The sequence below is a fragment of the Ambystoma mexicanum genome, chromosome 4p, assembly GCF_040938575.1.
Source record: "Ambystoma mexicanum isolate Mex_15411 chromosome 4p, UKY_AmexF1_1, whole genome shotgun sequence".
In the NCBI taxonomy this organism is placed as follows: Eukaryota; Metazoa; Chordata; class Amphibia; order Caudata; family Ambystomatidae; genus Ambystoma; species Ambystoma mexicanum.
The window spans coordinates 91,194,992-91,771,707 of record NC_090927.1 but is presented as its reverse complement, the minus strand read 5'-3'; the positions used below and the strand labels follow the sequence as shown (position 1 = coordinate 91,771,707).

General features: G+C 45.8%; 1 protein-coding gene across 1 annotated transcript; it reads left to right on the top strand.

Moving 5' to 3' along the window:
* The first annotated feature begins 310,786 nt into the window (after positions 1-310,786).
* Positions 310,787-564,285, top strand: LOC138452783 (WAP four-disulfide core domain protein 3-like). Its single transcript, XM_069605123.1, has 7 exons — positions 310,787-310,805; positions 310,954-311,097; positions 347,152-347,295; positions 401,639-401,785; positions 438,101-438,241; positions 509,660-509,806; positions 563,648-564,285. The coding sequence occupies exons 1-7, from the start codon at positions 310,787-310,789 to the stop codon at positions 563,665-563,667; spliced, it is 762 nt and encodes a 253-aa protein (XP_069461224.1). The 3' UTR covers positions 563,668-564,285.
* The last annotated feature ends 12,431 nt before the right edge of the window (positions 564,286-576,716 follow it).

Below are 576,716 nucleotides of genomic sequence, written 5' to 3'. Positions count from 1 at the left end.
CATTACATATTCGAAACCCTTTTGTTGTTCGACAATATATATATATATATATTACACTTTAATTTGCTCTGAAAAGTCGCCTAATGAATATATTTACACTACATACATTAATAGGAATTCTGATTTATTAAATGTCTTACTTATTTTTTGAAGTTTTATTTTCTTGATATATGCAGGCCATGTGTGCAGCTTCCATACATTCAGTGCCAGATATAAGGTGTACATAAGGAAAAGATAATTGTCATGGGCTTGAAGGGGTACATGAAATTACCTGCTACACGTTAAGCAGATAAAGTCCTTTAATTAGGTAATCAAGTAAACCCCACCAAATACATCCGTACATACCTATTGCTACAGCCAACTGACAGCCAATGCTGCATCTTTCTCCCAAGGATCCAAATTGTACATTCTGTTCTAGTACACAACATATTCCAGCTAGAACACTCTATAGGGAGTAGGATGCTATAGTACAGTACCCACAAAGCTGAAACTATAAGGGTATATTGGATACAGGAATGAGAAGAGTCTTGCAGATAGTAAATGATAGGCTTTAGGTATAGACCAGCACCGATGACAGTGATTACAAAAGGGCAGGGACTCCAATTAAGAAAAACATGTTTTGTTCATATTTCTTCTATACGCCGAATGGCTGTAGGGATTCCCACAATGTCACTGCAAGCTCTAGCCTTCTGGGCAGGTTGCTATTACAGGGGTTCACACTCATTGTCCATGCAAAATGAACAGCAGAAATGCATTTGTGTGACTGGACCCTAAGGCTAATTACAATACAAAATGTGTTACAGGACTGAAACATATATGTCTCTATCAGGAACATAAGAGTGACAGTCTCCTAAAACAGGAACCAGCACACTGTTAATGAATATGGTTTCTGATGCTTGTTAATCTGCTTAGAATCACATGCTGTGCATGTGCATATGGTCCGACATCCAGTGGTAAGCGCGGAGTATTGCATCTTGTCTTTCGGGGGATCGAAAGGGGACATCGGCATAGGCGTGTCTGAACACTATCCCTATCGTGACGTGTGTAGTACCCAAAATCCCTCACGCACCGAGGTCCCTCCGATTGTTTTTTTCCGCCCAGATAACTGGTCGCCCTATGGCGGAGCTCTTCATGAGACATTGTTTATCTTACCGAATTGTCAGTTTATTCCCCGTTAAGTCACTTCGCCCATCAAGAACATCTTCGACGAAGACTATGGGGGAATCGTCTACGGCTGTGGGTTCCGCGCCTAAGATCCGGCGTTCGGACTTCCACATGGTCGGGCCTTCTGGCCGGCCTACACAGTAGGGAGAGTGGGCTTGGGGTTTGCCATACTGTTATTATGTCTTTCCTCTTTTCCACTGCTTTCCTTTTTGGTCTGGTCACCCTTCCCTTCTGCTATAGAAAGGACTCCATTTAGATTCTGCCCTGTGTGTAGGGTCAGATATCCGTGGAAAGACGAGCACACGTCATGTAACGCTTGTCTCCCCTAGAGCATGAAAAGCAGTGTTCGGCGTGTAAACTACTTAAACCTAAAACCCTTAAGGAGTGCCGGTTGAAGCTGTGGGTCGCGTACGGTATGTCACGCGTGGAGCCTCCCTCCCCTGCCGCGACACCAGCCGAAAGTGACGTGGGCACATCGGATGACCAAACGTCCAACGCGGACGTTATAGACCTTGAGGCGGACTATTCTAGGGCTGCCACGCCTGTCCCCGACGCTTCCAGTCTCGACTCCGGTCTTGCTACAGGGACCACACCCGGTGACAGGGGCGTACAATCGCACCACACAAAGCATACAACCCAAGCGCCCTCCTCGACGACTTTGTTGAAGAAGGCCAAAGCGCCAACGGGTCCGCCGGAAACTTCGGTGGCACCCACGGATCGGTCTGATCCGAAGCCTTTCCCGCATCCGCAGCAGCGTATGACGACTGGGCATAACAAACATAACAAGGGCGCTACTCCCGAAACTACACGTGCCAGAGTTTCGGAACAAGAAACTTCGACGGATTCCAAGGTTCCCACGGCCCGTACAGGCCCGAAAACTATGAGTAGGCCTCTACACGAGAAGCCATCCGCTGGCCCTTCTGGAGACGCGGAAGACATTTTCACTGCCGACACATCATCGGAGGAGTTGTCTCCCGAAGATTCGGTGACTATCCGTAAGAGCATTAATAGGATTGCGACGGCGGTGGGCCTGGTACCGGTTCCGCCCACAGTTATGGGCCAATCCGCCGAAAGGTTTTCCACGGATTGGGAAGACGATCCCGTAGACTCTTACGAAGAAAACCAGGTACCCCTCTCAAGCACCCTGAGAAGATCCTCTCAACGCCCTATGACAGAGAACATGGTTCCTAATCAGTTAGGTCCATTTGGGTCATCCAAGTGGACCACGGAGCAATTCGAGGGGTGTATGGATCGACTGGAGCAGTTTTTCAGGGCTTCTGATCAACCTCCGCCGAAAAAAGCTCGGGTAGACCCTAACCCTCAAACACAACACCTAGATGTCCAACACCAAGTTGACTATCAAGATGATGTCCAGATGGACACGTATAGAGACATCTATACAGAAGAAGAGGAGGCTTCTTTTCTGGACAACTATGGGGAATATCAAGGAACAACGGACAACTGGGAGGACAACCAGCAGGACGATCACAACTCTGATATTGTCCCACATCCACCCCGATTCGTCAAGCTTCCCCGGTGGATGATCAAATGGCTTTCAACACCATGTTGAAAAAAGCAGCGGAATTCTTTAAAATTGCCACTTGAAACCTTGCCCGAGCAGGATTTTGCAGAGGACATTATTAATGAAAAGCCTCCGGCAAGCCAGTCTATCCCTCTCTTGAGCTCGGTAAAGAGACGGCTGGCCCCTTCCTTACTCACACCCGCTCAGACTAGGGCTGTGAACCCAAGGGTCGAAAAACTTTTCCGACCCTCCCCCACAGACCCGCTTTATATCATAGGACACTCAATCCCAGACTTGCTGGTGGTGACCAACACTCACAAGAGAGCAGGGGTTCCCCTTGCCACGGGAGAGTCACCCCCGGACAAGGGGTCCAAAAGATTTTATGTCTTAGGTAAACGGGTTACGTCGGCAGCAGCCTATACTGTCCTGATTGCCAATAACACGACGTTACTAGCAAGCTACGTCGACGCGCAATGGAACCTACTCCAGGAAGGCCTTCAAGAGGTTCCCGAACCAACCAGAGCCAAGCTTCTCGCCTTTGTCTCGGAGGGCAAACTTGCCAATCAGAATGTGGTAAAGAATACCCTGGACACCGCAGAGACAGCAGGCAGGCCTCTCGCACAGGGTACTCTCCTAAGGAGGCACGCGTGGCTGCGCACATCGGGCTTCAGGCCTAGGACCCAGGGTCTGTTGATAATGGATGAGACCCCGGCATCCATTATCAACAGACCCATCAAAGAGGCCAACCTATTTGGGAAAGCGGTAGACGATGCGTTGGAGACAGCCAAGAAGGAGCACAAGACTATTAAGTCGCTGCACCAAATTTCCCAGAAACCCTCTTCACAGAGGCAGTAATTCTCGGCGGTCCTTTCGAGGACAAGCCTGCGCCGCTCAAAACAATTTCGGCACAGGCAACTTCAACTCAAGTCAACCGGCTGCAAGCCCCTTTTACTACCCCCAGAGGGGTCAGAAGCGCGGAAAGAATAGAGGCAGAGGCTCCAATTCTAGAGGAGCGTCAACTTTGGGTCAGAAATGACCACCAAGTCCAGGTCCCCTCCCATGTCTCCCCGGTCGGGGGGCGATTAACATCTTTCCTCAAGGCATAGGAGGGAATAACTTCAGACCAGTGGGTCTTAAAGATGGTCGCCCACGGTTACTGCGTTGAATTTGCCCGACCTCCACAGTTCAGACCGACGAAACATTGACGCCTTTCACCGGAACATCTGCAGATCCTGATCCAAGAGGTGGAAGTGCTACTGGGAAAGGACGCCATAGAAGCCATCCCGATTCTTCAGGTAAACAAGGGTATCTATTCAGTGTACTTCCTTGTACCCAAAAAGGATCTCACCATGCGTCTTGTTATAGACCTGCGCCCAGCGAACAAGTTCATAAAGCCCCAGAGGTTTTGCATGGTAACACTGCAAGAGGTGATCCCAATGCTAAAACAGGGGGACTTCATGACAACATTGGATATGAAAGATGCATACTTTCACATTTCAATGCTGCCAGCGCACAGAAAATTCCTAAGGTTCGTGATTCAGGACAAAGACTACCAGTTCAAGGTACTCCCCTTCGGCATAGCCTCGGTGCCAAGGGTGTTTACCAAAGTCCTGGCAGTGGCAGCGGCACACCTGCGCAGACTTTCAGTTCCAGTTTACCCTTACCTCGAAGATTGGCTCATCACGGGGGACTCGTTCGACGTTTGTTTTTCAAACACCCAAAAAACAGTGGACCTACTGTTCAGCTTGGGATTTTCTATCAACGAAAAGAAATCCAGCTTAGTCCCCAGCCAAGTAAAACAGTTCCTGGGGGCTCTAATTCGTACGGAAGACGGTCTAGTCTTCCCTTCCAGTGAGAGGGTTCAGAACATGCTCTCTCAGGTTCCTCAGTATGTAGCCAGTCGAGAGGTGACGGTAAGCAAAGCTATGCGTTTGCTAGGAATGATGGCGTCATGCATATTATTGGTTCCCCATGCGAGGCTGCGCATGCGTCCCATGCAAGAGTTGCTTAACAGCCAGTGGTGTCAGGCCAGCGGACAATGGGAAGATCTGTTAGTTGTCTCGCCAGCCCTCGTTCTCTCTCTGCAGTGGTGGTTGAGGGAGAACCTCTTGAAGGGGAAAACCTTCACCACCCCTGCAGTGGAAGCCACTCTCACGACAGACGCATCTCTCACGGGTTGGGGGGCTCACCTGCTTCAGCAGACAGCGCACAAGAGTGTGGTCCCCTCAGGTAGCGTCCAACCATATAAACCTACTGGAGCTACTAGCAGAGTTCAAAGCGTTGAAAGCCTTTCAGGAGCAACTGCAAGGGAAGACAGTGCTGGCCCTAACCGACAGCACATCAGCAATGTATTACCTGAACAAACAGGGGGTAACTCACTCTCCAGGGCTATCCAAGCTGTCCCAAAACATCTGGAAATGGGCTCTCAAACACAAAATGTTCCTGATATCCCAACATGTTCCAGGGGAACTCAATCTTCTGGCAGACGTACTCACCAGAGATTTTCCTCTGCCAGAAGAGTACGAATGGCGACTGCACGAAGACATTGTATCCAACGTCTTTGCAGAATGGGGGTTTCCAGAGATCGACCTGTTCGCTACTCAGGAGAACGCCCAATGCCAAGATTACGCCACCAGGTACCCCCAGAACCGATCCAGGGGGAACGGTCTCTGGATAACTTGGTCGGGGAAATTTGTCTACGCTTTTCCCCCCGACTCCGCTTCTGAACAAGATAGTGTACAAGATGCACCAGGAACCAGTCACCATGATTCTGGTGGCTCCCATGTGGGCCCGCCAACCTTGGTTCGCGCACCTGATGGAAATGTCCCTCTCCCCACCAGTCAAGCTGCCCTGCCCGTACAACATGTTGTCTTAGGACAGGGGGGAGACTCTGCACCCATGCCCACAAACTCTGAACTTAGCAGCCTGGCTCCTGAGGTCTTAGAGTTTGGACATCTGCAACTCCCTCAGAGATGCATGGACATACTGAGGGAGGCAAGAAAGCCTAACACACGTTATTGCTATGCCAGCAAATGGAAACGTTTTGTCATCTGGTGCATTTCCAAAGGCGTCAATTCCACTGATTGCTCGCCTTCACACATTGTGTTATATCTAACCAATCTATTGGATTCTGGGTTAGTCTTCAATTCCTTAAAGGTTCACCTAGCGGCATTGTCAGTCTACACCACATCACAGCAGAATGTGTTGTGGTGGAAAACACCTGTTTTTAAAGCCTTTCTGGAAGGGATTAAAAGTATTTATCCCCCTATCACTCACCCAGTCCCTGGGTGGGATCTAAATGTTGTTTTAACTAGGCTCATGGGACCCCCTTTTGAGCCTATGCATAAAGCTAGTCTGAAAGACCTGATTTACAAGACATCCTTTCTAGTAGCTATCACTTCTATCAGAAGAGGTAGTGAACTACAGGCCCTCTCGGTTTTGGACCCCTTTGTTACAGTCCACAAAGATAAAGTAGTTCTGCGCACACATCCCAGATTTGCGCCGAAATTAATTTCGAAGTTCCATATGAACCAGTCAATCGAACTACCCACGTTCTTCCAGAGACCTACTAACATGGCCAAAAGCCAAAAGCCTTCACACACTGGATGTGCGAAGGGCAGTCATGTTCTACATGGATAGAACTAAACCACGAAGGAAAACTAAACAATTCTTTGTTTCAGTGGCAGCTGGTAGAGAAGGGGACCCTGTCTCTAAATCAGCAATATCAAGGTGGATTGTCAAATGCATCACACTATGTTACACTCTTGCAAAGAGAGAACTGCCCTTCAAGCCTAGAGCACATTCTACTTGAGGCACTGGGGCATCCATAACATTCATTTCAAAGGTTCCCCTTAGAGTCCATATGCAAAGCGGCAACCTGGAGTTCTGTACACACCTTTAAAAAACACTATTGCCTAGACACTCATTCTAGGTCTGATTCTCAGGTGGGACAAGCAGACATTGTCATGATAGGGATAGTGTTCAGTCACGCCTATGCCGACGTCTCCTTTCGGTCCCCCGAAAGACAAGATGCAATACTCTGCGGTTACCTCTGGATGTCGGACCATATGCACAGCATGTGATTCTAAGCAGATACAAACATCAGAAATGCTTTTACGGTAAGTAATGCATGTCATACGCAACAATACTGACATGCACCTATTGCCAGAGACAGATTGCCAGCTGTAAATCACAGCAGCCAAATTCTGGAATTATGAATTACATAAGCACAAGTGAGCACAGGACCTGTAATACAAAACTTCAATGAAATATCCAGGGAAAGAACAGACAGGAATTCTAAGTAAGCAAGGATGAAGAGGACAGGGGCCCAGTTAGAGTGCACTGGAAATACATAGTGGAACCTATGCACTATCATAAAAGAATGCCATAGTTAATAATAGACAAGTAAACAAGACTTGACAAAAATGTCATACTAGAATAAAAGGGACTGAACTGCAGACTGTCAACAAGGAAACTAGAACCAGAAATTCTAGACAGGACCAACCATACTGTTAATAGGCAAACTACAGGCGATAATAAGAACTACAGCCAAGCCACAATGAACAAGAGAACTGGAAACATAAAGTAAGTGGTGCAGACAGAGCACTGACTGCAGTTAAAGAAACAGATGAACTGCAGTCAGATAACATAGGATTGCAGTCAGGGTAGCAGGCAGAGAACCCATGGTTTCAGGGTACAAAGCACAGTACTTCATTCTGCTATCACATGGCTACAGGGCAGAGGAGCAGCTGAACTGTAGTCAAACACCACAAGCAGAGAAAGCACAGTTTTGCAAGTTATTCATGAATTTTGATGAAGTGCGAGACTCCTCTGATCCACTATAGGGTTCTGCTGCTGTTTGACTCGTGTATTCATGACAAGGATACACAATATTGTCAAGATGTCTCTTCCCTATTTGAAAAGTCTTAAATACATTTCATAAATACGAATTGCAAGTATTAAAGCAAAAAACGAATGTATTGTCTTCTGAAATATTCTTTAATTTTAAATGTTACTTTTTAAAGATAAATTAACTTACCCACAAAATAAAATGATTTCCAATTTCTGGAGAATTCCCACCAACAACTCGAAGAAAATAGACAATACTCTCTTCGTGAATGCCCTACAAAAATAGCAATGTATGTTACTTTTAATCTCCATTATTCTGTTTAAAAAAGTTGAGAATATTTCTTGGTGCTTCACTCTTATGAAAGCACATCAATTGAGAATTTAAATACTTGAATTTAACATTGATAACATGTCAGCATGGGTCACTGGTTTGTGTCGAAATCTCAGTCTGTTAAGAACTAGTCTGCTAACTGCAACCTGCTAATTTTGTAGCATAATTATCTTGTCAAGTGTACTTAGCTCTGTGTCTTTCCTTAAGGGTCAAAGGTGCATGGTAGAACAAGCTGTGCAACAATCCCAAGGCTCTCCAGTATGGTATATAAGACAGGGTCTTAAATGACACCTCCCGGGTGGTGGTGGTGTCAAGGACAGGAACCCATGGCAACAGTAATTTACTTAACTAATCAAGGAATATGATATATGCAGTTTAACTAGCACTATCAAAATTGCTTTTTTTTTATTAACGGGATACCTTCATGCTATCATATTGTTGTATATTTGGTCTTTCACCCACCGTTAGACATGGTATGTTTTGTTATAGTGGTCTTCTAGCACATACTTCTCTCCAACACCAAACATAATGAAATGTTTCTATCATGTGGTGCTGAAAACAGAAAAAAAATATTAACAACAATGTAGATAACAATTGTTTGTATACTAAGAAATAAATATAGTTTTCTAGCTATCTTTATACATTGGTGCTTATATAAAGCCAGATTTAGAAAGTATTTGTTAGTGGGATTTTACCATTGAAGAACACTTTTCTAAATTAATCCCAATAAATCTGATTTCGACAATCAACTGTAGTTATGACATTATGGCTGTGAAACTAATATTAGCAGTACGTTCATATTTATTTTTTACACATGTTTTTAAAAATAATTCCTTCAAAAACTCAAGTAAGTGGAAAAATACTACTAAGTATGTAAAATAAATTATGGTAATTTCACAGATTTGTGCATTGTGTTTAAATTGATAATGTTGAATGTTAATAAGATTACAATGACTTATATTAAAAAAATATTTCCATACTACATACATTGTTTGCATTATAAAAGTATCAAAATGTTTAATACAAAACAAATAGAATTAATTCAACTTACATCCTTTTTGTCTGAAACTATCTGATAAATGCGTGCATGGAGAACCTTAAATAGAAATATTGTATAGGTGAATAATTAAAAATTTCAATATTGTCAAATCTACATTATGAAATGCGATTGGTATGGTATGTCACATCTTTGCTTTCTTACATCATCTGTGAGCCAGTTTCCTAATGCAGGTTGTGCCTTAGATTTGTCTTCCAAAAAAAGGCTCTTCAAACCGTTTCGGTTCAGTGGACTGTTACCCACTAATGCTAATCTTTCCTCTTCATCACCACCGTCATTCAGAATTTTCTTCAGATGCTCCTTTTATGAAAGAAGCAATGTTTAGGTTAAATATACTTACATGTGAAATGTTTAGGTAGTCTATTGTTCAAAATGTCATACAATCACATATGGAAAGATATTGATTTGGATCTTTTTTTATTATTCGCCCACATACTATATAGTCAATAGCACATAGCAAGTATCAAGCAAATATTAATATATCACAACAATAAAAATAATTAAGTATAATGGCATCTTGAATAATACTTTTTTTCCTATGAATTATGTTGCAAATTCACACATACATGTTAATATCTTCTTTATGAAAAGCAAAATGGAAAAATGTAGCTAATAGTTTCAGCTCCTTGATGCCGGCGGAAATGTAAAAAATGCATTTTTATTGATAGGCTCTTCATGGCTAACCCTATGATACCACCCACATCTAACCTAGTGAACCATAAATAAACAGAAATCTTCATAGCGAACATTTGGATTTGCCTAGATGATCTACCTGAAGGTGCCTTGTACCAACTGTCAGATCCTTTTTTCCTTCATGAGTTCTCTACTTGGACTGAGGTCCACAGAGGAGACATCTGTATCACAGAATGAGGCAACTTGTAATCACACCTCTGTCCCCACTGTTCTTTATGAATTGGCCCTATCGTTTATTAGATTTATCGTCTATCACTCAAACAGTGTTACTATTCTGTAATAATAGATGTTTCATTTGTTCATAATAAGAGGACATTTATTTTTCTGCTCACCTCATTTTTTGAATTTATTGGAAATGTATCAGCCAAAAAAGCTTCAAATGTTTTGACTTTGGTGATTTTTTGATTTTGTATGTGAAATTCCATTTCAGTTTCAGCGTGATCTTTTTCAAATGCATTTTGAAGCATTTTTTCATCTAACAAGAAAGATTTCATTTTTAATCATTGAATAGCTAACCATAGCTCTATATAAATCATATCAAGTTACATATAGGACTGAACAATAACTTACCCATACACATGGGTGCTCTACATATGCTATATCATAAAAAAGTTATAATACTTTGTGAATGGCTAAGAAAACATGAAGACAGCAAAGGCAATCAGGATTTAAAACTGGATAATAATGTGTTATATATTTCCATTTACCTGTTTTCTGAAGTGCAATCCTTCCATCGAGAAGCAAAGTAAAATGAGCTGATGTAATTTTTTCCATTCGGTTTTCAAATGTGCGATTTTATTTTTTAATTGTGTAAATGAAATAAAAGGCGGATTGAAAACACAAAATGTAAGTCTTTCATGTCACAGACAAAGTATCGGTTGGATGCAAGCGCTCTATTCATTTGTTCAGCTTCAGCAGTATTCACAAATCCCCTAAGAGCATGGAAGGCCGGGTGGCAGCGCAAGGGTGACATATCAAGAGAGAGCCTGGTACCCAGTGAGAGACACTGATGGTGGCCAAGAAACCAGTAGGTACAGCAGACAGATATGTCAGCAGGGGAGAGAGAGAGAGAAAGCAGAGCAGAGAAGAGGAAGGTTTTAAGCTGATTCTGGAACATTAGGGGTCCGGCACAAGTTTGAGATGGGCACGGAGGCCATTGCAGAGGGAGGAAACGGCAGAAGAGAGAGATCTACCCCCCGCTCTCTGCCTGGAGTAGTGTCTAGCCCTTAGAGAGTTGGAGGTAGCTGAGGAAGGTATTTTGGAAGAGCGCGTTGGATGTAGTGCGGGCCCCGGCCCCAGAAAGCTTTGTAGACAATGCAAAGGGTCTTGAACTTGATCACCGGGAGCCAGTGGACATATTTCATGGCTTGAGAGATGTGGTCCCAGGACTTGAGGCAAAGGATAAGTCTTGCAGTCCTGTACTGGATGAATTGAAGAGGGCAGAGAGTAGAGGAAGGCAGATTGAGACAGAGGCTGTTGCAGTAGTCCAGCCTAGAGAGAACTAGGGCTCTGAAGACAGTGATCCTCTGAGGCAAAGTGAGAAAGGGAAGTGTCCCTTTGAGGAGGTTTTGCTGATAATAGGATTTCTTGGCGACGTCCGAGATGTGAGCAGAGAAAGAGAGAGTGGAGTCGAAGACACCAAGTTTTTAGACTCACAGGAAAGCGAAGGAAGAGGGCCCAAGGAGGGCAGCCAGAGTGAGAGAGGGAAAGCGGGAGCAGGGGTCCCAATGAGAAGGATGTCCGGCTTGCTGGTATTAAGGCACAGATTATTGGAGGCGCACCAATCCTGAATCGCGGATAGACAATCGGGAATGAGCGATAGATGAGAGGAGGCTGAGGGGAGCCTGAAGGAAAGCTGAGTGACATCCACATAACACTGAAAGTTAGAGGAGAAGGTAGAGATGAGGTGGGCCAAAGGGGCCAAGTAGAGGTTAAAAAACGAGGGTGAGAGGATAGAGTCCTGGGGAACGCCGCAGGTAAAGAGAGAGGTGGCGGAGAGAAGGGGACCAAGTTGGCAATACATGAGCAACATGGTCTCATAAAAGATGAGTAATCTCAGTTCAGTACTAATGTTGCCATGCAAAATAAATCCATTGCAACAACCCCTGAAGATAATGACAGGTGTACAATGATTGTGAATATCACATTTGAATGTGGATAAGCACACACCGTGGGCATTCACAGCGCAGCCCTTGCACCACTCAAAGATATACATAAAACTGCAGCTAGACTAATGTATTGCACCAAAATATGTGAATAAAATGGCCCTACATTTAGAAGCTTACACTGGTTACCAATAACAACTTGTAACATAATCAAGAAAGCTTAGATGGGATAAAAACCTGCTGGAACTTATGTGCTGCCTTGACTGTAGGTATTTCACAATTACCAAAGACACATCATGGATAGATAAACAAATTAAAGGGGAGAAGAAAGAATACTTTTTTGGCTATTATTAGCTCAGTGTTTGGGACAGCCGCCCATCTATGATCGGGAAGGCATCATTGGTTTTGCAGTTTAGGAAACATGATAAGTGGCTGGTCAAATTATTTCTGAAGCTAGACATGGAGCAGGTAATTACCACCATGTAGTCATACTATGCCAATGTGTCACATACATACATACATAGATATACATTCATGCAGAGAGGAGATAATATTTCAAATATGATTATTTAGAAATTACCTTTATGGATCTTAAACATTGCATGCACAGTTGCATTTTTTGTAATGAGTTTTGGCTGAAGAAGTAAAGGCGCTCTCGGTCCTGGACAGTATGGACAATGTGTTTCCACTGGAACAAACTTTAATGGTGTTTTTTAGTCTTCCAAAGTCAAATTCTGAGGGAGTTCTTCTAGAATTCTTTTTTTATATGTAAATATTCAACCATTTTCTTTACGTGCATACTGTTTGGTGCGTATTCACTGCCTTCCAACAATGAATCAACAGTATTTAGATCATCATCACTGTCAATACCAGGAATATTGTTGTTGATATTTTCATGGTCTTTACCTTCCAATAACTTTGGATGTTCCTGGAAAAGCCACCACATTGAAAGGTATTTGTGAACGCAGGTAGGAACCTTACGGCTGCCTTTACACTGACAGTGCCAATTTCCGGTTTTCGTATCAAATGTGACTCGGGTTCTTTTGAAAATGCACCAGTAGTCTTGCTTGCCAGTGTACACAGAGAAATATACAAATCGAGCTGAAAACCCTTGGTCTTTATAAAAAACTGGGTACACAACACAAACCCCTGCATCACTCGCAGCTGCAACTATTTCCTGGCATTCTTTTTATCTTGTTGAGGAAATAAGGTTTTTGTTCATCATGTCTTTTAATGAGTTTACCTGCAGTTCATTAGGGAACTGAAATGGGTCTGCTTTTTTTGCCATTTCCAAATGTTTGCACTCTAATGCTGGATGTCCCCTGTGGCAAGCCATTGCCATAAATTCCCTACATTCAGAAATTTCACAAGCCAGAAGTTGTTTGCCAGATGTTTTTTGTATGTGTATTGGTGCTCTTTGTCCACTTTTAGCACGGGGCAAAAAATATATTAAATTTTTGCAATCCACACAGTGAACAGGGTCTGAGGTAATACCATGGGTTTGCTGTTGGTGTCGTCTCGGTGAAGACTGCATGGAAAATTGAGCATCACAATGATCACACTGTATTGTTTTCAAAGATTGTTCCCGCCTATTTGTTTCAATAGGGGTACCTTCCTGTTCCCCTGATTCATGTAACGAGTGTATGTGATCCACTGGAATTAAAATCGGAATAATGGTTATTGACAGCCTGTTATTGCTGATGAATTAAGCTAAGTTAATTCCACAAGATACTTACGCATCTTTATAAATGATTGAAAAACATAAACTTAAACATAACAGCATAATGGCTAAATGTACATATGGTAGCCGATTTAAGTACAAGGTTTGACATTCTTATATTGTAGAAATGTTCATTAGTTCAAAAGTAACCATGTTTAGACAGTTTTAAGCATTACAGTTAAACAATGAAATTTAAGATGCTAATTTAAATTAAACCTTGCCTTGTAACCTGTAAAATAAAGTGTTACATATTTGTACATTCAGACAATATTAAGAAAACGTTTTGAAATTATTACTGTAGTATTGTGTAGTGCCTTATGGTCGCCCAGAGACCACTGTATTATTGTGTAATGCCTCATGGTCGCCCAGAGACCACTGTATTATTGTGTAGTGCCTCATGGTCGCCCAGAGACCACTGTATTATTGTGTAGTGCCTCATGGTCGCCCAGAGACCACTGTATTATTGTGTAGTGCCTCATGGTCGCCCAGAGACCACTGTATTATTGTGTAGTGCCTTATGGTCGCCCAGAGACCACTGTACCATCACTCTCAGCCCAGTATCTGACCTCGGTTTTTAGACCTACATCTGACCGTCGCACTTAGCCCAATATCTGACTGCTACTCTCAGACTAGTACGTCACTGCTGCATTAATCTCGCTAAGTATTTGTGAACTGTACTCTGCCAACTCTGGCCCGTATCCATCCACGGCAACTAATTCCAGCCCACCTAGCTCAGCTAGTAGTAACAGTATGTACTTCCACATGCCCAACCCAGTTCACCTTGCACAATTCTCCAAACTGACAATTATCCTTACCATCATCTACACGACCATGCCTACAGTTCTGCCTACAGAGGGCCTTGGTGCCCACATACAACTCATCTCTAAACCCTGCAACTTAGAACAAAGGAAGCTTAGACTCCGGGCTCGACTACCTAAAATATTCGAACCTATTACTAAATATAACATTAACCTAGAACACCTCCGACCCAAAATATGCCGACCACTGGTAATCACCGCCCCTCTCAGACACCAACCACACCATAAAATCAATAAACTTATAGCCAAACCTCCGCTCACAGCACAGCTAGAACCTGAACTAAAAGCTGCTCTAATCAATGCCAGATCATTAGTCGCCCATGCCACTGACATAGCAGATATCATACGGGATAATAGCCTTGACTTCATTGCCATTACTGAATCTTGGCTCCACGATGCAGCAGGTCCGGCTCTCACTCTGGCAGTCCCAGAGAATTATACCATTCTCAGAGCTGACAGACCAGACTCGCGCGGTGGAGGAATTGCAATTATCGCCAAATCTAATCTCTCTATGAGAATCACACCCACACCCTCCCTCAAATCCTGCGAGCTTCTCTCTATCAAATTACCGACTGCAAACTCCCAAACACTAAATATCCACCTTATCTATAGACCCCCTGGCCCCGTCAGCACCTTCACTGAAGACATCACCACTGTTATCTCTGAGAAGCTAAAAGAATCCTCCCAAACACTAGTACTAGGAGATTTCAATCTAGGGCTCAACGATATCAACGACCATCATGCTACTGCCACAGGCAATACTCTGTCAGTGCTAGGCTTCACGCAGTTCGTGAATACTTCCACACATATCAAGGGAAGAACACTAGACTGGATTGCCAGTCACAACTGCTACCCCTCTATAACAGCCATCACCCCCCAAATATGGTCTGACCACTACCTTATCTCTTTCACCCTCAACACCAAAAGACCCACAGTCTTAACACCCACGCCAGCCACACCCACCTTAACGAGAAACAAGAAAAACATCACAGCCGACAATATTCTGCCCCACATCCTACCCAAACTAAATTCCCTACCTGACCACTCTGACCCAGGCATCCTAGTGGATGCATTCAACGCAGCCATGTGCTCTGCTCTTGACAGTATTGCTCCATTTAAACTTCGGATCAGTAAACCCAAAAAGCACTTGAACTCATGGTTTACACCCCACCTAAAAAACCTAAGACTACAGAAGAGAAAATGCGAAACAGCTTGGAACCGACATCCGACCGCTGAAAATAAAACTAACCTAATTAACATCTCCTCGCAATACAAAAGAGACATCATCCTGGCCAAACAAGAAACCTATAATAATAGGATCTCCCAATCCAACTCCAGCATGAAGGAGCTATTCTCCATCCTAAAGGAATTGGAAACTCCTATCACAGTACAGGATGACTCCATCAAAGACAAAACTTGGTGCACAGACATACAACTGGCACTAACCAACAAAGTATCCAACCTCCAAACAAAAATTGCCCTAAAGAAAGCCTCTCTGCCAACTCAACCTCTGATAGTCAAAATTCCCTCATCCAACAACCCAGAATCCACCCAATTCCGTTTCTCCAAGGTCTCAGTAATTGAGGTAGAGAAGACCATTTTGACTCTCAAACCTTCTAATTGCAAAGGCGACCAATGCCCCGCACAACTGATCAAGGATGCGGCTAGGGATTTAGCCCCCTTTATCACAAAACTTATCAATGCCTCCTTTACTACGGGCACCATCCCCCACAATCTAAAGGAATCTTGGGTACTCCCCCTCCTAAAAAAGCAAACATTGGACCCCAACATTCCTACTAACTACAGGCCCATCACCACGGTTCCCTTCCTACTAAAAATATTAGACAAGGTAGCATACACCCAAATCCAGAACTTCCTTGAGATGAACCATCTCCTCGGCACCCGCCAATCCGGTTTCCGTCCGCAACACGGCACAGAGACTGCCCTTATCGACCTAAAAGCCCAAATAGATTCACTCAGAGACGAGGGAAAACTAGCTCTCCTCCTCCTTCTAGACCTCTCAGCCGCCTTTGATCTGGTGGACCATAAAGTCCTATGTAATCACTTGGACTCGGCTGCCCACTTCTCAGAGGAGGCTATAGTCTGGATTCAATCATTTCTTAGTGACAGGACCATGAGGGTGTTCTCCCCCGCAGCGGCAGCAGACCCTATCCCAATCACCTGCGGAGTGCCCCAGGGATCCTGCGTCTCGCCGACACTCTATAACATCTTCACCAAGCCACTCTTTGACGATCTTGATAATCTGGGTATCACCTACACTAACTATGCAGATGATACTCAGATTCTCTTACCACTTACTGGGGATTACGTCGAAGATCTGGCTCTGGTGAATAGAGTCTACAGCATCGTTCAGGCATGGATGGCCAACCATGGCCTATGCTTGAACGATGACAAAACAGAGCTCATCATCCTGGGCACGGCAGCCCGTATCTCCAAACTTAACCAAAACTACTCCGCCTTCATCATCGATGGCAACACTATCAAGGTCGCCAGAGAAGTAAAAACCCTAGGTTTTTACCTTGATGCGACACTATCTTTCACCAAACAGGTGAACTCACTGTCATCATCCACTGCCTATACATGCAAGTTAATACGAGCTGGGAAACCATTCCTTTCAGAGGACAGCTGTCTTATTCTAGCTAGAGCCCTCATTTTATCGAAACTAGATTATTGCAACGCCCTCTACATAGGGACTACCAAACAAATCATCCACAGAATCCAAGTGCTCCAAAACAATGCACTTAGAGCGGCCCTAAGTATCCCTAGAAGTGCACACATTTCAGAAATAAGACGAAAACACAAATGGCTTTCCACCCAAGAAAAAATCAACCTTAAATCTGCGTCCCTTATCCACAAATGCCTAAACAACAAAGCTCCCCGATACCTCTCAGAACGCTTCAACAGGAAAAATCCAACGAGACTCACAAGGACAGCCAGCCCCAACTGCCTCCTAGTGCCCAGATTCAAACTAGCCACCATTGGAGGTTCCAGCTTCCCAGTTAAGGCAGCACAGTTATGGAACTCCCTACCCCTTGCACTCAGATCTGACCAAACCTTCAATAACTTCAGAAAGAACACCATAAAATGGCTTATTGAGAATGCGACATAGCGTATGTCACTTTATACGTAACGTCTTCTTATAATGTTTGTACTAACCTGCTTTTACTGTTTGATCGCCATAGATTTGACTGTTTAGCTACGCCTTATCTGCACTTGCACTTGCCCTACCCTGCAGATTCGAAATGTCCACTATGCCTGTAACCTGTAACGTTAACTAATCTGTAACCTGTAAACGTTAACTAAGCTGTAAACCTCCTTGTTCTCTTGCGCCCTGCTACCCTAGGGTCTGGTGCGCACAATAAATAAATAAACAAACAAACAAACAAACATTATTTCCTAGAATTTTGTGACACTGAATGATATCTACACCCGGCATCCACAGGCTACTGACTGAACACGTGTATTTTTGGATAGGCACTTTTTGATGTTATGGGATTGATGTGTGGTAGATGGGATGGGGATTGCCTATGGGAATGTCTTACATCCCTGGTGGAAGACTTGGGGTTGCCTTGTGTGGGGTTGCTTGTGCATAAAATACTGTAACACTGCCTTCCCTTCTCTCTGTTTGTGAAGAGAAGCAATGTGTGCTGGTTTGATATAGGGAACTTGGGAGACATAGATACCTGATTTTGGGTGGGTATCTAATGTCAGCTCCACTGCAGCTTCAGGAAACACACCTGACGTGTTGGTGCTCATAATTTGCTCTTTTTACATGTTGCTGGTGTTGAGACAGCTTTTTCGGCAACCACACGGGGGCACCTGAGCGTACTGGAGCTGCTGGCTCTGCAGTGACACCCCTCCTGCTTTGTCTTAAAGGGATGAGTGGCAAAGGCCTGGCTGCTCAGGGGGGGGGGGGAGGCAGGCCAACAATGTTTGAAGACTACTGGCCTAGTGGATTTACAATGTGAGGCAACTTCTTTGATTGGCATGCTCGTCAGAGTCTCATACACAAAACAATCCAGTGTGCTCGTGTATGGACATCACACATTTTGCAGCTCTCTGTATAAAGAAATTAACACCAACACAGATGGGCGGGGAGGGGGGTCCCGAACAATTTGTTTGCTCAAGGGAGCCTTGGCATTAAGAGTTTGAAGACCACTGTTCTAGAGTGACTTAAAGGAATGGGGTTTCTGGGTTCTACAATAAGGAGTATTTGTGGAGTGGCAGCTAACCATCACAAACTTGGGTATTATAAGATCTTCTTCAGTGGGAAGTGGAGAATACGGTCTCTCATCCGATGGAGTCACTACCTTCCCCCGATAGCCGCCCCCTCCATGTGATCCTCCCTCATATTATCATATCCAGAGTCTGGATCAGGGAGCGACTGCCGTACCCTGGTCACATGGGAAGAGATCATCACTGGGGAATCAGTGATGACTCCGAAGGATTCATCACAGTTCTTAAAGCCATCTGTGACAGGCTTCAAACAGAAATGTGATGGGTTTACATCTAGCTAATGCAAAGGTGGTTGCTAAACTTTGCAGAAGCAATATGATTTGAATAGCCAAATAAATAATGAAAAGCAATGACAAAAAGGGTTGGGCAAGTGGATGATGAAATGTAGTAGTCACATTTTAAGCAATATTTAATTAAGTCTATTGTAAAGTTTCTGATTGCTGGGGAGAAACAAAACCACTGGCATACGATTTGCAATCGTTAATTATGATATGAATTTGTGTTAAATTTAAATATGTGGCGTGAACAAACAATCTATAGTATGTATCCGAAAACTACCATTCGGTCACAATTCGTATGCTGCAAAGAACAATTTGAAGGTGCATTGCTATTCACCAGGAGTCATAGAGGCAAACAAAAATGTGGGTGTGTCACAAGTTATATCCACAAACCACTGATTAAAGAAAAATTAAGTTAATGCACAGGCACATTTCAGAGTAATGAAAACACAGTGGTGGTGATTTTAAATTAAATGGTAATTGTACTGGATGGGATGGCAAGATTAGCACTTAAACAGTGTTGGGTGCCCTGCATGCAAACTTTTACTTTTTCAAGGTGCAGTCAAAAGGTAATAATTAAAGCATGTGACCATGCAATGTGCTCTATTTTGAAGGACATGTAAATGCTGCCTGCAGTTACGCTTTGCAGGCACTATTTACAATGTATTCTTATGGAATCTACCTGCTATGAGCAGGTGCTAAATGGAAGAGGATTCCATAGAAATCCATTGGTTAAGCACATGCATGAAATTGTGTTATGCAGGAAAACAAAGTGTACTTTTGCGAAATGAGAGAAAGCACAGAGGTGATATTAATTGTGTTCGATGCTTTTTGTCCATACTGGGGCTAGGCCAGTAAATTAAATCATGAAAACATTAAGAATTGCTTTCATGCCCTGCTTTCATGCCCTGATTTAAAAAACGCTTATATAAAAATGGAAACCAGTATGTAATAAAATAATTCAAGAATTCGAATAGCTAATTAGTCCCTGAAAGTGGTGTAAAACATAACCCATTTAAGGAAAAAAGATTTTAAACAAAGAAATATTGAGGAAGCACGATTGCATCTGTTGGACTTGTATTAGCTAAGTGAACAGGTTTGGCATTGTTTTGGGTGAATATATTTGCACCTTTGCCAAACACAAACGGATGCCCACATTTTGCACATGGAAAGTGGGGAATGCTCATTTTTTCTGCATTCTTTTAGCCTCTATTTTGGAATTATAAAACATGATGGATGGTTGCAGGAGCATGGAAATTTGACCGAATTAATGGCTTACGCTTCAAGCCAGCATACTGTTAAAGACTACGCATATCATGTACAAAGCAGTCATGAGTAGTACACCAGCATAACTGGAGGCTAAGCACCACATATCTGGTGGCACACACTTCTCACGCAGAAAATCAACCAACCTGCTTGAATCAAAACTTGTGCACAGAGGACCAGCAAACAATCCTTCCCTTGTCATGCTCCCACACACTGGAACTTGATCCAGGTGTCAGCTCTGAATGACCACACAATTCTACAATTTCGCAAATCTATCAATAAAGAGCTCTTGCAACAACACATGAACAAGGACTACTCCCAATGGATGCATATACCGACGCACAGACCTCAGAGTAATGAGCTACTATTACAAAGTGGCAGCCCAAATGCCGGCTACCCAGACTCTGTACAGCGCTGCCCTGCTCTCAGGGTAGGTTAGCACTTTAAACAATAAAATAAAAGAAAATAAATAGAACCTTTTGGTGAATCAGTAGCAAAATGAGCGAGGTGAATTTTGCTCCTTTCAAGAAAGGGACATATATTTGGGGACGCAAAAACTGCTTTCTCACTTGTCATCAATGACTTTGCCAAATGCAGATGCAGTATAATATGGAACTTATTGCAATTTGAGGTAACATATTGATATTGTTAGCAGAAAAAAACATGTAATAAAGTGAGTTTTGCACTTAAACAATAACAGCTGATTTCATTTGTTGAATATATTTGATAGAATGTAATGTAATAAATGAAGCAGTATTTTGTATTTATTCAATTCTGCTTAGTATATATTAAAAAAAACTTACCATGTTTTGTTCGCAAGTGGTTTCTAAAGTTGAATGAACGGGTTATTAGGATAAAGCAAATGGGACAGTGCCAATGGTTTTGATTTTTTGTCTGTAGTTGTAATTGTGGACAATTGCAAGGAATTATGTATCCATCTGTAGAATTTAAAATAATACATGTTGCATTACGAAAACAACATAAACACAGCGAGACATAGTTGATTAAAATCAAAAATTGCTTTTCAATGATGTGATTTGGAAAAAGAAAAAGAGGAGTAGGTTTAATGGTTTCAGTACTTGTTGATACTCATCGGTGTAACAGTCCTTCTGTAACTCGAAAAAATGGAAGGGGGATTTAGTCTTTTAATACTCAATACTGGATGTGGTTGTGTATGATCAATATAGCGCAGCTCTTAAATCAGTGGCACCATGACACGAGACAGATAAGCACCTGGCTGTGTTGAGTGCAAAGGAACAAGTGGCAAGTTTAAGCATATTACATTGAATTATAATTGAACTGTAAAAGGTGGTTAAGGGGAGACCAGCTGAAGAGGGAAACCAGCACCACGTGAGTGCTATCTCAAGAAGTGCTGTTTACTCCCCACTACAGAAACCAGAAGGCCACAGGAAGGCCACAAAAAGAAAGTGGTCATACGTGAGGGTTGAGCAAAAGCCCCGTACAATCGAAACACTTTGATTCGTAAGTTGGCTAAAAGCAAGGGAAGTGAGTCCCAAATTGTGAATGAAGGAAAGGAATGTGAATCCTGCAAACATTTCAAACCAGTAGAAAGTTTTGAAAAGGCAATAATGAACACGGAGGGGGGATGCCGGAGGAGGGGGACAAAGTCTAAAGGTCCCGAGAAACAGAGCGTTAAAGTGAATCCAAAAAAGGGAGGTCCACTGAACTGTTTGACAAAGATTAAGAAACTAAGAAGAGTCCGAGCCTGGACGAGAGAGATCCGGGGTGAAGCTAAAGTCAGCAATGGAAGTTCAGAGAGGTCCGAGCCCGAAGAAGGGAGATCCAGGGGTGAAGCCATCACCCAAGGGCTGGCAGTCGCAAGAAGCCGAGCCCAAACAAGGGAGATCCAAGGAGTGAAGCTATCATCCAAAGTTTAATGAGAAAAGAATAAGAGACACAAAGAAATACAATTGTGAATGGGTCAGCCCAGAAGAGGCAGACAAAGGGGTGAAGTTGCCACCCTATCTGAACCTCAGATTACAATTGAGAAGGGCCAGCCCACAAGAGGGAGACCCAGGGGTTAGCCCATCACCCAGTGGATATTGAGAACACACTTGTATTTGTTAAACAAACTTTTATTTGTTAAATGAAGTTCTGTTTTTGTTGTTTGAATACATCAAACCCTGAAGGCAATAGACTTTCAGAGGAAACGATACTTAGCCATCGACAGTCCTGAGAACAGCCATTGGAACTATCATCTCGTGACGGAGAATCCCGAGAATGTACTGTACTGCAAGCTGCCATCTTATTCCCTGTCTTAAAACATGGCAAAGGGAGACCTAAGCCACCGCATACTGATGTATCATTTTGAGAACACTTGTTTCTTTTCATGAGAACTATCTCACACACCCTTTTGTTATTAGTTGTGAGGTTTGGCAACAGGTTTCTTAGTACAGGCCCCTTTGATTTGACACAACACCACTAGAACTGCCTTATTTATCATTTGATGGTCGACACTTGTCCCCATCTTAGATTTATGTTTAGATTAGGTGTTTTTCCAACCCGCACACCACTTTCATTGTTCAATAAACACCCTTGAACTGTGATCTCTTGTGTTCTGTCTTAATTGTTGTTACCATGAGTTCTTCACAGTACATCTCTCTCTCTCTCTCTCTCTCGAAGACTGGCGTCCTGAATGGAAATTAGGCCAAAGTAGAGAGAGTGAGACGGAGATGGTAAAGCACCGGCCCGCTCGGTGCGGCATCCACACAGAAGTCGTGGTGGCCCTGTGGCCCGTTACAGAAACGGAGTCCAGACCGCAGCAGTGATTGGTTCCCCTATCGGCGCATGAAAGGCGCATCAGCTGACGAGCAGGGTTGAAAAAGGAGAGCAGATTCTCCCGAAGAGGTAATGCCGCTGAGAGGGCCAAACAGATGTATTCAAATCTGTGAGAGCCTAAAAGGTTATGGAAGACGTGAACAAATTGAACAGACAGACAGACATCCACCAGAGACAACGATAAAGCAGGTGTTTTGGAGAAAAAAAAGGGCTTTGGGCAAAACCCGGAAAGAGAGACATTGTTAAGTACTATCAGGCATAGAGGTATGATTGTCCTAAAACACTCTCTTTGGGAGATGGGTGGCCCATTATGCATGTATGGTATGACTATTTTGGACAGTTGTATGACAACGGTGCTGAGAAAGTTGCTGTCATACCAATAATGGGAGAATCTATTAAGGGTGCAGGATAGTGGTGGGATAGGGCATTAGATACACTACACACCTCTTACATACTAAGCATCCATAGCAGGAGTGGTCACTTGGCTACCTCACAATACCCTCCTAGACGTACCATTGGACTTCATGACATAGTGAAGAGCATATTGTGATAGAAAAATACACAAACAGCAATAATGAAGAAAACACCTTCATGTGTTATGCTATTTATAGAGTTTTGTTACTAATGGGATAACAATGGTAAGGGTTGCCTCAGGAACGGCGTAATGCGACTAAGTGTGGAATCTACAGACCAAAGTCTCCAGGGGGGTGGAAAATGAGACGGATCAGCGGAGGGATAAAGATGGATCTGTTTTATTAAAAAAAATATTACGGAGAGAGTGAATAACGTGTGATGTCATAACAGACCCACAATAAATGGTATGAAAATGTAATCTGTAGCAATACTTTACCTTCTGAAACATTGGTAAAGAGCACTGCTAATTTCCAATGTTGAGTAATAAGATGTTGCTCAGTACATTGTACTTTCTTCTTGCAAAATGTGCAGATGTCGCTTTTGCTGCAGATGAAGATGAAATCAGGTTGGTCTGAAAATCCAAACTTCATGTTTCTTTTCTATCTGTTGATCTGTGAATGACATGCAATATTTAAAATATAATTAATTAAATAACAAAAAGAAAACACCATGAATTAAAATCTAAATAAAATTAAACCTATAATTCATGTGCATTGCCGATGCAGCATTTCCTTTGAACTTTGCAAAAGCACCTCTATAGGGCCTGTAGTTGAAGACCCATGCTCTGTTGTAATTAATAGATATTCCTAGAAACCGCTGCATTTGTCTTATTGTTCTGCTGTTTTGTGTATTGCCTCTGCTCTTTCTGGTATCGCCCTGCGACCGTCTTGTGATATCAGCTGTCCAATATACAACACCTCTTTCAGGCAATAGTGTAGTTTTGCTTTGTCTACCTTGTACCCTTTCTGTGCTAGTACTGTCAGCATTTGTACTGAGTCGTTTCTCCAATATTCCTCTGTCTTGCTGCAAATCAATATGTCATCTACGTACTGTTTAACCGTACTCTTCATCTGTACGTTGCCTAAATCCATTTGAAGTACTCTGTTGAATATAGAAGGGGATTCACAGTACCCTTGAGGAAGTCTTGTATGTTTCTGTTACACTCACCTGGCTCCCACAGGGGCATTGATCTGAACTGGACAGCTGCGGTCTCCACCAATGTGACGCATAGTGCCGAGATGACAGACTGGACTGGCCCATCTAGCTTCGTTTGCTTGGCTCGTAGGAGTATTCTTCTGCAAATGAAGAAAGGGAATTAACCACTGTGGAGTTGAGTGTTAACCCCCAACCCCCGCTGTTCTCCCCACTGATCACCTTTAATGTCCCCTCTTATAGTCTCACCTGATGGTTTGGAAAGATGAGCTCTCCATCCTGCATTGAGCGCAGGGGTGCGTAGACAACCAGTTGCTTCACTGGTTCGAAGGAATTGGTGAGTTCCAGAACAATATTGACTCTGAGATTTCCAGCGAGATGCCGTGAGTATATAGTTCGTAAGAGTTCAAATGTCTGACTTTCACTCTTGTCCGATTCCTTGCAGGTTGCAGCTTCACCCTAGCGAAGAGTTCCTTGTGGCAACCGGTAAGATTCAGGTAAGGATTTGCATTATCCAACACAGTCTGATAAAATAATGTCAGTATGTAACCTGTTGCTTTCTCCCTTATTCAGGTGCTGAGAGAAATTATGAAGTCTCGGGGAATAATGCCTCCGGCGGTAAAATTAGGTAAGTCTATTGTGGTGAGAAGGATTCCCCTTGTTTGTCCCTTTGTTTCACCTTGCTGTCCTTTTGTTCCCCTTAGGGTCCGGGGTACGGCGAAGATGCGGTGGAGGCTGCGCCGACCCGTGAAGAGGAATAGTACCCCCGGCAGTAAAATCAGGTAAGTCTATGGGGGGTAGCTAATATTGCCTCTGTTTATTCCCTTGGCTCACCTTGCTGTTCTTGTGTTCCCCTTAGGTGCCGGAGTGCGGCGGGAACATGCAGAAGGATGCAGTGGATAGTGAAGATGCTGCGAAGGCCGGTGAGTTCAGCGCGGCGCTGCAGCATGCGAGGCGACGCGCATAAAATAACTTCTTTCTTCCAGCTCGAAGGCGCGGTGGATCGGGAATTCAAGTAAGGATCAAAGGTACTGCTCTTGTTCTAACCTTTTCTTCCCCCTACGGGGGCTCAAATGGGAATGGGGAATGGCCCTGGTGAATGGGGAATTACCGGTCTCTCCGACCTCGGAATGGACCGGTAATTGCTCCATTCACCAGGGCGGAGTCGGAAGGGTTTTGGAGGCAGCCATGGAGCTAATAGCTCCATGGTTACCTCCAACCTCGTAATGAGCCCACTGTGTGTTATGTGTATATCTCTCCAGCAGAACCTGTCCAGTATTTACTACAGATATGACAGAGATAAAAAGCTGCTAATATATTTGGACCATGGACTACAAGTTTAAAATGAACCAATGATGCAGAAGCGTGTGTCTGGGCTTATTTAGATGTATATTATACTTTCTCTGAGTAGTAGCTTTGGTGCTACTAAAGCCAGTTGTGTCAATTGACGACTGTACCGTATTGATCTGATGTCCCTAAGGCCAGTAGGCCTGTAAAGGAAAGTACATAAAGGCTGTTTTTAGCATGTCTTTCTTTGATGACATTGACTTTTACTGAAAGGTGGCAATGCTGTTTATCAACTGCTGACGTTTCAATACGAGCTGCACAGCAGAATGTACGTATATGTGTCTATACATGGATGTCATTGGTTCAGTTGTGCCACCTCTAGGCCCACACTCACCTGATTAGAAACCACTAACACCACTTTTTGAAGCACAGGCCTTTTAATTAAAGTAAAGCTATTTACCAAACCTACTTTTTATACGCCTGGAAACACTTGTGTCTAGGCGCGTTATAAATGCCATATCATATCATATATCATATATCATATATCATACGGACTCCTTTCAATTACATTCCTGAAAAATCCCAGACGGTTTCCCTTAGCAGAAAGAAATCTTTCACAATCAAAGTCCTATTTGAGATTGTACAAATACCAATTTGGTCAAACTACCATCTTTTCATGGACCTTCATTGCATGGTTGACCCAAATGGGGATTTGGTAAAGAAGTATGTGTCTATCTCCAATTTCGAGGAGACCTCCCTTTAGAAATCCTGTAAGAACTCATTGAGCAGGCCCTTGTCTGTTCAAGGTGGTCCTCTGTAGTAATCCATGTTTTGGGTTCCGAATAGGAATTTTATGATGCTTCTGCCTTAACGGAAACATCATGAATCATCATTGTATAGGTGTGGCCAACCATGAACGCTGAGATGTGTTTCTTACATTTAAGAACATCCATCCCACCAAATATCAAAGGCAACTTTCAAAGTGAGTTTGTGTATGTCAGAGGAAAGCATGCAGTGAAGAGTGTATGGGCCTCATTACGGGACGGGCGGTCCGGAAATAACAGTGGCGGTACACCCGCCGCCACTGTTAATTCCAGACCGCGTGATCCCGAGTCCTGCAGGCGGGAGGTGGCTTTCCCGCGAGGTCTGACCTGGCGGGTTTAACACCGCCCGCCTGCAGCGGACGTGCAAACACCAGCACCATTACGAGATGGTGCTGGTGTTTCCACTTCCCCATTCCCATTGAGTCCTATGGGACTCCTATGGGACTCAATGGGAATGGGGATTTACCGAATTCCGCCTCTGGAATTCCCGGGACACCATGGCCATAATGCTCTGGTAATTCCGGGAGTCAGGGAGGCGGCATGGTAATACGAGTCCGGCGGTAACTGAGGCGGAAAAACCAGCTGGTTGCCACCAGACTCGTAATGAGGCCCTATGTTTTGAAACAATGTTAATGGTGGAGCAATTGGGAGTACCGATTGCAGGTAGCTGACTCTGGGTGAGAGGTTTGTCATTGAGGTGTTTCTGTGACTCCAAAGTGTCTCTTCCTGGAACTGGATTCAGATTCCACCCTTCCAAATTCCTGTTCCAATCTCTGCATTTCATGCTTTTTATCATGTCTGCATTTGCTGGGAATTTCCATGCGGTATTCGTGCACTCAGCACTTTAAAGTCTTCAATATCTTTGAGCTCGTATTTTAGCTTTGGTCAAGTCAAGTACACGAAAGCTCTTAATGCCATTAACTGGACTGACCCTTGGTTCTTCAGTTTTCAAGATGGATGAATCTACATTTAAATGTTGTCAGGTGTGTAATTCAATGCAACTGAAGGATTTCTGGTGCATGGTCAAAAACACAATATTATCAATGTCTGAAATGCAGAATCTCTTTATGAACCACTTCAAGGTCAGAAAATCTATTCTACAGTCCACCTCATTACGAGTTACACAAATTACAACAAACTCGTTCACTGACACTGCAGCCGTAGTCGGAGTAAGAATCTCCAATTTCCGATGTATTGTTGTTCCTCATAATTATGTCCCAAGGTACTCCACTGGGGACTGGAGGAATTACCACAGGTGGTAAACAGGCCAGCGGTAATTCCTCCATTTCTAGAGGAAATACCACCAGCTTTAATTAGAAGAAGTGTGGTTAACAAATGCCAGCAGCCTAACTAAACATATTCTGACGTTTGCGACATTGGCCTCTTCATTGGTGTAATCAAGAAGCAGTAATTGTGTTAAGGTTATAAAAAGGACACATGTATTATAATGTTATTATATTATGTCAGTATCGACGGACAGTTTTGTTTTGCAATTGTATAATGACGAGCATTGCAATGGATAGGCTGTTGTTTTAAAGCTGTTAATTTTCAAATTAAAAAGATTTTAAAATATGGCTTTATTTGTTAGTGAAATATGGAACCTGTCCTCCAAACATATATGACTGTATCAAGATAGCCCTGGCACAGTGCAAAACCGATTATGACTGCCCAGCATGCCAGAAGTGCTGCGATATCTGTGGATTTAAGTGTGTGGACCCACAAGAAGGAACAGGTTAGTATCATTTTTACTTTGGCCGATTCGGCCCAGGTCTGGCTTGCATTCGGGACTGCTACTTGTGGGAATTTGCATACCAGAAAGCAACCCTACTACTGTCAGTCCACCTAACACAAGACCATGCCATTTCATGTATTTATTTATTTGCTTGTTTATTTATTTAGTGTTTGATACTTCAGTGTGCCTGCAGAAACGTTTGGGGTAAAGGGGAACAAAGGACTAGCTGGGATGGATCACCTGGAACAGCGTTCATGTACAGGGCAGCAAACTCCCCACCTGGTAGACCTACTATTTAACATTGATGAATCAAGTAGGCGCCAGATCCTGGAAAGAGATTGGAGTGTTCCTGACAATTGGTAGCTGCCTTTTGGGAATTCTTTTCTAAAGAGGAGGCCTTTAACTCCTTTCCTGAATTTCATGTGGCCTGGTTGCAGTCTCTGTGCCTGGGGGATCACGTTCCACATTTTACACCCTGCTGCTCCAGACTCCTTTCCCCAAACCTCCTAGGTTTGAAGGCTCTGTGGGCAAGTTTACTGTCAGACTTACTCCGTTGGGTGTATTTGCAGGATCTACGTGAAATGACCGAATACAAAAGTCAGAGTCCGAAAAAGTCAGTTTTTTAAATTTTTATTTCCCATTTGTTTGCACATATATATATATATATATTACATGGCCACGGTAGTGGCCATGTAGTTATGGTTAGGTTGCTGTTTCCATAGGAAGAGCACTTTTTGGGCGACTTATAACTTCGCTCTCCCTGGACGGATCCTCACCAAACTTTGCAGAAGAAGAAGTTGGGTCACTCTGAATTGTTTTGCAAAGTTTGGTGAGGATTCGTCCAGGGGGGGGAAAGTTATAGGGGGGGTCCCAAAACTTTTTTTTTTCCCATAGACTGAATGGGAAAAAACTTTGCGCACGGCTACAGCCCGAACCGCTGGACGGATTTACACCAAATTTGCGGCAGGAGCGGCGGCCTGGTCCCAAGAGCGTGCTTTTGTAAATTTGGTGTAAATCTGTCCAGTAGTTTTTTTTAAAAAATGACCAAAATGTAAGGCAAAAAAATTAGTGATATCTGCGTTCGCTTCGCGGACGGACTTCCCTGTTCGCTCCGCGGACAGCACCCCGATTGGCCCATGGGCTTGCGTCATGTCCGCGGACATGCGACGTGTTCGCTGATTGGACGGCGAGGGGCGTGGAGCGCGTCAGATTTTCTGTGGCGCCCGCCATCTTGTATTCGCAGTCGACCGCGTACAGCGCAGTGAAACGTGGATAAAAAATTGGATTTAGTGCCGTGTGTTGGTGTGTAAGAGTGTTTGGGGAGGGTGGGGGAGTATGAGATAGGTTCAATGTTTTGTTTTTTTATGTGCTAGACCTTTTTGTTGCGTCCGATTTGTCCGCGGAGAACACGGCTGTTCTGACATTTTGTAAATAAACTAAATGGTGGGGTGTTTAGAGGACGGAGTATGTGTCATTTTTGTTCGCAAGGAAGGTAAAAATGAGCTATGAACACTCGCGGTGTACTTAATTGTTCGTAAATACACAAACTGGGGGTGTCCTCAGGACGCTGTCCGTATTGTAATCTGTCTAGTTGAATGTGTTCTAAGAACACTCGCAGTGTCCCGAAATGGTTGCAATTACACAAAATGGGGGTGTTCTGAGAACGTTGTTTGTATTGTTCGTTGTCAGGGTGAAAGTGTTTTAAGAGCACTCCTTTTGTTCGCTAATAGTTCAATTTCCTAGGGGCGTCAACCGACATTTTGTCCACTAAAGAAACGATAAATCCGGCTGGTGTGCGCCGACATTATGTGATAATCCTATGACTGGCGCTATTGACCTGGCTGACTTGCTTTTGCGACACTAAATCATATCTTCCGCCCCTAAGCCTGATATTATCAAAGCATTCATATTCCCCGCCTTTCTCCGTGACGTTACAGGGTGCGTAATGAAATGCGCCCAGTCGTCTCCAGTACTACGCGACTTTACACAGAACCCGGAAGACAACACACATTATGTCACAACACAGTGCGCCACAATTCGGAATATGAAACTGTGATTTAAAAGCAAAGAGCAAGATTGTAAATGTTGTAAAGTACATTTATTTGACATCAAATGTTTAGAGAATATTCAGCAATTTGCATTTGTCTTTGTTGTCGATCCGCAAAAGTTCATGTTGAGACACGCGATGTTCCTTTGCGGTACAGAGTGTGTTAGATCAGCTTACAACTCAGTGCGCCACAATTCGGAATATGAAACTGTGGTTTAAAAGTAAACAGCAGGATTGTACATTTGGTAAAGTACATTTATTTCACATGAAATGTTTAGTGAATATTCAGCGATTTGCTATTGTCTCTGCTGTCGATCAGCAAAAGTTTATTTGGAGCCACGCTGTCGGGGGGAAATTCTGCCGGGGTCGGCTGGGCCGTCCGCGGACCTCCGGGCAGGGAGGCCCCAACCCCTCCCGTATATCCCAAAAAATGAGTATGAGACACACGCAAGAAGCAAGGTGATTCTGTTGTTTATTAAACAAAACGGCAGGGACGGGTCAAGGATCGTACGCGTCCGTCCTGACACTCTCTCTCATTGTGGGGGTCGCAGGCCCTTTTTACCTTAGTATGACGCGCTACTTGCGTCACCTTGGAAAGTTAGCAAAAAAACTATCGCCACTCTGGATTGGTTCCTCGAGTGGTAGGGTTAGTATAGCATACGTATAGAGAGCGATATTAGTGGTTAAGGGCGAGTCAGGTGGTATACATGGGTTGTCCCTTCAATTCGATACATGAAAATTGTTACATGAAGACCCCTGAGGATTGGCTAATGTTAATGGCGTCAGTGATAAGAGCCCCATGTTCTGATTGGTCCATTCGCGAGCCCCCCAGTCTGGGACCATCGCTGTTCCCAGCTCGCGGTGCACCTGTCATTTGCAACAATGTTTCACTATGGGTATGTGCAGACAATGTGAAGATTTATTCATATGCTGGAATGCCGACTACTCCCACCGCCGCAGATGTCCATTGAGTCGCTTAATTGTATCTGCCTGTGTCTTGAAACGGGGGATCCAGGCGCCTCCCTTCTCCTGAGCCTGGCTTAATTTGTAGGTGTGACCTTGGCGTCGGCTCGCGGCATGCGAGTTTGCAACATTGTGCCCTTGACTGTCTGCTCTCGCCGGGCTCATTCTGCAGGGTCAGCAACTGTACTCTTGCTCATTCAATGTTCATGAAAGTTCTTGCTTGCGGCCTACTTGGGCCTGGTGCATGGGTGGAACCATTTGATACACAGCGCTTTAGGTTATGGTATCATATTGCTTTATCCCCAGTATCAGGTCTTCGTTATATTTTCTCATTGTAATACATGGGTTTAGGAGAAGCGTGAGCAAGCGTTTTGGATGAGTTCATTGTGCGTCTTGCGTTTCTGCATTTTGAAAAGCCTATGTGAAAAATAATAAAGATGCGCGTCGGTGAGTGTGTCCGTCACCTACGTCATAGCACTGAATATGTTCTTCGTGTGGATTGGTGTGGGAGTGTCCAGTGTGCATGTTTGCACGGGTGTGCTGACCGTAGGCTGGGTCATCATGGCATCTCTAACGATGTGTTGATTTAGTGTTGGATGGTTCAGTCGAGTCCATCCATGCCGCAGGTGTCGGCATGGGCAGGGCAGGCGGGTGGGCACATCCGTATGTTCCTGTACCAGGGTATTTGGTCGTCTGGTAGATGGGCAAACTCCTCTCGTGGCGGGTGCCTAGGCCGTGATCCTCTGGGCCAGTGGTGTGAGGGGATTGGTGGGAGCCTTTTGTTCCATTCTCCCACTTCAGTCCCCCCTCTGGTCGACTTGTCGACCACAAACATATCCTTTTCCTTATCTCCTCTGACTCTCCATATTTTAGTTACTCCTCCCAAATGTCCATAGTGGTTGACATGGTCTTCGCATGACCAATACATATATACACAGGTTCCTCCAGGTATGCAGTATACCCATTTCCCTATGTAGCTCCTTGGGTTTCTTGGGTTTTCGAGCTTTACAGATGGTGGGTCCAGGTGATTGGTGATGATCTGGTTGCGCAATTTCTCTCTTTCTTTTATTATTGCGCCTGTGTGTTGGCCATCATCTGCCGGCATCAAGGGGTGCATACCAACCATTTCGATCATTTCGTCTGTGGTGCGTGCCTTCCGGGCCTTCCAAAATCTTATTATGATCAGTGCAGCTCCAGCCAAAATAATACATCCAACTATAATCTTCAGTCCGTCCGACAGCCAAGATGGCATCCATGACCATAATAGCGAAAACCAGCTGTCATCCTTTTTCACACCTTTACTTTCATCCACCATTTTGGAGTACCTCTGGGCCAATTGTGATACTGCTACTGTCAGAGTACCATTGTCAGCATCGTTAGCAGGAATGAATGTGCAGCATGATCGTCCTATCTTTGCGCAAACTCCTCCTTCCATTGCTGTGAGGAGGTCCAGTACATATCTGTTCTGTAGTGCTACCATCCTCACTGCTCGCAGTTCTTCTTTTATTGCGTTGAATCCATTTACTGTAGAGTTAATTGTTATCATTAGTTCCCATCGAGTTATCTGGAGCCATTTTGCGTTTGCGTAAGCCTGCAGTCCCGGATGTATTATTGAGGAGAAGAACATTGCTGCTCTGCTGAATAGTCTGTGTTCTGGCGGGATTGAAGTGAGTGCTGTTTCCGACCTTCCCCATAGGTAATTTCCTGTCAGAGGTTCTCCTTGTCTTTTCTTTCTATTCAGGACAGTGTTGTTGCTGTTGTTTTGGTTTTCTGGCCCCGTCTGAGGTTGTACAGATCTCTTCTTCCTCTTGTTTCCTTCATCCATTTTAGGGAAGTTTGCCACATTCACATGTTTCTGGGGCACCACTAGTGATGGTACATTAACGTGTACCATTGTGCATATACCATTCCACAGAGGGGGCAGTGTGTGGTATGCCTTGTCTCCGCAGGCCCAGTAATGGTCCATTAATACTGCTGTTCCTGCTCCCCCCTCAGGTAACTCCGTCACGCTTACACAGTTGGTGTTGTATCCCACGTCCACTTCTCCTCTATGTTGGTAGCATACCTTAGGTGCAGACAGCGGCAGTATGGTTATTGGGTCTTCATCCTTCTCTATCCACGTTAGCATGGGTACATACTTGACCCAAATCGTCCAGCATCTGTCATTGTGTTCATTAATAGTTGTAATATTTTCTCTTGTTACCATGTTGCTGCCAATCACTCCTATGTCCCATTTGTTGTCCATGTACACCTTCTCTGTTATTGTTACCAGTGGTCTTTCCCAACATCCTTGTTTACCAGGAACTTCAGTGGCGTACCAGTCACATGGTAGGTATTGTAGTGTTACTTCCTTTGTTTCTCCCTTTTCAGGACCACTTGTCATGTATCTGAAGGCCTTAGCATGCAAACTGCTCTTGTGGTAACTCAAATAAGTCTTGAGAAAGTTGTTTTCGTATGGATATGTGTCTCGTGTTTTCCACACCAGTTTCACCACCGTCCCTTGAAATCTCCCTTTCGTTTGGAACAGTGCCAGGTATATTATACATCGTGCTGTCTTCTCATCTATTTCCGTGGCAACGAATGTTCGAGAAGCGCTCATGGCGTATGGGATCAATGAGCAGACGTAGCAGCTGTCTTCTGTTGTCTGCTTACCTATTTGAGTCATGTGTTGGTACCACATGTTGTTCGAGACGTGTTCTGAATGTTGTATGTAGTTGTCAATACCTTTATTATCTGAGTATGTGCTGCGTTTAACTCTATTTCCCTTGTGTGGAATTTTGCGAGTACCACCTGACGTAGCACCTGTTGCAGCCGTGGGTGGGGGTATATTAGGTTTGGGTACAGCCAAAATACTGATAGCATAACTGTTCTGCCATACAGAGGCAGCCAAGAACCCGGTGATCATCAAAATCCCTATCATCTTTATTACAGAGGCTAGTCTCACCGGCATTTTGCTCTTACCTTGCTGCAGTCCGGCAGCTAATTCTTGCGACGTTAAAGTTGCCTGCCTGAAAATTCTCAATATGCTTGTTATTAGTGTTAGTTGTTGTTTTCAAGCTCTCCCTATCAAGTAGTCGTTCAGTGCCCAGGCGAAGAGATGTTCCCACGCCACTCTAAGTGATCTATCTCTTAGGACAGGCAAGTATTGGTGCAGATGGGGCATTGATTGTTCTATGGCCAAGAGAAATGCTGTGTAGTAGACACGTACCCTCCTTCTTTTCAGGTACTTTGGCCTTTTTATGTGATAGACAAATTGGTGTGATAGCTCTTCAGGGTAGTTATCGTCTGAGGGTAGCATCTACTCCTGGGCAGTGAACCTTTGTTAGTTATCTGTTTTCTTAGCAGTACAATAATACACGGTACCTGCATGTGCGAGAGAAAAAAAAAGAACATTCAAGTGTTTACATGTGTATATGTGCAAGATAATGTCCTTCAGTCGGGTTATTACTGCAGTGGGTAGGACGTCGATAGGCAGAGGGTTTAGAGCTCAACTGGCGGAAGTCTCTTTACTCTTTGATCGTGTGACCATGGGATGGGCGGTATGGGAATTACCCTTCTCTATTTCAGTAGTTGTCTCTGGGGAAGCTGGGGGGTGGTAGGGTAGGGAGACACTTAGGTCGTTGGCTGTGGTAGAAGTCTCTTCCTCCATGGGTGACGTTGTTGCTGTTCTTCCAATGGCCCTGTCGGTGATGCTAGGGTGGGTCTGGAGTTTGCAGATCTTTACGTCGTGTAGGTGATTCCAGGCACGTTTGTCCTGTAACTTTACGGCTCTCGTGGATACTTCCTCTACCAGGTGGGGGCCAGTGAAGCGTGGGCTGTTCCACTTTCTGTTGAAATTGCGGAGTAGTACGTGGTCACCTTTAGCAATTTTGCAGAGTTTTCCCTTTTCCAATTCTTTATCCGCGTCTTCTTGTTGATCACTCTTAGACCCGCCCCGCGTGCGCTCGAGCTGTTGAGACACAAACACCACACTAGTAATCAAGGAAGACACATATTGGTACATTTCATCACCAAGAACAATTGCTGTATTTTCATAGTCTGTGAATGCTCTTGATGTAGGCGTTAGAGGAAGGCGCATTCGTGAGGGGTGAGGTGGTGATCGGAGCCTGGTCTATTCCTTAGCTCAAATAGGGCTAGCGGAAGGCAATACAGCCAACTCTTCTTTGTTATCTGCTGTATCTTTGCAATTGCCTCCTTCAGTAGGCCATTCAGGCGTTCGCATATACTGTTGGCCTGCGGGTGATATGCACATGCAAATTTATGCTTGATGTTCAGTAAGGATGTGATGTGCTGGAACATTTCATTAGCGAAATGCGGACCATTATCTGACCGCAGTACCTCGCACACTCCCCACCTGGGGAAAACCTCCCTCACTAGAAATTTAGCTGCTCTGAATGCATCTGGGTGTGAGCAGGGTCCTGCCTCAATCCACCTGGAGAATGGGCATACTACTACAATCATATGCCTATTTCCTTGACATACGTTGATCATATCAACATAGTCAATATGGATGTGCAGGAAGGGTCCCTCAGGCCGGGATATAGTACCTTGTATCACCTTCAGCGTGTGACCGGCCGTGAACTGTTGACATGTGAGACAATTGCTGATAAGATTCGTCACATGGGAATCTAACTCGGGACAGAACCAATCTTCCCTAATTCGTGCTGCGATAACTTCCTTGCCTGTGTGTGGTGGAGTTGGCTCAGGGCGGTGTTCAATAGTGCCAATGGCATTACCATCTTTCCAGTGTTACCCTGGCGCCATAGTGCGTCCGTTGGTGACATTGTACATCCTCTTTTTACCCATATTTCTTTTTCTGCCATTGGTGCAGCCGCTTGTAGCTCCATTATCTGTGTGGCTGGGAGATGGGTGTACCCTTCTCTTATCAACATCTCCTTAGCTATTCCCCTCCCTCTCCCTCTCTCTGGGGGGTTCCATATCTCACCAAAATATGCAGCATACTTCGCATGTGCGTCAGCTGCTGCATTCCCTTTTGAGATATGATCTTCTCCATTGGTGTGTGCGGTACATTTGACCAAAGCTAATTCTTGGGGGTCATTTATTACTTCAATTAGTTCAGCCAACAAGAGAGCATGTTGCACTGGGGTGCCGTCAGCTCTCCTAAACCCTCTTCTCCTCCATTTGGACAACCCAGAGTGGACAGTAGATGTGACATATGTGCTGTCACAATATATAGTCACTCGTTTGTCGAAACTTTCCTTCAACGCCAAGATCAGTGCAACCAATTCGGCTGCTTGAGCAGAGTAATGCTGTGGTAATTGTACGCATTTCATCGCCACACACACCGGTTCCTCTGTCATTTTTACCACTGCTGCCCCAGTTCTCCTTATCCCATCACTTTGGTCTATTGTTGAGGACCCATCAATGAACAAGAGCTCACCTCCATCTAGTGCGTTCTCTTCAACCTTTCTAGTACACGAGTACATTTTGGTAGTCTGCGTACAATCGTGTGCATAATCTCCTTCCTCAATTACTTCTGCTATAAACCTTGCAGGGTTAACCGTGCTGCATCTAACAATTGATAGTTCTGGTCTAGATAAGATGATCTCATAACCTGACGCCCTCTGCGTGGTTAGTGTGGACTTAGGCTTGTTCAATATTGCAAATAGTGCATGTTCCACAAATAGTGTGGTTGTGCACCCCATTGTGATTGCTGATGCTTTCTCTACCGCAAAGGCAGCTGCGGCGAGACCTTGTTCGCAAGGGAAATGTCCTAACATCACAGGATCCAAGTGACCACTGTAAAACGCTACTGGTTTGTAGCCCATGCTTGTTTTTTGAGCCAACACTGCTTTCATTTCTGCTGAGTCGCAATGTGAAAATATAAAAAATTGTCGTTCATAATCTGGGGTGGCCAGCACCGGAGCAGTTGATATTGCATCTTTCACTTCATCAAAAGCCTCTTTCATTTCCATTGTCCACCCCAACTTTTTCTCCCCTTTGTTAGCTTCTTTCAATGCCTCAAGTAGGGGTCTTATGTATGAGCTGTAATCAAATACCCAGGCTCTACAGTAGTTGCACAATCCCAGGAACTGCTGCAGTTCCCTCACTGTGTGGGGCGGCGGCGTTTTTGAAATAGCCTGTGCTCTTTGTGGTGCAATCTTTCTTCCGTATTGAGATATGAGCTGACCAATGTAAAGTACCTGTTCCTGACAGTACTGTAACTTTTCCTTGTCTACCTTGTAACCCTTTTCAGCCAATACCGTCAGCATCTTCAATGAGTCCTCTCTACATCTTCTTTCGTTTGTGCTGCAAATTATTATGTCATCAACATACTGCAACACTGTGCTTTCCACTTCAATGTTACCCAAGTCCATCTGTATTACCCTGTTGAAGATTGAGGGTGACTCGCAGTAGCCTTGTGGCAATCTGGTGTGTTTCCACTTTGTGTTCCTGTACGTGAAGCTTGTCAGATCTTGTGAGTCTGGGTGCAGGGGTATTGAGAAAAAGGCATTTTTGAGGTCTATCACTGTAAATCGTGATGCCTCTGCTGGAATGCCGCACAATATTGTGGCCGGGTTCGCTGCTATGGGGTATTCTGCTTCCACTATGTTGTTCAAGGGCCTGTATGAAGCGCCAAGACCCCCCTTTAGCTTTGCGCACTGGGTATACAGCTGTGTTGCATGGTGATTCTGATGGTACCAATATGCCATTATTTATAAGGGCCGTTATTGTTTCATATATGCCCTCATCTGCCTCTTTTGATAGTGGGTACTGTTTCACTCTGGGGAGTATTGCACCTTTTTTCAATTTTATTCTTACCCCCCCTATACTTTTTATACACCCCACGTCATAGGGACTAGTAGTCCATAATGATGTCGGTACCTTTGCCATATCCTCCTCAAAGAAGGGAGCTGGGGTGGATGTGGGTGCTTCAAGTGCCATTGCAATTTTCTGTGCCACTTGTTTGTACGTTACTCTAAGCCATATTTCTACACTCATCATAAACACCATTTCACCTTCTTCCTTTTCTTCTGAGAAGAGCTCCTCATCTGACACCTGGGTGAGTCTACATCCCTCTGCTAGTGCTATCACTGCCCTCCATGCTCTCCCTTCTCTGTCATGGGCATGTACTGCAATGTAATCAGCAGTTGCTATAATGCTCTCTATGTTCACTGAAATCACCTTTCCTTCTGGTTCATTGTCTGGTGTTTCTGGTCTAAACAAATAGGCTGCTGGCCTCCTCCAGATCTTTCCTTCTATTCCTGGCATCCATGCAAATGCCATGTCTGTCCCGTACTGGAACAGTTCACCATCTACTGGCTCGGCCCTAATCACTGTCTGTCCACAGTATGCTTGCATAATTTGTCGTGCAGTGAGCATGTTAATTCCTGGAGTGGAGCAAATTATGCCGTCCTCCGTAAAGGAGATCGTCATATTCAACCTGCTCATTATGTCTCTCCCCAGTATGTTTACTGGTGAGGCCCTAGAATATAAAAGCGGGATTGACATGTCATAATCCCCAATTGATAAGGGAATGTTATCAGTAAAGGGAACCAATCCCCTAGCCCCAGAAAATCCTTGGGTGTTCCTGGCTTCACCTGACATCTTAAATTTACCTTCACTTATGCAAGACCGGGTCGCTCCGGTGTCAACAAGGAATGATAATCTTTTGTCACCTATCGTTACCTCTATGCGTGGTTCCTCCGCACTATTAGGTGTTACCGACAGGATGGGACACACCAAGGCCGTCTGTGGGCTATCCTATTGAGGGTATAATGATTGACCACTTCCTGTGTAAGGGTTGTGTCCCAGGACCGTCACCCTTCCCAGTTGTGTTTGCTGTAGTTGTGTATTGGTAGAGGTTATGTTATGGTCTTGGATTTGGGCAGGTTGCTGTGCTTGCTGTACTTGGGGTTGTTGTGTTATCGCTACCCGTTGTTGTGGCAGCGAATATGTCTGTGGCTGTTGTTGTGTTACTGGTTGTTGCTGCCCATTTCCCCGTTGCAATATCTGCTGTTGCTGGATGCCCTGCTGTTCCTGTGTGAACCCTTGTTGTCCCTGTTCACTCCATGATGGTGTGCCTGGTCTCACTCTACACGTGCGTGACATGTGCCCTACTAATCCACAAATCCAACACACCGGTGGTTCCTTGTTCTGCCATGGAAAGCTTCCTGGGTTGTCCTGGTATACTGGTTGCACGGTGGGGTAGAAATTTCGAAATCCTCCCCCCTGCTGTTGTGTGCTATATCCGTATCCTTTCCCCCTCATTATTCCTCCCCTTCCCCTGTTGTAATTATAATACCCAGCTCCTGGCGTTGAGTATCCTCCTCCCATGTTAGTCGTGTATGGTTGGAGTGGCGGCAGCTGTTGTGTTACAGTCTGTGATGATTGTATTTGGGAGGGATCTTGTGCAGCTACTACTTGTGTGGGGTTTTGAGTCATTGTTGCAGGTGTAGTTATTAGTGCACCTTCCATTGTGTATTTAGTAAGTTTTTTCTGTACTAATTTAGCCTCTTCCGTTTTCCTATCGTCTTCCTTTTGTTTCATTTTTTCTTGCCATGTCCTACAATGATGCACTATTGTCAGTTGTATTTCTGGCCATGCTTTTGCTTCCATCCCCACTACTTTCTTCAGTTGTTTCTGGACTGCTTCTGGGAGCCCTTGTACTAGTATATGATAGAATATTCCTGGTGTCTTGTCCCATTGTTCTCTAGTTTCCATGCGCCACTTCTCTTGGATTTCCTGGATATAATCAACAGGATCTTCGTTCTCACGCATCTTGCGTGAGGTAATTGCTCCTATGTCTGATGTGCCCGGGTACTGTACCCTCAGTGCCTGCCATAAAGCATGTCTGCAGTTTGCGAATGGTGCCCCATCGTGTGATGTGTTTGTTATTGTGACCCCGGGGAAGCCTGCTCTCTTCCAGATGTCATCTGCTGCATCCCCTAATATTGATATTAGAAGGCCCTTTACATCCCCCACTGCCAATTTCTGTCCTGCAGTGTGTTTTTCCATTTCATATATCCATTTTCCCGCACCTCCACTTAATGATGGGAGCCTGCACTTTATATTTTCCTTGTCTGCATGCTTCCAGGGGACGTATTGTGGTCTAACCCCTCCCTTCTCCAGAAGTGGCATTAGGTTGTGTCCTGATTGGCCCTTTGGGTCCCACACAATCGAATCCGTACACCCCTCCTCTTCTTCCCTGTCTTCTACATCGTCAATGGAGTCAATATTTCCCCTGCTCGTAACTGTTTCTCCTCCATCTCTTCCCTTTCTTTTATCATATCCTTTATTTAATGTGGGCGTGTGTATTCGTTCTCCCTGCCTGCGTCCAGGGAGGTCTCTAAGCCTACCTGCATAGGGTGTTAGTTTGTATGGGAAGGGCGCGAGTTTAGATGGGCATGTTGCACGTAATGAACGTGAGGTAGTGGAGCATGTGGGACGGGATGGTGACGGTGTGGCTGCACGTGTCTGCCTTTCCGCTATTCCTTGCTCTTCCTCCTCACTTCCCTCCAGTTCTTCCTTTCTCCTGCAGATCCATGGTGATTCTCCGTTTGTCCGGGTGATGTATAATTTATCTAAGCTTTCCCTTTCACTCTCTCTCCCTTCCTTCTCTATCCCTTCTCCTTCCTCACTGCAAAAGTCCTCCATTAATGGCAACCCCAAATCTGTCTTTTTCCCCTTAATCGTTACTGTTCTTAAGTCTATTAGATCCGTTCCTCCCTTGTTTTCATTGCCAATTGCTCCCCTTTGTGCTGAGGTTGTTGCTACTTCTGTGTCTCTGTGTACATACCTCCTTACTTCACTCCCCCCTCTACGTTCTTCTCTTTCCCCTTCATTTTTCTCCGCTATTTCTCTACCAATTTCCTCTCTTTTCCTTTTCAATTCTTCCATTACTTCAATACTCATCTTTTCCATTATCCTTTCTTCTTCTTTCTTCTTTTCCCATCTCGCTCTTTCCTGCTCTAATATACCCTCTATCATCCTTCCTTCTTCGTATTTCCTTGTCGTTTCTGATAGTAATCTCCTTCTCCATATTTCCATTTCCTTTTCTTTCTCTTCTTCTTCCCTTTTCTTGTCACGCAGTGCTGCTCTCGATACCCTTTCTGCTACTGCCTTCACCCTTTCTGCTTCTCTCTTTTTCTCCTCAGTTCGTTCCCTCATTCTGTCCAACTCATCCTCGCTTTCTTTCCTTTCCCGTGCTCTCTCTCTTTCCTCTCTCTCGAGCTGCTTGATCAGTGTATTCTGCTCATCCCTTAATTCTGCTAATCGTTCTTCCAAAATCTCTTCCTTTTGTCGTAACAGCTCCTCCCCCTTTCTTTTCCCCTCTTCCCTTTTCCTTTCGCTCTTTCTGGTGTTGTCCTCGTCCATTTTCCTTACTACCTCCTCCTCTTCTTCTGTTAATGAACCTCGTAATTTTAATAATACCTGCGCAGCTACCCAGTCATCCTGTCCTATTCCTGCGATTTGCACTTTGTCAATCCCCCCTTCCCCTGCGGGTATTTTTGCGCGAGCTGATCCCGTCATGCTACTCTGCTCCCTTTCTGTGTGGCTACCTGTGGCTGTATATGGTGGCGGGCTGTATGCCGGGTTCGAGTACCCCTCAGCTGCCCTTAATTGAACCATGTCTCGTAGTTCCGTTAAAGGATATAACCCCCCTTCCTCCTTTTTCACTACCTTCGCTAGGGGTATATCGTCACTCTGTTCCTTTTTTATTTCCTTTTCTTTTAAGTTGTTACTCTTTTCTCCTCCCTCTTCTCCGTTCCCCGTGTTCTGTGTGCCTTCACTCTCTTTGTCCCCGTTCTCTCCTTCCTTCTTAATCTTCTCTTCCGTTGGTTCCCCCATAATAAACATTCTGTTTGGTCCTGGTCGGGACCCTTGGAACATCCTCCATAAATTAAACACCTCTACGTGGTGCATCAGCTTCTTCCCCTTGTATGTGTTATGCAGATGGTTTAATAGTGAATGTTGGGTATATGGATCGAAACTGCCATTAGGCGGCCATGGTGTCGTCATTTTGTTGTCCGTCCCCTGTGTCCATTCTATGCTACACTTGATCAGTTTCTCCCTATGGGGTGACAGTGTTTTACATATGTGCTGTAGTGGGGTAGTGAGGGTGTTCCCCCACCCTCCCGATCCTGCCCCGTATGACATAGTAGCGCTTCACTTGTTATCCTTCCCCTATTTGGTAGCGGTTATCTTACTAACAGTTTACACTATACAGCCTTAGATTTTTACCTGGCCCCGTAAGTTTGGGGACTTGCGATAGTCCGCTAAGGGAAATTAGTAAAATATAGCATTTACATTTGTATATCCTTTTCTTTCTTTTCTTCCTTTACCGAACACCTTTACGGCCCCCTGCGGCCGAGGCGCACGTAGCCCTCTGCGGCTGCGTGCCCCTTGTGGCGTTCTTATACAGCCGTCCCACTTTCTTATACCCCTCCTCCTCTTTCTTCACTTGCTGTGGTCGGCGTTCTCCGTGCGCATCCACGTCCCCCTTTTCACCCTCCCCCAATCTACTCGTTACCGTTTATCTCCGTCTCCACTCCCTTACCATAATTCTCTCCCCCACCACTCTCCAAAAGAAAAAATGCCTCGTGTTCGAGATGTCCTATGAAAGCCCTACTGGTGACGACACCGATCTCTTAAAACTACTGGTAAGTTCTTCATATGTTTTTTTTTAAAGTTCAAAATACGCTTGCAATCTACCCCCGTTAACCCCACAGCTGTCCTCCTGTCACGCCTGGAACAAGGTAATCAACAATATAATCGGACTGCGCACGCTGCGTCGCCTCGCGTGTGATACGCCCCTCGACAGGAGGGCTTAACCAGTCAATTATCTTCCGTATTGGGCAACCAGCTAGCTACCGCCTACAGGGAAACGTCATCTATCTATCGAGTTTTCCTGCTCGATCAATAGGGATCCTCATCTACTCATTGATCAATAATTGCCAAATCGTAGGAAACCGTACACACACACACACACCCTTACACGTGGTTGCGATCTAGGCCAATCAGTGTCTACGAGCGGTCGCACGTGATGTTTTCGTGCTTCGCCCCCTTTTCTCCCGTAACATAGCGGACTGCTCTCGCACTTGTCCAGCTACCATTCATTGCACCGTCAACACTAATTTATGAAACCTTCGCCGCGCGCCTGTGCAACACCTCCCGCCTCCCGTATTCAGTTCCTCCCCCCTCCCTCACAATTTCACATTGCTTGTTGGGCGTGGCATACTCACCAAGTTCTCTTGATGCGGGGCCGCTCGACTGCGTGCACCCCTCCAAGCGGCTCGCCGCCTCCCCTCGTCTGGACCACGTCTGGACACTCGCCAACCGCGGACGGGATATTTCTCAACCGGCTCCCGAAGGCCAATATCTGGATTGTGCTGTCCGGTCTTCTCGCAGTTCCGCGATGGTCCTGTAGTCCTCAAAAGGGGGCAGCGGCAGAGGGGGCCGCGCCGCCAGGCCTCTTCGCAACGGGAGCACTCAGAAAAATGAAAATAAAATCAGATCTTAAACAGATCTCAGCAGTGCCTCCAACTTGTCGGGGGGGAAATTCTGCCGGGGTCGGCTGGGCCGTCCGCGGACTTCCGGGCAGGGAGGCCCCAACCCCTCCCGTATATCCCAAAAAATGAGTATGAGACACACGCAAGAAGCAAGGTGATTCTGCTGTTTATTAAACAAAACGCCAGGGACGGGTCAAGGATCGTACGCGTCCGTCCTGACACTCTCTCTCATTGTGGGGCTCGCAGGCCCTTTTTACCTTAGTATGACGCGCTACTTGCGTCACCTTGGAAAGTTAGCAAAAAACCTATCGCCACTCTGGATTGGTTCCTCGAGTGGTAGGGTTAGTATAGCATACGTATAGAGAGCGATATTAGTGGTTAAGGGTTAGTCAGGTGGTATACATGGGTTGTCCCTTCAATTCGATACATGAAAATTGTTACATGAAGACCCCTGAGGTTTGGCTAATGTTAATGGCGTCAGTGATAAGAGCCCCATGTTCTGATTGGTCCATTCGCGAGCCCCCCAGTCTGGGACCATCGCTGTTCCCAGCTCGCGGTGCACATGTCATTTGCAACAATGTTTCACTATGGGTATGTGCAGACAATGTGAAGATTTATTCATATGCTGGCAGGCCGACTACTCTCACCGCCGCAGATGTCCATTGAGTCGCTTAATTGTATCTGTCTGTGTCTTGAAACGGGAGATCCAGGCGCCTCCCTTCTGAGCCTGGCTTAATTTGTAGGTGTGACCTTGGCGTCGGCTCGCGGCATGCGAGTTTGCAACATTGTGCCCTTGACTGTCTGCTCTCGCCGGGCTCATTCGGCAGGGTCAGCAACTGTACTCTTGCTCATTCAATGTTCATGAAAGTTCTTGCTTGCGGCCTACTTGGGCCTGGTGCATGGGTGGAACCATTTGATACACAGCGCTTTAGGTTATGGTATCATATTGCTTTATCCCCAGTATCAGGTCTTCGTTATATTTTCTCATTGTAATACATGGGTTTAGGAGAAGCGTGAGCAAGCGTTTTGGATGAGTTCATTGTGCGTCTTGCGTTTCTGCATTTTGAAAAGCCTATGTGAAAAATAATAAAGATGCGCGTCGGTGAGTGTGTCCGTCACCTACGTCATAGCACTGAATATGTTCTTCGTGTGGATTGGTGTGGGAGTGTTCAGTGTGCATGTTTGCACGGGTGTGCTGACCGTAGGCTGGGTCGTCATGGCATCTCTAACGATGTGTTGATTTAGTGTTGGATGGTTCAGTCGAGTCCATCCATGCCGCAGGTGTCGGCATGGGCAGGGCAGGCGGGTGGGCACATCCGTATGTTCCTGTACCAGGGTATTTGGTCGTCTGGTAGATGGGCAAATTCCTCTCGTGGCGGGTGCCTAGGCCGTGATCCTCTGGGCCAGTGGTGTGAGGGGATTGGTGGGAGCCTTTTGTTCCATTCTCTCACTTCAACACGTTGTTCCTTTGCGGTAGATAGGCTGTTGGTTTATGATAAAAGCAGTAAATGGTCGCTCTGATAATCGGAAGGTTGCTCCAACAATGAGCCATTAGACCACCCTGTTGGTTGGTATGTTGTTTGTAGCCGCTAGTACTGCGTAAGGGCATATTGGTCCTTGGCGATTGTCCCATAAAATGGTGAGGGTCATGAAGTTGCATATTTGGACTTGCACCTGGCAGTTGAAGACCCTATCCGCTGGAGTCTGTAAATCATGACATAGACAAAATGGGGCCACATACCTGTTTTAAAAAACATAAATTAGTCTCACCAGCCGATTTTCATTAAAAATCATCATTTTATTTATTAGGGCGTGAAACTATTTGCTATCGAAGATAGTGCAACAGAGTATGTTAATAATAAAATAATAATATTTTCCCATTCATATAGCGCTAAGAACCGTGAGGTATGTAAGCGGTGCTTATTATTAACCACGGTGTGTGGTGCTCATTTATCGACCACGGAAGGATGAAAGGCTGAGTTTCGCCTTGCCGGGATTCAAACTTGCGTTAGCAAGCTGTGCACGGATGTCAAAGCGAGCGCTGTACTCGCTGTGCCACTTGACAGGCTACAGTGAAGTGGCACAGCGAGTAGAGCGCTTGACCGCCTATAGACCGGTTAAATTATTTCTATTAACCCACCATGCGTCGTCTGCCTTTTTCAGAGCCCTCTAAACGACAGGGGATCAATTCGGCGGTGATAGTGCGCGGTAGAAAACATTATGCCACTTTCAACGAACAAGTTCAACTTGAGCGGTCTTTAATGCTATGCTATTGTAATTATATTTGGTATAAAGTAATCTAAAGGGTTACTTACAGTACAATTGCAATTTCCATTGTCTACGAGTGGTGCAGTCCCAAAATACGACTCTGCGTGTGCCAACGATCTTTCGTATAGTGATATAATATGTAAAAGTGGTTTCGTTTCAGAAATTTCATCTTTATCTTCTCTTACGTTTTAGCAACACTCCTTCAAGAGAAGTCTTTCATCACAATCTCTGTCTGTCAAGGTCAAAACACAATACAACCTCATAGTCCGCTTCGTGAGCCTCTCCGGGGCCCGAGAAAAAAATGGAAGCAGCTGACCTTCACTGTGAACGAGCATAAATTCTTACTTTGCAACATTCTGTGTAAAGCCATCTGTAGAAGTTGGTTTTTGCACGCCATGTTTGTATATTGTTTGCGTGATATTAAAAAAACTTTGTTAAAGGGACGTTATGGTTAAGTTGCGCTATTAAAAACCTATGAAATTCAGTGAAAAAACTTTGTTAAAGGGACGTTATGGCTCAAAGTAAAACCGAAAAACTCCTGAAATTCGCCAGTTATGGTAACATAAGCAACCATAACTCGCGCCACCGTGCACTGCTAACACTAACACCCAGGACATCAAAGATGACATCACAAATGTCATTGATGACATAACTGATGACATCACATGGCTGGCTCTCCCTTTTTATCCTTTACTGACATATCGAAGCCACATAGTTTTCTTCAGTAACAGTCAGGAAGTAAAAATTGAAAAGGTACTATATTTGTAGACTTAGGGTCCTGTCACATCATATGAAACATGTACATAGCGGAAGATACAGGCTTGAAAGAGAGCAATCCTTTCTGTGCATGAAGATAATCATTATGGTTATCAGCACTTTCTCATAGTTTTATTTTTATTACTCTACCTTCCCTCTATATGCTCATATTTGTATACATTATACTCACTCTCCATAGAGTGAATGGGAAATTTTTTTTCGCATACAGCCCAAACCGCTGGACGGATTTCCACCAAATTTGGACCAGGAGCAGCGGCTTGGTCCCGAAAGCATGCTTTTGCAAATTTGGTGAAAATCCGTCCAGTAGTTTTTTTTAAAATGACTAAAAAGTAGGTAAAAAAAAATGAGTGATTTCTGTGTTCGGTTTGCGGATACACTTCCCTGTTCGCTCCGTGGAAAGTGTCCTGATTGGCCAATCGTCTTGCGTGATGTTCGCGGACATGCAAAGTGTTCGCTGATTGGACGGCGTGGAGCGTGAAGCGCGTCAGATTTTTCGGTAGCGCCTGCCATATTGGATTCGCGGACGTCCCCGGACAGCGCGGTGAAACTTTGTTCAAAATGTGTATTTTGTAGAGTGTGTTGGTGTGTAGGAGTGTTTGGGGAGGGTGGGAGTGTATGAGATAGGATGAAAGTTGTGTTTTTTATGTGTTAGACATTCTTTTTGTGTTCGATTTGTTTGCGGCCATCACGGGTGTTCTGAAATGTTCTAAATAAACTGACTAGGGGGTGTTCTAAGGAGTCAATAGGTGTCCGTTTTGTTCGCAAGCAAAGTGAAACTGTTCTAAGAACACTCGCGGTGTCCGGGGAGTGTTCGTAGGTGGTGTCCTGAGGACGCTGTTCGTATTGTTCTCTGTCAAGTTGAATGTGTTCTAAGAACACGCGCGGTGTCCTGAAATGTTCGCAAATAAACAAAATGGGGGTGTTCTGAAGACTTTTTTGAGAACACTCCCGGTGTCCTGAAATGTTTGTAGGGGTTGTTCTGAGGACGCTGTCCGTATTGTTCTCTGTCAAGTTGAATGTGTTCTAAGAACACTCGCGGTGTCCTGAAATGTTCGCAAATAAACTAAATGGGGGTGTTCTGAAGACGCTTCTAAGAACACTCGCGGTGTCCGGGGAGTGTTCGTAGGGGGTGTCCTGAGGACGCTGTCCGTATTGTTCTCTGTCAAGTTGAATGTGTCCTAAGAACACTCGCGGTGTCCTGAAATGTTCGCAAATAAACAAAATGGGGGTGTTCTGAAGACGCTTCTAAGAACACTCGCGGTGTCTGGGGAGTGTTCGTAGGGGGTGTCCTGAGGACGCTGTCCGTATTGTTCTCTGTCAAGTTGAATGTGTCCTAAGAACACTCACGGTGTACTGAAATGTTTGCAAATAAACAAGATGGTGGTGTTCTGAAGAGGCTTCTAAGAACACTCGCGGTGTCCGGGGAGTGTTCGTAGGGGGTGTCCTGAGGACGCTGTTCGTATTGTTCTCTGTCAAGTTCAATGTGTCCTAAGAACACTCGCGGTGTCCTGAAATGTTCGCAAATAAACAAAATGGGGGTGTTCTGAAGACGCTTCTAAGAACACTCGCGGTGTCCGGGGATTGTTCGTAGGGGGTGTCCTGAGGACGCTGTCCGTATTGTTCGTTGTTAAGTTGAAAGTGTTGTAAGAACTATTGCGTTGTTCTGAAATGTTCGTAGGGGGTGTCCTGAAAACGGTGTCCGTATTGTTCGCTGGCAAGTTCAAAGTGTTCTAAGAACACTCACATTGTTCGCGGACATTAAAAGTTTCCCATAGATCATAGTTGAAATGTTTGACTCTATGGATGTGATATGCTGCGGTGGTTGTTGCCAGGGCATAGAGTCTTGGGTGCATGGCCATTTGGCCATGCACCCAAGATTGTATGCCCTGGCAACAACCACCGCAGCATATCATATTCATATTTGCTTATAACTTTGGGTGAAAAACAAATGTATAAGGAACAAAGGTATTAGATACTATGGATGTGATATGCTGCTATGGTTGTCCTTATTATTGTATACTTACTGTTTGGTCTAGTAATGGGAGTCCATGTTTTTCTTCTTCATTTCTGTGATAAAAGAAAATAACATGTTAGTATTAGTATAAGCAATATACTTTTATTTTTTTTCGACCCTCATATTTAGTAGAGTACAAATCAGAGTACTGTGCAATTTGCTCAGTTTCTGTATTTGTTGCTAAAATCATTGGGTCTGTGGGAGAAAAAAAAATCCATGTTGGATTAAATAAAAAACCTTTTTCTGTTATGCTACAGTTTATTTGTTTGTTTGTTTTCAGTGTTCACTTGTTGTTTCTGGCTAATGCTTTATACTTTGCTTTGTTGTTTTTTTTTTGGAGCAGTAACAGATTCTTCATTTGTTTTGATATTATAAAATTTTGGAGCAGTTAGATACCAATTGGCATATTCTGTCTATGTTTTTAATATATTTTAGTGGTTTTGATTTACCTATTTGGATATTGTTAAATTTTGGGACAGTTAGATACCAATTGGCGTATTCTAACTGTGTATTTTTTGGCCTAATTTAGTGATATTCATTTATCTGATTAGTTGTTGTAGAATCTTTGAGCTGTTAGATAGCTTTTGGAGTATTCTAACAGTTTATATTATTTTAACACAAATTTATAATTTTGGGACAGTTAGATACCAATTGGCGTATTCTAACTGTGTACTTTTTGGTCTAATTTAGTGGTATTCATTTATCTGATTAGTTGTTGTAGAATCTTTGAGCAGTTAGATAGCTTTTGGAGTATTCTAAAAGTTAATATTTTTGTAACACAAATTTACTTAAAGGTTTAAATACAGTTTATTTATCAATTTTTGGTTTTAAGAACATCATATAAACGTTTGTAAGATTTGCTGGTAATCTCTGCTTTAGAGTAATGGTACTTTCATTACATTCAAACCATCCACATTTCTTTTTTATGTATGCAGTGTAGTGCCCTGAATTGGTTGTGGCTCCTGCGTGGTAGATTATACTTATTGTTGTGAAGGTTTTCTTACCAAGTGATATTTGACCATGTGTGAATCCAGTCAGCTTGCAGTTGTTTTTGGTACCATCTGCATTGTAACGTAGAAGCATTAGTATTACGTATTTACTATGTGTTTGTATTACTAACGTGGAGCGATTATCTGAATTGCAGGTAGAGCATAATCTACCATGGTTTGCATTTTGTACAAGTTGCTGAAATGGAATGAATTCACAATTTGGTATTGATATATATATGAAGCGTTCATTGGGGATTTCTTCTTGTGTCACATTGTTGCAGAGAGTGCATGTATGTTTCCACATGTATGAAATCTGAAAGATTTCATTTATAGGTATGTTTTTGTTTTCCAGTACTTGTAGTAAGTACATTAGAAATTCTTGTGGATCTTCCTGTGAGTTTATAGTGAATTTCACCATTCCAGCACAGTAGTCCAATTGTCGTCTTATTCCAAAAACACTATCAGGGTAATTCATAGAATTTCGCAGAAAAGTGTCGCAAGCGGCTGGCGCAGAGTGTCCGCGTGCGATTGTCTGCGCCAGGCACGTGCGCTAAAACCGATTTCCGCGCACAGCGTATTCATGGATTTCAGGCTCCCAAACCAGCCGTGGCGCAGAGTATCGCAGCGACCCTGCAGCAGCGCCAGTAACGCCCCCAAGAACGCCCTTGCGCAAGGAAAAGCCATCAAAATCGCTAAATCATCGCAAAGGGCTGCGCTAACCCTGGACCAGTCTACAGGGCTGCCAAACAAGGAATGCAAAGCGGGTAACGTGCATATCAGGGGTACGCGTGAAGTTATACACGCGATTAGCCAGGGTACGTGTATTACAGGGGTACGGGAAGTTCTACACGCGATTGGCCAGGGTACGTGTATTACAGGGGTACGCGTGAAGTTTTACACGCGATTAGCCAGGGCACGTGTATCACAGGGGTACGCAGGAATTATCACACGCGATTTGGCTGGGTACGTGTATTACAGGGGTACACGGGAAGTTCTACACGCGATTCGGCTGGGTACGTGTATTACAGGGGTGCGCGGGAATTCTCACATGCGATTTGGCCAGGTACGTGTATTACAGGGGTGCGCGGGAATTATCACACGCGATTTGGCTTGGTACGTGTATTACAGGGGTGCGTGGGAAGTTCTACACGCGATTGGCCAGGGTACGTGTATTACAGGGGTACGTGGGAATTATCACATGCGATTTGGCTGGGTACGTGTATTACAGGGGTACACGGGAAGTTCTACACGCGATTCGGCTGGGTACGTGTATTACAGGGGTGCGCGGGAATTCTCACACGCGATTTGGCTTGGTACGTGTATTACAGGGGTGCGCGGGAATTCTCACATGCGATTTGGCCAGGTACGTGTATTACAGGGGTGTGCGGGAATTATCACACGCGATTAGGCTGGGTGGGTCCTCACAGGTGTTCCCTGTACACCCTCCACGGCCCCTGCAGGCAGCCCACAAAACAGGGGACTACCCTGCACACCTGCTCATGTCCCCCTGCACCCCCACCCCCCAGCAGTGCAGGGGCAGCCTCCACCAGGCCCCCACCCATGTCTCTCACCACCCCCACCCCCCAGCCACCAGGGGCAACCTCCACCAGGCCCCCATCCATGTCTCCCACGACCCCCACCCCCCAGCAGTGCAGGGGCACCCTCCACCAGGCCCCCACCAATGTCCCCTATCACGCCCACCCCCCTGCCACCAGGGGCACCCTCCACCAGGCCCCCACCCATGTCCCCTATCACCCCCACCCCCCAGCAGTGCAGGGGCACCCTCCATCAGGCCCCCACCCATGTCCCCTATCACCCCCACCCCCCTGTCACCAGGGGCACCCTCCACCAGGCCCCCATCCATGTCTCCCACCACCCCCACCCCCCAGCAGTGCAGGGGCACCCTCCACCAGGCCCCCACTCATGTCCCCCATCACCCCCACCCCCCTGCCACCAGGGGCACCCTCCACCAGGCCCCCACCCATGTCTCCCAGCACCCCCACCCCCCAGCAGTGCAGGGGCACCCTCCACCAGGCCCCCACTCATGTCTCCCAGCGTGCTATGTGTATTTCAGGGGTGCGCGGGAAGTCCCACTCGCGAATAGCCTGGGCGCGTGTATTTCAGGGGTGCGCGGGAAGTTCCACACGCGAATAGCCTGGTCGCATGCATTTCAGGGGTGCGCGGGAAGTTTTACACGCGACTTCAGCAGGGTACGTGTATTTCAGGTATGCGCGGGAATTCTCACACGCGATTTGGCTTGGTACGTGTATTACAGGGGTGCGTGGGAAGTTACACACGCGATTAGGCTGGGTGGGTCCTCACAGGTGTTCCCTGTACACCCTCCACGGCCCCTGCAGGCAGCCCACAAAACAGGGGACTACCCTGCACACCTGCTCATGTCCCCCTGCACCCCCACCCCCCAGCAGTGCAGGGGCAGCCTCCACCAGGCCCCCACCCATGTCTCTCACCACCCCACCCCCCAGCCACCAGGGGCAACCTCCACCAGGCCCCCATCCATGTCTCCCACCACCCCCACCCCCCAGCAGTGCAGGGGCACCCACCACCAGGCCCCCACCAATGTCCCCTATCACCCCCACCCCCCTGCCACCAGGGGCACCCTCCACCAGGCCCCCACCCATGACCCCTATCACCCCCACCCCCAAGCCACCAGGGGCAGCCTCCACCAGGCCCCCACTCATGTCACCCTGCACCCCCATACCCCAGCCACCAGGGGCAGCCTCCACCAGGCCCCCACTCATGTCTCCCACCACCCCCACACCCCAGCCACCAGGGGCACCCTCCACCAGGCCCCCACTCATGTCTCCCACCACCCCCACCCCCCAGCAGTGCAGGGGCAGCAGGCAGTCGGGCAGCAGTAGGTGGGAGCGTGCTCGGGCTCTGGGGGGCAGTAGTTCGGCCTTCCGGGCAGGAGCGTGGTATTCCGTGTGCGTACGCGTGGCCAGCTTGGTACGGAGTGATTTTGCACGTGAAAATCCTGCACGTCAGCGTGAAAACTGAGGAAAGGCCCTCAGCGCGTAAGCGCGTCTGTGACGTGACCCGCACAGGTGTTTCCCACACAGCACGTGATGACAGAGCACACGTGGAAAGACTGCACGTCAGAGTGTAATCGCGTGTGATTGGTGGAAATGGCCCTACACGCAGAAGTGACAAAGCGTGTAATTGGTGGAAATGGCCCTAGCGCGTACACGCCGCGTAAGTGACGCTGGACGTGTGGGCCTGTATAAAAGGTACGTGTAGAACACGTTTTCCTTGTACGTGCTTTTCGTGGAGAGCGAGTGGGTGAATTCTGTACTTCTTGTCGTTTCACACGCGATTTACTTCACGGCGTTTCTAGTTCGTATTCCCTGTTACCTCTGACAGCTTTTTCTCTGTATTCTCCTTTACTGGTTTACCTGGGCCTGTTCCCTCAAACAGTGTTCCCTTCTACTGCTGTCCTGTCTCCTCAGACAGCGGACAAATCTTCTTTTGGCGGGGGTGTTGCCAACCAAACGTGCTCCTTTTACACGCTCGTTTACCTGGCAGACGGTGAGTCACGCACGTATCTAACATCTGTGATAGCCCCGTGTGTAGCCTACCCCTTCAGAGGTCATTCTAGGCTGCGTGTGACACGCATACGTTCATTCTTGTGTTTCTGGGTGCCACAGCGTAGTGCAGGTTTTTCTTTCTGCACACGTGGTCTAGGAGGGGTTGCGTGCACGTCATCTCCCTTTTTTGGGCCTCCTGTGCGTTGCGTGACCCGTCATCTTTCCCCAGGGGTTACATTCAGCCTTGCTAGAGCACTAGGGTACAATTACCATCTGGTACCCAACCCCTTTGACCCCCAATTGCCCAGGACAATAGTCTACATCCACTCCCATACGCACATTAACATCAGTGCCATGGCTGGGAGGCGAGGATTCCGTAAGGGTGGCAAAGGTGGAAGAGCCACAAGTGGTGGCCGTGGTGGATCCGGTAGGGGACGTGGTCGTAACTTGCAGGGTGAGCCTGTCCCCCCATGTGTGGAGGACCAGTCACGGGCACCCATAATCCCCCCCCTCCCATTGAGGCTGATGTGGCTGACACCATCCATGCTCAGCCCTTGTTGGACCAGCCCATTGTGACACCAGACCTGGCTGACTCCATGGCTGACTTCCAGGTCAGCAGGGCTACGACACGTGCGCTGGTGCACGTTGATGCCATCATGCCACGTGGATCTGGGGCAGCAAGGTCATCTGCTGCACCAAGTAGGCAGGGCGGAGAGGCTGCAGGGGCAGCTGCGGCTCCATCCACCCCAGCCCCCACACACCCATCCAGGACAGTGTCGGTCCTAGTCCATGCTGCTGACATTCCCCCTGACACCATCACACTAGAGCTAATGCCTGCACCAACTCCCATGCTGAGTGTGCAATCCCACACTCCTGATACAGAGTCCACCAGGGCTCCTGCCCCTAGTGTCCAGAGCGGCGCAGGACACTCAGGATCACCACCACCTTCCAAGCGGAAGAGGAAGAGTGCTCGTCCGGCACAGGCTGATGCCCCAGACACGGCTACACAGTCCGGCCCGTCCAGGAAGCCCAGCTTCACGGATGACGAACTGAATGCACTTGTCGAGTATGTGTCCGGACATGACAACGAGATGGTCATTGTTGCAGGATCCAAGACCACACCTGCACAACGCCAGGCACACTGGCAGACCGTTGCGGACATCGTAAGTGCCCTTGGAATTGTGAGGCGCACAGCCAATGATTGCTATAAGCGCTGGAATGACCTAAAGCGCAGGGCAAAGAGTAAGCTGGCCTCAAGTCATGCCGCAACTCTAGTGACTGGAGGTGGGTCTCCAGTAGTAGACATGGAACTCACTCCACATGAGTCAGTCGCTGGGACCTACGTCACGGAGGAACAGATCCAAGGCGTGGGAGAACTGGCTGATTACGAGGCATTGTCCGGTGAGTGCACATGCATGTGTGTGTCATCCATGTGCATGGTGTGTGTGTGAGGGCTTCTGTTCGGGTGCCAGGTGAGAGTGTGTGCGCCTGAGTCGTATGGGTCAGCCATGTGCTTCATGCAATCCTTCCTGCGCAGCTGCAATCCTTCCTGCGCAGCTGCATTTGGCCATAGCAGTATCCCTTCTGCCAACAGTAGACATCTAGCCCAACTGCACGCCAGTTGCCCTTGAAGTGTCACCTTGCCACAACATATTTGCTTCTTCTTCACTGTTCATTCAGTCAGTTTGTTTGCATTCCACCACTTTCACTAGGCATGTCGCTGTCCACTAGTCACATGTCTGACATGGGTATGGTAAAGTGGAGTGACTTTGTTACCTGGATATCATTTGTACACACATGTCCCTGTGCAATTGGACCATTTCAGACTGGCAGCTCCAGGTGAAAAATCTGACCTGTTAGAAATAGAAAAGCTATTACATGCGGGAACTGGACTGAATGAATAGGTGCTGCCCTCCTCTCCATCTTCACTCAATAGCAATGGTACATGCCATCTGTGTGATGGCATGTGTGTTTCACCTGCCAATCACAGGCCAATGTGTGATGCCACTGCCAGGCAGCATGCAGAAAATGTGTTCATCTTCCATCTTGGTGTCATCAGTGTGTGCCATTTGCCTGGACTTCATACGCAGTGAGGGTGCATGCATGGGAGGGTTTTAGTCATGTGGGACATGTGTCAATCAAGTACTGGTTCTCTTGCTTCTCAGCCCTCAATGTGTGCCATGGTGCTAATGCCTGTTTCCATTTCTTTGTTTTCATGTCTTTGCAGGGGAAGACGCACCTGATACTGCTGGGGTTGTGGAGATGGTGCAGACCCAGGAGGGGTCCGAGGGCCGACCAACCACCAGTGAGGGACGTGGTGTGGTGGTGGTGGAGAACCCACATGTGCTGCAGGTCGTGCTCTCAAGGGGTGTCTCTGGCTGCACCTCCCCCGAGCTGTACTCAGGTGTTGATTCGGATGAGACCTACGTGCCGTCGCAGGTGAGTGTTCCAGGGAGGGATTCTGTTCTGTCTCACCCACCTGCACCAGGGTCAGAACCCTCCATGGGGATGTCAGTGTTGGCAGCTACGCCTTCGGTGGTTACGGATGCAGGGTCACACTCCGCGACATCTGATCCTGTTCCTGGGCCAGCAGATCAGAGGGGGAATGCAGTCCTGCAGCCTCAGGCAGTGCCGGCACAGCAAGGCGCAGTTCGCCTTGCCCCAGACAGGTGTGGTGCCCGCCGACGTGGTGGCCGTACGCCACCCGGCAATACCGCATGGGAGCAATCCATTTACGGTATGGCAACCCAACAGGCTGCATCATCCGAGATGATGGCTCAGGCCATGGATAGGGTGGCCACTTCCATTGTCCCCCCAGAAAGGCTGATGGAGCGACTAGAGCAGGCAACCGACTCCATCTGCCAGTCACACAGGGAGGACATGTTGGGGTCCAACAGGGACAGGCGGGCGGCACTGGCGACTCTGCAGGAGGCCATCTCCATTGAGTCCCAGGGCCACAGGGAAGCCCTGAGGCAGGAGCTCCTTCACCTCAGGACAACTCTTGTTGAGCTTGAGGCTTCAACACACCAAAGGACAGAACAGCAGCTGGAGCGTCTCACCCGTACGCTCTCAGCTGAGATGCAGGCAACGAGGGCGGAGGTCCGGGCATCCCGTGAGTTGTTGCATGGGGACCTCCGCACACTCATCCTCCAGAACCAGACCTACCACACCCGCATGCTTGCAGCCATGGAGGAGCAGACTAGGGCCTTGCGTGGGCTGCCTCCCATAGTGCAACCACCTCCGGATGCAGCTGCACAGGGTGATAATAGCAACAGCAGTGATACTCCCACAATAGGGTAGCCGTGTGGGCCATGAGCCCATGGAGGTGTTTTATCTTCCCAGGATCCACGCAGGTGGGTTCTGGTGTGCATCCTGTCCTCGGACCTCCTGGGTGGCCTCCCCAACCCCCCCCGGGCCCATCAATGGCCATTTTTGATTGTTTCTTATTTTTATTTTTATTTTGATTTCTTTTATTCCCAATTTTTTTGGGACGATCTGTTGGCTTCGATCTGTTGGCTTCCGTGGTTCCTGTGGGCATACGCTGCATTGTGGCTGGGCACATGCAGGCTTGTAATGTATTTGGTTCAGATGCTTGGGTTTGAGTCACACACACCCCTCCTGCTTCCCGTTTCCATGGGCTTGCAAAGGGTGTGCCCAAGTGACAGTGAATTACACAGTGACGTTGGACTCCCATGAGCTGTGTGGCCAGTCTGTAGTCAATACTGTGTATACATTCATAGTGCATATTGCTGTTGTGTTGTACACTGCATGTTGCATTGATGTGTAACTCTTCTTCTGTGTCTACCTCCCAATTTGCAGGTCCCTTCCTCATGTCCACACAAGGACCTCTAGTCTGGAGATGGGGACCATGTTGGCAGCAGTGCACCTACAACTCTACATGGCGACAACACTGCACAGTTGGTAGTGGTGGGAGTGCAGGCATTTCCAGGTGGTGAGACTACTAATATGTAACATTTGTGATGTCATGTTAATGGTACTACGTGCTCAAGTATGTTGTTGGTCCGGCATTGCTGTGAGCATTTCAGGTGTTGCAGGTTTCTAATAGTGCCACTGTACATAGTGAGACTGATGTCATGTTGTGGGGATTACTTTGTTTACCTGCAATTAGCATGACATGGCACGGTGTGTCGTGTGGCGGTGCTGGGGTTGGGTTGGCTGACATGGCACTGTCCTCTTGTTGCATTTTGCAAGTGGGTATTCATTTTAGCTGCTCCAATGTGTAACTTCACAAAACTGCATTGGTGGTGTCTGTGTGGGTAGGGATGCACACATTGTGACACTTCCAGGTGAACAATCTCAGGCTGACATGGTATTCCCGGTTCATTCTCCAGACATTCAGGATCAGTGTCAGGTTAAGTCATCATTGATTGTCAGATGGAATGTGCCAGGGCAGTGTGCACTCCACAGGGGTGTGATTTCTATGTGAAGTAATTAGCCACTAGCTGTGTACGGGCTGCCTCCCCCCGTGCCCTTTCCCCTCCCATGCGCAGCGGCTGTGCATGTGGTTGGGGATGTGGGGCCACCACCATGTCCACGGCCAGGCCCCGGCGTGTTGCAACGTTGTGCAGGACACATGCTGCCACTATGATCCTGCACACTACTGGGGGAGCGTATAACAGCTGCCCGCCAGAACGGTCAAGGGAGCGAAAGTGTGACTTTAGCACTCCGAATGTGCGCTCCACTATGCCCCTGGTTGTAATGTGGGCTGTGTTATATCTTACCTGGGGTGGCGTGGTGGGGTTCCGAATTGGCGTCATCATGTGGGGGCTGAGAGGGTAGGCACTGTCCCCTGTGGAGGTGGTGATTGGTATCATTGGTGGGGTTGTGACCTTGCTCAGTATCCAACATGCATGCATGTGCAGTGGCATACATACTCACCAAGCAGCCATGTATCGCCATGCCGCCCAGCTTCTAGGTCCCGGCTTAGGGTGGACATTCGGTAAATGAAGCTGTCGTGGGTGGAGCCGGGATAGTTGGCATATACTGAGGTGATGATTCCCTTGGCATTACATGCTACCTGCACGTTGTTGGAATGCCAGTGCTTGCGGTTCCTATAGATGTGCTCAGATGCCCTGGGGGGACGTAGAGCCACATGGGTGCAGTCGATGGCACCTAGCACTTTGGGGAATCGTGCCACAGCGTAAAAATCCAGGGCGGCAGCATGCCTTTCTGCAGGTGTTCTGGGCAGGTATATGTGCCTGCGGACTGATGGGCGTGCAGTCATGATGTTCAAGACCTGGTGTAGGCAGCGTGACTGGGTGGCCTGTGACACCCCACCCACTATGGCACTTGTCCGCTGAAATGATCCAGTGGCTAAGAAGTGCAGTACATTGAGGACCTTCTCCAGGGGGCTGAGTGCTTGGGAGCACAGGGTGGGTGATGTGAGGTCATCCTCCCACTCACTCACCAGGTCCAGTATGATGTGTGGTGGAAACCTGTACCTCCCATACACCTGGTCATCAGGCATCCCGAAAAGGCTGGTTCTGGGTGTGAATATTCTGGCCCTGACTATCCTCCTCCTCCTCCTTTGGTAGCCCACTGCCACTGCTGCTAGGAACGGTATGTTCATCCTGGCGTCTGAGCTTGTTATTGTTAAAGTCCGCAATTTTATGCTTTGCGCGTGTTCTAGGCGAGCGTGTGACCCGCGCACCCCTGGAATCCAGTTCCCAGTCCAATAGCGTGTGGAAATTCACACGCACCACGGGATACAGCGTGTGACCCGCGCACCCCTGGAATCCAGTTCCCAGTCCAATAGCGTGTGGAAATTCACACGCACCACGGGATACAGGTTCGCTGACGTACATGCGTGTGTAAGTGGCCGCGCACCCATTAAATACACGTACATAGGCCAATCGCGTGTACGCGCACTTTTGTCCACTTACACGCGATGACACTCTGACGTGCAGTATCTCCACGTGTGCCCCGTCATCACGTGCTGAGTGGGGAACACCCGTGCGGGTCACGTCACAGACGCGCTTACGCGCTGAGGGACTCTGGTCCAATAGAATCGCGTATGCGTGCTGACGCGCTTACGCGCTAAGGGCCTTTCCTCGGATTTCACGCTGACGTGCAGGATTTTCACGTGCCAAATCACTCCATATCAAGCTGGCCACGCGAAAACACACGGAAGACCACGCTCCTGCCCAGAAGGCCGAGTTACTGCCCCCCAGTGCCCCGAGCAGCCTCCCACGTGCCATCTGCTGCTGCCTGCCTGCCTGCCTGCTGCCACCGTGCCCTGCCATTTGGTGCCTGCACATCAGCCATCTGCAGGGGTCCAGTTGCTGTGTCCACCCCTGCTGGAACTGAAGACTCCCGACTGGGATTACATCACTCCACAGCCCAGCCCCAGGACCCAGTTGCCCACCCACACCTGCCTCTGGGGTTGCCATGTCGGGCACTTCCACATCTGGCACCAGTGGCAACCCCAGGCCAGAGGGGCAGAGGGGCACCAGCTTCACTGTCACCGAAGTTGGTGTCCTGGTGGAGCATGTCCTGGGGCAGTATGATGCCCTCTTTGGATCGTCCCGCGCCAGCAAGGAAGGACGGCAGAGGATCTGGGCCGACTGTGTGGTTGCCATCAACGCGGAGGGGGTGGCAACCCGCGACATCCTGAAGATCAAGAAGCGCTGGGAGGACTTGAGGTCCAGGACCCTTGTGAAGGCCCGGTGCCTCGTGGAGGGGGGCCGGGGCCGCATGAGTTCCATCCAGATGAGGGTCCCGGAACGCGTACGCCCAGCGCTCCACGCCCAGATCCTTGAGAGGGAGGCCCGTCTGGAGTTAAGCGGTAAGTGTCCATGCATTACTGTGGGAGACAGGGCATGTTGCGGTGTGCTGGTTCTATGATACTTGCCTGTATGTGTGCCATAGGCCATGTATGCATGTATGTGTGCAGGGACATCATGGTAATGCATGTGCGACCAGTGATGTGTGATGCACATGGTTGTTGCATGTGTTGAAATGCCGCATGGGGAGCCCTATTCAGATTTTGAACATGAGAGCATGCCAGTCTCTGTACCTGGACATGGGTGGGGGTGAGGGATGGGTGCTGATGCCAGGTACATATATGGTAGCCATGTCTGTGTGCCTGACCTGCGTGTCTGTGACTTGTGCATGCCATGGATGCATGACACATGTGTGTGACAATGCACAGATTCAGTAAAGCAGCCAAATTACCCTTGTATCCGCTGTGTTTGGTGTGTTTGGGGCCAGATGGATGTGACTGAGGTGAAGTGTGTGCATGTGATGGGCATGAGCCATGATGCATGTGAGTTACATATTGAATGTTTCAAGAGTCCATTGGACATGCATGGAAATGTCCATGGCATGCACCATGCCTGTTACTGTGTGTGTTTTGCCTGGACTGACCCATGTGTTGTGGAGGGACATGATGGAAGTGTACTTTGACAGTGGTGCTCATCTGCTATTGCTTCCTGTCTAGGGGACCATTGTACAGTGCCCTGATGCTTGTGTTCTTTGTCTCCCTCTACGCAGCGGCTAGTGAAGAGGAGGGCGGAGACGGCGCTGTGGAGCAAGGCGGCGGGGATGCCCCCACGGCTGCAGCGGAAGGGGTGGGTGAGCCCCCACAGGGGCCTGCTACGGTGGGAGACGGTGAGGAGCCATCCAGGTTGGTGGTTTGCACAGAGGAGGAGGAGGCCGCCACTGGGGCACACATGGGGCCTGGTGGGGGCATCCCTGCTGGTGCAAGTGGTGCAGTCCAGGGCCAGGGGCAGGAGGCAGCACAGGTCACCGTGGAGGGGCCTGTGCATGTCGCTGTCCCTGACCCTGTGAGTGCACCACCATGCACCAGCAGGGATGCCCCGTCCCAGGCCTGTCCGCAGGTAGAGGGGATGTCCATGTCACCTGACTCCCCTCCACCTGCGGACGTGGGAACCCCTGGCCGTGCGGAGAAGGTCCTGATTGGGGTTGCGATGCGCACGGCTGTGATTCGTGATGCCGTGCGTGCTTCCCGGGAGGAGCACGCACGGCATCACGAAGTGCACCGTGCCGACGTGGCCCAATTGGGATCGGCCATGTTCGGGGGTTTCTGCATGTGTTGGCCAATGTGGCGGCCCTCTCCTCCTCTGTGCAGGCTATCCACCAGTCGTTCTCCTTGCCGTCTTCCAGCCCAGATGCCACCAGGGCCCCCTGTGGACCTGCCCCGACCAATGCAGCCAGCTCGGTGGGGATCCCATCCCTGCCACAGTCGGGAGTCAGAGATCCAGCAGGGGTGGACACCAGAGCAACTGGACCCCAGCAGATGGAGGATGTGACGGCATCATCGGGCAGGGCACGTGCACGACGGCGTCGGTGGTTTCCATCAGCCTGGATGCCGTCGTGCTGGCACAGGCAGTTGCGTCGGAGGCAGCAGCAGGCTCAACGTGGGAGGCATCATGGCTCGGGGCCATCAACATCAGGGGTGCAGGCATCGGCCGGAGGGCAGGAGAACCCTGGAATGGGAGTGGCTTCCGTGTGGGAGCGGTTGTGCCAGCGGATAGGTGCGGAGCGGCAGCGGGCAGAGGAGGAACGGCTCACGATGGTCAGGGCGGAGGACTCCATGCGGAGGGCGCTGAGGCGGGCTGAGTGCCTCGAGGGTCTTCGCAGGGAGTTTGAGCTTGACACTGCGTTATCCCTGCGGGACCTCGGGGCCAGGGAACATGCCCGCCTCCAAGCCATTGACCAGGAGTTCGATGATGCCCTGGCCCATGACAACAACCAGTGAGCCGTCCGAATAGCCCGCTGCCTTTGTATATAGTTGTATAGTTAGGGTTAGGTTTCCTTTGTTTTTTTATTTTTTTTGGTAGCGATTGGACAATGCACCACTTTTTTGTATATAGTTCAGTTTTTAGTTAGTAGTCATAGTTAGGTTTAATTTGGTTGGGCTCATGGACCCAGGATGATCTTCTTCATGTTTCTTCGTTGGCTTATTTTAATTTTTCAGATTATTTTCTTGGACATTCATCTTGTTTTGTTTGATTTGCTTTGTGTTTTTTCTTATTTCATTTCCATTCTACTTGCTGTTCAATACATTATTTTTTTTATTCTTCAATGTGTCGTATCATCTCATTGCTTTCAGGCATGTCATGTTGGGTGTTTTGTCATTCACTTGCAGCCATTGTGTGTGACAGACATGTGTTCAATTGCATTATTTAAATTGGGGGTGTAACATGTAATTGCCTTTGATATGTGGGTGGGTGTGATAGTTGGTTGGGCCTTTTGGCAGGGGAGGATGGGCATTACGGACATGATTGGGGAATGTTGGGACCCAGGTGCAGGGGGGCATGGATTGGACATGGGTGGGGGCCTGCTGGCAGGTGCCCCACAGTGCTGGGGGGGTGGCGGTGGTGGGAGACATGAGTGGGGGCCTGGTGGAGGGTGCCCCTGGTGGCTGGGGGGTGGGGGTGGTGGGAGACATGAGTGGGGGCCTGGTGGAGGGTGCCCCTGGTGGCTGGGGGGTGGGGGTGGTGGGAGACATGAGTGGGGGCCTGGTGGAGGGTGCCCCTGGTGGCTGGGGGGTGGGGGTGGTGGGAGACATGAGTTGGACATGGGTGGGGGCCTGCTGGCAGGTGCCCCACAGTGCTGGGGGGGTGGGGGTGGTGGGAGACATGAGTGGGGGCCTGGTGGAGGGTGCCCCTGGTGGCTGGGGGGTGGGGGTGGTGGGAGACATGAGTGGGGGCCTGGTGGAGGGTGCCCCTGGTGGCTGGGGGGTGGGGGTGGTGGGAGACATGAGTTGGACATGGGTGGGGGCCTGCTGGCAGGTGCCCCACAGTGCTGGGGGGGGTGGGGGTGGTGGGGGACATGAGTGGGGGCCTGGTGGAGGGTGCCCCTGGTGGCTGGGGGGTGGGGGTGGTGGGAGACATGAGTTGGACATGGGTGGGGGCCTGCTGGCAGGTGCCCCACAGTGCTGGGGGGTGGGGGTGGTGGGAGACATGAGTGGGGGCCTGGTGGAGGGTGCCCCTGGTGGCTGGGGTGTGGGGGTGGTGGGAGACATGAGTGGTGGCCTGGTGGAGGGTGCCCCTGGTGGCTGGGGGGTGGGGGTGGTGGGAGACATGAGTGGGGGCCTGGTGGAGGGTGCCCCTGGTGGCTGGGGTGTGGGGGTGGTGGGAGACATGAGTGGGGGCCTGGTGGAGGGTGCCCCTGGTGGCTGGGGGGTGGGGGTGGTGGGAGACATGAGTTGGACATGGGTGGGGGCCTGCTGGCAGGTGCCCCACAGTGCTGGGGGGGTGGGGGTGGTGGGAGACATGAGTGGGGGCCTGGTGGAGGCTGCCCCTGCACTGCTGGGGTGTGGGGGTGGTGGGAGACATGAGTGGGGGCCTGGTGGAGGGTGCCCCTGGTGGCTGGGGGGGTGGGGGTGGTGGGAGACATGAGTGGGAGCCTGGTGGAGGGTGCCCCTGGTGGCTGGGGGGTGGGGTGGTGGGAGACATGAGTGGGGGCCTGGTGGAGGGTGCCCCTGGTGGCTGGGGGGTGGGGGTGGTGGGAGACATGAGTGGGGGCCTGGTGGAGGGTGCCCCTGGTGGCTGGGGGGTGGGGGTGGTGGGAGACATGAGTTGGACATGGGTGGGGGCCTGCTGGCAGGTGCCCCACAGTGCCGGGGGGGTGGGGGTGGTGGGAGACATGAGTGGGGGCCTGGTGGAGGGTGCCCCTGGTGGCTGGGGGGTGGGGGTGGTGGGAGACATGAGTTGGACATGGGTGGGGGCCTGCTGGCAGGTGCCCCACAGTGCTGGGGGGTGGGGGTGCAAGGGGACATGAGTTGGTGTTCATTAGTTCAAGGAGACATGTGCCTTTGCTGGGGGGCATGCCCATGTTGTGTGGGCTGCCTGCGGGACATGACCAGGGATGCAGGGTAGTCCCCTGTGGTGTGGGCTGCCTGCAGGGGCCGTGGAGGGTGTACAGGGTACACCTGGGAGGACCCACACTGTCAAATCACATGTGGGACTCCCCGGCACCCCTGAAATACACGTACCGTGCAGAAATCGCGTGTAAAACTTCCCGCGCACCCCTGAAATACGCGCGCCCAGGCTATTCGCGTGTGGAACTTCCCGCGCACCCCTGAAATACACGCATCCAGGCTATTCGCGTGTGGAACTTCCCGCGCACCCCTGAAATACACGCGCCCAGGCTATTCGCGTGTGGAACTCCCCGCGCACCCCTGAAATACACGCGCCCAGGCTATTCGCGTGTGGAACTTCCCGCGCACCCCTGAAATACACGCGCCCAGGCTATTCGCGTGTGGAACTCCCCGCGCACCCCTGAAATACACGCGCCCAGGCTATTCGCGTGTGGAACTTCCCGCGCACCCCTGAAATACACGCACCCAGGCTATTCGCGTGTGGAACTTCCCGCGCACCCCTGAAATACACGCGCCCAGGCTATTCGCGTGTGGAACTCCCCGCGCACCCCTGAAATACACGCGCCCAGGCTATTCGCGTGTGGAACTTCCCGCGCACCCCTGAAATACACGCGCCCAGGCTATTCGCGTGTGGAACTTCCCGCGCACCCCTGAAATACACGCGCCCAGGCTATTCGCGTGTGGAACTTCCCGCGCACCCCTCAAATACACGCGCCCAGGCTATTCGCGTGTGGAACTCCCCGCGCACCCCTGAAATACACGCGCCCAGGCTATTCGCGTGTGGAACTTCCCGCGCACCCCTGAAATACACGCGCCCAGGCTATTCGCGTGTGGAACTCCCCGCGCACCCCTGAAATACACGCGCCCAGGCTATTCGCGTGTGGAACTTCCCGCGCACCCCTGAAATACACGCACCCAGGCTATTCGCGTGTGGAACTTCCCGCGCACCCCTGAAATACACGCGCCCAGGCTATTCGCGTGTGGAACTCCCCGCGCACCCCTGAAATACACGCGCCCAGGCTATTCGCGTGTGGAACTTCCCGCGCACCCCTGAAATACACGCGCCCAGGCTATTCGCGTGTGGAACTTCCCGCGCACCCCTGAAATACACGCGCCCAGGCTATTCGCGTGTGGAACTTCCCGCGCACCCCTCAAATACACGCGCCCAGGCTATTCGCGTGTGGAACTTCCCGCGCACCCCTGAAATACACGCGCCCAGGCTATTCGCGTGTGGAACTTCCCGCGCACCCCTCAAATACACGCGCCCAGGCTATTCGCGTGTGGAACTTCCCGCGCACCCCTGGAATACACGTAGCCCGCTCCCCCAGGCCCGAGCGCGTGAGGAACTTCACGCGAACCCCTGTAATACACGTAGCCCGCTCCCCCAGGCCCGATCGCGTGTGAAACTTCACGCGAACCCCTGAAATACACGTAGCACGCTCCCCCAGGCCCGATCGCGTGAGGAACTTCACGCGAACCCCTGTAATACACGTAGCCCGCTCCCCCAGGCCCGATCGCGTGTGAAACTTCACGCGAACCCCTGAAATACACGTAGCACGCTCCCCCAGGCCCGAGCGCGTGAGGAACTTCACGCGAACCCCTGTAATACACGTAGCCCGCTCCCCCAGGCCCGATCGCGTGTGAAACTTCACGCGAACCCCTGAAATACACGTAGCACGCTCCCCCAGGCCCGATCGCGTGAGGAACTTCACGCGAACCCCTGTAATACACGTAGCCCGCTCCCCCAGGCCCGATCGCGTGATTAACTTCACGCGAACCCCTGTGATGCACGTACCCTGCAAATCGCGTGTGAGACTTCCCGTGCACCCCGGTATACACGCACACGTATTTTTTGTCAGCGGGTGTCCGTGTTTGTGGGTACCCCTTTGCACGTCATTTTTCCTGGAGGGCCACAGTATGGGTCATTCATCATGGCAGTATATAGGTGCTATTTGTTGGCGCACCTTTTGGCGCACATTTCTTACAGCCGCAGAGACGCTACCGCCTGCTTTCTTGTGGCGGTCGTGTTTGTGCCTGTGCGCTGGTTTGAGCGTGCGCTTTTTTGCCCTATTCTATTCCATGAATACGTGTTGTAGGCGAGCGCGTGGGCGTTCCGCGCACTTGTGCCCTGTACTTCCCCCGTGACGCCCACGTTTTGGCAAGTTGTTCCCCATTTCGAGTGTTACGCCCGTGTTCCGCCTACTTTTGTTGCGTGCGCCGCGCTATGTGCGAATTTCGCTGTGGCCTGTGCGATTTTCGCTGTGACCTGGCGCACGCTGTTAGATAGCCTGTGCGCCAACGTGCGCCGCGCACTTTTTTATCGCACATCCGCTGGTTTTCTCGCGCACGGCCTTCCATGAATCGACGTGCGCTGCTTTTCGTGCGATTTTCGCACTTGCACTGCGATTTTCGCTATTCCACTGCGATTCGCACGTTTTTGCCCACTTGCGCCGCGCTAATTATTCCATGAATCGGCCTGTATATGTGTTGTCAGGATTGTTTGCTGCATTTCTGTGAAGTACTTACATTTGCAAACACAATGGGTCTGTACTGTGTGAGTAAATGTTGTCAACAATTGGTGGTAATTGAAATAGAATATTTATTGCTACATTTGCATAGCAACTTACACCAACTATATTTGAGAATTTAAATGGTCCAGGTAGTTCTGTATCTAACTGCTTTTTTTGGAGTTTGTCTTCCTTCTTTAAAGAAGTACCTGGTTTACTTTCTCTAATTGATTCTTTTTTGTTTGTGGTACTTGATGAAGTATTAGTTTCTTTTACTCTCTTTGGAGGATTTGCAGTGACGTCCTGTTGCATTTCTGTTTGATTTAGTTTTCTTTTACAAAGTTTTAGTTTTTGTGGAACAGAATATTTGTTTAGATGGGGAGTGTATAGTGAGCGAAGTCTATTATATTCTAAAATGCAAGGAATATCAGCGTTTACTTTACTTGCATCAAAGTTGATTAGAAATAGACCGTCAAGTGTACGTAAGCGTGATAGTGCTACGTAGCTCATGCCTTCTTTAAAGACTGTTACACCAATATCTATCATTGCTTTGTCTAGGGTAAGACCTTGTGATTTATGAATTGTGACTGCGTATGCAAGAGTTAGTGAAAATTGTTCTCTGCGTACATACATATCTTTGAAGAGAAGGAATCTAGCTGTTGAGCGTCCTATCCGTTTTACTTCTGAAAGTTTGTCAAAGAGTATATTGACAAACTGAATTTTGTTGTCACGTGGGTATGTTTGAAAGCCAACAACTGTACCCAGTGCTCCATTAACTAGTCCTTGGTCCACGTCAAGGTTACGTTTAAGCATTACTCTGCAATTTAAGGATAATTTTAACATCTTTTCTAAGCCTGCTGTGTTTGAGATTGATTTTTCTAAATTATTTAGTCTTGTTGTGGCTTGGTCACACATGGGTAGTGTCATACCATGTACATCTAGTTTGTCTGTGGCGCTAATTTCCATTATTGGTTGCATTTCTTTACTTAGCATGATTTCATTGAATTTGAAACAGCTTGCAAGAGTTGGCATTAAGGCCATACAATGACATTTTTGTGGGCTAATCGTTCCATAACAAGTGTAGCACATGCATTATCGCCATAAAGTGCATTAATGTGCCGGGTTTTCAATGTTGCTTCTGCTTCTTTAGAAAGTATACCAACTCTCAAACTTTTTAAAATGTTGCCATAAGTTAGATCTGCAGATTGGCGCATGTTTTCTGTTAATTCTCTGTATTGGAAATGTTGCCAAAGGTTGACATTTCCAATGCTGCCGACAGTTTTACGGCAGAGTTTGTGCCCTAATGTTTTAAAAATAGGTTCACCTTTTACTGGTGTTAATTGAAGCAGATCTCCAAAAACAATAATGTGTTTTCCTGCAAAGAGCTCTTCATAGTCTGTTTTGAGTACTTCTTGTAATCTGAGGTGAATGAAAGCTAACATCAGGTTGGAGACCATGCTCACTTCATCTATTAGTAGCATTTTCATTTGTTTCAATACTTTCTGCAGAAAGTTTGTAATAGTCTAATTTGTTCTGGTGTTCTACTGGTAATAGTAGTAATCGGTGTAATGTAATGTACTAACACCACCTATGTTGTAGGCAGCTAAACCTGTGGGGGCAGTGACAACAGCTGACAGTTTGTTGTTTGTCAATTGTTGAAGGAACTTACTAATGATTTTGATTAGGAATGTTTTGCCAGAACCAGCTTCACCACTGACGTACAGTAGTATAGGTTTATAATTATGGCAGGAACATTCTTTATTTTCATGTTTTACACCATGTGCAATTTGTTTTGTTACTTCTTGAAAAATGCTACTTTTCCATTGTTTAGTTTTGATTGTAGTATAGTTAAGTCTTCCTTATCTTCATACTGACACATGGTGTTTTCTACTTCTATCATAGCTAATTCTGCCTCATTTGTTATTAGTGGTTCTCCCAGTGGTTCTTGGCTTCCTGTTACAGAAGGTTGACTACTGTCAGGAGTATCCTTATCTAGTTGGGCTTGGAGTTCTTTTTCATGTTGCTGTTCATTGTGCAACATTGTTTTGTACTGTGTAAAGTTTACATCAGTTATAGTGCTTTCATTTGCTTTGAAAGCATCCTCATATGAGTCATAGTTATCTAGTAATTGTTCTTCTTTTCTCCATGGTTTGAAGAGTTGTAGCAGGGACATGTAATATACTTCTTTATGTTGAGGAGTCTTCAATGACAATTTGATATGATTAATTAAATTTGGTTTAGTGAGTTTAACTAAGCTGCCTTCACAGTATGTCACTCTATATTTACCTTTTTTTTCATCGGGTTTCATATTATTTTTGTATGTGTAGTTTTGGGCTATTGGTATAGACACATGTTTTCCAAAGTATTACTTCTGTTTGGGTAGTATGTGTCCAATAAATTGTTTTTAAAATGTCTTGGCTGTTGGGATCATGTTTGACTATTGTTTCTATATCTTCATATGATTTTAGAACTCTTTTTCTAGATTTAGCTGGACCAAGACTTAGCCATACTATATTTTCAGATTTACCATACAATGAAGTACCAGTTAAACGATCAGCTGCTTCGTAAGATCCACATTCTTTATGGGTGAGCATTTTTATGCCCAAGCTGTATAATTTCTGAGATACTGTTTTATCTGATGACAGGTCATTCCAGAGGTCTTGGAGCTCTGTCTTTTCTGCTTTAGTTAAGTTTGCTGTGACATATTGTGCAATTGCAGTAGAATTGTCTGCAATGTACTGCACATCTATGTTTGCATTCCATAAATTGGCAATGATTGCATTATAATCATTGATATATTTTTCTTCTTCTTTTCTTTTTATGTAATATGTATTTTTAGGTGACTTTCCTTTAACAGTATGTCTAACTGAAGACATGAGGTTGTTTACTTGACCTGTATTTGTAACTGGTCTAGGGAAACCAAATCGGCATTTGGTGTACTATTTGCCTTTGTTTTTGTATTTGCGACGACAATATTTTCCACATTTGTGCCTTTGAAATTGTAAAATGTGTGCACGAAGATCACTATTTGTGGCTTCTGATGGAATTTCACAAGTGACATATTTTTCAATAAACTGTAAAACAGTGGCATCACTGTCTTGACCAAATTTAGGAGCATCTTTAATCCATAAAAGCATGTGGATATGTGGTGCTCCTCTGGCTTGGTATTCTTTTCTCCAAAAGAAGTGTTGCACTTCTCCAAGGGGAGGAACAGTTTTATTACAAATAAAATGTAGCATAGCAATGAAGCGATGGTGAAAATATCTTGAAACATTAACAGGATCCAAAGAACAAAGTTCTCCAGGTGTTAGAATATCTATGTTTGTTTTGTTTTTATTTGATACGCGTAGGAAATCATGTAAATCTTCCCATGCATATTCTGCACTACTTAATGTAACAAACCAAGTGGGTGGGCCAAGGTTTCTGATCATACAACGTACATCTCCATGACGTTGAAACCAGTACTCTTTAGTACCACGCATATTTGCTAATAGATTTGTAATATTTGATTGTAAAACCTCATCCTTTTGTTGCACTTTCTCTAATAATTGTGTAGCTGTCATATTCTGAAAGTGTGATCCTGATTTTAATATGTGTGCAACTCTGTAACATAAAGTTGATAGTTCACTTTCAAAGAGTAGGTGGAATATGTATTCCACATTTTGTCTAAATCTGGGATCTTCAGAATACATCCGTAATGAGCGGTATTCTGAAGCTGATATTTGAATAGGTCTATCATCATACCTTCCTCCTTTGCCAGTAGGAAAGAGTAGAGGGAAAGCACATGCTTCTATACTTTTTTCCCATATACTGATTGGCGATCCTTTTGTTTGACGCATTTGGTAAGCTTCCAGTACATCTTGTACGGTGTCATTACAGTGCAAAGGATGAATTGTATAATGGTCTAAAGTATTTGATATTGTAGCAGGATCTAGTAGCTCAATTGACCACCTTCTTGTGTTTCTTGAATTATTTCAGTTGTATCTTTCAAGTTTTCTTCAATATTAATTTCTTTGTAATATTCATTATTCTCTTTAAGATATTTTGGAAGGCTTGTCTAACATTATATAAATCTACCAGCTGTTGCCATATTTTTTTGTCTTTTGTAGGTACTCCATTTACTAATATAATTAAAGATTGCTGCATTGGACGTTGCACTCCTAGAGTATGCACATTTTCTTTTAGATTTAATGGTAAATAAACTACTTTTCCACGAATGTCTTTTACCAATTCAGAGGGAGGTAATTTTGCTGTTTTTGGTTGAAGGCGTATTATTGCTTGAAATGGGTGTACTGTTTGAATTATGATGCTCTCATATAAATTAAGTTGTTGTAGAGGTTTTGGTACTGGGTATAATTCCAAATTATTTGTGATAGAACTTGAAGGAGTTTGGTTGTTGTCAAGTTTTGTAGTGCAATAACTGCAAAGTATTAAGGCTCAGTTATTTCATATTTGTTTTCTGCTAGTAGGTAGAGAGCTAATTCAAACCATTTAGAATCTTCATTGTCTTCTATTTGGTATGATAGGTCCACAGTTTTTGTGTTACTTTTATAAAAAATTCTACGGCAACATACACGGTTTGGTACTTCAGCTGATGTACTTTTAAATTTTAGTATTTCTTTTTTGTATGTGTTTAGCAAAAGGTTGCCATGTGTAGAATTGTTGCTTAATTGGTTTAAAGCTATTTCATTCTGTAAATGGCTTTCACTTCCAAAATATTTTTTCTGGATATAGTGAATTTCTTCAAGTAGGTCTTTTGCTGTACCATGTAGAAGGATGTTATTTAACTTTGCTAGTGCTAAAGCAGGACTTTTAGCATAGTACAGTTTATAGACTAGATTTCTTATAGTTGAATGATGTGTTGATATCCTTTTGATATCATGGAAAGTGGTTTTACAAGTAGGTCCTGTAATGCAAGCCAATGAATGTCCTTGTAGTCCTGTGTACTTGCGCACTGGACAGGTATCTATATTTTGCAGTAATTAAATTTTGATTTTATCTTTGCTTTTTACATATTTATTGAGGAATTGGTGTAAAGATTTGAAACATTGTTTGGGAATGTTACACATTGACGTGCATGGCCATTTGTACACTAGACGTTCTGATTCAGTTGAATGGAGGGGTAATTCTAGGTTTTCAGGGCATATTTTTGTAAGGAGTACTTCTTGTTCCATTATGGTATTATTCACTTTTTCATAACCTCAACCACTGCTATTTATGGCGTTTGTATTCGTTTGCTTTTGTTTGTACGCTTCTTCATTAAAATATGGTTCTGTGCTCGTAGTGTGATTCCATTCACCTCCGCAGATACTTAAGAAGTCTGGCAGAGTCTGAGGAGTGACCAGTAACTCTTTGCATTCCATTTGCTGTGGGAGTGACTTTTGCTTTTGCTTAAAAACTGCCTCTCCCCGCGGAGCGGGCGCCGAGTCTGGCAGAGTCTGAGGAGTGACCAGTAACTCTTTGCTTTCCATTTGCTGTGGGAGTGACTTTTGCTTTTGCTTAAAAACTGCCTCTCCCCGCGGAGCGGGCGCGGAGTCCGGCAGAGTCTGAGGAGTGACCAGTAACTCTTTGCTTTCCATTTGCTGTGGGAGTGACTTTTGCTTTTGCTTAAAAACTGCCTCTCCCCGCGGAGCGGGCGCGGAGTCTGGCAGAGTCTGAGGAGTCCGAGGAAGTCCGTGGAAACCGGGACTCTCCTCTGGACTCCCCTAGCTTCCTGCACACTGTGTTCACTTCTGCTTCAGTCGCAGCTGTAATGCGAACCAACGCTTACACGGCTCTGGTGAAAGGGAAGACTGCGAGTGATGCTATAAAGACTCGGGCTCAAAGGAAGCGTGTGCGCGAGCCAGCGTGCCTTGACTCCGAACACTCATGGACTTCGGCGGAGTCTCCGGTGGCACTTTATACACCTATCCTGGCTGTCGCGGCTGACCCCGACGGTGTGCAATTTAAGAACGAAGGTGAGCGTCTGATGCAGCTAACATCGACACATACACACAACGACAACGATGGAGAAACAGTAAGTGTTTGTGTGGCTGCCACTTCACGTGCGGACCCGGACTCTCCTTCTCATTCCCGGCTAATGGGAGGAGCGGCAGAGCGTTTGGGGGCTAAGAGAGTGGCCGAGGCAACTGCTTTACAGCCTACTATTGACATCGTTATTGCCCAGCCCAGTCCAGTTAAAACGGCCACTCCCCATGCTTTTTCACCCCACTCCCCGTGTCCAAGTAAACGTGACGGGCCACCTGATAAGTGTGCTAGTGCCCATGAAACACAAGCTATTCCGATGGACATGTCTAATTCGGCCCTAACATTTGGCCCTTCTGAATTTCCAGCTAGTACTTCATCATATGACAGTAGCCCAATGCGAAATGATCTCGCTGTCATGCAAACGCCTCTTTGTCAACTCAATAGTGTGATGTCCGGTGTCCAGGTGCTCCAAATGAGCCCTGGTGATTGTGATGCAGTAGGTGTCTTAACACAGAAAGAACCAATTAATGGTTCTCCACGCCCACGATTCTACAGTGCACATGAGAAGTTGCTACCTTCCCCGGCGTCGTCAATAAATACGCTGCACGAAGGTAGCTCTCCTGACACAGCGTTCACATTTAATGAAGTGATTAAACCGGTTCAAAACCCGGATTTACAATCCTTTACTCGTGATTCCCTTACAAATGCTGAGGGAGAGATGATGCTGACTCTGCATGAAAACGACCCAATCAACCGCAGAAATTCCCAAGAAGTTGTTAACAAGCTCTTGATGGACCTTAAGCATTTGAATAAAAGCAGATCAAATATCACGGCCACAAAAAACTTCACGCCGGGTGATATAGCCCCAACGAGAGCGCCCACTAACTCTGCGGCTGGTGTGCCCCTATTGGAGTCGTTGGCCAAAAGCCCCCCGCTGAGCCTTCCTATGACCAACCTGATTGAAAGTAGAAGCGGACGTTCGAGTTTTTCACCTGGCATTTCATGTTCACAGAAGAAATCAGCTACGACCAATCTGAACGAAAGTAGAAGTGGACGCTCGAGTCTCTCACTGAGCATTTTATGCTCACAAAAGAAATCTGCTTTTGCGAAAGGGGCTGACCCCATCATATCGCAAAATGGTGCATCGTTTAACTCCCATCAACGTATGCATGGACCCTCAAGCGTGAGTTCCCAATCTGACGATAAGTCAGATTCATCTTCATCGAACTCATCCATAATGGAGCGCCCCTTTCCCAAGATTAGACGCCTTCCAGTAGGCAAAAGGCGATCTAAAGGCTATACTATGGACAGCATTGGCAACGCATGCCATACATCAAGTATGCAAGAGCTTCAAACTCTCATTATGTCATCAACCACAATTGCTTTGGCTCCTTTTTTAAAAATGTATGAACACATAAATGACACCATGAAAGATTTAACAGCTTCAATTAGTGGTTTAAATGCGAAGATTGCTAAACTGGAGAACTCTCAAATGACTCTAATGAATACATCCTTACATACCAACAAACAGGTGGAAATGGCACTTGTTGCTCTAATAGACAGTAACAAAAATGCACTCTTAAACAGAAAATTACTGGCTGAAGTGGCTAAACAGGCATTACATCTCTTTCAACAAAAAGCCGACAATCCTGGCTACATTGAGGCTCCCGAAGACAGAAATGCACAGACCTCTAGAACACCAAATAACCATGTAGCATGTTCACCTCCTCGGATACCAACAGCCACGTGTGCTCAGATTGCAGAAGCCACTGCTCTTGAGTGCGAGAGAAGTGCAGACAAGGTAGCTTGTACTGAAAAGGTGACACCCGAAGATGGTCAGGAACAATCCATGTTGATACTCAATCCATGTGCTACAGGCCCGCAAACGGTCGAGCCTGCCTCTGCCGCCACTGATCTGACTACACTTGTGCTGACCAACTTTCAGGCTATCTGCCTGGAAACTCAAGATGCAGAGAATTTGGCTCTTCATGATATTCAAGTGGCTGCCTCTTCAAACCTAAATCTTGGCCCTGTTTCTGTTAAAGAGGTGCCGCTTGATACACTAAAATCTGGAAATGATGCTGCTGTTGCAGTCTTCGACATATTTAAACACCCTATAAGAGGGCCCTTCACTGATCTGAAAACCGTGAAATCATAGAGGCAACGAATACAAAAAATCAAAAAACATGCCAATGAAAAAAAAGAACCGAGGTAATGATTCCAGGAAATTCTTGCGTAATTTAAAAACTCTGAATGTAATTGTCAACAAAACAACTCCAAAAGAGAAAAAAGATGTGTGTGCACCTCAGCCAAATGCTATTGCCACTGAGTGAGACCCGGCCACTGAGCCTATAATTGATTTATGTAGCATATCGGAGGAGCTGTTAAACATGTCGGTACATGACGACGAAGTAGCCGACATAGTGGATGGGACTGCGGAGCACAATTTGTTGTCAGTTACCCCCCTGGACGTATCCAGGCAGAGAGATAACATCGCTGTTCTCTCGAATGTAGTCTGCCCTCCAATAATTAACCGGCCCGACACTGGATTAAATTTGGCTGACAGTAATTCTTCTCCGTCAAAAGTGCCGGCCCGGAAAACTTCTAGAATCATATCTTTATGTGAAGCAACTGGGCCAATCATCACTTCCATAGATAATATGAACTTTTGTTCTAAATCCTTCATGACGCTCGAGGAGAAACGCCGTAAGATCTACAGCCAGTTTAATAAGGGCCCTTCTAAAACGAAAGATCCAGAAACTCAAGCTTCTTTAATCCCCTGTACTAATCGGCAACTACCCAAAGCCTTTAAGACTGATCCTTCAGGTTCTAAATTACAGGACCTGACTCAGACTAAACCACTGTATTCTAAGGACTTGGGAGTGCCGCAAGGAAATCCCACATTGAAAAAGCACATAACAAACGAACATCCTAAGAGTAAACATTGGAAGAGTGAGTCTTCTTACCATCAGGTACTCTTAGAACGGATTGATTCGGATGATGATTTGATACTGAATCGCCACAATGTTTTGTGGCTATGTCACCTGATCCCAAGCCTTCGGGCAATTGAATCAGGTGACCTGAAAATTGTAGAATTCCTCGAGGAAACTAAAAATGATGCAGTCATTTTACATGTTCAGTCAAAAATCATAGCTGACACTTTGCTCCAAGCCGGACCAGTGTTAATGTCGCTAGGGTTTGATATCTCACTAGCTTCAACAAGGGCCTCAATAGAGACCTTGAATGAAGCCGCGATCCAGACGGAAGCTGGTAGAGATGACAAAATTCCTCAAACGTGCTCAAGTGAGCGGGTTACTGCGGCTTTCCATTCAAGACCCGTCTCCCCGGTACAGAAGCCTTGGAAGCCTACGAATGAGTTACCTAGCCAAAACAACATCAAGATTACAATCCAAGGAGTCAGCCAAACACACCGAACTGAAGATCGGCCAGTGTCTGACATCTCATCTATGACGCAAGGGAATGACTGGGCCTGGGTTGCTGAAACCCTAAACAATACCATGTCTTGTTAACGCCAGGCCCCCAAGAACCATAACAACAAAAAAACCCTCACCTTGGGTTCCTGGAACACAAGAGGCTTCAGTCACCTGTTCAACACCACCTGGGCCGATGACTTGGATATTATCTGCCTACAGGAGACATGGCTCTGTGAAAAACCCATTTTGGAGGGATTTGAAATTGCCCATACACCAGCGCTCAAACAGACTAGGGGGAGACCGATGGCAGGTCTCCTTGTAGCTGCCAGGATCAACTCAGGTTTTCGGATTCTGAATTCAATTAACATCTCTCCATATATACAGGTGACTACGGTCGGGGTGAGAAATACACCCGCTGGAGCTACAACTAACATCTGTATTTTTAATCTTTACTGGAATCATGCAGCGAGTGGAACCATAAACTTCATAGATGAAGTTACGAAGTCCTTGGACGAGTATATGGAAGCTGGCCCCCCATATGAGTTGATAGTCTGTGGAGACCTTAATATTGACTGCCTTGATCATTCGAATGAAGCAGGTTACAAGAAGACTGCAAATAACTTAGAATTTCTTCCGGTAACCCAATGGTGTCTGGAAATGAAGACACGTGACCTGATGATGCTGAATGGTCAAACGCTGGGTGATATTCCAGCTGCTCCTACTTGGCGTCGAGGCGATCTCAACTCAACCCTGGACTACATCTTTGTATCCAGTAGGATCCATATGAGAACGACTAGTCTGTCTGTCCAAACAATGCAGCACAGTGACCATGACATGGTGGTCTTGACATTCATGGAATCAGTTGAAAATCCTCGAGATCTTTCGGCCTTTCCTATCAGAACAGGAACTGGTAGGATTCGCTTAAATCTAGATTGTACTGAGACATGCAACATCCTGAGGGGCTTCCAGACCTCTGATTTCACGGAATATGATTATCTCTTAACTCAATACCGTGAAAACAGGACCCACATGGGCAACACCCTGTTTTCATCGAAGCACAAGTTTGATCTTGAGGTGCAAAAACGGAAACGCCTCTTACGCTGGCAGATAAGATCGGCCCACAAACAAACACCCAGCGCTGCCAACGGAATTTTCAAAAAATTTAAACAACGCTATAAGAACTGGCTTAAGTCCCACAAAGGTATCATGTTGCAGAATGATGCAGAGCTAATGTTATCAAAAATGAAGAGCTCAAATGCCGCTGAATATTGGAGACTGATAAATGACAATCTTGCTCCTCAACATGCTCTCCAGGCTAACTTGGTCTCTGAGGCCGAGTGGGTATCCTTCTATGCAAACCTCTACTGCAATAATAATGAGGTTGTTGCTTGGAGGCCACCTGCACTGTCACATTGGGACTTGGTTTTCGACCATGAGGATATACTGAGAGTCATAAAGAACTTGCACAACTCAAGAGCCCCTGGCCCTGATGGCCTAACGAACTTTACGCTCAAGCTCCAACCTGAAATATGGACCACCTTCTGCGAGCTGTTGTTTAAAAGGATTGTCAATAACTGTAAGACTCCCATGTCCTGGAAATCGGCAGTGATTATACCCATTTTCAAAAAAGGCGACCGCCACAATCCAAAGAATTATAGACCAATTGCTCTACTTGATGTATTGGGCAAAGTCTATGCTACTCTCCTTCAACAAAAACTGACGGAATGGTCAACAAATTGCAACCAGATGGACCCTAGACAAACTGGGTTCGTCAAAGGTTTGGGGTGTGGTATCAACCTCTTAATACTAAACCTATTGAAAATGGAAGCCTTACGATCTAATTCCAAGATTTATCTCGCCCTCGTGGACCTGTCCCAGGCATTTGACACCATTAACAGAGAACTGCTTTGGTCTAAACTGATCAAATGGAATTGCCCCGCAAGTCTGTTAGCCGCTATTTATGAACTCCACACGGACACGACCATCAAAGTTCGACTAGATCAAAAGGGCAACCTTTCTTCACCAATTGACACCTTTCGAGGTGTCAAGCAAGGATGCCCGCTTGCGGCAATCCTATTTAACTTGTTCATATCCGACATCAAGAATGCATTCTGTGGTCTCCGCACTTTCCCGCCAAAACTCCATGGCTCCCATGTGGACTATTTAGTCTATGCAGATGACATTATTCTGATAGACTCAACTCCTATAGGTCTACAGCGGAAACTGAATGCCGTGGAAAAATATCTAACAGAGAACGGGCTGGTTATCAACAGAGGGAAATGCGAAGTTATGGTCCTTGAAAGACTCCAAGGATCTAACATGATTCGGCAGAAATTTAAATGGTATGTGAACAAAGAACCCATTGGGCGTGTGCTTAACACCAGATACCTAGGCATGCAGCTAAGTGCTAGCATAAATGATGCACCCTGGGTTGATTTAGCCAAGAAAAAATGCTGTCAATTGGCATGCCAAGCAGTCTTAATCAACAAAAAGTTTGGAAAATTTAGTTTGAGACCAACGTTAACTTTCTTCCAGCAGAAGGTGGTACCGTCTCTGATATACGCTGGCGAAAATGCCTTTGGGTGTGGGTTTGATGTGTGGAATTCCTTAGAAAACATCTTTTGGTGTAGGGTTCTCCATCTTCCCAAAGGCACCGCCACAGTGTGCATTAGATATGAACTTGGATACATATCTATGCAAGCGAGAGTTGCTTGGAACCTTCTAAGCATTTTCAGGAAATTAAATATGAAGAGCACATTGCCCCAGATGGATATTCTACACAACTTACAGTCTGCCAAGGCCCCTACAATTGTATTCCAATGGAACAAGTTATGCCATGATGTGCTTAACACGTATGATACCACGATGCAATTGCTGCTTGAAAATCCAGATGCGGCAAAACTAAAGATCTGGAGAAATGACTGGATTCAGACCTGTGAAAAACGAGCCAAATCGAGGTCCATGCTCGAAGCGCCGGCCGAGGCAAGGGCATATGGATGTGTACCTCTGTATTTGGCTCGTTTTCCGGACCAGTGGGCTCGGGCCTTTTATCTCCACTTTAGACTGAATGTTATGACAACTAAAGAACGCCTCTGCTACTGGTCACAATCCCCGGACTTGGACCTTACCTGTCGTTTCTGCGCCTCCTCCAAAGAAACTCTGAAACATCTAATCCTAATGTGCCCTGTGTTTGAGTCTAAAAGAGTTAATATCTTTAGTCCAATAACAATGAACTTTCAGTTCCTCACCCAAAATGATTGGTGGAGAGCCCTGTTTGATGGATCAAAGAGAGCGATGCTATATGCACTGGTCTCCTTTCTTTGTATTATAAAAGATCATCTACACGATGTCTCGGTGGATTCGATCGTGGGGTCGTTCTGAGATCTATACCCGAGTCCATGTTATGGGAAATAGATGGTGAGATGAGGGCTGGCACTGATTCGAGATGAATGTTAAGGCTTGGCTTGTGTTTGTTCTTTTTTATAAAGGGTTGCAACATAACCCAATAAAAAAAAAAATAAAAAAAAAAAAAAATAAAAAAAAAAAAAAAGAAGTTCTTTCTGTTGACATTTCGCTTATTGAGAAGTCTTTTTTGTAATTTAGTTATTAGTTTTGTTAGTGGTTTCATTTTGTTTAACAGTAAAATAAATAAATTTCTTTTGAGAAGAATTGCACTGTCCATCAATGCTTCTAAGATTAATTTCCTACGATAGGTTTTAAGCTTTGAACCTGATTTCTCTCCTGTTTTTATAAGATTTTGAAGGACTTTGTGACGGTATATTTTGGCTAAAATACTTTTCTTGGTATGCTTACTTTGCACTATATTAAAATTTGAAGAAGTAGTTTTATCTGCACTGATAGCTGATTTTCTGTTAATTGTTTTTTGGTTTGTTTTACATTTTGATAGAGGAAGCGAAGTTGTTGTACTTGAAACTTCTTGTGTTTCACTAAATGATTGTATTAGCTGTTTTGTTTCAACTTTTTTTACAAATTCTGCTAGAGATGGATGCTTATGTTGGACACCTTTATTTTCATTTGCTCTAATTTTGCGTTGCTTTCTACAGAGTTGTCTTTTGGTAGGCATTCTTTAGGGTCTGTTGAAAAAAATAAAGAAGATATGGGTTGGGGTGTTCTGGAATGTATGTGTGCTGTGTGCATGAGTGTTTGAGTAAGATGATATAGATGTATGTAATGGTGTGTGATTGTGCATTGGGAACTAAAACTAGTAGGGATAGGTATTATTGAATTTATGTGTCACTAAACTGGGGTTCAGATGACAAAAAAAAGTAAGCTAGTGGTGTGGAAAAGTACAAATAGTAAATCTAATGTATACAATTAAAACAGTTGTTTGTTCTATAATATGAAAATTGTAGTGGTTCAGTTGGCTAATTTGTGTGTCCAAAAATAGAAATTTGTGGGCCATTCTGGTTGTAAATCGCTGTTTACGACATGGAAATTTTTGGACAAAATGGTACAAAATCTCTATTTTAAGAAACCAAAATAGCTGGTATTAATGTTATAGTATATTTGATTAATAATATAAATATTATGGTGATATTTTACTTACTTTTTTTTTAAATTAACAGGTAACTTCTTAGTTTTTCTTTCTTCTTCGAATTCGGCTGCTTCTTTTCAGGAACTGGTCTTCACTGCAACTGTAAAAGCTTCAAATTAGTAACTTTGTTTGTATATAGCACTGTTTTTAATTTAGATATTGATTTTTTTAATTGAAATCCTCAGTGCCTTCTGTAAAACCATTAAACTAATTTATTTACATAAGATACATTGTATCAGTTCAGTACATATGATATGTTCTTAATGAACAAATTGTATTGAATGACTAACTGTAGCAAAAATAAAATATCTTTACTATGTCTTGTGAAATTTATAATATATTAGTGAATACCACTATTTCTGTAAGTAAACTGTTCTAGGTAATAGCGCCTCAATGTCATGTCTAATTTAAAGTAATTAAGTAAATAAATAAATAAAAACAAAAAATATGAAATTGTATAAGTATTTTTATAAAGGTTTAAACATAGATTGTGTTTGCATGCAATTTTGTTTGAATATATGTAGTCTATATATTTCATTTAAAAAATGTTAGTTTAACATGATTTGCGTGTGTGTGTATAAAGAAAGTAAAAAGTATAAAGGTGTATAAGTGATAGTTGATTTTAGGAAATTGAAAAAAGTACAGTAAATTCATTTTACAGATTTTACAAGGTAAAAGTCTGTTTGAAAATGTGTTCATCTACCATAGCTCTCAACTCACACGCTTTTGGCGGGTGTCACACGCCTTGTAAAGGGCAGACTCACCCGCCAAGCCTCCTGCACGCCCATTCATTCCAATGGGCGTCTCACCCGCCAAAAACAAAATCGGGTGATTTCACCCGCCTGTAAAACAAAAATGGTTGAGAGCTATGTCATCTACTATACAGAAAATATGCATACCTGAAGTTTGTGTTCATGCATATGGATATGCATGGAGCTGCAAGCAGAAATCTTGAAGACTTGTACAGTATTTGTGGTAGATGCTGCTTGCCAATGATATGACACTTGTACCCAGAGAGATTCAGAGTACATTTGCAGTGCTGATCTATGATGATGCAGTTAGATGTAGAGGTCTTGAATGTGATTTGTGCATGGTCATGTGATTTTTGAGGTACATCCAATGAGGGAATGGCAGAGAGAGTGTAGTGGAAATGGTAGAAGGGCTGTTCATGTTACGATATGTCCGCGGACATGGCGGTAGTTCCCGGACATCGGGAGTTACATCCGGGGATTTTTGGGTTCAGAAGTCATGCAAATGAGAATAAGCACTGAAAGGGATTGGTCAGGAAAGTTTGGTGGGTGTGTTGTCCCAGGAGAGATTTTCTGAGATACTCTTTTTGCTGAGAGAACAAAAGATAGCTATGGCTGTGTGTTTCAGAAAACAGATTGTTTGGATTTTAGGAGATTCGTGGATACATTGGTTGAAGGTGCATGCAGAAAGCTGTGGAGTAGCTGTAGATCTTGGATTCCCACATGTGGAAGTACACTGGCATGGAGTACGTGGAATGAAGTGGTTGGATTTGCTACCTCTCTGTGCTACTTTGGAGACAGAGCAACATCCAGACATAATTGTAATTCATTGTGGAGGGAACAGTTTAGGGCATGTGACTGGAATTTTTTTGCAATTTGCAATGAAAGAAGGACTGAGGAAGGTTATGGACATGTTTCCTAATTCTCAAGTGATATTTTCACGGATTGCGCAGAGACAAATGTGGCTTTGTTCTTCTTCATTTGGTCCACAAATGGAAAAAGCAAGGCGCAATGTTAATAAGGCTGTTTGTGGCTTTCTAAGAGATTTTGGCATGTCTTCTTTTCACAATGAAAATATTATGTTTTGTAGTACATACATTTTTCGCAGAGATGGAGTCCATCTTACTTATGCTGGCAATCAGATTTTTCTGAGAAATGTACAAAATGCATTGCAACCCTTTTTGGAATTACAACAACAATTTTGAAGTAGATGTTAAGCATTTACAATTTTTGACTTACAAACACCACCCAAAGGCTCTTTTCAGAGCCACCACTTCTTTCCAGAGAAAATTACAATGTTTGTGATGGAGTAGTAACCCAATTTTTTTAATGTTCGCGAACTGTCCGCGGACTTCTAAAAAATACAAAGAGCCCTGCTTCATTTATTTTCACTTCTATTTTTTAACTGGGAAAGGCGGCTCTGAAAAGAGCCTTATTTTTTTTTTATTTTTGTAATTTTGTATTTTTTTTGGTTTTTCAGACACGACACACTAGGAGAGGAGGGTAAAGGAGGGTAAAGGGGGGGACACCAACCACAAGGATAAGAAAGGGCAATGTGAGAGACGAAGATGTAGAGTGGGTTTTATTTGGGTAGTGAGCAGGTCTTCTCGTGCTCTGAGACGATAGTCTAAAAAGCACTCCGAAGTCGCTCCCCCCTGCAGAGTACTGTGTCACAGTACATACATACAACTGTGACCCTCGAAAGGTAAGGGTCATCAGCATTCTGTATGGCCTGTGAGGCAGCTTGAGAAAGACGCTGTCCCACAGAGGTGGTCCTTGTGGTGACAGGATCAGAAACAGAGGATGAAGTAGAGGAAATCAACCTGCTACGTTCTTCGCAAGGTACAACCCTGCGAATAGCCCCAGAGTGAAATGACCTCAGGTGTCGCTTCATAGTAGTGGTCTCAAAGCTGTAGTTACTGTGCTTCCCGCGACTGAGTATCATTTTGCACTCATTGCAGGTAACATGGTTCGCACGAGCCTTAGGACCATTCCCATGAATGGTAAATAACCGCCACACCCAAGACTCACGCCTAGTGCGGGTAGTAGGGATTTCCTCTACCTCATTCTCATCATCCTCTTCTTCCTCCTCCGCATCCTCAGTCCTGTTCCCCTCGTCGATGATGGTGTAGTCTGCAGGTGGCAGCAAAAATCACTGTGTTCTGAAGAATAGCCAGAAACACAATGGGAATAAGCTCTTGGGCGTGGTCTTTTATAGGGGTGCTTGTGCGCGGTCTGCGGACATGCGCACTGTGCGCGGACAGATCGAACACAAAAAAAGGATCGGAAAGTTTCAAAAGGTATATAGAAACTCAAGATTGCTATGTGGGACTTGTGGCATGGTGAGATTTTATTGAAAAATATTATGGATTAACTGAAAATGTACTTTTAAATTGTTCGGGGACACGAACAGTGTCCGCATTTCAGGACACACGATGAGCGTGGGCGCGGTCATATGATCTGTTTGCGAACTAGTCTGCGAAGGAAGCGCCTGTCCGCAGGACACCAAGTGCACGGAGATTGGTTAGCGCATGTGCATTGATGTCCTACGGACACTGTTCGGGTTCTGAAGTAATTAAAAGTGCGTCACACGTGAAACGAATATTTCAGGACACCGCGTGTGTTCTTAGAACAGTTTAAACTTGGTAGCAAACAGTAAGGACAGATATAGTGTTCTTCAGGACACGTGTAATTTAGTTTATGTACGAACATTTCAGGACACCAATTGTGTTTTTAGAACACTTTCAATTGGGTAGCGAACACTACGAACAGTTGTACTGTTTTTCAGGACACATCATTTTGTTTATTTACGAACATTTCAGGACACCAATTGTGTTCTTAGGACAGTTTTAAGTTGATAGCGAACATTACGGACAGATATAGTGTTCTTTAGAACACTAATTTTTGTTTCTTTACGAACATTTCAGGACACTACGAGTGTTCTTAGAACATTTTGAACTTGCATGAGAACATTACGGACAGATGTAGTGTCCTCAGGACAGTTACATTTCCGTTTCTTTACAAACATTTCCGAACAACCGCGGTGTCCGTGGACACCTAAATTGGTTTTATTGCAAGGAACTGAAAGTAATTACAACACAATATAAAAAAGTAACTTTATTTAACATATATAAACAATTTATGACTGAGAAGGTGGGGCAGAAACGGAAACAAAAACAGGAGAATTAGGGTTTTCAATATTAGTGGGATCAGGTGAAGAAGGGATGGAAATCTCATCAAAACGTTGTGGTCCATGGAGAGAGTTTGGGGATAAATGAATGGGATATGGTGAGGGGGGACAAGTACAGGTGGGACAATGGTATGTTGTTGGTGGTTTTAGGTGATCTTCCACAAAGTTCTTTAAATCCATAAAATTTGCCATAAGTTGGTCCATTTTGTGGGTAATGTGTTCAAGAGTGTTATCCACCACTTCTTTTTCTTTGGAAGTTGCAATTTTTGTAGGGTCTGTAAAAAAAAATGTATATGTTGAATGTATACAAAATAATATTTATCAATTGGTTTATACAGTAAAGTGTGTACCATTAGGTGGACTATCTTCTAACATTTCGTCTCGTGGGAAATGGTCCTCTAGCCAGTCCAGAGTACTACACATTTCTGTGAGAAAACAAAGAAGTAATATGTTTTTTTTTCTAATATAGAAAGTTTATAAATATATGAGTAAAAAGAAGTGCACTTACTATGTCTGGTGAGATATGTAATCAGTAGTGTATACGTCTGGTCTTGCTGTTGGTTGTGGAGCGTCTGTGAGGTAATTATGGTGGAAGCCACTTTATCTTCTTTTGGTAAATTCCATTTTAAAACATATTGTATTTACATGAATGGTTAGTGTGTTACATATATGGGTAACATTTTTTAAGTATTACTACATATGCTTTGTATGTGTGCTGCTTTGTGAATTTGTTAAATGTTCCTATGTTATGATATAACTATTACACATCATACCTCCCCAGAGTTTTTAGGTGGTGGTACGGTTCTCCGAACATGTCCGCGAACATTAAATAAGTTCACCGACATCAAGTTCATAAGAAGAGATCTAGTCAGTTCCATATGACATGTATATAAAGTCAAAGTCATTATTGTTAAGTTGTGCTACTAAAAAACTATGAAATTCAGTGAAAAAACTTTGTTAAAGGGACGTTATGGTTAAGTTGCGCTACTAAAAACCTATGAAATTCAGTGAAAAAAACTTTGTTAAAGGGACGTTATGGTTAAGTTGCGCTACTAAAAACCTATGAAATTCAGTGAAAAAACTTTGTTAAAGGGACGTTATGGTTCCAAGTAAAACCGAAAAACCCTTGAAATTCACCAGTTATGGTAAGCTAAGCAACCATAACTCGCGCCACCACCGTGCACTGCTAAGACTAACACCCAGGACATCAAAGATGACATCACAAATGTCATTGATGACATCACTGATGACATCACATGTGTATGTACTTCTCATGAAGTATGTGTAGAAGGGATTCTTATTATGTTGCGAAAAAAGTGTCAAGAATCATTGCAAGAAATATACCCTAATAAGTGCATTGAACGATGCATTGATATAAATAGCATCCTATTATGGGGTTCTATCTAGTATACTAAGCTACTCATACAGAAACATAACATTGTGTGCAGCGTACAAGATGAAGGTATGATATTCGTAATGTTAATATGTTGAATAATGAAATGATAATTGTTTTCTTAATAGATTTTTGTGTACTGTGAAATATGTAATAAGTAGCTAATAAAACCCATGTATTACATAATTGCATTACTATAGACAAAACACAAAGACACAAGAACACATACCAATATGGGTATATACAGGGAAAGTGAAGTTAGCAAAAAAGCACAAGTAGTAGCAGAAACAATTCATAACTTAACTGATTAGTTTCATGCAAATAAATGATTGCTCTGTTTCAAAGCTGCTATTTACCCTATATATATAAATCACTTGATGTGATTGGACACTAAGGAAAGTAGTGTGAGTACAATGTATACAAATATGACCATTTACAGGGAAAGTACAGCCATAAAAAAAACAACAGAACTATCAGAAAGTGCTCATAAGTCTATTGATTATCTTTATGCACAAAAAGGATTGCTGTCTTTCAAGCTTGTGTCTTCCCATATGTATATGTTTCATATGATGTGACTGTACTCTAAGGGAATTACTGTAAGAACCTACTAGAAGGATACGTCTACAAATAAAATAAAATTCTTAGTTTCTGACTGTTACTGAAGAAAACCATGTGGCCTAGATATGTCAGCAAAAGAAAAAAATAGTGAGCCAGACATGTGATGTCATCAGTGATGTCATCAATGACATTTGTGATGTCATCTTTGATGTCCTGAGTGTTAGTCTTAGCAGTGCACGGTGGTGGCGCGAGTTATGGTTGCTTAGCTTACCATAACGTCCCTTTAACAAAGTTTATTCACTGAATTTCATAGGTTTTTAGTAGCGCAACTTAACCATAACGTCCCTTTAACAAAGTTTTTTTCACTGAATATATATATATATGTGGGGGGAGACCCCCACAGCTCCCCCACCTTACCCCTATACATTTTTTATTAACTTTACCCCATATATATGGAAACAAATAGGGGTCAGACTTTTAAACTTTGCGCTTTTTGCCCTCAGTAATTTCGTACAATACCGTATTTGCACAGTAGGTCAGGCAAATACTTTGGAGAGGTCATCCAAGATGATCTCCTGGTGATGCAAACAAATTGAACCTCTACTCTTCTCAGGACGGCGAGGCAGTGGAGACGTATGAGTGCTCCAGGCGAGGCAGTGGAGACGTACGAGTGCTCCAGGTGAGGCAGTGTAGACTTATGAGTGCTCCGGGCAAGGCAGTGTAGACTTAGGAGTGCTCCAGGTGAGGCAGTGTAGACTTATGAGTGTGCCAGGTGAGGCAGTGGATACTTATCAGTGCTCCAGGAGAGGCAGTGTAGACGTATGAGTGCTCCAGGTGAGGCAGTGGAGACTTATCAGTGCTCCGGTTATATATGCTCATTGTTCTTCCAGCAACACATTAGAGTTGCTTCCCTGTTCTGAATGACCTGAATTATCTTGACTTACTTTTTGGGAAGCCCAGTGAGGTCCTGTTGCAATAGTTCAGTTTGGAAAGAATCAAAGCCTGTAACATTTGGATTACATGGCTCATCTCCAGTGCTGCAAGAGTTTTGCACAGAACATTTAGAGCCTCATTATAAGTATGGACCTGCGGTAAAAATAGCAGTAATGTGGCAGTAATTCCATTACCGCAGCATTACTACAAAGCCGTACTACAGGCTTGGCGGGGAGGTGGAGGATTTTACTCCAGCAATAAGCTGTAGGGAAATCTGCCACCTTATCGCCAAAATCGCCACAATTACTCCTCAAAGAATTTCCGCCAGCGTTAATTCTGTACTAATCCTCATGGAGTCTTTTAGCCTCCAAAAATGGGGATTTACACCACCCTACCACCACTTGTAATCCAGCGGTAAATCCATAGGACCAAGTGGCAGTAACAGTTAGTCTGTTAGGAGGTATTATGGCAGATTTATGTGCAAAATACCGCCAAACTTGTACTGCGGCACTTAGTGTTATAATGCAGCTGCCCATTGTAGAGCATATACTTTTGCTGAAGGCAGGAAACTGATTGAAGATTATGCTGCCTTTTCTCAGAGTCTGTACGGGCGCTGAAGTACTGTGACTGTTTTCTAGAATAAGTTCCTTTTTTTCACAGTCTTTATTAGACACTTACCTACTTTCACTACAGTGTCCAGAATGCACTGCCTCTGCTTTCCTTCTGTCACTCTCTTTTTGGAGACTCTCACCATCTCTTCTGGACACTTTGGTACTTTGACTACAGCTGCTAGAATTCAGTGTTTTAGCTTATCTCTTCCCACCATCTTTATTGTATGGTTTTCTATTTTGTATTTCCCAACAGGCCCAGAGACATCAATTCAACAAAATGCCAGGGGTACTGGAACAGACATCTAAAACCCAATGACATCACAGGAAATGAGATCAAAGGGCATTTTACTCTTCTTCATAATGTCATAGGATGTAGTAATATACATGTACTGGGGAAAACTTTCTAACTTCCTGAAATAAGGTCAATGGAAACACACTTACAGACCATCTGAGGCATTTTAAAGACTATAAAAGTACACATTTATTGTCCAATATTACAAACTAAATCCTTTATGAATGCGATCAATAATACATACATTCATCCAAATTTTTAATATAGAATAAAATTCCACATAACCTTATCACACTGTGAAAATCTATCATTTACCTCCACAACTTGTTTACAAAATCCCAGCACTCACTCTACTCAATTATATCATTTTACACAACATATATCACTTTCACACAGTTTGAATGGCTGTTGTGTCAGCCCCAAATTGCGCACGTTTCTGTCCACTTGGCTATTCAGTGCAGGACATTCTTCAGGGGGTAGCAACACTTCTACATTCTTATAATTTTTCTTTCTTTACGGTTCATTTGACGTAATGAAATCTACAATAAATATTTGAAGCTATTAGTGATTACCAAAGAGCCCCAGTCAGATAGAGAATTGCACAATTTAAAATCAAGTTTTAATTTTTAAACAAAAAAAGAGTGAGAATTGTACCTACCACTGGTCACTTAATGCCTCATTTCATAACTCCAGTCTTCATCGCGGTCGGCAGATTCAAGCTCCCGAAATATTTCTTGTGATGACAATATTGAATTTGGTCCCACTGAATGGGTGTCCTTTATTGGTCTCTAACTCGTTCGGGACCCCTTTTGCTTCCAGAATCTTCTCCAGTTTCGGGATTACGTCGGCCTCACTTTATCGAATGTGAAAATCACCCTCTCGGCTTTGATCCAATGTTTTTTGCAATGCTTTTCTTGACCTTGCAGCTAATCATCACCTTTGGCAAGCACTTCTTTTGATTGCCAGCTATTTTAGTCTGAGTCAATGACCCAGTAGACAGTAAAACTCGAAGGCTCTCGGTGTGGTGTGTAAGTAGGACATTGTCGAACAGACACCAGCTCGTGGATTTAGGCACTCTATCTTCCTCCGTTTGTGGCGGTTGGCGATTGTCTGGCTCCTCTTAAACATTTTAATGTAAGAGCTTGTCCTTCTGAGCCCTGGTTCTCTGACGATCTACGTGCTCCGCCTTCAATCCCGGCTAATAGAGCGTAAATGGCTATGATTTCCGCTATTTGTACAGCCAAACGTCCTATTTCTCATAAAGCATAGAAGCATCTATTAACCACTCTAAAGAGTATTAACCACTCTAAAGAAGATAGCGAACGCACACTCTAAAGAGTGTGCGTTCGCTATCTTCTGTTCCACCTGTCTCCATGTTGTTGTCTCAGGGTCTTTGTGACTCTGTTTATTTTGTGGAGAAGTATGGTAAAATATGTTCCGGTATCCTTTTGTCTGGATTCAGGTCGCAACTTCCACTTATTACAGCGATCATTTCGACCTCCACCACTTTATGGTCAAATTTCCCTGTTTTCTGTTGAGGATATTATAGTGGCTGTCTCTAAATTGAAATCTGTGTCCCTATGGATCCTATCCCACTTGGTATTCTTGAGGGTATTTTACTCTTGGAAGCAGTGAATTCCTCCTTTGAAACTTTACAGATTCCAACTTCCCTTAAACATGCTACAGTCATTCCCCTTGCTAAAGAAACAGTCTTTGGACCCTGTTGTTCCCACCAACTTTCACCCCATCTCTCTTCTCCCATTCTTAATGAAGCTCTAAGAATCTTTTGTCTGTCCACTGCTTAGCTCCTTCTTTGAAAATTCTTAGTGGGTCCATCCCTCTCAGTCTGGTTTTTGACCAGCATGCGGAACCAAGAGTGTACTGGTCTCCATTGTGGACTATCTGTCACAGATTTTTGACTATCTGCCACAGATTTTTGATCAAGATGATATTGGGGCACTGCTTTTGCTCAATGTAGCCTCTGTGCTACATTATTATCCCGTTTTTCTTTTCTTTTCTTTCGGATCGCTGTAGAACTCTTTCTCCTGCGCATTTTCGCTCTAAGCCACTTGTGGAGGTCCTCAAAGGTCTGCCATTTCCCCAATACTGTTCAACGTGTATATTCAACCTCTGATCAAACTCATCTTCTACCACGTCTTTTTTGCTGTTCATATGCATATGACATTCAGATACTGGTTCACCTTGATTTTTCCCTTCTCAAGTCGGCAGCCAGACTCGGGTGTTATCTGGAGGCCACAATGGATGGGTAACCACTGGCTCAAGTTGAATGGTGACAAAACCGAAGTGGAGGCGGGATGGGCCCGCCCGCCCTCTGAGTCTTCCTTCTGGGTCCCTGCATCATCATCCCCAGGTACCTTTCTTTCCCTGGTTCCTATAGTTAAGGATTTGGGAATGGAAATATCTGCCTCATTGTCAATGGAGCCTGAAGTGAGTGCAGTGTGTCAGCGGTGCCATTTTTATCTAACATTGATCCACGGGGTCCTTCCATTTATCCCTGTGCAGCTGTGTGCTCTTGTGGTTTCGGCTTTGGTCACAATTTCTATTGATGTATTGTAATTCTTTGTTTCTTGCTCAGCCTGCCAACCTATTGCGACATCTCCAAGTTCTTCAAGATTCCGTAAAATGAGTCGCTACTTCTAAGTCACGTTGCACTCAAATTTCCCCTGTGTAACGGTAATTTCTGTAGCCCAGCACATTGAATTTAAAGCATTCTGCTTCGGGCATTGTGGCTTTTATGGTCTTGGTGCTGAGTATCTCCAGACGAAATTTCTCCCATATGTTCCTGGGCTAGAAAATCGCTCTGCAGATGCCTGTCTTGTCCCCATTCCTAGATTCAAATTTAGCGAGACTGGTGTACGTTCTTTTTCTGTTGCAGCTGCTTCTTTGTGGAACTCCCTCCCCTGTGTGCTTAGGGTTACATTTAATAATGTTTCTTTCTGTCAGATGCTGAAAACCTATCTATTTTAGTTTGGCTTCCCTCAGTCTTGTTGAGTTGCGCCATGATGCCTTTTGTGGTGAATGTCACGCTTTATAAATAATGGTAACATAACATCGATAAGAACTAGGAATGTGTCTGTCTCTCACCAGGTAGGAGACATTAGCTCTCATTTTGCTACATGGTTTGATGCTCCTCCACTGTGTTTTGATTGGTGGAGAAAGGCACTGATGTAGCAGAGGTCCCCGCAGCCCCCGCCATGTCAGGGGCCTTGCCACTGCATGTCCTGTGAGGGGGGGGGGCCCTTGGACTTAAAAAAAACAGAATAGAAATAATTTCTTTATGGAGGCAGTGTGTGTTAGGGAGAATTCTCATTCTATAGCTAATTTCCCTTACCTATAGAGTCCCCCAGCAGCTTTGCTGGATTTGAAGGGTTTGTTTCTTTTTACCTGCTGCGAGTGAGACTCTTTCCCACTCTTAGGCGTTTTTACTATGTGTGTTCTAGGCTATTTTTGTGTTTAATGCCTATGGGATTTTCTCTCACCCATAGGAACTATCTTGATTCATATGTGTTACACAGTACCCTCAGTGCAGTGACACAGGGTTGTCATAGCGACCCCTAAAACATAGACTCCATACCCTGGGACTGACTACTGTTTCCCAGGGCATGTAAAGTCCCCATTGACTTTACTAGTCAAATCTTATGAACTTAACCAATACAACCCATTCTACTATGGAGGTACTGGGAAGGGTTAATAGTTTTTCCCTTGGGTTCATTTTCGAGGGGGTACCTTAAAGTCCCTCTCTCTAAAGTTTCTGGCTGGTGGCAGTGGTTACTACCATAAATATTCAAGGGCAAATATTTTCCTATGGGTTTTTCCTATTATTCGAGTCTACCACTTTTACTGACAGCCTCTAACATACCGCCGGGTTATTTTATTATTAACTTTACTCCGGTAGGTTTTATTTGCCAGAACTTTAATATAAATTCTTTCTCATGTCTTACTCTAAACTCCTAACCCAGGTCGGGGATCCTTTGTTCGCTCTTTTGGCGGGCTTCTGCCAAGAAACCCTCCTTTTGGCGACTATGTGTCTGGGGTGGGTCTGTTGTTTAGGAGGGGGAGTAGAACCCCTGGACAGAGTTTCCGCAGCAACTCGGGTCGGACTCTAACCTGATAGGCTCGAGGGTCTCCCGCCAGGAAGACCACTCCACTGTGTGAGTGACAGCTAGGCTGTATGAATGGGTCTCTTTCAGCATAAAAGCAGGGTCCTGAGGACTGGAAGAGCAAGACGTCACCACTAGAACTATGGAACCGAAGGGGAGAGAAGGCACAGACATCTTCAGCATCTACACCACTGATGAAGCCCTGCCGGATCGTCTCACCACTTTTCTTCCACACGACGAGAGGGGATCTTCATCGAAAGAGCCTTCTTCCCTTGAGCTGGTGGGACCGACCAGTTCACCCATCGCTTCCTCTGACCTGCCTTGGTCGAATCGACAGTGCCCAGCACTTGGAGACCGGATAGCCAGGCAGCTATTGCCCTAGACCACGATTAAAAGGAGCGTACCTTTTAAACTTTGGCAGCACCACGGCTGGTTTCATCCCTGGGTAGTGCAGTGACTCAAACCTTCCTCCACGATAAGAGCCTCTCATCCTCTGCTGGACCCCTCGAACTACCAGGAACAACCGCCACCGCAGGTGCCACTTCTTCATGTTTAAGATACATTGTTCCGTCAGCCCTCCCTTTCCCTGCGGTAGCCCTAAAGGTGTTTTAAATCCTTTATCTACTGGTTGGGTTGGCCGTCCTCTCTCTTAACATTGTCTTTCACCTCGCATCTACCTTTTCAATATTCGTTTACCAAAGACTTGACTGCAGCTACAAGAACATTTTTGCTCCTAAAGCTCTTGGTCCTGTACCACTGACTCTGTCTCAGGCCTATTGACTCTGGCTGATTTGTTAGATCTGCTCTCACTAGATTGATTCTAAATGAGAAATGTGTTGATGCACCTGAATCTTCTAAACCCCTCTTCCTTCCTACTGTTTGAACTTGTGGAGTGCCATTTTGCTAAGTTTTCATTCACTTATCTTTCTGCTAAAGTGTTACTGTGTATTACTTGTTCACAAAACTTCAGGGAAGTGTTGCTAGGGGGTGCCTGAAGATATTTCGGTTTTAACTTGTGCTTTCCCTCCATTTCGTTAAATTGCTACAGTGCCATTTGTAGTTGGTTTTCACTGTGCCGTTTTGCTCAGTTTTCACTCTACCGCAAACTTGTCTACAATTGAATATGGAATTGTATATACCTTTCCTTGACTGAACTTAACTTGCTTTATCAACTGTGATTCCTGTGTTGAACTAGATGTGTATAAAATAAATATATATTTCGTTTTTGATACAAAGCTCTGGTCAGTGTTTCCTTGTTCCATAGTGCTGTGATACCTATTGTGTAAACCCTGAATACTGCTCATCTCCCTCTTGAGATAAGTCTGACTACTTAGCCAAAGCTACCAACTAAATCTTTGGGGTACAGACTGATACCAAAGGGGATTTTTATTGCTCCCACCTGTCGTCCTAATCCTGGGTAGTGCTCCCTTAGGGAACTGCACGGGATTCTGCCTAACAGTGTGACTACAAAAACAAAATATTTCTTTTTAAAGTCCTAGGGCTCCCCCCCCCACCCACCCAATGACATGGAAGCCTCTAAGCTGGAGTCCTCCACGTCATGGGGGTCGGTGGAGCTCTATGATTTAAAAAATAGTTTGTTTTGAAATCACTCTGCTTTCATAAAGAAATTATATCCATTATGGTTTGGTCCTTAACGGAAAATTTCTTCATGAAGTCGGAGTGACTTAAAAAACATTTCGAATGGCTTGTGTCCTCCCGCGTATTCCTCATCTTAGATATATCTTTACCTTCAGCTTGCTGCTTCTGAATTTTTTTTTTCTTCTCTCCACCAGATGGCGCTCCTCTCGAGGTTGCGGTCCACTGTATGAGCCTCGAGCGCACCCTTTGGCTTCAGTTCCGTTTTTCCGTTAGCTTCGCTTCGGATCATTTGAAACGGTGTTTCAATCTTTCGTGAAAAGAAAGCTATGTCGTCGTCTTCAAACCCTTCCACACCGAAGACGGGATTTAAAAAATGTCTGAAATGTGGAAAGAAAATGTCTTTGACCGATCCACATAAGAACTGTCTTTTGTGCCTCAGTTCCGACCACCGAATTGAAGACTGTGGTTCGTGCCAGTCGATGACCCATAAAGCCTTAAAAGAACGTAGAGGTAAACTGGCAATGGGGGAGGGTTCATCAAAGTCTACTTCGAAGGGGAAAGACTCGGCCGAGTCTTCGGAAAAATATAGTAAAAAACATAAGTCGAGAAGTAGACTGAGAAAGTCTCTTCTTCGTCATCCAAAAAGACAAAGAAAAGACGGCATCGATCTCCCTCATTTTCCTCGACGTCTTCGAAGGAGGTGATAGCATGCCCATCAAAGCATGATTCCCCGAGTAAATGGGAAGCCTTTTGAGTTTCCATGCTAAACATTTTTGAGAACGCGGCCCAGACCCACTCAAAAAAGGCTAAAGAAGACCATACCCCTGCTCACGAAAAACATGACAGAGAAAGGTCCAAAACAAGAAAAGTTGATAAAGTCGTTGAGGGTATCATCGAGGGACTCTTCCCGATCACCTCGTGAAAAAGACCTTTCGGTACATAAATCGAAGGTAGAGGGAAACAAAATGGCGGCGAAACATCATACGCCATTGAAGTCGACATCGGCACCATCGAAGACTCCAAAGGCTCTCGAGTCGACAATTCCTTCGAAGGAAGTTACGTTGAGTTCATGATCGATAACTTTGAAAGCTCCTTTGACAGTTACCACAACTCCCTCGACGATTACATTGAAGTCATCGAAGGTTCCCTCGACGACATTGAATGCTGTAGTTACGTCATCGGCACCATCAACGTTTATTTCGACGCCCAAGCCTTTAATAAGGAAAAATCCCACATTACCAGAAAAGGTTTTTCAACCTGAGAGTAGACATGATTTGTTTATGACCATGTCATTGATCTATGAGGGAGAATCATCAGAAGAGGAAGAAGTCACCTCTGCTGTTGTTAAATTTGGCACAAGATCTGTTCCACAGGAATTAATTAATCGTCAATCAAAAATTCAAGATTTACAAGAATGCCTACAAACAGCAAGTGGTCTGGACACTTCTCCAGAGTACAAATTTGACAAGCCAGACCCATCAGAACAGGCTGATGCCGGGTACAGAAAACTCATGAATAGAGTTACGGAATTTATGGGTGGGGTAGAAGTTCACCAGTCTGTCAGGATGATGACATGACTGATAATACTTTCAGGAACACCTCAGCCAGGTCCCATTCTCCCTTTTCACATTGCCTTGCAAATAAGGGTTAATTCTGCATGGGAACACCCTGAAGCCATACCGGCAGTGAATACAAAATTTGTGTCATATAGACACTGCAATTCTGATCCAGAATACCTGAGCAAACCTCCAACTCCAGAAAGTCTGGTAGTTCAAGCAGCCACTTCCACAAGAAATGCTGCATATTTTACAATCCCTCCAGATAGGGACGATAAACAGGTAGATGCATGGTCTAGGAAGATTTTTACATCCGGGAGTATGGCTTTGAAGTCTACTAATGTAACATGTACCTTGGCAAGGTTCACATATACCCTGTGGGACGGCATGTCAGCTACCGCTGAACACATCCCAGAAGGTGAAGAGCGTGATGGCTTTCTGGCCATTATATGGGATGGAAGGAGGCTTCGGGTTTGGACACAGCTGACAGTATCAGTAGGTCCATGGCAACTAGCACAGTGCTATGTAGATTTGCGTGGCCAAGAAAGTCTGGTTTTGCTCCGGATGTGCAATCCAGGCTTCTTAATATGCTTTTTGATGGCTTAAGGTTGTTTGGCAGCAAGGCGGATGAAAGTTTGGAGAAGCTGCAGACCTCCAAAGCGGTGGCAAAATCTCTCAGTGCAGCCATAAGACAACCTCAGCAACGCCCCTACACAGGCTCATCTTCCTGGAGGGGTCATCCTTTTCATTATTATTCCTCAATTGGAAGAGGACAGGCTAGTCAGAGAGGTCAAAGAAAATTTCCTCAGGGGCGAGGAAAAGGTGCTAGATCTGCCCCAGCAGCGGTATCTGTCCCTTCAGCCGCTGCTGCCGCAAAACCACTCTGAGGTTTTGACCCACAAGACCCCGGTGGGAGGCAGGATCTCACAGCATCTAGAAGAATGGTGGGGCTTTACTTCAGATGCTTTGTCACTGGAAACAGTATCCCAAGGTTACTGCCTTCCTTTTCTAAAGAAACCTCAGAATCACCCCCCGGGATACAACTCTGTCAAACATCCGGACCCGCTCCTGTTGCAGGAAGTCTTATCCCTGCTACAGAAAGGTGCAATAGAACATTTACCTCAAGCGGAGGGGAACAAGGGTTGGTATTCCCCATATCTCCTCATCCCAAAGAAGGACGGAGGACTGAGACACATTTTGGACTTGAGAAACTTGAACAAGTTCCTAAGGAAGGACAAGATCAAGATGGTCACACTTTCTCAGATCCTTCAGGCCCTCCAACTCCAGGATTGGTTGGTATCATTGGACCTTCAGGAGGCTTACTTTCATGTGCCAATCCATCTCAAGCACAGAAAGTACCTAAGGTTTGCGATTGGCAATTCTCACTATCAGTTTCGAGTCTTGCCATTCGGGTTGACCTCCGCCGCAAGAGTTTTCACCAAGTTGATGGCGGTGGTGGCAGCGAGTCTCAGGAGAGGGGGGATTCATGTCTACCCCCATCTGGACGATTGGATGATCAGAGAATGTTCAACAGAGCAAACCCGGGATCATCTGTCCAAGACTGGCCATTTCCTTCACTAACTAGGGTTTTCTCTGAATTTAAAAAAGTCAAACATGATACCATCACAGAAACTCCAGTTTATCGGAGCAATCCTGGATACTTGCTCGGGCAAAGCCTCGCCTCCCGAAAAGAGAGCTCACCACATTCTGCAGATGGTAACAAAATTCCAGAATGGCCAGTATCTTCCGGCCTTCGATTTTCTCAGGTTGCTCGGTCTGATGGCATCCTGCATTTCTCTGGTGGCAGAAGCCAGATTGAGAATGACATCCCTTCAATGGGCTCTCAGATCTCAATGGTCCCAATTCTCAGGCGCAATGTCAGATCCATTGCAGGTTCCAGCCAAAGTAGCACAGGATCTACAATGGTGGGTTTGCAGACATCATATCCTCAGAGGAGAATCTTTTTGGTAACCATGGCCCGAGATAACAGTAGTGACGGACGCCTCACTCACGGTCTGGGGAGCCCATACCAACGATCTGACAATCAGCGGTTATTGGTCTCTATCGGAGTCCAAAATACACATCAACCTTTTGGAGTTGAGCGCAATCAGACTAGCGCTGAAGGCCTTCCTGCCCTCTGTACGGGGAAAGAATGTTCTGATAATGACGGACAACACAGTGGCCATGTACTACCTCAACAAGAGAGGAGGAGTGGGGTCCCTACCATTGTACAGAAAGGCGATGCAACTCTGGTTCTGGGCAATACAAGAAGGGATCTCTCTGTCGGCAATTCATCTATCCGGAGAGCAAAACACAGCAGCGGACGCTCTGAGCAGGCAGAGCACAGTCTCCCATGAGTGGGAGATAGCTCAGGAAGTCATTCAAGAGATCTTCGCCCTTTGGGGAACCCATCAAGTGTATCTGTTCACGACCGATACCAACCGGAAGTGCGAGCGGTATTGCTCAAGGGAATTTCCCTCGAGAGGAGCTCTAGGGGACGCATTTGTGGTGGACTGTGAGTTCCCACTACTATATGCATTCCCTCCAGTCCCTGTGATCCCTCAAGTAATCAGGAGGTTGAGAAAGTTCAGGAAAACCATGATCCTAATTGCCCCGGATTGGGCCAGGAGAACATGGTACCCGGACCTTCTGGACATGTCCATCGGCCCTCTAATACATCTTCCAGGAAAGGGGATCTTCTCTCGCGAGAGGAAGGTCATGTTCTCCATCCGGAGGTCAATACACTCAACCTTCACGGATTGGCTTCTGAGAGGTTGTGATATAAGGATTGGGATCTTCCGGATGACGTGATGGAGATTTGCTTTCGGCCAGAAGGCCAGCAACCAAATCTCTGTATCGGTGTTGTTGGAACAAGTTCAGTAACTGGTGCAGAGAAAAAGAATCTGGATCCATTTCAATTTAATATCCCCACAATTTTATCTTTTCTGTTACATTTAGCTAATCTGGGGCTGCAGGTTGGTACAATAAAGTGATACTTAACAGCGCTATCCATTTTTAAGCACTCTTCAGAAGAAGAATCTTACTTCAAGATACCTTTTAATAATTCAATTCTTAAAAGGTTTAAATAATGTTTTTCCATCAATACCTTTCCAGGTTCCAGTGTGGGATTTGAATTTAGTTCTAAAATTTCTCACATGTATTCCATTTGAGCCTTTAAACTCTTGTCCGCTAAGGCTCCTTACTTTGAAAACAATACTTTTGGTAGCATTGACATCAGCCCGCAGGGTAAGTGAGTTGCAGGCGCTTTCTAGCGGTCCTCAAGTAGTTCTTAGAGTTAAACCATCTTTTTTGCCAATATTTTTCGGATTTTCATCTGTCACAGAAAATAACTTTACCTACTTTTTACCCTCCTCCTCATGCAAGCAAAGAAGAGGAGCGGCTACATAGACTAGATCCCAGAAGAGTTCTGCATTTCAAGATTGGCAAAAGTATGTCAGTGTGATCAACTTTTTGTGGGGTACACTGGACGCAAACTGGGACTTGCGGTAACTAGACAAACATTATCTAGATGGATAATTTTGGCTATAACAGAATGTTATAGATTGGCTGGGAAAGAACCACTTGATGGACTGAGAGCTCATTCAACCAGGGACATGGCAACTTCAACAGCTTTAAAAAGGGGTGCCCTGTACAAGATATTTGTGCAGCAGCCACATGGTCATCCATGCATACCTTTATAAAACATTATGCTCTGGAATCGACTTCTTCTCAAGGAAGTTTGTTTGCTAAATATGTACTCCATTCTGTACACGATTAGAAAAAATTATTTACTCCCACCTCCGAGACAAAACTGCTTTGGGAGCCTATCTAAGATGAGGAATACGTGGGAGGACACAATCCATTCGAAGAACAAGTTACTTACTTACTGTAACATTCATTCGATTCGATGTTCCTCCCATGTATTCCTCATCGACCCTCCCAACCAACCCCACAGTACAGTTTACGTGAATTACACTCTGAATTCTTTTAAGGCTTGGGTCAAAAGAGGCACGCCATTAATTAAAATCCAAGGACTATAATATACGAAAAAACAGAACTGAAGCCAAAGGGCTCGCTCGAGGCTCTTATACAGTGGATAACGTTGGTGCTTGTTAGGCAGAAACCTGTGCAGTTCCCTTAGGGCCACTGCAAAAGGCTTAGGACTACAGTTGTTAGAAGTAAATCCAATTGGTAGCAGTCTGTACCACCCAGATTTACCTGGTAGCTGTCGCTGAGCAGCCAGACTTCTCTCAAGAAGAGTTAGGCAGTATATAGAGTATACAAAATAGGTACAGAGATACAGTAGCACAAGCAAACGCTGACCAGAGTTTGGGTATAAAAGTATAGAATTATTTATTTAAAAACACACTTGTAAAATACACTAACACTAATATGGCAAGCAAGTTCAAACACAGTCACTATCAATATATATACATCCCTGATTACTTATTGAACAAGTCTTAGTTAAAACACCACTTATTTGCAGACGGAGGTGAGCGTTTAACCTAAGATGGCACTCCAATAAGTTAGTTAAAAAGGGAGGGAAAAGGCAGAATTAGGAAAGTACACAATACCAACACTTTAAAAGGAACCACAGCAAGTCAGAAAAGGCAGAGTCAACTGTTAGAGCAAGAAAGTTCATAGGCCACGCCCACTTTTGGAGGGAGCAAGGCGGAATGTGTCCAAGATCACACAGTTGAATAATACTTTAAAACGTCTTTGCAGATAGTTCAGAAAGGGTTGGATCAGTTCAGAAAAAGTTAGTTAGCAGGTCCCAAGTCACCCCAAGATAGAGAGTCAAGGATTTACCGGACACCTTGAACAGTCTGTTGCAAGGGAGACCAGGGGGGACACAGTACCTGAAATGGTGAGAAAGCTCCAGCGGGGGCAGTTGTTCCTGGCAGCGGGTGCAAGTCAGTGCTTCATCCAGGGGAAGAGAAGATCTCGACGTGGAGGAAAGCTGGAGGTCGTTGAACTGCCAGAGAAGAAACCAGCCGCGGAGTTTCCCGGTTTAAAAGGTACTAATCTTTTATTCGCGGTAGTGGTGAAGCGTGGCTATCCGGCCGCCGGGGTGCTTGGCACGGGCGATTCGACCACGAGACGATCCAGGAAGGCGAAAAGAGGGCGAACTGGTTATCCCCACCAGTTCAGAGGAAGAAGACTCTCCGGGATGAAGATCTTCTCTGTCGTTGGGAAGTGGTGAGACGGTTCAGCAGGGCTCCACCGGTGGTGTCGTCGGCTCAGCTTCTCCCTCTTCAGATTCTTTGGTCCTGTGGTGACTTCTGAAGTTCCAGTCCCCAAAGCCCTGCTTTCATGCAGAAAACCCCCATTCATCAGTCCTAGCTGTCACTCAAACCTGCTAAGTGGTGAGCCGGGCGGCTCACCACTGGGCCAATCACACAAGAGTGCGACTTGAGTTGCAGAGGCAACTCAGTCCAGGGTGCCTAAACCCCCCTCCCACACATCCTGTAGACCCAGACAGAGTGGCACCACATTTGGAGGCTTCTGTGCAGAAGCCCGCCAAAAAGTGGAACAAAGGGCTCGACTTGGGTTGAAGTTACAGGGGCGAACACAAACACCATTTTAAAAACGAGTCCTTGGAAAAAGACCCAACCGGGGAATAAATATTAAATAAATAACCCGGCGGTATCTTTAACATTGCACCAAAAAAGTGGTGCTTTTAAAATGAATGGGAAAATCACGTAGTAACCACTGCTACCAGCCAGAAACTCGACGAGGGGGGACTGCACAGTGCCCCTTCGAAAAACAGACCCTGGGGCAATCTAATTACCCCGACCAGTACTTCCACAATATGATGGTTTGTACTGGTTCTGTTCACAATTTAAGACTAGTAAAGTCAGTGGTGACTTTACATGCCCTGGGAGACAGTAGTCAGTCCCAGGGTATGGAGTCTATGTTTTGGGGATCACTATGACACCCCGGTGTTACTGCACTGAGGGTGCTGTGTAACACACTTACCAAAAACCAAATGAAATCCTATGGAGTAAAAGACCCCATAGCCCATAAAACACATTACAAAGTCAAAGGATATCTCAAATCGTGTCTAAGAGTGGGAGAAAAAGAGTCTCACTCTTAGCAGGAGAAAAAAACGAAACCCGCAAAGCTGCTGGGGGACTGACTAGGTTTGGGAAATTAGCCTTAACAGAGAATTGTCCCTAACAGTGCTTGACGGATGCCGCCGAGGGACATCGACGCCGCAACCTCGAGAGGAGCGCCCTCTGGTGAAGAGAAGAACAAATGTTTTCCGAAGCAGCAAGCTGACGGTAAGGATATATCCAAGATGAGGAATCACTGGGGTGGAATATCCAATGTTACAATTGGTAAGTAACTTGTTCTTCTTTTTTAAGTAATAGTGCTCTCCTTAACCCCATGATATATATGTGTGTGTGTGTGTGTGTGTGTGTGTGTGTGTTTTGAAAGCGTAATAAAACCTAAATTTCAGGTGGGGTGCTAACCATTCAAATGTTGGGAGAGGTGCTAACTTCAAAGGCTGTGGGGGCATCTAACTTCTCTATGCATTCTAACAAGACTATTCTAGTGCATCTTCGATGTTACAAGCAGTTAACTCTCTCCTTTAAGTCTGAAAGCACCCACTTATGGACTGCTGTGAGAATAAGCGGCCTCCTGTCACCTCTCTACCCATCCAATCACTTGCCTGGCATGCAAGCACTAAACCCACATCAACATTTCAATTGCCTAATGAATTACTACCAGCGAAATGCTTTGTTAGTAATTGCTGGGCCTTTCTTAACAGCGAAACCCAGGTGCCGTTTAACATCTGCGTCCTTTTCTGTCCATCAACGGCTCTGTAGGTCCGCCAGGTCGAGTCAACAAAGTCCAAAATGTCATGGGGGGGTTTGGGGAGAAGGCAGAATCCTAGTCAGCTCAATGGTGTAGCACCACTGCTTTTTAATCCATTGGTTACTTATTGGAAAATCTTCATTACTCACATCTGGTGAACTACTGTCTGTAAAAATACCATTAACTGCATCCCATACTATTACTTTGCACCTAGTCTACAGACCAACTGGCCCCATCTCCTCATTTAATGAAGACATCACTGCCTTACTGACCACCAATACAAAACCAGGTTCGCAAGTTATCATACTTGGAGATTTCAACCTGGGTCTTAATGACCCGAATGATGCAATTGCCACTACAGTGGCTAACTCCATCACTGAGGTAGGCCTTACCCTCAGGATCTATGTACCTACCCATACTGAAGGTCACACATTAGACTGGTTGGCTGACCTGAATTGCACAACAGCCATAACTGCTGTTGAGACATATGCATGGACGGACAATCATCTTATCGCCTTCACCATTCAAGATCGTCCTCTAATGAACGGCAAATCTCAAATGGCCCCCACTGCCATGACCAGAAATAAACGTAATATTAATGGTCCACACTACCATGACCAGAAATAAACGTAATATAGCGGTCAATAATCTACATCCTCTTCTCCACCCTATCACTAACACATCCAATCGTAGCTCAGACCCACTAGCACTAGTTGAGCTCTATACTCAACCAGGCTATTGACAAAATTGCCCCTCTCAAATTATGTAAATAGAAACCTTGAGCTCGTCTTAACTCCTAGTTTACTCTCAGCCTCAAAGCCACAAGTAAAGAAAAATGGCAGGCAGAAACACTCTGGAAAAACAACCTTACTACCCGAATAAGGAGACACAATCTCTGAGAGATACACACTAGAAATGTATCAAACAAAAAGAGACACCTTCAACGATAAAATTGCCAAAGACAATTCCCGCTCAAGGGAACTCTTTACCATTTTTAGAGAATTGAAATCTACTAACACCTTGACGGATACCTGCAACAAAAACAAAACTTGGTGTACCAACATCCAATATTCTTTATGCAACAAAATCTCTTGTTACAAGAAAAAATCGCAGCTAATAAGCCTCCCTTTCACCCAATGATTTGAAGAGTCAAGCTTCATCATAAACGCACAAGCAGCAAACTGATGAATTCCACTTTTCCCCTGTCACTATACCAGAAGTGATAAATATCATCTCTTCACGTAAACCATCTAGATGCCTTGGGGATTCTTGTCCAGCGACCACTATCAAAGAGGCAGCTAGGGAACTAGCTCCTTTTTATTACCAAGCTAATCAACTCCTCGTTCAACACTAGTATAGTCCCCACTAATTCTTTTTTTTTGTCAATAAGTTTTTATTAAGTTTTCAATGAACAAGCCAAAATTTAGTAGCAACAAAAACCCCCCTTCATATAGGTCCTAGAGTGTATAGGTTCCTCCCGTTTTATAAGTGTATAGATGGACGAGACTACCCCCTTGTCTCCCGTGTCGGTGTCGAGATATTTTTCAAACTCTGTAAGGGGTCGAGAGCCCGCCAGCCTTACCGCCGGATGGGAGATCCAGTGCCTGAACTGGAGATATGAAAATCTCTGCTTCTCGCCCATGCCAAAATCCTTCTTGCACTGCTCAAACTTTTTCACCTCCCCCCAATAGCATATCCCGTAACATCCTGCAGCCCCCACAATACCATGGATCAAAGATTGGGCCGTTTGTGGCCACTGGAGTGAATTGCGAATTACCATGGAGGGGCGAGAACGGAGAAGGGAAGGAAGTGATTCGGGCTCTCTCGATAGCTTGATCCCAGGCCTCCCTTGTCGTCTATGTAATTGCGCTACAATACATTCTAGTTGGCCTATTGTACTTCGGCACCCACAGTACCCCCTCCAGATCCCTTCCCACTACCGCCCTGTCCATTGGCCTCCACACCTTGCCCCTGTCATTTCTCTGCCAGTCCCTAATAACCCTAATCTGTGCCGCTAAATAATATGCACGAAGGTCCTGCTGCCCTACTCCCCCTCGGTCTGGCAAGGCTTTCATAAATGATGCCGCCACCCTCGGGCGCTTTCGGTTCCATACGAACCGGGAAGTTATTCTCTGCAGGGCCCTGGAAAAAGATGTTGGGACCTGGATCGGTAAGACTGAGAAGTGATAAAGGAGCAGAGGGAGAATTGTCATCTTTAAAGTGTTAATCCTACCCAACCACGGGATCTCCAGAGGGCCCCAGTCCACCAGTTTCGATTTGACCTTTTGAAGGAGTGGGAGGTAATTCGCTGCATATAATTTCTCCACAGACTTGGTCAGATGGATCCCCAGATACCTAAGCGAGAAGTCAACCCATCTGTAATTGTAAGCCTTCTTGAGGTGTCGGACCGCGTCAGACGACAAGGTGAGCGGAAGCGCTTCCGATTTGTGGGCATTGATTTTTAGGCCTGTCACCTGGCCAAATCTAGTCAGTTCTCTTGCCACTGCCTGCAGTGAGGCGGATGGATGAGTCAATGACAGGATCAGATCATCAGCAAAATGCTGCGATCTTGTGGACCTTGCCCCCAAACGGGACTCCCTCGATATCCTCGGCTGCTCGCACCGTCTCCAAGAACGGTTCCAGGTGGAGGGCATAAAGAAGCTGCAACAACGGGCATCCCTGCTTGGTACCCCTTCCCACCCTTATTGGGGCGGAAACTTGGCCATTGATTGCCAGCCGTATCACTGGGTGTTAGTAGTTCGCCCTTACTCGTGTAATAAAACCCGGGCCAAATCCCATTTCATCCAAAACCACAAACAGGAACCCCCACTCAACCCGATCGAAAGCCTTCTCGGCGTCAATCGCGAGAAGGAGAGCTGAGATATTCTTCTTCTGCACCTTTTCAACCAAATGGGCCAGTCGTCTAACATTGTCTGATGTTTGTCGACCTTTTATAAAGCCAGACTGGTCACTATGGATAAGTTTAGGGAGAATGGTCTCAAGGCGGTTGGCCAGCACTTTAGCATGGATTTTTGCATCCACATTTATTAAAGCAATTGGACCGTAGGATGCGCAATCAGTCGGATCCTTGCCCTGTTTATGTATCGGGATAACCTTGGCTTCATTCATTGAGTTAGGGAGGTGCCCCGAGGAGCCTATACAGTTAAATAATTTGGTTAGAATGGGAATTAACTCTTCCTTATGAGTTTTATAGAATTCTGTGACATAGCCATCGGGTCCAGGGGCTTTACCAGATGGAAGATTATTAATGACTCTCCTCACTGAGTCCGTGGTGAACTCGACTTCAAGCGCATCGCCATTGTCCCGCATCAAACATCGAACGCCAACACCGTGTAGATATGCTTCCTGATCCTCCCCCTTGGGGTAACTGCAACTATAAAGGGCAACGTAAAATTTAGTGAATTCACCTTCAATATCAGGGTTCGACGTGAGCAGGACCCCTCCCTCTCCCTTTACTTTTAGTATTGTTTTGTCACCTGCCTCCTTTCTCAACTTTCTGGCCAGCAAGCGGTCGGCTTTGTTGCCTTTGATATAGAACCTTTGTCGCAACTTGAGGAGATTTCGCTCGGCCGCTCTTGTTTGTATGAGGTTCAACTGGCCCCTGACTGCTCTGTATTCCTTCTTGATGGCTACCGACATCGTTGATCCCATACAGGCCATGACATCCTTAAGCCTAGCTTCCAGTTGTTGTTCATCCCGCCTTAATTCCTGTTCCCTTCTGGCCTTTATTGCTATGATCCTGCCCCTCAATGTGGCCTTAAGGGCATCCCACCATATCTGGGGGGTCGTGTCCTCCCACTTATTGTGGTCGATATAGTCCACCATTTCCTGCTCTATTTCCCTGACCAAGACAGGATCCCTGAACAATGAGATTGGGTATCTCCATTTCCATATAGCTAGTGGTCCCCTGGGTTTAGCCAGAAGCAGGGTGAGAGGCGCGTGATCCCCAAGGGCGATCTCCGCCACCTCTAATGCTGTCGCCCTTCCCATCAATGGTTTCGAGATCCAGACATAGTCTATCCGCGAGTGAGACCTATGCGCATGCGAGAAGAAGGTGTACCCCTCCGCCTGCCCGTAGAGTTCACGCCAAGTATCAACCAGAGCCAAATCGCGCATTTTCTGCACCAGATCGCCCAACGGTCCCCCCTGAGTTCCCCATGATGCGGAACTCCTGTCCATGGCAGGGTCCCAAGCTAAATTGAAATCCCCCATAAAGAGGACGTTCGCCCGCGCACATTTCCCTAACCGAGTGAGAGACCTTTGTATAAAGGCGTCTTGCACCAGATTGGGAGCATAAATGGTTGCCACCGTGAAGAACTCCCCTTTGGCCTCGAGTGACACCGCTAGGTACCTTCCTTGGCTATCCTTCTGCATATCCTTAATGGTCAGACCCGCTCCATCCCTCAGAGCAATTAATACACCCACCTTCTTGCTTGCTTGGGTGGCCTGTACCACTCGGGAATATCCCCAGAATCTAATCCTGCGGGCGTCCTTTGTATGTACATGTGTCTCTTGTAGGGCTACTACCAGGGGATGTTCCCTCCTGAGAATCCTCTCCACCTTCCTCCTCTTTACCTGGGAATTGAGGCCATTCACATTCAGTGAAAGAAACTTTAAAAGATCTGGGCTATCCATAAGGCTTTTTCATATGGAACTTTGCCGACATTCTCGGGCCCTCTGATCCCACCCCCAGTTGTTGTGTGGACCGTACCTTCTCTCGCAATCTGGTGTATGGGTCATGCAGCCCTGAACCTTGGATCCAAACCCCCCTCCCCCCAACTCCTCTAACCCCCCCAATTAAGCCGAGATCGACTGGCACTCAGCCCCCCTCGTGAGTTCTCCACGAGAGCCGATCTCAATACCAGACCCAGAAACTTCCCATGTGGGAAAACCCATTCCCATTCCCATTCCAAGACCCCCGTGCTCCCCGTACCCCAAACCTGCAAGTCATAACAACACTAGAGAACTGCCCTTTGGCAAAAACTGCCCAACTTTCGATTTTGCCCTCCCCGGGCTCCAATCTCTGATGTCTCTCCACCATTGAATATCCTATGTGGCAGCCGGAGGGCTGCCCTGCCCTGACGAACCTTCCTAAGCTCCAATATTGGTAGATTTCCTGGGAGCTGTGTCCGTAGGTCTCTTCCTTCCTTTCCTATGCTTGACAGTGGACCATTCCCATGGCTTGCGACCCGTCTGCTGGACCTCCGCTTCTGCTACTGGGGTCAAGGCCTGTTCCTCCAAGCCCAGCAGGGCCATCCCCTGGTCGCAGGACGTGATCTTATGAGGGGAACATTGCCAGATGAACGACAAGCCGAAGGGGTGAGCCAATCTGTAGCGAATTTGTTGGGATCTAAGGAAGGACAGGACCAGACCCATCCGTCTCCATTTAATTAGCATTATCCTCGCCAGATCTTGATATAGGGAGATCTCCTGACCCTTGTAAGTGATGAGAGCGGCCCTTCTCGCCTTCTCCATAATCTTCTCTTTGATTGCATAGCTGTGGAAGGCCACCAACACATCACGCGGTCTGGCTCCGGACTCCAGCCTACATGGCCCCACCCTATGGACTCTGTTGAACTGCATAGCTGATTCCAAGTCTGAATTTAGCAGATCACCGAATATTTCTTTTAACACTGGGGCCAGCTCTTGATCTTGGACATCTTCCGGCAGCGATTTCACTCTAATGTTCGCCCTTCTTCATCTGTTCTCCAGCTCTTCCGCTTGTGGCTCCAGGTTTTGCGTGGCAACAGCCAAGGTCTCCAGCAGATTGTCCACTTTTCTTGCATCAATTCTTGGATGGCATGTTCATTAGTGTCCACTCTCTCCTCGACCTTATTCACGTCTCTTTTAATTTCCCTCAGACCTTCAGCCAGATCGTCTCGCAACTTGTCCATTTGCTGTTGCCCCGCTGCCGTGATCTTGTCCACCAATTCGCCCATGAACTGTGCTAACATCGCCTGCGTTATCGGCTTATCTTGGGCCACTTGGGACCCAGAAGAGGAATTCCCACCCAGCTCTTGAGCAATCTCTTGAGCCTCCGCCGTCTCGGCCTCTCTAGACCACAATTGTGTGAGAGATCCATCCATGAGTTTTTTGGGGGCCTTCCCCTGGGGCGGGCAGTCTTTTCCCTTGCTTCTTGACATCTCCGGGGAAAGAGATTGCACCCACCGGTCGGCAAAGGACAGAGGGTTGGTCTGTTGGTGGAACGGCACTGTCAAGACGGCGGCGGAGGGGGGAGAGGGGCGGGCCATTTGTAGAAGGATCCTGCCGTGCCTCAAACAGTGTGAAAATATCTCGCCCTGCCCCGAGCGGGCCACAGTCCCTGGCACAGACAGGAACACCCCCTCGTTTGATGGTCCTAATTAGTTGGTCCAACCACCAGCCCACCCAGAACCCGGCGAAGTTCAAGGGCCCCAACAGTCTCGCCGGTCCAAGATCCAATGCCCCTGATCTCTGCAGTGCCCAAGGTGTCCAACTACGGGCCTCCCGCCGGACCTCCCCTCATAGCCGCTGGCCGTCGTGAACTCGGCGGCCCCCGGGTACCAGCTCCCAAGCCAGCCCAGCCTCTGTGCGCTCCCCTCCTGTGGGCCCGGTTCCAACCTCAGGCCCCGCGGTCCAGCACAAGCCCGCCGATCAAAACGTCCGGGGGGGCGGCAGACCCAAAGCACTCCCTTGTCTTCGCTCCTCGGCTCCTCCGCTCAACTCCAGAGCCAGCTTGTACCCTCAGCCCTGGGGAGCCTTGCCCTTCCTCAGCGGGCGGCCCCCAGGTGGGCCGGGCCTCTTCGCATCCGCTTCCAGCCTCGACAGGGACAGCTGATTCCCAGCACGCCCGCGGCTTGTCCTCTCCGTCTTTGCTCCGAGCGCCGCTGGCTGCCCGTCCACGTCCCTCGGCGAAAGCAGCTTCAGCCGTCCGATGTGCTGGACCGGTCTACTTCCTCTCCTTTTTATGGGGTCCAGGAGGGGGGACCGACATCAAGCTGACTAGCCCCCAGCCGGAGGGACCGGAACCGCTCCAAATGCCGCCAGCTCACTTACACCTCTCGCAGCAGCCGCGGTGTTGGGCACGGGCTGCCAGAGCGCCTCTACACCAATGCCGCCATCTGAGTGGCCCCCAGGTGCCGTTCACGGGACTCAACGCCGTCCCTTGCTTCAAGGACCCCTCTCCGCCAAATCCAGGTGCCGGGGAGGGCTGCAACTGAGGCGGGCAGGACGTGAGTTTGGGGCGCAGCGTCCTCCACACTACGCGGCCATCTTCAAATCCATAGTCCCCACTAATTTAAAAGAGGCTTGGGTTCTCCCCTCTTAAAAAAAAAACGAATCTAGACCCTACCATCCCTACTAATTAGAGGCCAATTATAACGGTCCCTTTTTCACACAAAATTTTAGACAAGGCAGCCTCCCTCCAGATTCAGTCTTATCTGGAAAGAAACAACCTGCTAGAACTCTGTCAATCCGGATTTAGGCCAAGACATGCAACGGAAACAGCACTCATTGATTTAAACAACCAAATGGGTGCTTTGAAGGACAAGGGGGAATTAGCCATCCTCCTACTCTTAGACTTGTCCGCCGCATTTGATTTGGTGGATCACCAGGTCCCCTGCAATCATCTGAAGTCATCCGCCCATTTTTCCAAGGAGGCCATAGCCTGGATTCAATCCTTCTTAGACAACCGCTCTATGAGAGTCTTTTCCTTTACGGATTCAGTGGACCCAGTCCCTGTAAGCTATGAAGTACTGGTGGCATCCTGCGTCTTACCTACCATGTACAACATTTTCACGAAGCCTTTATTTGACGATGTTGACAGTCTGTCATGGATCATAGCAGAACAAGCAGGTCACCAAGCATCCACCCCAATAGTCACCAGAGATGTTTAAGTGGGCTTTGGACATAGAAAATGGCTGTTTGGCGTAGGCAGCAGTCTAGAATCCAAGATGGCCCCCAAGTTGTTAGTTTCATATTGCTTTGTGGTGGTCTAGTGGTCAGGTGCAGTCCAGGGTTATAAAATCCCCACCTTGGGCCACACCCAAGGCATAGCGTTTCTTCCATCAGCAGAGCAAGTGGTGTAACGCTTGGTGGAGCTCCGATCCCCATGTGCCTGCTGCCTACAGCCTCGCAGAGTTCCTGCTTTAACTTACCTGCTCCTCCTGCTCCTGATCCTCAGCCATTTCGCTCGCTTGACTGAGCTTTCCTCATCTACATACTTAGCCAGAGTGGGTTCAGCCTTCCACCATCACGCTGCAGCTCTCAGCACACAATGGAGTTTGCACAAATGCCACCTGCAGACAAAAGATAGAACAAATAAGTGCTGAGGCTTGATCACCCACTCTGCACCCCACGGAGCTCATAGTACTTACTTGCAAGCAACCCAGCATTTGCCTCTGCACAACCTAAACCGTGGCATCGTCAGCACTGGTTGGAGCTGTCATCCACCTCTTCCAGCTGATCACCCACTTCCTTCTTCCCAACTGATCACCGGCTTCACCTCTGCAGCAGCTGAACTCAACAAGACATTACAGACATCAGAAGGGAACGAAAATTCCAAGACATCAAAGACATTCTGCACTGCCATCGAGCCGTGCAGCTGAATACTAAGAACTGAACAAACATTCACAAGAAGGACATTCTGCACTACCATTTGGCAGCACAGCAAAGAAAGGAAACCACTGTAAGACTTAACTTGAAGCAAGTATCTTGTACGCCGGAGCAGGACTGGGCCCGCCATCCAGTGATGCAACTGGGATAGATGTTGTCCTGCACCATTCTTCAGCAATAAGAAGGTGAGCCCTGGTTTCCCTAGCCAATCAACCAACCAAAGGGGGTGTACTGAGAGGAGGTGAGTAATCAGGATAACACAGGCACCAATATTTCATGCTTGTTTGCCCCTTAGGTCCAAATCCAAGTCACGTCCACCTTCCTAACTTATACACCAAACCACCCCCACCCGCACTGCACGCTGGGCAGTTGCCTTTCAGCATAAACAGTGGCGAAGGTGTGGTTTGGATCTGCATCTGTTCCGGAATCCAACTAGCTTGTGAACTACTTCCCGGTGATCTGGACCTGGCACTCCTGCAGGGCACCACAGGTAAGTGTTACAGAACGCTAAGCCCATGTTGATTAATCATGCCCGAGTGCCATGGCCTCGGAAGTAGACCAGTTAGCTGCCTTATTAGGGGAATTGCGGACGGTAGTCCATGCTGCCTGCTCTGAAACCAACACTATGAGAAAGGAGTTGGTGGTAAACCGAGAGAGAACAGAGGAGTTAGCTAAACGTTTAGCTAGGAACCAAGCGGGTCAGGTACCTTTACCGGGCCCATCAGACAGCGCTGCAGCAGCACCTGCCCAAATACAAGTTACCACACCTGTTACAGTCCCACTGGCACCGCCTGAACGATTCTTGGGTGATCCCCAAAGGTATGCCATTTTCATGAACCAGTATAGGCCCCATTTCCTTTGCCGGCCAGGGGCATTCCCAACAGATCAGACACAAGTTTCCTTTGTTTTGTCATTTCTGAGTGGGCATGCGGCTAGTTGGTTGGTGCCACTAGTCAATCGGGACAATCCCATTTTATACAGTTTTGCGGTATTTCAACAAGAACTGCATAAGCTCTTCGCTTGTCGGACACAGGAGCAGGCCTTGGATGGAGAATTGCTGACCCTTAGAAAGGGAAATCAGGACCTTTTGGTTTATATCACCACCTTCAATCGCCTAGTGGCAGAAAAAAATTGGCCAGAGGAGGAACGTACTACCTTGTTTTACTGGGGCCTTTGCAGTGAGCTAAAAGATGTGTTGGCTCAAGTTGTTAATCCACCAGAGCGCTTTCCTGAATTCATAGACTTGGTGGTGCAGTTAGATCATCGGTTGCAGAAAAGGAGGTCTGACCGGTCTCATTCAGAGGGGCGTCCTATGTACCTACGCCCACGTGGGACTACATCTCGCCCCACAGAAGCTGCACCAGAGCCTATGAAACTCGGCAGTGCCAGAGGACCTCTGACAAAGGAGGAAAGAGAGAGGCGCAGACGACAACAACTCTGCCTATATTGTGGCAAGGCAGTACACTTCTTAAAAGACTGTCCAAACAAGTCACCCAGGAAGCCTTTAGGGGCTATCGACTCTGGATTGAAAGAAATAAGCAAGCCTGCGGAAAACTGCAGGACTCGACAAGAGTAGGGATCAGCTTGTCGAGACAGGGTAAAACGTCAATGGTCTCACACCTCACAACACCAGTAATCCTCATCTGCCAAGAGTCTCTGCAACGAATGCACACCCTAGAAGCCTACATAGACTGCCGTGCAGTTGGTAACACCATGGACCTCACAATGGCCCAGTGGATAGGCGTACCCATACAACAGAGGTCGAAGGTGGATAACCTAGTCTCAGTGGACGGTTCGCAACTATCAACAGGGCCATTGACGAAGTGTACGGGTGAGATGGAGCTCTTGTGTCATGATGGCCATTGAGAACCATAGTTTTTGACCTGATCAATGCACCTCAGTTCCAGCTCATATTAGGCATGCCCTGGTTGTAGAGCCATAATCCAGTCCTCAACTGGCGGATGTGCACGTTGACCTTCCCTATGGAGTGCTTGCAGACTTGTTACTCATTCTCCCTCCGTGCTACTCCTACGGAGAAAGCAGACATTGGTCACGAGATAACAATTGGGTTCATGGGACATCTACCGATCGAATACGAGGAACACCAAGATGTCTTTCAGAAAAAACAGGCAAATACGCTACCGCCCCATCACCCAATATGACTGTCATATAGACCAAATCCCGGGATCTCAGGCCCCATATAGTCTCATTTCTGAGGCTTGTGGAATCTGCTTAGATCACATGCTGTGCATAGGCCGACATCTAGTGGAAGCTGCGGAGTATTACAGTTTGTTTTTCGAAACTCGAAAATGGGCGTCGACACAGGCGTGCCAGTAATACTATCCCTAGTGTGACGTCCACTGTACCCAAGATCCCTCACGCGTCTAGGATCCTCAGATTGTTTTTTTCCGCCATACTGGTCGGAAGCATCTTGCGGAGTTCCCTGGCCTTAGCCATACTTTTGCTAATAATTGAAAATTATAATTCTTTATTGACATCCTTCCCCACCCCAACGTCGACCCTCGACACTCGACGACGGCTGGAGAAGACATCGACCGTCGGCTGCCGCACGACGGATCTGGGCCTCAGAAGGCCGCTGGCCTCGGCCCGAGCCTGGTAGGCCGCTGGCCTCGGCCCTGCAAGTAGGGAGAGTGGGGGGTGGTACATACTCTTCACTCTTGGTATATAAGTACACCTTATCTTATATATTTCATACACTTACCAGCCCGCTGCCTTTAGGTGCGTATGGAGGGTACCCCTTTCCAATTCTGCCCCAAGTGCAACCGCAAATACCCTTGGGTCGACAGGCACGCCACGTGCAATCTCTGCTTGCCGAGGGACCACCCCGAAGCGAATTGCAGAGCGTGTAGTAGGTTTAAACCTAAGACACTTAAGGACCGTTCGACTAAGCGTTGGGCCCACCACACCAGGCAGGCGGCCATGGCAGCGGAGGGCGCCTTCAGCGATGGCAGCGACGCCGTACTTTCGGACGGCGAGGGCATTACGGCGTCGAAAGACAGCCGAGCGCAGGTCCCCGACCTCGGAAGGTCGTCCGGCAGGGCGGCTATGGGGAAGACCCTCGGCGACGCAAGCGCTACACACCCTACACACACTAAGCACACTAAGTCCAACCGAACCTCGACGACGTCGACTTCTCGGAAAGAGGCACAGATAGAACGGTCCGACTCTGTGTCCTCTGGGCGCTCTCGATCGAGATCGCCTCATGACGCAAGGCAATCATCCACTCTTGCCAAGAGTGCCTCGCTCCCTAGACTAACGGAAGTTCGATCGTCGGAGGACGAAGACGACTTCCACCCCCAGGCCGCGCTCCAAGAGACGGAGCCCGTAGTTAACACCAGCGAGGCCCCACGCTCGAAAAACACAGATACCTCTCCCGATCCTCGACGCCAGGCGTCGAAAGTCTCCGGGGCCTCCAAGGGACAGGGAAAACATTTTTCCACGCACGGGGAGGGGGGGAAACAGCGGAAAGCACATTCTTCCACTCCTGTATGACCATCCTTCCCCCCTAAGCAAACAGTTAAATACAAGTCTACTGAGAGATCAACATCCAGCAAGGGTACCCTTGATAAGTCCCCTAAATTGCCTACTAAAGTCATACCCTGTTCCAAAGAATGGTCCAGTGAAGACATATACAGGGTCATGTCAAGGATGTCTTCCTTGGCTGATTTCTACGACAAGAATCCAGAGCATTTCCTCTCGTATGACCCTCACGGGGCCACACCCTCAGGTTCCACTGATCCTATCCCCCTAAGTAAAAAGGCCCGGTTCGAAAGACCTGCACCCTTCGACGTGCAGCCTTACTCTACTCCATTCCCTGAGGGGGACCAGGAGTTTGAAATTATGGAGGAACAAGCCGGGACGGAATACTATGCGGATGATGAGGATCAGGAGGAGGGAGAAGATGAGCAGGAAATTTACAGAGTAGATTCCCCGGTAGAGAACGAAGCCCCAGTTACTGACTCGCCAGTCGATAACCAGCCCCTCCTTAATGAGGTTCTCGCTCGCGCGGCAGAACATTTTCACATCGACACCCACGGTGTACAGGAGGAAAGGGACTTCGCAGAAGAGTTGGTGGGAGAGAGGAGGCCGGTCGCTCAGACCATCCCTATCCTTAAATCCATCCAACGAAGAATAGACCCGTCCCTGGTGAACCCAAACCTCACCAGAGCAGTCAACCCCAGGGTCGAAAAGCTTTTCCGGGCAGCCCAGTCTGACCCTCTCTATATAAGAGGACATCTTAAACCAGACTCCCTAGTTGTTACCAACACTCGCAAGAGGGCTGGAACACCCTTATCTTCATCAGAAGCTCCTCCCGACAAGGAGAGCAAGAAACTTTACGGGTTTGGCAGGAAGGTAGCCTCAACGTCCGCCTACCAAGCAAGGATTGCTAACTCCACCACCCTGTTGGCCAGCTACAACTGCCATCAATGGGAAGAGGTCGCGGCGCTCATAGCCTCTGCTCCTGAACCGTTAAAGGGCCAATTGGCTCGGATCTCGGCAGAAGGGAGAGCCGTGTCTGGTTGCATATTAAAAGCAACTTTCGACGCTGCGGACATCGCAGGAAGATTGATAGCAGAAGGTACGGTTATCAAAAGACATGCGTGGTTACGGCAGTCGGGGTTCAAAACAGAAACTCAGGCTTCATTAATAGACAAGCCGGTGGAACCCGATCGATTGTTTGGGAAAGCGGTCGAAGACGCACTTAAAAACGCCAAGGACGAATACGAGACACTGAAATCCCTTGGCCAACTAACCAACAAACCCCCTAACCAGAGGGGGAATAGTAGTTTTCGTCGCCCACGCGGCCAAAATTCACAAAGAGGCAACTATGCCCAGGTACAGGGTACACAGTGGAACAACAGCCAGCAGTCTACCCAAAGTTACGGCAGGGGTAACAAGAGAGGGCGTGGAAGAGGCAGAGGCAGCCCCAACAAGGGAGGTGGCACGCCCCCACCAAAGCAGTGACGCTCAATTCAGGGTCCCTTCTCACGCAACCCCAGTAGGGGGACGCATTTCCAACTTCACCCAGGCTTGGGAAGGGATCACCTCAGACAGATGGGTGCTGTCAACAGTGTCCACAGGATATTGTATAGAATTACTGCAGCGTCCCCGGAACCATCCTCCACGACAAAGAGTACACTCCTTAGAACATCAGAAGATCCTTCTCGAGGAGATTGTCATTCTGCTAGAAAAGGACGCAATAGAACTCGTCCCAGGACACCAGGTAAACAAGGGTATCTATTCAACTTACTTCCTTGTGCCAAAGAAAGATTTAACAATGCGCCCAGTACTGGACTTACGGCCTGCCAACAAGTATGTCAAGCCCCAAAAATTCCGTATGACCACGCTACAAGAGGTTATCCCCCTCCTAAAAAAGGGGGATTACATGGCAACCTTGGATATGAAAGATGCTTATTTTCATATTTCCATGCTCCCGGCGCACAGAAAGTACTTGCGCTTCAAGGTGGACAGTCGCCACTACCAATTCAAGGTACTGCCCTTCGGGATAGCTTCAGCACCCAGGGTATTCACCAAGGTACTGGCGGTGGCAGCTGCACACCTACGCAGGGAGGCAATCCCAGTGTACCCTTATCTGGACGACTGGCTCATAACGGGGAAACCCCAGGAATTTGCAGGACAAACATTCAAAGGACTATCGACCTCCTCCACGAATTAGGCTTCTCAATCAACGAGAAGAAGTCAAGCCTAGTGCCAAGCACCTCAAAACAGTTCCTGGGAGCAATCCTAGATACTCAGAAAGGGTTGACCTTCCCTTCGGAAGAGAGAATTCGGAATATACTACTGCAAATTCAACATTATCAGTCCGGTCAACAAATAACGGTACGCAAAGCAATGCGGTTACTGGGCATGATGGCGTCATGCATTTACCTGGTCCCCCACGCACGACTGCGCATGCGTCCTATGCAGGAATGGTTGGCGAAACAGTGGTCTCAGGCAAGTGGTCAGTGGGACGATCTAGTGGTCGTTTCGCCAACACTTGTACAGAACCTACACTGGTGGACAAGAGAGAATCTCGCAAGGGGAAAACCCTTTTACGATCCCGAAGTGCAGGCAGTGGTGACTACAGATGCATGCCTGACTGGGTGGGGAGCTCGCCATCTCCACCACACAGCTCAGGGTCTCTGGTCTCACTCAGTAGCCAAGAACCACATCAACCTGCTAGAGCTTCTGGCAGTATTCAGAGCGCTTCGGGCGTTCGAGCCCCATCTAATAAACTTGTCAGTGCAGATCCGGACGGACAGCACGACAGCCATGTTCTATCTGAACAAGCAAGGAGGGACTCGTTCGCCAAATCTGTCCAAGCTTGCCCAGAAAATCTGGATATGGGCACTCAGACGGAACATCTTCCTGTCATCGCAACATGTTCCAGGGGAGCTCAATTCCCTAGCGGATGCTCTAAGCAGAGACTCCCTCCCAAAGGAACACGAATGGGTCCTTCACAGAGAGATCGTAGAAGATCTCTTCTCTCAGTGGGGTTTCCCCACTATAGACTTATTCGCCACAAGCGAAAACAAACAATGCCCAGGATTTGCATCCAGGTTCCCCCAGCCACACTCCCAAGGGAACGCCCTGTGGATGAATTGGTCAGGGATGTTTGCGTACGCTTTTCCACCAACTCCTCTCATCAGGAAGGTAGTGTACAAGATGAACAAGGAATCGATGACGCTCATCCTAGTTGCTCCCATGTGGCCGAGACAACCATGGTTTCCACACCTACGCAGGATGGCGGTGTGCGAGCCCATCAAACTCCCAGCCTGGTACAACCTACTGTCCCAGCAACAAGGTCAAACAGTGCACCAGCAACCCAATTCAATGAACCTGGCAGCATGGCTCCTGAGGTCATAGAGTTTGGACATCTCAATTTACCACAGAGGTGTATGGACATCCTAAAAGAATCCAGGAAACCAAACACTAGGCACTGTTACTTTGACAAGTGGAAGAGATTTGTTATTTGGTGCCAGAATAAACAAATCAACCCGGTTGATTGCACTCCTTCCAACATTGTGACATACATGCTCCACCTGCTGGATGCAGGATTGGTTTTTAACTCTCTGAAAGTACACCTGGCTGCCCTCTCGGCTTACACCACATCCCATAACAAGGTGTCGTGGTGGAAAGTACCAGTAGTTAAAGCCTTCATGGAAGGAGTAAAGAGACTTCACCCTCCTATTTCTAACCCACCGCCCGGATGGGACCTTAATGTGGTGCTAGCTAAGCTCATGGGCCCCCCTTTCGAACCCATGCATAAAAGTAGTCTCAAACACCTGACTTATAAAACTGCCTTCTTAGTAGCCATTACCTCTATAAGAAGGGTCAGTGAAATTCAGGCTCTGTCAGTGCAGGATCCTTTCTTTACTATCCACAAAGACAAACTGGTTTTACGCACACACCCTAGGTTCTCACCTAAATTTATATCTAAATTCCATGTAAACCAGTCCATCGAGCTTCCGGCTTTCTTCCAGAACCCGCAAAGCTCGGCTGAGGTGAAACTACACACCCTAGATGTGCGTAGGGCGGTCCTCTACTATGTAAACAAAACCAGACCGCTAAGGAAAACAGATCAACTGTTTGTCTCCGTAGCTACAGGCAGAGAGGGAGATCGCGTCTCTAAAGGCGCTATCTCGAAGTGGATTATCAACTGTATACAGCTGTGTTACTCTCTTTCTGAAAAAACTCTGCCTTTTACGCCAAGAGCCCACTCTACTAGAGGCATTGGGGCCACTCTGGCTTTCATTGCAAATGTTCCCCTCGACACCATTTGCAAAGCAGCTACTTGGAGCTCTATTCACACTTTTACTCAGCATTACTGCATTGACACTCATTCCAAGACAGATACACAAGTGGGACAAGCGGTTCTGAGACACCTGTTTGCTCATGACTCTTCTCACATCCCACCTCCTTCTTCTGGTACTGCTCGCTAATCTATGCACAGCATGTGATCTAAGCAGATTCCACAAGCCTCAGAAGGGATACATTACTCACCGTAATCGTATTTCTGATGCTTGTATATGCTTAGATTCACATATGACCCACCCTTCCTCCCCTCCGAGAGAAGGCGCATGATTGCTGGTAGTCTTACCTTTCTGTCTATCTGCTTGGATTATCTTTACTCACGCTACTCCTCATGCTTCCTCATGTCAGAAAAAATACAATCTGAGGATCCTAGACGCGTGAGGGATCTTGGGTACAGTGGACGTCACACTAGGGATAGTATTACTGGCAAGCCTGTGTCGACGCCCATTTTCGAGTTTCGAAAAACAAACTGTAATACTCCGCAGCTTCCACTAGATGTCGGCCTATGCAAAGCATGTGAATCTAAGCAGATACAAGCATCAGAAATACGATTACGGTGAGTAATGTATCCCATATGCGCTTACTGAGAAAGAAAATCAACACCTATGAAATTACCTGGACCAATATTTGGCTAACGGATACATTCGGCCTTCCAAGTCACCGGCCTCCTCAGCTCTTTTCTTTGTCCCTAAAATGGAGGGGGACCTCAGAACATGTATAGCTTATAGGAGGCTTAATAAAATCACCATAAAGAACCGGTACCCTCTGCCACTCATCCCGGTACCATTGGACCAAGTGAAAGGATCAAAGAGCTACACCAAACTGGACCTCAGGGGTGCATACCACTTGGTTCGCGTAAAAGAAGGCGACGAGTGGAAGACAGCCTTCCACACCAAGTTTGGGCTTTTTGAATACACTGTCATGCCTTTCGGTTTGTACAACGCACCAGCAGCCATCCAATATTTCACGACTGATGTTCTTCGGGATCTGCTGGACATTTGTGCCATGGTTTATATTGATGACATTTTAATCTATTCCTCAACATGGGAAGAACACGTACAATACTTCAAGGCTGTATTGGAAAAGCTACGGCAACATCGGCTATTTGCCAAACTTGAAAAGTGTGATTTTCATGTGACTGAGTTGGAGTTTCTGGGATTCATCCTCACCCCTCAAGGCATACAAATGGATAAACGAAAGGTAGAAGCAATACTGCAATGGCCATCACCTACTTCTGGGGTTCGCCAGTTTTTATCGGCGCTTCATTTCGAACTTCTCCAACATCGCTCATCCTATCACCTCATTGCTCCGAAAGGACAAACCTTTTTTCTGGACAGTTGAGGCCGAACAGGCTTTTATTCAGCTCCAGCAACATACTCGGACATCCTGATCCAGACCTTCCTTACTTGGTGGAAATTGATGCATCTAGTGTTGCCATGGGTGCTGTCCTGTCCCAGCGGAACCCTAAAATAAACCAATTACACCCTGTGGCGTACTGGTCTAAAAAATGTACGCCGGATGAGTTAAATTATGCAATAACGGACAGAGTTGCTCGCCATCAAAGCCTCTTTTAAAGAATGGAGACACCATCTGCTGGGAGCACGCCATACTATAACGGTACTTACCGATCATCGCAATTTACAATATCTGAAAACAGCAAAACCTCAGTCCCCACGCCAGTTAAGATGGGCGCAGCTTTTCACAGAATTTGATTTCACAGTAACTTATTGCCCCGGAGTCAAGAACGGGGAAGCTGATGCACTTTCCCGTATGGATTGGGATGCAGAAGGAGAGGATGTGTACGCGAACCCCACCCCGATTGCCGTTATCACAAAAACCATGGCCAAGATGCAACAAAACTTCTGGTGGTCTAAATGGCGACAGGATACCATACAGTACGTGAAGACTTGTGATATTTGTGCGAGGAACAAAACATTAAAGACCAAGTGGCACGCTTTACTCCGACCATTGTCAATCCCACCTGCTCCATGGCATACTGTATAATTGGACTTTGTTACAGACTTCTCAACATGTAAACGATACAATACTATACTTGCAGTTGTTGACCTACTAACCAAGATGGCTCACTTTATGGCAGTAAAAGGTCTACCAAATGCAGGAACACTGGCACAAGTATTTCTGGCCATTATAGTCAGGTTACATGGGTTTCCCTCAGTGGTGATATCGGACCATGGAAGTCAATTTGTTTCTAAATTCTGGAAAAGCTGTTGGGCCAATGCCCAAATTGACATCCGGCTATCAACCAGCCCACATCCCCAGACCGATGGTCAGACCGAGAGAACAAATCAGTCTCTCAAGCAGTACTTGCGGTGCATGGTCATTCAGGCAGACAAGGGCTGGGTTGGTCTCCTATGGACAGCGGAATACGCTTATAACAATTTCGTCCACAGTCCTACTGGCTTATCCCCTTTCTTTTTCTTGCATGGAAGGGACCCACGTACTACAGCTTTTGATCCACAGGCACCCTTGCAAATGCTGGCTGTTACATCCCTGCACACAGGCAATCAAAGAAACTCCCCTTTGTGATTCCAAAACAACTCAAAAGCGCTTTGCAGATAAATGAAGGGTAGAAGCACCTTCTTATCAGTTACGGGATACGGTTTGGCTTGCTACAAGACGCATCCAGTTGAAAGGTCCAAAAAGCTTCCATCCAAAGTATGTTGGCCCATATCCCATAGTATCTGTTATTAATACACCTGGTCTTCCATGTATCCTTGTTAAAGCCGGTGCAACCTGGTACTAGGGAATCCACGATCAGGCCACTGCCTGTAGAAGCACAGGGAGAAGAAAATAAATATGAGGTCAGAGACATTTTGGATTAAAAAAATCATCCGAAGAAAGCTTTATTACCTTGTCGACTGGAAAGGGTATGGTGTATTGGACAGGATTTGGGAACCAGCAGGTAACATACATGCAGCACGCCTATTGGCCCGCCACCACCGTAACTACACGAACAGATCAGGACTGGAGATAGCCATCCTTGGTGGGGGGCTTTGGAGGGGAGTGCTGTCATGAACCATAGCAGGACATGCAGGTCACCAAGCATCCACCCCCATAGTCAGCAGAGATGTTTAAGTGGGCTTTGGACACAGAAAATTGCTGTTTGGTGTAGGCACCAGTATTGTGTCTAAAATACCCCTGTCAAAATGGCCACCGAGTTTGGACTCAGCGTGGAATCCAAGATGGCCCCTAAGTTGTTTGTTTCATATTGCTTCCTGGTGGTCGAGTGGCCAGATGCCGCCCAGAGCTATAAAAAGCCCACCCTGGGCCACACTCGGCGCTAAGCATTTCTTCCATCAGCAGAGCAAGTGCTGTAACACTTGCCGAAGCTCAGATCCCCACATACCCGCAGCCTACAGCCTCACAGAGTTCCTGCTTTAACTTACCTGCTCCCCCTGCTCCTGATCCTCAGATCTTCGCTCGCACGGAGCTTTCCTCATTTGCATACTTACCCGGAGCGGGTTCAGCCTTCCACCATCACGCTGCAGCTCTCAGCACACGATGGAGTGTCCATGACCGCCACCTGCAGACAAAAGATAGAACAAGTATGTGTGGAGGCTTGTACACCCACGCTGCACCCCTCCGCGCCCATAGTGCTTACTTGCAAGCAACCCAGCATTTCCTTCTGCACAGCCTACAACCGCAGCGTCGTCCGCACTGGTTGGAGCTGTCATCCGTTCTTCCAGCTGATCACCCGCTTCCTTCTTCCCAGCTGATCACCCGCTTCGCCTTAGCAACAGATGAAAGGGAAAGCGATAGGTGAATCATTTAAAAAATGGCATAATTTGTGCAACGCAAGTCTTCAACTCAACAAGACATTACAAACATCAGAAGGGAACGAACATTCCAAGACATCAGACATTCTGCACGGCCATCGGGCGTGCAGCTGAATACTAAGAACTGAACAAACGCTCACAAGAAGGACATTCTGCACTGCCATTTGGCAGCACAGCAAAGAAAGGAAACCACTATAAAACTTACCTTGCAGCAAACATCTTGTGCGCCGCAGCAGGACTGGACAACGCTATCCAGTGACGCAACTGGGATAGATGTTGTCCTGCACCATTCATCAGCACTAAGCCCTGGTTTCCCTAGCCAATCAACCGACCTAAGGGGGTGTAGTGAGGGGAGGTGGATACTCAGGACAACACAGGCACTAATATGCCATGCTTGTTTGCCCCTTAGGTTACAATAGAAGTCACGTCCTCCTTCCTAACTTATACACCGAACCACTCCCACCCGCACTGCACACTGGGCAGTTGCCTTTCAGCGTAAAAAGTGGGGAAGGAGTGGTTTGTATCCACATCTGTTCCGGAATCCAACTACTCAGCTTGTGAACCACTTCCTGGCGATCCGGACCTGGTACTCCTGCAGGGCACCAGAGGTAAGCGTTACACAATCTGGGTGTCTTTTACACTAAGTATGCAGATGACACCCAGATTCTCATTCCAATCACAGGTGACTACAATACAGACCTTGTCATACAAGATTGGATGCCTACACATGGGCTTTGTCTCAAGACAGAGCTCCTGCCCATTGGCTCCCCAACTTAACTGAGCAAATTTAGCAACCAATTTATGATATTCAACATTGACGGCTTAAACATCAATGTCTCTAAAGAGGTAAAAACCTTAGGCTTTTACCTAGATTCGCCATTGAATCTGAACAGACAAGTTAATGCTACCGCCTCAGCCAGCAGCTACACATGTAAACTCGTTAACGCGTGTAATCCATTTCTATCCACGGACATCTGCATTACATTAGCCAGAGCTTTTATTCTGTCTAAACTAGACTACTGTAATTCACTGTACCTAAGGTCCAGCTAACAGAACATTAGCAAACTGCAAACCTTACAAAATAACGCCCTCAAAACTGCATTAAGCTTCCCTAGAATGCAGCATATCTCCAATGCCAGGTGCTCCACCAAATGGCTGGCCATTAAAGACCGAGTTAATTTCAGAGCCCTTAACCTGACTTTTAAATGCCTCTCCAACCAGGCACCGAAATACCTGGTGGACAAATTTACTAAGCATACCTCTGAACAACCCATCAGGTCCCTTCACGCAAACTGTCTCAAGGTACCTAACTTCAAACTAAAGAAAGCAGGGAGAAGCAGCTTCCCATTCCTGGCTGTGCAGCTTTGGAACTCTACGCCCGTAGCCTCAAGATACGTTCCTACACACCTCATTTTTAGAAAAGAAACTAAAACATGGCTTTTCTCATTGGATTCTTAAGAAATGTGGCCACCTAGTCATGTACACTAACGTCTCGGACTGCTGTCAAATAATTGACTTCTTTTCTACCTGGCCATCTCTGATAAAGCAGTCCTGCTAAGTGTAGTTACCTGGCTAGACTAGCATTTGGGTGGTACTGCCAATCTAGCCGTTTCTTACTGTGGCATGCATATTTTTCTGTGCTGTGCATCTGTGATAAAATGACCATGATAAGTGTTATTGCTTTGACTGGCATTTTGGTGCAACCAGTCTAGGCATGTCTAAATGTGGCCTGGCATGCTTTACTGTAATATGTTATTACGTGTCTAGACTGGTCTACATTGTACAGCCAGTTGGGACAATTTTTCATTGTCACATAACATTTTTAATAGCAGAGCATTATATGAATTAAAGCATTAATGTTCCTGTGCACTGTTGGTGACTTGCATGTATTGGATTTTTGGATTGGTGTTCCCCTACAAAACAATTGCAAACACTTTGGCCTTGTTGCCAATTTTTCTCAGAAAGCGCACCGTATAATGCATTAAAACACATATTTATATCTTTCTCCTAGTGCAGTGTGCGGGGTACCCCGGCAGCGGCACGTTCCTGCGTATTGCACACGTATGGTAAACTAGGGCGGCCCAGAGTGCGTCGTGACCCGTGATTTGTTGCCGATTTGGGAGTGGGGACCACCTCAGCATGGCTCGCAGGGGGCCCCCAAAGTTTGTGTTACACCACTGTAGAGAGTGTTCCTCAACATGCTGCTTGACACCTGATGCTGGTTGATGCCATCATCTCCAAAGGTCGGTTAATAGCGGGAGACCACACTCATTCCCTCAGCCTGGCCTTGGTTTTGATGAGCCCTTGAGGATCTTCATGAGCCAGTTGAATGACTATGTCCATTAGTACGCCAGGCACCATTAGCGATGCTCCTCATAGCAGGAGTCTTTCCATTGATTTAGATAGCTCTCAGTGAATGTTCATTCTGGCCACCAGGCATGCCTGAAAAGCTAGGCTTTGGCGTTTGTGGTGTTGCACAATGTTTCTCCAGTCTCCTGACTTGGTGGCTCTGAGGGCAGCCTGTAGGGATACATCGCTTTGTCTCAAATAGTATCTTATCTGCCTGGATTGCCTTAGGGGCAGCCACGCCAATGATCAAGCACCTGCGTTCCTCTGTGCGCTCTGCATTTGTGCCCTCTCACTCGCTCTGTGGCCTCACATGGGTGTTGTGAGTGGTAGTTGGCAGGATTTTGGTCTCTGGGCTTTAACTAGAGGATAAATTCCTAGCTTTACAGCTGTAGTAGCCACTTCTCAATACATGGAGGAAGAGAAGGTGCACAACGGATAGGAAGTAGTAGCCTGTGGTTGGTGATTACCTTAAAGGGGTGCCCCTAGGTATAAAGGTGGCAATCTTGGATACCCCAGACGACAGAAATAGCTTCATTTTCGATAAGGGAAGACTTCTGTTCCATTGGTGTAAGGAAGTGGCAGGCATATGTGACCTATGGTGTGAATCTGGATCAGGTCGGCTCATAATCTGCAGGGGATGGTGCCCACAAGCTACTTGGTCTTACTCTTGATGCTGAAGCAGGCCTTGGTTGTCTCCTGCGATAGGGATCTTTGGTGTTTTGGAAAGATGTTTGGTGTATCTTGGTCTACTCCCATGGTGTTTTGGATGTGATGATTTTTATCAGACTCTGAGTGTGGTGTGGCCAACAGGGTGATGAAACCTCTGCAATAATTGGCCATACCTAGAAAGCTGCCTTGTTCAAAGACTGAGTTCGGCAAATGGCGGTCTTAATGTCATTGACTGTCTTGGGATCGGGCCACATGGCTTGCCATTCGAAGATATATTGGAAAAACTCAAATGTAGGTTTGAAATATTCACACTTCTCACAGTGTAGAGTCACCCTGTTGTCATGGAGACACTGATAAATGGTCTACAGGCAGCATAGTTGCAGTATGGATTCACAGATGGATTATACCAGGATGTCATCACTTATGTCTGGGAATCCATCAAGACCGGCCATTGTGCTTTTTTATTGTATTCTGAAACGTGCCAGCTGTCAACAATATACCGAAGCTCAGTCTATTGAATCACCTAAATCAGACATGTGTTTAGAACCTGGTTATCGATCTGGAAGCTTTGTCTTGCATTAGCTGGTGTTAACCAGACTTCAGATTAGGTTTAGAGAAGAATAACAACCACTCAGGTCTGATATGACGTTGTCGATCTTAGACATAACCTCTTTGAATGGCCTTTTTTGCATGATGATGAATAGAGAAACCCAGGGGTGAGCCTAGAGACTTTCTTGATTACCATGGCATTCTTCAACTTATCTAGTTCTTCATCTATCTTGGCTGTCAGGTAGAAGGGGACAGACCGATGTGAAAGGCAGACATGCTGAACAGTGGAGTCCACATGTGGTTTCATACACTTACTTAAGCAGCCTAAATCTGCAGGTGGTGGCGGACAGTTACCCCTTACCGAGCATAAATTAACTGATTTTGCTGATGAAGGATGCAAAAGTCTTTTCGAAATTAGACATGAGGGATGCCTACTACCAGATGACCTTACATCGAGAATCTAGACCCCTCACAGCGTTCATAACCCAATTTGGAACTTATCAATTCACTAGAATGCCATTTGTGCTGTCCTTGGCAACATCTGCGTTCCAACGCATGATGGACTCCCTCTTGGAAAACATTGGAAATGTCTCTTCCAGGATGACATATTAATATATGCAGAAGATAAGGAGACACATGACACAGCTCTCTGCAAAGTGTTGACAAAACTCCAGGAAGCAGGCGTGTGACTATGCTATAACAAATGCGTACTGCAGGAAGACAAAGTAGAATATCTGGGATACACCATATCCAAATATCCAAGGCAGGTATCGGTCCCAAGAAAGATTTACTGAAAGCAATCATGAAGGTTCCTCCCCCAACCAGCAAAGCAGAGCTGGGAATGGCCAAGGGACTGCTTGCATGTCTGTCCACTGGACATTTTTAGCTCGCGTGTGGGGTGCAGAGACTCCACTTTGTATTGAGGTGCACCTCCGATGTCAAATGTTTGCAATGATTGTGTGCTTGTGTGTGGCCCTGACAGGAGCCTCAGGTGTCCGCTTTGCACTAGTACATAACCGCTGCATGATGGGCATCAAGGTTAGGGAGCCATGCACCGCAGACAAGGGTCCCGGTCTGCTGCACTCATGGATGTGTGCTGTATATAGTGCCTGGACCCGCCTGCCTGCTTGTGTAGCTCACAGCACCTTAAGGCGCTTTCCCGCAAGTCTGCACTGCTTTGGGCTACAATGGGAAGACATTAATGTGTTTGCGGGGAAGAGAAAATAAGAACACCATACACGTGTTGGAACCTAAGCCCTGGGCCTCCCGGAATCTCCTCTGTGGGTAAGGAGAAGAAATAAAGTCCCTGCTTTTGTTGCCAGCATCGCTTTGCCTCCCACCCCCAAGTAAGTTTTGATACTGCCTCCCTTAATTGAAGAAAGTGCCACACGGCCGCTACTACTCCCGAGAAAGGTGAATACCATTATTCACATATTCACAAAGGTTAATTCTAAAAATACAGAAGACCTACTTGAAACCTCCTACATGCATCTTATGAAGGGAGGGCTATCACTCGGTTTTGCAGTCAGTATGAACTCACAAAAGCATAAGTCAGAATTTCTGGGCATGCAGGCTAAGCTCATCTGACCTAAGAAACCATTCTATATGTTCATTCAGGCCCTGCACATGTGATATGAGGCACTGTGCCCATCGCTGCTCAGTGCTGGGAAGTCGAAGGTCATATTCAGTAGTCCATATATTATGGGGGACCAATTCAATCTCCCAATGACCCACCAAAGTCATCTTCAGTATGATTAATTTGAATTATATGCGTTACTGACTGAGTGTCTTACATATGACACGTGAATGGTGCTGACTTATATTCATGTGTATGGGTATATGGTTTTCGGCATGTATTTCTTGCTACAAGGACAGTCAATTTCAGTGTCTTATGCTCATGCTGTTGTTAACAGTTTCTTGCTGTGGTTGATAACATGAATTACTTGACCAAAGGATCCATAACATTGTGAGAGATTTTTGTTGATGTAAATTGGTCTTGGACAGTACACTCCTCCGTAAGTGCTTTGAGGTGCTGTTGGTAGTTTCAGTTTGGTGACATCGGTCACTATGTGCTGGTTTGTTATCCTTGTTAGTAGTTGTAGACTTGCAGTGATTTTGGGTTTGTGTGTATTTTATGGATGGTTTGGTTTCTTGTTAATGTGTGTAGTTCATGGTGGTTTGTAAAGGTCTAGTGTTTTGTTGTGGTAAAGGTATGCTGTATAATGTTCTGTGTTTTAGGGTGAGTCATAAGAATTTTTGGGAGTTTGTTGGTGGTTTTACAAGCATGCATAGTTTCAAAACATATACTGTGGCTGGAAAGTTCGTCTAGCTCCTGAGGCATACGTCCTTCCGAAAGAAACACTTTAATTCAAAGCATCCATTGAAAGGCTACCTTACACAATTAGGCTAGAAAGGAGGTAGGGATAACTTATTGAAGTGAAGTAAGGCTAATTTACACAATTGGGCTAGATGTGAGGTAGATTAAACTTACACAATTAGGCTAAAAAGGAGGAAGGGCTAACTTATTTATGCAAGGTAGGGCTAACTTACACAATTAGGCAATCTGTGAGGTAGGGCTAACTTATACAATTAGGCTAGATGCAAGGTAGGGCTAACTTACACAATTAGGCTATATGCGAGTGTAAAGACTGGTAGGCGGTGTCTGTACTTCCGCTCTCTATATGGTAGAGGAGCGGCACAGCGGACACCAGCCAAGATTCTCTATAAGGTAGCAATGGACAAGCAATCAAGGCCTAGCTTCTCAGGAGGTGATGCAGGCTGGTTCTTAAGTACAGTGTAGTCCCCGACCCCGCACAAAGGAATGCCCACACACTGTATTACTGAAAACAGTCTTTATATAATTAATATTCAAAGGTATGTACACGATCACAATAACGCACTTTGTACTCGGAAGTCAATAATGATAAATATATACAAGTCTAAAATGGTACCACTAATGTTATCGAATCTCATTAAAGTGCATCAACTGTACGGTTAAAATGTCACACAGATTAATAACGAGGAAACCAGCAATAGAGATAGGCAGGAACGTAAGATGGTTGGAACAATAGATAGAACACTGACCCCTACCGCTAGGCGCAGTTCTGAGTGGAGATCCCCCCACTTGGACAACCTGTAAATAAAGATATATAGCACAAGCCCAGACCATATAATGTTCGATAGTCTTACTTCTTCCTATTAAGGTTTTACCCCCCCAATGTACCTGGTGGAGTAGAGTTCTCCGACAATGCGCTGACCGATCCTTCTTGAGTGCCTCCCTTTCAGGCGGGAGCCACAGATCGTCGAGAGGTGTCAGGGAACTTGGCGTTTGGTGTGGGGGAATCAACGGCCCTTCTTGAGTGCCCTCCCTTTAAGGCGGGAGTCACGGGTCGTTGAACGTCCGACGGTGAACAGGGTGAACTACGGCAGGGAAGTGGCAGCTTCGTTCCTAGCGGTGCTCGTCGACGACAGAGCGCTGGCATCCTGCAAGGAAGAGGCGTGCGGGGCACCTCGGTGACGATAGTTCTGGGCCGCAAAGAAATGATGAAGAACTGTGGCCCAGCAAGGGTGTCGAGTCGTCGGCGTCTCTGTGGTCTTTAGGTGGCGGGAAACCCACCGGTGGATGCTCCTCGGCACGTTGACGGTCGGGCCTTCTCCAGCGGGAGACAAGCGGATGACGATGCAGACGAGAGTGTCCGATGATCAATTGAAGTTCTTAGGCAAACGGGAGCAAGGCGGCTCCGGTCGGTGACGGCGGTCATCGACAGTGGTGGACAACAGTCCGGGTGCTTCTCCCTGGAGTTCCGCAGCAGTCCCCGTATCGGGTCGGCAGCCTGTCGAAGGTCTGTCTACCAGGAAGCGTTGGCAAAGATCAGCTGTGCACGATCGTCCCTCGTAGCTCGGGAAGAGGGTGCCTTACCAGGTCCTCTCTGGGTCAGTCCTTGGAAACACAGCGGCCTTCAGATAGCGATGGAGAGCCACAGCACTTCTTCTCGTCCAGCGGGTGTTTCAAGGTCAAGCGTCAGTTACTCTAGTTACTCGTCGTAGTGGACTTCAGCTTCTGAACACGATTCCTAGCAGTGAGGGGTCCCCAGATATACTGTTGATCTCCCATTCATTCCGCTGGGTCACACTCGAGCATCCAATCACGACTACGGGCATTCATGCAGGCAGGCAGCCAATCAGGCGCACAAGGTATTCAGGCCATTCACTTCTCTCCAGACACTCACAACAAGTTATGTGTATTGGGACAAGTACCGAGCCATTCAACACTCCAAGCCGCATTCATACCGGTTTCGGGCAGGGTTGTCTCAGTCATTGTGTTAACCACCAGATACTAGACACCCACAACACAGAATGCATATTCGTCACACACTCTATTCACCCAGGTCCCACCCACAGGAGGTACCCACAACATACATCACCGGGAAGGCTCCAGCTAGTCTGGCCGGGCCTTCACAACAACACCATATATGGCATTTCTACCCAACAGCCAGTCAGGTGGAAGGGACAGTGTGTGAGGGGTTCCCAGGTCTTTGGGAAAACAAGGTAATGGGTAATAGAAAGCAAGAGGCCACAGGGGCCATCTTGTTTTCCATCAGGGATCAACTGATCCCAATGGCAGGGCCGGGGTATCCCAAAATGGAGGATACTCTATGCACCTGTCAAATTCAGCATGGAGCTGCCACCAGCCCATACCCTGCTCTGCGGGCCACCCACAGGCGCCCAAAAACATACACTAGGGGCACAGGGTTGTACCCTCACCCCTGGGTGCCATAAGGGTATCCCATGGGTCCGTTCACCAAACCAAAAATAAAGAGAGCTGCACCGCCAGGAGTCCCACATGACTCCTGCGCAGAAAACACCACAGAACACACGATAAAGAGCAGTAAAGGACAAGGATACGGAGGCCCTGTCCCTCCGATGCATTTCCAGCATCACAGCGAGGTAGGGCTAATTTAACCAATTGGGCAAGATGTGAGGTAGAGCTAACTTACATAATTAGGCTAGATGCGAGGTAGGGCTAACTTGTAACAATTGGGCTAGAAATGCGAGGTAGGGCTAACTTACACAATTGGGCTAAATGTGAGGTGGAGCTAACTTACTCAATTAGACTAGATGCAAGGTAGGGCTAACTTACAGATGCGAAATAGGGCTTACACAATTGGGTTAGATGAGAGGTAGAGCTAACTTACACAATTAGGCTATGTGCGAGGTAGGGCTAACTTACACAATTAGCGTCGATGCGAGGAAGGGCTAATTCACACAATTGTGCTAGAAGTAAGTAGGTATATGGTAATTAAGTAACAAGGTAATTAGAGTGGTGGGATTTTACTGGAGTACAGTAATGGCGTTGCTCCCCACCCAGACCATCTTACCTTCTCAGTCGCTGTAGGTTATCTGCGGCAGACGTCCACCAGCGAACAGGGGCAAACAGGGAAATGAGCTGCCCAGAGATGGGCGCCATTTGATGTAGCCCTTAGTTGGCTTCCTGGGCAGTGCTGCCCTGTGGGAGCCACAGAAAAGGGAGGTCATGGTCATGAGGGCCGTGGGACAGGGCCAATCAGGGCTAATGGAGGCAGAGCAGTGAGGGAAACCAGGTAATTAGGTAACAAGGTAATTAGAGTGGTGGGGTTTTACTGGAGTACAGGAATGGTTGTACTCCCCGCCCAGAGCACAATTCATTTCTCGTTTGCTGTAGGTTGTCTGTGGCAGATGTCGCAGGAGAACAGGGGCAAACAGGGAAATGAGCTGCCCAGAGGGAGGTGCCCTTCGCTGTACCCCTTAGTTGGCTGCCCGGGCATTACTGCCCTGGGGGAGTCACAGAAAAGGGAGGTCATGGTCACGAGGGTCATGAAACAGGGCCAATCAGGGATAATGGAGATAAAGCAGTGGGAAAAACCAGGCCAGCAACAACAATTGCAAGACTCCAAGAGCACAAGTAAAACACAATGCTAAACATGCGAAATGCAAAGAAATTAGCAGCTCAAACCTACCTGAGTGCAGGCAGCGGGTAAAATGGAGCACAAGTCTCTAAAATTATGTTTAAAAGCACAAGAGTGCTGAAAGGCCCTTCTGGTCACGATGGGCAAGCAACAGTTTTAAAATACAACTTAATATTAGTTGCAAAAGAAGGCGTTGTCTATTTGTATTCCCCACACTATTGTTGTGAGCCATTTCAGAACCCAAACCTCAGTGCCGTGGGAAACTACATCTCCCACAATCCGTGTATTTCTGTTGCATACCCGAATACTCCCAGTCCTTCTCCATCCTGTCCCTCTGATTATTATTTCCCACACTCCCCTTTTGCTCAGACAAAACATTATCATTCCCACAGTCCCCCCTGTTCACGTCATAACAATAATCCTGGTAATTCCCGCCTGTCTCACAAACCCTGTCAACCTCACCCTTCTGAGTTTATCCAAACCCTTGGCACAAGGGTTGTCATCCCATGTAGCACCTTTTCCCCATCCTACTCTGTAGGACAAAGACACCCTAACCTCTCCCCCTTTTCGACATACACTATCTTACCCCCCAAAAGACAACAGACTAATAAAACTGTTTACCTGACATGTCCCAACCCAAAGGTCAGGCAAAGTCAGACAATTGACCAGCACCTCACACACCTGATGCCTATTTTCTTTCCCCACAGGGATAAAAGGTGGAGCACAAGAGCACAGTATGAGCAAGGCAGAACGCACAACGAGACAGCTAACCCAGCACAGCAATTCAAGAGGAGGAGAAAGGTGGCAAGAACCAATGAGGGCAACACGGTGAGAAGCAACCTTGTCCTTTCCGATCCAGACCTGCAGAACCCCCTGGCAAAACTGCAAGCCAGCGGACAATAGCTAACGTGTGTAGCAGCAGATGCCAATGGTACACAAAACCTGCCTACGCAGATAGGCAGGACAGATGGAGGCTCCTGCTACCGTGGTACCGTCCATGACTCCGGATGCCAAAGAACCCAAGCAGTTCATCACAGTCGGTGAGTCGAGGAGGCAGCTGATAAGAAACCAAACTGTGTTGAAAAAGTGGCTAAAGAAGGGAAGTTCAAAGAACATTTGAATGACAAGGGAGAACCAGCTGCAAGAGGGGTCCGGCACCCCGTGGGTGTTCACTTGAAAGACTCTGGTAAATCCCACACTTGTGAAACTACCGATACCAGAAGGCCTTAGGAGGGCTGAAACTACCGATACCAGAAGGCCTTAGGAGGGCTTTAACCAAATTGTAAAATCCTCTGTACATTCGAAAGTCTTTGACCAGCAAAGTAGAGAGAGGAAAAGGAATTGTGAAATGGCAAGAGTGAATCCAGCTGGAGGGATGCCAATAATGAGGGTAAAAGTCTAAAAGACCCAAGAAACAGTGTTTTTACGAAAGTGAACCTGGCAGAGGAATGTCACGTTGAACAGTATAAAAAAGGACATTGTTGTAGCATATCTCTGAGGGCTGGTGACATCACTTACCCTGGAATGCTGTGATGTCAGTGAATGTAGACTGCTATGGTGTTATGTTCTAAACAGGGGTTCCAACAGTTACAGTTGGAGAGTGTAAGCTGGCATGCAAGGAAGTGCCGGTGTCTTCCTGACATATATCTACCAATAAACCTACAAGTAACTTACCTGCTGGTCCGGGTGTTGGTTTCTGGTACCAAGTTATTTCAGACATTAAGACGTGCAAAATGCTATAAGTAACGTTGAGTGAGAAAGCCGTAGTGAACCCGGCTGAGGAAGGCAACCACTCGAGAGGGGTCTGAACCTGACAGTGGGAGATCCAGGGGGTGAGAAGTCATCACCCCAATTACATGTGAAAGGAAGCATGAAGAAACTCTCAGAATACAAGCTAGAGTGAACCTGACTGGATAGAGGCTGATATTCAAGAGGGGTCTACGCCAGAAGAGGGGGACCCAGTGAAGGCGAAGTCAAGGTGAACCTGACCGAGGGAGGCAAAGCGTGAAAAATGTCTTCAAATACAAGCCAGAGTGAACCTGATGGGAGGGAGGCTGATATTCAAGCGGGGTCTGCACCCAAAGAGGGCGACCCAGTGAAGGAGAAGTCAAGGTGAACCCGACCAAGGGAGGCTAAGAATTGAGCGGGGTCTACAACCAGAAGAGGTGGATCCAAGGGGAGGATCATTATCACCGCACTACCGTGTAAACGGAACTTTAAGGTGTCGTGAGAAAATCTAGAGAGGTCTGCACCTGGAAGAGGAGGACCCAAGGCTGAACCATTATCACCCCAACGATTGTTTGAAAGGTACTTTAAGTTTGTACAATACATCAGGTCTGAGAAGGAAAGAGCATTTTTGTGCCAAGAGACTCAACAATCGGAAGAGCCTGATAGCTTGAAAAGCTGAACTGTCAACTCGTGCTGGGGAAAGCTCGAGTGTGTGCTGTGCTCAGAAGTGCCACCTTATACCATGCTCAAAACGCGGGGAAGGGAAACCCCTAACTAGCACATCCTGGCTATTATTTTTGAACATTTCTTTTCTTTATTGTACCGCTTATCCCACATGCTTTCTATATAGGTTCTAATGACTGGCAATAGGGATTGTAGTATAGGCCCTTTTATTTTGACCAGACTCCACAAGGACTGCCTTATTTTTCAATTGATGGTCGAAGGTTGCTCCCATCTTAGATTTGGGTTAGATTAGGTGTTTTTCCAACTTGTACATGGATAAAATAAAAACCCTTGAAAATATTCACTTGTGTCTGTCTTTACTGTTGCCACCAAGAGTTCCTTAAACCTATTTGTGTCTGATGTCAAGGAGTAGAATATGGGCAGGACAGACACTGTAACAGTGTGCAGTGATCACATATTTTAGGCATGTTGACTCAGTTTGGCCGACTATAAAGACATATATATGCATAGGGTAGGCCTGCGTTGTGGGTGTGGAGGGGCGAGGGACATGGACAGGCATGGGGAAAGGAGAGAGAGCATGGGATACCCAAAAAAAGAAACAAAACATTGAAACTAGTTCATTCAAAATAAGTTAATAAAACCTACCACCTTCAAATTTAAAACTCTGTAATTACATGGAACCAAGAACTAAAAATAAGATTAAGTTTTGTCAGCACTGAATATTATGAACCATTACAAAATCCTAGGAGCACCTCAAGGGTGCCAAATGAATTAAGTAAACCTCCTCTTCCTAACATTTCCACATAGGGAGTTGAGTACAACAGGGATTTCTTTCCATTAATAGATATTTGTTTTTAAATGATGCCATGAATATGATGGAAATAATATGGGAAAACTCAGCCCCCATGGCTGTTCCTTTATGCTATGTTGCTGGTAGAGCATCTTATAAACACATAATAAGTGTTGCTCATATGTTCAAGTTAGAATTCAATTCTGGATACTGGATACAGGTAAGTACCTTACAATGCATTCTTAGTGTGCTGTATTCCTTGTGCCCAGTGAGGATGTATATATATAAGGCTTCAGCATCCATCATAACCATAAAGAGGGTTGATTGGTGTGTCTTCCACTAAGTTAATCAGTGGTAGTGTATCCTTCAAGTAGGTTCCAGTTGTAGAACACAAACATTGTAGAAAAGTAGTTTGTGCAGCAATTCCCAGATAGGAACAACTGGTCTTCCTGGTCGTGAGATGGAGTTTTTATGTAATTTAAATGGAATTCAAAATGATGGTACAGAGGGTTTGGTATGATTAAGGATGTGTTCCAGGCTGAAAGTGATCACTTTCCTGATTCATTCCTTGATAACTGCTGTAGATCTGCTATTAATGTCCTATAGTGGCCTACATCTGCTAGTGGCATCGTGGCCATATTCTCAAACTCGTCATTGGGATATGGAAAGCTTTGCTAAAAATATCTGGGTGCCGCAGGAATTCAATTCTCTACCCCTTTTAGAGCAAAAAACTGAAACTATTTCACTCATTAAGGTCTTGAACTCTACAAACCCCCAAAAGGCCCCTCCTAGCCTAAATCTTTTCTAAACACATTTCAGAAATTCTAAAAACCTTGAGCAACCTCCCAGAAGAGGAGACAAAAGCAGTGGACTGTCTTGATGGCACAAATGAGGGGTATTTTAATAGCCCCTGCTGTTATGGAGCTCATAGGCTTAGGAAACTGAAAACTATGTTAGAGAAATGTATTGTTACATTCAAGTTGCAGCCGATGATTTTCCTGCTGTTAATTATCAACATGTTGCATTCTTCTTTCCAGAGAGACCCGGGACCTGCCCCAAGCCGGACAACTTGTGCGACATTATTCCAGTGGAAACCACCTGCACCTGTGATTTTGAGTGTCCAGAAGGGCAGAAGTGCTGTCTGAGAGACTGTAGCATTGGATGTACTGATGTCATCAAGCCAGGTACAGTAGCAGTAAGGGGACTGTACTGGGGTGGACTGAGAACCAAAAGTGACCTTGGAATTGTTTTTCAAAGTGGTCCCATATTACGCTGTGCAAGTGAATGTAGTGAGCAAGGTAAATGCCTCTAAGTAAGATTTGGTGGTCCTCTACCAAAGAACATGGGCAAAAATTGCTCTAAATAGGGATTTAGAAGACTTTTTGCCCTTATAGAGGGATTAAAAAGTAGTTACACATGACACAAAATGGATATAGAATAGAAATATTGTAATGAAAGTTTTATAGCCAATGCTTTGCTTGAAAGGTTTGTGGGGATGAGGTGACATGGAAGAAAGGGATGGGATGACTGGGAGAGAGAGTGTAAGGGGAGCAGAAAAACAAGGCACCCACTGAAAAGAGGCGGAGGCTCACCAGGATCTCACCAGAGTTCCCCATAGGCCAGTCCACCTCTCGGACTGTACAGTGTATACACAGATCATGTGACTTAGTCTACGAGGGCCTGGAATCTTGAGGAGAAATGCACTCAATACAAGAAGCATCTGCATAGAAAATAGTATTGCCTTTTGTGGTTATCTATTCAGGTGTTCTGATGAGTGACAGTGTGTCACCTTATGACAACTTCAAGGCAATGAGCATGTATTTCGAACTTGTACAACATGACCGTCCATCTCCATATAAGAGGTGAATGAGCTGGTCAAATATATAGATTAACCCTTTCCAACCCCTGATAGTCATGGCCATCAGAAAGTGGTATTGGGTTAATAAATATCCACTGATCATTTCTCTGCTGCTTTCAATGGAAGTGATAAAGTTGTGTTTTATATGGTAACATGACTGCAATATTTTTCCTCCGCAGACGGGGTATTTTCAAATGAGTCAGATATGTGGGGGCCCCTTCTGAAAAGGTGGATTTGACACAGTTGAGTAAGTGAGGTTGGTTGATAAAGTCTCCTTCTGAGAGGGTGCGTTTGATGAAATTCTTAAGCCACCTTTGGAAAACCCAGGAGTTTTGTCTATTGTGTAGCCATTGTATTGTGAGGCATGTTGGTGTTCGCGCCTTGATATACATGTGTATAGGCGCGTTATAAAGGCCACATCATATCATATATGTGTGTGTATGTTCAGAGTGTGAGGGCTTTCACAGTCTGTGGGTGCATACGCAGTGGGTAGATGTATGCAAAGGGTTAGGGGGAATGTGTGTGTGCATTAAGTGCAGTAAGGGGGTCTAGGCACACTGCAGGTGCCTTTCACAGTTTGGCATATATGTGCATTATGAGGGTGTATGTGCATTGTGTGGATGGAGGTCTAATGTTTGCACTGTGAGCCGCTATGCATACTGTGTGAATGCATGCAGACTAATGGGTGTATGCACGCTGTTTGATTGCATGCATAGTGGGCAGGTTATTGTGTGCTTTCATGCACACGGGCCACTAGACTTGGCATTTCCTCTTCCATAATGACACCCAGGATGCAGGGCTTGTGTATCGGGGTCCGCTTGTGCCTGAACTGGACACGTAGCGTGATGCCCCCTTTATTTAGAAGACATGCTGACGTCTCAGCACTGTTTCTCTTAAAGGCACCATAGCACGGGTGTGTGTGCATTTTGTGGCTCTGTGCAGTCAGAGAATATGTGTACAGTTTGAAGGTATGTGCATTTTGCAGTTGTGTGTTGAGTGTATGGAGATAGATGTAGAGATGGAGAAAGATGGAGAAGGGGTAGGAGCCGAATGTGACATGTGGCACATGCCACAGCTTGCCACCAATCTCTGGACTGGCTGATGTAAAATGTGCAGTTTTAAGGATTTCAAACACATTCAACAGTGAAAAATAACCCCTCAATCATTGTTGCATTGTTTTATATTGAAACACTTTCAGCAAATGCATAGTTTAAGCACTTATCATGCCACAGCATGTCACCAATCTCGGGACTAGCTGATGTCAAATTTAATGTTTAAATGTCTTTAAAGACATTAAACAAGTGAATATAAAGCCTCACAATCATTGTGAGATGTTAATAAATCAAATTAAAAAAAAAATAATTCCGACTGCTTGCTAAAACTTTCAACCTCATGCACTGTAGTCTGAAGTGCTACCATTGCAGCAATACTTTAGATGGGAAATCCCTGGTGTTAGTTGTTATGACCTATTCACAAAGCAGGGCCTGAAAGTCCCTTTTCAGTGTCAATTCTAACGTGGCATGCCACCTAGATTGCTTTATATCTGCTTCAAATCCGTTTTTTCATTGCTTCACAATTATTTCAGGCATCTCACCTCTTAGTCTCTTGTCTTATGTTTCATACCTTTCAGCAATTGAACGGTTATACGCACTTAGAACTCCAGCATGCCACAGCATTTCAGCCCTCTCGGGACTAGCTGATGTCAAATTTACTGTTTAAATGACTTCAAAGACATTAAGCAAGTGAAGAAATAGCCTCACGACCATAAAAAGACTGGGCGTCACCTAGCGGCTGCTAGCTGTCTGTCGCCTGTGCATTACACAATATGGCCTGGGTATAAGTAGAATCCTCTGACAGCGAGTAAAGCAGAGAAGGGCCTTCAAACGTTCTGCAGTTGTCTTCAACTACATAGTTCATTCTTTTTCAATATTTAAAAATGTTTATTTTAATTAAGCATCATCCAAATTGTATTAAATGAAATCTGTTATTTATTGTACACAGGATGAAAGGAGTACATTTCTTATTATATCCAGCTCATAATAACCATGGTCACTTTACCATAGTCTCAGTTGTATTATACATGTTTTCCTTGTTATAACCTTCTGTTTAATTTCTAATTACTTTTTTTTTAAACTGGTCGTCTCTAATTTAAACGTTTCCTTGTTCCTACTAAATTATCTTTTCTTGCATACAATAATCATATATTAAGATTAATGTGGCCTTGTAATTGTTATTAATTAATGGCATATTAGCTGATCTAGATGCTAATCGTGTGCTTATTTTTCTAATTCATTGTCTTAATTTCAATTCACTTTATCATAAGCCTGCCTCTGCTTTCAAACGGACAATAATGACGTGTTATAACCGCTTTACATATAACATATTTGCATACAAAGTCACCCAACCAAAGTTGTTACTCATTTGTCTGTCTCAGAACATTGAAAGTTTAAGTTGGCCTTTCTGGGATTCGGACCGGCAACCTGTAGATCCCAGCAGCGAGTGTTGCTACCCCACCTCACTAATCTCTTATCTAAAATTAGAATCTCAACTGAAAATGCAGAACATTTTTTATTTTTAATCTTTTACTGAAATGCTCTCAATAAACGCTTGTTACAGTGGATTAGTTTACTGTTTTCTTGGCCGTTTCAACAATCACTTTGCTGTATACGTCTAGTAAACATGAATGAATATCAAACTGCACCAACTCAATTAAAGTAAAATTATTTATTATTTAAATACATAAATAAATAATAAAACAAATATAATAGTGCAAACAAACCATAAAAGCATTGTATTTAACAATTATATATGTATATATATAAATAGGATAACACCCCAATTGTTTATATTTATTTTCACTAGAGCATGACTCTCACATCTTATGACAAGAATAATTATTATTTAAATACATATAACAAATATAATAGTGCAAATGAACCGTAAAAACATTAGGTAGAATGTATATATATCACGTTTATTAATGTCGTCTCAGCAGAGCATGACCATCCCAGCTTAGTCAATGGTTTACATACCACCACTCGACCTGCAAAGGTCTAATTAAACTGTGCTACCAATAATAAATAGTAACTTCTTGTACTACTTTTCTTTTTATGTGTCTTCTCCACAAATTAAAGTGCATCCACAGATCAGCATACGTTCAGCTTCATAGCGGTTCAGTCCTTCACAATTTTGGAGAATTTTGATTGTCATCTGCAAAAAGTAAACAAAATGGCACATTTTGGTCACTATTACTTTAACTGATCATCAATTGTGTAACACTGTAAACATACAAATAACCTGACTATGGTCTGCAGACTGCTAGGGGAAGCGCAACACTCACAACAACGCCATGAAAAGACTCACAGACAGACAAGAGTGTGACATGCGTCCACAACGGAGTGCTGGCTTAAAACAGGTAATTGTCTTTGGAGGTTGGGCGGCATGACCTGGGTGTGGATGGGAATGTGTCGGTGTCAGCACAGTGGGGTGGTTGGTGCACATGTCCCTCAAAAGTGCAAAGGGGTGGCTTGAGATCAACAAAGCGGCCTAGAACATAGTAGCGTTTTGCAGCCAGTCTTTCCACTCTTAGATCCAAATAAACACTGCGTTGAAACATTATAAAATTCTATACTTTTCGGACTCAGCAACATTTCCCAAGTTTATTAATTGACTTTTGAACCATGATTTCAAGATCATGAGAGACAGCTTGAGAGATGTAGATAAAAATAATGAAAGTGAGGCTAATGAGGATTAGTTGCCCTGCTTATCCTGAATCGCTATGACATTTAGGGGGTAATTCATAGAATTCAGCGCACAAGTGGCGCACGCGGCTGGCGCACAGTGTGCGCGTGCGAATCCCTGCGCCAGCCGCGTGCGCTAAAATCCATTTCCGTGCACAGCGTATTCCTGGATTCCAGCCACCAAAACCAGCCGTGGCGCACAGTGGCGCAGCGACCCTGCAGCAGCGCCAGTTACGCCCCCAAGAACGGCTCTCGCGCAGGGAAAAGCCATCAATATACCCAATCCAGCGCAAAGGGCTGCGCTAACCCTGTACCAGGACGGCAAGCGGGCTACGTGTATCACTGGGGTGCGCGGGAAGTACCTCACGCGATTGGCCCCGTGCGAGCAGGGTACGCGTATTTCAGGGGTGCGCGGGAAGTTCCACATGCGATTTCCGCAGGGTACGCGTATCTCAGGGGTGCGCGGGAAGTGCCACACGCGATTTCATCATGGTACGTGTATTTCAGGGGCGCGCGGGAATTTCCACACGCGATTGGGCCCGTGCGAGCACGGAACGTGTATCTCAGGGGTGCGCGGGAAGTGCCGCACGCGATTGCAGCAGGGTACGTGTATTTCAGGGGTGCGCGGGAATTTCCACACGCGATTTCATCATGGTACGTGTATTTCGGTGCTCGGGAAGTTTCACACGCGACATCAGCAGGGCACGTGTATTTCAGGGGTGCGCGGGAAGTTCCACACGCGAATTCATCAGGGTACGTGTATTTCGTGGTGCGGGGGAAGTTTCACACGCGACATCAGCAGGGTATGTGTATTCCAGGGGTGCGCGGGAAGTTCCACACGCAATTCCATCAGGGTACGTGTATTTCAGGGGTGCGCGGGAAGTTCCACACGCGATTCCATCAGGGTACATGTATTACAGGGGTGCGCGGGGAGCACCACACGTGAATTGCACGTGTGGGTCCTCCTAGGTGTTCCCTCTACACCCTCCACGGCCCCTGCAGGTGGCTCACACCACAGGGGCCTACCCTGCACATTTCCTGCAGGCACCCCATCTACCATGGCCATGACCCCCAGCCAACCCACATGTCAACTTGCACTACTGCCCACCAAAGCATGTCCCCCTGCACCCCCAGTCACTAGGGGCACCCTCCACCAGGCCCCCACCCATGTCCCCCACCCCCCCCAGCAGTGCAGGGGCAGCCTCCACCAGGCCCCACCCATGTCTCCCACCACCCCCACCCCCCAGCAGTGCAGGGGCACCCACCACCAGGCCCCCACCCATGTCTCCCAGCACCCCCACCCCCCAGCCACCAGGGGCAGCCTCCACCAGGCCCCCACCCATGTCTCCCAGCACCCCCATCCCCCAGCCACCAGGGGCAACCTCCACCAGGCCCCCACCCATGTCTCCCAGCACCCCCACCCCACAGCCACCTGGGGCAGCCTCCACCAGGCCCCCACCCATGTCTCCCACCACCCCCACCCCCCAGCACTGTGGGGCACCTGCCAGCAGGCCCCCACCCATGTGCAACTCATGTTCCCCAGCCAACATGTCATCACAATCTAGATCCCTGGTCCCTATGGTCAGCCTCCAAATGCAAAACACCCACCCGAGTATTGCATCCACCCACTCATAATTTGCAATTACATCACAGAACACCAATTGCAAGTTCCGAAACAAACACATTTCCCTCACATACACCCAATGGGTGTCAGTGAATCTCAAAACCCAAATCATGAAATGCATGAAACCAATGAGATACCACACATTGAAGTTCACCAAAAAAAATATGTATTAAAGGGAACATAAATAGAATCAAAAATAAAGAAACAGAAATGTGAATGTACAAAAATTAAAAGAAGCATGTCCGTGAAAAAAAGCAAAACCAAAAATAAAATTCCAAAGTAGTGGTGTCCAAAGTCACTGTCCACAAAACAAAATCCAATGGGAAATAAAAAAGAAAGCCATTGCTCCATGGTTAAAATGTGAAAAAAAAATACAATCCAACAGTGAACTATGTACATGGGAACAAGCCAGGGTCCGTTATCCCAACAAAAGAAAGGAAACCTATCTAACTACACTAACTAATAAAATAAACTATATACAAAAATAAAATCAAAACAAAAATGAAACCTAACAGTACCTACATAACTATGTACAAGGGCAGCGGGCTAGTTTGACGGCTCACTTGTGGATGTCCCGGGCCAGGGCATCATCGAACTCCTGCTCAATGTCCCGGAGGCGGTCCTCCTCCATGGCCCCGAGGGTCCGCAGGGCCGTCGACGTGTCCACCTCCAAACCCCTGCGGATTGCCTCGAGGCACTCGGCCCGCCTCAGGGCCCTCCGCATGGAGTTCTCCGCCCTGACCATTGTGAGCCGTGCCTCTTCCGCCCGCTGCCGCACCGCATCTATGGCGTGGCCCAACCGCTGCCACACGGAAGACACTCTCTGTCCTGGGTCCTCCTGCCCTCCGGCCGATGCCTGCCCCTCCGATGTTGAAGGCCCCGAGCCTTCATGGCTCCCACCACGTTGCTGCTGCTGCTGTGCCTCTGCCCGTGCACTGCCTCCTGCTGCCTGCACATCCTCCGCCGGCTGGGGTGCAGTCGTTGATGTGGCCACCCCTGCTGGACGTCCGACTCCCGACTGGCAGGGATGCCTCCTCCACCAGCCTGGCCGCACCGTCAGAGGCAGCTCCACAGGGCACCCAGGTGACTGATGGGTGGGAAGATGGCACGGAGGACGACTGGCGCGTAGGGGGTCCAGTTGAGGAGGGGGTCGTAGCAAGCCCCATCATACGGAGGAATCCGGCCTGGGTGACCTGTCCCAGCAGGCTGACGTGGTCAACGAGCCATTCGAGATGATGTGCAGTCTCCTCATGAAAAGACTGCAGGTCACCTCGCATGGCCCGTTGACGCAACGCCACACCAGTCAGGACAGGCTCAACCCGGACCCGGATAGCCACGTCCGCAGGCAGAGGAAGGCCAGTTGACGTGAGCTCATCCCCTGCCTGAAAACGGGTCTGGACGTAGGCATCCCTGCTGGTGCAAGATGATGCAGGGACAGGATCAGGGACAGGATTGCACACAGGCACCTGCGCGGCGGCCTGTGCTGCCTCCTGTCCCTGGTCCTGCACTGCACCACTAGCACCAGTGGGATCCCCACCTCCAGACCCCGTCTCTGGCCTCCTCCTCAACCAAACCCCCCACCAACCTGGATGACTCCGTGCCATCTTCCCCTGTTGGGCCCTGTGGGGTCCCAGCTGCCCCTTCTGCTGCCGAGGAGTCCAACTCCAACCTCCGCCTCTTGGACCTCCCCCCGGCAGCTGCGGCCTGGGACGCGGCACCGGACTCCTCACTCCCCGACGAGATCACAACATGGGAGGGGAGCCGGGCCTTGCGTCTCCGGCTGGCGGTGGGATCCCCGCCGCTGTGCTCCACAGCACCTTCTCCGCCCTTTTCATCAGTTCACGCTGCAGACAGGGAGAAACAAAACACAGGCATCAGGGCACTGTGCAATGGACACATACACACATGACAGTTGTACATGAGTGGCATTGGCAAACCTCAGACATGTCATCACAATCCCCAACACACATGTCATTTCAACTCGCACACATGAGCCATACCACAGCCATATCGCAACTGCCAGCACCATCCATACACATACAACAGCATGAGCAGGCAAAGGTGAGCCAGACATCACATGCAACACAGGAAGTGCACCACACATGTACACACACCACCACACTTGCATGCATGTGTACACCTCTGCCAAGTGTCGCAGTGTTCAGACGGGCATCCATGTCACATCTGCCAATCAGGCTTCCACATACCGCTGTCACATGCATCCATGTTGCATCACTGTTGCACCCTTGTCAAATACACACACATGCACATGTACACAGTGCTGATACATGCAGCCGAAAACAACATACATGCGTGACATCACGGACATGTCTACTTACATACACATTCATCCAAACATGTGTGCCCACACAACTGCATTTGGCATGCAAGCCTACACACACAAGCACCATCCATGTCTCACACATTCCAGCCCTCGCATGTGTTAGCCCCACGGCCCTGTACACCCCCACCCATACTCGACCCCATACAAACAGATGTGCAACCTGCACACTACTGAAAAATCACCACACGCACTGCTCACAATCAGGATGCATGTACACTTACCGCTCGACTCCAGATGGGTCTGCCTCTCAAGGACCTGGACGTGGAGCGCTGGGGATATGCGTTCCAGGACCCTTATCTGTTCTTCCGACAAGTGGCCCCGGCCCCCCTTGGCATCCGCTGCCTTCAAGAGGCGCCGGGCCTTGTTCAGGGTCCTGGACCTGAAGTCCTCCCAGCGCTTCTTGACATGTTGTAAGTCGCGGACTGCCACCCCCTCCGCGTTGATGGCAGTCACGATGTCAGTCCAGATCCGAGTCCGGCCTTCCTTGTCGGCGCGGGAACTTCCGAAGAGGGCATCATACTGCCCCAGGACTTGCTCCACCAGGACACCAACTTCGGTGGCACTGAAGCTGGTGTCCCTCTGCCTCTCTGGCCGGGGGTTGTCAGTGGTCTCAGATGGTGTTTGCCCCGACATGACAACCCCAGAGGCAGGAGTGGGTGGGCAACTGGGTCCTGGGGCTGGGCTGTGGAGCGATGGAATCCCAGTCGGGAGTCTCCGGTTCCAGCAGGGGTGGTCACAGCAACAGCACCCCTGGCTGATGTGCAGGCAGCAAATGGCAGGGCACGTGGGGCAGCAGGCAGTCAGGCAGCAGCAGATGGCAGGTGGGAGCGTGCTCGGGGCTCTGGGGGGCAGTAGTTCGGCCTTCTGGGCAGGAGCGTGGTCTTCCGTGTGCTTACGCGTGGCCAGCTTGATACAGAGTGATTTGGCACGTGAAAAATCTGCACGTCAGCGAGTAATTCGATGAAAGGCCCTTAGCGCGTAAGCGCGTCTGCACGCATACGCATTTTCATTGGACAGAAGGCCCCTCAAGCGCAAGCGCCCCTGTGACTTGACGCGTACAGACGTGCATGGGCATTTCAGCGCGCGTGAGAAACTGCACGTCCGCGTGTAATACGAGGAAAGGGCCCATGCGCGTAAGCGCGCGTGAACAACTGCACGTCCGCGTGCAATACGAGGAAAGGGCCCATGCGCGTAAGCGCGCGTGGAAAACTGCACGTCCGCGTGTAATACGAGGAAAGGGCCCATGCGTGTAAGTGACGTGAGGCGCACGTGCGTTTCCCTCAGCACGGGTTAACGGTGAGTGGGCCCAGCAGTTCGCTGTACGTGCCTTTCGTGGAGACCGACGTGTGTTGCTGCTTCCTGTTTCACGCGCCATCACAACTTCACAGCTATCAAGGACGTATCTCTTCTTTTGGCAGGGGTATTGGCTACGCGTGTTTTTCTGCATCGCGCTAGTCAGACGGTGAGTCGCACACGCTCTTTTTCCCACTGCGGGTGCCCCTGTGTATCGCACCCATTTTCGATGTCATAGTAGCCTGCGTGTCCCATGCGTACGTGTTATTCGTGTTACTGGGTGCCACCGCGTACTGCGGGAGGTTGAATCCACGCACGTAGGCTGCAGGGTTGCGTGCACGGTTTTACTGCAGTTTTGGGGTGCATGAGCGTTGCGTGACCGACACCACATCACCGGGGTCACATACAGCCTTGCAGGTGCAGGGGGGCTGTTAACATCTTGCTTCCCACCCCCTTCACCCCAATTGCCCAGGTCAATTGTGGTGTACACCTCCCATTGGCACCACTCCATCTGTGCCAGCACTACTACATCTGTGCCATGGTTGGGAGGGCACCAAAGGTGAGGGGCGCCTCAGCTGGGCGTCCTCCTCGTGCCGGGCGGGGACGTGGCCGTGGTGACCAGGGAGTAGGGGGACTCCAGGGTGTCCAGGGCAGCCACAGAGGGGGAAGAGGCAGGGGTGCGCCACTTGAGCACAATGTTGTGCCATGTGTCGGTGTAGCCATGCCACCACCCCCTGTGGTTCCGGGGGATGCAGCTCCTGCATCTGGCACTGGCACCCGTACGACCCGGCAGTCCATTCCATCGACCGCCACGGGCCCAAGGGTAGTGGTAGCTTCAGGTGCAGCTGTGGACACCGCCACCCAGGCTCAAGGTCTGCCAGCGCAGGCTGCGTTGGCACTTGAAGAGCCCTTGGTAGATCTCCAACAGGCCAGGGGGGAAACCATAGGGGCACGCCGGGCTGCTCAGACCAAGACACATGTCCCTGGGGCAGTCATGTCATCTGCTGCCCCGAACAGCCGGGTGTTGGCAAGTGCAGGGGCAGATGCACCCAACAGCACCCCGGTTGTGAGTCTGCCAACCAGGACCGTTGCGGTCAATGACCCTGCCACAGCTGATGTTGCTGCGCAGGGTCCATTAGTGGGCACCCAGCTGCCACTGACACAAGTCAGGCCTTTGGTCATCCCTCCACCTGCCACTCCCTTGGCTCAATCCACCGAACCCACTGGCCATACTGGTCAGGGCGGCATTAGCCAGCCAGGGTCTGCGCCACAGTCCAAGAGGAGGAAGGTTGCACCTGCAGCACAGGCTGGGACCCCACACACAGCCACGACCTCCTGCACGTCGAGGAAGAAGCCTTCCTGTAAGCAGGAACTGGACTTCCTCGTGGACTACGTGCAGGGCCACAGCCGTGACATGCTAGTGGGTGCCAATAGTCAGACTACGGCTGCCCAATGTGACACCCACTGGAAGCATGTTGCGGAACATGTCGGTTCATTCGGCCATGAGGTGCGCACGGCGCAGGAGTGCAAAAAGCGTTGGAATGACATCAAGCGCAGCACTAAGGCTAAGCGTGCCTCTAATTACAACTTGACTCTGGTGACTGGCGGTGGGCCTGCACCAGAGGAGGAAGAACTCACTCTGCATGAGGCTCTCGTTGCTGAGTTCATACCACCTGAATTGGTCGAAGGAGTGGGAGAGATGCTGGACTTTGATGCCCAGTCCAGTGAGTGTTGATGCGTGTTTGTTGAGGACGTGTGTGTTTCACTTGTGGGATGTGTTGTGCATGATTGCTGCTACATGTGACGTGTACATGGTTCTGATGTGTAAGTAATGCAATGCTTCCGTCATGCATGTCTCCTCTGCCTGCATGCGGGACTCCATGTGGGCATGCTCCCTTGCCCCTCCTCCGCCACTCTGCACTCCAGTTCCACCTTTGCACTGGTCTGCTTCAATCTTGCCAATGTGTAGTTTCTTGTTCATGTGTCCTGTGTAGATGCTTACTTCCAGCGTAGAAACTGCCAGACATATGCCGTGTGGTACAGCCTTAGTACTCGATGCAGGGTATCTCACTTGTACTGTGCATGGGTCAGATGTCCCGCAGGGACATGAGTGCCCATTCATGCTCCATGTGTATTGCACGCATGCCCCTATGTGTCCTTGACTGGATGATCACTGTAATATGAGTCCTTGGTTACATACATTGCCTGCCATCTCATCGGCCTCCCCATGTCAACTGTGGCTCAGTCCTGCGTTTAACACATGTTTAGGCTCTGACAATCTGTGTGGCTCACAGGCCTTAGCCTGTTCAATGGCCAATGACTCTGTCCAACTCTTGTTGTGTCTTCTTCACACGTGGGCAGCCCCCGGAGTTTTCATCATGTGTCCTGCCTACTGTCCCAGCTTCATTTGCAGTGTTTTAATTTGAATCACATTAAGCTGTTGATGCCAGTCAACACTGCCTGTCAATACACAGGTGTATGGTCAGCCTTTTGATACCATGCTAGGCATCCCTGCTTTGGTACTGGGGTGGAGGGGTGCTTGGCTTCTAGACATGGTACACATTGAATGCACAATGCACGTGATGTGTGAATTTGACATTGCACTGCCTTCACATGTCCTGGCACACACCATGGAGTGCTTGTACATGTAGGTAGTGAGTGGCGTACACATTTTCTGCACTGCATAGACCCACTTCCATGGAAACTGCCACCTTTCAACAGGTCTGATCACAGAAGCTATTCAAAGTAGACCCAGCATGCATGCCAGGTCATATGTTGTGTGTCACATGTCTGCCGGATGCCTTTGCTGTTGGTGTGTGTGTGTGTCGTGTGCTTCTGACATGTGTAGTGACCTTTTTACTCTCTATTTTTCAGGTGATGACGCAATGGAGGCGGAGGATGGTGTTGTCATGCCAGACACAGGGTTGGTAACACCACATCAACCCGGCACTAGTGGGGGTTGTGGGGTGGTAGGCCACGAAAACCCCCAAGTGCTGCAGTCCATCTTGTCTCTGGCTCCCTATGAGTCCAGCTTTGATGACGACTCTGACGTCCATGTTGAGTTGGATGAGCATCAAGTCCATGTGTCAGGGGTGAGTGATTCTGATGTGGACACTCCTCTGTCTGCGACACCTGCACTGAGGGATCAGACAGTCTTGGTTCCTCCGCCCGTGGTAGGTCGGGACGCAGGGTCACCCTCCACACCAGTCACTGATGTGCCTGGGACATCACGTCGACGGGGGCATGTAGTCGTGCAGCCGCAGGCGGTGCCAACACAGCGAGGACCCCGGTCCTTGGGTCCCGCAGGGGTCAAGCCTGGCAACGCGGTCACCGCGCGCAACCGCTGTATACTGAGTGGGAGCAAGACATGACTGCCAATTCCGAATGGCAGGGGGCAGCAATGGAGAACATCGCTGAGAGCATGGAGCGTGTGGCCCGATCTGTGCTCCCCCCTGCTAGGCAGGTGCTTCTCCAGCAGCAGGCGGCACGGTCCACGGCCCGCTCGCTCAGGCTGGGCATGGCGGCCTCAGACAGGGCACGCCAGGCTGAAATGTCGTCTCTGCGTCAAGCAATTGCTGCTCACGCAGAGGCGCACATGGATGCCCTGAGGGAGGAGTATGCTTCCCTCAGATCCACTCTGGGTGTCCTTATGATGTCCCAGAGGCAGCAGGCAGAGGAGAGGTTTGCACAGCTTGAGCGTACCATCTCGGCTGAGCTACAGGCTTGCCGGGAGGTGCGGCGGTTGTCCAGCCAGGCCTTGCAGGAGGAACTCCGTGTTACACGTGCTACCTTGCAAGAGGAAGCAAGTGTATCACGTGAGGTTCTGCATGCAGACCTATGTCACATCGTCACACAGAACCAGGCTCTCCCATCCGGCAGACTTGCTGCCGACGAGGGGCAAGCTGCGGCTAGGCGTGGCCAGGCTACTGTGCCACGTCCTCCTTTACAGGATGAGCCAGACTCGGACGACCATCTATCTCCCACATAGGTCGGGCTGTGCAGGCGTTGAGCCCATGGAGGTTTTTTTTTGGCTCAGCATCATCGCATGTGGATGTTGAGCAGCACCCTGTACCTCCACCCTCCTGGGTGGCTCCCCTCCCCCCCCCCGGGTCGTATGTGGCCATTTTTGATTTTTCTTTTAGTTTAGTTAGTTAAGTTTCTGTTTGATAGTTAGTTTAAATAGGTCATGTAGGTTTTCCATTGTTAGTGCAATTAGTTAATAGTTGATTTAGTTTAAAATTGCTAGTCTATTGTGCTTTCATGTGACGGTGCAGTGCTTTGTGGCTTTTGAAGGCATCCACTGTCTGTTCCAGCTGGGCCCTTCATGGTTGTCTTGTGTATGTGTTTGCTGCTTGGGGTCCTTGACTCACATATGCCACTCCTGCCTCCTTTATCCATGGGCTCGCAAGGATGGTTCGGTGTTACAGAATATTACACAAGGGCTTTGGACTGTCATATCTGTGGCATGTCTGGTGCTGTGTGACTTGTCCCCCTAGTGGGGATGATTTTGGTGTCATTGTCCACTGTTCGGCTTTTGCTAGATGGGGTGTGTCATGAATAATGTGTACATTGATTGCTATGCATTTGTGTAGTATGTTTCATATCTTTCCTGTACACGTGCTTGTTGCAATTCATGCTGTAGATACTGTATCACACTTTGGATGTGAAAGACGGACTGATGGTGTGATTTGTGATGTGACTCTCTGACATGGTCAAGTAATGAGATGCCTGATGAGACACACACAGATGACTTTGAAGCATTAATCATGTGTTTTATGCCCTTTCTGCAGGGGGATGAGCCTCCAGAGCACCTTTGCCAGCAGACATGGCCCATTGGACGACGGAAATCTGGACCCGTTTGTTGGTGCCCACATGCACATGTGTGCACAAGCAGAGGCACAGTGATTGCAGACCCACATCCTAGAACTGCTGACATGTTCCAAGGAACTCCAGGCAAGGTGAGCATCACAGGGGGGCCACGACACAGCAAACCTTGCACCAGGCGAGTTGCACATGCAGGCTTAGTCACAGCACTGAGGGTGAGCTTAGACGAATATTGGTGTTGAAGCACACAATGCAGCTCAGATGTGTTTGTGGACTGATGGCTGTTGATAGTAGGGTTGTCTGGGACACATGCAGGGGCAGTGGCACATACCCTCCGGTACACCAAGGTCCATTGAGGCACTTGTATCAACCATGTAGCCTTCCGAGACATGGAAAGGGGCAGCTCACAGGGACATACAGCAAGGGACATACTCGGGTGCAGTGCATTTAATTTCCATGTACTTTATGATAAATGCACTGCCAACTTTGTTTTGGTCATGGTGGTACGCAACTTGCACTGAAGTCATGGCTTGCTATATGGGTCTGTCTGCTTACCCAGGGAACATTGCATGTTGTGTGAATTGTGACACATTGGTGTTCCATTTGCCACGCACCCACCGGCGGCTGACTTACTGCATTGACTGTGTATGACCCGTCACAGGGGTACTGATATATATGGGTACGAAGCATCTACACCAGATTGTCTGTTTGTAGAGTAGTTTGTTGCTATGGGGCATGTTTGGTGGTGTGTTTTTGTGTAATTGGCACGTACAGGTTGTTGACTGTGGCTCTCTTTGCAGCATTGCAGTGCTCCTGTAACCGGACCTGAGAGTGCGCAGGCAGGAGGCCAGCACTCAAAACCAGAGCTAAGTGTCTTGTTGTTTTTCTTTCAAACTGCTCTGCATAGGCTTGCTGGGGGGGTGCACTAATGCATGGATGTATGTGTGATTCAATTTGGTATGTTTTTTTCCCCCTAATCACACGGAATCCTATGCAATTTTGAACCCTGTACCCTCTACCCGGTGTTCCTGCTTCCCGTACCTATCCAAGCAACGTTCCCTAACCCTCTTTCCCCGCTGGGGTTGCGGATGCCTGTGTAAGCCCCGAACTTGCAGGCGCCAAAACCCTAGAGGGGGTGGTTGGTTCGTACCACTCCTAAGCCTGGACTACAGAAGGCCATAACAATGATGTCCAAGTTTGTTTGGATTGTGTATGTGTTCATGCAGGTAGCACATTTTCGTTCATTCCCTACTTTCATGTGTCATTCCTCCTCCCCTCTCCTGCCACTCATTCCAGTTATCCAGTGTGCCAACACCTGTCCCGACTGCATATCCCTGAACCTCCTTCCCCACCAGGGTCTCAGGGGCCTGTGTGAGTTTGACCTTGCAGGCACCCGGGACACGGTGGGGGTGGTTGTTTCGTGACACTCCCGCGCCTGTACACGGGACCTGTGACAATACACATCCGTTCATGATGCATCATCCTATGTTATGTACCACACATGGTTCACATCCTGTTGTGACATTGTTTTACTGTGCTACCTTGGTTGTTGCATCATTGTGGTAGTACTTGGCCTTTGTGAGGTACTGCTACGTCAAGTCATCTACTGGAGGGTGTTCGGGTTCGTTTTTATGCCTTGGATTTTGTGATTTTGGAAATGAGTGTGGATTCTGAGGGTTCAGGCATCTTTTTACACACTAGGTGGGAGATGGTGACGAAGGGTAAAGGTGATCCTGTGGCCAGGTGGAATTGAGGGTTGGAGGCTCCATGACCCAGGTGCAGTTGTTCAGTGGGTCATGGTCATTTGTGAGGGAGGGGGGGGGTTGTTGTTGATAGTTGCCTTGCCCTGCAGTGTGATGGGAACTCTGACATTGTAATGGTGGTATCCTATGTACATGTTGTGTTCTGCTGATCAATGCCTGTTCATGTGTTGTTTTTTCCTTTAAGGTGCAAGGGGATAGTTGTGGTTTGACATGCTGGGGTGTACACATGGTGAATGTTCACATGTGATGTGTAGGGAACACTGATGGTCACTTGAGTGCACATGCATATGTGGAGTGCATGTCCTTGCAGAACCACACACTTGCACTCTGATGCACTACATGTACTCCCACCCTTGCATATCCACGTGTACACTGATTGCCTTCTGGTGCCCACTGTGTCCCTGCAGCACATGTTCTGTGACCGATTATGGATCCAGTACATGCCTAATTTGATGTTTGATGTGGTCTGTCACTTAGATGTGATGCTCAGGGTGTGCATCACACACAATGGCTGTTCACTGTGCTGTGCGCTGAGCAGTGTGTTGCAGGAGTAGGACACTGCACACATGAGCTGCAGTGTTGATTTTGCAATGCATAATGTGCATGTAGACAGGCATTCATTGTTATGTTACGTCTACGACTGTTGTAATGCATTTAGAAATGACTTATTTTGGGTGGGAGATTTTGTTGGTCTGTCATTTCATCTGATTCCGGGTCAGGCATCATTGTCTGATGCCACTGTACATTTAGGACATGGCAATGTGTACCTTATCGTTACTGTGTTGGTGTATGGGTATTGCTTGCCATGTCATGTTGATGTTTGGGAGAGTTTTAGTGACATGACAGTGATGGCCATGGCCTGTTTTGCAGGTGTGTGTGATGCACACCTTGCATGTCAGGGTCATCCGCTTCTCAGAGCAACAAGCTGGGGGTAGATTTCTCTCCGCGGCAGGGCCCTCCCCCTGGAACAGACTTCCTGCCTGACTTGAACTTGAGGGGAACCATCTCCAGTTCTGGAAGCACCTCAAGACCTTCCTCTTTGCTTCTGCTTACTCTCTGCCTCTCCCTTGCAGAATTCTTCACTGGAACTGCACAGGAGCTGCAACTGGGCCACTCTCACCGACCTCGGTCCCTGGCCCAGCCACTCTCCACTTGCACTACCTCCCTGGCAACCCCTGCACTGCAGTACTGTCTCTCTATCCCTACAGCCCTCCCCACCCTTCCCCTTCCACTTTTCCCTTCCCCCTACCCCTGCACTTGCACGATCTCAATGACACCTGGCCTAGTAGTACCGTTGTCTGTCTTCCCTTGTTCCCCCCTCCCTGCCTCATTGCGCCTTGAAATACTTGTGTATGGGCCATATCATGTCATATGTCATATGTGTGCCTTTTGGTCACACAGGATAGCTTGTGTTTAAGTAGCTAGGGATGCAGACGATGTGGCACTTCCATGGCAACTATCTCAGGGTGGTAGGGTTGTGACAGTTGACTGTCTCTTTGTCATCATCGATTGTCACCTGGTATGTGCCAGGCCTGTGTGCACTCCGCAGGGGTGGGTGTTTAGGTGAAAAATGTGGCCACAAGCTGGGTCCGGGCTTCCTCGCCACGTGCCCTGTCCCCTCCCATGGGCAGCGCCTGTGCCTGTGGTTGAGGATGTGGGGGCACCACCATGTCCACCGGGACGCCCTGCCGTGTTGCAACATTGTGCAGGACACATGCTGCCACAATGATCCTGCACACTACTGGTGGTGCATAGAGTAGTTGCCCACCAGAGCGGTCAAGGGAGCGGAAACGTGACTTGAGCACTCCGAATGTGCGCTCCACTATGCCCCTGGTTGCAATATGGGCGGCGTTGTATCTTACCTGGGGTGGTGTGGTGGGGTTCCGGATTGGCGTCATCATGTGGTTGCTCAGAGGGTAGGCACTGTCCCCTGGGGAGGTGATAATAGTTGAGATTATTAGGGTTTGGATATTTGTCTGTGTGTGACTTGCATGCATGTGCAAGGGCATTTGTACTGACCTAGGAGCCATGTGTCACCATGCTGCCCAGCTTCCAGGGCCGGCTCAGGGCAGATATTCTGTATATGAAACTGTCATGGGTGGTGCAAGGGTAGTTTGCATAGACAGAGGTGATGATTCCCTTTGCATCACATACCACCTGTACATTGATGGAATGCCAGTGCTTGCGGTTTCGGTAGATGTGCTCAGTGGCTCTAGGTGGACGTAGGGCCACATGGGTGCAATCTATGGCACCGAGCACTTTGGGGAAGTGTGCCACCCTGAAAATATCCAGGACAGCGGCCTGCCTTTCTGCGGGTGTTCTGGGCATGTATATGTGCCTGCAGACTGAGGGGCGTGCTGTCATGATTGCCAGTACCTGGTGTAGGCAGCGTGACTGCGTGGCCTGTGAGACCCCCCCCACTATGGCAGTGGTCCGCTGAAATGACCCAGTGGCCAAAAAATGCAGGACATTGAGCAGCTTCTCCAAGGGGCTCAATGCTTGGGAGCAAAGGGTGGGGGATGTAAGGTCATCTTCCCACTCCCTGACCAGGTCTAGGATGATATGGGGTGGAAACCTATACCTGCCGTAGACCTGGTCATCAGGCACCCCAAAAAGGCTTGTCCGTGGTGCGAAAATGCGTGCCCTGGCTATTCTCCTCCTCCTGCGGTGTCCCACGAGTGCAGCGACAAATGGGGCATTCATCGTAGCTGCATATACGCGTTTGCTGTTTGCGCGCACTTTTATGCTGTGCGCGGGGACGCCTCCGCCTGCCTTCGTGTGGGCGGACGCGTTGACGCCTGTGCACGTCTTTTGCCGTGCGCGGGTTTCCCGTATTCGGATACGTGGTAAGACTGTACGTCCGAGTGTCATCGCGTGTGATCGGAGGGGAGTGAGCGTACACGTGATTGGCCTGGGTACGTGTGTTCCGGGGTGCGTGGGAACTTTCACACGCGATTGGTGGAAAGCCACGTGTGTTCTGTCATCACGTGCAATGAGGGAAACACCGCGCGTGTCACGTCACAGACGCGCTCACGCGCTAAGGGCCTTTGGTCCAATGAAATCGCATATGCGTGCTGCCGTGCATACGCGCTAAGGGCCTTTCCTCGAATTACACGTTGACGTGCAGATTTTTCACGTGCCAAATCACTCCGTATCAAGCTGGCCACGCGTAAGCACACGGAAGACCACGCTCCTGCCCAGAAGGCCGAACTACTGCCCCCCAGAGCCCTGAGAACGCTCCCACCTGCCATCTGCTGCTGCCTGACTGCCTGCTGCCCACGTGCCCTGCCATTTGCTGCCTGCACATCAGCCAGGGGTGCTGTTGCTGTGACCACCCCTGCTGGAACCGAAGACTCCCAACTGGGATTCCATCGCTCCACAGCCCAGCCCCAGGACCCAGTTGCCCACCCACTCCTGCCTCTGGGGTTGTCATGTCGGGGCAAACACCATCTGAGACCACTGACAACCCCCGGCCAGAGAGGCAGAGGGGCACCAGCTTCAGTGCCACCGAAGTTGGTGTCCTGGTGGAGCAAGTCCTGGGGCAGTATGATGCCCTCTTCGGAAGTTCCCGCGCCGACAAGGAAGGACAGACTCGGATCTGGACTGACATCGTGACTGCCATTAACGCGGAGGGGGTGGCAGTCCGCGACTTACAACATGTCAAGAAGCGCTGGGAGGACTTCAGGTCCAGGACCCTGAACAAGGCCCGGCGCCTCTTGAACGCAGCGGATGCCAAGGGGCGCCGGCGCCACTTGTCGGAAGAACACATGAGGGTCCTGGAACGCATATCCCCAGCGCCCCACGTCCAGGTCCTTGAGAGGCAGACCCGTCTGGAGTCGAGCGGTAAGTGTACATGCATCCTGATTGTGAGCAGTGCGTGTGGTGATTTTTCAGTAGTGTGCAGGTTGCACATCTGTTTGTATGGGGTCGAGTATGGGTGGGGGTGTACAGGGCCGTGGGGCTAACACATGCGAGGGCTGGAATGTGTGAGACATGGATGGTGCTTGTGTGTGTAGGCGTGCATGCCAAATGCAGTTGTGTGGGCACACATGTTTGGATGAATGTGTATGTAAGTAGACATGTCCGTGATGTCACGCATGTATGTTGTTTTCGGCTGCATGTATCAACACTGTGTACATGTGCATGTGTGTGTATTTGACAAGGGTGCAACAGTGATGCAACATGGATGCATGTGACAGCGGTATGTGGAAGCCTGATTGGCAGATGTGACATGGATGCCCGTCTGAACACTGCGACACTTGGCAGAGGTGTACACATGCATGCAAGTGTGGTGGTGTGTGTACATGTGTGGTGCACTTCCTGTGTTGCATGTAATGTCTGGCTCACCTTTGCCTGCTCATGCTGTTGTATGTGTATGGATGGTGCTGGCAGTTGCGATATGGCTGTGGTATGGCTCATGTGTGCGAGTTGAAATGACATGTGTGTTGGGGATTGTGATGACATGTCTGATGTTTGCCAATGCCACTCATGTACAACTGTCATGTGTGTATGTGTCCATTGTACAGTGCCCTGATGCCTGTGTTTTGTTTCTCCCTGTCTGCAGCGTCAACTGATGAAGAGGGCGGAGAAGGTGCTGTGGAGCACAGCGGCGGGGATCCCACCGCCAGCCGGAGACGCAAGGCCCGGCTCCCCTCCCATGTTGTGATCTCGTCGGGGAGTGAGGAGTCCGGTGCCGCGTCCCAGGCCGCAGCTGCCGGGGGGAGGTCCAAGAGGCGGAGGTTGGAGTTGGACTCCTCGGCAGCAGAAGGGGCAGCTGGGACCCCACAGGGCCCAACAGGGGAAGATGGCACAGAGTCATCCAGGTTGGTGGGGGGTTTGGTGGAGGAGGAGGCCGTGCAAGCACCAGAGACGGGGTCTGGAGGTGGGGATCCCACTGGTGCTAGTGGTGCAGTGCAGGACCAGGGACAGGAGGCAGCACAGGCCGCCGCGGAGGTGCCTGTGTGCAATCCTGTCCCTGATCCTGTCCCTGCATCATCTTGCACCAGCAGGGATGCCTACGTCCAGACCCGTTTTCAGGGAGGGGATGAGCTCACGTCAACTGGCCTTCCTCTGCCTGCGGACGTGGCTATCCAGGTCCGGGTTGAGCCTGTCCTGAATGGTGTGGCGTTGCGTCAACGGGCCATGCGAGGTGACCTGCAGTCTTTTCATGAGGAGACTGCACGTCATCTCGAATGGCTCGTTGACCACGTCAGCCTGCTGGGACAGGTCACCCAGGCCGGATTCCTCCGTATGATGGGGCTTGCTATGACCCCCTCCTCAACTGGACCCCCTACGCGCCAGTCGTCCTCCGTGCCATCTTCCCACCCATCAGTCACCTGGGTGCCCTGTGGAGCTGCCTCTGACGGTGCGGCCAGGCTGGTGGAGGAGGCATCCCTGCCACAGTCAGGAGTCGGATGTCCAGCAGGGGTGGCCACATCAACGACTGCACCCCAGCCGGCGGAGGATGTGCAGGCAGCAGGAGGCAGTGCACGGGCAGAGGCACAGCAGCAGCAACGTGGTGGGAGCCATGAAGGCTCGGGGCCTTTAACATCGGAGGGGCAGGCATCGGCCGGAGGGCAGGAGGACCCAGGACAGAGAGTGTGTTCCGTGTGGCAGCGGTTGGGCCACGCCATAGATGCGGAGCGGCAGCGGGCGGAAGAGGCACGGCTCACAATGGTCAGGGCGGAGAACTCCATGCGGAGGGCCCTGAGGCGGGCCGAGTGCCTCGAGGCAATCCGCAGGGGTTTGGAGGTGGACACGTCGACGGCCCTGCGGACCCTCGGGGCCATGGAGGAGGACCGCCTCCGGGACATTGAGCAGGAGTTCGATGATGCCCTGGCCCGGGACATCCACAAGTGAGCCGTCAAACTAGCCCGCTGCCCTTGTACATAGTTATGTAGGTAGTGTTAGGTTTCATTTTCTGTTTTGATTTTATTTGGACCTTTCGGACATTGGCCACATTTTTGTATATAGTTTATTTTATTAGTTAGTGTAGTTAGATAGGTTTCCTTTCTTTTGTTGGGATAATGGACCCAGGCTTGTTCCCATGTACATAGTTGACTGTTGGATTGTATTTTTTTTCACATTTTAACCATGGAGCAATGGCTTTCTTTTTTATTTCCCATTGGATTTTGTTTTGTGGACAGTGACTTTGGACACCATAACTTAGGAATTTTGTTTTTGGTTTTGCTTTTTTTCACAGACATGCTTCTTTTAATTTTTGTACATTCACATTTCTGTTTCTTTATTTTTGATTCTATTTAAGTTTCCTTTAATACATATTTTTTTTTGGTGAACTTCAATGTGTGGTATCTCATTGGTTTCATGCATTTCATGATATGGGTTTTGAGATTCACTGACACCCATTGGGTGTATGTGAGGGAAATGTGTTTGTTTCGGAACTTGCAATTGGTGTTCTGTGATGTAATTGCAAATTATGAGTGGGTGGATGCAATACTCGGGTGGGTGTTTTGCATTTGGAGGCTGACCATAGGGACCAGGGATCTAGATTGTGATGACATGTTGGCTGGGGAACATGAGTTGCACATGGGTGGGGGCCTGCTGGCAGGTGCCCTACAGTGCTGGGGGGTGGGGGTGGTGGGAGACATGGGTGAGGGCCTGGTGGAGGGTGCCCCTGCACTGCTGGGGGGTGGGGGTGGTGGGAGACATGAGTTGGACATGGGTGGGGGCCTGCTGGCAGGTGCCCCACAGTGCTGGGTGGTGGGAGACATGGGTGGGGGCCTGGTGGAGGGTGCCCCTGCACTGCTGGGGGGTGGGGGTGGTGGGAGACATGGGTGGGGGCCTGGTGGAGGCTGCCCCTGGTGGCTGGGGGGCGGGGGTGGTGGGAGACATGGGTGGGGGCCTGGTGGAGGGTGCCCCTGCACTGCTGGGGTGTGGGGGTGGTGGGAGACATGGGTGGGGGCCTGGTGGAGGCTGCCCCTGGTGGCTGGGGGGTGGGGGTGCTGGGAGACATGGGTGGGGGCCTGGTGGAGGCTGCCCCTGGTGGCTGGGGGGTGGGGGTGCTGGGAGACATGGGTGGGGGCCTGGTGGTGGGTGCCCCTGCACTGCTGGGGGGTGGTGGGAGTCATGGGTGGGGGCCTGCTGGCAGGTGCCCCACAGTGCTGGGGGGTGGGGGTGGTGGGAGACATGGGTGGAGGCCTGGTGGAGGGTGCCCCTGCACTGCTGGGGGGTGGGGGTGCTGGGAGACATGGGTGGGGGCCCGGTGGTGGGTGCCCCTGCACTGCTGGGGGGTGGGGGTGGTGGGAGACATGGGTGGGGGCCTGCTGGCAGGTGCCCCACAATGCTGGGGGTGGGGGTGGTGGGGAACATGAGTTGGACATGGGTGTGGGCCTGCTGGCAGGTGCCCCACAGTGCTGGGGGGTGGGGGTGGTGGGAGTCATGGGTGGGGGCCTGCTGGCAGGTGCCCCACAGTGCTGGGGGGTGGGGGTGGTGGGAGACATGGGTGGGGGCCTGGTGGAGGGTGCCCCTGCACTGCTGGGGGGTGGGGGTGGTGGGAGACATGGGTGGGGGCCTGGTGGAGGCTGCCCCTGGTGGCTGGGGGGTGGGGGTGCTGGGAGACATGGGTGGGGGCCTGGTGGTGGGTGCCCCTGCACTGCTGGGGGGTGGGGGTGGTGGGAGACATGGGTGGGGGCCTGCAGGCAGGTGCCCCACAGTGCTGGGGGTGGGGGTGGTGGGGAACATGAGTTGGACATGGGTGTGGGCCTGCTGGCAGGTGCCCCACAGTGCTGGGGGGTGGGGGTGGTGGGGAACATGAGTTGGACATGGGTGGGGGCCTGCTGGCAGGTGCCCCACAGTGCTGGGGGGTGGGGGTGGTGGGGAACATGAGTTGGACATGGGTGGGGGCCTGCTGGCAGGTGCCCCACAGTGCTGGGGGGTGGGGGTGGTAGGAGACATGGGTGGGGGCCTGGTGGAGGCTGCCCCTGCACTGCTGGGGGGTGGGGGTGGTGGGGAACATGAGTTGGACATGGGTGTGGGCCTGCTGGCAGGTGCCCCACAGTGCTGGGGGGTGGGGGTGGTGGGAGACATGGGTGGGGGCCTGATGGAGGGTGCCCCTGCACTGCTGGAGGGTGGGGGGGTGGGAGACATGGGTGGGGGCCTTCTGGCAGGTGCCCCACAGTGCTGGGGGGTGGGGGTGGTGGGGAACATGAGTTGGACATGGGCGGGGGGCCTGCTGCAGGTGCCCCACAGTGCTGGGGGGTGGGGGTGGTGGGAGACATGGGTGGGGGCCTGGTGGAGGGTGCCCCTGCACTGCTGGGGGTGGGGGTGGTGGGAGACATGGGTGGGGGCCTGGTGGAGGGTGCCCCTGCACTGCTGGGGGGTGGGGGTGGTGGGAGACATGGGTGGGGCCCTGCTGGCAGGTGCCCCACAGTGCTGGGGGGTGGGGGTGGTGGGGAACATGAGTTGGACATGGGTGGGGGCCTGCTGGCAGGTGCCCCACAGTGCTGGGGGGTGGGGGTGGTGGGGAACATGAGTTGGACATGGGTGGGGGCCTGCTGGCAGGTGCCCCACAGTGCTGGGGGGTGGGGGTGGTGGGAGACATGGGTGGGGCCCTGGTGGAGGCTGCCCCTGCACTGCTGGGGGGTGGGGGTGGTGGGGAACATGAGTTAGACATGGGTGTGGGCCTGCTGGCAGGTGCCCCACAGTGCTGGGGGGTGGGGGTGGTGGGAGACATGGGTGGGGGCCTGGTGGAGGGTGCCCCTGCACTGCTGGGGGGTGGGGGGCGTGGGAGACATGGGTGGGGGCCTGCTGGCAGGTGCCCCACAGTGCTGGGGGGTGGGGGTGGTGGGAGACATGGGTGGGGGCCTGGTGGAGGGTGCCCCTGCACTGCTGGGGGATGGGGGTGGTGGGAGACATGGGTGGGGGCCTGGTGGAGGGTGCCCCTGCACTGCTGGGGGGTGGGGGTCGTGGGAGACATGGGTGGGGGTCTGCTGGCAGGTGCCCCACAGTGCTGGGGGTGGGGGTGGTGGGGAACATGAGTTGGACATGGGTGGGGGCCTGCTGGCAGGTGCCCCACAGTGCTGGGGGGTGGTGGGGAACATGAGTTGGACATGGGTGTGGGCCTGCTGGCAGGTACCCCACAGTGCTGGGGGGTGGGCGTGGTGCGGAACATGAGTTGGACATGGGTGGGGACCTGCTGGCAGGTTCCCCACAGTGCTGGGGGGGGGGGTGGTGGGAGACATGAGTTGGACATGGGTGGGGGCCTGCTGGCAGGTGCCCCACAGTGCTGGGGGGTGGTGGGAGACATGGGTGGGGGCCTGGTGGAGGGTGCCCCTGCACTGCTGGGGGGTGGGGGGAGACATGGGTGGGGGCCTGGTGGAGGGTGCCCCTGCATTGCTGGGGGGTGAGGGGGTGGGAGACATGGGTGGGGGCCTGGTGGAGGCTGTCCCTGGTGGCTGGGGGGTGGGGGTGCTGGGAGACATGGGTGGGGGCCTGGTGGAGGCTGCCCCTGGTGGCTGGGGGGTGCGGGTGCTGGGAGACATGGGTGGGGGCCTGGTGGAGGCTGCCCCTGGTGGATGGGGGGTGGGGGTGCTGGGAGACATGGGTGGGGGCCTGGTGGAGGCTGCCCCTGGTAGCTGGGGGGTGGGGGTGGTGGGAGTCATGGGTGGGGGCCTGGTGGCGGGTGCCCCTGCACTGCTGGGGGGTGGGGGTCGTGGGAATCATGGGTGGGGGCCTGCTGGCAGGTGCCCCTGCACTGCTGGGTGGTGGGGGTGGTGGGAGACATGGGTGGGGGCCTGGTGGAGGGTGCCCCTGCACTGCTGGGGGGTGGGGGTGGTGGGAGACATGGGTGGGGGCCTGGTGGAGGCTGCCCTTGGTGGCTGGGGGGTGGGTGTGCTGTGAGACATGGGTGGGGGCCTGGTGGAGGCTGCCCCTGGTGGCTGGGGGTGCTGGGAGACATGGGTGGGGGCCTGGTGGTGGGTGCCCCTGCACTGCTGGGGGGTGGGGGTGGTGGGAGTCATGGGTGGGGGCCTGGTGGCGGGTGCCCCTGCACTGCTGGGGGGTGGGGGTCGTGGGAGTCATGGGTGGGGGCCTGCTGGCAGGTGCCCCTGCACTGCTGGGTGGTGGGGGTGGTGGGAGACATGGGTGGGGGCCTGGTGGAGGGTGCCCCTGCACTGCTGGGGGGTAGGGGTGGTGGGAGACATGGGTGGGGGCCTGGTGGAGGCTGCCCTTGGTGGCTGGGGGGTGGGGGTGCTGTGAGACATGGGTGGGGGCCTGGTGGAGGCTGCCCCTGGTGGCTGGGGGGTGGGGGTGCTGGGAGACATGGGTGGGGGCCTGGTGGAGGCTGCCCCTGGTGGCTGGGGGGTGGGGGTGCTGGGAGACATGGGTGGGGGCCTGGTGGAGGCTGCCCCTGGTAGCTGGGGGGTGGGGGTGCTGGGAGACATGGGTGGGGTCTGGTGGAGGCTGCCCCTGGTGGCTGGGGGTGCTGGGAGACATGGGTGGGGGCCTGGTAGTGGGTGCCCCTGCACTGCTGGGGGGTGGGGGTGGTGGGAGTCATGGGTGGGGGCCTGGTGGTGGGTGCCCCTGCACTGCTGGGGGGTGGGGGTGGTGGGAGACATGGGTGGGGGCCTGGTGGAGGCTGCCCCTGTTGGCTGGGGGGTGGGGGTGCTGGGAGACATGGGTGGGGGCCTGGTGGAGGCTGCCCCTGGTAGCTGGGGGGTGGGGGTGCTGGGAGACATGGGTGGGGTCTGGTGGAGGCTGCCCCTGGTGGCTGGGGGTGCTGGGAGACATGGGTGGGGGCCTGGTAGTGGGTGCCCCTGCACTGCTGGGGGGTGGGGGTGGTGGGAGTCATGGGTGGGGGCCTGGTGGTGGGTGCCCCTGCACTGCTGGGGGGTGGGGGTGGTGGGAGACATGGGTGGGGGCCTGGTGGAGGGTGCCCCTGCACTGCTGGGGGGTGGGGGTGGTGGGAGACATGGGTGGGGGCCTGGTGGAGGCTGCCCCTGGTGGCTGGGGGGTGGGGGTGCTGGGAGACATGGGTGGGGGCCTGGTGGAGGCTGCCCCTGGTGGCTGGGGGGTGGGGGTGCTGGGAGACATGGGAGGGGGCCTGGTGGCAGCTGCCCCTGGTGGCTGGGGGGTGGGGGTGCTGGGAGACATGGGTGGGGGCCTGGTGGTGGGTGCCCCTGCACTGCTGGGGGTGGGGGTGGTGGGAGACATGGGTGGGGGCCTGCTGGCAGGTGCCCCACAGTGCTGGGGGGTGGGGGTGGTGGGGAACATGAGTTGGACATGGGTGTGTGCCTGCTGCAGGTGCCCCAATAAAAAAGGGCCTCAATAATGTGTTTCCTACAGTGATGTACTTTGGCCAGAGTCGCATAAAATGCAACTCTGCCTCTCTGATATTTGTGCATTGAGGATATGCATCTGTCATTTTCAATACCCCAGCAGTGAGTACTCAAAGCTAGTGGTACATTTTCACATGTAAATCTAACCAAGAGCGCCCTTGCTAACTCAGGACCATGTCAGTCCAGATACTGCTCAGCGGTGCGTGGGAGAGCGGTCGCCGGTAGCCCAGAGGGAACTGCAGGCTTGGAAGCCCTGCCTGGGCCCAGTGAGTATTTAATTTTGTAATTGTGCTGTTTAACTTGCTTTCGCGCTCTGTGCGCGTTGTGTGCCTTTCTCCTGCTGCCCCCTCCCACTTCCTGGTCCTCCTCTCCCTCCCGCCTCCCTGCCCGCCCACCCCCCCCTCTGATTGGCTACCTTGCTGTTCCCTTCTGGCCTACTCGACGGCCGTTCCCCCGCCCGCTTCTTTGCTCAGCGGTGCGTGGAGCGGTCGTCGGTAGCCCAGAGGGAACTGCAGGCTTGGAAGCCCTGCCTGGGCCACGTGAGTATTTAATTTTGTAATTGTGCTGTTTAACTTGCTTTCGCGCTCCGTGCGCGTTGTGTGCCTTTCTCCTGCTGCCCCCTCCCACTTCCTGGTCTTCCTCTCCCTCCCGCCTCCCTGCCCGCCCACACCCCCCTCCCCTTCCTCTCCCTCTGCCTATAACCTCCCCCTTCCTGGGCAGCACTCTGCCCGGCAGTCCCCTGCGGCTAAGGGCCCCAGGCCAAGGGCGACTCCTCAGCTGAAGCTCCCTGTGTGTCTGCAGGTGTCCGCAGGGGACGCAAGGCGCCAGCTTCACCTGCTTCTCCGCTCCCCTGGCCCACCCCTCCTTCACCTGGTTCACCTCATCCGCATGGTGCCTTCGCCTCACTGTATTCCACAATTGTGGTTAACTTGGGTGTTTTTTCTCCCCTCGCAGGACTCTCAAACTTAGGTGGCCCTGTACCTAATACGCATTTACTGTTTCTCTGAAATGTGGTAAACTAGGTTGTTTCTCTCCCCTCGCAGGACTCTTAGGCCCTGTACCTAATACGCATTTACTGTTTCTCTGAAATGTGGTAAACTAGGTTGCTTCTCTCCCCTCGCAGGACTCTCAAACTTAGGTGGCCCTGTACCTAATACGCATTACTGTTTGCTCTGAAATGTGGTAAACTTGCCTGCCGCTCACTTCCTGTCTGCGTGCTCTCGTTTCGTCTGTCTTTCCCCCCCACCCCCCACTCCCTCCTACTCCATGGTGCTCTCTATCTCGCCTATCTTCTCTAACTGCTTCTCCATTGACTATCCTGCTCTCCTCACTAAATCTGGTAGGAAAAAGTTTAAAAAGGACATCCTGGTCTCCAACCCAGGCCTCCCTATCGCTGACACCTACACTAGTGCCAGCTCCAAGGAAACTCTCACTGACATTCTCTTTTTCGTGCCTTCGCCTGACCTATGGACCCTTCATATGGTCTCTGTGCTCTCTCCTTTCTCCTCCTCTCCCATTAATGGTGGCACCCGTTGGGATGTCCTCTTGGCCCCTTTCCGCTCCTCTAAGGCCATCATTAATGTCTACGCTAATGGGACTGTCTTGGTTCAAGGCCCTCAGGCCAACCTTCACCTCTTTGATAGACGCTTCCCATGCCTCATCAACTTCCTCTCCTCTCCTGCTGTCCCCCCTCCTCTGTCCTCGGCTACCTTGCCTCTACCCTCCCTCCCTGCCCCCTCTCGTGCTCCTTATTCACCTCCTTCTCCAACACCTCCGCAGGGCGTACCTCTGATCTGTACCCCTCCCCGGAAGTTCTTCAAGGATGGCAACCTTCTCCACATTGCCACTCTTAATTCTCGCTCTGCCATCAAGCATTCCTCTGATATCTGTCGCCTTCTTGAGGAACTGGACCTCGACGTCCTCGGTCTCACTGAGACATGGTTCACTGCCAGATCTGCCACCAGCTTTGACACACTCCTACCTGACGGTTACAAGATCCTCTCCGTGCCCAGGCCCAACCGTGCAGGGGGTGGTGTTGCCCTTATCTTCCCTGAGTGGATTCCTGCCACTGTCACTCCTACGCAGACCTACTCCTCTTGTCTGCCGACTCTCTCTCTCTCCTAGCCATTCCCTTACCGTGGCTACTATCTATCGGCCACCTGGTCAAATTTCCTCCTTCCTCTCTGAGTGGGCTGACCTCTCCTCCTCACTCCTGTCCTCAACCACTCAACTCCTCTTTCTTGGTGACTTCAACATCCACCTCGATGCCTCCTGTCCCCCCACTGGTCTCTTTCGTGACCTCTGCGACTCGCTCGCACTCTCTATTCTCCCGTCTGGGCCTACTCACTCTGCAGGGCACACTCTTGATGCTCTGATCTCCTCTGACCTTCCCCTCTCCGTCCCTCTCTCCACTCCTCTCTCCTGGAGTGATCACTTTCTCCTATCTTCCCACATCACCCTCCCTACCCCACAGGCAAAGCCACCCTCTTCACTACCACCCACCTTCTCGGTCATCCGACCCATGAAGCGCGTGTCAGTTGAGGCTTTTGCTGCTACCTTCTCGCCCCCGCCTCCCCCTTCGGCTGACTCCCACCCTGACACAGCCCTCTCCATGCTCCACTCTGCTATATCTAATACTCTTGATATCCTTGCCCCCGTCATGAGAATCCGCCTGAAGCCCAAAGCCAAATGTAACTCCTGGTATGACTCGGATCTCGTCACCCTAAAACGCAAGTGCAGGGTGGCAGAGAGGAAATGGCGTGCTTCATGTTCATCCTCTGACAAACTGGCCTGCCGCCTGCTCCAAAGGCAATACCGGCTCTCCGTTCTCACCAAGAAGAGAGCCCTTATCCAAGCCCGCATCTCTGAGGCATCAAACAACTCGGCCGAACTCTTTAAAATCTGCAAGGAGCTGGCCAACCCTGCTGCAGTCTCTACCTCTCCTGTCCCCTCCCAGGCCCTCTGCACTGCACTGGCCTCTCACTTCATCTCAAAAACTCAGGACATCCTGTCCTCGCTCTCCTCCTTTCACCTCCCTCCCTCTCTTCCCGGCTCTTCCTCTGGCCCTTCTGCAGCCACCCCTCCTCCCTCCTTCTCTGCCTTTCCACTTTTTTCTGCTGACGAGGTTTCCAGACAAGTCCGATCTATGAAAGTCTCGTCTAAACAGGTTCACCCCTGTTCTTCCAAAACCATCAAGGACCACATCGACTCCCTGGCTCCTGCCCTGGCTGATTTTTGCAACCACTCCTTCGCCTCTGGAGTCTTCCCTTCCCCCCTCAAGCACTCCCTTGTGCACCCCCTCCTCAAGAAACCCTCTTCCGACCCTTCCTGCCCGGCTAACTATCGCCCAATCTCCATTACTCCCTTCCTGGGCAAGCTCCTGGAGAAACTGGCCATCTCCCAGCTTAACCTCCACGCTGAATCTGTTGGTAGTCTTCATGACCATCAATCTGGCTTCAGAGCTGTCGGAAGCACGGAAACTGCTCTCCTGAACATCCGTGAGGACCTGCTCTCGAACCTCAATTCCAACACTCCCTGTGTTCTCATTCTACTCGATCTCTCCTCTGCCTTTGACACTGTCAACCATGCCATCCTGCTCAACCGTCTACGTGATAACCTGGGTATCACTGGTCAGGCTCTGGCGTGGCTGACCTCTTTCCTTTCCAATCGACCCTCCCAGGTCCAACTGGGGTCCTTCCTCTCTGACATCTTTTTCTCCTCCTGTGGTGTTCCCCAGGGATCTAACCTCTCTCCCTGGCTTTTCAACCAGTATCTGGCACTCCTTGCCCTCCGCATCGCCGCTCTCTGCCCCAACTTCCAGTGCTATGCGGACGATACCCAGCTCATTTTCAGGCTACCCTCGGCCTCCTCCTCTCCTTCCCTCATCTCTGACTGTCTGTCTGCTATCCAGGAATGGTGTGCCGCCAATGACCTTTGCCTTAATGCCAGTAAGACTGAGATTCTACTTATCGGCACACCCACTCCCTCCTTCCCTGCAGCTCTCTGGCCGGCCTCCCTTGGCCCCCTTCCTGCTCCTACCTGCAAGGCAAAAAACCTCGGGGTCATCTTCGACTCCACACTCTCCTTCTCTCCTCATATATCAGACGTCTCTTAGAAGTCACACTACCAGCTGCACCTCCTCAGAGGTATTCTTCCCTTCCTCTCCTTCCCCCAGAAGCTCACTGTCTCCCGAGCCCTGGTTCTCTCAAAGCTGGACTACTGTAACAGCCTCTATCTTAATCTGCCTGCCTCCACTCTCCGCCCTCTGCAACTCATCCAGAACAGAACTGCGAGACTTGTCCTTGGCCTCAAGCCCAGGGACCGTATCTCTCCAAGACTGAAATCTCTACACTGGCTCCCAGTGGCTGCGAGGATTAAGTTCAAAACCCTCTGCATTGTCCACAAGGCCTTCTGGGGCCTGGGGCCCAAATACCTTCAACTCTCTCTTCCTAAATATCTTCCTTCCCGAGCCCTTCGCTCATCCGTCTCCAACTCCCTCAGGGTCAGCTGCTTCTCGAAGCAACGAGCTGGGGGTAGATCTCTCTCTGCAGCAGGGGCCTCCCTCTGGAACAGCCTTCCTGCCTCCCTGAAACTTGAGGAGAACCACCTCCGGTTCCGGAAGCACCTCAAAACCTTCCTCTTTGCTTCTGCTTTCTCTCTCCCTCTCCCCTGCTGAACAGCTTTAATTCTTCACTGAATCTGCTCTGAATCTGCAACTGGGCCACTCTCAGTGACCTCGGTCCAGGGCCCAGCCACTCTCCACTTGCACTGCCTCCCTGGCACCCCCCTGCGCTGCGGGACTGTCACTGTATCCTTACAGCCCCCCCTTCCCAGCACTTGTTCTGCATCTACCTTGCACTTGCCACCAGCTGGCCTTATTTATTATTTTTTACGCTACTTACCTTGTACTGCACTCCCCCCCCCTCCCCTTCCCCTTGCACTTTTCCCTTCCCCCCACCCCTGCACTTGCGCGATCTGAATGACACCTGGCCTAGTAGGATCGTTGTCTGTCTTCCCCTTGTTCCCCCCCCCTGCCTCGTCGCGCCTTGAAACACTTGTGTATAGGCGCGTTACAAATGCCATATCATATCATATCATAACCATTGGACAATTTGAGTCCCAGTACAAACCTATTGAGTGAAATCCCTCTCCCATGGCAAAACATCCTCCTGTGACTTCTGGTAGATTTCAGGTGTCATTGTTCGTCTAGCCCTGCCGAATGATGTTATGTGGGTTTACCCAAAGCTGCTGGCAGCCTGGTTCAATTAAGCAGTTTTTCACATGCTTGCACCAAGGGAGACACTTTTCCCCTCTGGCCTCAGTATATCCCGCAGGGTTTCTCTGCACTTGCCATGGGGAGGGGAACTCCAGATTCCAATCTAGTGGAGCAGAGGTCTGGAGGCCAACATCCGTGGAATATGCCCAAGGTCTGTCTCTTTGTGCAGCGGCATTGATGGTGTACCCCCAGGGAGTTTAATGCATTTTATTAAAATATAAGTCTCAGTAATTTCTCATGTTTTCATGTTTTAACTGTTGCAAGTCTTTATTTCTAAGTTTCATAATTTTCAGCTTGGCACACTTGGAGCTTATAGATATCAATTACAGGACTAAGGGCTGCCACCCATAACCCTTTTTATGGTTTAGCTGTATCTGCCTAAAAATAACTTTCTCAGTCTGGCTGAACTAATTTCCAGTGTGTGAGCCTCAGGCAGAAACATTCAAAGGAATTGACCTGTTAGATTGTATTTCCCTCGATCTGAATGATTTGCTTCACATACTTGCTTCTTGGTGGCCTAAACACCATGCACTTTGTTTTTGAACGATTCAGCATCAGTCCATGGCCATCAAATGTAAATGGAATTGTTTTCGTAGTATGTATGTATGTATGTATGTATGTATTTAGTTTTTATATAGCGCCGATAGCCCGCAGGCATCAGGGCGCTTGTACATAGAACACCGATACTGCGAGACCGAAGACAGACAACACGTATGGGACGGACAAACGGTACAGCTAGCTAATGAGCGACGCGATCTCTAACTAAGGACCTGTGCCCACGGGTTCTTATCTAAAGAGGTATGTTTTCAGCCTCTTCCTAAAAACTGGGTGACTGACTTCGGACCTAAGTGATTCAGGGACGCTGTTCCACAGTTTGGGAGCCAGCACAAGAAAGGATCTGCCCAGCCCTGTTTTTAGCTTAAACTTGGGCACGAGCAGAAGACATTTTCCACCCGAGCGAAGGTTTTTGGTGGGATTGTAGGGCCTTAAGTGTGTTTTCAAATAGGGAGGCGCTGAGCCATACAGGCATTTGTGAACCAAGCAGAGGGCTTTGAACTTAATGCGCTCCTCTACCCTGAGCCAATGCAGCGCTAGCCTCTCTTCAGTAACATGGTCTTTCCTTTTCAGGTTTTTTACTATTCTGACCGCATTGTTCTGGATCACCTGACAACTGGATAGATCCTTGGAAGCGGCCCCCAACAACAGGGCATTCCCATAGTCGAGCCGTGAGAGAATGATGGCTCTGGCTATCGTTGCCCTGTTTGCTTCATTAAGCAATGGTTTGATTGCTTTCATGAGCCTAAGATAATAAGCTGAATTTTTTTGAAGGAAGTTGGTTTGGGCGTGAGAGTCGACAACTGAATCGACCATCATGCCTAGGGTCTTTACCTTGGGAACCACTTGGATAGTGGCATTTTTAATTTGAAAAGAGCTGTACTCTGCTCCCAGTTTTTCCAACCGACGACTGGAGCCAAACAACATCAATTCTGTTTTGGAGTCGTTCAGGCACATCCAGTTTGCCTGCATCCAGTCGTCAATTAGCTTATAAACCTTGGTGAGCGTTTCACTATCTGTGGCGTGGTTCCTACCCCCCAACTCCAATATGAGTTGGGTGTCATCTGCGTAGTTAGTAAATGACACTCCGGCATTCACCAGAAGGGTGCACAGAGTGCGCATGTAAATGTTAAAGAGCATTGGGGATAGGCTGGCACCCTGGGGCACTCCGAATAGGATGTCGCAAGAGTCGGAGAAACTATTACCCCAGTGAACTCTCGCTTGGCGGTTAGAAAGAAAGGATAAGAGCCAGTCAATAGCTCCCTCCGAGCAGCCAACGCTCTCCCTAAGCGCCTTGATAAGAAGACTGTGATCCACTAGATCGAATGCTGCACTGAGGTCTAAAAGCATCAGCATCCCCAGTTTGTTGTCGTCTAACATCGTCAACATCTGATTCTGCAAATCTAGCATAGCTGTTTCGGTGCTGTGAGATGCTCTAAAGCCGGATTGTTGTTGGTGCAGAATCTCCTGTTCTTCAACGTAGTGTTGGAGCTGTTGTGTGGCTACCTTGTCCAACAGTTTGAGAACAAAATTGGAATTGGTAATGGGGCGAAGATTTGCGGGATCCTTGGGATCTAGTCCCGCTTTTTTGACGAGAGGAGTGATGGTAACTCTCTTCAGATCTTTAGGCACCATACCCTCCTGAAAAGACGCATTCACTATTCTCCGGAGGATGGGAGCAAATAAATCCTTGTGTTGAAGAATAATGCTGGGGGGCAGGACATTTTCTGCACAGGTCGTAGGTTTCATGTTGTTCAATACCTCTAGCATATCTGCTTCTGAGATGGGGTCAAATTTAAAGAGTTGTTCCCTGACCGGTGCATTCCCTTCAGTGGGGCGGATCTCCTGGTTAGGGGCGGATCTGGCCTTAATAATGTTTTGCCTCGCCTTTTCTGTTTTGGCTTGGAGTGCACTAAGCACCATGTTGCAGTCCTCCTTGGATGGGGTGAATGGGGGAGTAAGAGATACAGGTTTTTCTATGCTTTTCAAAATGTTGAAGAGTTTGCTTGTGTTGTTATCGGCATGCTCAATTTCGGTATTAAAGAAATTAGCCTTAACTGTCTTGATTTTCTCTTTATATTCCCTATCCTTCCTTTTCCAGCTTGCTTTACTATCCACCGATTTATCTGAGATCCATTTTCTTTCCAGAATCCGTTTTTCCTTCTTCAGTAGAAGAAGCTCAGGTGTGTACCATTTTTGGTTGTTGCTGTTCCCCCTGGTTAGTTTGGTGGTGAGTGGCGCCTCAGTTTCTACTAACTCGACTAAGTGTTTGTTATATTTATTTAATAGTTCGGTGCAAGCGTCCTGATCCTGAAAAGAGCGCCAAATTTTCTCCAAGCAAGGCTTGAGCTGAAATTCGTTTAAGTTTTTGAAGTTTCTGATTTCTGCCTTAATATGAGGGTTTTGCTTGTGTGTATAGCATGGCAACTTTAGATTGGCTAATATCAAGTGATGATCACTCCATATGCAGGGAGTGGTGCTGCAGTTTTGTAAGAGGATGTTGTGACCACACAGCCAGTCCAGCTGGTTTCCCTGGGGGGTGGTGGGATCTTTATTAAGGACTTTGAAGTCGAGATTATTCAAAGCTTTCTCCAGTGCTATGGCCCCTTTGTCTCTCTTATTACCACGCCAGAGGTTCCAGTCTCCCATGACGACCGTGGACGCGTTAACCGATCTCAAGGTGTTTAGGTGGGAACAAAGTTCCGATGAAAAATCTGAGACTAATGATGGTGGTCTATAGATAGCTATTAGGTTGAGACAATTGTTGGGGGAGAAGATCAGTTTGAGGTGTAATGCTTCGCACCCGCTAAAGCCTATAGATACCTTGAAGAGTTTGAGACTGTTCTTGGCAATAATTGCTACTCCACCTCCCCTACCCCGTACTCTATTGTCGTAGTAAATAGTGTAATCTGCTGGAACGGCCTGCTCACATGTGGGCCCTACAGGGTCTTTGAGCCAGGTTTCTGTTATGCAGAGTATGTCGAAATTATGGCAGGATATCATGTCTTTAATGTTGATGGCATGTTTGGTTAGGGAGCGTGTATTAAGCAGACCAATATTCAGGCACGTCCATTTCTCCGTACCATCCCTAAGGGTGTCTGCGGACGTGTTCCCCTCCCTTTCATGGCTGTTGGCCTCCTCCCCCTCCGCCCGGCTCCCATGTGTGACTACAGCTGGTACATGCATGTCTCAAGCCCCCACTTACCGAGGTACTAGGGCACCAGGTGAGTTCGGAGAGCCCGTGGGTCCGCAGGGAGAGATAGAGGTCCCAACGTGGGGTAGCGCCGAGCGCCCGCACGTCCGGCCACGGACCGGCACAGACCGGCTTGCCCCCTTCGCGCCGGCGCGTTCGCGCCGGGTTTAAACTAATAAGGCAGCCTAAAACTACCAGGCTGCTGGGATGTGTAGTTCCACAACCCAGGTAGCACTGGTAGGGAACAATCAAAATGCAGTCAAACTGCGCAGATTTAAACAGTACTGACCAGCAAACACACTGTTAATAAAATGTAATTGTAATATCTTTACTGATGGAGTCAAGGAGATGAGCATTACAATTCTGGCATACATCAATACAGGGAACTTATCTATGCCAAACGATTGTTTACTAACTCAATAGCTGAAATAGGCTCTCCTAGGCACATGAATGGAATTGGGGGAGGCAACACCTCTCTCGGCTGGGATAAAACAATACAGCAGGCAACTGCCCACACACGGCTCCACCCAAATCATTCTAGGCATTTTTTAAGAAAGCTTTGACAGTTTTTTAATAAAAAGCTGTGGTTAATTATTTTACATTCATGTATCATCTTACCTCTGGTATTAACACATCGACCATGAGTGATGTATTTCTACAGGACAAAGAACATTTCAGAGCTTTTTTTAATTGCTTCCATCAAACTTCTTGTCTACAATAAAATATAGTACATTTAACTAATTCTCATTTAGGGGTTATTTTAACAATTACAAGACAAAGGGTTTTTCAAAACAATAACGTTTTTTACTCACATCACTTTCGCTGAATATAGTCATCCTCATTTTCAGTTCCAGTTTTAATTTTGGCATATATGTTGGATTTGAGAAGAGAAACATTCGGTTTGATTTCTTTCTACCTTTGATAATATTAGATGCATGTTCCTGTTTAAGATAAAAGAACATAGAATTTTTGTTTAGTTTTCACATTTAAGTTATCATTCACAGTCTACACCCCCATCATTTGTCATCACTTTGTCTTCTTCATAAACATTAATTAACAAAACAGACTGTGGTTTTCACAACCAGCAATTTCATTAGTTCGCAGTCTCTGATACAAATTGTACTGCAATGTATTAGAAAATCATATTTTGTTCATGTGTAATATTATGTAGCACTTGATTGGTATGGTCATCTTTATCAAGTTTAATTATCAATCTTGCAGCTCTGTTTTGCACTCTCTGAGTGAAGTAGAGTGATAGCGTATTTTGGGAACCCCAAGGTAGCAGGAGTTTCCATATTCCACATGAGAGCAGATGGAGTTTATAACCATTAACTGGAGAGAGAGAGAAAAAGAGAGAGAAACTGAAGGATATATCAGATTTTTCCTATTAACATGAAGCATAATTTAGTTATTGATGAGGTTTGGCTCTTTAAAGTAGCGCAAAATCAATATAAATACCTAGGTTCTTAACAACACATTTCTGTTTTTGCAATTTAACCAAGGAGGATGTCCAGCAGAGGGTTGTTGAAATTTTAGGCTATTCATTTACCGCAAACATTTTGGATTTGCTTTTATTGATCTTTAAGGAGTTAGAGTCCTTCACTCTATAACAGAGACTAGTCATTATTTTCGCATATGGTCTCATCACCCCCTTTTAAGTCAACCACAATCAGGTTATTGCATTATTAAATAAGGATACCTCAGTTTCATGTAAAAGATCCATTTGTGGATGGTAGAAAGGGTTTAACCCTGTTGGGCACCACATCTCATGGCATGCGCTTGAGATAAGTAGGGACCGACACTGATTTGTTTAGAACAATTGGTAAGAAAAGACTGGATCCATGTAATTGCTGTTAAAACATTGAGGACTGACTGTTTTGCTTGTCCTCCCAGAATATTAATGTTCAAGGAAGTGTGAAATACAGCTATCATATTGAGATTAATTGTTTTTTTAAATAATTAAAATCTACTATATCAGTAAAGTACATTTCTTTGCATGTAGAAAATAACTATCTTATTTTTACTTTTAATCAACATTTACAGTACACTTTTCAGACAATTCCAATTCTTAAGCAATGAATATGACAATTCTTTCATACATGCCTTTATTTCATCTTTGTTCAGCAAATTCTTCACGCCTTCACTTTCAAGTTTTTCTTTTAGCCTTGAAAAATGGAATTTGCAAATCAATATATTTCTGAGACATTTCTTATTTCATAGTGATAGATAAATGCATTTCAGTAATCAGATTCCAGCTACAAGCTTTAAAGCAAGTACATATTCCATATATGTTTACATTAGTATGTCCAGGGTTCGAAAGACATTTCACTATGAACGTTATTCTTAATCATTCTCTTCTCTCTTTGTAATCCATACAAACAGTGATCTAATACCATGAATTATCAACCACGTTTAATGGTTAAATAAAATATTTACATACTATTTGTTACATCGCACTTGAATCAGTTTGCGCCACCAATGCCATGTCAATGCTAAATAATTTAACTGCGCTGGGACAATAGCACATGGCCAACAAGCTTGTTGTTATAATACGGGGAGCGCCGGCCCCTCCTGGGATCACCTCCTGGGACATCAACACTTACCCGTTATCATGTCCGGAGGCGTTCTGCCAGACATGGCACGTTTCTATCTCACAGAATACAATGCTTTGCGGCCCCATTTCATAGACACTGGAGGTTACAGCAATATGAGTTGTAATGTGGAAGAACTACGTTTCCCATCATTCTTGGGCTTCTGGGTTGTTTCATCCAATGGGAAACGTGGAGCCTCGCATTGACTCGTATTTTACGTTCTACGTAATGTAGAAGTTTGCTTCCTATCGAAGTTATTACAGTGGTTTTGTTCAGAACCCTGTTTCCTTGCAGTAAACTTTTCCTGCTATTGAGGATTCCGTAACTGGTTCCTCCTTCTTTACAGGCTCCCGCTTGTTCCATAACCACGGTAGTCATTTTCTCACCTTTTGGACTTCCTTGTTATAATCAGCCTTCCTGTGTACCGAACCTTCAGCCTACCTACGGACTACTCTCCTTGAATCTGCATTTGTCACTGGTCTCTCCTTCCTGTGTACCGGACCTTCAGCCTGCCCATGGACTACCCTCCTTGAATCTGCATATGTCACTGGTCTCTCCTTCCAGTGTACCGGATCTGAGTTGTTAAATGGATTGGCTTTGGACATTCCTTCTCTGCAGCGGTTTCTGCCACATTGCAAGTATTTCTTTACCTGGGTAACCTCATACTTTCTTTCCATGTTTACAATTTACTTTACTGTTATCCCTGTCACCTACAAGTATGGTTGTGTTCTCTTACCCGCCTGATACTTACCTTTTCCTCGTGCACGAGAATGCTCTGCAGGGACGTGCACCTCCCTGACTCTAGTGTGATCCGTGTGCCGTCGGGGTTAGTCCCCTTACTAACCTTACCTATTTGTTGGTTTGCACCAGTCGTTGTGGACTTTCTCATATCCTTCTTAAATTCTTCATACACCTTTCACACTGTAAGACTATAGGCTCATTCCTAGTTACCAGACATTCACTGACTCCTGTTGTTTAGCTGAGCTTACCACTTTCTCATTGTTATCTCTGTCCCCAGAGTCAGGATACCTAGAAGAAGATTTAGCTGCTATTTAGTGCAGGTATTATTATTTGTGATATATCTCTGTTTTACCCATTATCATTACCTGATATTAAAACCTTGTTGTTTCCTTTACAGCCGGTGTCTACAACGGTGTGTGTTCCCACTCTTTTGTGTGATCGGTCTCCTTGACTGTCTGTTCTGAACAGTCTGGGGACATATTGCTAAAAAGAGTTATTTTCCCTCAACAGAGAGGAGGCCCTTAGTTTAGGTCTAAGGGCTCTACTATCGAGTCACGGGCCAGGTTCTGCAGTATCACCAGGATTACCACCCGGTGAGTGACACTTGACTTCGCAGCACTGCAACACACAAAGTGCCATATAAGAACTGAATTCAACTTATGGTGTAACTACTTTATAAAAAATAACTTATTAGCTCTTCTGTTCAAATGTCTTCATCTTTTGTAATTCCATTTCTGACAAAGCACGGGATAGAAAACGTGTCATTAGTAATGCATGACATGGCACTGTTAACCGTGTCATACTTTAAAAGTATTCCATTATATGCATTTGCAGTTTTGTCTGTAATTGCTTACTGTTTGGTTTACCAAGACTAAACAGGTCAATTACCTGTACTTCAATTTTAATTAAGGTTTGTGATCAATTTGTGTCCTGCATGCATCTTCTCTCTTTACTAAACTATTCAAGCTGTAGCACCCACGTTATTTTCAGCTCATTATTTTAGACATTCTTGTACAATAAATACATATGTATACACCACAAAGATTATGTTGTGATCGAATGGATAATGAAAAAATTGGTCTTATCCATATTTGTTTGCAATACCTCAGAAATGGCCCATGTAAATATCAACAAACATCACCATTTTGATACATCAATATATATATATGTTTACACAATATAATATTATACTGCAATATTAACCTCTCCAATGGTGATGGACATTTTTTGTGACAACCACAGTGAAATTGCATGTCCAAAATATTCCCAGTTACTGCTAAATCTGTACAGTCCAAATGCAACCACTTTTTGCACTTAGAAAAATATAAGTTAACCATTACTGGTATAATGTGCAACATGTGAAGTCAATTTCAAATGTATTTTACATAGTATTTAGCAATTTAGCAATGCAATGTATTACAAAGGATAACATTTGCACATCAGGCACCTGTGAAAATGCACCATAGTAGTGTAAACCTTGGACAACAGCATGTTGGATAACATTACATGCAATGTATTATACCCTCTCTACCAAGGTTACCTTCGGTAGCTAACAATGTTGTTCACATCAGGATTTGAACATTATGGATAGTTCCTTACTTTTTTTCATCTCCATATCGATCTAAACCCATCCTATGGTACATGCATCCCAGCTAGTGCTGCCAGCCATTGCTCATGTTATCCTCCCTTCCCTTTGTCACCTTTGTTTTATGGTTAATTATCGACTTTACCCCACTGTTTCCAATTCCTTCTTGCCTGTATCCTCATTTCCTTCTCACCCCACAGACCACGGTCTGCTTTGCGCCCTGGGCGTTGACACAGTTCATCCACACTGACAAGGTTGCAATGCTTTAAGACCCTAAGGTGGTGAGGTGCACAGTATGAAAGCTAATTAACTTACCATCACTTGATGCACATTACATTTTCGAAAACCTTTTGTTGTTCGACACTATATCATATATTACACTTTAATTTGCTCTGAAAAGTCGCCTAATGAAAATATTTACACTACATACATTAATAGGAATTCTGATTTATTAAATGTCTTACTTATTTTTTGAAGTTTTATTTTCTTGATATATGCAGGCCATGTGTGCAGCTTCCATACATTCAGTGCCAGATATAAGGTGTACATAAGGAAAAGATAATTGTCATGGGCTTGAAGGGGTACATGAAATTACCTGCTACACGTTAAGCAGATAAAGTCCTTTAATTAAGTAAACCCCACCAAATACATCCGTACATATCTATTGCTACAGCCAATGCTGCATCTTTCTCCCAAGGATCCCAATTGTACATTCTGTTCTAGTACACAACATATTCCAGCTAGAACACCCACCATGGCTTTCTATAGGTTGACAAGGCACTTTAAAACCATGAGCGTCACCCACCATGCCCTCCACAAGACAGGCCCAGAATACCGAACCTCATCAATTACCAACCCAAAATAAAATTGCGATCAGGCAACAAGTCCATGATTCACATTGGGTTAGTGTTAGGAGAGCATCCAACCTATGTGGATCTCTCCATGTAAACATGCTGTATATAGTTCTTTTACTTTGATTTCTATTGTAAGCCTCATCTCAGGGGCCTGTTTGTTCTTAGAATACTTGGTGCCGCCATTTATACTTGTTGTGATTCGGAATGTGGAATGGTGGGGGGTTGGAGGTTGAAGATCTGGAGGGAGTTGATGTCTGGCTGACAGGCTGGGGTTTGTCTTACCCTGTCTCTGGAACTAAACCTCCTCGAAGTTCCTTCTTGGTGTGGCGTGCTTTATTGGTGGGGCCCTCCACAACAGTTAGTCAACCACTCTGAGGTAAGCGAGGGCAGCAATGAACCTGCAAATAAATGATAACAGGCGACAGAGAAAATAAAGTCCAGAAGAAAACAGGACAGAATGCCCGCAACATTTGCGAAACCAGGAAAACAGCCGAAACACAGGGGTACGTACCACATTCCATGCTCAGGGAAAATAACTGGTGGCAACGCTGCCAACACACAACACTCTTAAGATACAACACACAGCATATCTGCCATAAAAATACAGCTATCACTTACGACAGAAATTCAGTCTAGATGGACACATAATGAATCTGCCGCGCCTGCATACTATACCGATGATCGTACTGCACCCATCCACATGCCAGCTTGATATTGGTAGGTAGTAGATGCTTGACTACCACTACCGTACTTTGTATTGACCATAATACACAAAACCATTCTAAAATCATCTGAAAAAATTTCTCATACCTTGGACTGTGGTCCACAAGGGGCGTTCACCACTTGCGAAAATGCAGGGCTATACAAATGACAAATTACATCACATTATGTGACCTTTCGAGAGGCTCTGAAAACTTTCATTGGGCAAGCTTGAATGTGTTATATGTAAGTGCTGTTTAAACTAAATCTGAATATTTAGCAACATTTGTAAATATGGTTTTCATGATCATGCATATACTGTGAAATATAAGTTATAAATATTATCAGTAGGATATGGTTGTATAGTACTTGTCATAGTTCGTACAGTCAAGTGTGAAATGCATGAATTAATGTACAACACACACTTTAATATTGTTACCATACTGTTTTCGAAAAAATGTACACAATACAATTGACATTTAAAGCCTTACACAGTAACAGATTTAGGATTGAACTGTTTTTTTAAATTTAGATTATGCAAGAAAAGCACAAGATGCAAATACTTACAGTAAATTGTTTCGATCCTGCAAACTTTCCGAATAGCACATGCAGTTTGTTTAAAGATGTAACTCAAAATAAAAAAGGGACCATCACTGAACCATGTGACAGTTCATATTAGAGTTTGAATAACTGATTTCTATGGGATGTGGTGGTCTGGTGGATAAGGAGCTAGCCACGTCTTCGGGAGGTCTTGTGATCGAATTTTCTTAGAAGCTTTCCATTTTTATTTTGAAAATAGGATTATAATTAATTGGAGCTTCCCATTTTTATTTTTAAAACAGAGGGTTATCGTTTTAAAAACGAAGTGACACCGGGACATCTATTTGTTATGCCGTGGAAGTGACATGCGGGACAGCTATTTGTTTTGCCGTAGCATGTGACACCTGTTAGTAAGTTTAAGTTAGAGCCTCTATAAGGAGCTAGCCTCGACATCACGAGATCTTGTGATCGAATTCCGCGAGGAGCTTCTCATTTTTATTTTTAAAAAAGAGGATTACAATTTGAAAAATGAAGAAACATGAGGCACATCTGATATTTTTGGGGCATCCCATGCGACACCTGCCAGTAGCATGTGTCACTTGTAGTAGTGACATGCAGTGGCACGTGTCACTGGCACATGACACATGCTATATTCGGCTCCTACCCCTACTGGAAAGATGGTGAGAAAGAGAAGGCAAAAGAGAGGGGGGCACTGGAAACACACACAGAGAAATAGAGAAAGTGTGTGTGTGTGTGATCGAATAGTGTGCCGTGTGCAATTGCTACAACGTACTTTCATTGACACCTATTTTTACGATGGGTCTTTTTATGCTGAGTTTCTGCCCCAAAAACTTTTCGCATTTTTTGGGGCGAGTTGGAAAGGGCATATAAAGGATTGGGGGAGTCGGGAATAACAAAAAATAGGTAGAAGACGGGGGGCTTGGGAGGGAACATCCACAAAAATCATATAAAAATCATTTCAATTAGTGTTCTCAGCAAAAACTCTATGCAAAAACACCTGTCGTAAAAAGTGAGGTATGATGGAGTCATCCGCGCTGCTGATTGTAGAGCAGTGAACCACTTGGAGCCAGAAGAGAACTTCCTGAAATCTGTAAACGGGATAATGATGCTCTGACATGGCATGCCATGGACACTCATGAAGCATGCCGCTATCATGCCGTTGCCCTGGAGAGCAGGAGACGGAGGTCATGAGTGCAGCCCATCAAAAGCATGGAATCATCACCCACAATGGGGACCACAATGATATGATAGGTTATTTATAATGCGCTTAAAACCTAGAAGTTTCTAAGCACGGACCTGGGTTTTGAACTATGTTCCACCATGTTGTCATCTTGCTTCCAAGGTGAGCACGTTGCTCCTGAGCTATCCTGACGAGACATGGGAGATGGCCTGCAGAGCCTGCAGCGGTGAAGACACTGCACCGCTCTCACCATTGAAATCCATGCAGAGCACTGAAGTATGTGCCAGGACACCGAGGCACTGATAGGGGAGCCAAAATGACACTTGTTAGGCAGAAACCTGTGCAGTTCCCTTAGGAACCACTGCAAAAGGCTTAGGACTACAGGTGTTGGCAGTAAACCCAATTGGTAGCAGTCTGCACCACCCAGATTTACCTGGTAGCTGTGGCTGAGCAGCCAGACCTCTCCCAAGAAGAGTTAGGCAGTATATAGAGTATACAAGGTAGGTACTAAAATACAGTAGCACAAGCAAACACTGACCAGAGCTTGGGTATAAAAGTATATAATTATTTATTTAAAAACACACTTGTAAAATACACTAACACTAATATGGCAAGCAAGTTCAACCACTGTCACTATCAATATATATACATCCCTGATTACTTATTGAACCAGTCTTAGTTAAAACACCACTTATTTTCAGACAGAGGTGCACGCTTAACCTAAGATGGCACTCCAATAAGTTAATTAAAAAGGGAGGGAAAAGGGCAGAATTAGAAAAAATACACAATACCAACACTTTAAGGGAACCAGAGCAAGTCACCAAAGGCAGAGTCTACTGAGGAGCAACAAAGTCATAGGCCAGGCCCACTCTTGGAGAGAGCAAGGCAGAATGTGTCCAAGATCACACAGTTGAACAGTACTTTAAAGAGTTGTTGCAGATAGTTCAAAAAGGGTTGGATCAGTTCAGAAAAAGTTAGTTAGCAGGTCCCAAGTCACCCCAGGAAAGAAAGTCAAGGATTTACGGGACACCTTGAACAGTCTGTTGCAAGGGAGACCAGGCGGGACACAGTACCTGAAATGGTGAGAAAGCTCCAGCGGAGGCAGTTGTTCCTGGCAGCGGGTGCAAGTCGGTGCTTCGTCCAGGGGAAGAGGAGATCTCGACGTGGAGGAAAGCTGGAGGTCGTTGCACTGCCAGGGAAGAAACCAGCCGCGGAGTTTCCCGGTAAACAGGTACTACCCTTTTATTCGCGGTTGTGGTGAAGCGTGGCTATCCGGCCGCCGGGGTGCTTGGCACGGGCGATTCGACCATGAGATGATCCAGGAAGGCGAAAAAGAGGGCAAACTAGTTATCCCCACCAGTTCAGAGGAAGAAGACTCTCCGGGATGAAAATCTTCTCTGTCGTTGGGAAGTGGTGAGACGGTTCAGCAGGGCTCCACCGGTGATTTCGTCGTTGCAGGTCGGCTCAGCTTCTCCCTCTTCGGATTCTTTGGTCCTGTGGCGACTTCTGAAGTTCCAGTCCCCAAAGCCCTGCTTTTATGCAGAAAACCCCCAATCATCAGTCCTAGCTGTCACTCAAACATGCTAAGTGGTGAGCCGGGCGGCTCACCACTGGGCCAATCACACAAGAGTACGACTTGAGTTGCCGAGGCAACTCAGTCCAGGGCGCCTAAACTCCACTCCCACACATCCTGTAGACCCAGACAGAGTGGCACCACTTTTGGAGGCTTCTGTGCAGAAGCCCGCCAAAAAGTGGAACAAAGGGCTCGACTCAGGTTGGAGTTACAGAGGCGAACACAAACGCCATTTTAAAACCGAGTCCTGGCAAAAAGACCCAGCCGGGGAATAAATATTAAATAAATAACCCGGCGGTATCTTTAACATTGCACCAAAAACAGTGGTGCGTTTAAAATGAATGGGAAAATCCCATAGGAAATATTCCGCTGGAATATTTCGTGTGATAACTACTGCCACCAGCCAGACTGCACAGCTCCCCCTCGAAAAACAGACCCAGGGGCAATCTAATTACCCCTACCAGTACTTCCACAATATGATGGTTTGTACTGGTTCTGTTCACAATTTAAGACTGGTAAAGTCAATGATGACTTTACATGCCCTGGGAGACAGTAGTCAGTCCCAGGGTATGGAGTCTATATTTGGGGGTCACTATGACACCCCTGTGTTACTGCACTGAGGGTGCTGTGTAACACACTTACCAAAAATACATGAAACCCTATGGAGTAAAAGACTCCATAGCCCATACAACATTACAAAGTCAAAGGATATCTCAAATCATGTCTAAGAGTGGGAGAAAAAGAGTCTCACTCTTGGCAGGAGAAAAAAATAAACCCCAAAAATCCGGCAAACCTGCTGGGGGACTCACTAGGTTTGGGAAATTAGCCTTAACAGAGAATTCTCCCTAACAACATTGTTCTCAATGTATTGATTTTTTGATGTATCCCAGATGTATAAAAAAAGATGACTGGTGACAAATAACAGACATTAGAATCAACCATGTTAAGAAGTGTGAAATCGAGAGACTGGGGATAAGGGTGCAGGGTGTAAGTTCCTTTGCTGACATTGGCGGCGGATAGGTAGTGTGGCCACAGGGGTCTGGGACTGCTATCCGCTGTGTGATTCAGCACCTAGAGGAAGTGTTGGGAGGGTACCATGCCTACCTACCATGCCCTCATTATGAGCCAGGGACTTGCCACGTGCAGTCAACTTGTGGCCCTGCCCTCTTAAGGGATCGGATCCTGGAATCCCTGGCTGGAAGTGCTTGACGTGGTCTGTCTTCAGGAAACTTGGCAGACTACTTGTCCGATCGTGGATACCTATGAAGTGGCATTCAATCCGGCCATCAAAAAAACCAGAGGAAGACCTATGGCAGGCCTGCTGACACTCGTAAAAAAAAGTTCTGGGTGCCGTATTATAAATACCACAAACTTGTCGCCCTTTATTCAAGTATCAACGCTAGCCTCGGTAGGGCCTAGAACTAACAATGTGATCCACTTCCATCTACTTAACCTATATTGGAACCATACTCAGGCCGGGACAACTCCCTTCATAGATCAAGTCTCATCAACAATTGACGATCTACTGCTCAAAAATGAGTCAAACAACATAATTATATGTGGAGACTTGAACATTAACTGCATGGATATAAGACGGAAAAACAACAAAGTCCTTCATTTACCGAATAACTTGACCACTAAATGGATGGCGGAAATGGAAGCCAGAGATCTGGTAATGCTGAATGGAAGCACTACCGGTGATATACCGGCCAAACCAACGTGGAGACGACTCGCACAGAATTCTATCTTGGATTACTTTTTCGTCTCAGAAAAGATTCAACAGTCGACTCTGTCTTTTGTGGTAAAGCAGATGACCCAAAGTGATCATGAGATGACAATTTTAACCTTGCGAGTTGCAAAACAACCATCTGATAAATGCTTGAATCATCGGATCCTGGTCGAGCCAAACAGAGTGAGGCTGTCACTCCGTCCCGATGAAGTCTCTAAAATTTCAGAAACATTCATTAAGACTGATTTTGGAGTGGAATACGTTCATCTTCTACAATCGTTTGTGGAAAAAGAACATGGATCGAGAAATCCTGGGTTTGTAAATAAACATAAATTTGATGTTGAGGTCATGAGGAGAAAGAGGGAACTTCGTGCCACTATTAGACACATAAAATCCAGAGATCCCACAAAATTCTTGCAAGAAAAACATGCGGCAAAACAGAAATATAAAAACTGGATAAGATCCCACAAGGCTCTAATGCTCCAAAACGACGCAGAATTGATGCTGCTAAAGATGAGTAACAAAAACTCGCCTGAGTTTTGTAGTTTACTAAACAACGAAGGTGCTCCTCAATCTGCACTGATGACCAACATGGTTTCAGAGGCAGGGTGGTCTTCACATTTCGAAAATATGTACAGTAAAAAAGGGAAGTGGTCGTCCCCGATGACATCGAACCTAACAAAATGGGACCTCACTTTCCCTAAAGCTGATCTGCTCCAGATAATTAAGAATGTCAGCGCCTCAAGGGCCCCGGGACCGGACGGCCTCACCAACTTCACTATAAAGCAAAATCCAGAACTATGGGCAGAGTTTTGCGAAGAGCTCTTTACCCAAATCTGTAGAAGATGTGAAACTCCAAACTCTTGGAAGACTGCAATAATAGTCCCCATCTTCAAAAAAGGAAATCGCCTTGCTCCCAAAAACTATCGACCGATAGCGCTCTTGGACGTGCTAGGCAAAGTGTACGCAACCATGCTCCAACAGAAACTGTCTCAATGGATTGTTGATAGCAACCACACTGATGTACGACAGACGGGCTTCGTAAAAGGTGTCGGCTGTGGCCTAAACCTTTTGCTAATAAATTTGCTAAAGATGGAAGCAATTAGATCTGGTAGAAAGGTCTATTTAGCCCTGATAGACTTCTCCCATGCTTTCGACTCCATCGACCGAGAACTACTGTGGACAAAGATGACCAACTGGGGCTGTCCTGAGAGTCTATTAGCCGCCATTAAAGAAATTCACACTGCTACTACCATCAGAGTGCACCTCGACCAACACGGATCTCTTACAGAGGAAATTAACACCTTCTGCGGAGTTAAACAGGGCTGCCCTCTGGCGGCGATCATATTTAACTTGTTTCTCTCGGACATTGGCATGTCAATTAACGAGCCTCGATCCTTTTCCCCAAAAATACATGGCTGTGCTCTAAGCTGGATGCTGTACGCGGATGACTTAATCTTGTTAGATACCACCCCAATCGGCCTCCAGCGTAAAATGAATGCAGTGGAACGTTATGTGGAAACCAATGGTCTGCACATCAATAACACAAAAAGTAAAATTCTGACGCTGCAAAACCTGCAAACGGGCCGCCATCAGAAAAACAACAAATTTAGATGCCATCTGGGAAAAGAAAAACTTACCACGGTGGAAAGCACTAGATATCTCGGCATGCAAATTAACACAAACATAAATGATAGCCCTTGGATGGAGATTGCGAAAACAAAATGCCGACACTTTGCCTCTCAAGCACTGATCCTACACAAAAAATACGGGAAGTTCTCGCTTAAGCCAGTGATAACCTTTTACCAGCAGAAGGTTGTCCTGTCCCTCATATATGGAGCTGAAAATGCTTTTGGATGCCCAGTTGAATTCTGGCCAACCCTAGAACACATCTTCTGGGTAAAAACTTTACATCTACCAAATAGCATCTCAACAGCCTGCCTACGTTATGAGTTAGGCCTGATTTCTATTGAGGCACGGATCACGTGGAATGCCCTGGCACTATTTAGGAAAACTACACTGACAGACTCTGCTCCACAATTTAAAATATTGAGCAAACCTGGAAATGCGAACCCAGACTGTCTGTTAGCTTTATGGTTTAAGAAATGTGAAGAGCTTCTGACCATGTATGAAACCAACACCAAAACGCTGCAGGACAATCCGCTGTTGGTAAAGAAAAAGATCTGGGAATTCGATTGGATCCAAACCAGCGAAGACCGAAGGACTTCCAAAACAATGAGGGACGCTCCTAGTGAAGCAAGAGCGTTCAATAAACTGCATAATTATGTGGTCTTATTCCCAGACAACAGGAGGAGAGCCACATACATGAGATTCCGCCTAAACCTGATTAGAACTAAAGATCGAACAAAGAACTGGGCTGGAAAGGATAAGTCTAATATCCTATGTAGGTTTTGTACAGCCTGCGACGAAACGCTTAAACACCTGGTCTTATTCTGCCCCTTCTTTAGATCTCTAAGAACTAAACATCTTGGCCAAATGTTAAATGAATATCCAGTGAGGAACGCCGAAGAATGGTGGCAGCAGATGTTCATGGGTTCAAACACAAAACTGACAAGGGTGTTAACCCTGTTTTTGCATGAGATTGAAAGGAGCCTTGAGATATCTGACACCGAAGTATAAGGACATTAGGATAGTGTCTAACATGGCTTAGTCATCACGCGAAGCAAACTAATCACTCCCTGACAAGGCTCCTTTGGCAATAAAGACACAAACCGTGTCAAAAGGACGGTACTTTATCTCATGCATATGTTTTGTCTTGTTTTGTTATGTATTGGGTCTGGACTAACTCGAAGTGTTTTAAAGGTTTGTATAAACCAATAAAAATAAAAAAATAAAAAAAAAATAAGGGTTGCTTTTTGGGCATAACAACCTCCCTGCGGTCATTGCATTTCAACTCAGACATGGTTACAAAATAATGACGTGTGCATAGGTCTCAGACAGGAAGGCAAGCAACTCTAATATGGGACCGCAGGGAGCATGAGTGCCAGCAACATACAACAGTGATTGCATGGAAAAACAACCTTGCCTGACCGAATAGTCCAACTCGGATTCTCGTCGTTGCTGGACTTTCTTCGCGAGCAGGAGAACCAGCACAAGATTACAGAGCACACAGCTGTAAGTTGAGACAACTTAATCACTTGAGGCGTGAATGATTGCCGGGGAAGGCCGGCTCAGGAACATGGTGGGAAGGCTACGGTATAAAATACAGCCGATCATGTATCACTGTACCGCCCACACGCCTATAACCTGTCAGCAAGGGCAATTCCACAAGATGGGTTAGGCCGGGGGATTGGAGAAAGGTATTGGTGTTTGGAGGTGGAGCAAGAGAGAGTTTGGAACAGACTGAAAGAGATTACATATTCGGCTTCTGCAGGAGATGAGCTGGCACAGGAGGCAGGAGGAGGGAGAGAGTTATTTTGGAGATCAGAGGTAGAGGAGGTTGAGAGAAGTCATGAGGAGGTGAGAGGAAGAATACCAGCGAGAGATGTCAGTAGCAGGAGGTGAGGAGGCACAACTGGAAGAGTGATGAAGAGCTGATGAGACGGAATCTTGAGGGAAGTGAGGAGAAGGTGGTGAGGAGAAACATCAGGAGAAATGAGGAGCGTGGGAGGAGGAAGGAAGAGGGGATGTCTGTTTAGGTTAGAAAGAGGTCAGAGATATCACCAGGAGAACGAAAGTGGATAAGCGTTTGCACAGTGACCTCTTTATTGGGTGGGAAAACAGGGCACGTGCCCCTATCCTCCCCATCCTGGGAGGGCCCACCTGCTGTCCAACTTGGGGGGACTGGAGCTTGAGGAGTGTGGTGCTGGCCCTTTAACGGTTTAGCACGCGGCAGAGTGACGTTGCACTCCACCGCGTGTGTATAAATAAATGCGGCATGCCCGGCCGCATTAGAGTGCCCGGGGAGCACGAACTGGACAGACGTGTCCATTTGTAAGTCTGTAGCGGGTGGGGGCTCACGGAAGATTGTGGGGCCTGGCGATAGCCCCACAACAGTGGTGACGAGATCGGAGCCACACCCGGGTACTATGTGTGTTTTACGTTTTTTGTGTGTTCTTGGACTGTGGAGCCTCACCTATTCCATAGGCATCATCTTTTTACTGTGTGTTACACTGCACTTCTGTGCAGTGACACAGGGTTGTCTTTTAGACTTCCCAACTCAGACTCCATTTTCTGGGACTGACTACCGTCTCCCAGAACAGGTAAAGCTGCCATTAACTTTATTTAGTTTAGACCCAGTACACCCCATCTTACATGGAGTATTGGAGATGGTTAATACTTATCCCTTTTTGTCTGTTTCTCTTGGAGCACTGTTTTGCTCCCTTTTCATCAAGACTTGGCTGGTGGCAGTGGTAATTACCCTATTTGTTGTACCGCGGTTATCTTAATTAACCTTGGTATTGTTTTAGGCTATCTTGGTAGCCTTGAACTTAAACCCGCTAGACCATATATGTTTTTATACGGTTCCGGCTGGGTTTAGTCGCCATTTCTTTTTGAAAATGTCTTTCTTGTGTTTTACTCTGCGTGCCAAACCAGGTTTGGTTCCTTTGTTTGCCGTCATTTCGCAGGCTTCTACACAGAATCCCTCCTTAGGGCGCCTGAAATCTGGATAGGCAGGATGTGAGGGAGGGGTTTTGGGACCCCTACCATGGGTTCCCTTGGTAAATTGGCTGGGTAACTGTCCCCGCCAGGACAGCCACCCTGCTGTGTGATTGACAGCCAGGCTGTGTGAATGGGGGAAAACTGCATAAAAAGCAGGTCTCTGGGATTGGAAAGGCAGAGTGGCCACTGGAACGAAATAACCGACAAGGAGCAGACAGAAGAGGACCCTGCAGATCCGAATCTTTAGACTCCAACAACAGAGAAGATCCTCCAGGAATTTTCTTCCCCTGAACTGGTGGGACCAAACAGTTTGCCCAAACTGCAAGCCAGGACTCCCTCCTCTGGTATAATTCACTGTACAGAGCTACAGTGGGCCAGATAGCCAGGAAGGTCGGACCCTGCTTGAGTTTTAAGGAGCGCACCTTTTATTCGTTGCTTTGCTCTGCTGCTGGTTTCTTCCCTGGGTAGTGCAGGACCCTCCAGTCTTCCTACTTCGTGTCAGTCCGACTGTCGCTTCAGGAACCGTGAGCCTGCAGGAACTACCAGGAACTTCCGCCTCAGCTGCAGCTTCTTCTCCATTTAAAGGTACTGTACAAATCCGGTTGTGCGTTTCGTTCAGCCGCTGTGAAGGTGTGTGAAACCTTTCGCCAATCCGAGGGCTTGTCCTTCTCTTCTCTTTAAACAAACTTTTCTACTAACCAACTTCTTCCGGAACTCTTGGCAAAGACTTAAACGAGAACTACCCTAAACTGTGTGATCTTGAGCAAAAGACTTTTGTCCTATTGACTTTGGCCCTAAGCCCTGTTGATTTGATTCCCTCACTGTAGTTCCACTTTCTAGATTGCCCTGCTTACTTACCTGTTGGTGCTGCTCAATTTTAGCCTAACTTTGTTTTTCCCTCCCTTTTTAAATTGCTGAAGTGCCATTTTGCTTACACTTCATTTTGAGTTTAAACTTGTCCAGAATCTATTGGGAGTGGTGTGGTTTTATTGCTAACGTGATTTTTCAACTGCTTTACTTTAGTGAAATGTTTTATAACTGATGTGTAAATAAATGTATATTCTTTTACTCAGAAACCTTGAGTCAGTGTTTGTTTGAATCATAGTAATTGCTGTCCTTTGTGTAACTACTGATACTGCTCACTTGCTCTTGAGATAAGTCTGGCTGCTCAGCCATTGCTACCACTTTACTGTGTAGTACAAGCTTGTACCAAAGGTGAATTTGTACTGTCACTTGTAGTCTTAATTGTGTGTGGTGTTCCCAAAGGCAAGAAAGCCGAATCAGCCAGACTCGGTGAAGATCTGTGTCGACATGCGCCTCCCGAACAAGGCCATCAAGAGAGAGAGGCATTTAACACCGACCATTGACAACATCATTGCCGAGTTACAGGGAGCCAGGTTCATTTCCAAATTAGTCCTGAGAGCGGCTACCCCCAAGTAGTGCTGCACCCTGAGTCACGGTATATCACAACATTTACAACCCACAGGGTATTATACCGTTACAAAAGACTAAACTTTGGAGTGTCCTCTGCACCGGAAGTCTTTCAAAACATTATACGTGGGGCTCTGGCGGACCTGTATGGAGTCTTCAACATCAATGATAACATCCTGGTCTTTTCCAAGTCGGAAACGGAACACTTAAACAGACTGGCCAAGACGTTTGAACGGCTCCGCTCCCTTGGCCTAACGCTACACAGTGACAAGTGTGAGTTTCTCAAGTCAACAATTGAGTTCTTCGGATCGTGTTCAAAGAGGGGGGAGTGTCACCTGATCCCCGCAAGGTCAAAGACATTATGGAGGCACAACCACCGGAGAATGTGTCAGAGGTTCAGAGCTTTCTGGGCATGGTGACGTACTGTGGTTGCTTCATCAAGAACTTGGCCTCTCGATCCGAATCTCTGCAAGCCCTGACCAAGAAGGAGGTCACATGGCAGTGGGGGCTGCTGGACAGGCGGCGTTCGACGATATCAAGTACGCCCTCACAGCTGAAGACACCATGGTGTTCTTCGACCCGGCCTTGCAGTCCGAGATCGTGGTGGACGCCAGTCCGTTTGGCCAGTGGGCAGTTCTGACACAGGTGGACGCCACCTTGAGTGTTCGGCCGGTGGCATACGCCAGCCGGGCTCTCACCAAGACAGAACAAAGGTACTCCCAGATCAAGCGGGAGGCCCTGGCTGTCCTGTGGGGTTTCAGGCACTTCAGACTGTATGTCCTGGGGTGTCCGGTGACAGTGGTGACGGACCACAAACCCCTACTGCCCATCCTAGCAGGTTCATCCTCCAAACCACTGGCCAGGATTGAATGGTTGATGGTGGCACTGCTCGAATATGGGGTCTCGCTTGTTTATCGGCCTGATAGTAACAACACGGCTGACTATTTCGCCACCCCAGTAGTTACCCGGAAGGCCGGGCAGATGACTGTGCAGAAGAGGCAGATGCGTACATTCATCTGGTGGTGGAGGCAGTGACTCCTAACTCTGTACCGCTGGAATATCTGGCGAAGGTGGCTGCCCAAGATGAGTGTTTCCTCATCCTGAGATCAGCGATGCATCAAGGATCCTGGAAGGCGTTGCAGGACAATCTGGCACAGAGGACGCAGGAGGCGAAAATCACTCTTGAACCGTTATGGAAAGTAAGGGATGAACTCTCATTCTCTGGATCGGGCCTCCTGCTCAGAGGTGATCGGATCGTAGTCCCGCAGGCAAAGATTCAGGAGGTCATCAGTCTGGCTCACCAGTGCCACCAAGAAGCGGCCAAAACAAAAGCATGGCTGCGTCTGAAAGTTTGGTTTCCTGAGCTGGAGAGACGGATGGAACAGTTTGTGGCGTCCTGCGTAGGGTGTCAGGTGGCGTCTCCAGCCCAGAGGGAGCCTACCATTGAAACAATGCCACGGGGTACCCAGCCGTGGGTGGTGGTGCATGCAGACTTTCGTTCCACGACTCGGGGGACACACTTCCTGGTGGTGGTGGACGAGTGGTCCAGGTACCCTGAAGTCGAGTTTGTGGAGTCAGTCGCCTTTGAGAATGTGGTGATGGTGATGGAGAAAATCTTTGTGGCTCATGGACTCCCCAAAGTGCTGGGTTCGGACAATGGTGTGCCGTTTCAGGGTGAGAGTTCTGCCATGCTGAAGGCGAGCTATGGGATCCATTACAGGAAGGTTACCCCTCTGTGGCCTTAGGCAAATGGGGAGGCGGAGAGAATGATGAGGACTCTCAATAAGGTGTTCCACATCGCACAGGGGCAAGGCGTGTATCTACAGAGGGCGCTGTACCAGTTCTTGCGTTGATACCGGACCACTCCGCATACATCAACAGGTGTTGCGCTGGCGGAAGGTCTTTTCAGACGATGCACGAGAGGACTGAAACCCGAGGTCGGGGAGAAAGAGCCAGCTGTCATTGATGATCAACAGGTGGAACGTGACCGAAGGTTAAGGATTGAACAAGAGAACCAGAGGAGAGGCCTCAGGTCTCAGCAGCTGAGTCCCGGGGATGAGGTGCTCATCAAGAACAGGCACCCCGATGGGAAAATCTCATTGACCTATGAACCAGAGCCGTTGGACGTAGTGGCCGTGAAGGGGCCCATGGTGACGGCCTTGGGCGGCAAGGCGTCAGTAACCCGGAATGTGAGTTTTTTTAAAGGACTGGGAGAACCTCGGGACGGAGGTATCCCCGGACAGGGACATGATGGAGGTTCCAGATGAGGGCGGGGGTGTGGCCCCTTCTCCCTGCTCTCCAGCGAGAGACGGTCAACGATGGATCTCCTATCCGGGAGGCAGGCAGGAGGTACCTCCTGAGGACAGGGCAAGGGAAACCTGTCCACCTCAGTGTCTATGTGCTGGAGTCGTGAGTCCGGATTACCCGGCCGTGAGGCGGAAGTGTCACAGGGATCCGGGTGGCTGTGATTAAAGAGGTTTGGTGTGGGGTTTTGGTTGCTGTGAAGAGTTTGGGTTATTACAGATGTTGTTAAGTTGTTTTGCTGTTGTCCTCATGAAAAAGGAGGAGTGTGGTGCTAGACCTTTAAGGGTTTAGCACGCGGCGGAGTGACGTTGCACTCCGCAACGTGCGTTTAAATAAACAGGGTGTTCGCAGCCACGTTAGAGTGAACGGGGAGCCCGAACTGGACAGCCGTGTCCATGTGTACGTCTGTAGCGGGAGGGGGCTCACGGAAGATTGCGGGGCCTGGAGATCGCCCCACAACAAAAGGGGCGTCTGGTGCCCAGCCTGGAGTCATGCTGGCAATGCTTCCCCTCCCTGCCCGCAGCCCCCAGCAACCAATCAAGTGCTGGGGGTGGGGGGACAGGTTCAATGTGTGCGTCTTGGAAGTTGGCCCTGGTGGGTCCAAATGGGTGGGGCTGTTGGCCAGCTCATGTACAGTATGGCTGAGGAACAGCTCAGCCTCAGCACCTGCTGTCAGATTCCCTGCAAGTCTGAGACTGCATATGCAACAACAATTCAAGCACGAGGGGCTGAAGCAACAGTCCGTGCCAGCAGCAAAGCAGCACCACAGATCCTGTAGTGGTCAGTGGAAAGACAGAGGCCTGGATGGACCGGATGCTGGAGATGAGCAGTAGCCAGCACCAAACAAAAAGGGTAAGTCAGTGACAGTCTTGGCTTTCTGCATACCCGAGAATTGCCATAACGGGATTCCCCAAATTGAATTTGGCGAATGCTTGCTCCTCTTGCCTCCTCGCCACTTGTATAACGTGCTGCTCATGATTCTGAGCTCTGACACGGTTTGGTTGTGCTCCCCGCATTACTTGGCCATGTGCTGCTGCGCGAAGCATACATAGAAGGCACAATATAACACGAAATATGCTGTACATTTCACTGTAGGGTCAGCTCTTGCTGCAATTCGGGCCGGCAAATAAAAAGAATGTGACGCATCACTTATTTTCCAAGGCTGTGAAGTGCACAGGGAAGCACTAAACCGCCCCATAAAATAAGCTAAATGAATGATTGTGTTAGGGCTTTAATCCTACAAAGCAGCACCTAACATAATCCTTGTGGCACTAAACCCACAAACATCTCAGAGTCTTTAGGAATGCACACAGTCACTTTTCTTGTAATGTGGATTCATGCTGTGTAACACCATGGCATCTCCCCTCTGCACAGGCCATCCCCACCCCTTCTGGTCCCCCCTTGATGTTCCGTTTGCCCCCGCCTTCGCGCACACAGCTGTTGCCTGTTTTGCTTGATTCATCTACCCCGCTCCCACTCGCCCCCCCTCCCCTCCTCCAGCCTACTTCAGCAGGAGTCTGTCCTGATACATCCTGGTTTCACCATCACCGTCTTGTGGCCAATGCTAGATTTGACTTTTATGGACTGCATTGATTCACAGTGCGTCACCCTTTCTCAACTCTCATGCTGGACTTCCTTTGAATCTTGTACTCATGGTGGCCCTGAATCATGTTGTTCCCATCTTCATCTTGTATCCTGGCTTGCAACATTATGTATTACTACAGACTTATGCAATTGTAATCGCTCTCCCCTCTTGCTTCTCCACTCTTTTTGACTGCTTAATCTCTGTTCTCTCCTCCTCTCCCTTTCTCCTTTTCCTATCTCCCCTCTCCTCCCCTTACTTCCTTCTATGCACTTACTCTATCAGAATTGTTCCTGGACCTAGTATGATATCAACCTCGTCTGTCTCCTCCTTTCTCCACTTACTTGTCCCCCTGCCCCACCTCCAGCACTATAGGAAATGTCGGTCAGGCCTAGTACGATAGGCGCTTGTTTTGTTCCTCCCCTCCCTTTCTCCAGCCCTCTCCCTCACCTTTTGTTTTTCTCCAGCTCTACCAGACAATGTTGTCAGGCCTAGTATGGTAGTCGCATGTCTGTTTCCATTTCCTTCCTACTCTCCCCCTCCCTTCCTTATCTATGTCTTAGCTCTTGCACTATCTGAAATGTCATCAGGCCGAGTATGATAGTTAATTTCACATCCTTACTGTTCATGGTCTGTAAGAAAGTCATTGTATTTTCCCTTGTCCCCTCCCTTGCCTTGAAGCGCTTTGAAACACATTGTGTGTAGGCACAATATAAATAAACTATCATATCATAAAAGAAGTTCAGGTCTCACAAACATATCAGAGTCTTCAAGAATGTATGCAGTCACTTTTCTTGTAATGTCAATTTATGCTCCGTAACACCATGGCATCTTCTCTCACACCTTGGCATCTCCTCTCTGCACAACTGGTAAAAGAAGTTCAGGTCTTCCTTTTGGCATGTCTGGTCTCACCGGCAGCATGGCTCACTGGCTCCACAGTGCTCCTGGATGCTTATTGACACCAGCTCCGTTCTGCTCTACATGAGTCACCGGCAATATGGCTCACTGGCTCTGCGGTGCTCCTGGATGTTTATTGACACCAGCGCCTTTCTGCGCTACTGGAGTCACTGGCGTTTGTGGGCTGTGGCTCCCTGGCTCCACGGTGCTCCTGGGTGCTAATTGTCACCAACTCCTTCTTGCGCTACTGGAGCTACCAGCATCTGTGGGCCGTGGCTCATTGGCTTCACCGTGCTCCTGGGTGCTTATTTGTATTTCTTTATTTGTAAAGCGCGCCTGGCCCAAAGGCATCTGTTTGCATTTCTTGAGTTACAGAGACAACAACTCATTCCTGCGTTACTGGAGCTACCAGCATCTTTGGGCCATGGCTCCCTAGCTCCACAGAGCTCCCGGATGCTTATTTGCACCAGCTCCTTCCTGCGCTATCGAAGTCATCAGCATCTGTCTGCCGTGGTCACTGGCTCTGCTGTGCTCCTTGATGCTTATTGACTCCAGCTCCTTCCTTTGCTAGTGGAGTCACCAGAATCTTCGACCTGTGGCTCGCTGGCCCCGCGATGCTGATGGATGCGTACTTGACACCAGCGGCTTCCTGCGCTACTGAAGTCACCAGAATCCATGGTCCATGGCTCACTGGCTCCGCAGTGCTCCTGGATGCTTATTGATTCTAGCTCCTTTCTGCGCTACTGGAGTCACTAGCATCTGTGGGCCATGGCTCGCTGGCCCCGCGATGCTCCTCGATGCTTGACACCAGCGGCTTCCTGTGCTACTGGAGTCACCAGCATCTGTGGCCCGTGGCTCGGTGGCTCCATGCTTCCTTTACATCAAGTTTAGAATTTGGTCTATTTTAGTCTTCCTAAAAAAAAAAATCAAAAACTTGAGTTTCAAAAGGACATAGATGGCTGGTGCGTGGTGCCAGCTGCATGGCTCAGGTTACAAAAGAGTTGCTGTCATTTTCTTTTAGCCAAGGCAATACAAAGCAAAGTGTGACTATCCCCATAACAGAAAAGGGTTAAGTCTCCAAACTATGTGAACAAACGCCCGTCTTGGCAGGTGGTTGCAGGTGCAAACAACAATTTATTTGCAGTTTACACAAAAATTATAATAGTTATGAACATGAAATATTCTAGCCAGATGTCTACTTTATTAAGTTATGGCATCCACAAATCTCTACTTTTTAAAAATGTCGGTGGAAAACACATTTTAGGTTGTGACTTTTATCCCCAGGTCGAATTTTGATAATGGTTACTTCAATAAATACCTGTGCAGCTGTATTGTAGTGATACTTGAACCATAACGATCCAACGTATGATTCTTGAGAACATTCAAAACTATGATTGTCTGTTTAAACTAATGGGAATCTTCAACATATATGCAGATCCTGCTTTTCATTTCACAGCTAAGTTTATCTTCTTCTTGGAGCATTTGCTCTAGACTCGGTTGCTCTGTTGTTGATTTTAGCCTGCAATTATCCCATCAGCCTTTCTTCTCTTAGGGCTAATGGCCATCTTATTGTTTATCTCAAAGAACAGGCACTTAAGTCATGCCTCTAGAAACAGACACTTATCTTTGTGAAGGTTACATTTCCTCGGGCACATGAGGCCTTTTTAATATAATTGCGTCTTGCGGGCACTGGTTCATTTTCTCATCATGATATGTTCCTTTTGTTAACTCCATGTGTTTATTATTTCAGCTGCCCACTGCACCCACATCCACGTCTGTGTTTGCAAATGCCATGCTTTCCATGTAGAAAATGCCTTTACTTTTCTTGGCTTTATCAATCACATGCAAGGCCCAATCAGGAAGTGGATTTCTCTTTATTTGAAACAGCGTAGGGAATGCTGCCATTTCAGTTTGACATTCATCTCGGCATGTTTTCAATGCCCTGCATTTTTTTAGGCCTAACGTGGCTAAATGCAGTTCCCTTCATTGTGGACAAAATATATCCCACAGCGTAAGGGAGGAGAGTAAAAAGGAATGTTGATAATTGTATTGCACACAGCCCACACTCAGTCCTGTATGCAAAGATAACACAAAGGTGTAGTTGCAGGAATTAAAAAACATATCAACTTAAAGCCAACAGTTCCAGAACATCACTTACAGGCTTTCCTATATTGAAAACAAGCATTGGCAATGTCAAAAGCTTGAGATTGGAGTAGGTAGTGGGTTCACAATGTTGTGAATAACTGGGACTCTTAATAGCAGTACTTTGCAAATGCCTAATACTCGTACACAAGCCAAAACGGTTGGCTTTGTCAATGCTTGTTTTAACAGGACTTCAGTGAAGGACACGCATACTGCTTAGTAGAGTGTTTACTGCTGACAACGTGTAAACTGCTCCTATTAAGTCTTTAACTCTCAGAAGACTGCTTTGGTAAGAAAACTGGTAGGCACTTTGAGCTGAGTGTTTATGGTAAGTCTTTATTAAAGCAAGCTCAAACATGTCCTGTGAGGCAGTGGTTTGGGAGGGGACAGGCAGGAAATGGGTGGGAGTGGTTATAGGGATAAGCATGGCCATGAGCAGTCAATGGGCGGTCAAATAACCAAACAGCACCTACAAGCTTTGTGTCCCTCCTCATATGCTATTTCTTCCTATCTGCACTCTAATGCAATACTTGCAGCTTATAGTTTGCGCAAGTGCCACAGCCTAACAGAACAACCAAAAAATTTGAATGCAATGGGTTTTAGATGAGAATGTAGGCGCACATTACCAGTGTAAATTGGTAATGCAAGAAGCAGTTGGTACCAAGTAGAGAGTGCGTTACTCTAATTTTCAATGGGTGTTCTAGTTCAAACAAAGTGAAAAGGTCTTTAACATAGCATCCTCTTGGGGAAACAGGTCAAAGAGATGTGTAATATGTATATTTTATTAACAACTAGATAATCCATTTAAAGCCTGGGCAAGTATCTGTTGAATTTGACTCCAGGAATGTAATTGCTTCAGTTTTCAAATTTGAAGAGGGCATGGGTGTATTATTTATTTATTTATTGGGCATTTGTTTGGTGCCTATACACAAGTGTTAGGAGGAGGCAGGTGACATGGGTTTCGGGAGGAACATAGGTTTCAGGGGGGGGCAAGGCAGTCTGTGCCCCATGCCCCAAAAACGGTTAAAATGGCCCTGTGTGTATAGGAGAATAGATTGTATTGTAGGGCAATCTACACCAAAGAACAGGGCGCAGAGAAAAGCGCAGAATTAAAAACAAAAGATGTGAGCTGTGGTCTGTGTACAGCATCTGAAGAAGTCACGTTCAAGGAAATGTTCGATTCTAGCAGCCCACCTATAACAAGAGTATATATTCAAAGTAAATGACAGGCACAAAAATACATATTTTCAGTTATGTGGAAGAATACAGCAATCATTTGTTATTTGGAAAAACAACCTGGGATGAAAAGCACAGCAGTTTCTAGAAAAGTGAAAACCGAATTGGGCCCTGCATTGTTTATATTTTCCTTCACAGGACTGAGAATTAGCTTGGTATAATGAAACATACAGATATGTTAAAGATATAAGTCTTCACTTGGTAATAGAAATGGTATAATGTTGATCTGTTTTGTGAAAATGTGCAAGCAAGAGGAAAATAAAATGACTGTAAAGTCTGCATTTGTGACTGAAACTAACTTGAGGCCTGGCATTACTTCCCCGCAGCTACAGCAGTACAGCAATATGGAGGGAGTGGTTTGCCGTCCCATGAGAAAAGTGTGGTCACTGGCTTTGAAGCTCACCATAAATATTATGAGAGCAGTGAGGAGGTCCGCAGTCGGGCACTCCATTTTAGAGCCTTTCGGCAGCTGATTTTAACATTGCATGTGTTAACGAAGCCTGAAGCCTTAACGTGTGTGTTCTTTTAACTTCTTGGGCAATTACAATTTGATTTTACGATCAGGACGCCGCGGCTCAGCTAGTCCTGTTTCCATCTCTCAGGGGGGTGTGACTCGCTGCCTCTCCCTCATCCTGCTTGGCTTTCATGTGCCGTGGCAACCACCTGCGCAGCGGGAACGCCGTCAGTGTGCTGAAGGCGCGCTTAAGGCAAGCCCGGCTGTGCCCCTCTGTGCCTTATCCGGGCTCTGGGCTCCCGATCATGTAGAGATCATACGGTTTATTCACGAGATGCACTTTTGGGCTTTGCACCTCCTAATACAATTTGGACTGAGGGTTTTCCATGCTTCCCGGCCACGCCCTTGTCTGGCTATGCTCGGCTGAAGGTTAAGAATCTGCCATCTGGGCTCAGAGCGTTGTTGATTAACGCTTGGTCTGCTGTTACACATCGTGGTGACCTTAGATACATTCTAGAAACCCACACTTCTGCGGTCCTTTGTATTACCGAAACCTTGTTCAATGAATTCTCAGGCCCTGTCATTGTACAGTTACTCCCAGGAAATGATGACATAGTGCAACGGGATCGACCTCCCCAAAGTCCGGTGGAGGCATTGCACTTATAGCTGCTCAATATTATAATTGTCAAGCAGTACCTTTTGCACACACTCTCCCATGTGAACTGCTCCTCACTAAACTACAGATCTCTCCAGAATATACAGCTTATTTCCCTGTGATTTACTGTCCCCCGGGCTATGTGTCTAATCAGTTTGTGACAGATTTTGCCCTTGCTATGACGTACTCTAATCTAGTGTTATTAGGCGACTTCAACCTTCACCTTCAGTCGCCTTCTGACCCCCACTCACAAGGTCTTGTGTCCTCCCTGTCTGACTCTGGATTTTCCCCTTCACAATCATGGATCCACACATATCGGGGGCAATCAATTGAACTTAATTCTTTCAGATATTGCTGGTCTACTGGTTTCTGAACCGTTGCCCATGCTATGGTCCGATCACTTTCTAATTCTGTTTTCTTTGCCTCATCCTAAAACCAAGACCCCCCCATTCTGAAACTCCAACGACGCTGGTCTTGGGTCCCTATTGACAAGCTCACCCATGCTGTTTCTGATTCTATTTCTCATTACAGAACTAATGGTCTGAATGCTTGAAGTGCCTTGGTCGCAGCTCTTACAGACTAAGCAGAGGCCTTAGCTCCACTTTTGCTTCGCCCTTCACGCATCGCTCCCTCTGCTCCTTGCTATTCCTCTGCACTGTGACTTCTGAAACAAAAATGCCACAGCTCTGAGCCGAAATGTCAGTCACTGCCACACCCTGAAACCAAATCGGCATAAGTTCATGCCAGAAAACATTACCAAAAAGCAGTCAAGACTGCAAAAACTCAGCATTACGCTGAGCGAATCCTCAATGCTTCATGCTCTTCTAAGGAGCTCGTTCTAGTGGCCAAGGAGCTTACTACTCCTGTCCAGGCCCCTGCCGTGACCACCCGCTCCCAATCTCGATGTGATCTTATAGCCTCTTTTTTCAAAATAAAATTCTCATGATTAGAGACAATATTCCTGATGAGAGAAGTACTTTGCCTAATTCCACTCAATCCTTGTACTTTCCAGCTCTCAAATGCTTCAATCTGTTTCAGTTTTCCCCCATCACAGATAGTGTGGTTGTAGAGGCGCTCCATTAACTTAAATCGGCTTCTCCTATGGACCTGATTCCTTTGTATTTTTTACAGGACCCAGCGCTGAATTTGACCCTCTCTATTACCGAGGCGCTTCAATTTTCATGCTATACCGGATTCCTTGCCCCCTCCTTGAAGCTAGCAGTTGTCTCTCCACTGCTCAAGAAGCCCCATTTAGATCCTGAGATGGCGGAAAATTATCGCCTTATATTGCTTCTCCCCGCTCTGTCCAAACTGTTGGAAGCCATTGTCACTCGCCAGCTCTCCACTCACTTTGAGGTTAATGATATTCTTCACCGCTTCCAGGCGGGTTTCCATCCTGGGATGGGTACGGAATCTGTAATGGTGGCTCTCCACGACGACATTGCACAGGCATCAGACCGCAGAGAGACGAGTGCCCTCATCTTACTCAATCTCTCCGTGGCCTTTGACTCTGTCGACCACTCGAGACTGCTGCATTGTCTCCTGGAAGGTGGTGTTTCGGGAACTCCTTTGAAATGGTTTTCTTCTTTCCTATCAGGGTGCACCCTGGTAGTGTCTCTCCCCCCTTCACATCTTCTTGCACAGTGGTTGACTGTGTAGTCCCCCAGAGATTGGCGTTCTCCCCTCTGCTTTTTAATTTATATATGGCTGCCTTGGCTCAATTTATTTAAAGTTTTGGTGTTTATTTTTACATATAGGCAGATGACACACAAATCTTCTTTTGTCTAAACACCCTGACTGATAGTCCCCCGACCCTTCTGAATGACTGTCTCTCTGCTGTCTGCCAATGGATGACTGACAACTGGTTAAAAATAAACAGTGACAAATCAGAAATACTTGTCATCGGTAAGTCATCTTCTGGTTGGACTCCTGACTATTGGCCTACTTGCCTTGGGCTATGTCCTCAACCTGCCAGCGTACTGAAAAGCCTAGGCATTAAGATCATGCCGTCCGGATACAGAGAGGCACAGATATCTGCGGTATGCCGCAGCGGCTTTGCTAAACTCAAGTTCTTGAGGAAGGTGCTTACATTTCTTCCTAGCAACGCTAGGAGTAAATTTGTCACTGCTGCCATTATGGGTGCCATTGACTACTGCAATGCCATCTATTTGGGTCAACCAGTGGATTTACTTCAGTGACTTCAAATTCTACAAAATGCAGCAGCCAGGTTGGCCTTGAATGCCCCCTGACTTGCTCACTCTCAAGGACTTCTGCGGTGCCTTCACTGGCTCCCGGTTAAGTCTTGGATAGAGTTCAAAATTCTATGTACTGTCCACCAGGCCATCCATAGTACAGTGGCCTAAATCCTCCAGTCAAGGTTGGCCCTCTATCAACCTAAGAGGAACCTTTGCTCGGCCGATCAGCTTTTGCTAACTGTCCCCCGCTTTCGGAGCACCAGGATGGGTGGCAGATCCTTTTCAGTGCTGGCATCCACGTTGTGGAACGCTCTCTTACCGCATGTTAGGAGTATCCAGGTACTATCTGCCTTTCGTAGGCAGATGAAAACATGTCTGTTCTGAGACCGCTCTCCCTGCCTCCCTCTCCAGCAGTCTGCTGCTTTCGCGCCTTGATGCTTTCACGTCTTTGCCACGCTTTTTATAAATTGGTATACAATACAATGATGTTGATTGTTGCCTTGTCTTCAGAAACAGGCCTGGGTGTTGAAAACAAATACTGCCCATTTACAACTTCCATCTGTCTCTGAGATTAGGCCACACTAAATACATCATTAAATGTACAAGAAATAGGCTCTGGAGAGTGTGACTAAAGTGATAGAAAGTAGGTGGTATTACTCAGGGAGCAGGGATGTATGAACATGTGGTCATGGGAAACCAAACCTCAAAGAACTTGCGCCATGACAACCAGCATTCACAGGAGTCATAAATGGCACAGTTCTGAGGTGCAAAATAACTAACATTATATGATACCAGTGGTTCTGTTATCAGACAGAGGAACTGCAGATGACATTTAATATTTGTTAAATAAGGAACAAAAACAGCCTTTTGAAAATACATACGTATTCACATATACGCTTGTAACATTTGAATGAAGGTTGTAGGAAGTTAATAGCTCCATCAGCTGATTGTAACATTTTAATTTGTGATATTATGCCAATTTTGTAAATTAAGCGAATGCAGATATTTTTTAGTTGAAACAGTGCATGTTAGTGATTCATATATCCTAGCATCTGTGCCGGTGAGCCAGAAACTAACTAACAGGCGAGAGTAATCTGATGAACTGATTATTAATATGATCATATGTGAGGAACATGATGTTTCAGAAAATTACAATTGTTTAATGTAGAAATATCCAAGATGATATCACATCAAATGGCAGGATAACTGGGTTTATAAATCACTCCATTAGACTTCCCTCTTAATATGCTCAATGAGTATTCAGGTGGTGGTTCAGTGCGGTGTCACTTTTAGCACACTCTCCAATCACAGACACTAATTAGATCAGAGATATGATACCTCTAAAAGGAGTCATTTTTTATCTATACAAGTTAAAACCTATAGATTCTGGACACTGACTGGCACACTCACTGACTGGCAGACTGACAGAAGGAGAGAACGGAGAATTGATGACAACAGAAATGACAATGGAGTAATTTCTTTCCTTTGGACCCATTTTGGATTATAAGTAGAGCACTGTAAGTGAGGCCTACCTGGAGTTAAAGACTGAGACCTTCTTCAGTGGAAAAGAGAGCAGACATGCTCAATGCAAAAAGAAGGGGTCTGGGTTGTAAAGGGGAGCTGATCCCATCTTGCCCACTGATGCCCACCTATTCCTAGAGGGGGAGATTTAAACCTGTCGCTACAAAACCCCTGAAAAGTAGTGCATTATGAACTCAAGACCAGTTTAACTCGGCGCATTCCCTTTCCAAAGCCCAAGGGGACAAATGTATTGGAAGAGAAGGGATTCCCAATGCCATAGAAAATGGCATTATGGGAGATGTACAATTATAAGAGAGATCAACAAGAACACACAGAGTTAAGCCGGTCCTGAGTTCCCCAGTGCATTGAATTTCAGGGGCTTTGTTGCAATATGTTTCTCCCCTTAGCTGATCAGTAACTAAAGATTTTTTTGTTATTGAATATATTACAGGGCCTGCACTAGAGGCAGTTTTCGGGTGGCTTATAACTTTGACGCCTTTTGACGAATTTGAAAAGAAAGTATATGCCCACCTCTGAAAGATTTTACAAAGTTTTGTGCAGTTTCATCAAGGGGAGGCAAAGTTATAGGGGGTTCCAAAACCTTTGAAATCCGGATAGACATACATTTAAAATGAACTTGCTCATGCCTACAGGCCAAACCGCAGGACGGATTGGCACCAAATTTGTGCGAAGAGCGGTGGGCAAGCCTGGAAAGCATGCTTTTGCAAATTGCGTGCAACTCTGTTCGGTAGATTTTTCTTTAAATGGCCAAAAAGTAGGGGCAAAAAATGGTGATATCTGCATCTGGGCCAATCATTGATCCGCGTAACATTCGCAGATGTTGTATGCACCTGATGATTGTTTAAGTAAAAACATGATGTGCGTCAAAATGTTTGAAATGGACCCCATGTTGGATTTGTGAACTGTGGCTGTAGTTCGTGGACATCACAGTAAGAACATATTAAAAAATAATATTAAACTTGTTGAGCTAATGAAACAATCTCTGGGGAGTTGAGAGGTGAAGAGGATGGGATGGGATATGCCTAGAAAAATCCAGAAATCAGGTGTTTTTCTTCTCTGAAGTCTGCAAACATCTGAGATGTTTGGGTGCATTGCTGAGATGTTCACAAACTTGACAAAGGTTCGAGGACATCCATGCATATTTCTGCATTATAGGGTAGATGAAGAGCAGTATTTTCATGGTTTATAACTTTGGCGTTATTCAATGAAACTGCATGAAATTTTGCAGTATACTTTTAGACCGTGAATTGAATGCTTTTGCAATGTTTGGTGCGGTTTCAAAATTAGAGGGGGGCTCCCAAAAAGTTTGAGCAGCTTATACATTTGGTGCTATTAAAACATGGACGGATGTGCAGCAAACCTGTGCCAGGAGCATTGTCAAGGCCCCAAAAGCATGGTTTCGCAAATGTTTTATTTTTTTTTAAAGTGTCATAATCTTGGTACACAGAAATTGTGATATACCTTTGGCGACTGAGTTATTGCCTGTGGGCATGGCCAGATGCCATGGCCAACAGGGACTGACAATGGGGTTAAAGTGTGCATGGCCACCAGGTACTCACTATCTGGTAAAGTTTTTCTAAATCGGGACAGGTTTGAATGGGAAAATAAATTCTGCTTGCGGCTACAGTCCGAAGTGCTGGACCGCATTGCAGCAAACTTGCACGAGGAGCGTCAGCAATGATCTAAAAACATGATTTTGCAAATCTGTCCTGTGTTTAATTTTTTCCTAAAATGTAAGTATCAAAAATAGTGATATAACTTGGGTGCCTGGGCAGTGGTCCTGGGCCTCGGTTAGAACAATTGTGTACTCTGATTTGCTTATTTGGGCATGTGGCAAGGCAGAAGCCCTAGGTTTGAATGGGAAAATACATTCTGCTTGCGGCTACATACCAAAGTGCTAGACAGCATTGCAGCAAACATGCGTCAGGACCATCAAAAAAGACCTAAAATCATGCTTTTGCAAATCTGTCAAGTTTTTTTTCTCCAACCTGTCAAAATGTAAGTTAAAACAATAGTGATATAACTTTGGTACCTGGCCAGTGGGCCTGGCCCTCGCCAAGGACAAATGACTACTCTAACTGACTTGCCAATTGGGGCATGCGTCATGGCCGAAGCCCATGCCCCATGGATTGTAGGGACGTGCCATGGCTGCAAGCCATGAACACTGGTCATTGGTCACATTATGAGGGTACAGTGGACAATGAACTAGGATGCAGGCTAGGTGCAGTGGATAACAGGGGTGGTTTGGTGGGGCTGAGGTCATGGTCTAGCCTCATGCCCTAGGCAATTCAACCATGACTTGCATCCCCAGCATGCTCTGCTGAAAACGACTCACATCAGTATGCGCTGCAAAAAATATGTTTGGTAAAGGAGGTGTATAGTTCTTTCATATATGTTAAAAGAGGAATTATTAATAATTTATATACAGTGTAACATCATGAAACATTTTCAATAATATAAATCTATGAAATTCACTGAGAATAACTTTGTTATAGGGACGTTACGGCTAAGTTTCACTAATAAAAACCTTTGCAATTTATTGAAAGAAATCTTTGCTAAAGGGACATTATGGTTACAAAGTAAAATCCCAAAACCAAAGAAATTCACCAGTATTGGTAAGCTATTCAACCGGTACTCGCGCCACCACCATGCACTGCTAAGATTAACACCCACGACATCAAAGATGACATCACAAACAGTATAATTGATGACTTCACTGATGGCATCACATATCTGTGGCATGGCTGGGGAGTAGAGCAATCACTCTACTCCAGAAAGCCCTGCCACTCCACCTTACCTCAGAACATAGCTGGCCAGGCTTCTTATACTAACCAGCCCCACAAAGGGTGAGGATTGTTGAATTATTAACCAAGCTACTCTGGTATAGTAATGTGTACATTTACCTGCTTCTCACTCTGGGGGTACTGTTAATTCTGCCTTCAGCCACATCTAGAAAGTGCCACATTGGGATGGAACTGTGATTAATAAGAGAACTGTGAATGTTTACCTGCATCGCTCTCTTAGGGAATTATCAATTTTAGCAATCTCCCATGATACAGTATTCTCATCTAGGTGTTACAAGCCATCTATGTCTTTTACATTACAAAAACCTACTGTATTGTGAAACCTAGGCCTCTCCCACTATACAGGACCCTCTAATCCAGGTGTAGCCTCCATCTTTGTCTATTATATGGTGAAACCTACTGTATTGGGAAATCTATGCCTCTCTCCCACTATACAGGACTCTCAAATGTAGGTGCAACCTCCATCTTTGTCTATTATATGGTGAAATCTACTGTATTGTGAGGCTTAGGCCTCTCTCCCATGATACAGGACTCTCAAATCTAGGTGTAGCCTCCATCTTTGTCTATTTTATTTGAAGCCTACTATATAATGAAACCTAGGCCTCTCTCACACTTTACTGGACGCTAAAATCTGGTTTATGGTCAAAGATTCGAATCAAAAGATTCGAAAAACAAAAGGTTTGAAACAAAAGTTTCAAAAACGAAAGGCTCGACATACTATTTTTAACATGCAAAAGTGCATTTCTATCTAAACCAATCTGTCGACAATAGTCATGGATTGGTTTCAATTGAAATGCACTTTTACATGTTAAAAGTAGCATTTCATTGCTATTTTGTTTGTAACGTTGAAACTTTACATAGAGCTCTCCAGTGCTGAAATTACAGGCCTGGACAGTTCCATGTAACATTTCAAAGTGATTTGTGTATATTGGCATTACAATGTCTTTTTTTTAACTTTGAAACGTTACATGGAGCTGTCCAGATCTGTAATTTCAGCACTGGACAGCTCCATCTAACATTTTAAGGTTTTAGTGTATATTGGGGGGGTTCCCCCCTAACCCCCAACCCCCACGCCAACCTCGCACCCCAACCCTAAGTCAAACCCCAACCCTAACCCTAACCCAAGTTTCGAAAGGCAAACTTACACATTTTTTTCAAATAAATTGTCATTCGAAACTTTTGTATTTAAAAAAAAAAGAATCGAAAGTTTGCCTTTCGAAACTTTTGTATTCGAAAAAATGACTGGACACCTAAAATCTAGGTGTAGCCACCATTTCGGCCTACTATATTGTGAAATCTACTGTACTGTGAAGCCTCTCTCCCACTATACAGGACTCTCAAATCTAGGCATTGAGCCAAATTGCAAATGTTAGTTGTGAGACATATAAGCCACTAACCAAGAAAAGCTCAAATTTCTGTATACTTAACTTACAAAAACCCATGCAACCACCTCTTACACAGCAAACCGTATGCACTTCACCACATCGCAACAACAAACAAACAACACGTAAGCCGCACCAACAGCACACAAGTACTGAAATCGATCCGATACTCACACGCAAGCTCAGCACACAGTGAAAACCGAACTGAAGCCGCCATCAGTACACTACTTCTCTCACTATCCTACTCCCTCTTCACCCTACTAACCCACTGAAAGCGAGTGTCCCCAGATAGCATGATCCTCCCCACAATGAGAGACAATAATGGACTCTCCCAAGATGGGAATATGGCTAAGACAAAGTGTGGGTGAGCTTAATGGGAGTTTATATAAGTCAAAAATAGGGCATGTAAAGGACTCTGCAAACTCCGAGAGCGCTCTGTCTGACACTAGCAAAGACAGGCATATATATTTATAAAATGCGTCATAAGAACCTACACACTATAGGGGGCACATGTTCGTGGGGATTGGGTGGCAACAACTAACTATAGGTGCAGCTGTGATGTGTTATGCTGTGGTTGGTGGACATCACGGGGTGCCAACGTGGGGCTGGCAGGTCAGCTGGGCTCATCTTGGCGGTGCTGCGGTGCCAGGCGTGGCCAGTGTCAGTGATGAACGTCTTCCTTGGCTTTCTGCCTTAAGGGCCACGCACACCCCATTCATTCAATACCGCAATATTATCTTTCCCTGTAAATCCTACAATAGGTTATTCTACAGGTTAATGCAACATAGGAGGAATGTACCTAGAGTGGGGTCCTTTGGTGATACATCAATACATGGTTACCATCATCCTGTTGGCCGGGAATCATAGGTCACGAGGTTGGGTCTCAGGGCAAGGGGTGAGCTGTCCAAGTTTTCGTGTCTCGTTAGAAGTCATTATGAATGTGTTCCTACAGTGTTGCTATAATATTGGGTGTCCTAATTTCACAGGGGCCATTAACCTGGGGTGAAATGGTGGGTCGTGGAGTCTAGGACAGGGCACCTTTTGACCTGTGTTTATTGCCGGGGTTTACTGCTGGGTTGTAAATAATTCAGGTGGCGGGTCGTGGCCATGGGGGCTGCGGGGGAACGTGAATGCTTGAAGCGGTTCCAGCCGAATTGGGAGAGGTGAGGCAGAGCAGCCCGGGCCTCTGCCTTTCATCTGGCAGGCTTCACTGGGGAGGGACGGGAAGTGGCCTTGGATATGCCCACAATGGTATTTTCCTCGTGTGTTTGCAGGTTATACAAAAAGACATGCTAATTCATATACTGTACAATACTCATTGAGCTTTTTCTTCCAAGCTTACATGTCTACATTGTTAGTGCCTTTACATGGCCATTTCAAATGTGTTACCTATACCAATGTTGCTATTGTTAACTATATGTTAAGTATTTAACAACCACGACATTTTGTCACACTCTATGCATGCACGATAAGCGAGGTAGTATTAAGGTGGGTGGAGCACGCAGGAACAACTGGCCAATACGACAGATGGCATTGACACATGGTGAGCTTGAGCATTCGAATACATTCTATGCGCTTTCTTACACAATTTACATGAGCTCCCAATACAGTTGCACTTGATCTCCGTTGCACTCTAGTAGCATTAGTTCAGTTATGGCATAGGGCCGTGGAATACATTCTTCTCGGAGAAACATATAACATAGAACCCGGGACACTTCTACCATTTGCACATAGCTAAGGGGATATGGGTATTTCAGTCAGGATGCCACATGAACACACACTCTGCCATCTTCATGGAGTTTACATATTTTATCAAAAGGTCATAGAGAGAAGAGTTTCATCACAGGCAGTTTGCATATTAGTATTTAGGGTCTCTACTTTTGTCGGGGGACAATTTTACAGTTCTTTTCCATCCCGGCCCTGCTGGCCGGGTCATACTGTGGACAGCGATACACTGCGGAAGGTGAATGCTACAGTGTTTGCTTCCAGCACTAGCTCATGTCCGTCTGTTCGTGGGAACGGGCTCTCATCGGATCTGCCAGGGAGCTGCGGCCACAGGGACAAGTGAGAACTCTCCAAGGGTGGGGGCCGTGCTGCGGCGCACAGGGGCTCATGTCACAAAATGGTTTCCAGGGCCTAGCTTAATACAGCACGTTTGGTCAATGTGTCAGCCAGTGGTCCACTCGTCACCTGGGCCCTGGTGGCAGGGGGGTCCCTGACGAGCCATGGACTCCACAAAGGGGGGGTCTTGGACCTATCCTCCCATACATTTCCCCCCTTTCGTTACTTAAGTAACGAATACTGTAACTGCCTCAACCTCTGGCATTCCTTTTCTTCAGCTACTGCCTCTGCCCACGCAGGGGTGCCTTCTATGGGCATCCATGCCCTACATACCCCTCGCAAGCTTTCCCCCCTTCTAGCATACTCGTCTGGTGTACAGGTCATATATATATAGCCCCCGTCCCCTTCCAGATCCACCCACACCTCCTTATACCACTCAAGTTCATGGGGCTCTTTCATTGTAGTGTGCCATAGTCTGTCTACTACATCCCCACTGTGGTATATGGGCACCATCTGGAATTTTGGTGTGTTTTCTTCTCCTGTTTGCACCTCCACCTCCTGCATATTTTGTATTGCACCGCGAGTGTTGCCCATTGTCACCATCATCATCGCACCATTTGGTACTACGTTTGCACAACATCGAAGACCCACCTGGCACATACAAAAAATAAAAAGTAGTAACACCACCGTGGGCATCAGCAATTTGACAGTCATTCCCAGCCATGACGGGACCCAGGAGAAGAGGTTGTCGAACCATGTGCTTGCTTCGGCCCCACCTTCCGTTTTCATCCTCTCTCCTAGGTTATGTACGGCTTCGATCACGTGGGATAAGGTACCATTATCTGCATCTTCAGAAGGTACGAAAGTGCATCAGGCACTTCCAATTTTTCGGCAAACACCTCCGTCCATCGGTGTTAATAGGTCTAAGACATACCTATATTGCATGGTCATTAGCCTCAGTGCTCTCAGCTCCACTTTTATTAACGTTAAATCCTTCTTCAGTGTCATTTGCCAGCTGGATCAGCTCCCAGCGTGTGATTTGGATGCTGGGGTTGAGTGAGGCGAAGAAAGTCTCTGCAGAGCTGAATAATCGATATCTGTCTGGGATCTGTGCCAGTAGTTCTGAGGATGCTTTTGATATGTAGTTCAACAATCGTCTACTCTGAGACAGCATCTCCCCCTTATTGCCAGAAGACAGGACATATTATTGTGATTCTGCAGTTCGTTGGGCCTCATTCTTCTGAGGAATCTCTCGCATTTTCTTGCTCCCACCAATGTGGCTCTCTGGTATCACCATTAGTGCAGAATGTAGGGTGGCCAATGAGCAGATGCCGCTCCAGGATTGTAGGAGGTGCAGGTATGCCTGGTTGCCACATACCCAATAAGTGTCCACGAGGGCCGCTGTCCCTTTTCTCAAATCTGGGATTGTGAGGGTCTTGTTGCAGTTTTTGTTTACCCCCATGATAGTTTTCCCGTCTCCCTGGAAACACAGTTCATAGTCTATTTCTTTCTGTAGTTTAAATGGCTTTTCAATGGCAGTCACCCAGGTGAATTTTGAGATGTGCTCTTTCCATACTGGTGTACATGTTTTTTTCTATCCACTGCAGTTTCTCTGGTGCCACACCTCGCAGCGCCTCAGCTTTGCACATTATTTCTTCATCTTTCCACTTATTTTCCGAGAATAATGTCCCTTTTATTATAAAAAATGGGTCTTCCAAACATATCACTCCTTCCGCTTTCGGGTAACAGATCTTCTCGTTCTGCAGCATTTTAAAAGTTACCTTGTGTGCCTGGAAGGTGTTCTTAATTCTGCACAACGTGAGATGAAGGAGACATTGGGCATCCACAATAGGCAACTCCTTTGGTAGCAATACTTTGGGTGTACCTGAAGCATGGGGAATAAGGGAGCAGACATAGCAACTCTCATTTATTGTTTGTTTTGCAGTTGCACTCATGTCTGCATACCATTTATTTGTCTGGTGGGGGTGTCGTGGGTCTTCCATTTTGTCCAGTCCCAATGCGTAATACTCGTCATATTTTCTCCTTCCCACCTCCCTTTTCCTCCTATTATTTCTAAGATATCTCCCAGCTTCACAGGCGAGGAACAGTCTAGACCCCCCTTTCTTCCCTCCGCCCCCCTTTTCCCATTCATCATATAATGCTGTGTATCTCACTGCCATCTCTTCATTCTCTTTCTTTATTCTATCAGGTTGTGTGTTCTCTGCTGTGCGGGTGGTTACATGTGCGGGTACGCTGGTGGGGGTGTTGTACAGCCATGATATAACAGAAGGGTTGTGTCACACCGCTTCCTAGACCGCGGACACACCTTTCCGCTCGCCCCTCCTTGTCTACCCATTCCCGCACTCCCCGACACTCGTGCATTATGCTCCCCACTCACGTCGCACACATCAGGGCATGGCATGGCATGTTTGGGGGAGCGGGTGTTTATCGCCCTTCACGGCGGTGGCAGATCAACTGGAGGCTCCGTCGTTTCAGGAACTCACATCCCTTGCGGAGACCGGCGCTCCCGGCGCTTCACGGATCACGTGACTTTGGTTGCCTAGCAGCATTGCACCGCTTTCGGTTCGCATCACACGTGACTCTACGTGCGCCCCTTCCGAGGATAAAAGGAGTCTGTGAACCGAAGGCGTTGCTTCACAGCTGTTTCGTTTTGGATCATGTGACGTTCTCTCTTCGTTCAAGGACCTGCTCTGATTCTGACCTCGGCTTGCTCCACGGATTGCTCTTGCTTAACCCTTCAAGTACTTTTGGATTTGCCTGTTACCGACCCACGCTTGCTCCACGGATTGCCCTTGCTTAACCCTTCAAGTACTTTTGGATTTGCCTGTTACCGACCCACGCTTGCTCCACGGATTGCTCTTGCTTAACCCTTCAAGTACTTTTGGATTTGCCTATTACGACTCTCGCTTGCTCCACGGATTGTTCTTGCTTAACCCTTCACTGGCTAGGACCTCGGTCCTGCAAATAGGTGGTTACCTGTTCTACCCTACAGCTCGTTCCAGCTACAGCTAGGAGACCCACGCCTTGACCCAAGACCTCACAGGTATTCTGGTATTTTGGGTTTATGCACATGGAGGTATTCGGGCCCTGTTTCTTTACTTAACCACTGTACCTTGCCTTATAGCGCTCAAGGGGTTCTTCCGGCTGTTCCTGCGTCCTGGTTTTCCGGACTTCCACCTGTGGCCTTAATATTCACACTGACAATATATCTAATATCGTCAGGGTGTTTCTTGGGGACTGAGGGGTTGTTCATACTCTACACGACCAACGAACTTCGTAACAGACTGTGAAGCCTTTTTTTTTGGTCGTCCAGAGTATGAATCCCTCCACCGGGGATCCAGTGACCGCTTTGTTACAAGCAGTGGCGGCTCTTAGGACCGACATGACTACCGCCACGGCAGCAATACACCACCGTCTGGATGCCCTGCAAAGCACACGTTTTCCTTTACCCACGGATGCTGAATTCGGTGACACAGTCCCCTCAGACCAGCCAGCCCCGGTCATGGCCCCTGCACCCACTCCTATACTGCTTCCTACGCCTGTTCCCCTTGCTGCCCCCGAACGTTACCAGGGGGATCCTCGGAAGTATTGTACTTTCATTAATCAATGTAGGTTACATTTCTTGTGCAGACCCTTAGCGTTCCCCGATTCTGTTACAAAGGCCACATTTCTTCTGTCCCATTTGTCTGGGGTAGCGGCCACCTGGGCCAATCCGATGCTAGAGAACGACCATCCCGCTCTCTATGACTTCGATCTTCTTGTATCAGAAATGGCCAAAGTCTTTGATACACGATATAAAGCCCACTCTAGAGATCTCGAACTCCTAGATCTAACACAAGGCAAACAAACTTTGATAGAATACATTACTAAGTATAACCAACTCACTGCTGAGACATCCTGGCCAGAGGAGAAAAAAGCATTCGTATTCTATCGTGGCCTATGCAACTCCATGAAAGATGCTCTCTCAGTGGTTCCTGCCCTTCCCTCAGTGTTCTCGGATTTGGTGGATCTTGCTTTACAAGTAGACGCAAGGAGATCCGAGAGAAGGGCCGAAACATCTTTCTCTGCCCACTCTGGACATCCCGTATCCACCGCCCCTGTTGAACCCATGCAAATAGGAGGTATCCGTAGTCCGATAACCCCATCCGAACGAGAAAGCCGGAGAAACGACAATGCCTGCTTTTATTGCGGGTTAAACGGACACTTTGTAAGGGAATGCCCCCCGACGCCCCAAGAACAAAACATCGGGTTTTCCGAAGGCTCGCCCATGATACAGGGGGCACCGGCGAGCCTGTCTTCGACCCCCTCCGAACCTGCCTTTGGCCCTGTTAGACCGATATTGGTCCATGCCCTGCTAAAACCCACTGGGGAGATCAAACACATAGTCCATATTGTGATCGATTCTGGGGCCACTGGTTGTTTCATCGATATTTCCCTGACCCGTCGTCTCAATCTGCCCCTGGTTAGGAAAGAACATCCAGAACTAGTACATGCTGTGGACGGTACTTCGCTATCTTCCGGCCCGATCAGGTTCCAAACTGCTCCTATGGAAGTGGTGATTCAAAACATCCATAGAGAAACCCTGGCGTTTGATTTGATTAATACACCACTGTTCGGCATCATACTGGGAATACCATGGTTACGACAACATAACCCATTGATCAATTGGGGCAACGGACAGGTCACGTTTGAGTCGGATGTGTGTCAACATTTCTGTCTCATCGACACAGATTCACTGTCCACTCCTGCCTCGATTCTTGGTGCCATGGCTGCCACCCATCTCAACGACAGTGTTTCGGACCCTGTGCCTTCACACACTGTGGGGGCTGTCACAGCCAACATACCTGCGGCCTACCACGATTTTCACATGGTGTTCGATAAAGCCACTGCTGAGGGCCTTCCCCCTCATAGACCGTACGATTGTCCGATTGACCTGGTTCCGGATGCTCCTATACCCAGGGGTAGGATTTATTCGTTGTCACGGTCAGAGGAGCAAGCCCTTAAGGATTACATACAAAAGGCTCTGGAGTTGGGTCATATATGTGCTTCTTGTTCTCCAGCTGCTAGTCCGATCTTCTTTGTGCCGAAAAAGGAGGGCGATCTCTGTCCATGTGTGGACTACAGACGGTTAAATGCCATCACCATAAAAAACAGGTACCCTCTTCCGCTCATATCCACGCTACTGGACAGGTTGACTAAAGCATCTGTTTTTACCAAGCTGGACCTCAGAGGGGCGTACAATCTGATTCGTATGCGGCTTGGGGATGAGTGGAAGACGGCGTTTTGCTCCCGACAGGGTTTATTCGAATACACTGTAATGCCCTTCGGGCTTTGTAATGCTCCTGCCACGTTCCAACGTTTTGTCAACGACGTATTCTCGGACATCCTGGATACGTTCGTGGTGGTTTATCTGGACGATATTCTGATCTATTCATCCTCCCTGGAGGAACACGTCGGGCATGTTAGGGAAGTGCTCTCTCGCCTTAAGGCTAATGCCTTGTTTGCCAAACCTGAAAAATGTCTATTTCATTCCAAGGAAGTGGAGTTTCTGGGTTTTCACATATCCCCTGGAGGCCTGTCCATGAATTTATCTAAGGTCCATGCCGTCACTGAATGGCCGACTCCCGTTACTCTGAAACAACTTCAATCTTTTCTCGGCTTCGCAAATTTTTTACCGGCGATTCATCGTCGGCTTCTCTTCTATTGTTTCTCCACTGACCGCTCTGACCAGCCCCCTTGTCCCGTTCACTTGGACCTCCGCTCATCAGAAGGCTTTTGAGGAACTCAAGGCCAGGTTCGTGTCCGCCCCTGTTTTGCAGCATCCTGATCCCGATCTCCCCTACGTTCTGGAGGCAGATGCCTCCTCGTTTGCTCTAGGCGCAGTATTGTCTCAACCATGCCCGACCACGGGTTGTCTACATCCAGTGGCCTATCACTCACGAATGTTCTCGGTGGCTGAATCACACTATACAGTAACCGAAAAAGAGTTATTGGCCATCAAGGATGCTTTACAAACGTGGCGTCATCATCTCATGGGAGCAAAACATCAGACAGTGGTATATACAGACCACAAAAACCTACAGGAACTATCCTCTCTAAAATGTGCACACAGCAGACAGGTGCGTTGGCATTTGTTTTTTGCTGCGTTTGATTTTGTGGTCAAACACAGACCAGGTCGCATTCATGGCAAGGCTGATGCCTTATCCCGTTCTCCCGGAGGGGAGTCCTTGTCCGTGTACCCCGACACACTGCTAGGAAAGGGCCATGTCATCTGTACTTGTACTCCATCCCCCACCATGCTTATTGACATCAGGCGTTGGGTTTCCCAGAATCCTCAGGCACTCAACGAATGGGACATTGCCCTTCACGAGGGGTTACCTTTTATCCACGACAAATTGTTCCTTCCTACGTGTGACGTACGCAACCAGGCGTTAACATGGTCACACGATGCTGCTGTAAACGGCCATCCCGGGCAACAGCGTACTCTGGACCTGTTGCAACGCTGGTGCTGGTGGCCTTCCATGAGAAAAGATGTCGAACATTATGTTAACACTTGTTCCATATGTGCCCAATGTAAATCACCAAAGGACGGCCTTTAGGGCTACTCTTACCGCTACCCGTACCTCCCAGACCATGGCACACCATCTCGATGGATCTCATCACTGACCTACCCCGCAAACAGGGCTACGATACCATATGGGTTATTGTCGATTCGTACACCAAAATGGCCCGCTTTATCCCCTGCACTGGTATACCATCTGCTCCAACCCTGGCTCGCTTATTCTTCAGATCTGTCTTCTGCCTCTTTGGTTTACCGCAGGTCATCATATCAGACCGTGGGTCACAATTCACGTCCTGTTTCTGGCGCGCTCTCACCAGACTTCTGGGAATCGATGCTCGCTTCTCTTCGGCTTATCACCCCGAAAGCGACAGGCAGACCGAGCGGGTAAATCAGGCTCTGGAGCAGTACTTGCGGTGTTTGTCCCTCCAGTACCAGGACTCCTGGGCCAAACTGCTGTATATTGCTGAATTTGCATATAATAACTCCCGTCATTCGACCACTGGTTTCTCGCCCTTTTATGCTCTATACGGGCAGCACCCACGTGCCCTTCCACTTCCTGATTTTCCCTCTACTACTCCCGCTGCTAATGCCTGTGTTCGTGATCTGGCCGGTGTCCATGCCCAGACCTTGGTCCATCTCCGTGAGGCCCAAACAGTTATGAAGACAAAGGCTGACCGCAAACGGGCTGCAGCCCCGGAGTATCGGGTGGGCGACCGGGTGTGGCTTTCGACCAGGCATTTGCGGATCCCTGGATGTCGCAAGTTGTTGCCTCGTTTTGTGGGCCCCTATAGGATCTCTAGGGTCTTGAATCCCGTGGCTCTCAAGCTTTCGGTTCCCCTTTCTTGGAGGATTCACCCGGTCTTCCGTACTTCTCTCCTAAAACCTTACCTTGCTCCTACCCGTGTCCTGGTCCCGCCCGTTCCTGTCTCGGTGGCTTCCCAGGATGTTTATGAGGTCAGTGCCATCCTTGGGTCCCGTTTCCATCGGGGTCGGCTTCAATACCTGGTGGACTGGCTGGGCTATGGTCCCGAGGATCGCTCTTGGGTTCTCTCCCGGGATGTCCGGGCTCCGCTTCTGGTTTCTCGATTTCATAGGGACAATCCTACTAGCCCACAGGGTCGTGGGCCTTTGAGGGGGGATTCTGTCACACCGCTTCCTAGACCGCGGACACACCTTTCCGCTCGCCCCTCCTTGTCTACCCATTCCCGCACTCCCCAACACTCGTGCATTATGCTCCCCACTCACGTCGCACACATCAGGGCACGGCATGGCATGTTTGGGGGAGCGGGTGTTTATCGCCCTTCACGGCGGTGGCAGATCAACTGGAGGCTCTGTTGTTTCAGGAACTCACATCCCTTGCGGAGACCGGCGCTTCCCGGCGCTTCACGGATCACGTGACTTTGGTTGCCTAGCAGCATTGCAACGCTTTCGGTTCGCATCACACGTGACTCTACGTGCGCCCCTTCCGAGGATAAAAGGAGTCTGTGAACCGAAGGCGTTGCTTCACAGCTGTTTCGTTTTGGATCACGTGACGTTCTCTCTTCGTTCAAGGACCTGCTCTGATTCTGACCTCGGCTTGCTCCACGGATTGCTCTTGCTTAACCCTTCAAGTACTTTTGGATTTGCCTGTTACCGACCCACGCTTGCTCCACGGATTGCCCTTGCTTAACCCTTCAAGTACTTTTGGATTTGCCTGTTACCGACCCACGCTTGCTCCACGGATTGCTCTTGCTTAACCCTTCAAGTACTTTTGGATTTGCCTATTACGACTCTCGCTTGCTCCACGGATTGTTCTTGCTTAACCCTTCACTGGCTAGGACCTCGGTCCTGCAAATAGGTGGTTACCTGTTCTACCCTACAGCTCGTTCCAGCTACAGCTAGGAGACCCACGCCTTGACCCAAGACCTCACAGGTATTCTGGTATTTTGGGTTTATGCACATGGAGGTATTCGGGCCCTGTTTCTTTACTTAACCACTGTACCTTGCCTTACAGCGCTCAAGGGGTTCTTCCGGCTGTTCCCGCGTCCTGGTTTCCGGACTTCCACCTGTGGCCTTAATATTCACACTGACAATATATCTAATATCGTCAGGGTGTTTCTTGGGACAGAGGGGTTGTTCATACTCTACATGACCAACGAAGTTCGTAACAGGTTGCGATCATTTAAACTGTGGGCATTGTAATCGGAGACATTTGGTGGGGAAGTTGTGCTATCCTGCATTTTATCCTGCATTCTTTCATTTGGCGAGGTAGCTGCATTGGGCGGTTTCGTGTTATATCCCCATAAGAGTTTAGATCCGTCCCACAACAGAAAATCACCTTCTTTAGTATTCGCAGTTGTAGTTTGATTTGTTACATTATTCCCGTTATTCCCTCCCCCCTAGCCAAGCCAAACAGTATTGTAAAAAATAATGTAATGTATACAGACAATCCACACTCATACGAATATCTACACCTTTCAGCTAAAGCATCTCTACATTTAATCAATCTATTTGTTGCAGGCTGCTCGTTTGTTGCCATGGTAGTTCCTGTTTGAAATATAAAAGTGCATTAAGTACGTGCATGTAAACATTTTTGTTGGCACTGTATGTACCAGGAAGTCATAGAAAGGGAGATGGTCGGGTGGGGGGAGAGGGGTACACAGAGAAGGGAAAAGAAAATACATATATTTTACACCATTATTTTTAATTAAACATTTTCTTTGTTTTACATTTTTTTTTCATTTATCTCGATCAATAACCTGTAATAGAATTGTTTCGTTAACATCTTAATGTACCAGTTACATTCCTCCATTCATCTGTTCATCTTTACTCATCATTTCCATTATTTTGGTTTGCTGTTGTCTGTGCCTCCCCATCCACTTCTTCCTGCACACTATTATATGCCTTCCGCACGTCTGTCAAATGTATCCATTACCTGAGTCCCTTCACCTTTACAGCTGTGGGTGTACAAAACACTACTTCGTATGGCCCATGGAACCTTGGGGCATTCCACTGGCGCACAAAGCTCCGGACATAAATGAACTCTCGTGGCATTAATTGTACTTGTGTGTCTGGTTCCATAAAGGACACCGTTGTGTTCCCTTCTTCCCTTGTAAATGGTGGTGAGAGTTGCCTTGAGATGGCACGCGCTGCCCTAGTTAGCTTCTTGAGGTAATCTGTGAATTCATCTCCTAATATTGTGGCACTTCTGTGTGCATCTGAGTGTTGGCGCAGTGGAGAATGTGCTGTGTGCATCCGTCTTCCCGTCACAATTTCGTGCGGGGACAGATTAGGATCCTTGCTCGGCTGATTCCTCAGCTCAAACAGTGCAAGTGGTAGGCAGTAAATCCAGTTTTTCTTTAACGAAAAACACAATTTAGACAATCTTCCTTTTAACAGGCCGTTCATCTTCTCAACAACACTGTTACTTTGGGGATGATAAATCGAGCAGAGTATATGCTTTATTCCCAATAATGCAGTCACTTCCTTGAAGAGTTCGTTCACAAAATGAGTGCTGTTGTCTGAGCGAATTACGTCACAAATTCCCCAGCATGGGAACACTTCCCTCACTAGGAACTTTGCAGTGCTCTTAGCATCAGGGCGCGCACATGGACCCGCTTCCACCCACCTGGAGAATGGACATACAACCACTATCATGTAGCGTGCCCCATTACACCTCTCCCCCATGTCTGCATAATCAATATGCAGTTCTCTGAAGGGCCCTGTTGGTTTTGGAATTGTCCCCCTGAGTGTCCGTAGGGTCATCCCGGAGTTATATATAAGTTGTGCACTCCATTGTCAACCTGGATATGTGCTCCTGGAGACATGGCACCAACCAATCTTCCTGTATCTTCCTGTATCTCTGCCGCAATGTGTTGTTTAGCATTGTGCGCTGGAAAGTGTAATTGCTGGAATGCTATCTCTAACAGTTTGATGGGCATTACTACTTTTCCTGAGTTATTTTGGTGCCACAGTAAATCTGTTGCCGATTGGCTGCACCCCCTTTTTTCCCACAACTCTTTTTCTTCACTACTTGCACCTCCCTGTAACTCTAGTATTTGCGATATGGGCATGGCATTGTATCCTTCTGGAAGTTCTTTGTTCGTCTGGTGCTGCAATAGGTACTCGCCTGCTCCACGTATTTCGAAATACGAAGCCTCCTTGGCAGCAGCGTCTGCTGCCGCGTTCCCCAAAGACACAACGTCGGTGTTAGACGTATGTGCTTGGCATTTCACTATTGCTACCATTGTTGGGCCTTTCAGGGCCTCAATCAATTCCTTCAACAGTTCGGCATGTTGCACTGGGGTCCCATCCGCCCTTCGAAACCCTCTCCGCCCCCACCGGGCTAGACCTCCGTGTACGGTGGTCGTCATGTAAGCTGAAACTGTGTATATCGTCACTGCACATCCATTAGCTGCATGTAATGCTTCAATTAGGGCGATAAGTTCTGCTGCTTGCGCTGAGAAATGGGATGGGAGGCGGTATTGTACTAACACTTCATACTCACCTTCTTCTAGCCTCACTACTGCTAGTCCCACATGTTTCTCTCCTGTGTCATGTCAATTGACGCTGACCCATCTACAAAGTACACTTCTCCCTCGCTCAGGGCATTTTCACACACCACCGTGCCCTCCCCCGTTTCTCCTGTGTAAGTTGCACAATTGTGTTCTTGCATGTCTTCTAGTGTGCACGGTTCTGTGATGAATGTTGCTGGGTTTACTGTCCTGCACCTCACTACGTGAATGTTGGCGCTGGACAATATTATCTCATAGGCAGTTGCTCGCTGTGTAGTTAGTGTACTTTTTGATCTTTCCAGTATTGCAAACAATGAGTGTTCCACAAACAACGTCACAGGGCACCCCATTACTATTGTGGCACTTTTCTCAATGGCGAACGCGGCGGCAGCGAGAGACTGCTCGCATGCGAAGTGGCCTTGCATTACTGCATCCAATGTGCCGCTATAGTAGGCCAATGGTTTGTGCCCTAGGGAAGTCTTTTGCGTCAGCACAGCTGTCATAAGAGTCCCCTTGCAATGTGAAAACAGGTAAAATTCTGCGCTCATAATCAGGATTGGCGAGTACTGGAGCACTCAAAATTAGCTCTTTTAGTGACCCAAACGAGTCACTCATTTCTTTTGACCACTCTATTTTCCTGTTCTCTTGCTGGGCCTCTTTAAGTGCTTGCAGCAAAGGTCTGGTGTAGGCTGCATAATCTAGTATCCATGCTCTGCAATAGTTACACATTCCTAGGAATTTTTGCATCTCCTTCACTGTGGTTGGTTCTCTCACTGACCTTATTGCTTCCACTCTGTCAGGTATTATTCTTTTCCCATCCTTTGATATCAGCTGCCCCAGGTACAGCACTTCTGATTGGCAGTATTGTATTGTAGTTTCCCTTTGTCCACTTTGTACCCTTTATTGGCTAGCAGTGTTAAGAGAGTGACTGCACATTTCCTCACTCTGTGCGCAGACGAGCAAATCGTCTACATACTGAATGATTGTGCTTTCAACTGTTAAATTACCCAGGTCTTTGTGTAGTATGCGGTTGAATATGCTTGGACGCTCACAGTACCCCTGAGGTAGTCTGCAATGCTCGTATCTCTTCCCCCCTAGTGTGAATGCTGTCAAGTATCTGCTTTCTTCCGCCAAGGGGATGGAGAAGAATGCATTTTTCAAATCAACCACTGTGAAATGTGATGCCGTTTTCGGGATACTGCACAGTATGAATGCAGGGTTCGGGACCAAAGGAAATTCTTTTTGTATGACATCATTTAGGGGGCGTAAATCTTGGATCATCCTCCAAGCCCCTCCATTTGCTTTTTTGATCGGATAGATACAAGTGTTACATGGGGAGTTTGAGGGCACTATTATTCCCTGTGCTAGTAATGCACTTACTGTCTCTTATATCCCTTCCTCAGCTTCGCGCGACAATGGGTATTGCTGCACTCGGGGCACAATTGCCCCTGATTTGAGTTTTATTACTACTGGTGTCACTCCATGCAACAAGCCTACATCATGTGGGCCTGTTGTCCACAAATTATTTGGCACCAGTCGCATGTCATCATCAAAAAATAATGGCGGTGCTCCCACCACTGCCATCAACTGGACGGGCACTTGTCTTGTTTGAATTAAAATGTCACAGGGTATTGCTATTTCCATTATTATCTCACCATCACTCTCTGAATCAGAAAAGAGATCCTCATCAGACAAGTCACGTAGGGCGATATCAGCATTGATGCACAGTACAGTGCGCCATTCACACCCATCTATGTCCATCCCAATTACTGCAATCCTTTTGGCTGATACTTGCACAGCATGCAGGTCTAAGGATACCACTGAACCTAGTGCTATGTCTGGGCCTACTATTGGGCGGAAGATGAATTCTGCTGGTATCCTCCACTCTAACTTTTTTAGCTCGGGTACTACTTGGGCCAGTGTTTTTAATCCTTCGATGAACATTCTTTCGTCCACTGGCATGCCCCGTATTTCTGGTGCTGTTGCTCGGGCGTGTACCACTAGCATTATGCCCAATGGGCATATTCCTGGGGTTGAGCACACTATTCCTCTTTCTGTGAACGATATTGTCATGTTAAGCTTGCTGAGAAGGTCCCTTCCAAGCAGGTTTATTGGTGATTGTTCATAATAAAGTAAGGATGTTTTTACCATTTTACCCCCCACTGTCACATCCAAATCTTCTGTGTAGGGAACTTCAATTACAGCCCCAGAGAACCCCTGCGTCTCTAACTTCCGGTTAGATAGCGGAAACCGGCCTTCACAGATACATGATTTCTCGGCTCCCGAATCTACCATAAATATGAACTGCTTGTCTCCTATCTGCGCCCCTACCAATGGTTCCTCCGCTGCATCGTAGGTGGTAGATAGTACAGGACACGCAAGTGTTCTCTGTGGGCTGTCCTATGCTTGTCGTCTCATTGTCCCCCCCTCCTGGCTGAAGACATTTCCTGAAACTACTGACACACCACTATAGGGGGCCGGGGCTGGTGCTCCATTGGCACTCGTTGCGAAAGGGTTGCCTGGGGTGTATTGCATATTGTCGTTGTTTTGTGGGTGATTCTGTGTCCTATAATGTTGCGCTTGTCTTTGCTCTGCATACCCCTGTTCTTGTTCCCTCTGTTGTCGTCCCATTGGAAGACCGTATGGGCTTCCCGGGTGGGGGTTACCATATTGTTCCATCGCTTGAAATCCGTTGTTCGGTCTACTCCTGCACTCTCGAGAAAAGTGTCCCCACCTCCCGCAGTTCCAACAACTTCCCTGCGCACCTCTGGGACCTTGCCATCCATTCCCTCCGTTTCCCCCGTACCCTTGTCCACCCCCTCTGCGACCCCTGTACCCACCTCGTCCCCCTCGAGGGGCCCAATCTTGCCACTGCGTACCTCTGTTCTGCTCCTGCTCGTTCCACTGTGGTTGCCCTGCTCCTGACCAATTCGTTGCCATCCTCCCCTGTATTGCTACCACCCCCTCCTCCTCCTCTTCTCCCTCCCTACTGTGTGGGAGCGCGGCTACTGCTGCAGCGACCTTCACCAGTTTTTTTTGTACTAACTTTGCCTTGTCTGCCAATCTTTTTTGCGCTATTTCCTTTTCCCTCTCCTTTATTCTTTTACAGTGGTGAACTATTATGCTCTGTATTTCGGGCCACCCTTTCGCTTCAATACCCGCAATTTTGTCAAGTGCTTTTTGTACCTCTTTGGGGAGCCCTCTCTTTATTATGAAGTAAAATAATGAGGTTGACTGATACCAAGGCGTGCCCGTTTCCGCTCTCCACATCTCCTGGACCCGAAAAATGTAATCCATAGCATCTTCTCCATCATTCATCGTACATTGCATGACTGACTGCAAATCTGGGGTGTCTGGAAATGTTTCTCTTAATGCGTCCCACACCCTTGCACGTATTGTGTTAAGAGGCACCATCATGGCGATCGCAGTCTAACGTTACCCCGGGAAGCCAGCCTTTACCCATACTCTGTCAGCTTGATCCTCAACTGCCGATACTAGCAGACATTTCACATCACCTATTGCTAGTGGTACCACGGCTGTGTGTTTCTCAAATGCGTATATCCACTTGCTTGCCCCTCCTGATGGCGGTGGTAATAGCTTTAACAAATTGGCCTTGTCCATCTGAGCCCAGGGTATGTAATTCGGCCTTCCTCCTCCCCTGTGTATTAGTGGGAGTTGTAACTTCCCCTTTGTTGCCTTGCCTGTACTCACCTTCATTCCTTTGTTTCCTAGTGGCGCCATTTTCCCCAATCTATTCCTTAGTCGTCCTGTCCATTCTTCTTCCATTGTTCTTCCCGAACATGCACCATCCATCCCCTCATTTCCTCCTCCCATCGCCATACTTAATCTTTCACCTTCCTCTGAGTCCTCTTCTATATCGCACAATAGTTCCTCTCTACCTCCTGTGGCCATCATCTCATCGTCAGTATGCTCCTCCCTTTTCTCTAGTTCAATTATTCGAGTTGGTTATTCTTGTATTCTGAACAGTATCTCCCCCTTCGTCCACCCTTCCTCAATTGTTTTATCATGACCCTGTGTTCTTGTTGTCAGCTCTGACCAAGCAGCTTCAGCCCCACTCTGTTCACATACACTTTTTATCCTCGAGAGCTCATCTTTTGCTATGGAGAGCCTAGACTCTAAGTCTTCTGTTAGTTTCTCTATATTTACTGTGGGTGTACTTACCTGGTCGCGCTGTCTATGGCTCTCATACGGTGGGGGTGCCATTGGCCTTCGAGTCGTAGTGACTGTTGTTGGGGGCACATATGTCGGGTCAGTGTATCCTTCTGCGGGCACTGGCTTATTTAATATTGGGTACAATCTAGTTACCTCTACTGGTGGTCCCCCTTCTTGCGACACCTTGTCGTCTTCAGGTATCAGCAATGGATTATCAGTGGTAGATGGCAAATCAGTACCTAGCTCTCTTTTTTTGGGAGGTGGCACTTCTTCAAACAATCTCCATAGATCTAATATTTCTCTCCTATTATGTAACTGCTTCCCCTTGTATTTTATACAAATGCATGGTGCTACCATATCCAGGACACAATCTTGTCAAACGATCCTCCTTCTGGCCATATTTGGGGTAACCCTTCCCCCTTTAGTTCTGTAATCCACTGATCGTGATATTTCTTAATGCGTTCCACATATCCAGGTAGATTCTTACAAATATGGGCCAAGGGTGTTTCTGCCCCCATGGTGTGTAGTTGCCCTATATATATATCACTAGGTATATCTATATATATCTCTGCGTGTAGGGGCCTGTGTGTTTTCACCACCTGGTCAATATGGGAGTGGGTGCGCACAACTTATACTCTGTATAGTTTAGTGGGCACATACAAGGGCAAACCACTTTTTGTACACTACCAATATCTCCAGCACATTTATTAAAAAAATAGTCAGTTTACTGCATCAGGCTCATCCCCGTAAAATTTCTTCTGGTCACACTTACCATGACCACACCATAATTATGCACATGTTACCATTATTCCATATTCGTCTCAACAAACTATGTTCTGACACACATGATGCATATGTACCAACAAGGAACACTCTATTCACAGTTCAACTCGTAATCCTTTTCCTCCCTCCCTAGTTGTCTTCTTCTTTAGTTTGATATAAACTCGTCCTTTTGCTTAGGTTATCTTCTCCCTTTTTTTTTTTGAGTACTAACCCTGTTTTTTCCCCATAAACCCAGAAAGAAGAATAGAAAGAATAGCAGTTTCTAATGTATTCACCGTGTCTCCCTTTTTTACCAGACACCTTTATCTTATTTTTCACTTCTTCATATATTCCCAGTACTAGTCAAGATAGCACTATGCGGCGCCACCTTCTGCCCCCTTTCGGAGCAAGATTCCTGTCTCTTTATCTCTTTTCACCTCTTGATCCTAATGGCCATATGCAAAGAAAAAGTAAAGAAAGTCTAGAGTGGTTCTTAGTATTCCCAAAGTGTCCCTTTTTAAATGACCTCGTTCCCTGTCCTGTTTTCCTCCCCTGCTCCCTTTATGGTCGCTCGCACTTAATACTCACGTGCCCGTCTTGAACCGAGAGTCTCTGAACTGGGTCCGTCCAGGCAGCGCTGCCGCACACTCAACAGTCAGCCCCGGCTCCGGCGAGCGGTACTCAAAGGGGATTTTTCAACCGGGATCCCATACCCTCTCTCTGTTGAGTGCGCACTTCTAAGCGTACCGGTCGCCGTTGGCGGGCAGCTTACCGGAGCCGGCGCACGGTGCGTTTCCCTTTTCGACCAGAGATTTTCGTGCCAAAGGGGACGGTAGGGATATATTAAGAAAAATAATCACGCTGTCGGGGTCACCACTGAAAGCGAGCGTCCCCAGATAGCACGATCCTCCCCACAATGAGAGACAATAATGGACTCTCCCAAGATGGGAATAAGGCTAAGACAAAGTGCGGGTGAGCTTAATGGGAGTTTATATAAGTCAAAAATAGGGCATTTAAAGGACTCTGCAAACTCCGAGAGCGCTCTGTCTGACACTAGCAAAGACAGGCGTATATATTTACAAAATGCGTCATAAGAACCTACACACTATAGGGGGCACATGTTCGTGGGGATTGGGTGGCGACGACTAACTATAGGTGCAGCTGTGATGTGTTATGCCGTGGTTGGTGGACATCATGGGGTGCCAACGTGGGGCAGGCAGGTCAGCTGGGCTCATCCGGGTGGTGCTGCGGTGCCAGGTTGGTCAGTGTCAGTGATGAACGTCTTCCTTGGCTTTCTGCCCTAAGGGCCACGCACACCCCATTCATTCAATACCGCAATATTATCTTTCCCTGTAAATCCTACAATAGGTTATTCTACAGGTTAATGCAACACAGGAGGATTGCACCTAGAGTGGGGTCCTTTGGTGATACATCAATACATGGTTACCATCATCCTGTTGGCCGGGAATCATAGGTCACGAGGTTGGGTCTCAGGGCAAGGGGTGAGCTGTCCAAGTTTTCGTGTCTCGTTAGAAGTCATTATGAATGTGTTCCTACAGTGTTGCTATAATATTGGGTGTCCTAATTTCACAGGGGCCATTAACCTGGGGTGAACTGGTGGGTCGTGGAGTCTAGGACAGGGCACCTTTTGGCCTGCGTTTATGGCCGGGGTTTACTGCTGGGTTGTAAATAATTCAGGTGGCGGGTCGTGGCCATGGGGGCTTCGGGGGGACGTGAATGCTTGAAGCGGCTCCAGCCGAATTGGGGGAGGTGAGGCAGAGCAGCCCGGGCCTCTGCCTTTCATCTGGCAGGCTTCACTGGGGAGGGAAGGGAAGTGGCCTTGGATATGCCCACAATGGTATTTTCCTTGTGTGTTTGCAGGTTATACAAAAAGACATAATAATTCATATACTGTACAATACTCATTGAGCTTTTTCTTCAAAGCTTACATGTCTACATTGTTAGTGCCTTTACATGGCCATTTCAAATGTGTTACCTATACCAATGTTGCTATTGTTAACTATATGTTAAGTATTTAACAACCACGAAATTTTGTCACACTCTATGCATGCACGATAAGCGAGGTAGTATTAAGGTTGGTGGAGCACGCAGGAACAACTGGCCAATAAGACAGATGGCATTGACACATGGTGAGCTTGAACATTCGAATACATTCTATGCGCTTTCTTACACAATTTACATGAGCTCCCAATACAGTTGCACTTGATCTCCGTTGCACTCTAGCAGCATTAGTTCAGTTATGGCATAGGGCCGTGGAATACATTCTTCTCGGAGAAACATATGACATAGAACCCGGGACACTTCTACCATTTGCACATAGCTAAGGGGATATGGGTATTTCAGCCAGGATGCCACATGAACACACACTCTGCCATCTTCATGGAGTTTACATATTTTATCAAAAGGTCATAGAGAGAAGAGTTTCATCACAGCAGTTTGCATATTAGTATTTAGGGTCTCTACTTTTGTCGGGGATCATTTTACAGTTCTTTTCCATCCCGGCCCTGCTGGCCGGGTCATACTGTGGACAGCGATACACTGCGGAAGGTGAATGCTACAGTGTTTGCTTCCAGCACTAGCTCATGTCCGTCTGTTCGTGGGAACGGGCTCTCAGCGGATCTGCCAGGGAGCTGCGGCCACAGGGACAAGTGCGAACTCTCCAAGGGTGGGGGCCGTGCTGCGGCGCACAGGGGCTCATGTCACAAATGGTTTCCAGGGCCTTGCTTAATACAGGACGTTTGGTCAATGTGTCAGCCAGTGGTCCACCTGCCACCTGGGCCCTGGTGGCAGGGGGGTCCCTGACGAGCCATGGACTCCACAAGGGGGGGGCTGCAGGGGAGGGGGGACTCCTGCCTTCTCGTTTGCAATCCGCTTGAGCGCCTGGGGACCAATTCCATTGGTAACAGTGCGTTGTAAAAATACCTTTAACATTAACACATCTGGGGCTGTTTTTGTTCAGTGACAGTAAGAATTTTAAGCAGAGAACTTGATCTGGTCATAGTGCATTGAAAACATGCCTTCTCTGCCTGCGCCCCCAAGACTATGGAACCTCCTCCCCATCAGACTCGACTCCACGCTCCTAAAATTCATAAAACACCTAAGCTATCACGTCGCCCACCCGCGCTAGCTGACTTGCTAGATGCCATCCGCCCCTCTCCTCTCCGCCACCCTGCACAGCTGTACCCCTCCTCTGGGCCCCTCTGTATCCTACCCCCGCTGTATATCTGTTCTGTTAACTATGAAACGCGCGCCGTTGTGTATCTGTATTGCTGAATAGCTCTGTAAAGTGCTCCATTGCTTCTCAAAGCCTCATTAAATATCATAATAATAATAATAATAATAATAATAATAATAATAATAATAGCAACAAAACACTGATATAGAAGTATATGATTGTGTGGAACATTCATTTGTAGGACTTTTCAACTTATAAAATGCAAAACAAAGATATGTGCCATTATACCAATGGTTTGAATTTCATGTATAAGTAAAGAATTACAATACTTCAATGCAGGGAAAGTACCAGATTCAGGTTAATCTAGCTCAGGTATTCCAAACATAATATAATAAGAATATGTAGCAGTAAAAAAAATAGATAGAAGTAGAAACATTTATAAAAGGAAGTGATATGAAAATAGTAAAGATTCACATTTAAATGTACAATTCCCCTTAGTGCAAAAACATTACATGAACATATGCTTTCCTAAATGAAAAGTTGAATAAAAAAATAATAAAATATAAAAGGTAGTATGTGCCCTTGTGCACTGTGACAGTATTGAATGTAAGCGTTCGAGTTTGGGTTTATATAAACATGAAAATACATTACTTATATTACATAATTTCATTTATAAAACATTAATTATGATTAGAAGGTAAATATGAATTAAGAAAAAGCACAATATATTACAAATAGTTTTAGTAATTTCTTTTGAAAATACATTTAGAATTTAATTCAAATATAACAGATTTCCTTCCAAAGTATATTATTACAAATATACTTTTCTTCTCGGTAATGATGTCTGTCATCAATTACACTTGGGTACCGTAAACTACGTTTAAAGAAACAAGAACACAATACATGCACTGTGTAAGTATGAAATGTGTACATATGTGTTACGCAACCAAACGGAGTTGGCACATTTCAATATGTAATCAAACCATTGATATCAGTTGGGTAATTACTGACGCCATCAGTGATATCATGTATGATTTAAATAGTGATGTCATCTGTGAGGTCATCATTGTGGTCATACGCTGCACAACAGGGGCACATAGTTAAGGTGCACTTGCTTAAAATGTGAGTGCCTAAATCTGATCACCTTAACTCTCTCTTAACCTGTGGATTGATAAACACTTTATTAGTCAAAGCAGTAAGAAAACGAAAGACCAATGCCAATACGAGACTGCGGGGCAAGTGCACCCCCCATTCCTCCTGGGCCCAGGTATCTTATACTCCCAGGAGTACATGGGTGCCAATGGAAGGGGGTCTTAGTCTTTGGCAAGGTGATATCTTTGCACTTTATTGCTGACTGAGACAATGCCCTTCTTGTACAGTGTTTTGATGCCAGCTGCATTCAGCCACACTTGTTAGTGTTATCAGCAAAATAGCACAGTGTAACGCATTTCTTCAAGCGAACAATCCTCCCTAACGCTTCACATCTCGCCTTAGAGCAGGCAAGAGGCCTTGTAATATGACAACATCCACCTGCTGATGCCGCCTCAGACTACAAGGTGAGAGCATAAAACATGCTTTGCAATGCCAAAACAGATATACGTTAGATGCATGAACAGTGAAAGCGAACATTCTTTAATAGTGAGAAGCTTCTTCAGCAGTGACATGCGCAGTGGAGCGCAGTACATTGCATTCTGGGAATATGAGCAATGGTTCAACATGGCGTAAGGCAAGCAGATGATATGGTTAATACTTGGTGGAGTACTTGTGGGGTATTTATACGGTTATGCTTTAAGCACTTTGGCAATTAAGGGTTTAAGTACGAGTATGGATACTGAACCTCAAAGAGTCCTATGGCACTCCAAAATAGGGGATAACTGACATTCCTGCACAACTTGCAATCCTGCAGTACTTTCCTGTTATCGGGTAATTACTTAATGCAGCATCAGTAAATGAGTTAGGCCCTTGGACATCACTCAGCAGGGTGGCTTAGATACCACTCTTGGTGGCTTATAAGATATGCCATGTTGCAGTCTCGCAGGCCCAGGTAAAGCCATCATAGTCCGGATGCAGCCAGCATTGTCTGGATGCAGCCAGCATATGTCCTCACATGTCACTCAAATTGAGGGATGCCCTTCTATGCTCTTGTAGACACACCATTTTCAAGGTAAGCATTCTGGAGCAGCCCAATGCACACTGAACCCACTCCCACAGCTGGAGTCTCAGACACTGAGGCCACACCTGCTGGCAGGGCGACTATGGAGTCACAGGAGGACACTAGCCCGGTTTCACCTCCTGCCGAAGGACCACAGAACCCGGAGAGCGCCCCAGGCCGCCAGTATCCACTGACCCCGGAGAGCCCCTCACACCACCAGCATTCACAGACCAAAGAGAATCCCCATTCTGCCAGCCTCCACAGATCCAGGGTAGCGCCCCACGCCACCAGCATCCACAGTCACCTGAGCCGGATGCTGACACACCCTCTTATGGCTCCCCTGAATTCAGCCCATGGCCAGTGCACAGCCCCTCTTCCATACAGCCCACACCTACACGCAGCACGCTGCTGCTGAGGCTTGAGGATATGGAGCGCAGACAGTGAGAGATGGAGGCAATTGGCCACACGTACGCCAAACGCCTGCAGGCCATATGGGACAGCATTCAAGGGGCCACCCGCAGGATTGTGCGGGCCATCATGCGGAACAGGGCTGAGACAACCACCAGTATGGCCACCCTGACAATGTACTCCCAGAGGGTCAGGGAGATGACTGAAGGTGTCTCTGCACTGGAAGAGGCCAACCGGCAGAGCACGGAGGTGCAACCCCAACAAAACCTGGGGACAGACTCCATCCCTTCCACATCAACCACTCCCACAGAGGGGTCACAGCAGGGCACACCGAGGCATCAGCAAGAGCCCATTCTGCACCCAAAATAGCCAGGGCCTGGCAGTAGGGGAAGAGGCCACGGTTGTGAAGGACTCTGGGACAATAAATGCCATGAGTGGCCATGCTGGGGAGTTGGTGGTTGGAGGGGTGATGGGGGATAGTGTGATGGGTAGTTGGTGGTTGGAGGAGTGAGGGGGGATAGTGTGATGGGAAGTTGGTGGTGGGAGGGGTGAGGAGGGATAGTGTGAAGGGAAGTTGTTGGTTTGAGAGGCAGGGGGGATAGTGTGATGGGAAGTTGGTGGTTGGAGAGGTGAGGGGGATAGTGTGATGGAGAGTTGGTGGTGGGAGGTGTGAGGAGGGATAGTGTGATGGGGAGTTGTTGGTTGGAGGGGCAAGGGGGATAATGTGATGGGGAGTTGGTGGTGGGAGGAGGGAGGGGTGATAGTTAGGGTACTTCATTCCATAAAAACCATTGAACTTCATCAATATGAGGACATTCCTGATTGTGTCATTGTCATATTTATTGATTGAGGTGGTGTCACACAGTCGTGCATGGCTTGTGCCATGTGATAGAGTCAAAAGAAATTGTCTATCAGTCCCTGGCGTGCCAATCTCCCACCCCTCACGTCATCTCTGGCAATGCGTGCATTTGCCGCTGCCAAAGGCACTGCTTCCTCTTCCTCTAGGGGTGGCATGTCCACATCAGGGGGTAGCAGAATATTTCTCTTCAGGCAGATATTATGCAGCATGGCACACACAAGCACAATTTTGCCTGCTTTCTCTGGAGCGTACATCAAGGTTCCACCGGTACGGTCGAGGCAGCACAGACCTGGCTTCAGGAGGCCAAAGGCACGCTCAATGCACACACAGGTCCTGCTGTGAGTGTGGTTGTAGGCATTATTCTGCAGTGTTCTCCTGCAGTGTTCATGGATAACTCACATGGGTCACTAGCCGGGACAGATGTGGGTATCCGGAGTCACCTGCATAGGGGGAGGCACAGGCATTAGTCATGGTGTAAGGTGTGGGGGTGGACTTACACAATATCAGGTCAGTGGACTACTTGTGCCTGCAAATGGGCCTTCATTTCACAGCAGGTGTCTATTCTATGTATCTGCATCCAGTGTCCCTTGTGTGATGCATTGTTCCTACTACACAGGCACCATGTTCCCTTGCAGCATATGTTACTTAAGGTGCATGACGGTGACATGTGCAGCTGAGATGGTGGCTCTCATGTAGCAGTGTATTTCCACTGTGCATGTGGCATGCTGGGTTTCCCATTGGCCTTCCCTGATCACCTGGGGCCACCGGGTTCCCATTGTGGGCTGGGTGCACATTGGTGCATGGCTGTCGTACTGGCAGCGTTGTTGTTGTTTGAGGCGATGTGGCCATTTGTCAGCATTGCTTTGGTAAGGACATGTTGCATTGTGGTACCCTTAGTCATGTTGGTGTTTAGAGTTTCTACTGTATGTTTGCATCAGCTTCTCCATGCAGGTAGGTACAACATGTGCATGTTCCCTGGTCTGTACTGCGACGTTGGTGTGGGAGGTGGTCAAGTACGGGTCTCGCATTCACTTGTCATGCCATCTTTTGTGTAGTCATTTGCACCCCCCCCATTTTGGCATGTGCTTCACAGCGCATGTGTATTGGCTTTTCTACTCACCCACTGTCCAGGTCTGTTGTCCTCTGTGCCTCTCCATGTATCCTGGCAGTGTGCTGTTCCATAGGACCATTTCATCGTGGGTGGAACCAGGATAGCTGACACAGCAGTGAGTGATGTACAGGTTGAGGTCGCGGGTCACCTTCACATTCAGGGAGTGGTAGTGCTTGCGGTTACGGTACACTGCTTCGTGGCCTTGGGGGGACCACCAGTCCAATATGGGTACAGTCCAGGGCAGCAATCACATTTGGCATTTGGGCAATGGCATAGAACTGTGCCTTCATGACATTGACCTGAGCTGAGGTGGTAGGCAGTGAGATATGGCGTTGCACTTGCTGCCGGAAGGCTTCAAACACCCGTGCATCATGGCCACAGAGTGCTGGAAGGTGCCAGTTCCAAGGAATTGTAATATGGACACTAGCTTCACCAGTGGGGGCACAGCTGTCGGGATGTTAATCCTGCTCCCTATGTCGTCCTGTATTGTTTTGAGCAGATCTGTTCTGGTCTCCCTGTTAAAGTGGAACAGGGTGACCAAATGGCTGTCAGTGAGGGTCCAAGTGAGGGCCTAATCCTGCGGATCGGTGCACACCTTGCTTGGGCTCTCCTCCTCCTCCATATCCTACCGACCCCCACCCCCATTCTGCTCCCTGTGCCCTGGCCTGGTTGTCCTGTCTCTATACTTCCAGCTGCAGCATGAGCAGCTGCTTGTCCCAGCTCACATCCGCTAGTGTCAGCCATGTGTTGGAAACAGTGTTTGGGGTATGGGTGTGCCTTATGTAGCCCTCTGGGGTGGATTGGGATCATTTCAGGCACCTGTGTTCATTTAGCTCCAGCTAGAAGCTGGAGGTAACTGTGCCATGTTTTCGGTGGTATTAGTGCAGGTTTTCGGCGCTAATTCCGCCAAACATGGGCTAGTGATGCGGCTGCGTTTGTGCCTCGTGTGGCCGGCTGTAATAGCGCTAGCTGCTCTTACAGTCGGCGGTATTTGCGCCAGCTCATCCTCCGGTGGAGCAGTATTGGCGGCGCTAATTCTGTTACTGCCACTTTTAAGGGTTACCGCAGAACTTAGTGTTTAACTTTGAGGCTGCTTGTAATCTTAGCAGTAATAAATATTCAATGAAGCCACATTCCGGATCACCGGGATCAGAGAAAGCAGTGTAGAAGGCTAGAATCCCCCTGTGGACCCTGTGCCCCTGCGCCAGAGAACAGTAGCAGGAACCCAGGCCCCACAGGGAAACCCTCTGGCGTAGAAAACCCTGGTCTTCAGAAGTGGAGGCGACTGAATGAGATCAGGAGCGGAAGTTACTGGATGACTGATTCTTTCTTCTATTATGGGGTCTGCCGGTGTTAAAGGTAAATGTAGGGATATGCAAGCAAGAGGTAAGGTTAAACAGGAGTGAGCAAAAAGAGAAGACAAGGCTGTCAGAATGGAGCACTAAAGATAAGCACCTGTGAAGGACCCACAGTAATGGGCGTTTACCAGAAGACTGCTATATCCTTGCGGGCGGTGAACAGGAGGCGTGTCATTCCTATGTAAACACATAAAGATACAGAGATACGGTCCAGATGACAGTATCTAAAATGAACCACTCCCACCTATTTGTTATACCTAGTGAAGCAAAAGCGGATGTCTTGCGATGGAGGAATCCTTCCTTACCAGACAGTATGGGGCGAAAGAGGCTGAGAGATTGTGCGCTTCCTCCCGGTGTGTGTGACGTGCTTGCCGAGAGATTGACTGCACAGTAACTGAACTCGCGGAGGATCGCGGTGGTTAATCTAAGGGAGAACAAAATAATGTGTGTTTGTATGTATTAGCAGGGTTCATACAGAGTCCCTGTAACCATAGCTACCTGTTCCATGAGAACCGGGAAATATCACGGAGCAGGCGAGGGCGGCGTTTGGAAGCGTGAGAAACAGCAGAGCTCTGAGGACAGAAAAGGAAGAGGTTACCTGACACGCAAGTAAGTAGAAAGATCTTTCGAAGAGAAGTTCGAACTCACGAAGCATTCGCTATGGATTGTAGCAACGCAATGAATTCTGGGATCCATGGGTTGAAGAGCCGTCCATGAAGGGGAGGGTGGAGATAAGCAGTCAGGTGATTCCTGCAAGACTGCAACATTGCTGACAGCAGAAGATGCCATGTTGGAAGGGAGTACATGAACACAGGTAATACGCTTCCACCAGTGCCAAAGTGACCCTCGGAAGCGGTGCCGCATGACAGTATGCCCCCTCCGGAGGGGGGAACCCCAGGCTTGCCAGGGTGAAACAAATGAAAACGACGCACAAGGCGTGGGGCAGGGACAGCAGAAGCAGGCTGCCAGGAACGATCAGCCGGAGATGAGGTATTGCAGAGAACCCCTGTCATAGCGGGAATCGCAGATACCGGCCACCTCGTATTCGGGACCTGAGGTTGTAGACACAGGAGCAGGACGGGACCTGGTACCACAGGAAAGCCTGTCTGGCACAGCCGGCTTGAGTTTAGACACTTGGAACACCGGGTGAATCTGAGACCAAGAAGGGGGAAAGGACCAAAGAACTTAGGAGACATTTTAGATGACACCAAATGACGAGGTAAGAACTCAGAAGGAAGCCAAACACTATCTCCGATCTTCAGATTAGGCATAGGCGAATGAAACCGATCAGCCTGTATCTTATACCGCTCCCGGGCTGCCAAAAGGGCTGTCCGGGTCAACTTGTGCCCCTGCTGAATACGGCAGAGAAGGCGGTCCAGATCAGGGAGAGGAGTGTGAGGTGGACCTTTACTGGAAAAGCAAGAAGGATGAAAGCCATATGAACAGTAGAAAGGTCTAGTCTTCAGAGAGGCATGGATGGATTTGTTATAAGAGAATTCAACCAAAGGGAGCAGTTCAGTCCAATTGTCTTGAGCCGCTGAGATGCAGCAGCAAAGATACCCTTCCAGGGTCTGATTAAGTCTCTCGGCCTGACCATTTGTTTGTGGATGAAATCCAGAGCTTGGAGCACGTGTGATGTGTAGAACCTTGCAAACATGCTTCCAATATCTGGAGGTGTACTGGGGACCCCGATCTGAGATGATTTTCTCTGGCAGCCCATGACATGAGAACACATGTTCGATGAATATTTGGGCCATTCTGGCAGCTGTAGGAACCCCAGGCAACGGAACAAAGATATCCATCTTTGTCAGGGTGTCAATGGTAACCATCACTGCACTACAACCACGTGAAGGCGGGAGATCTACGATGAAATCCGTTGATATTACTTGCCAAGGTGTTGTTACGCTCACCTGGTCTCTGTGGTGGCGTTAGGGCACGGTAGCAGCCCTCCCTGACCTTGAATCACCCCCTTCAGGCCTCTCCCTCAGTAGAAAAGCTGTGAGCGGTGGTACGTGTTGATACTGCTCCTGCATGGAGATAACAGTGTGTGAGTGCGCCAATCTATGATTGTTGTACCTCTCGAACCGTTCATCCCAAAGTACGGTTTCTGTGAGCATTTGCCGGCCCATAAAGCTCACCTCTTAATTATGGAAGATAAGCTCTCTGTCGTGCTACTTCTGGCAGGGGCGCGTTGAATGGGATCTAGTTCCTTCACTGATCCCTGATAAGGATTAGTCCAGTCCAGCTGCGACTATGCTTCTCCTTATGATTGGTAAGTCTTTCTTGAGCTCTTGTGATGCTGTTCGTTCTGTTAAATGTCTTTATATGTTGCTCCTAACTTTGCCCGCTATAATGTCTGTCTTCTGTTTCCTTCCCTTAGATGGAAATGCAGCCTCAATGCAGCTGTGAGACACGAGACGCGGCCGGATGGAAGATGGATGCTACCGCAATGTTCGACAGCAGGTAAGTGATGGTTTAAGGAAAAGCGCGGAGTATGGCGAAGCGCAACCTTAAACTGACAGTTTTTTCGATGTCTAACCTTGTCTTCTGTTTTTCCTTGCAGGGGCTGCTGTCGACGATGGAGCGTGTCGTGCTGCGGTGCCAAGATTAAGATTTCGGCGTACCAGAAAGTGTAAAGATGAATACTTGGTTCGCCAAAGAAATGTACACATAAGAACAGCTTCCCCCAGTTGGTAAGTATGCTGGCAGGAAGCAGGATGTCCAGGAAGCAGGATCTTCAAAGATAAGTCTGACCTCAGGCGACGTTGAGCGTTACGCTGCTTGCAAGCGCAGAATAACGCAAAGCGTCTGTTTTGAGGATCGGGGCAGCTTATATAGCTGAGATCGTGGGCACGTCCATTGGGACCGGTTTACCAGCCACACCCTGCCACTCCTAGAGAGTGAGCATGTGCGAAGGCAATCCATTAGCAGCCACACCCAAGAATACACTTGGGGCTGCTTAATGGATGAATGTTCAAGGTTAATGCATCCTGCTTAATGGATGGAATGTTCAAGGTTAATGCATCTGAAGTGCTATGTCCATAATAAGTCTTTTGGTGTTAAATGGATGCTCTTGTTTCCTTTTTTCATGAGCCTGGCTACAAAGGCGCCAGGCCAGTATCCACCCGGGTCTCCTGTGCATGCGACCCCTGCATGCCTGTGCCCCTGACTTCATGACCATGACAGCACACCCCCTCAAGGCCCCTCTCAAGAGTGGTACTCCTCCCGGTCCTGGTTTGGTGGGATAATTGCAATGGAACTGTCTGATTAAACGCGGAGCATGGACATGTTCACTGGGTTCCCAAGTTCGGTCTTGAGGTCCGTAACCTTTCCAGTCAATTAGGTGATACAATTTTGAGCGAATCACCTTGGAGTCCAGGATGGATTTGACTTCATATTCTGGTACTCCATCTATTACTTCGGGCTCTGGCGGAGAACTAAGCTGTGTATTGTATTTCATGGGTTTGAGGAGAGAGACATGAAATACGGGGTGAATTTTCATGTAAAATGGTAACTCCAATTTCATGGCGACAGGATTGATTGTGGACTTTATAGTATAGGGGCACAGATATCTTGGGCGGAAAGCTCTTGGCCCCTTCAAGGGAATATATTTGGATGCTAACCACACCTTTTCTCCAATCTGGTAGGCGGGAGCTTCCTTCCAATGTCGATCAGCAAACAGTTTTTGTCTTTCCTTTACCTTGGTCAGATGCTCTGTCGCCTCCTTAAGAACCTGAGTGATGGTTTTATGCAAGTTTTTTATGGCTGGCATTTCCAGGGTATCGGGTGGATCAAATACTGATGTCTTCCGTGCACAGTGTAGAATGGAGTTTGTCCTGTGCTTGTGTGAACTGAGTTGTTGTAGTATATTTTTCCAAGAATCCTCGGACTGTTGCAACATACACCTGAGATATTGCTCTAAAGTTTGGTTGGTTCATCATTCTGAGGGTGATGGCTTGTGGACAACCAGAGATCGATTTTTGGCAATCATACACCACTTTCTCCGAAAGGCAGAAACAAATTGAGTTCCACAATTAGATACTAATATTGATGGAAATCCATGCAATCAAACAATTTGCTCTAGGAACACAGAAGCGAGAGTTGACGCAGTTGGGAGTCCCTTCAGAGGGATGAAATGGGCCATTTTGGAGAATAAATCCACAACAACTGATATGGTATTGTATCCATTGCAGGATGGAAGATCCGTGATGAAGTCCATCGACAGGGTATGCCAAGATTCTGGTGGTACTGTTAGGGGATGTAGTAAGCCAGCAGAGTTCTGTTTCTGAGACTTGTGTTGTGCACAGACACTGCAGGTTTCAATAAATTGAGTAATGTCTTTTCGCCAGGTTGGCCACCAGTAGTTTTGTTTTACCTTAGCCTGAATTTTGGCTATTCCTGGGTGTCCTTCCACTACTGAATCGTGGTAATTTGTGATGATTTGATTTTGCAGTTCTTGGTCTTGGACATATAATCGTCCTTGGAAATACGGTAGATTGTCTTCAATGGTATACTCGTCACCTTTTAACAGCCATTCCTGTTGTGTTGATGGATCCATCAGGGAGTGCAAACTGGTTATTTGGTCATCCACACACGTGGTGGCAGCTATTCTGGTTTGAATCCTTTCCTCAGGATTTATGGCCACGGAGTCAGATGCTGTAAAAGCCTCTTTTTCTTCGCTCATGCGTGATAGAGCGTCTGCTTTCTCATTGCGTGCTCCAGGTCTATAAGTGATAATAAAATCGTATTCCGCAAAAAAGAGAGCCCAACGAAGTTGATGCAAGGATTGTGCTTTGGCGGTTTTCAAGTATTGCAAGTTACGGTGGTCCGTGATGACAGTGACTATGTCCCACCCCAAGAAGGTAATGTCTTCAGGCCTTGAATGCTGCTTTAATAACCAGTAATTCCTTATCTGTGATTGCATAGTTCAACTCGGGGGCTGAAAATTTGTGGGACCAAAATGCAATGGGGTGTAGTTGTCCTGTTTCAGGGTCTTGTCGTGACAATACTGCTCCCTTGGCTATTTTTGAAGCATCTGTCTCAACTATGTAAGGTAGTTCTGGTCGTGGGTGTCGAAGGACTGGTGCTGTAGTGAATGCTAGTTTCAACTTCTGAAAGGCTTGTTCAGCTTCGGTTGACCAATGGAACTTTTGATTTTTCTTTAACAAGGAGGTAATTGGATGTACAATTTGTGAAAACCCAGGTATAAACCGATGGTAAAAGTTGGCGAATCCGAGAAAAGATTTGCAATCCTTTTGTGGATTTTGGTGAGGGCCATTGGAGGATTGCATCCACCTTTCGTGTATCCATATGTACGCCTTGTGGTGTGAGCATGAAACCGAGAAACTAGACCTCGGTTACAGTGAAAAACATTTTTCCAACTTGGCATACAATTGGTGTTGTCAAAGCTTCTCTAAGACTGCCCGGACATGGCTTACATGTTCTTCCATGGAATTTGAGTAGATAAGAATGTTGTCAATGTAAACAAGAGCGCAAACGTCCAGTAGTTCACGGAGTACATCATTCATAAATAATTGGAACACTGCAGGGGCATTGATAACCCGAAGGGCATGACCTGGTATTCAAAGAGGCCGTACTTTGTGCGGAAGGCCGTTTTCCACTCGTCTCCCTCTTTTACTCTTACAAGATGGTATGCTCCTCTTAAATCCAGTTTTGTGTATATTTGAGCATGTTTCACTTGGTCCAGGAGCTCTGGTATAAGTGTAAAGGATATCGATTTTTTACTGTGATCTGATTGATGGCTCTATAGTAGATGCAAGTTCTTAAGTCCCCCTCCTTTTTAGGCACAAAGAATAAGGGCGAGGAGGCAGGTGACTTGGACGGGCGAATGAAACCGTTCGCCAGGTATTGATCCAGGTAAGTTCTAAGATGCTGATTTTCCTGTTCCGTCAGAACGTAAATTCTGCTGCAAGGGATCTGGGCTCCGGGTACAAGATCTATTTGACAATCGTAGGGTCTGTGCAGGGGCAGAACGTTGGCTTGCTCTTTTTTGAAGACATCCTGGTAACCTTGGTATTCAAGCGGTAAGGAGCTGATGAGGCCCAACACGATTCCTTTCTTTGGTTTCAGATTTGTGTAATCTTCTTTGTAACATGTGTCGGCACAATCATGAGGAAATGTCAGAACTCGTTTTTGTCACAAGTCTCTCCCCTTCTCACCTGTTTCTGTTGTGTACTTGCGACCTTCTGGGATTTCTTCTTCTTTACGGTCCGGGATTTGTATAGTCCTGCACGCCGGTCTTCGGCGTCCAGCGTGAGAGTAGCGGTTCAGTTTCCAGGAGCGTTCTACAAGTCCAGGGAAATTCCAGGAAGTTATTAAGGAAGCGCTCGGAGGCACAGAAGACCGTGAATCGAGCGCAGAGGTTTTCCAGGAGATAGGGGAGGAAAGGGAACAGGATGGAATTCAAGGGACTGGGAACAAGGAATCAAGCGAGAGCCCCGATCGAACTCCGGCTAAGCACGTCCGACTGTAGGTAGCGGTAGCGTTGAGACGCGCAGAGCCGCGGGGGCGTGTCTCTTTTGTAGGATGAGCAGCGTGGAACGCATAGACTGATCCGGAGCATTCCGTTCCGGGCGGCCATGTTGGAAGGATAACTGCATGCAATCCCCTGCGAGTCAGGGACCAGGAGGTCCAGAAAGGACGTAGACGACGGTTCATGACAGTTTTCGCCAGTCGATCCTAGGATTGTGTGTCTCTAGCCAGGGCATTCCCAATATCATCTGGAACTGAGGAGCACCAATGAGATCGAAAGTAATTTCCTCTTGATGCCCGTCCTGACACAGAAGCTTGGCTTTCTCATTGTATTGTGTCACCGGGCTGGATGATAGCTGAGAACCATCCGCAGCAGTGACGTTTTCAGATTTCTGCTTCTGTCGGAGAGGATGTCCTATTCGGAGAGCCAAATCTTGGTCAATGTAGTTACACACTGCTCCACAATCAATATATGCCTCCAAGGCATGCATTTTTGATGGTTGCTTGTAATTCACCAAAAGCACTGGAAGGACTATATGTGAGGTCTGTACGGATTCGTTTTTCATGCTCGACAAGCGGACCCCTACACTTGTCGGGCATTGGCGTTTCCCGAGTTCTGTTCTTCTTCATCAGTTTTGGCTGTTGCCCCAACCGTTTTCTTGGGTGGTTTTACCAGGCAGTCATGGAGGACGTTACCTGCTTGTCCACAATATAAGCAAAGCTAATGTCTTCTTTTTTACTTTTTTGCTTTGGTAAGGGGACTTCGTAATCCACCAATTTGCATTGGCTCAGGCTGTTCATGTGGTTTAGTCTGATTCTCACAAGGTCGTACGTAAACTGACCGTCCCTCTGATCTAGCTCTATCCATTTTTCGATTCTGCAACCTATGATCGAGTTGCACCGTCAGGTCTATGTAGTCTGCACACCTCTCAGGGGGATTCACCACTTGCGCCAACACATCCTTAAGTTCTCCATGTAACCCTTGGTAAAAGAGTGTAGTCCTCTTCTCTTCTGGCCAGTTGGTCTGGGCTATGAGACGATTGAAGATTGCAATATAGGTTAATAGATCTGGACTCCCTTGTCTGAGTGACAACAACTCGTTGTCCAGAGCTTGTCCAGGAGTATGACGGGTAAACAATTTCTCCATCTCATGTTGGAAATTCCCAAAGTTCCGGAGAAAAGGGTCATCTTGATTTACCAAAGGTATATACCAGTCTGCCGCACTACCTCCTAAATACGAGAATACAAACACCACTTTGGCTTGGTCATTAGGAAAGGCTCCTGGTCTGCACAAGAAATGAAGGCGACATTAAGTACAGTAAACTTGTTTGGGTCGCCGATGAAGCGTTCGGGAGGGGCTAGAGGCACTGCTCCTGGAAGAACCACCTGAACCGGTGTTGATTGTTGGGTGTGGAAACATGAGAAGAATGGGTCACTGCAGGCAGTGGAACCTGTCCTGCTTGTGCTTGTAGCATTTGTCTTGCCAAATTGTCAGTTCTTTCTCGTGTTACAATAATATCCCTCCGTAATGCATTGGTATCCAGTCTTGAAGCATGTACTTCAGCCCATAATTACCGTAGTAATACGGCTAACTAATCTGTTTCTGAAGTTTCCATAATGCTCAGGTAGAGAGTATTAGATGCTTTGCATTCTGCTATGCTCACCTGGCCTCTGCGGATGCCTTGGGGCATGGTTGCAGCCCTCTTGAACTTGAATCACCCCCTTCAGGCCTCTCCCTCAGTAGAAAAGCTGTGAGTGGTGATGCTCCTCATGCATGGAGATAAGAGTGTGTGAGTGCGCCAATCTGTGATTGTTGTACCTCTCGAACCCTTCACCCCAAAGTACGGTTTCTGTGAGAATATGCCGGCCCATAAAGCTCACCTGTGAATTATGGAAGATAAGCTCTCCATCCTGCTACTTCTGGCAGGAGCGCATCAAATGGGATCTAGTTCCTTCACTGATCCTTGATAATGATTAGTCCAGTCCAGCTGCGCCTATGCTTCTCCTTATGATTGGTAAATCTTTCTTGAGCTCTTGTGATGCTGTTTGTTCTGTTTAATGTCTTTATATGTTGCTCCTATTTATGCCCGCAATAATGTCTCTCTTCTGTTTTCTTCCTTTAAATGGAAATGCAGCCTCAATGCAACTGTGAGACGCGAGACACGGTCGGTTGGAAGATGGATGCTACCACAATGTTCGACAGCAGGTAAGTGATAGTTTAAGGAAAAGCGTGAAGTATGGCGAAGCGCAACCTTAAACTGACAGTTTTTTCGATGTCTAATCTTGTCTTCTGTTTTTCCTTGCTGGCGCTGCTGTCGTCGATGGAGCATGTCGTTACGCTGCTTGCAAGTGCAGAATAACACGAAGTGTCTGTCTTGAGGATCGGGGCAGCTTATATAGCTGAGATCGTGGGCACGCCCATTAGGGCCGGCTTACCAGCCACACTCTGCCACTCCTAGAGAGTGAGCATGTGTGAAGGCAATCCATTAGCAGCCACACCCAAGAATACACTTGAGGCTGCTTAATGGATGGAATGTTCAAGGTTAATGCATCCTGCTTAATGGATGGAATGTTCAAGGTTAATGCATATGAAGTGCTATGTCCATAATAAAAGCTTTTAGGTGTTAAATGGATGTTCTTGTTTACTTTTGTTCATGAGCCTGGCACCAAAGGCGCCAGGACAGTGTCCCCCCCAGTTCTCCAGTGCATGCGAACCCTGCATGCCTATGCCCCTGACTTCATGACCATGACAGGGGTATCCGGCACTGGCATTCGGACTAGGTTTCCAAAAGGGTGACGACAAGACGTCTTAGTCTGCAGACAAATGATGCAGGAGGAAATGTAATCCTTGGCATCTTGACTGAGAGAGGGCCACCAAAAGTAACACTGTAGGAGATTGATGGTGCCTGCCACTCCCCTATAACCCCCTACGGGAGAGTCATGGCACCAGCGCAGAGCTTCCTTATGGGTATTTAGAGTAGGAACAAAAACCCTTGGTACATGGTATAGGCAGCCATGGTTCTACACTAGTCTGTGAGAAGGAATTGTGGATCCTGATGTAGAAAGGTGACCGTGTCATCCTTAATCTGTTGTAGGAAATCCTGTATGAAGTTTACAAAAAGGGCCTTCGGGAATAATGGTTCTGGCCTAAATCCTTGAATTGAGCTGGAATCCTTTCTAGATAGAGCCCTAAGGTTAGCTCTACCAGGAATTAATTTAAACTTGATTAAAAAGGGGGAAAAGTAGTGTGCCCAACGGGCCTGACGGCTATTCCGGGTCTGGGCATACTGCAATGCCTTAAGATTGTGATGGTCCATGCGGACTTCGATCGGATGTTGTTAAGAAGGTTTTCTGAACTCTGACCTGGAGGGGCAGAAGTGCAGAAGGCCAACATAGTTTCTTGGAACAGGGTGACCTCTGGACAAGCCAGACCAATCAGGGTAGCTATGGCAGGCGGTCAAGACTAAGTCTCAAGAGGGGTGAGGGTGACTGAAAGACCTCAATGAGCACACAAAGCAAGGACACTTACAAATTACTCCAGACAGGTGTTATATTAAAAATATAGACACATTTATTACAAGGCCTTTGTAACATAGACCATAGCAAAGAATCACAGTAACACTAAAGTAAACCAATACATCATAATCAACACAATATATATATATATACAAGAGCAATGGGGGCCTAAGGGGTTAAAAGTACGAAATATGTAGACCACCTAAATGGGGAGGAAAACAGGCAGTGCAAGTAATCTTTAGACCCAGGTCAACATCAAGAATACACCTGACTAAGAGGCAGTCCAAGCCCTACGAAGAGAGGAGCCTTATGCTCAATAGAACATGCACACGCTTGTGCCAATGGACAAAAGAGGGTCTCTTGCAGCTCAGGAAGGTAGATAAGGCGATGAAGAACAAGTTCCCACTATTCAAGCAGGAACTCAACTTGAGGGCAGAGGCAGTTTGAGAGTGCGGGATGGAGTCGCTATTTTGCAATAGCTGTGGAAAGGAAAGGGGCCCTCAGGGGCCACTTTGTGCGTAAAAATGGGCTCCTGCGCTATGGGCCAGCGGTTGGGGTAAGGACTACTCACCGGTCCCTGACGCCGGCAGACCCAAACTTTGCCAGTACAGTCCACTTTGCTGGCAGGTTCGAATGTGACAATCAGGACGTCTTAACACAGTGTAGTTTCCGAGATACAGCAGGGATTCCCAAATGGGACAGTGGTGATTTCTCTGCTCAGGGTGAAGGAATCAGCCCAATTCCACTGCAGTAGGCTTCAGGGTCAAGGGGTTCACAAAGGCAGCAAACTTGCACAGGTCGTTGCCACAGCAGGGCAACACGGTAACCGCGTTTACTCCGGTCCGGGCGCACTCGTCTCACTTCAGACCTGGAAACGCCAAGTGTATGTAATTCGGTGTGAGGGTGCCGTGGACACAGCGCAAGCAGTATACCAAGTTTCGAGGGCCTCCTCGAAACAGCGGCGGTAACAGAGCAAACATCCTGTGTAAGCTTGTCAGCCCACTGGTATGCCCAGGGACACTTTTGTTGAGGGTGCCGAGAATAGTTGATCCCACTATTCCAATGGGTCGAAGCATCTTCGCAGACCTTCTAGGACAATCAGATGCATAGGGGTCCCACGGGACAACAGCGGGCTCAGGGTGCCAATCCTTAAAGCGGGTCACCAGCGGTTCCTTGACTCGGCTTCTTGTTGCAGGATACTTGGCTCCTTATCCCTTGTTCGGTGTGAACTCAGGAGATCGACATGGTAGTGGTGTTTTCAGCCTCCTCTTATCCAATGTTCCCTTTGCGCCAAAACAGAGAGGACCCAATGGGCAATCTGCTCAAAAACACTCACTCCATACGTGGACCAATCACAGACCACAGTGGTCCCAGGCATTCAGGACACTCCAGACTCTCTGGCACCCAGGATGTGTATTGGGAACAGACATCCCAGCCCACATCCTGGAGGCACACACACAAGGCATGCAGAAGCCCACGAACGCATTGGGTGTCACGGGAAAGTGCATGACCAAATAAGGACTGACCCGGGTCGACTTGACCTGGGGAATGTGAAGGGGCAAGATGGCCAAAGGACAGGACAAAGAACCTCGTGGCATGGCCATTTTGGAGTCAGGTCACCTATTCGTGCCAAACGCGGTAAGCGCGGTTAACATGGCAAGAAAGGGTTAAAAATATAAGAAAACAATAGCTGCCACCAGTCCTGTCCATGACACATCTGCACAGTTCATAAAAATTGCAGCAAGAGTTTCTAGGGCCTTCAGAATGACTAGAGACCCAAGTGTACTGTAAGGTAAGTTACATTGCACACTTGTAACATGTTGCACAAAAGTTGTAACATGAGGAAAGGATTAAGGGAAACAAAGTCTCCCAGTACTGACTGTTTTAAGGACCTGTCAGTTTCCCCATAAAAGTGAGTGAAAGCCCAGAGGAGTGCAGCTGTGGGCTGTGCTTCTCTGGCAAAGTTTAGTTGAGGGTGTTTAAACAGCAGCAAAATGTTTGGGTTTCACACATGGAGGGAAAATTGCATACAATTATGAAATCTTTTCTAACAGATGTCGAGCCCCCAGGAGAAGATGACGCCACTATTCAAATGCTCTTTTGATTGCCAACCGCTCCTTCTCAAGGACTGTGTAATTTAATTCCGCAGGTGAAAGAGTCTTAGGCAGGTAAGCCACCAGGCCCTCAATTCCTTGACTGTTTTCTTGAAGGAGGATGGCCCCCAATGCCTGATGAGAAGCATCCGTCTCCACAATGAATGTCTTGCGTTGATCAGGGGATAATAGAATTGGAGCAGAGGTAAATGCTCTTTTTTAGGTGTCGAAGGATGTCTGAGCCTGTTGAGACCAAGAAAATGGCACCCCCTTCTGCAGTAAATTAGTGAGAGGTAGAATCAACCCAGAGAAACAAGGTATGAATTGCCTGTAAAAGTTGGCGAACCCCAGGAACCGTTTAACCCTTAACACACGTGGGAGGAGGCCATTGTAGGACAGCGGCAACCTTCCTAGGATCCATCGCGATTCCATCTGCAGAGAGAATGTATCCCAGATATGAAACCAATGATTTGTTAAACTCACACTTCTCCAACTTACAGAAAAGGTGGTTCTGCTGCAATCTCTTGAGGACTTCTTGGACATGGAGGAGATGCTCGGCGAAGGAAGAAGAAAAGATGAGGATATCATCTAAGTATACGATGAGGTAGTGTAACAACAGATCTGAGAAAATATGATCCATAAAATGTTGGAACACTGCGGGGGGCATTGGACAGGCCGAAGGGCATCACCCGGTATTCGTAATGTCCGAAGGGTGTCCTGAAAGTAGTCTTCCATTCATCCCCGGCTGTATCCTGATTAAATGATAACCCCCCCCCCCCGAGGTCTAACTTAGTTAATATGGAGGAATGTTTTACTGCCTCTAGGATGTCGGGGATGAGTGGCATGGGATATCTTTCTGGAATGGTTATCTTGTTCAGCCCGCGATAATCTATGCAGGGGCGCAGCTCATCAGTGTCTTTCTTTGGAATAATAAATAGAGATGCAGCTACCGGTGAAGTGGATTCAACAATAAGGCCATTATGGAGGTTGGTTTGTAGATATTTGCGTAGCACTTCCTTCTCCTTGGGAGACGGGATAGTCATCCTCCCAAACGGTAATGGTTGATCGGGAACCAAGTCGATGGGGAGACAATTCTGAATACTCTGAGATGGAGAAGACCTCTTGGTAGGGTTGGTAGGGTTCAGGAATTTCCTGTACTTGGTTCAGAACCATTGGTGAAACATTTTCTCGGATCTGGGGTGAAGGCGGAGGGGAAACCTATGCCCCATGCAATAAACATTCTGTTAGACAATGTTCTAGGAAAAATGTCCCTGCCGTCCAATTGATAAATGGATTATGGATCTGCAACCATGGAAGACCCCGGATGACTGGGTAATGTGCCGTTCTGATTAGATCTAGGGAGATCAGTTCATTGTGAGAGAATGTAGACATTTGCAGAATCCCTGTCTGCTCCGTAATAGGTCCCGATGTGAGTGGGCTATCGTCAACGCTCTCAACTGGAATGGCCACAGATTTTAGAGTGCGCGGAACCTGGTGCTAGGTAGCCCATTTGTCATCAAAGAAACAACCTGCTGCTCCACTGTCAGTCAAGGCTGGTACTTGTACGATCTCTGTGACTCCCCAAGAAAGGGAAACTTGGATAACAACCATCGCTGATTCAGAGGGATCCGCCGGAGCAACTTGAAAAAGAGAAATTGGGTTACTTGTGTAGGGTTGCAGAGCCGTAGTTCCCCTGATGGTCGGGCGCTTGCGTTTCCCGACCTTCTGGGAGGTATTACTGGACAATCTCTCAATACGTGAGCACTACTGCCGCAATACATACATAGCACGAGGGTTTTCCTCCTGGCCCGTTCTTCAGGGGTCAAGGGACCCTGAGCAGAACCCAACTGCATGGGTTCTTCCGGAGGAGCTCCCTTTCCGGCAGCGGACGTTTTGAAGGAGGATCGTATGTGGAACGAGTATTACAATACTTTTTTCTTTCTGAGTATCTTTTACGAACCCGGTAGTCTAATTGCATAGTCAATGCTATCATCTCGGCCAAGTTCGAGGGACGGCGAACCCGGGATATCTCGTCCTTCAATTCTTAATTTAACCCCCTGCTAAAGAGAGTGATTAAGGCATCATCTGCCCAGGAGGTATCGTTGGCCATCTGTTTGAATGCCGTTATATAGGTCAAGCGATCTTGCGTACCCTGACGGAAATCTAAGAGTCTCTCTTGGGCTGCCACTGTTATTTCTTGACGTCCAACAATGGACTTTAGGCTGTTCACGAAGGCTGGAAAGGCATCTAATAATGGGTTATTTGAAACAACTAAGCGAGTAACCCAAGTCAGGGCAGGGCCGGTCATATTACTATCAGAGGGGGAAAAAGCTGCCTTAAATGCAAACTGTATGGTGTAGGACTCGATGAACTCTTTGAGTTTATGAGGATTTCCATCAAATCGGCCGCAAGGAAGCGACCCCGGGGATAGCTCTGAGCTTTGATGGCATCGACTCATGTGCTGATGAAGTGTTGCATTTTTCTTTTTAAGGGCCTGGACTTCGGCCAATAAGGATTGTACTGCCACCATCAGCTGCTGTGTCTGATCCATGTTATCTATAGGCATTGCTATCTGTAATCTTAGCAGTAATAAATATTCAATGAACGAACCTTCCGGATCACCGGGATCAGAGACAGCAGTGTAGAAGGTGTGAATCCCCCTGTGCCCCAGCGCCAGAGAACAGTAGCAGGAACCCAGATCCCCCAGGGAAACCGTCTGGGGTAGAAAACCCTGGTCTTCAGAAGTGGAGGCGACTGAATGAGATCAGGAGCGGAAGTTACTGGATGACTGATTCTTTCTTCTATTGGGGGGTCCGCTGGTGTTAAAGGTAACTGTAGGGATATGCAAGAAAGAGGTAAGGTTAAATAGGAGTGAGCAAAAAGAGAAGACAAGGCTGTCAGAATGGAGCACTAACGTTAAGCACCTCTGAAGGACCCCCAGTAATAGGCGTTTACCAGAATACTGCTATATCCTTGCGGGCGGTGAACAGGAAGCGTGTCATTCCTATGTAAACACATACATTTAGAAAGATACAGAGGTACGGTCCAGACGCCAGTATCTAAAATGAACCACTCCCACCGATGTGTTATACCTAGTGAAGCAAAAGCAGACATCTGGCAATGGAGGAATCCTTCCTTACCAGACGGTATGGGGCGAAAGAGGCTGAGAGATTGTGCGCTTCCTCCCGGTGTGTGTGACGTGCTTGCCGAGAGGTTGTCTGCACAGTAACTGAAATCGCGGAGGATCGCGATGGTTAATCTAAGGGGGAACAAAATAATGTGTGTTTGTATGTATTAGCAGGGTTCGTACAGAGTTCCTGTAACCATAGCTACCTGTTCCACGAGAACTCAGAAGTATCACGGAGCGGGCGAGGGCCGCATTTGGAAGCGTGAGAAACAGCAGAGCTCTGAGGACAGAAAAGGAAGAGGTTAGCTGACACACAAGTAAGTAGAAAGATCTTTTGAAGAGAGTTCGAACTCGCAGAACATTCGCTATTGATTGTAGCAACGCGACGAATTCCGGGTTCCATGGGTTGAGGAGCCTTCCTTGAAGGGTAGGGCGGAGCTAAGCAGTCAGGTGATTCCTGCAAGACTGCAACATTGCTGACAGCAGAGGATGCCATGGTGGAAGGGAGTACATGAACACAGGTAATACGCTTCCACCGGTGCCAAAGTGACCATCGGAAGCGGCGCCGCATGACACTGCTAACGTACTGCCGTCAGATATGACGGAGATAAAAAGCTGCCAATATATTTTGACCATGGCCTACACGTTTGAAATGAACCTCATGATGCTGAAGCGTGGGTTTGGGCTTTTTTAGATGTATATTATACTTTATCTGAGTAGTAGCTTTGGCGCTACTAAAGCCAGTTGTGTCAATCGACAACTGTACATTATTGATCTGATTTTCCTAAGGCCAGTAGGCATGTAAAGGAAAATACATATAGGCTGTTTTTAACATGTCTTTCTTTGATGACATTGGGCCTCATTACGAGTCCTTCGATAACCGTGCCTGAAATTCCAGCAGGTTACCGCCGGACTCGTATTACCATTCAGTCTCTGTGATTCCCGGAATTACCGGGGCATTACGACCCGATTATGACCTGGGAATTCCGGAGGCGGAATTCGGTAAATCTCCATTCCCATTGAGTCCTATAGGACTCAATGGGAATGGGGAGGTGGAAACACTGAAAGGGGCCCCTAGGGGACCCTGACGTCTATGGAAACAAGGCGAATCACCACACACGATAGACGCCAGACACAAGGTTGTATTCCCAAAGCTAGGGTTTTATTGCAAAGCAAAAGTCTCAGTTGGCCAACTCTGTCTCAACGCCCCGCGACGTGTATTTCTAGACCTCGTGGGACGCAAGAGAGCGAATTACGTACATCAGTTACATATATACAAAATGCATATCATACAATCAGCTATGTCATGGTTAACACCCCTCTTCATTGGGTTTCTTTGAACTTGGTGTGACGATGGACATCTCCGGTCACTATGACACCTTCAAACATCTATTCTAGTAACAATTTGCAATCTGTGAGTGCATAGGCATCTTTCGGTTATTGAATAGAACAAGGCGCTTCTGTTCTTGGAAGCGAGCTACATGCAGAGGGGGTTACATTCCGAACCTTGCTATCTATCAGGGGCTATTCGCGTCCTGGGAGCCGACATGCTCTTAGCGGGCTCAGCAAAGGGGGGCAGTTAGAAAAGCATAATTCAAGCCTTTAGCGGTATTATTCTAACATATTCTACCATATAACGAGACTGGCTGGCAGCTGTGAAATGATTAAATACCCTGCGGCTCTGCTTCAAGGCTCCATTAAGGAGGGAGCCGGGCATTCTTCCTGGCGCTGCCTACGTTTGTGTTTCAGTGAAACTCTTGTTATCCTCTCGGCCCTGTGGCCTTGTCCTTTTCATATACAGACAGCATTGTTCTTCAGTCGAGCAGTGTAAGCGAAAAATATACTGCAAAGCAATAGGAAAAGAAAGCAATGTGCAATGGTTAGAAAACAAAATGGCGATTCTTGTTACATCAAAATGGCTGTTCATTAGAACACTCGAAAACCTATATTCTGTCGTATCGTGCATGAGACGGTTGGCCCACGGCCACCAAAATACGTTTGCGGTCTCGAATTAGATTTCTAGACTGACAACACTGGAACCATCTTGTGATGGTGCAGGTGTTTCCAGGTCCCCCTGCAGGCGGGTGGTGTTAAGCCCGCCAGGTCAGATCTGGTGGGAATGACACCTCCGTCTGCAGGACTCGAGATCACCCGGTATGGAAACAACGGTGGTGGCAGATTTACCGCCACGGTTATTTCCATACCGGCTGACTCATAATCAGGCCCATTGACTTTTACCGAAAGGTGGCAATGCTGTCTATCAACTGCTGGCACGTCAATAGGAGCTGCACAGCAGAATGTATGCATAGGTGTCTATACATGGATGCCATTGATTCTCTTACTCCACCTCTAGGCCGACGGACTCACCTGATTAGAAACCACTAACACCACTTTTTGAAGCACAGGCCTTTTAATGATAGTAAGGCTTTTTACTAGACCTACTTTTTAGACAGACTCCTTTCAATTAAATTACTGAACAATTCCAGGGGGTTTCCATTATCAGAAAGAAATCTGCCACAATCAGGGTCCTATTTGATTTCCAACAAATACTACTTTAGTCAAACTACCATCTTTTCATTGACCTTGATTGCATGGTTGACCCAAATGGGGATTTGGTAAAGAAGTATGTGTCTATCTCCAATTTCCAGGAGACCCCTATTCAGAAATCATGTAAGAACTCATTGAGCTGTTTAAGGTGGTCCTCTGTAGCAATCCATGTTTTAGGTCCTAAATAGGAATTCTATGATGATTCTGCCTTAATCAAACCATCATGAATCATTGTATAGCTGTGGCCAGCCATGAACGCTGAGATGCGTTTCTTACATTTAGGAACATCTATCCCACCAAATATCAAAGGCAACTTCCAAAGTGCTAGACTTAGAGGTTGTGTATGTCAGAGGAAAGTATGCAGTGAAGAGTGCATGTTTGGAAACAATGTTAATAATGGAGCAATTGGGAGCACTGATTGCAGGTAGCTGACTCTGGCTGAGAGGTTTCTCATTGAGGTGTTTCTGTGACTCCAAAGTGGATCTCCTTGAACTGGATTCAGATTCCAAATTCCTGATCCAATCTCTGCATTTCATGCTTTTTATCATGTCTGTATTTGGTGGTAATTTCCATGCGGTAATCCTGTACACAGCACTTTTAAGTCTTCAAGATCTTTGAGCTCGTATTTTAGTTTTGGTCAAGTCAAGTACACAAAAGCTCTTACTGTCATTAGCTGGATTGACCCTTGTTTCTTCAGTTTTCATAATGGATGAATGTATATTTAAAAGATGTACCCAAAGTGAACACTGCAAGTGAGGTAGCCGTTTGGCAGGGCAGGACGTGTTGGACCGTGCTCGTCACGATTTTCTGTAACTTTGGAGTTTGGACAGACTTTTGGAGGTTGCATGCGTAAGAGGAAATGGCATACCAAGTACAAGGGCGAAACCTACACGGACGTGGATACTTGGGAATGAATTTGCAGCAGTCATCATGCATTATGCTACTGTTGCCCCGCCCCTAGGACCCTGTTCGCCTACTTCACTGCAGTTGGCGCGCGCCCGTTCGCACGCACCTGAAGTGAGCACCGCAAGTGAGGTAGCTGTATGGCAGGGCAGGACGTGTTGGACCGAGCTCGTCGCTATTTTCTGTAACTTTGGTGTTTTGGAGGTTGCGTGCGTAAGAGGAAGTGGCATACAAAGTACGGAGGTGAAACCTACACGGACGTTAGTGCTTCAGTAGCTCACTGGACTTATAACGTAACGTGACAGTGTGTTTTTTTGGTTTCTTTTGCAGTCATCACGCAGTATGTTACTGTTGCCCCGCCCCTAGACGCCTGTTCGCCTACTTCACTGCGGTTTGCGCGCGCCCCAAGTGAGCACCGCAAGTGAGGTAACTGGTGCCTGTTCGGGTGTCTCAGGGCAGTGGGATTTACAAAGTACATGAAGTGGGTCTAAAGTGTTAATTATTTTGATTTGCTCTTTCTTTCTTTGTGTATAAGTACGGTGTAAAGGAATATAAAGAGAAATAAAATCCCATTGATCAGGAAGGAGCCAGGCCCAGGGCAGACTTCTTTATTGAGGTGAGCACGCGACAAGCTAGCCTGGCGCGGACTGCAGCACTTCCCCTCCCTTTACCATGTGCTGAGGAGGAGGAGTTGCTAAAGTGTGCCCAGGACTGCTCTGTTCAATAAAAAAATACAGATATAGAAACATATGCATCCCAACCCCTATATATGGAAGAGCAGAATTCCGGTTACTCAAATGCTAACCCAATTAATGGAGCAAATCCATGCAGTCTCTATCTATCAGATAATCCCCAACTAATAAAGGGCCTTGGTTCCGAAGACCCGTATATTGACACACCATCAATCTTTATATCCGAGAACCCTCATAAAGATTTGGTTTACCATCTACGAGTGGGGATGGGGAGGGGAGTTATCTACGATGCTGGGCATCTTTAATACAGCAATCTTGACGGAAGTCCTTATTAAGATAGCTAAGGATGCCAAAGATTTACCCTCCAGACTAGCTGATTCATTTTTACTAACTATGCAGAGGAGAAATCCAGGGTTTCAGACAGGGAACATCGATAGGCTACCAGCTGATGTGGGGGGGGGGGGGGGGGGTTATAAAGGATGTAAGTCCGCACCCAGGTCAGTGGATGGCAATTGAAACTCGGGACCCATTAACTGTTGCAAACAGTTTAGAGGATGCAGTGATTAAGGCAAGTGATCCCAACCAAAGTGTGCAGAAGAAAGATAGAGCATCAGTGCCTGGGGAATGGCCCTGTAAAATAAATAATAAAGGGGCCAAAAAACAGGCACAAAAAAAATAAAACAAAAAAAAATAATTAAGAAAACAAAACATCCCAAACATTTTTGAGGGATGTTGGATTTGTACATTTGATTGAGGTGAACGTATGGGCATGAAGGCTCAGAGTGCTCGCCCTACCAGACCCTCCAATGATAAGAGTAGACTTAACAAATGCGCCCGAGGCTAAATTCTTCTGAACAGTCTACTCAGAGTGAATACTTTGAAGGGGAGGAGGGTATGTATGAAATAATGAAAAAGGAAAAAAGATCCTTCAAATATTGTCAAACAGTTGAAGAATTTGGAAATTGGTCTAAATGACATGATATGTTATGATATATGATATTTATACCGCACCTATACACAAGTGTTTTGAGGCGCGACGAGGCAAGGGAGGGGTAACAAGGCGAAGACAGACAAAGATTTTACTAGGCCAGGTGTCAGTCAGATCGCGCAAGTGCATGGGGAGGGGGAAAGGTAAATGTATGTGGGGGAGGGGAGGGGGAAAGTGCAGTACATGGGATAGTAGATCAATAAAATAATAAAACATCCAGATGGTGGCAAGTGCAAGGTAAGAGCAGACATAAGTGCTGGTAGGGGGACTGTAGCGATACAGAATAACAGTATCCCTTGCAAGGGAGGCGGTGCAGGTGTGCAATTGCCGGGGCCTGGGCCCGAGATCAGAAAGGGTGGCCAGGTAACCAGTGCAGTTTCATCCAGGAATTCAACAGGGGAGAGGGAGAGAGAAGGCAGAAGCAAAGAGGAAGGTTTTGAGGTGCTTTCGGAACCGGAGATGGTGCTCCTCAAAATTCAGGGAGGCAGGAAGGCTGTTCCAGAGGGAGGCCCCTGCCAAAGAGAGAGATCTAACACCAACTCGTTGCTGGGAGAAGCGACTGACCCTGAGGGAGTTGGAGGAGGATGAGCAAAGATGTCGAGAAGGAAGATATTTAGGAAGAGAGAGTTGAAGGTATTCGGGCCCCAGAATGCCTTGTGGACAATGCAGAGGGTTTTGAACTTAATCCTCGGAGCCACTGGGAGCCAGTGCAGAGATTTCAGTCCTGAATCTGGATCTTTGAAATATTTAAAAACCCGGCTAACAATATAGGTAAGGAACACGAATCAGGATGGAGTATCGGTGATGGTGAGACCGTAAACAACAGATTTGGTGCTAGTGGGGCTGAGGAGGCTGAGAGGGTGGCGGCTGATTATCTGTCTCTGGAACAAAGATCACTAGTACCATACAGTCAATGAAGGACTATGCCATGAGGATAAGGGCATATGTAACACAAACCCTTTCACCAATATGACCATGGTAGCAGATCTAAATTGTGGCCTGGATTTAAAGGGGCCCTTTCATACAGTGCCTAAAGAGCCTAACGAGACAATAAACCAATCTCCCATAGAGCCCCAAATGAATGTAGAAGAGTTGTTAAGAGCTGTTCAGGGGTTATGATGGAGAATCAACAACTAAAGGAGAAAGAGTGATTTGCTATTACACAACACAACACAAATTAACTGATGGTTATAAAATCACCAGTGCACATGCTGCAGTTAATGGAACCAAATTTGAGTCTCACAGTTTAAATACTGAGAGAGGGGGAGAAACGAGGGAAGTAGGCATGGGGAACGTTGAATGAGTTAAGAAATCCAGTTTACCCTGAACAACCGGGTCTGATAATGTGCTCACTGTTTAGGGAAGGTATGAATCAATCATTGAACAGGCCTTATATCCTTTCTCTTTTTGCATCAATTCCAGAGTTGAGCTTAATATCTTCGGCGGATCTACAATTGATTGACTATATCCACACGTATAGATTTGACTTTGTAAGATTAGTCATACCCTGCCCTCTGGTTAGATCGCTGCTTATGAAAGAGTCAGAAACACTTCAGCGAAGAGGCTTTGATCTCTTCCCATTTAAATCACCTACACCTCAATTTGAGCCAAGAGGGGGTGGGCGCTATAAAACAAATGGGAATCCTCAGGAACAAAATGATGAACCAGCCAACTCTAGACACGAAGATGCTTCGGACAAACAGGACTGGAGATAGCTGTCTTTATCCCTACGGGATGAGATCAATACATTGAAACAGCTAGGAAAACCACTCTAACATGCAGTCACAATATGCGATTGTTAAGTTGGAACTCCAGAGGCTGCTACCATCTATGGAACAATGAGAATCTTATGAATGAGCTTTTAATTTACAACTTTATTCTACTCCAGGAAACCTGGGCTACGGCAAAGTTGTGTTGGGAGGGATTCACAGTGGAGGAAATATGTGCATTGAATGGGGTGAAGGGTCGTCTAAAAGGAGGCTTAATTCTGGCTTCCGAAGACACCTAGTCTATTGTAAAAACCGGGGGATGGAGTAACATTCAATCGTTCCTAGTATTGATTTGCCATGTGGGGGTGGGGGATGGTTAGTTTGTTTGTTTGTTTATTTGGTATTGCGCGCCAAACCCATTAGGTAGCCGGGCGCAGTAGAGGTCAAGACAACTTAAGCTTAGTTACAGAATGTGTACAGAGAAGTATATAATATACAAAACAGTTGGAACATAGTTGCTGCCGGGATAGTTACAGTGGCAGACGGAAGGAATCACGGTAAAAGGCATGCAGCAGAGACAGGAGTGTAAGGTAACGACAAAGTAATCTAACAGTCATTCGTTCGTAGCCATTTAATAACATTGAGTCTAAATTTAGGATATGGTGGTTCCTTTCTGAGGTCATGCGGTAATGCATTCCAGGTTTGTGCTGCAATAACTGGGAAGCTAGATCCTCCAGCTGTGACACGTTTAAATCTAGGAGTTTCAAGGGTATGGGCATTGGCTGCTCTTGTTGGACGTGTGGACGATCTTCTATTTATCCTTTCAGCAAGGTTGGATGGGGCTAAGTTGTTTAAGCATTTGGAGGTAAGGGAGGCTGTTTTTCGGAAGATCCTGTCAGATATGTTTAGCCAATGAACCTCTCTTCTAGCATCTGAAATGTGTTCTCTCCTAGGGATATTCAGGGCTGCTCTTAGGGCATTATTTTGCATTCTTTGTATTTTGTCGATGATGTTTTTGTTGGCGCCTGAGTAGAGAGCGTTACAGCAGTCTAATCTCGACATTACAAGGGCATTGCCCAGGGTGATGCAACTCGAGGTGGAGAGGGATGGAGAGGAATGGTCTAGCTAGGGCTAAGTTCTTTTTATGTTGGTTTCAGAGCCTAGGATTAGTATCTGTTTTATCGTCATTCAGGCAGCGGCCATGAGATGCCATCCATGCCTGAATGAGGAGGTAAACTCTGTTTACTAAGGCTGTGTCCTCCAAAAAGTTGCCCGAAAAGGGGAAAGAGGATCTGGATATCATCTGCATAATTTGTGTAGGTGATACCCAGTCTGTCCAATTTGTCGAACAAAGGCTTAGTAGGCTTAGTAAAGATGTTGTACATAGTGGGTGAGACACAGGATCCTTGGGGTACTCCACAGGACATTTGAGTTGGGTCAGCAGCCGTTAGTGGGGAGAAGACTCACATTGTCCTGTTGGCCAGGAAGAATTGGACCCAGGCTATGGCTTCCCCTGAAAAGTGCGCCACCGACCTAAGATGATTGCATAAGACTGCGTGATCCACTAGGTCGAACGCTGCAGAGAGGTCCAGGAGAAGTAGCATAGCTGTTTGTCCCTTGTCCTTCAACTCGTCAATTTGAGTCTTGAGGTCTAGCAGGGCAGTTTCTGTACCGTGGAGTGGGCGGAAGCCAGACTGTCGTGATCCTAGTAGGTGATTAGCTTCTAGATATATCTGAATTTGAATATAGGCTACTCTGTCAATAATTCTAAGTAGAAAGGGGACAGTGGTAATCGGTCTATAGTTAGTGGGGATGGTAGGGTCTAGTGATTGTTTTTTAAGCAGGGGGAGGACCCAGGATTCTTTGAGGTTATTGGGTACTGCATTGGTTTTGAGCTTGGAGATGAATGGGGCAAGGTCTCTAGCCGCATCCTTTATAATTTGTGCCGGGCAGCTGTCGCCCTTGCAGTTAGATGCTTTTAGAGACAGAATGATTTTTTCCATATCAAGAATAGAGATTTCTTTAAAGGTAAATGGTGTAGTTGTGTTATGCCCTGTGTCAGGGGATGGTTGTTGCTCATAGGGGGGCAGAGAGTCTTTTTTAATTGCTATTTTCTGTTTTTCTGTTGGAGAGTAGTGATTTTGTTTAGGAGGGCTTTTTGAATTGAAGTGCACCATGGCTTGTCCTTAGGGATAGTGTCTGCCGGTGGAGTTGGGGCTTCCATTTCGCAGAGGATAGAGAAGAGTTCCTTAGTATTGGAACTAGCTTTTGCAATTCTATCATTGAATATATATTTTTTTGTATTGGTTATTACTTTTTTGTAGTGTTTGGAGAGTTCTGTTAATTTAGCCTTATTGACAGTAGTCGGGGAGTGGTGCCAGATAGTTTGCGGTTTACTTTTCTGTAGTCTTAACTCTTTAAATTGAGGTGTGAACCATGCATTAAGGTGGGAATTTTGTCTGGCTTTGCGCATTTTTAGAGGGGCGGTGGAGTCCAAAGCTTGGGACATGGCAGTGTTGAAAATTTCCACTAAAGATTTAGGGTCAGCATTATTATTAACGTTGTTCAGAGAGTGTTTACCCTTTGTTGATAGTCAATGTTTACTGGAACGCAAACGTGCTCACCAAGCTGCAGTTGGAGAATGTGTTAATTAGCTTGGGACATGACATTGACTGTTGGGTCCAAGATAATTGAGGGGGCCAAATAATAATCGTGGGTGATCTAAATGCCGACTGTTTGGTGGACAGGGTTGTTGGGGATGATTTGTATTCCAACAGGGATACATCATCTCCGAGGGGAGGCAATTCCAAATTAAGGGGTATCCTCTGGCGATTTATGGGGTCTGGAACTGATGTACAATGGTCACTTTACCTGGAAAGCAAGGGGCTGTACATTTATAATTGACTACATTTTTCTCTCGGCAAAACTGAGTAATTATCCTGTGAAGTTCGAAGTAAAAGAAGTTTCAGCCAGCGATCATTGTATGTTAGCTATGGAGATTGAAACTAAGGTCCAGCAGGATAAATTTAGTGTGTACAATGACGGTATTCTGATAAACCCCAAAGGGAACAGAATTAAGTTGTCCTATAAGAAAACACAGAGGTTTACAGCCACCATGATACGTGAATATGACAGTGTGCTGCTGAGTCATTGCATGCACATATATTCTGTGAAAAATTTCTAATGAAATATTAGCAACCAGATTTGGAGCATGGAGGGACAGATGCTAATAAGGGGAGGCACCAACAAACCCCATAATCCTTGCTCAGACCACGAGGTCCACGAACAGAATGCACATTTGCAAAAAGAGGTGCGTAGACTCCAAAATCAAGGCAGCCAAGATCCTGAAACATAGGAAAGAATTTCAAAAATCAAACAGTCCTATAGGAATTGGCTGATCAATCATCGGAGTAGGACAGCTCAACTAGACGGGGGGAAAAATGCTGATGGCTCTGAGGGGTACGACTTCATCCAACTTCTGGCACCTTATTAACAGCTTAGAGTGAACACAAGAAGAAATAGTGGTGAACCCACTCCCTGAGGAGGTCTGGCTGGGGCACTGTGAATATATAAAGCTGGGGATCAGACTTATTTGGAGGCAGGTGAGGCACATCTGGATTGGCCAATACAATGCTCAGTGGAGACGGTTAGAGGTCTAATAATTAAATCTAAGAATTCAGGCGCTCCCGGCCCCAACCATCTCACTAACAACAATTTGAAATCTAACCGTCGGTATTGGATAGAATTTTAAGCATTTTGTTTAAGGATATATTGCTATCTAAAACTATTCCTCAATCCTGGAGCGTTTCAATCGTCCTGCCAATTTTTAAAAAGAGATCTCGTATGTCCCTTAAAACCTACAGACCAATAGCAATTGCGGATCCTGAATCCAAAATGTTTGCTTCAATGGTGTTGGTTGAACAACCAAATGTTGGACTGTAAACAAATAGGGTTAAACATAAAGTGTGGTACTGACTGTGGGGGGCTTATTCTCAGATGTCTGCAAAGTAAATCAATTTTAAAAGGAGCGAGACCTACTTTTGTGGCATCGATGGACCTCAGTATGGCCTTCGATCTGGTTGACAGGCCAACCTTATGAAAAAAATTAAATGCATTAGAAATGCCGAATCATCTTCTAGAAATTGTAATTGCATTGTATACGGATACACGGTTGGTAATACAATTAGACTCTGAGGGTGGACTGTCAACTGAGATTGAGACCATGAATGGCCTTCGTCAAGGCTGCATGTTTGCACCTACAATTTTTAACCTGTATGTTAGTGGAGCTGAAGCGGCATTTGCTAATAAGGGTTTGGTATCGCCTAAACTGAGCAATGTCTGCATACCTTGGCTTGCGTCTGCGGACGGACGACTTTCTATTACTAGACAACACAAAAGTGGGGCTGCAACGGCTTATTAAAGAGTTGGAGAAATGTATATCTCAACTCCATTTGAAGAACAATGCAACCAAAACGACAATCATTTGCATGCGAAAACTCAACAAATGGCAAGGTACCTACACCTGGTACTGTGAAGGGAATCATATCAAATCTCAAAGTGCATTTAAGTATCTTGGGTACTGCCTTTCTGGTACTGGTTCAGCTTCACTAATTAAAAATCAATTGAAGGTAAAAACAGAAGTGGCCTTGCGACAAATGCGACAGAAAGAAAATTTGGAAAGTTTTCAATGAACCCACTAAAGGAATTCTACACCATGAAAGTAGTACTGAGGTTGATCTACGGCTTAGAACTTTTCGCCTCAACTTTTATGGAATATCTGAAGGTCTTGGAAGGTATTTTATGGAGGGACATCTTGTTTTTTCTACCTAAATGCGTGCCAATTGAGATAATACGATACGAATTTGGTCTTCAGTCACTACACTCAATGGTAATCGGAAAAATACTTTTATTATGGAGGAAGTGTATGTTGACCTGCGGAAACGACTTATGTACATGTACAGGTAGGGATCCATCTTGTTCATTCATGAATAAACTGAAAATGGAGGTTGAGAAAACGTTAGGGGATCTGGGAATGGCCACCCGTTCACTGCTAAATAAACCTAATAATTTGAAACTAATTACACGAGGGAATGATTGGTCTATGACTATGAGTAAAGTAGCTAACTCTAAGCTCTACGATCGGGCACATTCATTTAGGAAATTTTATCCGGAAATGGAAAGATACCTGATGAAGTAACCATCCAGGAGTATACGAAATGAGTTCATGAGATTTAGGATTAACGTTATGCATATCAATCAAATTCTTAGTATTAGAAATAAAATAGCTGATGACTGGAAATGGTGCAGATTTTGTAAACAGGAGGGTGTGGAAGAAACGTTACAACACATTCTGCTTACTTGCCCTAGTCTGCTAAATCATAGAACTAACTATTTTGTACAATGTATGCCTGTAACTGCTTGTGTAGACAGAGATCGAATTTGGTATAGAAATCTACATGACAATACCTCAATTCTGACTATACGAGTTGTTACTTTTCTGAAGACTGTTTGTGATCTATGTTAATGGGTGTTGAGGTATTTTGGTGGCCTATTTACAAAATATAATTTGTAACTGAAACAGTGAAGTTCCTTGCTTTATGTATAGTAGAAATGGATTGTACTTTTACGATGTTTAGTGTATTTGGGGATAAATTTAGTTTATGCTTTGGGGCAGTGCCATAAAATGTGGCCTGTCGTGCTTAGGGACCCGTATTCCCTCCAGCATTTGTTTGTGTGTGCAACTCCAATTTGATATAGTGTTGTGGGGGTATAGTATAAACGTTGTATAATTTTGTGTTGGATCTCTCTGTTTTTGAGGTTGACAGAGATTAGGGGTATGGCTACATATTTTTACAGGATTTCCGAGACCTCAATCTGGGTGCCCAAGTCCTCGGTCCAGGAATGCGCGAGGGAGTGGTTGCGTCCATTATTGTTTGGTATCGTCATTTGGTAGAAGGTGCGTAGGTGGGAGAAAGCATTCAAGTGGTGCTCAGTTTCCACCTCGCAGGGGGCCGGGGCTGGTGTTTGTGGTATCTGCATGGTCCACAGACAGAGAAAATCGATGGGGCCGCAGTCGCTTTCACGCCCCGGGAGATGCTGCTGGGGGCTGGGGCAGATGATTGGCACAAAGACCCCCTAACCCATAGACTTGTGGGGTTACTCCTATTCACAGTGGGAAAAACACTAATTACCTGCTGGAATCTGACCGCACAGAACTACTGGCGAAAACATGCAGACTGGAACTGGCGGCTATGGCCAAAAAACAAACTTCCAACCCCTCCAGAGCAGCTAGATTCAGCGAACTCATAGATTAGTACGCCTAAGGGGGCCACAGACACCTACACAAAATGGGTCGGACAAGCACCAAACGACCAAACACCCACAAGGCCAGTGCGTACTACCCACAGTGGGCTTGGACAACTGGGCAGAGAGACCTCACGTCAATGCCATGGCACAGGACTGGCAGGGCCAACCAGAACGAAACACTTCGGAGCAACTCACAGTTGGGGGGGAGGGGCGAAAGGGATATTATGTTGGGGGTTAAAGGTAACGAAAAGGAGAGAAAATCTCTCCAAATAGGGCGAAGTGAACACTGTAAGGGAGAGCAAAGGTCTAGACTTCAGCATTCAGAGGGTACCCGGATTAAAAGAACTCACAAACCCTAACTCGGGGCGGTGCATGAAACATCACAGTGCAACAAAACGCCTACAACCCCAAATGCTCTGCTTTTTCTATATTTATCTTTATGCTACGCCCTACTGCTTACTGTTTACTGTAACAAGTTCAATGAAATGCCAATAAATTGTGTTTAAAAAAAATAATAATTTAGTTTATGCTACGAAATGAAATATAGATATATATTTTAAGTTCAGGTATGAAATTCTATTGTGTTTTATTGAAATGTGTATTTATAACTTGCTATATTTGGTTTCACTGAAATAAGGTTGTGAAGGTTTGTAAAGGTTTATGACAAACCAAAAATAAACAAATAAATAAATAAAAATAATGTAAAAGATGTCAGGTGTGTAATTCAACGCAGCGGAAAGATTACTGGTGCACGGTGGAAACTCACCATATGATCGATGTCTGAAATGCAGAAGTTCTTTGTGAACCACTTCAAAGTCAGGAAATAATCTATTCTACAGTCCGCCTCATTACGATTTACACAAATTCCAACAAAATCGTTTACTGACACTGCAGTCGTATTTGAAGTAAGAATCTCCAATTTCCGAGTCATTGTTATTCCCCATAATTATGTCCCAAGGTACTCCACTGGGGACTGGAGGAATTACCACAGGTGGTAAACATGCAAGCGGTAATTCCTCCATTTCTAGAGGAAATACCACCAGCTTTAAATGGAAGAAGCGTGGTTAACAAATGCCCAGCAGCCTAACTAAACACATTCTGATGTTTGCGACATTGGCCTCTTCATTGGTGTAATCAAGAAGTAGTAATTGTGTTAAGGTTATAAAAGGGACACATGTATTATGTTGTTATATTATGACAGTATCGACGGACGGTTTTGTTTTGCAACTGTATAATGACCAGCATTTCAATCAATAGGCTGTTGTTTTAAAGCTGTAATAGATTTTAAAATATGGATTTATTTGTTACAGAGAAATATGGAACCTGTCCAGATCCATATAGATGTACCATGGAGATACCCCCGCCAGAGTGCAAAACCGATTATGACTGCCCAGCATGCCAGAAGTGCTGCTATAACTGTGGATTTAAGTGCTTGGACCCAAAAGAAGGACCAGGTTAGTATCTTTTGTACTTTGGCCAATTTAGCCCAGGTCTGGCTCGCATTAGGGACTGATACTTGTGGGTATTTGTATACCAGGAAGAAACTCTGGCGCTGTCAGTCCACCTAACACAAGACTGGCCCATTTTATTTAGTTATTTATTTATTTGCTTGTTTATTTACTGTTTTAGAAAGTGACACTGCCATTGATACTTCAGTGTGCCTGCAGAAACATTTGGGGTAAAGGGGAACAAAGGACTGGCTGGGATGGATCACCTGGAAGAGTGTTCATGTACAGGAGAGCAAACTCCCCACCTTCTAGACCTACTATTTAACATTGATGAATCAAGAAGGCGCCAGTTCCTGGTAAGAGATTGGAGTGTTCCTGATAATTGGTAGCTGCCTTTTGGGAATTATTTTCTAATGAGGAGGGCGTTTACTCCATTCCTGAATTTCAGGAGGCCTGGTTGCAGTCTCTGTTCCTGCGGGATCACATTCCACATCTTAGACCCTGCTGCTCCAGACTCTTTTCTCCAAACCTCCTAGGTTTGAAGGTTCTGTGGGCAAGTTTAGTGTCAGACCTACTCCTTTGGATGTATTTGCACAGGCGGTCAGGCAAATATTTTGGAGCGGTCATAAAAGATGCTCTCCTGGTGATGGTAACGAATTTAACCTCTACTCTTCTCGGGACGGCGAGGCAGCCGAGCCGTATGAGTGCTCCAGGCGAGGCAGTGTAGACGTATGAGTGCTCCAGGCGAGGCAGTGTAGACGTATGAGTGCTCCAGGCGAGGCAGTGTAGACGTATGAGTGCTCCAGGCGAGGCAGTGTAGACGTATGAGTGCTCCAGGCAAGGCAGTGTAGACTTCTAAGTGCTCCGGGCGAGGCAGTGTTGACAGGCCAGGCAGTCTAGATTTATGAGTGCTCTGCTTATATGCTCATGGTTCTTCCAGCAACACATTAGAGGTCCTGCCCTATTTTGCATGAGCTGCATTCTCTTGACTTACTGTTGAGGGCTTGTTGCAATGGTCCAGTTTGGAAAGAATCAAAGCCTGTAACAACGTTTGGATTACATGGCTCATCTCCAGTGCTGGGAGAGTTTTGCACCGAACATTTAGGGCCTCATTATAAGTATGGAGCTGCGGTAAAAACAGAAGTAACGTGGCAGTAATTCCATTACCGCAGCATTACTGCAAAGCCGTACTACAGGCTTGGTGGGAGGTGTAGGATTTTACTCCAGCAATAAGCTGTGGGGAATTCTGCCACCTTATCGTCACAACCGGCACAATTACCACTCGAAGAGGTTCCACCAGTGTTAATTCTTACTAATCCTCATGGAGTCCTATAGACTCCACAAATGGTGATTTACACCACCATACCACCACTTGTAATCCTGCGGTAAATCCGTAGGATCAAGTGGCGACAATGGTCATTTCCATTTGGAGGTATTATGGCGGATTTACGTGCAAAATACCGCCAAACTTGTACTGCGGCCCTTAGTGTTATAATGCAGCTGCCCATTGTAGAGCATATATTTTTGCTGAAGGCGGGAAATTGATTGAAGATGATGCTGCCTTTTCTCAGAGTCTGTATGGGCGCTGTAGTACTGTGAGTATGTTTTCTAGAAGGCATTCCTTTTCTTAACGGTCTTTATTAGACACTTGCCTACTTTCACTACAATTTCCAGAATGTACTGCCTCTGCTTTCCTTCCGTCACACTCTTTTTGGAGACTCTCACCATCTTTTCTGGACACTTTGGTACTTTGACTAACATTCCCATAATTCAGTGTTTTAGCTGATCTCCTCCCACCATCTTTATTGTATGGTTTTCTATTTTGTATTTCCCAACAGGCCCAGAGAAATCAATTCAACAAAATGCCAGGTGTCCGACAACAGACATCAAACACCAAATGATATCACAGGAAATTACATCAAAGGGCATTTTACTCTTCTTCGCAATGTCATAGGATGTAATCGACAACATAGACTGGTACTGGGGAAAACGTTCTAACTACCTGAAATAAGATCAGTGGAAACGCACTTACAGACCATCTGAGGCATTTTAAAGACCATAAAAGTACACATTTATTGTCCAATCATTAAAAACGAAATACTTTATAAATGTGATCAATAATACATACATTCATCCAACTCTTTCATCTAGAATAAAATTCCACATAACCCTTGTCACACCGTGAAAAACCTATCATTTACCACCACAAGTTGTGGGGTGTGTTTACAAAATCCCAGCACTACTCAATTATATAATATTATACAACATGTATGACTTTCACACAGCTTGAATGGCTTTTGTGTCAGCACCAAATTGCACACATTTCTGCTCACTTGGCTATTCAGTGCAGGACATTCTTCAGGAGGTAGCAGCACTTCTACATTCTTATAATGTTTCTTTCTTTATGGTTCATTTGACATAATGAAATCTACAATAAATATTTGAAACTATCAGTGATTGCCAAAGAGCCCCTGTCAGATAGAGAATTGCACACTTTACAATCAAGTTTTAATTTTTAAACAAAAAAAGGGTGAGAATTGGACCTACCACTGGTCACTTAATGCCTCATTTCACAACTCCACTCTTTATCGCGGTCGGCAGATTCAAGCTCCTGAAATATTTCTCGTGATGACAAGGTCCTACTTAATGGGTGTCCTTTATTGGTCTCCAACTCGTTCCTGACCCCTTGTGCTTCCAGAATCTTCTCCACTTTCGGGATTATGGCACTGGCAATTGTACCACATCGGCTTCAGATTATCGAAAGTGAACATCGCCCTCCCTGCTTCGATCCAATGTCTTGCAATGCTTTTCTTGACCTCACGGCTGATCTTCACCTTTGGCACGCACTTCTTTTGATTGCCAGTGATTTTAGTCTTAGAGTCAATGACCGAGTAGACAGTAAAACTCAAAGGCTCTCATTGTACAAGGAGGACATTGTCGAACAGATCAAGGTGCACCATGCTGACACCAGGTTAATGGATTTTGGTACTCTATCTTCAACTTTTGCGGTGGTGGGTGATTGTCTGGCTCCTCTTAAACATTTTAAAGTAAGAATTTGTACAGTGAAACGGGCCTATTTCTCATGACGCATAGAAGCATCTATTATCCACTCTGAAGAGTTATCCAAGACTGCGTTCCCTATCTTCTGTTTCACCTGACTCCATCCCGTCTTCTCAGCGTCTTTGTGACTCTGTTTATTTTGTGGAGAAGATCGATTAAAAAATGTTCAGGCATCCTTTTGTCTGGATTCAGGTTGCAACTTCCATCTATTACAGCGATCATTTCGGCCTCTACCAATTTATGGTCAATGTTCCCTTTTTTTCTGTTGAGGATATCATAGTGGCTGTCTCTACATTGAAACCCATGTCCCCTATGGACCCCATCCCACTTGGTATTCTTAAGGGTATTTTGCCACAGATTGCCCCTTTGCTCATGGAAGCAGTGAATGCTTCCTTTTCAAACTGTACAGATTCCAACTTCCCTTAAACATGCTACAGTCATACCCTTGCTGAAGAACCGTCTTTGGACCCTCTTGTTCCCACCAACTTTCACCCCATCTCTCCTCTCCCATTTTTATTGAAGCTCTTAAAATGTTTTCTCTGTCCACTGCTTAGCTCATCCCTTGAAAAATCAAAGTTTTTCCATCCCTCACGGTCTGGTGTTTGACCAGGACGCTGAACCAAGAGTGTACTGGTTTCCATTGTGGACCATCTGGTACAGATGTTTGATCAAGATGGCGTTGGGGCGCTGCTTTTCCTTGAACGCTCTGTCACCTTTGCCACTGTCGACCAATATATCTTGCTCAATCGCCTCATGGGGGCTAGACTCTCTGGTACAGTATTTTCCTGGTTTTCCTCTTTTCTTTCGGATCACTGTCAAACTCTTTCTCCTCCACCTTTTTGCTCTAAGCCTATGGCCCACTTGTGGTGTTCCTCAAGCGTCTGCCAGTTCCCTAGAATTGTTCAACGCGTATATTCAACCTCTGACCAAACTGATCTTCTCCCACGGCTTTCTTTGCTGTTCACATGCAGATGACACTCGGATACTGGTTCGCCTTGACTTGTACCTTCCCGAGGTGGCAGTCAGGTTCAGGAGTTGTCTGGAGGCTGTGCCAGAATGGATGGGCAACCACTGGCTCAAGTTAAATGCTGACAAAACTGAAATGGGACAGTGGGCCGGCCTTCCCTATGCGTCTTCCTTCTGGAACCCTGCATTTTGGTCATCTTCCCTAAATTCCTTTCCTTCCCCGGTTCCTGTAGTTAAGGATTTGGGAATGAAAATATCTGACTCATTGTCAAAGGAGCCTGAAGTGGATGCAGTGTGTCATTGGGGCCATTTTCATCTAACATTGATCCACGGGGTCCTTCCATTTATCCCTGTGCAGCTTTGTGCTCCTGTGGTTTCGCTTTGGTTAAATTTTCTATCGATTATTGTAATTCTTTGTTTCTGGCTCATCCTACCAACCAATTGTGACATCTCCAGGTTCTTCAAGATTCAGCAGAATGAGTCGCTTACTTCTATGCAAGTTGCGCTCAAATGTCCCCTGTGTTGCGGAAATTCCTGTAGCCCAGCACATTCAATTTAAAGCATTATGCTTAGTGCATCATGGCTTTTATGGTCTTGGTGCCGAATATCTCCAGATAATATTTTGCTCTCATGTTCCTGAGCGAGCAAAGCGCTCTGCCTGCCTTGTCCCCATTCCTAGGTTCAAATTTTGCGGGATTGGCGGATGTTCTTTTTCTGTTGCAGCTGCTTCTTTGTGGAACTCTCTCCCCTGTGTGCTTAGGGTTATATCTAATCATTTTACTTTCTGTCAGGTGCTGAAAAACTATCTCTTAGTTTGGCTTCCCTCAGTTTTGTTGAGTAGCGCCACAATGCCTTTTGTGGTGAACGTCACGCATTATAAATAATGGTAACATAACATAACAGAACATAACATCGATAAGAACCAGGAATGTGTTTGTCTCTTGCCAGGGAGGAAACATTTGCTCTCATTTTGATACATGGTTTGGTGCTCCTCCCCTGTGTGTGTTGATTGGTGGAGAGAGGGTTCCTCAATCTGCTGCTTACACCTGATGCAGGTTGATACCAACATCTCCAAATGTCAGTTAATAGCGGGAGACCACACTCATTCCTTCAGCCTGGTCTTGGTTTTGATGAGCCCTTGAGGGTCTTCATGAGCCATTAGGATGCCAGGCACCATAGCAACGCTCCTCATAGCAGGAGTCTTTCGAATGATTACATAGTTCTCAGTGTCTCAGTGAATGTTCATTCTGGCCGGTAGGCATGCCTGAAAACCTAGGGTTTGGTGTTTGTGGTGTCGCAGAAGGTTTCTCCAGTCTCCTGACTTGGTGGCTCTGAGGGCAGCCTGTATGGATACATCGCTTTGTCTCAAATAGTATCTTATCTGCCTGGATTGCCTTGGGGGCATTTGCATCAATGATCAAATACATGAGTTCCTCTGTGCACTCTGCATATTTGCACTCTCATTCACACTGTGGCCTCACGTGAATGTTTTGAGAGGTAACCAGCAAGATTTTGGACTCCGGGCTTTAACTAGAGGATTAGTTCATAGCTTTATAGCTGTAGTAACTACTTCTAAATACATGGAGGAAGAGTAGACTCACAAAGGATAGGAAGTAGTAGCTTGTGGTTGGTGAGTAAATACCTTTATACCTAGGGGCACCATAACGCAGTGCCCCTAGGTATAAAGGTGGCGATACCGGATACCCCAGAGTACAGCAATAGATTCATTTTCGATATGGGAAGACTTCTGTTCTATTGGTGTAATGAAGTGGCAGGCATATGCCACCATTACATGTGACCTAAGGTGTGAATCTGGGTCGGGACGGCTCATAATCTGCAGGGGATGGCTCCCACATGCTTTTTGGTCTTCCTCTTGATCTTGAAGCAGGCCATGGTGGTCTCCTGAGACAGGGATCTTTGGTGTTTTGGAAAGGTGTTTGGTGTATCTTGGTCTACTCCCATTGTGTTTTGGATTTGATGAGGCTCTGAGTGTGGCCAACCGGGTGATGAAACCTCTGCAGTAATTGCCCATACCTAGAAAGCTGCCTTATTCAAAGACTGAGTTTGGCAAGGGGTGGTCTTAATGTCACTGACTTTCTGGGGATCACATGCCTTGCCAATCAAAGATGTATCTGAAAAACTCAAGTGTAGGTTCGAAATATTCACTCTTCTCACAGTGTAGAGCGGCCCTGTTGTTATGGAGACAGTGATAAATGGTATAAAGGCAACATAGGTGCATTTCTTCACTGACGGAATATACTACGATGTCATCAATAATGTTAAGGAATCCATCAAAAACGGCCATTAGGCTTTTTATTGTATTCTGAAACGTGCTGGCTGTCGACAATGTACCGCAGCTCGGTCTTTTGAATCACCTAAGTCAGACAAGTGTGGAGAACCTGGTTATCGCCCTGAATGCTTTGTCTTGCATTAGCCGATGTTATTTAGACTTCAGATTGAGTTTAGAGAGGGAGCAAAACCACTCGGGTCTGTGGTGATGTTGACGATCGTTGGTATAATCTCTTTGAATGGCCTTGTTTGGCTTTTTTGCATGCTGACAATTGTTGAAACATATGGGTTGAATCTGGAGACTTTCTCGATTACCGCGGCATTCTTCAACTCATCTAGTTCTTCTTATACCTTGGCTGTCAGGTTGAAGGGAACAGGCCTATGTCAAAGGAATTATAACACATGTGTAACAGAAGGCTAGGTAATTACAAAAGTTATTCCTAACGCTGAGTCCCTAGCACAAAGTTAAATGACCCTACATGTAAAAGATCTCGTATCCGATGTAGGATGGCCCTAGTGAGTGCTGCTGAGCCGACTACAAAAGATGTTGAGATCCTGACCCTATCCTCTCTAAAACGCTTTCCTAATATCTACAAGTGCATGCAAAAATGGAGGTCGGTATTTTGTTTTTAATCTTTCCGCCCCCACAACGCGTGTCTTATCGTTAAAATAACAAAGGTCCTCACTGACAGTTAGTCACTAGAGGAATTAAAAGACCCTATTACCTCCCCACTAAGTTATAGTGGAGATAGAGTATATAGTGATAACTTCAGTAATTTCTTTGTGCAACCCCTTTCTCTATATGTAAGGGTATTGGAGTCTGGGTTATCAACCAGTACTCTTAAACCAACAGTCAACCGGTTTCAGCGGGATTCTTGGGTGGCCGCTTTCATCAGGACGAATACTTTTCTGATTTTAGTATTCTCAAATTGTATTCAATTTTTTGAAGAGTTTATGGGTATCTTCCGTTGTCCAGAGTGGGTATAGTGGAAAGATCCCTGATCCTATAAGGACAAAGACAAGAAAAGACACGTGGGACCGTTGTCAGTCTCAAAGTACTTATTTAAAAACCTTTTAAACTATAGGTTACGAGATGTTATCTTTACCTATATCTGTCGAGGTACTAGATCGTGTATTAATCCCGATCTCTGTCTTCGACTTTCTGTTCGGGGAGGAAGGTGTTGAGTCCTCTCTTCTCTCCCGGATTGTTCTCACTAAAATGAGAGCATCGGTGTCAGGTCAATAGTGTAAAATTTTTACAGCCTACTGTTAAGCACGTTTGCTGTCACCAGTGTTAGACGGCTTCATCCTAGCTTGGTAAGGTTAGTCTGGTGCTCCTTCTCTGTGTTCTAAGTCCAGATATCATCTAGCTTCTATTAGTAGTGTGGGAGATATCTTGTGCGTTATTTTCATCATAGTTCACATGCATTATTGTTGGCTATGCAGGAATCCTACCCTAGTTGTTACAATCTAAGCAGATATTGAAACGCTACTTGCGAACGCTTACCTCTATCTAATCGTGGTGACCGCCTCTCGTTGCACGTACCGTTATCGCGCCATCTTGGATGATTTTTGTTTATGTCCCAGCGTCACGTGTACGCGGTCACGTGTGAGCTTCAGAAAGGACTCTGAACCTCCTGGGAGTTGTAGTTCATCGCCGTTTCTGTTCTCCATGGACCTGTTTTAGGCTGTAACTGTTTCTACAAGAAATGTCTGAGCATGTGGTTAAAAGTTTGAAGTTCCACAATGGCCTGTGCATATAATCCTTTGGAAATTTGTGTATATCTATGACATATTGGTGTTCGGCATATAGCAGGTACAGTGGATGAACCCACTGGAGTCGCCTCGGTTGCCACGACGTATTATGTTTAGTCACTTTGTTGATATCGATTATCCAGATGTTTCAAATACGGCGAATTTTATATGTAAGTCACGTGTTTGTCAAATTACGGGAATTGTTTCTTTCGGTTTTCTTTAGATTGTTTCTATTCACTTAGCTGTCACTTGTAAATCATGTATAAGACCGCCAGAGTTTTCCAGCAGACTGGCACAACAGTGGAGTCCAAATGTGGTTTGATATGCTTGCTTTTCAGGCATCCTATACCAGAGAATAGAATTTGATATTTGATAAGCAGGTCGAATTTGAATCAGAACAGAGTCATGTTGCATGAATGAAGTCCAGCAATTCAGCTGCTTTGCAGCTGAGGAGCATGGCTTTGCCCACTTCTGGAATGAAAACAGTTTCTTGAATGATGATTGCAACATGTGTGATTGATGTTGTGGGATGTTTTTACCACACATCCAAGCCCTACCACAGAACTGTGCATTACTGGCATTGAAAACATCATGATGGCCAGAACTCACCAGAAAATGCACAGGGAAAACATGAAAAATAGGTTGCCATCCACTTTTGCCTCTGTCAATGTAAATACAAGAGACCATTGCCAGGCCCTATCGTTGGCTACACACAGAGCAAGAACCAGTGCAAAGAAAGATGGTTCTTTTCAAAATCTGTTTTTATTAAGGTCAAAAATTGCTTAGATCATGGGCACGAAACCACCAAACAAAAATCCAACTCTGGTTGAGTGTTCTACTTTACTCTACTGCAAGATCCACATCAATGCCATGTTAAGCGATGATCATATACTATCAAGTAAAATCCCCTTTTTGAAATGGATTAATTCAAGACAGCTCCCAAAAATGGGTGCAGTACCAGCGCTCGACACTAACTGGCGCTAGCGGTCTAAACTCTGACTGGGGGCCTGTATTTTAGAAGCTAAACAGCATCCTGAGCTAGCTGGGACTTCAAAGGCTTGCTGATTAATGAGAATTCTCAACACCTACTGTTCCCAGGCCCTATACTAAAAGGCAGTCTGATTCAATTAACAGTTCAAGAGGCCTCTGTTCATGGGAAGTCTTCACACCTGCTCTTACCACCAACAGTACAGGATATCGCCTTGACATGTAAATTAGGAGGGGAGGAGAGCTTCCTGCAGCCTGGAAGAAAGCAACAATAGCCTCTTTCAATTGAACAGGATATGCTGATTTGAGGTGTAATTGTCAACAGTTGCTCTGGCAGGAAAGCATGTGACATCTGACTCAGCCAGCTAGAGGCGGGCCAGACTGGGTTGTGGATTTCATATTGCACCAAATGTATGTTTTATCAATTTGCTTATAAAATATTGTATTAAGTTGACAGAAATGTACAATTTGGAGATTCTTAATATGAAAAATGTACCTACAATTTGAGACTAAACTCCACTCTGTGTGACGCTCTAAGACCAAACCCCACTATTATTAATATTGCAGACACTGTGCTTACACTAGAGAATTGAAAACTTATTGTAATGTGCTCAGGGAGGGGGTGTACCTCTGTGTAAATCTTGAGGAAAAACCAATGTTGCAAAAGCTACTAAAAAGGGCAAAATGTCATTTCTGAACCCAAGCTCGCAGGAACATGGGGCTTGATCAGAGACCTGTCTTAATTCATCCATCATGTGTACATGTATTTTCAACAACTTGTGTATCTGGGAAATATGTGTTTTGGGTAAAATTGATTTTCTCAGTAAAAGCAAAGGGGCGTTTCTTCAATAGATTGTAAAATGGTAGCACTGGATGACTCACAACTCTGTTCTCCAGTGAGAGCACAGACAATCCTATAGCCTATCAGGATCCTCAGAGGGTTGGGCATAGAAAGTTAGCCTTCCCACTCACTTTCTAAATACATAAAAGGAGTCATTGAGACCCAGGTAGGGAGATTCACTTTCCACTTCAAACTGATTTCTTGCGAAGCACTTTGACGGACGACTCCAGATCCAGAACCAAGCTAGAACTTGAAGCAGAGAGGCCTAGTCCACTAGCTGAATCCTTCAGAGGCCTCAGAATCCAGCAACCTAACCAAACTATTCAACAGCCGGGCAAGCTGTTTAATTCTGGCCTAGAACCCTGTGCCAGAAACACCCAGTAAGCAGAGCTGTATCCAGAACCGAGACCAGACCAGACTGCTGTGCAGTGCCGAGATCAGAACCGAGACCAGACCAGATCGCTGTGAGCAGAACCAGTGCCAGAGACCGTCCCGTGGCGAGAGAACCGCAGCCAACCTGACCAGATCTTGACGGCCTATTTCAAATTTATAGTGTGAGTGCCCAGCAAGAACTGTGCATAGTCATCTATTAGTTTAAAATAAGCTTATCCCATCCAATTCAACCTGCTTAGAACTGCATTAGAAATCGTGTGTTCATTCTGTGACTTTAAAGCTGTGAAAGTGTCATTTGCCATTCTGAATCATTATTTCATTTCTGAAAATCTACCTCTGCAAAATCGTCCGTATCTTTTGAACCATACATGCTAGGAACGAGATTTAACTTTCATCGTAAAGCTAAGATCCTCAGTTTCCAACATGACTTTCTACTCCTTATAGTTTTTCCGTAATCGCGCTTTACTCACTCGGAAAAAGTGCCGCGAATTGCAAATTTAACTCAAACTTCTTCACCTGTCAAAAATAGCTGTCTTTTGCTTCCATTGCGGAAATCCGTTTTCAACCTGATAATCCCTCATGAATCACTGATAGGGTTGACCTGAACCAATCTTAAGTAGCTATCACCTACCCTGAATCTCCTATAGGGAATTAAAATCATTTTTAGCATATTTTCACTTCTTTGCAAATCACATTTAAAGTATTTTTGCCTGTGTTTTAAAATCATCCCTGTTGCTCTAAGCTTGCTAGGGGGAACTGAATTGGTATTGCATTTGATTGTATTCCTGAAAAATGGTGTGCTCTCCTTCCATCTCCTCATATTGCATAGGGGGGGGAGTGAATTGTCAAAAGAAAAAGTGATCATATTATCTCTTGTGGAAACCATCTCAGTTATTTCTGTGCTGCATTCTTTTCCATCATTGCATTTCCTTGAACCCATAAAAGCATTCTCAGCTACTTTATCCTCTCTATACCCACTCCTAAGTAATTAAAAAAGTGTGCTAGTGTAATATTATCCATTGTTGATTACTGTCATATTCATAAGTGTGCTATCAAATATTAATTTATTATAAAAGTGTGATATATATATATTGTTTAATTTGTAAAATAAATCTTTTAATTTGCAAAACAAACCTACTTCTTGGCTAAGTGAGGTCAGGGGGATTCAAAGAGAGGGGTGTTATACAAGGGTTTATCATCCAAATTTATGAATTTGTCATAAAAATATATAAATAAGGGCTTCCCTTGGGCATCCCAGACTAGGCACTGACTTAGTTGGAGTGCTGAATTGAAGTCGCTGAACAGAGTGGGGGCTCAAGCCGGGACGTCTGGATTAGATTTACCACTTGTGCAGCTTAATACAGTGTGCTAACTGACAGGATACATAAATCCTGTTGGATCACCACGCTGTGTTATACTGTAAAATCACCCCTCAAAAGAAGGACGCTCTAAGGAGACGGTCTGTTTTGCAAAATAAAATACAAACTTCTGTAAGTCAGGAAGGAAATCAATTTCCAGAATGACGACATTGGTAGATATGAAGATAGCTAGAGAGCACTTCTTACTTAAACAGTTTATGAGAGGCGAATGGTCTGAACAGGACCAGAATGTGTGGTTGCAGGCGATCACACAACAGGTCAATGCGACTGGGTTAGACAGCTGGAAAGATCAGGGTCCCTTACACGTGACCCTGAGCGAACTATACATGGCCCCTAAGGCCAAAGATGAGCACAACAAGATTGTTAGGATAGCGGCATATTTGTATTTATATATGGGAGCCATACAGGACAAATGTGCTGAAGGCCAAGATCTGGCAAATAGGCAACAGATGGCATTAGAGAAGGCCAAATCTGACCTGGTCTCTTCCGAGCAGAGGCTGCAGAGGAGCCAGGAGTCAGAAAATGATAGTAGGCAGTATATCATTAAAATAAAAGAGGATATGGGTATCCTGCAACAGGAAAAGTCTGACCAGTATACCAGATTTCTGGCCTTGCAGAAGGAGTAGCAAGAATGTTTGGACGCCCTACTGCAGAGCCAGAAAAAGCTGGAGCAACAACTGGACTTCAATAGGGCATGTGCAGAGCAGGTAGTCACCCTGCAAAGCCACCTAGATAGGGAGAAGGCAGAGAACAACAAACTGATTCTGAAAGACCTGCATACCCAGACAGAATTTGAGGAAGAGCGCCAGAAAGCTGGTGCCCTTAAAAGGCAGAGGGAAGACCTGGCGGCACAGATGCAGGCTCTTAGTCAGGAAAGGGACACCTTAGGCCAGGAAGTCTGCCACTTAAAAAGAAAAATGGAAGAAAATCACCTGGCCCTCCAGGGACTGGGTGACCTCCAAAAAGAGCATCAAAACTTGTTGGGGCACACCAGGAGGGTGGAAGATGCCCTGGCAAGAAAAGAGCAGGCCAGTAGGGGTGGAACTCAGGAGGTAACCCTCCTGCAGCAAAGGCTGGCCCAGTACTCCAAGACTAACCAGGAAACACAGAGAGAGAATGAGGCTCTCTTTCAGGACAATGATAGGCTCCAGCAACAGGTAGCCATGCAGGGGAGACTGATAGTCTAGTAAGGCCTTGACTGAGGAACTGAAAGCACAGGCTCTTGCATGGCAACAGGGAGCAGGGGCTGATAGAGATGAGGTTCGCTGGGAAAGGGAAACACCTGAGCATAACCCCAGGAGCCCTAGTACCAGAGGCCTTCACCTCTCCAAGTCCCTGGACTCTGCCACCCCCATGTCCCCTGGCGCACATGAGCACAGGGCCACAGGGATGGCAGATTTCCTTCCAGCCAAAAGTATGGGGCTCATAGGCCAGTACCAACCAGGAATGGATGGGCGGGCATCTGGGTATGGGCACCTATGTACAGTGCAATTTAGTGGGGAACATAAAAACCTCTGCCCAGTTAGGTCAGTGGGGGGGAGCACTCATCAAATCCTGGCAGCAAGGAGGGATCTGTAGACTCCTCTGAGCGTCACAGGACACAGGAGACCAGGTCCCCACATTCTGCCAGCCGTTCCCAGGCTCGCAGAATCCAGGGAAACCTGGAAGATCAGGAATTTGAATCAGAACAGAGTCATGTTGCATGAATGAAGTCCAGCAATTCAGCTGCTTTGCAGCTGAGGAGCATGGCTTTGTCCACTTCTGGAATGAAAACAGTTTCTTGAATGATGGTTGCAACATGTGTGATTGATGTTGTGGGATGTTTTTACCACACATCCAAGCCCTACCACAGAACTGTGCATTACTGGCATTGAAAACATCATGATGGCCAGAACTCACCAGAAAATGCACAGGGAAAACATGAAAAATAGGTTGCATCCACTTTTGCCTCTGTCAATGTTAATACAAGAGACCATTGCCAGGCCCTATCGTTGGCTACACACAGAGCAAGAACCAGTGCAAAGAAAGATGGTTCTGTTCAAAATCTGTTTTTATTAAGGTCAAAAATTGCTAAGATCATGGGCACGAAACCACCAAACAAAAATCCAACTCTGGTTGAGTGTTCTACTTTACTCTACTGCAAGATCCACATCAATGCCATGTTAAGCGAGGATCATATACTATCAAGTAAAATCCCCTTTTTGAAATGCATTAATTCAAGACAGCTCCCAAAAATGGGTGCAGTACCAGCGCTCGACACTAACTGGCGCTAGCGGTCTAAACTCTGACTGGGGGCCTGTATTTTAGAAGCTAAACAGCATCCTGAGCTAGCTGGGACTTCAAAGGCTTGCTGATTAATGAGAATTCTCAACAACTACTGTTCCCAGGCCCTATACTAAAGGGCAGTCTGATTCAATTAACAGTTCAAGAGGCCTCTGTTCATGGGAAGTCTTCACACCTGCTCTTACCACCAACAGTACAGGATATCGCCTTGACATGTAAATTAGGAGGGGAGGAGAGCTTCCTGCAGCCTGGAAGAAAGCAACAATAGCCTCTTTCAATTGAACAGGATATGCTGATTTGAGGTGTAATTGTCAACAGTTGCTCTGGCAGGAAAGCATGTGACATCTGACTCAGCCAGCTAGAGGCGGGCCAGACTGGGTTGTGGATTTCATATTGCACCAAATGTATGTTTTATCAATTTGCTTATAAAATATTGTATTAAGTTGACAGAAATGTACAATTTGGAGAATCTTAATATGAAAAATGTACCTACAATGTGAGACTAAACTCCACTCTGTGTGACGCTCTAAGACCAAACTCCACTATTATTAATATTGCAGACACTGTGCTTACACTAGAGAATTGAAAACTTATTGTAATGTGCTCAGGGAGGGGGTGTACCTCTGTGTAAATCTTGAGGAAAAACCAATGTTGCAAAAGCTACTAAAAAGGGCAAAATGTCATTTCTGAACCCAAGCTCGCAGGAACATGGGGCTTGATCAGAGACCTGTCTTAATTCATCCATCATGTGTACATTTATTTTCAACAACTTGTGTATCTGGGAAATATGTGTTTTGGGTAAAATTGATTTTCTCAGTAAAAGCAAAGGGGCGTTTCTTCAATAGATTGTAAAATGGTAGCACTGGATGACTCACAACTCTGTTCTCCAGTGAAAGCACAGACAATCCTATAGCCTATCAGGATCCTCAGAGGGTTGGGCATAGAAAGTTAGCCTTCCCACTCACTTTCTAAATACATAAAAGGAGTCATTGAGACCCAGGTAGGGAGATTCACTTTCCACTTCAAACTGATTTCTTGCAAAGCACTTTGACGGACGACTCCAGATCCAGAACCAAGCTAGAACTTGAAGCAGAGAGGCCTAGTCCACTAGCTGAATCCTTCAGAGGCCTCAGAATCCAGCAACCTAACCAAACTATTCAACAGCCGGGCAAGCTGTTTGATTCTGGCCTAGAACCCTGTGCCAGAAACACCCAGTAAGCAGAGCTGTATCCAGAACCGAGACCAGACCAGACTGCTGTGCAGTGCCGAGATCAGAACCGAGACCAGACCAGATCGCTGTGAGCAGAACCAGTGCCAGAGACCGTCCCGTGGCGAGAGAACCGCAGCCAACCTGACCAGATCTTGACGGCCTATTTCAAATTTATAGTGTGAGTGCCCAGCAAGAACTGTGCATAGTCATCTATTAGTTTAAAATAAGCTTATCCCATCCAATTCAACCTGCTTAGAACTGCATTAGAAATCGTGTGTTCATTCTGTGACTTTAAAGCTGTGAAAGTGTCATTTGCCATTCTGAATCATTATTTCATTTCTGAAAATCTACCTCTGCAAAATCGTCCGTATCTTTTGAACCATACATGCTAGGAACGAGATTTAACTTTCATCGTAAAGCTAAGATCCTCAGTTTCCAACATGACTTTCTACTCCTTATATTTTTTCCGTAATCGCGCTTTACTCACTCGGAAAATGTGCCGCGAATTGCAAATTTAACTCAAACTTCTTCACCTGTCAAAAATAGCTGTCTTTTGCTTCCATTGCGGAAATCCATTTTCAACCTGATAATCCCTCATGAATCACTGATAGGGTTGACCTGAACCAATCTTAAGTAGCTATCACCTACCCTGAATCTCCTATAGGGAATTAAAATCATTTTTAGCATATTTTCACTTCTTTGCAAATCACATTTAAAGTATTTTTCCCTGTGTTTTAAAATCATCCCTGTTGCTCTAAGCTTGCTAGGGGGAACTGAATTGGTTTTGCATTTGATTGTATTCCTGAAAAATGGTGTGCTCTCCTTCCATCTCCTCATATTGCATAGGGGGAGGAGTGAATTGTCAAAAGAAAAAGTGATCATATTATCTCTTGTGGAAACCATCTCAGTTATTTCTGTGCTGCATTCTTTTCCATCATTGCATTTCCTTGAACCCATAAAAGCATTCTCAGCTACTTTATCCTCTCTATACCCACTCCTAAGTAATTAAAAAAGTGTGCTAGTGTAATATTATCCATTGTTGATTACTGTCATATTCATAAGTGTGCTATCAAATATTAATTTATTATAAAAGTGTGATATATATATTGTTTAATTTGTAAAATAAATCTTTTAATTTGCAAAACAAACCTACTTCTTGGCTAAGTGAGGTCAGGGGGATTCAAAGAGAGGGGTGTTATACAAGGGTTTATCATCCAAATCTATGAATTTGTCATAAAAATATATAAATAAGGGCTTCCCTTGGGCATCCCAGACTAGGCACTGACTTAGTTGGAGTGCTGAATTGAAGTCGCTGAACAGAGTGGGGGCTCAAGCCGGGACGTCTGGATTAGATTTACCACTTGTGCAGCTTAATACAGTGTGCTAACTGACAGGATACATAAATCCTGATGGATCACCACGCTGTGTTATACTGTAAAATCACCCCTCAAAAGAAGGACGCTCTAAGGAGACGGTCTGTTTTGCAAAATAAAATACAAACTTCTGTAAGTCAGGAAGGAAATCAATTTCCAGAATGACGACATTGGTAGATATGAAGATAGCTAGAGAGCACTTCTTACTTAAACAGTTTATGAGAGGCGAATGGTCTGAACAGGACCAGAATGTGTGGTTGCAGGCGATCACACAACAGGTCAATGCGACTGGGTTAGACAGCTGGAAAGATCAGGGTCCCTTACACGTGACCCTGAGCGAACTATACATGGCCCCTAAGGCCAAAGATGAGCACAACAAGATTGTTAGGATAGCGGCATATTTGTATTTATATATGGGAGCCATACAGGACAAATGTGCTGAAGGCCAAGATCTGGCAAATAGGCAACAGATGGCATTAGAGAAGGCCCAATCTGACCTGGTCTCTTCCGAGCAGAGGCTGCAGAGGAGCCAGGAGTCAGAAAATGATAGTAGGCAGTATATCATTAAAATAAAAGAGGATATGGGTATCCTGCAACAGGAAAAGTCTGACCAGTATACCAGATTTCTGGCCTTGCAGAAGGAGTACCAAGAAGGTTTGGACGCCCTACTGCAGAGCCAGAAAAAGCTGGAGCAACAACTGGACTTCAATAGGGCATGTGCAGAGCAGGTAGTCACCCTGCAAAGCCACCTAGATAGGGAGAAGGCAGAGAACAACAAACTGATTCTGAAAGACCTGGATACCCAGACAGAATTTGAGGAAGAGCGCCAGAAAGCTGGTGCCCTTAAAAGGCAGAGGGACGACCTGGCGGCACAGATGCAGGCTCTTAGTCAGGAAAGGGACACCTTAGGCCAGGAAGTCTGCCACTTAAAAAGAAAAATGGAAGAAAATCACCTGGCCCTCCAGGGACTGGGTGACCTCCAAAAAGAGCATCAAAACTTGTTGGGGCACACCAGGAGGGTGGAAGATGCCCTGGCAAGAAAGGAGCAGGCCAGTAGGGGTGGAACTCAGGAGGTAACCCTCCTGCAGCAAAGGCTGGCCCAGTACTCCAAGACTAACCAGGAAACACAGAGAGAGAATGAGGCTCTCTTTCAGGACAATGATAGGCTCCAGCAACAGGTAGCCATGCAGGGGAGACTGATAGAGTCTAGTAAGGCCTTGACTGAGGAACTGAAAGCACAGGCTCTTGCATGGCAACAGGGAGCAGGGGCTGATAGAGATGAGGTTCGCTGGGAAAGGGAAACACCTGAGCATAACCCCAGGAGCCCTAGTACCAGAGGCCTTCACCTCTCCAAGTCCCTGGACTCTGCCACCCCCATGTCCCCTGGCGCACATGAGCACAGGGCCACAGGGATGGCAGATTTCCTTCCAGCCAAAAGTATGGGGCTCATAGGCCAGTACCACCCAGGAATGGATGGGCGGGCATCTGGGTATGGGCACCTATGTACAGTGCAATTTAGTGGGGAACATAAAAACCTCTGCCCAGTTAGGTCAGTGGGGGGGGGCACTGTGATAAAAATGGAGCAGATTTTATAACAAAGACACCGGCTGGTTCAGGCTCTGTTGATACTAGGCAGAAAGACCATATGAAGGGTTAATAGAGTATATCTAATGGGAGGGAGTAGTTGACAGGTCACTGGGCCAGTCACAGAGAAGATCTGAAGGAGATGAACTTGGATGACAACAATTGTCCCTTCTTTGTTTTTGTTTTTGTTTTGGTTGCCAGGAGACCGAGGAAGAGGAGGTTTTGAAGGGAGACGGTTTGAACTGGGCGTATTAAGACAGCCGAACCGAAGAGGGAAGTTGTGCCGTTGCACCAAGTCATACAGAAGTTAATTAAACTAATACTATATGCGATAGCTGGAAATCGCTATTGAAGTTGTCACGTCTGAGACCGAGGCGAAAGCGAAGCGAAGGAGAGTCAGCGTACGACCGATCAGCTGAGCGGCCGAAGGTAGCAACTGCGGCGGAACGCGTAAAGGTGGAGACCGCCCCGATCCGAACAGCTGATGAATCGGTGAGCCTCCCGAGGGTAGAAGGTGCGGCGAAGCCGAAGAGGAGGCGAGTCAGCGTACGACCGATCAGCTGAGCGGTCGAAGATAGCAGCTGCGGAGGAACGCGTAAAGGCGGAGGCCGCCCCGATCCGAACAGCTGATGAATCGGTGAGCCTCCCGAGGATAGAAGGTTTGGTCAGCGGGGAAGTCAAGACGAAGAGCTGGTCGTAGAGGTGAGAGAGGGATAGTCGTTACCAGCGGCCATAGGCGACACTCGAAACGGGCGTAACCCACTGATGAGGATTACGAGGTAGCAAGCAGAAGAGTGCCACCCCGTGATCGATGAGAAGACACATATGACGGGACCCAGATGAGTGGCGGTAAGCTGTTTGAATGAGAGAAGGAGCACCGCTGTGATCCGAATTGAACGGCTGCGAGTCAAGACATATGTAGCCGAGTTCTGATGTTGAGAAGTTGACTTCGCTGCGCTATATATTTATTAGAAAGCTGACATGTTATGAGTTACTGAGGAAACGACATTACGCCAAGGAAATATGTAGGAAGAGCCATTACGATATGCACTGTGTGCGAAGCAACGAGACGCAGGTGGAAAGAATATTGAGTTTATACTAGTAAAAGAGTGAAGAGAATAAGGAAGGGGACAAGATCTATAACAAAGGAGAGAAGAATAGGTAATATAATATAATCTTGAAAAAAGGCGAAAGAAAGACTAAAAGAAAAGAAGTGAATCTGAGATACAAAGATGGAGAAATCACCCAAACATTATTATAGACGTTAAAGAAAAGAATACGAAGACTAAACAAGAGTTACCTGAACTATTCTGTTTCGCTTGGCCAAAAAGAACACTGTCCTATCCAGAAGACATCGGGAGACCACCTGTATCCTTTTTTTTTGAAGTTATAAGAAATAAAACACAGAAAGAAAGTGGAAGAGATAAATGGTGATAATAAAAGTTAGCCTTGGAATAAGAATATACATACTCCGTTTAACTGTGTTTATGTACCAATTTTGTGTATAAAACCTTCACAATTTGGTGTTAGAAGTGGGATTTAAAAGACGAACACCATGGAAGAACTCATTAAAACGCTAAGTGAGGGGCAACAATTACTTCAACAGGCGTTACAGTTACAGAACCAACAAGCCCAAGCCGATAGGCAAGCATTTCAACAGGCCATACAACTACAACAAGCTCAATTAATGGAGGCGACCACCGTACGACGTCATTCCCAGGTTCCAGCATCGGTCTTACAAAAGTACGCAGTAGGAGAGGACCCTGCTCACTTCTTTGTGAACTTCGAGAGAGTGGCTAGGAACGCTCAATGGCCAAACGATAGCTGGTGTCACTACATAGCACCCCTCATGACAGGGGAGATGCAGAGTGCTTACCAAGCAGCCAATCCAACCGGCGAAACACCGTATGCGGATATGAAACGAGTAGTACTGGAACGTTTGGGTCATGATGAAGAGGCATATAGGATAAAATTTAGAGAAGTCAAGCTACAAGCCCAAGAAACACCGAGGCAGCTCTTTTATAGAGTTAAAGAGTTAGGAGAGAAATGGTTGCAGTCTAACTCCAGTACCGCTCATGAGATGTCAGAAAAAATTGTTATGGAGCAGTTTGTGGAAGCCTTACCTTTACCAATGCAACGTTGGGTGCGCCAACATCACCGTCCCAGCCTGGTTGAAGCTGTTAACATCGCTTCAGCCTATCAAAAGGCTGGACAAGGCAGATCCATGACATATGCGGCAAACAACAAACCAATTCCCGCACCCAGTTGGAATAATCATTCCCTCAGAACAACTACGGTGACAAGATGGCCGAACTCGATGTTAAGAAAGCCGGAGTGGGAGACTCCAAAAGGGAGACCAACGAGTGAGAGCCCTGTAGGCATCAGACCTGCTAGTATGATACCAAAAGGCATACAATGTTTCGAATGTGGTGAGTGGGGACACCTAGCAAGAATGTGTCCCAAACGAATTAAGGCTGAACCTATGGACGTGGGAAACATGGAGGTGCCCAGAGAAGGAGAATATCAAGAAGGAATGGCAATCCCTAAAACATCGTATTCGTATATTTGCGAAGCAGAAGTTGATGGGAAACCTACAAGAGCCATGGTGGATACCGGCAGTTTACAAACAGTTGTAAGTACAAAACTTGTGGGGAATACTGGGGACACGAATGCATTAATTCCCATACGTTGTGTACATGGAGATGTCAAAACTTACCCTACCAAAGAGATTAGGTTAAAAGTAGCCGGGGAACAGATGGAGGTGAGGGCAGCCCTAATGCCAGTATTACCAGAGCCTCTACTTATTGGTTCCGATGTTCCCAATTTTTCACGGATCATAAAGTCGATAGAAGAAAATTGGTTAAGAAATGCCCCCTTTGCCCACGAGAACATTGCAGAGCCGTTACATAAAGAAAGGAAAGTGAAGTCTGAGTTGAGAAAGCTAAAGAAAGTTTGGGCCGAAAAAAATGTTTGTCCCATTGCAATTGACTGGAAAATTGATGAAGCGGGAGATACTTTCAGGATGGCACAAGAAATAGATCCATTATTAGGAAATGCTAGGGCTGCAGTTACCTCAGGGGTATCGGGAAATAGTCCCTCTTTTGTTAAAGAAAAAGGATTATACTATCGAACCAGCAAGGATGCCACTGGAACTATTCTGAAACAGTTGCTAGTACCCAAGAAATATTATCAAACGGTGTTGGAAGTGGCACATCTGCAAATTGGTGAAGGTCATTTAGGAACAGAGAAGACCACACAGAAAATCCTTGCCAGGTTTTATTGGCCGGGGCTTTATGCTCAGGTGGCTCGTTTTTGCCAAGCATGTCCAGAATGCCAGAAGAAAAATAAAGCAAATGTGAGGAAAGCCCCTTTACAGCCGATGCCAGTTGTGTTGGAACCTTTCCAGCGGATTGGATTAGATATTGTTGGACCATTAGAACCTTCATCAAGAGGTCATAAATATATATTAGTGATTGTCGATTATGCTACCAGGTATCCGGAGGCTTTTCCTCTTAGATCTACTAGTACACAGAGTATATGCGATGCCTTGATACCCTTTATCAGCCGAGTGGGAATACCAAAGGAATTTGTTACCGACAGAGGATCTAACTTTATGTCATCAGTGATGGAACAAGTGTGTACGATTCTACAAATGAAGCATTTGAAAACCGCTGTCTATCATCCGCAAACTGATGGCCTTGTAGAAAGGTACAATCAAACCATAAAACAAATGTTACGTAAAACAGGAGAGCCGGAAGGAAAGAATTGGGACAGGTTGTTGCCATGGATACTCCTTACCTTAAGGAATACACCACAGTCTTCGACAGGGTTTTCACCCTTTGAACTTCTGTTTGGAAGATCAGTGAGAACGCTCCTCGATATTTTGAAAGAAAACTGGGAAGACGAGCCGAGTCAAGAGATCTCACTGACTGAGTATGCCTACCAACTTAAAGAGAGGGTGGAAAAGTTACAGAACATTGCCAAAGAAAATCTGTTACAAGCACAAACCAAACAAGAATACTACTATAATCGAAACACACAATTGAGATCATTTAATAAGGGAGATAAAGTATTGGTCTTAGTCCCGACGTCGGAGAACAAGATGCTGGCAGCGTGGAGAGGCCCTTATGAAATCGAAGAAGTCCTAGGTCCACTAACATACAAGGTGAGACAAAATGACAGAAGATTCCCAACACAGACATATCATGTGAATCTACTAAAGAAATGGGTAGAACCTATAACGACGGTGGCAGTGATTAATTCTAAGGAAACCTCTTTCGAACCTTTTCCAAGGTTAAAAGAAGATATAGGACTGGAAGCGTTAAACCTAAATCAAAATCTATCTGAGATACAGAAGAAAGAACTCCTTGGGTTGGTAAGAAGATTCGCAAATATTTTTTCGTCCTTACCGGGGAGAACGAACATGGTATGTCATCGTATTGTAACACAGCCAGGAGAAGTAGTAAGGATTAGACCCTATAGAATTCCAGAGACAAAACTCCAGTCTATTAATAAGGAGATAAAAGAAATGTTGGAGATGGGTGTAATAGAACCCTCTCATAGTGAGTGGTCATCCCCGGTAGTAATGGTACCGAAGCCTGACGGAACGGTTCGTTTTTGCATGGATTTTAGGAAATTGAATGAGATTTCCAAGTTCGACGCCTACCCTATGCCACGAATCGAAGATTTACTAGACAAGCTAGGAAAAGCTAAATTTCTAACAACTATAGACTTAACAAAAGGATATTGGCAAATACCGTTACTACCCGAAGATAAAGAAAAAACTGCTTTTTCCACACCATCGGGATTGTTCCAATTTACAGTCTTACCGTTTGGGTTGCATGGGGCACCAGCCACATTTCAAAGACTCATGAATTTGATCCTGAGAGGACAGGAAGAATATGTAGGAGCGTACCTTGACGATATTATTATCTTCAGTCAAACTTGGGACGACCATTTAACCCATTTGGAAAATGTACTTAGACTATTACAAGAATCTGGTCTACACATAAATCCAAAGAAAACGTTCATGGCTAATTTCTATACTAGATATTTGGGATACTTTGTAGGACAGGGGATGATTAAACCACAAGAAGACAAGCTGAAAGCTATAAAAAACTTACAATTTCCTACAAACCTACGACAAGTGCGAGCCTTTCTTGGTTTTATTGGGTACTATAGAAGGTTCATTCCCCATTTTTCAACAATAGCAACACCTCTAACAGATCTGTTGAAAAACTCATCTAGCAAGAAGAAGAACTGGTATACCACAGAGACAATGAATGCATTTAATAACCTAAAGAAGGCTTTATCTGAAAAAGCCATTTTAAAATGTCCAGATTTCTCAGCTCCGTTCTTCCTACACACAGATGCCTCCGGAACAGGTCTTGGAGCAGTGTTGTTTCAAGGACAGGATGAATCGGAAAAACCCATACTTTTCATAAGTAGGAAGCTCTTACCACATGAACAACACTATGCTACAATTGAAAAGGAATGTCTTGCAGTGAAATGGGCCATAGAGACATTACGTTATTACTTATTGGGAAGAGAGTTTACTCTGGTGACTGATCATGCACCTCTTATATGGTTGGCCCGTAACAAAGATACTAATCCCCGAGTACTGAGATGGTTTTTATCACTACAACCTTTTACATTCAAGACAGTTCATCGTCCAGGAAAATTAATGGCCCAGGCAGATTTCTTATCCCGGAACAATTCCCTTACCAAACGTAAGGGATTAGAGGGGAGGGTATGTGATAAAAATGGAGCAGATTTTATAACAAAGACACCGGCTGGTTCAGGCTCTGTTGATACTAGGCAGAAAGACCATATGAAGGGTTAATAGAGGATATCTAATGGGAGGGAGTAGTTGACAGGTCACTGGGCCAGTCACAGAGAAGATCTGAAGGAGATGAACTTGGATGACAACAATTGTCCCTTCTTTGTTTTTGTTTTTGTTTTGGTTGCCAGGAGACCGAGGAAGAGGAGGTTTTGAAGGGAGACGGTTTGAACTGGGCGTATTAAGACAGCCGAACCGAAGAGGGAAGTTGTGCCGTTGCACCAAGTCATACAGAAGTTAATTAAACTAATACTATATGCGATAGTTGGAAATCGCTATTGAAGTTGTCACGTCTGAGACCGAGGCGAAAGCGAAGCGAAGGAGAGTCAGCGTACGACCGATCAGCTGAGCGGCCGAAGGTAGCAACTGCGGCGGAACGCGTAAAGGTGGAGACCGCCCCGATCCGAACAGCTGATGAATCGGTGAGCCTCCCGAGGGTAGAAGGTGCGGCGAAGCCGAAGAGGAGGCGAGTCAGCGTACGACCGATCAGCTGAGCGGTCGAAGATAGCAGCTGCGGAGGAACGCGTAAAGGCGGAGGCCGCCCCGATCCGAACAGCTGATGAATCGGTGAGCCTCCCGAGGATAGAAGGTTTGGTCAGCGGGGAAGTCAAGACGAAGAGCTGGTCGTAGAGGTGAGAGAGGGATAGTCGTTACCAGCGGCCATAGGCGACACTCGAAACGGGCGTAACCCACTGATGAGGATTACGAGGTAGCAAGCAGAAGAGTGCCACCCCGTGATCGATGAGAAGACACATATGACGGGACCCAGATGAGTGGCGGTAAGCTGTTTGAATGAGAGAAGGAGCACCGCTGTGATCCGAATTGAACGGCTGCGAGTCAAGACATATGTAGCCGAGTTCTGATGTTGAGAAGTTGACTTCGCTGCGCTATATATTTATTAGAAAGCTGACATGTTATGAGTTACTGAGGAAACGACATTACGCCAAGGAAATATGTAGGAAGAGCCATTACGATATGCACTGTGTGCGAAGCAACGAGACGCAGGTGGAAAGAATATTGAGTTTATACTAGTAAAAGAGTGAAGAGAATAAGGAAGGGGACAAGATCTATAACAAAGGAGAGAAGAATAGGTAATATAATATAATCTTGAAAAAAGGCGAAAGAAAGACTAAAAGAAAAGAAGTGAATCTGAGATACAAAGATGGAGAAATCACCCAAACATTATTATAGACGTTAAAGAAAAGAATACGAAGACTAAACAAGAGTTACCTGAACTATTCTGTTTCGCTTGGCCAAAAAGAACACTGTCCTATCCAGAAGACATCGGGAGACCACCTGTATCCTTTTTTTTTGAAGTTATAAGAAATAAAACACAGAAAGAAAGTGGAAGAGATAAATGGTGATAATAAAAGTTAGCCTTGGAATAAGAATATACATACTCCGTTTAACTGTGTTTATGTACCAATTTTGTGTATAAAACCTTCACAGGCACTCATCAAATCCTGGCAGCAAGGAGGGATCTGTAGACTCCTCTGAGCGTCACAGGACACAGGAGACCAGGTCCCCACATTCTGCCAGCCGTTCCCAGGCTCGCAGAATCCAGGAAAACCTGGAAGATCAGACGGGCACCTCTGGGAGCAGTGCTTCTGAGTCAGAGGATGAATGGACCAGGGTTACCCGAACCAAAAAGGCCAATAAGGCAAAAAGGGCCTTGCTTAAGGACCCTGTAAAACAGATTAAGGCAATAAGGAGTGTCATCACCCCTTATCACAAGAACGCCAAGTATTCTGTTTGAGAACACTTGGAGCTTTACAAGCAAATGATGTAGACTTTCCATTTGAAGGACAGCAGTAGCTGCATTCAGTATGTAAAATGGACATTATCCCCAGAATACTCCAGTTTCTTTGTGGGGCTGGAGGACCAAAACCATTCAAGATGGTCCACATATAGGGCGGCCATCTTGAAACAATTTTCTGTTCACCGGAATCCCCAAGAGGCTCGCAAGGCAGCCTACAATTTGCAATGTGGGGAGGATCAGGCCCCACTAGAATTTGTGCAGGAATTGAAGCGTGCCTTTGCGCAGACTACCAGAAGGGTGCGCACGGACAGCAAAGAGTTTGTAAATACGTTTTTCCATGCTTTACCCAAATACATAATGACCCAGCTAGTGAGAGATTTTCACGAGAAAAGGTCACTAGACTGGGTCATTGAACAGGCTACCCGGATCTATGAGGTGCAGAAGCCCATAGAAAATAAAAATAACGCCCAGAAAAGCCCCAAACCGATCAGCACCCCTGCTGCTGCCAAGGTGGCAGAGGTAAAGGTCGCCCCCATTTTAGATTTGGAGATGGGGGCCCTAAAAACCTGTCTGCACCGAATAATTCTCAGCCCAGTCACAGACAGGGAGTCAAGGAGGTAGTCCCACAAATGGGGTCCCTCGCTCCCCTGACTATGTAAGCCCCCCATAATGGAAACCGACCCATCCTGGGTTATGTGTGAACTCCTCCAGCCCAAGGGGGGGATCCAACCAGGCACCCAACCCAGGGAACTTCCCTCCTAACTTCCCCCAGGAGGGCAGAAATTCACCAAACCCTAGACCAAAGGCACCAAAGACTGTGCCTGTCAGTAGGGAGGACCAATACAAGCTGGCTTTTACCTTTGGGGGCCAGTAGTACACATGGACCTGGACTCCCTTCGGATACCTCAACTCCGGCAATGAATTCAACATTTTCCTACATAAGGCCATGCCCGACCTGGGTGCGAGGGGTAACCTGGCTTATGTAGATAATGTCCTCATCAAAAGTTCATCTGTGGAGGAACACATAGCGGAGATCCGTTATGTTCTGACCCAGTTGAGGGCCGCCGGAGCAAAACTTTCCTTTCAGAAGGCACAGTGGTGTAGAACCCGTGTTAATTTCTTGGGGCATGAGCTTACTCCTCAGGGTCTTTGTCCCCAGGAAAAGAAAGTGGAAGCACTTCAGAAACTGAAAGACCCCACAACTCTGTGGGAACTAAGGAGCCTCTTTGGACTGACTAATTACAGCAGAAAGTTCATTGAGGGCTACGCAGAGATCACCAGACCCCTGATTCATCTCTTGAAGGGGGGGTCAAGTGGGAATGGGGTCCAGTACAAGTCGAGGCAGTAAGACAGCTTAAAAGAAGCCCCTCACAAGCGCCCTGCCTAGCTTACCCTGTCAGAAACAAGGAGTTTTTCTTGGAGACAGGGTTCTCTAATACATGCTTGACTGCAGTATTATATCAAAAGCATGACAAGGTCAATAAAGTAATCTCCTATGCGAGCAAAACTTTATCCTCTGTGGAGGAAAAATTCAATGACTGTGAGAAGGCACCCCTGGCAACGGTGTGGGCATTGAAGAATTACAGGCCGTTTATCCAGGGGGAACACATCATAGTGGAGACTCCACACCAGCCTCTGCAATATCTCCAAAGTGACAGAATCCGGGCCAGAAATGTGAGTAATTCCCGAATTACATCCTGGATTCTGTCAATGCAAGGCTTTCCTGTGGAGATCAGATATGGCCAAAACAAGAAGAGTTCCCTCGCGCAAGGTCTGGCTGACTTGCATGATTGTGCCAGAGAAAACTGTCTTGAGGACGAAAGTCTAAAAATCAAGGACAACATGGAGGCATACCTTAATTCCCCACCCAAGTCTTTGAAGAAGACACGTGTGAGGGAATGCCCACTGTCTATGTGGATGGATGCTCTTACCATGTTGACAACAACGGGGAAAAAGAACTTGTGGCCGGCGTAGGGAATGCATGGGTGAATGAGTCCCCAGAACCCTCCGCTGGATACAAAATTGGTCCCCGAAGTAGTCTGGAGGCAGAGTTGATGGCTGTGTGTCAAGCCATCCTCACTGCTGTCCAACATCAACTCCACGAACTGGTCATAATCACAGATTCGGATTATGTACGGAACGGGTTTGTGGAGCACCTAGTTAATTGGAAAACCAGAGGCATGTTATGTGCTAATAACAAACCCTTGAAACATGGGAAGTTAATCCAAAATATTGATGATCTGGTCACCTCGAACGGGATGACCATCTACTGGAAAAAGATCAAGGGTCATTCCAAAGTAGAGGGACCAGACAAAACTGGAAATGACTCAGCTGATCAGCTGGCCAAAACCGGGACCATCCCAGGGGATGTAATAGAGATTGAGTCCCTGTTGGGGGAAATCCAGGTCACTGCTATCACTAGGTCCCAGACAAATGCTCACAATGATCTTTCAACTGCCCAATGGAGTAAGGAGTCCCCAGATGCTGATTTGATTACGGCTCAGAAGGGGGATCCAATAATTGGTAAGTTTTACCAACACATTGAGGACCCTGAAAACTTTCCCCTGACGGATACCAATTACATTGGGAAAGGGGACCTCAGAGTGTTGATGAAATGTCCAAAAATGTTCCGAATCCAAGACGGTTTGTTGGTAAGGAAATTCCAAGCTGGCCATGATCAGTGGGTGGTTCCTACCTCATTCCGAAGCCTGATGTTAAGTCACGTCCATGATGCGGCCACAACACTTGAGATCTTAAGAGAGGGTGCATACTGGCCACACATGCGGCAGGACCTCGACCAATACTTGAAGGGGTGTCTTGTGTGTGCACAATTTCAGCCAACATCCCTCACACACCGTGCGTCTCTCCAAAAGAGGGGGATGACACTCCCATGGTCAGATTTGCAAGTCGACTACATAGGGCCCATGATTCGCTCCTCTAGGGGGAATAAGTACATGTTGACGGTGAAATGCTTATTTACTAAATGGGTGGAATGTCTCCCGGCCCCAAACTGCAAGGCAGAAATCAGCTGCCCTGATGATCAACCACATCTTTTCACTTTTTGGTCTACCCCAAAGGATTGAGTCAGACAGAGGTAGCCATTTCACCAGCGAAGTAATGACAAAGATGTGGGAGATACTGGGGGTTAAAAGGAAGCTACATACTGCTGACCGGCCAGCCTCTTCTGGTGCAGTGGAGAGACACAACAGAACCATTGTGAGCATCTTAAAAAGGTTTGTGGCAGATTCTGGGCCAAGTTGGGATATCCGATTACCTCTTGTGCTAATGGCCATCAGATCCACCCCTTCATCTGCAACTAAAATGTCACAGTTTGAGCTGATGACTGGACGCAAGATGTTGCTTCCCCAGCATTTGCTCTACAGGACCCAAGAGCAGACATTAATCAATGCCTCCACAACATGCTTTTGCCTATGCTCAGCGAAACCTAGAAAGATCAGCCGAGAGTATGAAGACTCACTATGATTTGAAGACTACTAGCAAAGAATACAATGTGGGAGACCGGGTCTATCTATACAATTTCCAAAGGAACCAGGCCAAACAGGGAACATTTCTGCCTACATGGAAGGGCCCTTTTGAAATTGTAGACAAGATCTCCCTAGTTGCCTACAAGATCTGCATCCCCATGGGTAGTTTGGTGGAAGGGGAAGACAAGTGGGTCCATATAAATCAGCTAAAGTGTTGCCATCCCAGGCACACTCTGCAGCAACTGGAGGAGTCCTCTGCAATCTCAGAGGGGGCTGCTCCAGATTAAAGTCAAGTCCAACCCTAAACTATCCCACATATAGCCTATACAATTCCACGATTCTTGAATGCAAATGTCTCCTGATTTATAAAATGTATATGTTCGCCCCACCATTAATAGTGGTGGGGAAATGTCTATGAATATGTTTCTGCTGCTTTGCTTTGTCATCCTAGGAGAGAGAAACCATGGAGACTGACCAAGGAGGACGACCCAGGGACCGGGGCAAAGATCCGAGGGGCCCGGGGTACCGCCCAATACTCCCATCGGGACCGGCAAGGAGAACTGATCGATCCACACTGATGGAGGAAAAGATGCTGAACTTTGCCATCGACGGAATCGGAAGAAGATGAGGCGTACACCCCAGATCTTGCGAGTTCCATCGGTGAAAGATCAGAATGGCCATCGCAAGAGGGGGGCTTGTGGGATGTTTTTACCACACATCCAAGCCCTACCACAGAACTGTGCATTACTGGCATTGAAAACATCATGATGGCCAGAACTCACCAGAAAATGCACAGGGAAAACTTGAAAAATAGGTTACCATCCACTTTTGCCTCTGTCAATGTTAATACAAGAGACCATTGCCAGGCCCTATCCTTTGGCTACACATAGAGCAAAAACCAGTGCAAAGAAAGATGGTTCTGTTCAAAATCTGTTTTTATTAAGGTCAATAATTGCTAAAATCATGGGCACGAAACCACCAAACAAAAATCCAGCTCTGGTTGAGTGCTCTACTTTACTCTACTGCAGATCCACATCAATGCCATGCCAAGCGAGGATCATATACTATCAAGTAAAATCCCCTTTTTGAAATGGATTAATTCAAGACAGCTCCCCAAAATGGGTGCAGTACCGGCGCTCGACACTAACCGGCGCTAGCGGTCTAAACTCTGACTTGGTACTGTATTTCAGAAGCTAAACAGCATCCTGAGCTAGCTGGGACTTCAAAGGCTTGCTGATTAATGAGAATTCTCAACACCTACTGTTCCCAGGCCCTATACTAGAAGGCAGTCTGATTCAATTAACAGTTCAAGAGGCCTCTGTTCATGGGAAGTCTTCACACCTGCTCTTACCACCAACAGTACAGAATATCGCCTTGACATGTAAATTAGGAGGGGAGGAGAGCTTCCTGCAGCCTGGAAGAAAGGAACAATAGCCTCTTTCAGTTGAACAGGATATGCTGATTTTAGGTGTAATTGTCAACAGTTGCTCTGGCAGGAAAGCATGTGACATCTGACTCAGCCAGCTAAAGGCGGGACAGACTGGGTTGTGGATTTCATATTGCACCAAATGTATGTTTTATCAATTTGCTTATAAAATATTGTATTAAGCTGACAGAAATGTACAATTTGGAGATTCTTAATATGAAAAATGTACCTACAATTTGAGACTAAACTCCGCTCTGTGTGACGCTCTAAGACCGAACCCCACTATTATTAATATTGCAGACACTGTGCTTACACTAGAGAATTGAAAACTTATTGTAATGTGCTCAGGGAGGGGGTGTACCTCTGTGTAAATTTTGAGGAAAAAACAATGTTGCGAAAGCTAATAAAAAGCGCAAAATGTTGTCATTTCTGAACCCAAGCTCGCAGGAACATGGGGCTTGATCAGAGACTTGTCTTAATTCATCCATCATGTGTACATGTATTTTCAACAACTTGTGTACCTGGGAAATACGTGTTTTGGGTAAAATTGATTTTCTCAGTAAAAGCAAAGGGGTGTTTCTTCAATAGATTGTAAAATGGTAGCACTGGATGACTCACAACTCTGTTCTCCAGTGAGAGAACAGAAAATCCTATCGCCTATCAGGATCCTCAGAGGGTTGGGCATAGAAAGTTAGCCTTCCCACCCACTTTCTAAAGACATAAAAGGAGTCATTGAGACCCAGGTAGGGAGATTCACTTTCCACTTCAAACTGATTTCTTGCGAAGCACTTTGACGGACGACTCCAAATCCAGAACCAAGCTAGAACTAGAGGCCTAGTCCACTAGCTGAATCCTTCAGAGGCCTCAGAATCCAGCAACCTAACCAAACTATTCAACAGCCGGGCAAGCTGTTTGATTCTGGCCTAGAACCCTGTGCCAGAAACACCCAGAAAGCAGAGCTCTATCCAGAACCGAGACCAGACCAGACGGCTGTCCAGTGCCGAGACCGGAACCTACCCTGAATCTCCTATAGGGAATTAAAATAATTTTTAGCATATTTCCACTTCTTTGCAAATCACATTTAAAGTATTTTTGCCTGTGTTTTAAAATCATCCCTGTTGCTCTAAGCTTGCTAGGGGGGAACTGAATTGGTATTGCATTTGATTGTATTCCTGAATATTGTGTGCTCTCCTTCCATCTCCTCATATTGCATAGGGGGGGAGTGAATTGTCAAAAGAAAAAGTGATCATATTATCTCTTGTGGAAACCATCTCAGTTATTTCTGTGCTGCATTCTTTTCCATCATTGCATTTCCTTGAACCCATAAAAGCATTCTCGGCTACTTTATCCTCTCTATACCCACTCCTAAGTAATTAAAAAAGTGTGCTAGTGTAATATCCATTGTTGATCACTGTCATATTCATAAGTGTGCTATCAAATATTAATTTATTATAAAAGTGTGCTATATATATATATATATATATATATATATATATATAGTTTAATTTGTAAAATAAATCTTTTAATTTGCAAAACAAACCTACTTCTTGGCTCAGTGAGGTCAGGGGGATTCAAAGAGAGGGGCGTTATACAAGAGTTTATCATCCAGATCTATGAACTTTTCATAAAAATATATAAATAAGGGCTTCCCTTGGGCATCCCAGACTAGGCACTGACTTAGTTGGAGTGCTGAATTGAAGTCGCTTAACAATGTTTTATCCATGTGCGATTTCACGCTGCCTTAAGCAGTGTTTTTTTGCATGATGCAAAGATAAATACCTACTTTCGTGTAGGCAAGGCTGGGGTTGGATGAGGTCAAATTTTGACATGGTTAGTATGTTAACCAAAGTTCCAGTAATAATTACTGACGCCACGTGTAGGCTGTTGATGTGAACATTGCACTGCGGCACCTTTGTCCTCTCTTCCGGACTCTTGGTGCATCTCGTATTCAAAGAAGACCTTATCATCACTGAAGTCTTGGTTGCTGGCCACAGATTTTTTCATCACTGCCTGATTCCACTATTCCCAGGTTGATTCACTGGGTGTTTCACTTCTTTACAACTGGTTGGTACTTGCATACTCTGAAAAAGTGATTGATTTTGTTACAGTTTTAGTAGGAGCATTTTTTGGCCAGATTTTCTGCCACAGTGGGAGCAAATTTTGTGAAAGCTAGGGTTATCTATCCCTCGTTCAGGGAGCGAAATGCGGGCACCCTCTGATGGGTGACATTTGGATGTGTGACTTGTGCCGGGTCCACCACTTGTGCGCGCCCCACCTCTTGCCTCTCAGATGACTTCTCAAAGATTCTGGCACTGGAGTCAGCCAGATCATGGTTACGTGCCATTTCCAGAATCTTCTGGAGTGAGATGTGTGGATCACGGAGCATGATGCACTGATTGTGTGCAGATCTCATAATTGGCATCAACCAGTTTGCCTGAGTTGGCGAGATGGCAAACTGTGGTGTGAAATGTATCAAATTATTCCCCAGGTTTCTAGGTGGATTGGCAAAGGATAAGTCTTTCATAATCTGGATTTATTTGTGGCTGGAAATGTGCAGACAGGCGGTCATCATAATCATATACATCACCAGTGTTGGTAGCAAGGTGAACAGGTGGTGGTCATCATCACCTTCGATGCGGTGCAGTTGGGATCTATTAATGCCCAGATCATTTTCTTTCACTGCTTTGCCCATCTGGTCCAAAAGAGGCTAGTGGCAAAAAGTTGGTGCAGTCAGGTCTCGCTGCAGTGGCTAATGCCATCAACATGGGTGCATTATCCCCAGGGGACGATATCTTTTGCTTGCCTGTCCACTGGATATTTCCAGCTTGCGTGTGGGGGCAGAGACTCCTTATTGTATCGAGAGGAGCCTCAGATGCCTCATAATGCTTAGGTGCGTGTTTGTGACCCTGACAGGAGCCTCAGGTGCCCAACATGCGCTAGTACCCAACAGCTGCGTGAAGATAATCAAGGTAAGGGAGCCATGAACCCGAGACAAAGGTCCAGGTCTGCTGCACTTGGTGCTGCGTGCTGTAAATAGTGCCTGAAGCTCCCTGCCTGCCTGTGTAGCTCACAGCACCTTAAGGTCCTTTCCCGCAAGTCTGCACTGCTTCTGGCCACAATGGGAAGACAATAGTTTGTTTTTGCGGAAGAGAAAATAAGAATACTAAACATGTTGGAACTTATGCCCTGGGCCTCCCGGAATCTCTTCTGTGGGTAAGGAGAAGAAATAAAGTCCCTACCTTTGTCGCCCGCATCGCTTTGCTTACCCCCCCGGCTCCGTCTCAAGTAAGTTTTGAGTACTGCCTCCCTTAATTTAAGAAAGTGCAACACAGCCACCCCTGCACCCGAGAAAGGTGAATATCGTTATTCACATATTCAGAAAGGTTAATTATAAAAATACAGAAGACCTACTTGAAACCTCCTACGTGTATCTTATGAAGGGAGGGCTGTCACTGGGTTTGCAGTCAGTATGAAATCACAAAAGCACAAGTCAGAAATTTTGGGCATGCAGGCTAAACTCATCTGAAACCATTCCATCTGTTCATTCAGGCCCTGCATATGTGATATGAGGCACTGTGTCCATCTCTTTCAGTGCTGGGAAGTCGAAGGTCTTAGTCACTAGTCCATATATTGTGGGGGACCAATTCAATCACCCAATGACCCACCAAAGTCATCTTCAGTATGATTCATTTGAATTGCATGCATTACTGAGTGAGTGTCTTATACCTGATTGGTGCTCACTAATGTTCATGTGTATGGGCATATGGTTTTCGGCATGTATTTTCTTGAGACAAGGACATTCAAATTCACTGTCTTATGCTCATGCTGTTCTTAACAGTTCCTTGCTGTGGTTGATAACATGAATTGACCAAATGATCCATAACATTGTGAGACCTTTTTGTTAATGTTGATGTTAATCGGTCATGTATGGTGCACACCTCCCACTTGCGTGGCCTCTTGGCGCTCTGGCGGATCGGAAATGGAAGGGGGGATTGCTAGTGGGATGGAGTAGGAAAAACACTTGTGCTTTGAGGTGCTGTTGGTAGTTTCAGTTTGGTGATACCACCGGTCACTATGTGCTGGTTTGTGATCTTTGTTAGTAGTTGTAGACTTGCAGTGATTGTGGGTTTGTGTGTATTTTATGAATGGGTTGGTTTCATGTTAATGTGTGTAGTTCATGGTGGTTTGTAAAGGTCTAGTGTTATGTTGTGGTAGAGGTATGCTGTATAAAGTTCTGTGTTTTAGGGTGAGCCAGAAGACATTTTGGGAGTTTGTTAGTGGTTTAACAAGTATGCATAGTTTCAAAAGATATACTGTACCTGGAAAGTTCATCTAGCTCCTGAGGCATACGTCCTTCTGAAAGAAACACTTTGATTCAAAGCATCTATTGAAAAGCTAACTTACACAATTAGGCTATATGCGAGGTAGGGCTAATTTACACAATTAGGCTATATGCGAGGTAGGGCTAATTTACGCAATTAGGCTAGATGTGAGGTAGGGCTAAATTAAACAATTGGGCAAGATGCGAGGTAGAGCTAACTTACATAATTAGGCTAGATGTGAGGTAAGGCTGACTAACACAATTGGGCTAGATGTGAGGTAGAGCTAACTTACACAATTAGGCTAGAAAGGAGGTAGGGCTAACTTAATGATGCTAGGCAGGGCTAACTTACACAATTAGTCTAGATGTGATACAGCGCATACTAACACAATTAGGCTAGATGTGATATAGGGCTAACTTACACAATTAGGCTAGATGCGAGGTACGGTTAACTTACACAATTCGGTTAGATGCAAGGAAGGGCTAACTCGCACAATTGGGCTAGAAGTAAGTAGGTACATGGTAATTTGGTAATAAGGTAATTAGAGTGGTGGGGTTTTACTGTAGTACAGTAATGACTGTACTCCACGCCCAGAGCACACTTAACTTCTCATACACTGTAGGTTGTTTACAGCAGGTGTCACTGGCGAATAGGGGCAAATGGGGAAATGAGCACCACGGAAGTGCCAGCAAGTGCTGTTTGGCTGTTAGGGTGGGAGAGCGGGCAAACGTATACAATGGTGTTTGGCTTAAATACTATTTCTACAGTAAGAATGCTGGGAAACCGGCACAGAATACGATGGTAAGAACAGTAACGCTGTATGAACATAGCTTATTATTTACTCTATCCATTTAGCCGTTGAACTAGAGGGTTGGGTCTTTAGTGGTTCACCGACTTGAAAGTTTAATGTTATAACGAAGCCTTAATGTGGGTCGGTTTTGTAATGAATAGTAGGCTGCCTTTTTAATACCTAGATAAATATTTATTGTTAGTATTGATAGCAACGCCCTCATCTTTTCTCTTTCAGTCTTGATACATTGAGACTTACTATTACGCCTACCGCCTTCCTGAATGTTACTGCTATCTCAGTACGGTGTATGTGACTGCTGGAGGTGACTACCTCTTTGTGGTGCTAAAAACACTGTTTTACTGGAGAGGAAGAATCAGTATAGATTTACCTGTTGCTATGGCAAGTGGCCTAAGATGCAGGAAGTGTACTACTATGGCGACTCCCCAGTGTGTGCCAGATAATGCTACAGGTAGCCTTATCGTGAATCTGAATATTTGCCAACGAATGTAGACAATCCCGCAACAGATGCAAAGTCCATTGACCAAATGCTTAAAATCGCTAATGGCCCTGCAATGTATCAGGATCCGATTGGTAATATAGCAACTGTAGAGATGGATTTGGATAAAAACAATCCGTCCTTGCCTATATCAAATAAATCTCCTTCAATTGTTGATTTTGATATTAATGCGATGGCTGACCTTGATTCCTGCATTAGACTATCTATTTGTCTACTAACCCCACTGATACCTAAGGTAAGGGACACTAGTGAATCTGGTTATGGGTATTGAAATTTAACAACCTGCCCAATTCAACTCAGCCCGTTTATGATGTAAATAAAACACTGAAGTGCACTGAACCTGTTAACGACTATACACATGATCTAGAGGTAGGATCACTTTCTCCTCAGGCCAATAGCAGGAATGTATTATCACCATCTACGCTGAAAAAACAGGAACCATATACCTTTTCTGTAATAGTTAAGATTTTGAATTTACTTGACAAAGGACATGATATTACCCATCTTAAATTACGTGACATAAAACATATCATGACTGATATTATGTCTAAGCTAAATAAATTAGAAGGCTTTATATTTGCACGTGAAGGGGCACAGTATGGGTTAAATATTGCGAAAGTTATAAAACCAAAAATTACTCATGAGCAAGCCACCCAGTCGAATGAGGCATGTATCACCAATATGTGTGAAGATGGGACCATACCATTGAAAGTGATGGATACTTTGCTAATTGAAATGCAGACTATCAACGCTACTCTAGCCGATCTTAGGAAAGACCTATGCCATTCCACTGCTAACGAGTTGACCCCAAAGAGGGAGGTTCTTGCAGATAGCCCCTACAGTACTAACTAACATTATCGAACAACAAATGAATGGGGAACTGTCTGAGGATTATGTCATGTACTATTCAGGATATACCTCCAAACGATATCGAAAAAACCAAAAACGTATTATAAAACATGCAGAAAAAAAGGAGATCTGCCAATGAAAAAAATAAAAAATAAAAAAGATATCGGCTGCTTCTGACAGTGGTGGGGAGGATGTGATTGGCGTTGCTAAAGTCAGGTACATTTTGGAACAAAAGGTGATGGGAGGCCAGCGTGAAAGGATGGTAAATCAAAGCTAATAAATTGCAGAGATGATGATGTAGCTATGGCGGAGATATACGCAGAGTGTATCAATACACAAACTAAGTGTGAATCTACAAAGGCTCCCATTACTGTGAATGAATCAGAAGTGGATGCAGCGAAAGTCAAAAAAATCTTACCAAATTATTTTCAGAGTGATGGGAGGACATGTACCTCTAACAGGTCTTTACTGACATCTAATCCACTGAGTGATACAATTAAACTGGGTGTTCATTGCTCTGTTTTGATTAACACCGAAAAGGGCTTACCATTGCTATACTCTGAAACTTGTAGTCTCCCAATAAGACCTGATCCAAAAATTCAGGAGAACATTCCTAATAATACTATTGTGCTTACAGGAGTTGGGAAATGTAAACATCTAGCCCATGAGATGTCAAACGTAACTCATATTCCCCTTATAAGCTTCGAGGCTAACGGTCCAGTTCCATCTGTTCAATCTCAGGGAAAATGGGAATGCAGAACTCAAACTATGTTACACTAAATGTAACAAATGAAGTAGGCGAGCATAGAACTGAGTTATCAGTTCCAAATATGGAACATAATGTGACACAATCAAAGAGGTACGACTGAGAATCTCAAGAGAAGGCTCTAAAAGAAGGTACTGTATCACTGGAAATTGTTAACCAACTATTAAACCCTGTAGCAATAGGGACTGTGATAACTGAGCAGCAAAGAGCTGCTCAACCCCTAGTTAAATGCCACAACGAGGTGTTCGCCAATCTGAAGAACGCTTTAAATCTGGATGAAACACCTACTAGTGTCAATAATTCAGCAATGCTCTTTCAAGGTACCAGCATGATGGAGAAATCTAATAATATTGCTAGTGTCCAATAAGATCAGGTAAATAAAACTCATAAGAAAGGTGTTAATATGATGGGTTTGGAAGGCCAAAAGGAAATCCTAGCAAGCTCGCAAATTAATCGCAGGTACTTGATCTCCTGTATGCAATTCTTCCCTTAAGAATTTTGGCTTCTAATGATATTGATAAGATGTCGCTTGCTCCAACGAATAATTAGCGGATGACATGTCACTTATTTTCTGAACAAGTATTGAAGCTAATATGGTCCTATAGAAAGGAACTAGCTCATATGGGATTTTCATTATTTACCTTTAATGACGTAAATATAGCTGAGGAGTTTCTATATTCTAATCAGACCACTCGGCTCCCAGGGAATGTCAACAAGGAGGATATGACTGCTAATGCAAAGAATGAAAAACTATGTATCTCCAAATTATTGTCAATCGCACGTAATAATAATGAAATTGCATGGATTGAATTGTCACTGAATTTTTTTTTGCGGCGAACCCTCAACTATCCACCTCATAAATCAATGTGAAGTCCGTACTTACCATATACTCATGGAACTCTTGTGGTTTTTGTAATATTCCAATATGGTTATCAACTTTTGATGAGAACGAACTCCCACCTATTATTCTCTTTCAGGAAATGATGAAATTAGATCCATTAATTATTCCTGACTATTGTACCTATTGCTCATTTGCTACTAAAGGTGTTGAGGGAAGACCGTATGGAGGAATGTTATGCTTGCCCTAACCGAACGCTAGAACGCTAGAATGACTAGTATCAAGAGGGGTGCTGAATTGAGTGCTTATTTTAATGAATGGGAGATGTCCTTAGTGAAATTTAGTCAATTATCCCCAACCCATACTTGGAAAAGAGGTAATGCTAGATCTATGATTGACTTTCTTTTGTATTTCCAACCTATTGCTAATGATCATAGAGATTGCCAAAATAGGGGAAATAATGTATAGCGATCATGCACCCATCATCTCTCGATGTTTATCGATTTAAATACACTGAATATAGACCAACGTTTTCATGAAATTGAGAATAAAAGGGGTAATATATCCTTAAGATGGAACCCACTGCTTTGCAAGCAGCTAGCTGAACGAGTATCTGCAAATCTTAAACGTAGTATTGATTTTAGTACCCCAGAACTATATCCGATCTACTATCTTGATCAGATTGTTACTGTTCTAACTATCAATGCTCTTGATTATTTCTGAGATAAGCAAAAACCTTTGATTACTAATTATAAGCATATTTTTGATTCTAAAATCAAACATATCAAATGACTAAAAAATAGAGACATAAGAAAGCTTGGCTTAGAGCATCTAAATATTGCTCAATGTTTATACCTAAAAAGTGAATTATTCAATCATATAAGTACAAAATTAAAGGAGTACACATCGAGCAATATAACAAACAAAACTGTGAAATGATCAAATCAATCTCCAGTTATAACACTTGTGCTTTCTGGTCTGCGATTAAGAATGGCAAATCACTTGAACAACAAGCTAAGACTATGATTCGGGCAGAAATATGGATAGCTTATATTAAGGGGTAAATATGCACTACCGATACGTTTGCTCCAATACAAGACTTTGAAGTACAGTTTCCTCCGTCAAAGCAATTTGTTTGGACCGCTTCTGATATCATGTGGGCTATTACTAAATGATCAAATTCTCGAGCAGCAGGACCAGATGGTATTCCATCTTGTGTCTACAATGCCGATCCTATATTTTGGGGCATGATATTAAAAATTAAGTTTGATAATACCATAACCTTGGGGATTATCCCCGAGCCCTGGGTCATTTCTATTCTGATCTCAATTTATAAAAAAGGGGGATCCTAGTTTGCCGGAGAACTACAGACCAATCTCCTTAACGGATGCTGCAGCCAAAGTTTTCTCAATTCTAGTTATTGCACAGCTAGATAACCATCTGGATACATACAAGATCTATTATAAATCTCAAGTTGGTTTTAGACGGAGGATGTGTACTACCTTAAATGTGACAATTATGGTGCATTTGCTAGATGGCCTAGAAAAAGAAAGAACTTGGTATATTATATATTGCGTCAATTGATATGTCTTCAGCTTTCGATACAGTGGTCCGTAATGTTTATGGGCAAAGATGCATAAATTAGGTATCCCGGAACATTTTATCTATTGGAATGTAAAATTTCACTCAAATACATCCTATAAAATTTGGATCACCCAAAGTGGGGCAATCACAGAGTTAGTTCAATCATTCTTAGGGGTTAAGCAAGGGTGCAACTTTGCAGCATTATTGTTTTAACATCTATCTATATGATATGGATGAAATTTGGAAAGCATCTGAACCTTTTGCAGCAAGGCTATGTTCATTAAGGTGGCATTGGCTGGCCTTCTCCGACTACATCATTCTATTTGACTTGACACCAACTGGCCTCCAATCAAAATTAAATCTGTTTTCTGAATTTGCCTATCAGCATAATCTCAAACCGAATCCTTCAAAAAAACAAACATTCTGATATTCAAAGCTGGCAAAAAACTTAAATTTGGCTGGAATATTGATGGTGAAACTGTACATCAATTGCAAGAAATTAATTATCTTGGATATCGTTTATGTAATGTGACAACAATAACATCGTGGGTTGAGTATTTGCAGCTAAATGCAAGACCTTTAAGAAGCCAAATGAAATTCTTTTTTTGCAAAATATTATAAATGTTATGTGATGCCACTTTTAGAATTTCTTACCTTAAAGGTGGAACCGGTACTTTTATATGCCTTGGATATTTGTGTGTGCGACTTGCAAAAACAGCTTTGCTCAATGCAGGGTAGTCTGATGAAAGCCACCTTACATATATCTTCTACAATCCCAAATTGTATTATTCGGTATGAGATGGGTTTTATTTCTTTATCAACTAGATGGGCTTGGTGTGCACTCTCAAACTATAGCAAAATAGTTAATTCACCTCGTAATTCACTATACCAAGACTTATTTGAATTTACACAAGGTTGTTCCTCTAGTTCCTTTACATCTTACAATCCGAGAATGGTTAAAATCTTGAATGATTTGGGAGTGAATCATGATGATCTGTATATTCATCCGGGTTGTGTGAAACGTAAACATTTTGAATTGGATTGGTGTAAAACCACAGAGAAAATAAGTGCATTGAGTGCTTATAAAGAGTATGCTAAATTTCGAAGTAAAAGAGATGGCTGTTGTGCGTACCTTGCAATATTTCCATGTAATAATGATAGAATGAATTATCTTAGATTTAGATTAAATCCGTTTCATATCATGGAAAGAACTAAGTATTGGAGAAATTCTCGAGACAATAATGTTGTGCCAACATGTCTATTTCCAAACTGTGTAGAGTCTAATGAAACTCTGAAACATCTGATCTTAGAATGTTCACATTTTTGAGATGTTAGAACTAAACTCCTGAAGAGATTTGTAAATGTTAATTATGAAGACTGCATGGAGTCACTTGGGAACCAGTTAATGCAAGGACAAGACAGAATATTAATGTTTGCACTAGTGGCATTTTTAAGAATAATTGAAAAGGAGATTTCAGCCAGCACTTTATTAATTTTTTATGGTTGTAGATGAGATTGATTGTTGTTTGGTATGTTTTGTTATGTATTTTATATTTTGCATATTGACTATTTGATACATGTAACTTTATGATATGTCTATTTTTGTAAAGGTTTGTTTTAACCATAAACAAATAAAAAAAAAATGAGCTGCCCAGAGGGAGGTGCCCTTCGCTGTAGCCCTTAGTTGACTGCCCAGGCAGTACTGCCCTGCGAGACCCACAGAAAAGGGAGGTCATGGTCACAAAGGGCCGTGGGACAGGGCCAATCAGGGCTAATGGAGGCAAAGCACTGAGGGAAGCCAGGCCGGCACCAACAAATGCGAGAATCCAAGACCACAAGTGAATCTAAATGCTAAACATACAAAATGCAAATATGTTAGCAATTCAAACCTACTTGAGGGAGGGCAGCGGGTAAAATGGAGCGCAAGTCTCTGAAATGATGTTTAAAAGCACAAGAGTGCTGCAAGGCCCTTCTGGTCACGAAGGGCAATTCAAAGGTTTTAAAACATTGTACAATAATAATTGCACAAGAAGTTGGTGTTTAATTGCTTTCTCCACACTATTCATGTTGGAAAATGAATGTAGTAAAGCAAAACAAACTTTGTGAAATCTCTGATGTTTTGAGTACCCAAAAACATGTTACTTAGTGTACATTCAGGGCTCTGCTACCTACGGCTCTGGACATGTTTTGGACTACAACTCCCATGATCCCAAACTATTGACTATGCTGGCTAGGGCTGATGGGGGTTGCAGTCCAAAACATCTGGCGATCCAAAGGTTGCAGATCCCCCTGTTAGATACTAATTCAGATGTTTCTTTAGATATCTGTTTGCGTGAAATCTGGTTTCAAATTACCCAGGTGAGACGCAGTATTACACCAGGGAGGAGGATGAAGTCCTTGAGACCTTATCTGTTTCCCCACAGTCATTCTTCCTTATTGATCTAACAACCCCTCTGTCTATGGTGAGCCCTTTTGGTACCCAAACCTCAGTGCTGTGGGAAACTACATCTCCCAGGATCCCTGTTTTTCTGTTGCATACCCGAATACTCCCAGTCCTTCTTCCCGTGTCTCTGATTATTATTTCCCACACTCCCCAGTTGCTCCGGCAAAACATTACCATTCCCACAATCCCCCCTGTTCACTTCATAACAATAATCCTGGTCATTCCCGTCTGTCTCACAAACCCTATCAACCTCACCCTTCTGAATGTATCAAAACCCTTGGCACGAGGGTTGTCATTCCATATAGCACCTTTTCCCCATCCTACCCCGTAGGACAAATAGACACACTAACCTCTCCCCTTTCTGACACAAACACTATTTTACCCCCCGAACGACAACGGACTACTAAAATTGTTTACCTGACATGTCCTAACCCAAGGGTCAGGCAAAGTCAGGCAATTGACCAGCACCTCACACACCTGACGGCTCTTTCCATTCCCCACAGGGATAAAAGGTGGAGCATGAGAGCACAGTACGAGCAAGGCAGAATGCACAAAGAGACAGTTAAACCAGCACAGCAATTCAAGAGGAGGAGGAGAAAGGCGGCGACAATCGAAGGGGCGACCAGGAGAGAAGCAAACCTTGCCCTTTCCGATCCAGACCTGCGGAACCGCCTGGCAAAGAACGGTAAGACCACGGGTAATAGCTAATGTGTGTAGCGGCAGATGTCAAAAGTACATGGAGCCTGCCTACGCAGATAAGCAGGACAGAGGGAGTCGCCTGCTACTGTGATACTGTCCTTCACTCAGGATACCAAAGAAGCCTTGCAGTTCATCACAGTCGGTGAGTCGAGGGGAGAGCCGATAAAAAAACAAACTATGTTGAATGAAAGTTGCAAAGTGGCTGAAGAAAGGAAGTTCAAAGAACACTTTAATGGCAAGGGAGAACCAGCTGCAAGAGAGGTCCAGCACCCCGTGAGTGTTCACTAGAAAGACTCTTGTGTAAATCACACACTTGTGAAACTACCCATACCAGAAGGCCTTAGGAGGGCTTTTACGAAAGGCGGTCAAAGTGATCTTACAGGGTTCTTGTAAAATCATCTGTGCAGTCGAACGTCTTTGACTGGCAAAGTGGAGAGAGCAAAAGGAATTGTGAAATGGCAAGAGTGAACCCGGCGGAGGGATGCCACTAACAAGGGGAAAAGTTTAAAAGACCCAAGAAACAGTGTTTTGACAAAAGTGAACCCGGCAGAGGGATGTCCATTTTGAACAGTATATAAAAGGACATTAAGACGTGCGAATGCTATAAGTAATGTTGAGTGAGAAGGCCGTTGTGAACCCGGCGGAGGAAGGTAACCCCTTGAGAGGGGTCTGACCCCGACAGAGGGGGATGCAGGGGTTGTGAAGTCATCACCCCAACTACATTTAAAAGGAAGCGTGAAAAATATCTCTGAATACAAGCCAGAGTGAACCTGACAGGAGAGAAGCTGATATTCAAGCAGGGTCTGCGCCCAGAAGAGGGGGACCCAGTGAAAGACAAGTCAAGTTGAATCCGACCGAGGATGCTAAGAATCGAGAGAGGTCTGAGCCCGGAACAAGGGGACCCAAGGGTGAACCATTATCACCCCAACGATCGTTTGAAAGGAAATTTAAGTTTGAACAATACATCAGGTCTGAGAAGGAAAGAGCATTTTTGTGCCAAGAGACTCAACAATCGGAAGAGCCTGATAGCTTGAAAAACCAAACTGTCAACTCGTGCTGGGGAAAGTTCGAGTGTGTGCTGTGCTCAGAAGTGCCACCTTATACTATGCTCAAAACGCGAGGAAGGGAGACCCCTAACTAGCACATCCTGGCTATTATTTGTGAACACTTCTTTTCTTTATTGTAACCCTTGTCCCACACGCTTTCTAAATTAGTTCTAAGGCCTGGGAATAGGTTTTGTAGTATAGGCCCTTTTATTTTGACCAGACTCCACAAGGACACCCTTATTTTTCATTTGATGGTCGAAGCTTGCTCCCATCTTAGATTTTGGTAAAAAGCACATGGTAAAAATAAACACCCTTGAAACATATTCACTTCTGTCTGTCTTTACTATTGCTACCATGAGTTCCTTACACTTATTTGTGTCTGATGTAAAGGACTAGAAAATGGGCAGGACAGACACTGTAATAGTGTGCAGTGATCACATATTTTAGGCGTGTTGAATCAGTTTGGTCGACTATAAAGACATATATGCATGGGGTGGGCCTGCGTTGTGGATGTGGAGGGGCGAGGGACATGGACAGGCATGGGGAATGGAGAGAGAGCATGGGATGACCCACACAACGAAACAAAACATTTAACAGGCTGTAACTCCTTGAAACACCTATATATTAGGGGAAATGAAAAATGTTCTAATGATTGCTCTCCGGAGGCCAATTTCGGTCCTGTTTACATGGGGCAACATCGGTTGTGGCAAGCACAGCAGCATTTGATATTTGACGAAGGGGACGTAGATGTGGGTGGAAGGAAAATTTAATAAAGGCTGTCAAGTGGGGTCATCGCTGCTGTCATAAGTAAGGTAATGGAAATGTGGAGATCTATTGATGATATAGATGGAAAATGTGTTGTGAATTTTATAAGTTAATGTTCTAGGTGAAGAATTGTATAGTAATGAAATTGTGAAATCTTCTATATTTGTTACGTTAAAAAAATTGCTTAAAGTTTTAAATGGATGAAATTAATTGCACAATAAAAATGAATTAAAGAAAACATTGAAAATAGGTCATTCAAAAAAGTTAATAAAACCTGCTACCTTAAAATGTAAAACTCTGTAATCATATGGAAGATCTGCTATTAATTTACTATAGTGGCCTACATCTGCTAGCAGCATTGTGGCCATATTCTCAAACTCTTCATTGGGATGTGGAAACCTTTGCTCAAAAGGTCTGTATGTCTCAGGAATAAAATGTTCTACCCCTTTTAGAGCAAATGTTTAGCTCATTAATGTCTTGAACTCCACAAGACCTCCAAATGGCCAGGCCCCTCCTAGCCTAAATCCTTTCCAGACACATTTTGGAAATTTTCAAAAACTTGAACAACCTCCCAGGAGAGGATGATGGCAAAAGTGAGGGGTATTTTAATAGCCCCTGCTGTTATCAAGCTAATAGGCTTAGGCTACTGAAAAATAGGTTAGAGAAATGGATTGTTAGATTCAAGTTGCAGCCGATGATTCTCTTGGCAATGCTGTTAATTATCACCCTTTTGCATTCTTATTTCCAGAGAGACCCGGTACCTGCCCCAAGCCAGACAACTTGTGCGACATTATTCCAGTGAAAACCTCCTGCACCTGTGATTGTGAGTGTCCAAAAGGGCAGAAGTGCTGTCGGAGACCCTGTAGCATTGAATGTACTGATGTCGAGCCAGGTACAGTAGCAGTAAGGGGACAGTACTGGGGTGGACTGAGAACCAAAATTGACCATGGAAATGTTTTTCAAAGTGGCCCCATATTACACTGTTCAAGTGAATGTAGTGATCAAGGTGAACCCCTCTACATAAGATTTGGGGGTTCTCCACCAAAGAAAATTGGCAAGAATTGCTCTAAATAGGGACTTAGAAGACTTTTTGCCTCTATAGAGGGATTAAAAAGTAGTTACTCATGACACAAAACGGATATAGAATAGAAATATTGTAATGTAAGCTTTATAGCCAATGCTTTGCTTGAAAGGTTTGTGGGGATGAGGTGACATGGAAGGAAGGGGTGAGATGACTGGGAGAGAGAGTGTAAGAGGAGCAGGAAAACAAGGCGCCCACTGAAAAGAGGCCGAGGCTCACCAGGATCTCACCAGAGTTCCCCATAGGCCAGTCCACCTCTCGGACTGTACAGTGTATACACAGATCATGTTACTTGGTCCATGAGTGCCTGGAATCTTGAGGAGAAATGCACTCAATACAAGAAGCATCTACAAAGAAAATATTATTGGCTTTTATGGTTATATATTAAGGTGATCTGATGAGTAACAGTTTGTCACCTTATGACAACTTCAAGGCAATGAGTATTTGTTTAGCATTTGGACCACAAGATAGTCCATCTCCATGTAAGAGGTGACAGAGTGAACTAAACATATAGATTTAACCCTTTCCAACCCCTGATAGTCATGGCCATCAGAAAGTGGAATTGGGTTAATACATATCCACTGATCATTTCTCTGTTGCTTTCTCTGGAAGTGATAAAGTTGTGTTTTTTATGGTCACCTGTCTGCAATATCTTTCCTCTGCAGACGGGGTAGCTTCAAATCGGTAAGATATGTGTGGGGGGGGCCCTTCTGAAAAGGTGGATTTGACACAGTTAAGAAAGTGTGGTTGGTTCATAAAGTCTTCTTCCGAGAGGGTGTGTTTGAAGATATTCTTAAGCCACCTTTGGAAAACCCAGGAGTTTTGTCTATTGTGTAGCCATTGAGTTGTGAGGCATGTCGGTGTATATGTGTGTATGTTCAGAGTGTGAGGGCTTTCACAGTCTGTGGGTGCATACGCAGTCGGTAGATGCGAGCAAAGTGTTAGGGGGAATGTGTGTGTGCATTAAGTGCAGTAAGGGGGTCTAGGCACACTGCAGGTGCCTTTCACAGTTTGGCATATATGTGCAGTATGAGGATTTATGTGCATTGTGTGGATGGAGGTCTAATGTTTGCACTGTGAGCCGCTATGCATACTGTGTGAATGCATGCAGACTAATGGGTGTATGCACGCTGTTTGATTGCATGCATAGTGGGCAGGTTATTGTGTGCTTTCATGCACACGGGCCACTAGACTTGACCTTGCCTCTCCCATAATGACACCCAGGAAGCGGTGCTTGTGTATCGGGGTCCGCTTGTGCCTGAACTGGACACGTAGCGTGACGCCCCTTTTATTTAGAAGACGTGCTGAGGTCTCAGCACCGTTTCTCTTAAAGGCACCTTAACACAGCTGTGTGTATGTTTTGTGGTTCTCTTTGCAGTCAGACACTGTGTGTACAGTGTGAGGGTACATGTGCATTTTGTAGTTTGTGTGTTAAGTGTATGGAGATAGAAGTAGAGATGGAGAAAGATGGTGAGAAAGAGAAAGTAAAAGAGAGGGGGTGACTGGAAACACACACAGAGAAACAGCAAGTGCACCTCTGTGTGAATGTGTGTGTGACTGGTCATGCAGAAAGAGGGAGAGAGGGAGAGAGAGAGAGAACACACACCACATAATTGAAATGGGGAGTTGTTGAAAGACAACAGTGAAAAAAGCTCCACAGAAAGAGAGAAGGATGAAAAGAGAGAGTGAAGGTAAGATAGAGCAGGAGGTAGAGACAGTGAAAGAAATGTAAAAAGTGTTTTGCCTCACATGGTGGGATAGAATAGTGTGTCATGTGCAATTGGAACAATGTCCTTCCATCGACACCTGTTTTTACGATGGGTGTTTTTAATCTGAGTTTTTGCCTAAAAAACCTTTAGACATTTTTTGGGGGGGGTGGGAAAGGGCACATAAAGAGGATGGTGGGTTTGGGAGGGGTACACCCCTCCCCCCCAAAATAATTTTAAAGAAATGTCAATGAGTTATTTCGGCAAAAGCTGCCCATTTACTTATGCAATAAGCAAGGTATCGATGAGCGAGTGCAGTGCCACATTGTAGCCAACTGGTGAGTTATTGAGGGCGGGAGTGAGGGTCACATGCTGAGCCAATCATCATACGGCAGCAACCTCTCTAGGTCTCAAGATAGAAAAAACAGAAACAATATGGTTTTACACCGTCCACAGCGTGAATATCATAAACATATGTCCTAAGACATGCATGCACATACATAAATACAATTTATGTTAATGTGGGGGTGCTTAACGAAACAAGTGAGGGGTTAAGCAATCATCCGGGAGGATAGCTCAGCGGCAACGTGCTCACCTTGGAAGCAAGACTACACGAAGCAGCAGAGATTCGGTCTCCGGGTCTACCCTTAGAAACCTCTGGCTATTTAAGCGTGTTATAAATACTCAACTGAGACAAAAAAAAAACAAAAAAACAATTACGCAACTAAAAAAAAAACAATTCCTGTAACAGCACCTCGATGCCCACGGGCTGTGTGAGCGCTTTAAAAATGCAAATAAATAAATAAATAATCAAATCTGCTGCTGCTGATTGTAGAGCAGTGAACCCTTGGAGCCAGAAGAGAACTTCCTGAAATCTGTAAACGGGTTAATGATGCTCTGACATGGCATGGACACTCATGAAGCATGTCGCTATCATGCCGTTGCCCTGGAGGGCATGAGACGGAGGTCATGAGTGCAGCCCATCAACAGCATGGAATCTTCACACACAATGGGGACCACAGTGCATGGTAGTTGGCCTGGAGAGCCTCGAGCGGTGAAGACACTGCACTGCTCTCACCATGGAATCCCATGTAGAGCACTGAAGTAAGTGCCAGGACACCAAGGCACTGATAGAGGAGCCAAAAAGACACCGTTCTCAATGTCTGTTCTCAATGTATTGATTTTCTTGATGTATCCCAGATGTATAAAAAAAAATTACCAGCAACCAAAAACACACAGTGAAAAATCTGACATGTTAAGAAGTGTGAAATCAGGAGACGGGAGGATGGCGGGGGCCCTGAGGGGTCAGTATGCAGGCTGTAAGTTCCTTTGCTGACATTGGCGGTGAATGGGTAGAGTGGCCACAGGCGTCAACGACTGCTATCCACGGTGTAATTCAGCACTTAGAGGAAGTGTGGGGAGGGTGCCATGCCTACCCATCATGCCCTCATGACTTGCCACATACAGGCACTGCCCTCTTAAGGTTCCCTTTTTGGGCATAACACCCTCCCTGCGGGAATTGCAGTTGAACTGAAAACCTGGCTCCAACATTATGACGTGTGCATACGCCCCATCCAGAAAAGGAAGGAGCTCTAATATGGAACCGCAGGGCAGTGATTGCATGGAAAGGCAACCTTGCATGACCAAATAGTCCCACTCGGATTCTCCTCGTTGCTGGACTTTCTTCGTGAGCAGGAGAACCAGCACAAGACTACAGAGCGCGTAGTCCCAAAGCACCCGATCGTCTCTGCGTTCTGAAGCCAAGCTGGCATCGAGCCAACTTTATTGCTTAAGGAGTGAATGTTTGCCAGGGAAGGCCGGCTCAGGAACATGGTGGGAAGACTACAGTACCAAAAACAGCCAATCATGTTGTCAGGATGTGCTGCAACATCCTGATCAGCAGCCCCTCCACATCGTTAGGGGGAGGTCTGCCATTGCGGTCCCAGGGGCAGGAAGTGATGTTGGGCGAGGGAGGGGGGCGAATGTGAGGGACAACAGTTGTTGGCACGCAGTCATTAAAGTAAGATGTGTTTCCATTGTGCCCCGTGTCCCGCATATCATTGAACGCATGAGTGAGTGAACGAGCGGTGTGACTGGGAGTTCCACAATGGCGACGAGAAGGTAACCGTCGACCCGGCGTGTCAGGAGGTCTGTCGCCGGACAGCTTGAGCACGTCGGCATACCTCCCCGAGGCTGCCCCTTCACGCCGCCCAGGTCTAAGAAGGCCCTGCGACCACCAGCAGCCCGCTGAACAGCCCGAGGAGGCAAGGCAGCATAGCCACACTGCCGCCTGCAGCAGCGGTGTCCAGGACCATGCTGAGGCAGATGCCCTGTGGTCCCCGATGGCGCAAGGAACCCAGAGACCACGAGGAAAGCCTGGAGGAAGGCAGTGGCCGCCCATGAAGTGGGAGGGACACCCAGCTGAGAGCCGCCCCAGCCGGAAAGCCAGCACAGTAAGCCTGCAGGTGAAAGACACAAAACGTAAGAGAACCGCCCCAGATGAGAAGGCAGCACAGTAGTAAGCCTGCAGTTAAAAGGCACAGAACGTAAGCCGTGTAGATAAGCAGCTGATGAAACTAGCTTCCCCTGAAGGTGCGTGTAGTGGGAAGCATTCGCACAGAGACAATAAAGCACAGTCTGTGCCCCAAAAGGCAGGGGTGACCCAACAAGATAAAGACACCACAACCAAAGGACACACACGCAACCTGGAGAAGGGCAAAACCCACAGCGGTCACACCACCACAAATAATTCGACAATACCGCTAAAAGACCCTCACGCCATGCCAGAAGTAGCCCCTAACCCCTGCATCATGTCAGATCCGGTGGCATCATCGGCCTCATCAGCACCTTCAACATCCTCGTCGAGACCAGACAGGGGCAGCAGATGGAAATGCCAATCAGGCCCCGGCGGCAAGAGGGACAACCCAAGTATTGCACATGCCCACTCCATTTGACTTGAGAGATGCCACCAACCTGGGCCCCCTTGGGCCACATGGCTAAGGGACCTCAAATTTTACGTGGGGACCACAGGCCTCGCGGACGACGCCAGACTAAAAAATGCAGTCAGAGACATTGCAGAACTACTAAACCTGGACACCACTACCTACGGAGAATTACATTGCAAGCTATCGGACTACTTTTCCCCCCATACTAACATCGATTACAAGCGACATATATTCCACACCACCAGACAAGAAAAGTGTGAGTCCCTTGATAACTTTGTGATGTGCCTCCGCATCGAACTTAAATACTGTGAATTCCACCGATGCTCTTAACGAGGAAGCGTTGCGATCACAGTTTATAGCGGGATGCATATCGCAACCTTTCAGGAAGCAATTACTGCAAAAACAGAGAACACTTGAGGAAATTCTGTCCCTAGCCACGATAGAAGCAGCTGTGGAATCACAGTTGGACAGCCTTGGTGTAATGCTTACCTTGTATCCACGGCGACGCCCCTCGACTGGCCAGAACGCTCTCTGGGACACCGCGCCTTCACTGAAGTTCGTGCTCTCGAGTATCAGTTCTTGATTTCTATAAAGATGCGCTCTCCATCCTGCCGCGCTGGGCAGAGGCGCATTGTCAATGGCACTGTTCCGCTGAGTTTCTTCACTGTTGTGGGCCGGAGTCCAGACCGGCTGCAACTCCACTTTTCAGGTAAGTCTTTAAGATGAGAGCAATGTCTATATTGGTTAAGGCATCAAATAACCTTCTCCCCTTTTCTTGCAGATGTTGAAGGCTGAGAACAAATGCTGGAGCTGTGTTCGAGGAGGTGGGATGGATGCACCGAGCGGCGCTGCGAGCGTCCTTGCAATTGGCTAACCTGTGCTATTGTTTGTCTTGCAGGTCATGAAAGAATCCAGGAAGGATGGGCCCATGGACCCAAAGCCGATGGACGATGCACTGGAGACGATGGGCTCCCAGGCGGACTGGTAAATAGCTTACTCGATGTCTTGTTCACCCTCTGCTTTCCAGAGATGATGCCGGAGGAAGACAATGGATGTTGGATGACTTTGGTTGATGGAGGATGCTGCTGGGCAGGTAAGGATGGCGATGGTTCTTGTCTTCTCTCGCCCGTGCAGGCCAGGATGCTGAGTAGGACCCAGTGAACGTCACGCTGCAAGAGCAGAATAACGCGAAGTACATGCCTCAAATCGGGCATGGTTTAAATAGCCAGCAGGTATCCCAGGTCATTCTGGGGCGGGCCCTGCCTTGGATGCTAGCCCGCTAGTTGCGGTTCCCCATTAGTCCACAAGGGGGCGGCCATGCTTGTCCATTGCCCATTGAAACCCCATCCTTGCGTGTGCCTCCAATGCCAACAGCGCCAGGACTGGCTCCAAGGAATCAGAGGGGGGCCAAATAGAGTCTTTAGGGACCCGTTGCCATACGGTGGGGATAAGGTCGTGACACTTGGCAAAATAGCCATACAACAGCCCGCAACATATTAGGACCAAATGAACTGACTGGCCACTTTTGCTAGCCAAGGCAGCAAGCAACTAGAGGCCACCTGCTACAGGTGCGGGTATGAATACCCACATACAGGAGAATGCCCAGAGGTAGGCCAACAATGTGCCGCCTGTGGAGGTTATGGACCACTTCAGGGCAGTATGCAAAAATGTGCCGGTACCCATGCCAAGCAGGCAGAGAACTCAAGAACGCAGAAGGAGCTCCTGCCAAAGCCTGCCAGACATGAGATCAGACAATGACCCCAGAATGCAATGCAGAGAGGACAGAGAATGGAGAAGCACCTATACCAGAGCGGACAGGCGACCAGGGGACGCATTGAGGTGCAGCCAGCAAAGACGATTTGTCAGATACATCGAGATGCAGTCGCCCTTGACCAGCGACACCCCATCATCCGAGGATGACCAGAGAAAGAAGGGATATGTCTGGATGCTTAACAACGAAATGGCCACCCAACATAGCCCCATCCTCATGCTGCAAGTAAATGACACACCCCTGGAGTTCCTCATAGACACAGGAGCCACTGTTAACATCATCAGTGAACAGGCTTACAACTCTCTGACCCGTCCACCAAAAATACGTACGGCCACGGTGGATATATACCCGTACGGCACAACAACTCCTCTGCCATGCAAAGGCACCATCATAGCTTGGTGTGCGCACAAGTCACATGCCGCGAAGATACCACTACATATACCGAGGCCAACAGTGGCTGCATCCTGAGCTTCAAAACGGCTTTTGACATGGGCCTAGTGCACATTCTATACCAATGAATGGCCCACAAATACTTTGCGAAACCGGAAGCAATTGAGGAAGCATTCCCGAAGCTGTTCAAAGGGCTAGGAAAGCTTAAAATCAGGAAAGTTCACCTACACATCAACCCTGACATCCCACCAGTGGCGCAGCACTATAGGGGGATACTCATGAACATACAGATTCAGGTGGAAGAGGAGTTAGAAAAACTCATCAAGTCACAAGTCATCGAGCCCATCACCGGCCCGACTCCATGGGTGTCTACCATAGTCCCCGTCCCCAAAAAGTCCCCAGACGGTTCGATTCGACTGTGTGTCAACATGAGATGGGCGACCGGGATAATCGAAAGAGAGAGACATCAGGCACCATGAATCACTGACATGATTCACCTCCTCTACGGAGCCAAAACATTCTCAAAACTAGATCTAACAAAGGGCTATCATCAAATAGAAATAAGCCCCGAATCGCGATACATCACAACATTTGTGACCCACATGGGACTCTTCCAATACGAGAGGTTCAGCTTTGGCATTTCTTCGGCCGCAGAAACTTTTCAGGAGGAGATCCACAGGGGGTAATAAGACATGTGCCTAACTGCCTAAATTACTCCGATGACATACTAGTGTTTGGAAAGACCAGGGAAGAGCATGACATAGCCCTCCATCGAGTGTGCGCCGCATTGGAAGCAACAGGCCTCACCCTCAACAAGGACAAATGCGAATTCAGCAAGGGGTCCCTATGGTTTTTCGGACACATCTTCTCGGACAAAAGGATGCATCCAGACCCAGACAAAGTGGCGGTGCTCAAACGGCCTTGCCCCCCACGAATACGACAGAACTACGCTCCTTCCTTGGACTTGCCAGCTATTGCGCTAGGTACTTAAAAGACTATGCCACAGTAAGCAACCCCCTGTGCCTACTCACACAGATCAACCCTTTGAGTGGTCCAAGGAGAGCCAGCAAGCGTTTGAAACCATCCATAACACCATCGCCGAAGCAGAGGACATGGCATACTTTGATGCAGACTACTTGTCCCGCCACCTCACGGGCCCAGCGGGCAATCAACCGTCCATAGCCGACGCGTACATCAACTACGTGGTCCACCACCTGCAACCGCTCCCGATAAAGTGGCCAGAAATGGTCGCTCAATCGGAACAGGGCCCAGCCCTGCGTATAGTCCGTCACTGCATACTACTAGACAAACAGGCCCACATGAAACAGCAAGCCAGACATGAAGCGGAGACAGTAAAGGACGGTAAAGGACGACATCAGGTGGTTGGACCAGGTCAGAGACGAACTTGTGGATCCTAAAGGGATGCAAGGTTGTCATACCCGAGTCCCTCTGTGAGAAGACGGTCCAGCTGGCACATGAAGGACACAGGGGGGGTGGCAGCAACCAAACAGCTACTCAGACAAAAGCTATGGTTCCCCAAGCTGGATACCTTGGCGGTACGGCCAGTGGGGGGATGCACGACATGTGCGCAAGTAGCCCCGCCAGCATATCCGAATCTGCTGCAAATGTCCCCACTCCCGGAACAAGTCTGGGACGAATTTGCGGTGGACATGTTTGCCCACTCACGAATGGCACATACGTACTGGTACTGATTGATGAACATTCACGCTTCCCAGAAGCGTAACTGGTCGAAAGCACAGCCGCTACCTGCATCATCCCAGTACTGGACCGCATGCTATCCGTATATGGAGTCCCGAGAATAATAAAGTCTGACAACGGCCCACAATTCATTAGTTTGGACTTCCAGAACTTCGCAAAATACATGGGCCTCCAACATAGGAAAATAACCCCCAGGTGGCCATTGTTGAAAGGTTCGTGGCCAGCATTAAACAGACCCTACAAATAGCTAACATATTGAATAAACCCTTTGAACAAGCCCTTTACCAACTATTAAGGGAGTATCGACACACCCCTCAAAGTACTACAGGGGCGTATCCGGCTGACTTGCTGTTCAGGAGACCAGTCATGACAAGACTACCTGAGGACCCAAGACCAGAGCTCCCAACGTCGCTGGAACAACAGGCCAAAAGAAACGACACGGAAGGGAAAAAGAAAATGAAGGACACAGCTGATGCGCAAAGAAGGGCCCAAGAGTCAACACTGGAGCCAGGGTATCAAGTGCTCATAAGACAACAGAAAGGGCGAAAAGAGGATGCGTTGCTAACAGTGACACAAAAGAAAGGCAACCTGATCACAGCAGAGGGAGAAGGCCACTCAGCAACAACGCACAACGTGTCCTACTTCAGGAGAGTGGCAGCCCCAGCCGCACCTGCCTGTCGAAGGGCAGAAGATAGTTCAGAGGGAAGATGGCAGGATGAACCCTGTCTGGGAGACAGTGAAGCGTCCACACGCCTGCCACCTGTTGGGCAAGGGCAATTCCACAAGACGGGGTTAGGCCGGGGCATTGGAAAAAGGTATGGGTGTTTGGAGATGGAGCAAGAGAGAGTTTGGGACAGACTGAAAGAGTACATATTTGGCTGGTGCAGAAGAGGAGCTGGCACAGGAGGGAGAGAGTAATCTTGGAAATCAGAGGTAGAGGAGGTTGAGAGAATTCATGAGGAGGTGAGAGGAAGAATATCAAGAGAAGTGAGAGATGACAGTAGCAGGGGGTGAGGAGGCACAACTGGAAGAGTGACGAAGAGCTGATAAGTAACTTTGGGGAAGGTGATGAGGAGGAACATCGGAAGAAGAGTGGAGGGGATGGTGAGGAGGAATATCAGGAGAAGTGAGAAGGGTGGAAGGAGGAGGGGATGTATATTTAGATTAGGAGGAGGTCAGAGATATCACCAAGAGAACGAAAGAGGACAAGCATTAACACAGTGATGTCTTTATTGAGTGGGCAAACAGGGCACGTGCCCCCATCCACCCCATCCTGGTGAGGGCCCACCTGCTCTACAGCTTGGAGGGGGGGGCTGGATATTGAGGGGGGGAGTCTGGTGCCCAGCCTGGAGTCCTGCTGGCACTGTTTCCCCTCCCTGCCCGTAGCCCCCAGCAACCAATCAAGTGCTGGGGTGGGGGCACAAGTTCACTGTGTGCAGCTTGGAAGCCGGCCATGGTGGGTCCAATTGGATGGGGTGTTAGGCAGAATTACATGCAGTATCCTTTGGGAACTCTACACACAATTAAGACTACAGGTGTAAGCACAATCTCACCTTTGGTAGAAGTCTGTAATACACAGTTTTTGTGGTAGCACGGCTGAGCAGCCAGGCTTATCTCAAGAAGGATGTGAGCAGTACAAGGTGTTACACAAAGGACTTGCAATCACAGTGGTTCAAACAAACACTCAGGGTTTCTTGGTAAACCAATACAAATTTATAAGCAGCTCAATATCACACTATAATACACTACAGTACCAAACCAATAAGTTTCTGAACAAGTTAGGCTGCCCTGAAGCCAAAGGTTATAAGAATTAAACGCAAATACTTTCTTAGACAGGGCAAATAGTTTCAGTCACTAAAAGAGGCAATTCAATTCAATAGGCCTGGGCCAGAGTCAATGGATCAGTGTGTTGGATAGGATAGTATAGTTCTGGTAGTAAACGGTTAAGTCTTTGCCAATGTTATTAGAAGTAGTTTGCACGAAAAAGAGTTATATGTCTGATTAGGAGCGAACAAGACTCACAAACGTTCACTGCGGCAGAGAGGATTTCTCAACTGTGTTTGCACAGTACCTTTGTATGAAGAAAAGCTGTAGCTGAGGCAAATGTACCTGGCAGTTCTTGCAGATCTTGCTGTTCCTGAGCCTCAGTCATGGGGACAAGAGGGGGGATGTCGGGAGGTTCCTGCACTGCATGGGGGAAGGATCCACAAGCTTGGCAAAAAAGACAGTTTAAGGTGTAAGTGCCTTAAAGTCCACAAACTGCAATCCTTTTCAACAGCACTCTGAAGAAAATTCGACCAGTATAGAGATGGTTCCAGGTGGCTTGCGAGTTGGTTGTTCCCACCAGCTCAAGGGAAGAAGTCGTCCTTGAAGGGGCTTCTTTGTCGAGGGAGTTTCAGGCTATTCAGACCTACAGAGGGTCTTCACCGGGCAAACCAACGGTACAGGAGTTGCAGCAGTCGTCTTCCTTCAGCTCGTCTTTGGTTCTTTCGTTCCAGTGGTCGACTCTGCCTTCCAAGTCCCAGAGACCTGCGTTTAAACTGTTTTCTCCCATTCATTCCAGCCTAGCTGTCACTCACCCAGCAGGGTGGCTGTCCTTGCCGGACAGTCAGCCAGCCAATCACGCCAGAGTGCATTCAGGTCTCCTAGGAGACTAAGCACAGGGAGTTTCAGGCACCTCCCTTACATCCTGTCCACCCCAGACACTCAGGCGCCAAAGGGGGGGCTTCAGTACTGAAGCCCGCCAAAGGCAAATTAACAAAGGGCCCAAACCTGGTTTGGCGTGCAGAGACAAACACTAGAAGGACCATTCCAAAAAGAAATGGCGAAAAAGTCAATAAGAACCTGTTTTTACAGCGGGGGCTCAGACGCCATCTTGAAAAACATGGCAATTTAAAAAAGACTAGCAAAGTCAATTTAACTTTACATTCACTGGGAGACAGTAGTCAGTCCCGGAGAAGGTATTTAAACCTTTGGCAGTCTGAATGACATCCCTGTGCCACTGCACTAAAGTGGTGTATGACACACAAGAAAAAAGATGATGCCTATGGAGTTGTCTAAAACGCCATACCCAAAGAACACCAAAGTAAAACGCACATCAAAATACATGAAAGAGTCCTAGAAATCCAGCAAAGTTGCTGGGGGTCTCAAAAGGTAAGGGAAATTAGCACATTTATGAGAATTCTCCCTAACCTGGGGTTGTCAGCCAGCTCGTGTTTAATATGGCTGAGGATCTGCTCAGCCACAACATCTGCTATCAGAATCCCTGCAGGACCGAGTCTGCACGTGCAACAACAAGCCGAGCCCTAGGGTCTGAAGCAGCAGGCCGGGCCATCAGCAAAGCAGCACCACAGATCCTGTGGTGGTCAGTGAGAGACAGAGGCCCGGATGGACCGGATGCTGGAGATAAGCAGTAGCCAGCCCCAAACAAAAAGGGTAAGTCAGTGACAGTCTTGACTTTCTGCATGCCCTTGAATTGCCATAACGGGATTCCCCAAATGGAATCTGGCGAATGCTTGCTCCTTGTGCCTCCTCGCCACTTGTATAACGTGCTGCTCATGATTCTGAGCTCTGACACTGTTTGTGCTCCCCGCATTAGTTGCACATGTGCTGCTGCACGAAGCATACATAGGAGGCACCATTTAACATGAAATACGCTATATTCATTTCACTATGGGGCACTGTAGGGTCAGCTCTCGCTGCAATTTGTGCCGGCCAATAAAAGGAATGTGAAGCATCACTTATTTCCCAAGGCTGTGAAGTGCACTGGCAACTGCCCCATAAAATAAGCTAAATGAATTCATGTGATGGGGCTTTAACCCTACAAAGCAGCACCTAACATCCTTGTGGCACTAAACTCACAAACATCTCAAAGTCTTCAAGAATGCAAGCAACACTTTTCTTGTAATGTGGATTTGTGCTGTGTAAAACCATAGCATCTCCTCTCTGCATAACTGGTAAAAGAAGTTCAGCTCTTCCTTTTGGCATGTCTGGGCTCACCGGCAACATGGCTCACTGGCTCTACGGTGCTCCTGGATGCTTATAGACACCAGCTCCGTCCTGCTCTACAGGAATCACCGGCAACATGGCTCTGTGATGCTCTTGTATGTTGACACCAGCGCCTTCCTGCACTACTGGAGTCGCTGGTATCTGTGGGCCGTGGCTCAACGGTGCTCCTGGGTGCTTATTGACACCAACTCCTTCCTGCGCTACCAGAGCAACCAGCATCTGTGGGCCATGGTGCTCCTGGGTGCTTATTGACACCAGCTCCTTGCTGCGCTATTGGTGTAACTGGCATCTGTGGGCCGTGGCTCACTGGCTCCACAGTGCTCAGGGGTGCTTATTTGCACCAGCTCCTTCCTGCGCTACTGGAGTCACCGGCATCTGTGGCCCGTGGCTCCATGCTTCCTTTACAACAAGTTTGGAATTTGGTTTATTTTAGTCTTCCTAAAAAAATCAAATACTTGACAGAGTTTTAAAAGGACATAGGATGGTGCGTGGTGCCAGCTGCATGGTTAAAAAAGACTTGCTGTCATTTTCTTTTAGCCAAGGCAATATAAAAGAAAGTGTGACTGTCTCCATAACAGAAAGGGTTAATTCTCCAAACTATGTGAACAAACTCCCGTCTTGCCAGGAGGTTGCAGGTGCAAACAGCAATTATTTGCAGTTTATACAAAAAGTTTAATAGTTATGAACATGAAATGTTCTACCCAGATGTCTACTTTATTAAGTTATCTCATCCCCAAATCTCTGCTTTGTAACATTTTCTGGAAAGTCAAAAACACATTTTAGGTTGTGACTCTTGTCCCCAAGGTCGAATTTTGATAAGGGTTACTTCAATAAATACCTCTGTTCAGCTGTATTGTAGTAATACTTGAACCATTACGGTCCGACTTATGATTCTTTTTTTTTTTTTATAATTAAATCTGAAAAATATTTATTATTTGTTGCTGTTTCCAATAATTAAAAGATCTAGATGTATTTCACTCAAGACCCACTTTTTATACCAATAAAGTAATGTCATACGTTTTGGGCGTCTTCATTTAATGCCGGTCTCCGAATGCATTTTCTAACATAGGTCCGGATACCGACCTGATGTTTGCATTTTTTTAAAAAAATGTTTTTAAAACTTTCTTTACAAAACTATAAAATCACATACATTACAATACACTCCATAAGACATTAAAAGTACTTGAAACCATCAAAACACATTTTTTTTAAAACAACTAATTACATTGAAGCATATAACCACACATAGCCCCCAGCCTAATTCACCACATCCCCAGTCACCTCCCCCAAGCGCCTATTTACATAAGTACAACACCAAGTCTAGTATAGCTGAAGAAATTTACCCCAAATTTTCTCAAATAAAACCAATTTCCCTTCCCTTCTGTAAAGTGTCCTCTCCATAGCCGCCAAGTCATGCATTTCAGTCAACCATGTCTCAATATTCAGAGTCAATACCGACTTCCAGTTCCGCAAAACAATTTTCTTACCGATCATTGCCCCTCGGAACAACCACTTCTTCTGATTCTGAGTAAGATCCTCCAGAGACTCACCCCCCAATATCACCATTTTGAAATCCAAAGCAGGTAAACCCTCAATCACCACATTGCACACCCGACCAGCCTCACCCCAGAACAACCTCACCAACCTGCAGTCCCACAGCATGTGCTCCAACGTACCTGCCACATGAATACACCTACAACAATCCGAGCTCTCCGACATCCCCCTACTCACCATTCTCTCCGGTGTCCAAAAAACCTCGACCTCTCCGTGAGCCCCAAAGAACATAACATTTTCACACATCCTGTGCCACGAATCCTCAGAAATATCCGAATCAATTCTCCTACCCCACTTCTCTCTCAGCAAGTCATTACCATTGTAGTGCGACACAATCTCTTTATAGACTCGACTGGCCAGGCCACCTTCCCTCCCAATCGGTTTCCTGGTAAACAAACACAGATCAATTTTACTGTCAAAGTCCACAACCCCAATTTCCCGTTTCAGCTTCATATAATCTGAGATCTTAAAATTCTCTATGTCAAAGTGCCGCTGCAATTCCCTTGCAGACATCCAAATACTATTCTCAAACAGATCAGCCACCCACCGCACTCCACCCAAAAACCAATCCCCCCAAAAAACCACATTACCATTGATCCGAATAGCAGGATTAAACCACAACGACGCACCAGGTTCTCTAAATGCGTCCACACCCAAACATTCACAAATACCTTTCCATGCGCTCCTCAAATTCTCAATCAGCGGATCTTTCCCACACTTCTTTTTTGAAACCGAAGTCAAGACCGCCCGCGGAGTCAACGGTCCAACAAAGCTAGTCTCAGCCTCCACCCACACATCCTGCAATTCATCCACGAACGGAACCAAAAAATCAGACATGAAGGCCAAGTGGTAGGCCCTGAAATTAGGAACCCCTAAACCACCCTCATTTAATGGCAGTTGTAATTTCCACAACTATAATTTTGGAGGCTTCTTTTCCCACAAAAATTCTTGAAGCATCCTGTCCAAATCCTTCCAAAATGAAGATGGTAACACCAAAGGAAGCATACCCAGAACATAATTAATCCTTGGGGCTGAGATCATTTTCAGGGCGTTCACCTTGCCCCACAGCAAGAGATTCAATAAACCCCATCTGTCCAGCTCAACCCTCAACCCACTGCATACTGATTTCGTATTTTCCGAGATCAAGTCTCTAACCACGGGAGATAACCACACCCCCAAGTACCGCATCTTATCAGGACACCAATGAAATCCCAGGCCCACCAGAAATCTCTTGTCCACAAAAGGTGTCAAAGACATAACCTCCGATTTAGTCCAATTAATCTTAAATCCTGAGCACAGCTGAAAATCAGCCATAATCTCTATAAGTGCCGGGACAGACCTCTCCAGATCATCCAGAGCCAACAGCATATCATCCGCAAAAAGCCACATTTTTTGTTTCAAACCCCAACTCGAAGGTCCCACCACCTCATCCGCCTCCCTAATCGCCTCAGCTAATGGTTCTATGGAAATCACAAATAATAGCGGCGACAGAGGGCACCCTTGTCTAGTTCCTCTCTCTAGCACAAACCTCCCAGATCGCAAACCATTAGTGTTAACCTCAGCCGTGGGAGCAGCATACAGCAGCCTAATCCAAGAAACAAATTTTGTGCCGAAACCCATCCTTGACAAAACCGAAAAAAGAAAATGCCAATTTATTCTGTCGAAAGCTTTCTCAGCATCCAACGACAACATAGCACAATCTCCCTGACATCCCTCCGATTTTGAAATAGTATTCAATATCTTCCTAATGTTACTAGAGGTCTTCCTACCTTTTACAAATCCAGATTGGTCAACATGAATCAGTGTCGGGAGCAGATTTTCATTCCGAATTGCCAATAATTTTGCCAGAACTTTGTTATCAACATTTAAAAGACTAATAGGTCTGTAACTTGTGGGCAGAGTATCATCCTTTCCTTTCTTCCAAAAAACAGAAATCATAGCATGCCTAGTAGAATCTGGTAGGACACCATTATCAAACGACTCCAAATACATGTCTCTTAAGAGCCGAAGTGCCGATTGAGGGAGCAATCGATAAAATTCAGCTGGAAACCCATCAGGGCCGGGGGATTTCTCCACATTTATCTTACTAATAGCCTTCTCAATTTCCTTAACTGTAACATCCGCCTCCAGTGGTACTGAATCACGGTCACCTATCCTCGAGAGATCCAATCTTTCCATCAAAGCTTCACCCCTCCCGGTCACTTCAGGTTCATTCTTGTACAGATTCACATAAAAGTCTTGAAAAGCCTTATTTATTTCACCAGGATGATATGTAATCTTACCATTCCCATCACGAATCGCCAGTATTGCCCTTTCAGCATCCCTCTTCCTCAGTCTATAAGCCAACCACCTATCACACTTCTCACCCTTCTCGTAGTAAGCACATTTAAGATAAAAGTGACATTGGTCTGCACGTTCATCTATCATTGACTTCAGCTCTCTTCTCGTCTTTTTCAATTCTTCCATCACTTCAGCCCCAACCTGGCCCGCCATAACTCTCTTGGATAGAGCATTCAACTTTACCCCCAGCAATGCCTCCCTGTCATCAGCCTGCCTCTTAAATCCACTAGAAACAGCATTCAAGAGCCCTCTCATTGTACACTTCAGAGCCTCCCAAACCATACTTGGACGAACTTCCCCCGTATGATTACTCGCCACAAAACAATCTATCTTCCTCTGCAACGTATCCACCACGTCATCTCTATGCAATAAGGCAACATTCAACCTCCAGGAATTACGCCTCTTTAGGGCATATCTCAACCGTAGCTGCAGAGTCACATGCGCATGATCAGACAACAATATACTGCCAATTTCGCTCTTCTTATAAGATTCTGTCATCTTGCCGGCCGTTAGAACATGTCCAGCCTAGAATACACCGAATGTGCTCCTGAAAAAAAGTATACTCACGAGAGGTCGGATGCTCCAACCTCCAACCATCTTTTAGATCATGTTCCAAAACGAAATCATCCAAAGCCAAGTGCTGCCTGTCAGCACCCCACTTAGCCGAATTCCAAATCCTGTCCATACTGGAGTTAAATACAACATTAAAGTCACCACCCAAGATAATGTCCCGCGAACCCATGTCTTGTAAGGCCTGCGCTACTTTTCTAAAAAAAAAGTTCCATCATCCAGTGACGGCGCGTACATATTACATAGAGATACCAGTTGGCCCTGTACATCTATTAACAGAACCACCATCCGCCCATCCCTATCCGACATCTCTTTCAAAACCTTCATAGGAGTGTTCCTCCTAATCAGTAACGCAACTCCTCTTGATCTCGAATTGAATGAAGCACCATAAAGCTTCCCCACCCAGCCTTTCCTCAGCTTTTCAATCTCATCTTTCATTAAATGTGTCTCCTGTAAGAAACACATATCCGCCTTCAACTCATGCAAATAATGCAACACGTTAATTCTCTTCTTCACATTATTCAACCCATTGCATTCCATGTCACAAGTCGTAGATCATCACCCATCTTCTTTCCACCAAACCAATCCCAGCACAAATTCAACTGACCAACTATTAAATCAGAAAGACCTGGTGATTCTTGAGAAAATTCAAACCTTTGATTGTCTGTTTAAACTAATGGGAATCTTCAAACATATATGCAGATCCTGCTTTTCATTTCACAGCTAAGTTTATCTTCTTCTTGGAGCATTTGCTCTAGACTCGGTTGCTCTGTTGTTGATTTTAGCCTGCAATTATCCCATCAGCCTTTCTTCTCTTAGGGCTAATGGCCATCTTATTGTTTATCTCAAAGAACAGGCACTTAAGTCATGCCTCTAGAAACAGACACTTATCTTTGTGAAGGTTACATTTCCTCGGGCACATGAGGCCTTTTTAATATAATTGCGTCTTGCCGGCACTGGTTCATTTTCTCATCATGATATGTTCCTTTTGTTAACTCCATGTGTTTATTATTTCAGCTGCTCATTGCACGCACATCCCCATCTGTGTTTGCAAATGCCATGCTTTCCGTGTAGAAAATGCCTTTACTTTTCTTGGCTTTATCAATCACATGCAAGGCCCAATCAGAAAGTGGATTTCTCTTTATTTGAAACAGCGTAGGGATATGTGGCAGATGCAAATTAAATACTGCCATTTCAGTTTGACATTCATCTCGGCTTGTTTTCAATTTCAATAACCTTTTTTTCTTTTAGGCCCAACATGGCTAAATACAGTTTCCTTCATTTTGGGCAAAATATATCCCACAGCGTAATGGAGGAGAGTAAATAGGAACGTTGATAATTGCATTGCACACAGCCTTCACTCAGTCCTGTATGCAAAGATAACACAACGGTGTAGTTGCAGGACTTCAAAAACATATGAAGCCAACATTTCCAGAACATCACTTGGAGGCTTTCTTATATTGAAAACAAGCATTGGCAATGCCAAAAGTTTGAGAATTTATGTAGGTAGCGGGTTCAAAATTGTATGAATACCTGGGCCTCTAATATCAGTACCTGGCAAATGCCTAATACTGAGACACAAGCCAACACTGTTGGCTTTTTCATTGCTTGTTTTAACAGGACTTCTGTGAAGGACACGCATACTGCTTATACAGTGGCTGAAGGCAGACCTGTTTAGGACATTTTTATTAGACCAGTAGAGCGTTTACTGCTGCCAACTTTTTTACTGCTCCAATTAATTCATTAACTCTCAGAAGACTGCTTTGAAATGAAAACTGGTAAGCACTTTGACCAGAGAGTTTATGGTAAGTCTTTATTAAAGCAGGCTCAAAAATGTCCTGCGAGGCAGTGTTTTGGGAGGGGACAGGCAGGAAATGCGTGGGAGTGGTCATAGGGATAAGCATGGCCATGGGCAGTCAATGGGCGGTCAAATAACCAAACAACACCTACAAGCTTTGTGTCCCTCCTCACTTGCTATTTCTTCTTATTTGCACTCTAATGCAACACATTCCTCTTCCTCAGTTTCTTTAATGCTCATTACTGTGCATCACAAGACATAACCTCTAATGCCAATAAAGGGAGTTGGCCTCATTACGAGTCTGGCGGTAACCAAGCCGGAAATAATGGCAGGTTACCGCCGGACCCGTATTACCATTCCACCTCTGTGATTCCTGGAATCACCGGGGCATTATGACCCCGGTGACCTGGGTATTCCAGAGGCGGAATTGTGTAAGTCCCCATTCCCATGCAGTCCCATAGGACTCCATAATGATGACAATGGAAACACCGGTTCAGTCTATGACAGAGCCAGTGTTTCCAAGTCCGCCTGCAAGCGGGTGTTGTTAAACCCGCGAGATCAGACCTGGTGGGAGTGACACCTCCCACCTGCAGGACTCTTAATCAGCCGGTGCGGAAAGAACGGTGGCAGCAGTTTTACCACCACCGTTCTTTCTGGACCGGCAGGGTCATAATGAGGCCCAATGTATTAACTGGTGTCATGGACTCCACCAGTTACAGTCTGGATGGCATTTCCTTGCACCAGGGCTTCACATCCTCTGGCGTTGCTTGATGTAGATTTGCACTTTCATGATGTTAGTCCCTATATTTATTTGCGTTGGACTTGACTGCCATAGTTATTTCCACACATCCTCAGTGAGGAGGCCTTGATAAGGTAAGACTGCACAGTGGTAGCAGAGTACTCTGGTAGTTGGAGGATCCTGAGGATCAAAACCTCTGTCGAATCCTAGTACATCTCTGCCAATTATTGCTTCATGAAGCGTGGTGTGGACATTGGGCGACATCTTGATGCTGGTTCCCTTTGGGCAAGGAGGTTCCTGTGAGGATATATCTTGAGGCCCCCTGGAGTAGGCTGGTATCTCCAGCAGTGCATAGCGAGTGGTCCAGAATGAGAGTGGGGGAACACGTGGAGGAGCGTAAGACACAGGGAGCAGGAAGCAGTGGGTACCAAGAGTGTATTACTCTATTTTTCAAAGGGTGTTCTAGTTTAAACAAAGTGAAAAGGTCTTTAACATAGCATCCTCTAGGGGAAAGAGGTCAAAGAGGTGTGTAATATTAATACTTCATTAACAACTAGATAATCCATTTAAAGCCTAGATGAGTACCTGTTGAAGATTTGAAGGTGGCATGGGTGTTTTATTTATTTATGTATTGGGCATTTGTATGGTGCCTATACACTAGTCTTGGGAGTTGGAAGGGGACATGGGTCTCGGGGGGAACATAGGTTTCGGGGGGGTGCCCAAGGCAGTCTGTGCACCGTGCCCCAAACTGTTAAGATGTCCCTTTGTGTACAGGGGAATAGATTGTATTGTAGGAAAATCTACACCAAAGAAAAGGGTGCAGAGAAAAGCGTGGAACAACAACAAAAAGAAATGCAAACTGTGGTCTTGTCATGGTCACTTTCTCAGGATCACAGGAGCGGCACCATCAAGTGGAGAGAGCAGGGGGCATCATGGTTCACGCACGTCCCTTTGGAACATTTATACATGGGGGGCCTGGTTGGATTCAGTCCTTGCTCCTTTGGTGCCAGGCTCATAGAAGAACTTAAACAAGACATTTTCATTATGGGTAGAAGTGCTTGGAATGTAACAGGAACTCTTTTATTATGGGCAGGAATACTCTCAAGAACTCTCCTTTGTGTGTAACTAGTCTGGGTGTGGTCTCCATCTGCATCTGCACGTGCAACTGCTAGGGTGTGGCATGCAGGACTGTGCTAGGGGGGCGTGGCATTAAGAGCTCCGCTATAAAAGCCAGCCCAACCCCAAGGCATACGCTTCGCATTGTTCTGCACCTCTGCATGGGATTCATCTTACCTGGAGAGATCCTGCCATCTTCATCCGTACTTGCCATCTGGAGGATCCTGCTCTCAACTGTACGCTTCTTCCTGACACCGCGGCTCACCTGCAAACATCTCGGAGTGCAAACATCTTCTTCCTGGGCCCGCGGCTCACCTGCAAACATCTCAGAGCACAGACATCTTCTTCCTGGCAACGCTGCTCATCGGCAAACATCTCGGAATGCAGACCGCATCATCTAGGCACCACGGCGCGATGCACTTCATCCGAACTTGCAACACCTGCAAAAAAAAGGCTAAACACAAGGTTAGACACTTAACAGACATTACGTTAAGGGTGTGCGCCCATTAAAACCTTGAGCCTTCCCTAAAGCCATCACTCACCTGCTGCTGGACATCGCGGTCACATCCATCTTCCGCTCAGTCACGTTGCGCACCTCCACAGCCATTGTTAGGCCGCATTTACACCTATTTGGGAGAAAACAGCGAGGAACGTTATTTAGTGAAAAACAACACTGAGAGCAATAACATCAAGACATTGAGAGGAAGAAGAAAGAGGGCAAAGACAAGAGACATTGAGAGAAAGCAGAAAGAGGAACTTAGTCGCAGCTGGACTGGACTATTACTGAGGAACCAGTGAAGGAACTCGATTCCATCAACAAGTGCCCCTGCCAGAAGTAGCAGGATGGAGAGCTCATCATTCAAACGTACCAGGTGAGCCTTATGGGCCGGTACGTGCCCACAGAAATCACACCTTGGGTCGAAGGGTTTAGGAGATACCACAGTCATCTATCAGTGCATCCACGTTTTCTCATATCCACGCAGGAGCAGTGCCACCGATTGTCGCCACCCATAGCTGATCCGCAGGGGACGAAACCAGAAGGGGGTGATCTAACTCCAGGGAGGGCTGCAACCGTGCCCCACAAGGAAATGTTCGATGTTAGCCGCCCACCTATATGTCCAAAGTAAATGACAGGCACAAAAATAAATATTTTTAGTTGCAATCAGATTTTTATAATGAAGCATACATATACATTAAAGATATAGGGCCTCATTACAAGGAGTGCGGTAGAGTGAAAACGGCGCTGGTAGAGCTGCCGGTGACATTTTCACTCTACCGCCTCATTACGAGGTCTGCTGGCGGGTGCCGCTAAGGACGTCTGGTCAGACCAGACGTCCTTAACGGGACCCACTAGCAGACCAGGATGCTAACAATGGGCCGGTAATTAACAGGCACGTTGTTAGCATCCTCCCCGTTCCCATTGAGCCCTATGGGGACTCAAATGGGAATGGGGATGTACCGGGTCCGGGCCCCGTGAAAGGGAATTACTGGGCCCTCCAAGGTCGGAATGGCCCAGTAATTCCCTATTTCTGGAACCCAGACCCGGTACCCGGTTTGGGGGTAGCCATGCCGCTAAAAACGGCATGGCTACCTCCAAACTTGTAATGAGGCCCATAATCTTTGATTGCAAACAGAAATGGTATAATGTTGACCTGTTTTGTGAAAATGTATAAGCAAGAGGAAAATAAAATTACTGTTAAGTCTGCATTTGTGAATGAAACTGAGGCCTGGACAGCCAAATGGCATTCCTTACTTGCAGCTACAGCAGTACAACAATAGGGAGGGGGTAGATTGCCTTCCCATGAGAAAAGTGTGATCGCTGGCTTTGAAGCTCCACCTTAAATATTATGATGCGGATTGTTGCCTTGTCTTCGGAAACAGGCCTGGGTGATAAAAACAAATACAAACTTACAACTGCCATCTGCCTCTGATATTAGGCCACAATAAATACATCATTAAATGTACACGAAATAGGCTGTAGAGAGTGTAACTAAAATGATAGAAAGTGGTTAGAATCATTCAGGGAGCAGGGATGTATGAACATTTGGCCATGAGTAACTAAACCTCAAAGAACTTGCACCAGCATTCACAAGAGTCATAAATGGCACACAGCTCTCAAGTGCAAAAGAACTAACATTATATGATACCAGTAGTTCTGTTATCACTGGAACTGCAGATGACATTTAATATTTGTTAAATAAGAAAAAAATATCTGCCTTTTGAAAATACAAATGTATTCACATATATGCTTGTAACATTTGAATGAAGGTTGCAGAAAGTAATTTTTTTAAAAAAAAGAATTCTGGGTGAATAGCTCAATCAGCTGAATGTAAAATTATATTTTTTGATATTGTGTTAATTAGGTAAATTAGGCAAATGTGGATATTATTTTGCATAAAAAGTACACAATAGTGATTCATATATCCTAGCATCCGTACCAGCGGGCCAGATACCATAAAATGCAAATATTATTTTTGTACAAAAGTATCAGAGGGCAAAACAAGAAAACCTATAATATTTGAGAGTAATCTAATGAAATGATTTGTAACCTGATCATATGTGAGGAACATGATGTTTTCAGAAAATTACAATTGTTCAATGTAGAAATATACAAGATGATATCACATCAAATGGGAGGGAAGTTTATAAATCACGCCCACTAGACTTCCCTCTTAATTAATTTGCTCAATGAGTATGCAGGTGGTGGTTTACTGGGGTGTCACTTTTGGAACACTCTCCAATCACAGCCACTGACTAATTAGACTAGAGATATGATAAACACCTCTAAAGGGAGTGTTTCTATTATCTATACAAGTTAAAACCCATAGATTCTGGACACTGACTGGCACACCCACTGACTGACAGACTGACAGAAGGAGAGAACGGAGAATTGATGAAAACAGACATCAGAATGTAGTAGATTGCTTTACTTTGGACCTATTTTAGATTATAAGTAGAACACTGTAAGTGAGGCCTACCTGGAGTTAAAGACCCAGGCCTGCTTCAGTGGAAAAGACAGCGGACATGCTCAATACAAAAAGAAGGGGACCGGGCTGTAGAGGGAAGCTGATACCATCTTGCCCAGCAATACCCACCTATTCCTAGAGGAGGGAGATTTAAACCCACCCTTAAGGGTGTGACTACCTATCTATGTGACAACCAAGAAGAAATTCCTAGGTAAGTATAATGCCAAGCGGAAATATAATTTAGAGGAGGGTATACTCTGAAGAGGAATAGATCAAATCCTGGCCCCTTTTTATTAACTAACTAACTAAATAGGTTTTTATATAGCGCATCACTCACCCGCAGGTCTCAGGGCACTCATAAGGACAGACAACAAAGAAACAAATCATCTCAGTGTAAGGGGGGGTTGAAAGGTCACTATAAATAAAGTGACTAGCAAAGTCCTTTCATATAGCAGGTTACTCAGAAGTGCTTATGGGTGACCTTAGGCTTAGAAGAGGAATGTCTTAAGACATTTTCTAAACTGCTGCAACGTTACACATTGTTTTAGGTAAAGCGGAATCGCATTCCAATTTTTTGGGCCCCATGTGGCAAAGCTAGCTCCGCCTAGTTTCTTCATGATTATGCGTGGCTGAGTCGGTAGCATCTGACTATTAGATCGCAGAGCACGTTTTGGTATGGCCATTTTTAAACTAGTTTTTAGATATTCCGGAGCATTGCCTGAGAGACATTTAAAGACTATAACTAGCCCTTTAAAGTTTAGTCTCTGCTCTATAGAGAGCCACTGTAGTTTTTTTTCAATGTTCTGTAATGTGGGATTGATGACTCAACCCACAAACATCCCGGACTGCTCCATTTTGTATAGTCTGAAAGCGCCTGATGTTACCTTTGGTAGTTCCTGTAAGACGGCTATTGCAGTAGTCTAACTTGGTGTTAATTATAGCTGCTGCAATTGACGCTCAATTAGCTTCTGACAAATAAGGACGTATTTGCCATAGGAGGTGTGTAAAGAAGGCACATGACGGTTTAAGATATGACACATGCTTCCTAAAAGTTGGGTGAGCATCAAAGAACACTCCGAGGGTCTTTACATGTTCAGATACTAGAATGTTGTTACCACCTATTTCAAAGGCCTTATATCAATCGTCCAGATTTCTTTCAGCCTATAACGTGTGCTGATGACCAATAACTCTGTTTTCTTGTCATTAAGGGCAAGGGAATGTAGGGCCATCCATTTCTGGATTGCCTCATGAAATGAATCCTGTTAATTGTAGCCAGATCATCTTTACAGACCCAAGATAGCTTAATAACTATCTGGGTGTCATCGGCATAGTTAGCGAATTGTATGCCCATGGATTTTAGCAAATCACATAAACATTTAATATATATATTAAAAAGTAGTGGGGACAGACATGATCCCTGGGGGACATCACAGGCAACAGGGACTTTCTAAGACTGTGAGGATCCCTTGCCTACACAGGCACTTCTAGGTCCAAGAAATTATTTTAGCCATAGCACTGCTTCTGGAGAGCAAAGGCCTATTTTCTGGAGTCTCTCTGCTAGAAGGTTATGATCGACAAAGTCGAACGCCGAGGACAATTCCAACAGGAGCAGAAGAGCAGAGCTTCCTTCCTCTATAATTTCCGTTATACTGGCCTTCAGATCCAAAATAACTGTCTCGGTTCCATGGTTGGTTCTGAAAACGGACTGTTCATTTGCCAAGATGTTATTAGCTTAAACAAATGTTTGGAACTGTTTATAGGCTATGTTATCTAAAGCTTTAAGTATAAAAGGAACATTAGTGATAGGGCGATAGTTCTCTGGTATCAGGGGGTCTAGGTTATCCTTCTTTAAAAGTGGTGTAATCCAGGCCTTGTTGATGCTAGTAGGAAGTTGATACCAGTAGGAACAACAGCCTTGTCAAAAGAGAGATTAACAAGTTCTGTCACCCAGGGTGTAAAGGAATTTACAAATTCTTTAAAAGGTGTGGTAGGAAATATGTCCCCCTTAAAAGATGTGGGCTTAAGCCCTTCAATGACCACCAGAATCTCCTGTTCTGTCATTTTGATAAAAGTGAAGGGTCTTATAGTTTGAACAGGCCTCGCCAGAAATTACTCCCAGACCACAATACTTACTTATTTGTAAGTACTGAGGGGTCGGAGTATATATATATCGACTTCGCATCTCGAGAAATTAATACATATTTCAGAAGTGTATGTTCTTCTGGAATTATAGATTTGATAGAATTGGTCGTTTGGTGTGTATGCTGGAATATCACCTGCCTCCTTTTCTGTGTAATGATCAAACACAGAAGACGTATTCTGGGAGCCAAAAAGATATCTCGCTGTGTACATACCTAGAAAAATAAGTTAATTGGAGTAATTTCCTGGTTACATCACCAAGCAGAGTTCTGTTACTGGCCTGATCTGCTAAAGAATCAGAGGAAAGTGTTATTAACTACCACCTGATTTCCCCCCTTTAAGTTATCCATTGAAATAGACACATGTGCACTTTTACACACTAATACAATAGAAACACCACTGAAGGAAATGCACATTAATCATACATTTTTCCTCTTTACAAGTGATTTACATGCAGGGAATCTATATCACTTAGTAGCTTGTCTTTTTATTTGAGTTTTCTAGAATGCTGTTTGAAATTCTAACATGTCCAATGAGTGGGAGAAGATGTTTTTTTTTCAGTGAATAAGAAGTAGAGAGACTTAGATAAATAAAACAAATAAAAGCCATCAATAATGTTATGACCCCTTATTACAAAAATGCTAAATATTCTGTGTGGAAACAACTAGAATTATATGAGCAAATTCAAAATGAAGAGTGAACTTAATATCATGGAGCATGCAAAATAGATGTTTGCTTCTTTGCAGGGCTGGAGGTCCAGAATCACAATTCACTGTATATTTCACTTTTAGATATATGTTCACTTACTGTGCGTTTATTCAAGGGTGCCACATTTTGATTTTTGCTACGTGGACAAAAGTACCTGGGCATATGTTGTTCTTGCAGCCAGTAATGTTTTAACCTTTTCTGTATTGCTTAAATGTGGTTAGTTGTAGTCATGTGATGTATCACAACAGTCGCCAGTAGACCAGCCATGAAACAAGGGTCTTGTAGTACACTGCTTAACCAAAGTGTGTTTTCCAGGGCAAGTAATGTTATCATACTGCATATTACCTAAATACCTAAAACATTGTGAGTTCCTGAAGCCTGCAATCTTTTATGCATTCCAATACCACTATCAAAACATGTCAAAATCAATTTGTGATTGATGAATGTCTCTGATCAATGGGTTTCAAGTGTTTTAATGGTCTGGTATTGTTTTAAAATGGACAATGGGCATGGCTGAAGGCCAAGGCCAGTGGTGGAGAAAAAATCTATGGAATAACAATATCTTTGAAATTCAATGAAAATACTTTAGTAATGATATGTTAAGGTAAGAAACATATTGCAACAAAACCCCTAAAATTCAAGCAGTCAGGACATGCTTAACTCAGCTTATTCCCTTTGCAAAGTCCAAGAGGACAAATGTATTAGAGGAGAAGGGATTCCCAATGCCAGTGAATATGCCTTTTCACTGAGAGTGAGGTCCTGTTTCCACCCTCCAGGCCATCTGTTGTTTTCCGGCACATGTGGAGTTTGTGGCTGGCTGCTGACCATTACATTAGGTAGGTGCACTTTCTGTGCATTACTGCGCCTCCAGGGGAATTATTGAACCTGTAAAATCGAAATTTGAAAAAGAAGGAAGAAAAAAAACAACAAAGTTTGTATAAAATTGTTGGAAATGACTGTTTTATTTGGCATTTTCACTGTGTTGCCATTTGTTGAGCTTTTTAATACCTGGAGCTGCCTTGCTAATTTGACAGCACAAGTTTTCCCACTATTGCCTGCTTATTTGACTGTTTTTTGGCCCTACCAAGATGGGCGCCATGGTTTTCTTTGTTGTGTAGGCAGTCTGTGCTGAACCACCTATCCCTGTGCAGCGCTCCCATTGGTTGCTGAGTGTCTTCTTGCATCCAATCAGGGACCGGCAGGCTTTAGCCAGCCCTCTCAGCAAAGGCCCACTTCTAAAGCCCCTGTCTGCTCCCTGTCCACTTCCAGAACGCTAATTGGGGTCCTTCCTGTACCTTAACCACAATGATGCTGCCACCTCAGTCCTCTAAGAAATCCGGACTGCCTTGACTTTACCTCCTCCAGAACTATGCGTTAGTTCCCTCCTTATGGACTCACTCCTACCACCTTTGACTATCACTGTTCTTTCTGCTTGTTACTCCCATGTTGTCATCCTGATTTACAGTCCTTCTTAAAACCCTTTGCTAACATCTGAATCCAAGATTGAAAAGTCAAATCTTGCTGTGTTTGCTTTGTGCTAAAAAGTCAAATCTTGCTGTGTTTGCTTTGTGCTAAAAAGTCAAATCTTGTTGTGTTTGCTTTGTGCTAAAAAGTCAAATCTTGCTGTGTTTGCTTTGTGCTAAAAAGTCAAATTTTGCTTTATGCTACAAAATCAAATACTGCTGTTTTTGCTTTGTGCTAAAAAGTCAAATCCTGCTGCCCATTGTGAAATTCTCTGTATTTTGCTTGTATACTGATGCTTTTCTGTAATTTGCCAGCCCAGTGACCGCACCACTCTCTTTTGTCCCACACCTACCTGCCTTAGCCCCCCCCAGTTTCTCCATCCTCTCCTCACTTCCACCCCAATGGCGCTTTCTTTTTCTCCTATCTTTTCCAACTGCTTCTCCATTGACTATCCTTCCCTTCTCACTAAGTCTCGTAGGAAGAAGTTCAAAAAGGATATCTTGGCCTCTAATCCTGGTCTTCCTATCACCGACACCTACTCCAATGCTTCCTCCAGACAGACCCTCACCGACATCCTCTTTGTCATTCCTTCGTCAGATCTATGGACTCCTCATATGATCTCTGTGTTCTGTCCTATCTACTCCTCTCCCATTAATGGTGGCACTTGCTCGGAAGTTCTCATGGCTTCCTTCGGCTCCTCTAAAGTCATCATTAATCTCTACCTAAAAGGCACTGTCATGGTCCAAGGACCTCAGGCCAATCTCCTCCTCTTTGATAGGCACTTCCCTCACCATCAATTTCCTCTCATCTCCTGCTGTCCCCTCCTCTCCCCCCTTGGCTACCTTGCCCTCTCTCTCTTCCTCCTCTGCACCTTCTAGGGCTCCTTCTCCTCCGCAGGGCATACCTCTGATCTGTACCCCTCCCTGGAAGATCTTTAAGGCTAGCAACCTTCTTCATATTGCCACTCTCAACCTTCGCTCTGCTGTCAAACACTCCTTTGACATCTGTCACCTCCTTGAAGAACTAGACTTTGATGTCCTTGGTCTTACTGAGACATGGTTCACGACCAGCTCTTTCACAAGCTTTGACACTCTCCTCCCTGATGGCTACAATATCCTCTCCACACCCAGATCCTCCCGGTCCAGTGGGGGGGGGGGGGGTAGCCCTGATCTTTCCTGAGCGGATTCTTGCCTCTATCATTCCCACTCAGACCTACTCCTCTTTTGAATGCCTTGTCTGTAGGCTTTCTCTCTCGCCTACGCATTCTCTTACTGTGGCTATCATCTACCAGACTCCTGGTCAAATCATCTAATTTCTCTCTTCCTGCCTCCTGGCCTCTACCACTCAAATCCTCCTCCTCAGTGACCTCAATATACATTTAGTCTCTACTTGTTCCACCTATGTGCTCTTCCTGACCTCTGTGACTCCCTCTCCCTGTCCATCTTCCCCTCTGGCCCGACTCACTCTGCAGGGCACCCACTCAATGTCTTGTTCTCCTCTGACCTCCCCCTCTCCATCCCTCTGACCACTCCTCTCTCCTGGAGTGATCACCCCCTCCTCTCCTCTCATCTCTCCCTCTCTTCTCCCCAAGCCAAGCCTACCCCAACACTGCCACCTATGTTCTCAGACATCTGGCCCATGAAGCGTGTGTCAGTTGAGGCTTTTTACGCCACCTTCTCCCTCCCCCTCTCCACCTCTGGCTGTCTCACATCCTGACACAGCCCTGTCTCTGCTCTACTCTTCAATTTCTGATACTCTTGGTGCTCTTGCCCCTGTCATGAGGATCCGTTTGAAGTCCAAATCCAAGTGCAATTCCTGGTATGACTCTGACCTAGCTACACTTAAACGTACGTGTAGGGTGGCTGAGAGGTAATGTAGGGCTTCCTGTTCATCCTCTTACAAAGGCAATACCGACTCTCTGTCCTCACCAAGAAGAGAGCCCACATTCAAGCTTGTGTCTGCAGCATCTAACAACTGGGCTGAACTATTTAAAATCTGCAAGGAACTGGCCAACCCTGCTGCAGTCTCTACCCCTCCTGTTGCCTCCCAGGCTCTTTGCAATGCCCTTGCCTCTCACTTCATTTAAAAAAGCAATGGGCATCTTATCCACCCTCTCCACACTCTCACCCCTCGTCTCCCATCTCCATCTGTGCTTGCTGACCCTCCTTTAGCCACCCCCCCAACCTTCTCGTTCTTTCCTCTTTTCTCCCCTGACGAGGTCGCTAGACAAGTCCGATCTATGAAAGCCTCATCAAAACAGGTTAATCTCTGTTCCTCTAAAACCATCAAGGACAACATTGACACCCTCGCTTTGGCCCTTGCTGATTTTTGCAACCACTCCTTTGCCTCAGGATCCTTCACCTTCCCTCTGAAGCACTTCCTTGTGCATCCTCTTCTCAAGAAACCCACAGCTGATCCTGCTTGTCCAGTTAACTATCGCCCAATTTCCATTACTCCCTTTCTTGGCAAGCTCCTGGAAAAGGTGGCCATTTCTCAGCTTAACCTTCATTCCGATTCTGTTGGCTGTCTCCATGACCACCAGTCTGGCTTCAGAGCTGCAAGAAGCACGGAAACTGCTCTCCTGAATATCCGTGAAGATCACCACCCGGGGCGTTTAGCACATGATGCTAATAACTATAATACCCTTTTCTTCTGGCCATTACCACTCAGTACAAACATCAGTATGCAGCATTATTACTTAAATAGAACACTCCCCACCTCACTCATTCTGTATGCTCTTTCCAAGGTAGTTTGCAGATAATATAGCACTAAGGGTGCAATCCCAGGCACAGGCACTTTGGGTAAGTGGTGAAGCCGGGATTTGATCTGAGTCTGCAATTTAGGCACTTAACCACATCTCTAACCATCTCCAGTGAATACTGATATGTTTTAAAGCAGTGTCATCCCAGGCCTAACATTATATATTTCTTTTTATAGATTACATTAAAACATACACAAATCACATAACCAACCTTCTTAAAATATATATCATTATAAAAACATGGCAAGCAAAGGAAGTGTGATTGTTGCTTTATTTTCTCCATCATAAAACAAGAAGGGCAGCCAGCAGGCCAGACATCTGTCCATGGATTGCTGGTAAAGTCAGGGTTTGGGAATGGGAGCAGGTAGTCCGGTGTACTTGGTGATCTCAGAGGAGTTTCAATCATAATGCTCCTAATGTGGCCCGCCATTGTCTGTCTGGGGCATCACTGCAGCAAGGGCAGGGGGCAGCCTGATGCTGTGAAGAACTGGCCAGGTGGCTCTATGTAGCGTAGGGTACTGTGCTATGAAACCGGACCCCCATGCCCAGTGCCAAGCTGCCAGCGTGGGAAACCACTCTGTCGAAAGCAGCACCCATGCACATTTGTGAAAGCACTCCTTTTCCCTGTTTGATACTCATTTTGCCCCATCTTATATCCAAAAGCAAGGAGCCAGGACAGTCCATTAACCACCCATATTCTTGAGGATGCAGATTGCCACCACTTAGCCTCCAAGAGTCCTTCTTTCTCATGAAAAGGAATCCCAGACAGGACACATTCCTGCCTATTCCTTTCAATGGAAGCTGACCTCTGTGCCGATATGCCGTCTCTACACCACGACTTCTGAGCAAGAGATACTCCAGGGGCATTAGCAACAGTGTAAAGAGGGTCTTTCCAGCAACCTTTTAAGCAAGCATTGGCAATGCCAACAGGTTGGCCTTTTGTGTAGGCATGGGAAAGGCCCTTGCCAGGTACCGCCGTAGTGGTATTAACAACCCTTTGTTGGTAGCAGGTGCAAAATGGCTCGAGCACGTGGGCATCTAATAGCAGCGCCTGGCAAAAGCTTCAAACCTATGCACAATGCTTGTTTTTAACAGGGCGCCAGTGAAGGACACACAGAGTGCTTATAAACCGAGTGGCTGAAGGCAGGCCTGGTAAGACATTTTTATTACACCAGTAGCGTGTTTACTGCTCCAATTAAGTAATTCCTCCCTAGCTGTACTCCAATCCAATAGTTTCGACTTATAGGTGGCGCAAGCGACCCAATAGTCCAAACTACAAATGGGAAAGCCCTCTTAAGCTAGTAGCGTAGATAAAACGCTGCACTCTTTTCACACATAACATACTGTTATCGCTCTTAAGTCCTATGTTCTTGAGTGTGTGCCATTTAGCCTTCCTGTATATTTCTAGTTTTCGACATTATAAAGTTGTGCCTACAATGACCAGAATGCATATGATGTGAGCCTAAGAGCCAAGACTGGCTGATTATTGCAAACCTCACAAGAAAAATCTTTTAGTCATTGTTTAATACTGCAATCTATCTTGTTTTTTAATATTGTTAGTAATTTATGTAGCGCTTCTCCTAGCATCTTTGCGCTCTCACCCATGTTGCACAAAATCATCCCTTTCCAAAGGTAAGCGCCTTGCTCCCAAGCGATCTTCCCAGTTAGGCAGGACGTGAATAAAAAGTGCAGTTGTGCAACAAAGGTGAACACGTTTTTTTTATGGTAACCAATCGCACACATTGCAGACTATTCTATTGATAAGTTTAAAAGCAAGTTTTATGCTGTAACGGGCCCTTCCGAGTGAGAAGTGCCAGAGAAATCCACTGTTCCCACTCATCATTACACACGTGTACCTGACATGATAACAGTAACGCATTGCTTATATAGCGCTACACACCCATAGCTCTCGGAGCGCTGAAATACCAGAAGACATTATTATCCCACAGAGTGGTACTTAACTTATAGACCTTGGAAGGATGAAAGGTTGGGTTGATCCTGCCGGGATTCGAACCTGCCACAGCAGGATGCACACAGATATCAAGGGTGAGCGCTTAGCTCACTGTTCTATCTGACCAGCTTAAAGGGATGCCAAATAGGTGGCTTAAAATAAAGAGGATGAGAGGGGGGAATTACCTACAGCCTGCAAAGGCCTGCTGGAAGAGGTGGAGTGGCCTATAGGGAACTCTGGAGATTGCCCACTAGGCCTCTCCACCCTGGGCCTCTTCTTTATGGTTATGTATTGGATTTCCACATTTTCTCAAAGGAAAAGGGTTGGACTTGCTGAAAATGTGTACTATGGGGCCACTTTGAAAATTATTTCCAGGGCCTCTTTTGGTTCCCAGTCCAGCCCTGCCTGGGGGGGCCACCAGTGCAACATGGGTACAGTCCAGGGCAGTGATCACATTTGGCATTTGGCAATGGCATAGAACTGTGCCTTCATGACACTGACCTGGGGTCGGGTGGTAGGCAGTGAGATGTGGCATTGCACTTGACGCCGGAAGGCTTCAAGCAGCTGGCCCAGCACTGCACAGAATGTGGGCTGTGCCATGACGTGTATCATGACCACAGAGTGCTGGAAGGTGCCAGTACCAAGGCATTGTAAGAAGGACACTAGCTTCACCAGTGGGGGCACAGCTGTCTGGATGTTAATCCTGCTTCCTTTGTCGTCCTGTATTGTGGTGAGCAGCTCTGTTATGGTCTCCCTGTTAAGGTGGTACAGGGTGACCAAATAGCTGTCGGTGAGGGTCCAAGGTGAGGGCCTAACCCTGGGGATTGTGCATGCCTTGCTAGGACTCTCCTTATCCACCTCCCCCCTCCTCCCCTTCTGCTCCCTGGGCCCTGACCTGGTTGTCCTGCCTTTCTAGTTCTGCCTGCAGCATGAGCAGCTGCCTGTCCCAGCTCACAGTGGCTAGTGGCAGCATGGTGTTGGAAACAGTGTTTGGGGTACGGGTGTGCCTTATGTAGCCTCCTGGGGTGGATTGGGATCACCTGTGGCTTCATTTCAGGCACCTGTGTTCATTTAGCTCCAGCTGGAAGGAAGCTGGACGTAACTGTGCCATGTTTTCGGCGGTATTAGCGCTGAACATGGACTTTTGATGCAGCTATGTTTGTGCCTTGTGTGACCAGCTGTGAAAACGATGGCTGCTTTTACAGTTGGCAGTATTGGCGGCGCTAATTCCCTTGCTAGCACTTTTAAGGGTTACCGCTGGACATAGTGTTTAACTTTGAGGCTGCTAACGAACTGCCGTTAGATATGACAGAGATAAAAAACTGCCAATATATTTGGACCATGGCCTACACGTTTAAAATGAACCCCATAATGCAGAAGCCTGGGTTTGGGCTTATTTAGATGTGTGTGATACTTTATCTGAGCAGTGGCTTTGACGCTTCTAAAGCCAGTTGTGTCAGTTGACGACTGTACATCATTAATGGATTTTCCTAAGGCCAGCAGGCATGTAAAGGAAAGTACATACAGGCTGTTTTTAGCATGTCTTTCTTTGATGACATTGGCTTTTACTGAAAGGTGGCAATGCTGTCTATCAGCTGCTGGCGCGTCACTAGGAGCTGCACAGCAGAATGTATGCATAGGTGCCTATACATGTATGCCATTGATTCACTTACTCCACCTCTAGGCCGACGGACTCACCTGATTAGAAACCACTAACACCACTTTTTTGCAGCACAGACCTTTTAATGATGGTAAGGCTTTTTACTAGACTTACTTTTTATACAGACAGACTTTCAATTAAATTACTGAACATTTCCAGGTGGTTTCCATTATCAGAAAGAAATCTGCCACAATCAGAGTCCTAATTGATGTCCAACAAATACTACTTTGGTCAAACTTCCATCGTTTTAAGGACCTTCATTGCATGGTTGACCCAAATGGGGGTTTGGTAAATAAGTAAAGAAGTACGTGTCTATCTCCAATTTCCAGGAGACCCCCATTCAGAAATCATGTAAGACCTAATTGAGCTGTTTAAGGTGGTCCTCTGTAGCAATCCATGTTTTAGGTCCTAAATAGGAATTCTATGATGGTTCTGCCTTAACAGTAACATCTTGAATCATTGTATAGCTGTGGCCAGCCACGAACGCTGAGATGCGTTTCTTACATTTAGGAACATCCATCCCACCAAATATCAAAGGCAACTTCCAAAGTGCAAGACTTAGAGGTTGTGTATGTCAGAGGAAAGTATGCAGTGAAAAGTGCATGTTTGGAAACAATGTTAATAATGGAGCAACTGGGAGCACTGATTGCAGGTAGCTGACTCTGGCTGAGAGGTTTGTCATTGAGGTCTTTGTGTCTCCCAAGTGTCTCTTCCTGAAATGGATTCAGATTTCACTCTTCCAAATTCCTGATCCAATCTCTACATTTCATGCTTTTTATCATGTCTGCATTTGCTGGTAATTTCCATGCGGTATTCGTGTCCTCAGCACTTTAAGTCTTCAAGATCTTTGAGCTCGTATTTTAGTTTTGGTCAAGTCAAGTACACGAAAGCTCTTAATGCCCTTGGTTCTTCAGTTTTCAAAATGGATGAATCTATATGTAAAAGATGTCAGGTGTGTAATTCAATGCAGTGGAAAGATTTATTTGAGTATGGTCGAAAATCACAATAGTATTGGTGGATGAAATGACAAAGCTCTTTGTGAACCACTTCAAGGTCAGAAAATAATCTTTTCTACTGTCCGCCTCATAACGAGTTACACAAATTCCATTAACTCGTTTACTGACACCACAGTCCTATTTGGAGTAAGAATCTCTATTTTACGAGTTATTGTTATTCCCAAAAATTAAGTCCCAAGGTACTCCACTGGGGACCGGAGGAATTAGCACAGGTGGTAAACATTGCAGCGGTAATTCCTCCATTTCTAGGGGAAGTACCACCAGCTTGAAATGGAAGAGGTGTGGTTAATAAATGCCAGCAGCCTAACTAAACACATTCTGACGTTTGCGACATTGGCCTCTTCATTGGTGGAATCAAGAAGCAGTAATTGTGTTAAGGTTATAAAAAGGACACTTGTATTACATTATTATATTATGTCAGTATCGATGGACGATTTTGTTTTGCAATTGTATAATGACGAGCATTTCAATGGATAGGCTGTTATTTTAAAGCTGTTCATTTTCAAAATAAAAATATTTTAAAATATGGATTTATTTGTTACAGAGAAATATGGAACCTGTCCAGTCCTATTAGGATGTACCGCGGTGAGACCCCCGCCACAGTGCAAATCCGATTATGACTGCCCATCATGCCAGAAGTGCTGCGATATCTGTGGATTTAAGTGCTTGGACCCAAAAGAAGGAACGGGTTAGTATCATTTTTACTTTGGCCGATTTGGCCCAGGTCTGGCTCGCATTCGGGACTGCTACTTGTGGGTATTTGTATACCAGAAAGTAACTCTGGCGCTGTCAGTCCACCTAAAACAAGAATGGGCCATTTTATTTAATTATTTATTTGCTTGTTTATTTATTTAGTGTTTTAGAAAGTTACACTGCCATTGATACTTCAGTGTGCCTGCAGAAACGTTTGGGGTAAAGGGGAACAAAGGACTAGCTGGGATGGATCACCTGGAAGAGTGTTCATGTACAGGAGAGCAAACTCCCCACTTGGTAGACCTTCTATTTAACATTGATTAATCAAGTAGGCGCCAGATCCTGGAAAGAGATTGATTGGAGTGTTCCTGACAAATTGGTAGCTGCCTTTTGGGAATTCTTTTCTAAAGAGGAGGGTGTTTACTCCTTTCCTGAATTTCATGTGGCCTGGTTGCAGTCTGTGTGCCTGGGGGATCACATTCCACATCTTAGACCCTGCTGTTTCAGACTCCTTTCCCCAAACCACCTAGGTTTGAAGGTTCTGTGCGCAAGTTTACTGTCAGACCTACTCCTTTGGATGTATTTGCATAGGAGGTCAGGCAAATACTTTGGAGCGGTCATACATGATGCTCTCCTGGTGATGCAAAAGAATTTAACTTCTACTCTTCTTGGGACGGGAAGGCAGTGTAGACGTATGAGTGCTCCAGGCGAGGCAGTAGAGATGTATGAGTGCTCCAGGCGAGGCAGTGGAGGCGTATGAGTGCTCCAGGCGAGGCAGTGGAGGCGTATGAGTGCTCCTGGAGAGGCAGTGGAGGCGTATGAATGCTCCGGTTAAATGCTCATGGTTCTTCCATAAACACATTAGAGGTGCTGCTCTGTTCTGAATTCTCTTGATTTACTTTTTGGGAAGACCGGTGAGGGCCTGTTGGCAATAGTCCAGTATCGAGATACGCTAAAAACAGCAGTAATGTGGCGGTAATTCCATTATCGCAGCATTACCGCAAAGCTGTAATACAGCTTTGGCGGGGAGGTGGAGGATTTTCCTCCAGCTATAAACTGTAGGGAAATATGCCACCTTATCGCCAAAATCAGCACAATTACTGCTCAAAGAATTTCCACCAGTGTTAATTCTGCACCAATCCTCATGGAGTCCTATAGACTCCAGAAATGGGGCTTACACCACCCTACCACCACTTGTAATCCTGCGGTAAATCCCTAGGACCAAGTGGTAGTAACAGTAATTCTGTTAGGAGATATTTTGGCGGATTTATGTGCAAAATATCGCCAAACTTGTACTGCAGCCCTTAATTTTATAATGCAGCTGCCCATTGTAGAGCATATATTTTTGCTGTAGGCGGGAAATTGATTGAAGAATATGCTGCCTTTTCTCAGAGTCTGTACGGGCGCTGTAGTACTGTGACTATGTTTTCTAGTATGTGTTAATTCTTTTTTACGGTCTTTATTGGACACTTGCCTACTTTGACTACAATTTCCAGGATGTACTGCCCCTGCTTTCCTTCTGTCACTCTCTTTTTGGAGACTCTCGCCATCTTTTCTGAACACTTTGGTACTTTGACTACAGCTGCCAGAATTCAGTGTTTTAGCTTATCTCCTCCCACCATCTTTATTGTATGGTTTTCTATTTTGTATTTCCCAACAGGCCCAGAGACATCAATTCAACAAAATGACAGGGGTATCAGAATAGACATCAAACGCCCAATGACATCACAGGAAATCACATCAGAGGGCATTTTACTCTTCTTCATAATGCCATTGGATGTAGTAGACTAGATCTACTGTTACCGGGAAAAAACTTTCTAACTACCTGAAATAAGGTCAATGGAAACACACTTACAGGCCATCCGAGGCATTTCCAAGAATATGGAAGTTCACATTTATTGTCCAATCATTAAAAACGTAATTCTTTATAAATGTGATCAGTATTACATATATTCATCCAACTGTTTAATCTAGAATGGAATTCCACATAACCCTTGTCCCACCATGAAAAGCCTATCATTTACCTCCACGACCTGTTTACAAAATCCTAGCATTCTACTCAATTATATAATTTTACCCAAGATATATCACTTTCACACAGCTTGAATGAATGGCTGTTGTGTCAGCCCCAAATTGCACACGCTTCTGTCCACCTGGCTATTCGGTGCAGGTCATTCTTCAGAAGGTAGCAACACTTCTATATTCTTATAATTTTTCTTTCTTTATGGTTAATTTGACAGAATCTACAATTAATATTTGAAACTATCAGTGATTACCAAAGAGCTCCTGTCAGATGGAGAACTGCAGAGTTTGAAATCAAGTTTTGTTTTTTAAACAAAAAAGGGGTAAGAATTGTACCTACCACTGGTCACTTAATGCCTCATTTCATGACTCGACTCTTTATCGCGGTCGGCAGATTCAAGCTCCAGAAACATTTCTCGTGATGACAAAATAGTATTTGGTTCCACTAAATGTGTGTCCTTTATTGGTCTCCAAATTGTTCGGGTCCCTTTGTACTTCGAGAATCTTCTCCACTTTCGGGATTATGGCACTGGCAATTGTCCCACATCGGCGTCAGATTATCGAAAGTGGACATCGCCCACCCGGCTTTGATCCAATGTCTTGAAATGCTTTTCTTGACCTTGCAGCTGATCTTCACCTTTGGCACGCACTTCTTTTGATTGCCAGGGATTTTAGTCTTAGAGTCAGTGACCCAGTAGACAGTAAAACTCAAAGGCTCTCTGAATATAAGGAGGACATTGTCGAACAAATCAAAGTGCACCATGCTGACACCAGCTCAGTGGATTTAGGTACTCTGTCTTCAACTTTTGGGGTGGTGGGTGATTGTCTCGCTTCTTTTAAACATTTTAAAGTAAGAGCTCGTCCTTCTGAGCCCTGGTTCTTCGACAATCTATGTGCTCACTGCCTTCAATCCCAGCAAATACAGCGTAAATGGCATCTTGGCTGTGATTCCGCTACAAAAAAGTCCCTTCAGCACATCTATGCTGCTTACCATGAAGCTATTTGTACAGCCACACAGTCCTATTTCTAATGACGCATAGAAGCATCTTTTAACCACTCTAAAGAGTTGTCCAAGACTGTGCGTTCGCTATCTTATGTTCCACCTGACTCAATCCCGTCTTCTTGATTGATTGATATTTTATTTCTATCGTGCTCGTACGCAAGTGTTTCAGAGCACGACAAGGCAAGGGAGGGGAACAGGGGAGAACAAAACAGCGATCTTACTAGGGCCCAGTGACATTGAGAACATGCAAGTGCATTGGAGAGGGGGAGGGGAAAAGTGCATGGAGGGAGGGAGAAGTGGAAAGTGCGAAGCAGAGGAGAAACAGATAAATAATAATAAAGGCAACAAACAGTGGTAATGCAGCTAGGTTTAAGGCAGCAGACAGGGTACGTCTGATAAGTGCAGGAAGAAAAAGGGGGGGCTGTATGTGTACAGATACAGACCCCAGTGCAAGAGGTGGCCCGGAGGCAGTGCAGGAGGTTGGCAGGGTGAGCAGGTTGCTGGGCCCGAAGGACAGAGAGTGGCCAGGTGCACAGTGCCAAGAGAGAACATATCAGCAGGGGAGAAGGGGAGCGAAGGCAGAAGAAAAGAGGAATGTCTTTAGCTGCTTCCAGAACCGGAGACGGTTCTCCTCAAGTTTTAGAGTGGCAGGGAGGCTGTTCCAGAGGGAGGCCCCAGCTGAAGCCACAGATCAAGCCCCAGCTCGTTTCTTTGAAAAACGACTGACCCTGAGGGAGTTGGAGGTAGAGGAGTGAAGAGCTTGAGAGGGGAGGTATTTGCGGAGGGATAGCTGAAGGTATTTTGGACCCATGCCCCAGAAAGCCTTGTGGACAATGCAGAGGTTTTTGAATTTAATCCTTGCATCCACTGGGAGCCAATGGAGAGATTTCAGAGCTGGAGAGATACGATCCCAGGACTTGAGGCCAAGGTTAAGTCTTGCAGTCCTGTTCTGGATTAGTTGTAGAGGGCGGAGAGTAGAGGCGGGTAGATTTAGAAAGAGGCTGTTAAAATAGTCCAAGCTAGAGAGAACCAGAGCTTGGGATACCATGAGCTTCTGGGGGAAGGAGAGGAAAGGCAGAGTACCTCTGCGGAGGTGCAGTTGGAAATTTGACTTTTTAGAGACCTCAGAGATGTGGGCGGAGAAGGAAAGGGTGGAGTCAAAGATGACCACGAGGTTCTTAGCCTCGCAGGTGGGGGTAGGAGGAGGGCCATGGGAGGCCAGCCAGAGAGTGAGGGGAAAGGATGGTGAAGGTGTGCCGATGAGGAGGATCTCCGTCTTGCTGGCATTCAGACATAGATCATTGCCGGCCCACCAATCTTGAATGGCAGTTAGGCAATCGGAGATGAGAGAGGGAGAGGAGGTGGTAGAGGGCAGCCTGAAAATGAGTTGTGCTGTCAGCGTAGCACTGGAAATTTGAGCAGAAAGTGGCAATGCAGTCGGCGAGAGTTGCCAGGTATTGGTTGAAAAGCCGGGGAGAGAGGTTAGACCCCTGGGGAACACCACAGGTAGAGAGGAAGATAGGTGAAAGGAAGGACCCAAGTTGGACCTGGGAGGGTCGATCTGAGAGGAAAGAGGTCAGCCAGGCCAGAGCCTGATCACTGATAACCAGGTTTTCATGGAGACGGTTGAGCAGGATGGTATGGTTGACTGTGTCAAAGGCAAAAGAGAGATCAAGGAGGAAGAGGACAGAGGGAATGTTAGAGTCAAGGTTGGAGTGCAGATCTTCACGGATATTCAGGAGAGCAGTTTCCGTGCTTCTGGCAGCTCTGAAGCCAGACTGGTGGTCATGGAGACAGCCAACAGAATTGGAATGAAGGTTAAGCTGAGAAATGGCCAACTTTTCCAGGAGCTTGCCAAGAAAGGGAGTAATGGAAATTGGGCGATAGTTAGCTGGACAAGAAGGATCAGCTGTGGGTTTCTTGAGAAGAGGATGCACAAAGGAGTGCTTCAGAGGGGAGGGGAAGGATCCCGAGGCAAAGGAGTGGTTGCAAAAATCAGCAAGGGCCGGAGCAAGGGTGTCAATGTGGTCCTTGATGGTTTTAGAGGAACAGGGATGAACCTGTTTTGACAAGGCTTTCATAGATCGGACTTGTCTGGTGACCTCGTCAAGGGTGAAAAGAGGAAAGGACGAGAAGGATGGCGGGGTGGGGCTAAAGGAGGGTCAGCAAGCACAGATGGGGAGGTGAGAGTAGGGCTGTGGGTGGAGAGGGTGGACAGGATGTCCTGGGTTTTATAAATGAAGTGAGAGGCAAGGCCATTGCAAAGAACCTGGAAGGCAACAGGAGGGGTAGAGACTGCAGCAGGGTTGGCCAGTTCCATGCAGATTTTAAAGAGTTCGGCCGAGTTGTTAGATGCCACAGAGACACAAGCTTGAATGCGGACTGTCTTCTTGGTGAGGACAGAGAGTCGGTATTGCCTTTGTAGCAGGCAACAGGCCAGTTTGTCAGAGGATGAACAGGAAGTTCTCCATTTTCTCTCAGTCGCCCTACACTTACGTTTAAGTGTAGCTAGGTCAGAGCCATACCAGGAATTGCACTTGGCTTTGGACTTCAAATGGATCCTCATGACAATGGCAAGAGCATCAAGCGGATAAGAAATTGAAGAGTAGAGCAGAGACAGGGCTGTGTCAGGGTGTGAGACAGCCAAAGGTGGAGGGGGGGGGGAGAAAGTGGCGGCAAAAGCCTCCACTGACACACGCTTCATGGGCCTGATGTCCGAGAAGGTGGGTGGCAGTGTTGGGGTAGGCTTGGAGGTAAGAGAGGTAGAGATGAGAGGAGAGGAAGGAGTGATCGCTGCAGGAGAGAGGAGTGGTCAGAGGGATGGAGAGGGGGAGGTCAGAGGAGATCAAGACATCAGTTGTGAATCGGGTCAGGACTGCTCATAACCTGCAGGGGATAGTGCCCACAAGCTATTTGGTCTTCCTCTTGATGTTGAAGCAGGCCATGGTGGTCTCCTGAGACAGGGCATCTTTGGTGTTTTGGAAAGATGTTTGGTGTATCTTGGTCTACTCCCATTGTGTTTTGGATGTGATGAGGTTTATCCGCAGCTCTATGATTGTGGCCAACAGGGTGATGAAACCTCTGCAGTAATTGTCCATACCTAGAAAGCTGCCTTGTTCATGTGTAATGTTCACTGATAAATGGTACACAGGAAGCATAGGTACAAGATGCTTTTTATTGCATTCTGAAACATGCCGGCTGTAGACAATGTGCCGAAGCTCAGTCTTTTGAATCACCTAAGTCAGACGTGTGGAGAGCCTGGTTATCGACGTGGAAGCTTTGTCTTGCATTAGCTGGTGTTTAGCCCTGAGGAGAGAAGCGCTGAGACTCCTGCTGTTTGGTTGTGGTGAGTATTTGAACTCGCTGACTCGCTGACTCGCTTTCTTTGTACTTCCTACCTGCTGCAGCATCTATGCTACCTCGAGTGAGGAGGTGCGTGTGCCTTTAACATTTTCAGCTGATACTTGAGCAGCTGACTATAAGTGGCCGCCTCCACTGCCCTTGTAGCGTTAAGCCCTGAGGAGAGAAGGGCTGGAACTCCTGCTGTTTGGCTGTGGCGAGTTGGGGAGCAGGAGCCTCTCAACGATGTCGGACACCATTCCATCTGCCTTAAAGACTAGGGCACAAAAACTGACGTGAGGGTATAAGTGGAGTCGCCTCCAGTGCATTAGATCAACACCCTCCTACTAACAAAGTAACTCGTTACTTCTCATGTACATCAAACCCAGACTCAGCCACTGACCAGCTTGTAATTATTTCTGCTGAACTTTCTAACTCTACGGACTGTACACGCATACTTAAAAACTGTGCACCCATTTCTTTTTTTTTTTTTTTTTATTTTAATAATTTTTTTTTTTTATTAAGGTATGTAATATACAATCATATAGTCATAACTTCATAAGCATAATGCGGTTTCTGATGTTGTGATGCCTGTTTCCGAAACTTACGGTACGGTATGCCCACGCCCACATGCTAATATGCCTGTTGAATGTGTGAATATTAACACTACACTACGAGCCGCTCCCCAAGTTGAACTGCTATCTACTGCCATCACTGGTTGTGAGGGAAAGAAACGCAGATCCGTTAAAAATTCCAGCGTTAAACCAACTGACTCACCTGATGCTGATCTTCGGACGAATTTGCTGTTATGCGTGACGATCGTCGAAGGTGGGGGCGGCGCCTTGTGGAGGGCGCCGAGTTGTGACTCAGACGATGCCCGTGAGGACGCTGCTGCTGAGGATGTTGCTGGTTCCATTTTGGAGGGTGGTTCGGACGCGGCGCCTGGGAGTCTGCGCGCATCCGATGGGACCAGCTGTGCGCATGACGGCACAAGTGTATGTGAAATGGACAGCTGGGGAGACGGGGCATCCGTGACATCCGCCGACTTGCCTGGTCCGCTGCAAGTCACTAATAGCCCCGACCAGCTTGAACCTATAAGTGCCAGCTCTCCTGTTTACACGACACGCAGTGTGTACTGTGCGTCTCCTCTTGATGATATGCCTGCCCACTCGATCCCTTTAGCTCTGAGTTTAGGTCAGGCGCCTGCCCCGCGCCAACAGAACACTCAATCTGATAGACCTGTGTTTACATCGCAAGCAGATACGAGTGCAACACCTACTGACAATAGGAGAAATTCCCTGAGTGCTGTAAACAAGGTTTTGGAAAACTTAGTGTCAATGAATAAAGAATGTCTTGAGAGGGTCAATAAAGGCTCCTTTTCATCCCCGACAAAATTAGACAAACACCCTATGAAAAGGCAAATTTCTCAATTAAGCGGTTCTAATGAAGACATATGGACAAAAGTGTGTTGTAAACATTCTAAAACAAACCATCAAACTCCAAATAGTCAATATAAACATGACGTATTGGACTCTGTGCTAACCTCTCAGAAAAGGTTGACAACCCTACAACAGTATTCTAATAACGTTCATATGCCTCTTACTCACACCTCACAGTTGCCCACCAACAATGGATGTTTGTCCGATGACTCTCAAGACTCCTCAATGATGGAGCGTCCATACCCTAAAATACGTCACATTAGAGAAAATTCCACAACAACAAATTATTCTCAAGCCCAAGTGCCTAGCGCCGTAGGGATCCCTCTTACGCCACCTGCTGAGCTACAAACCCTAATAATCTCATCGATGGCGATCTCTATGGCTCCGTTTATGAAACTGTATGAAACTATACACGAAGCAACTAAAGATCTGACAACAGTCGTGGCGCTAATGCATTCAAAATTGATTTAGATCGAACAAGTACTCTGTGCGGTCTTACAATGAACAACATGAGGGATTCAAAAGACTGGACGGATCCCTTAGCTTGATAAACGAGCAAAGGAAAAACAACACAACTGATAAAAAACTTTTGGCAGAGGTAGCGAGAGAGGCTCTAGCGTTATTCAAACATAATGGGTCTATGCCAAACCTTCAAAAACATCAAAACACCCTCATTATAGAAGATTCTTCTTCCAATTGGTGTTACAAGCCCTTAAATGATTATGGTTCAAGTGAAAAATAGCAAAATCCTCAAGAGCTTCAAAAAGTGACCAAAGCTCATGATGTTGGGCTCGCTGGATTGTCTGGCCCGAATGGTCTTCCTACAAAAATTCTTGCCACACCTTTAACTCCAAGTGTGGCAATCATGCCAAGCCTAACATTCACAACTGGGAATGTGCTTATGCACGTTACAGAAATTATGACAACATTGATTGCAACCTCTGAAGATCCTATGGTTTCATACTGCATTTGAACAGGCGAGGGAGAACGTGAATCAAGCATTACATGATTCCCAGGTACCATCCTCCTCACAGGGAACTTGTGTCCAGAAGATATCAATGCTACTTTGTCTACACGACCTGTAGTAGACCCAGTAGCCGTTTATCCAATCTTTAATGAGGTACTACAAACGAATGCACTGATACCCAAGCCCCCACCTAAATGTTCATTAAAACAGATGAAGAAATCTAAAAATCAAAAGGGAATGAAAAATAAGACACTACAGGGGGCTAGGAAATTTCTCCGTAATATAAATGTGGTCCAGAATGTGGCAAGTAACATTAACAAATGCCTAAAGGCAGCCTCCTCAACAAACGTCAAAATGCACAAAGCACTGCCCGCTAAAGAAACTTCCTTAACGCCTGATGCAGCGATTGTGGTAGATCTGGAGCATGAACTACCTATTGATCTGCTGAATTTATCTACTTATGATGAGGTGGCAGACGAAAATCCTGACGTGGAGGTTGACCCTATCCTGAGGGATGCGGTGAAAGACACTCAAATTAATATTGATGAAATGGAAAAGAGCACCAGAACTGAGCCCCACATAGGAAAAACAGGTACATTGACCTCAAATGCAAGTATTGGCACAAAGTTCATTATGCAAATGACTCAAGATAATTTGTCCACACCCAGAAGAACCTGTCAAATCATTGTCGAAAAGGATGGTAATCAAGCGCAATTGAAACCGTTGGACAGCCCAGTGTTTATGACTCTACAGGAAAAAAGGATGCACTGTACCATGGAGTCACGGATCGTCTCCCTTGAAAACACTTGGCGTAACTCACATGTTCCCGACAAGCCGGAGGCTGCAATGCCACATAGTGAGTCCGTAAGAACCCTAACCAGTGGAAGGATAGACATTCGTGAGCGACCTAAACAAAATTTAAAGACTCTTCTGAATGACCTTCGGATACCTCAGCCTACATTGTCGCGTAGTTCGAGCTCGATGTCCTCCACCTACAAACTTGTCATTGAAAGATTAGAATGCTATGACAACTTCATATTGAATCGAAGTAACACGATTAGGCTTTTGCACCTTGTGCCAGCCTTACGTGCTATAAATTCAAATGACTTAAAGATTGTGGAGTTTTATGATGAAAAACGGAATGACAGGTGGTGCTTCACGTTTCATCACCCATAATTGCATCAACAATACTGGATGCTAACATCGCCCTGTTCTCCTTAGGATTTGACGTTTTCAAATTTACTGAACCATCTTATAAAGTTCTCCATGGAGACGATGAGTCACGCAGTGTTAAAGCACTACCTAAGAAATCTGCTGTGAGTACGCTAAAACCTAAGGAACCGGTAGAACTAGACTTAAAAATGGTCCCTTGTCTACCAAATCAAACAGAATACTTGGTGGAAAATACTCAGCAACAACTGGAAAAATCCTGCTATGAGTTGCCATCGAATGTCGTGGAGACAAAGCGACAAAAAGACACCATACGAATTACCATACATGGCAACGTTGGTCCCGATGCCCCTAGTGTAGCTAGTGATACATCTCAGAGTTCAAGCAGAGGAAAGCACGAGTGGCAATGGTTGCCTGCAGCCTTGTGTGGCAAAAATCATCAATAATGCCAGGCTGACGCATCCCAAAATGTGTGTAGATTGGCTTCCTGGAATACCCGAGGCTTTTCACATTTGTTAAGATCAAACTGGCTTGTCTCGTTAGATATTGCATGTCTCCAAGAGACTTGGTTAAGTGAAATCCCAGTCGTGAATGAATTTGAGGTGGCCTTAAACCCTGCTTTAAAATCATTAAAAGGACGCCCAATGTCAGGTATGGCCACCATGGTTAGAAAAGCCTCGGGTTGGAGGATTGTGAGTTCAATTAATTACTCCCCATTCATCCAGGTAACCTCTATGAGAAAGCAAGATCAAGTAAATAAGCCTACTGAACAGTTAAGTGTAGTAAACCTGTACTGGCACCATAGAAGTGCTGGTAAACAGGATTTTATTGATCAAACTATGGAAATACTTGACCAACTATTGGAAACGTCTGGTTGGCCGAATATAATCATCTGTGGTGACCTAAATATTGATCTGTTTGAACCATCTGCTGCGGAAAAAAACAGCTTTGGCCAATTCATGGTCCGAAGAGATGTCTATACGCAATGTACAATTACTAAATGGAAACACCATACGCGGCATCGTGATGGTTTGTCGTCAACTATTGACTACATGTTTGTGTCTGAGCCTTACATCCACGGATAACATCGCTGAAAATTGTTAAAAAAACCGAAAGTGACCATAACATGTTAGTAACAGAATTTATAACTACGTCGAACCAAGATATGGAATTATGGTCCTATAAAATACAAGTGGAATCCAATAGAGTGAGGTTAAAACTGGACACACATGACTTGGAACATCTGGTAAATCAAAACTGTAATCTTAGCCCAAATGTTGAATACGACCATCTCTTGACACGATTTAAAATTAAGAAAACGGGGCTTAAGCACATGGCCATTGAACGCCAACATTGCTTTGACCTGGAACTGTTGAACCACAAGCGCTGGATGCGCCGAGAAATCAGAAGGCTGAAAAACTCAAATGTTCTATCATGCAAGCGCGACATAAAGGCGGTCAAGCAAAGATAAAAAAAATGGGTTAAAAGCTCACAAGCACGTGATGTCTCAAAACGATGCAGAACAGATGTTGATGATTCTAAAAAAATAAAAACACAAGAGACTTTTGGAAGCTAATCAACAATCTGCATTCCCCACAAAAAGCTTTACAAGCTTGTATCGTGTCCGAACTGGACTGGATAACCCATTTTGAGTGTCTATATAAAGCAACCGAGTCAATTGACGGCCCTGTCAAAAAATGTCCAAACAGTGGGCCTTGTCCTACTCGAAAAACTTGCGTGCACCTGGCCCAGACGGCCTGACAAACTTTACTATTAAACTACATCCAGAGTTATGGGCAGAGATCTGTGAAACGTTGTTTAAGAGAATAAATATAATTGGCAAGACTCCGAAATCCTGGAAGACCGTGATCATTGTACCTGTATTCAAAAAAGGCGATAGAGCAAACCCGAAAAATTATCGACCAATTGCTCTGTTGGACGTCCTAGGCAAGATCTACGCCACTATGTTGCAACAAAAACTGTTAGCTTGGTCTCTAACATCGAACCATGTGGACAATCGACAGTCAGGTTTTGTAAAGCAGGTGGGATGTTCGCTGAATTTACTTTTGTTAAACATCATCAAAATGGAAGCGATAAAATCGAATACGAAGGTCTATTTAGCTTTCATAGACTTCATATGCATTCGACACTATCGACAGAACGATCCTGTGGGAAAAATTGGAGCATTGGGGATGCCCTTTTGATCTACTGGCTGCAATAAAAGAACTACACACAAACACCTTAATTCGAGTAAGACTGGATCAAACTGGGCTACTATCCAAAACAATGAACACCTCTAAAGGAGTGAAACAGGGGTGCCCGCTAGCCGCAGCACTATTCGGCCTTTTTATATCAGACGTAGGCGAATCAATAGCTGCAACAAAATCATTCCCGCCGAAAGTGGCCAAATCACATTTAAGTTGACTTCTCTATGCTGACGACTTGATCATTTTGGATGTAACACCCATTGGGTTACAAAGAAGATTAAACGCTGTTCAACAGTATGTTACATCCAATCATTTATCGATCAACACAAAAAAATGTGAAATATTGGTTCTACGAAACCTAAACGGCGGATGGGTGGTGCACAGGCGCACCGCAAACTGGACTCTTGGCAAGAATCCCTGCAAATATCCTCTAGCGTTAAATATCTGGGAATGCTTATAAATTCATCAATAAACGATGGACCTTGGCAGGCGGATATAAAAAGGAAATGCAAACAACTTGCAAGCCAGGCATTCATTATCCACAAAAGATATGGTAAATTCTCGATAAAACCTGTCTTGGCCTTTTACCATCAAAAGGTAATCCCTGTGTTGACATATGGGGCAGAAAATGCCCTTGGATGCTCCTTCAAAACTTGGGACTCACTAGAAAACTGCTTTTGGTCGAAAGTACTAGCCCTCCCGAACGGCGTGAAGACCGCATGCATAAGATATGAATTATCGTTAACATCGATCCATGCCAGGATTAGTTGGAGCCTGCTAAATTTATATCGTAAAAGATGAACTTGGGCGCAAATCCCTCAATTTGACATCTTCTATGACGTTTCAGCTAGTAATTCTAACGTCATTTCAATGTGGTCGAACAGATGTGAAGTGTTATTACAGAATTACGATATTAAAGTTGATATGCTCCATGAAAAACCGGATGCGGCAAAACTTAAAATCTGGTGCGCTGACTGGGAACAAACATGTACTGAGAGATCTGCTGCCAAATTAATGCGTGATGCGCCATTAGCGATACATGCCTATAACACTCAGCAGCGCTATATGTTACACTGTTTTCAGATCCGCAAGCACGAAGGATGCTCTTGTTGTTCAGACTAAACTTGTTTAAAACCATCGATCGCCTCCGCTTATGGAAGAGCAACGAGCATCTAAATCCTGAATGTAGATTTTCCCTGCAAGCTAACGAATCTCTCAAACACTTGGTGCTATTCTGTACTAAACTAAGATCCGAAAGAACGATTCATTTGGGTTCATGGAGTGTAAATCGCAAATGACTGGTGGAAACAGATGCACCAAGGAACAGATTTCAAATTGATACTCCCGCTAACACGTCTCTTGGAGTCAATTGAAAACTGCCTGATGAGGACCCCAATAGAGTGAATATGTCTGCAAAACCTGGAATTGCAAGACATGCCGGATAAAAGTGTATGAGGACTCCGCTTGAAAGTTCATAACTGATGATTGTTTGTATGTTTTTATGTTGCATGTATATATGTTGTCATTTTAAAGGTTTGGAAAAACCAATAAAATAAAAGCTAAAAAAATAAAAAATATTTGCTGGTGTTAACCAGACGTCCGATTGAGTTTAGAGAAAGATGAAAACCACCCAGCTCTGATATGACGTTGTCGATTGTTGGCATAATCTCTTCGAATGGCGTTGTTTGGCTTTTTTGCATGATGACGTTTGGTGAAACATATGGGTTGAGTCTAGAGACTTTCTCAATTACCATGGCATTTTTCAACTTATCTAGTTCTTATACCGTGAATGTCTGGTGTAAGGGGGTCTATGTCAAAGGCCGACAGGCTCAACAGTGGAGTCCACATGTGGTTTGATACGCTTGCTTTTCAGGCATCCTATACCAGAGAATAGAGTTTGATATTTGATAGTCAGGTCGAATTTGAAGCATATCATACTCATGTAGCATGAATGAAGTCCAGCAATTCAGCTGCTTTGAATCTGAGGAGCATGTATTTGCTGACTTCTGGAATGAGAACTTTCTTGAATGATGGTTGCCCCATGCATCTTTGATGATGCTTTAGCCATGTGTGATTTCACGCTGCCTTAAGCAGTGTTTTTTGCCTGATGCAAAGATACATACCTCAGGTCAAATTTTGACATGGTTAGTACGTTAGCCAATGTTCCGGTATCAATTACTGACGCCACCTGTAGGCTGTTGATGTGAACCTTGCACTGCGGCACCTTTGTCCTCTCTTTCGGACTCTTGGCGCATCTCGTATTCAAAGAAGACCTCGTCATCGCTGAAGTCTTTGTTGTTGGCAACAGATTTTTTCATCAGTTCGTGATTCCACCATTCACACCCTGAATCACTGGTATTACCCAAATTGGCATTAACCACTTTGCCTGGCTTGGCGAGATGGCAAACTATGGTGTGAAATGTATCAAATTATTCCCCAGGTTTCTCGGTGGATTGGCAAAGGATAAGTCTTTCATAATCTGGATTTATTTGTGGCTGGAAATGTGCAGACAGGCGGTCATCATAATCATCTACATCACCAGTGTTGGTAGCAAGGTGAACGGGTGGTGGTCATCATCACCTTCGATGCAGTGCAGTAGGGATCTCTTCATGCCCAGATCAGTTTCTCTCACTGCTTTGAAGTAGTTATTCAAATGTTCCAGCCACCTGGCCCATCTGGTCCAAAAGAGGTTAGTGGTGGAAGGCTTGTTTAGGCAGGTGTCGCTGCAGTTGCCAATGCCATCACCACGGGTGCATTATCCCCAGAGGACGATATGTTATGTGCATTACTGGGCAGTCAAGTGAGTCCTGACAGGACAACAGCACCTATTTGATAGGGTGGGTGTTTTGCGATCCACTGTAACTCGATTGTTACAGGCACCTTGCCATCATGCATGGAGTCATCATGGTTGTGTGCTGAGTTTTACTCACTGTATGTGCACATAAAAAGCAGAACAAATATCATGTATCAGTGGTTCTCAATGGCGTCATGTGCTGGATGGCATGTGGCAGTGTGTCACCAGAGCATGTCTCCAGCCAGTGTGGAAGCTTTCTGTGCAGAAGTGAAGAGGGCAGGGGAGTTGCTAGGTCTGGAAAAGACCCGAGGCTACGCTGATGTCGGAACTGTTGGGACTGGGGGCTAGCTCGTTTTTTGGCTGTAGCTCCTGAGATTCTATCCGGGGCTACAACCAAAAGATCAGGGGCTATAGCCCCCTTAGCCCCCCTCCCCCCTAGCAACGCCCCTGGAAGAGGGGACTGTTAGGATGTGCAGTGTTTCCAATGTTTACCTGTTAAACGATGAGTGTATAATATTTCCTTCACTATGTCTATTGTCACTTAGATACTATAGAACATAGAACTGCATCTTATGTAGCAGGGTTCCAAGGAGAGCCAGTGAAGAAGCAGGGCCTTAGTGGGAAGATTGTACTCCTCCTGCTGGGGGTCGTCTTATGTCATCAACTTGCAAATAAAAGGTTCTTTACCTTTAAACTACTGGTTATGTGAAAGCCTCCCTTTGTACATAACATTTGGCAACGAGGATTTTGACTGGGACCCGGAGGACGACCCCCAGCGCCTTTTCTACAGATCTAGTGTGCTGGCTGTGGAGCAGAGCCAGCCTGACTTGCCTGAGGGAGGGCCTTTTTCAGTGGATTATTGACGGCCTGACATCCAGTGTGTGGCATCCACCGGAGGGACATTGCTAGCGCCAGAGGAAAACCACTGGAGGCTCCGTGGTCTGTGGGAGCTGGAATTGGACCCCTGCAATTTTGTTGAACTTGTGGAGACCGGGCTGGCAAAGACACGGCTTTGGCACTTTTATAATTGGATTTTGGGTTGTGTGTTTTCCGAGCGGCCATTGGACACCCTGGCCCCACACTGAGCAAGGTTGAGAAAGGAGTCGCCGCCGATGACCCTGGTGAGGCGCTCCAGGGTGAGTACATAACCAAGCAGCTATCTTTTAATTAGTGTCACCTACCTGTTTGGGTGGGAGCTCTATTGGTTAAACCAGAATTGCAAGCTTGTTATTCTATTCTGCAACTTTGAGACATGGCAAATGTGCCTGCTCCTGTGTTTTTTCTGGCAGTGCCAGGTGAACCCAGGGTTAGATGGGAAGACTGGAAGGAAGGATTCAGCAAATATGCCTTAGCAGTGTTTGGTGCCAACTACTCCAATGAGCGCAAGGAGGCATTGCTATTTCACTGTTTGGGAACTGCAGGCCAAGAGGTCTTAAAGAGATTGCCGGAGCCTTCTGACATTTTGGATGCTGGTCCATATGAAAGGACATTAGCCAAACTGGACAGGCATTTTAGAGTGGAGGAGAACATTATATTGGAAAGATATACATTTGCCACGAGAGAGCAGAAGAATGGGGAAAGTATCGAGGATTTTGTCACGGCTTTAAGGGGCTTAGTAGTGAAATGCAAATTCACTCACTGTCAGGATGAGCACTTGAGAGACCAGCTAATGATTAAATGTTCCAATGACAGTATTAGGAAAGAACTATGGAAAGAGAGGAACCCCACTTTGGATCGAGCAATTGAGATAGCGAAAATGGTGGAACACACAGATAAGTGCATTGAAGTTCTTCAATCGGATACTGTGAACAATGGTAAACCCAAGTTGGATGAGAGTCAGGGTTCAGTGCTGAAGGTGTCAAAGGTTGTTCAGAGGCAGAGTACGTGGAATCCAAGACGCGCCTCGCAGAATGCTAAAAGGAGCGAAGAGAACAGACCGGCAACTGGCAGAGGATGGCGTCAATGGGTTCCTGCAAAAGATAGCAGAGGGATTCCCAAAGACATGAATTCTTTCAAGATGGTTAGGGATTCAGGACAATCCAGAGGTTTTCCAGGGAGAAGATGCTTTAGATGTGGAAGCTTGTCGCATATAGCCTCGGATAAGGATTGCTTTGCTATTCATATCATATGCAATGAGTGTGGTGTGAGAGGGCACATTGCCCGATGTTGTAGAAATTTTAATGCTGGGTCAAATCAAGTGCATGAAATAAGTGCAAGTTATGAAGATGAGTCATATTGTGAGGATGGCAGAGAAGTGGTATTTACAGTGAATGCTGTCAATGGCAGAGTGAAAATGCAGAAACCTTATGCTGAGGTTGTAATTCGAGGTGTACCCGTACGCATGCTAATGGATAGTGGTGCTGACTACACCTTGATAAGTGTGGAAGTGTGAAGGAACAAATTCGATAGTTGTACTCTGTGGGAAAATACTGTTAAAGCAAATGCTTATGGAGATGTTCCCATAGATATTATAGGTTGCTTTGATGCTGAATTACAGTTTAAGGACAGGAAGGCCAAAGGTTGTGTGTATGTTACCAACAGAGGGGGTGAATTGTTGTCATGGAGTGATCAAGCTGAATTGAAGATAAGGCTTGAGGCAAGTCATCCCGAGCAGGTAATGTCTGTTGCGGGAGGAGAGCCCACAGAGATACAAACCACGTTATCTGGGAAATTGGGGTGTCTTAAGGGCTTTGTACATGTAATTTGCCTAAAGAAAGGAGCTGTCCCTAAGATTGCAAAACTGCGAACTATTCCTCTTGCTCTTAGAGGAGATGTAGAGGAAGAACTCAAGAGAATGGAAAGAGATGGTGTCATTGAAAAGATAGAAGCATCTGAATGGGTCAGTCCTATAGTTGTAGTCAGAAAAGGCAATGGGTCTTTGAGGCTCTGTATAGATCTTAGACATCTAAACATCATGGTTGTGGCAGACAGGTTTCCTCTTCCCCGAATAGATGATTTGATGGTGGGAGTAGCTGGGTCAAAAGTGTTCTCCATACTAGATCTTAAATCGGCCTACCATCAGGTTGAATTGCACCCTAATTCCAGGGATCTCACCGCCTTCATCACCCCGATTGGATTGTTCAGGTGTGTTCGCATGCCATTTGGTTTGGTCTCAGCCGCAAGTGTGTTTCAGAGTATTATGCATAAATTACTTGGGGGTGAAAAAGGGGTGATGTGTTATCAGGATGATGTTCTTGTATGTGGGAGCGATGAGAAGGAGCATGATGTTCGTTTGAAAAGAGTTTTGGATATTTTGAAGGAGGCAGGCCTCACCGTTGCCTTGGAAAAATGTACTTTTAAAGCCAACAAAGTGGTGTACCTGGGTCATGAGATCACTGGGGAAGGGGTTAGACCCAAGGAGGAGGCTATTGAGGCCATAAAAAGAATGGAGGAGCCTAAGTCTAAAGGGGACATACTATTATTTTTGGGACTGGTGGAGTTTTACGGCAAATTTGTCAAGGGGTTAGCAGAAATGTCGAGGAATATGAGATTTCTCACTCGCAAGGGAGTCGTTTTTAAATGGTGTGACCGGTGCAAGAAAGAATTTTTGATGATAAAAGAGGCTATTGTCAATGCTCCCATTTTGAAAATATTTGAGGAAAGTAAACCCACATTGCTTTTTGTTGATGCCAGTGATTATGGTGTTGGGGCTGTTCTGATGCAGGAGGATCAGACAGGTTTACAGACTGTGGCTTTTGCGTCCAGGTCTTTGAAGGGCCCAGAATCTAGATATTCAGTTATTGAGAAGGAGGCTCTAGCATGCGTTTGGGGTGTCGAGAAATTTTAAAGATTCTTGTGGGGGAGGAGTTTCACCATTTGCACTGACCATAAACCCTTGGTTGGAATTTTTACGAAAGGTGGTTTGGAGGGAGTGTCAAGACGCATTATGAAATGGGTCACGGCATTGCAAGGGTTACAGTATACCATGCTCCACATAAAGGGGGAGGTTAATGTGGTTGCAGACGCCTTGTCTAGATCTGTCCAGAGGGAAATTTCTGACGATAGTGACTTTACAAGTTCAGAGGAGAGTGCAGAAATATTCCAGGTGCATGAAACATTAAAGAAAAGTGAGTGGGATGTGTCTTGCACGGAGGATGTTGTATATCAAGGAGTACTTACTCTGGTTGCAGAAGGTAAAATTAAGAGCCACAGCGGCGAGATGAATGGTTTTGCCAAAGTGAGGGAGGAGCTATGGATTCAGGATGGTTATTTATACAAGGGTCACCAGATGGTTGTGCCAGTCGGTATGAGGAAGTCTGTCTTGGAGTTGGCCCATGTTGGGCATTTAGGTCTGGCCAGGACGAAGGGACTTGTGAGGTCTGAATTTTGGTGGCCTGGTATCGACAAGGACATAGAGGAACAAGTCAAAGACTGTGTGGAATGTATTGAGGGAAACAAAGGCTTGAAAGTGCAAAAAGTTCCCATGGTAGTGAGGGAGTCCCCGCGTGTCCCTTGGGACGAAATTGCGTTGGATCTCCTCGGTCCATTTAATATTGGTGGTGGCAGAGATAGCTACCTATTAGTAGTCATGGATTTATTATAAAAATGGCCGGAGGTATGTGTACTCAAGGACATATCCAGTAGTAGTATAATCAGATTTTTGGAACAACTGTTTTGGAGAGAAGGGTTTCCAAGAAAGTGTTTGTCTGACAATGGGACCCAACTTGTTTCCAGAGAGTTTAAAGAATTCTTAGAGAATCATGGGATTGAGCAGGTGAATACTTCTTTATATCATCCCCAGAGTAATGGGTGTGTGGAACGATTTAATAGGACTCTGATGGAGGCTATTAGGATAGCGGTGGCTACTGGAGGAGATTGGGTGAGAACAGTGATGGAACGCACGTTCCAGTATAGGCTAACTACCCATAGTGTCACAGGCGTGAGTCCATTTGAGATCTTGAGAGGAAGAAAACCAAATACTCATTTATGTCCAGGTTGGATGGGCAAATCAAAAATGGTGGATGTGGATCTAGAGAGTGTAAAAAGGAGAATTTTTGAAGCTGGAGTTAGATCCAAGGAGAGGTATGATCAGAAGAATTGTTGTAGGGAACTCAAGGTCAAAGAGGGTGATTGGATTAAAGTCAAGCTCCCCACCAAAGTGCGTAAAGGAGCCTCGTTGTTTTCTGAACCCAAGCAAGTTGTGAAAGACTTGGGTTCGTCAGTGTTGGTCAAAGGAGGAGCTATTTGGAATAAGGAAAGGGTGGCTTTTCCGTTTCAATGTTAATTTGTCTTCAGTTAGTTGGGGACAGGGACTTTCTTGTGACTCTACCTAATCAACCACTAGATGTCATATATCTATGCTCTTGATTTGTGCCAGGACTTGCAGCGCATCCAATGTTTTACCTGTTAAACCACGAGTGTATAATATTTATTTTACAGGTTTCAATTTCAGTTGTTCAATATGTGTTTTACAGGTTTCAATTTTAGTGGGTCCTCACCCACACAGTTACTTGTTATGTTTAAGGAGGAGAGGTGTTAGGATGTGCAGTGTTTCCAATGTTTACCTGTTAAACCATGAGTGTATAATATTTCCTTCACTATGTCTATTGTCACTTAGATACTATAGAACATAGAACTGCATCTTATGTAGCAGGGTTCCAAGGAGAGCCAGTGAAGAAGCAGGGCCTTAGTGGGAAGATTGTACTCCTCCTGCTGGGGGTCGTCTTATGTCATCAACTTGCAAATAAAAGGTTCTTTACCTTTAAACTACTGGATATGTGAAAGCCTCCCTTTGTACATAACAGGGACATCATAGATTTGGACCACTCTTTTATCGACAGTTGTTTTAGTGTTGTGTTGTAAAAAACATGTGCCAGGAATGGCACAGGGACTGCTTGCTTGCCTCACGCAGGGAGGCAAAGACTTCATATTTTATCGAGAGGTACCTCTGATGCCTCATAATGATTGGGTGCATGTTTGTGGCCCTGACAGGAGCCTCAGATGGCCAACATGTGCTAGTACACAACAGCTTTGTGAATGGAATCAAGGTTAGGGAGCCATGCACCCGAGAAAAGGGTCCCGTTCTGCTGCACTCAGGGATGCGTGCTGTGAATAGTGCCTGGACCTACCTGCCTGCCTGTGTAGCTCACAGAACCTTAAGGTCCTTTCCCGCAAGTCTGCACAGCTTCGAGCCACAATGGGAAGACAATACTTTGTTTGTGTGGAAGAGAAAATAAGAATACCAAACACGTGTTGGAACATACGCCCTGAGCCTCCCGGAATCTCCTCTGTGGGTAAGGAGAAGAAAAAATGTTCCTGCTTTTGTCGCCAGCATCGCTTTGCCTACCCCCAACCCCCAAGTAAGTTCTGAGTACTGCCTCCCTTAGTTGAAGAAAGTGCCACACTGCCACTCCTACACCAGATTAAGGTGAATATCGTTATTCACATATTTAGAAAGGTTAATTAAAAAAAAAAAAAAACTTGAAACGACCTACTTGAAACCTCCTACATGCATCTTATGAAGGGAGGGCTGTCACTAGGTTTTGCAGTCAGTATGAAATCACAAAAGCACAAGTCAGAAATTTTTGGCATGCAGGCTAAACTCATCTGAAACCATTCCATCTGTTCATTTAGGCCCTGCATATGTGATATGAGGCACTGTGTCCATCTCTGCTCAGTGCTGGGAAGTCGTAGGTCATAAACTGAAGCAAAAGGACCTAGGCTGATTAGCCATCGGTGCGGGCCTCACACCTGTAATTACCACAAATGGTTAAATGCGTTATATTATAATTTGTCAAAAAATATCTAATGAAGAGTCGAGCACAGTTGAAAATGATTTTGAATTTTTTCTCTTTAATCCACTGCTATGTGAATTAATAAAAGCTTGTCATTGGTTAAGAATCACTAATTTGTAATTTGCTGTTTTTTAGGCAAACGATAACCCTTTGGCTAATGCATTTCGGAAAACCTAGTTTCCTTCTTCAGAGTTATTCAGGATCACTTAAATTGTTCTACCATCATCAAAAAATCAAAAATTATGCATTCATATTTCAATAGACGTATTGTAAGAACGTTGAAAAATACAGGGTACACACAGTGGACAAAAACGATTGACAAATAACACGTAAAGAGAAAGAGAAAACAACATATGCCGCTGTTAGTGACTTGTGTAAAAATAGCTATAAATTTATGCAAGATCCATATTTAACTTATTCCTTGCGCACTCATAATGTAATAATGAAACTTGATAATGATGAAACGTTCCACGTGTTATTACAGCATAGAGAACCATCTACCCAATCTTCTCCGTAGTTAAGGATCATTATACATTTAGTCTAGTCAATCTGTATTTATTCACGCTGGTAGTTAAAATAAACATTGTCGGCTCTCACCAAATGTTACATATCTGTTCTTCCTTATGTCGTATGCGTGCACTAACCTGCCTGTGCTTCTGTATCCCAGGCGCGATTAGCGGGGTTGGTCAGCGTTGTCGGATGCGTTTGTGTAACGCTGAAAAAAGGTTAAATAGTTTGAGTCGAACGCGTGCTTTAAAGTGTTCGTGCTGATAAGGAGCACTGCTGCTCTTGGTTCCTGTTATTTCATAGTGCTTACCTAAAGAGCTTTGTTATCAGTAAAGCATTCCTTTCGTGCCTTTCCCTCCGAGCTGCTACCAGTCCCGGGTGTCACAGAAAAGTAAAGCGTTGTCTAGGCAACGTGTATATCTAAAATGGCCACTCGCAGTCAAGCCCGACGGCCATATTGGTGTGGGCATCTCTCTGGTGCTTAATGCAAATTGCTGTGCTCTGTCTCTGTAATCTGTTAATCAACTAGATGGTGGGTGTCAGGTACCTAAAAACTAATTGTAGTTGTAATTTGTATATGTGCAAAATAGGCTGCAATTACTATCAATAAATGAGTGACGAGGTACGTGTATGATGCGTGAATGCTATGGAGTGTGTAATAAAGTTATGGTGTTGCATGGTATGCTAGTCGGTGCCTGTGTGACTGAGTAATACTCGTAGGTGAGGATCTGCTCAAAGACAGGAGATACTTGAAAAAGTTTTTTTTATATATCTGAGCAGTCCAATCTCTATCACTCATACGAAATGTAAGTGTGTGCAATATTAATTGTTGCTGAGATGCGGAGCACCCTTCCGGTACATGATTGACAAAAGATACCAGTCTAACTGTGTGAATACATGAAACAGAGTGCAGTACTTGTAAAAACAGAATTCATTGAGAGTAACAATACATGTTACAGTTAAATGGTGCTAGGCAATATGCAAAGTCTTTAAAGAAAACAATTGAGGTCGAATTCATCGTTAATTCCTCTTGGTGATAACGCTTCTAGTTGATCAATCCAGTATGCTTCTCTCTGTTGCCTCTTCTTTTTTTAATGTCTCTAGAGGTTTTGTCAATTAGTTCAAGTACCTGGAATCTGAGTTGTGAGATGATATACTTTTTCACATTGAAATGTTTTGCCACTGCTGAGTTGGTATTATTGTTGCGTATACATGATTTGTGTTCATTAATACGTATACGTAGTTTACCACTGTACCTCCTTTTATTATGCTGTTACAATTCCCACAGTTTAAGCATGGGTAAGTTCCAGTTCTTTTTGTTACTGTGCTTCTTCTGGGTGTGTCTTCTCGTGTGTTAACAAGTAGGTCTCTCAGGTTGTTTCATCTTTGGTACGCAAATATTGGTGGAGCAGAAAAAAGATCTTTGGTTCTTTCATCTTTAGTCAGTATTTGCCAATGTTTATTTATGCATCTCTTAATTTGTGTACTCTGAGTAGAAAATCTTGATACGTATACCAATGATTGTGATGTTGGTTTGCTTTTTGGCATAAGGATGCTGGCTCTTGTTTTTGTTGCTGCCTTCTCTGTTGCTGTTAGTATATCCTCTTCATGGTATCCCCGATCTTCAAGCTTCTTACTCAATCTAATTAACTCTTGTTCGAACTCAATTTGATCACTGATTATCCTTTTGAGACGCAACATCTGACCATAGGGCAAATTCCGTAGTGTGTTTTGTGGATGAAAGCTCATCCGATGTAGTCAATTGTTTCTATCTGTTGGTTTGGTGAATAATGATGTTTTAATCTGTTGATTATGTACATTGACTTGAATGTCCAGGTAATCAATTCCAGGATTCCCTATCTCGAAGGTGAATTGTATTTGATGGTCTATACTGTTGATGTACTGAAGAAACTCATCTAGCGACTCTCTCGTGTCTTGCCATATGCAGAAAATATCGTCGATGTATCGTATCCACAATTTTATTTTGTCTTTCCACTCTGTTTTTTGTAGGATATGTGACATTTCAAATTGGTACATAAAGCTGTTTGCGTAAGACGGTGCCATAGTTGCACCCATGGCTGTGCCTGACGTTTGTATGTAGTACTCATTCTTGTATTTGAAATACAAGTTAGTTGAGATGAACATCAGCAAGGACATTATGAATACTTTGACTGCTCTTATGTTGCCTTCTCGTAACAAGAGCCACTCTACCGATTCTTGCGCCAAATCGTGAGGGATGCTGGTATAAGCCTAGGTCCTTTTTCTTCAGTTCATTACGAGAGCCCAGCACGGTTGATGTTAATTGGTCTTGTACGGCACACTCCTGCCACTTGCGTGGTCTCTTGGCACCCTGGCGGATCTGAAATGGAAGGTGGGGGTGTTTTAAGTGGGATGGAGTGGGAAAAGCGCTTTTGCTTTGATGTGCTGTTGGTAGCTTCAGTTTGGTGACACCGGTCACTATGTGCTGGTTTGCAATCTTTATTAGTAGTTGTAGACTTGCAGTGATTGTGGGTTTGTGTGTATTTTATGGATGGTTTGGTTTCTTGGTAATGTGTGTAATTTGTAAAGGTCTAGTGGTTTGTTGTGGTAGCGGTATACTGTTTAAAGTTCTGTGTTTTAGGGCGAGTCAGAATACATTTTGGGAGTTTGCTAATGTTTTTACAAGTATGTATAGTTTCAAAACATATACTGTACCTGGAAAGTTCATCTAGCTCCTGAGGCATACGTTCTTCCGAAAGAAACACTTTGATTCAAAGCATCTTTTGAAAAGCTACTTTACACAATTAGGCTAGATGTAAGGTAGGGCTAACTTACACAATTAGGCTAGATGCAAGATAGGGCTAACTTACACAATTAGGCTAGATGCGAGGTAGGGCTAACTTACACAATTAGGCTAGATGGGAGGTAGGGCTAACTTGCCCAATTAGGCTACATGCAAGGTAGGGCTAATTTATTTATTATTTTATTTTAATGTGATATAGTTTAATAAACAAAAACTTTACACATGATTCAATAAAATTAACCAATTACACAATACAATAAATATCATATACAACTTTCAAATTTCAGATTTCATCATCCTCTATTCTTTCACATAACTTCATCAGATATCTCATTTCATTTTTCATACTAATAAATACAATATAGAAGTGTTCACTACCTTTAATTCCACATATACCTATGCTATATGAAATAATAGATAGAAATGTACCGTAACAGAATAAAATGTAATATCTCAATCCAACCATTAATCAATCACTCCCTTAATCGTTCCCTCATACAGTCTATCACCCAAAGCCATATTGTCCCCAGCCATATACGCAATGGTTACTGAGCATCAATCACCAATCACCAGTAGTTCCTTAGCAGGCTTTGAGTGGGGGAGTTACTATTCTTCAAGTTTTCCCTTAACCATATGCCATACTCTATATAGAGCCAGATGTAAACTTGCATTCAAGATATTAATACACATATACCAAAAATCTTTCAACTTGATGTGGTCTAAATTATGGACATAACGACTATAGTGCTTTATATAAATTAGATTCAGTCTGGGACATAACATAAGGACGTGTCTCGCCGTTTCAGGTGAGGCTTTGTTCTTACACATCCTACAGAATCGCTCTGGTTTGGGAATGGCCCGTTCAGGTCCTATCACAGTTAACACAGGTAAATGGTTAATACGCAAGAGTAGTATAAAGCGTCTTAAATTATCCGAAGGGCATAGGTTCAAATATCCTTGTGCCCTTCTATAGGTGTAAAGTAAATGGGATATAAATCTATAACTGTGTAGGCTTTCCAGATGTTTAAAGTTGTTTTGCCAGTCCCAAATATTTAATCGCTCCCCCATTTGGGATTTCGAGTATTCAAAGTTATCACCCCAGTTGGGTGTCCACTCGATCATCTCAAATAGAGTGGTCATTTCTCTCACAAGCTTAATCTGTTTGTTCCCAGTTATGTCCTCTTTCACCGTCATCAATAGTTGATTGGTAATGTTCATATGCATCTTAATGAAGAGGTCAGCTCTTTTCTTTAAGACTAGTGCTTTTAGTGAGAGTAGGCCTAATTCTAATCTCAATATCGCCATCGGTACTCCCTGTGGTAGACCCAAAAGCTTACGCCAGAATTTACCTTGCAATATTTGGAGCCAATCAAGATTAAGATCGACCAAGGCTTCCAATCCATAAATCACCATAGGAACCAAGCAATGGATGTAGAGTTGGCGAGCCGCCCAGATAGAATATCCACTCTGATTATGAGAGAACTTGCATATCAGAGCGGTTAATTGGGCCGCTTTTATTTTACGATTTTGCACACAGGATTGAAAATTTCCACTAGAGTCAAATTCCACTCCCAAATATTTGTAACAATGAGTATATTGAATTTCCATACCTCTCAGCGTCATTCTCGGGCGGCTCACCTTACCATGACTATACAGAATCAATTCTGTTTTCGTAAGGTTTATCGTGAGTTCATTCACTTTCGCATATTCCCAGAGCCTCTCAGCTGAGCGGAGGATTCTGCTAAAAGTGTGGTTAAAAAATGACCACATCATCCGCATAGGCCATAACTAAGCAATGTTGGGTACCAACTTTGGGGGGACAATTACGCACCACGCGTAATTATTCAGGGATATCAGAAACAAAAAAATTATACAATGTGGGAGCAGTGACGCATCCCTGCTTCACCCCTCTAATTTGTTTTATCGCCCTGGTAATAGATCCACTTCCATCTAGCCTCAGCTGAACAGAAGTATTCTGGTGCAGGAATTGTAGATAATGGAGCAATCCTTCAGGGCATGCCATTCCCCTCAGCTTCCTCCATAATTTCTCTCTATTAACAGTATCGAAAGCCGCCTTAAAATCAATATATAAGGCATACAGAGGAGGGTTATTAGCTGACAGGGCTTTATCTCTGAGACTATTCATAATTAGTAAATTATGCGTGGTCGAGTATCCCATTCTAAATCCGCTTTGAAAGCGGTCCAGGATACCTGAATTTTCTGCCCAAATCTGCAATCTCTGTAAGAGTTAAGAGGCGAATAGTTTACCTGAACAATCGAACATCGAGAGCAGACGGTAGTTTCCCGGATCAGATCTATTTCCTTTTTTAAATACGGGCACTAGAATAGCTTTTTGCCAAGTCTCAGGTATTCTCCCCTCTTGTAGCACCTTTTCAAAGAGAATTTTTAGGAGGTTAGCCCAGAAGACTGGGTTTTTATTTATAAGAAGATTAGAAAGCCCGTTCGGACCAGGTGCCCGTGAGGCTTTGAGTTTGGAGATCTTATCTATAAGCTCTTCTAGGTTCACCGGAAAGGGCACCGGGGCTTGTATAGGTATACCAGATGTTTCGAAATGATCAACCCTAGTCCCATTACGTTTCTCAAGAAAATTTACCCATTCCTCCGCATCGATCGAATTTATTTGAGGAGTTTCCCTGCTACCCCTCGCATCCCCCAAACGTGCCGAGATATTACGGGAATTTCTTGAGCAAATAATCCTCAGTCTTTTGCCAACATGCCAGTTTTTTCGATCTTTTCCGTTGTTTCAACCATGACCTATACCAGTTTGTTATCTCTTTAGTCCTAGCATGTATAGTAATAAGAGATTTTGTGTTAGCTCTGATTGTACGTATCTCCCTTCTAAGTATGAGTTTAGTATGGTCTCAGTCGCACCCTGTTCTCTAATAACCAATAATGATTTTTTGGTTACATATTTACCAGTGAAGTTATAAATCCACGCTCCCAGATCCTCCATAGATAATTTAGCAAACACATTATGATGATTATTATCCCAATCACCACAATCCCGGCAAGCTCTAGAGATGTTTTTCTCAGAAATAGCATGATTAACAAATAAACTTCCCGTCGTCGTTTTTGGAGGTGATTCAAAACAACTGTTCAGGGTTAGACTGAAACCATTATGATCACTCCAGTCATTATCTACAACTCTCATGTCATTAACCAGGGATGCCACCTCTGCACTAGTAAAGCAATAATCGAGGGTACGATGCGCCACACCCGCTCCCCATGTAAAGTGACCCGGGCGGTCACTTATAGTTCTTCCATTTAGACATTCCAAATCCCAACTCTTCATAAAACATAACCACTTCTTTCCTTCCTCATCAATGTTGTTATGATGCATAAGAGGGTACGGATATAGAGATTTATTGTTATTCGTACCTCCTTCTCCCTTGATAAGACAATTAAAATCACCTGCAACGACAATGAGATTGCTTTTACATTCACTCTTCCAATCACTCGGCAAATCATGCAGCCTATCTTGAATTTGGTCGCTCACCGATGCATCATGGGGGTTATATAGGTTAACCAACAGTAGCTTAACCCAGTTGTCCTTAATTAACATAACCACCTCCACCGCATTAATGTTGTTCTCTAGTTCGGTGGGTATTTCTCTAGATGTTATAGCCTTTGCTACCCCAATCATCAGTCCACCAAATGGTCTTCCCATTTGCCCTTTTTTGGCAGGAGTGTGGTATAATTTGTAACCATCTATCACAATCGGTGCAATCAGCCAGGTTTCTTGTAACATAAAAAAAGAATAATTCATAATAAAAGGTAGTGACCCATTAGTTGCAGTAAAATGTTTAAAACCCCTAGTATTCCAGGACAACAATGAGCAAGTTCAGGGTTTGTTTATAGCCAGGGGCAAAGCCTCGGCTAGCCACTTAAGCGTGTTCTGGATATCGCTCATTTGTACTTGTTTCCCGGTAATTAGGGGGAGTTTAATTTTACCATTAATTTTAGTAGACTTAGATTTATCCTTAATCAACGGATCTTCATCATTAGGATTAACATCCACCCCCAACCCCACATGCGCCAAATTGCCTCTATATTTACGAATCAGCTGTGCGGGAGCCAAAACTGTACAATTCAGCGCCGTTACATTCGGATTGGTGCTACACAATGGTTCCACAAATGAAAAATCCTCCGACCTAATAACTCTTAATTGAGGTATTAAGTGAAGTTTTTCAAGCATAGCCTCTCGTGGTAGCCACTTGCCGCCACATTTCTGATTCAAGTTCTTCACGATACAGATCCTGTTTTCTTCTCTAATTGCATCTCTGGCTGGGATTGGTTGTTCCCTCTCCGAGTTCGTGCTTTCATAAGTACTGTTTAGACTATTCCTTTGCGGAGTGGAGAATTGATTATCCATAGCAGTAGGACTGTCTATAAGAATAGAGTCTTGACTATCATTACTCACTGCTGATATTTCTTTGGACTTCTCCGGCAGTATCCAACTCGTGAGAGTTTCCGGGCCCTTTCCTTGAAGTTTCTTTCTTTTCAGCGCCCTTTTTTTAGCCTTTTTAGATTTCTGCTGAGGATTTGCTGTATTGGGAAGTGGGGAAGCCACCTCCACCGGGACGTTTCTTAAAGCCGCTCTCTTTGCCATTATGCGCTGTTTTTTGGTCAAATGGATAGGTTCTTCTTTTGTAGGGGACTCACTCCCCTCTGTTTTAGTTGGAATTATCAATATTTCAGGCTCCTTAATTTCTTCAGGCTCCTCTTCATGAACTGAACCTGGACCAGGTAGATTCAGCTGCAAAACTGTATTTACGAGTATTCTCCCACAAAGTTTTAAGAGGATTTTTAACGCAAATTGTAAGGAAGATAAAGACACCTGCAGATCGGCAATCGCAGCAGAATTCAGCAGCGATGATTCATTGGATCGATCAGCATCGTGCTTCCCAGGCTGCTCGATGTCAATCAAAAGGTTAGGTGATTCAGACAGTCGGCCCATACAGGGAGTCCTCAAGGGGGTATTTTCTGGCTGCAATACCTGCGCCTCAACTATCATACTGGCAGCTTTCTGAATAGGCCCCTTCTTGAAGTTCCCTGACACATCATCATTCTGTATGGACAAACACAAGTCTAGTAATGAATTATGATCTATGTCGTCAAAATTCGTCAAATCCAAGGGACGACTGCCATTATGCATTATAGGGTGTGTCTCCTCAATATGTTCAGTGGTGCGTACTTGTGGGATTTTTTCTAATAATGCCGGAATAGTGCCTCTAACCTTGGCTGGGGAGTTCAAACTGTCCCCCCCAGTCACATTATTGGTAGGCATCTTAGAATTATTTGTCTTACCTTTCCTCAAATTGTAAGACGTTTTAGCACTGCGCACTTTTGGCGGCATATTAACTCAGAGAGAGTGGACGCTGGAGTCTATATAGTCAAGTTCACAGGTGAGTAATTAGTACGAAACCTATCCACTCAGTATTACGGGTGGGTGATCAGATCATAAATAGAACGCTAGCGCATAGAAGTATACTATCTTGCTAGTGGGATCAAAGGAGATTTTACTCCCCCGCAGTCTCCCCAAGCTCATGCGTATATTAAGATGTGATTACTGCACGACCGGACTTAACACGCCGCAGCAATCGTGATTACAGGACTTCTTATATGCTGCTGCTAACACCCCACTTCTGGGCTGTATGCAGACGGGGGTAGGTAGCCTCCACCAATACCGCCAATACTCCAACACCAGCAATACCAACCATCCACGTCCCGTGCCAGCGATCAAACTCACCCAAAAGGTTTGTGGGAGAGTCAGAGTCGAGGGGACACTCCACGCCGCTTAAGCCACAATATTCCGCCACGAATGGAATGGAATCCAGATGCTAGCAGAAACTGGCGGGTGGCAGCGGGATGTGGGCGGATGTTAAGCCAGTGTCGGCGGGTTGCAGGTGGCGGGTTGACGATGTCAAGCGCTGACTTACTGGCGGGTGTAGAGCGCTGACTCGCTTAGCTACCTCAACTCCTCGCTCGCGGCTCCTCTGCTCTCTCACCTCGCAATAGAGGAAAGAACCTCACGAACAAACACGTGAAGCCGCACCACGTTCAAGGCACACAATCACGATCACAGAGCTGAGAACTGGCCGCTTCCGACGTGCATTGTTACACAATTAGGCTAGATGCGAGGTAGGGATAACTTACACAATTAGGCTACATGCAAGGTAGGGCTAATTTACACAATTAGGCTAGATGAGAGGTAGGGCTAAATTAAACAATTGGGCAAGTTGTAAGGTAGAGCTAACTTACATAATTAGGCTAGATGTGAGGTATGGCTAACTTACACAATTAGGCTAGATGCGAGGTAAGGCTGATTTACACAATTAGGCTAGATGTGAGGTAGGGCTAACTTACACAATTGGACAAGATGTGAGGTAGGGCTAACTTACAAAATTGGGCTGGATGTGAGGCAGGCTAACTTACACAATTGGGCTAAATGCAAGGTAAGGCTAACTTACACAATTAGGGTAGATGTTAGGTAGAGCTATTTTACACAATTAGGCTAGTTGTGAGGTAGGGCTAACTTACACAATTTGGCAAGATGTAAGGTAGAGCTTACTTACACAATTGTGTTAAATGTGAGGTAGAGCTAACTTGCAAAATTAGACTTAGTGTGAGGTAGGGCTAACTTTCACAATTAGGCTAGCTGTGAGGAAGGGCTAACACACATTTTCTCTAGATGTGATGCAGGGCTAACTAACACAATTAAGCTAGATGTGATGTAGGGCTAACTAACACAATTAGGCTGAATGCGCGGAAGGGCTTACTCGCACAATTGGACTGGACGTAAGTAGGTATATGGTAATTAGGTAATTAGATAACAAGGTAATTAGAGTGGTGGGGTTTTACTGCAGTACAGTAATGGCTGTACTCCCAGCCCAGAGCACACTTACCTTCTCATTCGCTGTAGGCTGTCTGCGGCAGACATCACTGGCGAACACGGGCCAACAGGGAAATAAGCTGTAGCTCTTATTTGGCTGCCTGGGCAGTGTTGCCCTGAGGAGCGACAGAAAAGGGAGGTCATGGTCACGGGGGCCGTGGGACAGGGCCAATCGGCTAATGGAGGCAAAGCAGTTAGGGAAACCAGGCCGGCAACAACAATGGCGAGCCTAAGTGAATCACAATGCTAAACATGGGAAATGCAATGACATTAGCAGCTCAAACCTACCTGAGCGCAGGCAGCTGGTAGAATGGAGTGCAAGTCTCTGAAATTATGTTTAAAAGCACAAGAGTGCTGCAAGGCCCTTCCGATCACGATGGGCAATCAAAGGTTTTAAAACATTGAGTAATAAGAGTTGCATAAGAAGTCGGTGTCTGTTTGTTTTCCCCCACCCTATTCATGTTGGAAAATAAATGTAGTAATGCAAAACAAACTTTGTGAAATCTCAGTGATGTTTTGAGTACCCAAAAACATGTTACTTAGGGTACATTCAGGGCTCTGATACCTACGGCTCTGGAGATGTTTTAGACTACAACTCCCATGACCCCAATCTATTGACTATGCTGACGAGGGCTGATGGGGGTTGCAGTCCAAAAAATCTGGAGATCAAAAGGTTGCAAATCCCTCTGTTAGATACTAATTCAGATGTTTCTTTTGATATCCGTTTGTGTGAAATCTGGTTTCAGGGTTCTGGCATCGGTAAAATAATTAGCTGTAGAGGAACAGTCCTTACATATCCTTAACAGTTGGCTATAGGGTAAATAGTGCTCATGGACCCTCATTACAACATCGGCGCTAAACCATGGCGCTATTAGCACCATGGTTGCTGCCGGTATTGTAACGAGTCCGCCATGGTGAAATGGGGAAGTACCACCCCATTCCAAGGTTGGCGGGGCGGTACTTCCGCATTTCACCATGGCCCTTCCCCATTCCCATTTTTGCCCCATAGGGCATAATGGGAATGGGGAAGGCGGTAATTACGGTACCTCAAATTGCGGTACCATAATTAGCACCAAGGTCCCTTTGCGGGTCCATTCCTTAACGGCTGGTAAAACCAGCCGTTAAGGTGGGACCCCGCAAAGGGACCTCGTAATCAGGCGCTAAGGGATTACCGGGTACCCTTACCGGTACCGGTAATCCCTTAGCACCAGGGTCGTAATGAGGCCCATGGACTTGAGCTGGCATAATGTGAGAGAGAATTTCTAGAGCCATTTTATGAAACAAACTGCAGTTGAGAATGCCCTATGTGAGAAACCTGAGGTTTTTCTCCCAGGTAGACCTCGGGAGGCCAGAGAAGAAGTAGCCCTCTCAGATTCCAACCCGAGGGGTAGACGAACAACAGATGGTAGGGGAACATGGAGCAGTGCTTGGGGAAATGGCCCAGGTGAGACGCGGTATTACCCCAGAGAGGAGGATGAAGTCCTGGAGGCCTTTATAGGCTATTCCAAATTAAACTCCTTTCCCCACAGTCTTTTTCTATTATCGAGATCAAACAACCCCTATGTCTATGGTGAGCCCTTTCAGAACCCAAACCTCAGTGTCATGGGAAACTACATCTCCCAGTATCCCTGTTTTTTCTGTTGCATACCCGAATACTCCCAGTCCTTCTCGTTCCTGTCCCTCTGATTACTATTTCCCACACTCCCCAGTTTCTCATTCAAAACATTACCATTCCCACAATCCCCCTGTTCACTTCATAACGATAATCCCGGTCATTCCCGTCTCACAAACCCTATCAACCTCACCCTTCTGAGTTTATCAAAGTCCTCGGCAGAAGGGTTGTCTTTCCATATAGCACCTTTTCCCCATCCTACCCCTTAGGGCAATTAGACACACTAACATCTCCCCTTTCCGACACAAACACTATCTTAACCCCCGAATGTCAACAGACTTATAAAACTGCTTTCTTGACATGTCCTAACCCAGGGGTCAGGCAAAGTCAGGCAACTGATCAGCACCTCACACACACCTGACGGCTCTTTCCTTTCCGCACAGGGATAAAAGGTGGAGCACAAGAGCCAAGTACGAGCAAGGCAGAATGCTTGACGAGACAGCTAACCCATCACAGCAATTCAAGAGGAGGAGAAAGGCGGCGAGAACCGAAGGGGCGACAAGAAAAGAAGCGATCTTGCCCTTTCCGATCCAGACCCGTGAAACCTCCTGGCAAAGAACTGTTAGACCACAGACAATAGCTAACGTATGTAGCGGCAGATGTCAACCGTACATGGAGCCTGCCTACTCAGATAAGCAGGACAGAGGTGGGCACATGCTACCGTGGTACCGTCCTTGACTCCGGATACCAAAGAACCGACAGAGTTCATCAAAGTCGGTGAGTCGAAGGAGCCGATAAGAAACCAAACTGTGTTGAATGAAAGTTGCAAAGTGGCTAAGGAAGGGAAGTTAAAAGAACATTTTAACAGCAAGGGAGAACCAGCTGCAAAAGGGGTTCAGCACCCCATGGTTGTTCACTAAAAAGACTCTGGTAAATCCTGCACTTGTGAAACTACCGATACCAGAAGGCCTTAGGAGATCTTTAACCAAAGGGGGTCAAAGTTGTTATACAGGGGTCTCGTAAAATCCTCTGTACAGTTGAAAGTCTTTGACCAGCAAAGTAGAGAGAGGAAAATTAATTGTGAAATGGCAAGAGTGAACCTGGAGGAGGGATGCAAATAACGAGGGGAGAAGTTTAAAACACCCAAGAAACAGTGTTTTGACAAAAGTGAACCTGGTAGAGGGATGTCCATGTTGAACAATATATAAAAGGACATTAAGGACTGGCCACAGGGGTGCGCACAGATGAAGTCCTCCTTCGTGTGAGCTCCTTACCCAGTGGTCCCAACAGTGGTCTGAGCCCCTACTAGGAGATCCCCCCACCCCAAATAAACCGTGGTCTGAGGTGCCTGTACCCCCCCCCACCGAGAGAGAAAGAGCAGAGAAAATCGGACGGTATACGTCCCAAACTGAGACCCCTGTCCGTTGCATTGAATGGAGTCACCCATAGGGGCCAAAACTGAAAGCGGATCCAGCCCATGAATTGCGCAAATTGCCAAGGACATCTCTGGGGCACCTGCTGCAGTGGGAACTTGAAAATGACTGTGATCGTCCCTGAAACGAACAAACGGAATTGACCTCTCCTGCTGTTACCCCTGGCCCGAGCTGGACGTCCAGGCGTAACCTCGGGTGCCCTGCATACAAACAAGAGGTGAGGGCCCAAGAGAGGCGAGCACTGATACACAACCTTCAAGGGCTTTCCAGGTCCCACTTCCCCGTTCCGATTCCACGCCGGTGGAGAGACTCCGACTCCCCCCTGGTGCCCTCGGTTCTGAGGTACACAGAGGTACAGTGATCGCCTCCCCATCACTTCTCAGATAGGAGACAGGAGCTGCGGGAGCGTGTGCAGTGTCATACCACATGCGCGGGCTCCGGCTCCATTACTGTGCACACCGAAGTCTGCCCACACACGCAACCCCAAGTCATAAGGGGGGTGCGGTCTCCAACCATCAACTGTGCTGGCGCCAGCCCGCCATCCCCAACAGCACATCCAGGGAATGCCAGAGCACTTGGCCTGAGACACGCGCAGACACATGGATTTGTGCTCTGTGCCTTATATCAAGTCAATAGACTGTCGGCACACGTGAACTCTACCGTGCCCCCACCGTGTTCCACAGCACTACGAAATCCAGTGGGCATTCAAGAGGTGGAGCTGCCCCACACCCATCCAAGGAACATAAATGGGAAACCAGGGTCCACATAGCGGAACCAAAGAGGGACAAGAAGGAACCGCAACCCCCTCCCAACAGACCACAGCGGATGTGATTAAAGTGTACATACGATCCTGTAGTGCTGAAGGGTTGGGCCCCAACTTTGGGGCGTGTGCCCTCCTTCAGACACTTGATGGCTGGACTCCTAGAGAAGCGACCCCCCTAACACTCCACAGAGTGAGCAGTCACCACAAGGTCCACGCTCACAGACCTCATCCAAGGACAATCACCGCCTGTGCAATGAAGCCCCCCTTCCATCACGGATGGTCGCCTCTAACACCTTAGCCAAAGTAAACTTACTAACCATCTGCTTTCCGCGGCCAGTCTGATCTGTGTGAGGGTGAAGACCCCGGTATTGAGGCTTGTGCCCACCTCTAGTTCTTGACCAGAATCCAGTGGACTTAACCAGGGGTGTGCCCAAGCATAGAAGAATAAATTGACATCCCGCCGACAGTACTCAACTCATTCTACGGCTAGCAGTCAAAACTGCCGACAGGCACCAACAGGGTACACTTCGGAAGACATGCACCTAGCGGAGGAGTAGAATCGGTCCCTCCCCCCTACAAACTGGACATCCAACATAGAGGAGTCAGAGGTGACCACGTCCATATACGATCAACCCCGACTGCCCCACTTCATACAAATCGAACCAATAACAGCAAACCGATCACGCCTATCGGTCTGTCTCCTGGTGGAAGGGTTGGGCCCCCGATATCGGGGCATGTGCCCTCCTTCCAACCACAGTACGCAAACCTCTTGAAGTACACACAGACACAAAACTGTGATGTGGGAGAGAGCTCCTCTCGTAAACCTGTGAGGGGCGTGTGCCCACCTTCAGTACACAAACCTATGAAAACATGTGTGGTCTCAACCACACTCTGTTGAAAAGCACTGAACACCCTTACCTGGCCCCTCACCCATGATAGGATAACTTCGGACAGTTAGAAACACGGTGAGAGACAGGTCCTGAAAGAAAGATTGTGACATTGCCCTAAGGTTCCAGTTGCGAGGATTCATGGAAATACGACAGAAGATGGCACCAAATAGGTACTCCCCGCTTACGCCCTGCACCGAGAACACACCAAGAATCATATATGGCAACCTCAGGGGTGGAAGCTGCAGCTACCAAAGCAGACATGGCTGCTTTGTCCGAGGAAATTAAAAATATGGGAGCAAACACTGGGGGAACGTTCCTGGGGGAACGTTCCTGTTCCACTTTCACAACTACCAAGACAAGGCCAGGATCCTAGAAAAGGCCAAACACAGCGACTCCATCACCCTTGAGGCAGCAAGAATAACGATCTTCCAGGATCTGTCGTCTCTGACCCTTGCCCTGAGGTGAATGTGCATTCCCCTCACGAAATGGCTGAAGGAAAAGGGGGTCCACTACAGATGGGGATACCCATTTTCCCTTACTTTTGAAGTGGACGACAGAAAGAAAGGCTGAGAACTGAAAAAGACATCAAGAATTCCATAACCAAACACTTGGGAAGCCTAGGAGAAGAACGGGAACAAAATGAGGCAAGGCCCAAGGTGCCAGCGTATACACAGTCCAGAACATATCGGAGGGGGAATGCCTCCCTGGACAAGGAGGCATGAGAGCTCCTGGAAGTAGTGACGTACAGCTCAGAGGTCCAGCGGTGCTTCCACACACAGGGGCACTGCAAGGGCGCACTTTCTTGTAAGGCACCCGTCCCTTGGCTTCAGAAGTGGGAGATTGCATAGACCCTGGATACTGAGAAGTCAATGGTTTTCGGGAGGCGGTTGGTCCTGATTTTGTCTGCCGGGAAGCCACTGGGCCCTGTCACAGGTACGATTGTGTCTAAAGTTAAAGTTTCGATTTTGGGAGGGAAGAGGGGGGGAGAAAGGGGCTCAATGTTATTGTGGTTGTGTCAAGCACGGGACCGTGAGGTAACGGTCTCCACTGGTGGTCCGGCAGTGAAACCAACTATATCTAATCGGATGCTGACATGGGGAGAGGGTGGGATGGGAGGGGGAAGACGGGGGATGGGGGTGGGGAGGTGGGTGGGTGACAACAGGAACTTCATTAAGCTATAGATTTGTGAAAAAGCTGGTGACCCACTAGGCATCTGGTTGCAGGCCCTTGTGGAGGGATCACTTGATAGATACCAAAATAAATGGTGGATAATTTGGACTCGCAGAGGAGAGGTCTTCTCAGGGTAGGGACACTAAATGTCAAAGGTCTGAACTCACTGACCAAAAGGTCGTTGGTATGCAGGGAATTTCGTAGAGCAGGATGTCCTGTTCCTACAAGAAACTAAGTAAGCCTGCGAGGAAGATCGAAAGATATTGACCATGCAAATAGGGACGGAATAATAGGGGTCTGTGCCTCTGAGGAAGGCGGGAGTTGGAATACTTGTTAGAAAAGGACTGGACTGCAAGGTCACCAAGATATGGGCTGATGTGGAAGGATGAGCGCTCCTGGAGGTAGGTCTCATAAGGAAGGTTTCCATCACGTTGGGCACAGTATAATCCCCCAACTCAGGACAGTCCGGGTTCCTCAGTAGATCGATCCCAAAATGATGTTGGATGCCATGGGGCATGTTCTCCTTAGAGGGGGCTTTAACTTATGTGCTGACCCCAGACTGGATAGGAAGGCAAGCAACCCCAGTGCACAGATCCCAGACGAGGGTGGTCGGGCGGAGGTCATGGGCATGATAGATTCTCTACAGGCTACGAGACGCATGGCGAAGGCTCCACCCTGAAGAATTGGGCTGCACCTTCTATCTATTCTGCCCCCACAACACGTTCACTAGGATTGACTATATATTCCTGTCCGATGAACTAAGGGACGCGGCAATGTGATCAGAGATAGTGCCGGTCACCTGGTCGGACCATGAGCTGGTCACGGAAGACCTGAATTAGGATAGTCTCCCTAGCAAAGGATGACGATGGAGGTGTAATGAATCTCATTGGAGAGACCCCGTCTTTAGGACGGAGATGGAAAGCAAGATTGAGAAATATTTTAAGACAAATAATACGGGAGAAGATTCCAAAATGATAGTGTGGGAAGCAGGCAAAGCGACGTGTCGAGGTATTTTAATCAGAGAGGGTGCCACGAGGAAGAGGGAGAGGACACTGGTTGAAGGCAAACTTAGGAAAGAGATAACCCACCTAGACAAGGAGGCAAGGAAGGCCGAGGAGGGGAGAGTGGACAAAATACTACAGGCAAAACAGAAAAGAGACGAGCTCCAACTGAATTGAGGAGGGAGAAGTAGTTTGAAAATTGCAAATTCTGAAACAGAAGTTTTATGAAAAAGGGGAAAAGGCGGACGGGTTGTTAGCCTCCATACTAAGGGAACAACGAGCCGAGAGGAGGGTCTCGACTATAGTAGTAGAGGGTAATCCTCATAGGGCGGTGGAGGGATCTATCCCAGAAGCTTTCCAACCTTTTATGAGGCTCTGTATAAATTGGATGTTGACCCTAAATGGTCGGAACCTAGCATCCGTCGAGATGCCGAAACTTTCCCTTGATGAATCTCTCAATGTAGAGGCCCCTATAACGGCAGACAAAATTACGGGTGCAGTGAAGAAGCTATCATTGGGGAACGCCCCGGGTGAGGATGGGTTCACTGCCGGGTTTTATAAGTTCTTCCTCTCCCCAATCCTCCGCTTCATGATGGAACTCTTTAACAAGATTCTTGATAAACGGTAATGGCTCACCGAATCCTTTTTTCAAGCTCTCATCTCAGTGATTCCCAAAGAGGGCCGGGACCCCAGGCAGTGTGGTTCGTATTGTCCCATATCTCTGTTAAACATAGATGCAAAGATTTATACCCAAGTCCTTGCCGCAAGGTTGGAAATGCTTATGCCTCGTCTGATACGTGCCGACCAGGGAAGACAGGGAGCAGACTCCATGCGGAAGACCGTACACTTGGTTAATGAGTCGCGAACAATGTCCGACGATCCTGCCCTCCTTTCGGTGGACGCAGAGAAAGCCTTTGACAGGGTCGAATGGGGCTTTCTGATGGTGGTCTTGAGAAAGGTGGGAATCGGCCCAAAATGTAGGAAAGGGATCCAGGCGGTATACTCGTCCCCCAAAGCTTCAGGGTTTGTAAATGGGGAATACTCCAGCTGGTTCGGTTTGGGTAGAGAAACACGACCGGGATGTCCCCTCTAGCCAATACTGTTCGCCCTCTCCCTGGAGCCCCTAGCACGGAACTTAAGGAATGATCGCCGGGTTGATGGACTCTGAATATGTGGGAAAGAATACAAGGTGGCCCTATATGCAGACAATCTACTCCTACACATTAAGAATCCCACGTCATCTATACCAGAGCGGTCCACCTATTTGAAGAATATGGTGAGCTCTCTGGCTTTAAAATAAATAGAGCCAAGTCCATTCTATTCCCTCTGCATGAACTCACACAAGAGGACACAAACAGGTTCTCTCCCCTGGGTCTTACTATCGAGAAAGGCCCTCTGAAATATCTTGGAATAAACATTATGAGAGACCTCAACAAGTTGTATGATGCCAATTTCCCCTCCCTCCTCTCGAGATTCCACGCCGATTTGGCGAGGTGGGAGTAACTTACAATATCATGACTAGGGAGACTCAATGCAGTAAATATGGTATGTCTCCCACCGATTCCTCTACCCATTTCAGATGCTCCCGATTTGAATGCCGAAACACTTCTTCGGTGAGGTTAAAAGGGTTATGCTGCGGTTCCTATGGCAGGTGAAAGGGGCTTGGGTAGCATATGAGACCCTTACACTGGCCAAAGAGAAGGGAGAGGTTGGCCTGCCAGACCTGAATAAATATTACGAGGCAGCCCAGTTAAGAATCCTGATCCCTCACTTGAGAAACCACAGAGAGCCACACTGGGTTGATGTAGACAACTACTACCTAGCTCCAGCAACGGTCACCAAATGGCTTTGGGTCCAGAGGAACAAACTACTAATATGATTAAGGGATCATCCAATACTGGGGACCATATGGGACATTTAGAGGGAAAGGGGTGGCATGCATGAGATTACTACATGGCCGTCGCCTCTGAGCCACATATGGGCCCCAGGCATCAGGGAGGACATCCCTGATTTAGAAAGATTTCAGTCTTGGTACAAAGCAGGATTGGAGAGAGTGGGCCAACTATGGAGGGACGGCTCCTTTATCACAATTTCGGAACTGGAGGGAGCACTGGGGTTGGGCCTCCTTTCTGTCCTCCAATTGTTGCAGCTCAAGGGTATTCTTAGCAGGGATAAATGGAGGGAGGAGATCAGTAGAGACCTCACTCCATTCGAAAAATTGCTGAACTCCGGAACTGAAATGAAAGGCCTGATCTCTGCCACATATAGAGAACTAATTGAAGCCGGGAAGGGGTGAACCCTATGCTTGAAGAGTAGATGCGAGAGAGATTTTGGAGATGAAATAGATCCAGGAATGTGAGCGAAAATATGCAAGGCTGCCTCTCAGACCTTGATAGCCAGTCAGTATAAACTTCATCCAATCAAACTATTACACAGATGGCAATATGACCTGCACAGACTGTCCCAGATGTTCTAGTCATTGAGCCCCCTCTGTTGGTGTGAATGTGGGGAGAATGCAAATTATTGGCACATGTGGTGGAGCTGTTCTCGTATTAGAATTTTATGGGACGAGGTTTTAGGTTGGATCAGAGATCTTGATGGGATCCAGTGGGTGGCTGACCCTCTCTTAGTTCTATTTGGGTTTGAGAAGTGCGAGGATGAATACAGAAGGATAATGGGTCTGGCTGCCCTGCTCCTGTTGGCGGCGCAAGCCGCTCTGGTTTTGAGGTGGAAATCAAAGATGGTGCCGACAAAGGGAGAGTGGGTTAATGTGGCCACCAACATCTGTGTAATGGAAAGGATCACTGTAGCCTTGCATGTGAAATCTATGCAATATGATCTAATGTGGGGAGATGTTGTGAATGAATACATGCCTTTGACCTGACGACGTTCAAAGAGATGGGACGGACCATCTGTCCTCCCCTCAACTACTGTAAGCACGAGAACCATCCCACCAGAAGAGACCAGTGTGGTTGTTTTAAAGTTACATCAAGGAGGCAACCATGCTTAATATTGATTACAAATCGAGAACACTATGTACTTATCGCGAATATTAGATTTTTTCAAGACATCTGAAGCAAGAGAAAACACTGTTCTAAAGGTGGGAGGGAGGCAGGTGGGGAGAAACATTTTTCTGAATTTTCTATGCAAAAGTCGCTGGTGGGGGTTGGTATTTGTTAAATGTAAGTGGTTGCTTCATGTTCCAAATGATCCACTTGTACTGACTTTGGTTTGTTTTGAAAACTTCAATAAAACTACATTTTAAAAAAAAAAAAGAAAATTCCGACTTGCTAATGCTATAAGTAACGCTGAGTGAGAAGGCCGTAGTCAACCCAGCCGTGGAAGGCAACCACTCGAGAGGGGTCTGAATCCGACAGAGGAGGATCCAGGGGGGTTGGAAGTCATCACCCCAACTACATGTGAAAGGAAGCATGAAAAACGTCTCTGAATACAAGCCAGAGTGAACCCAACGGGAAGGAAGCTGATTTTCAAGCAGGGTCTGCGCCCAGAAGAGGGGGACCCAGTGAAGGAGAAGTCAAGTTGTACCTCACCGAGGGGGGCTAAGAATCAAGAGGGGTCTACGCCCAGAAGAGGGGGACCAAGAGGGGAAATCATTATCACCCCACTACTGTGTAAATGGAACTTTAAGTTGTTGTGAGAAAATCGAGAGAGGTCTGCGCCCGGAAGAGGGGACCCAAGGGTGAATCATTATCACCCCAACGATCCTTTGAAAGGAACTTTAAGTTAGTACAATACATCAGGTCTGAGAAGGAAAGAGACTTTTTGTGCCAAGAGACTCAACAATCGGAAGAGCCTGAAAGCTTGAAAAGCCGAACTGTCAACTCGTGCTGGGGAACTTTAGAGTGTGAGCTGTGCTCAGAAGTGCCACCTTATACCATGCTCAAAACACGGGGAAGGGGGACCCCTAGCTTGCACATCCTGACTATTATTTGTGAACACTTTTCTTTATTGTACCTCTTATCTGACACACACTCTATATTAGTTGTAAGGACTGGCAATAGGTTTTGTAGTATAGGCCCTTTCATTTTGAACAGACTCCACAAGGACAGCCTTATTTTTCATTTGATGGTCGAAGCTTGCTCCCATCTTAGATTTAGGTTAGATTAGGCATTTTTCCAACATGCACATGTTAAAAGAAACACCCTTAAAACATATTCACTTGTGTCTGTCTTTACTGTTGCTACCATGAATTCTTGACAACTATTTGTGTCTGATGTCAAGGTCTCGAAAATGGGCAGGACAGACACTAACAGTGTGCAGTGATCACATATTTTAGGCGTGTTGAATCAGTTTGGTCGACTATAAAGACATATATGCATGGGGTAGGCCTGCGTTGTGGGTGTGGAGGGCGAGGGGCATGGACAGGCATGGGGAATGGAGAGAGAGCATGGGATGACCCACACAACGAAACAAAACATTGAACATAGGTCATTCAAAATAAGTTAATAAAACCTACTGCCTTCAAATGTCTTACAATGAATAGATATTTGTTTTTGAATGATGCCATAAATATGATGGAAATAATATGGGAAAACTCTGTCTCCATGGCTGCTCTTTTATGCTATGCTGCTGATAGAGCATTTTATAAAAACAGAGTAAGCGTTGCTCATACGTTTAAGTTAGAATACAATTCTGGATACTGGATATAGGGAAGTGGCTTGCAATGCATTCTTATTATTATTTATTATTTTTTTTTTTTTATTGGTTTATACAAACCTTTAAAAAGACAAATCATAAAGTAAAATTCACACATTTACACAATTACAGACAAACGCATCATAAATGACGAAACTATCGCTCAAATTATATGAAAAATAAAATCAGTCAGACACTATTTGAATAGATGGAAGCCTAAAGAAGTACAGATTTCAGTCCGCATTACACGCTGGATTTAGTAAGTTCTTCGATTTCTTTTGGGAGAAGTATCAAGGCATAGGTAAACTTTTTGTTTGCTTCCATTAAGCATTCTTCCCACCATTCTTCCATTGTGTGGTGAGCTTTTTCTGCAACAATTGCTTCAAATAGTGTCTTTCTTATTGTTTTAAAAGCTTTACAGGTAACAATGAGATGCTTAATATTTTCTTCATGATGGTTACAAAACCTACACTTTGGATCGAGCCTCTTATATTTAGGTCAACGCATAATCACTTCTTTTGTTTTGAATTGGTTCAATCTGAATTTCATGAGGAGTATTCTTTTTTGTTTATTTGGACATTTTTCAAGGTATTTGTACAGAGTTGTAGGCTTTTCCTTCCAGAGGAACCTTTTTCATTAGCGAATATTTTGCTCTGCTCATACCAGTCTTTATCCAATCATGTTCCCTCAATTTCTTCTTTACGGCATCTGGATTTTCAACAAGGGTGGTCTTATCACTGTTTATATCAGCCAAAATTTGGTGGCATTGTTTTAACCATGCTGAAAAAACTGAATTCGATTGTTTGTTCTCTTGATCGTAGAGAATTTTCATTTGCAGTGTACCATTGGGCAAAATCATTTTCCGAAAAATTGCCAAGGTGTTCCAAATGATCTTTGCATTAATGGATATTAGTCCCAATTCGTATCGTACTACTGCAGCTGGAATCCCCTTCCCTACTTTCAGAATTCTTGAACAAAAAATATTTTCAAGGCTATCCCACATTGTCGCTGGACATCCAAAAGCGGTCTGCGCCAAAGATTAAAAATGGCACTGCCTTTTGTTTATAAAACTTTATTATGGGAACCAAAGAGAATTTACCATATTTTTTATCAAGTGCTGCAGCTTGGGCGCTAAGCTGGCAACATTTGGATTTTGTTTTTTCTATCCAGATGTGATCATTTATATTTGAATTCAGCCACATGCCCAGATATTTTAACTGATTCACGTGTTGCAGGGGCCCGCCGTCCAAGTGCCATCTAAAGTTTTTTGCATTAGCTGTACCTTTTTTAAGATCTTGTAAAGTAAGAACAACTGATTTACTTGGATTTATGTACAAACCGTTGTCTTTAACCTATTGCTCCAAAGCTTGCAATTTTCAGTGTAACCCAATTGGTGTAAGGTGCATTAATACTAAATCGTCAGCATAGAGAATCCAATTCAGGGCGGAGTCATCTATTTTTGGTGCAAACCCCTGAATTTTTCCAAAAACCTCGCCAATATCAGAGATGAATGCATTGAATATTATGGCTGCTAAAGGACACCCTTGCTTGACTCCACAAAAGGTTTTGACAAGGTGCCATTTGCATCTAATCGGATATTAATTTCAGTGTTTGTGTGTAGGTCTTTAATGGCAGCAAGCAAACTTTCAGGGCATTTCCAGTTTTTTAGTTTTGTCCAGAGCTTTTCTCTGTCAACACTGTCAAAACGCGGGACAGATTGACAAAAGCAAGATACTTTTGAGTCCTTCCGTATTGCCTCCATTTTCAATAAGTTAATTAGTATGAGGTTTAAACAGCATCCAACTCCTTTTACGAATCCGCTTTGTCTAACATCTAGATGGTTAGTGAGAGCTAGCCATTCCTTTAGTTTTTGCTGAAGTTGGGTTGCGTATACTTTACCTATAACATCAAGTAAGGCAATTGGACGATAGTCCATTGGATTAGATCTGTTGCCTTTCTTGAAAATAGGCACGACAATAGCCTTCTTCCAGGATCTAGGGGCTGGCTTTAAGCATTGCATTTGTAATACCATCCGGTCCAGGCATGCGGGAGTTTGAGATTTTTTTGATATTTGTCAAAATGTCATCTTGGTCAAAATTAATATCCCAATGTCGTAGAGATGGCATAGAAGGATCGATGGTATTGCCCTTTTTTGCAAACAGCGTGGAGAAGTGCTCAATCCATTTTTTTTCGGTCAGCATGTTTTTTTGTGGCGCCTGCTGTACACTGCATTCATTATTCATTACTGTCCAGAAGTCAGATGAATTCCTCTCTTTCAGACATTTCATCATTATTTCTGCATCATGTTGTTCCGTCATGGATCGATGTGCTATGATCCAATTCTTATACCTTTGTCTGATTTTCTTCTTCCTCTCTAACTGATCTGATTTAGGGAGATTGTTAATTTGTCGTAAAGCCTTGCGCATTTCCCTCTTTCTGCCAACAATTTCTGTATAATAAGCATGTTTTAGCTTATAACTCCGAGTATTGTTTGGATTCTTTCCGATCTTATATTGTTCCAACAATGGGATGTAATCAACACCCAAACGGTCGATATGATTTTCATATTCATTTTTTATTTCGCTCACCTGCTTTGAGTTCAATTTCAATCTATTTCTTCCGAAGTTTAGCATTCTATTATGATTCCATGTTGGCAAAACAGTTTGCTTGATCATCTTAAAGCAGGCTACAACCATATCATGGTCGCTAGCTTGCATTTTGTGTACTTTCAGATCAATGATGTTTAGGTTATCTGATGCAAAGATATAATCCAGTGTCGATTTTTGATTATTCCTTTGCCAGGTTGGTTTGGCTGGTATGTCTCCCTCTACATTTCCATTTAACCTTGAAAAATTCCGTAGGGTTAATTCTTCGGACCATTTTTCACCCAGATTTTGTTTCGCTGGTAACTAATTTTTACTTAGTTCTATGCAGTTCATATTGTGATCTCCACAAACAATAATATGAACAGAGTTGTCAGCAATCAGTAATTCATCGATTAAGTCAATGACTTGGTCGACAAAAGAAACTGTGCCAGCTTCACAGTGATTCCAATCGAGGTTTAAAATAGAGAGTGGTGTAGGTTTGTTTTCTGTGCCATCATTCTTTATGATGGTAGCTACTTGGATGTATGGTGATACGTTCTTAGACTCTTGCAATCTATAGCCAGATGTTTTTTTGATGAGTATAAGCAGGCCAGCACTTGGTCTACCTTTGTTTCTTTTGATAGCCGGGTTGATTGCAATTTTCAGCTAAAGGACACGTAACCAACCAAGTTTCTTGCAAACAGATCAGATCCATCTCACAGGTCCATTTCCCATTGCTGTTAAACAAATGGGTGAAACCTCTTGTATTCCAAGAGCTGACGACAAGTTGTTCTTCTTTTAAGTTCTTTAGGCATTAGTTTTCATTGTTGTTCGCTAAAGTGGCAGCCAGCCAATTCCACTCCGTGTTATTCGATTGATTTTTCTTTTTCATTTATTCTGAACGCCATCTGTGAGTTTTTTACTGTAATTCTGATTTGATCAGCTTGTTTCAGTTCTTGAGTGCCAAGATAGTCTTGGCGCGGCATCTCTTTTTCATTTATTTTCCTCAGCTGTTGTAAGTTTTTTACTCTAATTTGATCAGTTTCTTTCGCTTCTTGTGTGTCACGATGTTCTTGGCGAGTCAGATTGAATTGTTTGTAATCTAGTTTGCATTTTGTCCTGATTGTTCTTCTGTAGTGTATTGGACGTGGGTTTTTTAATAGATGATGCGCCAATTGCTTCTGTCATCATTTTTGATATATCCACTTCCACAATGTCAGATCCGCAAGGTAGCAAAGCTGTCGCTCCCTGCAACAGAGTTTTGCAAACTAATCTTGAGTTTACATATTAAGTGTACCTTGTCCAATGCAATGTCATCCTTAAATTCTACCACTTGGATGTCGCTAGATTCAATAGTCCGAAGTATAGGCACATGATGAAACAGGCTCAACACATTCTTTCGATTCATTATTAGACCGTCATGAATTTTAAGTATTCTTTCCAGGCTTAGGCAGTATTTTGCCTTTTCTTTGAGTGCTTTGCTTTTATAAGCATTTTGTCTGTCGTTGCTACTTTGAGCCTTAGCAGAGTTCTCTCTCTTTATACTGATTCATGTTCTGTGTAGCATTCCCACTCTCGATTTTTTTTTTCACAATGTAAATTTCCCTGGTTCGAATCCTTTTCATCATTCACATAAGTTCTATATGGGACCAGGTGCGCCGCAAGGGTACCATTCTCTTGCTCATTCATCTTTAGTATAGCTTTTTGTCTTTTTTCATCCAATGTCTGGAAGGGGCTCGCTATATTATCCTGCTTAGTATTAGGGTCCGTTTTTGATTGATTGACCAATTCGCAAAACCGTCCTGTTACTGGAGCACATATTTTCATCATTAGCTCCTCGTGACCAGCCATGTTCTGGTTTGCAATAGGTACCTTCTCCACGTTTTCCTGCTCACTTCCCTTTTGTATATCATCTTGCACCTCTTCATACGTTGATAAATTCATAGGTGTCTCGATGTCTATAACTTCCGCCATCCTTTCTAGGTCAGTCTCTCTATTAGATATGCTCAGTGCTTTTATTTCTTCATTATTATTTTCAGTAGAACTTCCTTTTTGCTTTTCTTTTTCACTAGTCACATCCACTTGGTTTTGCCCCGGGCCACAACCATTGGCAGAAACATTTACTGTAACTGTCTTGAGGTTCCTTAAGAACCCTCTTGCGCCATTTGTTATTTTTCCTTTTTTTAGATTTTTCGTTTTCTTTTTTTGGGGCACTCCTTTCGTATTTCGTTTGTTTTTATCTTTTGCGAATATATCAAACATTCCTTTAGGAACTTGTATATTATTTTTGTGAGGAGCCTCAGATTCTGTTGTGGTATCTTTCTCCCCATTTATTCTATTCTCAGCTCTTGGCTCGTTGATGTTTTGAAATTTATTTGTGCTATCATCTGTAATAATTTTTAGAGGGGTAGCCTTTCTATTTTGTCCAACTTGCACTTCATCTATATTGGTTTTTGGCGGGGCAGCCTTTTCATTTGAACCAGCTTGCACTTCAATTATTTCATCCAATTGTGGAACATCGGTGCATTTAGCTGTTAGGCAGAAACCTGTGCAGTTCCCTTAGGGACCACTGCAAAAGATTTAAGACTACAGGTGGTTGGCAGTAAACCCAATTGGTAGCGGTCCGTACCACCCAGATTTACCTGGTAGCTGTGGCTGAGCACTCAGACTTCTCTCAAGATGAGTTAGGCAGTATATAGAGTATACACAATAGGTACAGAGATACAGTAGCACAAGCAAACACTGACCAGAGCTTTGGTGTAAAAGTATATAATTATTTATTTAAAGACACACTTGTAAATTACACTAGCACAAAAAGAGGTAAGTAAATTCAACACAGTCACTATTATATATATATACAACCCTAATTACTTATTAGACAAGTCTTAGTGAGAATCACCACTTATTTTCAGTCAGAGGTGATCGCTTAACATAAGATGGCACTCTAATAAGTTATAGAAAAAAGGGAGGGAAAAGGCAAAGTTATGAAAGCACACAATTTCAATACCTTTCAAAGAACCACAGTGAGGCAGGTTAGGCAAAGTCTACTGGAGAGCAAGGAAGTTCAAATGCCAGGCCCACTCTTAGAGAGAGCAAGCGAAATGTGTCCAGGATCACACAGGGTTTATGCCCAAGAGTCTTTGTAAATAGTTCACAAAAGATTGAGATCAAGTCAGGAAATGTTAGTTAACAGGCCCCAGGCTAACCCAGGTTAGAAAGTCGAGGATTTACTGTCACCCCGAACGATCTGTCGCAAGGGAAGCCAGGCGGGACACAGTACCTGAAAATGGGAAGAACGCTCCAGCGGGGGCAGTTGTTCCTGGCAGCGGGTGCAAGTCGGTGTTTCGTCCAGAGGAAGAGGTCTCGACGTGGAGGAAAGCTGAAGGTCGTTGCACTGCCAGGGAAGAAACCAGCCGCGGAGTTTCCCGGTTACAAGGTACCAGCCTTTTCTTCGCGGTAGTGGTAAACCGTGGTATTCCGGTTGCCGGGGTGCTTGGCACGGGCAAGGCGGCCACGAGATGGTCCAGGAAGGTGAAAAGACGGGCAAACTGGTTATCCCCACCAGTCAAAGGAAGAAGACTCTCCGGGCTGGAGATCTCCTCTGTCGTCGGGAAAAGTGGTGAGACGGTTCAGCAGGACTCCACCGGTGGTATCGTCGTTGCAGGTCAGCTCGGTTTCTACCTCCTCGGATTCTTTAGGTCCAGTGGCGACTTCTGAAGTTCCAGTCCCCAAAGCTCTGCTTTTATGCAGAAAACCCCCATTCATTCAGCCTAGCTGTCACTCAAACATGCTAAGTGGTGAGCCGGGCGGCTCACCACTTGGGCCAATCACACAAGAGTGCGACTTGAGTTGCCGAGGCAACTCAGTCCAGGGTGCCTAAACCCCCTCCCACACCCCCTGTGGTACCCAGACAGAGTGGCACCACGTTTGGAGGCTTCTGTGGAGAAGCCCGCCAAAAAGTGGAACAAAGGGCTCGACTTGGGTTGGAGTCACAGAAGCGAACACAAACGCCATTTTGGAACCAAGTTTCGGGAAAAAATACCAACCAGTGAATTTATATTAATTTAATAAACCGGCGGTATGTTCGAGGCTATTTTAAAGTGGTAGCCTCAAACAATGGGAAAATCCCATAGGAATATATTTGCGGTCGAATATGAAAAGTAGTATCCACTGCCACCAGCCAATACTCGGTCGGGGGGGACTGGACAGTGCCCCCTCGAACAACAGACCCCGGGGCAATCGAATTGCCCCGACCAGTATGTCCACAATATGAAGGTTTGTACTGGTTCTGTTCACAATTTGAGACTAGTAAAGCCAATGGTGACTTTACATGCCCTGGGAGACAGTAGTCAGTCCCAGGGTATGGAGTGTATGCTACGACACCCCTGGGTTACTGCACGGAGGGTGCTGTGTACCCCACATATCAAAACACATGAAGCCCTATGGGGTAAAGGACCCCATAGCCCATAAAACACATACAAATTCAAAGGAACACCTCAAATCATGTCTAAGAGTGGGAGGAAAAGAGTCTCACTCTTAGCAGGAGAAAAAATAAACCCCAAAAATCCGGCAAAGCTGTTGGGGGACTCACTAGGTTTGGGAAATTAGCCTTTACAGCGAATTCTCCCTAACATTAGCATTTACATTTTTACTCAAGTTAACGACATCAGCAGTCTCATCTACTTCTGTAGACTTCACACTTCCTGCTGGCTCCAGTTTCTTTTCTTGGAGGCTATCAACTAGAATTACTCGTGCTTCTCTGGGAGCCGCAAAGGACTCCACCGACATCGGGTGACACCCTTGCCATTTATCCTCTTTATTATTTTGAAGTTGTGTGGGTATCTTTTTTTTTCCTTCTCTCGTTACAACTGCCCATTCTGTTTCTCTACCCTCTCATTATTACCAGAATCATTTTTTGGTTTATTTATCTCTTTGTCAACATTGATGCTGCAATCTATCTTGTGACCATTGGTCGGATTCTCTTGCGTAACTTCTACTTGAGAATTTTTTAGACGTTTTAGCGCTTCGCGTGCAACTTCTGCCAACAATCTTTTATCTTCACTTGAGTTTTGGTTAGCATCCAAGATCAACTTCAAAAAGTTGTCGTAGTGAGTTTTATCTTGTTTCAAGTTTCTTGGGATTGTTCGTATTTCCTGTTCCATGTTAGATATTTTGGTGTTAAGCAGTGCTGTCAATGTCAAATCCTTGATATTTCCATCCATCTGTTCATATAATTTCATATACGGGGACAGAGAAATGTTCATAGCGGACATAATTACTGCCTGTAAATTCAATGATTTCCTGTCACCCTCTGCTTCTTTATCTTTCAAGTCAATGGTTTTCTTTTTCCATTGGGTACGCCTTATTTTGGGGAAGGGACACTCCATTAAAGATGAATCCGCAGTGCAGGAAGTAGAAAGATCCGATGAATCAGAAGTGCTGCCCTGCTCTGCGTTCGCCAATGGATCTTTATCTTTCAGCCGTTGCTTTTTTATCAATGGCATAAATCTTATGGGCGAGTGCGAAGTGTCGTCTTCTACCCTGTGAGCATACTACTTCTCCTGAAAGGCTATTTCCAGATCTTTTCCTTTTGTGTACAGGGCTGAGCACACATTTATTTATGCTTTCTTGAAGAGGATCATTCACTTCATCATCGCATCTTTGATCAACTCTTACCTACCTCCTGTAAATCCGCCTTCTCAGAGATATCGTCATTGCCTAATCTTAAGAAGTCCTTCGGATGATTGAGGGACCGATTATTGAAATCAAAATTCATTTTTGTGAGATCTTTTAACAATTTATCTGCTACACTCAAAGAGTTCCTTCTTTCATTTACGTTATTTGGGTTGTTGTTGTTCACAATCGTCTCTTCTATTACGATGTCAGCACCCATGATGCGTTGATTAGCCTCTCTCATGGGTAGAACACTTACCTCCATTGGAATTTTCGTTTGGCAGGTTGATGTTGTAGCTTCAGCACAATTTGCATCCTTTTGATCTGGCACTTTCCTCATTTAAAGTATACTGTCCTTGGTCCTGCATTTGCAGATCTCTTGGTCACAGCATTGCTCCTGATCATATATATCATTTATAATGGTACCGTTATTCTGATGTACAGCCTTTTCAGCCAGGACGCATAATTGTGGAATGGCAGCTGGCTGTGCAGAGTTTTCCACTGTTATCTTGCATTCAAAGGGGAATTCGGAACAAGAATAATATTTACATCCACGCGTTCCATCATTGGCACAGATATCTTTAGGGGGCCTGACGCAAGCGTGGTGTGCCTTTCCATTAATCTCATTAGGTTCCATAATAAAACAATCTATATCATGGTCAATGTTATTTTGATTCGGAGTCATGGTTGGCGTCTGTACAAACATGTCGTCATGCCTACTCGTGCATTCTACGATGTTCACTTCCCCAATTTTGTGCACACTCGTACATGCCTCCCCCACATTAGTTTTCGGCATATCAATTTCACTTTCACTTTCTCTGCCATCATCATTGAACTGCAAATCATTTAAACATTGTTTGTTTGTTGTAGGAGACCTTAGAAGCTTCGAACACACAGTGAAAGACTTTTTGCTTACTTGAGTTGATGGGTTATTTTTCGTTGTCATGGTCTTTGCTGGAACAACACAGGTCTTGGCTCCACTCCGCCCACAAGACCGTGTTTCCACACCTTCCCTCCGAGGCATCGATAAGCCCAAAGCTGTTGCAATGTTTAGTGGGGGAGAGCAGCCAAACAGAAGGCTCCCGTTAATGGATGCGCGGATGCGAGATCAAAGGAGATAGCCTCCAACAGTCTCTCGCGCCTCCACAGGCTGCGATAAGTGCCAATAAAGGTGCACGTTGCAAGATCTCCCGTGTGTGCCGTATACTTAGATTCACCAAATGGAATGCCTCTGCTCCACTCACCCAAGCACCCCAGCACAACAGCAAAACAGCTTCAAAAGAAGTCGCGTTTGCCCTTTTCACGTTCTGGCTTCTCGCCGCAAGGGCTGGTGGGGGCGGGTTAAATACACTGCTTCCTGGTGGGTGTGTCTTCCCCACAGGCTTCTGTTAAAGGTGTAGGCAGCAATTTCAGGGCACCACCAATGCACCGCCTCCCTGGTGTGCTGTGTAGTTAAATTCGCCAGATACAAGTCTTTATGCACAGCAAGTGCACAGCTAGTGCAGGATTTGGACCATTTCAATCCAATTTAGTCCAATTAGCACAAAACAGCAAAACAGCTTCAGAAAAAGTCGTGTTTGCCCTTTTCCTGTTCGGGCTTCTCCTCAGAGTCACTGCTTCAATGATATTTCTTTCTGTCCTCTTGTATTTTCGATCACTATGAAGAACACAGAAATGTGGTAGGGTAGGTAGTAAGTGGAGAAGTGAGGTATGGGAGGAACCCTTCACCACCACTTCACCACGCCACCCAGTCTTGTTTGTGAAAGTGAGGATGTAAAATCGTGGGGGCATAAATTGCCTGTACGTACTCTTGGGCTTCGCGGATGCGGTAGAGGCTGGGAGCTAGACAAAAAAGAACATGAACAGAATTAGGCTCAGGCATTCTTATTGTGCTGTATCTCTGGTGCCCGGTGAGGAAGTATATATAAGGCTTCAACATCCAATGTAACCATTATATTTAAAGAGGGATGATTGGTGTGTCTTCCACTAAGTTAATCAGTGGTAGGGTGTCAGGGCAACAACTTTGTAGAAAAGTGTCATTATGTTGACTATGTGGTTCCTGCAGCAATTCACAGAGAGAAACAACTGGTCTTCCTGGTGGTGAGATGGAGTTTCTATATAATTTAAGTGGAATGCAAAATGATGGTACAGAGGGTTTGGTATGATCAAGGATGTGCTTCCAGGCTGAAAGTGATCACTTTCCTGATTCATTCCTTGATGCCTGCTGTAGATCTGCTATTCTTTTCCTATAGTGGCGTAAAAACATGTAGCAGCATTGTGGCCATATTCGCAAACTTGTCATTTGGATATGGAATCCTTTGCTAAAAATGTCTGTTTGTCCCAGGAATACAATTCTCTACCCCTTTTAGAGCAACAAAACTGAAATTGTTTCACTCATTAAGGTCTTGCACTCCACAAAACCCCAAAAGGCCTCTCCTAGCCTAAATCTATTCCACACACATTTTGGAAATTCTCAAAGCCTTGAGCAACCGCCCAGAAGAGACGACAAAAGCAGTGGACTGTCTTGATGGCACAAGGGAAGGGTATTTTAATAGCCCCTGCTGTTATGGAGCTCATAGTCTTAGGATACTGAAAAATAGGTTAGAGAAATGGATTGTTTCATTCAGGTTGCAGCCGATGATTCTCTAATTATCACCCTTTTGCATTCTTATTTTCAGAGAGACCCGGTACCTGCCCCAAGCCAGAAAACTTGTGCGACATTATTCCAGTGAAAACCTCCTGCACCTGTGATTGTGAGTGTCCAAAAGGACAGAAGTGCTGTCGGAGACCCTGTAGCATTGAATGTACTGATGTCATCATGCCAGGTACAGTAGCAGTAAGGGGACAGCACTGGGTTGGACTGAGAACAAAAAGTGACCATGGAAATGTTTTTCAAAATGGCCCCATATTACACTGTGCAAGTGAATGTAGTGAGCAAGGTGAACCCCTCTACATAAGATTTTGAAGACTATTTGCCCCTATAGAGAAATTAAAATGTGTTACACATGACACAAAATGGATATAGAATAGAAATATTGTAATGTAAGCTTTATAAACAATGCTTTGAAAGGTTTGTGGGGATGAGGAGACATGGGAGAAAGAGGTGGGATGACGGGGAGAGAGAGTGTAAGAGGAGCAGGAAAACAAAACAAGGCACCCACTGAAAAGAGGCCCAGGGTGTAGAGGCTCACCAGGATCTCACCAGAGTTCCCCATAGGCCAGTCCACCACTCTGACTGTACATTGTATACTCAGATCATGTGACTTGGTCTATGAGTGCCTTGAATCTTGAGGAGAAATGCACTCAATACAAGAAGCATCTGCAAAGAAAGCAGTATTGACTTTTGTGGTTATATATTAAGTGATCTGATGAGTAACAGTTTGTCACCTTATGACAACTTCAAGGCAATGAGTATTTATTTAGAATTTGGACCACGTGATCGTCCATCTCCATGTAAGAGGTGACAGAGCGGACCAAACATATAGATTAACCCTTTCCAACCCCTGATAGTCATGGCCATCAGAACGTGGAATTGTATTAATAATTAGCCACTGATCATTTTTCTGCTGCTTTCTATGGAAGTGATAAAGTTGTGTTTTTTATGGTCACCTGTCTGCAAGATCTTTCCTCCTCAGACGGGGTAGCTTCAAATCGGTATGATATGTGGGGGGCCCTGTTAGGCAGAAACCTGTGCAGTTCCCTCTGGGACCACTGCAAAAGATTTAGGACTACAGGTGTTTGGCAGTAAACCCACTTGGTAGCAGTCTGTACCACACAGATTCACTTGGAAGCTGTGGCTGAGCAGTCAGACTTCCCTCAAGAAGAGTTAGGAGGTATACAGAGTATTCACAATAGATCAAGGGAACACCGTAGAACAAGTTAACACTGACCAGGGCTTGGTGTAAAAGAGATATAATTATTTATTTAAAACCACATCTAGAAAAACACACAGGCACTAATAGTAAGCAATTCAAAAACACGGTCACTAAAAGAAATACACTCCCTTAAAAGAATATTAGACAAGTCTTAAGTAAAGCCCCACTTATTTTCAGACAGCGGTGAGCGCTTAACGTAGATGGCACTCTAAGTAAAACCGTGAAGTTAGAGTTCAAGAGGCCGGATCCACTTTCAGAGGATCCAAACGAAATGTGTCCAAGGTCACACGGTTGCAGTGCACAAAAGTCTTGTAAAGGTTCAAAAAGGAGTTGGACCAAAGAAAGGGACCAGTTAGAGGGTCAAGGCGGCCAGCCCAGTCCAGAAGGTTAAGGGGTTATTATTACCTTGTAGCAATCTTTAGAAAGGGAGGCCTGGCGGACACGGTACCTTAAAGTGGTGAGAACGCTCCAGCGGGGGCAGTTGTTCCTGGCAGCGGATGCAAGTCGGTGCTTCGTCCGGGGGTAGAGAGGATCTCGTCGTGGAGGAAGACAGGAGTCCGTTGCACTGCCAGGGAAGAAACCAGCCACAGAGTTTCTCAGGTACAAGGAGCGGTCCGGTGATTTGCGGTTCAGTGGTGAGTGGCTCTCCGGCTGCCGGGTTGCTTGGCACGGGCAGTTCGACCACAAACCGGGCTGGGGTGCGAAGAAAGAAAGGGAAACTGGTTGTGCCCACCAGTCAGGAGAAGAAGCCTCTCCAGCCGGGAGATCTTCTCTGTCGTCGGGAAGTGGTGAGTCGGTTCTGCAGGGCTCTACCGGTGGTGTTGTCGTGGTAGGTCTGCTCAGCTTCTCCCTCGTCGGATTCTCAGGTCCTGTGGCGACTTCTGAAGTTCCAGTCCCCAAAGCCCTGCTTTTATGCAGAAAACCCCCATTCACTCAGCCTAGCTGTCATTCAAACATGCTAAGTGGTGAGCCGGCCGGCTCACCACTTGGGCCAATCACACAAGAGTGCGACTTGAGTTATCAAGGTAACTCAGTCCAGGGTGCCTAAACCCCCTCCAACATCCCCTGTGGTACCCAGACAGAGTGGCACCACTTTTGGAGGCTTCTGTGGAGAAGCCCGCCAAAAAGTGGAACAAAGGGCTCGACTTGGGTTGGAGTCACAGAAGAGAACACACACGCCATTTTTTAATCGAGTCTTGGCAAAAAATACCAACCGGAGAATTAATATTAATTAGATAAATCGGCGGTATGTTCGAGGCTATGAGAATTAAATAATTAAAGTTGGTAGCCTCGAACAATGGGGAAAATCCCATAGGAAAATATTTGCGGTCGAATATAAAAAGGAGCTTCCATTGCCACCAGCCAAAACTCGATCAGGGGGGACGGAGACGTGCCCCCTCGACTAACAGACCCCGGGGCAATCGAATTGCCCCGACCAGTACGTCCACAATATGATGGTTTGTACTGGTTTCTGTTAATAATCTGGGACTAGTAAAGCCAATGCTGACTTTACATGCCCTGGGAGACAGTAGTCGGTCCCAGGGTATGGAGTCTATGGTGGGGTGTCACTATGACACCCCTGTGTTACTGCACGGACGGTGCTGTGTAACACACATAGGAAAGACACATGAGACCCTATAGAGTAAAGGGCCCCATAGCCCATAAAACACATTACCAGTCAAAGGAATACCATAAATCATGTCCAAGAGTGGGAGGAAAAAGAGTCTCACTCTTGGCAGGAGAAAAGAAACAAACTCCGGAAATCCAGCAACGCTGCTGGGGGACTCACTAGGTTAGGAAATTCAGCCTAAAGAGAGAGAGAATTCTCCCTAACAGGCCCCTTCTGAAAAGGTGGATTTGACACAGTTAAGAAAGTGAGGTTGGTTCATAAAGTCTTCTTCCGAGAGGGTGTGTTTGAAGACATTCTTAAGCAACCGTTGGAAAACCCAGAAGTTTTGTCAATTGTGTATCCATTGAGTTGTGAGGCATGTCGGTGTATATGTGTGTATGTTCAGAGTGTGAGGGCTTTCACAGTCTGGGTGCATACGCAGTGGGTAGATGTATGCAAAGTGTTAGGGGGAATGTGTGTGTGCCTTATGTGGGTTTATGTGCAGTAAGGGGGTCTAGGCACACTGCAGGTGCCTTTCACAGTTTGGCATATATGTGCATTATGAGGATTTATGTGCATTGTGTGGATGGAGGTCTAATGTTTGCACTGTGAGCCGCTATGCATACTGTGTGAATGCATGCAGACTAATGGGTGTATGCACGCTGTTTGAATGCATGCATAGTGAGCAAGTTATTGTGTGCTTTCATGCACACGGGCCACTAGACTTGACCTTTCCTCTCCCATAATGACACCCAGGAAGCGGTGCTTGTGTATCAGGGTCCGCTCCTGCTCTGAACTGCACACGTATTGTGACGCCCCTTTTATTTAGAAGACGTGCTGACGTCTCAGGACCATTTCTCTTAAAGGCACCATAACACCGGTGTGTGGCTCTCTGTGTAGTCAGAGAATGTGGGTACAGTGTGAGGGTACATGTGCATTTTGTAGTTTGTGTGTTGAGTGTATGGAGATAGAAGTAGAGATGGAGAAAGATGGTGAGAAAGAGAAAGTAAAAGAGAGGGGGGTGACTGGAAACACACACAGAGAAACAGCAAGTGCACCTGTGTGTGAATGTGTGTGTGACTGGTCATGCTGAAAGAGGGAATAAGCATAGGAGGCAATGCGAGCGCTTGTATCTGTGTGATTGGAACCACAAAGAGAAATAGCAGGTGTGCCTGTGTTTGAATGTGTGTGTGACTTGTCATGCAGAAAGAGGGACTAAGCATAAGAGAAAATGGGAGTGTGTGTATCTGTGTGTGTGAGAGAGAGCAAAAACGAGAGGAGTGTCTTGAAACACACAGAGTGAAATAGAGAAACAGCGGTTACACCTGTGTGTGAATGTGTGTGTGACTGGTCATGCAGAAAAAGGAATGAGCATAAGAGGGAATGGGAGCGCGTGTATCTGTGTGACTGAAAACACACAGAGAAATAGCGAAACAGCAGGTGCACCTGTGTGTGAATGTGTGTGTGACTGGTCATGCAGAAAGAGGGAATAAGCATAGGTGAGAATGGGTGTATGTGCGTGTGTGTGTGTGTGTGTGTGTGCATGTGTGTTCGCAAGAGAGAGCGAGGGAGAGCGGGTCCATAGAGGTACAAAAGAATTAGTGGGATTGAAATGGGGATTTGTTGAAAGACAAGAGTGAGAAAGCGCCACAGAAAGAGAGAATGATGGAAAGAGAAAGTGAAGGCAAGATAGAGCAGGAGGTAGAGACAGTGAAAGAAATATAAAAAGTCTTTGCAAGGCATAAAATAAGCTGTATCGTATAGCAATTTGCGATGCAATTCTGTAGGTTTGCTAATTAAGTTGAAACTTGTGTAGCAAAGCTAGCTATTTAAGTTACCCTGTCCAATGAAAGCACAGCTTACCCTGCATGCCTCTCTTGCCTCAGGGCTCTCTTCACCCTCTTTTCTATGCTTTCAGCAAGTTTCAAGGGGGTAATGGAGAGAGAGCGAGAGAGAGAGCAAACAAGAGAGTGAGAGAAAGAGAGTAAGAATGAGAACGAGAGAGAAAGAAAGAATGGGAGAGAGAAAACGAGGCAAGATTATTATTTTTTTTTCACAAAATTGCAAACCAGAAGTAATCAGGGTGATACTTGTATTGAGCTAACTATATCATGTCTGGCAAAGACTTGACAGTCGTGCAATTCCATTTCTAAAAATTGAAGTTGTTACATAATGCACAATTACTGTATTGTCTCCATGCTTTACATTAAAGTTTTGGTTAGTGTATCTAAATCTCACAGTGTTCATTTCATTTTGTTGGGGATGATGTATCGCATTGATGAGTGAACACTTGAAAATGTACATGATCACACAGCTAAATGCTTTTGATGGCAAACCTAGTTCTGTGACCTTCTGGTTGCATTAATCTGTGCAACTGGTGCTCAACCAATGAGCTGATCCCATACTCCTTGACATTCTATCTTATCACCCTGTTGCTTTATACCAGATACCGTGAAATTGAGGGGGCAGTAAACTTCAATATTTCATGTAGTTTGCGCAGTTCTCTGCCTGCTACGGCACCTACTCTACTTTGTGTCTTACTTCTGTTCCTCTTACATAATGAATACACAAATCGAACTAGATGTTTACACAAAGTAGTTAACTATAATTCCATCTTGTCTGTAAATCTAAAGATTTACTACAAACCCATACACTGTAGTGAGCCTCCATAGATTTCCTTATATATCACCACTGGCAGGAGACAGCTGGCCAAACTGTTTTCAGAGCCTTTTTTATCATATCTAGTTATTGTGTTCATTCATGCAGCTAACCTTTTACATTTTACAGATACTCATTCAGGGCTCACAAAGTCTACTCGCCCACTCGCATAGTCGAGTAAAGGGAGAGTACCATTTGGAGGGGATGTTTGAAACTTTTATGTATAAACAAGAGGAGTTCTGGGAGTTTCTCTACTACCGGCCTATATCCCAGGTTAGAGTCTCGACCAGAGTCTTTAGCTCACCATCCTTTCACAGAAGAGAAATGTCCACTACATATCAGTCTTTGTCCTGCCCAAGGGCAGTCCAGCAATGAAATGCCTGGCAATTCTCTTCTGAACAAAGTACCAACAACAACCCCAGACACGTGTTTCTGCCTGGTTGGGCCTCGTCAGTGAGGTGGTAAAGTGAATGATGACAGTAGCAGGGGGTGAGGAGGCACAACTGGAAGAGTGACAAAGAGCTGATAAGAAGGAACCTTGGGAGAGGTGAGGAGAAGGTGAAGAGGAGGAACATCAGAAGAAGAAAGGAGGGTAAGGTGAGGAGGAACATCAGGAGAAGTGAGAAGGGTGGATGGAGGAGGGATGTGTATTTAGGTTAGGAGGAGGTCGGAGATATAACCAGGAGAACAAAAGAGGATAAGCGTTTACACAGTGATGTCTTTATTGGGGGGGCAAACAGGGCACATGCCCCCATCCTGGGGAGGGCCCACCTGTTGTGCAACTTGGAGGGGACAGGAGCTTGGGGGTGGGGGAGTCCGGTACCCAGCCGGGTGACAGGCTGGCACTGTTTCCCCTCCCTGCCCGCAGCCCCCAGCAACCAATCAAGTGCTGGCTTTGGGACACAAGTTCACTGTGTGCGGCTTGGAAGCTGGCCATGGTGGGTCCTTTTGGGTGTGGCTGTCTGCCAGCTCATGTTCAATATGGCTGAGGATCTGCTCAGCCTCAGCACCTGCTATCAGTTTCCCTGCAAGACCGAGACCGCACATGCAACAAGCCAAGCACGAGGGGCTGAAGCAGCAGGCCGGGCCAGCAGCAAAGCAGCACCACAGATCCTGTAGTGGTCAGTGGAGAGACAGAGGCCCGGATGCAACGGATGCTGGAGATAAGCAGTAACCAGCCCCAAACAAAACGGGTTATTCAGTGACAGTCTTGGCTTTCTGCATGCCCTTGAATTGCCATAACGGGATTCCTCAAATGGAATCTGGCGAATGCTTGCTCCTTGTGCCTCCTCGCCACTTGTATAACGTGCTGCTTATGATTCTGAGCTCTGACACTGTTTGGTTGTGCTCCCCGCATTAGTTCTGCATGTGCTGCTGCACGAAGCATACATAGCAGGCACAATATAACACGAAATATGCTGTAGGACAGCCCTCACTGCAATTCGTGCCAGCCAATAAAAAGAATGTGAAGCATCACTTATTTTCCAAGGCTGTGAAGTGCACTGGGAAGCACTAAACCGCCCCATAAAATAAGCTAAATGAATTCATGTGATGGGGCTTTAACCCTACAAAGCAGCACCTCACATGATCCTTGGGGCACTAAACTCACAAACAAGTCCCTTTTCTTGTAATGTGGATTCATGCTCCTCTCTGCACAACTGGTAAAAGAAGTTCAGGGGCCTCATTATGACCCTGGATCTCCCGGAATGAAGGGGGCCGGCCCCCTTCATTATGGGAGCGCCGATTACGAGGTTCCCTTTGCAGGACCCGGATCAGACGTCTGGTAAAACCAGACGTCTTTTCCGAGTCCCGCGAGGGGAAGAGGGAGGTAATAACGGGCCGCTTGTTATGTGCCTGTTATTACCTCCCTCCCCATTCCCATTAAGCCCTATGGGGGCTCAAATGGGAATGGGGAGAATGGTTCCTGCAAGGAGGAATTACCTGGTCCTCCTATGTCGGAATGACCCGGTAAGTCCCCATTGCAGGAACCCGGTAATGGAGCCTGGTTTGGAGGCAGCCATGTTTCTAATAGCACCATGGCTACCTCCAAACTCTTAATGAGGCCCCAGGTCTTCCTTTTGGCATGTCTGGGCTCACCGGCAACATGGCTCACTGGCTCTACGGTGCTCCTGGATGCTTATTGACACCAGCTCCTTCCTGTGCTACTGAAGTCACAGGCAGCTGTGGGCCATGGCTGACTGCCTCCACGGTGTTCCTGGATGCTTATTGACACCAGCTCCGTCCTGCTCTACAGCAGTATCCGGACACATGGCTCACTGGCTCCGCGTTGCTTCTGGATGTTTATTGACACCAGCGCCTTCCTGCGCTTCTCTAGTCACCGGCATCCATGGGCCATAGCTCACTGGCTCTTCGGTGTTCCTGTATGCTTATTGAATATAGCTTTTTTCTGCGCTACTGGAGTCACGGGCATCTGTGGGCCGTGGCTCACTGGCTCCATGGTGCTCCTGGGTGCTTATTGACACCAACTCCTTCCTGTGTGAGTGGAGTCACCAGAATCTTTGTCCTGTGGCTCACTGGCTCTGAAATGCTCCTGGATTCTTATTGACACCAGCTGCTTCCTGCCCTACTGGATTCACCAACATCTGTGGGCCGTGGCTCAGTGGCTCCATGCTTCTTTACATCAGGTTTGCAATTTGGTCCATTTTAGTCTTCCTAAAAAAATCAAATACTTAAAAGTTTCAAAAGGACATAGATGGCCTGTGCATGGTGCCAGCTGCATGGCTCAGGTTACAAAAGACTTGCAGTAATTTACTTTTGGCAAAGGCAATACGAAACAAAGTGTGACTATCCCCATAACAGAAAAGGGTTAATTCTCCAAACTATGTGAACAAACTCCCGTCTTGGCAGGAGGTTGCAGGTGCAAACAGCAATTATTTGCAGTTTACACAAAAATTATAATAGTTATGAACATCAAATGTTCTACCTAGATGTCTACATTATTAGGTTATCACATTCCCAAATCTGCTTTGTAACATTTTCTGGGAAGTTAAAAACACATTTTAGGTTGTGACTCTTGTGCCCAAGGTTGAATCTTGTTATGGGTTACTTCAATAAATAGGTCTCTTCAGCTGTTGTGTAGTGATACTTGTACCATTACGGTCTGACTTATGAATCTTGAGAAAATTAAAAAATATGATTGTCTGTTTAAACTAATGGGAATCTTCAAACATATATGCAGATCCTGCCTTTCATTTCACAGCTAAGTTTATCTTCTTCTTGGAGCATTTGCTCTAGTCTCGGTCGCTCTGTTGTTGATTTTAGCCTGCAATTATCCCATCAGCCTTTCTTCTCTCAGGGCTAATGGCCATCTTATTGTTTATCTCAAAGAACAGGCACTCAAGGCATGCCTCTAGAAACAGACACTTATCTTTGTGAAGGTTACATTTCCTTGGGCACATGAGGCCTTTTTAATATAATTGCATCTTGCCGGCACTTGTTCATTTTCTCATCATGCTATGTTCCTTTTGTCAAGGGAAATTTTAACTCCATGTGTCTATTATTTCAGCTGCCCATTGCACGCACATCCACATCTGTGTTTGCAAATGCCATGCTTTCCGTGTAGAAAATGCCTTTAATTTTCTTGGCTTTATGCAATGCCCAATCAGGAAGTGGATTTCTCTTTATTTGAAACAGCATTATGATATGTGGCAGATGCAAATGAAATACTGCCATTTCAGTTTGACATTCATCTCAGCGTGTTTTCAATGGCCTACATTTCTTTTTAGGCCCAACGTGGCTAAATGCAGTTTCATTCTTTTTGGGCAAATATATCCCACAGCGTAAGGGAGGAGAGTAAAAAGGAACGTTGATAATTAGATTGCACACAGCCCACACTCAGTCCTGTATGCAAAGATAACAAAAAGGTGTAGTTGCAGGAATTCAAAAACATATGAACTTAGACAACACTTCCAGAACAGCACTTGGAGGCTTTTCTATATTGAAAACAAGTATTGGCAATGCCAAAAGCTTGAGATTTTGTGTAGGTAGCGGGTTAAAAATTTTGCAAAAACCTGTGCCTCTAATAGCAGTACCTGGCAAATGCCTAATACTGAGACACAAGCCAAAACGTTTGGCTTTGCCAATGCTTGTTTCAAAAGGACTTCAGTGAAGGACACAAAACACATACTGCTTATAGAGTGGTTGAAGGCAGACCTGTTTAAGACATTTTTATTAGACCAGTAGAGCGTTTACTGCTGCCAACGTGTTTACTGCTCCAATTAAGTCATTCACTCTCAGAAGACTGCTTTGAAAAGAAAACTGGTAGGCACTTCGAGCAGTGTTTACGGTAAATCTTTATTAAAGAAACATCTAAAATGTCCTGTGAGGCAGTGTTTTGGGAGGAGACAGGCAGGAAATGGGTGGGAGTGGTCATAGGGATAAGCATGGCCATGAGCAGTCAATGGGGGGGTCAAATAACAAAACAACACCCACAAGCCTTGTGTCCATCCTCATTTGCTATTTCTTTTCTGCACTCTAATGCAATACTTGCGGCTTATAGATGGTGCAAGTGCCACAGCCTAACAGACCAAACAAAAGATGTGAATGCAACGGGTTTTAGATGAGAATGTAGACACAATACCAGGGTTATTGGACGTTCCTCTTCCTCAGTTTCTCTAATGCTCATTACTGTGCATCAGTAGAGATAACATCTAATGCCAATAAAGGGAGTGTATTAACTGGTGTCATGGACTCTACCAGTTACAGTCTGGATGGCATTACCTTGCACTTGGGCTTCACGTCCTCTGGTGTTGCTTGCTTTAGATTTGCACATTCCATGATATTCGTCCCTATATTTATTTGCTTTGGACTTGTCTGCCATGGTTATTTCCACATATCCTCAGCGTGGAGAACTTGATAAGGTAAGTCCACACAGTAGTATCATGGCTAGAGTACATTGGGAGTGAGAGGATCCTCGGGATCGAAACCTCTGGTCGAATCCTAGTACAGCTCTGCTCATTATTGCTTCATGTAGCGCAGTGTGGCCATTGGGCTACGTCTTGATACTGGGTTCCTTTGGACAAGGAGGAACTTGTGAGGATATATTTTGAGGCCCCCTGGAGTAGGCTGGTATCTCCAGCAGTGCACAGAGAGTGGGTCGGAATGCGAGTGTGGGTACACGTGGAGGAGTGTAAGACACAGGGAGCAAGAAGCAGTGGGTTCCAAGTAGAGAGTGTGTTACTCTATTTTTCAATAGGTGTTCTAGTTTAAACAAAGTGAAACAGTCTTTAGCATAGCATCCTCTTGGGGAAATGGGTCAAAGATATGTGTAATATTTATGTTTTATTAACAATTACATAATCCATTTAAAGCCTAGGCGAGTATTTGTTGAATTTGACTCCAGGAATTTAATCCCTTCATTTTGCAGATTTGAAGAAGGCATGGGTGTTTTATTTATTTATTTATTGGCCATTTGTATGGTGCCTATACACAAGTGTTGGGAGGTGGAAGGGGACATGGGTTTAGGGGGGGGGCATAGGTTTCGGGGGGTCGGCAAGGCAGTCTGTGCCCTATCCCCCAAAAACTGTTAGATGGCCCTGTGTACAGGAGAATAGATTGTATTGTAGGAAAATCTACACCAAAGAAAAGGGCGCAGAGAAAAGCACAAAATTAAAAACAAAAGATGTAAGCTGTGGTCTGTGTACAGCATCTGAAGAAGTCACATTCAAGGAAATGTTCGATGTTAGCAGCCCACCTATAACAAGAGTATATGTCCAAAGTAAATGACAAGCACAAAAAGAAATATTTTCAGTTACATGGAAGAATCCAGCAATAATTTCTTAACTGGAAAAACAATCTGGGATGAAAAGCACAACAGTTTATAGGAAAGTGAAAACCGAATTGGGCCCTGCATTGTTTATATTTTCCTTCACAGGACTGAGAATCAGCTTTGTATAAATGAAACATACAAAGATGTTAAAGATATAAGTCTTCAATTGCAAATAGAAATGGTATAATGTTGCCCTGTTTTGTGAAAACGTATAAGCAAGAGGAAAATAAAATGACCGTAAAATCTGAATTCTTTAATGAAACTAACTGAAGCATGGACAGCCAAATGGCATTCCTTCCTCACAGCTACAGCAGTACAGCAATAGGGAGGGGATGGTGTGCATTCCCATGAGAAAAGTGTGATCAGTGGCTTTGAAGCTCTACCATAACTATTATGATGCTAACTGTTGCCTTGTCTTCAGAAACAGGCCTGGGTGATAAAAACAAATACTCCCCATTTACAACTGCCATCTGCCTCTGAGATTAGGCCACAATAAATACATCATTAAATGTACAAGAAATATGCTCTAGAGAGTGTGATGGAAAGTGGCTGGAATCACTCAGGGGGGGAGGGATGTATGAACATGTGGCTGTTGGAAACTAAACCTCAAAGAACTTGCACCATGACAACCAGCATTTACAGGAGTCATAAATGCACAGCTCTCAGGGGCAAAAGAACTAACATTATATGATACCAGTAGTTCTGTTATCACTGGAACTATAGATGACATTTAGGGGCTGATTCATGGAATTTGTTTGCCGAAAAACTGGAATTTGTGTGCTATTCTGCCCGCAAATCTCTGTTTAACAAATGAGGATTTGTAGGCAGAAAGGCACACAAATTCCCGTTCGTTTTTTTGGCGCATAAACCCATGAATCAGACCCTCTATATTTGTTAAAATAAGAAAAAACATCTGCCTTTATAAAATACATATGTATTCCATATATGCTTGTAACATTTGAATGAAGTTCACAGGAAGTACATTTTTTAAAAACGAATTTAGGGTGACTAGCTCAATCAGCTGAATGTAAAATATTATGTTAATTAGGTAAATTAGGCCAATGCAGGTATTATTTGGCTGAAACAGTGCATGTTAGTGATTCTTATATCCTAGCATCCGTGCCAGAGAGCCAGATACTCTAAGATGGAAATATTATTTTTGTACAACAGTATCAGAGAGTAAAACAAGAAAACCTATAATAGGTGAGAGTGATCTGAGGAAATGACTAGTAACATGATCATATGTGAGGAACATGTTTCCGAAAATGACAATTGTTTAATATAGAAATATTCAAAATGATATCACATCAAATGGGAGGGAAACTGGGTTTATAAATCACTCCCATTAGACTTCCCTCTTAATTAATATGTTCAATGAGTATTCAGGTGGTGGTTTAGTGTGGTGTCCCTTTTCGGAAAACACTTTCCAATCACAGACTAATTAGATTCGAGATATGATAAACACCTTTAGAGGGAGTGGTTCTTTTATCTATACAAGTTAAAACTCATAGATTCTGGACACTCACTGGCACTCTCACTGACTGACAGACTGACAGAAGGAGGGAACAGAGAATTAATGACAACAGAAATGAGAATGGAGTAGGTTGTTTTTCTTTGGACCCATTTTGGATTATAAGTAGAGCACTGTAAGTGAGAACTAGCTGGAGTTAAATACCCAGGCCTTCTTCAGTGGAAAAGACAGTGGACATGCCCACTAGAAAAAAAGGGAACCAGGTTGTAGAGGGAAGCTGATCCCATCTTGCCCAGTGATGCTCACCTATTCCTAGAGGGGGGAGATTCAAACCCTTCCTTAAGAGTGTGACTATCCATCTATGTGACAGCCAAGAAGAAATTCCTAGTTAAGTATAATGCCAAGGGGAAATATAATTCAGAGGAGGGGTATACTCTGAAGGGGAATCAATGAAATCCCTGTCCCTTTTTATTTGTAAGTACTGAGGGGTTGGAGTGTGTGTGTGTATATATATATATATATATTATACATCCAAGAGAAATTCATGCATATTTCAGAAGTGTATGTTCTTCTGTAATTATAGATTTCATAGATTTGGTCCTTTGGTGTGTATACTGGGAGACCCCCCCCCCCTCCGCCTCCTTTTCTGTGCAATGATCAAACACAGAAGACGTATTCTGGGAGCCAAAAGGATATCTCGCTGTGTACATACCTAGAAAAATAAGGTAATTGGAGTAATTTGCTGCTTACATCACCAAGCAGAGTTCTGTTAATGGCCTGAATCGCAAAAGAATCAGGGGAAAGGGTTATTAACTACCATCCGATATTTCCCCATTTAAGTTATACATTGAAAATAGACAAATATGCACTTTTACACACTAATGTAATAAAAACACCACTAAAGGGAATGCATGTTAAACATACATTTCCCTCTTTACAAGTGATTTACATGCAGGAATGTCAAGTAGCTTGTCTTTTTTTAATTGAGTTTTCTAGAATGCTGTTTAAAATTCTAACATTTCCATTGAGCAGGGAAAGACGTTTTTCTTCAGTAAATAAGGAGTAGAGTCTTAGATAAATAAAACAAATAAAAGCAATTAAAAAGGTTATGAGCCCTTATTACAAAAATGCTAAATATTCTGCGTGGAAACAACTAGAATTGTAAGAACACATTCAAAATAAAGAGTGACTTTAATAACATGCAGTATGCAAAATAGACATTTACTTCTTTGCAGAGCTGGAGGTGCAGAATCACAATATATGTTCACTTACTGTGCGTTCATTCAAGGGGGCCAGCTTTAGATTTTCGCTACAGGGGCAAAAGGACCTGGGCATATTTGGTTCTTGCAGCCAGTCATTTGTTTCCCTTTTCCGTGCTGCTTAAAAGCGGTTAGTTGGAGTCGCGCGATGTATCACAACAGTCGCCAGGAGACCAGCCCTGAAACAAGGGGCTTTGTAGCATGCTGGTTAACCAAAGTGTGTGTTCCAGGGCAAATAATGTAATCGCACTGCGCATTACCTAAAACATTGTGAGTTCTTGAAGCCTGCAATCGTTTATACACACCAATGGCACTATCAAAACAGGTCAAAATCAATTTGTGATTGATGAATGTCTCTGATCAATAGGTTTCAAGTGTTTTAGTGGTCTGGTATTATTTTAAAATGTACTGTGGGCACGGCCGAAGGCCATGGCCAGTGGTGCAGAAGAAATCTATGGAATAACAATATCCTTGAAATTCAATGAAAATCCTTTAGTAATGATCTGTTAAGGTAAGAAACATCACAACAAAACCCCTGAAATTCAATGCATTCGGGAACTCGGGGCAGGCTGAACTCGGCGCATTCCCTTTGCAAAGCCCAAGGGGACATACGTATTATAAGAGAAGGGATTTCCAATGCCATAGAAAATGGAATTATGGGAGATATACTATTATAAGAGAGATCAATTAAGCCGGTCCAGAATTCCCAGTGCATTGAATTTCAGGGGCTGTATTGCAATAAGTTTCTCACCTAAGTTTTTTTTTTTTATTGAATATATTACAGGGCCTGCAGTAGTGGCCATGTAGTTATGGTTAAGTTGCTCGACCCATAAGAAAAGCAGTTTTTGTCCGACGCTGTTTGACAAATTTGAAAAGAAAATATATGCAAAGTTTTGTGCGGTTTCATCAAGGGGAGGTAAAGTTATAGGGGGTTCCAAAACATTTGAAATCCGGATAGACTTTAATTTTAAAAGAATTTGCTCACGCACACAGCCCAAACGACTGGACGGGATTGCACCAAACGAAAGCGTGCTTTTGTAAAGTTTGTGTAACTCCGTTCAGTAGATTTTTTTTAAATGGCCAAAAAGTAGGGGCAAATACATGTGTGATATCTGCATCTGGGCCAATCGGGGAGCTGCGAAACATTCGCAGATGTTGAACGCACCTGCTGATCAGTTAAGTAAAAACATGAGGTGTCTCCAAATGTTTGAAATGGACCCCATGTTGGATTCGTGAACTGTGCCTGTAGTTTGCGGATATTGCGGTAAGAACATATAAAAAAACACAACATTAAACTTGTCAAGCTAATGAAACAATCTCTGAGGAGTTGAGGCGTTAAGAAGATGTCACGGGATATGCCCAGAAAAATCCAGTAATCGGGTGTTTTTCTTCTCTGAAGTCCACAAACATCTCAGATGTTTGGGGGCATTGCTGAGATGTTCTCAAACTTGACAAAGGTTTGAGGGCATCCATGCATATTTCTCCATTATAAGGGAGGTGAAGAGCAGAATTTTGATGGTTTATAACTTTGGCGCAATTCGAAGAAACAGAATGAAAATTTGCAGTATACTTTTGGACGGTGCATTGAATGCTTTTGCAATGTTTGTTGCTGTTTCAAAACTTCAAAATGGAGTGGGGGGGGTGCCAAAAGGTTTGAGCGGCTTATACATCTGGTGCTATAAAACATAGATGGATTTGTAGCAAACCTGTGCGAGGAGGATTGGCAAAGACCAAATGCATAGTTTCGCAAATGTTTTATTTTTTGAAAAGTGTCCTAATCTACATACAAAAAATATTCATATACCTTTGCGACTGAGGTACAACCAGTGGCGATGGCCAACAGGGACCGGCAATGGGGTTAAAGTGGGCATGGCCACCAGGTACTCGCTATGTGGTAATGTTTTTCTAAATCGGGACAGGCTGAATGGGAAAATGAATTTTGCTTGCGGCAACAGTCTGAAGTGCTGGACGGGATTGCAGCGAACTTGCACGAGAAGCATCAGCAACAACCTGAAAGCATATTTTTGCAAATCTGTCCTGTGTTTAATTTTTTCTAGTGTGAAAATGTAAGGACAAACATAGTGATATAACTTTGGTGCCTGGACAGTGGTCCTGGCTCTTGGATAGAAGAAATGTGTACTCTGATTTGCTTATTGGCCCATGCGGCATGGCTGAAGCCCTATGTTTGAATAGGAAAATAAGTTCTGCTTGCGGCTACACACCGAACTGCTGGACAAGGATTGCAGCAAACATGCGTCAGGAGCATCAGCAAGGACCCAACATTATGTTTTGCAAATCTGTCCTGTTTTAAATTCTTTCCAACCTGTCAAAATGTAAGTTAAAAAATAGTGATATATAACTTTGGTGCCTGGTCATGCCTGGCCCTCGGCAAGGACAAATGTCTACTCTGACTGAGTTGCCTGTAAGCGATATTCAATCAACACTACAGCTAAGTCAATGCCTAGTCTGGGATGCTGAGGAAAACCCTTATTGATGTATTTTTATGTCCAGTTCAGTACTCTGGATGACAACCCTTGTATAACACCCCCCTCTTAGAATCCCCTTGACCACACTGAGCCAGGAAGTAGGTTTGTTTTGCAAATTTAAAAGGTTTATTTGGGCAATTCAACAATATATGTCTATCACACTTTATAAATAAATTGATAACTGATATCACACTTCAGAATATGACCGTGATCAACAATGGATAATGTTACAGGGGTACACTGATTTGGTTACTTAGGAGTAGTGTAGAGGATGAGGGAGCTGACAATGCTTGATGGTTTCAAGGAAATGCAAGGTGGAATAAAATGCAGTACAGAAGATAACTTGATATGGCTTCAACAAAAGACAATGTAACCACTTTTCCTTGACAATTCACCCCCACCTATGCAATGTAAGAAATGGAAGGAGAGCACACAGTCTTCAGGAATGCAATCAAATACAATACGAAATTCAGTCCCCCCCCCAGCAAGCTTAGAGGAAACAGGTAGGAGTTTGAAACACAGGCCCAAAATGCTTTTTAAATGTGATGGCAATGGATGGGAAAATGTGCCAACTGATTTTAATTCCCTCTAGAGATTCAGGGTGAGTGGGAGATGCGTGTTGGTATTAGTTCAGACTCACTTTAGCAATGCTCTATGAGTTATTACCAAGTTGCAAACAGATTTTAACAAAAGAAAGAATGGAGCCGCTATTTTGACAAGTGGAGAAATTGAGCCAAAATCGCAAATCGCTGTACATTTCGCGAGTGCGTAAATCGTGATGGCAGAAAAAGTATAAGGAGTAGGAAGATTCTAAGCTTTCAGATGAAAGTTACATTTTGTTCCTAGCACAAACGGTTCCAGAGATACGGACGATTTAATAAAGGTAGATTTTCGGATTTAAAGTAAACTCAAAATGACAGGTGACAGCTTGCAGCTGCAGAATTGACAGGTGACAGTTGTGCAGCATTACAAATGACAGATGACACGATTTCTAGGAGGCTGTTCTAATTAGGTTAAAATAGTTTGGATTAGATTATTTTAACTAAGAGATTGGTTCTGCACAGTTCTGCTAGGTACTCGCAATATAAATTTGAACTAGGCCTCGTCACGGATCTGGTCAACACGTCCGGCTGCGGTTCTGTCTGCTCGGCGGGTCAATCAGGCACCGGTTCTGCTCACAACGGTCTGGTTTGTGGTTCTCTCGGGTTCCGGATACAGCACTGCTTTCTGGATACTGCTACAGGTTCTTGCAAAAATTCTTAGCAAAAATTCAAACAGCTCGCCCGGCTGTTGAATAGTTTGGTTGGTTTTGAGGCCTGCTGAAGAGGATTCAGCTGGTGGATTCAGGCCTCTCTGCTAAAATTCTGGAGTTAATTTCTGCTACAGGTTCTGGAGATTGATGGATTTGAAGTCTGGATCTTTGGATGTGAAGTCGTCGGTCAGCATGCTCCGCAGCAAATGGAATTGAATGTCTCTACCTGTCCCAGCAGTCTCTTTTTATGTGTTTTGAAAATGGGTCTGTGCCTGGGCCTAGCTAAGCCTGCCCCTCTCTACTTGTCATTGGCCCAATTCTCCCCTCTCCCATGATTGGGGGAAGGAAATGGATTGTCATCATGATGAGGTCTGTTTATAGGTCAGAGGATCCTCCCCTGGTCAATTTGCACACAAATCTATTTCTGACCCAAATACATATTTATCTATGAACCATTTTTCTAATATTATAGGTCCAGTTAACATATTTTCTGTAGCACCAAACCATCCAATCCCTGTCTTTGTACGATGTTGTGTCCACTGATGACAGAATTCTCCCCTTTTCATCCAGATAACGACCTCTAAACCTTTTCAGATTTTACACAAATGTGCACCAGGGATATGGGTTACAGATGATAAAGTGTCAGATTTTTAACATGCAGACATTTGGAGTGAGATCCTATTTTCCGCTAGCAACTCCCCAGAATACACCACAGGGTCCTAACACCTCTTAAAACGTGCACAGAAAAATCACAACAATAATGATATTACTTATATAATTCTGACAAGTCAGCACTATGAGTTATCTATCTTTTTAAAATTATGCTCTGGTCAAAAAGGGGTGTGGCTTCCCACATCACATGGTGGAATAACTGGTTCACCCACTTCCCCGAAGCCAGCTTGTTCACAGAGGCACAGCTGCCCCCCAGTTTCTCCCAAGAGGAAGCTATTTGACGACGCCCCCAATATAACATTTGCTTGAGTCAAGGAAGTTGCATTGTTCTGTCCCTTCCAGTTCCCAGGTGCTCCACCCTAATCTAATCAGAGAGGTGTCAACTCCTTTTGGTGGGGAAGCAGCATGCAACCAGGCCTGGGAAGAGTGGCTGAGCAGGTTTCTCCTGTCGGGGGTAGTTGTCAGGCAGAATCCAGTTTCATTAAGCCAGGTTTCAGCTAAATGTCACTTTTTGTTCCCAGTTTGAATCAAACTTACAATTTTTACATATACATTAAATAATTACTTCCTTCAAATCATTTCAGAATATAGTTTTACATTGTATCCACCTCTTAGCAAGTCTTTCCTTGGCCTGGTTTTGTTTCATTTGTTCAGTTTTACACACAAGTCTGGTGGTTTTAAAACGCCGGCTTTCTGATAGTGGTGAGTACCGGTATCGCAACCATTTTTGGGATTAAGAAAATGAATTCCCCACAGTTCTGAGTTGCTTTTTGGCAATCATCATTGCCATTCCCAATGGTTTCAGGCTACTGTGTGTGTAGCCCAATGGTGGTTTTAGGCAGTGCCCTCCTGTGCTCACAACATAGGCAAAAATGGGTGGCAGCCTATTCTTCATGTTTTCCCTGTGCACTCTCTGGGGAGTTCTGGCCATCATGATGTTTTCCATGCCAGTACTGCACAGTTTTATGGTAGGGCTTGGATGCATGGGTAAAAACATCCCACAAGCCTATTGGGGAATGCGTCACGGCCAAAGCCCATGCCCCATGGATTGTAGAGATGGGCCATGGCTGCAAGCCATGAACACTGGCCATTGGTCACATTATGAGGGTACAGTGGACAATGAACTAGGATGCAGGCTAGGTGCAGTGGATAACAGGGGTGGTTTGGTGGGGCTGAGGTCATGGTCGAGCCTCATGCCCTAGGCAATTCAACCATGAGTTGCATCCCCAGCATGCGCTGCTGAAAGCGACTCAAATCAGTATGCGCTGCAAAAAATATGTTTGGTAAAGGTGGTGTATAGTTCTTTCATATATGTTAAAAGAGGAATTATTAATAGCTTATTTACAGTGTAACATTATTATGGTTAAGTTGCACTAATAAAAAACCTATTAAATTCACGGAAAAAAACTTTGTTAAAGGGACACTATGGTTAAGTTGCACTAATAAAAACCTCTGCCATTTATTGAAAAAAATTTTTGTTTAAGGGACGTTATGGTTACAAGGTAAAATCCAAAAACCAAAGAAATTCACCAGTTATGATAAGCTGTCCAACCAGTACTTGCGCCACCACCAACAGCAACAAACATTGCAAAAGCATGCACTGCTAAGACTAATGGCCAGGACATCACAAATAGCATCATTGATGACTACACATATCTGGGGCTGTTGTTTTTGTTCAGTGACAGTGAGAACTTTAAGCAGAGGACTTGATCTGGTCATAGTGCAGTGAAAACATGCCTTCTCTGCCTACGGCCCAAGACTATGGAACCTCCTCCCCATCAGCAACAGACTCGCCCCCATGTTCCCAAAATTCAGAAAAAAACTCAAGACCCACCTCTTCAAGGATTCTCTCCTCCTCAACACCTAAGCTATCACGTCGCCCACGCGTAACCTGACTTGCTAGACACCATCCACCCCTCTCCTCTCCACCACCCTGTACTGCTGTACCCCTCCCCTGTGTCCCTCTGTATCCTACCCCCCACTGTATATCTGTTCTGTTGTTAACTCTGAAAAGTGCGCCATTGTGTATCTGTATTGTTGTATACCTCTGTAAAGTGCTCTGTTGCTTCTCAAAGCCGGATCCACCCTCATTAACTATCATAATAATAATGGCAACAAGACACTGATATAGAAGTATGATATGATTATGTGTGGAACATTATAATAATAATAATTATAATAATAACAACAAGACACTGATATAGATTTATGATATGATTATGTGTGTAACATTATAATTATAATAGCAACAATACACTTATATAGAAGTATGATATGATTATATGTGGATCATTATTATAATAATAATACATGTAACAAGACACTGATATAGAAGTATGATATGATTATGTGTGGAACATAATAATAATAATAATAATAGCAACAAGACACTGATATAGAAGTATGATATGATTATGTGTGGAACATTATAATAATAATTATAATAATAACAACAAGACACTGATATAGATTTATGATATGATTATGTGTGTAACATTATAATAATTATAATAGCAACAATACACTGATATAGAAGTATGATATGATTATGTGTGGAACATATAATAATAATAATATTAAGCAACAAGACACTGATATAGAAGTATGATATGATTATGTGTGTAACATTATAATAATTATAATAGCAACAAGACACTGATATAGAAGTATGATATGATTATATGTGGATCATTATTATAATAATAATAAATGTAACAAGACACTGATATAGAAGTATGATACGATTGTGTGGATGATTCATTTGTAGGACTTTTCAACTTTTACAATGGAAAACAAAGATATGTGCCATTATACCAACGGTTTGAATTTCATTTATAAGTAAAGAATTACAATACTTCAGTGCAGGGAAAGTACCAGATTCAGGTTAATCTAGATCGGGTAGTCCAAACATAATATGATAAGAATATGTAGCTGTAAAAGAAAAATATATAGAAGTAGAAACATTTTTAATAGTAAGTGATATGAAAATAGTAAACGTTCACATTGAAATGTACAATTCCCTTTACTGCAAAAGCATTACATGAACACATGCTTTCCTAAATGAAAAGTTTAATTCAAAATAATCAAATATAAAAGGTAGTGTGTGCCCTTGTTTAAATTTGGGTTCATATATACCCGAAAATATATTGCTTATATTACATAATTACATCTGTAGAAAATACATTATGATAGAAGGTAAATATTAATTAAGAAAACACACATTATTACAAATATACTATTCTTCTTGGTAATAATGTCTGTCATCAATTACAATTGTGTCCGTAAACTACATTTAAAGAAACAAGAGCAGAATACCATGTACTGTGTAAGTATGAAACATGTACATATATGTTATTTAACCAAACTGAGTTGGCAAAATTCAAAATGTAATTAATCAAACCAGTGATATCAGTTGGGTAATTACTGACGCCAACAGTGAAGTCATCAGTGATGTCATGTATGATGTAAATAGTGATGTCACCTGTAATGTCATCATTCTGGTCCTACGCTGCAGAACAGGGGCACGTCAGGTGGACGTCCTTAAAATGTGAGTTCTTAAATCTGATCACCTTAACTCTCTCTTAACCTGTGGATTGATAAACACTTTATTAGTCAAAGCAGTGAGCAAACGAAAGACTAATGCCTATACGAAACTGCGGCGCCTCCTGGCTCCAGGTATCTTATACTCCCAGGATTACATGGCTGCCAATGGAAGGGGTGGTCTTAGTTTTTGGCAAGGTCATGCCTTTGCACTTTATTACTGACTGAGACAATACCCTTCTTGCTGCCTTCAGCAGCGCTTGTTAGTGTTATCCGCAAAATAGCACAGTGTCTTCAAGGCAACTATCCTCCCATCTCCCCTCAGAGCAGGCAAGACATCCACCTGATGAAGCCGCTTCCGACTGAAAGGTGAGAGCATAAAACATGATTAGCTATGCCAAAACGTTAGAAGCGTGAACAGTGAAAGCGAACATTCTTTAATAGTGATGGGGACTCTTCTTGAGTAGTGACATGCACAGTGGAGCTCGGTACATTGCATTCTGGGAATATGAGCAATGGTGCAACATGGCGCAAGGCAAGCAGCTATATGGTTATACCTTGGTGGAGTACTTGGGGGGGGTACTTATACGGTTATGCTTTGAACACTTTGGCAATTAAGAGTACCTTATTTGCCTTATACCTTGATGGAGTACTTGGGGGGGGTACTTATACGGTTATGCTTTGAACACTTTGGCAATTAAGAGTCTAAGTACGAGTTTGGATACCGAACCTTGCAGAGTCCTATGGCACTCCAAAAAAGGGAATACCTGACATGTTTGTACAACTTACAATCATGCAGTCCTTTCCTGTTATCTGCTAATTACTTCATGCAGCATCAGTAAATGAGTTAGGCCCTTGGAGATCACTCAGCAGGGTGGCTTAGGGATCACTCCGGTTGACATATAAGGGTTGTGACCGACCGATCCCTACTTTGCTCACAGTCTGGGTCCCGTCCAGTTCCGCTCTTGCATGCCTTCAATTCACATTTTCTCACTCTCTCATGTGTTTTGACTTGATTTGGATTATGTGTTTCCTTTGTTTTTGTAGTCTGACAAACTCCATAGGCATCTGCTTTTTCATGGTGACACACAGCACCTTCGGTGCAGTGTCCCGGTGAAAGCCTTTAGATTTCCCATACGGTTTCGATATCTTTTCTTGTGTGAACTGCAGTTCCCAAGAATAGTAAAGCGAAATTAACTTTATTTACCTTTTCTCTTTGTGGGCCCAGCACACACCATTGTATGTGGAGTGCTGGGGAGTTAAGTTTGCTATCCTCACTACTTTAAATGGCTGGTGGCAGTTTCCTACCTGTTATAATGTAGCTCATTTATATAGTGTGTGTCTTGGATAAAGAAGGGAGATGTGTTATAATGTAGTTTATGTATATAGTGTGTGTCTTGGATAAAGAAGGGATATGTGTTATAATGTAGCTTATGTATATATTATGTGCATTAGAGTCTTTATAGGTGAGGTCAGTGAGTGATGTAGGTAACAATCTAATGGAGTGTTCAGTATTGAATAGATTCCAGCAACAGCTGTTTGTTCTGTGTATGGTCAGAGGCTGTGCTGGGGGTCTGTGCAGCAGTACTTCTAATCAAACACTCATGAAAATACGTTCCTGTGTGGTGACTCTCTTTAACATTTGGCGACGAGGATTAGTTGATGAGGACACAGACCCCCCCTGCAACCACTGTGGCCTGCATAAGATGGACTGCAGTCCACCAAGCCGCTCCACTGTGTAGGCGTCGCAATCGCCACTGGGGCAGCTGCTCCACTTTTCCCCAGGCATAGTAGCAGCCAACGGAAAACAGCCTAGGGCTTCAGACAGAGTACCTGTGCGTGCGCGTTCCTCTCCGAGCATATCGCTGTCTCTCCAGTGTTGTGGGGCTTCCCATCCAGCTGCCCGATCCCCAGTGGTAGCCCCCGGAAGCACAAGCTCCGAACTGTTGCCACATACAAAAGCATTGCATCCGCGCGAGACCGCGTCCCCATAAAGAAATCCCCAAAAGACGCGCATGCGCACAAGACTGCCTGACCAAGTAAAACTATACAAACCTCCACTGTGCATGCACGATATTGCACATTTGTTCAAGAGCGTTTTCAGTCTGTATCGAAGCGAAAAGTGAGGCACATCATGGAGATACAAAGCTCATAAGCACATAACTAAGCAGAGTTAAGCAATATAAAGTGAGGAAGGCATAAAACAAAGTTCTGTTCAAACAAACCAAAATAAACCAGCAACAAAATCTGCAGTACTACTGTACACAGAATGGCAATGACAGGATTACCTAGACCACCTGTCTTCATGGTATTTCCGGGCCCAGCTAAAGTAAAGTGGGCTCAATGGAAGAAGGGATTTGTTCATTATATCAGGGCTGCATGTGGAAACTCATATTCCATAGACAGAAAGGTGTCGTTATTAATGCACTTTCTAGGGTATGAGGGACAACAAATTTATGACACCTTGCCGCCCTTGCCAGATGAAGGAGATGGTGATACGAGTGATCTGGACAACACCCTAGGGCAATTAGATCTACACTTCAACCCCAAATTCAGCACAATTTTGGAAAGGTACTATGTTGGTGTACACATCCAAGAACAAGGAGAAAGCGTTGAGGAATATGTGGCTGCCCTGAGACATTTGGCTCCGTCATGTAAATTTAGAGACACCTTTGACAAACACATTCGGGATCAGTTTATGATGCACTGTAGTAGCAACAAGATAAGGCAAGAATTGTGGCTGAAGGATGAGCCCTCGTTGGAAGAAGTCTTCCTGGATATAGCAAAAAGGGTTGAACACTCGTTGGCCTGTGTTACAGAAAAAGAACACAATGAAGTTAATGTCGAAGTTATGAATATGGCAGAGTCCAAACATAAGAGAAAAGGGAGAGAAAAACTTGTAGCGAAGGAGAACAATGATCACAAGAATAATAAGTGGAGAGGAGAAAGAAAGGATGATCCTGAGCGATTATGCTTTAGATATGCTAGCAGTGCACATTTTGCCAGATTGTTGGCGTGTCCAGGGATAAGGGCATTATGCGCTCAGTGCAAAAGACATGGCCATTTTGCAAATTGTTGCAAAAACGTTCAATTCAGTCAACGAATGGTCTTATATGTTAATGATGAGGATTCCCACAGGTCATCAGATGATGAGGAAAGATGTAGTGTGGAAAATGTTACAGTTAATGTGGTTCAGGGTGCAGATGAGGATGAATGTGAACACCTTTTGCAAGTGAATGAGTAAATGGGAAAATGATTTCAATGATGGCAGATTCTGGTTCAAAGATATCTTTGATGTCCAAGTTAGTATTTGAACAGGAGATGGATGGGGATGTCCAAAATTTACTGGAACTAGACATCAATCCTGGGGGTTACAACCAGGATAGAATCGACTTACTGGGTATTTTTAGGCACAATTTTAGCTCAAAGTGAGATGTGCCCAAAAGAGAAGGTATACATTACCAAGAAGGGAATGGCTCTGCTTGGGTGGCGAGAGCAGTGAAGATTATTGGTCAGATTATAAGGAGGATCAAGTACTGCATGTCAATTCAACATTTGCTGATAGATTCAAAAATGTGTTTACGAAAGGTGTGGGTAAAGTAAATGGTATGCAACACCAAATTGTTTTAAAAAAGGGGAGCATCCCAGTTGCTGCAAAACTGCGGCCTGTGCCACTAGCGCTGGGAAAGGGTGTACAGAAGGTACTGAGTGAAGTGTTACATATGGGCATCATTGAGACAGAGGTGGCGTGGAGTGGACGTCTCGTCTAGTTGTGGTTAGGAAGCCGTCTGGAGATTTACGCCTGGGTGTGGACCTACGCCAACTGAATAGATGCGTGTTAATTAAACGCCATCCTTTACCCAATATGGGGAGAAGCTTGCTGTGATTGGCGATGGCCGTGTGTTCTCGAAATTACACATGGCCTCTGCATACCACCAGGTAGAATTGGAAGAGAGTTGCAGAAAGTTAACTGCATTTATAACTCTCAAAGGGGTGTGTCAATTCCACAGGGTGCCATTCGGGCTGGTATCGGCGTCATATGTGTTCCAAAAGATAATGGTCAGATTTTTTATGAAATGAATGGGGTATTGCGTGCAGGGAATATGAAGTTGAGTGTGGCAAAGTCTTAGACAAAGTACTTGAAATTCTAGGGTCAAAGGACATAACGTAGAGAGAAGAGAAGTGTGTGTTTCGAACAAATAAAGCTGAGTATTTGGGGCATGCGGTATCGGCGCAGGGAATAAGGCCGAAGAGTTCTATAGTCAGAGCTATAAAGGATGTGGAAAGACCAAAATCTAAAGGAGAGTAACGTTCATTTTTAGGGATGTTAAAATTCTACCAACTGTAAGGAATTTTGCTGATATAGTTGGTGAGATGAGAAGATTGCATAAGAAAGGAGAAGAGTTCATATGGAGTGAAACGTGTGATAGAGAATTTAACAAGATAAAAGAGGCGATTCATCTTGCAGGTCCGTTGGGAAAGTTTGATACCAGCAGGTGAAATGTGATTACGGTCGATGCCAGTGATGTGGTTGTAGGTGCAGTATTGTGCCAGGTGAATGATGACTGGGAGGAGGAGATAATTGACAATACATCAAGAGAACTGAGGGGCACTGAAAAGAGATATTAAGTGTTGGAGAAAGAGGCAATCGGGTGTTATTGGACAGTTGAAAAATTCCAGAATTTTGTTTGGGGCACGGATTTCGTCTTGCAAATGAATCATCCTTTAAAAGCCATTTTTGAACACAAAGGTCTTGATAAGGTGTCAAGACGAGTTGCAGGATGGGTTACATGAATGCAATGTCATAGGTTTGAAATGCATGTGATATGTGGGAAACACATTTTGGCAGACTGTTTATCAAGATTGAATAAACGTCAGGAGGAATGCAAGGAGATCGAGCCTTCAGAATTAGTCTTTGTGAACTATGAGGGCATTGTAGTAAAATGAGTGGATGGGTGCCACAGAAATTGATGAGACGTTATCGAAAGTAAAGGTGTATATAGAGGCTGGATGGCCCAAGAAAGTAGAGGTACAGCAATGTGAAAAAGCATTTTGGGAGGTACGTGATGAATTAAGTTTGGTTGATGGGATAATTTTCCGGTGGGAACCTGCGGTTGTTCGGAATCAATTAAAGGGAGGATCATTGATTTGGCACTCAGAGGACACAATGGGATATCTAAAACTAAAGCGGTATTAAAGAATGAATATTGGTGGCCAGGTTTTGATAGGGGGGTTGAAAGGAAATTGATTGATTGTGTTCAGTGTGTAAAGGGCTGTAAGGGAGTAGTGGCAAAAGGAAAACCAATTATTGAATCCGATTTGCCACAGAAAGTGTGGGACGATGTTACAATAGAAAGCCTACATACTGTTGAGATGGGTTTTGGCCAGAGTAGGTACATTTTGGTGTTGGTAGATTTACTGTCACAGAGGTGTGAGTTCAATGCGGTTAAGGAAGTTTGCGGGGAAGACATTGTGGAATTCTTGCAATATATATTTTGCGAGGGAGGGAATTCCTAGAAGTATTTTGACAGACAATGGCACTCAATTCACTGGTGCGTGTTTCAAGGGATATGTCAAAAAAATTGGTATGAAGCATAAGCGATCGGCATTGTATCATCCTGAGGGAAATTGTTTGGTTGAGAGAATGAATAGGTGCATCATGGAAGCAATTAGAATGGCTGGTGCTTGTGGTATGGATAGAAAGGTGGCAATCCAGGAAAAATTCTATGTGTTGAGGATGTCTCCACATGCTACAACAGAGGTATTTCCATTTGAGCTGATGAGGGGGCGTAAGACTAATACCGAGGTAAGCCCATCTTGGTTGGGAAGAGAAAGAGAGTCGGATTGTGTGGTTGATGAGTCGAGGAACAAGTTGAAAGAGAAGAAAGGGTAGTATGTGATGAGAGAACATATGAGAAGAGGTAAGAATGAGTTAAGGGTGGAATGTGGAGATTGGTTGAGGATAAAAAGGGTTTGATTAAAAGGGAAGTAAATGTGTTGTATTCTGATCCAGTTCAGATGGTAGCGGTGATGAACGGTGCTGTCAGAGTAAGTGGTGATCAAGTTTGGAACAAGAACAGAATTGCAATTGTGAAGAGGGTTTGCGTTGGATAAGGAAGGGAGATGTGTTATAATGTAGCTTATGTATATAGTATATGCATTAGAATGTTCATAGGTGAGGTCAGTGAGTGATGTAGGTAACAATGTAATGGAGTGTTTAGTATTGAATAGATTCCAGAAATAGCCATGCGTTTCTGTATAAGGTGAGAGGCTGTGCTGGGGGTAACTGTAAAGCAGTACTTCTAATAAACAAGCATAAAAAGATGTTCCTGTGTGGTGACTCTCTTTCACACTACCATTGTGCTTTTTTACCGCAGGCTGAATTATCAGCTGCAGTATACCACCCATGGGTGACCATTTTGTCAAAATGGCCCCAGTCTTCTTTTTTCACCATTTTCTACTTGTGAGGTCTTTCCTGGGTTTTACTCTGCGCACCAAGCCAGGTTTGAGCCCTCTTTTTATTTTGCCTTTGGTGGGCTTCGATACTGAAATCCGCCTCTGGATCCAGTGTGTCTGGAAGGGCAGGAAGTGAGGGAGGTTCATTAAACTCCCCTGTCCTTTGTCTTTAGGAATGCTTGAATGCACCCAGTCCTGATTGGCTGGCTGTCCTTTCAGGACACCCACCCTGCTGTTTGATTGACAGCTAGGCTGTGCATGAATTAATGAAACCTGCTTAAAAGGTGAGGGTTTTGTGACTAGAGGCAGAGTCGACCACTGGGAAGATCAACCCGACGAAAAAACATGATCGAAGCTTGCTGTATCCTCCTGGACCTTTGAATTGCCCAGTGAAGCCCTGCTGCTGTGCTGGAACTCCTTTTTCAAGAGAAGCTCTGGAAGAGGCTACTTCTTCCCTTGCGTTAATGGGACCAACTAACCCAGAGACTAACTCCAATGGACCATCTTCCCCAACTGGCTGTACTTGTTTGCTGCTGCAGGAACCGAGTGCCAGGGTCGAGAAATCTGAAGTCGAGGTCAATGTCTGCAATCCCGCCAGTAGCTCCAGGAGTCTCCCCTGGACCCTCCTGTAGCAGGATGACCAGAGCTCGAGTCCCCTCGCCAGAGTGCAGGACTCAAGGAGTGAAGGAAGCCCAACCAGTGTCCAAGATCCACGGTGGTGCTGTTTACCGAGCGCTGAAGCCGTGAAGTGCCGCTGATCTGAAAGGAGCCAGTAGCTGTGCCAACCTCCAAATTGCTGCCGCAGGAGTCCTCCAGATGTCCTCCCTCTTGTCCCCATGACTGAGACCCAGAAACCCAGGGTCTGCATCACTGCAACCAGACAGAAGCCAGCTTGACCACTCTTCTTCTAATCAAAGGTACTGTTCAGACTTGGGGTACTTGCCTCAGTGTCCTTAGCTTTGCTCTTCTCAGTTAAGACTTGCAGTAGCTACTTTGCTTAAGTTGATTTCAGCTCTACCCCCTGAAGTGTAACAGCATGTGACCCTACAGTGGTTTTTCTTCAACAAACTCTCTAACTTTCTGCAAGACTTTGTTATCTAAGAAGTGCCTCAGCTCCATAGACTGTGCTCCAATTGACTTGTGTTGTCCTGGCTCCCTACAGACTTGTCTAGCCCATTTGACTTTGATATTTAATGTCCATGAGAGGTGATAACTTGGTTTTAAACTAGCATTGCTGGGAAAGGTTTTTATATAGACATCATTGGAAGATTTAAGTGCTCACATGCTCTGAGAACCTGTATGACCTTGTTAACTATTCCTTTCTGAAAACCTCAGAATCTACAAAGTGAACTAATGGTATATAAATGCCATTACTGTCCTAGTTAGGGACCTATGTGATTATTGCGATGGCCAAAAATGCCGTCATTTGTTTTCACCCTTTACACCACATATATAGACCCCCCGCACCACCCCCATATTAATATTATACTCTAACCCCCCCACATATATATGTGGTGTAAGGTGGGGTTTAAAAAGAAAGTCGGCATTTTCATCCGTCGCAATTCCCAGGTTGACATTTTTGTAAGATTCCCTAGTTAGTGAAGTCACCTCAGGGTGTAGGAAGTGTGTAAAAAGCATCTCTAAAGAGTATCTACTAGCTTTGTGTTGATTCTGGAAAAGTATTTTAAAGTATATTTGATTGTTACATATATTGCCGTTTTTAAAGAATGCTTATTTGAAAACAACTGTTAAATACATAAATCATTATTTATAACTAAAACCTTGAGTGAAAGGGTTACTTGCTACTTGGATTTGTGGATTTCATTGCTACAGCTCTACAGCTCACATTTTCCCCTCTTGAGATATGCCTGGCTGCTCAGTCACACTACCAACTTGTGCAGTACAGGCCTATACCAAAAGGTTGGTTACTTAATACCAAGAAGACAGTGTTGTTTAGTCTGCCACAGGGTCACTACATTAATTCTTGCCTAACTGCCGTAGCATAAGATCTGTTATACCAAAGAAAAATCCTTTTGTGACACTGTGGGCATCATCACTAGTCCTGCGGTAATCTGGTGCAATTTCGATGAGTGGAAATAGCGTTAATGCTGGGTCATGCAGCGCTATTAGCACTGCATCACAACCTGGTGTGAATGTGCCCCAGATTCTGGTGGTTGCACTATTAGCGCCCGGCAGAAATTGTGCCAAAATAGGGGCTATGGCGAAAAAAAACAGCGCTCCTCGCAGTACTGCCGGTGAACACAGCGCTATCATCTCCTCACAGCGCCTGTGGAAATTGCATCATTGCCAGAACGGGAAGCATTGCGGCAGCCATTTTGAAAAAAACAATCCATCAAATATTTCCACTTCCTGCAGCCATCCGGTCCTGTAAAGTAGCCAGAATGTCTCAGGAGAGCATCAGAGGCAAGACGGCAGCTGATGGTCCTCACAGATGAGGCCATTGACCACTGCAACAAACTTTATGGCAGTCGGCAGCAGAAGACCACTGGGCAGCATAGCACAGCCATCTGGCATGCTGTCAGCCGGAGGGTGACAGCAGTGGCAAGTGTACCCTGTGATGGAGAGGACTGCTGCAAGCGGTGGAACGACCTGAGGGTCAGGGTGCAGGGACTGCTGTCCCAACACTGCCTTGAGTCCCTGGCTATTGGAGGAGGCACTGCGGAACCACTGGTCCTCACCACCTGAGAGGAAAAGTGCAGTACGGTGCTGGACATAGAAGGAATAGAGGGAGTCAGCATTGCAGAGGCGGGTGCCAGCAGCCAGAGGCAGGAGGTGAGTCAACCCCTCCCAACACATGTGCATTCACATATGACAGCCCAGCATAAAATGCCCCGGGGGACAGGGACACATGTCAGCAGACCTGGAAACTGGGCATGCCAACAGGGCAGAGTGACGTGGTGACACAACAGCCACCATCCACAGCATCCATGAGGCAGGACACCAAGGGCACCCCTGAGTGTCACAGCAGTGGGAAGGGATGGCAAGTAACCTAACCAAATGCCATGCACACAACACCCATACTGGCGCACCCTGTGCCAGCGGGATTGAAATGCGTGAGTGACCACAACACGGTGCAGTAGTCATGCCAGCTTGTCGCGGGCCCAGTTGGCCTGCCCCATTTTGGAATAGCAGACAAGCCACAGGGAAGTCCACATCCCCCACACAGACCTGTGCCCAGCATGCCAATCACTGTGCATCACAGTGAAGCCTTTCTGGCTGCACAGCTGCTCCCCATAGAGCCATGCCAGTGCCATGGACTAAGTGACCACCCCCACCATGTCAGTAACACCCGGGAGGTTATGTGGGTGCATGAAGGGCCAAAAGCATGCATGCCAGACGTCAGCTGCCCCAGCATGGACATTCTGCCCTCCCCACACACAGGCCAAAGACCAACTGGACATGTGTCACACACTCATTTCTACAAGCAGCCCCATGATGCTGGGCCCACATGCAAACTCTCATATGTGTGGGGTCACACCCTGTACCATAGCAAATGTGTCTTGCATGCCAACATACGTGGTCGAACCATACTTGATGACTTTTCCTATGTCCCCAGCAGGCACTCGCGCATCGCCATAGGCATCAGAGGAGGAAGAGGTAGCAGGCTTATCTGGGAGCAGTGCATCCAGGCCCTCAAGGTCTGCCACCACCACCACCACCCTGCATATGGCCAATCACACTACACATAGGCAGATGTCCCACCGTGTAACACCGCATCACAGCAGGGCCAAGCCAACCTCTGCACCACAGGCCACCAGGAACAGCACAAGGCACAGTGCACCCACTGCCGCAGCTGGAGACTCAGACACAGAGGCCACTTCTGCTGGCAGGGCGACTATGGAGTCACAGGAGGACACCAGCCCAGTGTCACCACATGCGGAAGGGCCACAGACCCCAGAGGGACCCCCTTGCTGGCAGCATCCACAGAGCCTGAAGAGTCACCCATGCCACCAGCGTCCACAGACCCTGGAGAACCACCGCGCCGCCAGCATCCCCAGATCCCGGGGACCCCCTCACCCCACCAGCATTCACAGTCACCTGAGCCGGATGCTGACACACCCTCTTATGGCTCTCCTGAATTCAAACCACAACCAGTGTACAGTCCCTCTCCCACGCAGCGCACCCCTACTCGCAGCATGCTGTTGTAGAGGCTTGAGGAGATGGAGCGCAGACAGACGGAGATGGAGGCAATTGGCCACATGTACTCCGAACACCGTCAGGCCATTTGGGACAGCATTCAAGGGCCACCCGCATGACTGTGCGTGCCATCACTCAGAACAGAGTTGAGACAACCACCAATATGGGCGCCCTGACACTACGCCCAGAGGGTCAGGGAGATGACTGAAGGTGTCTCTGCAATGGCAAAGGCCATCCGGCAGAGCACAGAGGTGCAATGCCAACAAAACCTGGGGCAAGACTCCATCCCTTCCACATCAACCTTTCCCACAGAAGGGTCACAGCAGGGCACACCAAGGTGTCAGCAAGAGCACATTCTGCAACCAAAATCGACCGGGGCTGGCAGTGGGGGAAGAGGCCTCGGTTGTAAAGGACTCTGAGACACTAAATGCCATGAGTGGCCATGCTGGGGAGTTGGTGGTTGGAGGGGTGAGGGGGATAGTGTTATGGGGAGTTGGTGGTTGGAGGGGTAAGGAGGGATAGTGTGATGGGGAGTTGGTGGTTGGAGCAGGGAGGGGCGATAGTTGGGGCACTTCATTCCATAAAAACCGTTGAATTTCATCAATGTGAGGACATTCTGTTTGTGTCATTGTCGTGTTTATTGATTGAGGTGGTGTCACACAGTCGTGCATGGCTCATGCCATGTGAAAGTGTCAAAGGAAATTGTCTATCAGTCCCTGGTGTGTCACTCTCCCATCCCTCACGTCATCTCTGACAATGCGTGCATTTGCCTCTGCTATAGGAACTGCTTTCTCTTCCTCTGGGGGTGGCATGCCCACATCAGGGGGTAGCAGAATATTTCTCTTTAGGCAGATATTGTGCAGCATGGCCTACACATGCACAATATTCCCCACTTTCTCTGGAGCGTACATCAGGGCTCCACTGGTACGGTCGAGGCAGCGAAGACCTGGCTTCAGGAGGCCGAAAGGCACACACGATGCACACACAGGTCCTGCTGTGAGCGTGGTTGTAGGCATTATCCTGCAGTGTTTGTGGATCACGCACAGGGGTCATTACCCAGGTCAGGTGTGGGAATCCGGAAGTTACCTGCATGGGGGGAGGCACAGGCATTAGTCATGGTGTAAGGTGTGGGGGTGAACTTGCACACTAGCAGGTCAATGGACTACTTGTGCCTGCAAATGGACCTTCATTTCACAGCAGGTGTCTATTCTATGTCTATACATGCAGTGTCACTTGTGTCATGCATTGATTCCGCTTTACATGCACTCTGTTCCCTTGCAGCATATGTTACGTAAGGTGTTTGACGGTAACATGTGCAGCTGACATGGTGGCTGTCATGTGGCAGTGTATTTCCACTGTGCTTGTGGCATGCTGGATTTCCCATGGGCACTCCCTGATCATCTGGGGCAACAGGCTTGCCATTGTGGGCACCGCGCACATGGGTACATGGCTGTGGTACTGACAGGGTTGTTGTTTTGTGAGGTGATGTGGCCATTTGTCAGCAATGCTTGGTAAGGGCATGTTGCATTGTGGTACCTGTAGTCATGTTGGTGTTTATAGTAGCTCGTGTATGTGTACATCAGATTCTCCATTCAGGTAAGTACGACATGTGCATACTCCCTGGCCTGTACTGTGACGTTGGTGTGGGAGATGGTCAAGTACGGATTTCGCATTCACTTGTCATGCTACCCTTTGTGTAGTCATTTGCATCCCTGCCCCCCATTTTGGCATGTGCTTCACAGCGCATGTGTGCTGGCATTTCCACTCACCCCCTATCCAGGTCTGTTGTCCTCTGTGCCTCTCCATGTATCCTGACAGTGTGCTGTTCCATAGGACCATGGCATTGTGGGTGGAACCACAGTAGCTGACACAGCAGTGGGTGTGTACAGGTTGGGGTAGCAGGTCACCTGCACATTCAGGGAGGGGTAGTGCTTGCGGTACCGTCACGCTGCTTCGTGGGCCTGGAGGGCCACAGTGCAACATGGGTATAGTTCAGGGCATCGATCACATTTGGCATTTTGGCAATGGCATAGAACTATGCCTTCATGACATTGACCTGGGGTGGGGTGGTAGGCACTGAGATATGGCATTGCACTTGACGCCGGAAGGCTTCAAGCACCTGGCCCAGCACTGCGCAGAATGTAGGCTGTGCCAATGCCGTGCATCACGGCCACAGAGTGCTGGAAGGTGCCGGTTCCAAGGAATTGTAGGATTATACATTATTTAGATGTATGTTATACTCTCTCCGAGTAGTACCTTTGGTGCTACTAAAGTCAGTTGTGTCAATTGACAACTGTAAATTATTCATCTGATTTTCCTAAGGCCAGTAGACATGTAAAGGAAAGTACATACAGGTTGTTTTTAGCATGTCTTTCTTTGATGACATTGACTTTTAGTTAAAGGTGGCAATGCTGTCTATCAACTGCTGACGTTTCAATAGGAGCTGCACAGCAGAAATTGTGTATATGTGACATCTATATATGGATGTCATTGATTCACTTAGTCCACCTGTTGGCCGACAGGCTCACCTGATTAGAAACCACTATCACCACTTTTTGAAGCACAGGACTTTTAATGATAGTAAGGCTTGTCAAACTACCATCTTTTCATGGACCTTCATTGCATGGTTGACCCAACTGGGGATTTGGTAAAGAAGTTTTGTCTATCTCCAATTTCGAGGAGACCTCCATTTAGAAATCCTGTAAGAAGTCATTGAGCAGGCCCTTCTCTGTTCCAGGTGGTCCTCTGTAGTAATCCATGCTTTAGGTTTCAAATCGGAATTCTATGATGGTTCTGCCTTAACAGTAACATGAATCATTGTATAGCTGTGGCCAGCCACGAACGCTGAGATGCGTTTCTTACATTTAGGAACATCTATCCCACCAAATATCAAAGGCAACTTCCAAAGTGCTAGACTTAGAGGTTGTGTATGTCAGAGGAAAGTATGCAGTGAAGAGTGTATGTTTGGAAACAATGTTAATAATGGAGCAATTGGGAGCACTGATTGCAGGTAGCTGACTCTGGCTGAGAGGTTTGTCATTGAGGTGTTTGTGTGACTCAAAAGTGGATCTCCTTGAACTGGATTCAGATTCCAAATTCCTGATCCAATCTCTGCATTTGCTTTTTATCATGTCTGTATTTGGTGGTAATTTCCATGCGGTAATCCTGTACACAGCACTTTTAAGTCTTCAAGATCTTTGAGCTCCTATTTTAGTTTTGGTCAAGTCTAGTACACGAAAGCTCTTAATGCCATTAACTGACTGCCCTTGTTTCTTCAGTTTTCTATGAATCTATATATAAAAGATGTCAGGTGTGTAATTCAATGCAGTGGAAAGATGACTGGTGCAAGGTGGAAACTCACCATATTATCAATGTCTGAAATGAAGAAGCTCTTTGTGAACCCCTTCAAGGTCAGGACATAATCTATTCTTGTCCACCTTATTACAAGTTACACAAATTCCATTAACTCATTTACTGACACTGCAGCCGTAGTCTGAGTAAGAATCTCTATTTTACGATGTATTATTGTTCCTCATAATTATGTCCCAAGGTACTCCACTGAGGACTGGAGGAATTAGCACAGGTGGTAAACATTGCAGCGGTAATTCCTCCATTTCTAGGGGAAGTACCACCAGCTTGAAATGGAAGAAGTGTGGTTAATAAATGCCAGCAGCCTAACTAAACACATTCTGACGTTTGCAACATTGGCCTCTTCATTGGTGGAATCAAGAAGCAGTAATTGTGTTAAGGTTATAAAAAGGACACATGTATTACATTATTATATTATGTCAGTATCGACGGACGATTTTGTTTTGCAATTGTATAATGACGAGCATTTCAATGGATAGGCTGTTATTTTAAAGCTGTTCATTTTCAAAATAAAAATATTTTAAAATATGGATTTTTTTTGTTACAGAGAAATATGGAACCTGTCCAGACCTATATGACTGTATCCAGATATTCCCGCCACAGTGCAAAACCGATCATGACTGCCCAAAATGCCAGAAGTGCTGCTTTGTCTGTGGATATAGGTGTGAAGACCCAAAAGAAGGAGCAGGTTAGTATCTTTTTCACTTTGGCCAAGTCGGCCCAGGTCTGGCTCGCATTTGGGACTGCTACTCGTGGGTATTTGTATACCAGAAAGAAACTCTGGCACTGCCAGTCCACCTAACACAAGACTGGGACATTTCATTTATTTATTTATTTGCTTGTTTATTTAGTGTTTTAGAAAGTGACACTGCTATAAAGATACTTCCATGTCCATAAAGAAACGTTTGGGGTAAAGGGGAACAAAGGACTGGCTGGGATGGATCACCTGGAAGAGCGTTCATGTGCAGAGCAGCAAACTCCCCACCTGGTAGACCTAATATTTCACAATCAAGTAGGTGCCAGTTCCTGGTAACAGATTGGACTGTTCCTGACAATTGGTAGCTGCCTTTTGGAAATTCTTTTCTAAAGAGGAGGCCTTTTACTCCTTTCCAGAATTTCAGGTGGCCTGGTTGCAGTCTCTGTTCCTATGGGGGTCGCGTTCCACATTTTAGACCCTGCTGCTCCAGAATCCTTTCCCCAAACCTCATAGGTTTGAAGGTTCTGTGGGCAAGTTTACTGTCAGACATCCTTTGGATGTATTTGCACAGGAGGTCAGGCAAATACTTTGGAGCGGTCATACAAGATGCTCTCCTGGTGATGCAAACAAATTTAACTTCTACTCTTCTCGGGAGTGATCTGCAGGCACCTTCGGATGGGTGCCATTTGGATGTGTGTGACTCCTCTTTTGCTTCATGACTCGTGCCGAGTCCACCACATGTGCGCACCCCACCACTTGCCTGTCAGACAACATATCCAAGATTCTGGCACAGGAGACAGCCAGATCATGGTTACGTGCCATTTTCAGAATCTTCTGGAGTGAGATGCGTGTATCACGGAGCATGATGAGCTAACTGTGCGCAGATCTCATAATTGGAATCAACCAGTTTGTCTGAGTTGGCAAGATGGCAAATTATGGTGTCAAATGTATCAAATTATTCCCCAGGTTTCTCGGTGGATTGGCAAAGGATAAATCTTTCATAATCTGGATTTATTTGTGGCTGGAAATGTGCAGACAGGTGGTCATCATAATCATCTACATCGCCAGTGTTGGTAGCGAGGTGAACAGGTGGTGGTCATCATCACCTTCGATGTGGTGCAGTAGGGAGCTCTTCATGCCCAGATTAGTTTCCCTCACTGCTTTGAAGTAGTTATTAAAATGTTCCAGCCACCTGGCCCATCGTGAGGAGGCATCTTTGGACAAATCAATAGAGGTTAATGCAGAAGGCTTGTGTATGCAGTTCTCGCTGCAGTGGCTAATGCCATCAACACGGGTCCATTATCCCCAGGGGACGATATCTTTGATCATTAATGGGCAGCCAGGTGAGTGCTGGTAGGACAACAGCACCTATTTCATAGGGTGGGTGTCTCGCAATCCACTTTACCTCGATTGTTACAGGCACTTGCCATCATGAATGGAGGGGTCATGGTTGTGTGTGATTGTTAGGCAAGAATTGATGTAGTATCCCTGTGGGAGACTACACAACCCTTGTCCTCTTGGTATTAGGTAACCCACCTTTTGGTAAAAGCCTGTGCTACACAAGTGGGTAGTGTGACTGAGCAGCCAGGCTTATCTCAAGAGGTGTAAATGTGAGCTGTAGAGCTGTAGCAAAGAAATTCGCAAATACAAGTATTCAAATAACACACTCAAGGTTTTAGTTAAAATAGCTATTTATTTAACAGTAGTTTTTAAATAAGCATTCTTTAAAAAGGGCAATGTATATAACAATCAAATATACTTTAAACAATTTTTCCAGAATCAACACAAAGCTAGTAGATACTCTTTAGAGATGCTTTTTGCACGCTTCCTACACCCTGAGGTGACTTCACAAACTAGGACAGTGATGGCATTTGTACATCACTAGTACATGTTGTGGATTCTGCGGTTTGCAGATAGGACAGGTTAAGGGAAGGAACAAGGTTAAACAGGTTCTGAGAGCATGTGAGCACTTAAATCTTCCAATGAAGTCTAGACAAAAACCTTTCCCAGCAATAATAGTTTAAAGCCAAGTTATCACCTCTGAGTGACAGTACATATCAAAGTCAAATGGACTAAAAGAGTCTGCAGGGAGACAGGACAGCCAAAGTCAATTGGAGCACAGTCTATGGAGCTAAGGCACTTCTTAGATAACAAAGTCTTGCACAAAGTTAGAGTTTGTTGAAGAAAAATCACTGTAGGGTCCCATGCTGTTGCACTTCAGGGGGTAGAGCTGAAATCGGCTCTAGAAAAATAGCTATTGCAATTTTCAACTGAGAAGAGCAAAGTAACAGACACTGAGGTAAGTACCCCAAGTCCGAACATTACTCTTGGTTAGAAGAAGAGTGGTCCAGCTGGCTTCTGTCTGGTTGCAGTGATGCAGATCCTAGGTTCCTGGGCCTCAGTCGTAGGAACAAGGAAGATGTCTGGAGGACTCCTGAGGCAGCACTTTGGAGGGCAGCAGCAGCAGCTACGGGCTCTTTTTAGATCAGCGGCACTACAGGGTTTCAGCGCTCAGTAAACAGCACCACCGCAGATATGGACACCGGTTGGGCTTCCTTCACTCCTTGAGTCCTGCACTCTGGTGCGGGGACTCGAGCTCTAGTCGTCTTGCTTCTAGAGGGTCCTGTAAGGACTTCATTCAACACTACAGCTAAGTCAATGCCTAGTCTGGGATGCTGATGGAAGCCCTTATTGATATATTTTTATGTCCAGTTCGTTTACTCAGGATGACAACCCTTATATAACACCCCTCTCTTAGAATTCCCCTGACCCCACTGAGCCAAGAAGTAGGTTTGTTTTGCAAATTAAAAGGTTTATTTGAAAATTAAACAATATATATCTATCACACTTTTATAGTAAATTAATATTTGATATCACACTTGAGAATATGATGTTGATCAACAATGGATAATATTATAGTGGTACACTTTTTTAATGGCTTAGAAGTTGATATAGAGAGGATAAAGTAACTGAGAATGCTTTTATGGCTTCAAGGACAATACAATGATGAATGAAAATGCAGTACAGAAAATAAACTTGATATGATTTCAACCAAAACAATGCAATCACTTTTCCCCCTGGTAGCAATTAACCTCCCCCCCCCTTATACAATGTAAAGAGATGGAAGAAAAGCACACAGTTCTCAGGAATGCAATCAAATATAATTCAGTTCCCCCCTAGCAAGCTTAGAGCAACAGGGATGATTTTAAACACAGGCAAAGTACTTTAAAGGTGGTATGCAAAGAAGTGAAAAATATGCTAAAATTATTTTAATTCCCTCTAGAGGTTCAGGGTGGGTGACAGCTACTTTGTATTAGTTCAGGATCACTTTAGCAATGCTCTATGAATGATTGTCAGGTTGCAAACAAATTTTTGCAAAGGAAAGCAAGGACAAATATTTTGACACGTGGCTGAAATTAAGCAAAATGTCAAATCGGGGCACATTTAGTCGCGTGCATCGAGCGCAATTACGGAGGCACCATAAGGGGTAGCAAGTCGGTTTTAGGTTTGTTGGAAAGCTTAGAATCTTAGCTTTAAGATGACAGTTAAAACTCGCTCGTTCCAGAGATAGGGCCGATTTAGTAAAGGTAGTTTTTCAGATTTGAAATTTTAAAGCTCAGAATGACAGATGACAGTTTTCAGGTTTAAGGATGACAGAATGACAAGATTCTAGGAGGCAGTTCTAATAGGCTAAAATAGTTTGGATTAGATTATTTTAAACTAAGAGACTGGTTTTGGCACAGTGCTAGCTGGGTACTCACACTAGATTTTGGACAGGAATGCGACTTCGTCACGGATCGGGTCAGGATTGGACTGCGGTTCCCTCGCCAAGGACGGTCTCTGCCTGGTTCTGCTCACTGGATCTGGGTCAGCTCTGCTAGCGGCACTGCACAGCGATCTGATCTGGGTCTGGTCTCTGGATAATTCTTCCTTCTGGGTCTCTGGTTCTGGCAGAAGTTCTTGGCAAAAATTCAAACAGCTTGCCCGGCTGTTGAATAGTTTGGTTGGTTTTGAGGCCTGCTGAACAGAACTCAGATTGTGGATTAGGCCTTTGCTTTGAGTTCTGGAGTCAGAGTTCTAAGTTCTGATCTCTGTCTTGCTGGAGTCAGTCTAGGACTCTGGAGTTCGGGATGTGAATTCGTCCGTCAGCGTGTTCCGCAGAAAATGGGAATTGAGTGTCTCTAACTGTCCCAGCAGTCTCTTTTTATGTGTTTAGAAAGTGGGTGGGTCGGCTAATTCTGCATGCCCAACTCTCTCAACTTATCATTGGCCAGTTCCTCCTCTCTTCCTTGATTGGGGAGCTGGGTTGTGTGTCATCTTTATGGCTTACAGAAAGACACTCCCCTTGTCAATGTGCACACAAACGTATTTCTGATCCAAATACATATTTGCCAGATACACAATTTGTTGAAATTACATGTACCTATTACAGATTCCTTATGGTCCATGCTTGTCTGACTCTGATCTTCCTGGGGGCTTGCATTAAAAATGACAACTTAATTTCGTTTTTTAATTGGTTTACCAATTTTACATCTGTATCAAAAATTACACCAATGTACACCCTCCTTCTACACACATTCCAGTAATTTACTAGGTTTCTAGCATAAACCCGGTGTCTGTAATATCAATAAATAGCGGGGTTTCGCCTCAGAACATGGTACAAAGTTGAATCAAGTCTTGAATTGTAGGTACATTGCTTGGATTAAGGTTCTCCAAATTGCAAATTTTTGTGAGCTTAATACAATATTTTAGAAGCATTTAACTTAAACATATATTTGCTGCAATAGGAATCCACACTCAAGTCTGGCCCGCCCCTCAAAGCTGGGTGGGTCAGCTCACATGTCCCTGCTCCCAGGCAGAGCTCTGTTTACAGTCCACACCCAAAATTAACATACTCCATTCAAGGGAAAGAGTCAATTGTGTGGTGTCCGGCAGGCTGAAGGGAAAACCCCTCCTTCCCAATCACCAGGGTCATGTGATATCCTGGGCTGTTGTGTGGGTCTCTGGAGTGAGAAGGTTTCCCAGCCTCTTGGCCTGTTAATTGAATCAGATGGTCTCTGGGAACAGCAGGTGGTTAAGAATGTTAATTAACCAACAGGATTTGAAGTCCCAGTTAGGCTGGATCCTCTTGCCCTCCTGAGATACAGTCCTACTGTCAGAGTTTAGACCGCTAGCGCCGGTTTGTGGACAAAGCTGGTACTGCACCCATTTTTGGGATCTATCTTGAATTAATGCATTTCAATAGAGTGGTCTTTTGCTTGATAGTATAGGATCCTTGCTTAACATTGTTTTGATGGCATCCTTACAGTAGAGTGGTGATGTGGAACCCCCCACAAGAAGGTTGCATCTTTAGAGTTGTCTTGTGCCCATGATTTTAGCAACTTTTTGACATCAATAAAAATGGATTTTGAACATAACCACCTTTCTTTGCACTGGTGGGTGGCAGATTAGGTGACCATTTTGGTGTGCGCAAACTGCGCAGTTCTCCTGGATTCTGGCGTGAATGTGGGCGGCGACAGCTCATCCCCACATCTACCCAGTCTGTTGATTTAGTTTGTTCTGGGATAGAATAATGGGCGGCGACAGCTCATCCCCACATCTACCCAGTCTATTGATTCAACATGGGTCAAACCCCTTGACAGTCCTTAGGAGACTCCTGGAGCTTCTGGCCGGATTGCAGACATCGCACTCGACCATGGATTTCTCGCCCCCTGCCACTGGGTTCCTGCAGCAGCAAAGAAGTACAGCCAGTCGGGGAAGATGGTCCAATTGAGTTTGTCTCAGGGGTAGTTGGTCCCACTAACCCAAGGGAAGAAGTAGTCCCTTCCGGAGCTTCTCTTGTCGGTCAGAAAAAGGAGTTTCAACACAGCAGCAGGGCTTCACCGGGCAATTCAAAGGTCCAGGAGGATACAGCAAGCTTCGTACATGCTTTATTTGTCAGGCTGTTCTTCTGAGTGGTCGACTCTGCCTCTAGTCCCCAAACCCTCGCCTTATAGGCAGGTTTCTCCCATTCATGCACAGGCTAGCTGTCACTCAAACAGCAGAGAGGCTGTCCTAAAAGGACAGTCAGCCAGCCAGTCAGGACTGGGTGCTGTTAAGCAGAATCCTCTGCAGTACCCTTAGGGAACACTACAGACAATTAAGTCTACAAGTGGCGGTACAATTTCACCTTTGGTACACACCCGTACTACACAGTTATAGTGGTAGCAGTAGCGGAGCAGCCAGACTTATCTCAAGAGCAAATGAGCAGTAATATGATTTACACAAAGGACTACAATTACTGTGACTTAAGGAAACACTGACTCAAGGTTTCTGGTTAAAAAATATAAGTTTTTAAACCATCTGTTCACAAAACACTTGACTTCTATTAAACAAAAGCACACTCTAAAATATACTACATACAACCAATCATTTTGGTTCAGGTCAATTCAAGGTAAGTACATTAGAATTTGACAGACCAGTGTTGTGAAACAAAAGGTGTTACCGGGGGTTAAGAAGCGCTCACTTTTTGACAGCAATGACCGTTCGGTCTTACAAAAGAAAAGCATACCCGCGGGGAGAATTGTAACCACAGTCAAAACACATTTAGCACATTGAATAAAATCCAAGGCAAAGGGGATAAAAATCATAGGCAATACTTTTGTCAAGGCACATGAAGCACAGGGCGTAGTCTAAGAGACAGATAAGGTCAATAGGCCTGCGCGAGTGTCAAATGGAGCAGGGCTCTGTTGTCGAGGATCACACGATTAGAACAATTCGAGATTAACGTTGCCAGGAGTACTTGGATATCGTCAAAGGGAGGCTTATAAGAGGGAAGGAAGAAAGGACAAGCCTTAGGTAAGGAAAAGGGTTCACCCCGATTCCTCAAGGTCGGACGTAGAGAACGTCCAAATGGACACAGAAACTTAGTTGAATGAAGAAAGCTGTTGCCACGGCAGTTGTTCCTGGTAGTTCCTGCAGACTCACAGTTCCTGAAGCTTCAGTCGTGGGGACAATAAGGAGGATGACTGGAGCGATCTGCACTACCCAGGGATGAGGCCAGCAGCAGCAAAGCAACAGTGAATAAAAGGTGCGCTCCTTTAAAACAGGAGAGGGCCCTTCTGATGGCTATCCGGACCACTAAAGCTTCATGCAGCAATTTCGACCCAGGAGAGGATTCTCTGGCTGTAGAAAGGTGAGCTGGTTGATCCCACCAGGCTCAAGGGAAGAAGACTCCGGACTGGATCTTCTCTGTCATTGAAGGGTAGATAGCTCAGGACTGCAGCAGGGCTTCACCGGGACTCGGGAGTTGCATCAGCCGTCTTCTTCTCCGCTTCTCGTCGGTTCTAGTAGTTCCAGTGGCGACTCTGACTTCCAGCTCATGAGTCCTGCCTTTTATGCCAAAATCCCCCACTCACACAGCCTGGCTGTCAATCACACAGCAGGGAGGTTGTTCAGCCCGGACAACCAGCTCAGCCAATGGACACAAAGTGTGACTTAGGTCTCCAAGGAGACCCTGTGCAGGGGGTTACTAAACCCCTCCCTCACATTCAGCCCACGTAGACACCCAGACGCCAAAGGAGGGCTTCTTCCTAGAAGCCCGCCAAAGGACGGCAAACAAAGAAGGCAACATGGTTTGCCGCGCAAAGTAAAACAGAAGAAGGATATTAACAAAAAGAAATGTGATTAAACCCGACCGGAGCCAAACGAAAAAGCATTTGGTCAAGCGGGTTTATGTTCAAGGCTAATACAATAGCCTAAAACAGTACCACGTTTATATAGTATAATCGTGGTAGAAAAGTTAGGGTAGATACCACTGACACCAGCCATGTCTTAGTGTTAAGGGAGCGAAACATGGCTCCAGGAGGTACAGACAAAAAGGGGTCCGAGTTAACCCTTTCCAATACTCCATGTAAGATGGGGTGTACGGGGTCTGTAGGTTAAAAGACTACATAAAGTAAATGGCAACTTTACCCGTTTCTGGGGGACAGTAGTCGGACCCAGAAAAATGGAGTCAGTGGGAAGTCTTAGAGACAACCCTGTGTTACTGTACTGAAGGTGCTGTGTAACACACCCAAGATGTTGGGCTCATGGAGTGGTGTGGCTCCAGAGCCCAAGATCACACAAAAAGTAGAAATACACATGGCAAAACGCATGTAAGAGTGGGAAATAACCAGGTGGAAAAAATAAATCCTGGAAATCCAGCAAAGCTGCTGAGGGACTCACTAGGTAAGGGAAATTAGCCATAAATGAGAATTCTCCCTAACTCTCGCCCTCCCCCCAGACTAAGGGATAGGAGGATTTAATCCACTCCTGAATGGATCTCATACCTCTAGTTGGTTATAAATAGCCTAGAGAGACCATCAGAATTTTGGTGGTGACTTCCTGCTCTGTGCTCAATGGTAAAATCAAACCCTTGCAGGCAGATTGACCATCTTAGTAGTTTAGGGTTTTCCCCTTTCATTTGCATCAGCCGTCTCAAGGGTTGGTGGAAGTAATAAAAGTAGATCCATACAAGTATGGTCTAAACTTCTTCAGTGCCCATACAATAGCAAAATATTTGTGTTCTATTGTTGTGCACCTTGTCTCAGGATCCTTTAACTTCCTGCTGATAAAATAAATGGGATGTTCCCTACCTTTCTCATCCATTTGAGTAAGGACTGCACGTATACCTGCATTGAAGCATTAGTTTGTACAATGAAGGGTTGGTGGTAGTCAGGAGCTCTTAGGACTGGAGCTTGACAAAAGGCTTTCTTCAGGCCTTCAAAGGCTGGAGTGCACTCCTCATTCCATCTGACCTTCTTAGGAAATGTTGGAGAGGAGATAACATTCAATGGAGAAGCTATGGACCCATAGTTCTCTATGAAGTTCCTGTAGTACCCAGTGAGACCTAGGAAGGCTCTCACTTGGGTTTGAGTGGTAGGGGTGGCCCAGTTTTGTACAACCTGTACTTTGCTAGGCAATGGCCTTATTTCACCTCCTCCTACCTCATGTCCAAGGTAGACCACTTGACTCTGACCAATTTGACATTTACTTGCCTTTATGGTCAGATGGGCCTGTTCAGGAGCCTGCAAAACATCCCCTAGGTGATCAATATGTTCGTTCCATGTATGGCTGAACACTGCAATGTCACCCAAGTATGTCATGCAGAAGTCCTCTGTCCCATTCAGAACTTGATTGACCATCCTCTGAAATGTAGCAGGTACATTCTTTAGTCCAAAGGACATTACCTTAAGCTGGTAGAGGTCTGCTGGGGTGGAGAATGCAGTTTTCTCCTTGGCATGGTCTGACAGAGCTATTTGCCAATAGCCTGAGATTAGTTCAAATGAGCTGAGGTACTTGGCTGCACCAAGTTTATCCACCAGCTCATCTGTCCTAGGTAAAGGATGGGCATCGGTCTTTGTGACTACATTTAGAGCTCTCTAGTCCACGCAAAATCTCAACTCCTTGGATCCGCCTTTGGTACAAGCACAACTGGGCTAGACCATGGACTATCAGAGGGTTCTATAATGCCGAGATCAAGCATCTTGTTGACCGCATTCCATATGTGGGTTCTGACATTGTCAGACATTCTGTACCCCCTGGTTTTCAAAGGCAAACACTCACCAGTGAGTATATCATGCAAGCGTTACGCTCACCTGATATCCACAGGGATGCCACCCAGACGGGTTACTCGTTGATATGCTCCTCAGCTTTGCCCTGATGTGGTCTGCAGGGAAGGTTCTGCCTGAAAATACAGGAGGACTGTGTTCAAGACTGACCGACTGGGGTAAGTATCCTCCCTCCACCCCGTATGATTTCAGTCCCTCTAGTGCCCTCTCCTCACCTTGTGGTAGAATTATGCGTGCTCTCTGTCCTGCCTTCTTTGCAGGGGTGCGTTGTCTTTCATGAGTGAGTGCTGTCCAGTTACTTCACTGAAGCCGACCCATTTGATATTGTTCAGGTAGGTCTTATTTGTGTTCTTTAGTTTTGTTGCTATCCTGCATGCCTTTCTTTGTTTAAGCTGTCTATTTTTCTCCCTTAGGTGTGCGGAGCTTCAGTGCAGCGAACTGGCTTGGTTGAGCCCCGCTGGTAAATGATGGCGCATTAAGAGCGCTATGATGCGGTAAACTCTATGCGCAATGCTGCAAAGTCTTCCCTTTGCTAACCTGTGTTTTCCTTCCTTGTAGGTCGCCGTGTTCTTCAGCGTGAGTGGAATGTCTGGAGTGGTGCCAGCCGAGAGGCGACCAGCCGGGTAAGCCTTTTGAGCAATTCGTAATTTGTAAATGTCTCTACTGCTTTCTTTAATGTTGCCTCTATCTTCCTCTTTCAAGTCGTTCTGTCCGGGAGGCAGGCAGATTTGAGGAAGCTGTTCTCAGTAGCTGCAAGTGTTTAAAGATGAAGACTGCAGGTAAGATGCTGCTGCTAATGATGTTCCTTTTGTCTCCTTGCAGGTTCTGCTTCTTCGAGGTTCAAGGGAATAGCTGGACACGGTGAGCGTCACGTTGCAAGCTGCTAAGTAACACAAATCGTGTTGTCTTTCTCGGGTGTGGTTTAACTAGTGTTACGCTCACCTGGCTCCCACAGGGGCGTCGATCTGAACTGGACAGCTGCGGTCTCCACCAATGTGACGCGTAGTACCGAGATGACGGACTGGACTGGCCCACCTAGCTTAGTTTGCTTGGCCCGTAGGAGTATTCTTCTGCAAATGGAGAAAGGGAATTAACCACCCGTGGAGTTGAGCATAAGCCCCCCACCCCCGCTGTTCTCCCCACTGATCACCTTTGATGTCCCCTCTTATAGTCTCACCTGATGGTTTGGAAAGATGAGCTCTCCATCCTGCATTGAGCGCAGGGGCGCGTAGATAACCAGTTGCTTCACTGGTTCGAAGGATTTGGTGAGTTGCAGAACTATATTGACTCTGAGATTTCCGGCAAGACGCCGTAAGTATTTAGTAAGAGTTAAAATGTCTGACTTTCACTCTTGTCCGATTCCTTGCAGGTTGCAGTTGACCCTAGCGAAGAGTTCCTCGTGGCAACCGATAATATTCAGGTAAGGATTTGTATTATCCAACACAGTTCGATAAAATAATGTCAGTATGTAACCTGTTGCTTTCTCCCTTATTCAGGTGCTGAGAGAAAGTATGAAGTCTCGGGGAATAATGCCTCCGGTGGTAAAATTAGGTAAGTCTGTTGTGGTGAGGAGGTTTCCCCTTGTTTGTCCCTTTGTTTCACCTTGCTGTTCTTTTGTTCCCCTTGGGGGCCAGGGTACGGCGAGGATGCGGTGGAGGCTGCGCCGACCCGAGAAGAGGAATAGTACCCACGGTGGTAAAATCAGATGAGTCTATGGGGGGTAACTAATATTGCCTCTGTTTATTCCCTTGGCTCACCTTGCTGTTCTTGTGTTTCCCTTAGATACCGGAGTGCGAGGGGAACATGCTAAAAGATGCGGTGGATAGAGAAGATGCTGCGAATGCCGGTGAGTTCAGCGCGGCGCTGCTGCAGGCAAGGCGACACGCATAAAATAACTTCTTTCTTCCAGCTCGAAGGCGCGGTGGATGGGGAATTCAGGTAAGGATCAAAGGTATTGCTCTTGTTCTAACCTTTTCTCCTTCTTTCTCCTTCTTTCTAGGAGCTCCAGACTCGAGGCGGGCGTGGCAGAAGACTGGATGCAGACTTGCAGGCACGGTGAGCGTTATGCTGCTGGATGCAGAATCACGCGAAGCGTGTGCTGCTCTTCAGGTGTGGTTTAAATAGCCTCCAAAGTAGTCCCAAGTAAGTATTCCTCCCCGACCCCACCCGAGTAAAAAAATAGTCCCAAGGTAAAGTAGTCCCTTTCAAGCCTCTTTTGGCTTGGAGCTCTTGCAGCATGGTCTGCATCAGGTAAGTGTTAATCTAATAGCCTGGCGCCTATGGGTCCAGGACTGACTCTCCATATGAGCCTGGCGCCATAGACGCCAGGACTGCACCCAAATGGCCCCTAGCAGGGGTTGTTGGGCTTGCTTGGAATAACTTGATGCCTGCTTCTGGGGATGCTGGACTTGATATGGTTCCCCGGGGGTAGGCATCATGACAGCACTCCCCGTCCCAAGGCCCCACCTAAAGTCGTTCTTCTCCATGGTTTTGGTTTATCTGGGAAAATTCGGTGGAATTATTGCACCAATCGGGGTGCATGAACGTGGTCACTAGGTTCCCATGACCTTTCCTGTGGTCCGTAACCTTTCCAGTCGATTACATAAAAAAGCTTTGACGTCACCAACTTGGAGTCCAGGATGTTCTTGACCTCAAATTCGGGTTCCCCGTCTATAAGGATGGGATCTGGTGGCTTGGTTAGTCTTGTCCCTGGGTACACTGGTTTCAAAAGTGACACATGAAAAACGGGGTGAATTCGCATATTAGCAGGTAAGTCCAACTTGACGGCCACTGGGTTGATAATGGCCTTAATAGAGTAAGGTCCCAAATATCTGGGGTTAAAGGTCTGTATTCCCTTTAGAGGTATGTTTTTTGTGGCCCACCATACTTGGTCCCCTATCTGGTATTGTGGACTATCGCTTCTATGCCGATCAGCATTTTTCTTGTATTTTTCTTTCGCTTGTTTTAAATGTGCAGTTGCTTCCTTAAAGGCTTGTGTAAACGTAGTGTGCAGATGGTCCACTGCGGGCATTTCTAAGTGTTGGGGTGAGTCAAGGTCTGAGGTTCAAGGATAGTGCCCATATAAGGTATAAAAGGGGCTTCGTCCAGTTCCAGAATGCATTGAATTATTGTATGCATATTCGGCAATCCAAATAATATCTTTCCAATTACTCTGTCTGATGTAACATACAACGCAGGTATTGTTTAAGAGTCTGATTGGTCCTCTCCATTTGACCACTGGTTTGGGGGTGGTGACTGGTCGATAACCTCACATCGATTTGTGCCAATTGACAACATTTCCTCCAAAAATGTGAAATGAATTGACTGTTGCGGTCAGAGACCAATATGGACGGAAATCCATGTATGCAAACAATGTTTTCGAGGAACTCCTTGGCCAGGATTGAAGCTGAAGGTAATCCCTTTAAAGGAATAAAGTGGGCCATCTTGGAAAAAAGATCCACAATGACTAGAATGGTGTTAAATCCATTGCATGGGGGTAGATCCGTAATAAAGTCTAACGATAAGGTGTGCCATGGTGTAGGTGGAATGTCTAAAGGTTGTAAGAGTCCAGCTGTTTTTTTCTTCTGACTTTTGTTTTGGGCGCAAATGCCACAAGACATTACAAATGATTTAATATCCTTTCACCAGGTGGGCCACCAGAATTGTCTTTAAATTTTAGCTTCAGTCTTTGCGATACCTGGGTGCCCCTCCATTAGGGTGTCATGATAATGGCAAATGACTAGCTCTTGTAGTTCCTTGTGTGGCAGAAACAGCCGCCCTAGGTAATAAGGCAGGTCATTGGTGACAGAGTAGTCCGGGCCTTTCTTTACCCAGTCCTGCAGGGCTGTGGAATCAAAGAGTTGCTGGATCTTCACCTGAATGTCCTCTAGTGTCTGTAGAGTAGTCATGCCAAGAATCCTTTGTTCGGAAATTATAGGTACTAGTTCTGGGTTCACTTCTGCCTCTCCCATCCCTATTCGGGATAAGGCGTCTGCTTTACCGTTCTTGCAACCTGTTCGGTAGGTTATCATGAAATCGAACTCAGCAAAGAATAATGCCCATCGGAGCTGGCGTGACGATTGGGCCTTGGCTGTCTTTAAATACTGCAAGTTCCGGTGATCAGTGATCACAGTAATGGTATGCCGGGCATTGAGAAGATAGTGCCGGCAAGCCTTGAAGGCAGATTTTATGGCTAATAACTCCTTGTCGGTAACAGCATAGTTTAACTCGGGTGCCGAGAACTTTCTGGGCCAAAAAACTACTGGGTGAAGCTGGCCAGTTTCAGGGTCCTTTTGGGACAGGGCAGCTCCCATGGCTAAACTGGATGCATCAGTTTCCACTATGTATGGAAGTTCAGGGCGTGGGTGCTTTAGTACAGGTGCAGACGTGAATTTCGCTTTCAGCTCTTGGAAGGCATTTTCAGCTTCTTCAGTCCACATAAAGCGTTTGTTTTTTCGCAAGAGTGCTGTGATGGGATGTACAAGATGTGAGAAATCCGGGATGAATCTGCGGTAGAAATTGGCAAAGCCGAGCATGCTTTGTACTCCTTTAACTGAACTCGGTGATGGCCACTTAAGAATTGCATCCACCTTTCGTGAGTCCATTCAGACACCTTTTGGACTCAGGATAAACCCAAGGAATTTGACTTCTGTGGCATGAAAAAGGCATTTTTCCAGTTTTGCATATAGTTTGTGCTGGCGCAATTTCTCAAGGACTGCTCGGACGTGCTTTACATGGTCAGATTCTGAAGAGGAGTACACTAGAATATCATTGATATATACGACAACACAAACGTCAATGAGTTCACGAAGGACATTGTTCATAAAGTATTGGAAGGCTGCTGGTGCATTGCACAACCCGAAGGGCATCACCTGTTATTCGAATAACCCGTACTTAGTGCGAAAAGCAGTCTTCCATTCATCGCCCTCTTTCACACGTACCAGATAGGATGCCCCCCGGAGATCCAACTTAGTGTATATGCATGCGTCCTTTACTTGGTCTAGTAGTTTGGGGGATCAGAGGCAATGGGTATCGGTTCTTAACAGTGATCCGGTTCAATGCGTGGTAGTCTATGCACGTTCTGAGGTCACCTTCCTTTTTGGGCACGAAGAACAAAGCTGAAGATGCAGGGGACTTGGATGGGCGAATGAAGCCATTAGCAAGGTACTGGTCTAGGTATTGCCGTAGGTGAAGGTTCTCAGGTTCCGTAAGGGCGTAGATTCTGCTACAAGGGGGTTGTGCACCGGGTATGAGATTGTTTTGATAATCGTACTATCTGTGAGGTGGTAAGGTGTTTGCCTGTTCTTTTTGGAAGACATCCTGGAATTCTTGATATTCTGGAGGTAATTGCACGACTGATGTGGTTACTGTGGCCAGGCCTGCGTTCAGGTTTTTCTTTGGGTAACAGGTTTGTGCACAATCCGGGAAGGTTATTCTCTTCTCTCGCCAATCAATACAAGGATTATGTGTTTCCAACCAAGGTATCCCCAGTATTATTTGGAACTGTGGGGCTTTGATTAGATCAAACACAATAGTCTCTCGATGCCCATCCTGACCCAATAGTGTCATCTCTGCGGTGGAATGAGTTACTGGCCCAGAGGCAATTTCTGTTACATCGACTGTGGTGATGACAATCTGAGGTGGTTTTTCGGCAGAGAGGTAGATTCATCCTGGAAGCCAATTCGTAGTCCACATAGTTTCCTATGGCCCCGCTACCCATGTATGGCCTTACTGTGTGCATACGCGATGGCTGCCTTGGATCTACGAGGACCATTGGTATGATGAAATGCGAGGTCTGAGTATCCTCATTCAAGCTCGGCAAGCGGACCTCTACGCTTGTCGGGCCTGGTTGTTTCCTGAGTCTGACTCCATATGGCTTTTATCAGCAGCTCCTACCACCTTCTTGGATGGTTTTACAGGGCACTCCCGTAGAAAATGCCCAGAAGTTCCGCAATAGAGACACAATTGCATTTGCCGTCTCCTTTCTCTTTCCTTCTGGGTTAAGCATCCTTTAACCCCTCTGATTTGCATGGGTTCTGAAGCATCTGCTCCTTTGGGGTTAGTGTGGGTTTTGACCAACACCCAATTCTCAAACGTGGCTCGATCAGCCTTTCTGTTCTGAAGTCTGTGATCTAACTGGACCACTAAGTCTATATATTCAGCGCAGTCTTGAGGTGGGTTCACAACTTGAACCAAGACATCTTGATTCGTTTTACCTTGGGCCATCCAGTTTCCACTATCAACCTATTAAAGGTCACGATGTAGGATAGAAGGTCCTGGTTACCCTGTCGTAGGGACAAAAGTTCGTTATCCAGGACCTGTCCATGGGAGTGCAGAGCAAATAATCTTTCCATGCTCATTTGAAAGCCCTGAAAATCCCGAAAAATTGGGTCATCCTGAGTAACTAGTGGAATTGACCAATCAGCTGGACTGCCGCTGAGATATGACAATACAAAGGCTACCTTGGCTTGATCGTTTGGGAAGGCTCCAGGTCTGCATAAAAAGTGCAAGTGGCACTGGTTCATAAACACAGTGAACCTTTTGGGGTCCCCGGCAAAGCGTTCGGACGGAGCTAATGGAATAGTTCCTGGTTGGTTTATTTGCACAGGGTTACTCGATGACACAGGAGCTGGATTTCCCCCGGGTCCTGGCTTTGCAGTAGTTGCCTAGCAAGGTCATCAGTTTGCTCCTTTGACAAAATCAGTTCTCTCCTAAGAGCATTGGTTTCTTGACGGGCGGAATGCACTTCAGCCCTCAGTTCCCCTAGTAATTGGGCCAATTGGTCAGTTTCTGAGGTATCCATAACGCCCGGGTGGGATTTTGTGGGTAGGCTTCGCGTTCTGTAACACTCACATGGCTCCCACAGCAGCGTCGATCTGAACTGGACAGCTGCGGTCTCCACCAATGTGACGCGTAGTGCCGAGATGACGGACTGGACTGGCCCACCTAGCTTCGTTTGCTTGGCCGTAGGAGTATTCTTCTGCAAATGGAGAAAGGGAATTAACCACCCGTGGACTTGAGCGTAAACCCACCACCCCTGCTGTTCTCCCCACTGATCACCTTTGATGTCCCCTCTTATAGTCTCACCTGATGGTTTGGAAAGATGAGCTCTCCATCCTGCATTGAGCGCATTGGCGCGTAGATAACCAGTTGCTTCACTGGTTCGAAGGATTTGGTGAGTTGCAGAACTATATTGACTCTGAGATTTCCGGCAAGACGCCGTAAGTATTTAGTTCGTAAGAGTTCAAATGTCTGACTTTCACTCTTGTCCGATTCCTTGCAGGTTGCAGCTTGACCCTAGCGAAGAGTTCCTCGTGGCAACCGATAATATTCAGGTAAGGATTTGTATTATCCAACACAGTTCGATAAAATAATGTCAGTATGTAACCTGTTGCTTTCCCCTTATTCAGGTGCTGAGAGAAAGTATGAAGTCTCGGGGAATAATGCCTCCGGCGGTAAAATTAGGTAAGTCTATTGTGGTGAGGAGGTTTCCCCTTGTTTGTCCCTTTGTTTCACCTTGCTGTTCTTTTGTTCCCCTTGGGGGCCAGGGTACGGCGAGGATGCGGTGGAGGCTGCGCCGACCCGAGAAGAGGAATAGTACCCACGGTGGTAAAATCAGGTAAGTCTATGGGGGGGTAACTAATATTGTCTCTGTTTATTCCCTTGGCTTACCTTGCTGCTGTTGTGTTTCTCTTAGATGCCGGAGTGCGACGGGAACATGCTGAAGGATGCGGTGGATAGAGAAGATGCTGCGAAGGCCGGTGAGTTCAGCGCCGCGCTGCAGCAGGCGAGGCGACGCGCATAGAATAACTTCTTTCTTCCAGCTCGAAGGCGCGGTGGATCGGGAATTCAGGTAAGGATCAAAAGTATTGCTCTTGTTCTAACCTTTTCTCCTTCTTTGTCCTTCTTTCTAGGAGCTCCCGACTCGAGGCGGGCGTGGCAGAAGACTGGATGCAGACTTGCAGGCACGGTGAGCGTTACGCTGCTGGATGCAGAATAACGCGAAGCGTGTGCTGCTCTTCGGGCGTGGTTTAAATAGCCTCCAAAGTAGTCCCAGGTAAGTATTCCTCCCCGACCCCACCCGAGTAAAAAATAGTCCTAAGGTAAAGTAGTCCCTTTCAAGCCTCTTTTGCCTTGGAGTTCTTGCAGCATGGTCTGCATCAGGTAAGTTTGCAGCATGGTCTGCATCAGGTAAGTGTTAATCTATGAGCCTGGCGCCAGGACTGACTCTCCATATGAGCCTGGTGCCATAGACGCCAGGACTGCACCCAAAATGCCCCTAGCAGGGGTTGTTGGGCTTCCTTGGAATAACTTGATGCCTGCTTCCGGGGCTGCTGGACTTGATCTGGTTCCCCGGGGGTAGGCATCATGACAGCAGACCCAACAAAATAGTCCAGGTAAAGTAGTCTCTAGGCTGCCACACCCAAAACACTAGACCGCATAGCTTGGTTCTTAAGAACCAAGCTATGTGGATGCCTCCATGTTGGCTGACAATACAATAAAGTAGTTCCCACATTGTTTTTCATGGTATATGAGCCCGGCGCCATAGGCGCCAGGACTGGCCCCATGAAGGCTTTTGAAGAGGATGTCAGGCTCTAGAGGCCCGAGTCCTGACTCCACCTGTCCAATGGTTTGCCAGAGGGGGTTATGGGCGAGGGTCGTGACATGCTGGTCCCAAGGGGTCAAGCCTGATGAAAGTGAGAACAGGGAGGCAAACTGATTCAACAGTAATTGCACTCATCCTGCTGGTCAGATGTTAGACTGGAAGAGAGATTAACTCCTTCCACTTTCTCATCTAAAGGTATGCCTCTGAGGAGGTCAGGTAGAGGTTTACTCTGCTCTTCCTCCCCAGCTGAAGCTAGAAGCAAAGCTCCTATCTCAGGTCTAGAGACATACGCCTTTAAACAGTTGGTGTGAAAGACTCTGGGAGCCTCCTTCGGATTGCCTAAACCCACCAGATAGTTCACCTCTCCAAGTTTACCCTCAACTTTTAAGGGTCCTATCCACTTGTCCTGCAAGGCCCTCTGCCTTGTAGGTACCAAACAAGAACAAGCTGGTCTTGAGTAAACTCAACCATGTTAGCCTTCTTGTCATGCCAATGGTTGACCAGAACTTGACCAGCTTTCAAGTTATCACTTGCCTCTGCCATCATGTGTTACATTCTCCTCCGGAGACCTATCACATAGACAACCACTCTGACTGGCTTGGGGGAAGGAGCACTCTCCAACCCCTCCTTAATCAGGGCCAATGGACCTCTTACTGGATGGCCATAGAGAAATTCAAAGGGACTGTAACCTACTACCTCCTGAGGGAATTCTCTATATGCAAAGAGAAGGCATGGCAGTAGAAGGTCCCACTTTCTTTTAAGGGGTTCTTCTAAAGCACCAATCATGCTATTCATAGATCTGTTAAATCTCTCCACCAGTCCATTTGTTTGTGGATGGTAGGCAGTAGAGAACTTGTAAGTGACTCCACAGTTTGTCCCCATGGCTTGCATGTAGTGGGACATAAAATTGGATCCCCTGTCAGATATCACTTCCTTAGGAAAATCTACTCTGGTAAAAATACCAAGTATGGCCTTAGCCAGAGCCTGAGCCGTAACAGTCCTCATAGGTATTGCTTCAAGATATCTAGTAGCATGGTCTACTACCACCAGGATAATCCTGTTACCTCAAGATGTGAGAGGATCAAGAGGACCGACAATGTCAATCCTGGCCCTCTCAAAAGGAACTCCCACCACTGGGAGAGGCACCAAGGGTACCACATTATTGGCTCCACTCTTGCCAGAGGTTTGGCAGGTGTGACAGCTCCTACAGAATTTGTCTACTTCTGAACCCATCTTAGGCCAGTAGAAGTAAAGTGAGAGCCTTTCCTTGGTCTTCTTAAAACTTAAATGACCAGCCAAAGGTATCTCATGGGCTAACTGTAGGAACTGGAGTCGGTTCAATAGAGGTACTACAAGTCTTTTGCAGTCTCCAGGGGTTGACTCAGTCGGTTCACTGTAGAAGAGGCCATCTTCCCAATGTAGCCTGTACTTCCCAGGCTCTTTCCCATCGAGCTAAGAAGCTGTCTTTAGTAGAAGACCTTCAAGAGTAGGACACTCTCTTTAACGTTGGAAGCGGCTGTGTGTTTACTGCGTGTTTACTCTCAGTGAGGCTTGACGTGCCTTTGTGGTCCTTTCCTCTAACCAGAAGTAGGCTGAGGAAGTGCTGGAGCTCTTGTATAGCTGTGGGCCGGGGAGAAAGTGTGGTGGGCGAGAGACAGTGAATGAGAGCTGGAAGCGCATAACACCTGAGGCCACGGGTACCTCGGAGTTGCTGGATACTGCCTGTTTCATTTTGGGCTGCAGACAGTGATGATGCTCCACGCCGAGGGTAAGCGGCTATAAGCTACAAGCGCCTTAAACTAGTGGCGGCTAGAGGCAGCGTCCCTGTTGATAGAACCCCTGTTTCATGAGGCATTCTGGCTGAGGCTCGATTGTTGTATTTTTCCCTGCTGTGCTCGCGCAGTGACTGTCAGCGTTTTGCTTTGAGCTGCAAGAGCCCCGGTCCGTTGTTATAGCTGAGCCGGCTTTGAACTGTTTACTGTGCCGCGCTCATAGTGATTCTTAGTGTTCTACTTTTGAACCATATGGACTCATATTTTATATAATTTTACATATTTAAAAATATATATATATATTATTTACCTTTTTTGGCTGCTTTTGTGATCGCGCGGTAACTGTTGGCGTTCTGCCTTTCAGCCGCCCGAGTACATACTCAACTCTGACAATTGCACCACGTTTAAATTGTTCGCATTGAATAACTGTTGTGCTCGCTGTAAACTAACCATATTGATCATCTATTGTGCTTGAGCGGTGACTGCTGGCACTTTGCCTTTGAGCCGCCGGAATACAACTCTACATCTCATCAACCTCTAATTGCTCACCTAGTGAATTTAAGTAGTGGAGTAGATTTAGCCTTTGAACCAACCAAACTGTAGTCTTTACCAATTTTAGTGACGACCGTGGGTTCTTCCACTTTGAATCACATGAACCAAAGGCACTAAATTGCCCAGTGCTGGTTGCTTGTCATTTGCAATGTGAGTTTCATCTATCAGCCACTCATTGCCTACTCTGGTTCCCTTGTGACTTTTCCAAGTGTTTAAATTATTGTACTTTGAGAATAGGAGTGTTGGAGAACTACGAAACCAACTCCATTCTCGCCAGCCCTCATTAAGGAGAAATAGTGAAAAACCGACTTTCATCAAAAACCGAATTATGAAACTACGCAGCAACCCTTTAATGGATGACAGTGAAATTGCAAACAGGATCCACATCAATGAATCTCAAAGTGCTCACATAAACATAAGAACTAACATTACACCACCTGTTGAGAATCCATATTTTCCATTTTCTCTAGTTCACATGGAAAATAATCATTCTACTCCCTCAAGATCTGTTGGCACTTCAGGAGCTGAATAATTTGCAGTGAACAATTGGAAAAGGGGTCTCGAGTTCACTGTCACCACCTCCAAAATACAGAAAATAATTGCTCAACATTTTCGGGACAGTAAATCCACGACTCAATTAGATTTGGAATCAAGGGATCACATGATGGAACAACTGCAACTCTCACGCTCTGAACTAAGTCGAGAGTCTTGTCTAGTCATTGATGAAGGGGACGGAAGATCAACAAACTCGGATGTGATCATTCGAAATGCACCTGTAGAATCTATGGACGACGTGGTGTACCCCACTAATAATACCTTGAATGCAATAAATTATGTTTTAAACTCTTTAGTTTCTGTCTTTGAATTACTCAAGGGGGAAGTTCAGTCCCAAACTGGATCCTTACTTGAATTGATAAGAGACGTAACAAAACTGGATGGGGCCGTGGTTAGCTGTTGTCACACTGTTAATATAGATCTTAAGCAGACACTACAGGACCTAAAGTTGGAAATCACGAAACAGGGCTTACATTTTTCAGCAATTCAAAGATCTTTAATCACCAAAGGTGAGCTCGAAGCAATGGACAGAAAAACATACCAGGAGATTTTGGTACAATTACATCTCCTAAATCAGAGGAAATCAGATCTCCCTCACAATGAGAGCCACTCCTTACCAATGGATGACACTCCTCTATCTGAATCTATCCTGAAGGAGTTTAGGCAATTTGCCAATGTGAATGAGGATTTTCAAGGCGGTCACTTGCGGGATAAACTAGAACCAACCTGTCCCTCTGATCAAAATCAGAATCAAGAGGATTTGGCGCAACAGAAATGCCTGCAATTCATTATTCCGAATAGAAAAAAAGAGTGGAAGAGAGAAGCACGGAGGCAACGCCGACGAAAAGACAGAACCTGTTTTCAAAAAGAAGAGAGAAAAAAATTGAAAAAGCAAAGGAAATTAAAGCAAATCAATATTAAAGCAAATCAATATTTGCTCTCGAATGGCTGTGAAAAAAATTAATAACTCTAAAGCTGTGGTGAACATGGATTTGACAATGGTTGAATTGAACTCAACCAATAACCTGTGTGATCATACATGAAGTGAGACGACAACGAATAGTCAAGAAATGGCTCTTAACAAAGCTGTAGATAAGATGGGTAAAGGAATAATAAAGCAGAAGGAACATGATCATGTGTCAAAGACAAAAGGTTTGCAAACTGAAAGATACATGGCTAAGTCACCTCTCACCAAATCAGTGGACCTTGCGAAAGTGGGATAAGAGAAGTTGGTCAATCTAAAGACTTAAAGAATGTTAGTCTGCTGAGCACTGTCCATGCAACTCGTTCTGAACGATCGAACAAGAAAACAGGATTGTCCAAAAAATCTACCACATTAACTTCTAAGGCGATCTCTAAGAAATACCAGTTGCAAGTACAAGCACGCAAAAATAACAGAGTTTGGAAGCTGAGGTTGGAAGCAGTCTGTGGCAGTCTGCTCTCTAGCTCTACTGTGCTGTGCTTGTGTCACGACCCTCGCCCAAAACCCCCTCTGCCAAACCCATTGGCCAGGTGGAGTTGGGACTCGGGCCTCTTGAGCCTGGCATCCTTTTCCAAAACCCACTTGGGGCCACACCTGGCGCCTATGGCGCCAGGCTCATACACCATGAGAAACATGTGCTTGGGAACTACTTATTTGTGTTGTCAGCCAACATGGAGGCATCCACATAGCTTGGTTCCTAGGAACCAAGCTATGCGGTCTAGTGTTTTGGGTGTGGTAGCCTAGGGACTACTTTACCTGGACTATTTTGTTGGGGCTATTTAAACCACACCCGAGCAAGACAACACGCTTTACGTTACTTTGCAGCTTGCAGCGTGACGCTCACCGTGTCCAGCTATTCCCTCGAACCTCAGAGAAGCAGAACCTGCAAGGAGACAACAGGAACATCACTGGCAGCAGCATCTTACCTGCATTCTTAATCTTTAACCACTCACAGCTACTGAGAACAGCTTCCTCGAATCTGCACGCCTCCCAGACAGTACGACCTGAAAGAGGCAGATAGAGGCAACATAAAAGAAAGAAGTAGAGACATTTGTAAATTACAGACTGCTCAAAAGGTTTACCTGGCTGGTCGCCTCACGGCTGGCACCACTCCGGACATTCCACTCTCGCTGAAGAACACTTCGACCTACAAGGAAGGAAAACATAGGTTAGCAAAGGCAAGACATTGCAGCGCTGTGCATAGCGCTTACTTACCGCATCATATCTCTCTTAATACGCCATCATTTACCAGCGGGGCTCAACCAAGCCAGTTCGCCAAGCTGAAGCTCCATATACCAAAGGGAGGAAAAAGAGACATTTTAAACAAAGAAAGGCATGCAGGATAGCAACAAAACTAAAGAACAGCAATAAGATCTACCTGAACAATATCAAACGGGCCGGCATCAGTGAAGTAACTGAACCGCACATGCCCATGAAAGACAACGCACCCCTGCAAAGAAGGCAGGACGGAGAGCACCCCTAATTCTACCACCAGGTGAGGAGAGGGCCCCAGAGGGGCTGAGGTTGGAGGGAGGATACTTACCCCGGCGGTCACTCTTGAGCACAGTCCTCCTGTATTTTCAGACAGAAACTTCCCCGCAGACGACATCTGGGCAAATCTGAGAAGCATACCAGCAAGTAACCCGGCTGGGTGGCGTCCCTGTGGATATCAGGTGAGTGTAACTCTTGTGGGTGGAGACAACCTACAAAACCCACCTCATACCGCGAAGCAGATGCAGAGTTTGGAAGCTGAGGTTGGAAGCAATCTGTGGCAGTCTGCTCTCTAGCTCTACTGTGCTGTGCTTGTGGGTGGAGAAAACCTACAAAAACCACCTCATACCGTGGAGCAGACGCAGAGTTTGGAAGCTGAGGTTGGAAGCAGTCTGTGGCAGTCTCCTCTTTAGTGCTACTGTGCTGTGCTTGTGGGTGGAGAAAACCTACAAAAACCACCTCATACCGTGGAGCGGACTTGGAGTTTGGAAGCTGAGGTTGGAAGCAGTCTGTGGCAGTCCGTGGAAGTAAGTGGAGGGAGGTGGCGTTCCGCCCCCCAGAAGAAAGAATGGATGATTCAGGGTGCCGTTTGAGAAGTAATCTCTTTAGTCGAGAGGATTCTGGCTTGGATTTAAGGAGCCCGTTGAAAAATTCATCTCGCCAGCGTCAAACTGTTACTGTAACATCTGCAACGTCGTTGAGGTTACAGGAAACTACAGGTATGGGTCTAATTGACTTTAAACTCTTAGTAACGAGCCCAGTAACGACCACAAACATTGATGTGTTTCTCCTATGTCCATACCACCCCCCTGTCAACTAGAAAAACCAGCGATCGAGATAAGACATGTGGCGGTCTCTGACGCTCAAGAGCACCCCCAATCTCCCTCAGCTCCCTACAAGTCTTCAATGCCCCACTTACCTGACGGGGGAGGAGGAGTGGAGGCGGCAGCTGGTGGCGAGCCAGCAGGGGCAGCGCCGCCAAGGCCGCTGCAATCTTTGCCATCTTCGCTTCTCCTGGTGGGCGGGACCGTACCCGGGACCTCTGCAGGGGAAGAGCCGGGTGCAGGCATGGGAGCGGAGGACAACTTGGCGGGGGAGGGATGCAGGGAGGCCCGCTGTCAGCCGGGGCCGGCGAGGCGTGCTCACAGTGGGAGAGCCTAGCTGGCTTCGAAGAGGAGGTCGTGGTGGGAGGGGTCGAAGCTCCAGCTGCAAGTACTGTTGACCGACTTAATGGTAGTCAAAATGAAATAAACAGCGATGTTAACACGGAAACCCCCCCAACCAGCACAGTTAACTCTTATAGTAAACTCAAGTTTAAAATCATCATTAAATATTACTATAGAGTTTCATACTGCAATGATAGGCCCTGAATTGAAGACCCCCGACAAAAAGATCCCGCTGGATGAATCTGTATCAGATGGAAAGAAGAACTTCCAAGAGGGAGAAAATGAGGAAACAGTGAACCTTGAAATGGGGGATAAAACCAGAGATAGAAATCACACCATTCCCCGCTTGCTTGCAACGAACCACATTCGGTCTGAAGTGTGACACCGACCACGAAATCTCCAGCAATAAATCTCAAAAAAAACCCTTACAAAAACAAAGGGGTAGCAGAACTAAAATATCGTCAGTGACGAGGAAATCGACTCCGAAAAAGACCGTAAGTGCACAAAATAAAAGAGTAGTGTGAAAAATCACCCCTAGACTAAAAACAAAGTTATGCTCTACAAACTCTGTGGCCAGTTTTTTCTAAAACCGTCGACCAAAGAAATACACCAAGCAGATGAACTGTCGGATGCTGACTTGTTGGACTGTGACGTCTCAGCTACAAACCACACGCCTCAAGGATCAAGGTTTGTATGGACAGGGATGAGAACAGACACCCCACGACCAGCTCTAAAAACAGGAATTTGATATTTCAAAGATCCTGAAATACTGAGGGGGAATGCCAGTTTGGAGTCTCCCATGCAAAAAAACCAAAAACTGGAGAACATGATGGAAAAAAAACAAGAGACATTTCCCCCAATAGCCAGAAGCAACAGGCAATAGGGGGTACTTCCATCCCACAGGTAGCTGTTGCAAACGACAGTGATAAGGAGGCCGCCCATAACACGCCCAAGGAGAATACCGGGATAATCATATACGAAAATGTTTGTCTCAAGTTGAAACAACCAAAAGAGATATATCATATGAGACTCTGCCTCTGGAAAAGGACCTGAAAAATACACTAGAACAAAAAGCTCCATCTCGGGGTGAAAAAAATATAAGGGACACCTTATGCAAGTCCTTGCGTGGGGTAAGTGACCCAAAAATTACACCAATAAAAAAGATTACGGAAGGGGAATTCCTGCTAGAAAACCCATCGAAGAACAACGACTGCAGACCAAGTGCCTCAACAGGCCATCCGTCACGGTCATCTCCACGAAACAGAAGATCGTCAACAGTGAATAATGAGAAAGATACACCAATACGAAACAGAAAATCCTTAACCTTGATCCCTGATAACGAAAAAGAAACAATTGCCATGAATCCATTCTGCAAGCTATATGAATCCATTCACGATACTTTAAAGGACCAGTCAACTCTGGTAGCCATGCTCTACACAAAAATGAGCCATGTAGAAGGATATATCACGGCTTTGGATGCAAGGGGAGGAGGGCCTTGTACGGCTAACACCTCAACAAATCAGCTAAATGGAGAAACTAGGCAACAACATGAACCACAAGCTGGGAAGCATACTCAGAAAAAAAATCAGTCGCATCTCAGACTGAGGATACATCAAAGAAAGCGCAGAACAAGTCAGTCAGAGATGAAGGTCAACAGACTGGTGAAACACAGCGCACCATTGAATGTTCGAGAAGAACACAAGGACCCCAAACCAAAACAACAAAACCAACAAAGGGCTTAATCAGCAGGCCTCAATAAAGAAACATCCGGCAAATGGCTGTGTGGTTTTGACTTTGGAAAAAGATGTCCTGAGTATGACGCCAATTGTATGCAGAGGCGAAAGGGAGCCCCAAATGAAGACCCAAAGGGGGGAAACCCCTAAAGACCCCTGAGCAAAGATACGATGAACCACTAAGAAAGGAACAAGTAACATACCCGCTCTTTGCAAACGAAAAAAGGCATACAAAAAAAGTAGGAAATAGAGTGGTAACAATAGAAGCCCAACAAATGAACTCAGAGATGACGAAGAATGCAAAAAACATCCAGAGCAAAGAAATTCAGACCAAGGAACAGTCGAGAAAGAGAACTGTGGTTTTGCGGGACCCTGAGCCTCCTAATCTGGAAAAAATAGATCAAGATGCTCCTCTAAACAATCAACAAATGGTGATTGAAGTCCAGGAAGACAGTATTGATCTTATGGACTTGTCGGTGTACTCAATAGAAACCTTGGACACAGAACCCTAACAAACGACGCAGCACCAGGGCACCCCGACTAAAGAGACAAGAGTAAAAACACAAGAAAAGGTGGATAAAGAACTAACAAGTCAATTTCTTACCCTGAAAGAAAGGCTGGAGAAATTATCTAGGGCCTCCATGAACAGTAAAACGGCCAAAACGTCTATAATAGGAAGAGAGAAAAGGCAGACAGATTCCAGAGAGAAAGCATTGGACTCTCTGGATATGAAACATAGGAGTAGATCACCCCGTACAAAAAGAAGCATGAAAACGCAGTTCTGGGAGGAAGTTAAATCTGTCAACAACCGAAAGAAAGAACTGAAGCCTTACCGGAACCAAGTGAAGAACGAGATCCAAGAAAGAAAAGACACAACAATTCAGATAATGGGAAAGACACTCCAATCCCATATAGCAAAAAGATTGGTAGTGAAAGATCTTTCAAATTGGAACGTGTGGGTGACACCCGAGACAATCTCATCTTGAACATGAAAAACATAATGGCTCTAATCAAGTGCATCCCAAATCTGAGGCAGACCAACTCTGACGATATAAGATTTGTTGAATTTATTTCCACAGGTAAAAAAAAAACTGTTTACTTGCATATCCCATCCCCAATAATTAGGGCAATGATAATAATGGAACAGGAAAGTTTCCAAATGATGGGATATGCCCTATGCAAGTGCCGTTCAAGAAGTGATAAGGCACAGCATGAAAAAAGTCTATGGGAATCACAAGAGAACACACAGTCAAAACAAGAGAATCTTCCGGCCCGTACCAACGAACCTTTAGCTAGAACAACTAAAATCCCGATCCATAAAGAGGCCAAGTCCACGAATGTGAAACGGACAGGCACTTTAGAGAGGTTGAGTAAAAAGAGTACAACCAACTACAGATGGAATGGAGGAAATTACATACTTGGACCTATTAAATAATGCAAGATATCCAAAGGGACCTCTTCAGAGCCTAACAATTACATTCGCACAAGAAGACCCAGACAGGGACAATGAACAAATAACTACGAACGACCTCAAGGATGGGGAAAAAGGTGAACTTTCCAGATGGTCATGGATTTCAAAAACATTAACAAAGATGAGCTAGCCATGCATAGAAGAGACGGACAGAAGTGAGGAAGTACGAGGAGTGGGGGTCAAAGACGTGGGGAACGATGCCATTGTAATGGGAAGTTGGAACAGAGGCTTTAGTCACTTATTGGAAATAAGCAATGTCAACTTAGGGGACTTTGACATCTTATGTCTCCAAGAGACACGGCTAATCAAAAAGCTATTTCTGGAAGGCTGCGAAACTTACCTTTCCCCAGCGATACGCTCTGAAAGAGGCTGACCATCATCAGGTTTGCTGACAGCCATCAGATCGGGAGTGGGAATTAAATATATAAAAACTGTAACATCAAACATCCACTTCCAAGTATCCGCCTTGAAATGGGCTAAGTTAACCTTGGAAAATAACAAAGACACTAAAGGATGAAACCGTGATTCTGATAAATACATATTGGAATCCAGCAGCGTTCAAGAACGATGATTATCTGAAATTGCCTGATAACATAATGGAAAGACCATACCTGGAATGGGCACCGAAATTCATAATTCTATGTGGTGACCTCAACGCGGTTTGCCTCAAACTCAAAATTCATGAAGGAATGATGAAAAAAGTCCCACTAAATATGATCCGAGGACATCTATGGATGGCAACGATTTCTTCTTGGACCTTCATAGTCTAGAAACATCAATACCTAGTTGTGGTCCAGCAATCCCGACATGGGAAAGAAATAATCAGAGCGCTAACTTAGACCATATATTCGTCTCAAACGAGATGTTGAAGATTGTTGCCGACTTTGGTGATGAGGTGGTGAGAACAACTAATAGTGACCACAACCTTTTAAAGGTAAAATGGACTAACATGAGGAGCACCAGACCAACTATGGTTGCCGAGATTGAGGCATGTAAAGGGGGAACAAAACTGAGACTGTCTGCAAATGCAGTGGCAGAATTGACTGACACATACATCACTATTTGCAAGATAAAGCAGCAAAGGGGCTCGAAAAATGCCAAAATAAATATTGACTATCAACCTTTGCTAAAAATCTATGAAAATAAAAAAAAAACTTGGCCTAATACATGAATTCAGCAAATGTATAGTGGAAGAGAGAAAAAAATTAAGGAAACTAAAATGACAAGCAAGTAAAGCAAACACCCCTAAGCCCGCAAATCAGGTAAAAGTCGCAGTGAGGACATATAAAAGCTGGCTACGACATCAAAGAGCGACTATTGGCCAAGCAGACGCAGCTGCAATGCTAAAGACAGTCTTCAGCAGAAAAACAAGAGACTTCTGGACCCTGATCAGAATAACGTCAGGGACCCAAAAAAACTCAATAAATAATTTTGTGGGAGAAGTCTGGATGAAACATTTCACAAGCCTATTCGAGAAAGTAGGCTGCCATAATTCAGTAAACTCAGAGGTCCCAAACACGCCATGGGCGACAACGTGGAATCTGGAGGACATTAAGAGAAAACTTGTTCGATTAAACAACTCAAGGGCCCCCGGCCCGGATGGTATTACGAACGCAGATTTGAAAGAACAGAGGCAGAATGGGCAAATTTCATCCACGAGAAGAACTGCACTAAATTTAGATCCATACCTGTAACACTCACCTGGTATCCACGGGGACGTCACTCAGCCTGTACTGACCTCTTACAACCTCGTACCCTTCCCTGGATTCTATTCGACTGGAGAGTGGGCCTGAAACACAGGATTGGTAGAGTGTAACTCCCTATTGTCTCTGTGTGCTTGAACCCCTTCTTCCCTGGGATCCAACCCTTCCCTTTGATCCACAGCTCACCTTGTTTTCTTGGATAGTATGCTCTCCATCCTGCCTTCAACACAGGGGCGTGCTGATTGATGCAGGCTTGTTGCTGCCTAGTTACATCACTGGCAAGAGTCCGACAGGTCAGTATAATGAGTCCTTCCTTAGATGATGGCCGGCATCCGGGGATGGCGGCGTGCTGCTGAGATGCGTAGCGCTGAAGGTGAGTGAGAGCGCAATGCACCCCTTTCATATTTGCATTGAACTGAGTTCTTTTTCTGTGTCTTTTTTTAGGTGCCGTGACGTTTTCAGCATGGATGCCAGTTATGAAGAACAAATGCGGTGGGTAAGCGCGGTATGCAGCGCCTCTAGATGTTTCCACACTAACCTGCAGTGTCTTTTCCCTCTTGCAGATGGATGAGAAGTTCCGGATGCAGGGTTCCCCCAGATTGGCTGGGATTCAGGTAAGCGTTTCAAGCTTGTAAGTATTTAAAAATAAGCGAAGATTTTCAGAATGCTTACTAATGCCTTTTTTCTGTTCTTTTCCCTTTTCCTTTGGAAGCAGCGTGCCGGGATGGGAATGACACCGCCAAAGATGCCCGCAGAACAGAAGGAGCGATGACCAACGGGCAGAAGTGCTGTAAGGTAAGGCTGTTCCTAACGGTGTTCTTGTTCTTGTAGGAACTGAGCGCAGAAGAAAGATGCAGGCTTACTAGAGACCGATCCGAACACGGTGAGTGTCACGCTGCAGGTGCAGAAAACGCAAAGCATGTTTCTCAGCCTGGGTGTGGCTTAAATCGTCTCTGGGTATCCCTGGTGCCTCTGGGCTGAACCACACCCAAAAGACTAGACCGCACATGCAGTTCTGGGAACCGAAATATGTGGGGGCATCCATCTTGTCAAAAGAAAGAGGTATGGGGTGGGAGGCACTACTGACAGTTCATGGGATCAGTGTAAATGTAAGTGATGACTCCTGCAGATTCAGAGTATTTAATTAATTGGACTTCAGGTGCAGCAGGGCGGATCCCGAGGCCACTCGAGATCAGAGCACAGAAAGAGAGACATACATCGGGTGTTGCCAACCGATAGCCCCGTATTGCACTCTTAGTGGGATAGAATCCCCTGATGATTTGAATAGCAAATTGTGAGTCGGAATCTCCTAGAAAGTGGAAGATACCCCCTCAATAGTATATATAAAACTCTTCAGGAGCGAGATAGTTTAGTACTTGTATATGTTCATAGCTGAAATAGGCTATGTATTTAAGTAAGCAGGATGTGCACCTGGTAAAGTCAGTTCAAGAACCACCGAGAACCTTCATACTACAGGAGCATAACATATTTTTATATAAGCATATGTAAGTAAACTCATTACAAAAAAATGAAATGAAAATAAGAGATAAATCAGTTCAAACCCAAGTCTAAACATACAATTGGTTTAAGGGTCGAACTCAACATTAACAAATAGCAAATAGCAGATAACAAAAAACTTCAAAGGAACCTTCCTTTGATGTAAATGTACAATACAAATGGTAATTTAGATTCCAAGTTAGCATACAGTGTATGTAGATCCAAAAATGTGGATGGGTTGTAACATATCATCTAATGATACACATTCAAAATAATTCACATTCATAAATAATGGTAGTGTGTTTTGTCCTAAACACTCCTGGGTGTAATCAAGTGCCAACGCGTTTCGGATTCTGTTGAATCCATCTTCAGGGCAGGAAATGTGTAGTTCCTTCGTGCATAAGTGGGTGTTCCTATGGAAATGTAAGGAAACTAATTAGCTCATGGGGAATTCGAAAAAAGTAAAGGTTGTATGTAACATCCAAAGATAGGCACTAACCTTAATGCAGAGAGTTCTAAATCATGTGATATAATCTGTATGGGAAGCAAGAGGTGTATAATATCAGCTTGTAAGTTACTAGGTTTGTATTCTCCTAGAGTGGGTGTTCCTATGGAAATGTAAGGAAACTAATTAGCTCATGGGGAATTCGAAAAAAGTAAAGGTTGTATGTAACATCCAAAGATAGGCACTAACCTTAATGCAGAGAGTTCTAAATCATGTGATATAATCTGTATGGGAAGCAAGAGGTGTATAATATCAGCTTGTAAGTTACTAGGTTTGTATTCTCCTAGAGTTCAAAACTTTTAAGAAGGAAGGAAAAGCAAAAGCATGACTCGCCACGTCCAGAGGCAAGTCTAAGGCACCCCGGGTGTGAGTAGATAGATTGACAGTCGCTCGCACAGTACGTGTTCTGCAAAGAATCAAAAAATGCAAGTTTACTTTTCAGTCGAATTCCGTGGCGAGGGAGAATCCGCCTCATGACAGTGTATAATTCAGAGTCACTGGTTTAGCTGAATCAGTAGTGTCTCATGGAAAGGATCGAGTATCACACCCGGATCCGTGAGCTGGTAAGAACCTATTATATGTAACATTAGGACTGAGCATACAGCTCCTGCAGGTTGGTAGTGGATTCCATTCTTACCTGCATTCACGATGCAGACGCGGTGTATGCGATATCCGCCAGGCGGGCTGTCGGCTCCCAACTGCGAGTTGTTGAGTGGTCGTCAAGGCAGCCACGCGCATGCGCGGTCCTGCGGTAGACTCCATATTGGATCGGGCATAGGGCGGACATAAGGAACGGGATGAATTGGATTACATTAAAAGTGTTCTAAGCGTACCTCAAGTCTAAACTACTAGTTTAGATAGTGTAACGCTTCTGGGTGCAAGCCGAAGCCATTTATGACACTATTATCCCCCGATCCATGTGAGACTCGCAACGCGAGTAGGTCGTCGTGGTGATGATCGTCAACATACACGCCGCTGCAGAATGCACCGTCTAATCCGGATCAGTCATTTCACGGAAAGAAAAGAGAAACAAAGAGAAAAATCGACTCGGGTAAGTAAAACCAAGTCAAGCCTTGCAATGATGGGTATCTGTATAGAGCATCGCCTGCTCCCACGGAGGAGCACTGATGTAAATGGCATCTGTCGAAAATGGATATCAGCCCAGGTCAAAGGGCCTAACTAGAGAAAAGGGGCCAATGCATGCTGGGAGTGCATGGCCCAATGAAGTGTAAGTGTGTAGGGTGTGTGTGGGGGGGCACCACCGCAGTTAGAGAACTGCGTGGTGCCCTCCTTCACACACGTGGTTCACAGTGCTAAACCAGACAGATAAAGGCACAACGCCAGGAAGTACCGGCGTGTCGACCGACTGGTTTGCTAAGTATAGTGGTGAGTCATTGATACCTATAATTGACCATCAGCCATTACAGCATGTACAAATGCAGCAACAGTTATACAATTGTGCAACAAAACACATGGAAAATGAAAGGAGAGAAAAAATCAAGATGAAATTGCACATGAAGGTCACTCATGACATAGAACTAAGCAATTTGACATTTAAAAAGACAACTTAAAAGATGCAAGGCGTCCAGGAGATAATTACAGATAATTGTATAATATTAAACAAAACACATCAAATCAAATTCGCAGTTCATGCCCCTTGGGGCTAGGCAGTCCAGCAGATCAATCCAAAAAAGTTCTTTTTGTAATAGGCGTCTATGTACATCCCCGCCCCTTGGGCCTACCTGTACTTGTTCTAAAATAATGCATCTCAATTCGGCAACTGTGTGCCTTGCTTCTAAAAAGTGCATTACCACAAGAGATCTCAAACTTTTCGTGCGAAAGTTTGATTTATGTTCCGTCCATTTCAACTTAGCTTTCCTCATGGTGATACCCACATACCACATTTGTTGAATCGCACGTGCATGAATGTTTAAGTGTGATGGATTTGCCAGTGTGTGGATGAGAGATAGTGTTGCCCAGGAGTAGATTACTGCAGTGTTGGCAATTGTAACAGGGTTGTGTACCCTTATGTTGTATACTTGTTGAGGGGTCTACCCCCGCTTCGGCTCGAATTAGGCTGTTCCTGAGAGCCTTACTGTTTCTGTATGCGAAAATAGGAGGCTCTTGAAAGCGGGATTGAGTTTCGGGGTCCATTTGTAACATTGGCCAGTTCTTATGGATGATACTCCTGATCTGTCTGATTTGATTAGAATGCGTTGTCACATATACCAGACTGTCCTCTTTATTCTTGGTTTTGGTCGTGAGCAGAGTGTCCCTCTGAACATTTGTCACCTTGTCTTCAATCCTAGAGATTGAGGCCTGTTTATAGCCTCTTTCCCTGAATTTGTGACGTAGCGCCACAGATTGTCTCGTATACTCTGAATCCTCTGAAATATTCCGACGATAACGTAGGAACTGACTCAGCGGTACACTTTCAATTGTCCTCTGCGGGTGGAAGCTGGTAGCTAACAGGAGGCTGTTTCTGTCAGGGCCATGTAGGTGATCGTGGCCTGGCTCCAGCCTGACATCTTGGAGACCTGAGGACATGAGGGGCAGGAATCATGACAGCACTCCCCCAAACCCCCTCCCCCCACCCCCCCAAGGCCTCTCTCAAGGTGGCTCTTCTGTCTGGTCCTGGTTTGGTTGGATGGTTTTGATGAAATCGTCTAAGCAAGCGAGGTGCATGGATGTACTCACAAGGCTCCCATGTCCTGTCTTGTGGACCATACCCCTTCCAGTCTACTAAGTAGTATAAATTGGATCTGACGTACTTTGAATCTAGGATGTCCTTGGCTTCCAATTCTGGCTCCCCGGCGACTACTACTGGCTGCGGTGGCGTTGCTACCCGGGTCCCAGGTTGAACAGGTTTAAGGAGAGACACGTGGAACACAGAATAAATTCGCATGTTTGACAGCAAAGCTAGTCTGACCGCCACAGGATTTATCACGGAGGTGACGGTGAATGGACCCAGGTATCTTTGATGGAAAGTTAGGGCTCCTTTAATGGACACGTGTTTAGACGCCAGCCAGACTTTGTCTCCCACTTGGTAGTTGGGGGCCTTTGCACGGTGTTGATCAGCAAACTTCTTTTTGCGTTTATTAGCTTGAAGTAGGTGTTCAGCTGCCCTTTTAAATGTTTGAGAATGGTTGTGTGCAATGTTTTGACTGTTGGCATTTCCAGGGTTGCAGGAACGTTCAACTCAGAAGTATGTGGGTGCCTGCCATACATGGTATAAAAGGGTGTCTGCTCAGTGCTGGTGTGTAGGGAATTATTATAAGCATATTCAGCGATCCATAATAGGTCGAACCAGCTTCCTTCAGCTTGGTGTAACATGCAACTCAGATACTGCTCGAGCGTCTGATTTGTCCTCTCAGTTTGACCATCAGTTTGGGGATGGTGACTGGTGGATAGCCGGATGTCGATCTGGGCCATAGAGCAGCATTTTCTCCACAAGTTGGATACAAATTGAGTACCTCGGTCTGAGACCAAAACTGAAGGAAACCCATGGACCCCGTACGATGCCTTCAAGAAATACCTTTGCCAGAGTGGAAGCATTTGGGAGCCCCTTAAGAGGAATGAAATGTGCCATTTTTGAAAATAGGTCCACAACCACAAGAATAGTGTTAAAACCTTGACTGGGTGGTAAATCAGTAATAAAATCGAGGGACAACTTGTGCCAGGGTGCTGGTGGGATTTCCAATGTTTGTAATAGCCCGCCGGTTTCTGCTTGGATGACTTGTCTTGACCACACACTCCACAAGATAGGATGAATTGGATAATGTCTTTATGCCACGTGGGCCACCAATAATTTCATTTTAACCTGGCTAGGGTTTTAGCGATTCCGGGGTGGCCCTTGATCAAGGAATCATGATAACTGGACATGACTTATTCTCGTAGTTCTTGGTTTGGTAAGAATAAATGATTCCTGAAGTAGGGTAACTGATCTTTTATCATGTAATGTTCTCCTTGTGCACTCCACGCTTGTAATTGCTCTGGTCTCATCAGGTTTTAGATTTCTTCACGTAATTTTTTCTGAGTTATGGTTGCTGTGATTCCTAGGAGCTTGTCACTCGGGATGATTGCTATTGGGTCAGGGGTCTGATACCCTTGCTCTTCCACCCCCATAAAGGAATGGGCATCGGCCTTCCCGTTTTCACCCCTGGTCGAAATGTAATCACGTAGTCATATTCAGCAAAAAAAAAGAGCCCAACGTAGTTGTCGTGAGGATTGGGCCTTTGCCGTTTTTAGGTACTGGAGGTTCTGGTGGTCAGTTATTACGGTGATTGTGTGTCGGGCGCCCAAGAGGTAGTGCCTCCATGCCTTAAAGGCTGACTTAATGGGCAAGAGTTCTTTGTCTGTGATAGTGTAATTGAGTTCAGGGGGTGTGAATTTACGCAACCAGAAGGCAACAAGGTGTAACTGGCCCGATTCAGGGTCCTTTTTTGAGAGGACAGCTCCCATAGCCATGCTTGAGGCGTCCGTTTCCACCAGGTATGGGAGATCAGAGCGAGGGTGGCGCAAGATTGGGGCAGTTGTGAATCTTGCTTTGAGTTCCTGGAAAGCCTCCTCAGCTTCTGTTGTCCAATGGAACTTTTTGTTGCTTTTCCTTAGTAATGACGTGATGGGATGCACGATTTCTGAAAATCCTGGGATTAACCAGCGGTAGAAGTTTGCAAAACTCAGCATACTTTGAACCCCCTTGAATGAATTTGGGGATGGCCAGTTCAGGATAGCATCTACCTTGTGTACATCCATTCGGATTCCATTCGGGCTGAGAATAAAGCCCAGGAATTCCACCTCGGAGACATGGAATGAGCACCTTTCGAGCTTGGCGTAGAGCTGGTGTTGAGTTTATCCAATACGGATCGGACGTGTTTAACGTGGTCCTGCTTTGATGCGGAATATACTAGGATATCGTCGATGTACACTGGAGCACAGACATCAATCAATTCCCGTAGGACATGGTTCATGAAGTATTGAAATGCAGCAGGCGCATTGCAAAGGCCAAAGGGCATTACTTGATGTTCGTACAAGCCGTATTTGGTGCGAAAAGAGGTTTTCCATTCGTCCCCCTGTTTTACGCGAACAAGGTGATATGTCCCCCTCAGGTCTAGTTTTGTGTAGATTTGGGCAGCTTTGACTTGATCAAGCAATTCAGGGATCAGTGGCAGGGGGTAGCGATTTTTTACGGTAATCTGGTTCAGTGCGCGATAGTTGATGCACGTTCTCAAGTACCCCTCCTTTTTCAGTACGAAGAATAGAGGACTGGCTGCTGGAGACTTCGAGGGACGGATGAACCCGTTGGCCAGGTATTGGTCAAGATAGGCCTTCAGGTGCTGGTTTTCTGGTTCCGTGAGTGCGTATATTTGCCCACAAGGGATTTGTGCGACAGGTATCAGGTCGATTTGGCAATCGTATGGTCTATGCGGTGGCAGGGTATTAGCCTGTTCTTTCTGAAAGACATCTTGAAAGTCCTGGTATTCACATGGTAGGGTGCCGATTGCCACAGTCGCAAGCGTGGAGTTTCTGGTGTCTATTGGTTGTTTCTCTTGGCGATAACATGTGTGGGCGCAAGTCTCGGGAAAGGCCAATTCTTTTGCTCGCCAATCGATTCAAGGATTGTGAGCTACCAACCATGGCATTCCCAAAATTAACCGGAACTGTGGTGCCTTAATGAGGTCGAAAACAATAGATTCTTGGTGTCCATCCTGGCTTAGAAGGGTTAAGGCTGCAGTACATTGGGATACTGGACCAGAAGCTATTTCCGTGCCTTCGACTGTGGTAACAGTGTAGGTGGTTGATTTAGGGCATAATGGAAGCCCCATCTTTGCCGCAAGATCCTGGTCAATGTAATTCCCAACGACTCCACTGTCTATGTACGCTCTTATTGCGTGCATCCGAGATGGTTGTTAGTGATTGATGAAGACCACAGATAGTGCAAAATGGGAGGTCTGTAGTTCACTTTCTTCACTCGACAAGTGGACCCCTACACTTGCCGGGCTGGGGAGTTTTCCGATTCCTTGATGGTATCTTCCTTGTCGGTGGCCCCTACCGTCCTCCTCGGTGGCTTCACAGGGCACACTTTAAGGAAATAGCCTGACCTTCCACAGTACAGACATAACTGCTGCTGTCTCCTTTTATCCCTTTCCGCTTTAGTCAAGGGGGATCTGACCCCGCCCCCCCCCGATTTACATTAGTTCACCTGAACCTTCGGTTGTTCGGGCAGTATTGTCCTTTGAACGCACATACATAGGGTGAGGGTCCGGTCTGGTTCGATCTGCTCTTCGGTCCTGCAACCTATGATCCAGTTGAACAACAAGGTCAATGAATTCTGAGCAGTCTTTCGGGGGGTTCACTACTTGTGCGAGAACATCCTTGAGCTCCCCCCGCAACCCCTGATGAAATAACGTGGTTCTCTTCTCCACTGGCCATTCTGCTTCAACTACCAGTCTATTGAACGTGGCTATGTATGTTAATAGGTCTTGATTCCCTTGGTGTAGGGACAGAAGTTTGTTGTCTAATGCCTGCCCATGAGTACGACGGGTGAACAGCTTTTCCATCTCCTGCTGAAAGCCCCTGAAGTCATGCAGCAAAGGATCGTCTTGGGCCACAAAGGGTACAGACCAGTCCGCAGCACTACCACTCAGGCAGGATAGCACAAAAGCGACCCGTGATTGGTCATTCGGAAAGGCCCATGGCCTACAAAGGAAGTGCAGGCGGCACTGGTTCATGAACCTCTTGGGATCCCCCATAAATCGTTCGGGCGGGGCCAAGGGAACTGCCCCAGGAAGGGTTAGCTGAACGGGATTGGCTGATGGTGCTGGCATCGAGGGCACGCTTCCCGGCAACGGTGCATGCCCTCCTGTGACTGGAGAAGTTGCTGGCTTAAATCATCAGTGCGTTCTTTGGCTACTGTCAGCTCTCTCCTCAGTGTGTTGGTCTCCTGCCTGGCTGCATGTACTTCGGAACGTAGCTGCCCCAACATGTGGGCTAACTGGTGGGTTTCTGACGTTTCCATGAAGCCCAGGTGGATATTGATGAGGCTTTGCATTCTGTAACTCTCACCGGGAATCCACGGGGACGTCACTCAGCCTGTTCTGACCTCTTGCGACCTTGTACCCTTCCCTGGAAGCTATTCGACTGGAGAGTGGTCCTGAAACACAGAATTGGTAGAGTTTAAATCCATATTGTCTCTGTGTGCTTGAACCCCTTCCACAGCTCACCTTGTTTTCTTGGATAGTGTGCTCTCAATCCTGCCTTCAGCGCAGGGGCGCGTTGATTGATAGGGGCTTGTTGCTGCCTAGTTACTTCACTGGCAAGAGTCTGACAGGTAAGTATAATGAGTCTTTTGAACAGTTCTCTAACTTCGTTCCTTTCCTTCCTTTGATGATGGCCGGCGTCCGGGGATGGCGGCGTGCTGCTGAGATGAGTAGCGCTGAAGGTGAGTGAGAGCGCAATGCACCCCTTTCGTATTTGCATTGAACTGAGTTCTTTTTCTGTCTCTTTTAGGTGCCGTGACGTTTTCAGCGAGGATGCCGGTTATGAAGAACAAATGCGGAGGGTAAGCGTGGTATGCAGCGCCTCTAGATGTTTCTACACTAACCTGGAGTGTCTTTTCCCTCTTACAGATGGATGGGAAGTTCCAGAGGCAGAGTTCCCCCAGAGTGGCTGGGATTCAGGTAAGCATTTGAAGCTCGTACAGTATTTAAAAATAAGCAAAGATTTGCATAATGCTTACTAATGCCTTTTTTCTGTTCTTTTCCCTAGGAAGCGGCGTGCCGGAATGGGAATGACACCGCCAAAGATGCCTGCAGAACAGAAGGAGCGATGACTGATGGGCAGAAGCGCCGCAAGGTAAGGCTGTTCCTAACGGTGTTCTTGTTCTTGCAGGAGCTGAGCGCAGAAGAAAGATGCAGGCCTACTGGAGACCGATCCGAACACAGTGAGTGTCACGCTGCAGGTGCAGAAAACGCAAAGCATGTTTCTCAGCCTGGATGTGGCTTAAATAGTCTCTGGGTATCCCAGGTGCCTCTGGGATGAACCACACCCAAAAGATTAGACCGCACATGCAGTTCTGGGAACCTAAATATGTGGGGGGTATCCATCTTGTCCCCATCAATGCACTACAAGTCCAATCCCCAATGTTATCTTTTCAGAGTGAGTGAGTCTGGTGCCACAAGCGCCAAGTCTGACTCCAAGTGGGTCTTTGGAGGGATGGAGAGGCCCCTGGGGGCCATGTAGGTGATTCTGGCCTGGCTCCAGCCTGACATCTTGGATGGCTGGGGACATGAGTGGCAGGAATCATGACAATACCAACCTCATGGACAACCGCAATCATTGTGCCAATTTATAAATACAGACCAAGAGAGGTCCCAAAGAATTACCACCCAATAGCACTTCTTGATGTGGTTGGAAAGGTGTTTGGTTCATTACTTCTGGAACACTTTCAAAAATGGGCAAGATCTTCTTGTAATGAAGACCCACTTCAATCTGGGTTCGTGAAGGACGCAGGAACGGCTCCAAACATCTTACTGTTCAGCGCCTTAAAAAGTAAGATTCACGAAGGAAGCCCAAAAATTCATCTGGCCTTTGTTGACCTGGTCCAGGCTTTTGACCAGGTCAACTGTGAACATCTATGGGAAAAACTCTGAGCAAGAAGATGCCGGAAGGTCTTCTGGAACCTATCAGGGCACTTCATCAAGACACCTCTATCAGGGTACGACTAAATCGAGAAGGGCTGCTATCGGAACACATGCCTACGGCTAGAGGAGTAAAGCAAGGGTGCCCCCTTGCTCTGACTCTTTTCAACTCATACCTTTGGGACATCAAAGAATGTGAAACGGAGATCCGCTCATTTCCACCGACAGTTGGCAGAACAAAAAGCTGCATGAAGACTGCTTTATGAGGATGATCTTATTTTACTGGATTATACTCTAATTGGCCTTCAGCGCCAATTAAATGAACTGGTATCTTATATAAAGAACAACAACCTGGAAATCAATAAGGCCAAAAGTAAAGTCATGACTATGGAGAAACAAAATACTCGCACTGAGAATTTCAGATGGACCCTGGAGGGGGAGAAGATAGAACAAGTGAAGGAATTTAAATACCTGGGGGTAATCCTAAGCAATAATAAACAAGCGTGCCCAATGCAAAATCATCTTTTGGGAAGAGCGAGGAAGTTGGCAAGCCATGCCAAATCGATAGACGGAAGATTCTGTCAATTTACTGCAATCCCCCTGATACAATTCTATAAGGGCAAGATGGTTCCCTCCTTAATTTATGGGGCAGATGCTATGTTGATGATACCGCAAGATTTCTGGAAGCGCATAGAAGGTATCTTCTGGCGAAGCGCCCTGAATTTACCAGTGTCAACGCCGGCAGCAACCATTCGCCAAGAATTGTGTTTGCAATCATTGGAGTGGATGGTGACCAGAAATAGAATAATGCTATACAGGCAGATCATAATCAGCAACTGCCCAAATGTAATGACCATTATCCACACAGAACTCAAAGATCAAAAACGCTATTTGCTGACGACCTGGGTGAAAGAAAATCTAAAAACTCTGGACAATATAAACAGCTCTGAGGAAGAACTAATCCAAAATCCAAACAAAGTTAAACAAAAACTGTGGGAACAAGACTGTATACAGACGACATCCTTGGAAAAGAGAAGCAAATTAATAAGACATCAGCCACCAACGACAAGGAGCGTAAATGATCCACCAAACTATCTAAAAAATGTTCCCAAATAAGGTTTTGAGAAAAATCTTCTTGATATTTCGAATGAATCTCTTGCCAACAAACGAGATCAGAGCGATAAGAAGAATATCGCTGGATAACGGTTGCTGCTTCTGTAAAAAGAAAGACCAAATTGAGACACTTCGACATCCTTTATTGTCATGTACAAATTTGAGAAACACGCATCTGGGACATATATTCAAAGAGTCGACAATATGTGGAGAAGAGGATTGGTGGAACAGATTAATAGAGGGGGATAACACTTCATATGTGATTGCGGTCTCCCAATTCTTTTTGAACTTGAAACTTCAAGACTGTGAATGAGATTTGACAGAGAACCAGAGACCAAAAAATCGAGGTGTATCACCCGCCCCTGTCCGTCTTTCTTTCTTTTGAAATACTTTGTTTTAAATACCTTGTTTAACGTTAAGGAACTTTTAGTGGGATTGGACACATGAAAGATGAGAAAAGACAAAAAAAGCTAATTTTCTTGTAAACATGTCTTGTAAATTGAATCAAGTAAATAAAAATAAATTTAAAAAAAACACTAAATAACATCCAGAACAGTGGTGTTCCCAACACAACCATGCAAGAACTGGTTGATGAATCGATTGAAATGATCACCGAATTGAAGGACTCCGAAACATCTTCTGTCAAGACGTCTCTTGACTCGACATGCAAACATCAAAACGGCGTCCTCGTTAATCCATTTGCCTCCTCTTTACAAATGCTTGAACTGCACAGAAAAGAGATTAGACATGCTGTTCATGCCTACATGTCAGCACAACCATCGCAAAAATCTCACTCATTGTGAACCTAGACAAAGCTTCCAAAAGCAAGAATCTTACTCGCAACCATCAAAAACGGCTTGCGCGCATGTAGCACTTAGGAAACCGGACCTTTCTAGTAGTTGCACCTTACCCCAAGCGTCCACAATTCCAACAGATGAAGTGAAGCAACAATCTGATATAGTCCCCAAACTAATGACACCAGTACAGAGCATAACAAACTTTACCTCTGAATAATCCACCTCAAGTATAATCTCAACATTAGCTCCGGAAATCTATAGTCTAATTGAAACAGCAATTGCAAAATCCACTGACTCAAAAATTCAAGAAATCTCTTCAACTACCACGATTGCATCATCTGGACCACAACTGACAAAAAAAATCTCAAACATGAATGCTAAACGACCTGCTTTGTACTCATTAGTCATCTTGTGTCGGCCACCCCCATGTATCCAGTATGATTTAAATCGGAAATCTATTTTAACAATGTTCTCTGAGATACCTGAGTTAGAAGATATAAACTCTGTTGATATTCAACTGGTTGAATTTGAGAACCCACAGTCTTTGTCATCAGTTAAATTATGGATAAATTTAAGGATTGTTCTAAATACCATCTGGCTTGCAAAAAACAAATTGTATGAGTTGGGATTTATTATAAATGTAAATAATATAACAGCTCAAGTCAGTGCACCAACTCATCCATCACGCATTTCAGTATGTGCACCTTCCTTAGAGAACAATGGTTTAAACAGTGCTAAACAAACTGTTTGGGAACACAATGGAAATACAGCATGCAACTGTCAAGACATGCATGAACTAGGCCATTCCACATGAAGAGCCAACATCTCTCTTGTTAGTTGGAACACAAGGGGTTTCCAGCATTTAATAAACAATCGAAATAAAAATCTGGATAATAGTGACATCGTCTTGTTTCAAGAAACATGGTTAACAACAGTCCCAACCTGGGATAAATACGATATATATCTAAATTTGGCCCAAAAATTGAGCTCTGGTCGGCCAACTTCTGGGCTATTAATAGCCATAAAACAAAATGTATCATTCACATCTGAGAACTGGATATCCTCAAATCCCTTTCTACAAATGGTAAAACTAAAATTAGGCACTGTAACTTATGCTTTGATCAATGCTTACTGGAAGCCCCTTGGTATTTCCGAAACCATCTTCATGAGAGATGTGGCTCATCTTTTGGATTTAGCATGTCTTGACAGCCCTGTCTCATCCGTCATCTTTGCGGGAGAGTTGAATTGCTTGGGGAAGTCTGCACATAATTCTAGACTCAAGGCATGGAATTATTTCATCAAGTCACAAAATCTCCAAATGCCGAATGGAACATTTGCAGATGATATACCTCCAAGACCAACATGGCATAGAGGAACGTCGACAGCAATCGGACTATATGTATGTTAGTCAAGAAACGATCGCTGATGTAAGTAAAATTTCCACTCAGCTGACAACTCTGAGATACCACAATTGTCTACTTATGAATTGGCAGATAAATGAGTTCCTGCCAAATCTAAGAGACAACTGTTCAGCAAGTATGGTCACAGTAAATAGTGGAGGTAACAGACTACGATGGTCTGAAAATTCCTTGAAAAGGTTTAATCATTTCTATGCTCTGGAGGTAACCAAAGCAACTAAGGAGCAGCATGATGAAATTGTGTACCATGATCTCATGCAACTATTCCAACCCAAGGTGAACAAATGTTTAGTTTCTAAGTTACAAACGTTACACGCATATAACAAACCGGTACAAGCAGCCAAAACCATTTATCTTTTTAATAAACGAAAGAGCATGAAACTATCACTCAGTATTAGGCATAAAAACTGGTTACAACATTACAAAGCTTCAATACACCAGAATGATGGTGTTTCTATGCTAAGGGCTTTAGCTGGGAAGAACACAGCTCAAATGTGGGCAATTCTTAATCAATCCACTGCTGGACACCAACTCAGATATCAGAACACAGCTCAAATTTGGGCAATTCTTAATCCACAACTGGACACCAACTCAAATATCAATCTAAAAATGTTAATGAGCAAGCCTGGATCAAGTATTACACAGATCTATTCAAACATCCAACATGCAAAAACAATACTAATGCAGAGTGTTCTGTTGATACATTTACATTGGACTTTGATAGAGAAGATATTGAATATTATATAAATGGAGCAAGTCAATCACGCGCTGCAGGACGCAATGGTTTATCAAACTACACTCTGAAACAACATCCTAAATTATGGTTGGAAATATTGTATACTATGTTTTCTAATATCATTCAAACACAAAAAATCCCGAAGTCATGGAAACAGATTATACTCCCGATTTATAAAAAGGGGGATATATCAAACCAGCAAATTACAGGCCATTTGCCTTGTTGGATTCCCCAGGGAAAACATTCAACCGAATTGTTCTCAGGGACTTAAATAGGTGGGCAACAGATCTAGGGAAAAGAGACCCATTTCAAACAAGTCTAATCTCAGGATTGGGAACATCCCCAAACATCATGACGCTGAATATTCTGAGATCCCAATTTGCCATCCGGAAACAACCACTATATCTCGCACTTGTTGACTTCCAGGTGGCATTTGACTCTGTTAATCGCGAGATGCTATATGACAAATTGGTTCAGTATGGCTGTCCCTCCTCGCTAATTTCCATCATCAAGCAGCTGCATACCAGTACAACTCTACAAATCAGACTCACGATAGAAGGTTTATTATATGCATTCATTTTGACCGAACAAGGCCTTAAACAGGTTTTCATTTCGGCCTCCTTTTTGTTTAACCTGTTTGTTCTTGATCTGGGCGAGCATCTAATGAACTCTATAAATGATGCGCCAAAAATGGGTGGACAAAGAATTGCATGGATGTTATATGCAGATGATTTGATTTTGTTATCCCAAACACCCAGTGGATTGCAAAATGTACTGAATGAATTATCAAGGTATTCTATAGATAACAATCTCTAATCAATCTAGAAAAAACCCAAATAGTTGCCTGTCATCGCAATAAGTCCATTTCTCAAAAAAGTTATAGTTGGCACTTGCAGACTGTGCCATTAATGAATGTTTCTGAATACAAGTACCTGTTTTTAATGGTGTACAATGTACTCTCAGATGTGTCTTATATTTCAAAGTTGAATTCAAAATTGCAAAACTTGAAGTCTCAAGCAAACATTCTGACATCTAAATTTGGGAAATTTTCATGCAAACATACTATGATGTTTTAACAAAATAAGGTGGTACCGATCTTGCTATATGGAGCTGAAACCAAATTACCTTTAAAACACACATTCTGTGATGTATGTGAGGGCAGGTTCTGGAAATCTGTGTTGAAATTGCTAAAGTGCACTCCATTACCCATAATCCGTTTTGAACTAGGTCTTATATCCCTATCTGCTCAACTGTTATGGAAAATGTGCAACTTGTTTCGCAAATGTTTATTAGGCCTCGGAACAAAGAACATCTTGTGTGCTCTTGCTCATCATCTAATCAACTAGGACCATTTCTTTCCTGCTCAGTGGCGAAACCATGTATTAAATGTACTGTCAGACGTGCATATAAATTAAGTTATTGCTCACAAATCCAAATCGTGCGAACATGAAAATGTGTCACGCCCTCTCACACGACCTTTCCCTCTTCACACCTCTCCTCCTCAGGCGCCTCTCGCCGTAGTATTTCCCATTCACACCACCAGCAGGGAAAACACGGCAGGCGGAATACCATGTTGGGCGGATCTGCCTCGTTTCGCCCTTTTCCGCGTTGGCGTCTGCCATGGCGCCTCTTGCACAGCCGGCAACGTCAGAATACCAGGAAGTGCCGGCAGCTCCAATCGCTGGCCACGTTGCGCTCCATGCAACGTACGCGAGCAGTCACGTGATACGTCACGTGATACCACTCGCCCCTTCAAAAGAAGCCGGCAAACAAGACTCTTTGCTTCACAGCTACTTCAACTTCTACGGAGGACTGTCACGCATTACCCTTGCTCTTGTTTGCTTCGACCTTGGAACTCTTTTCGGATTTGCTATTGGATTACCCTTGGATTTTGGCGTGCTCTCTGATTTTCTGGACATCCGACCCCTGTTATACTCTGGACTTGCTCTTGGATTGCCCTTCTGTTTTGCAACCTTCGGATTGCTTCAAGCCTTGCTACAGATCTTGCCACACTCCACGAGGTACTGGGAAGGAGGGCCTATTACATCATTCCAGCTTGCCGTGGATTTCCTTGCGTAGGTTTTCTACCTACATTCCATCTCTATTAGGTAAGCTGGTGTCACTGCATCTTGTTTAACTCTTTCTATCAATTGCCCATTACCATTGTAGAGTATATTCCTGATTATAACCTTTTGCCTTACAGTACTCAGGGGTCCTTCCGGCGTTCTCAATACCAGGCTGACGACAACACTCCTTCCTGTGGCCTCAAAGATTGCTCGGGCAGTGTTTATATTCTGCTCGAGCGGTACTTGGGGACGGAGGCATTTTATAACTGCACGACCATCAAGTCGGACCCATCAAGTTAGAACAGACTGTGAAGCCTTATGGTCGTCCAGTTATGGATGTTTCAGCCGGGGACCCTGTGACTGCTTTAATGCAAGCAGTGACATCGCTTAGGACAGATATGGCAGTTGCTACCACTGCCCTCCGCACTGATTTAGCCTCTGCCACCACTGCACTGAACCATCGTCTTGATGCCATGCAAAGCACCCGACATCCCTTACCTGCTGACGCTGAGTTCGGCGATGCTGCCTCATCCCAAAACACCCCCATCACTCCACTTACTTTGCCAGTCCCGTCTGTGGTGGTTCAGACTCCATTTCCTCTAGCAGCCCCTGAGAGGTACCAGGGAGATCCTTTGAAATATCGCACTTTTATAAATCAGTGCAAACTACATTTCTTATGCCGTTTTCAAGCTTTCTCTGATCCAGTCTCTAAAGCGGCTTTTCTACTCTCCCATTTGTCGGGTGTAGCAGCCACATGGGCTAATCCGTCTTTGGAGAGCAATCATCCCGCTCTGTACGATTTCGAAATTTTGACACTAGATATAAAGCCCAATCCAGAGACATGGAGCTCTTAGATCTCACTCAAGGTCGATCTACTCTCATTGAGTATATTACCAAGTTTAATCAACTCGCCACCGAGACTTCATGGCCAGAGAATAAGAAGGCAGTGATCTATTATCGGGGTCTGTGTGGTTCCATGAAGGATGCTTTGTCTGTAGTGCCCTCCCTTCCCTCACTTTATCTTGATCTGGTAGATTTAACCTTGCAAATCGACGCCAGGCGGGCAGAACGTAAGGGGGAAGCAGGGATATCCCAGAGCTCACCTTCAACCTCATCTAGCACCTTACCTGAACCCATGCAGATCGGCGGGGTACGCAGTCCTATTACACATGCCGAACGGGAGCGCAGGAGGGCAGAAAACGCTTGCTACTACTGCGGACTCAATGGGCACTTTGTAAAGGAGTGTCCCCGTCGACCAAGAAACAAAGCTCCGGGTTTTCCGAAGACTCGCCCTTGAGATCAGGGGTTGGGGCGAGTCCTATACCTAATACCTCTGATCTTGCTTTTGGTCCCGTTCGACCTGTGGTGGTGCAAGCTTCCTTAAACCTAGCTGCAGGAGTTTCCCATGCAATACAAATAGTGATCGACTCTGGTGCTACTGGTTGCTTTATAGACATAGCGCTAGCCAATGCTCTAAACTTACCTCTGGTCCAAAAGAAACACCCCGAACCAGTTCATGCAGTAGATGGGACGTCATTAACCTCTGGACCGATCTTACACCAGACAGCCCCTTTGGAATTAGTCATACAGGAAGTCCATAGAGAGACCATGTCTTTTGACCTCATAGCTACGCCTCAGTTTGGTGTTATCCTGGGCATTCCTTGGCTAAAGAGGCATAATCCTTTGATTAACTGGGGTACAGGTCAGGTACTCTTTGAATCCGAAACGTGTCAATACTACTGTCTGCTTGAGACACCTCAGGTTTCCAGTCCCGCAGACATCCTAGGGATAGTCGCTTCATTAGACATAGAAGACAGGTCCGATTCCCCAGACACACACATGATAGGGGCGGTCACAAATAACATACCTCCTGAGTATTATGGATTTCGGGCAGTGTTTGACAAAGGCTCTGCAGAAGGCCTTCCTCCACATCGATCTTACGACTGCCCCATTGATTTAATCCCAGACGCCCCTATCCCAAAGGGGCGGATATACTCCTTAACCCAAACAGAGGAGCGAGTCCTTCAGGATTACATACAGCAGGCTCTGCGTCTAGGTCATATTCGCCCATCAACCTCTCCAGCTGCAAGTCCCATCTTCTTTGTGGCAAAGAAGGAAGGGGATCTCCGTCCCTGCATTGATTACAGGCGTTTGAAAGCCATCACAGTAAAAAACCGCTATCCTATTCCTCTTATTACCCCGTTGTTGGACAAACTTACTCATGCCACAATTTACACCAAATTGGATCTACGGGGTGCATACAATCTCATACGCATACGAGAGGGAGACGAATGGAAGACGGCTTTCTGCTCACGACAAGGGCTGTTTGAGTATACAGTTATGCCGTTTGGTCTCTGTAATGCTCCTGCTACGTTCCAGCGCTTCATGGATGACATATTTGGCGATATCCTGAACACATACGTAGTAGTGTATTTAGATGACATATTGGTCTTCTCTTCCTCTCTCGATGAACACATCAAGCATGTCAAGGAAGTGTTGTTACGTTTGCAAGCCAATGCACTATTTGCTAAACCTGAAAAGTGTATTTTCCATACCAGTCAGGTTGAGTTCTTGGGGTTCCATATCTCTCCTGGAGGCCTCTCCATGAATCAGTCCAAAGTTCGGGCAATAAACGATTGGCCAATTCCGACCACACTCAAGCAATTAGTCATTTTTGGGTTTTGCCAACTTTTACCGACGGTTCATAGCTGGGTTTTCTTCTATTGTAGCACCACTCACTGCGCTCACTAGTCCTTCAGTCCCCTATGTCTGGTCCGAAAAACAACAAAATGCTTTCGATTCTCTGAAAACTATGTTCACTACTGCTCCGGTGTTACAACACCCTGACCCTGAACTCCCGTTTGTCCTTGAGGCAGACGCATCCTCTTATGCACTTGGAGCTGTACTGTCCCAGCCATGTCCTGCCACTGGTCGGCTACATCCGGTGGCATTTCACTCTCGCAAGTTCACAACAAGTGAATTACACTACACAGTCACAGAAAAAGAACTATTGGCCATTAAGGACGCCTTACAGACCTGGAGACATCACCTTCTAGGAGCAAAACACCAGACGGTGGTGTTCTCAGACCATAAGAATCTCCAAGACCTTGCCTCCTTGAAATGTACCAATAGTCGACAAGTACGTTGGCATCTTTTCTTTGCCGCGTTCGACTTCGTGGTCAAACATAGACCTGGTGTAGGGCATGGGAAAGCAGACGCCCTGTCTCGTTCTCCTGGGGGGGAAGTTCTACCATCCTTCCCTGAAACCTTGTTGAGTGTGTCTCACGTAGTTTGTGTTTGCACACCATCACCTTCATTGCAGTCCACCATACGACAATGGGTCTCCCGATATCCACAGTCACTAACAGAATGGGATCCCGTTATGCAGGATGGGCTGCCCTTTGTACATGGGAAGCTTTTTCTTCCCACGAGTGAAACCAGGAATTTGGCGTTGGAATGGTCTCATGATGCTGCCATTAATGGTCATCCCGGGCAGCATCGTACCCTGGAATTACTCAAACGATGGTGTTGGTGGCCGGCTATGAAACGAGACGTACAGAATTATGTCAATACCTGTCCAATCTGTGCTCAGGGCAAGTCACGTAGGGGCCGGCCTTTGGGTCTTCTTCTTCCTCTCCCGGTTCCTCCACGTCCCTGGCACACGGTCTCAATGGACTTAATTACTGATTTGCCACGCACACAGGGTTTCGATACTATATGGGTTGTTGTCGACTCCTATACCAAAATGGCTCGTTTTGTACCATGTAAGGGAGTACCCTCAGCCCCGGTTTTGGCCAGGCATTTCTTTAAGTCTGTCTTCTGTCTCTTTGGCCTGCCTCATGTTTTGGTGTCCGATCGAGGCACACAGTTCACCTCTCGTTTCTGGCGGGCCCTCACCTCTCTGTTGGGAATTGATGCTCATTATTCCTCTGCTTACCATCCAGAGAGTGACGGGCAGACTGAGAGGGTTAACCAGTCATTGGAGCAATACCTACGTTGCCTAACGTTACAATATCAGGACACTTGGCTTAATTTATTGCATCTTGCCGAATTTGCTTATAACAACTCTTTGCATTCTGCTACTGGTTTTTCGCCATTCTTCGCTCTCTATGGCCAACATCCTCGTACTCTTCCTCTGCCAGATTACTCCTCTTCTGATACCCCCGCTGCCTCGGCCTGCGCTAGGGATTTAGTGTCAGTACATGCCCAGACTTTGATCCATTTGCGTGAGGCCCAATCTTCCATGAAATCCACAGCTGACAGGAAGAGGGCGGATGCTCCTGCGTACAAGGTGGGGGACAGGGTTTGGCTCTCCACTCGTCATTTACACATTCCTGGTTGTCGCAAACTTCTCCCTCGCTTTGTGGGTCCTTACAAGGTGGCCAAGGTTCTGAATCCGGTGGCTATGCGTCTGGCGTTTCCTCCTGCTTGGCGAATCCACCCAGTTTTCCATGTCTCCCTGCTTAAGCCCTGCCCTGGTCCTACCCGATTAGTTGCCCCTCCTGCTCCGGTCTCTGTCTCTTCCCCTGATGTTTTTGAGGTCCAGGGAATACTGGGTTCCTGTATACACAGGGGTGGGCTACAATATCTGGTGGATTGGCGGGGTTATGGCCCTGAAGATCGCTCCTGGGTTGCTGCTCGAGATGTTCACGCTTCTCGCCAAGTTTCATCGAGAGCATCCTTCCAGCCCACGCGGTCGTGGGCCTTTGAGGGGGGGCTCTGTCACGCCCTCTCACACGACCTTTCCCTCTTCACACCTCTCCTCCTCAGGCGCCTCTCGCCGTAGTATTTCCCATTCACACCACCAGCAGGGAAAACACGGCAGGCGGAATACCATGTTGGGCGGATCTGCCTCGTTTCGCCCTTTTCCGCGTTGGCGTCTGCCATGGTGCCTCTTGCACAGCCGGCAACGTCAGAATACCAGGAAGTGCCGGCAGCTCCAATCGCTGGCCACGTTGCGCTCCATGCAACGTACGCGAGCAGTCACGTGATACGTCACGTGATACCACTCGCCCCTTCAAAAGAAGCCGGCAAACAAGACTCTTTGCTTCACAGCTACTTCAACTTCTACGGAGGACTGTCACGCATTACCCTTGCTCTTGTTTGCTTCGACCTTGGAACTCTTTTCGGATTTGCTATTGGATTACCCTTGGATTTTGGCGTGCTCTCTGATTTTCTGGACATCCGACCCCTGTTATACTCTGGACTTGCTCTTGGATTGCCCTTCTGTTTTGCAACCTTCGGATTGCTTCAAGCCTTGCTACAGATCTTGCCACACTCCACGAGGTACTGGGAAGGAGTGCCTATTACATCATTCCAGCTTCAACTACCACGATTGCATCATCTGGACCACAACTGACAAAAAAAATCTCAAACATGAATGCTAAACGACCTGCTTTGTACTCATTAGTCATCTTGTGTCGGCCACCCCCATGTATCCAGTATGATTTAAATCGGAAATCTATTTTAACAATGTTCTCTGAGATACCTGAGTTAGAAGATATAAACTCTGTTGATATTCAACTGGTTGAATTTGAGAACCCACAGTCTTTGTCATCAGTTAAATTATGGATAAATTTAAGGATTGTTCTAAATACCATCTGGCTTGCAAAAAACAAATTGTATGAGTTGGGATTTATTATAAATGTAAATAATATAACAGCTCAAGTCAGAGCACCAACTCATCCATCACGCATTTCAGTATGTGCACCTTCCTTAGAGAACAATGGTTTAAACAGTGCTAAACAAACTGTTTGGGAACACAATGGAAATACAGCATGCAACTGTCAAGACATGCATGAACTAGGCCATTCCACATGAAGAGCCAACATCTCTCTTGTTAGTTGGAACACAAGGGGTTTCCAGCATTTAATAAACAATCGAAATAAAAATCTGGATAATAGTGACATCGTCTTGTTTCAAGAAACATGGTTAACAACAGTCCCAACCTGGGATAAATACGATATATATCTAAATTTGGCCCAAAAATTGAGCTCTGGTCGGCCAACTTCTGGGCTATTAATAGCCATAAAACAAAATGTATCATTCACATCTGAGAACTGGATATCCCCAAATCCCTTTCTACAAATGGTAAAACTAAAATTAGGCACTGTAACTTATGCTTTGATCAATGCTTACTGGAAGCCCCTTGGTATTTCCGAAACCATCTTCATGAGAGATGTGGCTCATCTTTTGGATTTAGCATGTCTTGACAGCCCTGTCTCATCCGTCATCTTTGCGGGAGAGTTGAATTGCTTGGGGAAGTCTGCACATAATTCTAGACTCAAGGCATGGAATTATTTCATCAAGTCACAAAATCTCCAAATGCCGAATGGAACATTTGCAGATGATATACCTCCAAGACCAACATGGCATAGAGGAACGTCGACAGCAATCGGACTATATGTATGTTAGTCAAGAAACGATCACTGATGTAAGTAAAATTTCCACTCAGCTGACAACTCTGAGATACCACAATTGTCTACTTATGAATTGGCAGATAAATGAGTTCCTGCCAAATCTAAGAGACAACTGTTCAGCAAGTATGGTCACAGTAAATAGTGGAGGTAACAGACTACGATGGTCTGAAAATTCCTTGAAAAGGTTTAATCATTTCTATGCTCTGGAGGTAACCAAAGCAACTAAGGAGCAGCATGATGAAATTGTGTACCATGATCTCATGCAACTATTCCAACCCAAGGTGAACAAATGTTTAGTTTCTAAGTTACAAACGTTACACGCATATAACAAACCGGTACAAGCAGCCAAAACCATTTATCTTTTTAATAAACGAAAGAGCATGAAACTATCACTCAGTATTAGGCATAAAAACTGGTTACAACGTTACAAAGCTTCAATACACCAGAATGATGGTGTTTCTATGCTAAGGGCTTTAGCTGGGAAGAACACAGCTCAAATGTGGGCAATTCTTAATCAATCCACTGCTGGACACCAACTCAGATATCAGAACACAGCTCAAATTTGGGCAATTCTTAATCCACAACTGGACACCAACTCAAATATCAATCTAAAAATGTTAATGAGCAAGCCTGGATCAAGTATTACACAGATCTATTCAAACATCCAACATGCAAAAACAATACTAATGCAGAGTGTTCTGTTGATACATTTACATTGGACTTTGATAGAGAAGATATTGAATATTATATAAATGGAGCAAGTCAATCACGCGCTGCAGGACGCAATGGTTTATCAAACTACACTCTGAAACAACATCCTAAATTATGGTCGGAAATATTGTATACTATGTTTTCTAATATCATTCAAACACAAAAAATCCCGAAGTCATGGAAACAGATTATACTCCCGATTTATAAAAAGGGGGATATATCAAACCAGCAAATTACAGGCCATTTGCCTTGTTGGATTCCCCGGGGGAAACATTCAACCGAATTGTTCTCAGGGACTTAAATAGGTGGGCAACAGATCTAGGGAAAAGAGACCCATTTCAAACAGGTTCAATCTCAGGATTGGGAACATCCCCAAACATCATGACGCTGAATATTCTGAGATCCCAATTTGCCATCCGGAAACAACCACTATATCTCGCATTTGTTGACTTCCAGGTGGCATTTGACTCTGTTAATCGCGAGATGCTATATGACAAATTGGTTCAGTATGGCTGTCCCTCCTCGCTAATTTCCATCATCAAGCAGCTGCATACCAGTACAACTCTACAAATCAGACTCACGATAGAAGGTTTATTATATGCATTCATTTTGACCGAACAAGGCCTTAAACAGGTTTTCATTTCGGCCTCCTTTTTGTTTAACCTGTTTGTTCTTGATCTGGGCGAGCATCTAATGAACTCTATAAATGATGCGCCAAAAATGGGTGGACAAAGAATTGCATGGATGTTTTATATGCAGATGATTTGATTTTGTTATCCCAAACACCCAGTGGATTGCAAAATGTACTGAATGAATTATCAAGGTATTCTATAGATAACAATCTAATCAATCTAGAAAAAACCCAAATAGTTGCCTGTCATCGCAATAAATCCATTTCTCAAAAAAGTTATAGTTGGCACTTGCAGACTGTGCCATTAATGAATGTGTCTGAATACAAGTACCTGGGTTTAATGGTGTACAATGTACTCTCAGATGTGTCTTATATTTCAACGTTGAATTCAAAATTGCAAAACTTGAAGTCTCAAGCAAACATTCTGACATCTAAATTTGGGAAATTTTCATGCAAACATACTATGATGTTTTAACAAAATAAGGTGGTACCGATCTTGCTATATGGAGCTGAAACCAAATTTCCTTTAAAACACACATTCTGTGATGTATGTGAGGGCAGGTTCTGGAAATCTGTGTTGAAATTGCTAAAGTGCACTCCATTACCCATAATCCGTTTTGAACTAGGTCTTATATCCCTATCTGCTCAACTGTTATGGAAAATGTGCAACTTGTTTCGCAAATGTTTATTAGGCCTCGGAACAAAGAACATCTTGTGTGCTCTTGCTCATCATCTAATCAACTAGGACCATTTCTTTCCTGCTCAGTGGCGAAACCATGTATTAAACATACTGTCAGACGTGCATATAAATTAAGCTATTGCTCACAAATCCAAATCGTGCGAACATGAAAATGTTTCAGCATGACTGGATTTGTAATAGAGCTAAATGTTGCACCTACAAAGATTTCAACGGCCAACTGTTTGTTTCATGGCCGATTATTTGTTAAAATGCCCTTCCTCTCATATTAGACAACAGTACATGCGATTTAGATTGAACCTATTACCAACGGCAGAAATATTGGTAAGAAGGGGTCACCTTCCAAAATATTAAAGTCATTGTCGATTTTGTCTTAATGAGAAACATCTAGAAACACTAGAGCATCTGGTTGTCATCTGCCCAGAACTAACCTCAATAAGAAAACACTACCTTTAAGGTCTATTATCTGTATATACTCCAATGACTGAAGACAAAGTTTGGTTTGCATTCTTTACTAGCAGGAAACTGGCAATTAGAATTGCTGTAGTACAATACTTAGAAAACATATTATCATTGGTCAATATTGAAACTAGTCAGTAATTAAGCTACTGACTACAATGACAAATATGATACAGAACATATTTTGTTTTGTGTGATAAATCTTGATGAATTTTTAGTTTTAGTGGAGCTTTGAGAAAAAATACCCAAAGCTTATTTTTGTATTTAATAGGTACTTTGATCTTTGTTTATTTCACTTTTAATTGTTAATACTTTTTGTGAACAATGTATGCATTATATATATTATGTGATTGTATCCTTTTCTTTTCTATGAATTATTTGAAAGGTTGTTTTACAACCAACCAAATAAAAAAAAAACACTCTTTGTCCTCTGCTGAAGTCTGCCCTGTTGGGTCCACCTTTTGCCAGTAAAGACTTCAGCTCAGGATGTTCAACAGGGTCAAGATCCAACCAGAGTAAGATCTTCTTCCAGATCTTATTCCTCAGTTTCTGGTTGAACCACACAGGGTTGGACCTCACACTCAGCCTCAGCTGGTGGAGCTTTGGAGAATCTCGGTGTGGGCACAGGGGTGCTTGCTGTTTTCTTGCTGGCAGACTTGGTTTTCCCCTTTGTCTCTTTTTATCTTGCAATAGCAGTAAGTCAGTCCTGTGGACTTGGGGGTGATAGTTTCTTCTATCAAGTCCCCAGGAGAGCCTCTCAAGGTTATCTCCCTTGTAGGCCTTGTGAGCGCCTGCTTCCTCTTGCTGGGAGGTCTGGGGGTACTAAACACAACTCCAAGAGTTTTCAGGTCATTACCCAGCAGAGCTCTCCCAGGTACTTCACTCTGCACACTAACAGGTATTCTGACAGTCATGTCATTGCACTGGATGAGAGCTGGTAAATGGGGAACCATTTGCACAGGGCCTCCAGCTACCTTGGTTAGGTATTTGGGTGCCTTATCAAAATCCCTTACCTTGAAAAAACATTCATCAACCACGGTCATGCTGGATCCAGTGTCTCTGATGGCAGGGGTCTCCTGACAATTCACAAGAACACTATCTTTATAACACTTTTTGTATTATCTGGGATTGAGTTATAGACTTCTAAATTCTGTTGTTTCCAAAGACCCAAGGACACTAAAGAAACACTAGCTGATACTTTCATGGGTTCATCAGCCAGTAACTGAAAGTTTCCACTTGTCATAGGTACTTCTTCCACCTCGGAGAAGGCTAAGGAGACAGTGCGGACCCCTGAAGGTTTACCCTTACATTTGGGATCCCGTTTCGCATGGTCAGTAGCTTCACAAACAAAACATTTACCAAATTTCCTATTGAATGGAGGCTTGCTCTGACCTCCACCTAGTTTAGCACCAGAGGGTACACTAGCCTGATTCTGTTTCCCTTGTGGCTTACCCTGGTTCTTTTTGGGGCCCTCTTTTGGATTGGAATTATTGGAATTCTCTGTGTTATCTTTCTTTGGCTGCTTTTCCTCATCCTCCTTCTGAGTTGCCCCAGAATCCTTGTGAGTAGCCCTGTTGGCAACCCACAAGTCAGCAGCCTTAGCTAACTTCTTAGGATCTATCTCCTTTGAATCAGCCAAGTGCTGTCTAAGCTCAGGAGAGCAGGCATCATAAATTGACTCCAACATAACAAGATTCCTCAAACCTTCATAAGTGTTCACTTTGTAACCCTTAACCCAACCATCTAAGTTTTTCAAACAGTCACACACCCAGGTACCCCAAGGGATACCATCATGCTTTTTGAGGGCCCTAAACCTCGTAAGGTACTGGGAAGGGGCCTTCCCAAATCTAGCTATTAATGCTAGCTTCACACACTCATAATCCTGTTTATCCTCCTCCCCCAACTCCATTACTGCATCACCTGTAACAAGGGGGGTCCTAGAGAAAAGCCAAGGAATCAACTGATTCCCTGAGATACCCCGAATCCCATGATTGTATTCAAACATTGCTAACCAATCCAAAACATCAAGTTTAGTCTCATATACCAATCATTTCCTTTGGCCCTTCTGACCCACTCCCCAGACTTTGTTTTTCCACTAACTTAGCAACCAGTTCAGATTTTATTCCTTTACCAGAGAGACTTCTTTCTCTACACATAGTTCTCAAAACCTCAGCATTGTAGTTTAAGAGACTCTCTTCACTGTAGAATTCCATATTTGACACGAATTTTTAGATTATAGAATTCTGTGGTGTTTAGCCTTGTGGTTAGTTGACCCAAGTTAATAGCAGCAGTTTAAGTATAATCTTTATACTTAAAAATCCCACAGCTGTACATCAGTGTTATGCAGAATCCTCTGCAGTACCCTTAGGGAACACTACAGACAATTAAGTCTACAAGTGGCAGTACAATTTCACCTTTGGTACAAGCCCGTACTACACAGTTATATTGGTAGCAGTAGCGGAGCAGCCAGACTTATCTCAAGAGCAAATGAGCAGTAATAGGAATTACACAAAGGACTACAATTACTGTGACTCAAGCAAGCATTGACTCAAGATGTCTGGTTAAAAAATATAAGTACATTTATCTTTAAACCATCTGTCCACAAAATACTTGACTTCTATTACACAAAACCACACTCTAAAATATACTACATACAACCAATTCCTTTGGTTCAGGTCAATTCAAGGTAAGTACATTAGGATTTGACAGACCGGTGCTGTGAACCAAAAGGCATTACCGTGGGTTAAAAGCGCTTACTTTTTGACAGTAATGACAGTTCGGTCTTACAAAAGAAAAGCGTACCCGCGGAGAGAATTGTAACCATAGTAAAAAACACATTTAGCACATTGAATAAAAACCAAGGCAAAGGGGATAAACATCATAGGCAATACTTTTGTCAAGGCACATGAATCACAGGATGTATTCTCAGAGAGAGTTGAAGTCAATAGGCCTGCACCAGTGTGAAATGGAGCAGGGCTCTGTTGTCGAGGATCACACAATTAGAACAGTTTGAGATTAACGTTGCCAGGAGTACTTGGATATCGTCAAAGGGAGGCAAAAGTTATAAGAGGGAAGGAAGAAAGGGCAAGCCTTCGGTAAGGAAAAGGGTTCACCCCGATTCCTCAAGGTCAGATGTAGAGAACGACCAAATGGACACAGTACCTTATTCGAATGAAGAAAGCTGGTTCCAGGACAGTTGTTCCAGGTAGTTTCTGCAGACTCACAGTTCCTGAAGCTTCAGTCGTGGGGACAAGACGGACGATGCCTGGAGCGATCTGCACTACCCAGGGATGAGGCCAGCAGCAGCAAAGCAACAGTGAATAAAAGGTGCACTCCTTTAAAACAGGAGAGGGCTCTTCTGATGGCTATACGGACCACTACAGCTCCGTGCAGCAATTTCGACCCAGGAGAGGATTCTCTGGCTGTAGAAAATTGAGCTGGTTGATCCCACCAGGCTCAAGGGAAGAAGACTCCTGACTGGATCTTCTCTGTCGTTAAAGGGTAGATAGCTCAGGACTGCAGCAGGGCTTCACCGGGACTCGGGAGTTGCAGCAGCTGTCTTCTTCTCCACTTCTCTTTGGTTCTTGTAGTACCAGTGGCAACTCTGACTTCCAGCCCAAGAGTCCTGCCTTTTATGCCAAAATCCCCCATTCACACAGCCTGGCTGTCAATCAAACAGCAGGGGGGTTGTCCAGCCCGGAAAACCACCTCAGCCAATGGACACAAAGTGCGACTTGGGTCTCCAAGGAGACCCTGTGCAGGGGGTTACTAGACCCCTCCCTCACATTCAGCCCACCTAGACACCCAGACACCAAAGAAGGGCTTCTTCGTAGAAGCCCGCCAAAGGACGGCAAACAAAGAAGGCAAACATGGTTTGCCGCGCAAAGTAAAACACAAGAAGTATATTAACAAAAAGAAATGGTGATTAAACCCGACAGGAGCCAAACGAAAAATTATTTGGTCAAGCGGGTTTATGTTCGAGGCTAATACAATAGCCTAAAACTGTACCACGTTTATATAGTATAATCGCGGTAGAAAAGTTCGGGTAGATACCACTGCCACCAGCCAAGTCTTATGGCCTCATTACACAGAAGGCGGTAAGGGTTAACGGTCACCGGTAATGCTACCGGTGACCGTTAACCCTTACCGCCTTGTTACGAGGTCCCTTTGCGGGTTGGTACTTTAACGGCTGCTTTTAGCAGGCGTTAAAAAACAAACCCGCAAAGGGACCTTGGTGCTAATTACGGTACCGCAATTTGCGGTACCGTAATTAGCGCCTTCCCCATTCCCATTATGCCCTATGGGGGCAAAAATGGGAATGGGGAAGGGCCTTGGTGAATGGGGAATTACCGCCCCCGCTCACCTTGGAGTAGGGCGGTAATTCCGCCATCCACCAAGGCGGACACAGTAAAATACTGTCGGCAACCATGGCGCTAACAGCGCCATGGTTACTGCCTACCGTGTCATGAGGCCCTTAGTGTTAAAGGAGCGAAACAAGGCTCCAGGAGGTAAAGACAAAAAAGGATCAGAGTTCACCCTTTCCAATACTCCATGTAAGATGGTGTGTACTGGGTATGTAGGTTAAATGACTACATAAAGTAAATGGCAACTTTACCTGTTTTTGGGGGACAGTAGTCAGCCCCAGAAAAATGGAGTCAGTGGGAAGTCTTAGAGACAACCCTGTTTTACTGCACTGAAGGTGCTGTGTAACACACACAAGAAGTTGGGCTCATGGGGTGGTGTGGCTCCAGAGCCCAAGATCACACAAAAAGTAGAAATACACATGGCAAAACACATGTAAGAGTGGGAAAGAGGTTCGCACTCTTACCAAGTGGGAAAAATGAACCCCAGAAATCCAGCAAAGCTGCCGAGGGACTCACTAGGTAAGGGAAATTAGCCATAAATGAGAATTCTCCCTAACAGCTGCATTCAGGCATTCCTACAGACAAAGCACAGGGGAGTTATGGGAACCTCCCTCACGTCCTGCCCTTCCATACACACTGGAACCAGAGGTGGGTTTCAGTACTGAAGCCCGCCAAAGGCAAAATGAACAAAAGGCTCAAACCCGTCTCAACGCACACAGTAAAACCCATGAAAGACCTCACAAACACAAAACGGTGAAAAAAGAAGGCCAAGGCCATTTTGACACAATGGTCACCCCTGGGTGCTATACTGCAGCTGAGGATTTAGCCTGTGGTAAAAAAGCACAATGGTAGGAACATTAAACCACTGCCAGCAGGCATTTAAAGTAGTGAGGGTAACATAAAAAATGTTACATGAATATGTAGGAAAAGGGGCTACTAAGTAACTCCCAGCGCTCAACATAAGATGGTGTGTGCTGGGCCTACAGAAACGGTAAGTAAAGTGATTTTCACTTTACTATTCTTGGGAACAGTAGTTCCCCCAAGAAAAGGTATTTAAACCTTATTAATTCTAAAGGATTTCTCTGTGATACTGCACTGAAGGTGCTGTGTCACCATACAAAAGGTAGATGCCTAGGGAGTTTGTCAGACTGCAAAAGCAAAGTAAACACTTAATCCAAATCATGTCAAAACACATGTGAGTGAGAACAAGGGCTTACTCACGCCAGGATTAATATTAAAAGTCCTAAAGTCCAGCAAAAGAGCTGGGGGTCTCGAAGGTTGAAGGGAATTAGCACAGAAATGAGAATTTCCCTCATAACAGTGATGTGAAATGTGCACATAAAAAGCTGAAAAAATATCATGTATCAGTGGTTCTCACTGGCGTCATGTGCTGGATGGCATGTGGCAGTGTGTCACCACAGAACTTCTCCAGCCAGTGTGGAAGCTTTCTGGGCAGAAGTGAAGAGGGGCTTTCACAGATTTGGAACACTCTGTCATCAACAGTTGTTTCAGTGTTGTGTTGTAAAACACATGTGCCGGGAATGGCACAGGGACTGCTAGCTTGCCTGTCCACTGCATATTTCCTGGTCGTGTGTGGGGGTAGAGACTCCCTTTACTATCGAGAGGCACCTCAGATGTTAAATGTTTGCAATGATTGCGTGTGTGTGGCCCTGACAGGATCCTCAGGTGTACAACATGCGCTAGTATATAAGAGCTGTGTGAAGAGAATCAAGGTTAGGGAGCTATGCAAGGTGTTTCCCCGCAAGTGTGCACTGCTGTGCCTGTGGTTTGGGCCGCAAAGGCAAGATGGTACCGTGTTTGTGGCGTAGAGAATATAAGAATACAAAACACGTGTTGGAACCTATGCCGTGGGCCTCCCTGAATTTCGTGTGTGGCTAAGGAGAAGAAATAAAGTCCCTGCTTTGCTCACCAGCATTGCTCTGCCTTTCCCCAAGTAAGTTCTGAGTGCTTCCTCCCTTAATTGAAGAAAGTGCCACACGGCCACTCCTACATACAAGAAAGGTGAATACCGTTATTCACATATTCAGAAAGGTTAAGTATAAAAATACAGAAGACATACTTGAAACCTCCTACATGCATTTTATGAAGGGAGGGCAGTCACTAGGTTTTTCAGTCAGTATGAAATCACAAAAAGCACAAGTCACAAATTCTGGGCATGCAGGCTAAGCTCATCTGACCTAAGAAACCATTCTGTCTGTTCATTCAGGCCCTGCATATGTGATATGAGGCACTGTCCATCTCTGCTCAGTGCTGGCAAGTCAAAGGTCATAGTCAGTAGTCCATATATTGTGGGGGGCCAATTCAATCACCCAATGACCCACCAAAGTTATCTTCAGTATGATTCATTTGAATTATATGCATTACTGAGTGAGTGTCTTATACCTGACACGTGATTGGTGCTCACTTATACTCATGTGTATGGGCATATGGTTTTCTGCATGTATTTCTTTAGACAGTCGAGTTCACCGTTTTATGGTCATGCTGTTGTTAAAAGTTTCTTGCTTTGGTTGATAACATGAATTGACCAAATGATCCATAACATTGTGAGACCTTTATGTTAATGTTGATGTTAATTGGTCTTGTACGGCACACTCCTGCCACATGGGTGGTCTCTTGGCGCTCTGGCAGATCTGGAATTAAAGGCAGGGATTGTTAGTAGGATGGAGTGGGAAAAGCGCAAGTGCTTTGATGTGCTGTTGGTAGCTTCGGTTTGGTGACACTGGTCACTATGTGCTGGTTTGCGATCTTTGTTAGTAGTTGTAGACTTGCAGTGATTGTGGGTTTGTGTGTATTTTATGATGGTTTGGTTTCTTGTTAATGTGTGTAGTCCATAATGATTTGTAAAGGTCCAGTGGTTTGTTGCAGTAGAGGTATGCTGCATAAAGTTATGTATTTTAGAGCAAGTCAGAATACATTTTGGGAGTTTGTCTAGCTCCTGTGGCATACGTCCTTCTGATAGAAACCTTTTGATTCAAAGCATCCATTGAAAAGCTAACTTACTAAATTAGGCTAGATGCGAGGTAGGACTAACTTACACAACTGGGCTAGATGTGATTGTGACGAATCAACTTCTGGGGCACTAGTGGTCCAGGGATGAATATCGGTTTCTAAACCATCAATCAGCCCCACACCTCTAGTACAACAGAAGGGATCCGAGCAGATTGGAAACACAAGTAAATTATAAACCTCCTTGACCAATTTTGGTAATGTGGGCAGAATGGCAGGCTTATCTCCGCATGGTTGTGGATCGTTGGTTATTTGCAACACAGCGCAAATACAATTATTATCCAATAATAAAAGGGACTGTCCAGTCAAGGTTATATAAAGATATCTACTTTATTATTAAAACAGACAGTTCTAGCACACTACAAAATACAACCCACCCTCTAAAGGAACACAGAGGACAAGCAGTTTCACAGAGGAAAGGGATGCACTCTGGATACTGACAGGAGTGTAGTAGGTAAAACAATCAGTCTTAACTGTTAAGGTTATTTTACTTCAGCACCAGGGAGCAAGGGATCATAATTGTCACTAGGGTCCTTCGGAGAAGGACCAGGGGGGCAGAACCACAATGTACCAGGTGCTTGAGATGATCTTGATGCTTGACAGCATCGAGTTGGTTCCAGGATGCTTTGTAGCTCCTGTGACAAAGTTCAAGACAGGAGACAGCTGCGGGTATCAGGTGGCAGGCAGTTAAGCAAGCGAGGCTGGACAGATGGCTGCAGGCTGGCCTACACAGTGACTCACGGTCAAGAATCGTCTTCTCTGTGCTGCTTGGTTGAACCTGGAATGCTGGTTGAGGCGTCTCGGATGGCTTTAGTGACTGCAGTGTGACAACAGTCAGTGGTGCAGCCAGTCGCGGTTCGAGGGCTTGAATGCCTCAAAAAAATATGCATAAAAGATGGACGATGGTTGATGCTTGTTGTGACACTTCTCCTAGCTTCTTGGCAGGGCTCGTGCCGTCCTTTAAGGTGGACGGCCCAAAGCTGAGGTGAGTGTTTGCAGGCAACAGCCTTGTCCTTTGGTCATAGACTCTCTGGCACTTCCCACCTAGGAAGCTTTGGGCAGAACCTAGTAGGGCATAATGTGTGCTGGCTGAGTACCAGTTGGTCCTCTGAGGTCAGTATCTCCCTCTGTTTCCTGTGAGATGTTTATGGGAGGGATCTTGCTTCCCCCTTGGAAATTCTGGCCTTCCTTCACTGGCAGAAGCTGTAAGGCAGACTGTACCTTTAGCCAGGGTCCAAATGAGCCCTTCTTCTTACTCCTTTCAAAGTCGTCAGATGATCTGCCAGAAGACGGGATCAACACTATTTTATAGCCAAATGGGCCCCAGTGATTGGTACAGGCTAAGCATACCTTAATTAATCAATCCTGGCTCTCCACTCTCAATCTTCTGTTATGCGTGAGGTCATAACCAGAGTGGTTTGCAAAAGGAAAGGTAAGGGGTGACTGTTGTGGATCAAAGTGTGTCTCTGGTTTATGGAGTTCTCTGTGGCTCCTGATTACAGCCCAGGTCTCCCTTGAAGTTTGTGGCGAGAACAGACTTCTTGTCTCCATCAATTCACATACTTCTCCCCTATGAAAAGAGGGTCCCTTTGCAGGGGTTGCCTAATGTAAACAGTTTTCCCAGACATTCCATTCACTGCCCTTCATACAGAGGGATGGGAGCTAGCTTCAAGTTGACACATTGCATATCAAAGAGATGATGGTTTCCTGTCCCCTTTTGTCAGTTCTGTGATCAGACCTCCCGCAGGCCTGCTTCAATTAACTCTCATCAGTATGCGCTGCCACCAGCAGAACATTTGAAAATAGACAGGCAGATCCATGGAGTCTTTGATATTTAATTAGACTGGCCATGGCAGGAGGAAGGTGTTGCCTTACCCCTTCCTGAGATGCTTTGATGTACCTATGGCTATCACATTCCAGCTGAACATGACAGGAGGACCGCACCTGTAGGCTGTGTCCACCCAGAGTACATGTGACTGTGTTTGTTGTGCGGCGAGCATAGCAAAATGTCTGCAGTTTAGACCCACACATTTTCTGAGGTTGCTCTCCCATTATTCAGTTTCTTTAAAAAAATCAAAAAAGCCCAGGCGAGTGCACACCTGCCATGCGAGTGGTTGTATTCCTCACAGTGAGGTAGGGATAAGTTACACCATTAGGCTAGATGGGTGGTAGGGCTAACTTACACAATTGGGCTAAATGTGAGGTAGAGCTAACTTACTGATGTGAGGAATGGCTAACTTAGACAACTGCGCTAGATGCGAGGTATGATATGATATGGCATTTGTAACGTGCATATACACAAGTGTTTCAGGGCACGATGAGGCAATAAAGGGGGAACTGCAGGAGGACAGAGACAACGATCTTACCAGGCCAGTGACTATGAGATTGTGCAAGTGCAGGGGAGGGGAAATGTAGCCTCACAGGTAGGAGCAGGAAGAGGGCCATTGTAGGCCAGCCAGAGAGTGACAGGAAAGGAGGGTTCGAGTGTGCTGATGAGGGGAATCTCTGTCTTACTGACATTAAGGCAGAGATCATTGGCGGCACACCACTCCTGGATAGCAGACAGTCAGAGATGAGAGAAGGAGAAGAGGTGGCAGAGTGGAGCCTGAAAAAGAGCGGAGTGTCATCTGCATAGCACTGAAAGTTGGAGAAGAGAGCGGAAATGCGGTGGGCGAGAGGTGCCAGGTATTGGTTGAACAGCCAGGGGAAGAGGCTAGACCCCTGGGGGACACCACAGGTAGAGAGTGAGATGGAGGAAAGGGAGGGCCCAAGTTGGACCCTGGGGGGGTCGATCAGAGAGGAACAGGGTGAGCCTGGCCAGGGCCTGATTGGTGATCACCAAGTTATCACAGAGATGATTGAGCAGGATGGCATGGTTGACCGTGTCAAAAGCAGAAGAGAGATAGAGTAAAATGAGGACATAGGGGAGATTAGAATCAAGGTTAGAGATTAGGTCTTCACGGATGTTCAGGAGAGCAGTTTCAGTGCTTCTGGCTGCTCTGGCGCTTCTGGCTGGACTGATGGTCTGACAACCAACAGATTCAGTGTGAAGATTAAGCTGGGAGATGGCCAGCTTTTCCAGGAGTTTGCCCAGGAAAGGAGTGATGGAGATTGGGCGATAGTTAGCCGAGCAGGAGGGATCGGCTGAGGGTTTCTTGAGAAGAGGGTGCACAAGAGAGTGTTTCAGGAGGGGGAAGGAAAGGCTCCAGTGGCGAAAGAGTGATTGCAGAAGTCAGCCAGGGCAGGAGCAAGGGTGTCAATGTGGTCCTTTATGGTGTTGGAAGAACAGGGAAGATCCTGTTTTGACAAGACTTTCATAGGTCGGACTTGTCTAGAAACTTTGTCAGGGGAGAACAGAGGAAAATAAGAGAAAGAGGGAGAAGAGGTGGCCAGAGGTAGAAGAGAGGGTAGAGGGAAGAGGAGGAAAGGATGAGAGGATGGACAGGATGTCCTGTGTTTTAGAGATGAAATGAGAATCCAGGGCCTTGCAGAGGTCCTGGGAGGGGACATGAGAGGTAGAGACTGCAGCAGTATTGGCCAGCGCCTTGTAGATTTTAAAGGTTTATAGTGACATTTTCGAATGTCACAATTTCGAATGCCTTTTTCTCGAATGAAAAATGCCGGGAGAAAAATGTTGAATGTTTATTTTTGTTTTATTTTGTTTTAATGGGGGGTTCCACCAATAACCCCCTGTGTTTTTTATTGCCCTTTTTTACTAACTAAACCCAAAAAAACACATAAAATAAAAAATATATATATTCGACATTTTTATTTGACATTTTTATTTCGACAAAAAGACATTCGAAATTGTTCATTCAAAATTGTTGATTCGAAATTTGAACTGGATACCGATTTTAAAGACTTCGGCCGAGTTGTTAGATGCCACAGAGACGCAGGCTTGGATATGGGGTCTCTTGTTAGTGTAGATTGAGCGATAGTTAGACCTGGGAGGTAGGGCTAACTTACACAATTGGGCTAGATGCGAGGTAGGGCTAATTTACACAATTAGGCTAGATGCGAGATAGGGCTAACAAACAATTGGGTAAGATGCAAGGTAGAGCTAACTTACATAATAAGGCTAGATGTGACGTAGGGCTAACTTACACAATTGGGCAAGATGCAAGGCAGGGCTAACTTACACAATTGGGCAAGATGCAAGGCAGGGCTAACTTACACCATTGGGCTAGATGTAAGGTAGGGCTAATTTACACAATTGGGCTAGATGTGAGGTAGGGCTAACTTACACCATTGGGCTAGATGTCAGGTAGGGCTTGCTTACACAATTGGGCTAGATGTGAGGTAGGGCTAACTTACACAATTGTACTGGATGTGAGTTAGAGCTAACTTACACAATTAAGCTAGATACGAGGTAGCGATAACTTACAAAATTGGGCAAGATGCGAGGTAGAGCAAACTTACACAATTAGGCTATATGCGAAGTAGGGCTAATTTACACAATTGGGCAAGATCCGAGGTAGGGCTAACTTACACAATTGTGTTAGATGCAAGGTAGGGCTAACTTACACAATTGGGCTAGATGCGAGGTAGGGCTAACTTACACAATTAGGCTAGATGTGCGGTAGGGCTAATTTACACAATTAGGCTAGAGGTGAGATACGGCTAACTTACACAATTGGGCTAGAAAGGGTAGGTATATGGTAATTAGGTAATAAGATAATAAGACTGGTAGGGGTTTACTGCAGTACAGTAATGGCTGTACCCCCTGCTCAGAGCACACTTACCTTCTCATTCGCTGTAGGTTGTCTGCGGCAGATGTCGCCGGCGAACAGGGGCAAACTGCAAAATGAGCTGCCCAGAGGGAGGTGCCCTTCACTGTAGCCCTTAGATGGCTGCCTGGGTAGTGTTGCCCTGTGGAGCCACAGAAAAGGGAGGTCATGGTCACGAGGGCCGTGGGACAGGGCCAATCAGGGCTAATGGAGACAGAGCAGTGAGGGAAACCAGGCTGACAACAACAAGTGCGAGAATCCAAGAGCACCAAGTGAATCACAATACTAAACATGCAGAATGCAAAGAAATTAGCAGCTGAAACCTACCTGAGCGCGGGCAGCAAGTAAAATGGAGTGCAAGTCTCAGAAATTATGTTTAAAAGCACAAGAGTGCTGTGAAGGCTCTTCCGGTCACGATGGGCAATCAAAGGTTTTAAAACATCATGTAATAAAAGTTGCACAAGAAGTCGGTGTCTATTTCTTTTCAACACTATTCATGTTGGAATTTAAATGTAGTAATACAAAACAACCTTTGTGAAATCTCAGTGATGTTTTGAGTACCAAAAAACATGTTACTTAGGGTACATTCTGGGGTCTGCAACCTACTGCTCTCGAGATGTTTTAGACTACAACTGCCATGATCCCAAACTATTGACGATGCTGGCTAAGGCTGATGGTGATTGCAGTCCAAACATCGGGAGATCCAAAAGTTGCAGATCCCCCTGTTAGATACTAATTCTGATGTTTCTTTAGATATCTGTTTGCGTGCACTCTTGTTTCAGAGGGATGGCATCTGTCAAATAATTAGCTGAAGAGGAACCACCCTTGCATATCTTTAACAGTTGGCTATGGGGCAAATTGTGCTGATAGACTTGAGCTGGCATAATGCAATTTTATGAAAAAAACTGCATGTGAGAATGCCCTGTTTGTGTCTGATGTCAAGGACCAGAAGTGGTGAAAGACAGACACCTGGACATGGTGCAGTGATCACATATTTTAGGCTTGGTTGACTCAGTTGTTCAAAGGAGATTTGCCTGACATTTCGGTGCTGGACTGCCCTTGAGGGCGGGACAAAGACTGATGTGCAAATAGATGTTCCTCCTTTGTGAAAAGTAGAATGAGCAAAAGGCGATGCCTGCGGACTCTCAAAGTGGGACAAAACATAGAACAGGTTATCATGCCATGTTCTTCGAAGAGAGGGGTGCCTGCTACCTTCTTTGTATTTTTGCAAGGAACTTGGGGTTGGTCACCCAAAACGGGAGGTCATGGTCACGAGGAACTTGGGACAGGACCAATTTGGGCTAATGGAGGCAGAGCAGTGAGGGAAACCAGGCCAGCAACAACAGGTGCTATAATCCAATTACTTGGGGGAACCCAGACATGGACCCCTTGCTCACTGTGCTCAGAGAGGCACAGCTCCACCTCACTGATGAGGCCCAACAAGGCTGAACCACGTGCATGGGGTTGCTGTTGGTACTCTTGTTCAGAGGAGGCTTGCCTGATATTTTGGTGCTGGGCTGCCCTTCTAGGCGGGAAACATTAAGTTAAATTCCATTCCTATGCTGATGATACTCAGATATTCTTTTGGGTTGAGAGACTGGGGGATACCTTTGAATTGGTAGAACACTATCTAAAGGAGGTGGAGGCTTCGATGTGTGCAAACCTGTTGCTGCTAAATGCAATAAGACTGAGGTGGCATTATGTGGCTCGCAACATCAGTTGCAACACAATGGGAAGTGGGGTTCAGGTTAGTGCAAACGTACAATCTGTGTTCTACACCCTACGAATGTTAGGACAGATTCTACCATTCGTAGCAGACAAAGACCGGGCAACAGTAGTGGGAATTTTCATTAATTCACATTTGGACTATGGGAATTCTTTGCTGACCGGAATATCGGCTACCCAATTACGGAGACTACAAGTAGCCCAAACTGCGGCTGTTAGATTGGTGTTTAGGGTGACAAAATCATCCCCTTTTTCTGGTCTAAGGAGATCATTAAATTGGCTAGCAGTGAAAGAGCGTATAGATTTTAAAATCCTCTGTGTTATTTTCAAATGTGTCAATCAATTAGCACCTAGCTACTTGTCGGATAAAATTATGTTATATATCCCAGGTCACCAACTGCGTTCGTGTGATAAGATGCTACTACAGGAGCCACGATCAAGGTAGTGGAATAAAAGAGAACGGAGATTCGGAGTTTATGGCCCTAAACTCTGGAACAGGCTCCCCAGAGCCATTCCAGAACTTAACATGCTTATTACATTCCGGTAGGCTCTGAAGACCCATTGTTCCGTTAGGAACAATGAGGTTTAGTTATATGCCTGCAAAATTTCTGAACTGATAGCAGTCAATGACGGTTGATTTATTACACCTGCGCCCAAATACGATTAATTTCATCAGGTGGGTGTTGCAAATAAATCAAAATCAAAATAAAAATCAAGACTTATATGCAAATGGTATACCTCCTTTGTGAAAAGTACAGTGAGCAAAAAGCGCTGGCTGCGGGTTTTCAAAGTAGAAAAAAAACACAGGAACAGGTTATCATGCCATGTTCTTCCTAGAAAGGGGCGCCTGCAACCTTTTTTGTTGTTTTTAATTGATGCCATAAATATGATGGAAATAATACACGAAAAGTCTGACTCCATGGCTGTTCCTTTATGCTATGCTGCTGGTAGAGCATTTTATAAAAACAGAAAGTGTTGCTCATGCATTCAAGGACACATTTAATCTGGATACTGGATATAGGGAAGTGGCTTGCAATGCATTCTTAGTGTGCTGTATCTCTGGTGCCCGGCGAGGATGTATATATATATGGCTCCAACATCCAATGTAACCATGATATTTAAAGAGGTTTGAAAGGTATGTCTTCCACTACGTTAATCAGTGGTAGGGTGTCCTTCAAGTAGGTTTCAGTTGTAGCACACAAACATTGTAGAAACGTGTCTTTATATTGACTTAGTGGTCAGATAGAAACTACTGGTCTTCCTGGGGGCGAGATGGAGCTTTTATTTAATTTAAATGAAATGCAAAATGATGGTACAGAGGGTTTGGTATGATTAAGGATGTGCTTCCAGGCTGAAAGTAATCACTTCCCTGATTCATTCCTTGATAACTGCTGTAGATCTGCTATTAATGTCCTATAGTGGCCTACATCTGCTAGCGGCATTGTGGCCATATTCTCAAACTCGTCATTGGGATATGGAAACCTTTGCTAAAAATATCTGTTTGTCCCAGGAATTCAATTCTCTACCCCTTTTAGAGCAACAAAACTGAAATTATTTTGCTCATTATTATTTTATGTTTTATTTATTGATTGGTTTGTATTAAACCTTTCAATATGCGATACCCAAAGACGTTGTTTATAGGCCTGGCGAGGTTTCCTTGGAATTGGGCTGTTTGGCTAAGCTTTTTGTGGTCCGTCGATGGGTAGCACACATGTTTCAGGTTTAGGAGTGTTTTCTTCCAGGAATTCAATTTTGGATAGGATAGTGGGAATGTTCTCACCTTGACAGAGGGAGGTCCACCACTCTGTGGCATTGAGGGTTGCGCTTGCCAAGACAAGTTTGCCAAGGTGCTTAGTTTTGCTCTCGCATAGCGCTTTGCATTCTGTTACCAGATGGAATAGTGACTCTGTGGTGGCCCCATCCTTGCAGAACAGGCAACATGGCGTGTATTTCGTTTTGCTCATTAAGGTCTTGAATGTCACAAGACCTCAAAAAGGCCTCTCCTAACCTAAACCTTTTCCACACACATTTCAGAAATTCTCAAAGCCTTGAGCAACCTCCCATAAGAGGAGATAAAAGCAGTGGAATGTCTTGATGGCAAAAGTGAGGGGTATTTTAATAGTCCCTGCTGTTATCGAGCTCATAGGCTTAGGATACTGAAAAATATGTTAGAGGAATGGATTGTTTTATTCAAGTTGCAGCCAATGATTCACCGAGTGATGCTATTAATTATCACCCTTCTGCATTCTTATTTCCAGAGAGACCCGGTACCTGCCCCAAGCCAGACAACTTGTGCGATGTTTTTCCAGTGTATACCTCCTGCACCTGTGATTTCGAGTGTGCAAAAGGGCAAAAGTGCTGTTGGAAATCCTGTAGCATTGAATGTACTGATCTCATCATGCCAGGTACAGTAGCAGTAGTAAGGGGACTGCACAGGGATGGACTGAGAACCAAAAGGGACCTTGGAAATGTTTTTCAAAGTGGCCCCATATTACACTGTGCATGTGAATGTAGTGAGCAAGGTTAAACCCTCTAAGTGAGATGTGGGGGTTCTCCACCAAAGAAAACTGGCAAACATGGCTCTAAATAGTGACTTCAAAGACTATTTGCCCCTATAGAGGGATTACAAAGTAGTTACACATGACACAAAATGGATATTTAATAGAAACATTGTAATGTAAGCTTTATAACCAATGCTTTGATTGAAAGGGATGCGGGGGGTGAGGTGACATGGAAGGAAGTGACATGGAAGGAAGTGGTGGGATGAATGGGAGAGAGAGTGTAAGAGGAGTAGGAAAACAAGGCACCCACTAAAAAGCGGCCCAGGGTGTAGAGGCTCACCAGGATCTCACCCAGAGTTCCCCATAGGCCAATCCACCTCTCGGACTGTTCAGTGTATACACAGATCATGTGACTTGGTCTATGAGTGCCTGGAATCTTGAGGAGAAATGCACTATATACAAGAAGCATCTGCAAAGAAAATACTTGTGTGGTTATATTAAGGTATTCTGATGAGTGACAGTGTGTCTCCTTATGACAACTTCAAGGCAATTACCCTATCTGTGTCTCATAAAACCAATATCGACAACAATTATAGTGAGAAAGAAAAAAATACTAATTCACAACTCACTGTCACACTGCATTCACACTCATCAATTCAATCTTTAAGTGCTTTGTGCTTTCTAACATCAAAATGATCTTAATCAAAGCAAGAGCCTTATGGCATTATAGTGATGTTGTTGTTCTAAATCAAACATGTCTCTGCACTGATATACAGAATTCAAAAAATTCACACATCACATACAATTCCAAATACAGCCTGCCCAACAAGTTTCGTTCCTAATCAACTGGGTCATGAATTACAGGAACTTCTTCAGGGGCTTATCTGAAAGTCTGTTGCACAGTAGGGTACTTTCAATTCTACACCTTTATTCTCTTAAGTCCACCATCAATTCTGGTCTTAGGACTCTGCTTCCAGTTCACAGAAAAATTGCTTATTCAATCTGGTGACGCCACTGACTTGTATGCGTTCCTGACATCTGTACACTATATTTGCTTGTCAGCTTCGGGAACCATTCACTTTACTTCCCTATAAACAGACAATAATTACTAAAGGGTTAATAAATAATGGCAAAAGTGAATACCATGTTATTTGGGCAAAGTCATGAGCAGAGAGACGAGGATTTAACAAGCAGCTCTTAGGAGGGAATAGCAGAGCCTCTGGGGTCATGCACAGTTAGGGAAGATGAGGGAGGAGAGAGGAAATTAGATTTGTTTAGTCAGAGTATTTGGCAGAGTTAAGAGCATTAGTGAAGGTAAGAAGAGTTTCTTTGTAGACCATACATTTGGTGGGGAAGAGATCTTTGTGCTAATAAGTTGGGGTGCATGGTAGTCCTCAGTGGTTCAGTGCCTGAGGGGATTAATGATTGAGGAAGCTGAGGGTTAAAGGAGTGAGCAGGACAGTGATTGTTGAAGGTGATAGGCAGTGTGGTGTTTAACTCAGTAAAGTTAAGCTCAGTAGAGCAGGCAAGTGGAGGAGGGAGAGCTTGGTGGGAGACCTTATCTTGACCCATGCAAGGGACCCATGTAGGGGACCATAGAGTCAGGTTTACATTTCTGTTTGGTGATAGAGGAGGGAAAGGTTGGAATTCATCAGTGTGTGGGCAGAAGGGGAGATGTCAATATAGAGATCTGGAGAGTCAAGTATGGAGGATGGCAATATTAACTAGGGTATAGGTAGGGTGGTTGTGGAGGGTGAATAACAAGTGGGTATAAGGGGTGGAGTCCAGTTGTAGCTTGTGATCCAGGTCCATGCTAGAGAGAATTATGTCACCCGTTATGACAGCAGGGACGTCAGTTGGGAGGGTTTCAAGCAGAAGGTTAAAGGCAGAGAAGAGGTTAAGTGGGCTAGTAGTGGGTAGATGAGGATAGTTCGATGGATGGGAGCCAGCAGTTAGACAGAGATCTGCTTGAAGGAGGAGGAAGTAAAGTCAGATGGATTCAATGTTGCAGAATGCCAGAGGGAGTTCAATAGGGCCAGGGTGACTGTGCGGATGGGAGGTAGCCGAGGGGAGATGTTTAGGGTGGATTAGATTGGGTAGATGGAATGGGAGGGAAAGGAATGGTTGGGTGCCCTCTAGAGCGACAACGGAGAATGGAAATAGGGAGGGGCTGAGGTATTGGCGTTATAGATTAGGGTCAATAGATGAGAGGGAGTGACAGAACATAAGAAGGAGGAACATGATTAATAAAGACATGTTCAGCAGAGGGGAGTAAAGGTGGAAGTATGGGGCTAGGGCCCTGAAGTAGCATGGGGGTGGTGTTTACCTTGGCAGGTAGAAGTGCAGTAGACTTTGAACTGTGTATCATGGACTTTGCATGCTGTATTGGTATTGCCAATAACACCTAACAATATATACCTGTCTAGTAGTGACCATTAGTGCCTAACTATAGGCAACAGACCAATAGCACCAAATATTCAGAAGCTATGTTACCTTTTTAGTCTCTTGCAAACCGCTTTTCATTTATTATAACTGAAAACGTACCTGCATAGAACACTGTACCCCAGTTACCAAACAACTATGCTAGCTGTTTGATGGTGCCCACCAGGAGTGCAAACAGGGGGTGCACATACTTCTGCCTGGCCCTGCAATGTCGGGTGCAAAGCAGCACGAAGGTGAGGCTCCAGCCTAAATGCCTGATTGCTAGGCAACCAAATCCCTTTTTCAGGGAACAACATCCGCCGGCAGGCGGAACCGCCGGCCAGAAGACGAAGGCCAAAGAAATGGGCTTTGTTTGCCATGTGGTCCCCAGTCAAGCCGTGACCACCTGAGGGAGAGGGCAGGAGCCCTAACCCGCATCAACCAAGTATCCAGGAGCTGCCACCAAGAGCAGCCCCTCACTCGATACAGCCTCCTGCACCAAGGCATCGGCCACACGTAGGGTGAGATTCTATAACCCCTGCCCCGTGCATCCGGCACGGCAGCATCTTTGTTTCTATCATTACTACCATTGTTCTGTGCCCCGATCCGAAGCGTCCCTGCCTGCCTGACTTCAGCCAATACTTCCGCCTGGCCCTGCAATGTCAGGCGCAGCGCGGCACGAATGTGAGGCTCCAGCCTCAATGCCCGAATGCTAAGCAACCAAAGCCCTTTTTCAGGGAACAACATCCGCCGGCAGGCGGAAACGCCAGCCAGAAGACAAATGCCAAAAAAAAAGGCCTTGTTTGCCATTGTTCGCCGGTGGGCGCCACTTGCCTCCTGCTCTAACTTTCTGCGAAAGTACTGACTTACTTCTCCTCCACTCTTCGTCCTGTGTACACCGTAGTACTATCTCTCAAATGCTTGATCTCCCCAAGTGTACATGGGTCTCCATTTATCTACTGTGTTACCATCACTTGCTCCAACCTATTACACGCAATCTTCTAAATGTGCTATGAATTCTGAAATAGCCTATTACGAATATTGTTTATAACTTTTACAACTCCCCCATTGTGCCAAAACTGTCACCCAGCCATCCACATGTATCCTACTCTCTGTGCTTGCCCTCACATTAGTAGACTATAACATCAGAAAATGTACTGCTCCAATGCTAAAATAGCCCACTCTGCTGTTACTACCCCTATTATATACTGTTGGAATTAGTGTATCCTGCTGTTGCTAGCCCTGTGTTCCAATACTGATATAGCCTATCCTGCTGTTGCTAGCCCTGTGTTCCAATACTGATATAGCCTATCCTGCTGCTGCTAGCCCTGTGTTTCAATACTGATCTAGCCTATCCTGCTGTTGCCTGCCCTGTGTTCCAATACTGATATAGCGTGTCCTGCTGTTGCTAGCCCTCTGTTCCAATACTGATATAGCCTATCCTGCTGTTGCTAGCCCTGTGTTCCAATACTGATATAGCCTATCCTGCTGTTGCCTGCCCTGTGTTCCAATACTGATATAGCCTATCCTACTGTTGCTAGCCCTGTGTTCCAATAATGATATAGCCTATCCTGCTGTTGCTAGCCCTGTGTTCCAATACTGATATAGCCTATCCTGCTGTTGCAAGCCCTGTGTTCCAATACTGAAATAGCCTATCCTGCTGTTGCCTGCCCTACTCCTTACTGTTGGAATAGCCTACCTTGCTGTTGTCACTATGCTAATCTGCCTTATCTTAATCATGTTCCCTTATTGCATTATTCAAGAAAGTGTTCCATGCCTTGGCAACCACTATGTAGCCTACAAAAATGTACTGAATAAACCTGTCTGCCCCCGGCATCACTCCATCACATGCCCTACTCCATTCCTGCCTTCCATGCCACCATTTCCACTTGACAACAACTATTCTCACACAACTAGCACTAATGACATCACTTATGATACTAAAACATGCACCAAGCATCGCATAACGGAGAATGCCCAGCCATATTCTAACACTGGAAACAACCTTTCCTATCCCATCTCTGGCATGACCAGGTACCACCACCTAACATCTCGAACGACATGCCACTACATACCCAACCCTAATAATGATACACCTATACTCTAACCTACCTCATTTAACCCACAAGTAGGCACACCTATTACCAACCCCAACACAGCAGAGCGTAACCACAGAACAGGTACCAGACTTCCCATGAACATCAACCTACCAGCCAAACCGAACACCAAGTCCACTAGTAAACCGCACACTGCCTCCAACCATCCCAGTCACAGGTGCAAAAACTCACACATCAATAGGACAAAGAACTCAGTGGACCACAACCCCAGCCACACCCAGAAGGATACTCAAAACACCCTAAAACAGGAGCACTACTAAATGCCAGGTCCCTTGTTGCCCTTGCAATTGAAATCGCAGATATAATTTCGACTAACAACTTTGACTTTCTAGCCGTAACAGAAACCTGGCTAATGACGCAGCCTGCCTGTCCCTAGCTTTAGCGATCCCCGATAAATGTTCCATCCTCAGAGCTGACAGACCCAACGCTCGCGGAGGAGGATTAGCCATCATCTTTACATCTACCCTAGACATAAGATTATCCACCTTTTCTACTCCAACATCCTGTGAACTCCTCTCAGTTAAGCTCCAAACGTCCCCTAAAAATACTGTCACTGTCCACCTAATATATAGGCCTCCAGGTCCCCCCGGATCGCCCAAAGACATTACGTCACTAGTAGCTGAGAATACTAAACCCATGGTGCAAAATATTATCCTAGGTGACTTCAACCTTGGCTATAACGACCCTAACAACCTTCCAGCCACCTCTTTAGCCAGTGCAGAACAAGGCTTCACACAAATAAACACCCTAGCGACTCATGAGAAAGGTAGGACACTTGATGCAGCTCCGAGTGGTGTTATGGTTTCTTTTGGGGTTTGTTTTTTGAACAATTTTTTTCATTTAGAAGTTCCTAGATTTCTTGTCCTTTCTGTTATTTTGTTGGGGGGTTTCTTTTTGAGATGTGTAGATGTGGGTGTACATTTGACCAATGATTTTGTAACGGACGGTATGAATTTGAGCGGTCCTGTTGGAGACTATATGCGAGTGATCTCGTGGAATTTAAATGGGTTGAAGAACAATATTAAGAGGAAAAAAGTTATGCCGCATATAAAACATTATAGGGCTGATGTTCTTTTCCTACAAGAGACACATTGTACGGAGATTGAGGCAGTTGCGTTTGGGAGAAGTTGGCCAGGTTTGGCTTTCCACTCCACCTACAGTTCAAGTTCTAGAGGGGTCTCTATTCTGTTTAAGAAATATTTTCAAGGGAGTGTATTGAATTATAAAGCTGACAAGATGGGGAGGTGGTTATTGGTTAAGATCCAGATTCAGGACATGGAGATGACTTTGTGTAATATCTACGCACCAAACGTTAACGGGGATGCTTTTTTTAATGATTTAGGGGAGAAAACCTTTGGATTTTGGAAGTGGCAACATTCTGTTGGGGGGTGATTTTAACCTGATGGTGGACCCCTATTTGGATAGAAATAATCACAATGTCAGAGATGGAAGGAAAAGGGATAGAGAAGCTTTGAGATTGTTGATGGATGAGTTTGCCCTGTCTGATGTATGGAGGTTGGAGAATTCCACTGGGAGGGAGTACACATTTTATTCAAATGCACATCATATATACTCTCCAATTGACAATGTTTTAACGTCTGGGTTTCTCACAAGAAGGGTGGAGAAATGTGAAATAGGGAGTATAATAATATCTGACCATGCTCCTGTGAATATGGAAGTTTCATTGGAGTATTCATCAGATAAGACCAAATTCTGGAGGTTTAATACAGGAATTTTGAAGAGGATGAGTTGATAAAGGAGTTAGTTGATGCAGCTTCAGAGTATTTGAACACTAACTTGAATGGGGAAGTTGGGGTGGGAACCAGTTGGGAAGCGTTTAAGTGTGTGATGCGTGGGGAGGCTATGAGAGTGTCAGGGATCAAGAAAAAGAAAAGGGATGCAGAGCTGAAAGAATTGAACTCCACAGTGGATGTTTTGGGGAAAGAGCTCATGAGACATTTTGATAGTGTGAAACATCTTAAATTAATGAACATGAAGTATAAACTGAATAAGATCCTTAGTGAGAAAGCAGAATTTGCATTATTCAGATTAAAATGCAAGTATTATGAGGGGGGGAGGGGAATGTGGTAGGCTATTGGCCCATAGATTAAGAAAGAGGGATTCTGAGAGGGCAATAGGAGCGATAAGGAAAACATGTGGGGTGACCAGTTTGGAAAGCAAGGCTCAAGGTATTTTGCCTCCCACTTTACACCAGGCATCCATTTCTTGTATTACTCAAACCAGATCGCCCTGAATTAGACCCTGGGAGTTACAGACCCATTATCCTGATGAAAACGGATGGTAAAGTCCTGTCTAAAATTCTGGCAGCCAGACTTGAGAAAATCCTCCCTAGGTTGATCCATACTGACCAAGCTGGTTTTGTTAAAGGTAGAATATCGTCTACGAACATGAGGTTGTTACTGACGACGGAGGAATGTCAAAGGTCGCAAATTGAGTCAGTCGCTATTTCCCTGGATGCCGAAAAGGCTTTTGACAGGGTGTGCTGGAAGTTTCTGTAATATACAATGGAGAGAATGAATTTTGGAGTGGAGTTTTTGAGATGGGTGAAAGTCTTATACAATAAACCATTGGCAATGGTTAACACCAACGGCAGATTGTCTGGAGAATTTGAATTACAGTGGGGGACACGACAAGGATGCTGTCTCCATTGTTGTTTGTGATCTCGATTGAACCCTTGGCAGAAGCAATCAGATCCACTCCAAGAATCAAAGGGGTTTGCTATGGAACAACTTGCCAAAAGCTCTGGTTATATGCGGATGATTTATTGGTGGTGGTGCAAGATCCATCAAACTCAATAGCGGAATTGATGAAGGTCCTGGATGATTATGGCGCAATCTCAAACTACAGAATTAATTGGCAGAAATCAGAGACCTTACCATGCTCAGACACCACAACTTATGAAGTGGTGAGAACTTTTGGGTTCAGATGGTGTGCTAGTAAAATGAAATATCTAGGTGTCTGGGTAACTAAGAATTTGAAGGATCTTATGAAAACTAACATGGATCTTTGTATCCAGAAAATAAACCAGGAGATTGATCGCTGGTCTGCACTTCAGCTGTCCTTAGGGGGCAGGGTAAATGCAATAAAAATGACTTTGACACCGAAAATAACTTATATGTTAGGAATGATTCCGATGCCAGTGCGAAAAATGGAATGGACGAAATTGGATTGTATGCTTCAGTCATTTGTTTGGAATGGGAAAATTCCAAGGTTGAAACTTTGGAAACTACAGCTCAAAAAAGAGAAAGGGGGCTTGAACATTCTGCATTTTGAGCGATACCACCAGGCGTTCACCTTGAGGCACATCCTTCCGTTCCTGGTGTCAGAGGATGAGTGGGCTCGTGCTGAGGCAGAGAGGGCAGGGCTGTTGGATATGTGGACCATTCCATCAACCATTACTTGCAAGAGGGCCCACGGCTCAGCTCCGACAGATTTCTTGAGAACAATTTGGAGAGCCAATGAACAAGTAGCCGGAATAGATTCTGGTACAAATGCAGAATCATCGATATGGCTGAATCCCAGAATTAGAATTGGGAAGAAAGTGATTTTTTGCAGAAGTTGGTTCACGGCAGGCATTAAGAAAATTGGGGATTTGTTCAAGAATCAGAAATGGAAGACATAAAGGGAGCTCAGGGTGGAATACAACCTGGCCCAAAATGTATATGGTGACTACAGGAAATTGAGGAAAGTGGTGACCCTGCCATCTGCAAATGCTTTCCAATTGGTTTCCAGTATCAAGAGTTTATCTGGAAAGGCACATTTAGCCTCTAGAATGTACACTCTGTTAAGTGACTTCTCAAGGGATCCTGATGACATGGTCAGGGGTTTTGGAAACGGAAATGACTTCTCAAAAATGGAAAAGTATATGTGCAAATATCAAGAGTCTCCCTGAATGTTGGGGATCAAGATCGTCAGATTAAGATACTCCACAGAATATTTTGGACTCCTGTTCATCTTTTCAAACATGGTTTATTGAACCCTGACATTTGCTGGCGATGTGCATTGGGGCAAGGCACTTTGGAGCATATGCTGTGGGATTGTGTTAAATTGAAGGATTTCTGGAATGGGATAGTGAAGGTAATGAATGCTGGAAGAGATGGAATACAACTTTGAAACATTGATCCTAGGTGAAACTGTACTGCTGGAAGACTTGAATGATGGACAAATCACTTGGATTATGAGAGGAGCAGCAGTGGCAAAGAGAGTGATACTAAGTGCGTGGAAGTCAGCTGACTTTATGAACTGGCGCAAATGGATGGAAGGAATGTACAAAATTTGCAACATTGAACGAGTAAATTACATGCTGCAAAAGAAAGTTTCAAAATTCCAGAAGATCTGGGGGCCTTTTTTGGATTTGAATATGTCATAAGAAGTGGTTTGATTTGAGGACTGCAAGAGAGATGTATTTCTTGTAATTATAATGTTATCGTATGGTATTGATTTGAGGATTACAAAAAGGCTTTGTATTTTTTGGAATTATTATAGGGTTCTGAAAGGATGAGTTAAAGGTTGTTAAAAAAAACCACCCCCCCTTTTGTTTTATAATTTTTTTTCTTTTCTTCTCCTCTTTATATTTTAGTATTTTTTGATGTGTGGAGGGTGGGTTGGGTTTGGAGATATTGGGTTTTGTTTGTGTTGTGAAATGATTCATTGATGTGAACATTGTTTTTGGTATTGTATTGTATTATGGTTTTGGGAAAATAATAAAATGTGTTGAGAAAAAAAAAGGACACTTGATTGGGTAGCGGACCTTAATCGTAACTTTACCCTCAAGGACTCCTCACAACGTGTAACGACTGATCATCATCTCCTATCCCTAGAAATCAATGTCAACAACCCAGAGTCTAAAAAACTCACTAATGCACCTCCTTGTCTGACCAGGAACAAACGTAACATGACAGCTGAGGCTATAATACCCCTGATAATCCCCGTTCTCAAATCGCTTCCTGCCACTAACGACCTGAATCTAATGGTAGACATCTACAATGACTCTATGTCCAAAGCCATAGACACCACTGCCCCGCTAAACTGCGCAAAGGCAAACCTAGAGCACATCTGAACTCCTGGTTCACCCCTGAACTTAAATTATTACGTACAGAAAAAAGAAAACTTGAGACACTTTGGAAAATAACCCCCTCAATAGAAAATAAAAGTAACCTAACCAACATCACTGCCACATATAAAAGTGAGATACTCAGTACCAAAAAAGAAACCTTCAACGACAGAATAAACCAGGCAGGATCCAGTACTAAAGAATTGTTTAACATTCTAAAAGAACTGGAAAACCCAAATCCACTGGAAGACACCTACACTAAGGATTAACCCTGGTGCACTAGCATTCAAAGTGCTCTCTCCAACAAAATCACAGGGGTCCAGTTCAAAATTGCTGACAAACGTCTCCAACTTACCTCTGACACCCTCACCAGCCCAATCTTGCCCTCAGCTGTACACCTCAACTCTGGATTCAAATTCAACAACGTATCCATACCTGAGGTACACAAAATTATAGCATCTCTAAAACCATCTAACCGTAAAGGTGACAGCTGCACAGGTCAGATTATAAAGAATGCAGCCAGAGATTTATCTCCTTTCATAACCAAACTAATAAATGCTTTGTTCGCTAACAGCTCAGTCCCAAGCAATCTGAAAGAATCCTGGATTCTCCCATTACTCAAGAAACAAACATTAGATCCGTCTATACCCACTATTATAGACCAATTACCACACTCCCTTTTTTACTGAAAATCCTAGAGTTGCATACTTGCAAATTCAAGAATATCTTGAGAATAATCAACTACTAGGAACCCGTCAATCTGGCTTTAGACCCCGGCATGGAACGGAAACCGCCCTTGTCGACCTCAAAAGCCAGATCCATGAAATAAAAGTCAAAGGTAAAGTTGCCATACTACTACTCTGAGACCAATCGGCAGCCTTTGATTTGGTTGACCATAAAATCTTATGCGACCACTTTTCACTGACAGTACACTTCTCCATCGATTCAATATTTCCTCGTGAACCGAACCATGTGGGTCTTCTCACCTGCAGATGCGGCTGATCCAATCCCCATCATCTGTGGTGTCCCACAAGGCTCCTGCGTATCGCCTGCTTTGTGCAATATCTTTACAAAGCCCTTATTCGACAAATTGGACCGTCTGGGTGTTACCAATACGAACTATGCAGATGACACCCAGATACTCCTAACACTATCAGGCACCTACGACAGAGATGTCTATTGGATTAACAATGTCTACTCTATCATTCAGGCATGGATGTCCACAGCCTGAATTATGACAAAACTGAGCTGCTCCTAGCCGTTTCACCCAACAACCTTCAGAAACTCAGTCCGAATTACAAGAGCATCCACATCGATGGGAACAACATACCCATTGCCAAAGATGTAAAAACCTTGGGTTTCTACCTCAATGCCAATACCAATCTAACCAAACAGGTTAATATGACTGCCTCATCCACAGCCTACATGGGCAAGCTGATTAGGGCTTGCAGACACCTACTGTCTCCTAATAGCTGCCTGATACTGGCCAGAACACTTAGACAGTCCGAATTGGACTACTGCAATGGCCTATACTTAGGCGCCAACAAATCTATAATCAATAAACTACAGGTTCTACAAAATAATGCGCTCAGAGCTGTATTAAACATACCTAGAAGAGAGCACATATCAGCAACTAAAAAGCTTTATAAATGGCTCCCCATTCAAGAAAGAAATAAAAAAAAATAGACTTAAAAACCATCTGCCTAGATCGGCCACCAGGGGGCGCATGGATGCGGAGCACCTCCATGTGAGCTCCAAACCCACAGGCCCCAAAAGTGACCTGAGCCCCCACTTTTGACCCCCCCGTGTACAACAACGCCAGCCCAGGCAGTACGACCCAGCCCCCCACCAGCCAGGCGAAATTCCAGCGAGCATCGGTGAACTTAGTCGGGAGAAAAGGCTGGCGGCGAGTGCCTCCCCCGCCCGGCCACATACGCAGCAGTTGGAGCGTCGGCTGAGCCAGTACAAGCTCCGAGGCACCATCCCCCCGCTGAGAGTGCAGCTCACGCTGCAGCCCCCTGAGCAGTCTCCACCTTTCTGCCCACCCCGAAAACCCCAGTGGAGTCGGTGGGCGTCCTGTGGCGGCGTCCGATCAGGGCCGCTACAGCTACATTTGCCTCCAGGACCCCTGCCGAGTAAAGCAGAGCTCCGGAGAGGGTAGGTGTCCCACATATTCCGGCAGGGGGTGCGGGGAAGTGCCGAGAGCACACTGAGGACATCGTCCCCTTCCGAGGTGCCTCCCGCAGGGGTCCTGTGGCCTGTTGGCGTGACCCCGGTCGTGGGGGGGGCCGGATCGGAGATACAACTGCGGGCTTACCTTAGTAACGGATCGAAAGCAAGGAGAGTAGTCGGATGTTCATGAACGCACCCCGTTGTGACTGATTAAGTAAGGAGTGAGTGGAAGTCCATCTGAATGTAGCAGCAGCAACATTTTGTTAAATAAGAAGTCCATAAAGATTTATTCTTTAAAGGAGCGCGAGCCGGCGTAGCCCCCCCCCCCCCTGAGCCTGCCGCTGCCTGAGGCAACATTCGATGCACGCACCCCCTGGGGGGGCTCCTGCACGCTAACCTCTCCCTGCACCCCCACCTCGGAGTGCCCGGGGGCCCACACGATCAGGGCGCTGCTGGCCTGGAAGGAGAGGCTTCACCCCCCGGATGAGAACATCCCCCCTCTGTGGCAGCCCTGACACCTCTCAGTGCCCCCAGCATAGGCCAAAGTAAATACACCCCCAATTGAAGCCTCACAACACTCCTAGTGCCACACCTCCCCCTCACTTGCAAGGGTGCAGCGAGTAACGGGGTGAGACAGTCCCACGAGACTCTCCCACTGGAGGGGCTGCTTTCCCCTAGCATCTTCACAAGAGAGCCCACAGTCAACAGCCTCCCCCCGGAGGGCGACAACAAGCGCAGAGCCAAGCAATTCTTCCCAGCATCCAGGTGGGGTGCTATCCCCCCGAGACCACCCCACGCCAGGTCCAGTCTGCCTCCACTTCTGCGATCCAGGATCTAACGAAAGTGACCATGGACCTGCTCCCAGAATCCCCCTTGAACGTAACACTAGAAATCATGTCATATAAGGCAAGGGGCTAGTCCCTGAACCGAAGGCAACGCAGAGGGTTGGGCCCCCACCACAGGGGCGTGTGCCTTCCTCAGCATAATTGCCAGCCAGCTGCCCCCCCAAGAGCTACGCAAGTGGGGCAACAACAAATTGAAACAGAATACCCGTCTGGGTACCCCCCCTGAGCCTTCACTAGAGCCTAGGCCCCCCGTAACAGAGCCTGTCCCACGCAACCCCACTACGGCTTACAAACAGGCCTGCACTTACACTGGAGCACCCCCGACATCGCATTGGACCCGTGGACTGAAGCCAACGCAAACAAAGGGTAGGGCCCTTGGACCCAGGGCATGTGCATCCTCCCACCATTACGACCCTGATCTCCGGGACACACTGGACAACGTCCCACAACACACTCCAAGATTGGTATATCACATCAGTGCAGAGGGTAGGGCCCCCACTCCTGGGGCGTGTACCTCCTCGCATTCAAGCATCATATGAGCACCAAAAGCAAGTTGGCCAGATACGCCTACACACCGCCACATCACGACCCGGATATAAATGGCAAAATGTCAATGGAAGCCTCGGAGACAGGAGCAGCAGCCACCAAGGGAGACATTGCCGTTCTACTGAGTGAAATCCGAGATATGCTGGCTAATCTCGGCGGTAAAATTGACAAGGTGACCCAGAGAGTAGATAACATCGAGGAGAGACTAGAGGGCGTTGAGAACAATCAAGCCTCAATAAATACACTGGAAGCCCAATTGGACCTCAAAATGCGCAACATAGAGAAAAGGGAGGAGGACATCCGTCTGAAGAAAGACGATTTAGAAAATAGAGAAAGAAGAAATAACTTTTTTCGGAATTCCGGAACGTGAAGGGGAAACAGAAGAAGACCTCAAACAAACTATACATGATATCATCAGAATCCTAGCCACAGATGAGAACATCGATGAATTTACAAGAATACATGGAGCCGGTGGCCCATCAGGTGGCCCGAGATCCGTCCTGGCCAGATTACATAGATACCAAGACAGACAAAGGATACTCTCGAAGGCCAGGTCAGGTGGCACCCTCACCTTCGGGGCAGCCCAAATAACCATCTTTCAGGACTTATCCTCGCTCACCCTGGTCCTGCGACATCTCTGCAGCCCCCTAACGAAATGGCTCAAGGATCAAGGCACGAGATATAGGTGGGGATACCCCTTCTCCCTCACATTGAGCACAGAAGCAGGAAGATAATACTCCGCTCCAAAGACGAAATTCTTGAGTGCATCGCAGACCTCCTTGGGACCGGCCCAAAAGAAGGAACACAAGAGGAACCAGTACAAGACAGAGTGAGATGGGGGCACCAGGGCCCGAGAACGAAATAAGTCAAGGGCTCCAGAAAGTACAGACGGCCCAATGATACGCCGGACAGTAACAAATTATACTGTACACTCAGGTTCCTCATCTTGGCAACGTCCATCTTGATACCATTGTTCGGAAATTCATCAGCACGCTGGAGTCCGCTGACTGCCAGGCACCGGGTCACAACGAACTTGCCATCTGAACTAAAGGGACGACCAGCTGGTGAACGATGAACCCGGAAACTGCATGTACCATTGCAATTACTATTTCACAATAACAGTTGTTGTTGCTTGTTAAAATGTTGTTTAAGTTGATTTTCAAGGAATTGGGGGGGGTGGGGACTCAAAATGCTAAGAAGATAATAGTTGTGTTCGGGGTTGTGCGGTCACGACCCTCACGGTGGTCCGATAGTAGACTGGCTGTATGCACCTGGTCCAACTCGGACGCCATCAAATCGGGACACAGCCACTCATGGGGAAAACGATGGGTGGAAAGCTAGAACTGAGGGCAACAGGTATTATGCCTAATACCCTGAAGGGGAGGGAGAGAGGAGGGATGCACAACATTTCAAAGCCTCAGTTGGTTGGAGGCAGTTACCAGACTACTTCCACTGCAGTGAATTCCTGCAACGGGCAATGCGACATGACGAGCGAATGCATAGGACTCTCCACTTATCAACGGTCATGACGAATCAAGTGACGGGCATGGCATGCTCAAAATTGGCACGCTGAACGTCAAGGGGCTTAATTCCCCCACCAAAAGGTTGCAGGTCTCCAGAGAGTTCAAGAGAGTGAACCTAGATGTACTTTTTCTACAAGAAACCCGATACATCAAAGGAGATTAGTGGAAGGTCTTATACACCAACTAGGCACTGAATATTGGGGCTCAGGCCCACTAAAGAAAGCTGGAGTCAGCATTTTAGTCAACAAAACAATCAGATTCAAGCTCTTAAAGTCCTGGACTAATGTGAGTGGCAGAGCACTTGCACTGGTTGGCAAGATACAGGGCACCATCATCACACTTGTGTCTGTATATGCACCCAATACCGGACAGTCCAGGTTCCTACAACAAACAATCCCCAAAATCATGAATGAAGCAAAGGGGGAAGTGATCTTACGAGGCGACCTCAACACGTGGATGGATCCAGATCAGGACAGGCAGGCAGGCAACCCACCAGCGACCCTCCTATCAGGCTCCGGACGCTCGCGGGTTGCGGACATGATGGACGCCTACAATCTCAGGGACGCATGGAGACACATGCACTCGAACCGCACAGGATTCACCTTGTACTCTACAAAGCATGCTATGTTCTCCAGATTGCATATATATACCTGACCTCGGAACTCGCCGCAGCAATGTCCAAATCCAGCATATCACCTTTACTTGGTCGGACCATGACTTGGTTACGGTCACTATCGATCAGATGGTTCTCCCCCGGAGGAGCTCCAAATGGTGATGCAACGAGACTCTCTTTAAGGATCCAATCTTTTGGGAGCAGCTTGTGCAGGACATCACCCAATACTTTGAGCAAAACAATACAGGCGAAATCTCCATGAATATACTATGGGAGGCAGGCAAAGCCACTTGGAGGGGAATACTCATTAAAGAGGGGGCAGCGAAGAAGAGAGAATGCCAACTCATAGAAAGTAGACTCCAAAATGAAATCACCCGACTTGACCTCATGGCACAATCTTTCGGACCCTGATAGACTACATAATATCAAGCAGGCCAACAACAAAAGGGAGGAACTACGGCAACAGGTAGCATCGTGTTCAAACTCCAATGTCTGAAGCAAAAGCAATACAAACATGGGGACAAGGCTGTCCTTGCCTTGCTCGCCGCAAGACTTTGCGGTAAACGCCGAGACCGATGGGTACCTACAATACACAATGTAGAAACACCCCACGACCATCGCCCCCCCAATATCCCCGAAGCCTTTGCCAACTTCTACGAGAAATTATACACTTCGCATGCCGCCCCGCACCCAGAGGCGATTACAGACTACATAACCAAAGTATCCATGCCGGCCCTCCCGTTGGACATAGTACAAGCCATGGACGCTCCCATCACAGGAGAAGAAATTGAGGAGGCGATCAAAAGACTTCCAGCAGGGAAAGCTCCCGAAAATGATGGATACACAGCAGGGTTCTACAAGACCTTTAAAGACGCCCTCCTCCCATTCATGGTTGATCTCTTTAACAACATCCTCCAATCCGGTGTGGCGCCCGAATCCTTCTCAGAAGCACTAGTAAGTCATCCCCAAGGAAGGAAAGGACCCCAAACATTGTGCCTCCTACTGCCCAATATCCCTTCTAAACATCAATGCCAAAATCTATACAAGGATTCTTACCGTACGGCTGGAGTCACACATGCCTACAATAATCCACAACGACCAAGTGGGCTTCATCTTAGGTAGACAAGGCGCAGATTCTACCCGCAAGACCCTTCACCTAATACATGAGGCCAAAAAAATCATCAAACATGCCAGCATTATTTTCAATCAAGGCGTTTGACAGAGTTCAATGGCACTTCCTGGAGGCCACATTAAAGAAAATAGGCCTGGGCCCCACTCTTTGACGAGGGATCAAAGCTGTCTATACGGCCCCAAGAGCCTCTGTGGTAGTGAACTCCCAATTCTCCCGCTGGTTCCCTCTCAGTAGAGGAACGAGACAAGGTTGCCCGCTCTCGGCAATACTCTTTGCGCTATCCTTGGAGCCACTCGCCCGAACACTTTGAGCAGATGCCACTGTGAAGGGAATGCGAGTAAATGGCAGAGAATACAAGCTGGCCCTGTACACAGATGACATCCTGCTCCATGTACTAAATCCAATGTCATCAATCCCACGGGCGATCCACCTGATAGAGGAATATGGTGCACTCTCAGGCTTCAAAATGAACAAAACCAAATCCATCCTCTTTCCACTTCACAAACCTTCCCCAGAGCAGCAAATAGATCTTGAGTGCCTTGGCCTGATCATCGGGGGTCCCACACTAAGATATCTGGGGATCAATCTAACGAGAGACCGCGAACATCTTTACAAAACAAACTTCCCACAACTCCTTGATGCCCTCAAAGCTGATCTCATAAAATGGAAATCACTCCCAATCCCCTGGATGGGGCGACTAAACGCAGTCAAGATGGTGAGCCTCCCGCGCTTCCTATATCCCTTCCAGGTCCTGCCCATCACAATCCCGGATGACTTTTTCAGACGTTAAGTAGGTCATATTGGAATTCCTGTGGAATGGAAAGAAACCCAGGATACCCTACGACACCTTGACACTGCCAAAGGAGCTGGGAGGAGTAGGACTCCCGGATATAGAGCAATACTATCAGGCGACACAACTAAAAATCCTTATCCCACATCTGCGCGATAGAAAGGATCTCCAATGGGTTCATTTAGATAACGATAATCTGACCCCCGTAACCCTCTCTGAATGGTTATGGGTCCCCAGACTGAAGCTCACAAGACTGCGCGACCACCCAATACTGTGAACAGTGTGGAACATATGGGAGAAAGGGAAAAGATTGTCCGGAGTCACCACGTGGCTTTCTCCTCTGAGCCATCTCTGGTCCCCCGGGATCCGAGAGGAAATCCCGAAACACGCCAGATACCAAGCCTGGTTTGATGCCAGACTTGAGAGAGTCGGCCAGCTGTGGAGAAAAGGGAAATTCATTTCAATTACAGAACTAGAGGAAGCCCTCCAACTTCACCCGATTCCAATTTTCTTGTATTTGCGATTGAAAGGCGTGCTATCGTGGAGAGAATGGAAGGCCAGCACGCAAAGAGAGCTCACGCCCTTTGAGACAATCTTGGACATGACTGACACAACTAAAGACTTAAAAGCACGCATGTACAGGGCCCTAATCACTAAGGACCAAACTCTCTGAGTCTCCGCCTCAAAGAGAGATGGGAAAAACATTTCCACAGAGAATTTGACCAGCAGGCTTGGGATAGAATTTGTCAAACACCAGCCAAAATATCAATTGCTGCCCAAACTACACGCTATAAAATTACTCCACAGGTGGCAGTACGACCCACACAGGCTGTCCAAAATGTTTCAAACCTCCAGCCCGAGATGCTGGCGACAACGTGGTATGGACGCAGATTATTATTGTGGTGGAAATGCCCCAAAGTTTGCATCTATTGGCAAGAGGTCCTGGGATGGATTAAACAGTTAGACGGTATAGAAAGGGAACCATCCCCCCTTCTGATTCTTTTTGGTATTGAAGAAGAGAACGACTAATTGATTAGGGTAAAAGGACTAGTGTCCACCCTGCTTCTGGCAGCAAGAGCAAGCCTAGTTATCAAGTGGAAATCCCCATGCCTTCCAGATAAAAAGTTACAAATAAATAAAATACAAATACAAAATACTGGATACAGACTGCCATGAACATATACACAATGGAGAAAATAACGGCAGCCCTCCATGACAAGGCCGCACGACACGAGGAAGCCTGGAGCGACTTTGCCGGGCACTACATCACAGGCACAGTCGCGAGTAACACAACACACCAAGGAAAGTAGCAACCACTCCGCCCCACCATGAGCTGAGCATCACATGACACACTGCCAAATAACCATGCCTGTCACAAACCTCACCTGCGATTCACGACTCCACCGATGATCAGAGATAAAAATCACACCGCCCACTATGGTTTACCACAGCAAACGACGAGGACCTGGAAGTTCTACGAGCAGGGGCAAGGGGAGGGAGAGAGGGGGGCAGGGACTTACAATTTCCTTTCTTTAGAACAGGACATGTATTGGTTGTTAAAATATTGTTCGGGTGGAATGAAGTAGTCTTGAGTTGTAACCATGTATGCTTAAATATGCACCCACCAATATGTTCATTTCTAATGTTAAAAATCAATAAAATTAAATTAAAAAAAAACATCTGCCTTACCCACAAAGCCTTGAACCACCAAGCCACACCATATCTAACAGACAAATTCACCATGAAACAGAATCACAAGATCTACTAAGACATCCTGCCTGGTGGTGCCCAGGTACAACCTAAAAAGCGCTGGCAGAACCATTTTCCCGGTTCTAGCTGCCCAATTATGGATTACTCTTACACACAACATCAAAACTATTCAAACCTTTGTAAAGATCAGAAGTCACGTCATCACTTGGTTACTGAATAAAGACTAACACCATACACCCCACACCTGTTACCTCGCCTCACTCCCCTTATATTATATATATATCTTTTCCCCTTTTTGTATTATACACTCTCCCATGCTCCCCACCCACCCTCGCTTATGCATTTATATTTGAACTCATTACTTGTAATTTGTTTTTATTACATCATGTAACCATTGTATATATTGTATCATGTAACCACTTCCTTTACCTAAGCGCCCAGATACCTCTGGGTCAGGCACGCTTCATAAATAAAACAAACAAACAAGCAAACAAAGACATACTTAAAATAATATGCTAACTCACATGCTTCTCGTCACCTTAAGCTTCAGCACATGCTTTCTGTTGTATACATATGAATAGTCTATACATATGACATGTTATGGTCAACACTATGCCAGCATGGTTGTATAGTGGAACCTGAAGGGGAACATTCCAACGGAGTGTAGAATGTTGAGGGGGAGAATGTTAGCATTGAAAGAAGAGAGTGAGGGTTGGAGAGCTGAAAGGCTGAAAGCCGCTGTAGCTGAGACTGCTGCTGTAAGACAAAGTTATACTTTTGCAACTTATCTGACTTACCTGACTCTGGAAATCAGTAGTTTCTATATGCATCACCACCTTGAAAGAAGCTCCAGGACTGAAGCGCCTACTGGCCACGTATCGCTCAAAATGGGTTTGGGCTACATAATCAATATGAATTCTGTGTGTTCGACAATTTAACCAAGTTTCTGGATGGGAATAGGATATAATAGTAAGCACAAGACACTCAGGGCCAGATGAAGTGGTGAGTGTTAAAATGGAAAAGTGTTGTATTTCAGCTAAAATACACTTTTCCCTGAAGCAATGGATTCTGATGTAATCCAGGAGTGACTGTAATGAATCAAGTCTGCCACTCCTGATTAAAGGCACAACAACAGCCTTGCCAACCGGATAAGGGGCTGGCAAGCAATGCATTCTGAAGCCAGAGCACACTTTCCGCAGCAGCCTAAAGAGGCATTAATTAACTGCACCCTAGAGGTGCATTTTTCTTTGTTGAGTGTGAGGTGGGGAGCTTCTAGTGCTATGCACACCCTTGCAAATGTGTTGTTGTGCTGGTCCCCATCCTTCCTAAACACAAAATATTGTCACTATAGTTCAGGCAGTTGAGAATGTGTTTGATGACGTTATGGATCTCATCATGGAAGATCTTGGTGGCTGAGGACACCCCGAAACTGAAGCGTCTATACCTAAAGAGTCCTAGGTATGTGACAAAAGTTGTCATATTTCGGGATTCCTGACACCTCTCTACCTGGCGGTGTACCTTATTTAAGTCCAGCTTGGAGAAGATCTGAGACCCATTCAGAAGAGGAATCATATCAGTGATTCACAGGACTTGATACCTTTCCCTCACGATCACCTCATACCGCATGTCGACACAAATCCTGATGAAGTCAGGTCCTTTTTCGGGACCGGGATTATGAGCAAGACCCTTGGAGTGGAACCTGTTGCCGGCTCAATGAAATCCTGTCCAAGTAGTCTGTGCAACTCTTCCTCCACATGCAGTTGAATGTTCACAGGTATCCCCCTGTAGTTCTGTGCCAATGGGCACACCTCCAGGTCTATGTGTAGCTTAATTTGTCTGTTCTTCAGTTTCACGAGTCCTTGGAAGAGTGTGGGGAAAAGCTTTTCCATTCTCGTGGTGGAGTCTATGTATTGGTATGCCATGAGTTGATACAGCACATGGATCAGTCTAATTTCCAGGGCTGCCTTGAAATTCAGGATGCAACTGCTTTCTGCTGCCTCCAGCACATGAATTGGTAATGTCTTGTATTGCCCCTTGTATTTGCACTCAGCCATGAAGTATCCTTTGCATGGCAGAGTGTCTTTGATGCATAGGGGTAGATGCTTACTTATGCTGACTTGTGTTTGGGGGCACCTGGAAGTCTGCTGTAGACCTCTTCCCTGATGATGTTGAGAGTCACACCTGTATCCACTAGGAACTTGGCCGGCAGCCAGTTCACTTGTAGCTGAAAGATGGGGCTCTGCTCTTTGACTTTGGGGTTTCCTAAAGCATATAGATACCACTTATTTCTTGGTTCGTCTGCGGAAGAATGACTGGAGCCACCCTTTTTCCTTAGTTCCTCTGCCGATGAATAACTGGAGCCACTGTCTGGTGCAGATTGTTCCACTAGGTAGCAAACATATCGTTTAGGTCTCCTCTGATGTCGGGAAATGGACGAGCAGTGAGAATGCCATTCCGGCATACCTTTTTCATGATGGCGCCCCACCTTCTTTCTGTCTCATCTATGCGGGGGCTCATAAGGTGTCGGCACTCCCATCTGGAACAAGCTTGTCCTCTCTTTTGATGGTGGCATGGAACTCAATCGTTCTTGACTGCGGGAAATGCAGCACAGTTCCTTAAAGTGGTTCTCTGCCCCACACGCCATATTTTGCTGTCCCAGGGCAGGGCATGTGCCCTTATGCGGGAAGTTATACCCACTTCTATAGCAGAAAGGGTGGCTGGTGCTTTGATGCGATGAGGACATCACTACCTTGTTAAGGGATTCTGACAGCAAAAGACATCAACACTTTAATGTTGTTCAAGCCTCAACCTGCATTTTCAATGCCCTATCTGGCCAGGTCAGCCACAGCATTTCGTCCAGCAACCAAGGTTTCTGTAGAAGGTGTTTTCAAAACATCGAGGATTCACGTCTGGCAATGATCTGGGAACATCTAGCTTCCTCATTTGAGTAGTTCCTAACAGTGTTTCATGCAGACACCCATCATCCTGCCTTTGTTCTGCTTCGTCGTGTGGAAAACGTGGTGCTCATAATCCACATCGCTGTGTGGGGTGAAGTATTCTGTGAGTGCCGCCCTCAGATCAGCATATGAATCCATGGCATCAGTCGGGAACTCATCTACGATGTCTCTCACATTGGACCCTATGGCCAGCGATAATAGGCTTTGTTTCATGTCACCATCCAATGGACCTATGGCTCTGATGTGCACGTCAAGGTCTCTGGCCCACACGGTCAGTCTGGGACCTAAATTACTAGTCTCTGTGATGCCAGAATGGCTGGGCAACTCCATGGCTAAATTGTCTTGTAGTTGTGATGGTAGGCCGCCTTGTGGTGTGACAGTTAGCGTGAGGTTCTCTGCATCAGACATGTTTTCAGGACTGCGATCAGTGCGGTCAATTTATGTTCTTTTTTCTTATTCCTCTGCTGGGGCCTGCTGCGCTGGCTAAAACTTTGCTTGGTTGGGTTTGCAGCCCTGGACATCCCACTGTCTTTCCCAATTCTCTGTTGGCAGAGTTGGCTCCTCAATGCCCCTTGTGAATTACTGCTCTAAGAACCCAGCTCCACTTCTCCTTCCCCTTCATCACCCGTGGACAGATGCCTGTGTCTTCTCAGCGGCCCCAGCAGTTCTGCCAGCATGCTCAGGCCTGCAGGCAGGCCTTGTTGCCTGCCTCTGGGCCTTTTCCCTTTCCTTTTCCTCCACTTGCTTCTTTGTGCATGTGCATGGCCCATCAGCGGTTTTACTGGCACGCCGCACCAACATGTGCCCGAATCCCCAGCGTTGCACTACCACGGCAGCCGCTCAATAATATCGAGCGGGTCATCCACTCCTTCGTTGCCAGTATCATGTTCTCCTGATATGGAGCACACATTGCATCAATGATGGCCATCCAGGATCCCGCCCGGCACCTTGAATAAAGGTGCCGGGCTACCTTGCTCCAGAGCAATCTGCCACAATCTGTAATTGGTGTCCTTTAGAACCCTTTTCTTCGATGCATATTGCCTAGTTCTCGCCTCTTCAGGCTATGCCGCACATGCTCCCCATTGCGCAGGGCTTACATTTCTCTTTTGCTTCTCCAAAGCCATATCAATGCCCTTAATTTGTCCAGATTGAAAGTCTCTTCTACTGGAAACTGAGTGTGTATGTTACCTTATGCCCGCAAGTGCTGTGGTTTGAGAAACTCACATCAAGCACTGTTAAAATTGTTATGCATAAAATGGGCAGGCGTGCCCTTAGTAATTGTCCCCACCTGATTTGACTGTTCTTTTCCGATAGACAGTAGCCAATGTATCACATGCTCTTTGACGCCACTCCTTTGCTGTCCTGAAAGGGATTTTTTACTGAGACTCCACAGAGTAGTCCCTGAGAAGAGCTGAAGGGCAAGCATTAGATATTCACTCAATTTACCCTATTTAGTTATCGGGTGGTATATCCTTCCAAATCCCTTTTACCATTCCTCCCAGTTTATACACCCATGTATTCGTTAACTACAGCATAAATAAAAGATATACAGAAACGTACCCTTTTAAAGAGCCCTTAGCCAGACCATAAAGCAGAATACACCAGAGAGCCTAACAGCCCTTACAAGACCAGCACTACCTTTGTTACCGCTGCCAATATTTTGTTAAATCTCACTTTGGGTAGAAGAAACATATGATTGTCAATACCACAGCCATGGAGCAAGCAAAGAAGTTGTGCAATGACATAGACAACCCAGATCCAACATACCATGTTCGCATAGTCCTGAAACCAATCCTTCTACTGTTTAACAATCATGCTAAAACCCCCGGCTTACACTCTGTGGCTCCCGCAAGAGCAGGTCTCACATGCTTTCTACTCCTGACTGCCCCTTGGAGTTTTAAACTAGAACTTTCATCTTTAAGTGTTGCATGTGGGACGTTTGAGAAGGGGTCATTAACAAGTATGGTGATGCACCCGTGGTGTGCCATAGACCAGAGTCGCGGTTCAACTATTGGAGTAATCAGACTCACAGTCTTTCTTTTGGTGATGGTATAAACAAAGGTGATTTATTAGGTGACTTGCAAGTCAAACAGACAGAATCCTGTCCAATAGCCTGTTCCCTCCTAACTGACTGCCATGCCTTACAGGCCCATCCTTCCTGTAGGGCAGCAAACACATGACCATTGAAACATGGAGAATATCTAGGCTGGGCCTTCCAGCACGTTATCCCACTTCTCGTCTTATACAAATGAGGACATCCAAGTATGCCTTCTCGATCTATGTTAGGAAATTATGTTGTGGCAATGTTCATCCCCTTATTAAATGTACTTCATGTCTTTCCCTCTCGGGCATGACGCCATTTAGCTTCCCGGAACGTCTCAATGTCGGATCCACCGGCCTTAGTCCAAATGCCTTGTCCCAGCTACCATGATGGTAAAAGGGCTCATAGTCAGCAGTTTCTGGTGCACGTGTGCAGCTCAGTCCATAATAAACAATCATTGTTCACAACCAACAGGGAAAAGGAGTAGCCTAGAAAGGGCTGGTAAAAGAAAGAAAGGAAAAAACACCATTAATGATAAATCATGGTCCGAAATCCCAGGAGAGGGAAGTAAAACAATCCTTCAATAGAATATTCCAAAAAAGAAAAGGTCTTCCATCCGCACATCTGGTTCTCATCATATTTTGATTATTTATTTACTAGTCCTGGGACTGCATGCTACTACATTCACTTTAGAAGAGTTTTGAAAGTCCAAGTAGTAGTATACAACAGGCTGAACTCACAGGTCTCCTGTGGTAATAGTGTAATGTTAGGTATATTGTACTTGCGAAATATAGGTGTGGGAAAATCAGCAACAGCCCAGCCTGAATCCATGGTTTGAGACCTATAGAGGGACAGAAAAGGATGGCTGCAACGTGTGCCACTTGCACTCACACTTACAATACCAATGCAGTCCAGGAGTGTGGTCAAACCACTCTACACCCAGACTCAGTGAATCCTCGGGGATGGGACCAGCAAATTGATTCAGATATATATAGACCCGAGGACACCTTCACAAGGAATTGGCTGCAGAAGAAATGACCCAGTGAGTGCAGCTTCATAGTCATGTTTAACCTTTGGGATGTGGTCCTACCAGCAGCAGTGGGGTTCTTGTCAGTCTCACCAGGGTCCGCAGTGATACCAGACTTTGGACAATATACTTATGAAGTAGAGGTGACCTATAACCCCCGGCAAGGAGGGCACCACACCAGCAGCTACTAATCAGGCAAAGAAGCCACAGCAAACGTCACAGGTGGCCCAGGGGAGAAACGGATCCAGACAGGCAGCAGCAATGGTGGTAAGATAAGGGACAGCTTCAAGGGGTGACCCATTCCATACCAGAGGTGGAGTGTCAGAAGCCACTTAGAGCTCCTGGCCAGCACAGTAGAGAGGGAGCCCCACCTAAGCAACAGCTAGGCATCAGGACAAGAACTAGCATGTGGGAGCATCAGGGGCTGAAGGCTGGGAGGAGACCAGCAAGGAAGGCCAGACATTCTAGTATTGAAATCTGGAGGAAAGTAAAGGAAAAGCCCAGAAAAGGATTCCAGCAGCAGCAGGAGATGCAGGGCTGCAAGGACAAATGAGCAGCACTACAGCCAATGCTGAACAGACCCCCCTTTCTTTAAACCTCATGCCAAAAGCATCATTTACACGTGTGAACCGTTCTATCAGTATCCTGATTTTCAGCGCCTGCCCTCCAGTGGCACAGAGCAGGTTCTAAGGTCACAGGATCCCTGTTTGTTAGCTGCTGTCACAGCAGAGTGACTGCCGTGTAGAGGTTGCATTTACATCTGCAGCTCGGTTGGCAAACCAAATATTTATCATGAATATCATCCTGGTGGAAGTTTAATCTTAAAATATAAGCCATTCCGGATTTTGGGGTATGGTGGCTGATATTTCACATAACTATTAAAGCCAGGGATGTATCCTACACGTCAACACTGTAAGCCTAGGCCAGCAAGGGACCGGCTGTGTGTATTCTCCCTAGACTGGCTCTCTCTGCTGCAACCAACATGACAATACCCAGTGGGAGCTATCTCTCTTTGATCCTTTATGAGGGTGGGTAACAACTCTCTCCAGCACAGGAATCTCTCAGCAGGAGTAGTCGGTAAGCAGGGTTCAAAGTTCTCACCCTAAACAAAAGGACCCGCCTCAAACCATGGTGTTAACATACCAAAGGGACTTTGATGTTTTGGTTCTTTGACGGAGGCAGAGTTAGTGTAGCCAGAGGGAGATCAGCATAGTTGTGGAAGGCTTCCACCATTTTGTTTTTCTCTGGACTTCTATCCTTTCGGTCTCCTACACCTCCTATAGCACAAAGGACTTTGATTATGATGTCATAAGGCAGAGACAGAGGCGCTGATCATTCTAGCAGGGCTCCTTGAAACCCTGATTTGCAGTGGATTTAGGAGTCAAAGGTTAAACTGCTGAAGCAAATAAGGGGTAAAGCGCACACATCGAAACTTGCATTGCTTTGTCTTACAACTACTTACAGATTTCAGATGTAAGAGTAAAATTAATTATTTTGAAGGGTATGTGTAGACAGTGTCGGAGGCAGCTGGTGAAACTTCCTGTTTCTTACTGTGCCTATGTGACTTAATGCCAGTGGACGCCTGCAGGCTCTTTCCTCTTAACAGGTTACTGGTCACACAGCCAACTGTTTGCGGCTGCCGCTCTCCATAGCATTGTTAACCAGTTCCTCGCTCAGGGAGCTGTGGTGCTGGTGTGGCACCAGTGCCATTGCTCCGGGGCTCCCTGGCTCCCCCACTAACCCCCTACCATCCATGAAGAAGCTGAGAAGGTGCAGGATACTCGTCTGCCATAATGGAGTGGGCTAGCGACAACTGCTATCTACTACTGCAGTGCCGCAGTGTATTGATTGTCTCAGTTTTCCTTTTGTTTGTTTCTTTTTAATTCTTACTCTTTCTAATTTACTAAAGGTAAGATTATTCACAGTAATCCTTGGTTTTAAACCTTCCAGTCAAGCACCCTATTATGGAACTGAATTTTTCAATTGCTAAAGATGATTGTCAAAACATATATGAACTCAGGAGTAGGAGAAGTGCAAATAGTGCAAGCACTCATCCATTACCTATGGAATCAACAGGTGCAGCATTGCCAAGGTGTTCTACTCAAGTGGCCCCCATTATTCCATGCCCTACTAATCCTTCCTCTGCGGATGCTGTTATCCTCGATTCCACTTATAGCTAATCTGAAAAAACATCAAAATTCCAGAAATCAATCAGGGATTTTTTCATGCTGGTTAAACCCAAAACGGTGCCTCAAACCAACACAATTGCGTCTTAGATTGTATTAGAAAAAACAGGAAATTGCATGATTGCCCCGTGCAACTTGGAATTACTTTTCAATGATGCAGTGGATTACGAGACGACCATCGCTGCAACAAACAATTTGATTGAAAACACTGTTCCCTGTATTCAGCAGCCACCCCCATCATCGAGGGTGCCAAGTGAAACCTCAACCAATATGTTTAACCGAATATCAAACCCAATGCCAAACACATAATGTAAACCTGTCCCCTGCTGCATCAGTATCCTGATCCTACTCCCCACTTGCACAGAGTAGGTTCAGAGGTCACCAGTGCCCTGTTTGACAGCGGCTGTGGCAGCAAAGTGACTGCAGCAAAGACGCTGCATTTAAATCTGCACCTCTGTTCCAAATCCACTTAATTATGATGAACTATCATCCTGGTGGTAGTTTAATCTTCACACATAAGCCATACCTGTGTTTATGGAGCCTGGTGACTGATATTTCACACAATTATTAAAGTCACATCTGATCTGTATCATACACATATCAACACTGTGAAACCAGCTCAGCCATGAACAGACTGTGGTATTCTCCCTAGACTGGGTGTCTCTTCTGCAACCAACAGGTTATCCAGAGGGAGCTACCTCTTTTTTGAGCCTTGGTGAGGGAGGGTAACACCTCTCTCCAGCCAGGAAGCTCTCAGTAGGAATAAAGCGCACTCCCTAAACAAGAGGATCGACCTCACAGGAGGGTGTTGCATACCTAAGGGCATTTGAACCTTTGGGCTTAGGAAGGGCAGAGCTAGTGTAACCAGAATAGGTTCAGCATAGTTACACCATTTTGTTTCCTCTCACCTTCTCTTTCCTTCCTGTCGCCTACTCTTCCAAAACTCTTCGATATGATGCAATAAGGCAAAGACCATGTGTTAACTTAACAGGGATTGGGCCCCTCAAAGCAGGCTTGCTTTTACCCAACCCTGGATGGTCCTTTGCTTTTACAAGGAAACACACACCCTCTTTCTTTGATTTATTCCTGGACTTCAAGAAGAATTCTTTTGGACCTCTTTTGGGAGAGTCGATCTTTCCAAAGTCCTCAGCAATTGAGGAAAAATAGGAGTGCTCCGTACCCATCACTGAAATTACATTGGGGGTGAAGGGCTGCTTGAGCACACATGCCTGACTGTCAGATAGACTAGTAACCAATACTTAACTGAAGGTAATGAAACCTTGCAAACCCTTTGTTGTGAGAATGAGAACAACGACTCATCTCTGTGAGCAAGGCAACAGGTTTCCCGCATTGTACCAAGTTAATCTGCATCGAAGCATCGTTGGTCGCAATCAATTGCACTCCAACCAACGGAACCTGTGGTGCTGCCTTTGGCATTTTTTCAGACATCTTCAAACCGCTTTTGCTGCCCCTCGAACCAGTTTGCCGCCACACAGTACCAGCTGAGTGCGTATATCATCATGGATCGGACAAGAAGCTTGCCTTTGAGGATGTCTTCGAAAGAACATATTTCAAACGGTGCCTTGAGCCAGTGCATCTTTGCTGCCAACCCAATCTCAACTGCCAAACTGACCCAGGTTCTACTTTGACCAGCAACCTTTGAACCCCTTTCTGAACAGCAACAAGCCCCAGTTCGAACCCGACTCAATGCCTGCTCTCCCTGTGGATCAATGTGACTTGCAATCTTTTGCTAAATAAACCTGGTCACAACTGCACCCTGAAGCAAATCCTCTGGATCAACCACTTCATAATACCCTTTGTGATCCACCAATGCAAATTCTAATAATCCTCCCAAAAACTCCTCCAATTCAGAAAAAAACCCTGGAAATCCATAAACAATGTGCAACTAAACACCAGAATGGAATCCATGAAACCATCAATCACTGTCTTGGTCTTGACCAACATTGAAGAAAGTACTGAGACAATCCAAAAATGGATCACAAAAACACTAAATGACATTGCACTAGAAAAAACATTCACCTCCTCACTAAACAAAAAAATGGCGAGATGGGTCTCACCCCACTTCAGAGCCCTGAAGAAAACTAGAACAAGAATGGATGGAAAACTATTAGCCAGCATATCCCTGCCCACCAGAAATGTACAACACCATCCTCACCCTGAAAACACCTGCAGAATTCTGCTGCTACCTCTTCAACCATTCACAAGCAACAGGAAATGTTCCACAAGCCTTCAAATCGGCATACATAAAGCTACTCCTTAAAGGAAACACAGGAGACCTAACCAAATACCGACCAATTTCAAACATCCCATACCCATCAAAACTCATAAAAAGCTATGTTTACAAACACATTCTGGGACATGTAGAAAATAATTGGATACTAAACCAGGCACATGCCGGCTACAGACCCTTGAGAGGAACGGAAACATCATTACTATCTATAAGGGAGGATCTAAAATCCAACGTAGACTCCTTCACATCAGCACTAATACTACTAGATCTATCAGCAGCCTTTGACCCAATCCACTACGAAACACTCATCAAAATACTGGGCAACTCACTGTTACTATGCTTAAAATCTTTCCCAGCAGAAAGAACAGAAATAACGTTGCTAAATCCCTTCAAGTCAGCACCCCACAAAATAAACTTTTGAGTTCCACAAGGCTCAACACTCTCACCACTGCTCTTCAACATCTACATGACCCCTCTCATCAACCAAATCAAAAGGCATGGTCTCACTTGCAACACCTACGAAGACGAAACACAAATCATCTACAAAATCGACACTAGTGGAGAACAAGACTCAACCAATATCAATTGCCTCACAGAAATAAACCATTGGATGAGTGCCAACAGCCTTATGCTCAAACGAGACAAAACAGAAATCATGATCATGCCCAATGACCCGTCGAACCAACACAACATTTCATGGCCTACCAAAATGGGAAATCGACCAGAACCTTCCAAAGTGGTTAAAAGCCTTGAAATATTAATGGACAACGACTTAACACTCGAAATGCAAGTCGACGCAGTAGTAAAGAAGTGCTACTTCCTCCTGCACACCATCAATCTGACACTCTCCTTCTTCACCTTTCCACACAGAACACTCCCCATCATCTCCCTTATCATGTCAAGAATAGACTATGCCAACAGCATCTATCGCAGAATATTTGACTACCTTAACAAAAAAACTACAGCGAATACAGAACACAGCAGCAAGACTACTCCTCAGACTCACTAAGATAGAGCACATTGCACCAGCACTGAGAATCTTACATTGGCTACCTGTCAAACAATGTCTTTCGTCCAAACACTCTGCATAACCCACAGAGCAATCCATGGCCAAGGAGTGGAATACATACAGCGAAAAATCTCCATCTTCAAACTAAACCGAACACTAAGGTCCAGCTACAACATTTTCCTCGACCCAAAACAATGCTCCAAGCAGACATGTGGTGGCTCAGCATTCTCCTGCATCTCGGCAAAACACTAGAACTCACTCCCGAAAGAAATATGGACAACAGTAGACCACATAAAGTTTAGAAAATTGCTAAAAACATGGCTCTTTAACTCACCACGCTAAACAGGATGCATCGTCTAAGGGACACGGCCAACACAACACAAGAGTAACACCCAAAACAACCAGAACCAAAACATGGACGCCCCAATGAAATAAAGCATTTTAACACAAAACCACTGCACAGAAGTGCGCAGACTACTAACTAACCACACTAAAATATTTCCAATATCCTGTATACTCAACGTCAAACAGCAAACAAAATACTCACATACCTCTAACGCAGCAGAAACCTACAACCATAATAAAATGCAGACACTCAGCAACACACAACACTCTACAGAAAACGAAACCAATTAAACACAAATCATCCGACACACACTCAGGGTGGACTGGCCTCCAGGGACCTCTGGAGATTTCCTGTTAGGCCTCTGCACCCTGGGAAAAAGGTTTGGCTTGCTGACAATGTCTGAAATAATTTCCAGGGCATCTTTTGGTTCACAGTCCACCACTCCTGCACACACGTGTACAACAATCACCACCTAACCATTATCAACTGAAAACAAACCCAGTACACAGTAACAAGTTTTTCTGAACGGAATCTACCAACAGCACATCAACGTTCTCTAGCACTTTCCCTCTCTATCCCACTAACGAAGCCCTTCCTATCTCCTTTGTTTGCAGATCCACAAGCGCACTGGGAGACCATGAAAATGTCAGTGGTGCACGCTATAAATCACAATAACATAACCTAACCTAACATAAAAAAACAATAAAAGTTAACACAAGTTTACATTAAATATACAATAATAAATAACCCATATCATTAAAGAAAATCAGCTGGTAATATAGCTCAAATGGGTTAAGTGCTCTCTATTGAGATCTGTGTGTGTGAACTTCAGGTTCGATTCTCGCCAACCATACATCCTTCCTAGGTCGATAAATGAGTACCAACTTCAGTTGGGCAGTAATATTTGTATTTAAACATTTTCTATGTGCAGCACTTTGATGAGAACTCTATATAAATAACAAATTAATACTATTTTCAGAAGCTGAAATTCGTGCAACCAATGGTTACCAAGAACATTTCAATAGTAGGATGCTTTCGGCTGTAACCTAGGCCCTATCCCTTCTGGACACTTGACTTACTGTTCATCTGACTCGGCTGCGCCTGTTTTGCTGCTATGCCGCCTGGTGAGTTCCTCATGCACTGTGCAGAGTCCCCCTGTCTGTTTCTCTCCCCCCTGCCTCCATGGTGCTCTCCGTCTGTCCTATCCACTCTAACTGCTACTCTATCAACTATCCTCTCCCCTTTCTCTTCTTTGCCCATTAATGGTGGAACCAGATGGGAAGTACTCTTGGCACACTTCCCATCCTCTAGGTGTATGAATCGAAACAGATCCCCATCTGCCCTCCCCTCCAACATTCACTTCATAAACACACTGAGGTGCCCGGGGATGATGAGATGGCTGCCACCTTTGTGCGGAAGGAATTCATCAGCCTGGAATCTCTGTCAAGCCCCCTCGCTCATTGGTGACTACCACAACAAATCGGAGGGTGATCCAAGTTGACCAGCGTGGCCGGCCCGGAGCAAAGGCCTGGAGTTAAGGCCTTTGCTCCATCTCTGCCGTTCTCACCCAGCAATGCAAAGATGTTGCTAAATTCACATGCTGCAGGAAAAAAAGCAGTGCTCCCTTTTGCCCTGCTGCCTTGCATGGCCGCAACACCATTCACCAAGAAAAAGGTGAGCCGAAGACCAAATGCCATCTCTTCGATAGTTCTGGGCACAAATTATACACATGTGCAACTGCTGCACTGAGATGGAGGACAATTGGATCCCCCTTTGACTCACAATCCATTTGATCCAAAGGCCAGCAACTTAAAAATACTGGAAACTGGATATTTCTCAAATCTGAAATAATGACTAAAAGAATAATTTAAAGAATAATTATTAAATTCAGCAGTTTGACAGAAAATAGATACTCTCCCTGAAGATCCCTATGGATTGAATAGGGTGAAACACATGTATGGCGTTCTGAAATATAATTTTGAAATTCATTAAAGACTATTTACTTGAAAATTACTTAACTGGAATCAAGACTTATTTTGGCTCTCAACTTCCAAAAACTTAAACTACTTGTTGAGTTATGTCAAGCATTCAAGATTATCGTATAACCCCACTGTAGACGACTCGGTTTCATTTACATCACCAAACACTATTCGCCCAAAGAAATAAGTCATTTCATTGATTACATTTTCTGTATAACCTTATAATTAATTAACAATGCTTTACCCATCACCTTTGAGTAGCCGTACAAATATTGCTGCTACGCCTCAAATTACTGTTGCTCATAATGCCCCTAGCAATGTGAACTCCCATTTAAATACGTCAATTCCTGCCAGTATAATTGCAAAACATGCCCCCATCTGTGCCTTTTCTGCCAGGAATGCCACCTTTTTTGTCAAATGCCTCTATATTCGCCAACTGTGCAAAATCTGTTTCTAAGTCAGTGTTTGCAAACACAAGCTATGCCCCCATCTGTGCTAATTCTGCTGCTTATGATACTAAATTTGAGATCTTCATTGCGGAAAATTCTGTAACCTATGATAATCCCGCTGCAAATGCTCCTAGAAAACATATCTCCTTTGTGAAAAATGCTGCCATCAGTGCCAATTCTGCCAATGTTTCTAGGCCTGCTATTTGCAATGCTGCCATGACTGCCAATTCTGCCAATGTTTCTCGCCCTGCTGTTTGCAATGCTGCCAAATGCTGCCATGAGTGCCAATTCTGCCAATGTTCCTAGGCCTGCTATTTGCAATGCTGCCATGACTGCCAATTGTGCCAATGTTTCTCGCCCTGCTGTTTGCAATGCTGCCAATGCTGCCATGAGTGCCAATTCTGCCAATGTTTCTTGGACTGCTATTTTCAATGCTCCCATGTGTGCCAATTCTGCCTAAGTTTCTAGGCCTGCTATTTGCAATGCTGCCATGAGTGCAAATTCTGCCAGTATTTCTAGCACTGCTATTTGCAATGCTGCCATTAGTGCCTATTCTGCCAGTGTTTCTAGGCCTGCTATTTGCAATGCTGCCAGTGCTACCATGAGTGCCAATTCTGCCAATGTTTCTAGGCCTGCTATTTGCAATGCTGCTAGTGCTGCCATGAGTGCTAATTCTGCCAATGTTTCTAGGCCTGCTATTTGCAATGCTGCCAATGCTGCCATGAGTTCAATTTCTGCCAGTGTTTCTAGGCCTGCTATTTGCAATGCAGCCATTAGTGCCTATTCTGCCAGTGTTTCTAGGCCTGCTATTTGCAATGCTGCCATGAGTTACATTTCTGCTAATGTTTCTAGGCCTGCTATTTGCAATGGTGCCAATGCTGCCATGGGTGACAATTCTGCTTATGTTTCTAGGCCTGCTAATTGCAATGCTGCTCCTGCTGCCATCAGTGCCAATTCTGCCTATGTTTCTTGGCCTGCTATTTGCATCATCGCCAGTACTGTCCCCAACAGTATGAACTGTGACAAAACTGCAGCCCGACCCACATTCAGCTCCGGCTCCCCCAAAACAACCCCTACCTCCTCTAAACCGCGGAAAGTCACTTTTCAGATCAACCTTACACACTTGGACGCTCCTACCTCCACTCACCAAACAAGGCTTAGGAAACAGGAGCAGCCTCTGGCACCCTTGACATGTGCCCTCATCAATGGCCACTCTCTCCCAGTACATGCCCTGGACAGCAATGACCTACTTACTTCACACAACCTCCATGCCTAAACCATCTCCGAAAGCTGGCTCCATGATTCCTCTGGCACTGCCCTCTCTCTAGCCCTCCTCACTGGCTACACAATCTATCGATAAGACTGCCCCAATGCCAGAGAAGGGGGCAGGGGGGCCCTTGTGGCCAAAGAGTCCTTACTTATTAGGCAGGTCAACACCTTTCTAGAAGAGAACAGTGACATCCTGTCTCTTAAACTGACCACATCCGCCACCTGCATCATCACTCTCCACATTGACTATCGCCCTTCTGGCCCTATGCTCAGTTTCCACAAGGATCTCCGCCACATTCTGGGTGACCTGAATCTGAGACTCAGTGATCCCGAGGACCCTCAGACCTTTCACTCCACACAGCTCTTGAAACTCTAGGCTTCAAGCTCTGCATTAATAATCCCACACACTCCAAAGGCCGCATTTTGGACTGTTTTGCAAACCTCAATTGCTTAACACTAATCAGCTCCCCATACCCCTGTAATGCACTTCGCCATCCCCAACCCCAAAAAATTTAAGCCCTCAACCACACCACTGCAACAGGCACTAGCATGCAGCTCATGCAAGCTGACGAAAGAGCGCTTACTGCACTTCCTGGACGTCCCTAAGCTCAAACCTCCCTCTCGATATCCCAACATCCTTGCTGATCTTTACACCTCAACGCTACTCAAGGCAGTTGATGCCATTGCCCCGCTCAGACCCGCAAAGCCAAAACGGTCAGACACGCCAACGCCTGGTTCACCCCAGACCTGCTCGAACCCCGGAACAAAAAACGGTTGGCTCACTCTACCTGGCACAATAAACTCTCGACACCTCGAGACTCAAATTCACTAAGACATCCAACATCTACAAACAGGCGATTATCGCGGCCGAAGCTTCCTCCTTCAACCTGAGAATTTCCAATGCAAAATCCGAAGCTAGGGAGATCTTTCCATCTTTTTTTAAACGTTTACATTTATTTGTTTATGGTTATAAAATAAACCTTTACAAAACATTAAAACAATATAACACATCTATTTCTTAAAAGAAAAAACAAAAGATGAAGACAAATGAAAAACAAAAAATGACCACATAAAAGTATAAAAGTTCCTTTCTACTTCATTCTTTTTCCAAATTCAATGAATCCACATATTTTGCAAGAAATCTGTTTTCTCTCATTGTAACTCGACAAGAGTCGTGGTCATAACGCCTCGGCACTTAATATAGTACATTCCTCAAATAGGGTTGTAAAATTGAAATTACATCTATTATTTAGCTGTTGACATTCGGAGATCAGGTGTTGAAGTGTCTCCATTTCTGTGGATCCACATTCGAACCTACACATGCTTTCATCTTTCTTTATCTGATTTCTTGTAAGCTGAATCTCTCTTGTGTGGGGAATATTTAGTCACAGACACAAAATATTTTGTCTAAGATGGGGACATGGACATTTTTATAAATATCTTTCCGTTGTACTCATCTTTTTCTCTATTAATATGCCAACTTGACTTGATTTATAGGCTTTCGCACTTTTCATTGTTGTAATCCAGTCATGCAAGTACATTTTTCTTTTAGCACGTGTGTGGTTCTGCATCAATAGCTCCTCCGATATATAAGCTTCATGTAAGATTTAATTTATACATTTTTTCTGTGCACGTGGAAACAGATGAGTCGCTTCCTTCATATATGCAGCCAGGATGGTCAATACTGTTTCTTCCTCCTCTACCTCCAGCAATTTCTGATGTAAGTTACAGAGTTTCCATTTAAACATCCCGTATAGTGAAATGATGCCCAGTTCATAGCGAATTTTGCATAGATTTTGGAGGTTTTAAAATTGATTATCAAAAGTGGGCTTCAGTTTTATTCCAATAGTTTTTCTTGACGATTGGTTTTGTGTCAGAGCCATAAAGAACAACGGGGACAGTTTTTTGCAAATAAAATATAAGGGTCGGTTTAATAAAAAATGTCCCATACTTGCTGAATATTATTTTGGTTTGTGAAATTGCTGTATTTAATTTAATTTGAATATCTTCATAGTGTGGTTCATCATTATGTCTGTTGCTGATGTTAACTCCCAAGTACTTGTATACATCCTCCGTTTCCAACTCTCTGCCGCCAAGTTGCCAGCTCATATTTTTCTTCTTCTTGTTTGCAGCAGGATCCATAGTTAATATTTTAGTTTTTTGTGTGTTTATTTCTAAATTGTTTCTTTCAGCGTGTAGGTCCAATGAGGTAAGAAGATTTTGCAAGATTTGGAGTTTTTGCCATTGGGACCAAATCATCCTCATAAAATAATGACATTATGTTTGTTGGTCCAAGCTGCGGAGCATCAGCTATTGTTTTTTTAATCTTTTGTCATATCGCAAACATAGTAATTGAAGAGGGTGGCTGCCATGAGACAGCCTTGCTTCAATCCACAGTTGGTACTGATGGGTTATGACAGCAATCCCTCTTGAGACAATCTTACTTGTATCTGTGTGTCATGATGTAACCAGTGAATATAATATAGTAAATTCTCGGGACACCCAGCTTCCTTTAGATTGTTTATTAGTTTGTTTGTGAAACTGAATCAAACACGGCTCTGAAGTCCACATACGCAATAAATAAAGGTTGCCTGGTAAAATGCATCTGCGTTCTAATAGCAGTTATGATCATGAGGTTGGTTGAGGTTCCCAGGTCTTTTCTAAAAACCGGTTTGGTACGGATCCTGTAGTTTTTTCTTCTCATAATCAAACTTGCAAATAACTTGCCGGGGGCATCCAACATGGATATCGGCCTGTAGTTTTGGGGATCTTGTCGATTGCCTTTTCTGAATATTGGTATGACAATTGAATTAAGCCAAGATGCTGGTATTTTCTGAGTGTTGAATGCCTTGTTTCAGGTTTTTGTTTGAGTGTATAATTCCTAAGGCCATCAGGCCCAGGGACCCTAGATTTACTTAACTTAGAGATGAGGTGTCTTATATCTTCTATAGCATAATGTATATGCATGTTCATCATTGTAGATGCGTTGCTTACATATTGATCTTGTTCTATGGAAGTATACAGTTTCTTATAATGAGATCTCCATTGCTCTTCAGAGACTGTGTTCAGTTGTAAGGCTTCCTGTCCCGTATCAGTGGTTCGATTTAGAGTTTCCCTGATTCTTTTTGAGTTCTTACTTATTAATGCAGCCAACATGCTTTCTCCATCGTTCTGATGCATTAATGCCCTTTTACCTGTAATCAAATTCTTATATTTATTTTTTACTTTCTTTACATGAGCTACGTTTTCTAGTATAGGCCATGCTCGCGCATGTCTTATTTCTCTCTTAAGACATGTTTTTTGCATCCGGATGTCTATGTCAAATACATGCAAACTCTTGTATGTAGGTCTGTTGCCTGCACCTTGTTTAAACAGTTGAAGTGCATTAACATATTCATTTTGCTTTCTGCTATTGCATTTGGATTGAGTCTTTATTTTTTGTAGTTGACAGTTCAACTGTTCGCCGGACCAGTGCAGATGATTTCGACCACCAGATACATTAACTGTAAAGTTATATTTGTCATATTTTCTGTTTCTATCACTATCTTGCCAGCACCATTTTAATACTAATTGGTTATGATCACTAGATGTACACGGAATGACCAAGAATGATTCTACAGATTGAAAAATCAGACGATCAGTGTAAATATAGTCTATTATTGCGCTTTGATTATTTCTTTTCCAGTTGGCAGTAGCTGGAACATCAGTTTTGATTATTTCATTTAATAATAAGAAACCATGATTTTCCATCAAGCGCTTCCATCTTTTTGTTTCTGGTATGTTCTTTATGATTTTACTCAAACAATCGATGTTTAAATCCCCAGCAATAATTGTTGTATAAATTGACGGTTCGAAAGCAATCGTGTCAAGAAGCCTCTCGATGGTATTGAAGAATGCTTCCGACTGTAGGACTGCATGGTTCCAATATATATTCAATGCTGCTATTGTTTTATTCTGAATGTTAATATTAACTAGCTGAATATGATTGTTAGGTTGTTCCCATGCTTCAATCCGCACCCCCAACGAGATTTTGGCAGCCGCTAAAAACCCAGCCATCGGCCTTCCTTTTTTTTGCCTTATCGCTGGAACGATTAGTACAACATAGTTTTCCATACCAGTGTTTCAACAAGCCATGTCTCTTGCAGGAGTACTAAATCACTGCAAGCTAGTTCGTTATTAATTGAATTCAACAGATGGTTATGGCCGTGCGTGTTCCAGCTAGAGAGAATATAGATCAAATTATTTGGTTGTTACGCTTGCTCGGGTGGTAATTTCTGCCTATATTTTCTATACACTTTTATGTTGATTGTTGACTTTTGATTTTCATTCGCTTCTGCATTATATGTTGTAATACTGAAGTTCGGTTTACTGTTAAATTCTTTTTTCTCATACGTAATCATGTCTACATTATCCTTTGCTTGTTCATTGTGATTCAGCTCTGATAGGAAGATTTCAAATCCCAGGATGAATAGTTCTTGTTTTGCTAACTAAATAGTATTGAGTACTATGCCGGATTTTATATATAATTGCGCTACCGTAAAGTCATTATTGTGTATAAATTCAACACGATTAATATCTCATGATATTAGGTCTGCCAATTCTTGTATCTCCCCAAATATTTTCAAGTTGGATGATCTATTTAACTGATATAGAGGATAGCTATTTGCTCAACATTGTATTATTATTTTGTGACAATGTTGGTCTGAGCTTTTTTGTTGTTCAACTTGCCCCTTAGGCACACCATCTCTTGGCTTTTGTTGTTGGTAAAGAAACTTTTGTTGAGAATTCTATCTTTTTAACTTTCCATAACTTATTCTATTATTTCTGGAGGTGTTCTTGTTTCCCAGTCTCTCTCTGCCGATATTGGGCTCTGACATTTCTTCGTGTATTCTGCATTAAGTTGATTCAATAGTATATTATCTTCTTTCAAAGCAAGCTTTTTTTCAGTTTGTTGGGTGTCATTTGAAAAGTGCCGTCATTGTTTCACCTTTCTCTTCATTTGTTTATTTGGGCTTTTTGGGTAGTACTTGTCTTATTATTTTGTTCAGTGTCTCTATTTGTATTTAAATGGACGTTGATGTTGCTCAGTTAAATTAATTTAAGGACAGAGTCACTTGGACTTGTTAAGTCTGTCGGGAACGCTAGATCTATCAGCTGGTTATTCCCACTTGATTTCTCCGTCAATGTTACTTCACGCTCTTGAATTCTGAGTTTCCATGGTCACCGGCACTAGATTTGTTTCTTGTACTGAGAACGCCTCCTAAGAATAGAATGTTCTGATGTTGGCGGCCAATGAAACAGCATGTTCTCTACCGCGCACCATTGGTTGTTTTGAACATAAAATTCTAGGTATGTTTTTAATAGGAGTGAGTTTTAATGTTTCCACCAATTTCAATGTTTCTACCTTCGAAGGCATCCCAGAGCGAAGGGTGTCAATGTTTGCCAGGGGGTGATTGGCAAGTTATCGACGTACGGGCTCTCACAGTTTGGCGGATGTTAACTTTGGCAAACTGTCTGTGCTGCAGTGAAGGCACTTTTGGTTTTGTGAAGGAAGTGACGCGTGATTAGGGCTTGTAATGAGCTGTGAGTCAACAGCTGGTAGGCAAGTGAATTCTGGAACGAGGCAACCTTTCCACGGACTAACGTCAAATAGTGTGTCCTTGAATCACTTCAGAGGTGTGATGTCTGGGGCACAAAATTACAAATACCTGCAGTCGCCCCGACGGGAAACATCCGCGCACGGTCGCCAAGTATGTTAGACAGGGGCAATTTAATTTTCCTTTTCCTCCCTCCACTCGCTAAATGTAATTCTTTATCTTCACATCAACGATAATTATAGCACAAGGCAAAGGTTTGCATCATTAAATGGCCACCGAATCACTAAAGTCCATTCCTTACTGTCAGTTTACTTCCTGATCTCCTTCGCCTCCCTAAGACTCCACAAGACTCTGCTTGACTCTGCACTGCGGGGACCCCGGGTTCTTCTCCCCTCCGTGGTAGAGCTGGAAAACAGACTTCTGGAAAGAAAATCAAAGCCAATTCGTGCTGCACAGGGTCCACACTCCTTCCACTCCACAAGACTGCTTGACTCTTCTCCATCTTTAGAGTACTTTATACCCCATCGCCCCCCCCCTGAATCCTTTACTAAAGATGAAACCTGGTGCTCCAACATCCAAACGGCACTGCTGGACAAAATAGAAATGCAAACTAAAAAATCATCTCTAATCAAAGCAGACTGATCTCGCTCCGCATGACCCAACCTCAGCTACTGCCACTAACCCTATGACCTATGATGTCCAACAGTTCCATTTTAAGGAGGTCGAGGAATCAGAAGTACTCTCCATCATGAAAAACCTAAAACCCTCTAAATGCAAAGGGGATGTCTGTTCCGTCACGATCATCAAAGACTGCTCAGAAGTCCTTATAGCTTTCCTCACTGCCTTTATAAATGCCTCATTCAGCACAGGCCCGATACCCACCAGCTTCAAGGAAGCTTGGTTACTTCCCCTCCTAAAGAAACCCTCACTGGCTCCCAACAACTATAGGCCCATAACAACAGTCCCGTTCCTAGTGAAAATGCCATCTACAGGTTCAACAATTCCTAGAAACCTATCACATACTGGGCCTTCACCAATCCAGATTACGCCCCGGCCACGGCACCGAATCCAATCTGCTGGACTTGAAAAACCAGATAGATGACTTCAGGGATAGTCATAAACTGGCCCTGCTCCTCCTTCTGGACCTGTCAGCCACCTTCAACCTGCTAGACCATAAAATCCAGTGTCACCATCTCACCTCCATGGCCTGATTCTCGTAAGAAGCAATAGAATGGATCACTTCCTTCCTAGAAGGCAGGGTCATGACTGTCCAAGCCTTCATCCGCTCCCACCTGGATAATGCCAATGCCCTCTTGGAAGGCGTCCAGTGACTAGCATGACCCATCAAAGGACTCCGCAAATTAGGCCAGATCACCCCTACCCTCATTTAAATGCACTGGCTCCCTCTGCAAGCCTGTATAATCTTCTAATCCTACTACATAATCAACAAGACTGTCGCCCTGAAGTCCACAAGCCACCACACTGAGAGACTCAGCATCTCCGAGGCCTGCGATCTACCAGAAGTAAAGAAATGTGCAAACTTTAACTCTGATGCTGGAAGGAAAGAACCACAAAGCAAGCCTTATCCGTCTACGCTCCAAGACTCTAGAACCTCCTCCCCTTCAGCATCCGATTCACCCTCTGTAGTTTGGCACGAGTTCCTCAGTTATATCCTTCAATTAAGAATGCCCTTATCCAATCCACACCTTCACCCATGCTCGTGTCCCATTATAGACACGTGCAAATATCCAGTCCACCCTCACTTCCGGGTAACCTATGTCGCTAGTTTTAGGACTGGGGTCTGCAACCTTTGGCTCTCCAGATATTTTTTACTACAACTCCCATTGGCCCTAGCCAGCACAGTCAATGGTAAGGGATCATGGGAGTTGTAGTCCAGAGCATCTGGAGAGCCAGAGGTTGCCGACCCCTGTTTTAGGAGATTGTTTTAAGGATGAACGTTAGCTTTGGGTGCTTTCTTTGCCCCAGCACCGGGGCTTTGGATTTGCTCGTGCTAACAGACACCCCATGGAGCCAAGTCCTTTACATGGCACATGTCTCATAAGGCATCACACCAGACAGAGCAGCCAGACACACTAGGCACTAGGCGGCTTCTAGGGAATGGCCTAGCTGGCTCACGTGCCGTGAGGAGCGAGGCGAAAGGCACTCCATATTCTCTCTTGCGAAAAAAGTAGTAAATGTGAGGCTACGTTATCGTCAATATGAGATTTGGAAATCTAGATCCTGCTTCTGCAAGTCCTGGGCCGCCAACAGTGCAACAAGTGTGGGCGCTTGCAAGCAAGCAACACCTTCTAGGGATTTCCAACAGCATATTTAGAATGTTTAATGCACATATTGGCAAGTGGATAACTTTAATCTGTGTTTATTGATCCATTGAAGGCTTTTGGGGAGGAAGGATAGCTCAGGGGCAACGCGTGGATGCAAGATGGCGAGTAAATGAGAACAGTCTTGTTTGTGGGTCGTTTTTCTCTTTTAGAAATGCTATGACTCTCTTTGAATGAAACATCTCTATAAAACCATGATCTACTTAAGACAATAATAACACAAAGGTCTGCTTGAAAAGTCTGATTCACGTCACCGCAAGCGAGTATTCATTACCGTAATCACTGTCATTTTTCTGAAAGAAAATGTGACCTAGAGAGGACAATTCCAAAAATGAAGCCTGGCCTATTGTGGAAATCCATGCAGGTAATTTATGAACGCTTGTCAGACTCAAGACTTGTATGTAGAGCAGAGGGCTTGCTACACTGGACCTCTGCGCACTAGTGCTGACACTTTGCACCAGTGCAAGAGCCCCTAGTGAAACATTATATTCCTTAAAAGAATAGTGCACTCAAAAATATTATTGTCCCGATCGTTCGGGCATGTGGTTTTAAGCATACGTTGATCGATCGTAAAAACATTTCCTATGCACCTTATCGTAGTTTTCCTCACTTTTATACATGCAAAATCAGGCAGCAGGGCGTGGCCATCTTGTGCTAATCTTATCCGTTTATCCATTACCCTAAGATGAACTGCCCTAGCAGCACTAAATCATATCCCCTGCCCCTGAAGCTGACATCACTAGACGCGTACGGCCCATTTCACAAAGCCAATGCACGTCTCTTGTCAACGTTCTCTGCGCTCCCGCTAATGACGTGTCTCCATGGAAATGGCAGTACGCCTCTTTCCTCAATTAGTATAAACAGACTGCTTCTAACCAGACAACATCCGAGTTGCTTTTTCAAGCGTTTCACTGTCTTTTTTTGTCTATCCTGTGACTTGTTTCTGCCCTGTTCAGCTATCTTCATTGCTCGTAGCCCATGTGAACAGATACTAGTACTATCATTACTATCTGTTTTAATTTTGTCATATAATGGCAGCAATACAGCCCTAGCAGTATGAGCCGGAGTATTCCAAGGCAGGATTAGTCGAAAGAGAAAGATGTGGAAACGATGAGGCTTCGGATGACAGGTGGGAGAACGAATCACCGGATCAAGAGCCAGAGCCTAGTCGCATGGACAACGTCTCCACCTGGTGTACCCGCAATCGGTACGAGGTCATGCCAACCGAAGAGGAGAGCTGCTGCTGCAGAGAAAACTCTAGATACCTGGCCTACATATCGGAAGAAGACACCTTTGTTATGCCTTACCGAGCTGCATGACTTCAGGGCAGCCTGTCTCACAAGGTCCGTGTTGAGGATTATGATGGTGCTTATGCACGAACTTCGCACAACAGTTCGCCCTCGCAATCCAAGTAACGAGTAAGTGTACTCTAGATCTGATGTCACTTGTGCCACTGAAATGTAATGTTTGTCTCTTATATTGTCGTAACTTTGATCTATCACCGCCAAATTAATGTAGTCCTGCAATTCTATACATCACCCGCGATTTGGGGAAATCATAGTGGTCATCTTATGTGTCTTTCACGTACAACCAAGAAACAATATTTCTCTGTTCCCAAAACGTTACGGAATGCATAGCAGTTCACTACACTTGTCTACACTTTAAAGCCAAGTTGATTGATCCATGAAGTAACATTTGTACTGGCAACTATGCCGTAGGATACAAGATTGCATTTGCAACTAAGGTTTGATACACTTATCATGTTCATTTAAATACAGTTTGTGTCTTTCCCTTCCACAAGTGGTACAGGCTGGTGGCCTATCATGCATTTACATGGTGGCTTCATGGGAGGCTTGGATACCGCGTTAGACGATTAATGCCCGCATGTGTCATTGGTGCCATTAGAGCCCTATTCCCCAGTGACAGCTGTCAGTACAGAGGATTTTCCCACACTGTGCTGCAACCTGAAGTATACAATGTGTAGTACATTTGTGCCATCAACATCAGCAACAAAATAAAATACAACTGAACTTTTATGAATAGTTGTTTCAATTTTTCAGTGAATCAAGGACATGCTCACTTGTCCTGGCAGGGTGGGAACGGCCAAGGTGCCAAACTACATGTACACTTCATAGGTATCGTCCGCGCAGGGGCCATTGTTCACATGCCCTAGCCAATACCCACTGTCTCCAGGCATGCTCCCCTGAAGCAGACCGCGCCCCTGCAATCCACAAAGTGTGTCTCTATTTTCAGCATTTTTCCATGACCTTTTCTGCATGCCTGTTGGCCATCCACCACCCCCTCCATTATCAATGGCAGTTCAAACCTGTGGCCGTGCCCTCCCGAGGGGGCTTGTACGATGTGAAGGGCCAAGGTGCCAAACAGCATGTACACTTCAAAGGTATCTTGCGCGCAGTGGCCATTGTTCACATGCCCATCCATCCACCTCCATTATTAATAGATCACACCTGTGGCCGTGCCCTCCTGAGGGGGCTGGCAGGATGGGAACAGCCAAGGTGCCAAACAGCATGCTCACTTCAAAGGTATCTTATGCGCAGGGGCCATTGTTCACATGGCCTAGCCAGACCCACTGTCTCCAGGAATGCTCCCCTGAAGCAGACCGTGCCCTTGCAATCCACATAAGTGTGTCTCTATTTTCAGCATTTTTCTGTGATCTTTTCTGAACGCCTCATGCCCATCCATCCCCCCTCCACTATCAATAGCTGTTCGCACCTGTGGCCCGGCCCTCCCGAGGGGGCTGGCAGGATGCCAAAGAGCATGTACACTTCAAAGGTATCTTCTGCACAGCGGACATTAAACACATGGCCTAGCCAGAGCCCGTGTATACTGGCACTCATTCACATACACACCCACTTTTCTAACTCTTTATAAACCCCTTGAGATTTATGCTGAGAATATCTGTGAGCACTGCAAATCAACTCGTGATCGTGCTACCTGAGAACATCTGTGAGCACTGAAAGTCAGCTCGTCATCGTGCTACCTGTGAACATCTCTCAGCACTTGAAGTGAACTTGTCATCGCGCTACCTGTTCTCCTGCTACTAACTACCCTGCTAGCTGAATCTAACTGTTTGTTAGTCAAGGTAAGGGCAGGACACATAATCATCTATTTTTTATCTGTAAATTTTGATCGATTGCGAACGAATGTACCCAGTAGTGTAATGCTCGTTCATCTCATCGCCTTTACCATTGTCTTCTGTTTAGTTTGTTCCGTTATCGATATATAGCAAATGTCATCAGTGTAAATTGGGATAGAATTGCATTCTTCACGCACCATATCTATAAGCATGTTTCCTTTTGATGTATGAAAGTACTTTCAACAGACGTTACGATTTGCGTCACATCAATCAATTTTGTATGAAAGTTATCCTAGTGTATAGTCGAATTCGCTACACAGGTTTTGCTTCTGTGACCAAAATAAACATTGCATAGAAAAATTATGATATAATTCCATCTTTCTCACGCATTCACGTAAAACATTTTTGCAACTATGTGTACTTTTTTTGTACAGATTTTTCAAGAATTCCTGCTTGTATGGTTGGCAGTTGCCGTTCTAAGACTCATAACAAACCCAAGGGCATTTATTCCCGAGGAATATAGATCTAATAAGAGAATGGGTCAGATATTGTCGATTTGCGCTGGTTGAGCTTCAAAGTAGAACCCAGGATGTCTTGGGGGACTTGAGGGGTGATCGATTCCGCGTTTGCAGCCTGCACTTTACACCGGATATGTATGACCGATCGCAGTACACCAAGAAACATCAACCCAGAACGTCTCGTAAATTGCTTCCAAATGCAATTCCAACTCTATTCATGCACAGGCTGAACCTGGCGAGTCCCGGATGATCAATTAGCTGTAGGCATGGGAATACAAGTAACTACATGAACTGTTTGGTGCTTTCGGTGTAAATGTTTCTTACTAAACTTTGCATATTTCCCAGATTGCATTACTTTATAACTATAACACATTTTGCTACACATCTGTTCCTGGTTTTAAGAGCATAATAGAAGCTAATTATGAGCATAGAAAAGTATGCCATAGAGCCCTTCGAAATAAGCATAATCTTTTTGTAATCGGTTGCTTCACATGTCAATTATTTTAGGTGAGCATATTGACTGAAGCACAGACCATCGGTAGTGATGACATCACTGACACGTCCAGTATATCGATGGTGAGCCATACAGACTTGCAGAAGTTCATATTACTGAGAGTTGGATCATCCCACATATCTAATGCAAATCTAATTTTACCTTTAACACTTTGTGACAATACACTGAAAATGAAGGAGCAAGATTCTGCATCCATTTCTTTTCCGGAGTCCAAAACAACTTTGAGCACCTACCAGGTAGTTTTATTTTGCTTCTCGATTACGGGAATGTATTATGCATAGAATTTTAAATAATATGAAATAGTTTATGTATCCTATCATTTGTTTACATAATACTTCATTTATGGGGTTTTATTTATATGTACCATTGTCTGCATCCGATTGTCTCTGTGCAATTTCACTGTTTTCATCCATACTGAAACAAGTACTGTGTTGCATTGGGATGCTGGTACTTTGAATACAATTACATCATCCTTTGGAGCTGGTCCAGAGTATGAGGTATGTGTACTGACACTTCCATTGAATTAAAGAAAGTAACCCTACATCTGATATTATTAGACAGTGACATTCATATAAACGTGAAGTGTTTCAAACGTTTATCATTTCAGTTCTAACGTTACAATTTCTATCCTAATGCAGAATACAATGCAAAATGCTTGAGTGCAACATTGCAATCAGTAGGTGTTGCACAGTGATCTCTGATCGAGTACACTTGCCATCAATCAGGCGAAATTCAAAATGTCTATTTTGACTAAATGACGTACACTGTTTACGAGGGTATGTATGTAGGCATGTGTGCGATGAAAGAATTTGATTTCAAATACGATTGACTTTTTTTATGAATATTATATTCAAGGGATATGTACAAGGTCGTGAATTAGAAGAGGAGGCAAATGGATCAGAGGCGGTGGACCAGCTTGCTGGTGCGGTCGTTACATTAAAGAACACGAAAATCACGAAAACAAGGGTAACTTACAAACAATGTTTACGAAAAGTGTTTTGGGCTGGTGTTGTCTTCATAACATGTTTCTTGTATCTAAAGTGCTATATACTGTATGTTGGATTTACATTGAACATGTTTTTACAACCCATCTCCTAGAGGCCGAGAAGGAAAAGAAGTATGAAGCCACAGACAACAAATGAAACCAAAGATGCTGCTTGCCAAACAGATTTCACCATGGAGCAACTATTATTTGAAGCGCGGCGTGGTCGAGTCAATAAGCAGACTCGAGATGCTTATGCACAATGGCCAGAAAAATGAATTGAATGTGACCAGCGAAGCAAGCAGAGTGTCTTTGGACCGTTGCTACAGTGTTAGTACTCGACAAGATGAAGAAGAAACTGAATAAAAAGAAGATGCTTTTGAATTACTCAGTGACAACTTCACACAATCTACACCCTCCAAAAAGTGCCACCCAATAAACAATTGCCATTGATGGTTTCTCCAATTTGTGTGCAACTAACACAAGCTGAAATAACAGAGACTGAAGCCTCAACAGAATTGACAGAGGAACTTGCTAAAGATCTCGACATCAGTGTGTCTAGTTTGGTCGATATGTCCACCAAAGTCGAGTCACAAACCACATTCATGCAGGACGATAGTCTAATAAAGGAGCACAAGTACATTGTATTCGACAGCTGCCTAGAAGAGATTACACTAATGCTGAAATGTGTCCATCCAGTGAGGGGGGGGTTATGCGGGCAGTCCTTGGTGAATGTGACTTGTGTATCACAAGGCACCAACCTGAAAATCCAAGCCACCTGTGCCCAGCTCCATGCTACATTTTCATGGTCCGCTCAACCGATGCTGGGCAAAGTGCCAGCTGGAAATCTACTGTGTGCATCAGCTTTACTTTTCAGTGGCTCTACTTAAGTTGTCCAGTTTCTGTACATTTGTGGGACTTCAGTTCCTCGCTAAAACGCAATACTACAAGTATCAACGAGAACGTTTATTCCCCGCTATTAGTCAAGCCTGGAAAATTGAACAAATGTCTATTGAAAGGACATTCTTTGGCAAACGGTTCAGGCTAGCTGGCGATGGACAGTGTGACATCTGTGGATTTTCAGCAGTACTGCACATACCACTTTCAGGACATGAAAACTAAAGAAATTGTGAGTTTGGTGGTCATGCAGGTGTCCCAATGTAAATCCTCAGTGGCCATGGAGAAACATGCTTTTATAAAATCCCTGGAAGATCTCCAATCGATGGGAATGCAAATAGACCTCGTAGCCACCGACAGACATGTTTCAATAGCCAAGGCCATCCGAGAGGTGTTTCCAAACATTCGCCATCAGTTTCATGTATGGCACATTGCCAAATCAATCAATAAAAAAATCAAAGCTGCTGGTAGAAAAAGAGGTTCTGAAAATATTTTACAGTGGTTCCAGTCTTTCAGCAACCATCTTTGGTGGAGCTCCAAAACTTCTGATGGTTCTGTGGAAATTCTACTTGAAAAATGGCACTCATTGATGCACCACTGTTCCAACATTCACTCATGGAAGGAAAACGTACATTTTCACCAATATGCACACGGACCTTTATCAGAGGAGCAGGAACGCAAGAAGAAGTGTTTGGTTCCATCTTCACCTCCACACAAAGCTCTTGAGAAGATTGTGTTTGATAAAACTCTATCAAGGGATCTCAAGGGCTCACAGAATTCCGTCACACTGGAGATTTGGAGGCGTTCCACAATATGTGCTTAAAGTACAGGCCCAAGAGATTGCATTTCGGAATAGACGGGATGCAATATCGAACACTACTAGCAGTATTAGTGCATAACAAGAACATAGGGAGAGAACAATCGAGAACTGCAGGAAACTTTGGGATACTTTGTTACACAATGTCCTTTGCAAAAAGAAGCAGAACATGTGTGGTCAAGCCAATATATCAGGAAATGGAATTCGATTTTGTGAAAGATCTCACTTTGACTGTGTTGGACATGCATACTCATGGAATCGCTCATGATTTTGTTCCTAGGCCAGATACAATGCCACAAAACATTGCAAACGTGTCCTGTTCACCGAAAGCAGAACTCGTGGAACAGTTCACTTCCCGGTTCAAATGATTAGCTGCTATTTATATGTTCAATGTTTATACATTGTACATGACCGATGGAAATCTGTTCAACTTGAATTTCATAGCTATTAAAAGTATAAATTGTCCAAATAAAGCGTCCAAATTGCCTTTTCAATTGTATCCTCTTTGTCAATTTCATTGCCTGTTAGAGGATGCCATACAGTGTAACTCTGTGATTTCACACTCCCCACTTTTGTCGAGCTCTTGTGGGTCCTTCACTGATCGGGAAAGAGTCAGATGGATATCAGCATGAAAGCAACTGTGGGGTCTGCAGTTGCCTTAGCAAGCACGTCCAAATTGCTGAATAAATACGTGTCCCACTAAGGAATGAAACCTAGGCTAGATAACAAACTTGCCATGCAAGAACTACTGACTGAAAGCAAAACAACGCATGAAAGGGGGCTATTGGTGTGAAATAGGTGCATTCTGACCAATATGTTTTTATGGGGGTATGTGTTAGGGGTTGTTACTATCGGATGACTTATCAGAAGAGCCGTACTTTGATTTGCGGCCTTTGGAGTGTAACGGTTTGAAACACAGTGGGGATAGGTGTTAGTGTTACCAAAATATATGACCTTTCCAGATTAGGTATATGAGAGGTGAAGTTGAGGTGGTGCAGGGGTTGGATTTGGGGAACAGATGTGTTCAAAGGGAACAGGGGTCATGGGTTCAGGGGACCGCGGCCTGGCACGAGGGGGTTGGAGATGGCATGAGTCAGTCAACAAAGATGGATTGCGCACAAAGATTGGAGCAGGGCTTGGTCTAACGTTCTCATACAAGCACATTTTGTCAGGGCACGAGACTTGCTACTTGCAAAAATGAATAGCTGCATTTCCGTGAGAACAGGAGACGGGCTGAGATGACAGGTGGTGGGAGCTGGATGTGGGAGGTGCTGGGAGAGTGAGCAGTTCACCAGAGGGGCAGAGGGACTCTAAAAATAGGGCATTTGGAAGTAAACAAAATGAGGTTGAAAGCATACACATTAGCATAGCGTTAATACACTTATATGAAACATGGGTGATGCAAATAGGTACAGGAGGGGATGGAGGTGTCTCCCACCTTAGCTTAGACGTCATTTGACCGGTACGAGAATGCTTCAGGGTGGCGGGATATACCGCCTCTCCTCCAACATTGTTAGTGTGTGCAAAGTTCAGTGGAGATGGAAGGACACTTCTATTTAGGACTTGTGAGTGTCTCACGTTATCCACAGAGCACATTCTTCCTTGAAAACAGGGTGCACACAGATGTGACAATGGGGAGGACAGTAACTGTTACTGTTTTCATAAAATAAGTATATCACTATAAATTTTGCACTGCATTGGTGGATGCCAGCAAACAATTTGTTTCTTTTTCGAAAATATTTCAAATACCACATTGGTCTGCAGGGCTAATCGCTCCCATGGGAGTGAAGGTCACCAGGTTTGATTTTTGCTTATGAGCTTTGCACGCCCACACATCATAGGCTGTATGTTTTTGATTTGTGGCTTCCCTTCACCAAAAGCAAACTTAACATAGACACTTCTAAGTAGGGTCAATTGTTTTTCGTCCTTGGAAGAAAGGGAGGATTCGCAATGGAATGAATGAAAGGAGGTGTGTAATACCATCAAATATGATAAGGTTCACCATTCCAAAACTAAACAACGGAACATGTAATTTAATTTTATGAAAATTCGTTGATCTGAATGGACACTCTGCGTTATGCCGAGAGAATGGAAATGCTGAATATTGTGTACGTTTTACTGTAGACGAGTTTATAGACTAATGAGTCAAGGTTTATTTTTATGCTGTCTAACAAACATTGTAATGGGTTGTTGATTTTGGCATATTGTAACGACATGCAAAAAAAACAGTGGGCCTCATTACGACCCTTGCGGAATGGGTTAACGGGTTCCGCTAATGAAGGCGGACCCGTTAATCCCATTCCGCAAGATTACAAGGTTCTCTCGCGGGACCCGGTAAGGACGCCACCAGGGAGCTAACAACGGGCCGATTGTAATCGGCCCATTGTTTGCTCCCGCTCCCATTCCCATTGAGTCCTATGGGGGCTCAAATGGGAATGGGAAGGTCCGGGCCCGGGTTCTCTCTAGGAGGAATTACCAGGCCCTCCAAACTCGGAATGGCCCGGTAATTCCCCATTCAGGGAACCCGGACCCGGTTTTGGTGGCAGCCATGCCCTTATTAACGCATGGCTATCGCCAAACCCATAATGAGGCCCAGTGTGTACTTGTGTTTGTCTGGGACACATGGCCGGTCCGGCTCCGAAATGCATGGAGTACACGTCAGGGTTCCCACAGGTTCCACCAATGCCAAATTCTACGCTAATATTCCGTTAACATGCTGTCTGTGTTGTTATAATTCTTCAGTCACCTTCTGCATCCCCATCACATTGCGAGCTAAACATACTCCATAGCACTAACCTCTCAAGCACATGTTAGACTCTGACATTCCACCATGTTTTCTCTGTGTTTGCATTGTTTCACGATTGTGTTCATCATTAGGTTTCACACGGTGCATAATTAATGTGTAAATTGATAAATTAGAATAAAGAACGGATACTCAAACACATTTCTGTTATGTTTTCTACACAGCTACATCATCCCATTCTGCTAATATCATAGTTTCCAGATACCAATTGACGGCTTCTTCAGCAGGTAGTTGCAGATTCACCTAAATGGCTGGATTGCGATTACGCTTTTGTGGGACGATGGCGCCGGGCTGATATGCCCTTTTGCGGTTCCAGCGACACCGAGCAACTTGACATTGTTTACGTTGGTCTAGCAACAAGCTGATACCGAAGCCTTGTGATTCACGGTGCATCCAATGCGCTTCTTATACCCAAAAGAACACTGTGTGACTCACGATAAACATTTGTGGATCGAGAAAAAAGAAATTACCAATGTGGTTGAATATGGAAATCTGCCGTTTATTGTGAAATAAAAGCACATTCTAAATTGCAGAGTATTGTAGTTTCCTTTAAAAATAGTGTTTTGTATTCAGAATTGGGACGTGCTCTGCTGTGAGAGGATGTGTGTTGATATTCCGGGTTGTGCGTCAACTGACGTGAAGACGTAGGTGATGACTGGGCATGTTTGGCTATGCTGCACAGTAATGTCATGAAGGTAGGCAGAGAATATCGCTAGGAATGGTGATGTCAGCTTCAGGGGCGGGGGATATGATTTAGTGCCGCCAGGGCAGTTCACCTTAGGGCGATGGGTAAACGGATAAGATTAGCACAAGATGGCCGCACCCTGCTGCCTGATTTCGCATGTGTAAAAGTGTGGAAACCTACGGTAAGATGCATAGGAAATGTTTTACGATCGATCAACGTATGCTTAAAACCACATGCCTGAACGATCGGGACAATAATATTTTTGAGCACACTATTCCTTTAAATGCATGTTTTCACCCGAGTAATGGTTACCCTAGTCCAAAATATTTTCCCTGGTTCAAAAAGGCCATGAAAGACAGTGGCTCCCTTACGCGTTTGGTGGTAAATCGCCAGTCAATTTGCAGATTCACCACTGACCTTGTTTACCGTTACCGCAACTTGATCCCATGGCATTATCACAGAATTATGAGAGGTAATGGGGCGGTATAAGTGTTTGCCGTCCAGTGGACAGCTCAGGGATTTTGGCAGACTTACCTTGATTGATAATAACATGCAGTAAATTCACTAAATATTTTGGTTAAAGTGGTAAACTCAAGGATTCACCTCCAGCTTTTGCCAGAGGTGAATCTTGCACTTTTCCTCCAAACTCGATATTCACGGTGAGTTAAAAAGAGCGGTATTACCATTTCCAATTCCACTACCACAAAAAAAGTGGTGGTAGTGGAATTTGTGTCATTTTTTACCTGCACCGCTGATAGTGGAATTGCTGCCACTTTTTACCTGCGCCGCCGATCTTGTGATGATATTTTTGCACTAAGGTAATTGTTGCCCTGGTGCCAATTACATTTACACCAGTGCAAAGGGTGTTTTAAACCCCCTTACTTAGAGAAAGTTGGCCAATGATTTTGCAGTGTTAAGACATGAGGTTTTTCATACAGTAATGTGCAATGTTTCAAGTGTTTAACAGGCATCTTAATGTTTCTGTATTTTCATGCTAGTCTCTTAGCTTAGTGGTTCTGTTGTTTTTTGTTTCTAGGCGCTATACCCATAGCATGACTCCAGAGATGCGTAGCTGGCACCAGGTTGGCATCACCCCTCCACTCGGCCACATCAGGGGGTCCTTCTGGAGACCAGCGCCATGAAGACCTGCTCTCACTAAGTCCTCTGTCTCTTGCAGATCTGATGGAATTGTGATGGATGAATAGACAGACAGCTGTGGGGCACAGCAATACATGCACAGTAGTGCACATATTAAGAACAGTGACACAATGTACATTACAGCTCACTCTGGGCGAACAGGAAGCGCTGCTCATGCAAGAATATCCTTTGTTAGTTCAGTTAAACAACACACACATGCATTTCTGCACACAGGCAGGTCACGCTGCCAATAGCAGCACTGTTAAGAGATTCTACATGTTTCCCTTTGAGTCTGTCCTGGGGTCTCCTGAGTTCGCGTTCTCTCTCTCTTCCCCTCTCTCTTTGTCTCTCTCGCTCTCTCTCACTCTCTCGATCTCTGTAACCCTCTCTCTCTCCCTCATTGGCTCCCTCTCTCTCTCCCGCATCCCCGCCACTGTGCTATCAAGACCCCAGGGTGGCGGAGAGGAGTTTTCTTCTCTGTCATTGGCCCAATGTATTGTACTTTGTTTACTACTTTAAGGTAAAGAGGCTGTTACCAACTGCTTGTAGTTCTGTGATTTCATAACAAACTGTCCAATAAACCGACTGCACTAAAATGAATGAGACCTGTGTTCTGTTTATTCCCACAAGTCCTGATCAAGGTAATTTGAGCAATGTTTGATTTGCTTGTCTTTCTGCAAAGAGAAAACCACAGTGGCTGAGTCTTAGTGACACATGGATTTGTTTGCAGGTGTCACATTGTGACTAGGTTCCCAATGGAATATTCTTTTTTCTAGAGTGACATGAATCTTACAGTGGTTGAGTTTTATCTTCACGCATGTTTTCCCTGATGAAGTCGAAGTCACAGTGAGAGACATGTTTATTTCCAGGGGCGCCAACATATCACATTCACTTTTTTCAGAATGGAGCACACGTTCTTTTCCTATGTTAGAAACAGGGAATCGTAGTCTCTGGGTTTTAGTGGCATGCATATTTTGTTTTCTGGAGGGTTCAGAAAATCAAAATTACTACACACGCGCACACACACGTCTTTCCTGATGATGGACAAAAGTCCAGTCTGCGTTCAGAGTGACGCAGTTTATTTTTTCCTACGGAAGCATAACATCCGAGCAAATGGACTTTAGCGACACATTTCGTTACTGAACGGTTAGGACACCACAGTGACTGGGTTTTAGTGACATTATTTTATCCCGGATAATTCAGACAATTGATGTTACTGTTATTTAATGACACTGCTCTTTTTTCCTGGTAGCATCGACAATAACATGTTATTTCAATGAACCAAATTAATCTGTAGTTTTTTACTTCGAAGTAATTTGTTCGAATGTCTACTTCGATTTATATATTTTTTATTTTGGGTTCCCCTCTATACCTCCACTTCCTCTTCAGTACAACCCTTACCCCAAATCCCCCGCCAACACCTTTACACCCCTCACCCCACAAATATCTATATTTATCAAAGTAATTTCGAAGTCATTACTTCAAAGTAAGGCCTGTCCTTAAAACAACAGTATACCAAAGTGACTTTGTTTTATTGAAAGACAGGATTTCAGTGACAAGAGGTTTGTGACATACATATCTTTTTTAACTTGGGGATCGATATTGATAATGACAGTGGCAAGGTTCACGCCGAGATGCATGTTTTTTCTGAGGGTAAAAAAATGGAGTGAGGGACATTTTGGAAGCAACATCTTTGTTTCTCGAGGGGACAGAAAAAGATCACAGTGACTGGACTTTAGTGTCACATGTATTTTATTTCCTATGAGAAACGGGAATCGGGGACTGGGTTTTAGTGACAGCTCTTTTTTTCCCTGATGGAAGAAAAAACAGAAGTGAATTTGCTAAGCAGCAGCACATCACGATGACTGTATCCACAGGGACAGATTTGTTTTTTCACCAGAAGTCGCAGGACATCACAGTGCTTCTAGTAATAGTGGTATTGCTTTTCATTGAGGGAACAAAACATCACAGTGACTGGGTTTTAGTGACAATTGTGATTTCACTGAGAATGCAGAAAAGCTCAGTGACTAGTGCAATTCCCCTTCTAAACTACGTATGGGTATTCCTCCTTACTGCGCACACATCTGGGGAGCAGCAATAGCAAATTCTAACAAGGGTCGTGTCTTGCAAGCATAATATTCACATATTTTTATTTAGGGCCTTGAACGGGAGAAACAATCCATACAGGCAACAATGTACATAGTTTAATTTATTAATTCTTTATCAAAATACACAAACCAATTCTGCAACACATACACAATGGACAAAAACATTCCATAAAAAGCATCAATACTCATAGATAAATCAGATGTGCAACACCGCGCATAGAAAGTGCAAATATGCTAAAAAAGTGCAAAACAGCTAGTTCTACTCTAGCACACATTGGAACATCTTGGGAAAGGGTCCACGTTCTATTCAGAGACCAATTGTAGCCTTTAAACGCAGCCGGAACATCAAAGAACAAATCATTCAGAATGATGTATCACTCAAACCAGCAATTCCCCCCCCCCCCCACACTGAGACAACAATGGTGCCTACATGAAGTAGTTGGACATTTCCCGTGTGGACATTGCACTTGCTGTCCCTTCACAAAGAAAAGCTCCTCAATAAATATCGGACTACGAACACCTTGGCTACAGAAAATCCACACAAACTGCAATACCGGTTGGGTGATCTATGCGATTTGGTGCCCTTGCAACAAAACTTACATAGGCAAAACAGAAAGAAAAGTAAAATTGCGCATAGGTGAACACCGGAGCTGCATAAAAAAATCGAACCAAAAATGCTCCACTTGTTGATCACTGGATAGAAAATGTCCACCAAATTCAAGAGCTTACTTTGTCAATAATATATAAACTTAAGCTGGGCAATGATACCAACCAAAGCAGGCTTTTACTGTCCAAGAAAGAACAAGAGTTTATCTTTTTGGCCAAGAGCATGGACACAGGCCTAAATGAGAAAATCGATTGGGTTACGTAGCCTATCTTCGGTCCCACACAGTCCTGAAATTGACTGATGATAGGGATCTCTGTACTTGACTAACGTTAAGAGACAGCCCATTCCGAGATCAGACGGAGAACTGTGGCTAAATTTGTATCCATTCCTGCGCAAAGCTAATTCCCACCTGCATATTAATTGTAAACGGTCCACTTAGCAAGACACAAGTTGTTACGACACTTTCTCCTTTAAGTGGCAATTACATCCTAAACACATTGTGCCATATTTGCGCTATGAGTCCAGACGTGACCAGTATTCAGCTGACACCTTCGTTTTTAAGGGGGCTGCATACCCTAAGTATGGCATGCCACAGTCCAGTTTATCAAGTCCAGACACTACCAGACATGGAAGCAGGCTGTTTGCACCTTGACGCTGTCAGCAATACCACCGGCTAAGCCGCACTGGAGTGATGCACTCCCGCACACCCATCTATTGGAACGATGTTAATGTATGATTAGAGAAAGCAAGATATCATGCCAACCTTTTCTTTCAACTCTGGTTCTCGTGGCTTGCGTAAACAAGAACATAATGCTTACAGTGCAACGAAGCATTTATTATTGAGTATTAATACACCTACCTCCCATGCTGACATGCTGGAATGGGCACTGCGCATTGCTTGACATGCAATGTTTGTTTACTTGATCTCCCGCGGGATCTCCGGCATGTTTTTACTTCCTGCAGGTTTTTTAATTCTTGCACATCAGTGTAGGAGAGCCGATAGCCAAAGCTACTACCAACGATACTCGGCGAGCATTGCCACGTCCAGCATTGCGATCACATGACATGAACCACGCCGCGTAACGCACGCAATGTAATGATTGGCTACTATTTAAAAACAACCCACGAGTTCCATTCGAGCGAACTCGATTACGAGCCTGAAAGACCGACGCTCCAGCCGGCTGATCCTTGCTCACCGCACTCACAGAATGGACTGCCCGGGACAGTGCACCTACCGCCTGTAGAACGACTGATGCCCAGGTAAGCCGTGTGTAGAGATATCGCGAGAGCCCCGCTCTCGCGAGATCTCGCTCCCGCCATCAGCTCCGCCCCCGCGCGCTACGCGCGCATTACGGGACGAGCTGAGGACGCGTATAGCAGCGTCTTCCCGGCTCCTCCGAGCATGGGACATATTACAGGAGTTTTGCTGCATAAAAGAAGCCTCAGCATATAAACCCCAGTTGGCCATGTTGATCCAGAGATATAGGAATTAAAGTCCGGTTGAAAACCCTGCCTGGCTCCTGTCTTTCTTCAGGCACTATTATACTACATAAATTGGCGACGAGGATCACCACAGGAAACCGCGCAGAAACATGCAGGGAGCCACACCGCCACCACCCTTTCTACAGACACCAGGTAGGCCTGCCATTCCTTGGCCACAATGGCAGCCCCTGTTCACGACGTACGTGGAGGCAATGGGTGGATCAGGATTTTCAGCGGTAAGACGCAGGGCCATGTTACTTAACGCCTTAGGGGTAGAAGGGCAAAGAATATTCGAGGGCCTTACCCCGATACCGGTAGATGACGAAAATGATGATGTGTTCAAGGAGGCCGTTAGAAGAATCATTAAGAGGTTCGCCAGCAAAGAGAACACTGTACTCCATAGAATAAGGTTTTACACTCGAAAACAAGAGCAGTCCGAACCCGTCGATGACTACGTCACGAAATTAAGGGAGCTAGCAGCCCTGTGTAACTTCGGCACCAATGCGGAAAACCGCATATGTGACATGCTAGTCGTCCATACCAACAGTCGCAAGGTCCAAGATAAGTTCATCCTCGAAAAAGAGCTACAGTTAGAAAAAGCCGTAGAAATTGCCAGAGCGGTAGAGGAAACCGCGGGGAGAAGGAAAGAGTTTACAGGGGCCCAAGTCCCCGCTGAAATACAAGCAGTTGGATTCCGTCCAAGAAAGGAAAAGTTTGCACCAGACACGAGAGAGTCAAGAAACAGCAAGAGAGAACCCCTAAAGTGTCATAGGTGCTCCAGCACCAAACACCTGGCATTTGACAGGGAGTGCCCAGCCAGAGACAAGGAGTGTTCAGTCTGCAAACGCATAGGACACTTCTCGATGGTATGTCAATGGAGGAACAAGAAAGTCACAAGCCTCAACACAGAACACGCCAAGGAAAGGGAATCCTCGTCAGATGAGGAGGGGAGACCCACAGTCATAATGGTGAACAGCACCCGAGCCAGGAGAGGGAAGCCTCACTGCGTGATTAAAATCGATGGAAGAGAGACACGGGTCATGGCAGATTCCGGGTCGGACCTCACCATCCTACCCCTCCAGACATATAAAGACATGGTGGGTAAAGAGAAAGTGGAAGTGCTCACCACACGACACAAGCCCACGGTGTTTGGGGGGGCCTCAGTCGAACTCTTAGGGTATATCAACGGCAGAGTCGAATTCAAAGGAAGAGAAACCACCACCAGAGTCTACTTCAGCCATGAAGGGCCTGCAGTGTTGGGCTGGGATGATCAAGACAAGTTAAAAATCAGACTGGATCCCAGCACAGAAGATCAAGTCCTATCAGTCCATACGAGGAACGAATCTGTTGTCAAGAGCGATTACCCAACACTTTTCTCGGAGGAGCCGGGGCACATAAAAAATTTCATTCACAAGATCGTGCTTAAAAGAAATGCCGTCCCTGTCAAGCACCGGGTGAGACCGGTACCGGCCACAGCAAGGGACACCCTTAGACAACAGCTAGACAAAATGAAGAGGGAAGGAGTGATAGAAGAAATTGAAGCGTCCGAATGGCTGAGCCCAGTCGTCCTGATAAAGAAACCCCAGTCACAGGAATTAAGGGTGTGTATAGACCTGCGCAGCCTAAACTTAGAAGTTATCACGGACAACTACCCGCTCCCAAGCATTAACGAACTCATATTATTAATGAAAGAGGCCAAAATATTCTCAAAACTTGACATGAGAAATGCATATCATCAGATACAGCTCCACGAAGAATCGAAACCCCTTACGGCATTTATCACGCCATTTGGCACTTTTCAATTCACTAAAATGCCTTTCGGGTTGTCGTCAGCTGCGTCGGCCTTTCAGCGCATGATGGACGTCCTACTAAGGAAAGTCAAAAATGTTGTATATTTTCAGGATGACATATTGGTTTATGCAAAGGACAAGCAGACGCACAATACCACCCTCAAAGTGGTTCTCAACAAACTACAAGATGCAGGAGTGCGTTTACGTCACGAGAAATGCTCATTTGAAGTAAAAGAAGTTGAATATCTGGGCTACAAAATTTCGGAAAGAGGGATCAGCCCGAAGGAAAATCTTATGCAAGCCATCACCAAAGCTCCTGAACCGGCCACCAAAGAAGAGGTGAGGTCTTTTCTGGGATTGGCCGAGTACTACGCGAAATTTATACCAAAGTTTTCAGAAACCACGTCACCCCTACGCGATCTACTTGAAAAGGGGACAGAATTTTCGTGGAGTGAACCTCAGAAGAGGGCGATGGACACCATAAAGCAACACATCATGAAAGCTCCATGTCTGCAACCCTTTAACCCAGAGTGGGATACGGTCATTACCACTGACGCCAGTGCGTACGGATTAGGAGCAGTGCTAACGCAGAGGAGAGGTGACACCGAACATGTGGTGGCCTTTGCGTCGAAGGCACTATCAGAGGCGGAACAGAACTACTCTACGATTGAAAAAGAAATGCTAGCATGCGCATGGGCAGTCGAACATTTCAGAACATATGTGTGGGGCACAAAGTTCAAGCTGGTAACAGATCACAAGCCGCTCATCCACATGCTCAGCCCGGGAGGCACCAAAACATCCACGCCCAGACTAGCTCGCATTGCAGCAAAACTAGAGGAATAAACATTCGAAATACATCACATCTCAGGATGGAAAAACTCGCAAGCTGACTGTATGTCGAGACTGCCCGAGAACAAGGAAAGGGCTACCACATTCCTACACGGAGAATGCATAGTCGCATCCATATCAGACATAAGGACCCCAGACTACCTGGAACTCAGTGAGAGACACTGGGAAGAAGAAGACAGGAAGGACCCAATCATGGCCAAGATACGCAATTGGATCAAAGAAGGCTGGCCGAATGAGAAAATGCTGCCGGAGGGCATGAGAGCATATTGGAAGGTGCAAGATGAGTTGTCAAAAACGGAGGGAATAATCATGAAAATGGATCAGATCATCCCCCCCACTGGAATGAGGCGCACCATACTCTGCAGGGCCCACGCGGGACACCTAGGGAACACGATGACTCGCCGCAGGGTGAGAGAAGCTTACTGGTGGCCGTCTATGGACCAGGAAATACGCGCCATGATAGAGCGCTGCCATGAATGCCTAAACAGTGACAAAAGACTGAAAGTTCGACAGGCACCTCTCATTCCCACGGAGATACCCGAAGCAGTATGGTCCAAAGTGGGCATTGACTTCATAGGGCCCCTGGAGGCGATGGAAACGGAACACAAATATGGCATAGTGCTGGTCGACTACTTATCCAAGTGGGTCGAAGCCGAGTTTGTCCCGAACATAACCACAGAGACGGTCATAGAGGTACTCACCGAAATTTTCCAAAGGGAAGGCCTCCCCAAAGAAGTCGTCACAGACAATGGTGTGCAACTAGTTTCCAAAGATATGGAAGCATTTTTAAGAAAGAACCACATCAAACAAAAGAAAGCGGCCTTGTATCACCCCCAAGCAAATGGACTGGTGGAGAGGGCGAACAGGTTCATAAAAGGGGCCATCCAACTGGCAACAGCGTCAGGAATGAACCCCCTCAAAACTGCCAAAGAAGCCATAGCGGCTCACAGGCTCACGCCAAATGGAATTACTCAAATATCCCCGTTTAAAATGTTGAGAGGGAGGAGTGCGGCATCCACCCTCATTCCACCATGGCTGGCGAAAGTAAGGGAAGATGAAGCAGTCGACATGACGGAAGTAGTATGGCGGATGGAGAGAAACAAGACACGCATGAAACTGTGGAGTGATGAGAGAAGAAGGACGAAGCAAGCGCCCCATATAAAAGAAGGGGACTGGGTCAAAATCAAACTGCCAAGAAAGGACCAAGCCACGGGATCCCGTTATAGTCGGCCCATAAAAGTAACTCACAAAGGAACCAATCACGTCCGCACGGAAGACGGGCGCTCGTGGAACTATGAAAGGGTAGCGCTATACCAGCGAAGGCAAGAAGAAGCGAGGACCCAAGAGACACCCCACCTAGAAACCGAAAGAGATAACTGGAGAAACGAGGAACGAGAAACAGAAGGAAGCGATGGAGAAAGAGATGAAACCGAAACGGAACGGGAAGAACCATGTGAAAGTCCAGAACCAGAGCAGCAGAGACCATGCCCCGTAACCAGTGAGAGGCCCCGAAGGGAGCACAGAAGACCGGTGAGATACAATGACTATGTGGTATAGTGAACTCGTTCTGCTTTTGGAAAAAGGGAGGTGTGTAGAGATATCGCGAGAGCCCCGCTAGATGAAGTTACTTAACTAGATGAAGTGATGCGGAGGACCCATTTTGGTGCCTCTGCTTGCCATAACCATACACCGCTGCCCAACTACCTCTGGGACACTGTAAAAAATGATGAATTTCTCAGTGCCCCCTTTTAACATTATTGCTGATGCTATCTTTTCCCCTGATGGTACTCCCACAAACTGGAAGAAGGGAAATTTATTGGACGTGACCCTGATGCCTGACATACACAAGTAGAATGTTTTCTCATAGAATTCTACCTGGATCAGTGGCGTTCCGTGGTGTCGCTGTTGGCTTCTGCGGTCGGAACGAGGTCGGAACGAGGGTCGGAGCTGAGGTCGTGCAGAGGTGTGCTGTCTGCATCGAGAGCTAATTGTCGTGCCCCGAGTCTTGCGTCTTGAGCTCTGGCTGCTCCTGCTGGCTGCTCTTTGACAGTCCTTAACAGCCCTTGACAGCCCTCCGCTAACCTCAGTTGGATCCCTTGGGACCTGTGGGACTCTCCCGGGTGGAGCCTGTGAAGTCTGCTTCTCGCGCGGAATCAGCTCTACCCGCTGAACCCGCGTGAGTTCATCTGTTTCTGTTTCTCCCCTTTGTGGCTACAACAAGTGACCACAAGTACAACAAGTGACAAGGGTGTGAGCGGGTGTAAGCAGGAGAGGGGTGTGTTGGACAGGGACAGAGTCTGGGGACAGAGGGACAGAGTCTGTTTCTGCTTACCGCCCACTGTATTGCTGCTCCTATATATTTTTTCGCCCGTCGGGGGCTTTTGATTTATTTTAGAAGAAATACAACTTTCTCCAAACGCCTCCCTCAGAAACATGATCTTTGTAGTGCGGCTCTTCCCTCGGAAGCGCAGAGACCGTTACAATCTACTCCGGTGGATATGGGCAACAAGGTACCCCGCAAGGAGAAGGAAAGAGCAAGGGCATCCTTCTTTAAACCCTATAAATCAGGTGGTTGTATATTTCTTCCTCCACCTAGTGTCTATCCATCAGATGATCAGACACCAGCAAGGTCAGGTCTGCTGGATTCTCTATCACACATGGAGGACCAGCCAATGCCTCGAAATCAACCCAGTTGTGCGCTCTTCCAAGGTGATTTGACTTTACCCTGAGGACCTCGACCATGAAGAACGTGATTCTAAATCATCTAGCTTCCTCAAGTGAGCCTCCTCTGACTAATATTATGCCTCCTTTTCTAGTCCCTAGGTTGTGCTCAGCTCAATTAGAGAATTCTTTGACTCTTCGGTGTGAGGACTTTAATGAGCCTAGAGATATGTTGGATTTGGAAGCAGTAGTCTTGGCTTCCGACGTGGGAAAGATTTCGAGTCCGGACGAAGTATGGTCTCAAGAGATCCCTCGGGTTCTGCCAACTACATTACCTGAACAAGAGAGGCTGGTTGATCTTGCTCAGAATTCCCCTGAAGTCCTTGTACCACCGACTATAACGGCTTTAAACTTTGTTTTATCCTCCCTGGTGAAAGTCTTTGAAAATCTGAAAACTGAGGTCTACCAGCATACGGGCATACTTTTAGAGATTAATAAGGACTTGGAATTAAATGAAATTGCTATGGTAGCCTTAAAATCAGAAATCAATGACTCATTGGGAGGGTTCTTGACTGAACTCCATAAAGAAGTAAAGGACCAATCATGCAAAATGGCCCATCTGACTGAATTATGTGGGGATTTAAAAAAGGTGTCTGTGATCCTATTAGAAAAAGCCGAGCGCTGTGTCAATCAGACACAGGACGGACAGTTAGGTCCATCTTCCCCCACTCACTCTGAGGCCATTTCTGATGATACTCCCCTCTCGATTGCCGTGATGGAGGGGTTTTTGAGATTGGCTGCATTGGCTGATACTGTCTTTCAACCTGGGGCCCCAGTGGAGGGCCCTCCAATAGACATCTCTTCCTTGGACTCGGATATGGCAGTTCCAGGGAATAAGAAACCAAACGGGAAGTCCAAAAAAAAGAGAAAAAATAGGAAGCTAATAGCCAATGAAGTCATCACCCCCGTAATCAAAAAAGGGAAAGGAAAGAAAAAACAGATAAATTCTGGAACCAATCAGCATCCACGAAAATCAATTGATGGCCCTAAAACCCTTGAAAAAACCAAAAAAGGATTTGGCAGTGACTCCTTACTCCAAAAAGGGGAAGAAAACCCCCAAATCAAAAGCCCAAAAAGGTCATTTTATGGATGAAACGATAATGCCTGGAGGCAAATCTACTGTGGGAAGTCAAAGTGACTCTGTGGACCAACCAAAAAAAATTGCTCTGATCTTTCTAATGGCTAAACAAAAAAAGCTCCCATCTAACCCTCTGGTTAAAATCGCTACTATTTTTTTGAAAAAATCAGTGAGGGTGAGTGTAGATCCTGGAGTCAAGGGGGCGCCTTCGAGTTTAGATAATCTGCAAGCGATTACTGTTGATGCAACAAGGTGTCCATCTGATAGATCGGCTCTCCCTATGTCTGATGGTGCCCCTCTAGCTGTTGGAATTGGTGCCCCCACCGGCTTAGGAACTTTGGCGGGGAATGGAAACTTCCATACAGCAGTTCAGGGATCTGATGAAATGTATAAGCAGAACCTAGACCTGAGAGTTTTTCTATCAAGATTTGGTGCATCTCCACGTTTTGACTGTCCGTTAAATCGTTGTGCAATTCTTATGGAAATGAAATCAATACCAGCCTTGAAGTACCTCTCCTCAGACGACATTGAAGCAGTGAGCTTCCCATGCGAGACTGACACTAATATAGCGGCATTAGAACTGAAATCAAGACTGGGTTTGAATCTAATTATGGGTGAGGCGGTGGGTTGGGAACAGAGGGGTCTGAAGATTTCTCAGACCTGCCCGGTTTTTATTCCCACCCACTCCCAGCAGATAGTCAATCAAGAGCACTGCCGGGGGGCAGTCAGTAAGGATGTCTCCCCAACTATTTCATCGAGTATGTGGGACATGTTACCTGAAGTGATCTCACAAGTCTTTCTCAAGATGGGGATGACCCAACCGAAGCTTTAGGGTCGACTCAGATTAATGTGTTATCATGGAATACTAGAGGCTACACATCCTTCTCTGAGGAGCCCAGGCGATCGGAAATTTTTAAAACTTTCGGTCTAATTCTCTTCCAAGAAACTTGGCTAACTGGTTTAGTGGGTATTGATGGATACTCTACTTCTCAACAGTTGGCTTTGGCTCCCGGGGTGGGCAGATCAATGGGGGGTTTGCTGGTGGCTTCTAGTAACGAGGTGTTTAAATCCTCGGTGATTATTTCAAATAGCATCCAAGGGATCCTCATGGTGAGAGTATCTAGGAGAAACTCCAATGAATGTTCAAGATGGATTGTGGTAAACCTGTATTGGAACCCTTGTATTTTTTCTCTTTGTGAGTTTCTGTTTGCCCTATCAGAGGGTCTAATTGATTGTTCTATCTGTTACCCAGCGGATGATATTCTTATTGCCGGGGATATTAATTCCCAATATATCTCCACTGTGGATCCTAAATCAGGCAATTGTAAACAGAAGTCTATAAATGGCAAAATATGGTTAAAGTTTATGCAGGAATGGAATTTCTTCATGTTGAATGGAAACATCAGGGGGGATATTCCTAATTCCCCCAACTGGCACAGAGGTTCCTCTTTCTCCACGATAGATTATTTCTTTGTTTCTAGAAATATCTTTGAAAATTGTAATAGTTTGATAGTTAGAGATGGGAACTCTGATGACCATGCTATGTTGAAGGTGACTCTTTCTTATGATTGCGCTCCAGTAATTCCTCGCTATGATCATGTACTTCTTATTAACAACTCAGGAAATGCAATTAGAAAATTTCAAAAAGGAGGTCACTTATTAAATAACGAGCTGCGACTTAGGACAAGCTTTTTATCTGATCAGTATCTGTCTGATTTCTGTATTCCTAGTGTTTTTTTGAATTTTTTGTCTGCACAGGCGTCGGTGGAGCCCTCCGAGCAGAAAACACACAAGCTGCATAAGCATTCTTTCAGTGTTCAAATTATAATTCGTAAAAAAGAATTGAGGCGTCAGATATCTATTCTAAAGAGATCAGGCCTATGTGAGAGGGCGTATGGGGAGGGGTTAGCAAAGTTGAAAAATAACTATAGGAATTGACTTCATGCACATAATCATCTGGTACTCCAACAGGATGCTGAGAGAATGCTTTATGCCTTGTCTCTTAGGAATTCTTGAAATGTTTGGACTTTAGTAAGTCTGAGTGAGGTCTCTCAACATCAGAAGCAAGATTCTATTATTCAAGACGGGGTGTGGATTGACCATTTCTCCAAGGTTTATGATTCTGACGCCTCGATATGCTTGTCTGCTGATGTAATCCATAGCTGGTATCTTGATTTTAGCGCCCTGGACATAGAACTATTAATTAAAAAATCCTCAGCTTCCAGAGCGTCTGGCCCGAATGGTTTAAGTAATTCAATCTTGAAATCGGATCCAGAATTGTGGGCGAAGGTTCTGAAAGCGCTCTTTGATAATATCATTGTCCAGATGAGATT

What these genes read in the sequence shown, in the direction of transcription:
- LOC138452783 (XM_069605123.1), top strand. An exon ending in AGACCCAAAAGAAGGAGCAG is followed by an intron (nt 438,242 to 509,659) that starts GTTAGTATCTTT and finishes TCTTATTTCCAG; the next exon opens with AGAGACCCGGTACCTGCCCC. An exon ending in TACTGATCTCATCATGCCAG is followed by an intron (nt 509,807 to 563,647) that starts GTACAGTAGCAG and finishes TTTTGTTTCTAG; the next exon opens with GCGCTATACCCATAGCATGA.